The sequence below is a fragment of the Panthera tigris genome, chromosome A2 (genome assembly GCF_018350195.1).
Source record: "Panthera tigris isolate Pti1 chromosome A2, P.tigris_Pti1_mat1.1, whole genome shotgun sequence".
In the NCBI taxonomy this organism is placed as follows: Eukaryota; Metazoa; Chordata; class Mammalia; order Carnivora; family Felidae; genus Panthera; species Panthera tigris.
In genome coordinates, this window is record NC_056661.1 from 56031190 (window position 1) to 56563021 (window position 531832).

Below are 531832 nucleotides of genomic sequence, written 5' to 3' on the forward strand. Positions count from 1 at the left end.
AAGGAATTCGTCATGTTATCTAAGTAGTGTTGGGTTGTCCCTAGTGTTTCTTAGTTGTAAGTTCTGTGTTTTCTCCTTTTTTTTTCCCTCTTGATCAGTGTGTCTGGAGCAGGGATTAGCAAACTACAGCCTGCAGTCTAAATCTAGCCCATGACCCATTGTTAAAGTTAAGGAAAAAAAAAAGAAAGAAAAAAGAAGGAAAGGAAAGGAAAGGAAAGGAAAGGAAAGGAAAGGAAAGGAAAGGAAAGGAAAGGAAAAGAAGGGAAAGGAAGGGAAGGGAAGGGAAGGGAAGGGAAGGGAAGGGAAGGGAAGGGAAGAGAAAACATAGAACATGTGATAGGGACTATATGTGGCCAGAAAAGCCTAAAATATATACTATCTGCCCTTTATAGAAAAGGTTTGCTGATGCCTGGTCTACAGGTTTCTCAACTTCATTGATTTTTTTTTCCAACTTGGATTCAATGCTTTTGTCTCTTGTTTTTCCATTTTTAAAAAAATTAAAGAATAGTTGATATATAATACTGTATTAGTTTCAGACATACAATACAGTGATTCAGCAATTCTACACATCACAAAATGAAGTTTTCCATTCTTGATTCCATCGATTTCTGCTTTTTATTCTTCCTTCTGCTTGCTTTGCATTTAATGTGCTTGATTTGAGACCTTTTCTTATTTTCTCACATAAGCATTTAATGTGATAAATTTCCTTCTAGGCACTGCTTTAGCTCTGTCTCACAAATTGTGATATGTTGTGTTTTCATTTTCATTTAATTCAGAGTATATTTGGGTTTCCTTTGTGATCTCTTCCTCTTTGACCCCTAGGTGATCTGGAAGTGACTGTTTAACTTCTAATTCTTTTAGATTTGTTAAGGTTTGTTTTACGGCTCAGAATATGCTCTTGGTTGGTGATTGATCTACATGCACTTCTATCTATCTATCCCTCTATCTCTCCACTTAGTATTCACCTGCCCACTTAGCCTTTATGTCCGTGCAGTCATCTATCCATTGATTCACCTGTTCATTGATCACCCATTTATATAAAATGTTTACTGAGGAATACATAAATATTTATAAAGGAGTGTATTCCTTTAGCATTTAAATACTTATTGAGCACCTGCTGTGTGCCAGCCATCACTCTAGGTTCTAAGACACAGCAGTGAACAGGACAGAAGCAGTCCCTGTTCTCATGAAGGCTGCACTCTGGGGAGAGATGGACAATAAACATGTCATGAAATAAAATATATTCATAATTTAAAAATGTTTCATAATATGCTTCATATTAAAATCATTATTCAAGACACATTCAAAATCAATAAAACAAATTCATTCATCAGGCATTTACTGAGGGCTTTTGCTGGGGCTAGGTGCTGGGTATATGGGCCTCACGCCCCTCCCCCTCTGTGGTCGTGCTGTTCCATTTGCTTCCATCTGTCTCATGACACCACCCGTGACGCAGGAGGGGTGATCTGTCTACAGATCTGTCTACCTGGCTGGACTGTAAGCTCCCTGAGGGGCTTGATGCATCTCTGCTTAGTATAGTGCCTCACCCATGATAGATGCCCAGTATGGGTTTGTGCGATGGATGTAGGGAGGGAGTGGTTGGTGGATATTCTGGTGCTGTTGGGCGGAGTGTTCTGTCAATATCGATAGGTCAAGTTAGTTGATAGTTTCCAGGTATTTCTACACCATTACTGATTTTCTCCCTGCTTGCTCTATCAATTACTGAAAGGATTATTGACATTTAACGATTGTGGATTTATCTATTTCTCCTTTCAGTCCTGTGAGTTTTGGCTTACTATGCTTTGAAGCTTAGGTAGGTGAGCATCCATTGGGCACTGTCTGTCTTCTTGGAAAATTGTCCCTTTAGTTACTGTGTGTGTGTATGTGTAATGATATTTTCGTGGAATATAGATCCTGGGTTCACAGTTTTGTCACTCCACTGTCCATCTGGATGGCATGATTTTCTTTTTTTTTCTGCTTTTTATTTATTTATTTTTTCAGTTTTGAAATTTTATTTTTATTTTCTGCCATTTTAATTAATTTATTTTTTTAAATTTATATCCAAGTTACTTAGCATATAGTGCAACAATGATTTCAGGAGTAGATTCCTTAATGCCCCTTACCCATTTAGCTCATCCTCCCTCCCACAACCCCTCCAGTAACCCTCTGTTTGTTCCCCATATGTAAGAGTCTCTGTTTTCTCCCCCTCCCTGTTTTTGTATTGTTTTGGCTTCCCTTCCCTTATGTTCGTCTGTTTTGTATCTGAAAGTCCTCATATGAATGAAGTCATAGGAATTTCTCCTTCTCTGACTAATTTCACTTAGCATAATACTCTCCAGTTCCATCCACGTAGTTGCAAATGGCAAGATTTCATTCTTTTTGATTGCCGAGTGATACTCCATTGTATTTATATACCACATCTTATTTATCCATTCATCCATCAGTGGACATTTGGGCTCTTTCCATACTTTGGCTATTGTGATAGTGCTGCTATAAACATGGGGGTGCATGTGTCCCTTCAACACAGCACACCTGTATCCCATGGATAAATGCCTAGTAGTGCAGTTGCTGGGTTGTAGGGTAGTTCTATTTTTAGGTTTTTGAGGAACCTCCATACTGTTTTCCAGAGTGGCTGCACCAGCTTGCCTTCCCACCAACAATGCAAAAGATATCCTCTTTCTCCGCATCCTCACCAACATCTGTTGTTGCCTGAGTTGTTAACATTAGCCATTCTGACAGATGTGAGGTGTTCTCTCATTGTGGTTTTGATTTGTATTTCCCTGATGATGAGTGATGTTGAGCATTTTTCCATGTGTCAGTTGGCCATCTAGATGTCTTCTTTGGAGAACTGTCTATTCATGTCTTTTGCCCATTTCTTCACTGGATTGTTTGGTTTTTGGGTGTTGAGTTGGATAAGTTCTTTATAGGTTTTGGATACTAACCCTTTATCTGATACGTCATTTGCAAATATCTTCTCCCATTCTGTTGGTTGCCTTTAAGTCTTGCTGATTGTTTCCTTCACTGTGCAGAAGATTTTCCTTTTGATGAGGTCCCAGTAGTTCATTTTTGCTTTTTGTTTCCTTGCCTCCGGAGACGTGCTGAGTAAGAAGTTGCTGTGGCCAAGATCAAAGGGATTTTGCCTGCTTGCTCCTCTAGGATTTTGATGGCTTCCTGTATTATGTTTAGGTCTTTCATCTATTTTGAGTTTAGTTTTGTGTATGCTGTAAGAAAGTGGTCCAGGTTCATTTTTCTGCATGTCGCTGTCCAGTTTTCCCAGCACCACTTGCTGAAGGGACCATCTTTATTCCATTGGATATTCTTTCCTGCTTTGTCAAAGATTAGTTGGCCATACATTTGTGGCTCCATTTCTGGGTTCTCTATTGTGTTCCATTGATCTGAGTGTCTGTTTTTGTGCCAGTACCATACTGTCTTGATGATTACAGCTTTGTAGTACAGTTTGAAATCCGGGATTGTGATGCCTCCTGCTTTGGTTTTCTTTTTAAAGATTGCTTTGGCTCTTCGGGGTCTTTTGTGGTTCCATACAAATTTTAGAATTGTTTGTTCTAGCTCTAGGAAGAATGCTGGTGTTATTTTGGTAGGGATTCACATTGACTATGTAGATTGATTTGGATAGTATTGACATTTTAACAATATTTGTTCTTCCTATCCAGGACCATGGAATATTTTTCCATTTTTTTTTTTGTGTCTTCTTCAAATTTTTTCCTATAGTTTTCAGTGTATAGATTTTTCACCTCTTTGGTTAGATTTATTCTTAGGTATTTTATGGTTTTTGGTGCAGTTGTAAAATGGGATCGATTCCTTGATTTCTCTTTCTGTTGCTTCATTGTTGGTGTATAGGAATGCAACTGATTTCTGTGCATTCATTTTATATCCTGTGACTTTGCTGAACTCATGGGTCAGTTCTAGCAGTTTTTTGATGGAATCTTTTGGGTTTTCCATATAGAGTATCATGTCATCTGCAAAGAGTGAAAGTTTGACCTCCTCCTGGCTGATTTGGATACCTTTTATTTCTTTGTGTGGTCTGATTGCTGAGGCTAAGACTTCCAATACTATGTTGAATAACAATGGCGAGAGTGGACATCCTTGCCATGTTCTTGACCTTAGGGGGAAAGCTCTCAGTTTTTCCCCATTGAGGATGATATTAGCATTGGGTCTGTCATATATGGCTTTTATGATGTCGAGAGGTGATCCTTCTATCCCTACTTTCTTGAGGGTTTTTATCAAGAAAGGATGCTGTCAAATGCTTTCTCTACATCTATTGAGAGGATCATGTGGTTCTTGTCCTTTCATTTATTGATGTGATGAATCCTATTTATTGTTTGCAGATATTGAACCAGGCCTACATCCCAGGTATAAATCCCACTTGGTCGTGGCGAATAATTTTTTTAATGTATTGTTGGGTCCTGTTGGCTAATACCTTGTTGAGGACTTTTGCATCCATGTTCAGCAGGGAAATTGGTCTATAGTTCTCCTTTTTAGTGGGGTCTCTATCTGGTTTTGGAATCCAGGTAATGCTGGCTTCCTAGAAAGAGTTTGGAAGTTTTCCTTCCACTCCTATTTTTTGGAACAGCTTCAAGAGAATAGGTGCTAACTCTTCCTTAAATGTTTGGTAGAATTCCCCTGGAAAGCCATCTGGCTCTGGACTCTTGTTTTGGGGGAGATTTTTGATTACTAATTAGATTACTGGTTATGGGTCTGTTCAAATTTTCTATTTCTTCCTGTTTCAGATTTGGTATTTATATGTTTCTGGGAATTTGTCCGTTTCTTCGAGAGTGCCCATTTTATTGGTGTATAATTGTTCATAATAATCTCTTATTGTTTTTATTTCTGCTGTGTTGGTTGTGATCTCTCCTGTTTTATTCCTGATTTTATTTATTTGGGTCCTTTCCTTTTTCTTTTTGGTCAAACTGGCTAGTGGTTTATCAATTGTGTTAATGCTTTCAAAGAACCAGCTTCTGGTTTCATTGATCTGTTCTACTGGGTTTGGTTTTTTGTTTGTTTGTTTGTTTTGTTTTGTTTTTTGGTTTCGATAGCATTGATTTCTACTCTAATCTTTATTATTTCCTGTCTTCTGGTGTTGGGTTTTCCTTGCTGTCCTTTTTCCAGCTCTTTAAGGTGTAAGGTTAGGTTGTGTATCTGAGACCTTTCCTCCTTCTGTCAGAAGGCCTGGATTGCTATATCCTTCCCTCTTATGACCACCTTTGCTGTGTCCCAGAGGTTTTGGGCTGTGGTGTTATCATTTTCATTGGCTTCCATGTACTCTTAAATTTCCTCTTCAGCTTCTTGGTTGGCCCATTCATTCTTTAGTAGGATGTTCTTTAGTCTCCAAGTATTTGTTATCTTTCCACATTTTTTCTTGTGGTTGATTTTGAGTTTCCCAGCATTGTGGTCTGAAGCTATCCATGTTATGATCTTGATCTTTTTGTGTTTGTTGAGGACTGATTTGTGTCCCAGTATGTGATCTATTCTGGAGCACGTTCTATGTGCACTGGAGAAGAATGTATATTCCGTTGCTTTAGGATTTAAATTTTTTTAATGTTTCTTTATTTTTGAGACAGAGAGAGACAGAGCATGAATGGGGGAGGATTAGAGAGAGAGGGAGACACAGAATCTGAAGCAGACTCCAGGCTTGAGCTGTCAGCACGGAGCCTGACATGGAGCTCGAACTCACGGATCATGAGATCATGACCTGAGCTGAAGTTGGACGCATAACCGACTGAGCCACCCAGGCACCCCATGTTGCTTTAGGATTTAATTTTCTGAATATATCTGTTAAGTCCATCTGGTCCAGTGTGTCATTCAAAGCCATTGTTAACTTCTTGATTTTCTGTTTAGATGATCTGTCCATTGTTGTAAGTGGGGTGTTGAAGTCCCCTACTATGACGTATTATTATCAATGAGTTTCTTTATGTTTGTGATTAATTGACTTATATATTTGGGTCCTCCTACATTTGGAGCATAAATGTTTACAATTGTTGGGTCTTCTTGGTGGATAGACCCCTTAATTATAATGCCCTTCTTCATCTCTTGTTACAGTCTTTATTTTAAAGTCTAGATGGTCTGATACAAATATGGGTATCCAACTTTCTTTTGTCAGCCATTAGCATGATAGATGGTACTCCATCCCCTTACTTTCAATCTGAAGGTGTCTTTAGGTCTAAAGTGGGTCTCCTGTAAACAACATATAGATGGATCTTTTTTTCTTATCCATTCTGTTACCCTATGTCTTTTTATTGGAGCATTTAGTCCATTGACATTTAGAGTGAGTACTGAAAGATATGAATTTATTGCCATTATGTTTCTTGTAGAGTTGGAATTTCTGGTGGTGTTCTCTGTTCCTTTCTAGTCTTTGTTGCTTTTGGTCTTGTTTTTTTCAATCTTTTCTCCCTTCAGAGAGCCCCCCCCGCTTAAAATTTGTTGTAGGGCTTGTTTAGTGTTCACAGTCTCCTTTAATTTTTGTTTGTCTGAGAAACTTTTAATCTCTCCTTCTATTTTGAATGACAGCCTTGCTGGATAAAGAATTCTTGGCTGCATATTTTTCCAATTCAGCACATTGAATATATTCTGCCACTCCTTTCTGGCCTGCCAGGTTTCTGTGGATAGGTCTGTTGCAAACCTGATCTGTCTTTTCTTGTAGGTTAAGGACTTTTTTTCCCCTTGCTGTTTTCATGATTCTTTCCTTGCCTGACTATTTTGTGAATTTGACTATGAGATGCTTTGTTGATGGTTGGTTTTTGTTTAATCTAATCGGATCCTCTGTGCTTCCTGGATTTTGATGTCTGTGTCTTCCCCAGGTTAGAGAACTTTTTTGCTATGATTTGCTCACTTAACCCTTCTACCGTCTTTTCTCTCTCTTCATCTTCTGGGACCCCTATGATTCTGATGTTGTTCCTTTTTAATGAGTCATTTATTTCTCTAATTCTTAAATTGTGCTCTTTTGCCTTAGTCTCCCTCTTTTTTTCTGCTTCATTATTCTCTATAAGTTTGTCCTCCATACCATCCATCCTTGCTGCCATAGCATCCATTTGAGATTGCAGCTCAATTATAGCATTTTTTATTTCATCCTGACTAGATTTAACTTCTGTTGTCTGTGCAGAAAGGGGTTCTAATGTATTTTCGACTCCAGGTAGTATTCTTATTATCGTGATTCTAAATTCTGGTTCAGACATCTTGGTTGGGTCTGTGTTAGTTAAGTCCCTGGCTGTAGTTTCTTCCTGCTCTTTCTTTTGGGGTGAATTCCTTCATTTTGTCATTTTCAAGGAAGAAGAGGAATTAATCAGGTAAAAAAATTTTAAATTAAAAATTAAAAACAACACACACACACAAAAAAGTCAAATAAATGATGCTATATCCTAGGTGTATTTTGGTCTGGGTGTTGAAAGGAGCTTGAGAGATTAGAGAAAAAAGGGGAAAAAAAGAAAAGAAAAAAAAAGGAAAACGTTGAAAATTTTAAAAAATGAATACAATGAAATTAAATGATGGAAGTAAAATAGAATATGAAAAATTTACCAAAAAAGTAAAAAGTATAGTAGGACAATTTAAAGAAAAATATGTTTCATAAAAATTGAAAATAAAAAATTTTTTTTCTGTTTCTGTATTCACGAAAAAGAAAAGAAATGAAAAAGAAAAAAATAAAATTGAATAGATGGGCCAACAAACAGCCTGAAATACGGTTGAAATTACATTGTTTTTCTCTAGAAGTCAAACTCTGAATCACTTTATAGTCCGTAAACTAAGCAGGCCGAGAGACTTGTGGTGTTCCTGAAGGGCAAGGTTGGTCCAGTTGGCCAGGGCTTAATGTAATGGCTCCATTCTTCACTAGATGGCGCTGCTTAGTTACTGGGGTGGATTGGTGTGGCGCTCGTATGTGTGTATGCACATGCTCTGGAGGGGTAAATATGGCGTCCCTGGCTACCCAGTCTCTATTATCCGAACTCTGCTCTCCTTGACCAGCAGTCGCACACCCGTCCTTTGTCTCCGGCTTCCATTCACTCCCTGCTTTTACACTGTCCTTGTCCAAGCTGTCAGGTTGCCAGGCGGCCCCTCCCTCCTGAGTTTTATCTCAGATGCGGCTGTGTTTCCCGACCCCTCACTTCTGAGGACTCCTGCTTTGACCCTCTGAGACCTTCTGCGGGATGGTCTCACCGAGCAATGGCCAGGTGCCTGCTGCACCCAGGAACATTTGCAGGACTGTGCTGTTACTGATGCCCAGAGACTGCAGCTGGGTGCCAGCCGCCCCAGAAAAAGTTCACATGATCGGGTAGCAGCAGCGTTTCAGAGATTATGGAAAATCACAACACACATCTGGCACCAGGCGTCACCCTTGACAACCTTGTTCCAGCACCGACGAATGTGGTTATTCTCCAGGGTCTGCTGACATCTTTGCCTGTGGGGGTGCCACACTGCCTCTACCAGATGTCCTCCCAGCAGGGGAACCGCCTCTCCCCTGTGGCTTGAAGACCCTCCGGACTTTACTCTGCTCCTGGGGATTTGCCCTTCCCACCAGAGCACAGCCAGGTATTGAGCTGCAGAGTTTCAGACTCTGCGCTCCCCCTGTTTATAGAGTCTTAATGGAATTTAAACTCTCTCCTTTTTCCTTTCTCCCTTTTTAGTCAGTCCCTGTGGCTGTTTCCACTTTTCCACTTTCTCTCCAGCTGCTTTTTGGGGGGGGGTGCTTTTCCTGTATTCTCCCCCTCTCCCCATCTCCATCCTCTCTCCGCAAGCAAAAACAGCTCCCTGCCCTCCGCGGCTTCTCTCTCCCCCATTTCACCTCTCTGTGTCATGTACCTGCTGAGTTCTGTGGTTCAAGTTGTGCAGATTGTTGTGTTAATCCTCAAATCAGTTTTCTAAGTGTGCAGGATGGTTTAGTGTTGATCTGGCTGTATTTCAAGTACCTGAGATGCAAAAAAAAACCTTCCATGCTGTTCTGCCATCTTGGCTCCTCCTGGATTGCATGATTTTCTGATGAGAAACCTGCTGTGACTCTTTCTTAGCGTTGGTCCTCTGTATTTATTGCAGTGTGTTTTTAACTCTGACGGCCTTTAGTATGTGTTCTATGTCTTTCTTTATCTTCTGGAAGTTGGAATACGATGTGCCAAGGTGTTTTTGTTTTTGTTTTGTATTTATCTGCCGGTTGCTTTCTGAGCTTCTTGGCTCTGTGGTGTGGTGAACGTTATTCACTGTGGAAGTTTTTCAGCTAATATGTTTCCCAACACTTTAGGTAAATCAGAACTCACGTCCTCTCTGTTTTTGGAGGTGCCTACCTTGTCTTGGATTTTGAGTTTACTGAGTTCCTACTGCCTGGGCTCTCTGATGAGTTGAGGAAAAGTTGTGGATTCAGATATCACCTCGCTTTCCATCATTGTCTTTTTAGGGTGAGAGCTCTTTCTAGCACTCTACATTGTAAGTAGAAGCCAGAAGTTCTGGTTTGTCTTTTCTTAACTTTGTTTTTGTAAAGATGCTTTACTCTATGTCATCTTCCAGAAATTTCTTTCCTTGGCCGTGATGAAATAATGGCTACATCCAGGTTATTGCATGTAGCTATCGTCAGTTTACTTTCACTGCTGCAGAATACGTTGCCGTGGTTTATCGATTTTCCTCCTGATAGGCACTGAGTTGTTTCCATCTCAAAGCTGTTTTGAATGACATCTCTGTCAGCATTTTCGTGTACCCCTCCTGGTGCACTCGAGCATACATTCACATCGAGCATATTCCTGGGAGTGGAATTAGTCATAAGACAGGAGATTTTTCAACTTAAACCCAGCCACCAGTGGTGATAAGAGCCCCTGCCAACCAGATAAGAGCCCCTGTCTGGTCAGACGCCTTATTTTCCCAGTCTAATGGGTCCCAAACAGCATCTTGTGATGTCTTAATGTAAGTGCCTCTGATGGCTGGTGTGGGGGGGGGGGGGTGGTGGGACATCTCCTCATGTGTTTGCTGACCATTTGTTCTCACCCTGGGATTATGGATCTTCTGTGCTCCACATCAGAAAGCCCAGACCTCTGCCTCAAAGGTCTATCCCCCTGACACCCATGTGGATAACTTACTTACCTCCATTAGATTTTTCTGTAATTGCCAACTTCTGAAAATCATCTTTTGGGGCTCAACCCAAATCCTGAGAATCCTCTCTACTGCACCACCCTGCTTCACTTCATAGTACTTACCAGCGTCTGAAAGGACCATTTGTGTATCTGTCTGCCTGTTGACTTTGATGCCCAGGATGCAAATTCCCCAAGGGCAGAGACCAGGTGAGCTGTCTGGCACCAGCATCTGGCACATGGTAGGCACTTGGATATTTGTTGATAGGAAGAAATGAATGAATGCATGCATTCATCAGAGAGAGAGAGAGAGAGAAAGAGAGACTGACCAGGAGTCAGGGAGCCTGGGGAATCTCAGATCTCTGGCATCCGATGTCTGCTCCCAGGGCCTCGTGACCCACGTAGAGTGTGTGCGACCATACAGACATTTCAGTGTGGCCAGGGGACGCCCCGCCATCCAAGTGGTGGTGGTTTCCTCCCCCCAGCCCCAGCCCTCAGAGAACACAGGCTGCCACTTGTCACGTGGTAAGGGTTGTGTCTGTCCCTTCTGGCATCAGCTGGCCAGGTTTGTTCAGGAGCGGCTGTGCAGGATGAGGCCCCTGCCTTCTCCGGATGGGAGGCCCTGTGGCCAACAGCATGGCCAGTTGTGTGGTTGGTCGTGAGGACTGCAGAGTGACCAACAACATGACCGGCAGTGTGGTTGGCCGTGCACACCGACAGCTGCTCGACCAGCAGCAGGGCCGGCAGGGGACTCACATGGCACACGCAGGGCGGGCGCCACCTGGTTGGGCATCTTTCTCTGTTCAAAGGTTGTCGGCAAGATGCCTCTGTCACTTCACCCAGGGGCCACAGGAATAGACTCAGAATAGAGACCCGACAGCTTCCTGAGGTGGGGCAGGAGTATGTGGGGGTGAGGGGCCCACATGGGTGTATTCTGCAGTCCTAACCGCCTGGCTTGCTTCTGGCATTTCAGGGTTAATGTCCTCAGAGGAGACGAAGCTGTTTATGTCCCGAGCCCTCAGGTTCATGGGAGGAAGGGCCCCACTTCTGGTGTTATTCCTGGCCCTGCTCTGCACAGTTCCTGGCCTATCTCATCTCTGCCATTATGAATTCTTGGGGGGACTTCTGTTTTTCCCTCTGATCAGCACCAAGCTAGAGACAGAAAAGCCAGCTTCCTCACTGCTGGCTTGCTTTGCACTCCTGCAGGTATAGCACTCAGGGTCTCAGCTGAGCGAGCCCTCCTATTCCAGCGCCCTCCTTGGTGGGGGCCATACTTTCAATCCTGTTGCTTTTAACAACGTTATTGAGATATGATTCACAAACCATAAAATTCATCCATTTAAAGTGTACAATTTAGGGTCTCCTGGGTGACTCAGTCAGTTAAGCATCCGACTCTTGACCTCGGCTCAGGTCATGATCTCACAGTTTGTGGGATCGATCCCCACGGGGGGCTCTGTGCTGACAGCACGGAGCCTGCTTGGGACTCTCTCTCTCCCCCTCTCTCTGCCCCTCCTCTGCTCACGCTTGTGCTCTCTCTCAAAATAAATAAACTGAAAAAAAAGTGTACAATTTCGTGGTTTTCCATGTATTTGCAGAGTTGTGCAGCCATCCCCCACTACCTGATTCCAGAATGTTTTCATCACCCCCAAAAGAAACTCCATACCCATTAATTAGCATTCACTCTCCATTCCACCTTTCCCCAGATCCTGGCAACCCCTAATCTACATTTTGTGTCTGTAGATTTGCCTGTTCTGAGTGTGCAATTAAAAAAAAAATGTTTTTAATGCTTATTCATTTTTTGAGAGATGGAGAGAGACAGAGCGTGAGTGGGGGAGGGGCAGAGAGAGAGGGAGACACAGAATCCAAAGGAGGTTCCAGGCTCTGAGCTGTCAGCACAGAGCCTGACATGGGGCTCGAACCCATAGGCTGTGAGATCATGACCTGAGCCAAAGTCGGATGCTTAACTGACTGAGCCACCCGGCGCTCTGCTGAGTGTGCAGTTTAAATGGAATCCTACAATATGTGGTCCTTTGTGTCTGGCTTCTTTCCTTTTTATGGCCAAATAATATTCCATTGTGTGGATGGACCATATTTTCTTTATCTATTCATCAGTTGATTTGGTTTTGTTTCAACTATGTCCTTAATTTGGAGATAACTCAACGATGCATTTAAAAATAAATGTATATACTTTCACTGTTTCAGGCAGGGCGATGGCCCTGGGTTTTTGGGTCTGTCTGCTTTGCTTTGACGTAGTTCTCCCCTTGCTTCCTGGTACTTCAGGACATCAGAGGGTCCCACACAGCTCCGCTGGGAGGTGCACCCTGCCCCGTGGGCCCCATCCTGGGGCCTGGTGCTTGTTTGGGGCTTGCTTCAGGAATGAGAACTTGAAAGCTGTATTTAGCATATTTCTTTCCTGCTGCTTTGCAGGCTGATCAGAGAGCCCGTTAAAGGTTTTCAGCTGCCCTAGTTGATCTCACAAAATGGCATTGAGTGGAGGGGGCTGGGGCTCAGGCTGGGGCTGGAGGTGGGTGCAAGAAAGGGGCTCCCGTAGGGATCTGGAGTGTCAGAGGGGAAGGGGCTGTATTTTGTCTATTGCTCCATTGCAAATTACCTAAACCAAGAGGCTTAGAACCTTAATATTTACTATGTTCCCAGTGTCTGGGGTGGCTCGGGTGAGAGTCCACCCGGACCACAGTTCAGTCGATGGCTGGGGCTGCATCATCTGAACGCTCGCCTAGGGCTGGAGGACCCACCTCTAAGCTGGGTCACCCATGTGGTGTGGGCAGGCCTCGGCCCTCCCCATGCTGGCCTCTCCAGAGGCTGCCTAAGGGTCCTCACAGGGCGTCTGGCTTTCCCCGAGTGAGCAAGGAGGGACAGCAACGTCTGTCACACTGGGAACCGCCCGCCATCACTTTTCTGCCACATTCTAGTCATTCGAAAAAAGTCACTGAGTCCAGCCTATGTGGAGGGCGGATTCAGAGCTGCCTTTTGAACAAGGGAGTATCAAACATTTTGTGGGCGTGTTTTAAAACCACCCCAGGGTCTCAGACCGCTTATTGGCTAATCTCCATGTTTGGCAGCTAGAGGAAGGGACTTGCACAAGGTCACATGGAGAGTGAGGGCAGAGGTGGACTAGAGCCTAGCGATCAAACCCCTTGGCCCATAGCACGCAGTAACGATTCTAATAATAGCTAATTGGACATCTGCTGTATTCCAGACAGTTGGTACATATTAACTCATTTAATTTCTGTAATAACCCAGAGAGAGGGTACATTTTCCAGATGAGGAAATGGAAGCACAGAGAGGTTAAGTACCTTGCCCAAAGTCACACAGCTGGTAAGTGGCAGAGCCAGGATTCTGGCCAGCTCTTGGGGCCTCGCAGGTGGTTGGGGAGAATGCGTCACATGCAGGCAGACTGAGACCGCCCAGGGGTCCGTGTAGTGAGAGAGGGAGGTCAGGGAATGCCTCACTGAGAAGGGGAAATTTGAGCAAAGACTTGAAAGACAGACGTGAGGGAACTGTGTGGTCATTGGGAAGAGCGTCCTAGGAGGAGGGACAAGAATAAGGGCAGATGGGGAGGCCAGCCAGCTGGAGTGGGTGGGTGGCCAGCGGGCAGGAAATGAGGTCGGCCCCATCATTAAGGCCTGGGAGGTCCTGGCTTCGCCTTAGGGTTGGCCATGGCAGGAGTGGAGACGAGGGATATAGCCCGATGTGGTCTGAGCAGGGTCCGTCTGGCAGCATGCGGGAAACAGACTCCGCGGTGAGGGCAGAGCAGGGGGCCGCAACCTTGACAGGGAGGACTGGCGGTGGTTTGGCCCGGAGCCCTGGGTGGAGAGGTGGCGAAGGAGCACGTTCTGGGCAATTCTAAGGGTGGAGCCCCCAGGCCTGGCGGTGGATGAGATGAGGGTGCGCGAGACGAGGAGGGACACAGACTGACCCAGGTGTTTGGCCTGAGCCCCTGGAGAGGTGGATGGGCCCCGGCTGACATGGGAAAGCCTAGGGGGAGGCTGCGGGTCCAGCCGCAGCTGAGTGTTTGCCATGTCCGTCAGACATCCACGGGGACATGCCGGGGCCAGTTGGATATGCTGGTCCCCGCCGGGGGAGAGCTTGGGGCTGACCGTGTATGGTTGGTTTTCAGCCCACGTTGATTCTCTCTGGAGGTTGAAACCCTCTTGTTGAAATAGGAGGCAGGACCTTCCTGGCGTTGGGCAGGGGCGAGGCGTCTGCTGCTGACAGCGTAAGACTTCTGAGATTGTCCTCAGAGACCTCAGGAGTGCCTCAAGGGCTGGCTCCAGCCCACAGGATGACCCGCAAGCCCCCCTCATTCCAGGAGCTTTTCCCTCCTCTGCCAGCAGGAGGCCCCTCCTGGGCGGCTGGGCCAGGCGGCTCTGGGTCTGGTCCCCAGGGCCTGACACACAGGGACTGATGTGGGGGCCCGTGTGGCACCAGGGCCGGGAGGAGGGGCTACAGGTGCCCGTAGGCCGGGAGGGTCGGAGGCACCCTGGGGCCTGCCTCTGTCCAGGGGCCGGGTCTCTTAAGTGAGTGTCAGCAGCTCAGCCATGCCAGTGGGAGGGGACCCTGAGCCAAGGTGTCTGCCCCTCTTCCTCATACACAGCGTGGCTAAGGCACATTAAAAATTCCTGACAAGGTGCCCCGTCAAAGAGAGTATTGGATTTTGTTTCAAGGTGACTGACCTAACCAGAGCGGTTACGGAAGTTGAATCCTAAAGTCCTGGGAAGGTTCCCCAATTTTGTTAACACTAGATAATTCCTTCCAGACTCTTCTTAGGGGAAAAAATCAAAATGCCAGCCATTGGGTTAACACTGGCCTTTCAAGGAAATCATTGGAGAGTGGGGTTTTTGTTGTTGTTGTTTGGGTTTTTTGCCCTTCTTCCTGAAAATGCATGCGAGGCTTCCTCCAAGGGCGGTCTCTGCCTGCCGTGCAGTGGGAAGATCACAGAGAGTCTTTGGGGTCAGAGAGAACCTGAGAGAGGGGCATTTATCACTCACTCCCAGGTCTCAGATGGGCAGACTGAGGCCCGGCATGCTGAGGAATTCCCCAGAGACACAGAGCACACTGTCCTGCCTGTCCACTGGCCCCAAAGCAGACCATGGAGCATGGAGCCAGTGCCACTGCGTACCTGCGGTGACCCAGGCAGGCCACTGTGCCTCTGTGCAAAGGGGACAGTGGCAGTCCCCGCCCTGCAGAGTTACTGTGTGAGGACAGAATGCAGTGATAGAGACACATTCCTCAGAACTTGCCAGGCCCCTTACCTGCCCTCTGGGAGGGCTTGTCATCCTGCTGGTCGTTATTTTCATCCCCATCGTGTCTGCTTTGTACACCACTACCAGATGGCTCACGTGCTTTCTCTGGAACCGCATTTCTATCCTGTTACTCCTCTGCTCAAGATCCTGCTGTAGCTCCCTATTGCCCATTCTTTTTCAGTGCTCTAAGTCACACCATTGCTGTTCTCACCCCTCTCCTTCACTCAACAACGGTTTGGGGAAGACAGGCCTCCTGTGCGAGGCCCTGCACCAGCCCCTCCTGGTGGCGGTTGCAATCGCTCCCCAGCTGTCGCCCTCCCCGACCCACCTTGGCAGGCTGGAGGCTGAGACCTTTGCTGGCCTTGGAGGACCCAGCCAAGGAAGGAGGGAAGAAGAAAGTGTCAGTTTCTCCCCCCTCCAAATGTAATTTGGATAGCAGGGTTGTGTCCTACCCGCCGATGGCCTGTGTGTGAGCGAATGTAGACAATGTCCTGGCCTACAGACATCCGGGCTGGGGCCTGCATATCCCACCCTGGGTTCTGGAGGGGTGAAGACATGTTTTGGGCTCTCTCCAGTAGCTGGTTGCCCTCGGGTCTCTTCTCAGAAACCCCTCCCTGATCCTTCGGCCTGGGATGCTCGACCCCACCGTTGCCCCCTTCAGGAGCCTCCCACACGCAGAACCCTGAGCAGGTGGCTCTCTGCTGAGCTTTGTTGGAATGTCTCCTGTGAAATGATGCACCTGCAAGCGGGAACATGTGTGACGTGGGCTTATTTTCCCCACGGACCGCAGTCCGTGCTCCTTCGACCGGCCCTAGCCAGCGAGGAGGAGCTTCTGCCCTTTGTTTAACAGAAACAGCCAGATCTTAGCATCCTGGCATCTCCTGGGGGCCGAGACCCCTCATCTGTTCTGCACGCCCTGTGCACCCACACTGACTCTTGTGTCCCTTCCAGGGACAGGGAGCTCTGTTTTTCAGGCACAACCATTCCATCTTGAGATACCTGTAGGTGTTTTGACAGTTTTTGTGAGCCACAATTTCTGTTTCCCCTGGTGCTGACGTTGCTGCCCTTGGGGGCCCTGACTCTACCTGCTCCCCAGCCCCGGGACAGCGCCCCTGGGCACTCCTCACTGGCTGGGGCTCTCCACTGGGCACACTCTGGTCTCCCACTCCCTCCCAGCATCACCATCTGAGACCTGACCAGTCTCATTGCTCGGGCAGGTGAGATAGTTTGGGCTGAGCTCATTTTGGTGGCTGAGAAAATGTCTTAGGGAAACAGAGCCTCCAGAACCTCATTGACAAGAACCTGTCCCTGGTGCTTTACTTGATGACTACCCAGCAAGGGGTTTTGGGTGGAGAAGCCCCTGGATGCCCCGGAGGCCTGGTATGAGAGGATTAAATCAGCACCATTGAAAATATAGCACTTGCTCAAGGTCTGATAGAGCCTGTTTGGATATGTCATTCTCATTCTAAATCCATCCTCCTTTCTGAAAAATCATCTTGTCCAAAAGAGTTTCTAATTCTCACCCAGGAGACCACAGAAGCTTTTAAAGTGGGCAGGCGGCTTCGACTGGACCGTTTCTAAGGTTCCAGCTCTCTGCCTTCCGCCTGACCCAGGCTGCATGGATTGTTCTCGCCCACAGGTACCTTTTACAGTTGGCCATTTACAGAAGGAAACCTCTGGGCTCCTTACTGCTGGCCCGAGTGCCGGCTCCCTCCACAGTGGCTTCCGGGCACCACGCGTCTGTCTGCGGCCCCTATGGTGGTGGGAAATGGAACAGCCCTTCTCTGCTGGTGGCGTCCCGATTCACAGTGCTCAGGGTGCCCTCTCCTCTCACGGGGAGAGGGAAACTCCTTGGAGATTTTTTAAGTTTTTTTTTTTTAAGTTTATTTATTTTGAGAGACAGAGCACAAGCAGGGGAGGGGCTGAGAGAGGGAGAGACAGAATCCCAAGCAGACTCTGCACCATCAGCACAGAGCCCAACGCGGGGCTTGAACTCACGAACTGTGAGATCATGACCTGAGCCGAGATCAAGAGTCGGACACTTAACCGACCGTGCCACCGAGGCGCCCCTTTGGAGATTCTTAAAAAGGGCAGTAGATGCCAACTGGACTCATTAAACCACTCGCCATGATGTGAGGGGAGGGAACAGGGCGGCCATTCATGCATTCACCTGCTTCTTCGTTCAGAAACATTTTACCACTTGCCTTGTGGGAAACCCAGGAACAGAGAGCTGTTTATTTTTTGTTTATAGCTGTCGTATTCCCAAAACACCTTTGCTCATTCCTTCCATGGTTTCTCATATCTCCATTTTGCAGGTGGGTAGCTCGAGGCCCAGAGTGAGTAGGATTTGCCTTAGTGGCACACAGCAGGGAGGGGCGGGTGGGCTCTAGGACTCCTGTCCAGAGTCAGGTCTGTATGTCCACACCCAGCACCCGTGCTGCCTGCGGGGTCCCTGCGGAGTGAGAACCAGGCCTAGCCAAGGGGCCCCCAGCAGACGTGAAGCAATGCTCCTACCTCAGTTTCCCTGAGCCGTAGTGAGTAGCACTGCCCATTGAGGTGTTGGCTTCTGCTTTTCAGGTGTCTGCTATTATTAGGAACTCTGAAGTCTGGCTCTGAACTCCAACAGATGCCCATAGTCCTTCCTGGTTCCCTCTTGCCTTCCGCTGGTGTTCCTCCTGGTGGCCCTGCCTCCTGCCCTGCCACTTTCCACCCTCCGCAGTGCCTCCCACGGTCCAGGCTTGCTCTGCCATATCCCCACCCTTCCCGTGCTTCCCCAGGAACCAGGCCTGTTGAGCCACCAGCATCCCTTTGCCCCGTTGCTTCACGAATGGTGTCCCCTCAGCCTGGCACAGCCTTCCTCCTATGGGAACACATTATTCATGGAGCACTGCCCCCTGAACACGTTTGCCCCACGTCTGCTGGGCACCAGTGCTACAGGGGCAAGCACCGGGATTTACCCAGGGGCCCCAGGGCCTCATTGCTAAGTAAGCTGGGAGCCGGAGGGGTAACAAGCATTATTTAGGCCAAGCAAGGGGTAACAGTCATGGAGGAACCACCTGTGCAAAGGCCCTGAGGTGGTCAGCGTGAGGCACTCTCATCCGTCCCTCTGAGTTCGAGATGAGGACAGTGGCCATCCTACCAAACCCTGCCCTTTCCTACCCCAACATCCTTCCTGGGCTGCCTTTATAGTTGAGGACCTGGAGTCTGTATCCTGCTCTGTCACTGCTTATAGCTGCATGACCTGGGGCAGTGGCTTCCCCTCATGATGCCTCAGTTCCCTTCTCTGTGAAATGGGAGAGAGGCTGTGAGAGTAGTAGGCTTTGGGAAAGTCTAGATGAGTATGTATAACGTACCCCAAATGGTACTGTGCTCCGTAATCAATGTGCACTGCTATTTTCTATCATTATGATCATTACCACCCATTTTGTTCGAAGCCAATAAGAGTTTTGGAGGCAATTTCGGGCCAGTGGATAGGGTCACAGACTTTGCCATTAAATTCGGGAGTCAAGTGTCAGCTCCTCCACTCGCCTGCTGTGTGACCTTGGGGGAGTCACTCAACCTCTCTGAGCTGCACTTCCCTCCTCCATAGCATGGGGAGGATGATTCTAAGAGAGCCTCCCAATATGCGCTGCACACATTGGCATATGCACAGATCAGGTACCTGAAACCGCTCTCCTTGGTTAGGCCAGGGGAGTGCAGTAGACAGGGACGGAAGGGAGAGAGTGGGGGCACAGGGGACACTGTGGACGTGCTCTTACACACCTCTGGATGATTCGGTTCTCTCCAACGAGCATGTGTTCCTTTTGCAATTAAAACAAAGAAGCCCCAGAGAGCGGAAAAGTTAAATGAAGTCAAGGCACCGCCTGTCTCCTGGGACATCACGAGGTTTAAATGAGTCAGTACGTGTATAATGATTGGAATGGGGCCTGGTTTGTGGTACAAGCTGAGTGAATGTTAGTTGTCATAATAAGAGTAATAATAATAATATAAAATAAAATAAAAAGCAATAATTATTATCATTGGAACTATTACTTTTCAAGCAGTTCCACAGCATGATATCATGAACATCAGTCACGTAACTTCAGGAGAAGCCGGGGTCCCCTTTTGTACTGGGAGTATGGGGTGCTAAGAATCACATTCTAGGGAGGAAGGTGAGAAGCCCTAAGGTGGTTCTGGGCAGGGTGCCAGCCCCCCCCCCGCCGCCTTTACCCCTGGGCAGCCCCCTCTCTCTGGTCTAGCACTGCCAGCTCTGGGGGCCCCTGAGCACAGGGGTGGGGAGGGCAGGTGTGTCCCTTCAGTCTTAAGACTGGGATGCCCTTGAAAGTCTGAGAAGGCTTGAGGGGCAGGGAGGGGACTTCTGGGCAGAAACCGAGTCTGGGCCAAGCAAGTGTGACTGACATCAGCCCTCGTCCAGCCCTGACAGGTTAGAAGGCATGGGAAAGAGGTCCCTGAGATGGCCCAAGGGATGGGGGTTGTGGACTCCCAGCAACTGGCCCAGGGAGAAGCAGGAAGATTTGGTTTTATTTTTAAAATGATGAAGACGTTAAAAGAGTCCTGTAAGCATTTCACAGAATGGGTCTCTGTAGATGTCATTTACATAACAAGTGTCTAAATCATCAGTAATGGGGAGGAAACTGCAGATAAGGACGGAGCAGAGACGTTCTGGCAGCAGAGGCTTTGAGTAGCTATTTCAAGTCTGTGACAACGCCCTGTGGGTTTGGGGTTCTTGAAAGATGGGGAGAAAGGAGTGGGAAAACAGCCTCGGGTGTGGCTGGGGATTGGGGCTGATCCATGCCTTGTGGGCCTAGAGCGTAGAACTTACATATTTTTGGGTGGCACTTTTTAAGAAAAAGAACCCAGAATTACGTGTCAGATCTAAGAAAGGGTCACACAAGTGAGGGCCCTGCGGCTTCAGCCTCCGTGGCTCCTGAGGAAACCTGCCTCTGGTGATGCGTCAAACCCGGGGTTGTAGTAGGAAGACCTTTGTCCGCAGGTCTGCTGTGCCTCAGTAGCCCGTGTGACCTTGACCCGGCCACCTGTCCCTCCGCTGATCTCAGGAGATGATGCATTTGAAGGCCCTGTTCATGCATAAGAAAGAGAGGGCAGCAACACCGAGGATTTCCTCCTTGGGGAGAGATCAACAGCACGAGGCTTTTTAAAGCCTCCAAATAGGCTGCTGTACCATATTTAAATGCTGTTTTGATTCATGCACCCATTAAGCTACTTTATAGCTGACTGATGCCTTATTTTTATTCTTGTTTCAAAGCTAATTGCGTATCATACAGAGATGCCAACAATGTGGTAAAGCCTCCTATTCGGCCAGAGCAGACCTTCCTCTGTTGACTCTAGGTCCTCCCAGCCCCCTGCCATGACCCACACTATTGTGGCCTGAACTGTGAGCATGATGTGTGCATGCACGCTCTTAGGGGTTCTCTTTCTGGAGTCCTCTTCCCTCTATAGTTTATGCTGAACACACTGACATGCACGAACATCAGTGCTCAAGCTCGTGTGTTGCTTTGCTGGCTTTGGTCCCAGCTCCCTGTAGTCCACTCCCATCCAAGTCAAAACAGCATCAGGTCCGGTTTTACCCAGCAACTCACGTTGTGTCATCAGGAGTTACCTTCGCCCTCTGCTTTCCATGTTGGCCTCACTGTCTAGTCAGTTTGTTGCGGGTGGTAGCCCCAACAGCTCCCTGAGGGAATAGAGGTTCTCGTTCACAAAAGTTCTGTGGCAAGTCCTGGCATGGGTTTGCTGGGCCCAGGTCACATGTCCAGCCTTCGATCCGTTACTAAAACAAAAGGCATGAAATCCACTGATTGGCCAGATCTAGGTTATGTGCCCACCTTTTGATTCTGTAGAGAGTTAACATCCCCCAAATTATATAGACTAGGAAAAACTGATGGGGCAAGGTCTTCAAAGGAAAAAAGATGTATTATTGGTATAAGATGAGGAAGTAAAGGGCAGGCAGGAAACATAGTCACAGATGTCTACGGTCCCATCCGGGACAGTGGAGCATCCTAGGATCTGAAGGGATAAGTGCACCCCACAACTGGTGGAAAACCCAACTCAAAACCCCTAAGAACTGCACGTAACACCAGGTGTCATGGAGCCTGGACTTAAGAACCAAATGGAGACAAGAAGAATTGGAAACAAGCACAGGCTTTCCTGCTGGGGCTGCTGGCCTTGGGGGCTTGGGGATGGATATGGCACAGGTGCCCAGAGGCTGTATCAGTAGGGAACCTGGACACTGATGGCAAACAGCATGAGGATGAGAACCTCTGGAGGGATTCTCCTCGGAGTTTGTTAGAAATAAAGCATCTTTTTTTTTTTGAGAGAGAGAGAGAGAGAGAGATTGAATGTGAGCAGGAGAAGGGCAGAGGGAGAGGGAGAGAGAAAAATCTTAAACATGGAGCCTGACATAGGGCTTGATCTCACAATTGGGAGATTATGACCTGAGCCGAAATCGAGGGCTGGACGCTAACCGACTGACCCACCCAGGCGCCCCAGAAACATAGCATCTTGAACCCCACTCCAGACCTCCTCCATCAGAATTTGAATTTTAATCAGGTGCCCAGTTATTTATGTGCACTGCTAAAGACTCATCTCTCATCTCTTAGCCCTCACATTCAGGAGTGGTGGGACCTATGTTAGGTCTTTAATTCAGACTTTCTGGAAGACAGTGTGGTCGTGTGTATGAGGGAGCCTTAAAAATATTCATGCTTTTTGATGGAGCTGCTATTTCTACTTCTGAGACTGTTGCTTAGCAAAGTCATAAGAGGCAGGGACAAAGAATATTATGCACAAAGATGTCAATTGCAGTATTATTTATACTCAGAAACTACTATGTATTCACAAATAGGAAAGGGCAAAGTCAAGTATGACACATTGAACATTGACTGCTGTGTTACCATTTGAAATGTTGCTTTAAAAACAATTTTTTGGGGAATAAGCAGGGAATATAGTGATAAACCAGAGAGACGCAGTGCCTGGCCTCGTGGAGCTGACATTCTACTGGGCAAGACAGACAGTAAGCAAGTGGACAAATGAGACAATTTCAGACCGTGACCAGTACAACAAAGAAAGAATGGGGTTATGTGGTAGAGAATCCTGGGTGGGTTGGGGAGGACTGTTCAGATGTGGCAAATAGGGAAAGCTTGTCCTAGGAGCTGTCATTTAAAGTGAAATCCAAAAGATGAGAGGGATCCAGAGAAACAAACAGGTAGGAAAAGATCATCCAGGCAGAAGGAATGGGAATTAGCAGGATGCTGGAGGTGGGGAGATTGGCTGTTTGGGAGATGTGTGGCTGGAGCAGGGTGAGCCAGGAGGAAGCTGGATGCTGAGGAAGCTGGAAAAACGAGCAATCCCAGACTCCTCCGGCCTTGTAGGCTGTGGGTAGAGTATGTCTTTTGTTCTTAAAGTGTTATTAACAGCGGATGGAGAAGGAAAATGATATCAGTAAGAAGACAGAATAGGAGGTCCTAGCGTATCTCCCCCCACAGAAACACTGACTTGCCAATCACCTACATACAAAATACCTTTGTGAGAGCTCTGGAGTTCAGTTGAAGGTATCAGCACCCCAGTGGACCACAAAATCCAGCATCAGTCACACTGAAAAGGGTAAAAGGAGCAGTTGCACTTTGCATGCATCATCCCTCCCCCGACCAACAAAACTCAGAGCCAAGAGAGATCCCCGCAGTCCATGACTTCTCTCTCCCTCAGGAGAAAGAACAAGAGAGGGTCCAGCTTCCTGACCTTTGGGGGCAATGCCCAAAAGCCCTGCTTACCTTGGCACATTAGAGCACTGAGGAAATTGGTATGGCTTGGATCATCGGAGAGCAGCTGAGAACAAAGTAAAGGGCAGACGCTTATAGCAACTAGCATGTATATCCCCAAACCACAGCCCCCCACAGAAGGGGCTCCACACATCCCCACACATGGCATGCAGATCTCAGCATCTAGGAAGGATCTCGGCAATAGCCTTGATTCTGCAGGATTGGGAGAAGGTGCACAACTCTGAAACTGTTTCCTCAGGAGGGATGGAGAGAAGTGGAACTTTTACCCATTGTCCTGGCATATTGATGCATTACCCTATGGAAAGGGGGTGGTTAACTCTTGGCACTCAACATGGCTGTGTAGGGTAGGGAGAGGGCACAAAATCCTAAGGCATGCTTTACAGAGGGGAGGGGAGGAAGTGGAACTTGCACCCAGTGCCCTGGCATATTAGGGCAATGCCCTAGGGGAAAGCAATGGGTAACTCTCAGCACCTGGCATGGCTCTGTGGGATTTAGAGAAGGCACACAATCCTAAGATTACCTCCCCAGAATGTAGTGGAAGTGGAGTGGTCCATAGAAAAGGTTTGAGAGATATCCAGAATCTTTAGGCAGGCTGTCTGATGAAGGTCTTTTCTTCCCAAATCCTGTCCATAAATACTGGAAGAGGTGACTACTTCTTTATATATGCAGACACCACCACAGGCTATAAAGATCATGAAGAATCAGGGAAACATAACATCACCAAAGGAACAAAACAAGACTCCATTAACTGACCCCAAAGAAATGGAGATCTATGAATTGCCTTACAAAGAATTATAAATTGTCATTTTAAAAATCTCATTGAACTATGAGAGAGCACAGATAGACAACAAAAGGTAGAAAAACAATCTATGATCAAAATGAGAAGTTCAACAAAGAGAAACCATAAAAAAGAACCAAAACAAATTCTGGACCTAAAGCACACAATGCCTGAATTGAAAAAGTCAGTACAGTAGCAGACTTGATCAAGTAGAAGCAAGAATCAGTGAACCTGAGGAGAGGATATTTGAAACTGTCTACTCAGAGGAGCAAAAAGAAAGAGGAATAAGAAAGAGTTAAGAAAGCCTACAGGATTTATGGGGCACCATCAAGAAAACCAATATAAAATAATGGGTGTTCCAGAAGAAGAAGAGAAGGAGAAGGTGGCAGAAAGCTTATTTAAAGAAGTAATAGCTGAAAACTCCCCAAATCTAGGAAGAGAGATGGACATCCAGATTCATGAAGCCCAAAAGATACAAAATAGGTTGAATCTAAGAAGGTCTACAGTGAAGCACATGAGAACTGTCAAAAGTCAAAAAGTTTGAAAACAGCAGGAGAAAAGCAACTCATATACAACAGAACTCCATTAGGATTATCAGCAGAATTGTTAGCAGAAACCTTGAAGGCTATCAGAGAGTGGAATGATATATTCAAAATGCTGAAGGAAAAAAATCTACCAACCAAGAATACTCTACCTGGCAAAATTCCTCTTTAAAAATGAAGCAGAGGAGCACCTGGGTGGCTCAGTTGGTTAAGCATCTGACTCTTGGTTTTGGCTCAGGTCATGATCTCATAATTTGTGAGTTTTAGCCCCACATTTGGGTCTGCACTGACAAAGTGGAGCCTGCTTGGGATTCTCTCTCTCCCTCTCTCTTTGCCCCCTACCCGGCATCAAAATAAAAAATAAACTTAAAAAAAATAAAAATGAAGGAGAGATCAAACTTTCCCAAACAAAAATCAAGGGAGTTTGTTATCACTAGACCTTTTTTTTTTTTAATGTTTATTTGTTTTTGAGAGAGAGAGAGAGAGAGAGAGAGAGAGAGAGAGAGAGGAAGTGGAGGAGCAGAGAGAGATGGAAACACAGAATCTGAAGCAGGCTCCAGGCTCCGAGCTGTCAGCACAGAGCCTGATGCAGGGCTTGAACTCACAAACCACGAGATTATGACCTGAGCCAAAGTTGGATGCTAAACCTACTGAGCCACCCAGGCACCCCTCACTAGACCAAGGGGAGTTTGTCAAGTTGAAATGAAAGGACACTAAACAGCAACACAAACGTATATGAAAGCATAAGTCTTACTGGTAAGGGTGAATATAAAGACAAATAAAGAACAATGCAATACTGTAATGATTATACACAAATCACTCTTAATCCAAGTATAAAAGTTAAAAAACAAAAGTATTAAGGATAACTAAAACTATAAAAATTTGTTAAGGGTGCACAATATAAAATATGCAAATTGTGACATCAATAACATAAAATGTGTGGGGGGGGAGTAAAAGTGTAGAGTTTTTGTATGTGGTGGAAATCAAGTTGTTATCAGCTTAAAATGGACTGTTAAAACTATAAGATGTTGTGTATAAGCCTCATGTAACCACAAAGGAAGTATTTAAAGAAGATACACACGAGAAAGAAAGTAATCAAAGCATATAATATCAAAAAAAATCATCACATCATAAGGGAAGACAGCAAAAGAATAAGAGGGGAATAAAATAACTACAAAAGAAACAGAAAATGATGAATAAATGCCAATAGTAAGTCCTTACCTACCAATAACTAAGTGTAAATAGTTTAAACTCACCCATCAAAAGCCATAGAAAGACTGAATGGATAAAACAACAGGCTGCAACTATATATTGAGTACATGAGACTTTAGCTTCAAAGACACACAAGGGCTGAAAATGATGGGCTAGATAAAAGATACTCCTTGCAAATGGTGACCAAAAGAGAGTAGGGGTGGTTATACTATATGAGATAAAATAGACTTTAAGTCAAGAACTATAAGAGATAGAGAAGATCATTATGTAATGATAACAGGTTTAGTTCAACAGGAAGATATAACAATTATAAATATGTATGCACTGAACATCAGAGTTCCTAAACATATAAAGCAAACATTGACAGTTCTGAAGGAGACTTCAGTAGGAGGAGACTTCAATGCCCAACTTTCAATAGTGGACAGAAAATCCAAATGGAAAATCAATAAGGAAATTGCATATTTGAACAACTCTATAAACAAAATGTACCTAAAAGACATATAGAGCACCCAACAGTTGCAGAATACACACTCTTCTCAAGCACACACAGAACATTCTCATAGATAAAACACATAACAGGTCACAAAACAAGTCTTAACAAATTTAACAAGATGAAAATCATCCCAGGTATCTTTTCTGTCTACAGTGGAATGAAGCTAGAAATCAGTGACAGAAGAAAATGGGAAAATTCACAGATACATGGAAATTGAACAACATATCCTTGAACAGTCATTGGAAAGAAAAAACTAAAAGGGAAATTAGAAAATATTTCAAGACACATGAAAATGAAAATACAGTATACCAAAACCTTGCAAAAACAATATTAACAGGTACTGAGAAACACCTCCGTAAAAAAGAAAAATCTCAAATAATCTAGCTTTATACCTCAAGGTTCTAGAAAAAGAACAGACACAGCCCAGAGTTAGCAGAAGGAAAGAAATAATGAAGATCAGAGCAGAAATAAATCACATAGAAAATAGAAAAATAGTAGAAAAAAAATAGATGAAACTAAGTTTGGTGGTTTGAAAAGAGAAACAAAATTGACAAACCCTTAGCAAGACTAAGACAAAAAAGAGAGGACATAAAGAAAATTGTAAATGAAAGAGAAGACATCACAACAGATGCCACAGAAATAAAAAAGAAAAGAAACGACTATGAACAATTTTATGCCAATAAATTGGACAACCTGCAAGAATAGGACAAATCCCTAGAAACATACAACCTACCAAGGCAGAATTTGGAAGAAAGAGAAAGTTTGAACACACTAACAATAAATAAGAATATTGAATCAGTAACCAAACACCTCCCAACAAGGGAAAGTGAGACCAGGTGTCTTCACAGGTGAAGTCTACCATTCAAAGAATTAATAGCAATCCTCAAATGCTTCCAAAACCTACAGGAAGAAGCACGATACTTCTGAACTCATTTTATGAAGCCAACATTACCCTGACAGGAAAGCCAGATAAAATATTAGAAATAGAGTGACCATATGATTCAGCAGCGCCACCTCTTGGTACATACCCAAAGGAATCAAAATAATCTCAAGGAGATACCTGCACCCCCATGTTCACTGAAGCATTGTTCACAGTAGCCAAGACATGGAAGCAACCTAAATGCGTATCGACTCATGATGAACAAAGAAAATGTGGTATATAGTCTCAATGGGATATCAGTACGCCTTTAAAAAGAAGGAAATCCTGCCATTTGCAACAACACGGATAAACCTGGAGGACATTATGCTAAGTGAGATAAGTCAGATACAGAAGGACAAACACTACATAATACCACTTAGATGGGGAAGCTAAAATAGTCAGATATAAAAGAGAGTAGAATGGTGGTTTCCAGGGGCTGGAGAAAGGGGGAAATGGGGAGGTGATGGTCAAAGGGCACAGAGTTTCAGTTGGACAAGATGAGTAAGTCCTAGAGATTTACATGGCACAGTACCTATCATTAATATTGCCATTTTATATATGTAAAACTTTGCGGAGGGGGTAGATTTTTAGGTTAAGCATTCATATCAGAAAAAAATAACAGTTTTAAAAAAATTTTTTTAATGTTTATTTTTTGAGAGAGAGAGAGACACACAGACACACAGAGTGCAAGCTGGGGAGGGGCAGAGAGAGGAAGACACAGAAACCAAAGCAGGCTCCAGGCTCTGAGCTGTCAGCACAGAGCCTGACGTGGGGCTTGAACTCATGGGACACGAGATCATGACCTGAGCTAAAGTTGGATGCTTAACTGAATGAGCCACCCAAGCGCCCCAAGAAAAAAATAATAATAAATAAAGAGGGTGGAAGAAACTTTTGGAGGTGATGGATGTGTTTATGGTGTAGACAGTCATGACGGTTTTACAGATGTCACTTATCTCATACGTCATCAGGTTGTATACAGTAAATACGTACACCTTTGTGTAGGTCAGTTACACCTCAGTAGAGAGGTTAAAGAAAAAAGTCGACGGAGGGGACTCTGATTCGGTCCAGGTTGCTAAAAGCCTCAGGAATAGGGTCACTGGGGCACATTTCTAATCCACATTAAGTGAGCAAAGCTGGCATAGAACAGTACAAACTGTCTTTTGACTGTATAAAAAGATTAAAAAAAAAAGCCTGGAGATAAACCTGCAAAAATGTTATAGTCATTACCTCCTGGTGGTGGGATTGCAGATGATTTATACTTGTTTTTCTTAAGCTTTTCTGTATTTCTTCCACACGAGAAAACACAATAGAGGTGATTTCAGAATCTGAATTTGTATCCAGTCGCAGTGATTAGTCGCAGACACCAGAATCCACTCTTTCTGGTTTGAGCAGAGTGGAATTTATTCCTGGGTGTTCGGATTGAGATTCCAGAACTACCAGGGGAATAAACTTTGACGCGCCATGGCCAGGGACAGCATAGCCTGGACAATCAGCTAACCCTGCCTGAGACTGTTGCCACGGAAACACCACTGTCTGTGATGCTCAGGCCCAAACACTGGAGCCAGCTGCTGTGGGAGAACCAGACCTTTCTGTTCCCTGCCAGCCGGGGCGTCCCATCTGCCCACCGCTCTGTGTTGCTCACTTCCACCTTCTATACCTTGGGCAGGCATCTATCTAGAGCAGCTGAGACCACCCACAGAAACCTAGCTGCAAGGGTGTCTGGGAAATGTAGATTTCAGTTTTTTCCAGAGACCAACTACCACAGGGCATGGAAGGAGGGGATTGGCACCCTTGTTTAATGACTCAGTCCGCAAGGTCCACCACAGAATCAAAACAAGAGTGACCAGAATGGTTCCTTACTCCTTTGACTTTCTGAAAGGCACATGAAGGCTTAATCATCCATTGTGTTGTCATAAGGACAACGGGAGGCTTTCTTAGTCCAGAGAGCACTGGCCACCAGCGTCCCTTGCCCTAGCCTCCTCAGTACACACTGGCCTGACTTCTAACTGCCAGCACCTCCTTGCTGCTGGAGACCCCTTGGCCACTTGGGCGGTAGGCCAAAGTGTGGAGACGGCGTTCCCAGGGCACTTCAGCCAGTACCCCAGCTGCCTTGCCTCTTGGCTGGGAGAGCTCTGCACACGGCTTCCTGGTGGCCCGGTTCCTGTTTTCCACAGTAGTGGGCTCCTGCACGGTGTGGATGGCTTGATAGCCTTGATTTGCTGCCTTCCCTTCCTTTTCTCACTTCCCTTCCCCCCTCGCCTTCACCTCCCAAATAAACAACTTGTGCCACAATCCTTGTCTCCAGGCATGTCTGGGGCCACTCAAAGTAACGCGTCCGTGGCCTACGCGTGCACACATGTGAAGCCTCATGCTGGCTCCGGGTGTTGGTTGAACACGTGTGAGGCTGCATTTGTGACCTTGCATCTGTTCGTGCCAGTTTGGAAAGGCGCCCTATTCCTGGTTCTCACCCCCTTCGGCAGGGAACCAGAGGGCTCCAGTATGCTCCCCGCCGCCTGCCACCTCACCCACGCTGACGCCACGGCCAAGCGTGCACGTGTAGGTGTCGCCCTCACCAGAGTTCTGCCCAGCCGTTCTCTGCCCTTTCTCCCCACAGCATTTATTACTCCTTCTGCCCTAAGACCGTGCTGCTATGCCTTGAGGTTCAAACATGAGCATGACCATCCTCGGTTTAAACAGGGACCGCTGTGTGCCGCTCGTAGCGTGTGAGGTGGCAGCCAGCTCCGTTACGGGCTCACGTAACAAACATCCCCCCACCCCCTGCAGCCCGCTGGATGCCAGGCCCCACGCTGGGCTCTGGCACTTGGGGACACATCATCTACTACAGAATCACCCTTCCCTCCTTCCCTCCTGTGCTGCAGGTCTGCCCGTGAGCGGCCACCCAGCAGCCTAGCGGCAGGGAGCCCGCGTTCTCAAGTGACACCTCAGGCAGGTGGCAAGAGAAGCGGCTTTATCAATCAGCTGCTGTGTGTCATACTCGAGCCTTGTCTCCTTACAGCACTCGTGGGGGTCGTTATCATCCCCGATCCACAGATGAGGAAACTGAGGCTCATAGAGGTTGAGTGACATTCTGAGGCCACTGGGCAGCAGTAAGTGGCAGTGCTGGGTCTGGGACCAGGAAGCTCTAAGGGTCTGTTCTTGTTTCCCTGGCATGTCCTGGCTTCCCAGACACGGGACATCCCAGAATGATGGGCTCCTGGCATTGACGCGTCACTGTAACTCAGCCACTAACCAGCAGCCTCTACATTGTCTTAGCACCAGAGACACCACAGTGAACCTAACAAACCCCTTGTCTCCTTGGAGCACCCCCTTACTGAGGAATAGATACAGTAAACAAGATCACTTCAAATGGGGCGGAGCGAAGGCTACCCCGTGGGGTGATGCGAGGGAGAGGTGTTGAGGAGCATTTTCTACTGCTGTGTAACAAACGACCCCAACACTTAGCGGTTTACAGAGGCGACCTTTTCTTGTCTTGGTGCGCGTGGGTCAGGAGCCCGGGAGCAGGATAGCTGGGTGGTTCTGACTCACGGTCTCTGAGATCGCCAGCAAGGTGTCGGTTGGGGCTGCATCAGCCGGAGGGCTGGGAAATGTACCTGTAAGCTACCAACACATGGTTGGTGGCCGGGGCGTCAGGACCTTACCACGTGGGTCTCTCCAGGGCCGCTCACAGGACAGTTCAGCTGGCTTCCTGCAGGGTGAGGTCAAGGTGGACATTAAGAGTGAGATGCGCACATGCACGTGTGCTCGTGGGCGTGCACACACAGGCTCTGCTTGCTTGCTTTTCTGCCACAGCTCTGAGGAAATGGAAAACAAAAACAAAACAAGAACCTTCTATAGCTGCTCCTAAGGATGGCGCCTCCTGTGGCTCCAGGCCCCCGGAGGACGGCTTTGGAGCGTCTTCCAGCTAATGGAGGCCTCATCAGCTCCTTGCTGCATCCCCCGGGGTGAGGAAGCATCACACGCTTCTGTTGGCCCTTCTGGTCATCCATCACCTGCCACGGTGGGGGGCAGTGTGGCCTGTGTTGGCTTGTGCTGATGCCACTTGGAATTGCCAGGCAGGAGTCCGTGGCCCTTCTAGAATGAGGGTTCAGGCAACTAGAACACACGTGGCTGGGAGACACCTGCTTTTCACCTTACTTGCTACCGGCGAGGGCGCAGGGGCGGCTGGGTGTGGCCAGAGGAACCCACCTGTGACAGTGGGCCTGGATGTTTGAGGAACAGAGTGGGGGCTCTGGCCCTCTTTTGAAAATAACTCGTCACCTTGCCAAACAGTCTGTTCCTATTTTTCCATTTTAAAATTGTGGCTTCTACATACAGAGGACATACAAAGTGTCCATGTACATATGTAGGGGTGTGTGTGTGTGTGTGTGTGTGTGTGTGTGTGTGTGTGCAGGTCACAGATTCACTATGGTACAGACACCTTGCCTCACCACCTAAGTCCACAAGGGGGGGGGCCAGCAGCCTGGCGACCACGTACTGTTCCCCCGACAGCAACATCTCTCTGGGGGAGGACTGGTGGCCCGACTTTTGTGGCTTCATGGTTTAACTCCCAGGTGGGCACCTTGCAGCTGAGGCACCGAGTTTTGGCTGCTTTGCTTCATTCAGGTGGATTGTGACATGTGCCTTCTCTGGCTGCCTCGGCCACTCCCCCCCTGCTGGGGGTGGCCAGGGCTTGTGTGTTCTCCTGGGGGCTTAGCATCCCTTGTTTGGTGTGGATGGGCCACATTCACCCATTTTCCTGCCGAGACACAGGAGGCCTCTTCCAGCTCAGGGCTCAGGGAGCACATCACTCGGGCCAAATCGGTGCGGGATTATTTATTACCTCAGTACCCGGGGTTTGTTGTCTCACCACTTCGAAGAATGAAGAAGGAGACACAAAATGAGCAGTAGGCCAGTTGATTAGAGTAGAGGATCAGAAAGGAAGGGCAGTAGCAAAGGTCTCTTTGCAGAGAGGGGGCGTTCAAAAGTGAATGCCCGAGGCCTCTAGGTGAGGGTCTCTGTTTTAGAAGGTTCCAGTCAGCCCTCTCTTCCCTTCCCCCTCGTTCCTTCTCAGGTCCCACCCTTATTGACTTGATCACTCTAGGTGCTGGGTTGTCCATTCCCGATCGTCTCGACCCCCTTGTGTGTGGGGTGGTCTGTGGCCGTATCGATCCCATGTGGGTCATACGTTTAATGGCCTGCTACTTAGTTTTAGCCAGGTCTTTTGTCACATTCCTGAGGGGGACCTGACGGGGAGGAGGTTGGTGCCTGGTACATGCTTAAGGGGAACCACACACCTGAAGGGGTTCGCTATGGTCAGACCCTCCCAGCATTGTTCCAAAATGCATGTTTTTCCCCACCCAGGGACCTCAGGTCCTAAACGTCCCCTCTCTGCCCACTGAATCCGGTCTTTTCCTACCACAAAGTCATGTGTTTCACTGGGGCCTGTACCTAGAAGCAGAACTTGTGGGTCCGAGGGTGTCCTGACCTTCCCGGGGGAACACTGTCCGTCCTATGAGGGAGCACTTCCGTGGGCCCCGTGAAGAGCCAGGGAGGCAGGGAGCAGTACTGAGGGAACCATGACTCAAAGACATCTGAGCAGTAGACTGGGCCCTGCTGTGCAGGACGGCAGTCTGCTTGAGAGGCCCGAGCAGGTAGGGAGGCCTGGCCGAGTTCCCAGAGGGTGGTGAGAGTGACCCAACCCCCCCCCCCGCCCCCTGCCGTGAGGGACCCAGCTGCGGAAAGGGACCGGTAGTCGGGGTGCGGACTACGCAGAGTGCCGCAGGCCGGAGGAAGAGTGTGTGTGGAGGCTCGGAGGCCGCAGACGGTGATGACCCTGGCCGCCCTGACACGGCACCTTGGACGGCATGGCTTGCATAACAGACGTGGACTCCCTCACCGTTTCTGGAGGCGGGAAACCCCTGATGGAGGTCTGGCAGGGTTGGTTTCTATTGAGGCCTCTCCTCCTGGCTTGCAGCGGGCCGCCTTCTCAGGGCCCCACCCTCAGGACCCCACTGAACTTTCAGCTCCTGCCCACAGGCCCATCTCCAAGTAGGGCCGCACTGGGGGAGGGGCGGTAGGGCTTCGGCATATGAATTTGGGGGACACAAACATTTGGTCTGCAGCAGGGGTGAGGGGGATATGAGGGGCCGGTACGTTCATGGGGCAAGAGGTGAGGCAGTGCTTGGGGTTTCCCCAAACCCTGCCCAAGCTGAGTGATTGGAAACAGTGGTCATCATGTGTATTTGCGCGGGGTTTCCCGCTTTGGGCGGGGCCCGTGGGGACAGCCGCTCTGTGCTGTGTGTGTGACATCAGCTGAGACTTTGCTTACCATGGCTGACAGCCGGAAGCTCAGCGGGGCTGAGGGCCGGGAGCCTTCCTCTTCCCCTGTGTGGTGGTGAGGGCTTCCTCTCGGCATCTTCTTTCTTCTATCTTTCTAACAGCAAGATAGCAGAAGTTGCCAGTCCTTTCAAAGGTTAGGCCTGAACCTGGCAAGGGGGTCATTTCTGCCATCACAGATGTCACAGAGTCCAGGTACAGCCACTGACCACTCATGTCACAGACCTTGCCCTTTTTCTTTTTTTTAAATAAAAATGGTGTCTATTTAAGGGGTATAGTGTGTTGTATTGTAACATGATCTCTATAGGCAGGCTAGTTAACGTGTTTGTCTCTTCACATAATTGTCTTTGTTTCTTATGGTGCAAGCACCTGAAATCTGTTCTTAGCACATTCCAGTACACCATACAGCCTTGTTAACGATGGTCACCATGCTGGACATTGGACCTCCAGACTTCCTCATCCCACGTAAACGGCAACCTTGCACCCTCTGACCGACCTCTGGCCGTTTCCCCCGCCTCCCAACCCCTGGTGAGCATATGGACCCGTCTTCCTTCAGCCATGCACTTGTAAACGCTGTAGAAACACTGTGTTTGCTGTCACCTCCCAGGTCACGCATCCTCTTGCCTTTGAAGCACAGGCTGGCCAGGTCTCTCCTCAAGCCAGTGCAGCCCCAGAGAGTGAGGTCACGGGGCTGGGGCACACCAGAGCTGTGGAAGTTGGAGCTGGCCGTCCCAGATGCCACTGTCTGGGGCTGGTGTCTTGGCGGGCAGTGCACAGGAACCCCACGACTGGAGTTGTAGGGGCGTGTGTGGGTTTTCCTGGAGTGAGGTCCGTGGCTGGGACCAGATTCTCTGATGGGTGTCTCCCCCAGAGAAGGGTGCCAAGGTCGTGACAATACATCTGATTTGAATCTATCTCTGTGACATGGGTGTGAGAGGCAGTGGTTGGCCTGGCCCCTCTGAGGCCACCTCAGCGAAGCCATGGTTTATCATGGGCCCAACTCCCCACCTGCCACTTGGCAGGAGTCCAGTGACGTGGGCACCCACATTCACTTAACCCTCGTGTGTTTGTTTCAGCTTCTTCTCATGGAAAACTTCAAACGTGTACCAAAGTAGGCAAAGCAGCGTAAGACCCTCCCACCCCTCATATCCCACTTCAACAATGGTCGGCTCACAGCTAATCTTATCCCCCCTCCTTATCCCTGTCATATTGTATATTTTCCAAGTTTTTTAAACGTTTAGTCATTTGTGAGAGACAGGGAGACACAACGCGAGCGGGCGAGGGGCAGAGATAGAGGGAGACTCAGAACCCGAAGCCGGCTCCAGGCTCTGAGCCGTCAGCACAGGGCCCGACGGGGGAGCTCGAACCCACGAACCCCAAGATCATGACCTGAGCTGATGTTGGACGCTTAGCTGACTCGGACCCACCCAGGCGCCCCTATTCTTCCCCATTTTTTAAAATAAAACCGCGCTATTTCTGAACGTGTTTGTGTCGTGAGCCTGTGGCAGCCTGGGTTTTCACACTTGGTTCCCCCCCCCTCCCCCCGCTGGTAGAGATTCTGGTACCCAGTTCCAAAACATACATGCCGGGGGGTGAGTTCCCACACCACCAGGCTGTTCTCAAGACACAGCCTCGTGTCCTACAGTTCCACCAGTTCTGATACCCTCTAACTGGAGATGGCCTCAGATGCCACAGGTGGAGGGCTCAGTCCTACAAGACTGCCCCCAGCTTGCACATGCCGGTCGCAAGCCTAACTTGTGAACCTGCGCTTCTGACTGACCGGCTGGAAATCAGAGGTTCCTGTGACTCCTCCCACCCCCCCCGGCCCCCAACCCTTGAGGTCAATCAGTTTGTTAGAGTGGCTCACAGAACTCAGGAAACCAGTTTACTCACCGGAGTACTGACTTACTCTCAAAGGATGTAACTCAGGAAGAGCCAAGTAGGAGAGATGCACAGGGCATGGCATGGGGAAGGGACTCAGAGCTTCCACGCCCTCTGGACACGCCACGCTCTCTGAATCTCCGCTGTACCTAGGAGCAGAACTTGTGGGTCCGAGGGTGCCCTGACCTTCCCGGGGAAACACTGTCTGTCCCAACCGGAAGCAATCTGAACCCCGTCCTTTCGAGTTTTTTACGGAGGCTTCATCACATAGACCCGACTGATCGAATCATTGGCTTTTGGTGATTGATTTCAGGGGGCGGGACCGTGAGTTCGCATCCTTAGGTGCTCTCCGAGAGTCACCGCATTGACACGATCCCGGGTGTGGTGGAACATTTCCTGCCCCCGTCGTGGCTCTGAAGTGATTTCAGGGGCGGAGGACATGCAACCAAATATGATAACAGAAGATGTTCCCGTTGCTCTTTTTTGCTCTGAAAATCCCAAGGGTTCGGGGTGCTGTGTGCGCCAGGAATTGTGGACAAAGACCAAATGGATAGGAGGAATACATTTTGGAATCTGGCCAAATCTGCCCTTTGTATTAATCACGATCTTGCACCTGGGTAACCAGGACCTGGATCGGGAACTAAACGTGAGCAGCACCTGCAAGCCCCCAGGGCCCCCTTCTGTCACTCGCCCAAGTGACCTCCATCCTGACTGGATGGGGTCTGGTTTGCTCTCTGGCTGCCAAGGTGTGGCAGGAGAGCACCTCGATGCTGGCCGCTCATGCGACCGTGTGCGGACACAGCCTCCGGGAGCCTTGGTCCCTCTTGGGCACAGCGAGGGCCATGCTGGGCCTGCCAGGTTGCTGTGAAAATCATCAATAGCCTGTGTCAGGGCCCGGCTCTGGGCTTGGCACCTAGTAAAGGCTGAGAAAGGGGCATCTGTCATCATCATCATCATTGACCTTTATTTCCGGTTTTGCACTGGCTGAGCCCGGAAGTGGCCAATGGCACTGGCCTGCATTGTGTAGCTGCCGTGAGAGCTGGGGACAACGGGAGCCTTCCAGACAGCGGACAGTTGGTGTTTAAGATCCTGTAGGGCATCCTGGAGAAACTTTCCTGGGCTGGGCTGTCAATTAGCTTGAAAGACAACCGGGGTAAAATCTGTCATTGACACAGCAGACATAGGAAAGGGCACGGGGTGCTCTCCTAAGACCAGCGAGGGTGGCTCTGTGGGAGGAGCTGTCCCCTGAGCTTGAGTGCTCATGGGGCGATGCAGTTAGTCTGCACAATTACTGAAAAAGGCAATTTGCAGAAGAAAAAAAAAAGTACAAAAAAGACTTTGAGTTAAGTGTGTTTTTATTTCTGTAGCTCGCTGGCAATAAAATCCAATTGGGGACGTCCAGGGATTAGCTTCCCAAATGTGCTTGCTCACAGCCCTTTGCTCCTTCAGACTCAGGAAGCCCAGCTGTGGCTTTAAGCCCTTAGCTGCATGCATTTTAATCCCCAAGCCCCTTTCCTTTGGTTTACAGAGCGGCAAGGCAAGGCATCGCTGTCTTGTATTTGGCTGCCGGGTATTTCACAGTCTCCATTGAAAGTTCAAGTGTGTGCGATAGGATCTAATTGTCCAGTTTCTTGACATTCAGGCTTGTCTCCTTCGTAAAGTGGTGTAATTGATTTCTGGGTCCTTGAAAATAGAGCCGGCAGTGGGGAGAGATGCTGGAAATACCAAGTAGAGGATGCAGTGAGGCCAGCTACACTATCCCCACTCACTCTTTCCTTCCGTTGCTGCCTCACAGGGCCCAGGGCACAGAGTTCTGGAACCCCCCTCTGGGGTTGCTGCCCAACTTCTGGGAGGACGTGGCTTTCAGGGTGGGATTCCAGGTCAGAAGACCAGCAATGTGACACCTTGGGGGCTGGGCCTGGGGACAGTCTGCTGAGACTGCAGAAGGGATCCCAGGGGAGCTGGGGACCTCACATGTCCCCAAAGCTCATGTGCTCCAGTGGATCTCCCATAGTGGAAGGTACTTGCATCCTAAGTTTGTGTTCTCTATCGTTGCAGGTCTGAAGGTGAGAGCTCCCGGAATGTCAGGTATGTGTGTCATCGGCCTCTGTTTGTGCGTCTGGGTCCTGGGAGCGGGTGGCTTCAATGAAACTTTGCGCTTTGGTGTCTCTGTGATGAGGTCACACCAGGTCAGAGCCCTGCTCCCTTGCTGCTCCTGACCCTGGCCCGCCACCTGAGGACCATGGCCCTGCCGTCTGCTGGCTTGGTGTCCTGGAGAGAGAGCACCGGTTTACTGTGCGGGCTTACTCGGTTCTAGAGTGACCTTCGTGGGGGGTCACTTGGCTTGGTGGTAGTTCCATCCCCTCAAGGGCAGCGGCGGTGTCCTAGGCTGTGACATATCTACGACCAGAAGCTTCTCAGCTCAGGCAGTCCCTGGGGCCAGATGGGGCAAATCTCTGGGCTGTTTGGTGGAGGGGCGGGCTCCTAGCAGCCTTGAATGATGCGGTGTCTCCGTGGCCCGTGGAGAACACGATGCCTGCAGTTGAGACCCCTGCCTCTCCTCACCCCCACCAGTGGAGGGGAGGGGGTCGGCATGGAGTTGGGTCACAGCTGGGGCTCCTGACTGGATGAAGGGAGGGGCAGCTAGGAACCAGAATCCCAGGGTGCTACTGCCTCAGCCCAGGGGGCTGGGGCCAGGCAGGTCTCAAGGCTTGAGTTGGGGGACCAGGACGGCCATGAGGGATGGGAGACAGCGGGCTGGTGATGAGGGTGGGGGAGAAGAGGAGGAGCATGGAGGCAATTTAAGGGCCACAGGGACGCCCAGCCGCACTGGCAGCAGATTTCAGATTTCTGAAATCGCTCCGTGACTGGGCACAACACAAATTGTGCATCCTGAGCCTGGAGCTGGGAGTTTCGGGCTTGGGTGGGGTCCTCTGGGCAGCCTACAGAGAGAGAAGTGCAGATGGGTGACAGGTAGGCTGCATCGTGGGGAGGCTCCAGGAATCAGCATGGCGAGGCCCTAGTGTGTACCTGCACACTCGGCTTGGGCGCAACCCGGGACACGTGAGTGGTGGTCCCAAGCCAGGGAGGCAGAATAGGGGGCACTGGGAGGGCTGGGTCTATAGACCCTGAGTCCGGCAGGGTCCCAGCGGGAAGCAGAGGCACACGCAGGGTGAGGGGATGGAGGAGTGTCATACAGGGGCTACGGATGGGGTGAGGGCCAGGTGGCCCCCGGGCCTGAGAGGGGAGAGGAGATGCCCTGAGAGACAGAGAATGGCCCAGGCCAGGAGATGCGGGAGGAGGGGCAGCCAGGCATTCTGGAGCCATGGCCCCTCTGAATATGTGCAGCCGTGAGGGCAAAGGGAAGGTGCGCTCCATGGACTGATGGGGAAAGGCCCCAGGTGCGCCGTTTCCTGAGCAAAGCAAGGTGCGGGAGAGCGTGTATCTCACGTTACATTTGGGGTAAGAAAAGTTGCATGGAAGAATGTGGTTTCTTGCTTATAACGTTTGCATGCATAAGCAATGGCAGGAGACCCGAACAGATGATCCCTTGGGAGATAAGGAGCCGGGCAGGCAGAGATAAGAGTGGCTGTGAGCCTCCTCGTAGTGTGCACTATGCTGTCGCTTGAGCTCAGAACCGTGCAACATGTATTACCTGTTCAGAAAACTTGTTAAAAATGAAGATTTACCGGGGCGCCTGGGTGGCTCAGTCAGTTGAGCATCTGACTTCGGCTCAGGTCATGATCTTGCAGTTGTGAGTTCGAGCCCTGCGTCGGGCTCTGTGCTGATGGCTCGGAGCCTGGAGCCTGCTTCGGATTCTGTGTCCCTCTCTCGCTCTGCCCCTCCCTCGCTCGTGTTCTTTCTCTCTCTCAAGATTAAATAAAAAAAAACATTTAAAAAAAATGAAGAGCTATCTGAGGACAGGGAGGGTTGCTGAGGGGTAGTGAGCATCCCGTTCCTGGGGTATGCACAGACATTGGAAGGGGATTCACAGGGGGAATAGGAAGGAGAGGTGCCTTCAGCCCCAGGATCTGAGCCCTCCCTGCTCTGATACACTCCCCCAGAAGGTGTTCCTGGCTGATGACGGGGCGCCCTTCACCGAGATCTCCTGAGACCAGTGGGCTTTCACCTGTAAGTGCCGGGAGATGTGTGTAGGGTGGCTGTTTGGCCCTGCCCAACCCCACCCACCCCCTGCCTCAGGGTTCCCTGCTGTGGGCTGTCAGGAACCTGATTTTGCAGGCCAGGTGAAGCAGGAGGGCAGTTCTCTGCTCCGAGGAAGGGTGGGAAAGACATTTCAGTGGGGGGGACAGGAACACCAAGGACCTGCTTGGCGAGAGAATAAGGAATGGCCTCAGAATGGGGCCCGGGGCTGGCGTGGGGGTGGGGACCGTATGGAGACTGGAACCTATGTCCCCAGCTGGAGCCAACTGGTTGTCAGCAGGACTCCTAGAGGTGAGGAGCCAGGCAGGGAAGAAAACTGATGTGAGTCCAGGCAGAGAAGGCTGCATCTGAGATTTTTCTGAGGCTCAAAAACCCAACCCCATAACGACTTCTACTCTGCTGTGCTGACTCTCGGGGACAGCCCCAGACACCTATAGGAGTCGTGGTAGAAGGCCTTGCTGGGACTTTAGGATGCTGGGGTCAGGCGTTGACTGAGTCTCTATCCTGTGCCAGGCACGTGTTTTGCCCTCAGGGAGCTGTCACGGCAGGGGTCAGACCTTGGTCACATGTCACACCCTCTGCTCAACACAGGTAGGCACAGGGGCACAGGCCAGGAAGCCCCCCGGACGGTTCAGATCTGACCCACTCTTCACGATTCAGGTCACTACCCCCAGACAGCTGCAAAATCTGTTTCCCAGGAAAGAAGGACCATGAGGTCCCTTCCTAAAGGGAGCCTGATCTTCTGCTGAGTGTTCCCCCAAGGGCCCGCCCACCAGAAGGACAGAAAGTCAAGTCTGACTGTGACCCTCCCTGCTTTGCCCTCCATGGAGCCCCTTTGCCCAACACTCTCTAGCTGTGGCTCTCACTGAGGCCCCGTGAGCCGGCCGCCTCTCTCGTGTGTGGCCCAGTTTCCTGCTCCTGTCCCCCCGGGGCACCTTGCGCGGCTGCCCAGCGGTGCTTCCCTCTGGTTCCAGGTGCGTCCATGGGTTCCCTGCCTGTCTTCCAGCTTGTCTGTGGGACTAGTGCTATTTCCTGTGCCCCCTGTGTTCAGCAGACCCACACCTCTGTGAGAACGTCAAGCCGTGGCCCCACTGAAGCTTTGAGGGGGGTCATGGCTGAAGTGCCCTGGCCCTGCTTGCCCTCTTTGGCTTCTTGTGCTTGCTTCTGATATCCATGTTCACTTTGATTTCTGTCCTAGTGACTTGAACACTTAACCCCAGGCAGAGTAAGGAGCCTGCATGAAGCCCCGGGTTGTCTCCCAGCACAGAGCACAGAACACAGAGCACAGGGCAGGCCCCAACAGGCCGGGCCATAGTGGAATGAGTTAACCTTGGTCTCGCCGGGCACCCTGGGCACAATGCCTTGCCCACAGAACTGGTGCAAATTAATGTTTGCTTAATTGGATTCGGAACTCATAAATATTTTCAGGCTGTGAACTGGAAGGGAAAAATAAGTGGACCATTTGCCCTGCTCAGTGGAGACCCCTTCCTCTCCCCTGCTTCATCCCCCCTTCCACAACAAACACCAAACACAGGGGGCAGAAGGGGCCATTCTGAACTCAGAAAAGGTGACCTCTGGCTTTCATTATACTGGCCAAGGTCTGGATGGACACCAAGAGCGGATGATCTTTGCTAAATGTTAAGGAAATTAACCCTGAGAGACCCTACTTACCCCACCCCTACCCTGGGGTCCCTGCTTGGTGAGGGTTTTTTCTTTCCACTCAGAGGACGTGAGCTACAGCCTTTCTGGCAGTCTGAGCCTCCCCGAGCAGCAGGGAACGGGTTTTGCCGGGAGACGCCCGTTTGCGATGGCACACGCGCTACTTTTCCCCCGGGCGAGACAGGTGCAAACTCAGATGTATTCATTTTCCACAAACGAAACGACTCGGTTTTGACCATGTTGCAGACCTAGGACTTGGCTCCCTTGTTCCCGGGGGGTGTGTGTCTGGTTTTCACTCCATTCCGAAGGAGCCTGTGGAGGCTCCCAACTTTGAACCTTCTAATAATGATTTACTGGTTTCAGGGGGTTCGGGGTGGGGGTGGCGGGGGGAGGTGGGACAAGAAGAGTGATGCAGAGTTTGGAGTCTGAAGGAATGATTAGCTGGGTGGAGGGCCCGGGGGCAGTGCTGATGCTGTAGTTAAGGCACAAGGACTTTCCGCAGCACCAAAGCATCACCTTTTGCTTCTCATCAACCCCTTGAAACGAACTCAGTCATGTTCACTGATAGCAGTCAGTGCCACGTAATGAGTGTTCGCCATGGGTCGGGGCCTCACCGCACCTGTACAACCAACCCCACCTGTTCAAGAGGGTTATGGTGCGCCCCAGTGTTTGAGCTCTGGGAGACTGGGGTAGAGAAATGCTGAACAGCTTCCCTAGATAACACGGCTTTCAAATGCAGATCTGAGACTTCCCACCCAAAGCCTTTCCAGGTCCTGTCCTTGGTACCTGTGGAAGGTACAGATTTCCAGGCCCTGTCCTTGACGTGTCTGACTCGGTAGGGTCGGGGGGGGGGGGGCCAGAGACTCTGAATTTTGCCCCCTTCCCGCGTGATTCCAGCAGGCAGCCTGGATACCCAGCCTCTGTCCAAGCAGGCCGCGTCCAGTATTCGGCTGTGCCCAGCTCACCAGTGTGAGCTCAGAAACACCGAACCAAGCAGTTCCCGTAGGTCCCCCCACCCCCCACCCAAAACCCCCCACCCCTGGCAGAAGAATCCTAAAACCCTGACTGGCATTTTCCAAAGGTCCCAGCAAGCTTCTCGGGACCCTGAGCAGCCAGCCAGTGAAACCTGAGGACTGCTTGTTTGGGGAGTGTGGGGGCTGCTTCTGGAGAAGGTGGGCTTGGTTACAAGCGTTGTCTTAATTGGCACGAGGACGTGGAAGGGAAAGCAATGAGTCCAAATTAATCCGTTTTCCTGTGAACATCTCCCACCACTCCGTGCCAAGGCGAGGCAGCCTTTGTAATGAACTGACTGGGCCTTTTCTCCCCCCAAACCCAAAATGGGAGCGTGCAATTTATTTTGTGTGCGAGGTGGTATGAAAATTGCCAAAGTTGGCAGATGAGGCTGGGATGTTGGTGGAGCTGGGTAAGCAGGGCTGAGCTGTCTGTCACCTCCAGGTCGGAATGGGGAGCTGGCTCCAAAGCAGGGACAGGGGCTGGGGCCACGGAGGTGCTGTGCCGAGGGCTGAGCAGGTGGCCTTGGGAGGAGAGCAGAAACTTCTTAGCACTGTGGATGGGAGTAGAGGCACTACAGTTCAGAAATCAAAGCCTTCTCCTCGTCCTACCCTGTGTCACCACGGACCAGACACTTAACTCTCCAAGCGTCAGAGTCCACGTGGGTTCAGCGGTCTTTACTGAGTGCCTGCCGTGTGTAGTGAACCCAAGTTCATCTGCCTGATGCGCATCAAGACCATCACTGAGACATGGAGTATAAAGCAAAGCAAGAGTTTATTCCAGAGGCAGGAGGGCGAGCCTCACATCCACCTCCCTAGAGGAGGAGAGTCAGGGGTACTTAGTGGCAAAGGAAAAAGGTCAGGGTACAAAGTTGCGGCCGCTAACCCTTTGGTTACCCTTTTCAGTCCCCAGGGTCTTTTGATGCGTCCTCATTCTTGTGGGTATTGGGACCACGACCCGGCCGCGGCCGTTACTTCCTGCTGAGGTGGGGTGAAGACTGGGGTTAGACAAGTGGAAACTTCGGGGTGGAAAGGAATGTTCTGCATTACCGGGATTTCTGTCCTTTGGTCAATAGTTCCTGGACCATGTTGTGTCTAGGGTTTTAGGGGTACTAGAGAACAACAGGTAGCATGTTGTACTCATGGCTTGATTCCCTTGGACCAGTTACCCCGAGTCGGAGGTTCAGGTCCGGCAGAGGCTCACTGGTCTGAGCCGGGTCCCTTTCGACCTCCTCCCTGCTGACAGGGTGTAGGGAACCTGTGGATTCTTGTCATTCAAGTGTGAATCCACGGCTCAATTCCCTGTAGTTTCGGAGGAGTGGGGGTCAACAGCACCTCGCAGGGTCTGACATGTCCAGTGAGGCCGGAGCTGGTCCTCTGGGCTCCTGCTCTTCAGGTCTTTACTGACATCTTTAGTGACACCTTTGGATGTCACTAAGGGATTCAGGCAGCGTGAAGACACATCTGTGAGGTACATCAGCCTGCCGGAAGCAAACTCAGGCCCTGGATGTACCTGATAGTATCCAAATCGCTGGTGGCAGCCCCGCCAGCAACTCCTAGGTCACGAAAAGGACATAGAAAGTCTTCCATATAACATTCCACAGGGGCTTAAACCAAGCCCTCTTCTAGGGACCACTCTTTCCCAAAGCAGGGCAGATGGCACAGGTTGTTCCCAAGTGAAGTGGGTTTCTTGGCAGAGCTTTGCCAAAGTTCATTTTTTTCCCTTTTTCCACTGTCTCGGTGTCTCCAGAAGCGTGTGATTTCCACTGAATGCCCAAGGCCTTGGACGCTGTGGTTGTCACTCCATTGTCACTCTGAATTATTAGCGGCAGTCCAAACCTAGAAATGATCTCGCTTAAAAGCATTTTGACAACTCCCGAGGCCTTCTCTGAACAGCAGGGAGGAACCTCAACCCCGTTGATAAAGGTGTCTGCAGATACAAGCAAACCCCGAGAATTTCCCATTGTTCTTTGCATTCCGGGAAAGGCTGCCTGCCGGTCTTCCCCAGGTTTAGGGCCTCTCAGTTGTATACCCTTGAGAACTTGTGGGCACCCAGTCTTAGGATTGTTTTTAGCACAAGCGTTGCCTTTTGTAGCATTTCACTGAAATCGGAGCCCACAGTATACTTCTGGATCCACTGGAGAGTGGCATCTTTCCCATAACGGGTGCTTCGAGGAATGTGGCTAATTATTTCTTTCATCAGATGCTCTAGGGTAAGGATTCATTCTATTTCCAGCCGGTGTCAATGCCAGCACGGTGTCCAAACCCCCACTCCTTACTTAACTCCTCTTTGGTCCTCCAAGGGACGTTGGGGTTGATATGTAGTTAAGTCTATCTTTGGCACTAAAGCTCTTCCGGAGGGTCTTGGAGTCTTCGACGGGCTGCCAGCATGGTTCCCTTGGGCAGTCGGTCCACTTTGTGGCATCTTCCGCAGCAGACGATAGCTGATGGGTCACCACTGCACCCAGCTCTTCCTTGTCTTTGACCCGTGAAACTGTCCCCATCCGTGAACACGTCCACGTCTGGATGCTCCGATGGCAGCTTGTCCAGTCGGGAAGGCTGCGATCAGCTTGTTCAGCTATCCGTGTGTCTCTGGTGATCTTTCTGAGTGGCCCTTAGATCACCGGGCCACTTTTCTGTCACGTGTACCTCGGGTGGTCTGGCTTCGGTTTGCGGGGCTTCAGGGAAAAGCAGTTTTCGTTCTCAGTGCTTCCAGTCAACACAGTGGGAGAAAACTGGAAACCTTAGTTTGGAGAGTCAGGGTCAGACATTCAAGGAAACCAGAAGAATTCAGGACCCAGCCCAGGTGTATAGACAACCAACGAACCCTCAAAGACGGTTCATCGGAACTGTGATCTTACATTTTCACAGGTGTGTTACTGGAACAATCTCTCTCTCTGAAACCACCCTCATCTCCACCAAAGATCGCCAAATTAGGACACATTTGTTTGTAAAATTGTCCAGTTGAAGCTGGGCCTGTTTACACAAGCGCCATCACAACGGTGATTGGTCATATAGGTGTTTGGTTTTTTCAATCTGCTTCGCTGGAACTTTTCGTAAGGAATGTCAGATTGAACTTTTAACAGCCTTGTCAGGCTCAAGAAGCCAAGCCAAATACTGGCCACCAGCCTTTGCCTGCCATGCCTATAGATGTGGGTGGCTCCCTCTCTTCTCGAGATCCCCCAAATACCCTGAGGTTCCTGCACCTGCCAGGAAGTGACAACCTTCCTTATTCACCTGGTAGGGCTGCTGGAAACTTTGTAAGCAAGGTACGAGGCAAGTTTTCCAAGGGGCTTCATTGGCTAGGAAAATCAACCTTAATTAGTTCCTTAAAGCTCTCTGATTGTAGCTGAGTCTAGGCATATCTCCCTCAACTATGACATTCCAGTCAAAGCCTTGGCAACATGACCAATGTTTCCAGTGGCGTCCTGTTGCAAGGAGAACGGATTCGTATCGAACTTCTGCAAATAAATACACTGCCGTGAAAATGCGAGAATACTCCCTGAGAGTTTTGAATTCTGGTGGTACCAGGTAGAGAGAAAGGGATAAATGTTTCCTATCTGTTTATGAAGAACTTATTTACCAAACGTCTACCAAATGTCATAGGCAGACTTAAATTTAGAAGAGCAAACATTAGAGGACCAGCAATGTTTACACAAGTGTCTGTTTGAAAGCAGTTTCCCCATTAGTTCTGGGAATTCTTACTAAGCTTAGCTTTATGATCCTGAAGGGATCAGAGAGCTGTATTTGTCAATGCAGTGCAGCTGGCAAGGAGATTCTGTGACACACGATACTTCAGTAGTTAGTATTACAAGCGATGACGCTATACCAGGACATATCAAAACCTTAGGAATCTTGTAAAATCTCTAGGACACTTAGAGCAATCACCCATACAACAAAGCCTAAGAAGGTTCCTCATCGCTTATTTGATGATGCCTCCCATGTCATTTGACACACCAGGGAATAAGCCTCATTCGTCAAAAAGACTTCCATTCACAAGCTGGGTTTTTGGAAGTTGGTGAAATACCAGAAGGTTTCAAAACACGTGCCTAAATAGGATTACAGATCGTTACAAAACGGGATACTTATTTAGCCAGGATGGCAAGAAGAGATTCTCAAGGTAAATGCAGACAGCAAGGTAAATGGAGTTGTGAGCAAACCTTAGCTCTCTTAACACGGAGCAGATTCAACTTTCTTAAGTAAGCAAAGACGTAACAAAGACAAGACATAGAAACTTTGTTTTTCTAGGCAGATTAAAGGTAAAGAAAAACCTCTGTTGATAATTTAGACCCATCATCTAAGAAGCCTCTGTCACATTAACAGCGAGAAAACCCAAATTCCAGTCTTATACCGCTGTACTTTGGATATTAAAACTCATTCGTTGCAACGAGATGAATTTTTAAAAAGATATGCAGTCCCTTCTTTCTTCCTCCGTGTCACCTCCCACGTTGATACATACTTATTTGGACAAGGACATCCAGGGCACTGCATGGGTCTGAGTTCTTGTGACGGGTGTTGGGATGTGCTGACCAGAATCTCCGGCAGGAACCAAGGTCTCCCAGCCATAGCAATGCTGCCTACAGCCTTCGACGCTCAGACATCATCAGGGATCGCCGTGACTGTAGACAGTGGCCTTGCCAAGGGCATTGCCCGCTGCCCAGGTGGTCACATCCAAAGACGCTTACGAAGAGCCAGCCCCTTTCACCTAAGTCTGGATGCTTCCGAAGGGCAGTCCAACTTTCGGGACTGCTCAGAGAGTCGGCTAAGGCTTCCGTTGAAGTGTCACTGCTCAACTTCTGCCTGACATCGTTCTCTGCCTCCCCCTTCTCTTCCCCGGGGGTTGATCGCTGCCCCCATAAACTTGTTTCTTACATGCGAAACTCCAGAATCTCGGTCCCGACCATGCATAGCATTTCTTTTGAAAGATTCCCTTCTCGCAAACCTTCTGCAATTTTCCCTTTCGCATTCCTTCAGATTTTGTCCTACGTTTTCCCCTCTTTATTTTTTTTTTAAATTTTGTCTGAGAGAGAGAGAGCACAAGCGGGGGAGGGGGAGAGAGAGAGACACAGAGAGACACAGAGAATCTCAAGCAGGCTCCACTTGGAGCCTGACACGGGGCTCAATCCCACAACTCTGGGATTATGACTTGCGCAGAGGTCAGGAGCAGGATGCTCAACAGACTGAGCCACCCAGGTACCCCAAGTTTTCCCTCTTTGAATAACCAGTCTCACTTTCATTAAATACAGAATTTTTTCCCTTATTTTTTCAAGTAGCCTTAATTACATTTATTAAAATTATTTACATCTGTCTGTCTGTCCTTTGCTTGCCCATAAAGCTTCAGAAGCCATTGGACAGGGCTCTAACGTCTTTTTCTTTTCCATCACATTTTGTGACAGTCACAACGCCAACAGCTGGTTTGACTTACAGTAAACACAAGCAGAGTGAAACTATCATATTTAATGTTGGCATTTCTAAAGACTTATGTCCATTTTAACTAAACGAACAACGTTACATTAGCTTTCATACCAAATATTATCCAAGATCACTTGAACTTGAAAGACACCTGGGGTTAGTTTCTATCTTTCTGAGTTTTAGAACGCCCAGTTCTTTTTTTCCTTTTAATTGTTTTAATGTTTATTTACTTTTGAGAGAGAGAGAGAGACAGAGAGAGACAGAGCGTGAATGGAGGAGGATTAGAGAGAGAGGGAGACACAGAATCTCAAGCAGGCTCCAGGCTCTGAGCCCTCAGCACAGAGCCCTACGTGGGGCACGAACCCACAGACCGCAAGATCTTGACCTGAGCTGAAGTCAGACGCTTAACCGACCGAGCCACCCAGGCGCCCCTAGAACACCCAGTTCTTACAAGCACTTGCCTTCAAACCAGCTAAGTAGAGCACTTTTACAAATTAATTTTCACAACCACCACCCGGAGGTAGAGAAACTATCTCACATTTGCAACATACATAGACACACGTACCATTCCACAAACAGGGTGCAAGCAAAACCTTAAAGGCCCAGTTTCCTAATATCTCCCTTTTACAAAACACAGCTAAGTGCAGGATGGTCTTACCATTTATGGATCCCTTCATCGGTCGTCTTTCTCAGGAGTCTGATGAATATTGTGGTGGAGCAGAGTTGCCAAAAACAAACGATGGCCTCGTTTGGGAGACTCCAGCCCGTAGGGCTGGATGTGCAGATAGATTGTCCTTTCCCAGCGTCCAACGAGGACATGGCCTGTTGTATTCAAAGATGCCCAAAGCGGTCAAAGCAGCTGACAGACCAATTGAAGCCCAGGTTACCTCCGTGAATTTTCCCCTCCCCACCCCACCCCCTGCCCCGCTTCAGCTGTGTCCAGTCTGCGGTGTGGCCCATCCGTTGTGGACGGAGGCTCTCAGAAGAGGTCCATAGATGTTCAGCCTGATTCTGGAGACACTACTGGTCCTCTCTTTCCACAGACAAGAGAAAGGTCTCTTTTGTCGCTGAGAAAATAACTCATGTGGCTGGATATTTTCGAAAACTCCTCTGGTGACTGTCTGGAAGGTGGCCCAGAGATATTTAGGGTGCATCAAAGCAATGCCGGCCTGATAGAATTAGTTAGGAAGTGTTCTTTCTCCTGAATTTTTTGGAAGAGTTTGAGAAGATTGGTGTCAATTCTTCCAATGTTTGGTAGAATTCACCAGTGAGGCTGTCAGATCCGGGGCTTTTTTTTGTCAAGTGGTCTTCGATTACAGCCTCAATCTCCTCCCTAGTTATGTACGAATCTCTTCCGATTTTCTCTTTCTTTGTGATTTAGTCTTGGTAGGTTTTCTAGGTCTAGAGATTTGTCCATTGTATCTGGATTCTCCAATGAGCTGGACTACACTTGTTGATAGCACTCTAACCCTTTCGACGTCTGTAAGGAGTAGAAAGACCCTCTGTTTCATTTATCTCTGCTCTAATCTTTATTATTTCCTTCCCTTTGCTACCTTTGGCTTTTTCTAGTTTCTTAGTTGCATGTCTATGGTGTTGATTTAAGATCTGTCTTGATGTTTACTGTGAGCGTTTTATAGCTATAAATTTCCCCCTCACCACTGCTTTGTTGTTTTCCAGGAGTTTTGACGCGTCGTGTTTCATTTCCCTTCACCTCTACGTATTTTCGCATTCCACTGTGATTTCTTCTTCGACACATTGGTTCTTTGAGAGTGTGTTTTCAGTTTTCACAGCTTTTTAAATTTTCCACTCTTCCTTCTGTTACCGATTTCTGACTTCATCTTCTTGTGGTTGGAAAAGATACTTTGTATGATATCTATCTTGTAAAATCTACTGAGACTTAACTCGTGACCTAATGCAAAGTCTGTCTCAGAGAAGGTCCCTCGTGCCGTTATTGTTGGGTGGGGTCCCGTGCCCGTCTGTTAGATCTGGCTGGGCTATCGTGTTCTTCAAATCCTCTGTGTCCTTACTTACCTTCTGTCTGGTTGTTCTGTCCATTATTGACAGTGGGATATTGAAGGCTCCAATGATTATTATAGAACCATTTTTCCCTTCAGTTCTGTCGATAATGGCCTCTCATTATGTGTGTAAATGTTTATCATTTTTTCTTCTTGCTGTACTGAACCTCTTAATTCATATAAAATGTCCTTCTTTGTCTCTTGTAACATTTTCTGATTGAACGTCTGTTTTGTCTGGTATTGTTACAGCCACTCCACCCTTTCTTTTGGTTACTATTTGCATGGATTATCTTTTTCCTTCCTTTCATGTTCAACGTTTTTGTGTCTTTGGATCTGAGTCCCTTGTAGGTAACAGATAGTTGGATCCTATGTTTTTATCCATTTCACTAATCTGTTTAATCTGCTTACATTTAAAGTCATTACTGATAAGGAAGGAATTCCTTCTGTGGTTTGCTCTCTGTTTTCTATATGCCTTAATTGCTTTCTGTCTCAAATTTTCTGCATGACTATCTTCTTTTGCATTTAGTTGATTTTTTTTGTAGTGAAACATTTTAATTCCCTTCTCATTTCCTTTTGTGTATGTTCTGTAGCGTGTGTGTGTGTGTGTGTGTGTGTGTGTGTGGTTGTGTGTGGTTACCGTGGGATTGCTTTTAACATCCTAAAGTTACAACATTGTAATGTCAATTTATACCAGCTTAACCTCAATAACACATGAAAACTCAGCTACTTTACAGCCCTGACCCCACCTTCTTTCAGTTGTTAATGTCACAAAATTACATCTTTATGCATCTTGTGTCCAAAAGCATAGATGAATAATTAGGTTTTTAAATATATCAGTCTCTTAACATAGAGAACAAAAAGTAGAGCTACAGACCAAAGTCATAACAGTACTAGCGTTCATAATTGTCTGTCTGCTTACTTTTACCGGAGATTATTTCTTCAGAAGGCTTCGAGTTACTTGTTCAGTGCCCTTTCATTTCAACCTGAAGGACCCCCTTCACTGCAGGGCCGGTCTAGTCATCAGGGCAAGGCTTTCAGCTTTGGTCGATCTGGGAATGTCTTCATTTCTTCCTCATTTTTGAAGGACAGTTTTCCCAAATGTAGGATTCTTGGTTGACAGCTTTTTTCCTTCAATGCTTTCAACACATCAACCCATGCCTTCTAGCCTCCAAGGTTTCTGATGAGAAATCTCCTCACAACCTTATCAGTGAAAATATGATGAAAAGCAATGTTCCTCTGAGCTTTATAGATGTTAATAATGAGCCTTATCGTGTTTTACACAACACAACATTTCCTTATACGTTGTAGCACCATTTTGAGACCAGGAACTGAGTATTTTAAGTGTAGACATTACGAGGTCTATACAAGCCAAAATTACAGTTTTCTAAACTTGAAGTGAAAAGGCCACTGAACCATCTTATAGATTTTGATTTCTAACAAAGTAAATATCAATCTTGAAAAGCCCACACAAACAAACAAAAAGCCCATTGGGGGTCTTTTTTTTTTTTTATTGAGTAAAGGGGTTTTAGGAATAAAAAGTGAGGAAACCACTGTGGTCTCAGACATCCCCAGCCATGATTGCATAATTGGCCCATTTCTTGCTGTGCCCTCACAAAGCCCCATGGTGAAGTCATGGCACTACCTGTCTATATAAGACCCTGGCTCGGCTGGGTGTTTGGTCTTTACAGCCCAGGAAGCTTTGGTGACCTGTCGGCCTTTGACCCTAGCTAGTTTGTTTTCGATTCTCTTTTTTTCATTTTGTTTATTTGTTTTTTTATTTTCATTTTTCTTTTTTCTCTACTCCTTTTCTCTCCCAATTTTTTTTGCCTTTTTCTGTTTTTACTTTTTTCTTTTTTCTCCTTTTTTAGTTTTTCTTTTTCTCAATTTTTCTTCGTTTCCTCCCTTCATTTTCTTTGTGTGTGTGTGTGTGTGTGTGTGTGTGTGTGTGAGTGTGTGTGTGCGCGTGTGTGTTTTTCATTTGTTTCTTTTTTGTTAGCGTTTTAGTACAGTTAGTATAGTTCATATTGTTAGTATAGTTCATATTGTTAGTATAGTTCATAAGCATAGTATTGTTAGTATTGGCAAATTTTGTAGGTTGGTATAGTTGGTTAGCATAGTCTGTGTAATTAGCATTATTTAGCGTTAGTATAGTTAGTAGGTCACCATGCTTCAGGGGCGTAAGGCCATTACTGCTGGTGAGGAGGACTTCTGTATTTACGAGATCTGTGAGACCACCAGTGAGGGCGGCGTCCCCATAATGAATCTGGCCTCGAACATCCTAACCAGTCAGCAGTCTGATGTGACGTTCATCAGGAAAACCCAGAAGGACCCCACTGGCCTCCAGGGACTTTGTCGTGAAGCCCAGAATATGAAGACCTCAAGTCACCCAAATATTGTCAAGTCACTCGAGGTGATCAACACCAAGGAAATGTTAGTCCTCTTTTCAGAATACGCAAGCAGAGACAACTTGTGTGACGATTTTACGCACCGTGGCCAAGTGACGGAGGAGGTTCCAGACAAATTCTGCCAGCTGTTATCGGTGGTGGAGTACTGCCACCAACAAGGTATGATCGGCGGGTATCAGAAGCTAGAGACACTGCTTTTTGACAAGGAGCTGAAGGTAAAACACACGGGGGTTGGACTGAGCATCCAGTTTGCTGGTTACGAACTCAACACCTTCTGGGACAGCCCCCCTTATTCTGCCCCGCGACTCTTCCTGCAGCAAAGGGAGGACACCCCTTCCGCAAACGCTTGGAGCCTGGGGGTGGTTTGGTACTGCTTGGCCACCGGGTTGGAGCCGTTTGAGGGGGAAGTCTTCTGGGACGCGGAACGAAATATCGAAAACCGGGAACACAGTGCTTTGATTTTCATGTGCCTGGAGAGTGAAAACATGTGGTACACGTTGACAACTATCCAGCCCACGATCAGGACACCAAGAAGAATCTGCTGCTGGGGCCCCATCCCAACCTGTTCCAGCACAGGCCTGTCCTCAGAGCGGAGTAGTCTGACCTCTGAAGGGACTACCATAGTGACCACGAGTAGAGGGCCCAGATTCAACTCGCCAGCCACAAACTCCGACACCAGCAGTGAATACAGGCAGCCAGGGAGGATGTCCCTAGAGCCAAAAAATCAGTCTCAAACATCTCAATAAATTAAAAAATGTATTTAAAAAAAATAATAAAATACAACCCCCAAAAAATGCAAATAAATGAGAGCCATAAGAGAGCCACGTGTCTGTGCCTTTATTTTATTTTGTTTTTTAACTTTAAAGGAAAAATGTTTGTTTTGAAAGAGAAGGGACAGTGCGAGTGGGGGAGGGACAGAGAGAGAACCCCAAGTCTACTCTGTGCTATCAGCTCAGAGCCCGACGCGGGGCTCCAGCTCACAAAACTGTGAGATGGCGACCTGAGCAAGACCAAGAGTGGGACGCTTGAGCCACTGAGGCCCACCCAGGAGCCCCGTCCCTGCTTTTTAAGTGCAGGGAATGATGCTGAGCTCCAGGAAGCCCGGGGACATGGCACAGGAGATTGGCCAGGGCGGCGGGTGGGACCAGATCCAGAACAGCTTCACAGGCTGGAGGAGTGTCGGTGGGAGAGTGACCTGCTGGATGTGGAGTTGTAGGAAGCACAAGGTGGAGGTGGTGAAGTTTTGGGAGTGATGGGGGGTTCGTGGGTCTGGAGCCGATGGCCAAGGAAGAATTCGTGAAGAAGTCTTTGGTGCAAAAAGGTGATTTTATTAAAGCACGGGGACAGGTCCCATGGGCAGGGAGAGCTGCACTGGCGTCGTGACGGGTAGCTCATTATATACCCTCAGGTTGGGAGGGGGTTAGGGAGAGAGCCAGAATTCCTTGGAGACTTACTCTAGGACTCAAGGTTCCAGGACCTTGAGGGGCTAGCTGTTGCCAGGAAAATGCCGTTTCTTGCCGTTTAATGAAACCTCAGCCATGAGACCCTTTAGATGGATCTGGGCAGGCCATAAGCGTGGAGGATGATTGCCAGCATATATGTTGTGGGGGTCGAGATGTAGATTTGCAGGGTCCTCGAGGTTGGGATCATGTGAAGCTAAGGTTCTCTTTTGCCCCCACCAAAATGTCATCCTGTCAGGCAGCTGAGCTCCTAGAGGGAGGTCACTCTGCCTGTTTCATGGACTTGTCAATGGGCTGCAGGCAGTAAGGGAATTTAAGTTTTCATTTGCCTTAGTTTCCCACATGACCACGGCAAGCATTTAAACCCCTTTCCTTTGTTCTTGGGGAGCCAGGAGTGTCCAAGGACTAACACACACATTCCACCTGGGAGGGACGGTGCCAGCCTGGATTTTGCCCTGAGCCTGCCTGATGCTCCCTTATCATATCCCCCTGCCCCCTGAGCAGTTTTGACCCTGGAATCTTTAGGGTTGCTGCAGGCGGAAGGTCTCATCTTCTGTAGCTTCTTTCTGCTGAGCAAGGGCGTAGAGTTGTCCCTACCTATCTCGGTCAATATGGGTCAGTCAGGGAACATAGAGGGGAGTTATAAAAGGCAGAGGCAGACTGAATCCACCGTGGGCAATGTGTATGAACCTCATTGAGCAAAAAGGATCGTGTGTTGGCTTGAAGTGATTGCAGTGATGGAGTCTTGGTACCAGGCAGAGAGACATGGGAGAAAAAGCAGAACAGAATGAGAACCACTAGAAAGATCAGCCCAAGTGGAAGTCCTTTGGTAGCTGACGCACCTCCTCCAGTCCAGTTTAACCAATCATTACAGGAAAGGGATTGTTTAAAGCGCCAAGTTGGAGTACTCATGTCAGTGAGAAATCCAGAAATGTTTCTGTGGTCATCTGGAATGTATACACAGCATTTTGTTTTGATGAGAGTATAAGTTACACCTTGTGCAGCAGTTAGCACATATGCCGTTCTGTTTTGTAGAACTGTTTTCTGCATTCGAGTTATGTTCGTATTTAACACTATAATGGTATGTTGAGAGTCATTTAAGTCCTTAACTGTGTAACAAGTGATGTATGTACAGCCATCCTGTAGACTCTGTTTGGTTCAGTAAGCAATCAGCTAATTAATCAGAGGTACTCTTCTGGAACCGAGAAAAACAGGGGTGACTGGTTAGAGCAAATCACAAACTTAGTGTTTCCCAGTGCTGCCAGTGAGATGTTAGATGTCGGGCGGGAAGCATCCTCAGAGGAGAGTGGGAAGAGGCAGCAGGAATGAGGTTGGTCTTTCTGGTTTGTACCTCAAATGTCTGTGGTGGTCCTTTTGAATGGCCCATTGTAAGAAGGACTTGTTAGTAGAACTTGGGGAAAGAGAATGAAAAAGAAAGAATGAAACAGAAAGTTGCCATCATCATAAGAGGTGTGAACAAGTGTTCCACAGGTTCATAGGAAGAAGAAGGCACATTCGTGTGCTCATAGATTTCCTGCGAAAGGGAGTACAGGTTTCATTTAGATACGGGAGCACGTGAAAAATGCCCCTGTAACTTGACTGCAGCCCTTTTATTTTGGAGTCAAATCCCCTGTTGTATTCGACTTTCCATCCTTTGAATAAACCAGGTCTTTTGGGTTTCTATGGGGTAGGTTTCTAGTAACTGTCAGATCAGGTTTAGGAGGGACATGTTTGCATGCTTAGAGATTTATGAATTAACCCAGCCTCAAGTGAAGGATGAATAAACCACTAGCCTCTTTGTCTATTGATAGGTGAATCCATCCCATCTTCCAGTCGTTTAAATCATATACCCATGGGGTTATTATTCCCGCAGAATAACAAGCAAGGAGATTGTCCATACCTGTGCTACTGTGACAAAGTTTACCTCGAGTTGTCTAGCTTAGGCAAACAACAAACTTTTAAAGACGATCATAACTAGGATTTACCATCCCTAATGATGCGTTCTTGAAACATAGTTTGTCTCTGTAAAAACCCTCATTTCCAGAGATGGCCAAATCGAGACTAATTCACTCGTAGGACAAGTCCAGCTTTAACAACCTTGGCCCAATTGTTTCCATAAGTTCAGCAAGAATAGCAATGGATCATAAGGATCTTTTCAAGTCTGCTCTGCCAGAACCTTTCATGAGGAATCTCCAGACTGAACTTTTTGTAGCCTCTCTGGGCCAGAAGCCAAGCCAGTTACTTCTGTCAGACAGGCCTGCAATATCTGTGGAATTGGGCGAATTCCTCTTCACGAGGTCCCCGAGATATCCTGAGGTTCCTGCACCTGCCAGGAAGTGACATTCTTGACTCACCTGGGGAGGCTACTGGGAACTCTAGAAGCAAGGTATCGGGTCAACATTTCCAAGGGGCTGTATGGCTCCATGTTTCCCAAAGTCAACCTTGGTCCCTTGGAGCTACACGCTCACACCTCTGAGTCTGTGCATGGCTCTCACATAGGACGTCCCAGTCAAAGCCTTGGTAAAAATAACCAGTATTTCCAATGGTGTCCCATTCCAAGGACTTAACACAAATGAGTACGATTGTCACGAGAGAAAGGATACTCACTGGGAGGGTGTGAATGTCAGAGGGTTTAGGTAGAGAGAAAAGATAAACGCTTCCGCTCACAAAGGAATGCTTGATGACATTTCTGTAGATCATAGCTATCTTAAGAGGAAGTTTCCTTCACCAGAAAGAGCAAACATTGGAAAACCAGCAGTGTCTCTGACAAGAGTCCCAAAACTCTGATCTTCCTCAGTTCGTTCAGTCCCATGTTCCCAACTCTTGTTCAGTTTGATTGCGTCTTTTTAATTCTGAACTCTGGACATTCTTACCTGTTTTCATGTTCATCTTAAAGACATCAAATACCCGTGTTTGTCCACAGAGCCCTTTTTCCGAATCGAGAGGTCCTTAAGGATGCAGCTGACGAGGAAACTCAGTTATTTCTGCAACACATAACACTTCAATAATCAGACTATCAAGTGACGACCTTATGCCAAAACACTGAAAACTCTAGGAATCACGTGTAGAGTGGGGGTAGTTGCAACATTTACCCGTGCAGTACAGCCCAAGTTTTACCATCATTTGATAGAGCTTTTCTGAGTAACTTAACATACCAAATGAAAAGGCCTACCTGGTCAGAAAGACTTCATTTACAATTGAAATCTTGGGAAAGTCTGCTAAAACCTTAGAAGGTTATGAAGCCTGTCCCAAATAGGATTGCAGGTCATTACAAACCTTACAACTTTATTTATTCAACCAAGGTTGAAGGTGGCAATGAAAGATCCTACAGGCAAACATGTAGCATCATAGAGCTGTTAGCAAAGCCTAGCTCCTTTACCAAGGACACATTTTCACTTGAGGTCATCAAAGACCTGATCTTTAGAAAGCTTTGGTTCTCCTGGCAGACAACTGAGAAAAAGAACCTTGTTTCCCAAGCAGACAAACCTTATGTTTAGGAATCAATGCTTGAGTACTCGGTCCTATTTGGAAAAAAAAAAAAAAACCTAGATGTCCAATGAACTTCATCTCCTTTGTCATGCAGACTTGAAAGAAAACTTTAAAGTTTCAGGTTACTGAGGCGCCTGGGTGGCTCAGTGGGTTGAGCGCCGGACTTCGGACTTCGGCTCAGGGCATGACCTCCCGGTCCGTGAGTTCGAGCCTCACGTCAGGCTCTGTGCTGACAGCTCGGAGCCCGGAGCCTGCTTCGGACTCTGTGTCTCCCTCTCTCTCTAGCCCTCCCCGGTTTGCTCTCTTTCAAAAATGCATAAATGTTAAAAAAAAAAAACAGCAATAACGAAACCTTAAAGTTTCATGTTACGAAAGACTTTGAAAGCTATCTTAACCTGTGACAACTTTGAACCAGGCACAACTAACCATTATTTTAAGTCATCTTTGTGCTAACAAATTGCAACCGAGATAAAATGAGCTTCTCTGACCTTGGTAGAAAACCTTGGTAGAAAAAACGTTTTCTATTTAATGCTGATAAGTCTAAAGACAGGTCTGCCAAACTTAGGTGAGTTTCAACACTGAATTGTTTCACCTGCGTCCACTTAAAAAAAGAAAATCCGTTTGTTCTCCCGGGATGCCAGTGGGGAGGGATCTGGGGCGGGTGGTCCCAGGGGTGCTCTGGGCTCCTTGACCTGGAGGGTAGGAGAAGGAGCCGGCGGGGTGCCCGAGGCACTGAGGATGGGATAGGAACCAGGTACTCAGGCCACACCCAAGGTGGTGCAGAAACAGGAGGAGGGGGAGGGGAAGGCAGAAGAGGTGAGGTGCCAGCAGAAGGCAGACAAGGACAATTTCCTGGTTCCAACCTCATCAGCTCTGTCAGAGGCACAGATGCCATGTTTTCTGTTCCCCCAAAGTGGAAATGGGCGATCTGGGTCAGGCCAGAGAAGAGGGGAAAACAAATGGAGTTTTAGCAGCTGCTCGGGAATATTCCTTCAAGTCCCCGTCCCAAGGAAGACTAAGCACACGTGGCTCTAATCATAGCTGTGAAGCCGGGAAATAAATGAGGGAGAAGCCCTCACATCTAGTAGGAGGAGGAACAGAGAGAAAGAGTCCGCGTCTCCTTTGTCAGGGATGGCCTGTGTTTCCTCCCTTAACCTGGGTTCTCTTAGGAGGAAGGAGGCCTGTTGAGACAATTATCATCTGATATATCAGGAGGGAGTTTCCTGACCTGGTTCCTGAGCACGTTCCCCAAGGGGCCCCAGGGTCCGGGTAGCTATGAAGGCCTGGAGGTGGGTACCTCTGTCCGTTTACTAAGGCCACACAGTGTTACAGGATCAGTCCTTTCTGCATTTTGCAAGCCCAGTTGTTGCCAGTGGGTTACAAAGGCATCCCAAGGGAGAATCTTTGGAGACTGAGGAGAAGCCCCCATGCTCCTCCCAGAGAGAAAAGTCGAAAGAAAAGAGAGAGAGGCTCCGTTGCCGCTGACCATGCCCCCGACTCCTAGGTGGCACCCCATGCACACGGTATGTCAGAGCTTCCTGGTGTCAACGTGCCCCAGGCGTCCCTGGAATAAAATCTGCATGACTGCCCACTGGCCGACTAAGGGCTCCTGAAGGAGGGATGCTAGCGTCCCCCCACTTCCCCGTTGCATTCTAGACTGCAGACGGGTGCCTGGCGAATGGACCAAAATACCTTACCCCGAAGGCCGTGCCTGAAAAGGGCCCTGATGGTCATGTCCTGATTCTCTGGTCTTTGAAGAGCATGCCACAGAGGCCAGGCTCCAGGTTCTTGAAGAACCTGCCATTTGTAACCCACGGAAAACACTAGAAAAGTTTCACAAGGGGGAATCAATTGCCCAGTTTTGTAATTTCAGTAGTAGTTAGTAGAGGACATTGACAGAAAGCAGCACAGGTGGAAATCCATCATGGTCCGAGTGACAGTCCCACCCATAGAGTCTTCACAAGCAACTCCCCTAGGGAACGGTCCCCAGTTGGGTTTTAATTCACTCAGGTACTGGTTCCTGCCGTCTCCCAGTGGAGCTGTTGCGGCCAGAGGTGGCTAGTCCAGAGTGGTGGAGGGGATCGCATTAGACCCCTGACGAGGAAACCTCACTTGGGAGTCTTAGGCTTCGTGGCTTAGGTGGCTGTCCCATGCCCTACGCAGACAACGTTGTCTAAGGACAGGAGTGAAGACAGGACATCAAGTTTCTGGATCTCATTACCATCCCAGCCAGGGTACCAACTTGCAGCCAAAGGGCAGGCGCTCTCCTCCCCACAGAGTGGCCGGGGCTAGAGGGTGGCAGCCTGCTCAATCGACAGGAGAGTGTTCCAGTAAGACCACACTCCCCGAAAAGCCCCTGAAATGAGAGTAAAGGAGGAAAAGAGAAAAGTAGAAGCTTGCAGGATGATTGCCAGCTTCTATCTTGGGGGACTTGAGAGAAAGGAAGCAGACTTCCTCGAAGGAAGGATCCTCGAGGATCCTCGAGGTTGGGATCATGTGAAGCTAAGGTTCTCTTTTGTCCCCCACCAAAATGTCATCCTCAGGGCAGCTGAGCTCCCACAGGGAGGCCACTCTGCCTGTTTCAAGGACTTGTCAATGGGCTGTAGGCAGTAAGGGGATTTATTTTCCACTGGCCTTACTTTCCACACATCACCATGGCAAGCCCATAAACCCCTTTCCTTTCTTCTTGGGTAGCCAGGACTGTCTGGGGTTATCAAACATATTCCAACCAGGGGGGGCGGGAGGGGTGCAGTACCGGCCTGTATTTTGCCCTCAGCCTACCTTATGCTCCCTCATCACAGGGCACACCATCATGGTAAGGCCCTCCCGTTTTGCCGACTCCCACAGCCACAGTCCTTCCCCAAACCAGGAGGTACAACAGGTCAGTGGCAGGACAAAAGACTGCCGGCGAGCCCGCTATACCTGCCGAACTCTTCAAAGAGAAACCGAGGCCCGAAGGGCACCAGGAGACAGAGCACAAGGAAAAAATGCCAGACAGTCTCCCAGCCAGCCTAGAGTCCAGGATCCCCAAAGGGAGCCCAGCCCCCTAGCGGAGCCCTGGAGCCTTCTCCTCCAGCTCCAGTTCAGCCCCGCCCCACCCCCGCCCTCCCCCCCCCCCCCCGCCGCCACTGGAGCTCGGGCACATCATCCGGCAGCAACACCCCCAGCACTAAGCTGAGCCCCAGAGGGAACCGACGGGACCCAGCCTCTGTCATGGGGAACAAGGTCCACCGCCAGTAGTGAATACTGGGAGCCATGGACAATGACCCCAGGATCCCAATTTGGCAACACGAGCCAAAAGGGACCGGTATGAAGGTTATTCAGATTCTTAGTAACAGCGTTTTGCTATGTGACACCTAGAAAAGGGAATAAAATCATACCCCTTTGACCTTAATAAATATCATCAAATAACACCATTTGAAACCTACACTGAAGGAAGACAGGAAGCTGCACCGAAGGAAGCAGCTGAGCCACAGTCCATGTCTTTATTTTGTTCTTTCACTTTACCTGGGTTTTATTGTATTTGATTATTCTTTTTATCTGTTTATATTGGTTTAATCCATGCCCATTGTAGTTTACAAAGTGAAAAGACAAATACCTTTGTATACAATATACAGACACAGCGTCGCACAGTGGGGCCCAGGGGTGGGGCAGAGGAGACCACTTTCCCTGGGAACAGAAGTTCTAATGCCAGGAATGGATCTAGGTAGAAGGCTGGGCAGCCAGCCATGCCAGCCCCTGCTTAGGTCAATTCCCATTTCCTGGGTCTCCCCTCTCCCCCCAACTCCTAAAAAAGAGCCCCAGAGATAACACCAAGGACGGGATCCTGTCCCATTGGGCGAGTGCCCACGTCAAGAGAAGAAATATACACCCCTGAACACATAGCACATGGGAAGGGATACCGTTTCAAAAAACTTAAATGAATATTTACTTAGAGAGGGACAGTGCGAGTAGGGGAGGGACAGAGGGAGAATCCCAAGTCTACTCTGTGCTATCAGCTCGGAGCCCGACGCGGGGCTCCAGCTCACAAAACTGTGAGATGGCGACCTGAGCAAGACCAAGAGTGGGACGCTTGAGCCACTGAGGCCCACCCAGGAGCCCCGTCCCTGCTTTTTAAGTGCAGGGAACGATGTTGAGCTCCAGGAAGCCCGGGGACATGGCACAGGAGATTGGCCAGGGCGACGGGTGGGACCAGATCCAGAACAGCTTCACAGGCTGGAGGAGTGTCGGTGGGAGAGTGACCTGCTGGATGTGGAGTTGTAGGAAGCACAAGGTGGAGGGCCACACCATCATGGTGAGGCCCTTCCTTTTTGCTGACTCCATGAGCCACAGCCCTTCCCCGATCCAAGTTCCAGCCATCTGGGGCAGGGCGGGGGGGGGGGGTCTTCTGGGAGGCGCCAGGACAAATACCGAGCGGGGAATGCAACTATGTTCTAGTATTTGCGACCCTCAAATGAGACAACCTTTGGAGGAAATTGATGAGCGTCCACCCAAGCAAGAGAGCAGAGTTCAAAGCCGTTATGAAGGACCGATGGGAAAATATAGGGCAGGAGGAAGGACTCAGTCCTTATGTGGAGCCAGGCCATGACACCGAGGACCCCCTGGCTGCCTCAGGTAATGACAGAGCAGAAGGCAAAATGTCCAGGCAGTCTCCCACCAGCCTAGAGCCCAGCCCTCTCCTGGAGCCTCATTCCAGCCTTCTGCAGCTCCAGCATATTCTCAAAGCGGAGCCTTTTGACTTCTGTAGGAACCAGCATCATGAGAACCATTAGCCCGGCCAGGTGTGACCCATTCACCACAGACTCAGACACGCACGGCAAACGCTGGGAGCCAGGGAGCACGTCCCTAGAGCCAGAAAACCGCTGTGTAGAAACTGCATACAGATTGAAAAAAAAGATTTTTCAAAACAATAAAATAAAAACCCAAGTGAGAGAGCCACGGCTCCATGCCTCCATTTTATTTTGTTTTGTTTTGTTTCATTTTCGAAGTTTAAAGCAACTTCAATAAATACTTGTTTTGAAAGAGAGGGACAGTGCGAGTGCTGGAGGGGCAGAGAGAGAACCCAAGCAGCCTCTGTGCTATCAGCTCAGAGCCCGATGTGGGGCTCCAACTCACAAAACTGTGAGATCACGACCTGAGCAAAACCACGCATGGGATGCCGAGGGACTGAGGCCCACCCAGGTTCCCCGTCCCTACGTTTTAAGTGCAGCGAAAGATGCTGAGCTCCAGGAAGCCCCGGGACAGGTGCAGGACACTGGCCAGGAATCGGACCCAAACCCACGCGGGTGTGTGTGATGCAACGTGGGTGCACCGTGTGGACAAGGTGGCCTGGGCAAGCAGATACGGTCCCGTGGACAACGGGAATGTGCACACCCCTCAGAGTTCTCTGCAGTGGATTCCCATCAAGAGGGTATCTCGTGTCCGCGGCCTACAAGAGGAGAGGCCACTCTAGCTGCCTAGGACAGGGTCTGTCCTTCTGTCCCCAGCTGGGTGAAGCTTTAGAGACTGGGCTGCTTTTCCTGAGGCATCTCTCTCCTCCCCTGCTCTTGTGTTTTTTGTGTGGGGAGGAGGGAGGCCGTTATTCCAAATCTCATAATGAAGTTGATGCCGCAGAAAGGTGTATCACAGATACTCTGTTTGCATCCTCGCCGCACAGAATTGGGGCCGCGCATGTCCCGGTCGGAGGAGTGTGGAGTGATGCAGTCCTAGGGAATTCAGCAGAACAACTAAATGGAAAAATCACCCAAGGGACTTGTCGTGGGAGTATTGCAGGGCAGAAATGCAGACCTTGGAGGCGCCTGGGTGGCTCAGTCGGTGAGTGGCCGACTTCGGCTCAGGTCACGATCTTGCAGTTCCTGGGTCCGAGTTCCTCATCGGGCCCTGCGCTGACGGCTTGGAGCCCGGAGCCTGCTTCAGATCCTGTGTCTCCCTCTCTCTCTGCCCCTCCCCAGCTCTCACTCTGTCTCTGTCTCTCTCAAAAATAAAGAAATGTTATAACAAATTTTTTTTTTTACAGAAATGTAGAGATTGTGAGGCGCCTGGGTGGCTCAGTTGTTTAAGTGTCCCAATTTAGCTCAGGTCGTGACCTTGCAGTTTGTGGGTTCGAGCCCCGCGTCAGGCTCTGTGCTGACAGCTCGGACCCTGGAGCCTGCTTCGGATTCTGTCTCTCCCCCTCTCTCTGTCCCTCCCATGCTCATGCTCTGTCTCTCTCTGTCTCTCAAAAATAAATAAACATTAAAAAAATTAAAAAAAAAAAAAAGAAAGCAATGTAGAGATTGTATCCTACCTTCCTACACTAACATTGCCCCACATTTTCAGAAGGGCCAAGGGGAACATTTAGGTCCTGTGGCCTATGTTGCTTATGACCAAGAGTTCACAACAGGGTAACAAAGTCCTGAGAACCAGCCTGTGTGGGAGTGGAAATGGCGTGGGGGTGGGCCCCCAAAGTAGCTTAGGGGTCCCAAACGTTGCAGCTGAGTCTCCACTGTAATGTAGGAGTCTAGCTTTTCCATGTCCCGCATGGGGAGGGATCCCCCCCCCCCCACCACAGGAACCTGGAGGGTTTTCACACCAAAGGAAGCTGTGCACATACAGAACAGAGGTGGGGGAGGCAGGCAGGGGTGGGCGTTTGGAGCAGCACCCCATATTTCCAGGACCACGCCCACTAGTGCATTTTGCTCTGCATCCCCAGACTTGAATGTCCCCTAGCTCAGGGCCTGGGAAGCAGTCTGCTGGGAGCATGGGATGCTCCACCAATGAGACTTTCTCCTGTGAGCTCAGGGCCCCTGGCTGCCTCTGGTCTCCTTAGTCCAAGCGGGTTTTCGGGGACAGTCTTCATGTTCTAAAGAGTGGGGACCAACGTGACAACTTCCGCGACTCAAGACACCTTTGGCTGCAGGTGCACAGTGGGCTCTGGGTGGGGAGCTTCAGAGACAGTCATCGCGTCCCTCAGCGATTTGACACCCCTGGTGGGTTCTCACCTGCTTCCTGAATTATGAAATTACTTCATGCAGCTTGTGTGATGAACAGTCTCTCGTAAAACATGAACTCAAGGTAGAGAGTGGTCAGTGCCGAGAGAGGACATTAAAGGGGATGTGGCAGACGTGTCCATGTGGCTCCCGGTGGCATTATCCACTACTCGGAGTAACCAGACACCGGACTTTGAACTGCGCGTGTGGCCGCCCAAGACCCTAGGGTTCCCGGCATCCTCTGCGGCAGGGCCAGTTGAGTGACCAGACTCTCCCCCCTGGATGGGACGGGAAGCGATTTGTCCTTCTGGGGTGTCTCCTAGCAGAGAACCAGGCCCTTTCTGCTTCTCTCCCTGTCCTGCTGCTGGGAACGCAAACTCCCACCCTGGCCCCAGGGCGGCTCCTCTGGGATGACAGGGCTTTGGGGAGAGGAGCTTCCTGGGGCAGCCCTGCCAGGCCAGCCCTGGACCGTCTGCCTGTAGACCGAGCCGGAGAGAGATGCAAACTCATGCGGGGCACCTCCGTGACAGCAGCTGAACCTTGTCGTAACCAGGACAGCAGTCTTGGGGCAGACTTTTCCGTGTGCTTCCTTTGGGCCAGGCTGCTCCCAGAACCACAGCCCTCCGAAATTCTCAGCCCTTCCTTCTGTGGGGTGAACAGCCAAGCTCGGCTCTAGCCCTCCCCTCTTCAGGGGCTTCCCTGGAAATACAAGAGGCTCCACGCTCCCAACGTAAGGAGTCCACCTCGTATCTTCAGGGACTTCATCCTCTTCCCTCCCACACCGTGCATTCCCACCCTCCGCCAGAGAGGTAGCTGGCTTTGAAATAGGCTGTGCTGACTCTCGCCCCGCTAATAGCTGCGAATTCTAATTAAATAACTCTGGGAACAGGCCGTCTCGCGCACGGTGTAACTTGATTATTGCTCGAAAGATGAGTTTGGAGCTGACAAGTTCCCTGCGAAGCTGACAAGCTTAAAAGCTGAATTTGACAAACCGACCAAACAGCAAGCACGGTAGGAAGGTGGAGCCCGGGACTTGGGGACGACTGGGCCTGAGCTCTCAGTCTGGGGAGACAGATACCAAGGACTTCGCAGGTGCCTGGTCTGCTCGGGGTCATTTCCTATACGCCCTCCGCTCTTACGGAACCTGCATCTTATGGGGGGGAAGGACTTCTAATAACATTAACTTTGCTGAAGATGTCATGACAACGTATACAGTCCATTTGTTTGTTACTCTTAATTGTCTGCAAAGGGTCTGGTAGTGCCGCTTTAAAATAAAGTGTGTCTAGAGAAAATCTGAGGTTTAGTAAGGCCTACAGATCAGGAGACGATGCCTTTGAGAAGAGTTTGTTACTCACGGTTCCCAGGAGGAAGGGGCACGCCACACTGTGCAGGGCCACGTGAAGAAACCCCAGGAGGAGGGACAATTGTGACAGGCGCCTTACTTGTGGTTTCTGCAGGAGGGAACAAGCAAGGCAGGTGACACGCTTAGGATTGGCTAGTGTGGATAATTTCAGGACCCTGGGGCCTGGGTGGGGGCTGTCCCGAATGATCTGGTACCTGGCCCGGGGGTGATTACGCCAGGTAGACAGTGGCCCGGAGTCGGAGAGTCTGACAGCCTGAAAGGAGGTGGGGGGGTGTGGGCTCTGCGTTGGTCGTTTCTATTTGGCGAGTGGGCCCCTAGAAGGAGGATTCTTCCTGGGGGCGGGAGGGGGTGGTGACAAGCCAGAGAGGTCAAGTCAAAGTGACTCAGCACGCGACCTGTCAGGCAGACAGACGCACGCACACCGGCCTCATCTTACGTGTCACCTTCTCGGAGGAACCATCCCTGCCTACCCAACCCCCAGTCACAGCGTCCCCCACCCCTAGTCTCCCTTGCCATTACTAACTTCATCCCTTTGGGGCATTCAGGGCTCCACCCCTGCTCAAGCACCCAGGCACGGCTCCCCCATCCGGAGGAAGAGTCCTCATGCACAAGGGCACCAGGTCCTGTGCAATCTCTTCTCCCATGATTGTTCCCCCACGCCCCAGCCGTGGCTGGCCCCCAGCCTCTTCCAGCCCCACCCTGGCACTTCTGAGCCTCCTGACTCCTGCCTTTCCTCTGCCACGCATGCCCCTTCTAACACAGTGTGCTCACTGTCTACCCTCCACAGTGTCTTTGCCTCAGGAGCAGGGCACAGAGGTATCTGGGGGTTGTTTGTTTGTTTGTTTGTTTGTTTGTTTTGTCTCATTCATTGCTGTGTCTACGCCTAGGTCGGTGCCAGGCACACGTAGGGGGTCAATAAAGGGTGAATAAACAGCCCTCAGCACACCCAGGACATTCTGGTTTGTGGTCTACAACATTCACTCACCTGGGGCACCTTCACTGAGGCCCTCGCATGCTGGGCTGGTTCCAGACACCAGGGCACAGCGGTGGCTCAAGCCAGCAGGGTCTCCATTCTCATGTAGCCAACGGTCTAGTGGGAGAGACGAAAAAAAAAGAAGTGACGTGTACGCGAAGTCAGGTGGCGGTGTATAGAGTGGAGAAAAATAAAATCAGGAAGGATGTTGGACGCAGTTCCTAAAGGTGTTTCGGGAGCAAGTGATGCACTGTGCAGAGTTCCAGGTTGCGAGAAGAGCAAGTGCAAAGGCCCTGAGGCTACAGCGGGATGCCCGTGTCGTAATTATTAGTGTGGAATCTTAGCTTTGTCTCGAGTCTGTATTTTGTGCATTCGGTACTCCTTGGTTTCACCTTTCTAGCTAATTAACCCGAGTCTGCGTTATCAATCTGTTGAACTCAGCCAACCCCCAGGGGGCAGGTACAAGTACACGTGGGGATACTGAGGCCACCCTGGGGGATGTTGCTAGGAATGATGAGCAGTGTCCCGGAGCAGAGGACAGAGCAGGGCTCCCATGCAGCCGGCTCAGGCTAGGTGTGGCAGCGAGAGGGCCATAAGGACAGGTGTGTGGCAGTTATCACACTACAGCCCTCCCACTCAGGGTGCCTCGTGTTTTCACCCGGGCCTGGGCTGGCTGCTCCCTCTTGCTCTCTGTTGGATGGGCACCCATTTGTTCATTCGTTCATTCATTCATTCACTTACTCATTCATCATGTATTCCCATTGCTTCCCTGTGGCCAGATGATGGCTCATCCTGGGAGACCCTCCTCCTCAAAGCGCTTCTTGATTCCCACCGCCTTCCACAGCCCCCTCTGGCCTCACCGAGACCCCTCCGGCACAGGGCTGTGATCACCCTGGTTCCTCTCCAGTCCGTGAGCTCTCTAAGGGCTCTGGGCCAGATGCAGAAACGGGCTGAGAAAAATGTGACGATAGATAGAATACTGAATAGACACAGGCCACCTGTGGGTCAAGCCCACCTCCTCCCTCTCTCTAGGACCAGAAGGGCTCCATCATTAATAGGAGCCGAGGGACCTTCTCTTACTCCCGTGCTCATTTACACCATTAAGAGTCTGGATTTTTTTTTCCAATTTTAATTTATTTTAAACTTTGAGGACATGTCAGAATGGTACCTCTCGGTAATGAGAAACTAATTATCACTTCAAGGGCGGGAATCCATCTGTTGTGTCTGAGCCAAGACAGGACAGTGTGGAAGCTCAGGACGCTGAGGAGATGGCTAGGGGGCCGGGCCTCAGGGCAGGAGACAGATGGAGATGTGGAGACAGGGCTGCCAGGACGTGGGTGGAGCCGGGAGGAGGGGGGAATCTGGGGGCTTCCACACATGGGGGCGAGTGCACCCAGCGTCACCTTCTGTCCCACTCCGCTGCTCCTGCCTTAGCATGCGAGCCCTGTCGCCCCCATTGCATCCCACCCCTGGGCCTTTGCACAAGCTGGGTCCTCAGCACCTAGCAAAGCCCCTCCCCCTTCAGGACTCTGCTCTTCCGACCCTGCCTGCCCACCCCCCACCCTGACACACTCACCCCATCTATACTCAAATCACCTGATTGTAACTGCCTGATGACCAGTCTCCTGGGGACATGGTCTGCTTTTTGAGGGGCAGCTTTATAGACTAGCAGACTGAGGTTCTAACCCCTATTAGTGTGCATGACCTTGGGCAAGCCCCTTGTCTCCCTGCAAGTGGGCCTGGCCACAGCCACCTCACAGGATGCTGTGCTATACATGAGCACATGTGCCATACATGAGCTATACATGCCAGAACTGGAGCGCTGGGCCGGGCGTCTGCTGCTGTGTGCCCTCAGTGTTGACCTTGGGACCACAGACACCCGCTGGCTGGGGTCTGCAAATGCCTGATGGAGGGCCGTATGAGGGACTGTTAGGGTGGATCTTGGGAAGTCAGAAGCCGTGGCATACCTTGGGGACACTTCCCAGAGCCCTTGTTCCCAACTCCTGGCCCACCTCCTCCCCTTCTCAGCTGCTTCTGCAGGGCCGGCCTTGAGGGCTACCTTCTCAGCCCATTGAGACCCCTGGCCAGGGACTGGGGCAGGCTGACATGGCTGTGGTTCATGCCCAGATGAGGAAGTGAAGCTCCATGAGGCAGCAGGGAGGACAGCAGACTCAGATGACTCCAGGGACCGAGTCTGGAGAGGCAGGGGGAGCTTAGGGAGCAGTGGGGACTGTGGAGGGGGACAAGCTCTGTCCACAGGATGGCTCCAGCTCAGCCCCAGAAGAGAGCGGTCCGGAGGGAATGTCCCCCAAGCATCTGGATCTTCTTTTTCTGTTTATATTTATTTTTTTGACTTTATATGCAAGTTAGTTAGCATATAGTGCAACAATATAGATTCCTTAATGCCCCTTACACATTTAGCCCATCCCCCCTCCCACAACCCCTCCAGTAACCCTCTGTTTGTTCTCCAGGTGTGAGAGTCTCTTATGTTTTGTCTCTCTCCCTGTATTTATATTATTTTTGCTTCCCTTCCCTCTGTTTTGTATCTGAAAGTCCTCATAGGAGTGAAGTTATAGGAATTTGTCTTTCTCTGACTAACTTCACTTAGCATAATACCCTCTAGTTCCATCCACGTAGTTGCAAATGGCAAGATTTCATTCTTTTTGATTGCTGAGTAATACTCCATTGTATGTATATACCACATCTTTATCCATTCATCCAGAGATGGACATTTGGGCTCTTTCCATACTTTGGCTATTGTCGGCAGTGCTGCTGTAAACATTGGCGTGCATGTGTCCCTTCAGAACAGCATACCTGTATCCCTTGGATAAATATCTAGTAGTGCAATGGCTGGGTCGTAGGGTAGTTCTATTTTTAATTTTTTGAGGAAACTCCATACTGTTTTCCAGAGTGGCTGCAGCAACTTGCATTGCCACCAACAATGCAAAAGAGATCCTCTTTCTCCGCATCCTCGCCAACATCTGTTGTTGCCTGAGTTGTTAAGGTTAGCCATTCTGACAGGTATAAGGTGTTCTCTCATTGTGGTTTTGATTTGTATTCCCCTGATGATGAGTGATGTTGAGCATTTTATCATGTTTCGGTTGGCCATCTGGATGTCTTCTTTGGAGAAGCGTCTATTCATGTCTTTTGCCCATTTCTTCACTGGATTGTTTGATTTTTGGGTGTTGAGTTGGATAAGTTCTTTATAGGTTTTGGATACTAACCCTTTATCTGATACGTCATTTGCAAATATCTTCTCCCATTCTGTTGGTTGCCTTTAAGTCTTGCCGATTGTTTCCTTCGCTGTGCAGAATTTTCCTTTTGATGAGGCCCCAGTAGTTCATTTTTGCGTTTTGTTTCCTTGCCTCCGGAGACGTGCTGAGTACGAAGTTGCTGTGGCCAAGATCAAAGAGATTTTTGCCTGCTTGCTCCTGGAGGATTTTGATGGCTTCCTGTCTTATGTTTAGGTCTTTCATCCATTTTGAGTTTAGTTTTGTGTATGGTCCAGGTTCATTTTTCTGCATGTCGCTGTCCAGTTTTCCCAGCACCAATTGCTGAAGGGACCGTCTTTATTCCATTGGGTATTCTTTCCTGCTTTGTCAAAGATTAGTTGGCCATACATTTGTGGCTCCATTTCTGGGTTCTCTATTGTGTTCCATTGATCTGAGGGTCTGTTTTTGTGCCAGTACCATACTGTCTTGATGATTACAGCTTTGTAATAAAGTTTGAAGTCTGGGATTGTGATGCCTCCCGCTTTGGTTTTCTTTTTCAAGATTGCTTTGGCTCTTCGGGGTCTTTTGTGGTTCCATACAAATTTTAAGATTCTTTGTTCTAGCTCTAGGAAGAATGCTGGTGTTATTTTGATAGGGATTGCATTGACTATGTAGATTGCTTTGGATAGCATTGACATTTTAGCAATATTTGTTCTTCCTATCCAGGACCATGGAATATTTTTCCATTTCTTTGTGTCTTCTTCAAATTCTTTCATAAGCTTTCTATAGTTTTCAGTGTATAGATTTTTCACCTCTTTGGTTAGATTTATCCCTAGGTGTTTCATGGTTTTTGGTGCAGTTGTAAATGGGATCGATTCCTTGATTTCTCTTTCTGTTGCTTCATTGTTGGTGTATAGGAATGCAACTGATTTCTGTGCATTCATTTTATATCCTGTGACTTTGCTGAACTCATGGGTCAGTTCTAGCAGTTTTTTGATGGAATCTTTTGGGTTTTCCATATAGAGTATCATGTCATCTGCAAAGAGTGAAAGTTTGACCTCCTCCTGGCTGATTTGGATACCTTTTATTTCTTTGTGTGGTCTGATTGCTGAGACTAAGACTCTCAATACTATGTTGAATAACAATGGTGAGAGTGGACATCCCTGCCGTGTTCCTGACCTTAGGGGGAAAGCTCTCAGTTTTTCCCCATTGAGGATGATATTAGCATTGGGTCTTTCATATATGGCTTTTATGATCTCAAGGGGTGATCCTTCTATCCCTACTCTCTTGATGGTTTTTATCAAGAAAGGATGCTGTCAAATGCTTTCTCTGCATCTATTGAGAGGATCATGTGGTTCTTGTCCTTTCTTTTATTGAGGTGATGAATCCTATCTATTGTTTGCAGATATTGAACCAGCCCTGCATCCCAGGTATAAATCCCACGTGGTCGTGGCGAATAATTTTTTTAATGTATTGTTGGGTCCTGTTGGCTAATACCTTGTTGAGGACTTTTGCATCCATGTTCAGCAGGGAAATTGGTCTATAGTTCTCCTTTTTAGTGGGGTCTCTATCTGGTTTTGGAATCCAGGTAATGCTGGCCTCATAGAAAGGAAGTTTTCCTTCCACTCCTCTATTTTTTTGGAACAGCTTCAAGAGAATAAGTGTTAACTCTTCCTTAAATGTTTGGTAGAATTCCTCTGGAAAGCCATCTGGCCCTGGACTCTTGTTTTGGGGAAGATTTTTGATTACTATTTAGATTTCTTTACTGGTTATGGGTCTGTTCAAATTTTCCATTTCTTCCTGTTTCAGATTTGGTATTTATATGTTTCTGGGAATTTGTCCGTTTCTTCGAGAGTGCCCATTTTATTGGCGTATAATTGTTCATAATAATCTCTTAATTGTTTTTATTTCTGCTGTGTTGGTTGTGATCTCTCCTGTTTCATTCCTGATTTTATTTATTTGGGTCCTTTCCTTTTTCTTTTTGGTCAAACTGGCTAGTGGTTTATCAATTGTGTTAATGCTTTCAAAGAACCAGCTTCTGGTTTCATTGATCTGTTCTACTGGGTTTGGTTTTTTGTTTGTTTGTTTTGTTTTGTTTTTTGGTTTCGATAGCATTGATTTCTGCTCTAATCTTTATTATTTCCTGTCTTCTGGTGTTGGGTTTTCCTTGCTGTCCTTTTTCCAGCTCTTCAAGGTGTAAGGTTAGGTTGTGTATCTGAGACCTTTCCTCCTTCTGTCAGAAGGCCTGGATTGCTATATCCTTCCCTCTTATGACCGCCTTTGCAGTGTCCCAGAGGTTTTGGGCTGTGGTGTTATTTTCATTGGCTTCCATGTACTTTTAAATTTCCTCTTCAACTTCTTGGTTGGCCCAATCATTCTTTAGTAGGATGTTCTTTAGTCTCCAAGTATTTGTTATCTTTCCACATTTTTTTCTTGTGGTTGATTTTGAGTTTCCCAGCATTGTGGTCTGAAACTATCCATGTTATGATCTCGATCTTTTTGTGTTTGTTGAGGATTTATTTGTGTCCCAGTACATGATCTATTCTGGAGCAAATTCTGAGCGCACTGGAGAAGAATGTATATTCCGTTGCTTTAGGATTTAAATTTTTTTTAACGTTTCTTTATTTTTGAGACAGAGAGAGACAGAGCATGAATGGGGGAGGATTAGAGAGAGAGGGAGACACAGAATCTGAAGCAGGCTCCAGGCTCTGAGCTGTCAGCACAGAGCCCGACGTGGGGCTCGAACTCACGGACCACGAGATCATGACCTGAGCCGAAGTCGGACGCATAACTGACTGAGCCACCCAGGCACCCCGTGTTGCTTTAGGATTTAATTTTCTGAATATATCTGTTAAGTCCATCTGGTCCAGTGTGTCATTCAAAGCCATTGTTTACTTCTTGGTTTTCTGTTTAGATGATCTGTCCATTGTTGTAAGTGGGGTGTTGAAGTCCCCTACTATGATGGTATTATTATCAATGAGTTTCTTTCTGTTTGTGATTAATTGACTTATATATTTGGGTCCTCCTACATTTGGAGCATAAATCTTTACAATTGTTAGGTCTTCTTGGTGGATAGACCCTTCATTATGATATAATGCTCTTCTTCATCTCTTGTTACAGTCTTTATTTTAAAGTCTAGATGGTCTGATATAAGTATGGCTACTCTGGCTTTCTTTTGTCAGCCATTAGCATGATAGATGGTACTCCATCCCCTTACTGTCAATCTGAAGATATCTTTAGTTCTAAAGTGGATCTCTTGTAAACAGCATATACATGGATCTTGTCTTCTTATCCATTCTGTTACCCTATGTCTTTTGGTTGGAGCATTTAGTCCATTGACATTTAGAGTGAGTACTGAAAGATATAAATTTATTGCCATTATGTTTCTTGTGGAGTTGGAGTTTCTGGTGGTGTTCTCTTGTCCTTTCTAGTCTTTGTTGCTTTTGGTCTCTCTCTCTCTCTCTCTCTCTTTTTTTTTTTTTCATCCTTTCCCCCCTCAGAGAGTCCCCCTTAAACTTCCTTGCAGGACTGGTTTAGTGGTCACAAACTCCTTTAATTTTTGTTTGTCTAAGAAACTTTTAATCTCTCCTTCTATTTTGAATGACAGCCTTGCTGGATAAAGAATTTTTGGCTGCATATTTTTCCAATTCAGCACATTGAATATATTCTGCCACTCCTTTCTGACCTGCCAAGTTTCTGGTGATAGGTCTGCTGAAAACCTGACCTGTCTTCCCTTGTAGGTTAAGGACTTGTTTCCCTTGCTGCTTTCATGATTCTTTCCTCGCCTGAGTATTTTGTGAATTTGACTATGAGATGCCTTGTTGATGGTCAGTTTTTGTTGAATCTAATGGGAGTCCTCTGTACCTCCTGGATTTTGATGTCTGTGTCTTTCTCCAGATTAGGACACTTTTCTTCTGTGATTTGCTCACTTAAACCTTCTACCCCTTTCTCTCTCTCTTCATCTCCTGAGACCCCTATGATTCTGATGTTGTTCCTTTTTAATGAGTCACTGATTTCTCTAATTCTTAAATCGTGCTCTTTTGCCTTGGTCTCCCTCTATTTTTCTGCTTCATTATTCTCCATAAGTTTGTCCTCTGTATCCCTGAATCACTTCTCTGCCTCATCCATCCTTGCCACCATGGCATCCTTTCAAGATTGCAGCTCAGTATAGCATTTTTTATTTCATCCTGACTAGATTTAACTTCTGTTATCTGTGCAGAAAGGGGTTCTAATCTATTTTCGACTCCAGGTAGTATTCTTATTATCGTGATTCTAAATTCTGATTCAGACATCTTGATTGGGTCTATGTCGGTTAAAGTCCCTGGCTGTCGTTTCTTCCTGCTCTTTCTTTTGGGGTGAATAACTTCGTCTTGTCATTTTCAAGGAAGAAGAGGAATTAATCATATAAAAAATATAAAATTAAAAATTAAACACACACACACAAAAATCAAATAAATGATGCTAGATCCTAGGTGTGTTTTGTTCTGGTTCTTGAAATGAGATTGATAGATTGGAGGGAAAAAAAGGGGGGGGGGGAAGGAAAACATTTGAAAATTTGAAAAAAATGAATATAGAATAAAATGAAATGATGGAAGTAAAATAGAATTTGAAAACTTACAAAAAAGTAAAAAGTATAGTAGAAAGAAAAATTAAAGAAAAATATTTTTAATAAAAATTGAAAAATAAATTTTTCTCTTCCTGTAGTGAAGAAAAAGAAAAGAAACAAAAAAAAGAAAAAGAAAATGGAATAGATGGACCAGCAAACAGCCTGAAATATGGTTGAAATTACATCCTTTTTCCCTAGAAGTCAAACTATGAAGCACTTTATAGTCCATAAACTAAGCAAGCAGAGAGACTTGTGTTGTTCCTGAAGAGCGAGGTTGGCCCAGTTGGGCGGGGCTTAGTGTAACGGCTCCATTCTCCACTAGATGACGCTGCTTAGCTTACTGGGGTGGATTGTTGTGGCGCTTGTAGGTATGTATGCTCATGCGCGGGAGGGGTGAAAATGGCGACTCCCGGCTACCCAGTCTCTAGTATGGGAGCTCTGCTCTCCCCAACCAGCAGTCGCACACCTGTCCTTTGTCTCCAGCTTCCATTCACTGCCTGCTTTTACACTGTCCGTGACCAAGCCATCAGGTTGCCAGGCGGCACCTCCCTCCTGAGTTTTATCTCAGATGCAGCGGTGTTTCCCGACCCTTCACTTCTGAGGGTCTGTGGCTTTGACCCGCTGACACTTTCCGCGGGAGAGTCTCACTGAGCAATGGCCAGGTGCCAACCGCACCCAGGAACGTTCACAGGACCGTGCTGCTGCTGATGCGCAGAGACTGCGACCGGGTGCCAGCCCGCCCCAGAAAAAGTTCACGCAATCATATAGCGGCAGCATTTCAGGGATTATGCAAAATCACGACACAATTCTGGCGCCAGGCTTCACCCTTGACAACCTTGTTCCAGCACCGGCGAATACGGTTGTTCTCCAGGGTCTGCTGGTACCTTTGCCTCTGTGGGGGCCGCATCGCCTCTACCAGATGTCCTCCCAGCAGGGGAACTGCCTCTCCCCTGTGGCTCGAAGACCCTCTGGACTTCACTCTCCTCCTGGGGATTTGCCCTTCCCACCAGAGCACTGCCAGGTATTGAGCTGCGGACTTCCAGGCTCTGCGTTCCACCTGTTTATAGCATCTTAATGGAATTTAAGCCCTCTCCTTTCTCCTTTCTCCCTTTTTAGTTCAGTCACTGTGGCTGTTTCCACTTTTTCACTTTCTCTCCAAATGCTTTTGGTGGGGGAGTGCTTTTCCCGTACCTCACCCCCCCCCCCGCCCGCGTCTCCATCCTCTCTCTACATGCAAAAACAGCTCCCTGCCCTCCGCGGCTTCTCTCTCCCCCCAGTTCGCCTCTCCGTGTCGTGTACCTGCTGAGTTCTGTGGTTCAGGTTGTGCATGTTGTTGTGTTAATACTCAAATCAGTTTTCTAGGTGTGCAGGATGGTTTGGAGTTGATCTGGCTGTATTTCATGGATGCAAGATGCAAAAACAACTTGCACGCTCTCCCTCCATGTTGGCTCCTCCCCAGCTAGATCTTCTCATGTCAGATCACACAGCCACCGCTAAAATCGCCACACCTGGGTTTCCATCTGAACTCTCCCAATGTTGAATGTGAAAATTAATTCTTTCAAAGTCTGGATTTGGCCCCTCAGGCCTAGTTCCTGGCCCTTGGTTAAAGTCGCTTGACTAGAGATGGGCTGAGGGCCAGGAGCCCCGAGACAGGGTCCAGATTCAGGATATGCGCAGCCCCTGTGCCCCCACCTGGTGGCCTCCTTGTGGACATGCAGGGGCACCCCTTCACCACCACCACCACCCCAAAATCAGCCTCCTGGGCAGGGTGCGGTGGCTTGCAGGCCACTAGGTCTCTGCCTCACTGGCAGAGCCGCCTCACTGCCTGGAGCTGGCTTCGGATTCCGTGTCTCCCTCTCTCTCTGGCCCTTCCCTCGCTCACGCTCTGTGTCTCTCTCTCTCTCTCTCTCAAAACTAAATAAAAAACGATAATTAGAAAAATTTTTTTAAAAAGTAGTTGCTGATTTCAGCACCATGGGGACAGGAGGACTTGGCGACTCACCCGGAGACAGAGCCAGGATTCAAACCCAGCCTGGCACCCAGGAGACGTCCCTGTCCTTCCTCCCTTTTATGACTGCCTGGTTGTTGGGCAGGGATGGCTCCCGGGGCTGATAGCTGGTACCTCTCCGAGGGACACTGGCATGTGTCATGATGGCTCCTGGGGAAGTAGAGAGTGTGGGCCTGGGCATCAGGTCTGCATCAGACCCCAGCTCTGCCCCTACCTGCTGTGTGACCTGGAAACTGCCCTGACCTCTCTGTGCCCGGCTTTCCCAACCTGACTCGTAGGGTTGCTGTGTTTGGCACGCAGTCGGCTCTCCATCGAAGGACAGAAGCCAGTGCTTCCAAAGGGACCTTCTCTTACGAGCTGAAAGGTGACACACGTGGGCCATGTGTCACCCAGAGCTGCTCCTTGACAGGCGAGGCTAGCGTGACCCAACAGGTCCTCCTGCCCACACACCCCTCCCACCTGAGGCCTTTCCCTTGTCACTGACAGTGATGAAGAGCAGGTCACAGTGCCCCAGGAAGTCTGAACTGAGTTTGTGTGACCTGGGCGAATCCCTCATCTCCCACGACTGGGTTTCCTGGTGGTTTGAATAAGGGACAGAGCGCCACTCACTCGGGTCTTAGCTGCAAGGCCCCCAGGGGCACGATTTACTAATTGCCCCACTGCTTGGGGGCCGGGAGGTATGGATTCCAGGGCACATGAGCCTCTGCCCGGGGACTTTAGGGGACTCCAGGGGACTCATGCCCAGCCAGCCTCCTAGAACAGGGTTAGCGATCCAAGGCCAAGTGCAACTTGTTGGGAAAACAGCCCTGCCCACTGCTGAAAATGTGACTGTGTCACATGGCAGGTCCCAGGTGCCTGAACCCCCGTCACCCAGAAAGCAGAGCTGGAGAGTGCGGACTCTATGGCTAAGGTTTGTTTTGCACCAGAACAGCAGAGCCGAGGAGTTGTGGCAGACACAAAGGCGGAGTAAAATGCTTTACGGAGAAAGCATTCCGACCCTGCCCTGGAAGACAGGGATCACGACAGCAATGATAGCGTGTCTGGGAGCACACTCAGCCCCAACCAGCTTCCGAGCTAACCCGGTGTTACCTCGCTTAATCCCCCCCACCCCACCCTAAGAGGGAGGGCTTTCAAGAGTCCCAGTCTACAGATAAGAAAACTGAGGCTCATTTTCCTTTTGATGACTAAGAGATGGAGCCAGCTTTGAATGCCAGTGTTCCTATTTCAAAGCCATGTCTTGCCACCTGGTTTGGAGAAGGGGGGGTCCAGGCGGCTGGGACACTCCATCTTTCACACATACAGCCCCCCTCCGGGGCCTGCCATCCCGGAGGCAGCTGGATGAATCCACTTAATCGATTTCCTCCAAACCCACTCAATCCCTGGCGGCAGCTCTCCTGGCGGCCTGACACTTTGCTGGCTGAGGTTTTCTGGGTGAATCCTCAGTGCCCGCCCACCCGCCCTGCTTGGTCAGACAGGCCCCTCCCAGCCTTGTGATTCTAAACCCTCAGCTCAACGTTTTACAGAACTGCATGAAAAGAGGCCTGCTGGCCTGTGTGCGAGGGGGAGTTTATTGGGGTGGCCTCTTAACACTAAAGTCAACGCAGGAAGGGAACAGAATTGATGTGCATGATGGGACTCAACTTGAAGCCCAGAAGCTGTGGCCCCAGAAGAAATCAAAGCTGAAGCTGAGGGCTACAAGAGAGCAGGATTGGGGCTTAACTAGTGGGTTCTCAATGTGCCATTTAATTAAAAAAAAAATCAGCCCCCTGGATGATACCAGCTTGCCCTTTAAGGCCAGAATTGGCTGACCTGGCAACCCAGGCACCTGTCCATCCCAGGATGTGATTTCCTGGAACAGAGGGCCTTCATTAGGGCTGCTGCCCTCTCAGACACGGGCTGGACCGTGAGGGCCTCCCCTGCGGTGCACCTGCCCACCTGGGCACCCCCGGACCGTGTGGTCCCTGCAAGAGCAGGGCATTCTTCACACTCAGCTCAGAGGGCCCCAGGGCACAACGGATGGATGACACGTTTATGGGGTCACATGTGTGCCCCTCACATGGGTGAGCATGGCACAGAGCAGAGCCCTCCTCCCTCCCCTCCCCATGTCCTCTCCCTTCCCATCCTCTGCACCCCCCTGGTGGAGCGCTGGAGTGAGCAGGAGTTCTGAGCCCCCCTTCGGTTTGTTTAGCCAATAAGCAAACTTCCTGAAGTCCTGAAGTCATACATAGCACGGTGGATGGGGAAAGGCAGAGGCTCTGGGGTCACACCCTACCCCACACCTCACAGCAAGCCCCCACTCACTTCCAGCCTCTGCTGTCTTTTCTGGAGAGTGGGACACAGTCAGCCCCACCCTCGAGCTGGGGGCATCCCGTGTACATGACAACACCGGGCACCGAGTCATTTCAGGCCCCCTGGGGCCTCCGGCTGGAAGCCAGGCTGAGGGCAGGTGGGACCGGTGGGGGCCACAGGGTCGCGGATGTGACACAGTAGCTGTCTAAAGGACCAGGCTGAGGGTGTGCGTTCTAATATCCAGAAACAGGTAGCTGCCACTACCAAATGTACGAGTTAAGGTCATGTTTGCTCTCTCTTGTCAATTATAATCATCCGTTTGAATAGAGGCCACCAGAGTTTTATTAGCGACATTATTGGCTGTCGCAGAATGGCTCTACTCCGTTCCTAAAGTGCCCGTACAAAACTGCGATTTCCCCTCTGCTCCCGCACTCACTCTCATGCTCAGCGTCTCCTAGGAGCTCCCCATAGCCTAAGGCCTGCCCCACTCCAGGCCTAAACTGGAAAATGAGGGCCTGCCCACCTTTCCCACCTGTGCTGTGTTCCCACGGTAAGGAACCAGCAGTAATCCCGAGCACCCAAACTGTCCCCACACCTCTGCACCTCTGTGCCATTCCTTCGGCTCTCCATTCCCTGTGCTTTGAGCCCTCGGCTCCCTTATCCACTTGTCCCTTAGAGCTGGATGGTGTCAGATGCTCACATAGTAGCCTTTGTCCAGCCCGCCCTGCCTTCTTCCTGTGGATGCTCCACTTGGAGGAATCAGGGTTGGTCCAAGCCAGTCACGGCAACCACTTTTCCTGCAGCTGGTGACTGGCTGGGGAAGGGGCTCGGGACCCAGTTCTGGCCAATGAGGTATTAGAGGAAGTCTTTGGGGGCTTCTGTGAGAGATTCTCCTTCCTGAGTAGAGGTGGGCAGGGTTCAAGAAGGTGCCCCCTTGCTTCCGACTTGAGTGCTAACTGTGCAGATGTGACGGCCGGAGTGGAGGCAGCCACACGGCAACCGTGAACCAGTGACACCAATATTCTGTTAACGGTAGAACGGAGAGGCAGGCGGCACCTGGGTCACTGATGACATTGTGAGCCACCAGACCACCTCTGGACCTCCCATCTCTCACATCGTCATTAAACATTCAATGTTAGATGCCTTCAGAGTTTAAGCCACTCTTGGTAGGGTTTTCTGTCACTTCAGCCAAACACATCCAACTGATACAGCCTTCTAGTGTCGGTTAAAATTTCTCTGTTCTTAACTAGTTCCCCAGCAGACTTGGATCTCTGCCCCTGTCCCTGTACTCTACACCCATGAGCTACAGTGCTCTGTCTGTCTGGTTGGCCCATTCATGTTTGGTCTGTGAACACCTCTGGGACAAGCCTCTGCCTTTTCCTCTCTGGCCAACCTGAGCCTGCACGCAGTGGGCCTTCGGGTCACCCCAGGGACCTCACCACACCCTCTCCTCCCCCATCATGGCCAGAGCCTCCAGCCATCATGAAGCCTTCCAGTTCACTTTGGCCCAAGCACTGCTTCCGGACCCCGAGGGCTTCGACAGCCTCTTCAGTGTAAAGCGTGAGGTCTTTTCTTTTTTTTTTTTTTAATTTTTTTTTAACGTTTATTTATTTTTCAGACAGAGAGAGACACAGCATGAACGGGGGAGGGGCAGAGAGAGAGGGAAACACAGAATAGGAAGCAGGCTCCAGGCTCTGAGCCATCAGCCCAGAGCCCGACGCGGGGCTCGAACCCGCGGACCGTGAGATCGTGACCTGAGCCGAAGTCGGACGCTTAACCGACTGAGCCACCCAGGCGCCCCGCGTGAGGTCTTTTCTAAATAGAGCTTTCCAGCTGTCAGCTCTTGCCTAGTGTGTCCCTTCAAGTGCTAAGCTGTTGATTTCTTGTCAGCTTGGCCTCTCCTGTGGCAGGCACGGGAGGCCACAGTGCACAGAAAGGAGTGCACGAGTGAGACATGGAAAGTGCAGTGATGGATACATCCCATTCCAAACCGAGTGAGACTCTTGGCATGTTCTGGAAAAGACCTCGGGTGTGCAGGTCGGGTGTCAGGTTCCCCAAGGCTCCAAGGAAAGAGATGTCCCCAGGCATGGTGGAGGGGTGAAGGCTCTTGGCCTCCCTTGTAGCAGCTCCCAATGCCGGCTGTGAATGGGGGACTGCCCTGTGGTCACATGAGCAGGACTCTGCCAAGGAAAGCAAGGGAAAGAGAGGGATTCTAGTCCTCGGGGAACTGGGAAGTTGTGTTAGTGCTGGGGAAAGAAGGTTCCTGCCTGCCTTCAGTGCACATTGCTTTTTTTGAGTCTTGTAACAGGCACATGACAGTTACCAAGTCTCAGGCACCCACAGAATGCCAGGTGTGGGGCCGGGTGCCCTGACACACGGACAGACCGTACCATGAGGCTTCTCAGGCTGCACACAGCAGAATCCGGGTGTGCAATCTGGGCTCCACACTTCCAAGCTATAGCCCTGTCACCTCCTTTCTCTGAGCCTCCGCCACGTCCTCTAAAATGGGGTCATCAGTTGCTACCTTAACAGGGTCGGTCCTATGAGGATTAATTTGGGTAATGTGAGTGGCCCAGCCTATAGCAGGCCGCCAACAGATAGGGTTTGAATCCATTTGGCTCTCCAGGTTAGACTGTGGAGTTTTGCACTGTTATCTCAAAGTCCCCCTTGAACCTAGCCTAAATCCATACTGTCACAATTCCAGGATGCTCCATTTAGACAACTTCAAGGAGCAATTGGAGTTGTTGTTGTTGTTGTTGTTGTTGTTGTTGTTGTTGTTATTGTTGTTGTTTTTTGATAGCCACTGAGTGACAGAAAAACCAAAGAGGCCTAAACAAGCAATCAAACGAGGCAGGAGAGAATGATTTACGTACCTAAGAAGGCTAAGGGCAGACAGTTTTAGGCAAGGCCGTACCTGGGTGCTTGATGACATCAGTAGCAATCATCTTTCCCGACCTCTTGGCCTTGCTTACTTTCCTCTGTGCTGGTGTCATTCTCAGCTGGGCTTTTCTGTTAGGAAAGCAAGATGGCCCCCAACAGTCACCTTCAGCCTCCCAACAGAAAAAGAACCCCTCATTCCCTATGATTCCAGCCCTAAGGTCTGGACCCACTGGGACCTGACTGGCACATACCCAGTGCTGAGCCAATCACTGTGGCCAGGGAGGATGGCCAGATTGAGGTCGTGTGACCACCCTCCCTAAGGAAAAACTCCTGAGCCGTTCAACCTGATTTCCAGGGTGGAAGTGAACCTGAGAGAACAGAGGTTAGTGTCCAGTTGCTGCCCTCCTCTGCGCTTAATATCCTGGGTTGCACCTGCTCTTATCCTCTTCCCGCCACCCCACTGTCTTCGTGGCAGCACTTCTTCCCTTCCCCCACTGCTTTCTTCTGTACCATTTCACCCATACCAAAAAGGAACACGACTTCCTGTTTGAATTCAGGATCCAGGGCCCAAGCCCAGCTTCAAGATTTGTTTTTTTGCGCCCCGGTATAATCATTTATTTAGTCAACCAGTGTCCACTGAGTACCTACTATGTGCTCCCGTGAGTTTTCAGGGTCTAATTATTCTGGGTTTCTGGGGGCAAATCCCAGGAGCCTTCCAAGGAAATGAGTTTTGTCTGAGCAAGCATCTAGAGGCTAGCTTCCAGTCCCTCGGTGCCACCCACTGTGTGGCCCCGAGGGAAGTCTTTCCCCTCTCTGGACTTGTGCTTTCTTATCTGCAAAATGAGGCACTGGGAAAGTTGAAATCCTGGAGCCCTCTCAGCTCTGACATCCTGTGTGGCTGGGTCTTAGAACAAGCCTCTCCAGCTGAGTCAGCCTGTAAGCACCATGGACAGTGACCACAACACTCCCTCTGCTGCCACAGGGAGCATCTTGTTTGCTGTCCCCGTGGGTGCGCTGAACTGAGTCCACAACCATACAGTTCTGTGTCTGAACCTTCCTCTTCTTGGCTATTGAGAACACCCAGGGCAGAGGAGACCCCGCGGCTTTCTGTGCCTGTGTGGACCCCAAGGCTCTAATTTCCTGTAAGGTGGCCTAATGGTGCTGCTACAGAAATTCTCTTTTGAGGTGTTTGTGAATCCCAAGCCCTCCCACCACTGAAAGTCAAGTCTGGAACTCTGAAAAGAAAGCATAGGGAGGGAGGCCACATGGAGGAGACGAGAGGATTCTATAGAGGTTGCTATATGTCCATGGAGCCCATCCTTCCTCTGCCTCCCTGTCCCTCCCTTCTTCTTCTCTCACCCACTCCCCTTTCTCTGTTATAGCCGAAATTGGTCATAGCCCCGTGGAAGAAGAAAGATGCCTGATGTGTCAGTAGGGAGGCGAGGGATCCTTTTGAGGCATGCCCAGTGGGAGGACTTTCTTTTTCTTCCGCTTGGGTCTAGTTTCTCTTCACTCTTTGAACACTTGGAGACATGAATTAATTCCCCTGGTCACTGTGTCACTCATTTGTCAGCTCACTCGGCTGCTCACCACATCCATGTGTTCCCATCTTTATTTAGCTCAGCCTTTTTTTTTTTTCAAGCAAGAAGGGAGATTTCTTAGGAGAACATAGAGAGCCCAAGGACAAGTAGAGAATAGAGTAGCTGGTCCTCCCCAAAGATGGGAGCCAGCAACTGTTTAAGACATGAGAAGCCAAGCCTGCTGTACCTTTTCGCCATTCTGGGGTCACACATTCACTCACCTCTGCTCCTCTTTGTACATCACTAGACCCTTCCATCTTTTAAATCTCTTGGCTTCTCTCCATTTCCACTGCCATGACCCTAGTGTAAAGTACTTTTCTTTTTTTTTTATTGCCTGGGGAAACTGAGGCAGCCTCCTGAATTTTCTCCCGAATCCCACCCTTGCCCATTTCCAGTCTGTGTCTCTCACTACAGCCAGAGGGATTTTTAGAAATGAACAGTTTATTCAACAGATTTCACTGATCCTAGGAAAGACGTCAAAATCATAAGCACGGTGTGGAACTGGATTACCACTCCCCCACATTCGGTGCCCTGTATCGAAGTGCCCTGCTCGGTTGGAGGATTATACAGCACGGCCCATGTTGTCCTCGGGCATGGCAGAGGGGCTGGTGAACAGTGAAAACAGATGTGAGCACACGCGTTAAGAACCAGTGAGTAATTTACCACTTTTCTTTTCCTTTTTCCACGACAATGGCAATATTCCAGATAGAGACAGACTGCTCTGTCAACCTGAGTCCAGAGGGGAGAGGAGACGAAGGAGAGCCACATGTGCATATAGTCTGAGACATAAAGAAACTTTATTGTAGGCCACTGAGATTTAGAGAATTGTGTGTTATGCAGCGTAACCCATCCTAACCTAACCGATACGCATAATCCATGAACTCTTGCCCATCGCCCCATTGCTTTGCTGAGGCACCACTGGCCTTTCGGTCCTTACACAAGTTGCTCCCTCCCTCCTTACAACATTTGTCTGTGACTCTCTCTCTCCTGGGAAAGTTCTTCACTCCCATTGTTGGGCAGTTGACAGTTACTCACCAATGAGGTCTTGGCTTCACTGTGAAATACTCAGGAAAGGATTGCCTGGTCCCTGTTCAGAATACCTAGAATTTACCTTCTTTGTCATTAGAGCTCTTTCACTACACTCTAAGTTTGAGGAAAACAGAGCCCGGGGATTTAGATCATGCTTCTTTGAGGCCCTACTCCACCCCCAACCAATGTGCCCGGGCCCATGCTGAGGGGCTGGAGGTAAGGGGGTACATCAGCCCTGTGCCCTGCTCCCACAACCTGCCCCGTGACGGGGGAGATAGGTGTGCAAGCAGCAGCATTTGAACCCATTATGATCGTTCTAGCAGGAAATTAGTGTAAAGAGGCCAGCGAGAAGGCAAGGAAGAGGGGGAGTCAGAGATGGCTTTGAGGAGGATTTGGAGGTGTCCAGGTGGGGGGAGCCTCCTGGGAGAGTGGGCGATGGGGGGATCTGATGGAGGGATTGTAGGGCAAGAAGTGGTGTCCAGAGTTTCCAGGACTTGAAAGAGGATGAACCCAGGAGAAGTTGGAACCAGAAGTAAATATCTGGCATCTGTGTGTATTCCTGGGAACACAAGTGAGCGTTCCTGTTGGAGTGCCTTTGCAAGCTCATGGTGTTTGCTTCTTGGGGTCGAGGGATGGTGATAAAGATGACAGTGGGTTCCAAGCCCTTTCACACCGTGGATATCAGTGGCAGGCTCTGATCCGAGGGTGTGGTGGGCGTGTGTGGGCAGCTGTGTTCCCGGACACAGCAGCGGGAGAGACATCTTTGTCTCCACTCTGCTCATTGGACACGTCTGGATGCCTTAAATTCCTGACTTTGTCTTCTAAGAAAACCCACCACGGTTCTTTCTAGTGAATCAAGGCTTCCTGTGTCCACAGCCCAGTAGTCATTTAAAACGTGTATCAGGTGAACAAAATGAAAGAGAGAAGAATCGCCGAAGCATCACGTCCCTGGGTATGATGTCTCTCCACATGATCTTGTTATTACAAGAATCCGCAGGGACACGGATGAAACCAGATGCTCCATGATTAGGGGCTGTGGTCACTCAGCAGGCCCCTGCTCTGGGGAAATGAGGTGTTTCCTGGGGTTTGAGGGCCCTGATGGGACATGACAGAAAAGCTTCTCAGCCTCCCAGAAGGTTGGGGGGTGGGCAGTGATGCTGGAGAAGTCACCCCCCTCTGTGGCCCTTGAGTTTCTCGCTGTTGGAATAGGGAGGGAGGTACCATTCCCCGACTGCCAACCTCACTGGCTGTGCGGCTTAGGCAGTAGGTGGACAGTTCTCGGAGAAGCCCATTGATTCCAAGGAATTGTGGCTGTTTGATGGTATTATTTTCACGCGGGTTGTGAGGTGGACCCTGCTGGGCTCCCCATACTGGAGGGGACAGACACCCACAGAACTGGACCAGACCCAGCACACAAGCTCTCCTCGGAAAAGCTGACCTCTGTGTGGTGGTTGTCTAGAGGAGGGACGTCGGCGCTCCCTGGGGGGTGGGGGTGGGAGGTAGATGGAATAGCACAACCAAGGAGGAGTCTTGTGAGCTGGGACCATAAGGGGAGGAAGCGGGGACAGGCGGGGGCGGGGGGGGCAGGTATGGAGGGGAGCACAGGAGCAAAGGCCTGCAGGCCCAGGCAGGCCTAGGCGGTGGTGCAAGGAATGCCATCCTCCTGCCTCAGAGAGCTGGTTGAATCTGGCATGACGGGGCCGCTTCCACGGCTCTCTGGGCTGGAGGGTGATGCTGAGCGCCTGCCCGGCCCTCTGCCCGTCTTGCCGTTTTCAGGTCCAGCAGAGCTCACCCGCAGAGCGTAGACATGAGCCTGCCCACCCGACGGATGGGAGCATGGGCTCTGGTCAGATGATGGGGGGGGGCAGGGCCCCCCCCCGCGGCGGACCGGAGGCCACAGGCGTGGGCAGTGTAGAAGCTGAGGCGGCACGCTGCCAGGGTCCGGCTAGGGTCAGTCCCAAAGCCAGTCGGCTCCTCCCTAGGGCCCCTGCCTCTCAGACTAGCTAGTGCCTGCTGGTGAGGCTTCAGAACCTTCCAGGCCACAGCTGGAGGGACCCTCTCCAGATCAGCACGTAGGTATCACTTAGTGTGCCCTCTCAGACTGGCATCCCTGGCAGCCTGCAGGGCCCAGCTGCGGAGCCCAACGCTGCGTGTCTGTGCTCCATGTGAAACAGTGCTGCAATCCATGAGTAGTGTCCACAGCGGGTGAGGAAGGGGAGACCTGGGTTATGCACGCCAGCCATTTGCCACTGCTGGTACACCCCCTTGTTTTGCATATGGAGAAACTGAGGCCCAGAGGGAAGAATGCCCTCGTCCAATTGCCTGTCCTTTCACTTCCCGCTCTGGCCTCTCGACGGAACTCTTGGTACCCCCCGTGACACCACGTGAAAACAGTCAACTATGTGTGTGACAAGGAAATCATACTGGATGTGTCTGACCCACACCATGTTTCTCTTCTTGCTTTTCTCCTTTGCCTCTGTTCTGTTTTAATACTTGGTGTGTTTCGTGCATTATGAAGGATGGTGGGACAATGAACATCCGTGGGCCCGCAGCTCAACTCCAGAACTAGAACATTCCCAGTCACTTCCATCTTCTCCTTGCCTGGAGGTCACCCCTCTCTGCAATTTGGTGTTTGTTTGTTTGCCATTCTCTTGCTCACAGGCCGACTGAATAAGCCTAAACATTAGATTGCTTCTTTGTTCTCAAGCTCTAAAAACTTGCTCTCTGTATGTAGATCTCTAAAATTTGCATTTTTGTACTCAACATTTCCCTGTCTCTACGCTTGAGCTGTGCTGCTGTGTAGCTGGAGTTTGCTGTCACCAGTGTGGAAGGAAATTGTGTGACTGTGCTACAATTTCTTTTTGCATTGCTCTGTCAATGAGTATCTGGGTCATTTCCTTTCTCCCCCTCCTCTTGCTAACAGTGCTGCGACGAACTCTTCTCGGGTGTGCCTTGTGTGACTCCTGGGAGTGGATTTGCAGGGTTCTAAGCTATGGGACTGGTCAACCTAACAAGAAAAGGCCAAAGTGGTTTTCAGTGTGGCCAGACCAGGTTTCACGCTCATCAACCGTGGGTGCCAGCTGATCTACATCCTCTCAGACCCTCGGTGCTGTCAGATGTCACGTGTCTTCCTCACTGTGAGCCTGATGGATGTGAAATCTCTCACGGGGACCTTACCTTGCACTTCCCTGCATCCTCGTGACATCGGGCAGCTTTTCCCGTGTTCATCTGTGCACTCCGTTTCCTCCTCTACGACATGCCTGCTGTGGTCTTTTTGCTCATTGCCTCTCTTCTTCTTGTGGATTTGTAGGACTTCTTTATGTATTCTGGATACTGATCCTTTGCTAGTTGTACATATGCCAGAGGTCTTCTGCTTTTAGTGATTTGTCTTTTCACCCGTCATTTGGTGAAGGGAAATTTACACTTTACTGCAGTCAAACCTATCGATTTTTTTTTTTTATGCTTACTGAGCTTTTAACACCTTGTTAAAGAAATTGTTCCCAACCCCAAGTTTGGAAAGATATTCCCCCAGAATATCCCCCTCTTCAACTTCTCTCTTTCAAATATAGATTTTTAATGTGTCTGGAATTGGTTCCGATGTCCCAGCACCGTTTACTAACTGGGGCGCCTTTCTCCAGTCACATATCAAGAAGCCTTTTTAAAACTCCTAAGTATTGAGCTCTTCAGATCTCTGATCATTTGTAGCACACCTGCAGTCATTCATGCCTGCTGTCCGCGTGTTCTCTCCTCTCCCTCTTTTTACCATTGCGATCCCTGGTACGTGCAGGTGCCCCAGGAGGCCCTGTGTAGCCATGTATGGATTTTTTTTCTATGTTTCTTTCTTTATCATTTTTTGAGAAGGAGAGAGAGAGTGGGGAAGGGGCAAGGACAGAGAAAATCCTAAGCAGGCTCCATGCTGTCGGTGCAGAGCCCGATGTGGGGCTCGGTCCCCTGACTGTGAGATCGTGACCTGGGCTGACAGCAAGAGTCAGACGCTTAACCAACGGAGTCACCCAGGCGCCCCATCCATGGATGTTTTTGTGAGGATGAGGAAACAGGAGCACAGAGGAGGGTTGAGTTTGTAATGGCCACACAACGACCGTGTTGGGTGACCCCAACGTGGAGTCTGTCTCCGATTCTCTGAAGGCGGGTTCTGTGTTCCTTCCTCTTGGTGTCTGGCTGTGCACAGTAGGGCTGGTGGGTTGGGACCCAGGACCCTGGGGCTGTCGGTGGAGGGATCAGACATGACAGCCTGCCTTTCCGTTTCCATCCCATGGGCTCCCCTGAGCTGGTGTGAAAGCCATTTGGGCACATTGTTCCTGGGGGCCTGAAAACCTCCTGCCACCTCTGCTTCTCACCCCTGCCTCATCCCTCCTGCTGTCCTTTTGATGATGAAGCAGCTGAGCTTTAACTCCTGCCTCTCACTCCCCACCGGCTCCTTGCCCGGTAAGGGGAGGGAGAGCCCTGGGAGCAGTACCCCAGCACCCTCAAACCTGGAACAGAGTCGAATCCTTGCCGGGAAGGCTCCACCCTTGGTCTGAGTGATGCAGAGTCATGGCCTCTGATGATGTGGATGACAACTCACTTCTGCAGCGTTTGTGATGTGCCGGGGCCCGGTCTGAGCATTCCGTGGGGTCCTCGCCACCCTGTGAGGAGACACTGTTTTTACAATCATCTTATAGTGCGGAAGCTGAGGCTCAGAGCCGTTATGAGGCTCCAGACTCCACTCTTTACCACGAGACTGCATGGTCCCTTTGGACCCCGACCAGGCCCTAGCTCTCCCTCCTGGTGACTGGTCCAGGACCTGGGATGGGTCTGCCATGGGGCCCCTCACGGAGTGCAGAAGAGCTTTGTCCCTGAACCCTGGATCCATGGTGGGTCTGGGCCTGCCCTGGGCCTCCTTGGCCCTGGAGGGTGCCCTCCCCAGCTTCCGAGGCTGAGCCAGGCCAGCCGGTGTTGCTCCTGTTTGCGGCCGGGAAGTCCCAGCTCCAGTTAGAGACTTCTCTCTTTTGTAGGCTCTAGAAACTCTGAGAAGGGCCCTAAATGGTGGGCCCTCGATTAAGGGGTTTCAGAAGGCAGGAGCCCCAGGGACACCTTGCTTTGTGAAGCCTCTTGTGTTCCAGGGAACTGCTCTCTGTGGCCACCTCAAGACGAGGTGTTTTTGACAAACACGTGTCACCTGCATGACACTTGTAAGCAGTTATGCCATGGCCATAAATCTGGGCTTGTGCTGCCGAGTGCGATACCGGCTCCTACATGTGGCTGAAGCACTGCCAACAGTGTCTCTGCTGGTTTGTCTGGCAGTGGGGGGTGGCAGGCTGCTTCAGGACACATCGGCTCCCAGTCAGTGGCTGTGTGCTATGAAGGTCCCAACGCCGACGTCTTTCTCAGCATCCCACCCTCCCTTCCTAACCTTCGCTGGCTCCCACTGGATGTCTCACAATGTGGACACTTTTGCACCCAGTCATGCTAATTGCTCTGAAAAGAAATAAAGCGGGAGGAGTGTGCAGGGAGTGACGCAGGCCATTTGGTAAGAATGATCTGTGATCTCCGGTTTGTTTAACAAAGCCTACTGGGTCAGAGCCTGAAGGAAATGGGGGGGAGCCGTGCGGGTATCCGGGAAGAGCATGCTAGTCAGGAGAGCTGCACATGCAAAGGCCCGGAGGTCAGGTTGGGTCTTATGGGTTGGAGGCAGGTGTGTCTGGAGTGCAGTGAGAGGCGCAAAGCTGGGAGCAGGGTGGGAATAGGGAGCATGGTGTGGGATGGTGAGGCATTTGGGTTTCACCTGGAGTGTCATGGAAAGCGGCTGGAAGGCCCTGGGTAGGTCCAGGAAACCGTAGAGGAGGCCAGATGGCTTAGGCGCAGCCACTCCCGGGCCAACTATACCTTGGTCGTAACTGTGCTGACTGTAGATCCTAGCTGTAGAGCAGAACCCAGGTAACAGCAAACCTGAGGGCCAGGTGACGGTCCCGAGGCCAGCCAGTCCATCTGCCTGCAGCCAGGCCTCTGCCTATAAATCCTGCAGCCTGTGCATCCTGCCCAGAATGCTGGGATGCCTGGATCTGTTAGTTTCTGCTGCGGAATAACCACCCCGAAATGTAGCAGCTTGCACCAACTGTTGACTTAGCTGAGCAGCTAGCTGGTCGGGCAGGTCTTCCGGGCTCCCTCAAGCCTGTGTGGTCGATGGCAGGGGTCGGCTGATTGCTGCCTGGCTGTTGGCCGGGGCGACTAGGGGTGGTGGTGAGTAGGCTACATGTGTCCCATTCTTCCAGGAGGCCGTCTGGGCTTCTGCACATGGTGGTGCCAGGGTCCCGAGAGGGTGGGCACGCAAGGCCACGAGGCTCTTTGAGGCCTACGCCTGAAATTGGCACGGCATCATTTCCACCACATTCTGTCGGCCAGAGCAAGTCACGGAGCCAGCGCAGATTCAAAGCGGGGGGATCTAGACCCCACCCCTGATGGGAAGAGCTGCCCCATCATAGTGCAAAGGGTAGGGAGACAGGGGGGTGGAGGAACAGAGCTGTTTAGGGGTCAACCGCAGTGTCCCGTGTTCTGGAGAGAGGAGCAAGGCAGGAGCCAGGGCCCCAGAACAGTCAGCCATGGCTGTGTCTCTGTCGCCCTGAAGAAACCAGACCCCCAACAATCCAGGACTAGGCAGAGGAAGCTCGGACCATTTGTTACTTTGTCACCAAATGCCACCTAGCCAGTAGCGGTAGACTCAACAGTCCCCATGGAGGTGTCTTTCTCTGGGATGCTTACACCCAAGGACTGCAGAGATCATATGGAACATCGCACACCTTTGGCACCACCTCTTCCAGGAAGCCCTCCAGGCTTCTTCTGGGCTCTCCCAGGCTCACCCCCCACCCCCCGTCACAGAAGCCAGTGTATTTGTGTCCCTCATTGGTGCATGTGTGTGTCAGCCTCCTGAGTCAGAAAGGCCAAGGCCTGAGGACGGGGCTGTGTCTCACTCACCCCGAATCCCTACTCCTAGCTGGGAGTGTGCACTGAGGATGAGGCTGGCAAGGTATGGGTATACTGGGGACCTGCATTCAGTGCTGACTCACAGTTGATGTCTGCAAGGGAAGGGGAGGGTCACTGTACCTGGTAGCAGGCCCCAGATGAGGTCGGCCTGGAGCGGGGACGGGGGTGCTGGGAACGGATGCTGGATGCAGGCGGCAGCCAGAGCTCAGCGGAGCAAGGGCAGAGACCACAGTCCTCTTGCAGACACAAATGGGTCTCGAGCTCTGGGCGCCAGCACCAAGGCAGGAAGGCAGCCCACAGGAGAGCATGCAGAGAAGCCACTCCGGGTGTTCAAGGCCAGCACTGGGCAGATGGAAAGGCAGGCAGGGCCTGCCACCCCGAGGAAAAAAGAAACATCAGCCACGTTTGACTAGAGTCAGCTTTCGTTTACTGGAGTTTCCCTTGCCTGAGATCCACTGTACCCAAAATCAATATTATTAGCATTAAAAAAGAGAAACAAGCCAACTAGGATGTAGCAACCCCGAATGCACTGTGGTTTCGGTGCCATCACAGCGCACGAGAAAAATCTTCATCACCTTCTCATGCATACCAGAGACAAGGGAGGGAAGAATGGCAGCGGTGCGGGGTGAGCGGGGGGGGGAGCCGTCTTCATGAGGCCTCCAGGAGTGCCTCCCTGGGGCTCATGGTGAGTTAAGCCAGCCAGGCCTGCTAGTGTGCCAGCTCGTCCTGCCCACCTGGCGTCAGCACCATTGCCCCGGGCTGGGCCGGGCAGTCTCCCTTGGGGAGAGAGCTTGAAGCTTTTGCAGTTTGTAGTGGTCTGTTGTATTTAGAAACCCGAGCATCCCAGAGTCATAAATTACCTTGAACTAGTTTGCTAACCCTTGTGACTCGGTACAGCGCCTTTTCAGAAGCGGCCAGTTATGTAACGGACTGAGTGAGGCATGGCCCGGTCCCCTCAGTGAGGCAGTGTGTGCCAGGCCTGGCGTGGGTGGTAGCCACCCAGGACCACGGGGACAATGCAGGGAGGTGCCGCAGGTCTGTGCACGGCATTTCTGTGGAAATGCACTCCCGGAAGGGAGAAGGGTCTGCGAGTCCACGAAGTGGGATTCTCACTCCCAGCACGTGGTCGTGAGATCTGTACCACATGGAAGAGGCAGAGCGCACCGTGTAGTTGAGCATCTCCTGTTACATCCCTGCTAGAGGATCAGCTCCTGCTTGCACCTTTCCGGGGATGGGGGCTCATCACTGCCTGAGACATTTCACACTGACAGGAAGTTAGCTTCCCGCAAATTCCAGCTCCATCATCTGGGTACATGTTCTGAATCCATGCTTGCAACAGCCTGGACAGAGTGGGAGGCCGTTGCAAGGCTGCTGGCCAGCTAGGACGGCTCTCCCAGCCTTTCCTCCATTGCCACAGCCCTCTGGTCACAACAGGTGCTAAAGGGCCCATCTGGTTAGACATTCCGAGTGTTATCCCCGCACTGCAAGTTCATTGGCCACGGCAATGTTGACATCGAGAGAAACACGTGTCATCTTCTTATCTCTAAAAAGAGCTCCAACCCCCTCCCCGTTTTTGTATTCAGAGAGCAGAGGGGTGACCCACACTTTCTGGGGTCATGGGGAGGAGATTCAGGTGTGAAGGGAGCATCTGCTTGTAATGTGGGATCCAGTTCCAGGATCCCCTGGCGTTTCTTGAAATTTGCTGGAGAAACAAAACCCATTTGATGTTCAAACCCAGGCTTCCAACAGAATGGGACAGCTGAAACACCCCAAAAATGGACAAACCACATGAAACAGGTTTTGAAGGCCGCAGCCTTTCTGGCAGTCTGAGCCTCCCCGAGCAGCAGGGAACGGGTTTTGCCGGGAGACGCCCGTTTGCGATGGCGCACGCGCTACTTTTCCCCCGGGCGAGACAGGTGCAAACTCAGATGTATTCATTTTCCACAAACGAAACGACTCGGTTTTGACCATGTTGCAGACCTAGGACTTGGCTCCCTTGTTCCCCGGGGGTGTGTGTCTGGTTTTCACTCCATTCCGAAGGAGCCTGTGGAGGCTCCCAACTTTGAACCTTCTAATGATAATGATTTACTGGTTTCAGGGGGTTCGGGGTGGGGGTGGCGGGGGGAGGTGGGACAAGAAGAGTGATGCAGAGTTTGGAGTCTGAAGGAATGATTAGCTGGGTGGAGGGCCCGGGGCCAGTGCTGATGCTGTAGTTAAGGCACAAGGACTTTCCGCAGCACCAAAGCATCACTTTTGCTTCTCATCAACCCCTTGAAACGAACTCAGTCATGTTCACTGATAGGAATCAGTACCACGTAATGAGTGTTCGCCATGGGTCGGGGCCTCACCGCACCTGTACAACCAACCCCACCCGTTCAAGAGGGTTATGGTGCGCCCCAGTGTTTGAGCTCTGGGAGACTGGGGTAGAGAAATGCTGAACAGCTTCCCTAGATAACACGGCTTTCAAATGCAGATCTGAGACTTCCCACCCAAAGCCTTTCCAGGTCCTGTCCTTGGTGCCTGTGGAAGGTACAGATTTCCAGGCCCTGTCCTTGACGTGTCTGACTCGGTAGGGTCGGGGGGCGGGGCCCGAGACTCTGAATTTTGCCCCCTTCCCGCGTGATTCCAGCAGGCAGCCTGGACACCCAGCCTCTGTCCAAGCAGGCCGCGTCCAGTATTCGGCTGTGCCCAGCTCACCAGTGTGAGCTCAGAAACACCGAACCAAGCAGTTCCCGTAGATCCCCCCACCCCCCACCCCTGGCAGAAGAATCCTAAAACCCTGACTGGCATTTTCCAAAGGTCCCAGCAAGCTTCTCGGGACCCTGAGCAGCCAGCCAGTGAAACCTGAGGACTGCTTGTTTGGGGAGTGTGGGGGCTGCTTCTGGAGAAGGTGGGCTTGGTTACAAGCGTTGTCTTAATTGGCACGAGGACGTGGAAGGGAAAGCAATGAGTCCAAATTAATCCGTTTTCCTGTGAACATCTCCCACCACTCCGTGCCAAGGCGAGGCAGCCTTTGTAATGAACTGACTGGGCCTTTTCTCCCCCCAAACCCAAAATGGGAGCGTGCAATTTATTTTGTGTGCGAGGTGGTATGAAAATTGCCAAAGTTGGCAGATGAGGCTGGGATGTTGGTGGAGCTGGGTAAGCAGGGCTGAGCTGTCTGTCACCTCCAGGTCGGAATGGGGAGCTGGCTCCAAAGCAGGGACAGGGGCTGGGGCCACGGAGGTGCTGTGCCAAGGGCTGAGCAGGTGGCCTTGGGAGGAGAGCAGAAACTTCTTAGCACTGTGGATGGGAGTAGAGGCACTACAGTTCTGAAATCAAAGCCTTCTCCTCGTCCTACCCTGTGTCACCACGGACCAGACACTTAACTCTCCAAGCGTCAGAGTCCACGTGGGTTCAGCGGTCTTTACTGAGTGCCTGCCGTGTGTAGTGAACCCAAGTTCATCTGCCTGATGCGCATCAAGACCATCACTGAGACATGGAGTATAAAGCAAAGCAAGAGTTTATTCCAGAGGCAGGAGGGCGAGCCTCACATCCACCTCCCTAGAGGAGGAGAGTCAGGGGTACTTAGTGGCAAAGGAAAAAGGTCAGGGTACAAAGTTGCGGCCGCTAACCCTTTGGTTACCCTTTTCAGTCCCCAGGGTCTTTTGATGCGTCCTCATTCTTGTGGGTATTGGGACCACGACCCGGCCGCGGCCGTTACTTCCTGCTGAGGTGGGGTGAAGACTGGGGTTAGACAAGTGGAAACTTCGGGGTGGAAAGGAATGTTCTGCATTACCGGGATTTTTGTACTTTGGTCAATAGTTCCTGGACCATGTTGTGTCTAGGGTTTTAGGGGTACTAGAGAAAAACAGGTAGCATGTTGTACTCATGGCTTGATTCCCTTGGACCAGTTACCCCGAGTCGGAGGTTCAGGTCCGGCAGAGGCTCACTGGTCTGAGCCGGGTCCCTTTCCGACCTCCTCCCTGCTGACAGGGTGTAGGGAACCTGTGGATTCTTGTCATTCAAGTGTGAATCCACGGCTCAATTCCCTGTAGTTTCGGAGGAGTGGGGGTCAACAGCACCTCGCAGGGTCTGACCTGTCCAGTGAGGCCGGAGCTGGTCCTCTGGGCTCCCGCTCTTCAGGTCTTTACTGACATCTTTAGTGACACCTTTGGATGTCACTAAGGGATTCAGGCAGCGTGAAGACACATCTGTGAGGTACATCAGCCTGCCGGAAGCAAACTCAGGCCCTGGATGTACCTGATAGTATCCAAATCGCTGGTGGGAGCCCCGCCAGCAACTCCTAGGTCACGAAAAGGACATAGAAAGTCTTTCATATAACATTCCACAGGGGCTTAAACCAAGCCCTCTTCTAGGAACCACTCTTTCCCAAAGCAGGGCAGATGGCACGGGTTGTTCCCAAGTGAAGTGGGTTTCTTGGCAGAGCTTTGCCAAAGTTCATTTTTTTCCCTTTTTCCACTGTCTCGGTGTCTCCAGGAAGCGTGTGATTTCCACTGAATGCCCAAGGCCTTGGACGCTGTGGTTGTCACTCCATTGTCACTCTGAATTATTAGCGGCAGTCCAAACCTAGAAATGATCTCGCTTAAAAGCATTTTGACAACTCCCGAGGCCTTCTCTGAACAGCAGGGAGGAACCTCAACCCCGTTGATAAAGGTGTCTGCAGATGCAAGCAAACCCCGAGAATTTCCCATTGTTCTTTGCATTCCGGGAAAGGCTGCCTGCCGGTCTTCCCCAGGTTTAGGGCCTCTCAGTTGTATACCCTTGAGAACTTGTGGGCACCCAGTCTTAGGATTGTTTTTATAGCACAAGCGTTGCCTTTTGTAGCATTGCGCTGAAATCGGAGCCTGCAGTATACTTCTGGATCCACTGGAGAGTGGCATCTTTCCCATAAAGGGTGCTTCGAGGAATGTGGCTAATTATTTCTTTCATCAGATGCTCTAGGGTAAGGATTCATTCTATTTCCAGCCAGTGTCAATGCCAGCACGGTGTCCAAACCCCCTCTCCTTACTTAACTCCTCTTTGGTCCTCCAAGGGACGTTGGGGTTGATATGTAGTTAAGTCTATCTTTGGCACTAAAGCTCTTCCAGAGGGTCTTGGAGTCTTCGACGGGCTGCCAGCATGGTTCCCTTGGGCAGTCGGTCCACTTTGTGGCATCTTCCGCAGCAGACGATAGCTGATGGGTCACCACTGCACCCAGCTCTTCCTTGTCTTTGACCCGTGAAACTGTCCCCATCCGTGAACACGTCCACGTCTGGATGCTCCGATGGCAGCTTGTCCAGTCGGGAAGGCTGCGATCAGCTTGTTCAGCTATCCGTGTGTCTCTGGTGATCTTTCTGAGTGGCCCTTAGATCACCGGGCCACTTTTCTGTCACGTGTACCTCGGGTGGTCTGGCTTCGGTTTGCGGGGCTTCAGGGAAAAGCAGTTTTCGTTCTCAGTGCTTCCAGTCAACACAGTGGGAGAAAACTGGAAACCTTAGTTTGGAGAGTCAGGGTCAGACATTCAAGGAAACCAGAAGAATTCAGGACCCAGCCCAGGTGTATAGACAACCAACGAACCCTCAAAGACGGTTCATCGGAACTATGATCTTACATTTTCACAGGTGTGTTACTGGAACAATCTCTCTCTCTGAAACCACCCTCATCTCCACCAAAGATAGCCAAATTAGGACACATTTGTTTGTAAAATTGTCCAGTTGAAGCTGGGCCTGTTTACACAAGCGCCATCACAACGGTGATTGGTCATATAGGTGTTTGGTTTTTTCAATCTGCTTCGCTGGAACTTTTCGTAAGGAATGTCAGATTGAACTTTTAACAGCCTTGTCAGGCTCAAGAAGCCAAGCCAAATACTGGCCACCAGCCTTTGCCTGCCATACCTATAGATGTGGGTGGCTCCCTCTCTTCTCGAGATCCCCCAAATACCCTGAGGTTCCTGCACCTGCCAGGAAGTGACAACCTTCCTTATTCACCTGGTAGGGCTGCTGGAAACTTTGTAAGCAAGGTACGAGGCAAGTTTTCCAAGGGGCTTCATTGGCTAGGAAAGTCAACCTTAATTAGTTCCTTAAAGCTCTCTGATTGTAGCTGAGTCTAGGCATATCTCCCTCAACTATGACATTCCAGTCAAAGCCTTGGCAACATGACCAATGTTTCCAGTGGCGTCCTGTTGCAAGGAGAACGGATTCGTATCGAACTTCTGCAAATAAATACACTGCCGTGAAAATACGAGAATACTCCCTGAGAGTTTTGAATTCTGGTGGTACCAGGTAGGGAGAAAGGGATAAATGTTTCCTATCTGTTTATGAAGAACTTATTTACCAAACGTCTACCAAATGTCATAGACAGACTTAAATTTAGAAGAGCAAACATTAGAGGACCAGCAATGTTTACACAAGTGTCTGTTTGAAAGCAGTTTCCCCATTAGTTCTGGGAATTCTTACTAAGCTTAGCTTTATGATCCTGAAGGGATCAGAGAGCTGTATTTGTCAATGCAGTGCAGCTGGCAAGGAGATTCTGTGACACACGATACTTCAGTAGTTAGTATTACAAGCGATGACGCTATACCAGGACATATCAAAACCTTAGGAATCTTATAAAATTCTAGGACACTTAGAGCAATCACCCATACAACAAAGCCTAAGAAGGTTCCTCATCGCTTATTTGATGATGCCTCCCATGTCATTTGACACACCAGGGAATAAGCCTAATTCGTCAAAAAGACTTCCATTCACAAGCTGGGTTTTTGGAAGTTGGTGAAATACCAGAAGGTTTCAAAACACGTGCCTAAATAGGATTACAGATCGTTACAAAACGGGATACTTATTTAGCCAGGATGGCAAGAAGAGATTCTCAAGGTAAATGCAGACAGCAAGGCAAATGGAGCTGTGAGCAAACCTTAGCTCTCTTAACACTGAGCAGATTCAACTTTCTTAAGTAAGCAAAGACCTAACAAAGACAAGACATAGAAACTTTGTTTTTCTAGGCAGATTAAAGGTAAAGAAAAACCTCTGTTGATAATTTAGACCCATCATCTAAGAAGCCTCTGTCACATTAACAGCGAGAAAACCCAAATTCCAGTCTTATACCGCTGTACTTTGGATATTAAAACTCATTCGTTGCAACGAGATGAATTTTTAAAAAGATATGCAGTCCCTTCTTTCTTCCTCCGTGTCACCTCCCACGTTGATACATACTTATTTGGACAAGGACATCCAGGGCACTGCATGGGTCTGAGTTCTTGTGACGGGTGTTGGGATGTGCTGACCAGAATCTCCGGCAGGAACCAAGGTCTCCCAGCCATAGCAATGCTGCCTACAGCCTTCGACGCTCAGACATCATCAGGGATCGCCGTGACTGTAGACAGCGGCCTTGCCAAGGGCATTGCCCGCTGCCCAGGTGGTCACATCCAAAGACGCTTACGAAGAGCCAGCCCCTTTCACCTAAGTCTGGATGCTTCCGAAGGGCAGTCCAACTTTCGGGACTGCTCAGAGAGTCGGCTAAGGCTTCCGTTGAAGTGTCACTGCTCAACTTCTGCCTGACATCGTTCTCTGCCTCCCCCTTCTCTTCGCCGGGGGTGGATCGCTGCCCTCATAAACTTGTTTCTTACATGCGAAACTCCAGAATCTCGGTCCCGACCATGCATAGCATTTCTTTCGAAAGATTCCCTTCTCACAAACCTTCTGCAATTTTCCCTTTCTCATTCCTTCAGATTTTGTCCTACGTTTTCCCCTCTTTATTTTTTTTTAAATTTTGTTTGAGAGAGAGAGAGCACAAGCGGGGGAGGGGGGGAGAGAGAGACACAGAGAGACACAGAGAGAGAGAATCTCAAGCAGGCTCCACTTGGAGCCTGACACGGGGCTCAATCCCACAACTCTGGGATTATGACTTGCGCAGAGGTCAGGAGTGGGATGCTCAACAGACTGAGCCACCCAGGTACCCCAAGTTTTCCCTCTTTGAATAACCAGTCTCACTTTCATTAAATACAGAATTTTTTCCCTTATTTTTTCAAGTAGCCTTAATTACATTTATTAAAATTATTTACATCTGTCTGTCTGTCCTTCGCTTGCCCATAAAGCTTCAGAAGCCATTGGACAGGGCTCTAACGTCTTTTTCTTTTCCATCACATTTTGTGACAGTCACAACGCCAACAGCTGGTTTGACTTACAGTAAACACAAGCAGAGTGAAACTATCATATTTAATGTTGGCAATTCTAAAGACTTATGTCCATTTTAACTAAATGAACAACGTTACATTAGCTTTCATACCAAATATTATCCAAGATCACTTGAACTTGAACGACACCTGGGGTTAGTTTCTATCTTTCTGAGTTTTAGAACGCCCAGTTCTTTTTTTTCTTTTAATTGTTTTAATGTTTATTTACTTTTGAGAGAGAGAGAGAGACAGAGAGAGACAGAGCGTGAATGGAGGAGGATTAGAGAGAGAGGGAGACACAGAATCTCAAGCAGGCTCCAGGCTCTGAGCCCTCAGCACAGAGCCCTACGTGGGGCTCGAACCCACAGACCACAAGATCATGACCTGGGCTGAAGTCAGACGCTTAACCGACCGAGCCACCCAGGCGCCCCTAGAACACCCAGTTCTTACAAGCACTTGCCTTCAAACCAGCTAAGTAGAGCACTTTTACAAATTAATTTTCACAACCACCACCCGGAGGTAGAGAAACTATCTCACATTTACAACATACATAGACACACGTACCATTCCACAAACAGGGTGCAAGCAAAACCTTAAAGGCCCAGTTTCCTAATATCTCCCTTTTACAAAACACAGCTAAGTGCAAGATGGTCTTACCATTTATGGATCCCTTCATCGGTCGTCTTTCTCAGGAGTCTGATGAATATTGTGGTGGAGCAGAGTTGCCAAAAACAAACGATGGCCTCGTTTGGGAGACTCCAGCCCGTAGGGCTGGATGTGCAGATAGATTGTCCTTTCCCAGCGTCCAACGAGGACATGGCTTGTTGTATTCAAAGATGCCCAAAGCAGTCAAAGCAGCTGACAGACCAATTGAAGCCCAGGTTACCTCCGTGAATTTTCCCCTCCCCACCCCACCCCCTGCCCCGCTTCAGCTGTGTCCAGTCTGCGGTGTGGCCCATCCGTTGTGGACGGAGGCTCTCAGAAGAGGTCCATAGATGTTCAGCCTGATTCTGGAGACACTACTGGTCCTCTCTTTCCACAGACAAGAGAAAGGTCTCTTTTGTCGCTGAGAAAATAACTCATGTGGCTGGATATTTTCGAAAACTCCTCTGGTGACTGTCTGGAAGGTGGCCCAGAGATATTTAGGGTGCATCAAAGCAATGCCGGCCTGATAGAATTAGTTAGGAAGTGTTCTTTCTCCTGAATTTTTTGGAAGAGTTTGAGAAGATTGGTGTCAATTCTTCCAATGTTTGGTAGAATTCACCAGTGAGGCTGTCAGATCCGGGGCTTTTTTTTGTCAAGTGGTCTTCGATTACAGCCTCAATCTCCTCCCTAGTTATGTACGAATCTCTTCCGATTTTCTCTTTCTTTGTGATTTAGTCTTGGTAGGTTTTCTAGGTCTAGAGATTTGTCCATTGTATCTGGATTCTCCAATGAGCTGGACTACACTTGTTGATAGCACTCTAACCCTTTCGACGTCTGTAAGGAGTAGAAAGACCCTCTGTTTCATTTATCTCTGCTCTAATCTTTATTATTTCCTTCCCTTTGCTACCTTTGGCTTTTTCTAGTTTCTTAAGTTGCACGTCTATGGTGTTGATTTAAGATCTGTCTTGATGTTTACTGTGAGCGTTTACAGCTATAAATTTCCCCCTCACCACTGCTTTGTTGTTTTCCAGGAGTTTTGACGCGTCGTGTTTCATTTCCCTTCACCTCTACGTATTTTCGCATTCCACTGTGATTTCTTCTTCGACACATTGGTTCTTTGAGAGTGTGTTTTCAGTTTTCACAGCTTTTTAAATTTTCCACTCTTCCTTCTGTTACCGATTTCTGACTTCATCTTCTTGTGGTTGGAAAAGATACTTTGTATGATATCTATCTTGTAAAATCTACTGAGACTTAACTCGTGACCTAATGCAAAGTCTGTCTCAGAGAAGGTCCCTCGTGCCGTTATTGTTGAGTGGGGTCCCGTGCCCATCTGTTAGATCTGGCTGGGCTATCGTGTTCTTCAATCCTCTGTGTCCTTACTTACCTTCTGTCTGGTTGTTCTGTCCATTATTGACAGTGGGATATTGAAGGCTCCAATGATTATTATAGAACTATTTTTCCCTTCAGTTCTGTCGATAATGGCCTCTCATTATGTGTGTAAATGTTTATCATTTTTTCTTCTTGCTGTACTGAACCTCTTAATTCATATAAAATGTCCTTCTTTGTCTCTTGTAACATTTTCTGATTGAACGTCTGTTTTGTCTGGTATTATTACAGCCACTCCACCCTTTCTTTTGGTTACTATTTGCATGGATTATCTTTTTCCTTCCTTTCATGTTCAACTTTTTTGTGTCTTTGGATCTGAGTCCCTTGTAGGTAACAGATAGTTGGATCCTATGTTTTTATCCATTTCACTAATCTGTTTAATCTGCTTACATTTAAAGTCATTACTGATAAGGAAGGAATTCCTTCTGTGGTTTGCTCTCTGTTTTCTATATGCCTTAATTGCTTTCTGTCTCAAATTTTCTGCATGACTATCTTCTTTTGCATTTAGTTGATTTTTTTTGTAGTGAAACATTTTAATTCCCTTCTCATTTCCTTTTGTGTATGTTCTGTAGCGTGTGTGTGTGTGTGTGTGTGTGTGTGTGTGTGTGGTTGTGTGTGGTTACCATGGGATTGCTTTTAACATCCTAAAGTTACAACATTGTAATGTCAATTTATACCAGCTTAACCTCAATAACACATGAAAACTCAGCTACTTTACAGCCCTGACCCCACCTTCTTTCAGTTGTTAATGTCACAAAATTACATCTTTATGCATCTTGTGTCCAAAAGCATAGATGAATAATTAGGTTTTTAAATATATCAGTCTCTTAACATAGAGAACAAAAAGTAGAGCTACAGACCAAAGTCATAACAGTACTAGCGTTCATAATTGTCTGTCTGCTTACTTTTACCGGAGATTATTTCTTCAGAAGGCTTCGAGTTACTTGTTCAGTGCCCTTTCATTTCAACCTGAAGGACCCCCTTCACTGCAGGGCCGGTCTAGTCATCAGGGCAAGGCTTTCAGCTTTGGTCGATCTGGGAATGTCTTCATTTCTTCCTCATTTTTGAAGGACAGTTTTCCCAAATGTAGGATTCTTGGTTGACAGCTTTTTTCCTTCAATGCTTTCAACACATCAACCCATGCCTTCTAGCCTCCAAGGTTTCTGATGAGAAATCTCCTCACAACCTTATCAGTGAAAATATGATGAAAAGCAATGTTCCTCTGAGCTTTATAGATGTTAATAATGAGCCTTATCGTGTTTTACACAACACAACATTTCCTTATACGTTGTAGCACCATTTTGAGACCAGGAACTGAGTATTTTAAGTGTAGACATTATGAGGTCTATACAAGCCAAAATTACAGTTTTCTAAACTTGAAGTGAAAAGGCCACTGAACCATCTTACAGATTTTGATTTCTAACAAAGTAAATATCAATCTTGAAAAGCCCACACAAACAAACAAAAAGCCCATTGGGGGTCTTTTTTTTTTATTGAGTAAAGGGGTTTTGGGAATAAAAAGTGAGGAAACCACTGTGGTCTCAGACATCCCCAGCCATGATTGCATAATTGGCCCATTTCTTGCTGTGCCCTCACAAAGCCCCATGGTGAAGTCATGGCAAGACCTGTCTATATAAGACCCTGGCTCGGCTGGGTGTTTGGTCTTTACAGCCCAGGAAGCTTTGGTGACCTGTCGGCCTTTGACCCTAGCTAGTTTGATTTCGACTTCTCTTTTTTTCATTTTGTTTATTTTTTTATTTTTATTTTTCTTTCTTCTCTACTCCTTTTCTCTCCCAATTTTTTTTGCCTTTTTCTGTTTTTACTTTTTTTTTTTCTCCTTTTTTAGTTTTTCTTTTTCTCAATTTTTTTTCGTTTCCTCCCTTCATTTTCTTTGTGTGTGTGTGTGTGTGTGTGTGTGTGTGTGAGTGTGTGTGTGCGCGTGTGTGTTTTTCATTTGTTTTTTTTTGTGTTAGCGTTTTAGTACAGTTAGTATAGTTCATATTGTTAGTATAGTTCATATTGTTAGTATAGTTCATAAGCATAGTATTGTTAGTATTGTTAGTATTTTGTAGGTTGGTATTGTTGGTTAGCATAGTCCGTGTAATTAGCATTATTTAGCGTTAGTATAGTTAGTAGGTCACCATGCTTCAGGGGCGTAAGGCCATTACCGCTGGTGAGGAGGACTTCTGTATTTACGAGATCCCCGAGGTCACCAGTGAGGGCAGCGTCCCCCCCAGGAAGCAGTCTGATGTGACGTTCATCAAGAAAACCCAGAAGGACCCCGCTGGCCTCCAGGGACTTTGTCGTGAAGCCCAGAATATGAAGACCTCAAGTCACCCAAGTGTTGTCAAGTCACTTGAGGTGATCAACAGCAAGGAAACATTGGTTCTCCTTTCAGAATACGTAAGCAGAGACAACCTGCGTGACGATTTTACGCACCGTGGCCAAGTGACGGAGGAGGTTCCAGACAAATTCTGCCAGCTGTTATCGGTGGTGGAGTACTGCCACCAACAAGGTATGATCGGCGGGTATCTAAAGCTAGAGACACTGCTTTTTCAAAAGAAGCTGAAGGTAAAACTCACGGGGGTTGGACTAAGCATCCAGTTTGCTGGCTACAAACTCCACACTTTCTGGGACAGCCCCCCTTATTCTGCCCCGCGACTCTTCCTGCAGCAAAGGGAGGACACCCCTTCCGCAAACGCTTGGAGCCTGGGGGTGGTTTGGTACTGCTTGGCCACCGGGTTGGAGCCGTTTGAGGGGGAAGTCTTCTGGGACGCGGAACGAAATATCGAAAACAGGGAACACAATGCTCTGGTTTTCATGTCCCTGGAGAGTGAAAACATGTGGTACACGTTGACAACTATCCAGCCCACGATCAGGACACCAACCACAGTCCGCTCCTGGAGCTCCATCGCAACCTGTTCCAGCACAGGCCTGTCCTCAGAGCAGAGTAGTCTGACCTCCGAAGGGACCAGCATAGGGACCACGATTAGCGGGCCCAGATGCAACTCGCCAGCCACAAACTCCGACACCAGCAGTGAATACAGGCAGCCAGGGAGGATGTCTCTAGAGCCAAAAAATCAGGTTCTCAAACATCTCAATAAATTAAAAAATGTATTTAAAAAAAATAATAAAATACAACCCCCAAAAAATGCAAATAAATGAGAGCCAGAAGAGAGCCACGTGTCCGTGCCTTTATTTTATTTTGTTTTTTAACTTTAAAGGAAAAATGTTTGTTTTGAAAGAGAAGGGACAGTGCGAGTGGGGGAGGGACAGAGAGAGAACCCCAAGTCTACTCTGTGCTATCAGCTCGGAGCCCGACGCGGGGCTCCAGCTCACAAAACTGTGAGATGGCGACCTGAGCAAGACCAAGAGTGGGACGCTTGAGCCACTGAGGCCCACCCAGGAGCCCCGTCCCTGCTTTTTAAGTGCAGGGAACGATGCTGAGCTCCAGGAAGCCCGGGGACATGGCACAGGAGATTGGCCAGGGCGACGGGTGGGACCAGATCCAGAACAGCTTCACAGGCTGGAGGAGTGTCGGTGGGATAGTGACCTGCTGGATGTGGAGTTGTAGGAAGCACAAGGTGGAGGTGGTGAAGTTTTGGGAGTGATGGGGGGTTCGTGGGTCTGGAGCCGATGGCCAAGGAAGAATTCGTGAAGAAGTCTTTGGTGCAAAAAGGTGATTTTATTAAAGCACGGGGACAGGTCCCATGGGCAGGGAGAGCTGCACTGGCGTCGTGACGGGTAGCTCATTATATACCCTCAGGTTGGGAGGGGGTTAGGGAGAGAGCCAGAATTCCTTGGAGACTTACTCTAGGACTCAAGGTTCCAGGACCTTGAGGGGCTAGCTGTTGCCAGGAAAACGCCGTTTCTTGCCGTTTAATGAAACCTCAGCCATGAGACCCTTTAGATGGATCTGGGCAGGCCATAAGCGTGGAGGATGATTGCCAGCATATATGTTGCGGGGGTTGAGCTGAAGTAGATTTGTCATTATTTGTCATAATGGCGTGTGGGCAGCGGGGGCCCCGGGGGTGGGTCACAATGGGGTGTGGGCAGCGGGAGCCCCGGGGGTGGGTCACAATGGGGTGTGGGCAGCGGGAGCCCCGGGGGTGGGTCACAATGGGGTGTGGGCAGCGGGGGCCCCGGGGTGGGTCACAATGGGGTGTGGGCAGCGGGGGCCCCGGGGTGGGTCACAATGGCGTGTGGGCAGCGGGAGCCCGGGGGGTGGGTCACAATGGCGTGTGGGCAATGGGAGCCCCGGGTCCCCTTCCAGGGACTGCCCACCTGGTGGGGAAGGAATGAGCTGGGTGCAAACACTCTGGATATCACCCTCTCTTTCCTGTGCACCCACTGGGGACCAGACCTCAGCCGGTGGATGTCCCAGCTCTCCCTACCCCACCCTCCCCCCTGCTGTCCCCCTCCTCCCTTCTGCCCTGGCTCCGGACTCACCTGCTCTCACTGGCCACAGGTGCAGGGTCCATCATGGCCCCCTTCCTTTCATGTCTCACTTTGGCCACCTCCGGAAGCTGACTTGGATGACCACGCATAGCAGGCTCTTTTTGCCCAGATGTTGGGTCAACAGTAATCCACTTATCTCACTGGAAAGTCTTAAGACACCACATAAAACCAAATCGTGGCTCTGTGCCCTCTGTATACATGACAGAGAACCCCAATATAACAGACTGGTGAGGAAGGAGGTGGGGTGAGATCAGAGGGTCCCTAGTAATGGCCCCCGAGTTGCAACTACTGAGAGGCTTGTCACCTCTGGGTGCCCCAGGAGATTCACTCCTCTCTCCCCTTCATCCCCGACCAGAAACACTCCAGATTTGTGCCAGCAGACTGGTTGACTGTACTGTGTTTTAAAGGACAAGGAGTGCGTAATTCACTCATTTATTCACTCAACAAACACGTTTACATGATGGTATATATGGTGGAGGTTCCATGGGGCACAGGACCCAGTTCCTGCCCTTCAGAGCTGAGGCCACCGGGAATAGGTAAGGGAGCGTGGAGTGCAGTTCCAGAGTCAGGTTCAGATCGCAGCTCTACCACTGACTCGCCGTGTGACCTTGGGGAAGTCACTTAACCTCTCGGGGCCTCAGTCTTCCCACCTATAAAATGCATACACTAGTGATGCCCGCCTCGAGGACAGCTGTGAAATTGAAATAAGGTCATTTAGAGAAGCTCTGGGAACACTGCCCAGGGCAAAGTGCGGCAAGTATTTACTGCTCATTTAGCGGCCATTACTGAGCACCTACTATGTGCCAGGCACCAGGGATGCAGCAGTAGGCCCCGGAGGGGTAGACAGGTGAGCAGTGCAGAATACCCAGGAGACCCCAGGTGTGGGAAAGCAGAGGCTCCTGGGGATCACACTCCCTCCACCTTTCCCTGCCCTGAACCTACAGCTGCTGGCCCCTCCTGCTCACCTGCCAGCCAGACCCCATTGTCCTGCGGCATCTGGGGAGCGCTTTGCCAATTGCCTGCCTCAAAGGTGCACTTGTCCTAGCTCTTGCCAGCTGGGGGACCTCAGGACACTGCCTTGGCCTCTCATCACCTGCTTTCTTTCTGTGAGGGAGGACCCAGCCCCTTCCACGGGGGTTCAGCGAGGAGCAGGGGACAGAGTGGATGGCATCCAGCCAGCAGGGTCAGCTCCTGCGGTGACCGGGAAGCAGCTTTAAACACACCTGCAGCTCCCCTGTGGCTCGCGGAGCCTCGTGGTCTGTGGTCTGCAGAGGCGGCCCAGGGCGGGTGATGTATCTGTGCCCCAGGTGTGGTGGAGGGGGGTTAATTAAAAAGGTGGCTGGGAGATGAATTTCTGGAAACACAAATTGGAAACCAGTGGAAGCTATTGATCTGCCTAATGGGAAGCCGATGGTTTCTGAGCGTGCAGACAGCTCCGGCACAGGCAGGTGGCAGGAATGATGTGGCCCCTTCCCCGAGCTGATCGGCCCCAGGTGCACTGGGAACATGGGTCGGGGAGGGGCCGAGGAGGTGCCCACAGCCTCCCGGTGGGGCCCTGGGGTACTGATTCTGGCTCAGAGCTGGGGAGCCCGCTGCGTTTCTGCTTGGGGTCCTCATCAGAGGAGCTCCTATTTCCTCATCTGGAAACTCCTGACCCCTGGTATTATTGTCAGGTTAAGTGGGTTGTGACAAATCCTGTCCTCAGTGCTGGGTACACGGGAGTAAACACCCTGGCCCACGTCTCAACCCTCCTGGAGCTCACACTCTAGTGGGTGCGACACACAATGAGCAGATACAGTTTCAGGGAGAACTGCCTGTGCAAAGGCCTTGAGGGGGGAGGACCCGGTGGCCTGCAGTTGGCAACAGTAGCCTGGGATGTGAATAGACATCACCGTGGCAATCCACAAATACCCCCCAAATTTCAGATCCCCACACCCCCAGGGGACTGCGGCACCATTGCGGAGAACCGGTGATGTGGATCTGCTCGTTTCCTTTTCACGGAGTCCCTGCGGCATACACGTAATTTTATGCCCGTTACACAGATAAACAAAGTAAAGCTCAGAGACGCTTGGCCAGGGCTGAAGGCCACACAGCTAGGAAACCGAGCCTCCAGTGCAGTGCTTTGCCACAGCTCATGGAGCGGGCGTGGCTGTATTCCTTTGGTGTCCCCGCACTATCACAGCAGGGCTGGGCCCAGGGCCTGGCTCACCAGCCCCGGCCCATCTTGGGCTGCGCTGCTGTAGAATGTAGGCAGGTGACTGTTCACACTGCCCCTGGTGAGTGGATGCCATTGAGGCGTGGGCAGACTTTATCAAGCGCCGGCTGGTGCCTGGGCTCCTGTCTCACCGCACCCCCTCCTTCCCTCCCTAGACCAGAGTCAATTTGAAAGCACTTACTCGTGAAATGCTCTCTCAGGATTTGGGTGGGGAAGATGGCCAGTGTTAGTCTGCTTATTGATCGCTGGACTTTATAAGGGTTTATCTCTGAAACAATGAAACTGAAAGATGGCCTCTAAATTTATATCTCCAGCCTATATCTCCACCGCCTCCCCCCGAATTCCAGGCTTTTTAGCACCAGTGGCCCTTCAGGCATCACACTGCCCATCCACCCAAGGGCCTCCTGGGTCTCCGTTTCCTTTCTACTGTCTCAGCAGGGGGAGCTTTTATAAGCACAAACCACATCATGTTGCTGGTTTGGAACACCCGATGCTTTGCACTTTGCCCAAAATCTAGATTCCCCATCACACCTGCCCCGCCTCCCCCTCTACCTCCCCTGAAGGGGCACTCCCCTTCAGACACTCCGTCCCCCTTGCAGCTCTTCAAGTACACAGGGTGTTCTCTGGCCTCAGGGACTTTGCACTGGCCACTCCCTGTCTGAACCACTAGTATCCCAGGTCTTTGCATGACTGGTGCCTTGTCACTATCCAGGTCTCAGCTCACAGGTCACCTCCTTGGGAAACACTCCCGGACCATCCCCAGACACCTTCACGGCGCGTAGTGCCCTCTCCAAGTATTGAGTGTGCACCTGTGCACAAGCTTCCCGTCTATCCCTACCCCCATGGTAGCAGGAACTGTCTTTCCTAATTACCGCCCAATCCCCAGGGCCTAGGCCAGGGTTCGGTAAACATTTGTACAATTAATCAATGAACAGAGTGTGAGGCTTTGCAAAAATTCAGCCAGAGACACAACCTGACTTGGCCCGGAATCCTGGGCTTTGCTGGATTTACCCTCACTTGGTGGCATTGTGCTGGGTCTGCCCGCCACCCCCTCCACCAGTCCCAAACCACTGACCTGAGGATAGGTAACCCTGTGGTGTCCTCAGCCCCTGGCTCTGTCCCAGCTCGGAGGGCGGGCCTCAAGGGGATGTCCTGGAGGCTGGTCTGCACTGAAAGTCCAAGCCCTCTGTGTGTGTTGAGGGGAAATGCCTCACCCTGGGCTGCCAACCCCAGCAGAGGAAACCACCCCAACACCCAAGGGGTTAGGACTTGAGGATGAAGTTTCACCAGGCAGATGAGGAGAGAGGGAAGAGTGTCCTGGGCAGAGGGAACAGTGTGTGCAAAGGCCTAGATGTAGGAAGAGCCTGGTATAAAGACAGAAGAGGAAAGAGCCAGCCAAACCTCATTTTGGAAGGAGGACTATGGTCTTCATCTGCCTCATTGGATCTCCCCCACCACTCTATGCTAAGGAGGAGTCAGTGGAGCTTCACTCAAGGTCATGGGGAAGTCTTCTCCCATGGCCCCTTGTACCAGCCTCCTCCCTGCCCTCCCTGTTCCTGCCCTTGCCACCCTGCTATCTGTTCTCAGCACAAAGCCAGAGGGGCCCTCCCAAGGCTCCCACCTTAGAGTAAAGGCCAAGGCCATCCAAAGCCTGCACCAGCCAGTCCTCTGACCACCCCTCCTCAACTGTCCCCATCACTCCCTCTGCACCAGCACAGCGGCCTCCTCGCTGATCCTGGAACACACCAGGCACACTCCTACCTCACTCAGGGCCTTTGCACGTGCTGAGCCCTCTGCCCAGAACCACCTCCTTCATTGCTGGTTCTGCTTTTATAGGGAGACAAGGTGAATTGGGCACGAACAGGGAGCACTTTGAGGTTGAGGGGGCTTTCCTGGTATCTAAAGCTGCCCCAAGGGAGACCTTTTGGGGAACACTGATGGCTATTTTCCTAAAACTTAGGGCCAAGAAGCCCTCCCAGAGCTGGAGCCCCAGGGTGATCCGGGAGAAGTCCCATTTACCTTGGCCTGCTTCATTCCTGTAAATACTGACTGTGGCTTCCCAAAAGATCGAGCTCTGCCAGTGATGTGACTTAAGCGGGGCCTCTAAGGGCTACGGATGCCTGGGCCAGCACTCAGGCACAGAATGGCCACTACCTGTAAGCCCCGCCTGGTGCCGCCTCCGCTCTTTCTGAACAGAGGACGGTAGTGACCTCCGTGACCACCCGAGGGACCTGAGCCTGAAAAGCATTTGTCCCACTGGCTCTGAGAGGATGCAAGTCTTAGTGGTTTTAAAACGTCAGATTCTCATGAAATGCCATCCAGCACACCTGAAGCGGCATCCCCTCCCACCCCACCGAGTACTTGTCAGCACCCCCAGGCCGGAGTCTGACACGCCCACGTGCCCAACTCTGGCATCAACTTCCCCAGGTGGCAGACACAGGCAGCCTAGTCCAGCTGCACCCATTCCTGGACCTGAAACTCCACTCAGGTCTCTGCTCAAGTGTCGCCTCCTAACCCCCCTCCCCATCTTACCCCAGTTCCTTCTCCTTCAGGGCACTGTTGGCTACCTGACATGTGACATGGTCATTGTGCAACAGCTTCGTCGGTAGGTAATTTACATATAGAAAGCCCACCCGCTTAAAGCATGCAAGGCAACGGTTTTAGTATATTCAGAGTTGTGCAACCATCACCACTGTCTAATTTTGTGATGTTTGCATCACCCATAAACCTATACCCATTAATAGTCATTCCCCGTTATTACCCCCGTCTTCCAAGCCCCTGGCAACCACTTACCCATTTCCTGTCTCTGTGGACTCGCCTGTCCTGAATATTCCTATAAACGGGACCATGCGCTCTGTGGTCTTTTGTGACCGACTTCGTTCATGGAGCAAAGTGTTATTTCTAATCATCCATTTCCCCCTACCTCAGGGCCTTTGCACTGCTGCTCCCTTTGCCGTGAATGTTCTTCCTCAGATACCTCTGCGGCTCCTTCCTTCACTCCCCTCCTCAGCAAGGGCTTCCCCAACCCCTATTTAAATGGGTAATTGTCGCCCTCTTCCTGGCCCTTCCAACCTTACCAGCTTTGCTTTCCTTCAGAGATCTTAGCTTCCCCCCACTCCCCGACATTGCTGCACTTCCCTATGATTCTGTTACCAGCCTCCCCAAAAGTCAGGGACCTTGTCTCGCTCACTGCTCAGTGCCCCCAAAAATGGCTGCATGTAATAGCTGCTCTGTGTTGGTTGAATGAAGAAATTCCAGGGTCTTCTGGGATCCTTTTAACCTTATTCAGAGCCAGCCTAGGGTCTGGTGAGGCCATGAGCCACCTGGGGGCAGGCACGCATCAGGAGCGCTATCACCCTGGGATGCTCAGTTTCGGCCTCTAGATGCCGCCACAGTGCTCAGGGTTCCAGGGGCCGAGCTCAGCAAGGACCTTAAGTGTCCGGGGCCTTCGGTGCCCACGAAGGGCAGCTGGGCATCTCCCACAGTGCCATGGAGCTGGCCATGAGGACAAGGTCTGCAAGCAGGGCTCAGGCCTCAGCCTTCCCCGGTGACAAATGGCTGATAATTAATGTTGGACCCGCACGTTATTAATCAATTTAAAGTCGAGTGCGCAGCCAGAAGCGATTCCGAGGAAAAAAATGTTCAGCCCCACATCCTCCTCATTCTTACTCATCAATCACCAATTTTGCAGGCAGCTTATTAAAATGTAGAGAAAAGCGTGGCTGGAGAAATAAAAAGCCCTTAAAGGCCCAGAGATGGTTTATCAGGGTTTTGCAGATGCGGAGGCAAAGGGTGGAGAGAGGGGTGTCAGGAATGGCAGAGCTGAGGGGCCAGGCCCCATTTCACAGAGGGAGGGGCTGAGGCCAGATCCTCAAAGGTGAAGGGCGATGGTGTGAAATCCAGAAGGGTTCATGCCAGCCCAGGAGCATGGCCAGAGGCTCGAGCCCCCAGCCCAGGAGGGGGGTGGAAGGGGGGGAGGGGGGGCGGAGCTTGCATAACATGCCAGCAGACAGAACGAAGATCCCATGTGGAGGACTTAGTGACCGAGGACAGCGGATCTAGGTCCAAATGCAGGGCAGGGGAAGACCATTGCTTTGGAGTTAGGCAGATCTGGATTCAAATCCCAGCTCTTCTCCCAACCAGTGGTATTAGTGGGTAAGTCGCTTTCTGTCTTGGAGCCTCAACTTCCTCCTGAGCCGGGAGAAAACCAGACCACTCTCAAAGGTTTGCAAGCATGGAAGGAGGCCACGTATACGAAGGCCTGGGAGACTTTAGGCAGAGAATAGATGCTCAGTAAATGAGAACTATCTCTGAAGGCCCAGAGCCGGTCACAGACCACAGCTGGTGTTTCTTCCGTGTCTCCGGAGGGCATGAGGATGTATTTTGAGTCTAGAGCCAAGCAGGTTTGCCCCTCTGCTAGGACAGTCTTTCCAAGTACCAGAAGCCTGCTATGCTTTTGCTTGTCCTGTTTCTTGTCTGGGAGTGTGCTTTCTTGTCTCCTTCCCCTAGGGAACTCTTACGCATCCTTCAAAACCTAGCTCATACGGCACCTCCTCTGTGCTGCCTTCCCAGTACTGTCAGTTGCTTGACTTCTGTGTTCCAAACATACTGGATTCTTGCTAGATTGTGAATCCCTTGTGGGAAGGGCCTTGCTTTGTGCCGCCTCAGGCGGTGACATAATACCTTTAATTTGATGAATAACTAAAGGGATGGCCATTTACCCCTTCCCTGATGTCACTTAGAGGCCTGTCCCTCACCATCCTTTGCCTCCATGACTGTGAACTTCTCAAGAGCCAGAGCCTGGTCTAGGGGTCTTGCCTTTGTCTGTCTCCCACTGGCCAGGTCCGTTCTTGATACATACTAGCTACTCAAAAGGTGTCAGAATGACCGAGAGGGAAAAGAGGAGACGGGAAAGCTGAGCCCATGCTTAGTAAGCACCTACTAAGAGTCAAGGGTGGTGCTGAGCATTTTTACCTGTATGATCCTTTTTTTAGCGTCATACCAAGCTCATGGCGCAGATGTGGGTACTGGGGCAGAAGGACCCAGATATGTGCAGGAGCCAGAATTTAAACCACAGAGTCTGAATGGCCCTTGAGAGCTGTTGCCATTTCATGATGATGCCTTCCAAAGGCGTTCATGCATGCATGAGTGACTTAATGAGTACACAGATAAATGAATGAATTACAGAGTTCTCAGGAGAAGCCTGCTGCCTCCTTCCTCTCTCACGCCAGTCCCTCTGCCTCCTGCCCAGGCCTTTCTCCGGTACAGCTGGGTCAGCGCTTTTATTTGGGGCTGTAGAATGAGACCTGGCCCGTCCCATGCCTTTGCAGGACTCCTACCTCCCTGCAGATTTTCCTGTGCGCCGCCCCCCTCCTACACCCTACCTTTCCTTGCTCTGCAGCTGCTGGCCCTTCCCGCTCCCCTGCCAATCAGACCCCCATTGTCCTGCCACATCTGGACTGCTCTGCAAATTGCCAGCCCCAAAAGGCTCACTCAGCATTCTCTGCAAGAAGACGTCCAGGCTTCATTCACAAACACGCGTTCCTAAAAGACTGGTGATTGTGTCCTCAGCATCCCCATTGGGGCCTACCTGGAGACTTGGAGTGGCAGAAAAAGCCCCAGATGGCTGGGGAGGGAGGGGTGATGGAGCAGGAAGGGAGCTTGGCCTCTGGGAAGTGCAGGGCATGCATTACAATATCCTTTGCTCCATGGGCACCAAAGCCTGTGTTCCTGCCTCTCAAGAGGTAGTGTCTCCCTAATGGGGCTGCAAGGATGTCGGTGGGAAGGCTGTTAACACCCCGAGGGCTGGACCTGCCCCGGGGTTCTGGTTCAAGAAGCCTGGGGTGGACATTTGATGCTTTGGTTAGGGGAACCATGAGGAGGCTTCAGGAAGGGCGAGACCTTGCCCAGCTGGGCTCACCTCTGGGGAAGGCAGTGACCATCTGGACCGGGTCACACGCAGCCCAGGGGACCCCAGGGACAGGGATGGTGGCAGTCTCTGGCTCATTCGCCTGTGCAGTAAGCCTAGAGCAAGGTGAGGAAGAGGGAGGGTGCTCAGAGAGCAAGATCTGACTGGTGCCAGCTCACTGATGACCATGGTCACTACCATGGTGAAACAGCAGCAGTGGCCCCTCTGAACCCCTACCGTGCGCCAAGTACAGAACACCTACCTCGCTTAGGGTCTGATTTGACATCAGTGAAGTCTTTGTTCGTGAATAATCTGAATGTGCCCCTCTGCTTTCCGGGAGGTAATGATCGAACTGAGCTCCCACCCTCCCTGAATTTCCAGTAGAAGCCCAGAGAGGGCATGCACTCTACCCCAGGTCACACAGCTTAGCAGGTGTAGGACTGACTGAGAGAAGGCCCTCGTGAACATGTGGTTGCTGGAATCAGTTGGCCTGGGTTTGGCTCCTGGGCCCCTCTGCTCAGCCGTGTGGCGAGAGACAGACCCCGAGCTTCACTGTCCTCAGTTTCTACTTCTGTTCTATGGGCCTGAGGAGAAGAAAGAGGCTGCTGTGACCACTCACGCTCAACCCCCCATCAGTGGACGTGGCTGCTTCTCTGCCACCACCTCCTTATGGCAAACCTGAGAGACGAGGAGCCTGAGGGTCAGGGTGAGGCAGTCCCCAGGGTCACACAGTGCAGTCCCCTCCCTGAGACATCGCTCCTCCTCTGGAAGCTGCTTTTAGAGGCTCGTGGCCTCCTGGGAGACCGTGTGCGGGCTGTGCTCACCCTGAACCTGGTGTCAGAGCCGGGGTGAGGATCTTCCTGAGCACAGGCAGGCCAGGGCCAGGCCTATAAGCTCCTCACAGGGCTGTGGGAGGCAGGACTCAAAATGCCTTTGATTAAAATACATAAGAAAAACGGACAGTGGAAATTGATAAATGCGAAATTAGTGTCCTCAAGGTAGGATATGGCAGCTGACCAGGCACAGCCCGGCCCACCTCCCCGGGCTCTCAGAGCAGACTGCCGAGGGACACCTTGTGATTTAGGACCTGGGTGGGTCACTGAGAAGTGACAGTATCTGAGTGGGACCTTCAAGTCTGACTTAGTGCATGGGTGAGGCCACTGAGGGGTGACTTTGGACCTGGGTGGGGCTAAAACAATCCCACACACGGAGATGTTGCCAAAAGGATCCAATCTAGAAACAAGATGCTCGGGACTGGCGTGGGTGTGGAGGTGGCGAGTGGTCTCACAGGCAGGCCTGGGAGGGAGCCAGGTCTGTTGGGCCTCTCTGGACCTCCTTGAGTCCCAGAGGTTTGGGGTTTTGCCAGCAACTCTTTCCAGGACTGTGTGGCAGCCACATGCTGCCCTCTGCTGGGACATCCTAGTATTACACCCCATGACATTGGGCTTGGGGCAACACCAGGGCTTCCCTGAGAACTTCATGGGGACATCCCTGGGATCCAGAGTCCTCAGGGCTGGCAGAGGCTCCCAAGGCCTTCTTCTGCCCCTGACAGACCCTTGATTTCTTAGTCACGGAGACGGGGAGCTCACTCCTTTTTGCAGTCAGCTTCAACGCTGCACAGCGCGGATCAGCTTGGCCCCAGAAGGCGTTGCAGTTGGCTCCCTCCTGGTGTCATCTCTGCTCTCTGGGTTTCAGGACTGCCTGTAGAGCCTGGGGGTGCTGAGCTGCCCTCCACCAAGCTGCCCTGCTCCAGACTGGGCTGTCCGGTTCCTCCAGGCCCTGCCCACCCTAGCCCTACACAAGCTGCCTTATGCCTGTTCATCTTCCATGGGGGAGCTCCAGACCAAAGAGACCTGGCAGGAGCTCCGAACAGCTGAGCACCCCCCCCCTCCCCTGGAGGGTAAGGCTTTCTCAGGAAAATCCCTGCAGATCTCTCAGACGTGCCTGTGTCTTTGTTTCTATGCCAGAGATGCTCAGTGTCCCTGGATCCAAAGGGAGGCTGACAATGGGCCAGGAGTTGAGGAATGGCTGGATATGGACAAAGGGGTGAGTGGCCGGCTCAGAGAGGCCAGCCAGGGTGAGGCCGCAGCACAGCCGGGAGCTGGGACTTCTCTGGAGCATCATGGGCAGGTCCCACAGGGGGCTCTCAGGACCTTCCACGCCCAAGTTCCTGCTCCTGCAGGAGCCACAAAGGAGGGTATTCTCAGGGAGGCCAAGGAGAAAGGAGAGGGGAGGGGGAAGTTGGCAGGCTTGGTGGTGAAGGAAGAGGACCGATCACTTGAGTAAAAAGCCCAGCGACTTTACCCGTCATCATGTAAGCAGACTCGTTCATTTGCTCGTTCCTCAAATATGTTTTGAGTACAAGCACACCTTACCTTATTGCGCTTTGCAGATACTGCATTTTTTTTTTTTTTTTTTTTTTTTTTCCAATCGAAGGTTCGTGGTGACCCTGCTTTAAGCAAGTCGCTCGGCGCCCTTTCTTCTGCAGCATTTGCTCGCTTCGCGTCCCTGTGTCACATCTCGGTAATTCTCGCAGTATTTCAAATTTTTTTGTTGTTAATCTATTTGTTCTGGCGATCCGTGATCAGAGATTGTTGAATGTTGCTGCTGTAACTGATTTGAGGTGCCGTGAACCGCGTCCATAAAAGATGGGGAATTTAATCGAAAGATGTGCGTGTTCTGACGGCTCCAGCGACTAGCCCCTCCCCTTCCCCCCTTCCTCTCCTCGGGCCTCCCTGTTCCCCGAGACACGATAATATTGAAATCAGGCCAGTGAAGAGGCTTACAGTGGCCTCTACGCGTTCGAGTGAAATGAGGACTCCCACGTCTCTCACTTCACGTGAAAAGGTAGAAGTGATTCCGCTTAGTGAGGCAAGCGTGTCAAAAACCGAGAAAGGCCCCAAGCCAGGCCTTGTGCAACAAATAGCCAAGGAACGTGGCTGTGATGCGAATGCGAAGGAAAAGTTCTGGAAGGAAATTCAAAGTGCTCCGCCAGTGAACACAAAAACGGTAAGAAAGTCACGCAGCCTGAACGCAGATATGGAGAAGGTCTTCGTGGTCTGGATAAGAGATCAAACCAGCCGCAACATTCTCTTAAGCCAAAGCCTAATCCAGAGCAAGGCCCTGACTCTCTTCAATTCTGTGAAGGCTGAGAGAGGTGAGGAAGCCGCAGAAGAAACGTCTGAAGCTAGCGGAGATTGGTTCGTGAGGTTTAAGGAAAGAAGCTGTCTCCCCAACATACGAGGACAAGGTGAAGCAGCAAGTGCTGATGTAGAACCCTCAGCGAGTTTTCCAGAAGGTCAGGCTGAGATACGAATGAAGGTGGGTTCACTAACCAGATTTCCAGTGTAGATGAAACAGCCTTCTGTTGGGAGAAGATGCCGTCTAGGATTTTCATAACGAGAGAAGCAAAGTCAATGCCTGGCTTCAAAGCTTCAAAGGACAGCCTGCCTCTCTTGTTAGGGGCTAATGCAGCTGGTGGCTTTAAGTCGAAGCCAGTGCTCACTTACCATGCAGAAAATCCCGGGGCCCTTGACAATTACGCTTTATCTACCCTGCCAATGCTCTCTACGTGCAACAACAAGGCCTGAATGACAGCACATCCGTGTACAACGTGGATTGCTGAATATTTTAAGCCCACTGTTGAGACCTGCTGCTCAGACAAAAAGATTCCTTTTATATATTTTTAAATATGTTTGTAATGTTTATTGATTTTTGAGAGAGAATGTGGTAGAACGTGAGCAGGGAAGGGCAGAGAGAGAGAGGGAGAACCAGAATCCGAAGCAGGCTCCAGGCTCTGAGCTGTCAGCACAGAGCCCGACGTGGGGCTCGAACCCACAAACTGTGAGATCATGACCTGAGCTGAAGTTGGATGCCCAACTGACCGAGCCACCCAGGCGCCCCTATACGTGTATATATATATACATATATATATGTATATGTATATATATATATGTATATGTATATATATATGTATATATATATGTATATGTATATATATATGTATATATATATATGTTAATTAATTTATTTATTGGGGTGCCTGGGTGACTCAGCCACCCAGGCGCCCCTACATATGTGTGTGTGTGTGTGTGTGTGTGTGTGTATATATATATATACGTTAATTAATTTATTTATTGGGGTGCCTAGGTGACTCAGTCGGTTGGGCATCCAACTTCAGCTCAGGTCATGATCTCATGGTTTGTGGGTTCGAGCCCCATGTCGGGCTTTGTGCTGACAGCTCAGAGCCTGGAGCCTGCTTTGGATTCTGTGTCTCCCTCTCTCTCTGCCCCTCCCCCACTTGTTCACGCTCGCTCTCTCTCTCTCTCTCTCTCTCTCCCTCTCTCAAAAATAAACATTTACAAATTTTTTAAATTAATTTATTTACTGTGAGAGAGAGACAGCACATGCACAAGTTGGGGAGGGGCAGAGAGAGAGGAAGAGAGAGAATCCCAAGTAGTCTCTGCTCTGTCAGTGTAGAGCCTGACGTGGGGCTCGATCTCACGAACCGTGAGATTGTGACCTGAGCCAAAATCAAGAGTTGGGACACTCAACCAACTCAGCCACCCAGGCACCCCTCAACTTTCAAGTCTTATTGTTTAAGAAATACATTTCCTAAGGCTATAGCTGCCATAGGTCCTGATTCCTTTGATGGCGCTGGGCAAAGTAAATGGAAAACCTTCTGGAAAGGATTCGCCATTCTAGGTGCCATTAAGAACATTCGTGATTCGTGGGAAGGGGCAAAAATATCAACCTTCACAGGAATTTGGAAGAAGTTGAGTCCAACCCTCACAGAGGACTTTAAGGGTTCAGGACTTGAGGGGAGGATGTCACTGCAGCTGTGGCGGAAAGAGCAAGAGAACCAGAATTAGAAGTGGAGCCTGAAGATGGGACTGAATTATCGGAATCTCATGATCAATCTTGAACAGATGAGAAGTTGCTTCCGACTGATGAGCCAAGAAAGTGGTTTCCTGAGATGGAATGAACTCCTGGTGGAGATGCCGTGAAGATTGTTGAAATGACAACCGAGGGTTTAGAATATTACATAAACTTAATTGATAAAGCAGCGGCCGGGTTTGCAAGGATTGATTTCAATTTTGAACGAAGTTCTCCTGTGGGTGAAATGCTCTCGAACAGCATTGTAGGCTACAGAGAAATGGCTTGTGAAAGGAAGCGTCAATCAATGCATTATTGTCTACTTTTTTTTAAATTTCTTCTTAATGTTTTATTTATTTTTGAGAGAGAGACAGACAGAGTGTGAGCAGGGGAGGGGCAGAGAGAGAGGGAGACACAGAATCCAAAGCAGGCTCCAGGCTCTGAGCTGTCAGCACAGAGCCCGATGCGAGGCTCCAACCCACGAACCGCGAGATCATGACCTGAGCCGAAGTCGGACACTTAACCGACTGAGCCACCCAGGCGCCCCCAAAGTATTTTTAAGTTAAGGTATGTATATTGCTTTTTTGGACACAAGACAATCGCACACTCGATAGACAACAGTGTGACTGATCCTTGAACTACACGTGTTCGAACTGTGTGGGTCCACGTATGTGTGGAGTTTTTACAGTACTATAAATGTATTTTCCCTTCTTTATCATTTTCTTAGTAAAGTTTTTTTCTATAGCTTGCTTTAGTTTAGTTCCCTTCTTTATCATTTTCTTAATAAAGTTTTTTTTTCTATAGCTTGCTTACAGCTAGAGCTGTAAGAATACAGTGCATAATAGATACAACACACAACGTATGGGTTAACCGACCGTTTATGTTACCGGTAAGGCTCTGGTCCGCGGGAAGCTATTAGCAGTTAAGTTTAGGGGGAGTCAAAATGTAGGTGCAGATTTCGAACTGCATGGGGGTCAGAGCCCCTAACGCCCACATTGTTCGAGAGTCAACCGTGGCGTGTAAACGTAACTTTTAGATACACTGTTATACACACAAACCAAAACATTCATTTGATTTTATTGCCACACCGGCTTTATCGTCATGGCCTGGAGCCAAACCCACACTGCCTGTGAGGCGTGCCTACTATGTGCCAGGCACGGTCCCGAGGCTTGAGTCTATACCAGTGAGTAAAACAAGCAGAATCCCCTCCCCTTTACAGAGTCTATACCTGAATGAGGGAGACAGTCAGCAAACAAATGGGATGCTTTCAGAAAGTGGTAAGTGCTCCGAAGAGAGTGGCTTGAGGGTGACGGGGTGGATGACGTCAGGGGACAGGTGGGCAGGAAAAGCCCCTGTGAGAAGACACCTACCTGCTGAGAAGAACGGGCCGGGTGAAAATCCAGGGCAATGTACTAGGTACACAGTCGATCCTTGGACAGCTTGAGGGCCAGGGCTCCCTGTGTCGTCAGAAATCCACATGTAACTCTTGACTCCCCAAACACTTAACTACTAATCACCTCCTGTTGACCAGAAACCTTACTGGTAGCATAAACAGGCAGTTGACACATCTTGTGTGTTACACGGACTTTATACTGTATTCTCGCAATAAAGTAAGCTGGAGAAGAGAAAATGTTAAGTACGAAGAACAAACTGGTGGTGGCCAGAGGGGAGGAGGTGGGGGGTGTGAAATAGGACATTAAGAGGTACAGACTTCCGGTTATAGAATAAGTCACAGGGATGAAAAGTGCGACACTTGGGATATGGTTCGAGTCTTGAATTAACGTTGTCTGGCGACAGATGGTCACTACATTTATCACGGCGAGCATCGTGTAATGCAAGAAGTGTCAAATCACTGTGTTGCACACCTGAAACAAACAGAACATTGCACCTCAACTATACTTCAATAATAAATTTTTAAAAAAATTTTAATGTTTCTTTACTTTTGAGAGAGAAAGAGCGTGAACAGGGAAGGGGCAGAGAGAGAGGGAGATACAGAATCGGAAGCAGGCTCCAGGCTCCGAGCTGTCGGCACAGAGCCCGACGCGGGGCTCAAACCCACGAATCGTGAGATCGTGGCCTGAGTCGAAGTCGGACGTTTAACCAACTGAGCACCCCAACAATAAGTTTATTTTAAAAAAGAAACCCCATATCCGCTAGCTGTCTCCCTCACCCCGCTCTCCCCTCAGCCCCCGGCAACCACCGATCTACTCTCGATCTCTATGGATTGGCCTCTTCTGGACATCTCACGTAAACGGCATCTTACAATCTGTGGCCTTCTGTGACCGGCTTCTTTTCACTGAACGTCATGTTTTCAAGGCTCGTCCGCCTTGTAACATGTGTCAGCCCCTCACTCCTTTTTGTGGCAAAGTCACGTGCCATTGGATGTATGTGACACAGTTTGTTGATCCACTCATCAGTCGGTGGACATTTGGGTCTTTCCCACTTTGGGGCGATTCTGGGTAACGTTGCTGCGAGCATCCGTGCACAGCTTTCTCCGTCCACACGTCTCCGCTTCTTGTGTGCACCAGGGGTGGAGTCACGGGTCCGGTGACAGCTCCATGTTTCATACTTTGAGGAACTGCCAGACCGCCTGCCCCAGTGGCTGCACCGTGCACGTTCCCACCAGCAGTGCGCGAGGGTTCCTGCTTCTCCACCTCCTCGTCAACACTTGTCGCCATCCAGTTTTCGTCTGAGCTGTCCTGGTGGGTGTGAACTAGTTTCTCATCGTGGCTTAGATTTGCATTTTTCTAACGAGGGCCGAAGCCGAGCACCTTTTCGTGCGCCTCTTGGCCGTTCGGACCTCTCTTTGGAGAAATGTCCGTTCAGAGTCTTTGCCCCGTATTTGCTTGTTTGTGAAAACAAAGCGACTTCCTGCACAGGAAGCCTGCAGAAAACGTAATGCCTTGATGAATAGGAGCCACAGAGCTGAGAAGGGAGGAGGAGAGGTGGGGACCAGACTTTTCAGTATAAACCTTTCATATTTTGTGGTTTTGAATCCTGCAAATACACCATGCAAGTGCAGTTTTAGAGAGCAAATGTGGGGGCGCCTGGGTGGCTCAGTCGGTCCAGTGGCTGACTCTCAGTTTCGGCTCAGGTCATGATCTCCTGGTTCGTGAGTTCGAGCCCCGCGTCGGGCTCTGCGCTCACAGTGCTGAGCCTGCTTCAGATCCTCTGTGTCCCTCTCTCTGCCCCTCCCCCACTCGTGCTCGCTCGCTCTCTCTCAAAAACAAATGTTAAAAAAAAAAAAATTTTTAACAACAACAAAAAAAAAGAATAAGAAAAGAGCTAACGTGAGCAAACTGCACCAACTCATCCAGACCAGCCCTCAGCAGTCCCTGGAAGTGATAGCTGAAGCTTGATTCCAGAAACGCAGTTGGCTCCCGGCTGGTGTGGGTGACCGCGGTCCCCCACCCCGTCCCCGCCAGAGGTCCGCGTCTGGGTCATTCACTCAGCCAGGAGGGAACTCCCTTGATGCAGATCGTTGGCCTGCCACACCCCCTCAGTTAAATCTTATATAAAAACCACCTGGGAGGAAGGCAGTAGGTGTCAGGCCCAGGAGGGCCTGGGCTGTGAGAAGGGGAAGGACAGTATCGTCCACGTGCTGCCCTTGCAGCCTGGCTTCTTGGTCAAGGCAGCCAGGGGGATGGTGGGTATAGTCCCAGCCCTTCTGCCCCGGGGGTCATCAACCAAGCAAGCGTGGCAGGGGGAGGGGGGGGTGAACCTCGTGGGCCCAGGGTTCCAGATCCGAGCTCTCCATTGAGACTCTCCTGGTCTCTGGGTGTGAGGTTCTGCCCTGTATCGCCAAATGCCCAGCAGGTGCCCAGGAGATGCGTGTTGAGCAAAGGTGCCCCTTGCAGTGGTATGGGGAGGGGGTGTGGGCCAGAGGAGGACCTGTGGTCTGGGCCAGGACCTACCCTGCGAGAGGCCTGTGGCGTCCTCACCTTCCACGCCTCATGGGCATGACCTGCAGAGAGAGCTCACAGCCAGCAGGGGAGGCAGATGCCGACACAGAGCGGGACAATGTGGGGGACAATGTGGGGGATGTGCCTGAATGGTGGGACCAGCATGGAGCTGTGCCGTGAGCTCAAATTTCATCCACTCGCTCATTCAGTGTTTTGTTGAGCATCTACTGTGTCGCGACCACTGGGAATATAGCAGTCAACAAAACAGATAGAAACCTTATCTGCGTGGAGTTGACACAGTAATGGGAGGAGGGGACAGGCCAGACACTAGAATCCATAACTAAAAATACATGAATTTTGTTAAGGTGTACAATTAAGTGGTTTAAATTTTTTTTTTTTAATGTTTATTCATTTTTGAGAGAGAGACAGAGAGAGAAAGAGTGTGAGCAGAGGAAGGGCAGAGCGAGAGGGAGACAGAGAATCCGAAGTAGGCTCCAGGCTCTGAGCTGACAGCACAGAGCCCGACGTGGAGCTTGAACTCATGAACAGTGAGATCACACCTGAGCTGAAGTCGGACGCTCAACCGACTGAGCCCCTCAATGGTTTATACCATAATCACTGAGTTGCACGACCATCGCCACAATCAATTTTAGAACATCCTCATCACCCCAAACAGAAACCCTGTACCCGTGAACTCGCTCCTCACCCTCCCCGGGCCCCAAGCTCCTGGCAGTCACTAACCTACTCTGTCCCTATGGATTTACTTATTCTAGACCTTTCATATAAGTAGAAGCACACAATCCGTGGTCTTCTGTGGCTTCTTTCACTAAGCACAATGTTTTCAAGGTTCATCCACATTGTACCATGTCAGCCCTTCCTTTTTTATGGCCACATAATATTCCATCGCATGGACAGGCCATGTTTCTTTATCCATTCACCTGTTGATGGATGTTTGAGTTGTTTCCACTTTGGGACTAGGAAGAGTTTTGACGATGAGAAGCGCTAAGGAGAAAAGGCAAGGATGGGGTCTGGCAGTGTGGACTGGGGAGGGCATACGGCAGGGCCTCACTGAGGATGGGGCCCTGAGCAAAGGCCCAAAGGAGACAAAGATACAAGCAGATAGTTGGGAGAGGAGTGGCTGGGCCAAGGCAGGGCTCATGTTCAGCAGGTACGTACCTTTGTTAAAATATTAAAATACTTTCATGCCAGTGAGTTGAAGACCATGCCTGAGCCCCTAGAACGTCCCCATGCTGCTGCTGTGCTGTCCAGCCCCACTAGTGGCCCCCTCACACATCCCCAGGACTTGCAACAAAGGAGTTAGTACTTAGCAGAGCAGGAGGTGTTTCTGAGTGCTCAGGGTCAGTGCCCTTGTTTTAATATTCCCCTGGGCGAAGTCCACAGCACATGCAAAAGCCCTGGGGCAGGAGAGGGCTGGGCAGGCTGGAGGGAAGAAGAGACCCTATGCTTGGGGCAGAGTGAATGAGGGGGAGAGGGGTGGGAGACAGGTCAGGGGGATCACTCAGGGCCTTGTGGGTCATTGCAAGGACTTCGGAGCCCTGGAGGGTGCTGAGCAGAGCAGTCAACGTGCCTTGCTTACTTTTAGCCCAAGAATACAATCTGGCTGCTGTCTGTAGATAGGCTATTGAGAGCCAACCCGGGGAGCAGGGAGGCTTACGGTCATCCAGAGCTCAGAGGGAGGCCGGGACCAGGGTGGGATATGGAGGTGCGGAGTAGCAAGAGCAGGTGTGTGGGGTGGGGGGTACGAGAAGGAGAGAGGAAATGACAGGGTAAGGTTGCCTTGCCGAGAAAACGAGATCGCAAGAGGAGCAGGGTTTGGGGAGAGATGGGACGTACCTCGCCGGACATGTCCTTCCTGGACCTTGGGTCTGGAATCAACAGAGAGGTAGAGGTTGGAAGTGTAAACATGGGTGTGGCCAGGAGTCTGGATGAGACTACCAGGGGGTGAGTGCAGACAATAAGAGGCCAGGGACACGGAGACAAGGAGGAGCCGGGTGAGGAGATGAGGAAGGAGAGGGGAACAGAAAAGACGTAGTCTCGTTTATTGCTGTATCCCAGCACCTAGTAGGTGCCGGCACACAGTAGGTGCTCATGGAATGAACATATGCAGGGGTGGCCAGCTCCTTTGGACCCTTCAGCCTCCCTGTTGGTGGGACTCTGGTGGGAAACAAAGTTTCCCTTTTAAATGCATTCAAGGGGCGCCTGGGTGGCTTAGTTAGTCAAGCATCCGACTCTTGATCTTAGCTCAGGTCTTGATCTCCAGGGTCATGAGTTCAAGCCCCATGCTGGGCTCCATGCTGGGTGTGGAGCCTACTTAAAAAACAAACAAACAGGGGCGCCTGGGTGGCTCGGTCGGTTAAGCGTCCGACTTCGGCTCAGGTCACGATCTCGCGGTCCGTGAGTTCAAGCCCCGCGTCGGGCTCTGGGCTGATGGCTCGGAGCCTGGAGCCTGCTTCAGAATCTGTGTCTCCCTCTCTCTCTGCCCCTCCCCCGTTCATGCTCTGTCTCTCTCTGTCTCAAAAATAAATAAACGTTAAAAAAAATTAAGACAAACAAACAAAAACATCCAAGTTAAAAAAAAAAAAAATCAGCTTAAAGTGAGCCATTACGTGGATACTGGTGCAAAGGGCACAGTGTTCATGGTGGCAGAGGGTTGAGATTGGCTCATGGACTCCTTCCCAGAGAGGTAGGTGTTATCACCCCACTTTACAGATGAGGAACTGGAGACTGAGGGAGGTAAAGGGCTTGCCTCCGGGCCTCCCGCGTGCACTTGAGGCTCCTTCTGCACCAAGAGCCTTTTCTCCCATGAGCGGTGAATTTGGGAGCTCTCCGAAATAGCCGGGGAACTTTCCACATGCAAATATTCCATCCGGTCTATTAACTAAAATCGCAGCAAATAAACTATAATCATAAGACCTATTATTAGTGCGGATGCGCAAGTAATTGCCCTGTGCAGATTTAGACTGTGGGAAGAACGTTCGTCTGGGCTGGGATTTTTACCAAACCCACAGAGGTTGTGACATGTGGAAATAATGAGAAGCTACGGGGTGGTACCCATGTTCCCTTGGATCCAGTGGGGTGAGCCAGGTAGTGTGGCTTGAGATCATCCATTTATGTTTTCAGCTGGTGAACATTTATTAGGCACCTACTGTATGCCGAGCCACATCAGTGCACTGGGAGATGCTGTGATGGCCAAGACAGGTGGTGACTCTGTCCCTGGGGACCCAACATTCTCTTGATGGCAGACAGATGTTGAAAAAGAAGAAGAAGAAAAAACCAACTAAACAGGTTGATTTAAAATACTCTGGATGAAATAAAATGGTGAGGGGTAGGGGGTGAGGAACATTTTACCAAGGGTGCTCAGGAAATGCCTCCCAAAGAGGTAATCTCTGAGCTGAGACCTAGAGAGTGAGCCGTGCAGAGATCTGGGGTGGGGGGGGGGGGTGTTCTGACAAGGGGAATATCATGTGCAAAGGCTCTGAGGCAGGAACAGGTTGGCATGGAACAGAGCGGGCGAAGGGATGAATGAGACTGGCAGAGCCATGATGCCAAGCCAGGCATGTGGATTCTATTTTGAAGCTAGAGAAGGACAGATGTGATTTGTGTTTGTGCGAGATGATGTGCCACAGTCTGAGTTGGCAGTAACCCCGACTAGGGTAGAGAAAGATCCTGACCCTCCCAGAAGAGATCCCCTCTGGTTCTCACTCCTGGGGGTGTCTCTGCGCATCTAGCTTCCTCCAGACCCCTCTCCCGAGGCTGAACCAGCATGGAGACAGGGACAGACCTCTCAAGGCCGAGGACTACTATTGTGCATGCACTCCCTGAGCCCAGGCTTCCCCTAGTGTGTGCTGTGGCAGGCACATCTCCTGTAACCCTTCTTGTATCTGTTCCCAGTGGGGGTCTGCTTTTCCCATTTTCCAGGGTAGGAACTGAGGCACAGAGACGGGCAGTCGCTTGCCCAAGGTCACACAGCAGGTAAGCGGTTGGTGGAGACCTGACCTGAGGAACTGAGGCCTGAGAACAGAGTCTGTGTCTGCTGTGCCCCCAGCCTGCCCCAGCCCAGTCTGCCCTGGGAACAGCCCTCATCAGACCAGACAGACTATGTCTCTCTGGGCGGGGTGACTCCGGACCCCAGCCCTCCCACAAGGGCCCCACTGGCAGCCCAGCTCACCGGCCAGATCAGCCCCAGCCAGCCCAGAGAAGAATCACCTTCCAAATCCCCTCTACGGTAAGGACAAGTGGGTGACAGACAGGAAAACTCAGGCCCAGAGCCACCTGGAGACATGGGGAGAGGAGACCGCGGGGCCCGGGCTCCCAGGGTCAGCCTTGTCGGTGGTCCTGTCCTCAGGCCCCGCCTGGCCTCTGGGTCTGGGGCCCGACGGAAAGAACTAGGACAGCCGCTCCCACCTTCTGGAGCCCAGCGGAGCCTCACTCCAGGGCCAGACTCCCACACGCCCTTCAGGCCAGGAACGAGTTTCGTAGGGAGGCTCCAGACGTGGCCTCGGGGCTTCATGTCCAGCCTCAGTCCCCATCGGTAACACAGGGTCTGGCTCCCAGGCTTCCAGGGTACCGTCCACAACACCGCTTTGAAAACTGTATCAGGGACTCTGAAGGTGGCACTTTTGTGCACCACGGACGCTCGGTTCAGCGGGACCCACTCAGGCTGCGGCCAGCGCCCAGCCAGTTACACATTGTGCCCAAAGGGTCGCCTTCACAGCATCCTGATTTTGTGACCTCTGAGGATGCTGGTCATCTTTGTGCAACACCTGTCTGGCGCACCCCCTCTTCCTGGCGCGCTGCCTACGTCCACCCGTCTGGTACTCACGTAGGCCTGTGCGAGGGGCTGGGATGAACCTTTGGAGGGAAAACCAGACTGGAAGGAGCTAGAAGGCGCCCAGCGCCGAGGCAGGGCAGGGAGCTGGATTCAAACGTACACGTGACTCCGAACCTATGTGCTGGCCCCTGCAGAAAACGGTATTTTCCCTTATTATATTTAAGCATGTTGTAGAAATTGTGAAAAACAAAACGAAAAGGGAAATAAAGTTGGCCCATACTTCCAACACTCAGAGGTGGCAACTATTAATGGTGACATGTTGGCATGTGTCCTTCCAGTCATTTTTCTTTTTCTTTAAAAAAATTTTTTTAATGTTTACTTTTGAGAGACACAGACAGAGCGTGAACGGTAGAGGGGCAGAGAGAGGGAGACAGAATCCGAGGCAAGCTCCAGGCTCCCAGCTGTCAGCGCAGAGCCTGATGTGGGGCTTGAACCCACAAACTGTGAGGGATCATGACCTGAGCCAAAGTCAGATGCTTAATGGACTGAGCCACCCAGGCGCCCCTGGGCATTTTTCTAGCTGTGTGTTACGCTCACATTACAGGGTTCATACTCCGTATATACTTTGAGAACCTACTTTTTTTTTTAATTTCTTTTTTAGCATTTATTTATTTTTTGAGAGACAGAGAGAGACAGAACATGAACAGGAGACGGGCAGAGAAAGAGGGAGACACAGAATCCGAAGCAGGCTCCAGGCTCTGAGCGGTCAGCACAGAGCCCCACACGGGGCTGGAACTCACGAACCGCCAGATCATGACCTGAGCCGAAGTCAACGCTTAACTGACTGAGCCCCCCAGGTGCCCCGAGACCATACTTTTTGCTTAACTAACAAATGTTAACATCATTGCTTGTAAACATGTCCTTTAAAGGCTGCCTGCTAGCACGTGCAAAGCCATGCATTTTTAGGCAGCTCCCAATGTTGGACATTTACCTTAATATTTGTTTGGAGTTTTGGTTTGCTCATTGTTCTTATAAATAATGCTGCGATGAACATCTTTGAACATGAAGCTTGGTGCTCATTTGGGATTCCTTTTTGCTAAGAAATGCCATTCTTATGTTATCTCAGGTCCTTGGGGAGGCAGGAGCAGGTCCTAACTCACTGTGGCAGCACAGGGCAGATGGCGGATCCCCAGGAAGGACCTGCAGGGGAGGGGCTGCGGAACGCAGCTTGCAGCTGCGGGCAGGGAGCTTGCCAGGCCTCTTCCCACTGCTCCAGCGGCTCCTTCTCCCTCTCCTTTGCTGGCCTTTGCTTCTGCCCATAAATATCCACATGCCCAGGGCTCTGCCCGGCCTTCCCTCTTCAACCCACTCTCTCCCCACCTCTCCCTCCTGGAGCCGGGCCTCCAGCCAGATTCTTATAGCCTCCTGGCTGCTTCTCCTGAGCATCCCCGAGGCTCCGTACCCCAGCACATCCAAAAGGGGCCGGGTCGTCTCTCCTTACACCCTGTACCTCTTCTTGGGTCCCCAGGTAGGTAAATGGCACTACCATCCATCCAGTGCCCAAGCTAGGAACCTGGGTGTTGACTTTGACCCTGCGTCGCCGTCATACCTCACCCTTACGTCTCCCCAACACATTTCTTCTCTCCCATCCCACCCCTTGCTGTATACAGGGCAGAGAGAAGTACCGACTGTCCACCACAGGCCTCCAGACCTGCCGTTCCCTTTCTCCAGAGGCACTGTCCCCCTGCCTCTAACCTCTCCCCCTTGAACCGATACCCCACGAAGGGATTTATTTAGTTTCATGTCCCTCCTCAGCATCCTTCCGAAGAAGCCCAAGCCCTTCAGTAAGTTGACTTTCGCTGTTGTGCTTCTCACCTCCACGCCTTTACACATGCTGTTCCATATGGATGTAATGCCTTTCCATGCACTGTCTGCCTGACAAGCTTCTAGTCATCCTTTTAGACTCAGCTGCAACATCCTGGAAATGGAAACTTCCATTTTTCCTTCCTATATCCCCTTTCTCAAAGAACTTGCCCCTCCTTCCCTCATATCATATAGTTTTCTGTGTACCTTTCTATTGAAACAATCACTCAATATTAAAATATTCAGAATTATAACTATTAGAAGGTACATGTATTAGGACTTTTGGTTGCAAGTGACAGAGTGCCCACTTCAAACTGGCCTAAATGAACTGAGATTCTCACATATCCCCAAAGCTTCAGGCATGGCTAGATCCAGAAGTTCCAGTCCTGACCCTGGACCTGTCCCTCTTCTGCTCTGAGTCTAGCTTCCCCCTGCATTGGCTTCCTCCTCAAGGGGCCCGATGGAAAGTGCTGGCTCATACCTTTCAGATTTAAGTTTGAATTCAAGCTCAGAGCTTCTCTCGCGCGACAGTGTCAGTGAAGTCTGGGCCTGCCTCTCCTGGGCCCAGCTTGAGTGCCATGCCTGTTCTTGGGAGCAGAGTCAGGCCCACCTGAGCCCCAGACACTGAGAGGGATGCAGGGGTGATTGCCAGGAGGGGAGGCAGCTGGGCAGGGAGAGGTGTTGGCTGTCAAGGCCTCAAGACGTGGAACACGTCCCTTCCTCCGGGCAGGACACATGGCTTTTTATCTCACCTTGTACCCCCACTGCCTAGACTGGGCCAGGCCCAAAGCAAGAAGTAGTCGGCATTCTATGGATGAAGATACAAGCGAATAGAGAATGAGTGCTACTCTGTGGTCAGGAAATGCTCATGGCCCTGTGAGCTGGGGGCTGGGCACACTTGCTGGTCCCCAGCCACACACACAGCCCAGCATGACTTCGCAGATTCCCATGAAGACCCAGGAGGAGACCACCCAGCAGACCAGCCTGTGGCAATGACATAAGGCGGCCATAGAGGACTGCTGTCCCCTTCATATGGGCCTGAGGCCTTTCCGCTCTGTTTCCGAGGAGCGGTGCCAGTCACCAAAAATAGACACAGATAGACACACACACACACACACAGGCGGATACACACACACACACAGGCACGCAGAACCCCGCAGCTGAGGCAAGCAAGACAGATTCCTGGAGAGGAAAGTGAGTCGCCACCCCCACAGTGACCACGGATAGCCCTGTGACCTTCCCCAACACTGCCACACGTATCCCTGGTCTTTTCTGACCCAGCTTACGAGCAGGGCCATCCCCGCTGCCTGCCCCGACGTCTGCCCTGTGCCCACCCTGCCTGGTGTCCCCAGCATCAGCCCGGGGTTTTCCAGCCAGGGACACTTAGACCCCTGAGGCCAAGGGAGGGCTTCAGGTGAGCAATTTTTCTTTCATAACCCTATTTATCTGAATATTTATTTGTGATGTAACTAGCCTATCAAGTACACGATTTACCACAGTGACAGGAAGTTTCGCTTTTAAATAAAAACTATTTTTAGATTTAAGAAAACTATTAGTCAAATTCGTCAGGAGGGTGAGAAACAGGAGGTGCTGTGAGGTTGGTTTGGGGTACGCCGTAGGCTCTCATTTCAGCCGGGGTGGTGGGGAGGTGTCACCCCCATCTTCTAGCTCCAGTTCCCTGCGAATTTCAGTTCTGTGAACTTTCCAGCAGCCCGGCCAGCTCGAGAACAATAACCAGCCTGGCTGACACTTCTGGGGCAAGGAGGCAGTACCAGGCCCTGGTCTAAGGGCTTTGCCCGCAGTAACTCGTTTAGACCTTGCCTGGAGGCAGAAGGAGATGCCCTGTGAGCCTCAGTGCATAGATGCAGAGGCTGACGTTGGGTCACCCGCCCAGAGTCCAGCCCAGCCTGGACTACCAGGCTACGTTGCCTGCTGAGCAGGTGCAGGTTCTGGGGTGGGGGAGAGTGGAGAGGCAGTATGTTAAGAGAGGGAGGGAGCCTACACCCCAAGGCACACTCAGACCCATCAGCTCTGGCTTAGCGTCTGTGGCTGGTTCATCCTACACGGGCCTCAGGACGCCTGCACTTGACCAGTGGTGCCTCTCGTTCACAGCCACGCCCGCCCTCCATCACGCTGGGGGGCTCTCGAAGGCTCACGAGTGGAGGCTCAGAAAGGCAGGGGCTGTTCCCAGCACCCTCTGCTCCTGCTAGTTCTCGCCCTTCAGGTGAGCGGAACACAGAGGCTCAGCCCCTGCAGAAGCGGACACACAGAGCAGCACCCCTCTCCCGCACCCCCTTTCCTCCACCAGCACGGCCCAGATGTAGCAGGAGCTTCTGCAGGCAGCGTCCTCCTGGCCACAGCCCCCTCGCTTCTCATGGGCCTCAGCCAGCTCCGGAGACCAGGGCCGTCCTTGGCAAGCCTGGCACAGCAGTGGGAGGGCAGAGACTGATGCCAGCCCTGTGGGCTTCCAAATCTCCATCGGTCGGGGCTCCAAATGGCCCTGAGAAGCAGCAGCCATTGCATTCCAGCCGCATGTCAGGGACCCCCTCCTACAGCCGTCCAGGGGCCAGGGTCTTGTCTGCTCCCCAAGTACAGGGGACAGGGCACCTTGGTATTTTGGTGCAGTGCAGAGAGGGTGTCTGCCAAGCTTCCAGGAGTCCACACGCGTTTCCAGAGATATTTGCAGTAGCTGCCTCCTCCCTTCCTCCGCTGCCTGCACGTGAGGAGCAGGGGTGGGGCGGGGGGGGGGGGTGGGGGGAGGCGGTTTCAGAACCAAATGAGGCCTGTGCACGAGCCTGCCAGGCCCCTCTCAGCAACAAGAGCCCAGCCCACGGCTGTGATCAGAAAAGCCTAGGATTTGGCCACTCAGCAAAGAAGAGTCTGGTTTAGAGATTCCATCAGTCGGTGCCCCGAGTGGAATGTTGACTGGGGAAAGAGGATCGCAGAAAGCGACGTGCAGTGTGATTCTGTTTGTGGGAAGTTTAAAAACATGTGCAAGCATCCCTGCCCTTTGTGGGCACCTGTCTGAGTAGGAACGCTGTATAGGAATGATTCACTCTGCAGTGAACTCACTGTGTAAATGTGAGGAGGGAAGGGCTGGGGAGGAGGCAGAAGAGAGGCAGCGACGCGGCTTCCATCAGCTTCGTGATGGTCTGATTCTTGTAGGAGGCCCTGCGGACAACAGAGTTTACTGTCTCTCTCTCTCTCTCTCTTTTTTCAATATTTTACTTTTGAGAGAGAGACCGGTAGAGCATGAGCGGGGGAGGGGCAGAGAGAGAGGGAGACACAGAATCCAAAGCAGGCTCCAGGCTCTGAGCCGTCAGCACAGAGCCCGATGAGGTCTCGAACTCATGAACCGTGAGATCATGACCTGAGCTGAAGTCAGACGCTTAACCGACTGAGCCACCCAGGTGCCCCACTGTATTTCTCTTTATGACTTTTGGTGTATTTAAAGTTTTAAAACTTTCTTAACTTAATATGATGCCATTTTTTAAGGTCTGTCCATGTAATTCTTCATATTTTCTATAGGCATATAAATCTAGCTAGCTAGAGACTTCGCTAAAGTTCTGGAAGCATGTGCTCCAAACAGAGGACAGCAGTTACCTCTATGGAGGTGGGCAAAGGGAGTGAGATGTAGGGGTGCGGTCAAGGGGACTTCATTGTGTTGAAGGAGAAGAGATTTTCAGATTATTTGTGCAATTAAGGTTCTGTTTCTTTCCAATGTGAAGCTTACGCTAAAAGGGAAAAAAAATCCAGGATTTGAAGGATTTGTGATTCTGAGCTTTGAAGAGTCAGAATGTTGACAGTTCTGTGTTTCCACGGCTAGAACGGTTGGTGGCTTGAGGACAAGGACTGGAGCTCCATCCTACCCCCGTGGAAGAGGTTCAATCCCTGGGACTCCCGGGCTGCCAGCCTGAAAGTTGCTGTGGCCTGGGGATCTGTGGACTGTGTGTTCCAGCCCTTTCTGTCCTGCCTCTTTCCAAATGCCGTTGTGCCTCCTTTCGTGCTGGGGACAGATGGGGGCACATGGGCAGCAGGGTGCAGGAGCCAGACATTCCCTGCGTGAATCTGCCTGTCAGCCTGCAGGTTGGAATTTTCCAGTCCAGGAGGGGAGTCCTGGGTGCGGAAGATTTCCCCACCTGCTCTTTGTCAGCCACTTTCTCATTCTAGTCTGGGTTGCTTGCAGGGGGCCACAGACAGGTACAAGGTGTGGGTGTGTGTTTGGGGGGGCGTTGTGTGTGCAGGCATTTCCAGAGGGGCCTTGAGAGTGAGTGGCGGCTGCAGCTGTCCCAACGCCAATTCCCTGCCGGGCCTTGGATCCACGAGTTTTGGGGACTCTCTGGTGCCCGACCCTGTGGTGGACACCCACCATCAGAAATCAAAAACAGCCCGGGTGTCCTGTAAACACAGCCCAGGTGCCTACGCTCTTGGCATTTGGTCCGAATGCCATGTCTTTGCCATGTGCCCTATTTCGAAATAACAGCGTAACATACAAGAAACAGACATGCAAGTCTGTTTATAAGGAGAAAGTGCCAAAAAGCAGTTAATATGCAGAGGGGTGTCCTGGCCCCCCGGGGAGGCTCCCTGGGGCACTGGGGCAGGAGAGGAAACCCAGGAAAAGGATGCTGGTGCCGGCGCTGTAATCAGGGCCTGCCTGGGCTCTGAGCCTCAGTTTCCTCTTCTGGAAGATGGGGGTGATAAAATAATCCCCATGTGGAGGAGGCCGTGCGGGGAGTTGCTAGGGCCCAGGCTTGGGAGTCACAGAGAGGTGGCTTCGAGTCTGCTCTGCTGCTGTGTAGAGGTGAGACCTCTCTGCGTAGGAGGGGAAATCAACCTACTTTGTACAGTGCCTCTACGAATTCACTGAACATCAGATCAGATCTGAAGCAAAATGATCCTCCTGAAGCCCTCGTGGTTGTAGCTGCTGCTATGTTTGTATTGTTATTAAAGTCTTGTCCGAAAATAAAAAATAAAAGAACTTGTCCAACTCCAGGAGAGATGGGGGGGGGGGATCTGTAACATGTTAAGTCCACAGAAATACCAATTATGTCCACGACTGCATTATTCTCAGGGAGGGAAGCCCCCGGTGTAGGAAGCTTGGCTATTCAAAGATTTGTTATAGGAGGTGAATCAGGAAGCATCGTGCTGTTCTGATGCCATTTACCAGTCACTCAGATGCTCCGCTCTACCCTGGCCCCATAAGGGACATGGAGCCAGAGGAACTGGGTCCCAGTCCCACTTCTGCCACTCAGTGCTGTGCAACTTCAGGCACATCACTCACCCTCTCCGAGCTCCATTTTGTCCACTGTCCAAAGGAAGGAACAAAACTTAAGGATGCAGGATCCCTCCTTCCCGTAACTTCAGTGAGTCTGAGAATCCAGAGAGAATAGGAAAAAGGGAATGGCCCTCACAGCTGCCCAGGGTGGGTGGGCTTTTCACAGCCATTGTCTCATGTGATCTTCCCAAAGAGGAAGATTTGCAGGTGCTTAAGGGCCGGGACTCCAGAGCCAGACTCCCCTGGCATACCACTCACCAGCTGTGTGGCTCTGGGCCAGCTGCTAAACCTCTGGCTTTAGTTTTCTCCCCGGAGAATACTATGATAATCTTATACCTCATTGACGTCGTAAAGATTATAATGGAAATAAGAATTATAGGTGTGTATGTATACGAGATAGATTTTGGATTCCTGATTTACAGACGAGCAAACAGACTCTGCCCAGTGAACCATCAGACAAGGAGAGATCTGTGCGTGAAAGAGAAAATCTGGAGGGGAGAGGGTGGATGTAGGCCTTCTCACCCTCACATCCCTGTGGCTCACCACTTGCAGCCACTCTGGCCTCCTCAGTGTTGCTCAAACACACTCCACTCCTTCCTGCCTCAGGGCCTTGACACTAGCTTTTCCCTCTGCCTGGAATGTTCTTTCCCGGGATCTTCCATTATTCAGCCCACATGTGCCCTCTTAGAGAGGCCTTCCCTGAGCACCCCGTCTGATGTAGATGGCTTCCTCCTTCCTGCTGTCCCCCTCCCTTCTACCTCTTCGGCTTTACTTTTTGTCCTCCTCCTTACCATGTAAAATTATATATGTGACTGCATGTTGATTTCCTGTTTCCCTCTTAAGAGGTGAACACCATGAGAGCGTCACCTTATTCATCACTGAGCTGCCAGTCCAGAAACAGTAAATGAGTGAGTGGTGAAGGAATGAATGGGTTCCACAGCTACAGCAGAAATTCTCCCTAGCTCCAGGACATGGCCGGCACACATCATAACAGCTATGCATCTGTGCAGCTACTGTGTGTGACAAGCCCTCCTGGACCCCTGTGACGTAGCCATTATGATCCCATTTCACGATAGCATCAGTCGAGGCTCCCAGAAGGGAAGCGGCTTGTCCACAGCCTCGAGGCCCTTAGGGGTCAAAGCCAGCCTTGGAACCGGTGGGCCTGACTCCAGGGCGCCAGCCTGTTGCGCTCCATGGCTTGCACGACTCCGTGCCAAAGGCAGAAAAGCCACCCTGGAAAGCAGCGTCATCGCAGGCTCTGGACAGCGTCGTGCATTTTAGCAACGAGATTTCCAGGTTTCCAGAGCCAGCCAGGAAGGGGCCCCGGCAGGCTGCGGCACCCTCGCGCTGCGCGGGCGCTCTCCGTCGGGCGGGTGGCTTTGCCGCGAGGGCGCCGCCGGGTGGCCGTGCCTGATGCTGCAGTTGTCATGGCGACGAGCGCCTCGGCGATTGGTCCAGCGCGGCCGCACTACGTTGCTCCTTGGCGCCGAGAAGCGGTGGGGGGGCGGGGGGAGGCTCGCGAGCGCCCGCCCCTCCTCCGGATGCTGCGAGAGCAAAGCGGGCGCAGATTCCCCCCAGCACCCCCCTCCTCCCCGCGCTCAGCCACCCCGGATGTGCGGGAGGGAAAAAACCCGAGGTGGTCCCAGGTACCAGCGAGGCCGACGCCCCCGCCCAACCTGGCGACCATGGTGACTGGACGACTTGGCAGGCTCTTGGGCATGGTGTGAACCCTGCTGTGCCCGGGGCCCCTCGGAGCCTGCTGCTGTCACCCCCCACCCCCTGCTCCCGCCCCAGCGGAGGAGCCCGCCGCCCCCGGGGAATGTGACTCGCCCCTCTGTTTAATTTTATTCCCTTCCACTTCTCGGCTGAGCATCCTGCTCCTCCTCTAACCACGCGGAACCTTCCCAGCTGGAGAGAGAGAGGGAAGGGGAAAATTGCCTCCAGACAGGATGGCTTGCAGAAGACGCTACTTGTGAGTATATGTGGCAGGTTTATACCTGAAACTCGGGCCGGAGGCCAGAGGGGCCCCAGCTGAGCTTGGAGCCAGAGTGGGGGCTTGGTGGGGGGAGGGGGGGTTGCTGTGCAGGTGTCTTGCAGAGGGAGCTGGCCTCCGGGCAGAGGTTGTCAGCGTTTGTGCCCTGCAGTGGAGGTATTTGTTGGTGGTGATGAGGAAAAGGCTGTTAGTCAGCAGGTCTCCATTGGGCTGTGAAATTCCCTATCGCTGAGGGCAAGTAATCCCCCCAAATCCATATCCAGGGTTTTCAAAGCCACCACTGCCATTTCGGCTTTTGGTATAGCCCTCAGCATGACTATTTGGAAGAAGCCTCTCCTGCCCAGGTCATCCGTGACCGGCAGTTCTGCCGTGCCTGATGGAAGGCTGGCAGGCAGGTCGGGGTGGGGACAGGATGCCGTGTCCTCCATGGACAGGTGAAGGTCTGGCCTGCCATCGAGAGCAGGGGCGTTGGTGTCCTTCTGGGCCACGCAGGTGTTCTGTGGGCTAGCGGCAGACCACTTGTCTGCTGGGCCTACAGCCAGTGGTAGAAGCTGTTAAACTCTGCACGGGGTGGTGACATCATGGGTCTGGGTATTTATGGAAACCAAAGTCCGTGCCTCATTAAGCTAGGCTTCCCGGGGGGGCATCGGATTAGAACGCCAGCTTGCCTCACAGCTCTTGGGGCTCTGCACCGTGCTGTTCTGGGGCGAGGAAACTTCGGTCTCTGGCCTTGCAGGATCCTTCCTCTAGGGCTCAGAGCTGTAGGGTGGGACACAGCTCCACATCTCCACCTGCCCTAGGCAATTTGCCCCACACCTCAGCTTTCGGGGCTGTTCAGTGACCTCAGACCTTGTAAGGTTAGAGAACAGAGTTGGAGCCTCTTGGGCTGGGCTCCATCCCCAGGACTAGAAAGGAGAAGCCTGGAGCCTCATTTAGGGGGACATCTTGGGGGCCACTCCAAGGCCTCACGACCCTATACCGTGACAAGGACCTGTGGAGCTCCCAGTTAAGCAGCACCCCCACCCCTCCGTGGAGGGACAGCTCTCTCGCTAATGGAGCGTGAAGGAAAATAAACATACTTCTTGCCATGCGCCAGCAGGCCCCGACAGGAGCCCTGGGTGGTGGTGAAGGTGGCCTGTGTCTACGGTTTGCTATGATGTTCATTTGCTTTTTTAGTGGAAAAGCCCACAGGTTGCGGTGCTGATGTGAGCAGGACACCCCAGTGTTCTCTCTCACTCGCTGTGACAAGGTCCTAGCTGTATTTTTGGAAACAAATAGTAAATCCTTCCCCACCGTTGCTGCATCCGCCACCGTTGCTGGGAAGAGGGCCCTCCCCGGGCAGCCGTCTTCTTCCTGCCACACCTTTGCCCGGGCCCAGGAGCTGCCCAAGCCTATCTGCTCACGGTCTTGCCAGGGACACAGTTGCCATCCAGTACTTGCCCCAATACCAATACAGACTGGTTCGGTCCGCCAGGAGCCCTGGAACCTGCACTTTAAGCTCCTGGCAGTTTCGTCTCCTAGACGAAGCCTGCCCTGCCCTGCCCGGCTTGCCTGGGAGAGGGGCTGAGCCGGTGCAGAGGGAGGGCCTGTTGGGGGGCTCTGTGCCCCCTGCCTCTCATTGGTGTGGGTCCTTTTATGCTCCTCCGGCTCTCAGGCTCCTACAGCCTGGTACCGTGACATCCAGCACCCAGGTGCTGCCACAAACCTATGGCTACCAGAGGTGGCAGAGAGGCTGGGGAGGGGGCGACTGGAGATGAGCCATTGCCCCATTGTTTTTAGGGAAAGACTTGGGACCCAGAGCAGGCCTGCTTGACAAGGCTGCACAGCAGACACAGAGCCCTGTGTGTTTGCTCCCTGCTTCACCGTGGCCCAGAACCAGGGCTCTCCTAGCACCTGCTGCTCGACCTTTGTTCCCAGCGCTTTTGATGCGGTAGGGGGGACGGGGGACGGGGAGCGGCGTGTCTCTAGCTGTTTAACTCTCAGGGCAGCTGGAAACCCAAGCATGGTAGCATCTGGCCGACATACCGTCGTACCATTTAGCTTCAGAGCCCTTTCCGCCCAGTTGCCCTGTTGGTTCTCACCAACTGTTCTAGAATGGGGGTGTTGTTGATCTCATCTTACAGAAGAGGAAACTGAGGCTCAGGGAGGGTAGGAGCGTGGCCGAGGTCACGTGGCTGTTTCCTTGACAGTGGGGTCCCTCCCCTGGTATGTCACGTGCCAGACTCGACCGACTCGCTCCGGGGTCCCCGTGCGTGGCAGGATCAGGGTGTCCCGTGGCTTAGAGGAGCTCGTCCAGGTGGCCATCCTCTGGGTCCCCTGGAGCAGGCCCTAAGAGAATGTTATGACATTTGGGCTCTGTCCGAGGGTGGGTACCCGCCGGGGGGGGGGGCTCAGTCACTTACAGCGGTGGCAGAGTGAACAAGATAAAGGATGGCAATACGACACGAGCGGGAGATTTATTAATGCAATGGGGGGAAATCGCGAGGCCTCCAGAATCAGCTCCTTAATCAAATTTGCTAACAACTGAGATCATTACCATACTGACGGCTTAATTAATGGTGTCTTAATTAAGGTGAGCCCCTTTCAGACTGTAACTACACTTAACAGGGTAACCGCCGTCTTACGGGCACGTCACATCCTGCTGCTTGAACACGGAAAGCTGGGGCTACAGGGAGTTCGCACTGAGTGTGAAATTCACAGCTTCTGGGGGGTTGGGGGCTGAAGTGGGGCGCCTCCTGCTCATTCGTTCATTCACTCTGGCTGGAACTTCCGTGACTCCTCACCTGACATTCCTCTATTCCTTCTCTGCCCAGCGCTGTCTCCATCTGCCTGCTGCTGTTGGTTGATTGGTTCACCTGCTAGAACGTACCAGGGCAGAGAGGTTGACAGTGTGTTAGCTGCTGCTACCCTAGCATCTAGAAAAGCACAGGCATATAGTAACTGCTCAGTAAATCTCTGTTGAATGAATGAATTATGGATCTGCAGCGGGCACTGCCCTAAGCAGTGGGGCACATTGCTGAGTAATAGATAGTTTCTGCCTTCTGGGAGCCTGAAGGCCGGTGGGCGAGACAGACATGAACAGACACTCTCAATACACAGTGCCAAGGGCCGGGACAGGAAGATGACCCGGCGATGGGGAGGGTCACTGCATCCTACAGCAGGCATGTAGTGTGAATGGGAATTTTCCAGGTGGTCAAGGAGGGACGAGCACTTCAGGTACACAAATGTCAGGCCACGATCGCAAGAATGTTGCAGGCATAAGCTCATTTGACCTTCACAGTGACCCTGGGAGGTGGGGCTGTTATTATCCCTATTGTGCTGACAATGCCACTGAGTTATCAAATAACTTGTCCCAGGTGGCACCCGGTGAGGGGGTAGCACAGGGCTTGAGGCTGCACAGCCAGCCCCTAAAGCCCAGCTCCAGTGCTGTGCATATACTAAAGGCTTTTACTGAAAGCAGCTACGTCTGGTCCGAGCCCCAAGCGTGAGGGAAAAGACAGAGACGACACTGAAAATGTGGGCAGGACCCAAGGCAGAAGTCACCTGGAGTGCCAGGAGTAGACTCTCTCTGCAGGTAGTGGCCGGGAGGGAGCCATGGAGGGTCCTGATCAGGGGTGGTGGCCATGGTTCCATGGCTGGACTGTGGGGAAGTTGGAGGGGAGGCCAGACAGGGCTCTCATTTGTCCTTTTCCCATGCCCGTAGTAGGGCACATGTGTCCCCAGAGACTAGTGACATCCTAGGGCCTCAGACCTCCACACCCCATTTGGACAGCCAGGAAAACTGCCGGTGAGGCAGAGGCTGGCTAAGCAGGGGTGAAGCTTGCTCCCTGCAGGTCTGCTAATGGCAGGGGCTGGGAGCCAGGATGCTCCTGAGAATGCCCCTGGATCATGGTCTAACCCCAGTTCTGTTGTGGTCAACAGGGGCCCAGGAGGCATTGTTGTTGGGTGCCGACTGACCACCCACCGGGCTTATCTGAGGCCGCCACTTTCCCTGGCGTGTCTCACCCCACCTGCACTCTGGCTCCTGTTGTCTCTGTGTCACCTCACCCCTGCCCCTAGGTCTCTGAGGCCCTCCCAGGGTCTTCTAGAACAAGAGAAGGACATTCCACTCCAGCTCTGGCCCTGCCTGGCTCTGTGATCCTGGGCAGGCCTCTCGCCCTCTCTGCGCCTGTGTTGTCACCCAGAAGCAGAGCGGCAGGGTCAGCTCTTGCCGGGTACCGGACCGCAAGGGTGGCTGGGAGGAGAGGGACCGGTGGCTCCAAGAAGGGGAAGCTGCATTCAGACATCCTGAATCTTTCGCACACACCTGAGTCTGCCTGTCATACGTGGTCACCGTGGGGTCATCGTCCACGCGCCAATTCATTCATCCGACCCGGTCTGTGTGCCAGCCCTGGTGGGGTGCTCGCAGCAAACAGCTGCGGTCTGGAGGGGTGGTGAACAAGGCCACAGGGGCCCAAGCCCTGGTGAGACGGAGGGAAGAAAATAGGGCGGGCGCCGCAGAGCAGTGGGGTGGCCCTGCTCGCACACTCCCCGTCTCTGGCTCCAGGGCCCCTACTGCTTCCCGCTTCTCCTGTCCTGCGCTGACCCCGCTGCACCCCACTCCTGCCCAGGCTCTTAGGAGACAGAGTTCATGCCTCCACATTTTGGCCCCTGCTGGTTCCTCTTCCAGGGATACCCTTTCCGCCCCTCACCTCAGGCCCCAACATCCAGCTCATGCCTCTTTCTGGACTCCCCAGGCAAATGGGTCCCCTCGCTGGGCTCCTGGATCCCCAGGCCTCCCCTGTGCCACACTACAGGGCCCTCTGTTGTCACCGACTACCCGCTTCCCTGTCTCCCCCACCAGACTCTAGGCGTCCCTTGCAGGCAGGGCCCCACTTTGTTTCTCGGCAGCCCTGCAGGCCCTGGCCTGGCAAGACACCGACAACCTTCTTCTTAAAGTTGTGATAAAATACACACGTAGCATAAAATTTACCATTTTAACCATTTGTAAGGGTGCAGTTCAGTGGCATGAGATACAGTCACAGTGCTGGGGAACCCGGGGGCTCAGTTGGCTGAGCACCGTCCTCTTGATTTCGGCTCGGGTCATGATCCCGGGGTCGTGGGGTCAGGCCCTCAGTGCTTGGGATTCACTCTCTCCCTCTGCCCCTCCCCCCCAAATTAAAAAAATATATATTAAAAATATATATACATATATACTCACACTGTTGTGCAGCCGTCCCCACCATCCACCTCCAGAACCTTTTCATCTTCCCAAACTGAAACTCTGTCCCCATTAAACACTAACTCCCCGTTCCCCTCCCCCAGCTTCCGCCACCACTTACGTTTGTCTGCTCTAGAGACCGCATATACATGGGATCATAGGTAGGGTATTTGTCCTTTCGTGACTGGCTGATTTCACTCAGCATTACGTCCTCAAGGTTCATCCATGTTGTAGCGTCTCTCACAATGTCCTTCCTTTCTAGGGGTGAATAATATTCCATTGTGTGGATAGACCGCATCTTCTTTATTAGTTCACCCATCAGTGGACACTTGATGCATCCACATTTAGCTCTTGTGAATAACACTGCCATGAGCATGTGTGTACCAACATCTCTTCCAGACCCTGCTTTTGATCCTTTTGGTTACATACCCAGAAGTGGAAATGCTGCATCATCTGGTAATTCTGTATTTAGTTTTTAAAAATTGTTTAGTTATTTATTTGGGGGGGGGGGACCGGCAGAGAGACAATCCCAAGCAGGCTCTCCACTCAGCGTGGAGCCCGACGCGAGGCTCGATCCCACAAACTGCCAGATCACGACCTGAGCCCATATCATGACCTGAGCTTAACCGACTGAGCCACCCGGGCGCCCCTATATTTGATTAATAAAAAAATTTTTTAGTGTTTACTTTTGACAGAGAGACAGACAGACACAGCGTGGGAATGAGGGAGGGGCAGAGAGAGAGAGGGAGACACAGAATCAGAAGCAGGCTCCAGGCTCCGAGCTGTCAGCACAGAGCCCGATGCGGGGCTCGATCCCACGAACTGCAAGATCGTGACCTGAGCCAAAGTCGGACGCCCAACCGACTGAGCCCTCCAGGTGCCTGTATATTTAATTCTTTGAGGAACCAGTGTATTGTATTCCACAGCAGCTGCACCATTTTACGTTCCTTCCAGCAATGCACACGTGTTTCAATTTCTCTGCATCCTCAACAGTACTTGCTATTTTGTGTTTGGGGCTTTTCATAACAGCCATCCTCATGGTGTGATGTGGTCTCTCATTGTGGTTCTGATCTACCCTTTCTTTGATAAAGGCTGAGCGATGCAGGCCTCGCACTTTCTGTTGGACCGCTTAGCTCCGGGGACCCCTGGCGTTGACTCAGGAGGGGTGGGACTGGCTGGGCACTTGCCAGTGCCTCCACTGCCTTCACTGGGGTCTCTGTCCCGGGACAGAGGGGAGATTCGGGGGGCTCTGGGCCCTCCATCCAGAACCCAGTCCTTAGGACATAAGCATTCCAGGGGGATGGGCTCTCTGGGGGTGCCTGGCACACAGTAGGTGCTCAAACAATTTTTAGTCACATAAGTAATACCTGCTTCGATCTGGTTTTTTTGGTGATTATTTATTCATATAATTGAGAGATAATTCATCCACATGGAACAAAACTGTCTGTACACAAGAGCACCTGGGTGGCCCAGTTGGTTGATCATCTGACCTTGGCTCAGATCATGATCTCACGGTTTGTGAGTTCGAGCCCCGCGTTGGGCTCTGTGCTGACAGCTCAGAGCCTGGGCCTGCTTCGGATTCTGTGTCTCCCTCTCTCTCTCTCTGCCCCTCCCTAGCTTGCCCTCAACAGAGTCTCTCTCTCTCTCTCTCTCTCTCTCTCTCTCTCAGAAATACATAAACATTTTTTTAAATGTCTGTACACAGTACAAAATCAATTCCTCCCTCCTTGTCCCTCTACTTAGAGGGACACTGCTGTGTCTGCTTCCTTCGGGTCCTTCAGGGAAGTTCTGTGTATTTGCACATGTGCTTTATTATTGAGATGCCCCAGCTGCCAAGCCAGTTGCATAAAGCAGTTTCGTTTCCAATCACTGCTTTGAAGTTCCGGATTTGAGCCAATTAAAAGCTCAGTTTGGAGGACATGGTGACCAATGGGCCCTTAAAGGAAGCAGCAGTCTCCTGATGGGAAGCCCTGACCCACCAGGCCTCAGGGGAGCCAGTTCGTCATAGCTTCACCATTGTCACCTTGGCTGACTCTGTCCAGATCAGCCCTATTGGGCACATTTATTAGCACCTGTCCAGCACCGGGCCTGGGCTGGATCCTGGGGGACCGCAGCCCCTGCCCCTGGGGAGACAGATACAGGTGGAACTGTCCGCGTGGGGACAGAGAGTGAGTTGTGGGGACTTTCAGCAGGGCCGCACTGCCTCCTTAGGGCCACTGGAGATGTTAGCAGGCATTATGGGGGCCTCAAGGAAAGGTGTGTGGCTGGCAGGGGTCATTGGTCTAGCTCCGTGCACCGTGTGGGGCAGGCCTGCACAGCCAAGAACCTGCGAATGTCTAACCCCAGATTCACGGGATTGAAAATCCGTGCGTAATTAATAGCCTGGGACCTCACTCCATTCGACATCCGAGCTACAAAATGCATTTCATATGATTTTAATATACATTGAGTTTCCCAGGAACACACTGCTCTTCTCACAGTCGAGGGCAGATCAGACTTTGGTATGTTCAGAGCTTTGCCAAGTGCTGTCACCATTCAAAGGATCCCGTCATGGAGGGCAGCATCCCCTGTGGCACCGACTGGCCGGCAAGCCCCTGCATCCATCTGGGTTGGAGCCACCATCGCCTAGAGAGGCAGGCAGCTGACCTCCTCATTTGCCCTGTGGGACAGCCAGACCCACCACTATCACACCTGATGCCTGTCACTTCCTTGTGGGTCACTTTGCTCCTTTTCTGTGTTGTTACAGTGAGGGCATTCTGTTGACTTTTGTTTTAAAATATGCATGTAGATAGATCCGTTATTTGTGAGCTCTGTTTCAGAACAGAGAAGGGGGTCGCAGAAGGTTTGGGTTGTAAAAGAGAGGGGTGGACGAGGGCTCCTTGTAATGGAACGGTTGCGTGTTTTGACTGGGAGGGTGGGTATGTGAACCTGCACGTGCGATGGGAGGGCATGGAACCAAACGCACACGTGCACACATGGGCACACGCACACATGCAGACGCATGCACATGAGTAGGAGTAAAACGGGAAATCTAGGATGATGGACGGTACAACGTCAGTATCCTGGTGGTGATATTGTCCTCTACACATAGGATTTCTCTCTGTTACTTTCAGCAACTACCAGTGAATCTATAGGGGTCTCAAAATAACAGGTTTAACTTTTTAAAAGGGCTGAGGACCGGTGCTGGGTCTGATGGGCTACTACGAGACAGGAAGACCAGCAACCCCCTGTCTTGGTCCTTCCAGGAGAAGCCTGTGTGGTCACTGACCTCTCTCGCCCTCCCCTCCCTGACAGGTGAGACCCCTTGACCTCTCCCCAGCCAGGGGCACGGGGACCTGCTTCCTTCCCTACCCCAGAAAGACAACATAGGCCCCTTTTGCTGTCAGCCGGTGCCTGGTCAGCCCTGGCAAGAAGGTTGAGAGTCTGGAGCTCTCCCTAGAGACCCTAACCCCAAAGCACCCCACCCTCCCAAAGCCTGGGCCCGGCCCCACCTAGAGGCTCCCCCAAGTGGGCCTGGACCATCCACTCCCTCCCGCTCAGCCTCCGCCCAGTGCCACCTGTGTGGGTGATAATACAGCCACCTCATTCTTCCTCTGTCCCCTCTGTCTCTCTGTGCCCATTCTCAGGGAGACACAAATCAAACCTTCGTTCAAATGCCATTTGAAAGCAAAAATGTAACCCAGCCAACTAAAACAAAAAGGTTAAGGGAATCGAGTGTTTTTGATGAGCCTGTCGTCCTGCAAATTGACTATTCAGTGAATGGGATTTTGGCAAATTGACTTGTCACGGGTTGAGGGAGAGCCAGGACAAGGCCGGTGAGGCTGGGGACGGCGGGGCTGAAGCCAGACCGAGTGTGGTGTGGGCTCAGGGCCCGATCCACCTGGGATCTCGGGGGCTGGGCTCCCTGGACAGACCCCAGCTGGAGGACTCTGGCCTCCTGCTCTCGTCCACCTGACCTTCTGGGGATGAGCTGGGGACACGAGGCCCGGGCTGGAGATGCCCCGAGTCTCCCAGTCTCCGGTCACGCCTGACCTTGTTGGACACTGGTGCACTGGCCTGTCCTCAGAGGGACAAATCATCCAATTGTGACAGGGTCCCACTGGAGCAGCCTCGGAGCTTAGCGGGCAGCCTATCTGAGCGTGGCTAATTGCAAGATGTTTTATTGGCTTCGGCGGTTCCATTCCTCGTCAAGACGGTCCCGGCATCTGTTTGGAATGGTTAATAAGGGAAGTGATGCATTTTTAATCACCACAGCCCTCACTGAAAATCACAGCCTGTGTCTCGCCACGCTTGCTGGGCCCTGTGATAACACAGAGAGCCTTCCTCACATTTGCTCTCATTATCGAACAAGAGAGAAACGCCCGGCTTCACTCCGTTGTCACCCAGATGGCTGCAGGCACCTTCCAAGTCCCTCAATCCCCCATCCTGGGTCGGCTTCAGTCCCCGACAATCTCCAGGGCTGCTGGGTGATCAGGCTGCCTCAGAGGAGCTCCCTGAGACTGGGGCGGGGGGTGGGGGGACAGCGGAGCTGGGAGGGGGCACTGTGTTGGCATTCTCGAGGGCTTTTCCAATATCACCCCCTGCCACAGGGCCCAGCCACCCTCCAAGAAGTTGCTCAGATGGAGCCCCGTATCTGCCACCCGGTGGCAGTGGGGCTTGGGACAGATGGCTTAACCTCTCTGAAGCTCAGTTTCCTTGTCTGTCAAGTGGGGCCAATAATTCCAGCTTTGCAGGGTAGCCATCGGGATTCCGTGAGGTAATAAAGTACATGGTGGATCTGTGACCTAAAATACTGTTCTCGTCCCCTGCCTTCCCTGGATTCTCACCACGCAGAGAGAAGCTTTGGGACACACTGGGGCTTAAGGAACATGGACATCTGGGAAGGGAAGGAAGCCAGGCCGGGGCTGGGGAGCGGACTTAACCCAGGAGCCCTTGGGTGGCAAAGGACAGAAACTCGAGTCAGAAGAGATTTGAATGGTTACTATCCGGGCACAGCCCAGGGGTCTGCTTCAGTGTGGCTGGTTCCAGGGGCTCTAATACTCTGCTCCCCTGTTTGTCTGCCCCTGGGGTCATGTTCCCCTGTGGGAGCTCTGGCCTCCCATCTCACTGGTCAGCCCTGGGGCTCATGGCCACTCCCGAAACCACCTCCATGGCCCAGGGAAGGCTGTATGCCAGTCAGCTTGCTTCTGTCACTTGGCTGCCTCTAGAGCTGGGCAGGTGGGGTCAGCCCCACCTGACCATGTAGGGGGAGGATTCACTTGTGTGTGTTTGTGGGGGCGGGGCAGTAAACCGAGGCTACAGACAGCCCACTGAGTATATTTGGAAGCAGAGGGCAACATAGGCCAAGCGGGCCGCCTCAGCTGGGGCATATGCACACAGCTACCAAAGCCACAGGTAGGCACAGGGATGCCCCCCTTCACCCAGGCGGCCGGCCCCTGGCCCCAGCACAGAGCCTGGACTCACTGACCCTGAGTGCCAGGGGCTCTACGGATGGGAGGACAGGGTTTACCCCTGGGTGTATCTACATAAATCCTCAGGACCGCCCCCCACCCCCATGCTCGATGCCCGGGACCAGGTGACCTCCCATCCCAGGCTGCCGCACCTCTATCCTTCTCAGCCAAGCTGGGACCTATAAACAAGAAATCATTTTTCTTACCATTTCATCTTTGCTCTTTTTCCCAGTAGTATGTATTTAAAAAAAAAAAAAAACACACTTTTTTTAAGCTGCCTGGGGCACCGTATATTTCCAAAAAAAAAAAAAAAATTATGTTTCAGATTGACCTCACATCCTTTTTAACCAGCACCTCAGGGAGGGGGAAATCCTGTCTGCGCCTTGTCTCCCTGGAGGGGAGCAGCCTGGGGGAGAGGCAGAGTGAGGGCTGTGGGGCAGGCCTGCCCCGCATCTGTAAATGGGCCATTCCCGGGCCCCTGAGGCCAGAGTGAGGACTCACAGAGATGACTTCAGGTGGCACAAAAGGGTTCTCAGGGGAGAGCAATTTCTCAGCAAGGGTCAGGCCCTCAGATGGCCTGGGCTTCTGCAGCCAGAATGTACAGGGCCCGAGATTTGTCCATGGCGTTTCCCAGGTTAGAGAGCGCTCACTAGGAGGTACCTATGAGGCTCAGAGCCACCAGAGAGGCAGAGCAGGGTCTGGAGGCTCTTCCTTAGGAGAGCTCGAGGCTCCACGAGGCACGTAGCTAGCCTCAAGGGCCCTGTGGGCTGAAGGGGATTCGGGCCTGGGTAGTCCGGGTCCGGGTCCAGGTCCTGTACTCAGCTGATGTGTTCCCTGGACCAATTGTGGGTTCCCCCTCCTGTTCTCAGGGCTGCTGCTTCCTCCTGGAGCCTAGGGGTGAGGATCTGCCAACCCCAGAGCTCCACGGGCAGGGTGGGTGCTGCACGGGCCAGACACGCAGGGCGTCCTCCCCTCCAGCAGCCTTCCCCAGCCGCGCTGTGAGTATGGCTTTGCCTCTGTAGACACGCGCTTAGCCTGTCATCAGGCCTCAGATAGGTATCCCTACCAGGCAGCCCCAGACAGGGACATGAGCCCTGAGAGGACAGAGCTCTCCCCCAGGGTCACCTAGCCCATCAGTGGAAAACCAGGGTGTGGACTCTGGCTTGGGGACAGCAGGGTTGCTCACCCCCTCTCCTAGGGCCACATCTGTCTCACTGACATTGCACACATATCGGGTCATAGGATCTCCAGGCCAGGCCCTCAGGAGCCTTCCAGCCTCCCCCTACTTGCTCCCTCCAGCCACACCCCCCTCCTTTTTGTGCTCTGCAACTATCTCTGTACTGACTGAGGGACCAGAGACCCTGGAGAGCTATGCCCAGGAGGTGGCACTTGAGCCAGGCCTTAGTGACAGGCCAGAGCCTGACGCAGAACAGCTCTCGGTGTTTGTCAGGTGAGAGAAGGATGTCCCACATTGTCTCCTTCAGCCTGAAGTTTGTTGTCTGTCTCTCTTTCTTTCACCCAGAAAGCGCTGTCCAGAGGGTGCTCCCATGCCAGGCCTGGGCTGGGTGGGGCAGGCATTATGGGAAGTGCCAGAGGTGGTCCAAGGGGGAGGCCAAGGCAGCTCATGGAGGAGAGTGTCCAATGAGGGTCAGCCCGAGGACGTGGGGGGGAGGGGGGGGATGGGGGCGGGGAGGGAGAGGAAGGCATCAAAGGGGTCACAGACTATAGTACTCAGGGGTCTGCCTTGGGGGTCTGGGTGGGTGGCAATGCTATCACCATAATGGGCCCCCCCATATGGGAATTGCTGGTACAGAGAGGGGAGCTGGGGGAGGGCCTAGCTGGGTGTTCTGTAGGCTGGAGTCTGGGGAGGTCAGGGGCTGGGTCGGACCGCCACTCTCACCCTCCAGTGGGGACACTGCCTCCATCCACCCACTCAGCTGAGCCACAGATGGACTCTGCCTGCTGCTGCTGCAGCCACCAGCCCACCCCGTGGGCCAAGGACACCCAAGGCCTTCTGCCTGGGCCGTAGCCATCTGCCCAGAGAGTGCTCTGTGTCCCAAGCAGAGACCAGCCATGTGGGGGACAGAGCTGTGATGGCATCTTGCCACCCCTGAAATAGAAGCCCCCACACACTGAGCTGCTTTCCAGCCCCTCCGTCCCATGAACCGAGGGTGTAGGTTAGGACTCCCCTTTTATCCAGATACCCCCCCCCACCCCCCACTAAGGCTTTGGGGCCCTCTACAGCCCTTGAGAAGCTTGGGGCACCTGGGTGGCTCAACCATTAAGTATCTGACTCTTGATCTCAGCTCAGGTCTTGATCTCAGGGTCGTGAGTTCAAGCCCCGAACTGGGCTCCATGCTGGGCTGGAGTGGTGGTATTGGGGGGCTCAGTGGGCCTCCTTCTCCAAGCCAGGCTTCGTTCCTGCAGCAGATGCCTGGCCTGGCCCCGTGCACCACATGAGGGACCCTCACCTTGAACGTGCACAGCTGGCTCCCGCCTCAGGCCTTTCCCTTGCTTATCCATTACATGGAGCCCCGCCCTTCAGAGCCAGCGGTCACTTCTTCTTAGGGGCTTTTCTTGGCTAGTGTCTCTCCTGTCTCGTGCAGCTGCTCCTACTTTCTGTACTGGTCCAAGCGGCCTTGTCTGTGCACATATCCTTATCTACTTTTCTTGTGTGCCCCCTCCGTCCACACGGACAGTGATGGGTCTGTCTTATTCACTCCGTATCGTCCTATGCTCGGAATAATGCCCCTGATCACATCCGGGAGCCTCTGTTTTCTCATCTGTGAAGTGGAGATAAGGACATCCCACATCGCAGGCTGGCTGTGAGGGTGATGTGAGTCAGTCCTAAGCTCTTAGAGAGCCTGGCCCAAAGTGGGGACTGCATGGTTACTAAGTGGGATGAATGAATCACTGTCCCCAAATGGCCTGACGCACCCCCCCCACACACACAGAGTGAAGAACCACTTCTTTAGACAAACACCCTCATGGTGCAGGCAGGGAAACTGAGGCCCAGAGAGGGACTAGATGCCCTCGGGGTCTCACCCAGGGCCCCTGCCTGGCCACCCTGATCTCTCTCTCCACACCTCTGCCCAGGGGGCATTGCAAAGAGACACATCCCACTCCCATCCCACCGCCAGCAGGGAGTTTTCCAGACTCAGGCTGAGCTCCTGGGCAGAACTGCCTGGCAGGACGGAAGGGCACAGAGGCCAGCCTGGAGATAATCGTCTCACTGTGCCGCTGGGCGGTGGGACCTCAGGCTGGCAGGCAGGGCTGTCTGGGGCCCAGAGCCAGGACAGGAAGGCAGAGGGTGGGCGGGCAGGAGCCCTCTGTGGCCTTTTCAGAGGGAGGCCCCAGGTGGGGTTTGGGGGACTGGGCGGGACAGCCCGGGCATGAGCCAGCATGGCAACACTTCACATCTGTCTGTTTACAAGGCACCTCCAGTCTGTAAGCTCCCAGGAGCCTCATTAACAGCCTCTGAGGCGGGAAGATCAGCCCCGTTTCATAGATGAGGAAGCAGAGACTGGGGCAGGGTCATTTCGCTTGTGAGACCAGAACTGGGAACCCCAGCCGGTAGGCAAAAAGCCTCACGCCTGAGGGATAAGGGCACCTTCTCTGTGTCTCTGCTTCCACGCCCCCAGAGAGGCACCCTGCTTACTGACTCTGGAGGCCAGTGGTGAGGGGCGAGCCCCAGACCTGGCCCTGGCTGTTAGCTACTTTCTCCCCGACAGCCAGTGGAGGGGTCAGAAGCACAGACCTGGTGCACCATTGCTCACACAGCCTCTGTGGCATGTCTCACGGCTGATTCCTGTGGACCTGGCGTCGAGTAAGGGCATTCTGCATGGGGCACAGTGCCACCCAGCACATTCTCCCTTGCGCTCATCTCTGCCCCAACAGAGAAACTTCTGGAGCCCCGAGATGGCCAAACACTCACCATCACTGCCACCAGGAGTGTGTTGGCCCAACCTCTTGGGTCAGCGTCTGTGTGTACCCAGAGACATCAAAACACTCCCACCCTGTGACCCAGAAATTCCAGGAATGGGTCCTAGAGGAACATCCCAACCTGTGCACAGAGGCCGCATTGATGGGACGGTCCCGCAGCTTTGTTTACCAGGAGAGGAGAGATGGACCTAAGCCCAGCGCCCACCTTGGGCGATGAGGAACCCACAGGGGTTCCAGGCAGCTTCCAAAGGGGTGACGTGGAGGGATGTTTGAAGACCTAAAAACATGCTTGAGACAAGTGTGGGGTGAGGGGGTGGATGTATTTTATAGAACAGAATGTACTTCTGTGTAACCAAAAAACATATATACGCCCAGTCACAGGCACACATTTAGAGAAAGGCCCAGCCAGAAAGTACCCTCAAATAGTTACACTGGTTAGTCCCTAGAGAGCTGGGACGGTGGATGATTTTATTTCCTTGTTGTGCTCTGCTGTTATTTCTACAGTTGGTGCAGTGGGCATTTATTGCTTATTTAATGAGAGGGAGGGGGCCCTGTAACTGGGAGGGGTACGGCCTTCCCCACCCCTTTGGAGACTGACGTAAACTCCACAAATAGGTCCATTCCGGGACCTGCGACAGTCTGGAGCTGGCTTGCCTCAAGTTCCCTCCTGGGTCATGCCCTCGCCCTAGACATGGACTTAGCCACTCACTGCTCTGTATGAGACAGTAATACCTGTAGAGGCTCCCATGGGCTTTGGGCTAACTCCCTGCTGGAGGGGGCTCCCAGGAGGGGTCCCCTCCTATGCCACGTGGCCTCCAGAGCCTCCTTCTCCCCTCTGTCTCTGCTCTCTGTTTTCTCCCCATTCCTTCTCAGGAACAGACAGACTTCCCCCTCTGGCCTGAGACACAGTAACTCCAAGCCACCTGTAGCAGCCTGGACCCCACCACAGATCTCTCCAGGTAGCCCTTCCAGAAAGCGCAGGCTGCCCAGAATTCTTACAGCAGCGACCGTGTTCTTTTTAAAACTGACAGAACTTCCCAAGTTCGGAAGCTCCTAGGGGATTAGCTGGTCGCACATCAAACCCATCCGGGGAGCTTTTAAAAATGAAGGTGCACGCGAACAGACATTTCACCAAAGAAGATACGCGGCTGGCAGGTAAACACACGTAACAATAATGGTCAACAGCATGGGCCGTCAGTGAGATGCACCCCAAAACCACAGTGAGCTCTTGCCCCGTAGCTATTAGAGTGGCTGATGTAAAAAAAAAAAAAAAAAAAAATAGTAGCAGCATGAGACGCTGGCAAGGATTCGGAGAAACCGGACCGCTGCTGCCTCGCTGTTGGGAATGTAAGACGGTCCAGCTGCTCCGGAAGACAGTTTGGCGGTTTCCTTTCAGAGTAAATGCACGCTTCTCATATGACCTAGCTATCGCACTCTTGGGCATTCATTCCAGAGAAATGAAGACTTATGGTCACACAACATCCTGTATCAGAATGGTCATCGTGGTTGTATTCAGAACAGCCCCCAAACTGGAAGGTGCCCAGATGCCCTTCGGGGGGGGAATGGATATTAAACTGGTGCATCTGTGCCGTGGAGCACGTATTCTGCAGCCGTCAACAGGAAGGAAGTAATGATGAACTTCCAGGGACACTGAGTGAAAGTCTACGATTTCATTTGTATAGCATTCCTGAAAGGGCAAAATGGTGGAGCCCGGGGACAGATTGGTGGCTGTCGACACGGGGAGGGACTGCGGAGGACAGGTGGGCATGGCTATGGGGGGTAGCACTGAGAGCCTGGTGATGGAACAGTTGTGTGATTGATCACAGCAGGGGACTACCACAAGCGACCTGGGTGTAAAATTACAGGGAGACCCACATGCACGCACACGCATGTGCTCGTCTGGTGAAGTCAGAATAACCTCGGCGGATTTACCTATGTCAGTTTCCTGGTCTGGATGGTGTCTGCAGTTGCACAAGGGGTTATGGCTGGAGGAGGCTGGGGATGGGGGTTCATGGGACCTCCCAGGACGTTGTATTTTACAGCTTCCTGTGAAGCTATGGTTTTTTCAAAGGGAAAAATTAGAACAAAGCGAAGGTGCAGAAACACACCCCCAGAGGCTGTATGACTTAATTGGTCCGTCTTAGGGCCCAGGCATCCGTACATCAGTGTTTCTCAGAGGCTCCGTTCCTGCTGTACAGCCAGGAATAGACACACTGACCACTTCCTCATTCAGCAGAGGGAAACTGAGGCCAGAGAGGGGAAGGGGTTTTCCCAGGGCCACAGAGCTGCTGCAGGGTGACTGAAGGGGAGGGCATCCACCTGCAAGCGGCCCAAGGTTTTTCCTGCTGCCCCGGGGCTGGGACTGAACCAGGCAGTTTGTTTTCACGTAAACTTTTATTAAAGTACAGTGTACAGCTTATTGCATTGTCACAAACAACACACTCACGTAATCAGCACCAAGGCCCCAAAACCAAGACGACCCAGGCCCCCTCTAGAACCCCACTCATGATCAAGCCCCCTGGGGCCCCCCTGGGGCCCTGCCAGTCTTGGCCCATCCCCCAGGGGAGCCCTCCCCTGACTTCTTACAGCACACAGAGTAGTTTTTCCTGTTCCTGAACTTTGTGTAAATAGTTGGGTGCTGTTTAGAAGCTGTGCCAGGGGAGACTGGAGCAGCCAGTTTATTCTGAAGGAAAAGGAAGTGGCCTCCCCAGGAGCCCCATAAAGGAGGGCTGGGGGTGGGGGATTCAGAGGAAGGACTGTCCCGGGGCGGTCTTCCTTGTCCAGGGTGGCCGGAATGGGCTATTTATGCCCTGAGCTAGAACTGGAGACCAGAAAAGGAGCTGGAGCCCTGCCTGGCTGACTGAGAGCCCTGTGTCCATGAACCTGGTCCAGGGTCCCCCAAAGATCCTGGGGCCCCTGAGCAGGGGGAGGTACAGCAGCACCAGTCCTCATGTAGGACTGGTGGCATTGAAGAAACCACCTCTCAGTTTCCCTGCATATAAAATGAGGATTTTATATATGTGAATAACACAAATATCTACTAATGTAGAATCAATGTTAATGTAACACATTAATATTTCACTTCTATACTGTTGGTGTTAGGCATTAATATATTCTATATCGTATGTTACATAAGATATATTGAGTAATACGCAAATCTTTTGAATCCTATCTATACTAATGATAGCTGTCATTTATGGAATGCTGATTCTGTATCTGGCATTGTCTTAAGTGCTTTAGATGTATACACCAATAGGGTGGCTGGGTGGCTCGGTCAGTTAAGCATCCAGATTCGGCTCAGGTCATGATCTCTCGGTTCATAGGTTCAAGCCCTGCATCGGGCTCTGTGCTGACCACCTCATCTCGCATCATCCGTGTGAGGTGGAGCTCTTATTATCACCGGAGGAGGAGGTCGAGGCTTCGAGTTTCTGTCGCCCCCAAGGTTGGACTGGGGTGTGAGCTCAGGTGGTTGGTTCCAAAGCCAGGTATGCTCAGCCAGGCGGTCTCTCGTGTTCTCCGAGCACCCTCAACCTGGGCCTGTCCTGCACGGGCCCAAACCTTTCCTGTTGACCGCTGGGCTGAGCAGCAGACAGTGGTGAGCGGAACGGGCCTCCGTCTGTGACTCCAAAGCTGCATGGACCCAGCAGGGCGCATGGCAGAGGCTGGTTCTCCTCTTAGAGCCAGTCCTCACTGGGCTGATGGAGGGTCAGTGAGACAGCAGGAAGGGGACCGCCAAGGGGCTCAGGCCACCGAGGGGACCCCAGGGATAGGCAGAGAGGGTGGGGAGGAGTGGAGAGCCCAAGCAGAGGTCACCACCCGCCACAGGGTTTAGGGTTGGGCCACCGCAGGCCAGGTCAGCCCTGCATGGCTATTAGGGCGCCTCAGTCCTGTGGGGGCAGGGGGTGCTCAACAGACAGTCCCCGTCTTCACATGCATACTTCAGTGACAGTACTATCTGCTTGGAAAATCTCGTGCACCCTTCAACATCTTGGACCCGTGTGTCACAACATAGTAGAGTGTCACTGTACCTCCCTCCTGGGCTCCGGCGAAGACTGAATGAGTTGATCGCCGTAAAGTGTTAACAGCAACGCCTCCCTCGTAGCACACAGGAACTGCTCAAAATATACTCATGGTCATTGGGGGAGTGGGAGAGAGAAGGAAGGGAGGGAAGGAGGGAGAGGGGAAAGGAGGAAGGAAGGGAGACGGTAGTCTGCGTGGGGGGTCAGGGTGGGCAAAGAAGGCTGCACCAAGGAGTTGACATTTGAACACAGTTTTGCAGGGTGAATAGGAGTTTGCTGCGGGATAAAGAGGCAGGGGATGGAGTGGTGTTCCGGGTATAGAGTGCCTCTGAGCTGCACTGGTAGCGTTTGTAAATTCCTTGTGCCTCATGAGGTTTATCAAGGGTTAGATGAGAAACGCACCTGGCACTAGGGGGCTCTCATACTGGTATCTCCTCACCTGACTGGAGAGGCCAGTCACTGGGCGACAGGCGTTGAGGGCTGGGTCCCCTTGTCTGGACTAGGGGCTTCCCAAAGGCAGGAATCGCTCGCCTCTGCCAGTGAGGGTCCTGGCGCGGCAGGGAGGTGAGGCCTGCCTCGCCAGCCCTGCCCTCTCTCTCTCCCAGAAAAGCCATCGCTTACTGGGGCAGGCGCAGGACAGCAAACAGTCTGGGACAGTGACGGGGTAGCATCCTGACACCGTCCTTTACGTCCCCTTTTCTCGTTGGGCTCTGGCAAGGTGCTGTTGACACAGGCACAGTGCACGGCCCTGGGGCGGCTCTGGCTCCAGGGGGGAGGGAAGCTTGTCCATGGCCTCTTTAGCCGGGGCTGGAGAAGGAGGGGGCGCCTGGGGCAGGGCTTGGTTCTGGGGAAGCTAATCTGCTGAATACGGGACCCAGAAAACCAGCGATGCTTTCGTTGGACCGGAAGTGGGGATGTGGAAGGGGCAGGGGGTCAGCCTCCAGCAGGGAGAGTTTCCATCAAGGCTGTGGTAAGAACAAGTAGGTAAACCGAGGCCGAAGCTCAGATGACCCGTGGTAAGCACCCAGCATTGGCTCAGAATAGCAAAGTCCAAGCGCCAAGCACAGGCCCACGGGAAGCAGGGGCCCTGGGCTTCTGAGACATTGGGTGGGGGAGAGGTGTGCAGGGGACCCCCAGTGGGGAGAGGTGGTATCCCATGAGGAAAGGCAGCCTGGCGTGGGAGGAGAGGTGGAGTCCAGGGACAGTGCGTCCACGGCTGTGTCGGCTGTCATAGCAGCCGCTGCCCGGAAAGGCAGGGACAGGGCAGGGGGAGCCAGGCCACCGAGTAGTGACAGGCACACCCTAAGACCCCAAAGGCCTCAGACACTGGCCATGCCACCGTGCGTAGCAAAGGTTCCTGTTTCTTTCTCCACAGTCATTTCACATCCATTATTTCCCCCTGTGAGTGACTTACTGTTACTTACCATCCTTTTACAAATGTGGAAACTGAGGCACAGAAGGGTGAAGGGACTTGTACCAAATCCATGGTGAGTCAAGGGTGGAACGGGCCCTGACCTCAGGTTGGGCTGTCTCTGGGGCCAGATCCAAACCTGGACATCAAGTCTCTTTGCCGGGCCTCTGGGCTCTGGGCATAGAGATCGTGGGCCTGGCCTGTGGTCTGCAAACACTCGGCCGGGAGGCCTCTTTGGGGACAGAACACAGTGGTCCCAGGCCGGACAGACCTGAGTCCCAATCCCAGCCCAGCCTCTCAGAGCTGTTAGACTCTGCGCATGGTGCTAACCCCTCTGAGCCTCAGTTTCCTCACCCACAATGGGGGCTAAGAGGCTGCCTCACAGGTTGCTGTGGGACCTCGGGCAGGGCCCCCTCCTCTCATCTGACTGCACCCACCTGCCTTTAGTGGAGCCAAAAATGTCCAGGGCACACAAGGCCCTGCCTTTAGGGAGGGACACCCGAAAGGCAGTGAACAAGCACACAGATAAATGGCTTAGCCCTTTTTACATAGGGCTCTGAAAGAAATAAAACTGAGTGATGAGTGGAGAGCATAAGGGGCTGGGGCCGCTATAGACACCAAGGAAAGGCCTCTCTGGCAAGTGAGTGATGGCAAGTGAGTGATGGGGACTGAGCATCCTAAGAAAAGGGGACAAGTGCAAAGGCCCTGGGGCAGGAACATGTTGCAGGAACAAGCAAGGCAGCAGGTTGGTTGGAGGTGTGTCCACGTGGGCAAGGAGTGTATTGTGGCCTTGGGCAGTGTTCACAGCAGGACCTGGGTTCAAATCTGGCTCTGCTCGCCAGCTGAGAATCCTGAACAAGCGACTTCTGTAAAATGGGGGAGGATGAGAGGAGGGTGCAGACACAGGGGCCAGCTCCTGCGTGGCAAGGGTTTGTCAGTGGCGGGGGTTGGGGGCCCATGAGCAGAGCTGCACACTAGCAGGCCAAGGCCCCAGTTGGGTCTCTGACTACAAAGAGCCTCGGCCTGGGAGACTCCCTGGGGGACCTCGGGCCTTGGCTTCCCCAGCGAACAGAGAGCAGCTGGACTTGATGCTGCTAAAGATGCTTTGTAACTGAGCTCTCTGAGCGGGGGTGTGGGAGATAGACAGAGGGCGAGAAAGCACATGGTTTCTTGCACGTGGGCGCCAAACCCTTCCCGGGGCTGCTCACCCACCCCAGGACCTGTCCTGGGACCACCCAGTGTGGCCTGAGCCGGCACGGCCCCCGGAAGCATTTGTTGTGTGTCGGGGGTCACCGGTAACCCTGTCTCACTTCTGTCACCCTCAGGAGTTCCCTGGAGACCAGAAGCAGCCTGTCCACTGACCGCTACGGGTACCGTCGCTCCCTCCACTCTGGGCCCACTGTTCCCATCGGCACCGCGGGTGGTCCCCAGGAGGCATCAAGGGAAATTAGTCCCCCCATTGGGCCCTCAAACTCCCCCAGGGACCAGCAGTACTGCTGACACATCCCCTGAGGACTAGTCCAGCTAGGAATGGTCCCTCAGGGGCTCGGCTAAGGGTTCCTCTGAGAACCAAGGCTGGTGGTCCCTCTGAGGGCCAGCCCGCAGCCGCCCGTTCCCATGACGCCCAGGCTGCAGCCCAGGGGCCAAGCTGACGCTTCCAGTTGGTTTTCCGATCGCGGTTCGTGGAAGCCGGGGTGTCTGAGGACCTCTGCCTTCACATGGCTTTTGGATCTTGTCGTTTCTACGAGATGTCTTCAGAAGGAAGCATTGTCTAACATTACAAGAAGGGGGCAGAGACTGAGGCACACAGGAAGGTCCCCTGGATCGGAAGTCAGCCGATCTCTGCTCACAGGCTGGGGCCACAAAAGACCAGGAAGGGGCAGCTAGCTGGCCCCGGCGCGGTGTTGGCATGGGGAGCCACGTCCAGTGTAGCGGCGTGGGTCGGGGAGGGGTGGACTGGGCCACGCCGACTGGAAATAGGTGCATCCCTCTCCGTGGGTGGGAGACGCGCCACTGCCAGGAAAGGGCATATGCCCGGTGAGGAGCCACAGGGCTGCATGTGGCCGGACGTGCCCAGCCGGGGAGGGTGAGGCAGAGGGAGCTGAGTCGCACCAAGGGGCCTGAACGGCCGAAAGCAGGCCCAGTGGTCGTGAGCCCCCTGCACTGGCGACACGACAGGGCCTGGGCCCCCTGTGCAGGGGGCGGGTGTAGTAGTTGCTCCCCTGGGACGAGACGGTCATGGCCACCAGCTCTGAGACCCTAAAGCTGCCTGAGGCTGTGAGAAGGGCAGAGGGGTGCTTTCCTGAGCCAGCGTGGGGCTGGTGGCTGCCAGCACTCTCTGATAACCCTGTTATCAGCTCCACGGCCACAGCCACACGTGACGCTAACAGGCGTGCGCAGGTGCCGCGAAAGCTGACGGTGTCCTACTTCCTCACGAGCACTCGGAACGGGTTGGTGTTAGCCCGTATCACAGAAGTCGCTGGTTCAGGATTCTCAGCTGGCCAGCAGAGCCGGACTTGAACCCAGATCCTGCTGTGAACGCTGCCCAAGGCCACAATACACTCCTTGCCCCCGTGGACACACCTCATACCCTCAGCTCTTGGCACAGCGCTTTGCACAGTCTCACACGCACCGCGTGCAGAGCATCGGCACCCTCCGTTCCTCACAAGGGCGGACCCTCACTCCATCCCTCCTGTGCGTGGGCTCAACCCCCCACCCCCACCCCTGGCCACGCTCTGTTTTCGCAGGCTCACAGCTGGACGCCCCTGCCTGGCCAGCCCGGGGTGCTGGGCAGGTGTATGGGTGTCTGTGGCAGAACGGGCTGAGCCCAGGGTGAGAGGCTCACGAAACTCCTGTAAACCAGCTGAGCCACCGGCTTCTCTGAAAGCCACCAACATGTCAGATGGCGGTGTGGCTCCACCCGCTTTGCCTACCCCAGACAGCCAGCTAGTCAGCACTCTGCTAGGGGCCGGGCCGGAGAAGGCTCTGGAACGAAGGGGGGCAGAGGGTGAGGCTTTTGTCCCAGAGTGTCTGGGGGTTGGGTGGGGACTGTCACGTGTCCCCCTGCCCCCTCAGGTTTAACCCAGACCCAGCTCTTGCCAGGCCTGGCAGGCGGCCGTGGTCAGGGAGCGGCCATAGTAATCGCCCCCCTGAGGCTGGCCGCACTTGACCCAGTGCCTTGACAGTCCCAGAGGACCAAGCTAGGGGTCAGAGCAGACAGCAGGACCACCCTCAGCTCTGCCCTTTCCCCTCCTCCCCCCAGCCCTTATTTCAGGTGTCAGGTGCTTGCTACACCATGGTCAACAGTGCTGCCTTTGCTGGGCTACTGTGTCAGGCAGGGGCTCAGGCAGCAAAGGAACAAAGGAATCAGGTTTTAATATACTGTGTCGGGTGGCAAATGCTATGAAGGAAAAGAAATCGGGGTGAAGGGGATAGAGGGCGATCGGAGGGTGGCCAGGGAAGGTCTGTGAGGAAGTGCCGTTTAACCAGAGACCAGAAAGAACGTGGGGGTGAGTCCCATGACTGGAGGAAGTGCATCCAGGCGGTGGAGATGGCCAGTGCAAAGGTCCTGAGGTGGCACATGCTTGGCCCATTTGAGGAACAGAAAAGAGGCAGGCGCTAAACAGGATCTGCCCCCATTCCTGTGATCCTGCAGTCCCACGCGTCCTGACTTCTGACCCTCACAGCAGCCTTGGGACACAGGCAGAGCCAGGCTTGACGTTCGCATTTCACAGATGAGGAAAACTTGAGATGCAGAGACCAGAGGAATATTGGTGCCAGATCCAGGCCTGGGACCCAGGACCCTCACATACCCCTACCACCACCTGGCCTCTGTGCCCTTTTCGTGCAGCAGGGTCACCAGCTTTGCTGTGGGAGCCTCTGGGAAACCTGGCCCTCAGGCCCCAGTGGAGGGGAGGAGGTGCCATTCGAGGTCCTGGAGGCCCCATTCATGGCTTGGGAATTCAGAAACAAAGGTCCCAGCCAGTAATTGCCTCCTTTCAAAGGCACAGCCGGCTTCCTCTGCCACAGGCGTGAGAGGGAAGCTGATGTCCTTGTCCGGGGGAGAGGGGCGGGGAAGCACTCCACGGGGCCTGTGCTACCTTGGCAAACAGGCCCACAGGCTCATCACCCTTGGCAGATGGCCACTGTCACCCTCCGTCCCCATCTACCCCGCAGTTACCAGCCCGGTTATCCAGTGGCTCGTCTCTCCCCAGCCCCAGAACAGCGTGGGGCTTCCTGGGTCCAGCTTGGACCCATGCTGTTGATGCTGGGTGTGCCCTTTCCCTCACTGGGCCTCCCTCTCCTTGTTTATACTAGAGGAGGCTTGGACTGAGCCATTTTAAATGCCCTTCCAGTTCTGACTGTCCACGATGGGACATTTCTGAGAGAGCTACTCTCCGAAGCAGGGGAGGGATCATTCTCTGGCGTGGGGGCTCTCCTGAGCCCTGGGGGATGTTCAGCAGCATCGAAATGCCACTAGATGCCAGTAACACACTCCTTCCCGGTTATGGCCACCCCAGACTTCTCCAGACATTGCCAAGTGTCCCCTGGTGGCGAGGGGGACAGTGCCCTAACAGCCGCTGGGTAAGAAGCCCTGCTCAGCATGTTTGCCAACAGCAGACAGAAAACTGCCCTCCTGAGCCCGTTGACCTTGTTCTTGGGCTTTGCCAGAGCACGGGGCTGGGGTCAGGCCCCTGAAGCCTGGCGGGCTTGCTCAGCGCCGGCTCCCATCTGCGGCCGATGTCTCCTGGATGTCACCCCTCACCCACGGGCATATAGTCTTTTCTGAGCCTCAGCTTCCCCATCTTCCAGCAGGGGAGGGTTGTAAGGATGCCGAGGGACCATCGCTTTGTAAATGATGTTGAGCAAACCGGGGACCTGAAGGAGCGGAGGTGTGAGCGTGCTGTGCTTTGTGGGTCCAGACCCTTCCATTCTGCTACCCCAAATCCTTTGTTCCTTCAACTAATGATGACAGGGTGCCAGCGGTGGGCGAGGCGTGAGGCTGGCCCGTGAGATGGGCTGTGAAAGGAGGGGCGTGGGCCCTGCCCGGGAGATGCCCAGGAGATGCTCGTGCCGCAGCCACGGCAGACAGGCAGAAAACGAGTGAATAAACGGGATCGTTTCAGAGGATGGCGTGTCCAGGGGAGAGAATGAGACAGGGTGTAGGGCGAAGGAGGCTCGGATGGTCAGAGAAGGCTCTGAGGAGGTGTTGGAGGTGATATCTGTTGGATGATGAGTCTCTGCCCTGGGGGAGGGGGCACCCCCAGCAGAAAGCCCTGCACAGAAGACCTGAAGGGGGTGGTGGGTCAGGGGGTGTGAAGGGGGCCAGGTGTCTGGGAGTCGGGAGCCTCAGAGAGGTCAGATGGTATGGTCTGTCGGTCCATCAGCAGGAGCCGGTCACCAGTCGGGAGTTTGGCCTTTATTCTGAGAGCAGCGTGGGGCCACATGAGGGTGTGGCCAAATGACATGAAGGCTGGTGTATAGGGAATGGTCCCTAAAGTGGTCAGAGCAGAACCAGGACCCACGGGCAGGGATAGAGAGAGAGGCCTGGCTGGTGGTTCTGCTCCATTGCCTGTGACTGTCAGGTCCTGAGGCCACAGAGCCACCCACTCTGCCTGTCCCCCCCCCATCCCCCCACCCCGTTCCTGCCCAACAGCCCCTGGCTGGCCTCGGCCCCTCAGCCCAGCCCAGCAGCTCTTCTCCCTCCCTCCCTCACTAGCTACAGGAGTTCCCCTCCCGGCAGCCAATGAGCAGCTGTCATCGAGGTTCCATTTTAGATTTTATCAATGTGTCCCTGTCGCCCGGGCAACCGCTCCTGGCGGCCCTGTCAGTCTTTCTCCGCCTGCCTTTCAGAGCCAAGCTGCTCCCACCCACACCATGTGGCTATGTGGTGAGTTCTCGCTCACTCGGGCCGGACCAGGATTCCACCAAACGTAATTGATCTGGGTGTCAAGGTCAGCGTTTGTCTGTCATTTCGCCCCCTCCTTGCCTCACGCCTGGGTCTTTGGGGCCTGAGCCACTCTGGGCCAGACAGGCGGGTGGCCGACTGCCCGGCCAGGTGCAGGCACGGCCGCCAAGTGTCCAGGGCCTGGCTGGAAGAAGGGGCTTGGGGAACGGCCATCAGGAGCCCCCAGCATCCAGGCCCCCCAGGATGACAGTCCAGGGGCCCCTGCAGCTGGGCACAGCCAGGGCTGCCTCGGCGTACCCTGGGGACCCACAGAGGAGCCCCAAGAAGAACCAGCCGCCAGAGACAGCAGCAGTCTAAGCCTGGCCGGGTGAGCCGCACCAACGAGTTGCTAGGCTTTTGTGCGCGCTGCTCTTTGTATTGGAGGCGTGTGCTCTAGGAGCGGGCTGGGCAGGGCCGGGCCATGTGAGTGGGGGCCGCGGTGGGACCAGGGTGGGCCTGCGTGGCCAGTCCCCCAACCACCCCCAAACCCTCTCCAACCCCGGTGGAGGAGCCACAGTGGTCCGGCTGGAGACCGAAAGGTGAAAATGCTCAAGTTCAAGGCCTTTTGCCTGGATTACTGGCAGTTCCTGTGCCTGCAGCCGCTGCATGGAGTCTATAAAAGGTATGTGGACGGTCTGGGGAGGACCTCTGCCGTAGGGCAGGGGGCTGTGAGGGAAAGTCCCCCCCACACCCTGGCCTGCCCACTGGAGGGCCTTCCCAGGTCGGCCCAGGGTCCTTGCCACTGGCCAAGAACGGCGGCAGCCTGTGCTGTGGGTCACTTTGCAACTTGGCGTGATTGTCCCCTCCTCTCCCTCCGGCCCTGAAACCGGTAGGCTTTCCGCAGGGAAGTGGTCACCCCAGAGTGTTCTGTGGCCAAATGCTGCTTTCGTTGTTTCTTGCTGTTGGGGTCCTCCCTGGAGTGGACTTGATCCTGGGCAGGGGTGACCCCACGGGAGGGCAGCCTGGCCCTGCCAGGGTACATTCCCTCCAGCCTGATGGGTGGCTCATCTGATTAACAGGCACGACTACCTGGATACCAAGCAGGAATTTGAGAACTGTTTGGGGAGGCTGAATGGGGGATCCCTGGTCTGGAGGTCAGGAGACCAGAGTTCAAGTCCCTTCCCTTGCTGTGTGACTTTGGGCAGGCTGCTTTCCCTTGCTGAGCCCCGGTTTCCCCATCTTTAGGTATTTGGAACTGATAACAGCGGCATTTGGGGACTGCTCCCTGAAATGATGCAGGCTGCCAACACCATGCGTTCAAATGTTAACAAACCTGACAATATGGTCTGCACGTGTGTTCTGTCCACTCGCACCCCTTGGCCGAGAAACGCCGGTGCCTAGGCCAGCAGGAGGGGCATCGTGGAGCCATCCCCGTGGTCACCTTGAAAGATCTGGGAGGAGGGAATCAGAATACCAGCTATTCTGAGGGAATTAGTTTTTCCTGATTTCACACTCTGTGAATTCCATGGGCATTAGCATGCGAGCAGTTCTGGGAAAGTGTGGGAGCTTTTCTTTTCTCTTCCAGGGGCTTTCTGCAAAGGGGGCGGGCACTGAGGGTCTCACGGCAGCCTCAGAAAGGAAGTCCCTACTCTTGGGCGGGTGCCAGCGACAGAGGCCTGTCCTGCATCTGATTAGCACGGCCACATCTGAGCGGAAGGCCACACCAGGTGGGATGTGCACGCTGTGCAGGTGGATGAGTCTTCACCCCCCACTTTGGGGAGTTTGTTGTTAGAGCCTTGGGGCACCTGGCGTATTCTGGCTGTTGGTTATTGGCTGCTGAGGGCGGGGCACTTTACCTGATGGTTAAACCCTCACCCCTTCTGCAAAAGAGGCATTAAGCCCCCGCTTTGAGCAGGTGAGCCGAGGGACAATGAAGGGCAGGTAGCCAAGTCAGCGGGGCCACAGTATTTGGAACTAAGGTCTCTCTTGTCCCAAGACGATCTCTCCGGAGTGCTCACGGCTTGAGGCCTTGCAGCACGCCGGGGTCTTGGAGTGAGAGGGATGACTGAGGCACAGCCCCGGCCCACAGGGGCTCAGCTGGACGAGGCAGGAGTTGTCATGGACAGAGGACCAGAGTGTGGGGGCTCCACAGAGGAGGTGACAGCTGAGCGGGCAGGGAAGTGTCTGGAGAAGCTGGCAGGGCCGAGAAGGAGAAGGTTGGTGTTGAAGGCAGAGGGAAAAGCACGTGGAAAAAAACCCAGAACTTTTCAAAGGGCAGATGTCTTCAGGTGGCAGCAAAAGACCATGGAGCTAGGAGAGGGTCCCTAGGATTGGAGTCCAGGACCAGGGGGTGGGCTCTGTGCTGCACACAGTGAGGACCCCATGACGAGTGTAGGGAAGGAGTGACACATTGAGAGTCACCTCTGGCGGTCGCATGCTCTTTGTGAGGGGCATGGCTCAGCCTCCAGGGGGAGCTGGTGGGAGACCTCTTGGCCCCTGCCCGCCATGGGAGGAATAGATATAGAGTTGGGGCTCTTTTCCCAAGCCCCTCCTGCAGCCCAGAGACAATTGGGACATGGTCCTCAAGGAGCTCCCAGCCTCCAAGGGGGAAACAGACCCACTAAACAAGCCATGAAAATTAAGGATGGGAGATCGAGGTGGCACAAAGATACCAGGAGCATGAGGGAGGCTATCTGGGAGAAATCAAGGAAGGCTTCCTGCAGGAGGTGGCATCTGAGCTGATCATAGAAGTGGGATTTTCCCAGACAGGGAAGGGCAGAGAGCACAGTTTAAACATAAGGAGGTAGGACCGAGCCTGGCATGGTTCAGAAATGGCCAAAAGAGAGGCTGAAGGGTAGGATACATATAAGGGAATGAGCCTAAAAAGGAAGGCAGAGTAGGTGACCATAATGCTGAGACTCACTGAGCACCTGCTACATGTCAGGCCCGGTTCTAAGCCCCGACTCTGCAGCAACCCAATGAAGAGGGGGACACGATTATCCCATTTTCCCGCTGAGGGAAACTGAGGCACAGGAAGGAGAAGTAGTTTGCCCAGAGTCACACGGCCTGTCAGTGGGACCATCAGGATTTCACCAGGCGGCCCAGCTGTGGAGGCCACCCACTGCCAGCTGAGGAGTCCCAACTATGCACCCCAGCAAATGAGAAGCTCAGGGCCGGGTCAGTCTCCTTTCTATCAGTGACCATAAATAAAGGTCAGTCAGGTAGATACGAACTTGGCTTTATGGTCCGGCCTCATCCCAGCAGAGGGCTCAGAGAGTCCCTTTCCCTGCAAGCCTGCTCCTGTGCAAGGTGGGACGCGTGCCAGCCCACCTCTCACTGCCCCTGGAGGGGCTGATGGGGTCAACTCCAGGAAAACGCTTACCACGCCGCGCTTAGTAGGGGCGTGGGAAATGGGGGCTGCCCTTGCCCCAGGAAGGCTTTGCAAATGGAACCACTTGGCTTTTTTCCTGATGCCATATTCCGTTGTTTAAAACAGCGACCCAAAACTTAAGAGTATGAAAAGGATGTTTTGCAGACAATGCATAATTAACCACTTCTAAACACAGGGTGTGCCAGGCTCCCTTGAAGCTGTTAATTATTCTTCATTAGGGATCTTAAATTAATGTAAAATAATCCTGGAGCTCTGCCAGAGGCTGGGGCTGGGGGAGGGGCGGAGCTGCGTATTTCAACCAGAGAATGAAAGAATGTTCCTAGGGACTTCTGCATGCCGCCTGGGTGGATGGGGACCCCGCGGACCCTTCAGCTTTGGCCAAGCGGCCATGGTGGGAGGACACAGCCCTCTCCCCAGTCACCAGAGCCCAGCAGACCTCAGGGTACTCTTTCTTATTAATGAAATAGGTGCAGAGAATATAGAGAGTAGTATACCCACCTCCTGCCTTCAGAGACAAATTGTCACCAATGTGGCCCCTGTGGACCTCCCTCAAATCCCATCCCACCCCGCTCCCCCTGGAGCTAAATCTAAGCAGAGCAACACCCCCCCCCCATTTCATCTGTACATTTCCCATGCACATTCTTATAACTTTGTCCACACAAAAGGCTGTTGTACATGTTTTTAAACCCCAGATACATGATGCAATCTGCACCTCGCTTTAAAATTTTTTTTAATTGTAGTAAAGTACACATAACTTAAAAGTGACCACCTTAGCCGGTTTTTTTTATTTTTTTATTTTTTTTAACGTTTATTTATTTTTGAGACAGAGGGAGACAGAGCATGAACGGGGGAGGGTCAGAGAGAGGGAGACACAGAATCCGAAACAGGCTCCAGGCTCTGAGCTGTCAGCACAGAGCCCAACGCGGGGCTTGAACTCACGGACTGCGAGATCATGACCAGGCGCCCCCACCTTAGCCATTTTTAAGTGTCCAGTTCAGTGGCATGAAGTACATTCACATTTTGCTGCACACACATCACCACCATCCATCTCCAGGATTCTTTTCATCTTGCAGCCCCTCCCCAAACTCTGTCCCCACTAAACACGAGCCCCCCGTTCCCTCCTCCCTCAGCCCCCGGAAACCCCATCCTACTTTCTGTCTCTGAATTTGACCACTCCGGGGCCTCATGTACGCGGTATCATACAACGTTTGTCCTTTTGTGACCGGCTTATTTCACTTAGCACAGTATCCTCGAGGTTCGTCCACATTGTAGCGCGCCTCAGAATTTCTTTCCTTTTTAAGGCTGGATAATACTCCACTGTATGGATTGACCACACTTTGTCCATTCCTCAGTGGACACTTGGGTTCCTTCCACCTTTTGGCTACTGTGAGTAATAGGACTATGCACGTGGGTATACAGATATCTCTTCAAGATGCGACTCGCTGTTTTCACTCAATGTTTATTGGTGAGATTCATCCATGCTGCTATGTATAATTCTCATTCACTCGTTTTCACTGATGTGTAGTATTCCGTTGTACAAATATGCCTTGTGCAATGATCTGTTCTGCTGTTTTAAGGTATTCAGGTGGTTTCCTGTGTTTTGATGTTACAGGCAGGGCTGTGGTGAACACTCTCGTGCGTAACTCCTTGCTCTCGTTTGCAGAGTTTCTGCAGGGTTTGTAACAGGGCAGTACGTGAGTGTCTTAAGCCTCACTGAGTTTTGTGAAAGTGCTTTCCAAGGTGGTTTCACAGCGGGCATCCTCACCAGCAGTGGGTGAGAGTCCCCGTGTCTCCACATGCTTGCCTTCACTCGGTATTAAAAGCCAAATGCTATTTTTGGTGTCAAAAGGAGAGAAGGAGACAGAGAGGAGAAGGGGAGAGCCGTGTACATGGTGTGGGACGTTCTGAAGGGGAGGGTGAGACACGCATGACTGGCTGCCTCGATCTGTGTAGTCCCGGGTCCCCCATAGTAAGGAATTTTCCAGAGTAATTGTAACTCTGCATGTTCACTTGCCCCTGGACTGACTCTGTAACGTCACCTCTGAGCAGAGTGTGACTGTTTGGTTACAAATGTAGCACCAGGATGGAGCGCCTGGGTGGCTCGGTTAACTGTCCAACTTCAGCTCAGGTCATGATCTCACGGTGTGTGTGTTCGAGCCACACACATCGGGCTCTGCACTGACAGCGTGGAGCCTGCTTGGGATCTTCTGTCTCTGTCTCTCTCTCTCTCTCTCTCTCTCTCTGCCCCTCCCCACTCATGCGCTCTCTCTCTCTCTTTTTCACAAAAATAATAAATAAACGTTGAAGAAATTTTTCAACAACAAACAAATGTAGGACTAGTTCAGATGCTACCATTTATCAACTTGTTTCCTGATGGGCAGGTTTCACTGACCACCTCTGCTGGAAATAACCAAAGGCCAGGTGTGCCAAAACCACAGCGTGAAGAAACTCACTTTGGAGAGAGCTCCCTAAGCCTTGGCCACAGTGAGTGAACTTAGCGGGCTGACAGCTTCAAGCATGCAGCCCCGGGAACTGGACAGGCAGGACTTCTGGGGCCACTCAGAGGGCACGGGGTGCCCCCACCGCACACCCAAGTCCCAGGCCTCAGCCCGTGGCTGGTGAGGTTCGGGCTGTTGAGGAGAAACTTGGCAGTGAGACCCTGGATGCTCTGTGACTTGAGGGGACAGAGCAGGCTCTGACGTCAGTCTGACCAGGAATCTGATCTGGCTGGTCCCTTTGAGAATAATTATTACTATTATTCCTTACTTTCACTGAGCATTTATAGGTGCTAAATGCTTTTCATGCCCTGTCTCCATTCGTCCTCCCAACAGCCTTATGACATAGATAACTGTTATTTTCCCCATATGTCTGATGACGAGAGGCTAAGTGCCCTACCTAAGGTGACAGAATGTGGGCAGTCCAACCCAAACGATGGACCCCACGAGGCTGCCCTGCCCCACTCACTCTCTGCATTGTTTAAAGCCTCCTGCCTCCGTGCAACTGTTCCACTGGTTGTGGCTGCCTAGCAAATTACCCCAGAACGTAAGGACTTGAAACAGTGACCGTGTTTGTCCTTCCTGTGGGTCTGGTCTTTGGGTGGGCCCTGTTCTACGCCCATCAGACAGCGTTTCTTGAAGACTGGAGGCGGGACTTCTCAGGAGCCCCGCCCACCCGCCCACTCACCCCGTCGCTCACCTGGCAGTTGCTGCTGGCTGTTGGCTGAAACACCCTTACGGGCCCCCCGCATGTGCCCTGGGCTCCTCACACCATGGTGGCTACGCCCCCAGAGTTAGCTTTCCTAGAGAGAGCCACGTAGGAGATGTGTCACCTTTCATGACCTCAGAAGACATGCAGCATCACTTCCGTTGCGGTCCGTTCCCTGGGGCATCACAGAGTCCTTCCCACAGCCAAGGGGGGGGTGCGACTTACGCCCCATGTCCTGACCAGGAGTTGCAAGGTCTGGCCCAGCTATGGGGCCATCCTGGGAGGTAGTGTCCGCCCCGGTGACCGTCCAAGATACTTCTGTCCTGAGCCGAAACAGGCTTAGAAAGAACACCTGGGACGCAGTTGGAGCTTGACACATCACAGATCTTCTTTTTAGTAATGAAGAAGAATGTGTCGTTATTATTCGAGAGGGGGAGTGATCACGTCAGCTGGGAAAAGCCGGGAAGGTTCTTGTACAGCTGAGACAGGTCTTGAGGGACAAGGAGGATTTTCCCATTGCCACGGGGTGGTCAGTGCCCGCGGCAGACAGGTGTGGAAAGGATGTGAGTGAGGTGGTGCGTGAGCATTGGATCCGCTAGTCTCCGGTGGCGAGCCACAGAAATTGCCCGTGGCCAACCCATGGAAGCGAAAGGGAACCCTGGTGCCGCTCCCTGGGGGGTTGAGAGGATCAGAGGAAGCTGGGGGAGTGGGCTGGGCCCCCTGGAGAGCCGCCCAGCTGTGAAGAAGCCTGCCTGCATCCATGGAGCCCACAGCCATGTGTCTCTACTCAGGAAATAAAGTCTGGGGCACGAGTCTGACGGGTCCAGCGCAGGCCATTTCCTGCCCCTTGCTGTGCTGAGGCCAGGGGGAGTATCTGTAGGAAGGAGCCTCCAGGGACCCCTTGGCCCCCACCCCCACCAGCACTACACTCTGCGTGGGAGAGGCCGGGCCCTGGGCTATACGGGAGGGCTGTTAGGAAGGAGTCGTGGGGTGCGAAATGGCCCGTGTTCCCCGTGAGCGTGGCCTCCCCGTACAGGCACTGCTGGACCAGAGCGAGCCATGGTGACGTATACACCAGAGGCTTGGTGTCACCAAATTGTCAGGGTCCTGGAGAAGCTGGGCTTCAGCGGAATAGTCAGGGAAGGCTTGAGGATCCGGGAGCCAGAGCTGAACCTAGCTCAAGTTCAGAGAGACTACGATGAGGCCGCCTGCCTCCATCCACCTGTCCTCACCAGGTGCATCTAGAGGGCGCTGGAAGCAGGCTTCAGGGCTCCAGTCTTTCACGCTTGAGGTCTCCTGGCAGCCTTGTGTCTTAGCAAGATCCCTCTGGTGGCCGGAGGGCGGGGGAGAAAATACTCGCTCTCCCCAACAACCAGTTTTGTCTCGGCAATTGCTGGACTTTGCACGTGAGATTATCCAGACTGAGTGATTGTCTGCACCTCAGCCCTGTCTTGGCAGCCATTGGATGGATGGGTCAGCCTGCCTGGGGAAGGGCATGCCAACATGAGGGGCGCCAGATGCCCAGGCAACTCATAGGAGGAAAGAGCTGGGCCCCGAAGCTTATAAGCCGGGTCCCTTCTCCAGTCAGGGCCTGTTATGGGGTCAGTTGTGCCCCCCACCCCGAGTTTATATGTTGAAGTCCTAACCCCAGTAACTCAGAATGGGACTGCATTGGAGATACAGTCTTTAAAAGGGCCATTAAGTTAAAATGAAATCATTAAGATGGCCCTCATCCAATATTACTTGTGTCCTTTTAAGAAGATATTAGGGCAGGGGTGCCTGGCTGGCTCATTTGGAGGAGGGTGCAACTCTTAATCTCAGGGTTGTGAGTTTGAGCCCCATGTGTAGAGATTACTTAAATAAATAAAACTTAAAAAAAAAAAAAGAAGGGGTGCCTGGGTGGCTCGGTTGGTTGAGCATCCGACTTCAGCTCCAGTCATGATTTCACAGTTCATGGGTTCGAGCCCCCATCGGGCTCTGTGCTGACAGCTCAGAGCCTGGAGCCTGCTTGGGATTCTGTGTCTCCCTCTCTCTCTGCCCCTCCCCTGCTCATACTCGCTCTCGCTCACTCTCTCTCTCTCTCTCTATCAAAAATAAACATTAAAAAGAAATAGATTAGGGCACAGATATACACAGAGGGAAGACCATGTCTGATGATTAACTTTGTGTGTCACCTTGACAGGGTGAGGGGTGTCCACATCTTTGGCTAAACATCCTTCTGAATGTATCTGTGACAGTGTTTCTGGATGAGATGAACATTTGAATCAATAGACTGAGCAAAGCAGATTGCCCTCCCCAGCGTGGGTGGGCCTCATCCAATCAGTTGAAGGCCTGAGTAGAGCACAAACTCCCCCTGCCTGCCTGCCCTTGAGCCCTAGCTCTAGACTCCCGCCAACACCTCGGCTCTTCCTGGGTCCCGAGCCTCCCAGCATTTGGACTGAAACTCGCCATCAGCGTTCTGGGTCTCCAGCTTGCCAGCTGCCGACCTCGGGACTTGCCAGCCTTCCTAATCGTTTATGATAAATAAATGTGTGCGTGTATGTGTGCGTGTACACAGACACGTACATCCCGTTGGTTCTCTTCCTCTGGACGACCCTGAATGATTCACGGTGTGAGGACACAGGGAGAAGAGGCCATCTATCCACCAAGGAGAGAGGCCTCGGAGGAAACCAACCCAACCCTGTGGACACCTAGATCTCAGACCTCTAGCCTCCAGAACAGAAAAAAAAAAAAAATCATTTCTGTTGTTTAAGCTCTCTAGTCCGTGATACTTTGTTATAGCGAACCTCTCTGTTTTCATCTGTGAAGTGGGCCCAAGGGCCCCTCCTCAGGCTTACCATGAGACTGTCACACACAATGGGGTGAGGCCAGTGAGGCCCTCCCCGCGGGCACAGGGTGGAAGCAGGCACCAGACAACCCTCAGCAATCAAGCAAATCAAATGTCCAAATTGTACCCAAAGACAGGCTGCTGTTTGATTTACGGTGCTGCATCACTGGGCCACGGGACCGGTCATTTCTACAGGGGCTGCGACCCGGTGTCCCCCGCAGGCCAGGTTTGTGAGGGTTGGCAGTGATGTGCAAATAGACAAAGAACCCTGAGGCTGTGTATATGTTCTTTTATTATTATTATTATTATTATTATTTTAAAGCCTTATCAACCTTTTCACTTTGTTCAAGATACAGCATGTTCTTTGGGTAAGTGTATGTAGGGGTGCACATTTTTCCCTTCACAGGGGGCTCTGATGTGGCTCTGCCCTGTACTGTAGCTGGCCCTGAGCCAGCTGTCCACATGCTGCGTTGTCCACTTTAAAGGGTCAGGCAGGGTGTTCTCCTCGGAAGGCCATCCCGAGACCATGTTTCCCTCTGGACATGTGTAAAGGAGGCTTAAGAATGAGGGATTGGAGGGGCGCCTGGGTGGCTCAGTCAGTTGAGTGTCTGACTTTAGCTCAAGTCATGATCTCACAGTTCATGGGTTCCAACCCCACATCGGGCTCACTGCTGCCAGCGTGGAGCCTGCTCCGGATCATCTGTCCCCCCCTCTCTCTCTCCCTGCCCTGCTCATGGTCTCCCTTTCAAAAATAAATAAACATTAAAAAAAAAAAAAGAATTAGGGATTGTTTCTCCATAGAGGACATCTTTAGGTCAGTTGGCAACTCTGAATAAGATTCGAGGATTAGATAATAGTATCGAATCAATGTTGATGTCCTGACTTTGAAAACCGTACCGTGATCATGTCAGAGAACATCCTTGTTTTAGGGCAGACACTCTGGAGTAGCGGGGGCTTGAGGTGGGCAACTCACTCTCAAAGAATTCTGGAGAAAAAAAAGTACGTGTGTGTGAGTGGGTGTGGGTGTGCTTGTACGTGTGGAAGTGTGGGGCGGGGTGGGGGGGGAGAAAGAAAGACAATATGATAAAGCAAATTGGGTACAGTGTGAACGTGTGGGGAATCTGGGTGAAGGATACAAAGGGTTCTTTGTACTCTTCCCCCAACTTTCCTGTAAGGCTGAAATTAACTCAAGATACTTTTAAAAATAGTGTCAGGGGTAACTGGGAGCTAGTTCACTGCTCACGCTCTCCTTCTGCAGCCTCCTGACCCCAGATTTCTCCTCTGCCTCCTTCCTAGACCTTCAGGTCTCAGCTGCAATGCCACCTCCTCGGAGAGGGCCTCCCTGGTCACCTGGTCTGGCACAGCACCACCCTGTCCTATTTGTCATCTTTCACATCTGCCAGTTTTGTTTGATCGCCCTCACCAGCATCAGAAATTATCGTACCATTTGCCTAACGGTTGTCTCTTCTGCCCCCTCCCTCCAAATGTCAGCTCTATGGAACTCTGTCTTGTCCCTGCCCCGCGCCCCCCTCCATCCTCTGTGCCTGGCACACAGTAGGGCTGCAGGTCAAAAACCCCGAGTCTTGTCCTTCCTGGTTTCCCCCTTAGACTTGCCAAGTGACCTTGGGCAGTGTCCCACCCGACTCTGGCCTTCCATTTCTTCATCTTGACCCCAGCTCTAAAGCTTTTGGACTGTGTGATGCAGAAAGCCGCAGGCTGCTGCACCGTCTCAGTGTCCCCCAGCTGAGATCCTCTCTGCTGCCGGGATTGCCGGGCCCCTCACTGCTCTGTCCCCGAAGGAGGAAAGAGCAGAAGAAAATGTGTTTCGTGCACCTGACCTTTCAGGACACTGTCCCCAGACAGTGGGCCCACAAGGAGAGTGGGTTCACTTCTCTCCCCTGGCTTCTTCAGAACAAAGACGGGGAAGATTTTAAGCCCAGCGCCTTCGGCAGGAAACAGTATCTGCCTGAAATTGAATAACATTGTCTTGTTTTCATGGTAACCTCTACTTCAGCAAGTGATATGAGTTTTCCATTTGGGGGAGTGATATAAAGTTTCCTTTTAAAATAAATGTATTCAGTAGTGAAAGCCAGTTAGTTTGGTTTTTTCGTGCATTGTTTTTAAACTTTTTTTTTAATGTTTATTTATTTTTGAGAGAGGCAGACAGAATGTGAGTGGGTTAGGGGCAGAGAGAGAGGGAGACACAGACTCCAAAGCAGGCTTCAGGCTCTGAGCTGTCAGCACAGAGCCCGGTGCCGGGCTCGAACCCACAGACCACGAGATCATGACCTGAGCATAATTCATTCATGCATTAAATGAACTATCAGCATGTCCACAGAGAGAGTCTGCAGCATAAGGGTGGGGTGACAGTGGAGCTGGGAACTGCCTGTGAACAGAGGAAGGAAATGGAGGGGACTCAGCCAGGGGGCTGACCCGGACAGGGTAGGGCTGCGGTATTGGGAACAGCCCTAAGGCAGCTGATGAAAAAGGAGGCAGGGAGGCCACTGAGGAGGTGGGGTCCTGGCCCAGGGTGGTGCAGTCCTCATCAGTTCTCTTTGAAGGAGCTTCGTGTGTGGGCACAGTCAGTCAAGGGGAGATTTCCTATTTGGAGTCTCTTGACCTGCATGCCAAGATCCAGGAAGCTAGGAGCCAGGGGCCACAGATGTTAGGCCTTTCAGCACATGATGGGCATCCAAGGGAACAGCTTTTCTCCTTTGCCCGAGAAGGAGCTAGGGGCTGGGCTCAGCCAGCAGCAAGTGGGATTTAGGTTAGGCATAGAGGAGGACTTCCATACCGGAGGAGGAAAGTTTTGTTACCTGGTGGCTGTAATGCGTGTTTTGGAGCAAAAGTGCTTGGGCCCAAATCCTTGCTCTGCCATTTCCTATTTGTGTAACCCCGGGCATGCTGGTCAGCCTCTCGGTGCCTTAGTTTCTCCACTCTATAGACGAGGTAATAACGGTACCTACCTCAAGGACGGGCTTAAGGATTCAGTGAGGTAATCACATGTAGGGCACTGGCTACAGTGTTATTGTTATTAGATGACAGTGCGATGTCTCTCCCTGGAGGTTTTGGTGGTTGCCACACCCAGCGACTTGAGAGACTAGAAGCTCCAGAGAGCATTGCTTTCCGTTCATGATCCTTCGTGAACTTCTCAAAGCACGATCACACAGCATCGGCTCCTTGGATGCACTTGCTATTCACAAAACACCCCCGAGGCAGGTTTTGTTCTGTCCCCGTTTTGCAGATGAAGACACTGAGGCATTGGGGGCTGGGCGGGTATCAGGAATGGTTTATAAAGACCCCCCCCCCCCGGCCAGTGCAACTCAGTGGTGTGGAGAGGATCCAGGTCTTAGTCAGGACCCCTGTTCAGAGTCCCAGATCTTCTGCTCCCCGGCCGTGTGATCTTAAGTAAGTCGCTTAACCCCTCCGTGACTCCGTTTCTCCATCTCCAACATTAGGGAATGGGAGTTGGACCTCCATCATTTCAACTGTCTGATTTCCCTATGTGGCAGATCAGGGCACCGACCCTGAAGGCCCCGGTACTATCTGCCTTCGCCAGGGCCCAGAGAGAACGGAGTCAGAAGTCCCAGAACAGAGAAGCCAGGAGGACTGGCTGTCGGTGTGACTGATGGCTGATGTCAGACCCCGCCCCTTGGGGCTCCACCTGTCCCACAGCCAGGCTGCCTGCAGCGGTCTCCAGTCCTAGCCCTGAGGTCTGGCTCTGCCCAGATCCCAGCGGGCATCCACCATACCAGGCACGTCCCTGGAACAGTCTCCCCCCACCCACCCCGACACTTAGGAGCTTCCCAGGGTCCTGGCTTTCCCTCCACTGGCAAAACTCGATAAGCTCGTGGTGCCGTCTTTGTACTTCCTGCCCCCACCCAGTCTCAGGGGCAGGTGACACACAGAGGCTGGATGGTGAGCAGGTCCTGGCCCCAGACCTCACCCGAGGCAGGCCGTATCCTTTCTCTGGGCCTCGGTTTCCTCACTTACATTGTTACAAAATAAAAAGGCAGACAGATCAAGTGAAAGAGCTATTCCTTCATTCAGCACATACTCTTTTATTAACTCCTTCTCGGGGCCAAATTGTCTGCCAGGGCCTGAGACACTGATGAGCAAATCCCATGTCCACCCTCGGGTCACTCCCAGTCTGGCTTTTTCCCTGGCGTCAGGGCTGTGAGGAGCCACAGGCATCTCTGGAGCTGGACCAGTCATGGCAGCTTCCGGTAGGACATGGCAGCTCAGAGAGCCTTGGCGGGTGAGAAGGAACTCTTGAGAGTTCAAGAGGCGGTGACCCACGAGCCAGACACCCACAAATGGACTTTATTTGGCCTGCATGGAATTAGCCCTAACAGGGCATTTTAAGTTTGAATTTATTGCAGACGTGTAAAAACCGAGAGCTTTCAGGGGAAAATCTGGATTTCTGACTTCTGAGAAAACAGAGCCCCCATTCCTGCAGAGCAACAGTTGTCTGTTTAGACTGCGTGGTTCCCACCCCTCCGTCCCACCTGACCATCCTCCCCACCTCTTCCCACAAGCCGTCCCCATGTCCCTATCACTGTCCGTGGAACCTCCAATAGCCCAGTTGCTCAGGCCAGAAACCCAGGCATCATCTCTGGCTGGACTTTCTGTCTCACCCCTTATTGTATCCATCAGCAATCCCTACTGGCTCTCTGCTTTGAGAACGTTTCAGTTACTTGTCCCCACCATTTGGGCCACCCCCCGGGTCCAGGCACCAGCTGTTCCCTGATCCTTGCTTCTGGCATTGCCCCCCAGAGTCTCCCGTCTGCACCACAAGCCAAGTGAGACCCTGCGCACCCAGTCAGGGACCTTGGACACAATGTGCCTCATGCTCCCCAAGATGGGTGGGGCAAAGCTCTTTCTCTGGCTTCTTCCTCAACACCTGACCTGAGTCGGTGGCCTGCTCTGCCTGCACCCTCAGCCATTAGTGGCCTCCTGGGCCTGAGACAAGGTGGCAGGAGTCAGGTTGGCCAGATGCCCAGGGGCTTGGGAGCCCAGCAATGATTACCCATGAGCCAAGGCTCTTAACCACCTCGGGCCTCCATTTTCCCATCTGAAAAATAAGGGCATCCCTGTGCATCCTCTTCGTAAGACAAACACTGCTTAAGAGGCAGGAAGGTTAAGGGTTTCAACATTCAGCCAACTTGGCATGCATCGAGTGCCTGCCTCACGCCTGGCCCTGCTCTGGGCACCACGGGAAGTCTCAATATACATGATGGGTGATTCATTTTGCTTGCAGCTTGAGGCAGGAGAAAGAGCTCTGGCTTCGGAGTTGGATGGGCGGAGCTGGGCTTAGAGGTTACTCTGGACAAGGCATCTGAACCTCAGTGTGTTAATTTGTAAAAGAGGCAGATGATAATGAGTGCCATTACTCAGGGTGTGGGGAGGTGTGCAAAGAGCTAAGCTCTGTGGGCATTTGCCCCGCCTCCCACGGGCTCCCAGAGCAGGGAGGGAAAGGGATGCAGACACAGGCGATGTCCATGCAAGGTAAAGACTGGCTGTAGCCCAGGCTCAGGGACTGGAGAGGATGTGGGGCGGAAGAGGCGGGAGCCCCGGAAGGCTTATCGGGTTCATTTATGTGCTTCGTGCTGGTTGTTCCTCCCACACCAGACATCAGCCCTGCTTGCCTTCACGGTCTTCCTCGCCGGGTCCTCGAGTGGCATCCCGCACAATGAGCCAGTCAAGACGTGTTGACTGGATGAAGGAACACCTAGAGGTGATGGCCTTGGCAGGGCCACCTTCCAACGTGTATGGAGGGTTCACCAGAAGTGTGTGTGTGCAATGCCGGCCACAGTGGGGCCGCGTGCAATGGTGGGGAAGCCTCACAACCCAGGCCCTGAGGGTGGGGAGAGAGAGTAGTTACGTGCAGCAGGGGAAAGAGAGAGAGAGAGAGAGAGAGCTGTGTGGAAAAGGCCACCTGCCGGGCACTGTGGCCGCAGAGGGGCAGTGAGTGCCCTGACCACACCCCTGCTCCTCTGCCTCCTGCCCTCCTGCCAGGGTCTCCCACTGGCCACAGCCAACAGGTAACAGAGGGTATGGGAGCCTGGTGATTCAATCCATGGGCCCAGAGCAAAGTAGACAGTCCCGTCTGCAGGGCATTTGGAGCAGAGCGGGCCCAGGTATGCAGAGCTCCTGTCCAGAGTGGGTAGGCTTGGAGCCAGGAGGGCTGGGTGTGGCTGGACCACTTGTGGGGATCAGCAAGCTCCATGTGGGTGGCAGATGGCAAGGGGTCTTGCCTGCCCAGCTGTGGTTTGGCCAGGAGGAGGCCACGGCCAGCAGCAGGGAGGATGTCGGGTGTTAGAAGGAACCTGATGATGGACAGCGGGAGGTGGGCCGAAGGCAGGCAGAGCACTGGGGAGGCTGCACGGAGATCCAGAGAGCGGGGAGGGGGCTGACATCTGGCCTCATAAACCCCACCATCACCTCAAGCCCGTTGCTCGGGAGTGGGGCAGAGTGTGACTGTTTCGTGGAGGAGACAGGCAGACGGGGAGCGATAGCCTGCCTTTTAAGTCAGAGGCAGAATCTGGGGGGCTTTAGAGCCCTGAGCCCACAGGCCCTCCTCACAGATAAGTAGAAGGGGCAAACCCAGTTGGGGCTGGAGGCTAGACCCTCCCTTGGCCTGCAGAGGAGGGGTGCACCCCACCCCCCAGTCCCCATCTCCCTGAACAGTGTCTCCACCCACTGCCCTCCCCACTGGTGCGGTTGGGTCCCTCCAGTGAGCACAGGCCCCGAGCCGTGTCCTGCCCTCACAGGCCAAGTTCACCATGGCATCGGCATCTCCCAGGGAACAAATGTATCCTTTTCTTTGCCTGGGCGGCAGTGACTTCATCCCCAGTGGGCCGTGTGAGTCACTGCACCGAGGGTGGAGGGCTGGCCAGCTCTCCGCAGAGCCGGGCTTTGGCCGTGTGGCTGGGGAGAGGGAGTAGCTGAGGGTGTGAACGTTTCCATGCAGACCTACCTCACTTCTCTCTCTTCCTGCTGTGGCCCCCTGGGTCCCACCGGGGAGGGAAGGAAAACGTCACCAGTCACCTAACACAAGCCCCGCAGTGCCAGGGGCTTTTGAAATGACCATTGATAGGAAGATGCCCCTGAGAGGCTGAGTCTCACACCCAGGGCCACACAGTCCTTTTTTTCCTCCCCACAGCCGGGAGGGTAGGGATGCTTATTCCCACTTGGCAGAGGAACACTGAGACTCAGAGCGATGAGATGACTGGTGTTAGGGACGAGGGAGTCAGAGGTGAATAAGGAGCCCGCCCCCGTTCTCGGGGACAGGCCACCCTCAGTGATGAGGACAGACGGAGTGTGTGGTAAGAGCACGTTCAGGAAACCTCAAAGCACTTGGAGCCTCGCGTTCCTCACCTGTAAAATGGGGATAATGACAGCCACCCCTCAGGGCTGTTGAGAGGACATGTTAAGAGCGACCATCACGAAGGGAGGCAGCACACCCCCAGGCCACCCCCGCTGCCACCCCACTGTTTGACAACGACTGCACCATCAGCACCCTGCAAAGTCAGGGACCAGGTTGACTGCCAAGGTGTGGAGACTGCCCGAGCCTTCTGAAAGCAGATCCTCGAGGACCACCTGCAAGGGAGTGTGGGAGATGGCTCAGGGCTTGGCCCCTGCTGAGTGGCCGCGCCCTCAGCGCTTCCCTGAAGCTGTTCTAACCCTCCATCAGCTCCCCCCTCCCTCCCCATCAAGCCAAGGCAGCAGTCTTCTGAGAAGCAGGCGATGCCCTGGCAGCTGGGGAAAGCCGCACCCATCCTTTCCCGGTGCCTTAGTTTCCCCATCTGTAAAGTGGGGGCGAGAAGCCCGAGGGCGATGCTGTTGGAGAGGTGGACACAGGTGGATGCAGCCAAGGGGAAGAACACGGAAGTGAGGCCTGGGCCCTCCAGGCGCTTTGGTGGCAGCGGTGTGTTCCAGGACACAGGGACTTGGAAGGGGTCCCCCACAAGGGCCTCGGCCTCCTGTCTGAAAATGACACCTCTCTCTGAGATCACCTCCAGAGCCCAAAGTGCCACTTTGCCCCTCTCCGAGTGGAGAGGTACCTGCCATGACCGGTGTCCCACACAGAGCAGGCATGGGAGGTGCACGTGACAAATACTCCTCCCCTCTGGGTGATGAGTGGCTCTGGTGCTAAGCCCAGGCCTGGCAGGGGGGTGGTGGGGGGGGTGGTCTGCCCCAGACAGAGCCTGAGGCCATAGGGCCCAAGAGACATGGGAACCCAGAGCCTGGGGGGCATGGGGCAGAAAGTGAGAAGGGTCAGGTTTGCCAGGCATGTGACAGGCCATGGGTGGAATCCTGGGGGACCAGGTGAGAGGCAACAGGCTGGTAGGGAGGCTGAGATGAGGGTTCCGGAAGATGCCTCTGGAAGAGAAGGGGATCTCTGCCATCACCTATCATACCTCTTCACCCTGTGGGGATAAGGGGCCAGCCAGGGCCATAAGGGGAGTGAGTGAGGGGACAGACAGAAGGGAGAAGAGAGGACAGAGGGGCGGATGATTGGAAAGGAAGAGGTTGAGGGCTGGGGGGGACGCGCATGGATGTCTGAGTGGGTGAGTGAGTCCGTGGATGGTGTGAATATAGCGGTGGCCAGTGGAGATATGTAAACAGGCTGCCTCCACCCACAATAGATGTTGACAAAACTTTCACCAGCAGCACAGACCAGACAAACTCTTGAATGGAGGTCTTAGGCTATGTGGCTCACGGAAGTGAGGCTCTGCCCCAGGGAGAATTTCCTTAGGTCAGCAGAGGCTCATGATGCAACGGCAGCCTCAAGAGGTAATGAGCTTCCCATCACTCGGGGTGTTCAAACCGAGGCTGGGCAGCCAGTTCCCCAGGGTGCCGTGGAGGAGCTCCTAAGGCAGGCACTGAGCTGCTGCGGTAGCTTCTGGCGACGAGGAAAGAGAATTGGGGTTCCTGAGCTCTCCCAGGGAGGCCACAACCTTTGTAGAAGCCAGTCTTGCTTTCGGATAGAAAGTTCTTTCTGGGCTTGGGGGACAGACAAGCGTGCAGCTGCTGGTCTTCGCTGTGGGAATCAGGCTGGAATCCGAGACATCCCGCCCAGGCCAGGGCAGGGGGCCCAGGGACAGAGCAAGGCTTCGACCTGGAGACCCAGGCTCAGGCCCACCTCTGAGCCTCAGTTTCCTTCTAGGTGGAATGGGGGCCCTGGTGGCCACTGGATGTGATGACACTGGCTGCCACGCCTGATGCCCAGGGCCTTGCAGGGTGCCGAGATCTGGACCCACCTGACCCTGGGGGACTTCCTGGGGGCTGTGGGTGGATAGAAGTAGGTTCTGTGAATGCAGACCTTGAGCTGTGAGTCATTGTCCCTGGGGGCTCTGCCTGGGAAACCCCAGCTGCCTGCCCTGGGCTGGGCCTAGGAACAGCTGGTAGGGGGTGGAGAGCAGGGGCGGGGGCTCCAGCTGGGACCCCGGTCTGGAAATGCCCCAGACCCAGCTCGGGCCCAGGCCCCACGGCCGCTCAGAGGGGCCGAAGCCCTCCAGCCCACCCCCCCCCCACCCCCACCCAGAAGAGCTGGCGTGCGCTCGCTGCTCCCAGAGCCAGACCGCCAGGGCACAGATCCCACATTCACCGCTTCTCAGGGCTGTGACCTGGGGTTAGTGACTTCCCCCATCTGTGCCTCAGTTGCCTCACATGGGAAATGGAGCTGATGATAAAATCATAAGGCCGTTGGGAGAACTGGACGTGTTGGTTCTGGACCCGTGGAGAGCTGACACCACTGCCCAGGGCTCCCTGAGCCCGAGGTGGTCAGGGAGGAATGAAGGTCACAGGGGCCAGCCACACACAGCATCATCCGTCACACGGCGAGGAAGTGGTCTGGCCAAGCCTGGGAACTTTGTCTCTCCCAGCAGACGGAGACCCTCATGGGCCAGCTACTCTCCCAGGAAGCAGCCCTGACTTCGTCCTTCCTTTGTCCCGTGCACCCCGAGCTCCCCGCCAGGAGCCAAGCAGGCAGAACAGCCCCTTTCCCCTTCCTGGCTGGCTCCTGGCCCCTGCTTGGGGTGGGCCAGGCTGCGGGGCGGGTGTTGGGTTTAAGCCTCTGGGGAGATGGGGGAGGATGTGGGCCCGCCCTCGCCTCCCCGCCCACCTCCCTCCCTCTCGGGCTCAGCCTCTGCCGTCCCAGGCCAGCCTCTGGACACAGGACCAGCACTCTCCCTCACCGGGCAGACGCCCCTCACCCGTCCCGCCCCGAGTGACTCACTGCTCCCCTGGCCCACAGCCACCGCTGTCTCCTGGCAGGAGGCAGGCGCAAGGTTGTGCAGAAGCCACGGGGTCTGGTGCGAGAGGGCTGCTCAGCCAGGAGGGTCTGGAGCAGCCGGACAGGCCAGCTCGCAGAGGCTGGCCTGGGGACAGCAAGGCCAGTGGCTGAGACTTACAGTGGCCAGTGGGAGCCGGCGCCTCCCCCCTCTCCTGGCTTTTAGGCCTTGTCTTTCTTCTTCCCACCATGAAGAAGGAAGTGACCTGAGAGCCAGCAAAGACAGCCAGCCCCTGGCCGGGAGGAGACCAGGGTTGGAGGGCTGTGGCTGTGGGTCCGTCAGCCGCCGGCTCTCCCAACTAGCCAGGCATGAAGGGCGGTGGCAGTGCCGTGTGGAGCCTTATGTGGAAATACTGCATCTCCGTGAGGACCCTCAGGTACCAGGGGATGTGTGTCTGGAGGCAGCTGTGCCTGGCCATCGCCTGGCGGGAGGGGAGGCCTGGGCACCAGGCCGGCCGGTTTGCATTGACTCTGCAAGGTCCAGGACAGCTCCAGCCTGGGGGGAAGCAGGGATGGAGGGCAGGAAAGGTCATGCCTGGTGCCCTCCGGAGAAACTCAGAGTCTCTAGCGGGGAGGGAGGGAGGACAGTGCAACACTAGTTAGGGAGTGTGCGGGCATCTGGCCGGGACCCGGAGTGCCCACTGGAGGATGCCAGGGGCAGGTAGTGTGTCTGGCAGGTAGTGTGTCTGTCCCAAGTGAGCACGGAAACAGGCGTGTGTTACGTAACACGCCGGCACTGAGCACAGCCAGTGACCTTGGCCCCGTCCCCTAGCCTCTCAGAGCCTGCTCCCCATCAGTGAAATGGGGGCTCACGCTCGTCCCTTCAGACGACGATTTCGTGTGACTGTCAATGGCAGTCGCCGAGTGGCGGAGAATTCGGCCCCGACTCCAGCACCGCGCTGCCCAAGTTCATACCTGGCTTTGGCGTTAGCGCCGGCGTGAAGGGGCCTCATCTCTGTGACCACGGCTTCCCGCCTGCAGGTCCTTACAGGATTAGCATGAGGATTAAATGAGATGGTGTGCAAAGAACAGGGCCAGGCGCACCGCCAGCGCGGGGTAAACATTAGGTGTGATTACCGCTGCTGTCGTTCGGTACCTCCCCCACCCCTCAGCCAGATGGATGGGGAGGAGTGCCTGGAACAGAGCCCCTGTGCTTGTCAGCAGAGATGGGGTGGGGGAGGGGGCGCAAGGCTCTTTGCCCCCCGGGGAGGGTGCACGTCTCTGGGTTGACTCCCGCCTCTGCACCTGCCGGAGGGGTCCAGACCAGGGAGCGGGAAGCTGGATCCCGTGTGATCTCAGGCAAGGCTGGGGCTCATCTGTAAAGGGGGATTAGGTGGGGCCAGGATTTTTATGGGCGGGGCTTAGAGGCAGCTGCTTGGAAGGGCTGGAAAGAAGACATCTATTTAGATACTAGCTAAGGGCATATTTGTTACTTCAAGGGGAGGTTTTACAAAGGGGAAGGGATCAGAAGATACTCCCTCTTTCTTCCCGCCCTCATCACCTGGTATATAAACTGTATTAACTCTCCTTTCCTTCCTTCCTTCTTTCCTCTCCAAAATATTTGTGATCACTATAGGAAATACCTATAATAAATAAAATATCCGGAACAGGGTAAGCACAATATAGAATGGAATGCCATGACCTACGGGAAAAAAATAGAATGGAACAGAGATAAACAGGGTCCTGAGGTCATTCTGTTGAGCTAAACATTACTGAGCTTCCTGGCAGCCAAAGAGAAAGGGGAAACCTAGCCCCTCAGCCCACACTCACTGTGATAGGACATCATCATTACAATGGCCATAGTTGCCTTTGCTGCTAAATGAGAGTGTCTGGGACCTTGGGCCTTTGGCCTGAACAGGTGTGTGGGGGAAGGTGAGAGACATTGCAGAGATAGGCCTGGGGCCTGGTTTTAGGAGAACGGGGCAGACATAGAGGGCAGAGGCATTCTCTTCGATAGGGATGTGGCTGACTATGGGAGTAGAGAGAGGAGAGCTCACCCCAGGGGTGAGTCAGCGGCCACCTGTCCCTCCTTAGACCCTGGGATAGGCCTCCTTGGGTGGGGACCTTGGAGGTCAGGCCAGGCAGGGGGTGAGTCCCTGGGCTCTGGCAAGAGCACTGTGTGCCTTTCCCTACAACCTCAGCTGGATTTCCCTGTGTCTCATTCTCTCCTGTGGTTTCCGGGGACTGGCAGTATGGAAACCTCGAGGGCTGTTTACAGGATGCAGGGGGCCCAGCACTGGGAGGCCCAGCCGTGCTCTGCCAGGGGCTCTCCCGCGCTCAGGAGGAGTTGCGCAGCCTCACAGAGCCCAGTAGACCAGCCTCTCCGTGCCTCACTTGCCACATGTACAGCACAGGGGTAAAGGCACAGGGGCTAACTACCAGTCAGGGCTGTGGGGTTGAGCCTCGAGTGGCTCGTGGTAAGTCCTCCAAGAGTGTTTTTTGGCCTGGTGGCCCGACAGCATCACAGGGCTGGAAGGCAGCTCTGGGTGGGTGCAGACATCGTAATTGGCACCGGGTTGGCCCCCAAACCCGCACTTAGCACCTGTAAGTACAGGGCACTTCCATGGTTAGCTGGGGAGGACGGCCCTTAGGGGGCTCCAGAAGACTGGCTCTGCTCTCCGGGCCCCCCCACCCCATTTTGTTAGGAGGCCCCCGAGAGGGTGGAGGCTGCTCCCCGAGTCAGACAAACAGACAGACGGACAGAGCAGGCCCTCGGCGGGATCCCAGCCCCCTCAGCTGCCAGGGAAGACCTGAGTCAGCAGGTCTGCGGCCTGAGGCGGGGCTGGCGGCAGCCACAGTGACAAATTGGAGGGTTGCGATCGGACAGCACATAGTTTTCCACTTGCGTCTTCAGATTCCCCTCCGCCTGGGTCTGTCGCCCCTGGCCCAGACCCACTCACATCTGGAAAAGCAAGAGGTGTGTGCGGGGAGCGGGCTGCTGGCCGGCCAGCCCTGGCCCCTTGCCCAGGGGTTCAGCGACTGCAGCCCAGAAGCCGAGGACGGGGTCTCTGGGACTTCAGCCCCAGGCCTCCGAGAGAGGACACCACACCTAGGAGCTGGGCACGCCGGGGCCCAGAGCGCAACGGTAGGTTGTATGAGGTACATTTTGGGGCGAGTTGCTAGACCCCCTCTGGGCCCGTTTCCTTGGGCAGCGGGTAATGAGAGGAGAACGGTGCCAGCTAGGTGCTCCTTGGGAAACTCACAGATGGGTTCTGTTGGCCCAGCGCCCGGCGGAGCGTCTCCCTGTGATGCCCGCTCCCTTCTTCCCTCTCAGCCTCAGTGTTGAAGAGGCAGAGTGATGGAGTAGGGAGGACACGGGCTTGGCAGTCAGGCCTGCCTGGGTTCGAAACCCAGCACAGTCGCTTTCTAATGTGTAAGTGACTTTTAGGGCTGTTCTGGGATGAAAGGAGTCAGGCCTGTAGGCCTGCCGGGGAAGGGTCGGTGCCGCGCGGTGGCCGTGTCTCTGAGCACCCACCTCCGGGGCCCTGTCTGTCCGAAGCCTTAGTCTGTGGTATTGGTAATCCTCAGCCTCCGGGGCCAGGCTGGAAAATCACTTTTGCATCTGGTGTTATTTTGGGAACGAGAGATCGTTTTGTGCCTTGAGGGCCCATGGGACATTTGAGATGCCTGGTGGGCAGAGGCAGCCCGCTTGGGGTGCCGGTGGGGGGTGGGGCGGGCAGGGGGCTCTGCTGAGCAAGCCCCGCCCCCACCCCTCCCCCGCTGTGGTGTGTCTGAGGAGGAGGGCCTGGGAGCAGCTGGCAGTGGGTCTCTGGAAGCTTCCAGGGCGCTTCCCTGACAATTAGCCATCTGATGCCCCTCCACGGGAGGCCCTGTGTGCACACACCTCCTGGGACACAGAGCTCACCGCCTCCCATCCTGGACCATGCCTGGGCAGCTCTGATACAAGGAAATACTTTCCCACTTGGAGCTGACACCCCTCTTCCAATGGTGCACCCCCCCACACACCCACCCACACACACTCACACACACCGGGAGGGCGCGGCCCTACTCTCAGGGCCCCCAACCCATCCGCTTTGCCATCCCAGGAGAGCCTGCGGTGGCCAGGATTCCCTGAGGCTGTGGATGGGGTCTCCAGTCCCCTCCCCACCTCCTTCCCCTTCTGGACAGGCCCAGACGATCCCTGTCCCTCCCTGAGCATAGTCCGGGGCTGAGTATGGGACGGGGCAGGAGCTCCTGGGCAGGACTGCCACCTCCCTAAGCACACATGGATCCTTCTGGCAGCTGCTTTACCCTTTCATACATGGGACTTACTGCCTCAGCCCTGTCCTCCCCCCGCCCCCGCCCCTCCCCATCCCCCCCTTCCAGTCTTTGTGTGGGGTTGAACACCTACTCTGTCCCTGGCACTGTGTCGGATGTCCATGTACAGCCTCCCATCCAGCCAGCTAAGGTCTACCCGTGAAGGCCACTATCCCACTGGACAGAGGAGGAACTTGGGGCTCCAGAGCCTCGAGTTACTGATCCCCATGCTGGGTCACTTGGTGAGGGCCGCACATGTCCTCTGAGCCGGGCAGGGAGATTGGGCATCTCGCTGGAAAAAGGCTTCATTCGGCCAGCGAGTAAATATTTGCTGGGCCCCTGCTCTGCATCAGGCCCGTGCCAGAGCCCTGGGAATATGGCAAGGAGTGAGGCAGCGGCCCAGGCCTCATGGAGCCGGACATTTGGGGCGGGGGTTGAGGGGGGTGGACAGAAACAGTAAACAGAGCAAAATGATGAAGGTGCCTTCGGCCAGGGATTAAAGGAAAAGGATAAAACCGGGAAGGCTTATCGAGGGAGGGGAGCAGAGAGGGCACGTGACCTGGGTGGTGAGGAAAGGCCTGTCCCAGCTGCGCACTGGCTGATGAGCAGACAAATGAAATGGGGTCTGTCCACACGACGGAGTGCCATGCAGCCGCGAAGAGAAATTAAGTGGTGCCCTGTGTCACAGCACAGAGCAGCCCTTGGAAACGTTATGCTAAGAGAGAAGCCGGACCCACAAAAGACCACTGAGTGTGTGGATGTCCACAGTAGACGAGCCCACAGGGACAGGAAGTAGAGCGGTGATTGCCAGGGGTGGGGGGTGGGGCGCAGGCTGGCTGGGTGGGTAGGGGACAAGGACTGCTTAATACAGACAGGGGTTCTCTTGGGGGATGATGAAAATGTTCTAATCTTAGGTTGCGGTGATGTGTCAGATTCCGAATATCCTGAAATCATTGTATACTTTAAGTGGGTGGATTTTATAGAATATGAATTGTATCTCAATAAAAAGAAAGAAGTTGAAAAGACCTGTCTGCGGGGGTGGCATTGAGTTGAGAGGGGCAGGAAGGAGGAAGCTTCTGAAGACCTGGGGAAGAGCATTCCAGGCAGAGGGAACAGCAGGTGCAAAGGCCCTGAGACGGGAGCATGCCCGGTGTATTTGAAGAACACGGAGGAGGCCCAGCAGGGGCCCAGGAGGGAAGGGATGTGCAGTCCCCAAGTCTGTCACTGCCAGATCCCTTTGAGGACTTGAGAGTTCACTGGAGTGGGGGAGAGACAGGGCAGGGTTTAAAGCAGGACGACATGGTGTTCTTTCTGTTTTCCAACAATCACTGGAGCTGCTGTAAGGAAATGAGACCGTGGAGAGGGCGGGGTGGGGGCTTGGGGGACGGGGCACCAATGAGGAGGCAGCGGCTGCTGTCTAGAAAAGAGACGATGATTGATACCCAAAGGAGACAGACTGGCAGACAATAGCAGTGGGAGTTCAGATGGGAACAGATTACTCCCTGATGGGGGTGAGGAGGCTTCCTGGAGGAGGGGCCTGGACAGGGCCTCCAAGAGTGTGGGTGGGTGGGCCAGGCAGAGGGGCAGTGGTGTTAGGGCTCTCCAGGGGGCACCACAGTATAGGAGTGGGGCGCTGAGTACCAGGAGGACATAAGGAGATGAGGATGAACATCCTGCCCCTGCCACCCCAGTCCCAGGTGGCCGGAGCTGCTTTCAGAATAAGTAGGGCAGCGTCTCTCCAGGGCCACCTGTCACACACCTTTGTCCTGCTCGCTCAGGCCGGTCCTCAGTGAGAATGTTAGTGCCCCCGTGGCCAGAGACCCAGGCGGGACAGGCACTCCCAACAAAGCAGCCTCGCCAGAAACTCAAGTGGCCCTGAAACACGATCGGCCACACGAGACTGGCCAGGGAGGGAGCTGTATTATTTATTGGCCAGAGCTTCTGGGGCCTCCCTGCTGAAGGCGTGTGGACTGGCCAGACCTTGAGGAGACCACTGGGCAGTGTCTGGGGCCCAGTCAGAGGTGGGCGGGGGCCTCAGGGTGCCCAGCACCCTCTCCCCAGGGCGTGGTTTCCTTCATGCCGGCTGAGCAGGGAGGAAGTCAGACGTCAGGCCCTGCAGTGGGGAGGGCCCAGAGCTCGTCCCCAGGGGCCGTGGAGGCAGGCAGGGTGCCGGGGCTCCAGGAAGACCTCCACCCTCTCCCCTGTGACACTGTGAGTACCAACCATCTAGCTTGGGGGAGGGAGAGGGTGTCAGCCACCTGAGAAACCTGGGGGGGCGGGGGCTGCTGATGGCCAGGGCAGAGGGTCCCTGGGGCTCTCATCAGGGTTTGTGATGTTTCTTAGAACCGTTTTCTGTGACCTCTTCTCACTGCCTGGATGGCACAAAGGCCCACCCTGGGCCCAGGGAGCCCCAGGTGTTTCCCCAGAGCTGCCTCGAAGGGCAGCTTCAGCTGCAAGAGGGAGGTTCTCTCACTCCCTTGGGCATTAGACCAGCCCCAGGTCCTGGGGAGGGCAGAAGGTCTAGGGTCCCTCAGCCCACGCAGGCTGGTTGGTCCTAAGCCTAGGCACTCATAACCACCCTGAGGAGGAGCCACACCCATTTTACAGCTGAGTATACTGAGGCCCACAGAGGTTGCACGGTTGCTGAGGGCTCCTGGAGGGTAGTTGGTGCAGTTTCCTTCCCCCACTGCTACCCCCTCACCCCACAAGGCATACACTTTGAGCAAAAGGAGGCACGGGGCAGAGGGAGGAGAAGCTTCTTTCCAAAATGATCCAGAGAGAAATCTTGAGGATCTGTAGATTCTCCGGGGCCAGGAGGAACCTTGGGGACAGCCCCCACGTGGATGGAAAGCTCTGGACACACTGAATGAGAAAGATTCAGTGAGCCTCTTTGGTGCTGTCCCTCGGGAAATCCCCTGTGGCAAGATGGGGAGCCCTGGGGCCACCTGCCCCGCAGGGAGATTCCCCACTGAGCTCTGCTTCCCCATCTAACCTCGCTACAACCCTGGAAAGGAGAATGACTATCATGTTTGGGTTATGTGGAAACTTAGGCACAGAGATGTTAGGACATCTGTACGATGTCCCGCAGCAGGTGTAAGTTGGGGAGCTGGGGCTTGGACCCAGAGTGACTCTATGCCCCTCAGTGCATCATACAGTCTCTGTCTGGGGTACAGGGGCAGGGGTGAATGATCCCATGACTGTCCTATCACTGGGCCTCGGTTTTTCCACCTGTAGTGGGGTTGGACTCCAGTGCTAAGCAGGGAGCTGTCTGCCCCTGTTGGCCTCCAAGAGCTGGGGCTGGGCTCAAGGTAGGCTTGGCTGCAGAAGTGAGAACCCCCAGGGCGGCTCTCTGATCCCAGGTCGACAAAGCCTTCCTCTGATGCATCGGCAGAGCTCTCTATGACCCCAGTGAGCCAGAGGGCCGTGGGGGGACCCCGGGTGGTCAGGCAGCTCAGGGCCCAGGGCTCCGGCCTCCAGTTCAGCGGTCTCCAGCAGCTACCTGCCCCTGTTGGCCTCCGGGGTGCAAACTGGGGAGCCCAGCCAGGCAGGTGCCAGCACCTCTCCTGGGGGAAGGCCTCTTCCAGTCCTGAGGGAAGGGCAGATAGAATGTCACCAGGGGCCAGGACTGCCGGGCTCTGTGGCAGCCACCTCTTCTGGGCCACTGAGGATCTCAGACAAGCAACTTTCTTTCCCTGTGAATGGCCACGGCGAGTCAGGAGCCTTGAGGGGGGCGTCTGAGGGGCTCAGTGAGTTAAGTGTCCGACTCTTGATTTCGGCTCAGGTCATGATGTCATGGCTTCGTGGGCCCGAGCCCCACATCAGGCTCTGTGCTGACAGCGCAGAGCCTGCTTGGGATTCTCTCTCTCTCTCTCTCTCTCTCTCTCTGCCCCTCCGCTGCTCGAGCTCTCTCTGTCTCTCTCCCAAAATAAATAAACTTAAAAAAAAATAGAGAGCAGGTGGTGGGTGGAGAGGGCAGCAGGTGCCTGGGACTCTAAGCAGAGTCATGGTAAGCAGGGCCGAGCTTTGCTGTGTGCCTAGGGGGAGTCCGGGCTTTGAGGAGAGACGTGGGGCTTCCAGAGATGCTCCTTCCCCTGACACTTCTGGAAGTCCCCAGACCAAGTCCCACTTATGACATGACCCTCTTCAGCTCAGCTTTGCTTAAGGTCTTTCACACCTAACAGTCACATCGGACTTCTGACCCTCCAAGTCAGCTGCTGCCATGTAGGTGTTAGAGTCCCTGGTTTGGGTCCCAGCTCTGCAGGCCTGCCCGTGTGAGTCTGGGCAAGTCACAGGCCTCGCCTGAGCCTCCAGCTGTTGGAGCGTGAAAGATTGTTTCATGGCACCAAGTAAACTCATGTTGGTGGGCCCTCTCCTCCTGGCCCCTCGCCCCCGTCGTACCTTGAAGAGCCTGTATCCTTGGAGGCACGAGGGTTTTCCTTAGGCCTTTTCCTTGGGGACTGGATCTGTGTGGGACACAGGGTCCAAGAAGCCAACTGGGGCCCTGCCATCCCCCCGGGGCCTGCCAGTCTCCTCCTGTCTGAAGCCCGCTCCCCTGGGCTCGGAGTGAGCAGAGACTGAGCAGGGCCCCCACCCCCATCATCAGACAGCCAAAACAGTCTGGCCTTCAGAACCCCTGCCCCGATGTGGAATTATTGTCCAAATGGGAGGACTGGCCAGGCGTGGGTAGGGTATGGGTGCAGCTCCACACGGCCCCCCGAGCTGGGGCCTGCTGAGCACAGCATCTGTAAGCAGACAGTTGAGAGCAGGTCCCTTATGGGCCAGTGTGAGGCACCCCTGGGCCTTCTCCCTGAGTCTGTGAGGGAGGGGTTATAAGCCCCACTTGAGGGATGAGCAAACCAGTGCCCAGAAAGCTATATGAGTGTGACTTCTGGGGGAAAGGAAAGAGGAGTCTGGCCAGGCAGAGTGGGGTGTCCAAGCTGTACCCAGCTTACAGAGAGCATCCAGGCACTTGTCAGGCTGCCGAAGTAGGTTGAGAGCCTTGACCTTGGTGTGAGTCTCAACCCTGCTACTCTCTTAGCTATTTGACCTGGGGTGTGTCAGGTTAGCCTCAGTCTGTCACTGAGGACCCTTGTCGTTGCAGGTAACAGAAAAGCCAAATCAAACAGGCTTAAGCATAAAAGGGCTTCATTGGTTCATGGAACTGAAAAGCCTAGGGTGTGGCTCGCTTCAGGAATGGCTGGATCCAGGGGTTCACTTTATGCAATGGGTTTAGATGTCTCAGCTCTCACCTCTGCCTTCCTCCCTGCTGGCTCCATTTTGAAGCAGGGCCACTCTGTGTGGGGTCCCCAGCTCTGTGCTTAGCGTTTAGGGAATTCTCCCCAATCCAGCAACAGGCCAGCTTCAGGGGCCAGGCTGCAACCAGCAACACATGGTCTCTGTCTTGGGGATGTTGACAGTGCCCTGGGGGATATGGGACAAGAAAAGAGGAAGTTACCATGCAGGGTGATCAGAGCCTAGCCGGGCGTGAGCTCCAGAGCCAATGGGAGACCAGAGGAGTAATGTCAGTTTCACATCAGGATGGGTTCCCCAAAGTCTTCCTAGAAGAGATGACAGCCGAACTAGATTTTGAAAGCAGAGGAGGAGTTGGCTTGGGGAACAAGAAGTGAGGGGGCAGGGGCCCTGGGGTTCAGTGTGGTGTTCGGGCTGCTTCAGGACCCGCACACAGTGGGGTTGGCCAGGCCGTGGAGTTCCCAGTGGGGCTTAGAGGTCAGCACAGGTGGTGGATGTGGGGCCAACTGGGTCTATATGTGGGTGAAAGGTGGCTCTGGCTTTAAGGCAATGAGGATGGGAAAGAATGAGCACGTACTGAGCACCTACTGTGTGCCTGTGACTTTCCATATGTTGCCTCGTTCCAGCTACACGACAGCCCCTGGAGGTTTCTCGTCCCCCCTGTGCAGAGATGGAAGCAGGTGCCAGGACAGACGGCCTATCAGAGTCAATCAGACCTATTTCCCCCCACAAACTTAGAACTTTGCACTTAGCAACTGGCCAGGCTCGGTGGCCTCTGATCTGCCATTAAGAGGCTACTGGGATGCCACCTATGGTAGGGACATATGGGGAAGTCACCTTGTTCAAAACAGTTACATGTTGAAACACCTTCCCAGCAGACTAACCACTAAGACTCCCATCACACAGGCAGGGTGTTTGCCGGAAGCGAGCACAGTAAATCTGAAACCCGATGTCTGCAGGAGAGGGGGCACATCATAGCCCGTGGCCAGGTGTGAGCTGTGAAGCCTGAGACCCCCAAGCTGAAGTAGGTGTGGAGAGCCACAGGTCATGAGCGACCGGGGGAAACCAGCTTGAGTCTGAGCTTTAAGCTGCAAAGTTTTAGACCTCTCAGCTGCCCCCTCACAGTGCGTTCACCTGTAGCTGAGATAAGCCAGGGAGAGGAACGTGGGGTGGGAGCAGGAAGATGGAGGGCCAGATCCCAGCCCCCCCTTTGGTTGCTATAACCCCTGTAAGCCTCAGTCTCCTCATCTGTAAAGTGAGGGCGTGCCATACGCAATGACATAGAAATAGCTCAATAAATGTCAAGGATGATTATCCCCAAGTAAAAGAAACATTCTCGGTTTGATTATGACATTTTTTAAAAATTGCCATTTTTGCAGCCACAGACTTGAGTCAAATGGGAAACTGTTTGCTTCAGACTCTAGACCCCCCACCAAGGGCAAGCACATGGTCGTTCAGCCTTGTGTCTGCTGGTCAGGCTTGAGGTTCAGGAAATGTACTCGGTGAGTTAAACCCAAATTTGGAACTTGTCCAATAGTAATTGATCCAAAGTTTTCATTTCTTAAAGGAGTTGGTAAGACAAAGTTTTTTGAACAGGGAAGAGAGAACGGTAGTGAACTGTACCCGGGTGATATACAGGGAGCGGAAGGAGGCCAGAGGCAGATGCCACTGACATTTCAGAGTGGTAGAAGGTCTCTGGGAGAGTTGTCACCTGAGCCAGGTCTGGAGCGTGAATGAGAATTGGCCAAATGGAGAGTGGGAGAGAATTTGTAGGATGAGTCTACCATGGTGTGTTGGGGAACAGCCATCAGTCTTGGATGGTGTGGAACCTAGGAAGGTAGAAGACCAGAATTGAGGGCCCAAAAAGGAGGCAGACGGGGCCCAGAGTCCAGAGTAGGCCTCTGGAGTTTTTAAACAGGGAGGTTGTATTAACCAGCACCCTTTTGGTCACAAGTGACAAAAACAAATGAACAACCAGATAACAAAAACAGATGGTCTCGAACCAAAAGCTGAATTCATTGCCTTCTGTTTCTGAAACAGGGAGGGCTTCAGGTACAGTTTGATTCAGGGGCTCAAGCTGGTGTCTCTGTTTTCATCTCTCCTGACTTTACTTCAGGGAGCCTCTCTGCCTGTGATTGCCCCAGCAGCCCCAGGTTTACAACCGTCTTGCAGCTAATAACGCTGTGTAGAAACAGTTCCATCAGAGCTCCCAGAACAGACTCTCAGTGGTCTAGCTGGGGTCACATGCCGATCCCTGAACCAGGTGATTTGGTTAGGGGGTGAAATATTCTAGAGTTAGAGATGGAGTCAGCTGACAAAAACTAGATGGACTAAGAGTGGAGGAGGGAAGACTCCCCAGAGAAAATCAGGGTGCCTTACCTGAAGTGAGAGTGGAGGCTGGGAAGGCAAAAACATCCCGCATCCACCACTGTGACCTGAGAAGACCTGCCAGGTCTTCTGTTTGCCCTCTGGGCTAGGTGACCTGATGTGCGTCATCCCTTCATGTCAGCCCCATGTGGCAGGGTTTCTTATGATCCCTATTTTGCAGATGAGAAAACGGAGGCTTAGGGAGATAAAGTCACTTGCCCAGGGTCATAGCAAATGGCCTCCAACCCTAAATCTGCTGGACCCCAAAGCTGGGATTCTTAACCATCTGTTTCACTGCCTTTGGAGCTTTCAGATCTGAGTTTGGAGAAGATACCTTGGGAGCTTGAATGGAGGACAGACTGGCAAGAGAGAGACCAGAGGCCAAGGCTGGGGCAGGAGGCTGGTGCCGCACAGGCAGAGGGGAGAGGAAGGGACCCTAGGAGATAGAGGTACGGTTTGTCTCGGTGTACCATCAGCCTAGCTTTCATTGTTGTTTTCTTTAAATTTTTTTTAATGTTTTATTTATTCTCAAGAGAGAGAGAGACAGAGACAGAGCATGAGCGAGGGAGGGGCAGAGAGAGAGGGAGACACAGAATCGGAAGCAGGTTTCAGGCTCTGAGCCATCAGCCCAGAGCCCGATGCGGGGCTCCAACTCGGGAGCCGCGAGATCATGACCTGAGCTGAAGTCGGATACTTAACCGCCTGAGCCACCCAGGCACCCCTCGTTGTTGTTTTCTTATGTAGATAAATTTATCTAATCAGCAATATACACATTTGTATGTATACACATACACATACATACACACAGCCGCACTTTGTATATACACATACATGTGTGTGTGTATACATACATATGGGCACACACATTCATAAGCATCCTAATTATTTTGCCTACTGGTTTCTATTTCGGGCAATCTTAGCAGGAGGATGCAAGGTGTGAGGCCCCTGGGCCTGGAGGCTGGACTTATGCTCAGGCTATGGGCACAGGGGCATTTCCTGGGGAATTTCCGGAGGAAGTGGTCAAAGGTCAGTAACCACCCACCTGGCTCAGGGCCAGCTTGGGGGGCAGGGCAGGATGGGGAAACAGCCACTCCTCAGTTCCCTTTTCAGCTCTAAGGCTCCCCAGGCAAGAGTCGGGCCTCCCCGATGATATCATACATGCCAGAAGTCATTCTGCCCACACCCTCATTGCACAAAGGGAAAACTGAGGCAGTTGGGGCACCGCACACCTTCACTTTGTTCTCACCACGTGAGGAAGCCCGGTAGCCTGAGTACCCACCATAGGGTATATGGGCTGCTGCTTTGCTGTGTGGCCTAGGGTAAGTCACAGAGCTGCTCTGGGCCTCAGTTTTATATCTGCAAAATGGACCTGTAATTACCTCCCAGAGTGGACCTCGGAAAAGCACCTGGGCCAGTGCCTGGCAGGTGTCAGTAAATGTTGGCTGTTACATTTTCTTCTTTGTGTGGTGAACTCATAGAAGGGATGAATGGCTATGGGTCCTAGGAAAGAAAGCTTTCTTGTGTATAAGCTGTATGGTCTTGGGCAAGTCACTTAACTTCTCTGGACCTCAGTTGCCTTATCTAGAAAATGGCTTGCTAATCACCACCTCAGAGGTTACGGAGAGGACTAACAACGCCAGCCCATGGGATGGCCCCTTTTCCTCATATGTCTCCTTCCCACTGGGCAGCTGGGCATCCGCCTGCCCCCCACGGCTCCTCTTCCTGCCCTGGGAGTGGGCCAAGTGAGTTATTGTATTCATAAATCATTCAGCTAATATCTGCTGAGCACCTACTGTGTGCCAGGCACTGCTCAAAGGAATGAGAAAGTCAGACCAAGATCCCCTCCCCCTGGAGCTGCAAACAACTAAACAGGATACTTTCAGACTTTGCAATGAGGAAAATAAATGGGTTGATGTGGGGGGAATGGCCTGGTGGAGACTACTTTATGGGTGGTCGGCAAGAGCCTCTCTGCAGAGGGCCCCAGAGTAGAGGAGAGAAGGGGGATGGGCCCGGTGGCAGTGGGGGAGGAGCAGGGGCACAGCCGGCAAGGAATTCAGGCTCAAAGGAGAGAGGGGTTGGGGGCTTCTAGCACCCCCTCCCAGGAGAGGGAGTCCGGGTGGGCCGGACCTTGCTTCCCCCAGGTGTGAGAGCCTGAGGGTCGCCGTTGGGGGATAGTCCACCTCATTTGTTAAGCATTTGCTGGAAGCAGGGCCTACCTGTGAAGGCTGATGGGGGGACGACAGGGGAGGGAGGACCTGTCCAGAGCCTGGTGGCCGCAAGCCACCTCTCTTGCTTGGCCTCGGAGCCCCAGACTGAGGGTGGCAGGTGGCAGGTGGCAGGGGGACCTCAGGGGGAGGCCTCTGGGTTCAGCCCCAAACTCCAGAAACCTGTCAGAACCACACAAGTAACCACATTTCACCTTTAAGTACTGAAACCACCCCAGCTTGGACTGCTAGCGCGTGTGCCCGAGGTGGGCCGTTGCCCCTCCCTGGGCTCTGGCCTCTTCTGGAGACACAGGAACACAAATAATAATGTCAGCTGTTGCTCGTGGAGCATCTATGTGTGCGGGGCGCTGATGGGCCCTTTGTGGTCTTCTGGTGTCTTGTATTGTCACAGTGAGCTTTTCGGCACTGGTGGGGGGGGGCGTCTGTTGGACACGACCGACACCTGATATGGAAAGACTTTGTAGCTGGATTCTGGGATGTGTAGGAAACACAGGCCCCTTCTGTCCAAAACCAAACAAGTAAACCTGGTGCCGAAACCCTGAAGACGTTTGTCCCTAAAACGTCCTGCGCCAGTGTGGGTCCCGTCGGTGCTGGCTCGGTCCTAGGCGTCAAAGGCAGACGCTGGCCGTGGCACAATGAAATCCTCCGGCTAACGTGGAGACTCGACTACCCACTACCCCAAAGGGGGTCTGTTTTTCTGCACCGCTTGTAACAGCCCCACTTTGTGGATGAAGAAACTGAGAGTGAAGTTAAGTCCCTTGGCCGGGTTCATTCAGTAATGTCAGAGGTGGGATCTGAACCCGGGCTGGGACCCAGAGCTAGCCACGAACTCCATGCCCTGCACCCTGCTCTGGGTCAGATGTGCTCATGGAGGGACTGGCACCTTCCTGGCCCACCGGAAAGGGCTGGATGAATCTCTAGAAATGTGTGTCACCGCTCTCTCTGGTGGCTTCCCAGGAGGCACAGCATAGAAAGTCTATAAGGGTCTGGAGGGTCTATAAGAAGCCATTCTCCCACAGGCCAGGGGATTCTGTGAGCTTGGCTGGGCAGGGGTGTCAAGGTGAGTCCCAAGGCAAGGTTAACACGCTGTGGGGCGCCTGCCCAAGAGTGATGGGGTAAGAGGTGGGGCCCCAGAAACAGCCAGAGACGTCTGGGCTCAACTTCAAACAGTCAGGAAGCACATAACAAGCCACGTTTCATCTGCAAGCACAGATGCCCCAGATAAGTAGGCCACAACGAGCACTTCGAGGCTGCGTCACGACACCCCCCCTGACACACCCTGCTGGGTGACACCGGGGCACAAACAAGGCAAGGAGCCATGGCGGCCTGAGGAGGCTTCTCGGCGGCAACGGTAATGACAGTGACGTCCCACTGTCTGAGCGCCGCCTGTGTGTCGAGCCCTACTCTGTGCTCATTTAATTCTCCCGGCAACCCCGTCCAGTCGGAATGCCTATCCTGTTCGGCAGACGGGGAAACGGAGGCACGCCAGATAACTTGTTCACATTTCTTGCTAGCTGGAAAGTGGCCGCGTCGGAGTTGGAACCCAGAATTGAGCTTTCCTTTGGGAACTGGAGGGCTGACCAGCGTAGTGGGTCAGATAAGTGGAGAGGTGTTCACGGGCTTCCTACTCTGGTGTCTGCCCTCCTCCCAGGTGGCAGCTGGTCCCCCACTGCTCCATCATCTGGAGGATGGACATGGCTGCTGGGCCAGTGTGGGAGAAGGGCCCCATCTGGTGCCTCCAGACAATATGTCTGCTGAAGGTGAAGTCCTTTGCTGACGGCTCCTGCACCCCCCACATCCTCACTGCGTGAAGATACACAGTCCCTGTCTGTTGTGACAGCCCCCTGCCGGCTTCTCCTGGAGTTGGGACTTGGAGGAGTGTCTATGGGGGCCTGCTGCCCTCAAGGTGGGGAGCTGGCTGGATAGCAGGGAGGACCAAGAAGCTGGCTCTGGGGAAGGGTGGGGCTGGCAGGAGTGACTTTGGGCAGGTGTCTATGTAAATGTGCCAGGAGCCGGGTGCTGCTGATTCGGAAACCCTCTGCACCCGGGCTCATCGGGTCCTGGCTGTGACCAGTCAGAGCCTGCCCAGCCCACAAGGCAAACCTCAGGGCATCTCCCCAGGACAGCCTCCCTGTGGGGCAGAGAAGTTCCCCTGGGAGCCTCAGAGACTGCTCTGCCGAGGGTCCGGGTCCACATGTCTGTGGTTGGTTGGGGACCGCAGGTCCCCTCCACATGGCCCCTCGCCTGCTCAGTGGGCAGCCCGCTTCTGTACAAGGGGTCCCCTCGGTTCCCCTCCACATGGTCCCCAGTGGACAACCATCTGCCATCCACTGGGGTCCAAGAGCAGCGTTCCACGAAGACGAACGTGGAGGTGCATGGCCTCCTGAGGCACAGTCTCAGAACCGGCACAACCATCACTCCTGCCACATTCGACTGCACAAAGAAATCATGTGGCCAAGGGGACGGGAAATAAACCCCCTCTGGGTGGGAAGAGGAGGGGACAAATCCCACTGCAGAGGGGCCTGGGCACCAGGATGGGGGCAATCTGTAGGCATATCTTGTAATCACAGCATGTGTATCATTGGGATTTTGCTGGGCTCTTATCTCACAAAGGTTGGGATGAGCAAAGCAAGTTCTGAAGTCATCATATGCAAAGCCCCAAAGCAGCCTGGTAAAATTACCCTTGAAGACCTGTCATATAGAGTCCCTAGTTTGTGTACCCGTGCTATAGGGATCTCTGTGCCCACTGAAGTGTGAGGTCCTTGAGCCAGACCAGATGAAGGCAGCAAGGCTTGCCCAGGCATTCCAGCCATTGTGGTGAGAAAGGGACCCACAAATCCCCACTGGGAGTGCATGGGGTCCAAATCACTGCTCACCTTTGGAGGCTCCATTCTGTGTTACTATTAAGCCTGTAGAGCTGCACTGCCCCCAGACAGAAGCTACTAGCCCTATGGGGCCATTTAAATTTTAACAGGTTAAATAAAATCTTTTTCAAACTCAGTTCCCCATCTGCACTAGCCACATTCCAAGCGCTCAGTGGTCCAACCGAGCCAACAAGTGGAGAGCTAGGGGTCAGCTGGCCTGAGCCCAACTCAGCCCCCTTCATTCAGCTGCCCTCCTACCTGCCCACCTTTGTAGTTACCCAGGCCTTGTGCTGGCTGCTTGGGACCCAGAAGTGACTCAGCCTTATCCCAGTCGCTGCTCTTGAGGGACTGATAATGCAAGGGGCCAGTATGTGAGCGGGGCCAGCCCTGCCGGGCATCCCTCCAGCCCCTGTGTCTGACCCGCCCTGCCCTCAGGGAAGCCAGGACCTGAGATGTGCCGAGTGGGGAGCCCTAGGGCCACACCCTCTTGGAGCAAGCCCCTAGCTCCAACACTATCCTCCCCACCATGAAGCAAGGGGAGGCTCTGTTTGCACTCTCCAGGCTTTTCTAGTAAAAGCAGGATGCCTGTGAGAAACCTCCCTACCCCCATGGTGAGTATCCATGGCTGAAAAATTACAATAAGCCACTGAGAACCCATTTCAGATGAATTTGAAATCTATGAATTTTATTCACTGCAACAGCTTCTATTTTGGTTTGAAAGATGTTAATGTGTGAAACAGTATTTGTTTGGTCTACCAGCAGCGTTGGGTGTGCATATGGGATGTAAGATCCCCTAAAATAATTCAGGGGCTCCCAGCTTGGGAATCCCCGAAGCTTCCAGGATGGCAATGGGGGGGAGGGCACCTTATGCTGTCTCTGTGTGGCCAGCACTTGGGCTAGCCCCATGCTGGCTTTTGTGGAGGGAGGGGAGTGAGGTTCTCCCTCGACACTCTGCCCTCCATTCCTACACCCCTCCATACCCACAGCCCGTAGCCACCCTCCTTACTATTCGTTCTCCTGGTTCTGTTCTGAGCTCTACCCATCGGAGGTGACCCAACATTTTTGCCCAGTCCCTCTAGGATGTGTGCCCCAGTGTCCAAAAGCTGTGACCCTCTTTTCTGCGGGGACGGAATTTGACTTCCTTATAATCCAGGGGAACAGAGGTGATTCAGACACCAATCCCTGCCCTCTAGGCTGGGGCCTGGGCACAGGTGAAGGGTTTCCACTTCCCCTTCCTCCTGCTGCAGGACCCTTCCCTGCTCCCGGCTGGACATCAGCACCATGAAAGGAGGGACATTTGTGTGTGTGTGGCTCCCAGCTGATCCCTTGCACATAATAGACACTCAAATATTTGTTGGGTGAATGAATGAATGAATGAATGCAAGCTGAGGGGCACACAGGCATGTGTCCCAACCATGCCCTCCGGCTTCTGACTGTGTCTTCTTTTTGGAGGTCTCAGAGACATATGATGAGCAGGGGGCACCCCCTATGGGAGTTGCGATCACAGCTAGATCAGTGTTTTTTTTCTCCCTTTGGGGTCCGTGGATTTATTCTCAGGAGTTTTCAGGTTCCACACAATAATTTTTTTTTTTATTTGTGGATTCTTTAGGAGTTGCAAGAGTTGTTTGTAATAATTTCAATCACCAGGGAGACTTGCAAGAATAATATCCAAAACAAGTCCTCCCATGTACCCTTCACCCCAATTCATTATTACTAATGTTTTACCAAATATTTCCCCCCCAGAACTATTTGCGAGGTCATTGCAAACATGGAACATGATGACTTTTACTCCTGAATAATGCTTCAGTGTCTATTTCCTAAGAACAAGAACATTTGGTTACATAAACATGGTTCAATAGCCAAAGACAAGAAGTTTAGCACAGATACAATACAGTTTATAGTCACCTTTACCAATTGTCTCAATAATGCCCTTTATGTCATTTTTCCCTGACCCAGGACTCCCCAGAGTCGTCACGTGTTCTCTTAAAGCTTTATGAAGATGCCATTTACATACCATAAAATTCCCTTGTGTCAAGTGTCCCATCTCATGATCGTTGAGAGATATTGGTAGAGTTGTATACACATCATGATTTTTATTTTAAATTATCTCCATCACCCTGAAAAGAAGCCTCGTCGCTAGTTTCCGTCAATGCCTTGTCCCGCCTCCAGCCCCTGGCAACCGCTAATCTGCTTTTTGTCTCTATAGATTTGCCTTTCTGAGCGTTTCATTGTAAATGGAGTCATCCAATACGTGACCTTTTGGGTCTGGCTCCTTCCTCTTGGTGTAATGTTTTCCAGGTTCATCCATGTTGTAGAACGTGGCAGTATTTCATTCCTTTTTATGGCAATAATACTCCATTGTATGGATAGACCAGTTGATGGACGTTTCGGTTGCTTCCACTTTAGGGTTATTATGAATAATACTGCTATGAATATATATATATAAGTTCTTACATGGACATATGTTTTCATTTCTCTTGGGTAGATGTCTGGGAATAGAATTGAGGGGTCAGATGGTAACTCTATGCTTAACTTTTTTTTTTAATGTTGATTTATTTTTGAGAGTGAGAGAGACAGAGTGTGAATGGGGGAAGGGCAGAGAGAGAGAGAGGGAGACGGGCTATCTCATTGTGGTTTTGATTTGCATTTCTCTGATGGCTAGTGATGTTCAGCATCTTTTCATGTGCTTCTTGGCCATTCATGTGCCTCCTCTGGTGAAAGACCCTATCAGACTTTTTGCCCATTTTTAAATTGTATTGTGTTCTTATTATTAAGTCACAGAGTTCTTTTCATGTTCTAAATACAAATCTTTGTGGGGTGTTTTGTTTTGTTTTGTGTTTTGGTTATATGACTTGTAAACATGTTCTCCTAGTCGGTGGCTTAAATTTTTTGCTTTCTTGATTGTGTCTTTTGAAATGTAAAAAGTTTTAATTTTGATAAAGTCCAATTTATCATTTTTTTTATTGCTTATGTGTTTGATATCTAAGAAATCATTATATCTAAGAAAAAAATCTAAGATATTTTTATATCTAAAAAATCATTTTATATCTAGGAAACTACTTCCCCACCCAAGGTGACAATGATTTACTCTTATGTTTTCTTCTAAGAGTTATATAAGGTTTTTTTTTTTTTAATTTTTTTTTAGTTTGTTTTTTGAGAGAGAGAGAGAAAGAGCAGGGGAGGGGCAGAGAGAGGGAGAGAAAGAATCTCACTGTCAATGCAGAGCCCAGTGTGGGGCTCAAACCCACAAACCATGAGATCGTGACCTGAACGGAATCAACACTCGGACGCTTAACCGGCTGAGCCAGCCAGGTGCCCCTATGGTTGTAACTCTTACATTTAGATCATTGATCATTTTGAGTTAATTTTTGTATATTATGGGAAGGGTCCAAATACATCCTTTTGCATGTAGACATCGTCCCAGTGCTATTTGTTGAAGAAAGTATTCTCTCCAGTAAGTTCTCTCGACACCTTTGTGAAGAATCATTTGACCATGATACAGTCTTTTAAATGTCATTTTCATGAAAATGACAACCCTCTCTCATTTTAACAAAAGCATGTTCCCAATCATCTGGATGACTTTTTCTCTGAACTACTGAGGTAAACCAATCAGTTATTTTTATCTTGAGTGGTTCATGGTTTTCTCTTGCTTATTGGTAAGAACTCTTGATATATTGAGGAACCAAAGGAAGAGTATGTGCCATTATTTCATCTCGTGAAATAGCACCATGTACTCCAAAGGCGGTAAGTATAGGTTGACTTTGGGGGAAGCCACTGAAGATGGAACTAGGCAAAAAAGGCAGAAATGAGTTCTGATGCTAACCTGAGGAGTTTATGTAACCACACCGAAGTGAGTTCGCTCTTTGGTGAGTTAGAAACTGTACCAGGTTGAGCTGTCACACAAAGAAAACTTTTATTTGCAGCAAGTAAAATCATGGGGAATGGTTTCCAAATCTGTGACTCCCTGAGAGAGGGTGAATGGGTTCCTTTAGTTTAGGGTTAGGATGAATAGTTAGGTAGGGAAGCCTTGTCATCCTATGTAGAGGGGAGCATAAGGCGGTGTGTGCCCCTTAAAGAAAATGCCTATACACACATTGCATGTTATGTAAATGAGGCTGGGGCTCCTCCTTGGGCGGAGATTTAGTATTATAATGAGGTAAAGGTAATGGTACATCATTCCAGAAGTCACTCCTCGGTCCATCTGTGAGGGCTTGAGCTGGGGGGTTAGCTCAAAAGGTCTGGGTCGTCTGGGCCAGTGGGAGGTCTTATCACAGCAGTCGCCATCACCCGATGGGTGATTTGGCGTTTCTTTTGCCTGAGTTAAGAGGTGAACTGCAGGGATGCCTGGGTGGCTCAGTCAGTTAAGCGTCCGACTTCAGCTCAGGTCATGATCTTGCAGTTTGTGAGTTTGAGCCCCGCGTCGGGCTCTGTGCTGACAGCTCAGAGCCTGGAGCCTGCTTCGGATTTTGTGCCTCCTTCTCTCTCTGCCCCTCCCCCACTTGTGCTCTGTCTCTTATCAAAAATAAATAAACATTTAAAAAAATTTTTTTAAAAAGAGGTGAATGCAAAGAAGAGCTTCAGGAGAAACGTCAAAGGTTAGTGAGTACAAGCAGGTGGGCAGTCAATGTCAGGGCTTGGGGGTCTAGCCGGTGACACTTAGACCTGAGTCCTACAGGTCACTGGGAGCCCTAGAAGGGTCTTAAGCAAGAGAAGGATGTGATGAAATCTGTATTATTGAAAATTGCTTTAAGTAAGGGACAAAATGGATGAAGGGAAGGGCTATGAGGGTAAATGGAGGCCAGAAAGTACAAACTTTGAATGTCCAGCTGAAGAGTGTCAACTTGGCTTTGTGGGCAATGGGAAGCCACAGAACATTCTGGGTGATGACTGGGCGTGAACCAGAGGGTCAGTGGGGATGGAGAGCTGTCTGTGGAGGTGGGAAGGAACAGGACTGAGGCCAAGGCTGATCTCTGGATGGGGCAAGAGTTTCAGTTTCCCAGCATAAGGCTTTGCCCCACTGACATCTCAACCCCACATGGGTGCTCAGTGCTGTGTCATCTGTCCCTGCTCCCCAGAGCTGACCTCCAACCCAGACAGATGGGACGTTGCTAGGGGTAACCTGGAGAGGAAATATGAACCAAGAGTTTCCGGGCAGGGCGCTGTGAGTGAAAGAAGAAAAAAGGAATAGCACATTGGCATGTCAGGAGGTGTCTTAGAAGTCATGTAAGCCTCTGTCCCCAGGGCAAATGACTGTTGGCCTCTGCTCCCACAGGTCCAAGGGTGGCAAACCCTGTACCTCCACAGCAGCCTTTCCATAGCTGGTTGGCTCTTCTGGTGAGAAGGTTCTGGGGCTGGCATGGCATCAGAACTGTAAGGAGCCTTGGAACTCTTATCTCGCTCCGCCTGTCCACTAGATAGAGAGGACCTTGATGCTCAGAGGGACACAATCCTATACCGAGGTCACAGAGGGAGTTGTCCCCAGCTTGTGTCAGAGCAGGCCCTAGAAACTCCCCGCCTAGTTTCAGAAATGATTGTTTTTGTCAACCTACTTTTCAAAACCCAGTAGTACACGCATACAGAGCAAACAAATTTTAAACAACATTTCCGTGGAAAGCCAGTCAGTCCCCTGCCCACTCCAGCCCCAACTCTCCATGACCTTCCTCAGGGTGCCGCTGTTCCAGCTTCTTAAACACCCGTGTCAGGGATGACATATGCACGTACCTGCACGTATACAAGACCCCTGCCTTTTTTACATAAAAAGTAACACACCATACCCTGTACCACACTTTGCTTTTCCACTTACCAAAATGATCTTAGAGGTTGATCCTTAATCCATCCATGTGTAGAAGACACTTTTTTAAAAAAAAATAGCTGCATAGGCTTCTATCATGGATGTATCCTAATGATAATCTGTTGAACGAGGCCCTCAAGGTGCATGTTAGGTAATAATAATAATAATGGTGATTTTTAGTCACTTTAGGAACAGTTATTCTTTTTAATCTAAGTTATCTAACTTAGTTATCTACTTAAAAAAATTTTTTAATGTTTATTTATTTTTGAGAGAGAGAGACAGAGTGCAAGAAGGGGAGGGGCAGAGAGACAGAGGGAGACACAGATTCTGAAGCAGCCTCCAGGCTCCGAGCTGTCAGCACAGAGCCCGACACGGGGCTCAAACTCACGGACCTTAGCCCACTGAGCTACCCAGGCACCCCTAGTTATCTACTGTTAAAATCTAAGTTAATCTAATGCATGTAAAGAAGATTTTATTGGCTCATGAGGCTGTGTCTGTGTCCAGATAACCCCTAGTGACTTTTTAAAAATCAATGAGCCCTCAGACTCCTCATATACCCATTCCACACCACCACCCCGCCCCCCACCATTCTCCCATAGGGCGGTCACCACTGTTTGTTTTGGTGTGCGTGTGACCTCTTGGGAGAAAAATTAGGAACTCCCAATACACATATATGTATAACCTTCAAAAAAATGTATGCAAAAGGGGTCATAACATACACAGTCTTCTGTCTCTTGCATTTTTCACGAGAATTGCACCTTGAAGATTTGTCCACCCCAGGGCAAAGTCTTGGCTTCGGTGTCTTCATGCAGCCTCTTCGTCCCCTCCTGTTGGACATCAGAGGTTCTCCTCTTTGCTTACCTTACACGGAAGACTGTTGACTATCCTTATATTTTTATATTAGCATGCTCTCTAGCTTTGCCAGATCGCCCTTCAGAAAAATGGACTACCTTGCCCCTCACCCAACAGTGTTTGTGAGTGTGTGCGTTTCCCCCCACCTTCAACAGCAAAAGTATCACCAAACTTGTTCGTTTTTGCCAACTTGGTAGGTTAAAAAAAAAAAAGTGACTCACATGCTCTATTTTGATTCGTCTTTCTTTAATATGCATTTAATTACAAGCGGCATTGAATATCTTTCCATGAATTGCTTGTTCATATCCTTTGCTCTTCTTTTCTAATCGGTTAGTCATCTCTTCCTATCGATCTGAAAGAGCTCGTTTTGGGTCAGGAAAATGAACGTTCATCTCATTTTCTTCAATTTACTTCTGGCATCTGTGCTGCAGATAATTTTTTTTTTTTTAAGTTTGCCGTGTGTCCTTTTTAACTTTGTGGGGTTTTTTTATTCTGTTTAGAAGTTTTAATTCTCACATAGGTAAATTTATTACTATTTTCCTTCATGGTTTCTGGAAATAAAAATATTTATACAGTGCACTTTGCACAACCTTTTCACACAGTATCATGGTTGATCTGCACAGCAGCCTTTGAAGCGAGGCGGGGTGGGGATTTTTATCATTCGTTTCATTTTATAGATGAGTCCACATGAGGCTCAGAAAGGTGAGAGGACTCGCCCAGGCTGCATAGTTTCTAGAACCCTTGCTGTTCTCACTTCCCTCACCTGCTTTCCAATTAACCAAGGAACACACTCCTGGCACTGATAACAAGAGGATGTGTCTTCTCTAGAAGACCGTCGTCAGTTATTAAAACCACAAGCATCTTTTCTTCCTTTAGATGCTCTTTTTAAAAACGTTTTTGAAATTATAAAGTTCATTCATAGTTCTTAAAAACAAAACCTCCAACATACAGAAGAATGTAACAGGAGGCTCGGGATGGGGACACATGCTCTGCCCCAAAAGTCTACTCCCGGTGGCCACTGTCCAGTTTGCCGTGAGCATCAATAAGGTGCTACGAGGTGAGGAAGAGCCACCAGGAGCTGAACTGCTCCTTTATTCACCTGTCACTAGTGCCTTGTATACTCCAAGAATGCCTTAGACGCTCAGTAAATGCTGCAAGGCAAGAGACTGAGGTGGTCGGGTGCCCCTTTTTCATAAGTCTGTGTTCAAATCCCAGCTCAGACACTTAGCAGTTGTGTGAGCCTGGAAAGGTGAATTACCCTCTCTGTGCTATAGTGTCCTTGTCTATGAAATTGGGATAGTAGTTCTACCGCAAGTAAATGAACTAAGTCCCATAAAGTGCTGAACAAAATGTCTACCTCTCGCCTCTGATCTGTCGGTTCCTTCCTCGATCTGCTGCCTACTCCAACCTGGTCCCCATATCCAGGGTCATGAGATACAAAGCTGAAAATCAGGCTCCTTCCCTCCCAGAAGCCCAGAGAGGGGAAGTGCCTTGCCCAAGGTCATGCAGCCCGTGGGTGGCAGGGCCCGCAAAGACTCCAGTCTCCTGACTCATTACATCACTAAGGCGGCTTCCCCACAGCTGGACCACTGCAGACGCGTCCCTCTGGCCTCCTGTCTTGCCCCTTCTGGCCACCAGGGGGCGTTTCCTAACTCACAGCCCAAACAGCTGAGGTCCTGGCTGCAAACTGGTCGGGGGCTCCCCGCCGCCTAGGAACGAACGGAAGATGCTCTTTATTTGGCCTGGTGTTCAAGGCTCTCAGAACCCGCCTTCTCTCCCATACACACAGGGCAATGCGCATTCCCATCCTTGCTTTATCCTTAAGCACCCTCCTCCTGGAGCGTCGGCCCCCTTCCTGCCCCTTTCAGGCCCAGCCTCTCCTCTTTACGCCACTTCTTCCCCTGGTATCGGGTCCCTCTCTCAAACTGTGCCACCCCATCCTCTAGGAGAGTTGCCACACCACTGAGGCCCATCCCCAGCATTCAGCTGGTGCTGAGTCAACGTTTGCTGTTGGGTAAGCCGCGCAGCCGGCAGGCAGAGACCCTCCCCCCAGACTGCGAGGGGCCTTGTGTCCTGGAGGAGACTCAGAGGGACGTGGTGCCAGGGTGGGTGTGAGCATCCCGCTCCCGCTGTGCAACTCCGGACCAGTGGCTGCCTCTCTCTGAGCCTCGGTTTTCTCATCTGTGAACCGGGAAGGCTGGGGGGGGGGGGTGGTGCTGGGCATTGCCTGCCTGCTGGGGCTGCATTTCTCCGGGGGAGGGGCCGAGGGACTTGGCCTGAGGTCGCGGTTACTAGGTGTTTATGTGAGGGTCTCGGGGAGTGAGGGAAATGCTGGGGCCACAGTGCGCGCTCCAACGCGCCTGGACCTTGTGTACCCGGCTCCCCCAGCCAGCGGCTGCAGCGGCCCCACCAACCCGAGCGCCCTCACCTTGTCCCCGCTCAGGTGACGTCGGCGGCCGGGGCGGCACCCATCCTCCCCACCGCCGCCGCCCCCCACCCCCACACACACACATACACCTTTCCAAGGGGGTAAACTGAGGCTGGCGTGGCGAGGCCGCAGCCAAGGTCACGGCGCGCGGTGGCGGAGAGGGCAGAAGGGCCGGCGGTGCTCGGGCTCGGGCTCGGGCTCGGGCTCGGGCTCGGGCTCGGGCTGCTGACGCCCCCGGGCCCCCCCGCGCCCCGCCGGCCCGACGCGCTGGAGCCGCGCCCGCGCTCCGCGCCCGCCGCGGGGACGGCGCGCGCTCGGCGGCTGCAGGCGGACCCGCGAGGTAGGAGGCGGGCCGGCGGGGGACGCGCGCGGCGGCCGGTGCGGTGCGGTGCGGGGTCGAGCCCGGGGCTGGGGGCTGCGGGGACTGCGGCCCGGAGTCCCCTCCGCCGAAAGGCCTGGGCGGCAGCTCCGCCCCCGGAGCCGCGGCTACACGGACGCGCGAGCAGCTCTTGGGAACCGGGGGAGGGAGGGGTGATCGCAGGAGGCTTTGCGGAGCCCGGCCGGGGAGGAGGTTCCGAAGCCGCAGTGGCGGAGAGGACACTGGCCACTGGGTCGTAGGGTTGGGGGATCAGAGGCCGCCAGGCTCTCGGCCTTGGAAGCCGGGGTTACGCAGGCGGCCCGGAGGGCCTGGGGTGCGCCAACGCCAGTCTTTCTGAGCCCGGGCTCTGCGGGTGTCGCTCTCTGGAACTCGATCGGTGAGGACGTAGGAGATTCAGCCTCCGCGGCTATGCGGACCCTTTATGCAAAACCTTGTGGACGCTGAAGGCGCGATGTTGGGGGGAGGGGGGGCTCAGGGTGCTCCATTTCCGCGTCTATGCAGTTGGCTGTCTCCCTGGGGCGGGGAAACGTGAATCCAGGCTTGGAGGGTCGCCTGGTGAAGCTGCCCCCTACCAGCCCTTCCCCTGCTCCTGCCTCCCAGCGGAGAAAACCAGCCACGCGTCCGGGGTCGGGAGCCTGCGGGCGGGAGGTTGAGGCATCTCCGGAATTCGCTGGGAGCCAGATAGACGCGTCCAGGGAGGGAGTGAGGAGTTAGGGCTGGGCTGGAGGGCTGGGTCCGAATCCAGACCTGCCCCTGACCCCCTGTGTGACCTTGGGCAGCCCCTCCTCCTGCCACCACGTGGGCAAGAGGCTGGTTTTTATTCTGGAGACGCTCCGGGTCAGACCCCCAGGGGCGGGCAATCGGTGTAGGTGATGGTGCTTGAGGACTGGAACAGCCAGGGCAGTCCTTGGACCCAGTCCCAAATAGGAGGCAGCAGTGGTCTGAGAACTGACGGGGTTGTTTCAGGTGTCAGGACAGCCTGAGGTGGACGCTCCTGGGCCAGGGGGTCCGGGGTGTAGGAAACCCTTGCCCTGTCTGATACCAACAGCCTTGGGCAGTATTGAGGGAAGGGACATTTGGCCCCGGTGGTGAGAGGAGGCTGTCCCCACCCCAGTCATGGGGAACCCCCCTTCCCATGTTTCTGCCAGGCATTTGCCACTTTAAATTGCCAAGCTCTCAACTGTCACAGCTGATCTGTTCCTGGAGCAGACGGAGCAGAAAGACGACAGTGGGTGTCCCCTCCCCCCAGCCCTGTCCATGAGATTAGGCTCACGGGGACGGCATTCTGCTCTGCCTGGTCAGCTTTGCACATTTTGCTCTGAGCATGCTCCATAATTGGTGGGGGTGGGGGGAGAGGGGAACCAGTTGTCCTGCACTATAGGAGCAAGAGTCTGGTTGTGTGCTTTGATGAGGCCCTGCTCCACTCTGTGCTCTGTCCCCACCAGACTGCACATGCTGGCCTGTGCAGCCCCTGGGAGCAACTCTAAACTGAGGTGACACGGGAATGCCCCTCTGGTCACCCTCTCCTGCCCCCAGCACTGTGCCTGACTCCTCCCTTGGACTGGTAAGGCCAGAGCCCAGCAGTCGAGTTTGAAAGGAGAGAAGAGAAACAGTCCCACCCCCCCCCTTTGCCCCCCACCCCGGCAGGAAAAGATGAGCTAAGAGGGGCTGGGGGTGCCACAATGCCCACAGCCTTGACACTGAGCATCAGAGCTGGAGGGAGCATCCTAGGGCCCAATCCCTTATTAGAGATGGGGAAACTGAGGCCAGAGAGAGGCAGGAACACGTCCAAGGTCACACAGCCTCCCACTGTCCCCAGCTCTCCAGACATCCTTGGGTTGCTAGGGAACACTCAGAGGACTCGCTGTTCCCATAGAGGTCCCTGCAGTGGAGAGACAAGGAAGGGGACTGGTGCCGTCTTCTGCAGGGGACTCCAGCTCCTGCACACCGTGCAAACATTAAGCAATCTCGGGTCTCATGACCAGAGTTGCCATACCTTTCTCAAGGCTGCTTTTCAAAAGTGCCTGTGGCTGCCTGCCCTTCCAACAGCTGTTCTGACCAGCCTGCCCTGCCCACCCCATACCTGCTGGCCCCACAGCAACCCCCATGATATCAGTTATGCCCCTTCCCCATTGTGCGGAGGGGAGTGCCGAGGCCGAGCCAGAACTTGGGACCCTTTGTGTCTTCACCTTTCTCCCACCCCTGGTGTTCTGACTACTGGGATGGGGGGTGGGGGGTAAACTAAGCACCTAACCAACCGTACCCAAAAAGAGCACAGCTGGCCTTTGGTTCTATAGTAAGCTTCCTGTCAGCAGGGTGTGCAAGCGGGGCTCAGTACTGACCAGTGAGGGAGGCTACGAATCTGGAGGGTTGACCCCATGTCTCATCCCTCCCTGCCGGCATCTCAGAATTGGGGTGGGGAATGAGATTGTTTGCTCCTGTCAAGAAGTGAGTTTTGCATAAAAGTGGCTGGGCCAAGCCCCATCCTGTTGGTGAGGTCCGTGTGGACTGGGGTTCCCCCCGTCCCGCCCCCACACCACGGAACTCAGACCTGGCTATTGCCATGGTGAGGTATAACTCAGACCTGCTTGGGGGATCAGCATCTTCTAGTGCCTGATGTCTTCCCACTGGACCCAGCCTGGCCCCGTCCTGGCTCCCACAAGAATGCATACCCCGCCCTGCCACCTAGACACCTCTGGTCATCCTTTTTTATTCTCATCTATGTCACTGCCTCAGCAAAGCCTGCCCTGAGTCCCTGTGTTCTCCCCTAAAGTGAGCCATTATCGCTGAGCAGAATAGCGTGCTGGGGCATAGGTGAGACTGCCATTAGACCTCCCTGGTGAGACACTAGGCTTCAGGAAGCCCCTCCCTCACCCCCACCCCCCAGGCTGTTCAGTAAGGCTACCTCAGCAAGTGCCAACTTGGGAAGGCAGGACACAGGCAGCCAAGCTGTCAGCGACTCTTCGAAGAACTACGTGTATGTGGCCTTCTGATCCAACACGATTGCAGTTCAAACCCAGTGAACGTTTTTTAAGCATCTGCTCCTTGCCAGAGCCCCTCACGGTGGCTCTCACATATATTATCCCATTTCATTTGCAAAACCACAAAGCCATCTATCAATGTGTGTGAAGGTTCTGGAAGCATAATATTAAAACAATTATGTCAATCCCACAGGCCAGCGGGAAGGATTTGGGATGCTGCACCCTCCCACCTACCTCGGATGACGATCCTTTCTCTTCCTTGGGCCCCTAGAGCCCCACGGTTTGCCAGTTTTCATGCCCAGATGCTCCTAGGGAGACATTCCTCTGGGAGGGGCTCATGAGTGAGCACAGAGTCCAGGCTGACCCACATAAATCCACGTGCCATATGTGACAGGGATATAAAGGCTTGGGCCTCACATGCTGCCTCTTTAGAAGGTAATCCCAGCCTGTGCTGTGTCCCTTTCTGTTGGAATGACACAATCACTCACGACTAAACTCCCTGAGGCCAGAACAGTGGCTGAGGCACCTCGTAGTCCCTAGTGCTGGGGGCGAATATAATTTTTTGTTGTGCTCAACTGAGCTGGATCCAAAAAACAAAAAAAACAAAAAGCAAAAAACAACCTGCCTTCATGAGGGAGTGAGTTCCCTTCACTGGAGGTATGCAAACTGAGGCTGATCAGAAGATTTATGTTTCTCAGTTGGTTTAGATGCCCTGGAGGGTCATTGGAGCTTCAAGACTCCCAGAGCCAATGATTTATTATTATTATTATTATTATTATTATTATTATTACCCGAGGGCTTGCTGAAAGCTATCCTGATAGTAATATAGGTTTGTAAAAATGCTAAGGGCCAGAGTGTTTTAATAAAGCCAGTTGCCTGGGGGTATCATGGGAATATTTCATTATTCAGCTCATCCAGATACGGAACTAGGACCAGTTTTTGGACTTAGCCAGGGGGCCTGAGGATTTGGTATGAAGTGAAGCAATACGGAAATTGAGTGTCTTATGGCAAATCCGTGAGCAGTGCTCGGGTCACTGTTGGTCACCCTGGCTTGGGAAACTTGAGGGAAGAGCACTTTGGACAAGCTCTCGCTTTGGACGAGTCCCTTCCCGCCCCCCGGACCGGAGTTTGGAACAGGCCAGGACACAGTTTGGAAGGGGCGCCTGGGTGGCTCAGTTGGTTAAGTGCCTGACTCCGGCTCAGGTCAGGATCTTGTGGTCCATGAGTTCGGGCCCCGCATCGGGCTCTGTGCTGACAGCTCAGAGCCTGGAGCCTGCTTTGGATTCTCTGTCTCCCTTTCTCTCTGGCTCTCCCCCATTCACACTCTGTCTCTCTCTGTCTCTGAAAAATGAGTAAATTGTTAAAAAATTTTTTTTAAAAAAGAACACGCTTTGGAAGCTGTAACTGGCACCCCAAAGGAGTGGGGTTGGGGGGTAGGAATGGGGGAACAGGAGGGCTGGAGCACGTAGACCCTGATACCCGGACCCTGTATGTGGACTGACTGACAGGCTGGCCTGCCTCTGGGGCTGGGTTCAAGTGCCAGCTCTCAACTTCCTAGTGCTGTGACCTTGGATAATTCACAACCTCCCTGAGCCTCAGTTTCCTCCTCCTTAAGATGGGGGTGATGATAGTACCAGCTGCCTAAGACAGTTATGAAAATAATTCTGAGAAAGTGTGTCAATGTCATAGTTATTTTTCATTTTCTCCTTTGGGGATGTCACAGGAGCCACTGAGTATTTCTAGGACCTCAGAGTCCAAATAGAAATGCAAGCTCCATTCATGCAACAAATATTTATGGAGCACCTACTATGATACCTCAGGAGCAAAACAGACAAAAAACCCTTCCCCCCAGGAGTTTTTGTTCTAGCGCCCAGAGACCCACGATGGATAAGTAAGGGAATAAAGAAAATTTCAGAGAGTGGTAAATGCTACAAGGAATCAGTCTGCCCTGATTGATGTTAAAGGTGATTTGCAATGGAAAAATTCTCCCAAACGGAAAAGGAGAGAACCTGGTTTGGGACCTAGATTCCAGTCCTGACCCCAACTTGCTGTGCAGCCTTGGGCAAGTTCCTTTCTATCTCTGATCCTCGGTGCTTGTGTTTAAAATGAGAGGGTAGAATGAGCCCTCGCAGCTCACATGGCCTGTGTGGCTGGGTGGCTATGGTGTCGAAGTGTGACTGGTTGTGGCAGGTGACTCTGCAATCACAGCTTGGGGTGTCCGCCTGTCCCCTACCAATGTCAGATACATCTTTCTATTTAAATGTGATATGCAACCTGTCACACAGGAAAGTGAGTAGACATCTGTGCAGCAGCTTAAAGAAAAGTTAGAGACACATACATGTGCCTACCACCTGGGTCAAGAGACTGAGTGTTGCCAGAAGCCCCCTACCCCCACCCAGCTTGGTGCTCTTCCCCAACCATTACCCCTCAAAGATTCTCACCATTTAGACTCTTGTGTTAATGATGCTCTTGTTCTTGCTGTGTTACCGCCCAGCGGAACAACTCTTTTTTTTTTTTAATGTTTATTTTTGAGACAGAGGGAGAGACAGAGATAGAGCGGGAGTGGGGGAGGGGCAGAGGGAGACACAGAGTCCAAAGCAGGCTCCAGGCCCTGAGCTGTCAGCACAGAGCCTGATGCGGGGCTCGAACTCACGAACCGAGAGATCATGACCTGAGCCGAAGTCGGAGGCTCAACCGACTGAGCCACCCAGGCGCCCCAGCTGAACAACTCTTTACGGTATCATTTTGTTTTTCTTATTTTCGAGCTGTCTGTTACATAGACGTAGGCTGTAGATAACTTGTTTGGGTCTGGCTTCTTCGGCTTGCGGGTGCAGCTCTGTGACTCCTCCAGTCGTGAGTAGCTACGGTTTGTCCTTGTCACTGCCCGGTCGTATTCCCTCGCCTCGCTGGGGCCACAGTTTATGTATTCCAGTCTACTGTGGTGGACATGTGGGTTGTTTTTGGTTTGGGGCTATTGTTCTTGAACCTGTCTGTGCGCTAGTGTGCATGGCATGCCCTTCTCCAGGGCATTACCTCTCACTGGGTCGTAGAGAATGCTGTGTGGTCATTCCCTCCCATGGCACCCCCTTCTCCCGACATCGGCTATTATCAGTCTTTGGCATTGTTGCTCAGCTGGTGGGTGTGTAATAGTGGGTCATCGTGGCATTAATTTGCATCTCCCTGATTGCTGATGAGGTTGGGTCGTTTTTGCCTGCTTATTGGCCATTTGGATCTCTTCTTTGGGGAAGTGTTTTTGCCCATCTTGGGCTTTTTATTTTCTTGTTGATTGGGGGGATTCTTTAGGCATTTGAGACTTGAATCCTTGATCATTTATGTATGTTGTAAATATCTTGCTGTTTTTACTCTTTCTGGGGTCTTTGGGTGGACATCTTCATTTCAGAGTTCTTTTTTTTTTAAGTTTATTTTTTTATTTTGAGAGAGAGAGAGAGAGAGAGCGAGCAGGGGAGGAGCAGAGAGAGAAGGAGAGAGAGAATCCCAAGCAGCCTCCACACTGTCAGCGCAGAGCCCAGCTCGGGGCTCGAACTCACGAACCGTGAAATCATGACCTGAGCCAAAATCAAGAGTTGGACTTTCAACCGATGGAGCCGCCCAGGCACTGCATTTCAGAGTTCTTCATTTAAGTAGTCAAATTTATCTCGAGCTTTATTATCAATGTTTTCTGTTTTAAGAAATCCTTTCCCACTCCGTGGCCATGCATATTCTGTATATTTTACATTAGATCTTTACCTGGAATTGATTCGTGTGTGGCGTAAGATAAGGATCCCGTTCCAAGTGTGCACACGCACACACACGCACACACACCATTACCCAGCACCATTTGATGAGCCCTTTTCCCCATCTGCCCTGCCCCCCCCCCACATACCCATACCTTTCCGGGGGTGGCGGGCAGGAGCCCAGGACACAGGCTCTAGACAGGAGGAGCCAGCAGGAGTGTGGTGATCAGGGACAGCCCCCGAGGGCAAGGAGGGCTGCGCAGGCGGCCCTCCCCCATGGGACCAGCTGCCACTCCTGCCAAACAGGTCTGTGGGGCTGTGGCTGTCACGTGTCCCGCTGGCGCTGACTCGGGCTCTGGCGGATTAAGCAGGGGCTGAGGGCTTATGACCCACGCTGGCCACTGCATAGGCCCGGGAAGGGCTGAGGAAGCTCATCTACGTGGGCCACAGAGGAGGCCCCTGGGGCCAGCGAGGCCGTGCTGTGTGCTGCAGGAGACCCCCACCCAGGGCACTGGACCAAGGTAAGGGAAGGCCAGGGCGATCCCTGGCTGTGTCTTCCTTGCCCACCTCTGGGTACCTGCGTCTGGAAAATAAACGTCTCCTCCTAAGCCCTTTGCATCCGGGTCTGTTTGAGGCAATGGAAGCAGGAGGTGGAGGGACACAGCCTGCCACAAGGACCTGCCAGATCTCAGGCCGCTATGCGAACTCACTTGAGCCCACACACAGGCTCAGGCACCCAGCCCACCCGTCTCCCAGGAGGCTCTGCGTCCTCTCCAGTGTCCAGGGCATGCCCGCTAGAGAGAGGGGGTCACTGCCAACCTCCAGTCAGCCCTCCAGATCCCGGTGCCTTTCCCCGGGCAGTGGCCAGTCCCTGGCCTGGCAGGACATAGCCTTACTGCTCTTGGAGTTATCAGGGCAGGGAGGGAGGGAGGAAGTGGGTGTGGACTGAGCACCTGCTAGGTGCCAGGCACCTCCCCTTGGAGTAGGAGTAATCTTTACTCCTACCAGGCAAACCAGGGCAGATTCGCCCATTTAATAGACGAGGAGACTGAGGCCCAGGAAGGGGCTATGGTTCAGCAGGGGCCTGGGCTGAGAGCATGGCCCGGCAGCATCTCAGCGGACCGTCTCTAGGGCCCCGGATGTTGTAGGCTCTGCTCCCACCACGGCCTGCGGACTCCCCTTGGTTGCCTGACAAGGCACATTCCCTCTGGAGCAGTGTCACTCCTCCCCAGGCTCTCTGAGAACTTCAGGTCCCTGGGAAGAAGTGAAGAGCAAGAATCAGCCTAGAACTAGGCCAGGACTAGTGTGCCTAGCCAGGCTAGGACCTGGGCAATGGTTTGTGTAGTGGGGGTGACAACAAGAGGGGCCCCCTTCTCCGGGTCACTCTGTGGTTACAGTGTAAATGTGCACGAATGGGCCACCAACGCGGCCCGTGTCCCAGCAAGCACAGAGAAGGTTTTTACAGAGAAGGTCGATACCTGAGCTCCCTTTTTTCTCTTTCTTTCTGGGCTTCTTATTTTCAGTTTATTTCTAGGAGTTTACTATTTGCTTAGGAAAGCAGGCCCGTGGTAAAAGTGTTCAACATTACAAGAAGATACAACAAAAACTTCATATGCCCCCCACCTCCCGCTCAGAGCAAACATGGAAAGCGTTTTTGTGGTATCTGGTCAGAAATATTCAGGAGCTTTGTGTGTGTGTGTGTGTGTGTGTGTGTGTATGTTTATTCCCCACGCTGTATTTTAAAGAAAACACCCAGAAGCTCCCTCTGCCCCTATCCTGTGGCTTCTCTCTGGGCCTTTAAATCTGCCCACTCGGCTAGAAAGGCCGGCTGCCTCCTCCCTCCAGAAGGCACACATATTTGTGGACGCTGGCACCAGATTTTCCTCGTCAGCAGGACTCGAGGGAGGCTGTAGCCTGGCACGGGGCAAACAGGGGGATTGTTGAGCTGCAAAGAACGGTCCCTCTGTGCCCCATGAAGGCCCAAGTTGGGAGACCAGCTCCCCCTCCTCCCCACTCCAGCAGATCTGGGGCTGGAGCGAGGGCGGAGCCTGGAGACCTGGCGCGGGCCCAGCCTGGCTGCCAGCTGGCCATTGGGTGACCTTGAGCATGCCCTGGCCTCCTCCGGGCTCCTGCCTCAATGCAGAAGCCCAGGGCATGCAGCAGTCTCTCTGAGAGGACTGAGGGTCTGTCTCCTTGAAGACCCAAGCAAGCCACATGTCACCCTTTCCACCTGAGTTTAAGCCCATGATGTGGGCTGGGGTTTTCACTGCCCTCCTGTTCAGATTTGATGGGATTCCATGAGGCAGCTTAAGTCAGTGCTAAGTTTTGCTGATGTTTTCTCTGTGGGCCTTGTGATTTCTGGACCTGCCGGTGGCTTATCTCTGCTGTGGAAATCTCCCAGAGGGCTTTCTCTGGGGCTTTCTCTCTCCCAGGGTCTAAGAAAGGAAGGCACAGGTGGCTGCATGTGGCCACATGTCCTGCATGCATGATTACAAGTCCTTACTGGAAGGGCTCCCTGCCCCCTTGAAGGAAGAGCCAGATCCACTGTCAGTGTGAGGAGAGTAATAGCAGGGACCCCACCCAGTGGGGCGGAGCTCCAGGCGCTTCTAGTGTACAGATGTTCAGGTTGTGCACTGTGTGAGAGCAGTTGGCAAAGAAAGAAATGGCAGTCTTGACAAGCGTGGGCGTAAGAGGCTATGTCCACCAGATGAGGGCGCCTTTTACAGATTCACATATGGGAGCCCTGCCTGCTGGTGGTAGAACCAGCCTTGAGCATGCTGACTGGCAAAGGAGAGATGCCTGGGAATGGGTTCTCCTCCCCACTTAGGCAGCCCTCCTATGCTTAATTTTTTAGACTCTCTCTCCAGGACTCTGTTGGTAACCTCAGGGGCAAGGCAACTCCATTCTCCTCCGTCTGCGTGAGCGGCTCAAGCAGATCCAGCCCGGTGAATCCTGAGGGAACTGGGCCATATGCCTGGCTTCAGGGGCCACAGAATGGCTTCAGTCAAAACAGACCTAGGTCCACATCTCAGCTCTAGCTTTTCCCGGCTGTCTGCTCCTGCTCAGGACATCGGTGCACAGACCCTCCACTTTACCGTCTATTAATATCCCCCTCCCCAGAACTCAAGTAGGAAGGACCTTTATTTCCCTCTGTGCCTGGTCCCTTGAGAAATGAATGCTGTGTTTATGAAGGCATGTTAATCTGGGGACAGGGACTCACGTGAATTAGACATAACTAATTTCATCCACAAATATTTCTGAAGCACCTAGTATGTGCCTGGCACTGCACTGGAGCTGAAATAAATGGGGAGTCGAGCAGACACGATCCTTATCCTCACGCAGCTGTGCAGCATAAGAGAGGGAGACGCTCCCCTGAGCAGCATCCACGGTGCTAGGAGACATTCCTCGATGGGGCCTGTGGAGAGGTCAGGCAAGGCCTCCCTGAAGGAGCTGAGGCATGCAGGTGGAGCCGGGGTTAAGTAGGTGAAAAGAGAGAGACGTGTGCTGGACAGAGGGACTGGCCTTTGCAAAGGCCCAGGGGCTGGAGCCAACTTGCTGGATAAGAGGATGAGGCCGCGCGGAGGGGGAGGGCAGAGGCCAAATCTGCGAGGCCTTGTGGGCATAGCGAGGAGTTTGGTACTCATTTCTTAAGCAGTGAGGAGCCAGGGTTCGAAGCAGGGCAGTGACATGTTGTTAGATTGAAACGTCGGTGAAATTGGGTTTGAGCCCTGCTCTGCTTCCTAACCCAGCCGCCCGCCCTCTGTACAAGGAGAGCTGGGGAGGAGGGGGCCTTAGATTCTTCAGGCAGAATGGAAGAGGTTTGTATGAGGAAGCTTCGGGCGGGGTCCAAGGGCTGGCTCAGCGGCCCCTCTCTACACCTGCTCCAAGGCTGGGCGGTACCACCCTGTCTGGCCCGCTCTGTCCCGTCTGGGAAGGCCAGGCTGCAGTTCTCCAGAAGGGCGAGAGGTGGCGCCAGCGCCCCAGCGGTGGCCGGTGAACGCCGCCCCGTGCCAGGACCAGCCTAGTGAGTGGTGGGATTGCGGCCACTCTGATCAGGCCAGGGCCAGCCACACTGCCCCCTGCTCCTCACCCGCACCCTGACCCGACACCCAGACTGCTGGTTCGGTGGCTCTGGCCTGCAGTTTTCGCCACCCTATCTTTCGTCCTCTCCAGGGAGGGCTCCACCAGCTGTGCCCTGAACTGTGGTCTCAAACCAATCATAATTTGCCAGCAAGCCCAACCTGGGGACTTCTGGGTGAACCCCCACTTTACAGGGCAGTGCCGGGGTCCTGATCTCTGATCTGCAGTTAATGAAGTCCCAGCCTCACAGGGCGGACAGGGGCATTGACAAATCACGTGTGTAAAACACAGAGTGAGTGCCCAACGGTTAGTCTAGCCAGTGCTGGACATTTAGCAAGCCTTCAGAGCCTGGAACTCCCTTCCCCAGCTCCACATGGCCCCTGTCCCTCGCACTGGAGTTAAAGCACAAAAGGAGCCGATGTGTGTTGAATGAGGAAGTGCCCTTTCCAACCAGAGGCTGCGTCCCAGAGTGGGGACCCTCATGGCTCGGACCACCCACCGTATCGAATCTCGCTTCCCTGTGATCTGTGCGTCTTGCATTTTGTGCGAGTGCCTTGGTACTTCCGGGCCTCTGTCCCTTGGGTAAGATGTGGACTCTGCCCTCTGTGTGGCTAGGAAGGTTGCTGCGCCCCAGTGTGAGCGCCGTGGAGCACCGGGCACAGAATCGGTGCTCCGGAAGTGGCAGCCGTGGCCACTGCTAGTGTACCTAACTGTCCCTAGCGTAGAACTCCAGGTGACCACCAAAGGAGGCCAAGGGGAAGGAGCTAGAGGCTGCATCGCAAGCAGCCTACAGCAGGAGGGAACTTACTAGAAGGTAGCGTTATCCCCAGACTGTCGAGGAAAAATGGGAAGCAAGCCTGGAACAGGGCCCCTCCTGAGAGCAGGTGTCAGGATCCACTAGGGATGCCTCCCAAGAAGGAGGTGCCCACTGATCCGTACTTAGGCACCCGCAGGCAGGGCCGAGCCCGTGAGAGGCCCACCGGGGGGCAGCCACCATAGGGATATTGGCCCACTGTGGGAGGGAACAGGAGGGGTCTTGGGAGAAGAAATGGCCTCAAGGAAGACAACCGGGTTCCAAGCCCAGTGCCCCCACTCCTGGCTTCCCATCCCCATGCGCAGCGGGGATTACCCTTAACCAGGGTAATAATTACCGCGGACGTAGCTGACATGTTGAACAAATTGTTGTGTGCTTGTAATTACAAATTGCATTTCTAACACTCCAGGGGGTTCCCAACCTTGATATCTTTGCTATTAGACACATAAATTATACTCACTTATGGAAATGGCGAGAGAGACCAAAGTTGTCTGTGGGTTGTGCTGCGTAAGGGATGCTCGTTGTGGATCCGCTCCAGGAGTCTGGGGTGGCCCAGTCTGGGTCTTAAGGTTTACTCTTGTTTCGTGGGGTGGGGTCGCATTCCCTTACCCGCCCCAGGCCGGCTTGGTTCAGAGGCTCCTAGGCTTTCCCTGCCTAGGCCTACAGGTTGGAATCCCAGCTCTGCCACTAGCAGGGGAGCGGCCTCAGGGCATACCGCTTAACCTCACTTAACCTCTCTGTGTCTCCCGTTTTCCTTGTGGGCTACGCAACAGGACTTGATAACTGGCCGTAGGAGAGCGTATGGGGAGCACTACCCAGCATTCGGAGGTGCTCCCCGGGGGGGCCTGACCTTGTGGGATGGCAGCCTAGTCTTGTTCCCAAAAGGATGGGAAGAGGGCCTTGACCTCCCCACCCCACCCCCCACCCCCCCGCCCCTCCACTGGGCCCAGGCCCCACCTGGGCCCTCCCCAGCCTTCTGCGGCGGTCAAGTTACACTACATGCTTAAGGATATTTCTTGTTGGAAAAAAGCGTATTCTCAGATCCCTGAGACCCGAGCCACATGAAATGATTCCAGGTGAGCCACAGATTCAGCGTTCGGTAACAAGGAAAATAATGACGTGGGACCCAGAAGAATGCTATTCCCTTCCCAATGCTCTTCCGGCCCTTCCAAGTATTTCAAGACCAAAGTGTCCGTGGGTGCTAAAGTTCTTTAACGCCTCTTTATCACTCAAAAGAAGGCTTAATTGTATCTTGTTATTTTATAGGAAGTTATATAGTCACAAGGCTCAACAGTTAAAGATACAAAAGGCACACAATGAGCACTGAGCTGCCCTCCCGGCCCTGTCAGGTTCCCCCAGAGGTAACCGCCATCCAGATACTTTATGCATATGTCAGCCTGCATGTGTTTACTCCTCTCCCTTCCTTCTGTACCCGAATACAGCATTCATCACCTTCCTGGTTTCACCTGGCAATATATCGTGTATCTCATTCCCGATCAGGATATAAAAGTGATCCTTCTGTTTTATGGCTGCCTTCTATAACACGGATTCTCCGTACTTAACTAATTCCTGTGTTAAACAAACACAGAGCGGGGCTGAAGCACAGGCCGTCTGCGGGTGACAGGATCCAAGCAGGATTTTATAACGGTGTTTTGGTGATTTGTTTTTATGGGAAAACTGAATTTATTCTCAGTGAGACTGGGATTCTTTGTTGATGGAGCAAATGCATAGTTTCCCTGATACAAAGAATAGTGTTAAGTAATCGGTATACAGGTGCTATGTGGTCATTGGGAAAACCAACCTGGGGCTAAATCCAGGCCACTTTTTTTTTTTTTTTTTTTTTTTTTAATGAACTGATTTCTTCTGCTCTTTTAAAAAAAAATTTTTTTTAATGTTTATTTATTTTTGAGAGAGATAGGGACAGAGTGCGAGTGGGGGAGGGGCAGAGAGAGAGGGAGACCCAGAATCCGAAGCAGGCTCCAGGCTCTGAGCTGTCAGCACGGAGCCCGATGCGGGGCTGGAGCTCACAAACAGAGAGATCATGACCTGAGCCGAAGACGGACGCTCAACCGACTGAGCCACTCGGGCGCCCCAAATCCAGGCCATTTCTGCCAGCAGAATTCTGCCCCCTTCATCCTGTGGCCTCATTCCTCACTGCTCACCCGTCCCCACTCTTCGCACTCCACATAGATGTAGATTTTGTGTGTACGATGTATGATTCTACTTTCCCAAGCGAACCAAGCTTTTGCCTATGCTGTTCCCTGTACCTGGAGTGCCCTTCTCTTGCCGGGCCACCCCGTGAATTCCCTTTCGTGCCACAAATCCCAAGACAGGCATCACCTCTTCCAGGAAGCCTTCCCTAAATGGCCATCCCCCCAGCCCTCTGCCAGGTGGCTCCCACACTGCACTGGTGGCCCATTTCAGTGCCCTGGCTAGTGCAGATTCATCAGAATCACCGAGTGTGGAAATTTGCATTTCCATTGATTTGAGAACCACCGGTGGCATGGGAAGAACACAGGCTGAGCGTCAGTGTAGGTGGGTTCTAATCCCAGCTCCGTCCTTTACAGGTTGTGTGTCTTTGGACAAATTACTTAGCCTCTCTGGGCTTCAGGGCCTCCGTGATAAACTGGGATGCCTACCCACCGTATAGAGTGGCTGTCAGGATTATGTGAACTCCTGTGGGAACAGGGCTGGCACCAATGACTCTGATTTGCCTGCAGTCCCTTTACCCACCAAGCTTCCGGAAGGTAGGGCCCACGCCTCTTTGGTTCTGTATCCTCTGAGATACGTAGCCAGTGCCTGACACGTAATAGGTAATCATAAATGTTGGGGGCGGTTGTTGAAACGCATTCAGGAACGCCCACGTTCTCCGTTATAGATTTATTCAAACAATGACTCAGACATCACACATATCCCACGTCCATTAATTCCGAATCAGTGGAGTCGAGTCAAGCTGGTTGCCATCTTCCTCCCCCTGGGACAAAGGAAGGTGTTTAAATCAATAACATAAAGACGATTGCAGAGGGGAATGTTTAACCCACTTAAGAGAAGCTGTCGGTTAGGAGCACTTAGTGGCATCCGTTCGCCAAACAGGCGTCCCCAGCACTTGTTATAAATGAACGTTATAAATTCATTAAGGGAGAGGGCCGCTGGGGCACTGGCTTGGCACCCCCGCGGTAGCCGTTTCTGTGGTATGCACGCACTGCAGAAGAGTAAGCCAGCTGCTTCCCTACTTCCAGGCATTCCCTGGAACGCCACGCGTCTGGATCAGTGGTGGCCGGCTGGGACGTTCCGAAACAGAACCAGGCCTTGCAGATTTCTGTATTTCTTTCTAGATTCCCTCACGTTACCTGCTCCCTTTAATACAGATGGGCCCTGGTTTAAGCAAAGCGACTAGGAAAGAACCCCGAATACGTCAAGGATGGTCATTCGCTTTGCTTAAAGGGATGCCTCTTTTATTGATAAAGTCTTGAGCGGCTGGATCCCATAAGCAATGGGCACGCCGGAGATGAAAATGGGTAGACTTCCAGAGACTATCTGTGGTGTAAAAAGGGGCGCTGGCCCCGACGGAATAAGATAAGGGCGAGAACAGGGAGCGGGCGGGGGCCTGCCATTCCCAGCTGACAGGCCTTGTGCCATCGCTCTGGTTGTCCTGAGTGAGAATGACTGGGTCAACAGGACTCACTCATTTATCAGACATTTATTGAGCACGTACTGTAGAGCAGGTGCCATCTGGATCCTGGGGATACCGTGGTAAACAAAGTCCCCTCCTTCACATGAAGATCTTCGTTCTGGTGGAGGGGACAGACCGTAAAGAAGCAAGTAATTAAGCAAGATAAATATAGGCTGGGAGATGGGCTTCACAGGGAATTAGATGAGCTAGAGAGAACGGGGATGTGCTTTACCTGGGGGTGTCCCAGAAGGTCCCTCAGAGGAGGTGACAGCAAGCGGGCCGCCGTCTGTTGGAACATGTGTGTGCGGTCTCAGAGCCCTTCACATGTGGGGTCTGTCTCTTGCCCAGACTGTAGGCGTGGGGGTGGGGCTTGGAACCACAGAACCTAATTCCTCCTTCCTCTCGCAAACTAGTTCAAGGGGCCCTCTGAGCGCGAGCTCAACCCCGGGGCAGGCTTGTTGAGGGAGGAAGGGAGAGGCACAGGCAGCTGGGGAGAAGGGAAAAAGGCAGGACTGCTTGCCCGATTTGACCGCACCCGGGCCTCTGGGACGCCTCAGCAGAACTGGCAAAAGCCTCAAGTCCTTCCCAGGCCTGGCCACCACGATGCCCCTCCTGCCTCTCCCCAGCTGCTCTCCACTCCAGAAGGGAGGTGGGGCGTTCCCCAGGGCAAAAGGAACCGGGATTTGTGACCTGGGTCCTGGGAGCTGGTGAAGTGGGGGCAGTGGGAGGCAGAACTCTTGCTGGGGGCCCAGCACTTGATATGTCACTGAAGTCTTTGCAACAACCTCAGTGATATGCATTGTTATCCCTTCCCATTTGACAGAGAAGACTGAGGCTCAGAGAGGCCCTGCCCGAGACCACCCTGCCAATAAGGGGACAGGGCCGGGAGTCTGACTCCATAGCCGGTGGGGCATGTGGGGGCTAGATTTGCTTTTGTTATTTCCATTACATCAGTCACGAAGGGAAATGGTCTTCTGCGGGGGACTTCTTGGAACTAAACCTTGAAGACCAAAGGGAATGGTGTTATAAGCACAGACTTGGGAATCAGACAGCCCTGGGTTCAAATCCTTACTTACTAGCTGCTTGGCCTCAAACAAATTCCTTAACCTTTCTTTTTTTTTTGTTTAATGTTTATTTATTTATTTTTGAGAGAAAGAGAGAGAGAGAGAGAGAGTGCACGTGCACATAAGCGGGGGAGGGGCAGAGAGAGAGAGGGAGACAGAGAATCCAAACAGGCTCCAGGCCCTGAACTGTCAGTGCAGAGCCCGACACGGGGCTTGAACTCATGAACTGTGAGGTCATGACTTGAGCTGAAGTCGGATGCTTAACCAACTGAGCCGCCCAGGTGCCCCATTAACCTTTCTGAGGCTCAGTTTCTCTTTCTGGATGATAGGATGAGGACAATAGTAGTGTGTTCCTTAGAAGTTTATTATAAGGCTTAAATGAGATGATAGGTAAAGCATTTAGCACGGAACCTGCATTCAATAAGCACTTTGTGTAGGGGGAAGACCAGGCAGGTCTAGCTTCGTGGTTACGTTAATGGTCTGCGGGCCAAATGGACAGGTGCTCAAATCCCTATCATCCAGCCTCTAGGTGTGTGGCCTTAAGTAAGTTACTCAACCTCTCTGAGCCACAATGTATCTGTAAAATGGAGGGGAGGGTTGTTGAACATTGAATGCGATCACTTCTGTAAAGTGCCTGACCCAGAGTGTGTGCCCCATGATGGGTGGCCTTGGCCGTCTCGGGAGGTAGCAGTCCCCGGACTTAAGGAAGAGGCAGGTAGAGGCAGGGAGGTGGGGAAAGGAGGTTCAGAAAGACCCATCCACTTGCCCAAGAGGTAAGATCGAACATGAGATGCTGGGAAGCCAGGTTATGATGCCACCAGGTGCCCACGCCGTGAGCCTTCCCACTCTGTGGGGGCAACGGTGGCACAGGGGAAGGGACTACCAGGCTCTGAAGGCCTGCTGGGTATCCGGCACTGGCTAGGCAGTTATGGGTGTTCTTGCCAAGCCCCGCACCGCTCCTGCAAGGAAGGTGTACAGGTGAATACACCGAGGCCCCAGGAAGCTGTGTGACTCACCCGAGGTCACATAAGGGGATTGATAGGGAGCTAAAGATGCATGTCCAGGCCCACTGGCCACAAGGCTGCCTCTCCCACCTGCAGCGGAGAACTGAGGTCCCTCTCAGGTCCAGAGAGTGGACACAGAGGGGTTGGACCTGGAAGAGGCCTGGAGTCATTTTCCTGGAGCTGTCCCCAAGGGAGGGCTGACTCCCTCCGCACAAGCATCGTGGGCCCTGCCCCTCTATCCCTGAGGATCTGGCGGTGGCTTCCTTCTGCCACCAGCCAGGGAAAGGAGGGGTGAGTTTGAGGGGCTGAGGTGGGGGTCACTTTTGATTGTATCCAGGGGGCTGGCAGGGCCGCCTGATGGGAAGCGTGGTGCACAGTGTGATTCGGGGGTCAGTGCGGGCTCAGGGAAGAGCCCTCCACTGGTGAAGGTAGCAGCTCAGATGTTTGCTTCTAGATTTCTTCCTGATGTCGTCAGGCCTCTTGAATCCTGCGAGAAGACTGGCAAATGGCCATTTCCCATCCACTTGAACAGAGACCCATAATTGCAGTAGCTGCACTCAGAAGCCACAGGTCTGTTCTCCACAGGCCCTGCCCCCTCACCTCCGGGCCAAGCAGCCAGCTTACCTGGCTGGGCCCAGCAGAGGGACCAGGACGGATGGAGCGTGCCCACAGGAGTGGCCAGACCTAGGAGGGATGCAATGAGCACCTTGTGACCCACGGCCGCCACCACCACCTCCCTTCCCTTTTATGACGAACTATCACCCACTGGGTGGTAGGGGTCGCAGTGGGCGCTCGGGACCTAGAAGCATGGTGGGCTTCTTGGAGGAGGTGATCATTCCCAGCTGTTTTGTTCACATTGTCAGTCACTGAGCACATCCTGACTTTTTCAGAGCTCCTACAGAGCCATCCTATACTGGTACGGGGTTTTGTTCCATTTCATTTGGTTTCTCCTTGCATCTGACCCTGTGTCCTAACCATGCGGTTCTGTTATTGCAACCCCTCCCTAAGGATTTTCCCATGCCCTCACAGCCTGTGTTAATCCCCTTGTCAACTGTTGGCATAACAGAACTGCATCTAATTTTTATTGTTCATTTAAAGACCACAGGAAAACAGCTTTCTTACACCTCAAACCACAATGGTTCCCTGACTCTGTGGTTTGCTTTGTCAGAGCAGTGGGGAAGGAGCCATGGAAAGGAAGTCAGATGACCAACTCTTGGCTGTGCCTCAGAGTGACTTGGGGAAGTGCTCCCCCCCTCCCTAGGCTCAGGCTCCTCACCCAATAGTCAGGCAGCACTGGGTTCTGGTGACTCTTTCCAGCCCTGAAGCCCTAGGCTATGCTAATGTTAAAGCCACTTGAATCTCAACCCTCGCGGTCCAGGTCTTGGCGAACCCCAGTACTGCTGAGCTTTTATGGTTGGGACTCAACTCCGCTGGTGGCTAGTCACGTAGAGCGGTGGCAGCGTCTGAACCCCACCACCAGGAGAGTGGATGGAGAGCCATTGTCCCTGTCTCCAAGGTGCCCACAGTCTAGGTGGGGGGTTCTCTCCCCACCTAGGGGATGGGGCAAAGGGAGAGGCTTCCCCTGTGATATTTGGCTGTGTCTTGATGGTTGAGTAGGACATTGCCAAGCAGATGAATAGGGCAGCCCAGGAAGTGGGAAGAGCATAAGCAAAGGCACTGGAACAGAGGAGTGCATGGTGCATTCTGGGAGGAGCTATATCGTAGCTAGGTATCTGGGAAGGAGGCTGGAAAGAGTCAGGGACTGAATGATAACCAGTGAAAACTGCTTGAAATTTTGAAAGTAACCTGTCCCTTAAGATCAGCTTGATTTGTTTGGAAATTTTCTCTACTGGGGGGCTGACTAGCTTCTCTGAGGTAAAACTACACAATTCTGCATTCTGCACAGCTGTGTCTGGTTTTCCACAGCATGCAACACTCAGACGAATAAGTTCTGTTCGGTACGGAACCCACGCCTCAGTCACCCAGGCCGTATGCTGGATTGTGCAAGTCCTGCTGTGTCGTGCCGACAATGGGGTACTGTGGCCCAGGAGGCAGGACTCCTGGGCCAGTGTCTTTGTCTGTAGTGGTACCTGGCCACACACACCCCAGGGCACATCCCTTTGGCACCCTGGGCCTCAGTTTCCCTGTCTGTAAAATGAGGGCTTGTGCTGGAAGGATGATCACAGCGCGTCCTCCTGGACCCAGCATCCTGGCTGTGAGATAGGGAAGTCCATTCAGTGTTATGAACAGATTAATGATCAACAGGCACTGAGAGGGGAACTCGAGAGGGCTATAACGCAACTCCAATTGATTTTCGTGGCTGTCAGTAAGACACCACCTACTCGAAGGACAAGGAAACCAGGGTGGCCCAAGAGGTAACTTAAGTACAGTACGGAATTTGGGGTCTTTGAGGACTGGCTCTGGAGGGCTTGAGTCTCCCACAAGATGCGAGACCTCTGGTCCCGTGGGTTGCCGTGACTTGTATTGATTTCTGTATTGCACCAGCTTTCTTTCTTTCTTTCTTTTTTTTTTTAACGTTTATTTATTTTTGAGACAGAGAGAGACAGAGCATGAACGGGGAAGAGTCACAGAGAGAGGGAGACACAGAATTGGAAACAGGCTCCAGGCTCTGAGCTGTCAGCACAGAGCCCGACACGGGACTCGAACCTACGAACCATGAGATCATGACCTGAGCGGAAGGCGGACACTTAACCGACTGAGCCACCCCAGGCACCCCTAAAGTTCTGAAAACTATAAAAGGGTATAAGAGGATGAATCGCTGGATTCTACTCCTGAAATCATTATTGCATTATATGTTAACTAACTTGGATGTAAATTTAAAAAAAGGGGTGTGGGGAGGGCATAGAGTGAAAAGTCCTCCTTTCCCCTTCCCACCCCTGTCCTAACAAGCCTTCAGGCTTAGAGGGCAGAGGCCCATCTCCAGGAATCTCCATGACATACGACTTCTGCTTTTCCAGGGTTTGTCCACAGCAGGCCTGCACAAAACACTTTATTTTTAAAAAGCAGGCAGTGGACCAGATTTGACTCTTAGGCTGGATTTACTCAACTGCTGAGCACCTCTGTGCCCCAGGCCTCATAGTAGGCCTGAGGGAGGCCTGGCAGTGACAATACAGCTCATTGTTGTGATGGGAGGGCAGGTACAGAGTAAACCTGGGAGTGTGTAAGAGGACTTTCTAACTTGGACGAGGGGCTGGCTAGGGGTGGCTTTCTGGGAGAAGTGACAGTGAAAGCCAAAACCAAGAGCCTTAGCCATGAGCCAGACACAGCGGGATTTGGGGGGTCTGAAAGAAGTATTTTGCTGCTGGAGGTGCGGTGTGCACGCAAGGGGCATCATGAATGTCCAGGGCTGGCGAGATAAGCCTCAGTCAGGGCACACAGGCCTGGAGGCCAGCTGTGTGGAGGGACTGGCCTTCATCCCGGCAGCTCCGGGAGAGGGACTGCAGAGGTTGGCTTTCGGATGACGAGGTACTACATACATGTCTGATGGAAGCAGAGCAGGGAGGCTGTCAGAAGCCAGGCGGATTGGGATGAAGTCGGTGATGGCATGTGAAACAGGCCAAGGCAAGCAACTCAGGGCTGAAACCTAGGACGGGACAGTGCAACTAAACATTTTCATGACTTTCTTGAATCTTACACCCTATATATGGGCTCCTACTCATTCCTCAAGGCCTAGCCCAAAAGTCCCTTCATCTTGGGAGCCTCTCATGGGGCAGAGTTACAGGCTCTTCCTCCAGATTATCTTAACATCATCCTGGGGACACTTGTCACATCAGTGTCCCATTGAGGCCTCAGATGACAGGCACAGAGTAAGCACTAATAAATGCTTGCTACATTAAATTAAACGGCAAGGAGAATCTGCCAGGGTAGATGTGGTCCACGAGCCACACTTTACCGTTGAGAAACTGCAACTCGGAAGGCTAAGCAATTTGCCCAAACGGGATATGTAAGAAATCTGCCCCGTCTAGTCATTTTAGCAGAAAAATTGGCTCTCTCTGCCTCTCCAGGCTGGAACTTTTTCGCTCGCCTCCCAATTCCCTACATTATTAATCTGCGAGGCAGTTAACCCAGCAAAAGCAAGAGGCACACTTTGTAGGAAGATAAAACAGAACAAGAGAATTAAGAGGCATTTGGTTTCCAGCGACTCCATCCTCTGGTATTCCAAATACTGAAGGGGAAATTCAACCCCCTTCTTCTAAATCCCGGCCGGAACCATGTCGCCAAGACCATCCTGGCAGGCGGCTAAGGCCGTGGGTCTGGACAAGTGCCTGGAATTCTTGGAGAATCCAGGTCGTGAGGCTGTCGGAGCCCGTGTCTGGAGTGCTCCAGCAGCTGGGCTGGGGGAATTCTCTTGGCTCCATTTATTGCAGCCTATTTTTAGAGGGCCGTTCAAGCTGGGGTGGGAGTTTTCCACACCCCCAACTGGACGATTTCAACCCTATCCCCTCCTAACTCCCTCCTCTCCCAGCCAGGCCGCTGGATGTGGTAGCAGTTTCTGAGCAGCGTGTCTCAGCAGTCTTCTCCTTCCAGAACCCTTGCGTGTAGGTCCTTTGGTCCATCTTCCTGATTCCAACCATCTTGGTGGGTAGGAGGTGATAGCTCATTGTGGTTTTGATTTGCATTTCCCTGATGACTGGTGATGTTCGACCTCTTTTCATGTTTCTTGGCCCTTCATATATCTTCTCTGAAGAAATGCCTATTCAGATCCTTAGCCCATTTTTTTAACTGGGCTATTTACCTTTTTATTGTTGAGTTGCAAGAGTTCTTTATATGGCATGGATACTATATGTGATTCACAAATATTTTCTCCCATTCTGAGTCTTTATTTATTCTCAGTGTGGCAGAGACAACAACAGAAGTGAAGAGAAGATATGTGGAGACGGGCAGTGAGGGGCACTGGATTCCCACTCAGCTTGTTGCCTGGGAACCCTGGTACACTAAACTGCATCTAGGGGTGGCCTTTTCTTGTGCTGCAAGCTGGGCCAGCCCAGCCCTCTTCCTCCACTGTCCCCCACCCCACCCCACCCCACTTTCCCCATATGGGAATAACACTCATCATTAGGCTTTTTGCACCACCCCCTCCAAATGAAAGCTTCAAAAAGGCACAAGATGATGTCCCTGCATTAGTGGCTTCCTATAGCTTCCTGACTCCCGCAGAACTTCCAGCTGCCTAGCCCTCCAGGAAGTGGATTTGCAGGTGGGGCAGGTGGGGTCTTGTTTGTATCTGTGGCTGCTTGATTGTCTCCCAACCATATTTGGGCATCCCACAAGTGTGGGTAGTGGGTGCTATGCCTGCCTTCGTGAAGCCCAAAGACAAATAATAAACCCGTAAGTGTGCAAATTGAGCATAGCAAGCCATGACTGCTTATGGTAGGGAGAGCTGAGCAGCTCTGGAAGAGGAAGTGAGGGAAAGCCTCTTAGAATTAACCCAGTTAAGGGTAAGCCTTAGTTTCCTTTAACGGAAAATGGGGCCACTAATAGCTCTACCTCTATCACAGTGTCTTGAAAACCAAGTATAGGTAACGAGCTCTAATAGCGAATTAGGATGACTGTGAAGCCTGCCAAGGGCGGGATGGCGGGGCGGGGTGGGGGGGGGGTGTTGAAAGTTGTCTCTGGGTGAGGGAAGAGTAGGAGGTTGGATAGGCTTAGGGAAAAAGAAGCTGCTTTCATCAGATTCTCACCAAAAAGTCCCCAAATGGGTGTCCCCAGCCTCAGGATGGAACCCACTTTTTTCTCTGGGTCAGGAGCTTCAGAGCCCACAAACCACACCTTTCCGGGGAGCAAAGGCCTCATTTTATAAACCGAGGCCAAAGCCGGGATTGGCAGACATTGGCGCCGTCAGCAGAGTAGGCTACAGCCGGTTGGTGTGGGTTTTGTATTTGCTGTGCTTACACGTTGGGGAGGAAGATATGTATGTGTGGGGACTCTGTTTTGGAGGGAGCGCACCGCCCTCCCGGAAAAGGTACAGGGGATGCTGTCCCCCCAGAAAACTTCGCCCCGGCTCTCCTCCGGACTTGGCTCTGCTCGCCCCGCCCCCGTGCGCAGCCCCGCCCCTTCCTGCCCCGCCCCTTGCCTGCAGCCCCGCCCCCGCGCTTCCCCACGAGGCTCCGCGCGGCCCCGCCCCCCCCGGCGCAGTCCGTCCTCCGGCCCCGCCCCTGGCTCCGCCCCCTCACGGGCCACATTCCTCCGGCCGGGCCTCGCTCTGCGCCAGGCGGGCGGGTGGCGGCGGTGGTGGTGTGGTGGTGGTGGAGGAGTGGGCTCGGCTGGTCTGGGGGCTCAGACTTGCGGCCGGGAGTAGCGGGAACCGGCGGGCACTGGACCAGGTGACCCGACGTGGTCGCGTGGCGGGTGGTCAGGTCTCCGGGTGGTCGGGTGTCCGCCCCGGGATCCGGCCGCCCCGGCGGGAGTCGGCAGTGCTCGGCGGGGCCTGGGTCCCGGGCGCCCGGCCCCGTCAGCTCCCGCCGCGGCCGCCATGTGGTGCCTGCACTGCAACTCGGAGCGGACCCAGTCCCTGCTGGAGCTGGAGCTTGACAGCGGGTAAGGGTCGGGGCGGGTGGGGGGGTGAGCGCCGGGGCCTTGGGCGAGAGGGCTTTGGGGAGGAGCTGCGCGGACCTAGGCCGGCGGGGCGGGGTGGGGATGCCAGCGGCACCCAGCCGTCGCACAGTTGGCGTGCGGTATGTTGTGGGTTCGTGAGAGAGCCGGGTGCTGTGTTGCCTGCGTTGGTTCGGTAGAGTCTGTCGGGACTGTAAGTGCGAGCGTGTGCCGGCGAGGCTGCGGGGATGGGTGTGCCGGCGTGCGTGAGACCGTCAGGATGTGTGTGGGGAGTGCCTGTGTGTGAGAGAGGGAGGAGGGCTGACAGGGTGGAGGGAGGCTGAGTGGTGTGGGTGCACCCGGACCTGGGACCTGAGTTTGTGCGTGTGAGAAGAAGAGATGGTGTCAGGACGGGGCGGGGGGGGGGGGTGCACTCCCTGGCGAGTGACTGTTGGGATGGGAGCTTGTGTGGGGGTGAGCTTCCATGGGAGAAACTGATGGGAGTGGGTATCGGTGCCAGCTGGGAGCGAGCGGACTGGAGTTTGTGAGTCGGAGTGTGGCCCGCGGGCATCGTTGCGGGCGGGCGGAGGCTGCCAGGGAGTCTCCCCGTGGGCCTAGTTCCGCGAGACCCTGGGCCTGTGTCCAGGGTCACGCGTGCGCCGTCAGGGAGACCCTGTGCAAGCGCGTGTGAGGCTGTGCGCAGGTGCTCCAGGTGTGCTCCCGGCCGGGCCACCCAGGAGTGCGTCGGGGAACCTGAGATCTGTGTGGCTGCCGCTGTTGTGTTGAGTGCGGCAGTGAGGGGTCTGCCGATGGGATGGCGTGTGCGTGTTTCTGTGCGCCTGGTGTGCTCAGGGATGGAGTCTTTGTGGGGTCGGGGGAATAAAGGTGTATCCCAGAGAGCAACCCTTTTCTGCTTTGGGGCTGTGGGTGGCTGCCTGAGTGTCCAAGGCCCGCATTTATGGAGACAGGGAGAGAGAGAGAGAGAGAGAGTGTGTATGTGCTGAGAATATCGATTTCCTTGCTACGCTCGCCAGCACAGCTGCCCCCCGAGCTGTCTGCAGGCCCCTCGGAGGAGCCAGGAGCCAGGCGGTTTGTTGACAAGCCGACTGGGCTTGCGTCGGGCCCCCTGGGGGCTGCGGGGGCAAGCCCACCTGCAGCCGTTTGATCTCTGAGTTCAAAAATTCTGCAGTGTGTGTCTGGCAGTTGCACTGAGAACATGCATGTGTTCCCCTCTGCCCCCTCCTCACCCCAGGAGCCTGGGACGCTGGGCCCTGAAGGCTCCATGGGTGGTTGTGGGGGTGTGGTTCCCAAGAACCCGTTGCTTCTTGTGTCTGGGGTGGGGGCTGGGCAAGCTGCAGCTGCAGGGCCAGCTGTCTAGAATTGGTGGCATCAGTCCGAGAATGGGGGTCACGATATTCATATCCCACACGTGCCGCTGCCTTATGCAGCTGTCCCACCCGGTATTGCATTTGCATTCTTGTCCCTGTGGCTCCGGCACCCCCCACATCGCCGGAGAGCAAACTGAGGTTGAGTGTGTTCGTTCTCATCAGCACCCCCGGCTCTGCGGTTTATTGAGTACCTTCCCTGAGCATTCCCTGTCTAGGCACCGGGGACACAGCAGGGAGCAAAACTCAGTGTTTGTCCTCCTGGCACCAGTAGACTGGCAGGGACACAGTCGGCATGCTCTGCAGGCTACACCTCTTCCTCCACTCCCAGCTGAGAGAGGGTTTCCCTGGTGCCCCTCTGTTAGGACCTCTCCAGTGTCACCTTTCCAGTTGGGATGCCCGTGGCCACCACTCGTGTACATTTCTCCAGCCCAAATGTCACCTTCTTCCCGCTGCGGCCAGCTGCCTCACTGCCTGGCGGCTGGACCAGGCTGGGGAGGGCAGGACAGCACAGTGAAGGTCCCAAGGCCAGGCTCTTCTTATTGGAAGTCCTTCTTTGTATCCAATCTAAATCTTCTAGCTGCAGGGAAGCCTGCTTTGGTCCTTTTGTCGTCAGGGGTGGTGATAAACCCCTGCTCCCCCAGTCTCAGAACACGGACCAGGTGTCCTGGAGATTGAGAAGCCCTGCTCCAACACAGCCCGAAGTTCACCCTTCAGCCTCAGAGCAGGTGGATCACTGCTGTGGAGTGCCTGGTATGTGGTTCTGAAGGAAGTGGGTGGGGTGGGAGAAACAAATCAGGCCAGCTCCTGGCCTGTGGAGGCTTAGCCAGTAGCTGCTTGGGCTGGCCGGCTTGCCCCCCCACCCAGAGTCCCTCCAGCTGGCCATTCCAGATAAACCCTCTCTAAACCCAGAAAGGAGCCAGCATGCTCCAGGGACCTCAGGAGACCCCCAGTCTGTAACAGCTCCAAGACAGCCCTTCTAAGCACAGCCATGCCACCCTAACAGCCCATGGCACCTCACATGGCAGCACCATGATGGTTTGCTGTTTGAGACTTGCGGCAGCCCAGGCTGCCCTTTCTAAATGGGCTGTTACCCTCCCTTTCTTACCCTCCCTTTCTAAAGGGGCTGTTAAGATAGGGAATCCAACGACTTGTCCAGAATATGACAAGGGTATCCTGGAGTCGAACCCAGATGTTCTGATGGAGGGCCTCTGGAGGGCCCCTGCCAGCCCCTGCCAGGATTTTCAGGCTTTTGCTCAAGGAAGCCGGACTATGAACTAGCTGTGCTAATATTTACACAGCTCCAGTTCAAAAACGTGGACAGGACTGACAGCTGCACGGTCAGACAGTGTGATGACTGGGCAAATAGGTGTTTCTGGAAGGGACTGAACAGGGCTCCCCGGGCTCCAGGAGCTCAGGATGTATATGTGTGTGTGTGCGTGTGTGCGGGTGCTATTTGACCAGATTCTGTGGAACGAGATATCTTGGTTTGCCAGGAGAATCTGTGAGTCCAGAGCAGCTCAGGGCATCAGCAGAGGAGGGCTTGGGGAGGCAGACGGACTTTGAAATCCCAGCTCAGCTTTGTGACGCTACGCAAGTTGCCACATCCCTCTGAGCCTCAGTGGCCCCCTCCGTGGAAGGGGATGATACCCGCTTCACAGAGATGCTTGAGGATGCGTCCGACAGCCCTGGCAGTGCTAGTCGGCCCCACGTCTCCAGCTCCAACTGCGACTGTCCAAGTCAGCACTCTGCTCTTCCCACCGCCAGTGACCTGTGGGATTCTCTTCCTTCCCCTTTTGTAAATTTCCTCTGAATTGTGATGACGTGTGGAATATCTGCCCAGTGGGCTTGCACCAGGCCAGGGGCCCCAGGGGAGAGCTCCGCAGAGGTGGCCTGGGCCCCCCAGGCCCAGAAGCGTGTGTGTGTTTGTGTGGTGGGGGAGGATGCTCAAAGGCCGTTGAATGTGATTTATCACTTGTCCTCAGAATCGAAGCATAATGAGTTTAAAGGCCATTAAGGCTCTTGAAGAATTAATTGGTGCAGCCTTGGAGAATCTGGCCGTTCACCCTGCCTGAGCTGCTGCTGAGAGGCAATAGATGGTGATTATGGTGGAAAACATGGCGTGGTGCCACCTGGACCTGCCACTCCTCTGGCTGCTGTGGCTGTACCCCTAGACGGGCAAGTGCCCCTTTAAGCCCTGGGCCTGTGCGTCCTGATGCCTGTGGCCAAGTGGTAGGCACAGCCGGGTGTCTGTGAGCGAATGCACCCGCATGCTCTCCTGCGCTGGGGGGTGCTTTGTTCTCAGAAGGTGATTAAGACCCACTGTTGCACTTTCCTGTGTTCCTTTTTTCACTCACCAGCTACTGAGCCCCTGCTTTGTGCCAGGCCCTGGGCTAGATGTAAAGGAACCAGGATTAATGATTTGAAACAATGTGTCACAGAACACAGGCCTCGGGGTGGCACAAAACCAACTCTGCCTCTTCCCAGCTGTGTGGCTTCGGTGATGTTGCCTCCCTGTCTGAGCCTTGATTTTCCCATCCATGAAATGGGGCTCCCCAGAGGGGATATGAAGCTTGGCCAGGTGACTTATACCTATTAGATGCCCCAACAAGTGACAGCTGTCAACATCAGCATCATCACTGCCGCTTCTCTTTGGAGAGCTACTGAGTTAAAGTGGCTCCTCGCGGTTTTCTTTTTCAGTGGCTTCTGGAGCTGCATGGCTTTTTGTGCAACCCCCGTCCTTGAGGGTAAGGCATGGTCCTAGCTGCTCTGACTTTAATGTCCTTTTATGCTTTATTTGAACGTAGCCATGGCTTCCCTGCTTCTTGATGGAGAGGGTCATTCTTTCCGTTTTCTTTCCTCGGTTTGCCGCTTTCCTAACATGGTGACAGCCTAATCTGAACTGAAGGCCCAGATGCAGAAGCATAGCAAGAGTCCCTCCTTGTTTGTCTGGACGGGGAAACTATGACCACATTTGTTTTTTCCTCTTTGCTCAAAGGTCAGTGTAGTAATAATAATAATAGCATTCCGTCCCCATTTGGGGAACAGTTGGGGAAAGGTTATATGACTTGCCCAGGGTCACTGGCCGGCAGGTCTTAGAGCTGGGATTTGCACTCAGTCCGCCTGGCTTTGGGGTCTGTGTTCTTCATTAGCCAGCCCGTGCCTCCTCTGGGATTAAGTAACCTTTAACAAAATATGTCGCCGTCACAATGGAGTCTTTTGCATCTTTCCCAAGCCATGGAACAGGTGTGTCTGGTATCCCCTGGTGTCATCATTTCCAAAATGTTCCCAAATGTCCCAGCCTCAGGCTGGTTTGATGAAAACCCTCTGGGCCCCCCTGGTGTCTTGCCAGATCCCTCAGACCCCAAGAGCTGCTCCCCCAGATGCTCCAACCGGAATCTGAGACCGAGCCCTTTGGTCCCGAGCACTTGTGCAGTCTGAAGGGAGCACACTTGCCCCAGGCCAGCCTCAGCACAGACCGGGCTCTTGGGGACAAAAGCCAGCTGTCCCCTGACTCTCTGCAGGACCAGAGCAAACACAACCAGCTTCTGCATGGTGAGGAAACCCAAGGCCAGGGCCTTTGACGTCATTAGGAGACACACATGCATGTGGGCTGCTGAACTCGCTCCCACGAGAGAGGAGAAGGACTGTTAATAAACTGGAAAGTTTGGAAGAATCCCCAGCTAGGAGACAGCCTCCTCACTCAGGTTCCCCAAAATCGCCTGTTGCCCAAGCCCAGTCCAGGTCTGTCCACCACCGTGAATACTTTGTCCCCGGTGGCTGTTTTAAAAGATGGAAGCAACTGGTGTTTGCTTTTCCTTTTTCTGGCAGGGAGGCTAGGTGACACAAGAATTAAATGAGTCACTACACGTGAAACACTTAAAACCGTGCCTTATCGTATTATATACAGTAAGTGCTCAATAAATGTTAATTATAATCATTGTGGTTGTTACTATCCATCCTGATTCTTGCTAAGCTTGGAAGGTTCTCTCCCTCCAGAGGCCTGGGCAGAGCTGGCTCTAACTGGCTGTTGGCATTCAGCCTCCCTAGAAGCTCCGGCACCCGTCACCTCTTACCATCCCCTTTCTGGGCCTCGGTTTCCCCTTTGTGAAGAGGGGTGGGCTTAGTGACTCTTGTGGTCATTTGCTGAGGAAGGACGTTTGACCCAGTGTTAGGGGAGCAGATTCTGTGGCCAGCCCGCCCATAGCCCTAACCCCAGCTCTGCTCCGCACACTCTCTGTGATTTCAGGCGTGGTCCTCAGGCTTCCTGTGCCTTGGTTTCCCCATTTGTAAAATGTAGGTGACAGTAGGAACCAAGGGAGTTTCTATGAGGATTAAACAAATTAATCCACGCGAAGTGCTTAAATGCCACACAGTTAACACCCGAGAGGTGCTAGCTTTTAGCTGTGACATCAGGGCTTCCAGGTCCAACTGTGCTGAAATTGGACCATGGTACTCATTCAGGGGAGATGTGTTGTTAGACAGGAATGCATCTTCTCTCCTTTTGGCCACAGACAAAGCCAGAGGTAAGAGTGAGAAGGAAGAAGAGGGGTGCGAGTTGAGGGGAGCCACGCGAGGGTCGTGGTGCTGCTCACGAGCGAGACAGTCGCAGACTTGGTGACAGACGACGAAGGCCCATAGGCTTGTGCATGTGCTTGTAGAGGACGGTCCAAAGCATTTTGGGAATCGCTTTGCCTATGGGTTGGAAAAATTGCAAAATAAGGTGGCTTGGCTCTCAGAGTGAAGGTTTCTTAGACAGGACAGGGAAATGGTCTGCACCGTGGGTGATGGAGAGGCCCCCTGGGGACACTTCAGGAGTGGGGACATTGAGGCTGATGCCTCAGCCCCATGCCCCTGAGGTGGGGCATGGTGGCCTCCAGAGTTCTCCACCGGATGCCTGTGCTGAGATCTGGTACTTAGGGCAAGTGTGGCATCTGGTCTACCTGGGGTTGCTCCTGGTGCCGAATGCGGCTGAGAGCTCCAGAGCCTGGCCTTGGGTCCTTCACTGTGCTGTCCTGCCCTCCCCAGCCTGGTCCAGCCGCCAGGCAGTGAGGCAGCTGGCCGCAGCGGGAAGAAGGTGACATTTGGGCTGGAGAAAGTTGACATGAGTCCCAATTCTGCTCCTCTGTGAATGAATGGCCAGGGCAAGGTGGCCACCTCTGTGAGTGGGGATCGTGCGAGGTGGTTGTGGGTGACATATACAACAGTGCCTAGAACCTGCTGGTATGAAAGGGAAAGGGTTCAGCTGGCTTTGAGCAAAGCCACAACTGTTTTTGGTGGGTCTGGAGTTGGCAGAGGTTTGAGACCGGAGCCGGAACAGGCCACAGAATAAAAATGATAGTATCTGACATTTGGGTGGCCTTTGAATTTTACATACTTACCTTATTTGAACTTCCCCGGACCCTTAGTATGTAGCTGGTGGCATTCCCACTTTACGGATAAGCAAACCAAGACAAAAATGAAAATAATGCCCAAGCTTTGCAGAAGGTCATTTGGTATTCTGGTTAATGTATCTTTCCTGCTCCCTGACATCACTAGGTGGGGGGAGTCTGGGCCTTAGAATGGTGGGCAGAGGAGAGGGAAGGCACCGGCAGGACCCCACTGGGCCCTGGCACTCAGATGGGCACAGAGGTGCACTGTCATTTTGCAGAGTTGACAGAGGACCCTTGGAAGCCCTGGCAAGTGGCCTTGAACCCCAGCAGCAGTGTTTGCCGGCCCCAGGAGGTCATCTGGGTGTAAGAACTGTCTTCCACATTCCCTGGGATGACTCTCCACGGAGATGACAAGAAAGGGGGGGCTAGAACGGTGCCAGACTTGTAGTAGGTGTTCACTAAATGCCAGTCGTTCCTACGGTTCTTATTAATTGGTATCGACCACAGTTGTTATTCCTGCCGTGATTTCCCCGTACAGGCCCTGGACTGGACCCCGAAGTGCAGTTAGTCCCGTGCGGGGGTGGGGGGGCAGTTGGAAAGGAAGTGTTTGGGGAAGCAGCTCTTTCCTCTGCTGTTACCAGAGGAGGAAGGAGCGGGGGAGGTGCAGCCATGCAAACTCCTCTCTGTTTCTTTGGGGCCACTGACTTTTCTAAGAGCCATAACTTAAATGGGCAGGAACTGGGATTTTGTTTTTGTTTTCCTACTTAGTAAAAATTGGCGAAATGGCCCGGGGAAGGCCTTGATGTGGATAGCAGATTCTTAGCACTATTTTGAACTTTTCCTTATGGAATATTTTAAACATACACAGAACTAGAGAGAATGGTACGATGACCCCTACAGACAATTGTATTTCATTGCCCCCAGATTATTTCAAAGCACATCCCAGACATTTTGGTGGTTTTAGTCAAGGACCTGTCGTGTGGAGGCGGAGATGTCCAGTTTGTTGGGGTGGGTTCCCAGGACAAAGCGTAGAGTTCCCTAAACGGCCCTTGGCCGCGTTGACCCAACTGGGGAAGCTGGAGGCCGGGCCAGTTTCCCAGCCTTGAAGACCAAGCGATGCCTGCCCCATTCAGAGAAGTCTGTGTCAAAGGCACTGTGTCTACAGGTGGCTAGGGGAGGCCAGGCTCGTGCGTCCCCATCAGGCGAGGACTTTCCTGGGCTCGCATCAGGTCAGGAGTGCCCAAGGCTCTTGCCGTCATGCCTTGGCTCCCCAGGCAGGACTGGGACTCTGCTGAGTGGCTCCACAGGCCCTGCCTGCTGCCCTCCTTGCCCCTTGCCTGCTGGCAGAGTTGGGCAGTGGCACCTGCCTTTGCCCCAAGACAGGTTGGCCCCTCACCTTGCTTGGCCTCTGGACACTCTGAGCGCTCTTCCCTGGCCTAAGCGACCAGGCTTTCCCGGCTTCCTCCCACCACACTGTGTCAGTCCCGGGCTTCCCTAGGCCTCTGCCAGGTCCCCTTCCCTTCTCACCACGTGGTCTCTTCCACCCTGCTGCTTCTAATGGTGCTGCTTTTGGAGCCTGGCACATAACAGGTGCTTGGCAAATTTTAGTTGCAATTCCTGTATTAGTTTCAATAATATTCTGATATATTTTTAGGAACATATACTACCCCTTGCACCTTACAGTGCTTGGCACCCAGTGGGCCCTCAACCCAGTTTAGTTAAAAAAACAAACCGTGGGCCTGAGTCCCAGCCCCATTCTGCTCTGAGCAGTGGCCATGCCCTGTCAGCTCACCCCTCGCTCTCCTCAGGTGCACGTGCTGGGGTTGGGTCACATGGTCCAGCGCCTACTTGTGAACAAAGGGTGTGCTTAAGGCTTCTTCCCGTTGTTGCACACTCACAGCCTTAGAGTCCCTCCCTTAGTCCCCATGGCCCCCGTGCACCGTGGGGAGTAATAATCCTATATCGTGATAATAACAGCAGCTACCCTGAGCACTCTGGGTGACAGGCCCCAGGCTGAGGATTTGTGTCTGCATTATCATTTGCCTGTGAGATAGACAGTACCCACATTTTATGGCCAGCAGACGGAGGCACAGAGAAGCCAAGTCACTTACCCAAGGTCACACAGCCCCTTTCTGCCAGGTGCCAGACAGGCAGTCTACAGGGAAGGGCCGTGTGCCAAAGCTGCAGGTGCAGGAGGTTGAGGGGTTGGTGCTCCCTATCCTGAGCCTCCATCTTTCCCCCAGACGTGGGAAGATGGGGGGCGGCAGGTGAGGGGGAGGCTTTCCCAGGAGAGGGAAGACCATGCGGAAGGTGGGGGGCGTGAAGTGCTTGGGCCGGTGCCTCAGTCACCTGTGTGGGGTTGTGTGGGCTGTGCTAAGTCACATCGCCCCACTGCACGTCAGTTTCTCCATCCATGAAATGGGGAGATGACGCTGCATCCGTCTCCAGTAGTGGTTGTCCGCGCCACCAAGAGTGAAGCCTCCTGTAAACTGTGGACTTGGGGTGAAAACCTCATGTCAGTGTAGGTCCATGGATTAGCAAATGCAGCACAGAGAGGGCTGGGGAGGTGAGAGCGGGGGAGGTTATGCGTGGGGTGGGGTGAGGGGGTGATGGAGAATATGGGATATCTCTACTTTCTGCTCAGTGTTTCTGGGAACCTAAAACTGCTTTAAAAAATGAAAATCTGTTTTAAAACATTGTGACAGGACGCTATGAGTTATTTCTGTGCGAGCATCTGTTGTTGTCAGTGTAGTATCTTTCACGCCGTCGTCCGTTCATTTATTTACTCATTTACGCATTTTATACGTGGGTTTTCATCACTGCGGACCCAGACACATGAAATGCGCCGCCTCCTGGGGTCAGCTCACAGCTGGGCAGAGCAGTCCCGTGGGCTCTTGTGGGCTCTGCTCCCTCCGTGGTGGCGCATCCAGGGCCAGGCCGGGAGTCACAGCGCCGCAGAGCTGCAGCCTGGGAGTGAGGTGGGGTCAGCGGGAGGGGCAGCAGGCTGGGAGGTGGGTTGGGAGCCTGTGGGAGGCCAGAGGAAGTGCCCCATTGAGACGCCTGGACCATGACAAAGATTTTATGCCCAAAAAGACTTGAGCGATTTGCATTTTAGAAAGTGCTTTCTGGCTGTTGAGGGTAGGCAAGCTTAGTATGGGTGCCAGTCTGGGTGGGACTGGAGAGCTGGGGCCGAGGCTGTCCCAGGCTCCCAGACGGCCGCACGCCTGGCCCTGGCCAGCAGGGTGGGCCGGAGGCAGCGAGGCCTGCACAGCGGGCATCTTCCTCCTCTCTGCCCACACTCTGTCCCAGCGCCAGCCTCCCCAGCCTGTGCCTCCCGCCCGGCACTCCCGGGGCGTCCCTGGGGCCTGGCCCAGCCCTGTCTGCTGGAGCCTGCCACAGAGAACTGCTTTATTTGAGTCCATTTTGCACGTATGGAAATAACTAGAGGCCTCTGTATTTAATTTGGCTCAGCCAGAAGATTTTTGGCTCTGTGTGTGTGTGTGTGTGTGTGTGTGTGTGTGTGTGTGTGTGTATTCTGAAAAATCTTTCCGAGTGAGCCCCAAGGGTTGGAAGCTCTGGTCGTCTTTATGCAGTCAAAAAGTCAAAACCAACAAGGACTACCCTGGCTTAGCTGGGGGTAAGGGTCTGGCAGAGTATATAGAAAATAGCTATATATATAGAAAAGGAAGAGGGCAATGCCATACACAGATGAGATCATAGTCAGGGAAGCTGTTTTGTAAACTTTATTGCTTGAGACCAGGTAAGCAGTGGGAAGGATGCAGGGAAAGGGGCTTCTGAAAGTATAAAGCTCTGTACAGATCCACAAGAGACATTTCTGGTTTCCCAAGCAGGAAGTGCTTAGTTTGGTGCTTGGCTGGAGGACACTTATCCTGAATCCCTCTTTTTGGCCTTGACAATCCCAACAAAAGACTCTCTACTGAGCCCTTCTTCTCTGATCAGCAGTGGGAGCACAGCAGAGACAGCCCCACATGCCTACACAGGGGTTTGTAGCTGGCAAAGTGTGTCCCCTCTTGATTCCCACATTTCTGTTGGGCAAGAAGGGCAGGAATGATCCCCACTGCAAAGATGAGACAACCAGAAGCCCAGAGAGGTGAGGTAACTTGCCCCAGGTCACTCAGCCCGGAAGTGGGAACCTCGTCTCAACATGGTCTGATCTCACCGACCTTCCCCATACTCTCTGTGGGTGCTTCGGGAGCCATGAGGGCATTGTTCCAAATACAGAGACAGGCAGAGGCGGCGGCCGAGGGTGGGCAGAGCTGAGCTTCCAACCCCAGGAGACCACCTGAAAGTCCAGTTTGAGAATAGACACCAGGTTATCACAGGGCTTTTCTTTTCTTTTCTTTTTTTTTAATGTTTATTTATTTTTGAGACAGTGAGAGACAGAGCATGAACGGGGGAGGGACAGAGAGAGAGAGGGAGACACAGAATCTGAAGCAGGCTCCAGGCTCCGAGCTGTCAGCACAGAGCCAGACACAGGGCTCGAATCCACGGACCGTGGGATCATGACCTGAGCTGAAGTCGGACGCTTAACCAACTGAGCCACCCAGGTGCCCCATCAGAGGGCTTTTCAAATGATATCTTGACCATATGGAACTGAGAAATGAGGGCATCTGGGAAATTGAGGCTTGGTGGCTATGATGGCCACGTGGTTTTGGATCAGAACCAGTGTGGTGGCATCACATTGGTAAGGTCTTGTAAAAGTTAAATACAGGATGCAGCAGAGTGGAAGGCCCTGACGTTCCCACTAGCCGTGCAGAGCTGTGGGAAGTCTTGGATCCTGCCCCTCGGGACTTGGTGTTCTAAATCAGGTTCCCTGGGAATGGCTGAGCCCGGGTCCGCAGATCAGACTGCTGCTCTTTGAAATGGGTCCTCTGTGAGCATGGCAGCAGGCAAGAAGGTGACCAATGGGGGAGGAGCAGGCCAAGTATGGCGAGCAATAGGGAGCTGTGAGGACTAGGGCAGAGGAACAGCATGCCCCATCTGGGTGTGGCTACCCCTGCTCTGTCTGTCATCAGGCAGGACCATGGGCCCAGTATGGCCAGATCCTCAACCATTTCTCTCCCCAAGAAAAGTCAGAAGCCTGGATTTGCATTTAAAGGAGAAAAAATACCTTCTAGATGTCAAGTGTGGTGATTTATTATAGCTTTGGAGGGTTTTTTGTTTGTTTCTTTTTTAAATACTCTTTAGGCCCAGGGCTGCTGACCTGGAGCTCTGTGTTGAGACCCCGTGAGCCATGAGCAGAGAGACCCTCTGGCTTTCAGGGAGCTCTGTGAGGTCTACAGTGTCTGTATGGGGGAGGGGGGGCATCAGGCCTCCCACCCAGCTTTGCCCCGGGGGCAAGGCTCAGGGTCCCGGATGGGCCTCACCCTGCCTTGGCCTGGCCCAGATAGCACTGGGGAGAATAAAGGGCTTTTTCACAGACTCTCTGTGGAAAGGCTGCCCATCCTGGGCTTGACTGCAGGACTGGTGTTGAAGCCTGATTATCCCCCTGGTTTAGGCCTATCCCCAGCTTAATGCTCCGGACTCCAGGATGTAGGGTGAGATCCCAGGCAGGTTGAAAACCAACTGCTCTGGGACTAATGGCGATGCCACTAGGACTGGCCCCTCACCGAGCAGAGGCCCTGGCTGGACTTGACTGCAGGGTGTTTGCGTTGCCCCGGGCGCCTGCCCTCATGCAGAGTTTCATGGCTGCCCTCTGCCAGCTGGCTTTCAGCCTAAGTAAAAGCGCACGTTCACCAACTTGTGGAGTGAGACTCTGTTTCTGCTTCCTGTCTGAGGCCCCGCCAGAGCCAGCCTGGCCTCACAGCCTTCCCAGGATTGTGGGAGATGGGCACAGGGCAGAGGTAGGCCCAGGGGAACTGAGCCAGGGGTCCCCAAGGGGTGGGACCGCATGAGGCCCCTGTCCCCCTGTGACTCAGGGCGTGGAGAGCAGTGTTCTGGGTGCAGACCACATATCTGTATCTCGGAGAAACATTCTGCAGCCGTTTAATATTTCGGAGGCCCAGCTGCAGGGTGAGGGAGTGAGCCCCGTCTCGGCTGTGCAGTGTGTCAGTGACCCAGCTAAGCCTCGCTCCCCTCCAGGCCTCGGTGCCCCTGCTTGCAAACCAGAGAGGAGTGAGCCCTGCCCCAGGTTCACAGGGAGTGAACAAGGGGGCCCAGCTGAAATGCCAGGGGACAGTGTGATAAGGGGATGCCGCCCGAGGGTCTTAGAAGGAAATGAGAGGGGTTTGGTCCCGCGGCTCTTGGTCCAGGGGAGAAGGTCAGACGAGGTGCGGTTGTGGGAGGGTGCACCTGGCATAGAGCTCTCTGTGTTTGTTGAATGGACAGATGAGTGATGCTGCCTTCCAGGTTCTTGTGGGCTCCTTAGTCACCAGTAGCATCCATCACTCATCCATCCATCCATCCACAAATACTAACTGAGCACCTGCTTGTGCTAAGCCCTGTTCACAGCACTGGGGATGCCTGATCCAGAAACAGAAGCAGCACAGGCAGCCACACCTCCACCCTTCTGGAGTCAGCTTTCTCACAGCAAGAGACAGACTTACAGAACAAATGAATGGAAAAAAGATAGTGAGGGGTGTGCTATGAAGAGACCCAAGAGCTCGACATGACCGAGACAGTGGAGGTGGCACTTGTAGATCTAGAACCCCTTTTCCTTCCCTCCTGCCTGGGTGACCCCTTCCCCCCACACACACATTTGCCATGCTCTGAGCTCCATGGGACCCCCTGAGCAGGCACCACGCACCATGCGGGGCCTCCCCTGGCCTTGCATCGGGCTCAGTGTTTATGCACAGCCAAGACCCTCATCCCGATGGGAGCCCCCAGGATCATAAACATTCAAGGGATATCTGATCGCAGGTTCCAAGGGCTGCCCTCCTGCCCGTCCCTGTCTCCAGGACCCTGAATTCCCATCTCCAAAGCCCGTTCTGGTCCTCCGGGTTATTTTAATGGGACTGACTCACAAGCAGAGGACTGGGACAGTCCAGCCCATCTCTAGCAGGCTGGAGACAGATGTTCTTTATGTTTAGGAGTGAGGCCTGGGCTGGGGAGACTGGAGCCACCACTTCCCCAGGGCCAGAAAGATGACCTTGGAAAACATGTTGACAGGACAGGGTGAGGGCCTGGCTGCATGCGCTGGCTTCACAGGACAGCAGACTTTTTTCTTCCCTCTGGCTGTGCGCTGACGAGAACAAGCCCCAACTGAGGAAGGGCGCTGCCGAGGCCCCTCCTGGATAATTCCCTCTAATTAGGCAGGGCATTGGCTGTCTGCAGGGCTCCTTGCCAGGGCGCCATTCACCTGACTCCATCACATTGCCTCGAAGTGGTGGCCTTCCCCCCACCCCAGGCAAGTGGGAAATCGAGGCTCAGGGAAGCTGGGGTTGGAGATTCTCCCTGTCACTCATGTTGTCACCACATTAGGATGGAGGCAGACCTTGCAGAGCTGTGCAGGGCGCTCAGGACCAGAGGGCAAGGAGCAAGAGCTGGCTGCCACCGCCACGCCCCCGCCAGCTTGGACGTCCTGCCAAACGGCCCCTTCCCTGCTATGCTCGAGAGGTCCGAGAAGACCCCACCATTCCTAAGCGCTGCCTACATATCCCTGTGGTGCCTGCCCATCCCGCCGGGAGCTGCTGACAAGCAGGGAAATGCTGGATGCTGGTTCAGTAAGCATAGCTCTAAAAATAGCCTCTGCTTTGAGAAGCTTATTGTTCAGAGCTGTATATTTTTATATGTATACAGAAAGTTACTCCTGGAGGTCTCGGTGCCGGGTAATTAGAGATAATGCTATAGCCTGGGAGGTACATCTGGGCCAGACCTTGTCTCGGCCTCGGCAGGGCAGGCCTCAGGGTAGGGAGTCAGCAGGCCGGGGCTTGGTTGTGGCTCTCTTCCCTGAGATAAGGGGGCAGTCAGCAGAGAGGCAGCTGGGCACCCATGTAGGGTTGCTCTAGAAGCAGCTGTTGTGGGCTCAGGGTCCACCTGAGAGGTCTGTGGGCCCACTTCCTGCAGTGGGGCACAGGCTTGGAGTGAACCCCCCATTTTCTCTTGGTTGAGACCTCGGGCCAAGGTCTCTTGGTTGAGACCTGAAGCTGGCCCTGCCTTAGCCCCAGCCTGCTGGTGGGAGGGGTCAGGCCCCCTCAGCAGCCCTCTGACCCCCCTGCCTGCCCCTCAGGGAGCAGGGAGACCCCCAGAGGAAGGGCCCTACCTGGCTGCATCCCCCCCTGCCAGCTCAAATCTCAGGGCCCCAGCCCATGCCCAGTGCCCTTTCCTCCTGGGCCTTCCCAGGGCCTCCCTCTCCTCCTGGGCCCAGGTCTGTCCCAGCTTTACAACCAGTCTTCCTTGCAGCCCCCAGCCCCCTTCAGCTGCCACCCCATCTCCACCGTCTCCTGAGCCACCATCCTCAAAAGCTTCTGCACCAGCTCCTCCCTTTACCCCGCCACAGCCCGACTTCCGATCCCCGCCCTGTGCCACCCTTGCGTTGCCGTGTCCCTGCTCTCTGCTGCCTCAACTTTTGGTGACTCTGGCCCCGCCAACTTGGATTCAGGACCCTGAGGACTCCTGTCCTTCCTCCCACTCCTCCCACAGGTGTCTCCCAGCTTCTCACCACCCCCCACATAGCTCCTCACCACCTGGTGTAGACAGTGCTGTCCCCCAGGCACTGCCACCTCCCCTCTCCATCTTTCCCCTGCTCACTCAGCCTTGCCCTGGTCCCGGGGTCAAGTCCAGACTCCTTAACAAGCCTCACAAGGCCCTGCAAGGTCTGGTCCTGCCCGCCCCTCTGTATATGCCAGACTGAACTTCTCCGTCCCGTCCCTCATGTGCGCTGTGAATACCCACCTCTGTCCACTCAGCCTTCACCCCTCACTGCCGCGTGGCGTTCCTCCGCGGGTCCTGGCTGATGCCACATGCCTCCTAGGAAGATTTTCCACCTCTGGCACCAGGGCACGGGCTCTGCTCACCATCCTACAGTGCCTGACGCTTCCTCCATTACTGTTCCTAACACAAGCCGTCATTATTAATTAATTGCATCCCCCAGTGTGCCCATGAGGACAGGGCTGTGTCTATCTGTTCACGGCCACGCTCACAGTGCCTGGCAGGGGTCTGTCACCTAGCTGGCATTCAGGACATGTTCGCTGAATGAAGCGACAGAGTGACCGAGTTGTGTTTTAACAGAGTCCAGTTCCCCATCCTAGCAGGGAAGCCCCAGCTCTTGGGGTCCTATCCTCACATATAGTGGTGTGATGGTGCTGGTTCAGTGCTATAGAAGGAAATGGAGCAGGGAAGAATAAGGGAGGGCGGGGGAAGGGTATGGTTTTTAAATGAGGTGAGCTGAAGGAGATGAGGGAGTGAACCAGGAAGACATCTGAGAAAAGAGACACCAGGCAAAGGGAACGGCATGTACAAATGTCCTGAGGTAGGAGTGTGCCGGGAATGTAGAGTAACAGGAGGACAGTGGGGGCTGTGGCGGGGTGGCCAAGGGGGCATGGAGGAGGGGTAGCAGGAAGAATGTTTGGGCCTTGCAGTCTTCTGGGTCCGTCTGAGGACTTGGCCTCCGTGAGCCAATGAGGTGGGATCAGAGGAGGGACCTGGTCAGAGTTGTGTTTTAATAGGATCCCAGCTTCTGTATGTAGAAGGGTGTGTAGTAAGAGGCCAGGAGAGCCCATCAGAGAGGCTGTGGCAGCAATGCAGGGAACAGGTGACAGCAGCTCACCGGGCTGGGGGCAGGGGGGCAGGCCCACTGGTCGGGTGCGGCCTCAGTTTTGAAGGTGGAGCAACCACATCTGCTGGCGGGTGGGCAGTAGGGTGTGAGGAAGAGAGAGTTGCCAGGAGTTGCTCTGATTTTGGGCCTGAGTGGCTGAAAGGATGGAGTCGCTCTCCGCCGAGGGGCCGGGAGAGTGCGTGGGCTCCTGGTGAGCCTGCCTGCCTGTCTTCGAGAGGTCCGCCAGTCATCGAAGGGGGGTGGTGCTGGGCAGTTAGATGTTGTGACTACTGTATATCCTCACTAAAGCAGATTTGGGAACCGGTTAAAGCAGGAACCTTCCTGACTGCCCCTGACCCCCAGCAAGCCCTTTTGGGGTCTCTGCTGGACTGTCCAGACAGCTCATCACCTCCCTTGCTCTTGGTTAACCAGCCAGAAGTCATGTTGAGCGTGTGTGCCTCATGTGGATTCACACCCTAAGTCTTTTCACACCTTCCTGCAAGGGCACCAGCCTCCCCGGGCCCCTCCATGCCAGGCTGTGGCAGTGCCTGGAGGCTGGGAGCACAGGGCTCAACATCTGTGCCTGCACGAGTGCCTCCCCTGGGCCCTCCTCAGATCGCCGCTGGCTGTACACACTAGAAGCACACCCCGTCCTGCTCACCACTCCTCCTGAGGCTCTTTCTTTCTGGGTCCCGTTCATCCTGACCCTGCCCCCCAGCGGAGACGCCCAGCATTGCCAGGACTTGGTTTAGGTGGTCCCCAGCTCCTTCTCCCAGGAGGGACAAAGCTTTGGGACGTTGGCTGGGTGTTCATAAGTCACTTTGGTCACCAGCCAGACACCTGTCTTCCCAAGAACACTTATCATGGGTTTAGGCGTCTGTGGGGGTGCTGCCTTTCCACCACCTCCTCTCCCCACCCTGACCAGGGAAGACGTTGTGGATGGCCTGCTTAAGAATGGCCTCCCCAGTTTCCGTGGGGAGGTCTTCTCTGTCCCTTTCTTGCTGGGCACACCAGCTGTGCATTCCTGTATGCTCTCAGTCTTCCCTTGAAATCCACCCCTCTGTGTCCTTGTACTCTGCTCCTTGCAGCCAGGCCAGCCCTTGGGGGCTGCCTCCCTGGCCCCGGGGACTTTTCACCGAGTGGGAAAGACTGGGAGCATGTCGCACAGCTGAGTCTAGGCTTTGCTCCTGAACTCTGCAATCTTGGGCAAGCCATCAATCCTTTCTGAGTCTCCTTGATGGGATTAAATACGTGGACGCTGTTTCCTGAGGCAGCCCCTTCCCCAAGAGCTGAACTGCTAAAAACCTCTACATCCCCAGAGCTACCAGGCTGCCTTCACTCTACTTCTGGTGTGACTGACCTGCCTGCTCCCGTTGCCCCAGGATGGCCCTGCAGAGACCTGGGAGTTGTAGATGGTCCCAAGGCTGCCTTTCTGCAGCTGAGCCCTCCCCGTTCTTTCTCAGAGGACATGGCCACCTTTTCCTTCCCACCCTCACCTCCCCGGATCCTGCCCTAGTTAATCTGCATCCCTCCCCCAGGACCTGGAGCAGAGCAAAACCATCCCCTCCTGAGTGATAAACCTCAGTTAATATGGCCTGGGCAGCAAAGAGCTGTAGAAGCCCCACGGCAGAATGTGTGAGGGCTGGGAATTAGTTGTTCCTGCCCTGGCCTAGACTCCCTTTCTGGAAATCAGAAACCCTGAAAGCAGAGCACTGGGAGGCCACAAGGCCTGGAGGCACGAGGGGCATATGTATTTCAGGAGGCTGTTTTGCTCTGGCCCGTGCAGACTGCCAGCAGTCAGTCTGGGCTGAGGCTCCTGGCATGGACATTTAACCACAGGCAGGCTTTAGAGTGCTGCTTCCTCCAGCATGGGCCAAGCCCACTCTGAAGCGGGTGGCTTTGCCATCTTACGTGACCAGACCTGGCCACACACAGCCCAGGCTTATTTATCTCGTGACCGTGCACAACCCCAAGCCCCCCAGGCGCTGGACCCCAGCTCTACCTCGGCATGTCAATGGCATGCTTTTTCCTCTGGACAGCTGGGTGGCTGAGACACCTGCTTGGGGTCAAGTCCGAGCCCTGCTCTTCCCTACATGGGTAGCTTTGGCCTAGTGACTCGACTCCACCAAGCCCCAAGCCCACATACGGAAGGCACGGCTCCCTCCTGGCTCCCCGCGATGGTAGTTGGGTTACAGGCCATGTAGTTTAAACACTTAACACGGCACCTGTATGCAGCAGGCTTTACAGAGGAGAGTTACCACTACATGACCCAAAACCGTGTGTGTGATTAAGGGGTCATGTGAACACAGTGGGTAAGTGTGCAGACTCAAACCAGACTGCGTGGGTTCTGAGTTCACCCACTCGCTGTATGACCTTCGGGTTGAGCTTAACCTCCTCTCCATACCTGTAAAGTGGTTTCGAGGACTGAGTCACATTTAATGCTTAGAGCACTGCTAACTATATAGACATTAACTGTTCCTACGATCGGCGTCCTTACGTTGGGGTGAATAGCCAGCCTGCTAACAGAGGGTCCCGTCTTCACCCATGCCCCCTTGCTTCTGCCTGGAGCCTCCTCTAACATTTTTCTTGAGAAAAGTCATTCGTGACTTCAAAGGCCATAATTAGAGACATCCGTGGCCCGAGTGGCTGAGGGCCCTCCCGCCCCGGCCCTGACTCACTCCCCAGCTAGAGTCAGGACGTGGCGTCTGAGCCACGGAGCCCGGGTCCCTTTCTGGGACTGTCCCGCCCTCCCTAGGGCCTCGTCACCAATGACTCCAGCCCATGGCTGGAGGCGGCTGTCTGCACAGAGAGAGGCCCTGTAGCGGGCAGAGGCGGGTCCCCTGGCTCACACGCTGGGCCTGTCTGCCCCCCACCTCTAGCTGCCGGGATGTGTAGGTTGGGCCCTATCAGTCAAAGAATAACCAGAGACAGCATTTAGAAAATGCCTTTTATGAAGCGAGCAGTCTTTTAAGGACTTCATATGTGTTGACTCTGTTAAGCCTCATAGCAGGCGTGTGTAGTCAGGACTCTGCCCCCATTTTACAGCAAAGGAAACTGAGGCATGGAAGTATTCTTGCCCGTGGTTACTCAGCTGGTAAGCAGTAGAAGCAGAATTCCAACCCAGAAATCTGGCTCGGAGGCTGCAGCAGGGAGGCCATCCAGCCCCCTCGCTTGGCAGGAAGGCACAGGGATGTTACACTTTTCAAAATGTGTTTTCAGTTCTTATGTGCTTTTCATCATCCTAGGGCGGTCGGAAACTCTAGACGCTGTTCTGTAGCGATCCAGCCATTTCCCCACATAAATATCATACACACCAGCCTCTGGCAGAGGAAGGCACATTTGGAAGACTGGAGAAGGGGAGGAGGAGGTTGGGGTCACTGTCTCGGGATTCAGGGCTCTGAGTCCCTAGGCCACAGGGGCCAGAAGGGACACATCCGTGTGCAGCTCCAGCTATCAGCTGGCTAGCTGTGCCGGGCCAGCTCACCTCTGGAGCCCCATTGTGCCCATGTGGAGCTTTGTCTCGGAAAGGAGCCCGTGTCGGGTCCCAGTCTTTGCTGGAGGCCAGGACTTCCAGGGACCAATCCCTCATGGAATGGGACTCCCGGTGGGGTGGGGTCCACCCCTCACATTCTCTCTTTCTCCAGATAATCTACACCATGACAGAGTGTGGGAATGGGGGGTTTCACTAGCTGGGGGTAGCCTCGTGCGGGAAGTGGGATTTGAGTTGGACCAGAGTGTGGCCCCTCAGAGGCAGAAGAATGCAAGTGAAGGGCAGCGGGGATGCATGGGGTGGGGGGTGCAGATTCAGACAGTCCATAGCAGATTCTAGCCGGTAGAGGAGTTCTTTTGCTAGATCCCTGACAGGTATCTGACCTGCAGCTTGCACATCTCCTATGACAGAGAGCTCATCACTTCCTAAGCAGCGCTAACCACATGAGCACATACTTTTCTCAGGGAGGACAACCTCGGCCGTAGTTCTGTCTGCAAACATCTGTTCCATCCTTCTCTTGTCAGCCTGTCAGAGGCTTAATGCTAGGCATCTTCCCTCCCCTCTGGCTGCTTTTCTCCTGCCAACCAGTCCCAGCTCTTTGTGAGAGGTGGTTTCTAGACCTGGAGTTTTATTCCTGGCATACTGTAATTTGGGGTTGGCAAATAGAGTTTTGCCACGAGCCAGCTGGGGTCAGGCATGAGGAGATCTGCAGGAGGGAATCTGTGATCAATTAGCAATGTCTGCCACAGACAAACGAGGAGAAGCAAGCGGTTTGTGCCCAGACGCGGTCCTCTGCTGTGATCTGACACCTGTAGTGGACAGCCAGGCTGCTTTTGCTTCTGGCTTTATATTCATGTTAGCAACTGGCTTCCCAGCTGTGTCACTGCATCAGCTCATGTTAAGCTCATGGTCAGCCAGACAAACCTTGTCTTTTTTCATAAGAACAGCCATCAAACCAGAATCTTCCCCAGAGCTTGACATTGTTTCCATTATATGGATATATAAGTAATTTAAATCAATCCCTTGTTGACGGGCATTTAGATTATTTCCAAACTTTTATAATTAGAAACAACACTGCAGTGAAATTCCTTGCATTTACCGCTTTGCAGATTCGCTCATTTCCTTAGCGTGAATCTCTAGGAGAGGGATTACCAGACCAGGAGCACCTTCTGAGAGTGCTGGGCAGCAGCCTCCTAACTGTCGTAGAATGTTCCAGAAATTCTAAACTGCCAGGGACTGTCAGCCACTTGGAACAGGTGCCAGCCCCACTCCTTGATTTGCATATGACCCAGGTGTCTAGGAGAGATCCCGGATGCCATTGTGCAGTTGAGGACCCACTCCAGGGTGTTCAGGCCTGGCTGATGGACGCAGGTTGTAGCAGAAGCTTCCCAAAGGCAGCTGACCCGGGTGGTGAGATGTTGTGCTCTGGTGCAGAAATCACCGTGGCAAAGAAATGGTGTGCAGGGTGGGCTGCTGGTGCAGGAGGCAGGGGAGGGAAGAGGGGGTTGGGGCAGCAGAGGATGGAGGCCAGGGGCTGGGCCTGATGGTTCCCTGACCCCCAAATCCCTGCTATGTCAAGCGTGGCCGTCATATAAAGCAAAGGTCTCCGTCCCTAGGGCAACCTGCTGTGGGAAGGGAGAGGATGACTGTTCTGTTCACACTGGACAACCCTCCTCCTCCCCCAGGAAGGAACTGGGGGCAGAGCTGAGTACTAACCAGAACCGAGGGGCCCATGAGTTTCAGGGCGTTGCTATAAGTAAAGTAGCTTTACGGGTTCCGTCAGAGGATGTTCAAGTGGAATTTGATAGCTGTTTCCATCTAGTACTCTGAAAAACTTATACCAACTTAGATGTTCTGAGAGTGGCTATTGGCCATACTCGTCACCATGGGGCATTTTCACTTGAAAAAAAGTTACCTTTCTGTTCACCAGCTGTTTGGCTCAGATTAAGAAAGGAGTCTCTTTTCGTGTCGAATAGCGTGTGGCTTCTGATCGTCCTCGGGCTCAGGGTGGGTTGTTGCGCTGCATACGTACTTTCACGCAGTGCTCACTTATGTATCAGAGGACTTTGTCGGTGGTGGGGCCATGCTGGTTGCGGTAGGATGGCCTGGCCAATTCTTTTCTTACCAGGATGGTCTGGGGTTGTTTTTGATTTTGGTGCCGTGGAAGCATTGCCACATTGCACGAGTCGAGAGGATACCATTCAGGTAGATTCAGCAGGACTGGGTGACAGATTGAGTGGGACGGGGGTGGGGGCTGGCTGTGGGGAAGGGCCTGACGTGATGACGACACCCAGGACCCTGACTCGTGTCACTGTGTGACGGTGGAGAAAGAGCATGAGTTTGGTTTGGGGCACCCACGATGTCTGGCAGGAATGATGTGAGAAACTATGTTCCGGGACCTGGCTCCCAGCAGGCCTGGGGAAATGCCTTCTCTCCTTTGGCAAGTATTTACTGAGCACTGTTACCTGGGCACGCGGGTTGGCATTTGGGGAACATCAGCAAGCAAAACAGACAAATTGCCCCCACTCTCTTACAGCTTATACACTGATGTCCGAGACAGACGACAAACCAAAAAACTAGATAAATGCATTATACAGTGTGTTTTGAAGTAATGATTGTCACCAAAGGAAAAAACAAAAGAGAAGAAAGGGACCAGTAATCTGGGGGTGGGAGTGGAGAGAGAGCTATGATTTTTAAATCTGGTGCTAGCAGAGATCTGGGGGAGAGTGTTCCAGGCAGAGAGAACAGCCAGTGCAAAGGCCCTGAGGCAGGAGGATGCCTGACCCCTTTGAGCAGAGAGGAAGTCCGTGAATCAGGAAGTCAGAATGAGCAAGGAGAGGAGCTAAGATGAGAGCAGCTGAGGTCAGGCCTTCAAGGACATTGCAAGGACAGCGTCTTCTAAGTGTAATGGGGATCAAGGGAAGCACTTGATCTTATGTTTTATCAGAGTCACTGTGGCAGCCATGGGGAGAAGAGAGGCAGGGGGACCACCGAGGAGGCTGTTGTGATAATCCAGGGAGCAGTGATGGTGGCCTGGACCATCTGCTGAGAAGGGAGCAGAGCCTGGGTGTGTACGGAAGGTAGGGCTGATGGGGGGGGAGGCTGCAGCTGCCTCATGGTGAAGAGAAAGGCTGTGAGTGACCGTCAGACCCCTTCCCTTGGCTGTGAGGGGAGGCTTGGCCCTCTCTCCTGAGCATGTTCTGGAACCTGCTGCCTTAAGACAGTGGGAGCCAGGTAATGCCCAGAGCAAGGATCCTGGGCTGGCATAGCCCCAGGAAGTGCCGCATCCCTGTCAGGTCACCACCCATAGACATCCTGCCCCTGCCCCCAGCCTTCGAGGCAGCCAGGCCCTTCCCCGGCTACTGAGCCACATACGGCCCTTGAGTCCAGAGGCTTGTCGCCTGCTTCTCTTTCCTCGGCCCCTTCTGCCCCAAACCACAGCCAACCGGGGAATGAAGACAGCCTCTCACATTCACAGACTCATCGCCACTGCTGCCAGTAAGAATGCCCCTTTGCCTGTTCACCGTTGCTTTGAGGCCCGGTGAGCAAGGCCCAGGGAAAGGGTTGAATCCCCCGCAGACATGAGAGGTGGCCACTGCCTTATCCTGGGGCGTGTCAAGGCCCACCCCTCCCTGACGGAGCCACCGTGAGGCACAGAAGGGCTTCCTGCTCTGGGGACCTGCAGAGAGCCCGCCCCTTCGGTCTCCCCGTGTTTCTGGAAACCCGGGGTTGTGAGACTCTTTTAAAACCTTATGAGCAGGGCCCCAGCTGCTTGTCCTCAAGGATGAGATTTTGTCTCCTGTCAGCCTCTTGCTCGGAAAAACAGACTCTGCCCCCGAATGAAGCATTTCCAGTAGGGGGGATGTATGTGTAGAAATAATTCCTTGCAAGGCGCTCGGAGGCTGCACGAAAAGGGCAAGGCAGGAAGGCGTGTGGGGGCCAGAGCAAAGGCAGGCGCTCTGGCTCATCTGTCCGTGGATAGGCTTGCTCGCCTGTAAGCTGGGGATCGACCACCTACGAGACTAATAGGGGGATTCCTTCTCTCTTCCATGCAACTATTGATCAAGGCACCGAGTATTTATTGTGAGGCACTGTTCAAAGCTATGTCAATAGAATAGGGGAATTTTAACTTTTGTTAGACCCCACCCTACTCCCCCACCCAGTGCACACAAATGGGGCCCAGAGGAAACAGCCGTTGGGTAACTGTGACGTCAGGAGTCTTGAAGGGTGATATTCCTCTGACACCTTAAGAGGGTCTAGTCCATCCACATTGATAATGGATGGGGAGGCAGGCCTGGAAGTGAAGGATGACCCTCCCTGATTTAGAGCCACATCAAGGCAAAGTACCCAGACCTCTTCCCCAAGGAAGGACCTTTGCCACACTTTAGCCTCTGGGGAGCAGGATGGGATGTCCTTTGTCACAGGACACCCACCGCATGTCCCCGGAGGCCGGAGCCAGTTGGTGGAGCGGAAGTCCTGTACTATTCTTGACCTACAAGTTGGAAAGCAAGTGCAGGGATTTGCAGCCCATCCCTGGCTCGGGGCAGAACTGGAACCAAAGGGCAGGCTGTTTCCCTCTGCCCCTACTCCGAGTCTGTCGTCCCCAGGAGTCCGTGAACAGTCACCTTCTATACTGGCAGGGAGCCCTGCCAGGCCCTGTGATGTGTGGGGACAATGTAGCAGAGCTGGGCGGGGGAAGACCATTTGGCCCCAGGGATGTTGCGTGTGGGGTGCTCCCTTTGGTCTGAAGACAGAACCCCTGAGGAAGGACTGCAGCTTGAGAGGGGGTGCTGTATTCCCTTCTCTCTGCTGGGCCCCTTCCAGAGAGACCCCTGCCCTGGACCCAGGGATCAGAGAGCCTTCAAAGGTTGACTGATGTCTTGCAGGGACAGGGAAATGGCAAGGCTTGACCAGAGAGGCTACCGGAAACCGTGTGAGAAACAACCTTGTCTCCTTGTCCTATGCTGAAAGGTAGTCTGCAGAAGGAACCAATGTCTGTTTTCTGAGTTCACGAATTTGGGATGAGCCACCCCCTCTCTGTCCCCACAGTCTGGTGCTTGGAATGTTGAGAGGGATGAGGGGTGGTGAGGTGGAGGGGTGTGCCCGGGCTTGGAATCCAGCCAACTTATGTGCTGACCCCCGGACTCACCCACTCACTACCTGTGCAACCGCAGGCAGGTACCCGTACTTCTGTGGGCCTCAGTTTCCCCACCTGGAAACAGTGAGTTAATAACTCTTTGCAGACTGGTTTTAAGATTTAGAGAAAATACGGGGCGCCTGGTGGTTCAGTTGGTTAAGCGTCCAACTTCAGCTCAGGTCATGATCTCACAGTCTGTGAGTTCGGGCCCCGCGTCAGGCTCTGTGCTGGCAGCTCAGAGCCTGGAGCCTGCTTCAGATTCTGTGTGTGTCTCTCTCTCTGCCCCTCCCCTGCTCATGCTCTGTTTCTGTGTGTCTCAAAAATAAATAAAAACATTAAAAAAATTTAAAAAAAAAAGATTTAGAGAAAATATATGTATGACACTGTATTCATTTCCAAGCTTGCCATAACACCACAGACTGATATTTATAAATAAATGGTAACATTTGTTTTCTCACTGTTCCGGAGGGAGGCCGGAAGTCCTGTATGTTAGTGTCATTAAGGTCTCTCTCCTTGGTGGCCACCTTCTCCTTGTGTCCTCACATGGTCATCCCTCTGTGCATGTCTGACTCCTAATCTCCTCTTAGAAGGACACCAGTCGTGTTGGATTAGGACCCTAATAGACCTCACTGTAATTTAACTACCTCTTTGAAGATCCCGTCTCTTAACACACATTCTCAAGTGCTGGGGTTAGGACTTCAAGATATAAATTCTGGGCGGGGACACGATTCAGCCCATAACAAATGTTACAGTGCCTGATGCCCAAGTAGGTGTGGAGAGAAGAGTCACTTTTGTTAATTTTTATTTAAAAAAATAAGAACAAAAAGTACAAAAATCCGTGGTTGACTCAATCCATGTGGTGGGATTGAGGCAGAGAAGGTGACCGGAGTCATTGAGGGGGTCAGTAAATATTCACTGACCACCTACTGTGTGCCAGGCCCCACTTTGGGCACTGGGGTTCATCACTGCGTGTAGTGGGTCAAACCTCTGTCCTCACGAGCTGACACGCTCATGTAGGAGATGGACAATAAGCAAAATCAATCAGTAAAGTGTGTTGGATGCTTAAACGGTGTTGCAGGGGATGCGGGGTGGGGGTGGGGGCTGCCTCTTGGCTGCAGCCCCCTCCCACCTCCTGGCTCCCTGTCAGGCCCCGGGGTCTTGTCTCCCACTCACAGGAGGCCTCTCTCCTCTCTCTGTCCCCTGCAGCGTGGAGGGCGAGGCCCCCAGCAGCGAGACCGGCACGTCCCTGGACAGCCCGTCGGCCTACCAGGGCCCCCTAGCACCTGGTTCCAGCCTGAGCCCGGACCACTACGAGCACACGTCGGTGGGAGCCTATGGGCTGTACGCGGGCCCGCCGGGGCAACAGCAGCGCACACGGAGGCCCAAGCTGCAGCACTCGACCTCCATCCTGCGCAAGCAGGCCGAGGAGGAGGCCATCAAGCGCTCGCGGTCACTCTCTGAGAGCTATGAGCTCTCCTCGGACCTGCAGGACAAGCAGGTAGGCGGGACCCACCATGCGGGGACAGGCAGCCGGGCTGCTCTGCCTGGAGGACGACGAGCGGCCCTTTGCTGGGACTGCCTTGGGCAGCAGGAGTCTCGGCTCTCGGACACCAGCGTCCTGTGCTCTCCCACAGATGGAAGCATGGTTATGCGCACGCGCGCTACGACTGTGACCTTTGCATCGGCCCAGGCTGCCCTTCCTGCTCCTCCCGACCCGTGGAGGCTCTCAGAGTGAGGGCACTGGAGTGTCAGGACTTCGCCTCTCCCCCACTCACAGTCCTCATGGCCATGCACACAGGTTAGGTGGCCAGACACTGAGGGTTTGAGGTCCCAGGAGAGGGCTGAACCTTAGGTAGCCCTGGGGAGGAGTCCCTGCAGAGAAGGGCGGGAGGTCAGTTTACAACATAAATAGCCCAGGCTCTGAAAAGAACACCAAGCCCATCCACAGCCAGCGGGCGAGGTTGCTTATTATATCCCTTTCGGTTTACAACTCTGTGTTCTCGTGGGAAACGACCTCACTGAGGGCTCACTTCCTCCCAAGGCAGGGGCCTTGGCCCAGACCCACCGTGAGGTTGGCACCTGTGTGCAGAATGAGGTGGGCGCACGGCCCACCCCCGTGGCTGGGCTCCAGGGAGAAGTAAAGACAGCTTCTTGGGGTCGAGGGGAGAGGCCTGTCCTGGCTGGGTGGTGGGCGGGGGCCGGGGCCGGAGAGCTCTCACTTCAAGAGCAGGCACGTAGTAGGTACTTTAATAAGAACTCTCGTGTGAAACTGATGGCAAGAACCTGAGGCTGCAGCAAGCAGCTGTGCAGATGTGCAAGGCCCAACTTGTCTGGCCGGCTTCCCCTAGCTTCTGGGAGTTCCTTGGGCCATCTCCTCCCATCTCCTCCCGATGTGTGGCCACATCGACCCCTCGCCTTGCTGCCCTCCATTTGCCTCCTAGTCTTCCCACGTGTCTTTTACAGAGCAGAGGTCTGGGCCCGGTGTGGCACCTGACTCAGAGGAGCAATGCAGGTACTGCCCAGGGCGGATCTTCCCTATCCCCCACCCCCAGAATCCCCTACAGGCCCCTCCTCTCCCTGTTCTCGGTTCCACCCTGCGGCTTTGGACAGTCCTACTTGCTCAGCCCTCGTTCTCTTCAGCCTTCTGCCTATGAGTTGGGAGACAGGGAGCCTGGCCAGTGGCCAGGGCCTGATAGCAAATAGCCCCCCGTCCCCTGTGTCCCTTGGCCCCGTAGCCAGGCCCACAACAGGTGAGGACCACCTCTGTTCCGTTTATCAGTTCCACCCAGATCCAAAGTGGATCAGAAACAGTTGATAGTAAAAGACCCCCAACAGAACCGTTGAAGTAGAAGTAAGGAAGTTGAAGACCTAAGAGAGGCTCATGGAAATAAATAATTGTCTGCTTCATCTGGTCTTACCGTGGCCACAGCTGTTCATTTTCATCTCACGCATGTTAACCAAAAGCCCATCGTGTGCCACACACCGTGCTGGGTGCTGGGAAGTCGACAATGGACAGGGCGAGGCCCCAGCTCTTGAGCTGACACTGTGGTCCAGAAGATGGATCCGCAGACAAGTTAGCAATAAAGACAGTTTAATTCCGGAACGTGATACAAACCCCAGAGATTATAAAATAGGGGGAAGAAATGGAGTGACTGTGGGAGGCGCCAGCATTGGATAAGGGTGGTGAGGAAGGCCTCCCCAGGCTAGCATTAGAATGGAGTGTGTGAGGAAGGGGCCTTCCAGGAAGCGGTAACTGCAGGCGCAAAGGCCCTGAGGCAGAACAGCAGTGGTAGAAAGGATGGCAAGGAAGAGGTGGTGGAAAGGTGAGAGGGTCTCTGAGCTGTTGACTTCCTGGCAATCCTAGCTAGAGTGGGAATAGGACAGATTACATGGGAGCTGCCGGATGGAAGCAGGGTGCGCAATAGGGTAACACGGAGTCCCGCTTAGTGAAGGGAGCCCTCTGGCTTCAGGGCCTCTGTACCTTCTGGCAGTCTCCTATCAATGAGAACAAGAGTCCTGAGTCATCAAGAAGTGGTAGGTCTGCTTAGTGGAAGGGCGTTTCCTCTCTGTTCCCCATCCCTCCCCCAATGTTGAGAAGTGTCCTTTTAAAGGGAGAGTGAGGGCTTGCCGGGAGAGCCCCCGCTACGGGTCAGCTCCACCTTACTTCCCAGAGCCTCTGTCCTCCGAGAAGTGGGGAGTCCCAGAGCCCCTCTGCAGACTGGATGTCATGTGAGTATTGGGCGAGGGTGATGTATAGCAGGTGAGCACGTAGAGATTGGATTCCCTCCCCTGTACCCCAATAAACTTTCAGACTGGGCCTTGAGTCAGTTCTGGCCCAGACAGAAGAATGACCAGGGGGAGTCTAGGCAATGCGTAAGAGCAGGCCTGGGCCAGCATGTGTCCTGGACCAAGAGGGGCTTTGATGACAAAAACAGAGCCCATTTCTGCGTTCCCAAAGTCCCTCTTCTTTCCCCTGACCCCTCCCCCAGATCTGGGGACCCAGTCTCAGGCAAGCAGGGTTGCTACTTAGATTCTGAGGTCCAAAGTCAGCAGGGGAGAGAGAGCCCTGAAGTGAACCCTGGATCTGAGCTGGTGGCACTGCCATCGTGACCCCACCCCCAAAGGTGACGTGAGGGGGCCCACAACACAGGCCTTGGACGGCAGAGAAGAAATGGCTCCCTAGAGCTCAGCCTTGGGCCCTTTATCGGCTCCATTGGCTTTCACAGCCCCACTCAAAACCCCAAGAAAACAAAGTCTGCTTACAGATGTGGAAGTGAGGTCATCTCTTTGGATGGTGTTCAGTAACTTCAGGGCAGGAGAAAAAACAGACCCACCCTGGCTGACTCTGGGCCCAGAAAAGTCGTTTTGATCCACCACCACCCCGCCCCCCCCCACACACACACACACTCCACGCTCCTCTCCTCTGAAGGGAGCCGCTCTGCCCAGCCTGCCGTTCCCTTGCCTGTGGGCCCCAGAGAGCTGGCGTGTTCGGTTTTCGGGGGGGAGCTGACATCCCAGAGCCGGGAAGTGAGGGGTCCAGGACCTGCACTGATGTGCGTGAAGCTCCAAGCCCTCTGTTCCCGGCCCACCCCACCACGGCTCTGAGTGACCCTCTCCCCTGACTCGGGCCATAGCCTGGATTTGCTGAGCATCTGTTTGGTTCTATTTCAGTTAGGTGTGTGTGTGTCTGTTCCCCTGGACAGGCTGTTTGCTTCTTGAGGGCAGGGACCTTATCTCTGTCTGCCACCAGCTTTGGTGTGATACTGGGCACAGAGTAGGCAGGTGGGGTCTAGACAAGCAGGGTGTGGTGCACATGTGCCTCACTCCTGAGGACCTGAGACCTCTTTTGGCCCCACATCAGGTGCCCCCTGTGCCCAGCACCCCAAAAGCCCTGGCTCGGCCGAGAAACCAGTTCCTTGTCTTGAGTTCTCTTTGATTCCTACAGAGCGGGCTCCTACTCAGGAACAAGGCACGGGGAGCAGCCCTTGGGCTGTCCTTGGTCACCGAGCGCTGGCATGAGCCTCAGGGCTTTGGGAGGCTCATGGGTCACATGGGGGAGTCCCAGGCAGTGCTACCTGCCTGCAGCCTTGCCCCGTCTCCGTGCCTCATCAAGGAGAGGGATGAGCAGGACACATGGTTCCGGACTCGCTCTGGAGTCTGGAGGCCTCCAGCCATGTGCTCAGTGTCTTCTCTGGGCCTTAGCTTCCCCATCTGTCTAGTGAGGGGCCTTGGGGACCCCCTAAATTGTAAACACCTTCCAGGAATGCCGCCAAGGGCCTTCTAGCATCTATGTCATCAGGTGCTCACCATGATCCTACAACGTGGGTCTGAGTCTGTCCCCTACTTTATAGATACGGAAACTGGGGAAGGGCACGGCTTCAAGGCTTATGCAGAGTAACACAGCTAACGAGGACAGGGCGGGATTGCAGCGTGGGCATCTGGCCTCGAAGTCTGTGCCTCAGTAAGGTGATTCTCTCAGGCCTCCCTGAAGCTCAGTCTCTCTCTCTCTCTCTCTCTCTCTCTCTCTCTCTCTCTCACACACACACACACACACACACACACACACACACACACACACACACACACACCTGCCCCCAGCTAGTAAGAGCACATTGTCTGCTGTAGAAAAGAAATAAGGCCAAAAGCCTGCAGCCCCTGCTCAGCATCCAGGATCTCACTGACATCTTTGGCGGGTCTCTTAGCCTTCTCGTGCCATGGGTCCCTCCTCTCTGCAGGGGCTGCCTTCACCTCTCCCAGCATCTCCCAAGTTTCATTAAACCACAGGCCCGCAAGATGCACTAGGGCCAAAGGTTTCTGTGGCCAAAGAAATTTGGGAACTCACCACCTTTTAAAGGTTCTGAGAAGTCCCGCAGGGAACATCTTGCATTCACGTGGTGCTGCTCCATTTTATTTGGCCTGGGAACCCCCGTTTTGCCCACCTTCACCAGCTCGCCTCCGTGGTTGCCGGAACCAACTTTGGGATGTGCCCAGGCCTCTCTCTCCACATGGTGCTGCCACGGGGCTGGGCGCCAGCAGGAGCATAGGTGGGCAAGGCGCTGTGCCAGCGCGCGGGGCTGTCCTCACCGTCCTGTCCTCTCCCCTCCCAGGTGGAGATGCTAGAACGCAAGTATGGAGGCCGCCTTGTGACCCGCCATGCGGCCCGCACCATCCAGACGGCCTTCCGCCAGTACCAGATGAACAAGAACTTCGAGCGCCTGCGCAGCTCCATGTCGGAGAACCGCATGTCGCGCCGGATCGTGCTGTCCAACATGAGGATGCAGTTCTCCTTCGAGGGTCCTGAGAAGGTGCACAGCTCCTACTTCGAGGGGAAGCAGGTCTCGGTGACGGACGACGGCTCGCAGCTGGGGGCCCTGGTGCCGTCGGAGCGCGGCGACCTCGGCGAGCCGCCCGCCCTCAAGTCTCCCGCCCCATCCAGCGACTTCGCGGACGCCATCACGGAGCTGGAGGACGCCTTCTCCCGGCAGGTGAAATCGCTGGCAGAGTCCATCGACGACGCCCTCCACTGCCGCAGCCTGCACTCGGGGGAGGCGCCAGCTGCCGACACGGGGCGGGCCCGGGATGCCGAGCCCAAGCCGGCCCTGCACGGCGCCGACCACCACAAACTGGACGAGATGACGGCCTCGTACAGCGACGTCACCCTGTACATCGATGAGGAGGAGCTGTCGCCCCCCCTGCCCCTCTCACAGGCCGGGCACCGGCCGCCCAGCGCCGAGTCGGACCCGCGGCTGCGGGCCGGGGGCGCCTCGCAGGACTACTGGGCGCTGGCCCACAAAGACGACAAGGGGGACACGGACACGAGCTGCCGGAGCACGCCGTCGCTCGAGCGGCAAGAGCAGCGGCTGCGCATGGAGCACCTCCCGCTGCTCACCATCGAGCCGCCCAGCGACAGCTCCGTGGACCTCAGCGACCGCTCGGACCGCGGCTCGCTCAAGAGGCAGAGCGCCTACGAACGCAGCCTGGGCGGGCCACAGGGCAGCCCCAAGCACGGCCCCCTGGGCGGCCCCCCGAAGAGCCTTCCCCGGGAGGAGCCCGAGTTGCGGCCCCGGCCCCCCCGGCCCCTGGACAGCCACCTGGCCATCAACGGCTCGGCCAACAGGCAGAGCAGGTCCGAGTCTGACTACTCGGACGGGGACAACGACAGCATCAACAGCACGTCCAACTCCAACGACACCATCAACTGCAGCTCTGAATCGTCGTCCCGTGACAGCCTGCGGGAGCAGACGCTCAGCAAGCAGACCTACCACAAGGAGACCCGCAACAGCTGGGACTCCCCGGCCTTCAGCAACGATGTCATCCGCAAGAGGCACTATCGCATTGGCCTCAATCTCTTCAACAAGTGAGTGCCTGCCAGCCCCGCGGGAGCGTGGGGCAGGCCTTCCTCTCGTGCCCCGGGGCCTTTGCACGCACCTGTGGTTTAAAAATGAGCACGCCTGAGGCCATGACACTGCGCTAATGGCACCTACAGCAGCACCTGGCACAGCCAATGCTGTCGTAGAGGAGATTGGAGCCCGGTGAGCGGTGGGCCCGGCGCCCCCCCCCCCCCCCCCGAGGACCCTGTCGTGGGGAGAGCAGAGGCTCACAGGCAGAGCCGCAGCCGAATGAAGGGTTTCTCTGATAGAGCAACATGGGGACAGGAGTTCAGGGCCCTGTTGGCACCTAGAACAGCCCCCAGCATACAGTAGGTTCTCTGGAAACATGAACGTACAGGCTGATGTGCTGTGAAATGCTGCACCTGGCCATGAATACCAGGCTCGGGGGGTTGGATTTTATTCTCTGGGTGACGAGGGGCACGAAGGTCTCTGGGCAAGGGCATAATGGTGTCCGTGTCTGAGCAAGATCTCCCAGGGCAGGTGCAGGCTGGGCTCGGAGGCGTGCGTCGGGGAGGAAGGACACAGGTAAACCCGGTGCTAGCAGAAATCTCAGCAAGGTCCTGTGGGAGATGTGTGAATTGGGTCTGATGAGTGGCCGCTACCCGCCAGGAGTTCTAGAAAGGTGCTGTGGGGGCAGTCCTGAGAGCAGATTTAAGGAGGGAGAAGGGTATTTAAAGCAGGCTATTCTTAGCCCGGCCAAAAATAGCAAGCGGAAGGGGAGGGGAGCTGTGACTACTCCCTAGGAGGAGACGCTGGCGGGCTCTGGTTATTCAGCCTCATATTTCACATCGTTTCCAGCCCCGGGGCCTCTGGGATTGGGGGTCATCAGACGTCAGCCTGGCACTGACCCCTCCAAACTTGGGGATGTGGCCAGACTGCCCGGTGGTTACGGACACATGCCCTCTACTCTTCCCTGTGCCCTCTTCTAGATTTAGGGAGACTTGGGGCCACTTTTGAGCCATCCCTGGCACCAATGGAAGTGCTGCTCTTTCTTGGGGGTTCAGAGAGGCCTCGACCCACAGGGTGGGTGTAAGGAACGGGACATTTACATGGGAGTAGCCAGAGGTCTCTGGGTCACTGATCCTCACTCAGCTAAGAACTAAGAGTCTCAGACACCTCACATCTGCCAGGGTGCTCTCTCCTGAGACTCCCATCAGCCCGTGGCTCGCGGCACGTGAGGACAGCCTCACCACTGCACGAACCATGGCTGGAGCAGCGCACTAGCAGGAAGGGCCATATCCTGCTGAGCCCACCCTGAGCTCTGTCCGGAAAATGCGTTCCCACCTGCTCCTGGGCACAGGCCAGCTCCCAGACCCAGGCCCGTGCCCTCCTGGGGGAGGCTGGAATGACCTGGGGCTCGCCTAGTGTCCAAGCTGACCTCTTGGACTGGCAAACTGCCAGAGACGTCCTGAGGGTGGGGGTCCGAGCTGCATCGGCAGGTGGAGTGCAGAAGAAAGTCCCTCAACCGACCAGTGTTGGTCTGTGTAGATTAGCTCTGTTTTGAGTTATGTGTGCGGCACGGGAATATGTTCCCGACGGAAAATGAAAGCCTTCCAGTTAGGATAGCATTCCCTTTGGCTCTTGTCATTTCGGAGCCTCTCCCCCCAGATCTTTATTCCGTGCGTGGGTGTGTGTGCTCTTAGGAACTGCAGACAGCCTGCCCGGGCTCAGACTGGCCTCTCTTCTGTACGGTGGGGCTGGGCCCAGTAGCATCCACCTCGCAGGGTGTGAGTTGTACGCGAGCGGGTGTGTAAAGTGCTCAGAGCAGCGCCTGGCACAGAGTAAGTCGTATCCAAGTGTTAGCCACGGTTGCTGCGGCCTTGCTGACATCATCTGGGGCCTGGAGTTGTGGATGTCCTCTACTAGGATATCGCCGCACGGCTTGCTGTTGGGAGATCTCCCCCGTCCGTGTGCATGGCCACCTCCCTCCTGCTCACTGCTGTGTAGTAGGCCCTGGTGTGGCTATTCACATCACCGATCCGGCCAGTCGTTCCTACTTCTTCTTCATGATTACCAACCACCTATGACGAGGAGTGTGGATCTGTTCTTAGCATACACTCCCAAGGGCGTCTGCAGGGAAGCTAGCTAAAAGCGGTATCATGGGGGCTTAGGTAGGCACGTTCTCCATTGAAATAGGAGCTGCCAACTTACTCTTTAAAAGGGGGCTCTACCCATTTCCTCCCTCTGCTGCTGGATCCGAAAGGTCGTCTTGCTCCCGCATGCTTGGCAACAGTCCGTGTTGTCTCCCCACCCCCAATCAAAGGGTAGAAATAATTCTCTCTTGGTCGTTTTAGTTTGCATTTTCTAGCTTTGCATCTGTATGTGTCTTAGCCATTTGTATTTTCTCTTCTATAAAATGCCAGTTTATATATTTTTTTTAGATTTTTTTTAAGTAATCTTTATACCCAACATGGGGCTTGAACTTAGAACCCCGAGATCAAGAGTTATGTGCTCTACTAAACTAGCTGGGTGCCCCAGTTTATATATTTTTTATATGTATTTATTTAAATTCAAGTTGTTTAACATACAGTGTAGTATTGCTTTCAGAAGTAGAACCCAGTGATTCATCACTTAACTATGACACCCAGTGCTCATCCCAGCAAGTGCCCTCCCTAATGCCCATCACCCATTTAGCCCATCCCCCACACACACACCCCACAGCAACCCTCAGTTTGTTCTCTGTATTTAAGAGTCTCTTATGGTTTGCCTCCCTCTCTCTTTTTATCTTATTTTTCCTTCTCTTCCCCTGTGTTCATCTGTTGTGTTTCTTACACATATGAGTGAAATCATTACGATATCTTTCTCTGCCTGACTTATGTAGCTTAGTATAATACACTCTAGTTCATGTTTTTTGCTCAGTTTTTGTCATGTTGATTTACTAGTAGTTCTTTATTTATCATGGATACTGATCCTTTGTAGTTACAAACATTTTCTGTCACTTGTCCTCTTTCTAATTTTTCTTTTGAGATATAATTCACACACCATAAAATTCACCCTTATAAAAAGTGTGCAGTTCAGTGGTTCTCAGTTATGTCTTTTAACTTTGTGCTCTTTCATCTAACAAAAGTTTTTTTTTTGTTTTTTGTGTTTTTTAAATTGAGATAAATTGACATATAACATCAGTTTCAGATGCACAATGTAATGATTCTATTTTTATGTATATTGCAAAATGACCACAATGCGTTAACATCCCTCACCACACAGTTACATCTTTTTTCTTGTGATGAGAACGTTTAAGATCTACTCTCTTAGCAACTTTCAAATATACAATCCAGTGTGCTGTACAGGAAGGTTTGGTTTTTTTTTTTTTTTTTCCCAACGTTTTTTATTTATTTTTGGGACAGAGAGAGACAGAGCATGAACGGGGGAGGGGCAGAGAGAGAGGGAGACACAGAATCGGAAACAGGCTCCAGGCTCCGAGCCATCAGCCCAGAGCCCGACGCGGGGCTCGAACCCACGGACCGCGAGATTGTGACCTGGCTGAAGTCAGACGCTTAACCGACTGCGCCACCCAGGCGCCCCATGGAAGGTTTTAATTTTAATTAGCTAAATTAACAAATATTGTTTCATTTCTTTGGCTTTTCATGTTTTATTTTAAAAGGGGCTTTGCCCCGCATCATAAATATAGTTTTAAAATACTTTCTTCAGGATATTTGTATGCCCTTTAGGACTTTAAGCTGAAATTTGTTTCAGGGAACCATACAACGTGAGGGGTCCCATTTTTTTTTTTTTTTTTTAAGAGAGAGCATGCGCACATATGCAAGGTAGAGGGGCAGAGGGGGAGAGAGAGAGAGAGAGAGAGAGAGAGAGAGAGAGAGAGAGAGAATCCCAAGCAGGTTCCACGTTCAGTGCAGAGCCTGATGCAGAGATCAATCCCATGACCCTGGGATCATGACCTGAGCTGAAATCAAGAGTAGGATGCTCAATGGACTGAGCCACCCCAGCGCGCCCTATTATTATTCTATATAGATTAGCCAGTTGTTTCCAAGCAATTTATTGAACAGTCTGTCCCTTCTCCATTGACTTCAGGTTCCATCTAATTCCTACATGAATTGGATCTTTTCACTCATTCAACAGATATTTATTGAGCACCTGCTACTTATACCAGGCAGTGTTTTAGGGACCTGGAACAGATCAGGGAACAGAAAAAATCCGCGTTCATGGTTAGAGGACCTGTCCATTTCTGTGCAAGCATCAGACTTTGAGTTTCATGGGTTTTTTTTCTTGTTAGGACAAAACCCCTCTCTGGTTCTTTTTAAAAATTGTCTCGGCTGTTTTGGGCAGGTACTCTTCCATGTGAATTTTGGGAGTCTTGCATTAAGACCCATGAGCGATCCTGGCTGAATTTTCACCAGCATTGCCTTCAACTCAGAGAATAACTTGGGGGAACTTGTGCTTTAACAGCATTGAGGTCCGGCCACTGGTGGCGATCGAAATTAAAGTTAACTAAAATGTAACATGAATCCAGGCCCTCTGGTGCACTGGCCACAGTGCAGCTCGCCAACCACACGTGGCTATGTGCCTGGGAGCACAGATCTAGGACAGTTCTGTCCCCGCAGAACGTGCTCGTGGACAGCCCCACTCTAGAGCACTGAGGGACAGTCAGCAGCAAGTCTCTGTCCATGCGGGGTGTGGGGGAGGGCAGCGGGGCTGGCCCCCAATGGCAGGAGCCCATGGCCTCCATGTGAAGCATTCCCCTTGCCCACCAGGGAGGCTCCAGGGCTGTGAGAGTGTGTTACGGAGCACTGGGCTTCCTCCCTCTCAGCCTTCACCGCCGCCGAGCCTCAGTTTCCTACCTCCAGAGGTTGTCGTATTGGAGAAACCACTTTTCCGAAATCGTGTTATTTAAACAATTGAACACCTTTCTTATACAGATTGAGCTTTTCAGCTCATAAGGCCCTTCCACAGATATATGCCCACTGGCAAACCCCCCCCCACCACCTCCGGAGCCTCCCAGCAATGTGACCAGTTTTTCCTGGAGCTGCCGGCTGAGGGAGGGCAGAAAATGCTAGTGGACACTGAGCAGTCCAAGGCTGGGGTTCCTCCCCAGAAGGTTCCTCTTCACCACTGCCTACCTCTGCTCCCCTCTCTCCCTGTGGGTCACTTGTCTCCCAGCCCCGCCCCCAACCCTTGCCCATACCCCTGACTGCCCCAGGCCCACCCCCTCCCGGTAGTAAGCTTTCCCGACAGAGAACCCCAGCCCCCCAAAGGGGTACATGGCGGATCTGAATGATGCACCCAAAGTGGGTAAGTGAGCCCGTGGTCGGGGAGGAAGAGACCCTGGAACGTGAGGCCAGTTGGCCGGAGGGGCATCCTGGAGGAGGCAGCAGTCTGCCTGACATCCAGCTGTTCCTCCAAGCACTTGCCCTTCACAAGCCCCAGGCCACTCATTCAGCTTACAGCGCTGGAGGGAGGATGGGGGTCCAGGAGCTAGAGGAAGGAGGGTTTCAGCCCCTGTTCTGCCACATCCCAGCTGCAGGGACTTGGCAATTCCCTGCACTCTCTGAGCCTTGCAGGCTATACCTGGAAAATGGGCACAAGGTCTCTGCCTCCCAGCGTCTGGTGATGATTATATAGTGGAACCAAGAGCCTTGCCTGGAGGCTGCCATCAAGGAGGTGCTTATGGGTGGAAGCTGGGGCTCCTGTGCCCAGAGCAAAGGGGAGGGGGCTTCTAGGAACTCAGGCTTTAGGAGGACCCAACAGGAGGTTTGGTACACAGAGCAGTCATAGAGAATGACAGTGGCTAACAGTGACATGTGCTTAGAGTGGGCCAGACACTGTTCTATGCGCCTGTCGTGTTTTAAATCCCATTCTTCTGTGGGAAAGGGATTCTGTTGTTGACCCCACTGTACAGATGGGTGAACGGAGGTTCCAAGAGGGTCACTTGCCTGAGGTCACACCGCTAGTCACGGGGGCAGGTTGGAACTCACACCCCCCCACCACCCGGCTCCTGAATAGCATCCTCTTAGAATGCAGTGTGGGAACTTCTATGTGTGTAGCCCTGTGCACCCCCATCAGCTCACTGGGCCGCGGATGTAAACTGAGAGTTCGGGAGGCGAAGCCACGCCACTCATGGGAAGCCACACAGCCCAGCAGCGGTGGTCCTTGGGCCATCACCGTGGCAGGAGCTGGAGTCCCTACCCCCACGGCCCTGATGTGGTCCCCTGTTGCTGTGCTCCACACACATGCTCACGGGTACAGGCCTCACTGTGTTGGTCTCCCCTCTGCCATGCCCCTCTCACTCCAGCAAGAGCCCTGGTGACTGTACAGAGGCCGCCTTCGTCACGGGTGGACCAGACCTCTCCCACCTCTGAGTGTTCTCATCCCCAGAGCTGCCCTGTGATAAAACAGGGGCCTCGTGAGGGAGTGAGCGCCTGGCTTCTGAGGAGCATGTAAGGAGGGCCTCAACAACCACTTGGTGTGCCCCGACTCTTGCTCGGGCTGGGAGCTGTTGACAGGGGCCTCTGAGGTCCCTTCCAGCCCAGGGCCTGGCACTTGGAGGCAGGCCTCCCCTCCACCCCATGCCCGGCCTCTGGGGCCTGCCAAGCTGCTGCCCTGCCTGTTCTTTCTGCACGCCTGCTGCCCCCTGGAGCTGCTGCGGGAGGCAGAGAGCCCGGGCGGGAGTCTGGGATGCTCTGAGATTTCACCCTGCCTGCATCCACGGGTGCTCAGCCGCGCTCTGCCTGCGTGGGGAGTGGGCTCCGAGGGTGCAGAGCCGGGTCGGCTCTCTCAGTAAGCAGCAGGGCTGGGGGCGGGCTTCCGATCTGCTAGCCCCACCCGCGTGCTCCTCACGCGCGACGTGTCTCTTGGGATTAATGAAGCTAAGCCCGACGACAGCCAGCCCGTATACGTACATATTAGGTCCCAGGCAGCGTGCACAGCACTTCGTGTGCATCACCTCCCTGAACTGTCGCAGCGAACCTGTGACGCTTGGCTCTGGGGAGCCGGGGCTCAGAGAAGTCAGCTCTCGCTCGAGGCCACAGAGCCGGACGTGCTGGCTGCAGGGTTCCAGTGGGCTGTTCGCCGTTGCTGGTAGTGCTGACATTTAAATGACTGGCTCATCTAGAAGCACCTTGAGCTGCTAAGAGGAAGGTCGGGGTCCCACTACCCTGGACATGAGCTACCCATCGAGCCCGTGGGCCTTGCTGCCCTCACGGCCCTGGAGGTCCCTAGCCCTGTCCCGAGGATGGGGGGGGGGGGGGGCTTATGCTGAGTCCCTCGGGCAAGAAAACAGTGCCAAAGCAGGCCCCACAGGGCATACAGCCACGCTGGAGGGCAATTCCTCCTCCTCTCTCTGTAATAAGTGCGAGCCCCATTCAGCCTGGGTTCCCGGCATCAGGAAGAACTTCGTAAAGATCAGAGCTGGACGAAATACAGTCTGAAAAGGCGGTGGTGCGCTTGCCGGTCCTGGAAGCATGCGAGCAGATGGCAGGTGGTCACTTCCTGGTAGGACGCCGGAGGCATTTGAGCCTGCGTTGCCGGAGCGGAGGGCGCTTACAGGTGTGCAGGAGCTCTCTGAGTACTGAACCTGTCCCCGTGGCCAGCTGAGACCAGTCACGGGGATGGCGCGGCCTCCTGACCGCAGAGTATCCCCGGGGTACCGTAGGTAAACAGACCTTTGCGTTGGTGTCTGTGAGTCAGGGCCGTTCTCCATTCCAAGTGGCAGGAACCCAATCAAACTGGTTTAAGCAGAGGCCTTACTGGTTCTGGACCTGAAAAGCCGTTGGGCGACTCTCAGCCGTTTTCCCCAGAGTCGTCCTCTGCCCCACCAGGGCGGGAGGCCTGCCAGGAGTCCTGAGCTCACGGTCCAGCCTCACGGCAACCCCAGGGGAAAGAGATTCTCCTCTCTCTTTGGCTCCTGCCAGCTCACACCGCACTGCTCGCTGTGGTCAGCAGGATTCCGAGCTCTGACTGGCCAGGCTGGGGGTGAGGTCAGCCTGCGGGGTGAGGGGGAAGAGCGGGTGGGGTGGGACATCCAAAGGCCATCCAAATGGCCTAGACGCCGGGCCGGGAGGTGTGGACAGCTGCCCACTCCCACTTCTCTTCAGCTGCTCCAGCAACTGGAAATGACAGGGGAAGCCCATTGTTGGCCCTGCAGACCGCTGCTGGGAAAAGAGCCTGCAAAGCACTTAGCTTCACGTTCCAGTAAGTGGGTGACCCCTAAGTGCGGTGCCCCGCCTCGTAACTGCCCTCAGCGGAGTCCCGCAAGCTTGGCGTCACCGCCGGCTGCTCGCAGCCCTGCGACGGGAGATGCACGTAAGAGACGTCACCCGTGTGGTCTGCGCGTGCTCGCCTGTCACAGCCAAGTCTGAATCAGCGGCTGACGTGGAGAAAAGCCGGCCCCGCCTGGTGGCAGGCAGCAGGGCCAAGCTGTGGACTCTCCCGCTCCAGCCTGTCCTGCTGACGCCTTTCGAGGGCTCTTTCCGGCGGGGCCCAGAATGCAGCAGCAGGTCAGGTGTGGATGGCATAGCTGTCACTCTGGGCACCTATTGACGCCGGGCCCTTGGAGAAGCAAGCCGGCTCAGCAGGTGGATAGACTGGATTTCCAGCAGCAGTGATGGTGGGGAGGGCGGAGTGGAACTTTGGGGGGCGTCTTGGAGCAGAGGAGTGGGTTGACACTCCCAACATGCTTTCTCTCGCCTGGTAACCCGGAGCCAAGTTCTTTGACCTTTCTGTGCCCCCTTTTAGTTACGAGTCAAATAAGGCTTTTGCATCTGCCACTCCTTCTAGCAGGTCCCCCTCTTCCAGGCTCCAGAGGACATGCCCTTGGCTCCTATGCTGTGAGCATTTCTATATCCCAGGAGTTGTTTCCCTTCTTTATCGCGCTCCAGGTAGGGCGTTTTTCAAGGATGGGGACTTTGTTTGGACCACAGGTATGCTAGCACAGCCCCTGGCCCAGAGCAGGTACTCAGTAAATGTTTGTGGAATGAATGAAGAAGTGACTCAAAGGGGAAGAGTGTCCACCGGATCTTGTCCTGCAGGGGTTAGGAGGCCCTGAAAAGGTTTTAAAATAGGGTCCTGGTGACCCAGGCTAAGGCAGCCCTTCTCCAAGGCACGTTTTGTGCCTCCTTTGATGGGCATGCTCTGTGTGGGCCAGACCCTTGCCGGACCTAAGGGTCAGGAGCCAGGTGAGCCCCAGTCTGTGCCCTCTTCAGTCTTTAGAGCCTGGGGTTCCAGATGGGAGTCCCACGGTACCCTTGTAGGAAGGGAATGTAAAGCCACAGGTGGGGAGGGAGACAGAGCCCCACCACCGTGTCTGCGCTTGGGTGGACGCTCTGTGACCCAGTTTCCACGGCCGGACTAGCCCTCCTCGGCCAGTCTGGGTGGGCTCTGACATGCTGGCACGGCACAGGTTAATTTCTCTGGCACGCTGGCATCCATCATAGGTTGGTCAGGGGCTCTGTTCATCAAGTCTCTCAGGGACAAGACAGCGGGGGTGTCCTTCCCGGTTCCCTGTGGCAAGAGAAGGCGCCATCGCCATAAGGGATCATACAGCTCCCATAGGAAGAGCATTGGCCAAAGCATGTCATGTGGTCCCCTAACTGCCACAAGGGGAGGTGGGAGGGCAGCACTCATGGCTCATCCCGCCTGTGTCCCTTCACCCAGCAGGTCACTGTGTGTGACGCCTAGCAAGATCTGTGGGCACATGCCCTTTCAGTCAGCATGGAACAGTGTGAGGGAGCAGGTGGATCCCGGACCACCGCCTGGCAGGGCCCCCAGGAGCACGCTGGGGGCCTCACTGCACTGCCAGGGAGGGTGGGGCCAGCACAGTCCTGACAGGCAGGGGACTCACAGCAGCAGATATCCAGTGCATTGGCCACGTGCTGTCAAGGAAGTTGCTGAAGGCCAGGCCACTCCAGAGGCTTCCTTGGATAGCCACATTCATCCTGACCCTGGAGCTCCCAGCCTGGCCCGCACCCCCCACCCCAGCTCCCTTCCATGCCTTCTGCCACCATATCTTTCCTCTCAATTGCTCAGTGAGCTCCTGGTCCCTGCGCAAGGCCCAGTCAGATTCCTTCCTCCTGCAACATCACTGTGAAACCTGCCAGGTGGAATCAGTCCCTCCCACGTTTGGTTCAGACTGGGAGCTAGGGCCGTTGGGTTCAAAGTCAGATCCACCAGCGAATATTGCCATCTCTACCCTTGAGCTGTGTCTGAACACTGGCTGCTCTCCCCACCTCCTGCACTGTAGTCTGGATGCCTGTGGGAGCCTCCTCACTGGGCTCCCACCTTGGACCTAGCCTGGCTCTTTACAGAGCAGGCAGCGGGAGCTTCTCAAGCATGGACATCAGATCCCATCATTGCCCTATTCTTAATATACTGGGGCTTCTCACCCCACTCAGAGGAAAACCAGATTCCCCCTGTGGCCTCCACAGTGCTGTGGGGTCTGGCCCACCCTCCCTACTGCTCTTCTGCCCCTCCCCTCACGCCCCCACTCTCAGCCACCCTCAAGCAGCTTCCTGGTCCTCAATCCTGCAAAACCCATGGCTGCCTCAGGGCCTTTGCATGCACTATTGCCTCCACCTAGGAAGCTCCTTAATAACTTAGGTGCCCAATGTCACCTGCTCAGAGAAGTCCTCTGATTCTCCCGCAGGAGACCTTCCCTACACCCTCCTGCCATCATTCTGTCCCTTTGTCCTTGAGACCAAGGGTTAGAGCCTGCCTTTGTGCTAGGCATTCGTTCATGACCAGCCCTGTTCACTGCTATCATCCCGAGCTGGGCCTAGTGAAAAGTAGACTCTCTGTCCTTAATCTTTGAAGAATCCGCATTCCCCTGGCCCCTTGTAAGACTCTCCCTCCAAAGTGCATTCCACTTTCCCTCTGCATTCTGCTCCTCCCCGGGTAGAGGAGCCCAAATCTTGGAAGTCTGACATGCTGTGTGATGTTGGCAGGCTGGGCCTGGATCTGGGCCCCATATTGGGGACTCAGGGGAGGGACCAGGCAGGCCCCGGGGTGGGTGGCTGATGCAGGGTGCCTGAGCGAGGAGGTCCAGCCCAGCTCTCCAGTCATTGCCACACAGGAGCACAGGCCCAGGAGTGCCAGACGGCCTGATTTTTCAAGAGAAGCCAGAAATCTGGATTCTGTGTTGAGCTCTCCCAATTTCTAAATGCTGGCGACTAACTAGAATTCTTTCCGCTAATGTCGCATGAGCTAAAGAAAGCCCATCTGTGGGCTTGCCGCGGTGACCCCTTGGCACAGGGCTGGGGTCCTGTAGGGGCTGGCGTGGAGCAGGGCTGTGAGGGAGCATGGCCTGCCCTGACCACAGCATGAGCAGCTGAGTGGCTGGGGAGGCCTGGAACGGGAGCAGTTCTAGGTTGGATACACCAGAGTCATGGGGAGGAATGGGGTATGTGGCAGGGGGTGGAGGTGGGGTCCCACCAGGGGTGTGGGAGCAATGCTACTCTGTCACCACTTCTGTGCTGGGCCCAGCTAGCCAGCAGCTGCTCCCTGCCAAAACTCCTGAAGGTGATGTTAGGGTGTGTGGTCATCCTGGGGTAAAAATAGCAAGGTCACCTTGCAGCAGGAAGTTTGCTTTCGCTGGCAGGTGGAAATACAGTATCTGCTGGATGCTGCTGTCAGCCAGGAGCTGCATGGTTTACGGGGACAGGTGGACACTGGCTCTCACCTTCCAGGCTCCTGGGGGACAGCAGTACACGGATCTCTACCTGCTGGAGCAAGGGAGGGGGCAGCTCCCAGTTAGTGGGTAGCCCTGCTGACCTCACCCCTGCACGGTGCCAGGTACACCACGGCGGTTCCACAGCTCCTCGGGCCCGTCTGAGGCTCGGGGGTTGTCAGAGGACACCTGCTTTCCGAGGGTCACACATGCGGCCCCATCACACCACCCTGTGAGGTCAGCCAAGCCTGTCCTGGGCCTCCTGCCCAGCCCCTGAGGGGGCTCCCTCCACCACAGCCCACCAGGGCCCCATGGCTCCCAGTGCAGGTGGACACACTCAGCCCTGCAGGCCAGCCCAGCCCTTCCCGGAAACTCCCTTTGCCCAGGAGGGGTCAATGCTGCACCTTTGCTTCCTTTCCCATAAGTTGGAGCTAGTCACGAGAACCTTCCATGGTGCTTACCGCACAGATCATTCCAGGCACCCGACTCTGTTCAAACTCAGGAAGTCCTTACAAGGGTGGTTGAGGCCCCTGGCGAGGTGACGGGGCTGTCAGGCTCCTAAACAGCTCAGGTTACAAGAGTACTGACCGGCAGGGGGTGTGAGAAGTAAGTTAGTATGTGTAGGTGCTTGGACATCGGTGCTCAGAGTAAGTGCTCAGCGCCTATTAGAGACTGTTTACTCTCGGTGGGTGGAGGGCAGGCCAGCATATGCTGGGCAGGGGGTTCCAGTCTGCCTGGCTGTGAAGTACAGGGCAGTGCAGAGTGGTAGGGGGGTGGGGAGGGTCCCTGCTCCAGCACCCGTGCCCACACTCCTGCCAGTGGCCCAGTCCCAGCCCACGCCCGGTGCACAGTCTGGGCACTCCCGGGTTCCCTCATATTGTGGGCTCCGGGCGGAACAGGATAGGGCACTTAGGGTACCCAGGGAGGAGAGAGGCAAGCCAGGAGGGGCTGGGACAGCCAGGGCTAAGCCTTTCTCTCGTCCCATCCCCAGGAAGCCTGAGAAGGGCGTCCAGTACCTCATCGAACGTGGCTTCGTGCCTGACACGCCAGTGGGGGTGGCCCACTTCCTGCTGCAGCGCAAGGGCCTCAGCAGGCAGATGATCGGCGAGTTCCTGGGCAACCGACAGAAACAGTTCAACCGAGATGTGCTGGAGTGAGTTCCACGGCTGGGGTGGGGGGGGGGGGGGGGGGGGCAGGGACCTGCGCGCATGCAGCGTCAGATTCGCCTGCTTACTGGAGCATACACCCAATCCTCCCCTTATCTCTTTATTGCTCTGAGACACAAACGGACGCCCCCTGCGGGTTCGTACATCATACCCTGCCGCATACGTGCGTGCTTGCACCCTCGGGCACCGTATGTCACACATGGACCCCACGGGCCCCCTGGCACACACCCTCAGCACCTCCATCCCTCTCCAGCAGAGCCGAGCCACTGCAGGGCTCGGGGGTTGGAGGTCTGAGCTCCCTTCCCCAGCCTGGCTGCCAGCTGTCCCAACACGCCCTCAGGGCGAGGGGTGGGGAGCCCAGAGAGACCCCCGGTGCCTCCCTCCCCTGCCTCTTTCCTGCCTCTCCTGGCTGGGAGATCTCAGGGTGAGAGTCCAACCATGGCTGGCGGCCAGAGCCCTCCCAGCTACTTGGAACTCTGCAGAAAGCCGGGTTTCCAGCTCCCTGGAAACTGCCGACAGTTTGAAAAGCTCGGACCCCAAATCTCTCCATTCCTCCTTGAAACTGCCCTGAGTAGACAGGCACCCTGCGCTTGGACCCTTGGGTCTGTTGTAGTGCAGTTACTGTGCACAAGCCCTGTGTCTTCCCCTCACACGCAGGGGTCAGGGCATGCCGGGTCTCGCTAACTCCCTCTCTCAGAGGAGGAGCCAAAGCCGCAGAATAGCATGGCACAGGGTGGCTCAGGGCCTGGGGGAGCACCTCCAGCCCGTTGAGGATTTTCCTGACCAGGCAGCTGCACAGAGATGTAGGCCAGGAGCAGAAATCAGAGCAGGGTAAAGAGCGGACCGTTAGTAACAAGGGCAGCGCCCTGCATCCGTCCAGCTCTGCCCCACGGCATGAAAGAACAAAGCAAGGGGGGCGGGCTCGGGCCTGCTGGGGCCAGGCGCCTCTGCAATAAGGAAGAGCCTGGCCATGCGTGTTCCCGCCATCTCTACACTTCCCTGGGAGGAGGCGGGCATCTGCCCGGGGCCTCTTTTTCGGCTCAGGGAGGGGCTGGCCTCGGTGCTCCCCCCCTCCCCCCACACACACCCGGACTCACGTACACACGTTTGTCCTCATTCGGGCACACGGACGCCCACTTGTACACACAGGTAGATGCGCAGGCACACAGGATGCAGTGAGCCAGGCCTTTGGTGGCAGCTGGCTGTGCCTGGCACCGGGCATGCCCACCTGGGCTGCTTTCTCCCTGCTTGGCATTTGTGTTCCCCCATCAGGAAAAGCCTGCTGCCACTAGTGTGGCTAGTGCCCCTCTCTCCCTTTAACCCAGCCTCAGGAAGCAGTCCAGGGGAAAGCAGATGAGGTCCTTAGAGAATTGGGCCTAAGGCTGTCTTGGGCCAGCCCCCCATCCCCTGCCCCCCCGTTCCTGCGTTCCCCCCCACACACACCCCAAGCTGGCTGCTGGTGGTAGGAAATCCAGGCATTGTTCTTCCCCATCAGAAAATAGCAGCAGCCTGAGGAAGTAGCAATCCTAACCCCACCCCCCCACCCCCCACCCCCCACCCCCCACCCCAGGCGTCCAGCTCAGATGCTAGTCAGCAAAATTACTCCCTGTGGCCCCGTCCCCCTCCCCCACCTGCTCTGCCCCAGCCTCCGAGGATGCTGCCCCCAGAGCCGTGAGCACTCAGAGAAGTTGGGGACAGCACAGTTTATGCCCAAGCCCATGGCACCCAACAGAGGGAGGGTGGCCCTGGAAGCGAGGACTAGGGCCCCCATAGCCGAGGCCTCTGCAGCCACACCCGGGGTGGCCATGGCTTTGTTGCAAATGGATACACTGGATACCAGACCCCGCCTTCTCTGTTCAGGAAAGGGAGCATGCTGTGCTGGGGGGCAGCGCTGGGATGAGTGGAATGGACCAAAACCCGGTTACCAGCGCCTTCTGTCAGCTCTGCCTCCACTCGGCGGATTGGCAGATGAGGATGGCAGAGGTTCTCCAAGATGCCTCTCGAAAATTCCCGGCAAAACCCAGGCACCTCGCCCCAAACCCTCCACGTGGGAGGACCGGCTCAGGGCAGAGTTAGCCCGGCGAGTTAGCACCCTGGGCCTCCGCTTCCTCCTGGAGAAGATGGGCGCGTGCTCCTGGCATCCCTCGCGGACAGCCCGAGCAGACCGGAGCAGTAACGTCTCGCTTTGTGCCCTGTGGACCGCGCGCCCCGAGAGCCGATTGTTTGTGCCCCGGCGGCCTTTATCAGGAGCAGCCATAGGCTCTGTCTGGCTCCTCTGTAGAAAATCACACACGTACGAGGCGCCCGGGTGGCGTCTGACCCTTGATTTCATCTCGGGTCATGATCTTGCAGTTGTGTGAGTTCAAGCCCCACGTCGGGCTCTGCGCTGGCAGCATGGAGCCTGCTTGCAATTCTCTCTCTCCGTTGCTCTCTGCCCCTCCCCCACTCACGCTGTCTCTGTCTCTCTCAAATAATTTTGAGAAAAAAGAAAAAATTACACACATAGATATAAGCACTAATGTCTTCCCATAGTTTCAGGGGGGTCTGTAGACATCCCAGAAGCATGGGGGTCTTTGGGCTACATAATCTGAAGTGTTTGCTGATTGGAGGAAGCCGGGCGGAGGACCCTCCTGGACAAGAGGCGGCCGGCCGTCCCGGCTCCAGGCAGCTCAGCACCTGCCCCTGCACTGACTCCCTTTGCGCTCCGCCCCCAGCAGGAAGGCCGGCAGAGGCCCTGTGGGCAGCAGGCGCTGACGTGGCCTTGGTGTCTCTTTCCAGCTGCGTGGTAGACGAGATGGATTTCTCCGCCATGGAGCTGGACGAAGCTCTCCGGAAGTTCCAGGCACACATCCGGGTCCAAGGGGAGGCTCAGAAGGTGGAGCGGCTCATCGAGGCGTTCAGGTTGGGGGCGGGGCAGGGCGTGGGTGGGCGTGGGCAAGAGGAAGGTTCCTGGTCGTGAGGCCCAGGGCCTGGGCCCGAATCCCCCTTCACCCCCTCCCCTAAGCAGGGTCAGGTGGCCTTGCCCTTGCCTGGGGAGATGAGGCAGTGGCCCCTTCTGCATGCCAGGGGCTGTGCTGGTTATTGCCAGAAGCAGACTTTTGGACAGTCCGTCTTCCTCCAGGTCCTCATGAGCGTCACTCACTCATGAGCCCGTGTCCCCATCGTCCGCCCATTCACAGAGGGCAGCCAGTCTCACACAGTGACCCAGAGCACAAGCTGCAGAGCCACACGGCCTGGCTGTAGCACCCACTCCACCGCTTACTAGCTGTGTGACTTTGCCCTAGTGACTTCATCTCTCTGTGCCTCACGTCCTTGCCTATAGAGTGGGGATAACGAAAGCACCTACCCTGGACAGAGTGGAAGGACTGAACCCCTTTGGATGTGTGGTCACGCTTAGCCCATGCCTAGCATGACAGAGCCCATAGTCAAGGGCAGCTACGACCCTACAGTCATTCATCCCGGGACTGTGTGCACATTGACTGGGTGGGATCCTCTGTGCCCTTGCTGGGTATGGGACACACGAGTCAGCCACTGACCCAGCCCTCCAGGCTCAGCACCACTGGTGGGGCCAAGGTGGGGAATGAGGACACAATAGGAGGACAACTCTGGGGCCCTGAGGGGGGGGGTTGTTCAGGCACTTCCTTCCAGGAGGACTTCTTGGAGGTGGCGGCACTAATGGAAAAGGCAGGATTGAAGCCCACATCATCTGAGCTGTGATAGCCACTGCCTTAGTCCTGGCACCCCATGGTTCCTCTTCTCTGATTGCCCCCCTCACCCAGCTCCCCCTGAAGTCCCCAGTGGATGGGGGCCTCTTGGAGTTTGGGGCAGGGGCGCACATTTGAGGCAATGAGAACAATAAGCAGAATACATTAGTGAGGCTGTTGCTTCAGCTGCTGTAACAAAGATGCTCCAGCAGCCGTGGCTGAAACAAGATGGAAGTGCATCTCCCTCTGAGCTGGCATGAAGGAGGCCCAAGCCGGGCTCCCTTCATCTCAGGGTCCCAGGGAGCAGGGCCAACACCCACCACCACAGGGGAGAGGAGTGGGCTCTGCCTTTTAAGGTACAGCCTCGAAGATGCCCACATCCCATCTGCTCTTATCCCATTGGCCAGAACTTAATCACCTTCTGGGCTGCATCCAATCCCGAGGGAGACTGGGGCATGCAGTCCTCGTCCTAAGAAGGCATTGCCAGCCTAAATACAGGTGGGAGATATAACCAGTGTGAGAAGGAGAGAGTGGATAGAGCGGCCTTCTGCCTGGCAGGTGTTATTTACCCCCGTTTACCAGATGCAGAAACTGAGGCTTGTAAGGCAGCACCCGGCCTCAGCCATTAGGTGCCAGGGCCCAAGTGATGGTGGCTGCCGTGTGTGAGGGCTAGACCCACTCCCTGCCCTGACTGAAGTGGTCCTGACCCTGCTCCCTCTCCCGGCCCCCAGCCAGCGATACTGCATCTGCAACCCTGGGGTGGTTCGGCAGTTCCGGAACCCAGACACCATTTTCATCCTGGCCTTTGCCATCATCCTGCTCAACACAGACATGTACAGCCCCAACGTCAAACCTGAGCGGAAAATGAAGCTGGAGGACTTCGTCAAGAACCTGCGAGGTGAGCGGCCCCGGGTCCCGGGCTGTGGCATACAGCCGTCCCACACTCTGCACACACACCCAGCTGGGCGTGGGGCCAGGACGTGAGTGCGCTGGGCGCAGGGCAGCGCAAGGGAGCTGGGCTCCAGCGCACCCAGCCATCGCACACAAGGGCCTTGGGCGAGCACCGGCTCCACAGACACGGCACAAGTCATCCTGAAGAGGGCAGACTCCTGTCACGCTCCGTGACACACACTGGGAGCATGGACGGAGTGACCCACACCTGGGTCTTGTGCTGTGATGGTTTTAGCTTGTTTCGCAAAGACGCACAGGGATTTGACAGGTGGGCAAGCTCAGCCCAGCTCGGGAGGGCCAGGCCAGACATGGTCCACAGAGGCTGATGGGGTGATGTGAGGGAGCACAGTCGGGAACAGGGCAGGAGCGGGGAAGCCAGGCAGGGGAGGGGCCGGGCAGAGAGTCTGTGCCACCATCACTGCTGTGCCCTCTCCTACACTCCGTGTTCCTCATGAAACTGACTTGACTTTTTTTTTATGTTTATTTTATTTTTGAGAGAGAGACAGAGTGGGAGTGGGGGAGGGACAGAGAGAGAGACACACACACACACACACAGAATCTAAAGCAGGCTCCAGGCTCCCGAGCTGTCAGCACAGAGCCCGACATGGGGCTCGAACCCACAAATCGTGAGATCATGACCTGAGCCGAAGTCGGACACAACTGACTGAGCCTGACTGACCCAGGCATCCCCTGACTTGCCTTTGGTGTGTATTTTTAAGAGGAACCTTATATAAGCACACTGTAAACAGGAAGACTGTGTCATTTGCCACACGTAGGCAGCCATTGTAAAAATGAATTCAGTGGACGAAAACACCAGGCCGGGGCGAGTGGCCCATGTTAGACAGGTGCTAACGGTGGGCAGCAGGAAGGAAGGCCTTCCTGGTGTCGTTGCAGAGGAAAGGAATTGAAAAGGAGACGGCTGTCTCCCAAGTGGCACCATGTTAGCTGACAGCATGTCCTCGTTTACCTGGAGTCCCTGCAGGGAGGAGGAGGGACTATGTCCCTTTCCTTGGGAAACACCAAGGTGCAGCAGGCTGAGATCCCCTTAGGGTGTCATATTTTTTTTAAAAAAGGAAAAAAGTTGGTCTGAATCAGGTCTAACTTTGTCAGCTTGTTGAGCTATTTTTTTTTCCTATCCAGTTCTTTAAGTCTTCTGAACTGATGACAAAACTTTAAGTTTTTGATCTTTGTTGCGCCATTTAAATTTCCTATAAAACCACCGCTTTGTCCTCCCTTTCCTGGGCCAGGAAGGCCCGTCCCTCCCCCCGCCCAACCGGGGTTTGAACAGTCCTGGTGCGCCCCCTGGTGGTGGGTACCCTGCAACAGGCCAGCTAATGGGGTGCCCATCCAGAAGAGTGCCAAGCTGCCCGCTTTTCCCAGCTGGGCTCCAGGACCTGATCAGTCAGGGAAGCCAAGGGGCAGGGCTTGGTTCAGACCAACCAGACGGCCATCCCCTGCCCAGAGCACTCACGGTGTGTGGCCCTCTGCTAGATCTCAAGGGTGCTGTGGACCCCAAGGAATTCAGGTCTTAGCTACAGTTCCCAGGAAGCTAAGGAGTCTGGGAATTTTCTTAATGGCAATTCAGCACCAGAGCGTAAGAGAACAACCAGCAGATGCTTTGATGGGACAGGGGCTGTCTCTCCTCACGGGGCTGAGCCTGATTCTGGTCTTCACAGGGTCCCCGTGGCCTTAGCGTGTAGGCCTGTGCTCCCGCGCTGCCCAGAGGGCAGGCTGTGCGCTGCATGCTGTTGGTGACCCCATGCGCTGGAGTTTAAAGGTCTTTGCGATTTGACTCTGATTTTTTTTTTCTGCCTTTAGACCTCACCCACATAATTGGGACTCCCATATGGGGAACAACAGGAGGAGCCTGAAATGATTAGCCCAGAGGAGAGAAGGCTCAAGGAGGGAAGGGTTGCTCAGTCAGATTCTGCCAGTCGGCCACCCTCACATCAGTGGCTTTGTCGTTTGTATCCGGCCTTGCACCCGACTATCCCAGCAGTCTGGGGGAGTTATCATCCCACTTCTCAGGAGATCAAGCTGTCGGCTGTCTCCCAAGCCTGGACCGTTCCCTCCAAATCCCATCTTTTCAAGCCAGGAGCTCAGGAGTGTTCTGTTAAGTCTTCGTTGTGTTCAGAAGGGTAGCCAAGGCAGAGGGAAGGGATCTGCCCAAGGTCACGTCCACGGGGGCAGGACTCTGGTCTCCCACAGCCTGGCTGGTGCTCCGTACCAGGCAGACGTCCAGCTTGGTGTTTGTAGAGGAGACCTTCCCCCCTGCACACACTGGGCGCATTTTCTCTGGAATTCCTCACTCTGGTTCCCCTGGGGAGACCCTCAGCAGGAGTGCATTTGGGGGGTTGGAGGGTAAGCAGGGGAGGAATCGCTCACCAGCATGGCAGCCAGATGAGCAATGATTTTCTTTTATTGATGTTTGTTTTTAAGTTTTCTAGATTGATTTCTTTTTAATGGCTATTATCCTCACATAGTTTCAAAAAAAAAAAAAAACACAGAGTAAGACAAGCTAGCAATCACATTCTTTGGTATTTACCCAAAGGAATTGAAAACCCCGTACATCCACACAAAATCCTGCACAGGATGTTTATAGCAGTTTTATTCATAGTTGCCAAAACTTGGCAGCAGTCGAGAGATGTCGTTCGGTGGGGGAACGGATACATAAACGGTAGTCCATGCAGACAATGGAATATTATTCAGCACTAAAAAGAAAAGAAGCCATGAGAAAACAGGGAGGAACCTTAAAAATGCATACCACCAAGTGAAGGAAGCCAGTCTTAAATGGTTGCATACCATAGGAGGCCAGCCACATGACCTTCTGGAAAAGGCAAAACTATGGAGACATATCAGAGATCAGTGGTCACCAGGGGTTGGAGGGTGGAGGGGCGGAGGAGGTGGAGCACGGGGGAGTTTTCGGGCAGTGACACTATTCCACCTGACTCCGTGGTGGTGGAGACGTGTCGGTAAACGTTTATTATCGAACGCACAACACCAAGAGTGAATCCCAATGTAAATTATGGATTTCGGGTGATAATAGTGTGTCAGTGTGGGTTCACTGCTTCTAATAAATATATGACTCTGGTGTGGGAAGTTGGTAGTGGGTGGGGGCCGGTGTTATGGGGAAATCTCTGGGCTTTCCCCTGAATTTTGCTGTGAACTTAATTGCTCTAAAACACAGTTCTAAAAAATAGTCTGGTTTTAAAAAATGTGTGGGGTGCCTGGGTGGCTCAGTCACTTGAGCGTCCGACTCTTGATTTCAGCTCAGGTCACGATCCCGGGGTCATGGGATTGAGCCCTGTGTTGGGCTCTGCTTAGGATTCTCTCCCTCTCTCTCTGTCCCCCCCTTCCCTCTGCCACTCTCCCCCGCTCTCACACTCTCTCTGTAAAATTAAAAAAAAAAAGTATGAACGGTGGGTAGCAGAGCCCCTCCCACCCCTACCTGTGTGCCCAAGGCCACACCCTCCCCCTTACAGTTCCGTGTCGGTTCCCTGTGGTCGTCCTCATTTTCCTGGCAGCTGTGTGGTATTGCATTGCACCCGTGCAGGGATGGCTTAACCAGTCCCCTATTAATGGGTAAATGAGTGAATCCCAGTCTTCCGCTCTTTGGAAACCATGCTGCCATGAGTGACCTGGTCTGTGCATCATGGCCCATGGGATAAATTTGCCCTGGACGCAACCAGTGGCCCAGAGGGGCTTTGAGTGTATATTTGTGGCCCTCCCACCAGCAGTGGCTGGGAGGCCCCTTCCCACAGCCTCGCCAACTGCGCAGGTTACCAAACCTCTGGACCTCTGCCAGTCTGTGGTCTGAGGACTGGCATGGGGTTGCGTTTCTCTCTTGAGTGGGGCCGAGTTTTCCTTGCAGCAGTTTTTCAGGGTATAGCAGAAAGGGTGCATGCCTGTCGTCAGAACAACCCGGCTTCAAGGCCAGACCCCAGCTTCTGCGCACGTGACGTGGGACAACAGCTGGTGGCGCTGCTCAGGTGCACGGAGTTCTCACTTTCTGGGAACGCACCGCCGCTGCTCTGTCTTCTTCACGAGACCTCCGTGAAGTCACCCGTGCTCTTGGTGGCCTGCTTCACAGAGGACCCCCAGCACAGAGACTCGGTCCCACGGCTCGTGAGGGGCAAAGCAAGAACTTAGGCCCATGCCTGTGGGAGCCTGAAGCCACAAACACCAGCTTCACAGCCACCCCCAACCCCGGGCCCTTCCCCGAGCCTCGCTTTCCCAGCTGCGGAATGGAGACGGCCACACCCACCCAGCCGGGCCATGGTCAGGATTAGCAAGCTGATGTTTATAAAGCCCTTGGAGCATGGCTGGAAGCTGGCACAGCCCTCTGCATGCTGATCTGGGTGGCTATGCTGGCCTTGTCCTGGCGGAAGGATCCTAGGGCATTTCATAATTGACTGAAGGTGTTCAGTGGCTGTGGGTCTGGAAGGTCTTTGGTTCTGCTGAGGATTGATGAAAGGGATTGATATTCTGATTGGGTTTAGAAACTTGGCAAATCAGGGGTGAGCCTAGGGCCCCGAAGCTGAGCGGTGCCACAGCCACCCAGACCCTGGCCCGCCCTGATGCCTGGCTACTGTCTCCTGCCCAGGTGTGGACGATGGTGAGGACATTCCCCGGGAGATGCTAATTGGGATCTACGAGCGCATTCGCAAGCGGGAACTAAAAACCAACGAGGACCACGTGTCCCAGGTGCAGAAGGTGGAAAAGCTCATCGTGGGGAAAAAGCCGGTATGTGGTGGCCCTGCATCCCTGGCTCCCTCACTCCCACCCACCCCCCCTCCATGTGACCCCAGGCCTGCCCCACTGGCATTAGCTTTGGACAGGGGCCCTGATGCCATTTGGAACCTGGCTTCTTCGGGGCATAGTTGGGGGGGGGGGGCGGTTCCTTTAGGTTTAGGGTGGCTCCTGCCTGATATTGGGGAATAATAACCATTGGCCCTGGGTTATATTTAAAGAGAGCCTGAGGCTCTTAAGAAACCAGCCCAAGTTGCGCAGTGGTCTCTTGGTGGCCTGGGAATGTCCTTATCGGCCTTCCCAAGTTCTGGCAGCGAGGAGGTCTCCTGAGCTGTGTGTGGATGTCTGGACAAAGGCTATGGGAACGTGCCTCTGGAGGGGTGCTTACCTACTCGGATGTCATCCCATTAGCTCCCTCATGTCCCAGGTGCATGCTTTGGATCATTAATATCTTTTCTTGTTTGTTTAATGTTTCCCACATAGATTGGATCCCTGCATCACGGGCTTGGCTGTGTGAGTATCCCCCTGCTTTTACATCCTGGCTGATATCCCACCCTGGGTTGGGGTTGGGGTTGGGGTGGGGGCGGGGAGGTCCACCATGTTCTGTGTTCACCTCCCTGCATCCCCTGGTTCCTGGATCCACAATTCTGGCTTGAGTTCCTTTCCGGAGTGATAAGAAATTTGATTTTCATCGTTCTCCCAGCCTCGAACCTCTGCAGACCCAGACTGCAGCCACCTGGGGAGGGTTGTGTACCGTCAGGCCAGGGCAGATGGTGTCCCTCCCTCTCACCCGGCCCGGTTGAGCGCAGAGGCCAAGGCTTGCCTCCGACCCGAGGCACTGTGCCCAAAACAGATTAGGTTGATGGGCCATCGCAAGCCTGCCCACCCAACCCGCCCTCTGCCGCCCACACTCCACTGTCACCACCTTGAGCAGGTCTGCCTGCCTGCTCACCCCAGGAGCAGCAAGGCTAGCCTTGCAGTTACGTGGCACTTTCCTTATGTGTCCGTCTTTACCCTTCACCGGGCAGCCTGCACTGCAAGAGTCAGCGTCACAAACCTGTCTGCTCCCCCTTCTTCCCACTTTGGCCTAGAGACAAACCACTAGATGCTGCCATGGCCAGCCCTCACCCACCTCTCCGGCCCCGCCTCCCGCCACCCTCTCCCCTTCACCCTTTTATTCCAAACGATGCCCCTCCCTGAGCACGCCAGCCTGGGCCAAGCCCTTCCCCCATCTTCCTGATGCGCTGAGCTCGGGCCTCCCACCACCAGGGTACCCGTTGCAGAGTGAACCCTCCCTGCCAGCACATCCCTTTACTAACCTGCTGTCTCCTGCGTGAGCCTGGGTGCTCTCAGAGCCGCCACTGGGCCTCCCCAGTGACTTGTCACCGCAGCCCTTAGACACCATACAGGTTGTACCTGGCCTTGTGAGTGGCTCGGGCTTCGGCAGAGTGGGGGCTCACGTGAACCCATGGCAGGCGTGCTCCGCGTGGAGGCCCAGGCCAGGCCCCACGGGGTGGTGTGGCTGCCGGCCCAGGAGTTGGGGCAGGGAGCCATCAGAAGCGTCGGGATTCTTTAGGAGGGGCCTGGAATCCTCTCTCGGCTCTGCACCTTCCCAGTTGTGTGGCTGAGGCAAGTTGTTCAACCTCTCTGTGCCTCAGTGTCCTCATCTCAAGTAGACACTCTGGAGAAATCTTTGCCGGGACTAACAGGTTTATGTGTGTGATGGGCACTTTGTGGGGACTGAGGAATCACGAATTCCTCACTGTGGGGGCTCCCGTGTGCACGTGATGCTCTAAGACGTCTGGGACCTGCCTGAAGGAAAAGAAAGGAGGTGTCGCGAGAGGCAGGGACGCTTTCCACGGCCCTTCAGGAGAGCTCCTGAGGAAGAGCAGGGAAAGTTGCAAGGAGTCCAGACACGTCTGCTGTGTGCGGTTGGTGGGAGAAGGCGTTTTCGAAGGCCAGGCCCACAGGCTGGGTTCCCAGCGCACAGGGACTGCAGCGGAGGGGCCGGGGGCTGACGCAGCGCTTCCTCCCCATACAGGTGCTCTCTCTGCCCCACCGGCGGCTGGTCTGCTACTGCCGGCTCTTCGAGGTTCCAGACCCAAACAAGCCCCAGAAGCTCGGGCTGCACCAGCGAGAAATCTTCCTGTTTAATGACCTCCTGGTGGTATGTGGTTCCCCAGAGCGTGTCGTGGCTGGGACCTGTGGCTCGGGGTGGCCTTGAACTGCAGCTCCAGTCTCCCATCTGGCCTTGTGCACCTGCGCTTGGGGAAAGGCACCCACGTGCGTGGGGTGGAGGTGAAGGGGATGGAGTCAGCCCCACGGTCTTGGGTTACAAGAGGCAGAATCTAACTCACAGCGCGGCTGATGAAAACGGGGCTTCGTCAGCTTATGTAAAAGCCTGGAGGGGGGTGTGGGGCTTCAGCCCCAACTATTTCTAGAAGCTTACACAGCGTCAGCGGGACTCCTTTATTAGGCTCTCTGTCTCTCAGCTGCGTGGGCTCCCTTTTCAGGAGCTCTGTCCACAAAGAGAAAGTCAGTCTCGGCACTTGCAGGCTTAATCCTGCCCCCTCCCTGCATCCCCGGCCACCAGGGGGATTTTCTTGGGAAGAGTCCGGGCAGAGGTCTCACTGGTTCCCTTGCCCATGCCTGAGCCGCTCACAGGGGCCAGGCAGGTGCAGTGCTGTCTCATTGGCTAAACCTGGGTCACTGCTCACCCCCAGGAGTGCCGGGTGGCAGAGAGGGGGTTCCCCAAAAGGAAACTGCAGAGCTCTTGCCCAAAAAAAGGTGGCATGGATGCTGGCCACTGGGGATAAAGATGCCCCTGGAGACAACGGGGGGAAACTGTTCCTTGGGTCTTTGTCTCTCCTGCATGCCCCGGGCTTTCTTGCTAGAGGCCCTTGTCCCTGACCACTACCTGCCTGAGGACCAGCCACTTCTCTCTGACTGCTGAGGTTGGAATCTGGACCTGTGGGTTTCAAGTCTTTGTCAAGAGTCCCTAACCTCAAGCAAGTGACTTCAAATTCCTGAGCCTCCGTTTCCTCCTCCAAAATCTCTCAGGCAGTCACAGAGCTCAGGTGGGGTCCTGGGTGTCAGAGCCCGGCCTGGTGCCTTTGGGGTCATGTGCAGCGTGGCGCCTGCCACCTCTCTGCTGAGGGGCTTCATCACCAGCCAGGACGACCGCTGGGATTCACGGGAGCAGAAGCCAGCATCCATGTCAGGATGTGCCTGGACACACAGGCCTGCCCTGCCCCAGAGGCCTCCCGACCTCTGCACTGCCGAGAGGGTTTTGACGGTAGTCTCGGTCAGAATCCCGAGCGCCCAGAGTTGCCCCTGAGCGGTGCAGGCAATATGACTCAGCCTCTGTCTCTGGCTGCCCCCAGGTGACCAAGATCTTCCAGAAAAAGAAGAACTCGGTGACGTACAGCTTCCGACAGTCCTTCTCCCTGTACGGCATGCAGGTTCTGCTCTTCGAGAACCAGTGTAAGTCCGTGCTGCCGCGGCCCGGCCACGAGTATGCGTGCTGGAGCACTCATCCACACGTGGCCATGTGCCACGTGGCGGAAACGGTGTCACAACTCCCACCTTGTAGTCACGAAGTGCTGTGCTCCCCAAGGATCTCCCCCTGGGGATCTCCCCCAGCTCTCCCACGTGTGTTCCGTATTCCTGCTTCGCCAGCAGAGAGAAGGTTGCAGGCCAGGGGCCTGACGAGCAACAGTACCTCGGGAGAATTTGATAACATTGTACATGGTGGTGACTGCCTTTGCTTTTGCTCCTACGTCTTCTTACCGTGTGGTTAAGATTTTTTTAATTCAGGGCGGAGTGGATTTATGCCAATAAAATGTTGCCCGGAAGACACCAAGTAAATGGCACAGGTGATGTGCAAACACAGGCAAACAAACAGGTGCAGGCAAGGCCTGGGGGGCTGTAGGACAGGAGCCCGGTCCTGAGCGGAGAGCCCGGGTGCAAATGCGTCAGGACCTAGCGGTCCCCGGGCCGCATTCCCTTTGTCTGTAAAGTGAGGTGATAGCACCTACCTCAGGGACTTAGGTGAGTCCATACATGAAGTGCTTAGAGCAGGATTTATTCTTAGGTGTTATTGGAGTCTTCTCTGGGTATGAGTGGGCCATGAGGCCTGAGGACTTGGGGGAGGAGCTGACACCCCCACTGACTTTTTTCTGTTGACCTGGTCTTTCTCTGACACCCAAGCCCTTCCCTTTACCTTTCTCCCTCTTTGTCCCGTCCCTGTTGGAGGTCCCTGAGCTGTAGGCTGAGCCAGGCCTCCTGAGATGGGGGGTGAGGGGGAGGTCCTGTTGCCCTGCCCATTTTGCACTGGCCCCAGGGGAGGACCCTTCCAGTCGAGCGTCATGATATCTCCAGCAGCAGGGAAGCCCTCATCCTCTCGGACAGGTTGCCAAGCTACCGTCCGATCCACTTTCAATCTGCAGGTTGAAAAAGAACCAGGGACCTGGGCCATCCCTGCCTTGCCTTGGTTTCTACCAGGGTGGAAGGTGGCCTCAGGGAGCATGGTGCCACCCCACATCGTCCTGACCGGCAGGCCCTCTCTCCGAAGGGGTGGCAGTGGTTGTGATGCTCCCAGCAGTGGGCCCGACCAGACTGAATCCGCAGGCAGAGGCTGTGCCCTCCTCGTTTTTACATTCCCAGGGCTCAGCCCTCAGCCCTGAACCCAAGGTCCTGGCATAAGCCCAAGAGTCGACACTGACATTTCTATGGGACATGCCTTCGTAGCAGGGATCTCAAAGTGGTAGCCGTGGGTCAGTCACAGCCCAGTTATGTGTTTGGTTTACACATTTTAAAAAATTTGTTGAGCTGATACTTAATATCTAAAATTACTAAAATTGGGGGCACCTGGGTGGCTCAGTCCACTAAGCGTCCAACTTCATCTCAGGTCATAATCTCACAGTTCGTGAGTTTGAGCCCTGCATCGGGCTCTGTGGTGATGGCTCATAGCCTGGAAACTGCTTTGGATTCTGTCTCCCTCTTTCTCTCTTTGCCCCCTCCCCCCTCACACTCTGCCTCTCTCTCTCTCTCTCTCTCTCTCAAAAATAAACATTAAAAAATTTTAATTAAAAAATAAAATAACTAAAATTTTAGATATTTTTGAGTTTTCTTGAAAACCGAGAAGGTTTTTGCTAGGCCCACATTCCCACGTCATGTGGCTGTCATGGGCTGCATGCCCCTCCCCCCCCCCCCCGACTCTGTTGCTCAGTCTCATGTGGTTTACTTCCTACATTTATGGGAACACACTAGGCATTTGAGTTCCCAGCCTTGACTTAGGTCTGAGCAAAAGTGGGATTGGTGTTTGGACCAAGAACCTCCAAACATCCAGTAGCTGATGCTTGATTCCTGCTGAGGAGAGAGGCGCTACCAGGGGACCAAAGCCACAGAGACTCTGTGAGCTTGGAAGTGGCACCAGGCAGGTCACAGGCCAGAAAGACCAAGCACTCAGCATAGAGTGCATTGGGTATGGGGCTCCCATGAAGCACCCAAGGGAACTGAGGGTCTGGAGGCCACTTGTGAGAGAACAGAGCTCAGTGTGCACTCAGAATTGCCCAGGGAGACCAGATAAGACTCCCCCCCGCCCCCAGTACAGGACACTGACTCTGACTCCCGGACTCCACCCCTGGCCATTCTTGAGCTTCAGGCAATGACCAAGGACCTTGACTTGAAGGGTCTAGTCTCCATGACCTTCAGGTTGAGGAAGGATGGGGGCCCTGACCTCTGTTCAGATTGGCCAAATCTGCCCCAGACTTCTCCATAGAACAACACAGACCCAAGTCAGGAGATGGGGATTTCCTGGCAGTCTCTCTGGTCTGCCCTGTGGATGCCTTTCCTCCCTGGTTAGACGTGTCTGCTGAGAGCCTGGACCCTTAGACTTAGCATTTTCTTGACCAGCAGAGAGAGTGCAGAGAGCACCCAGGGATCCATGGGTTCTTCTCCTCCCCTTCTCCTTTGTAGACTACCCCAATGGCATCCGGCTCACATCTGCTGTCCCCGGAGCAGACATCAAAGTGTTAATAAACTTTAACGCTCCCAATCCTCAAGACCGCAAGAAGTTCACCGACGACCTGCGGGAGTCCATCGCGGAAGTGCAGGAGATGGAGAAGCACAGGATAGAGTGTAAGTCCCAGGCCCCCTGGAGAGGAAGAGCCAGCAGCCCCGGCATCTCATGGGACTTGCTGGATGCGGCCGTTGGCTCCCATCTGGTGCCAGGGACTCTGGGGCCCCACAAAAGTAAGGTGCCCTGGTCTCACCTAGCCTTCCCACAGCCCTGTGACAGGGCAGCCCCCATACCCGGGCCAGAGGAGGTGGCGTGGGGAGGGCAGCAGAGGCCTCCGCGTGAGAGTGAGGGCTTCCGCGGCCCAGGCCCATCCTGCCTGTGGGACCACATGGCATGCCCTGAGAGAGCCTGGTTCCCCCGTCGCCCCACGAGATGAGATTTCCTAGAGATCCGGAGCTGATCTCGTTGCACCTTGGTGTGCTTATTCTTCTTTCATCTTCCACGTCAGGGAAGTCACCACCAAGCCCATCCTGTGGGTTTCATCGGACCTGATTATCATCTTTTCTCTCCTGGCTCCAAGCCTCACTCCCTGGAGACACACAACTACCCCCACCTTTGGGCCCCTCCCACGGCAAGTTCGGGTTACCCCTTACTCGTCCACAGACCCAGGCCAGCCAGTCTCCTTGCCAGCCCTCAAGCCTGCAAAGTGATGGTCTTTCCTGCAGACCCCAAGACCCGTGCCTCTCAGAGTTTCCTCCTGGCTCCCTTTTGTCAAAGGCAGTGTTCACACCTTCTCTTTCTTTCCCAAGACAGCCGTGAGCCCTCACTTTTCCTCAGGCCAAACAGATGGCAGCTGGGCGCGATGCCGAGCCTGCACAGAGGGCCCAGGGCCTCCCCCTCAAGGCTGTGTTTCTCTCACTGGTCCCTCGCCCCCTCTGTTTCAGCGGAGCTCGAGAAGCAGAAAGGCGTCGTGCGGCCCAGCATGTCCCAGTGCTCCAGCCTCAAAAAGGAGTCCGGCAACGGGACGCTGAGCCGAGCCTGCCTGGATGACAGCTACGCCAGCGGTGAGGGCCTCAAGCGCAGCGCCCTCAGCAGCTCCTTGCGGGACCTCTCCGAAGCGGGTAAGAGCGGGCCAGGACCCCCTTCCTAGCCCAGCACACGCAGGACTCAGACCGGGCAGCTGGGGCACGCGTTGCGTGCCGGGAAAGGACCGCAGTGGCGGCTGGTGGCGGCAGGTCTCAGACGGAGTGCCGTTGGGTTTCCCGTGACTGTCCCCAGACCGTAGTAGCATCTGACCACACAGCGAGGGCGTCCCAAAAAGGCCAGAGGAAACAGGATCCAGTTGTCAAGGCAGAACAGCCAGGAGGTTACCCCTATTCTCCCTTTCTTCTCCTAGGGGTTTTATTTATTCTTTTATTTATTTTCCGGAAACTGCTCTCACACAGAGCGAGCCAGGCCCCACTGATGGATGTGTCCCTTGTCCTCTGTGCTGCCGCGTCCCTGTGTTTTATGCTGATGAATGAAATGGAGTGAAGCCCTCGAAACTGTGTTGGAGACCCCCCTCTCCCACTGTCCCTGGTCTCATTTCCCTCACGGAGGTCTCCCTTCCTGGGAAACCCGGGCCCCGATCCGGCCCAGAGGCAGTGGCCGCAGCTGCCCCCTGGATGTCGGGGCGGTGGGGGGAGGGGGGGAGCCCTGGCACAACCGTGGTTTTTGTTACTGTTTCTTTGTTTCTGTGTGTGTTTATTTGCTGCCAGCCTCTTAACCCCTAAGCAAGCAGCACCCCTCGAGCCTCCCAGATTTCCCAGGGGAGGAGGTGTGTCTAGAGCATCAGGGAGCTTTTGGGGGCAGCTCGCCCGGCCGGGTCCCCCGGGCCAGCCGTCCGTGAGTGTTGTTTAGCCTGCTTTGCCTGCAGTGCTGTCAGAGAAGCTGCGGAGGGACAGCCCCTGAAGCCCCCCAGTCACGTCTCAACAGGCAGCTTCTCCTGGGAGGAGGCTCCAGCTACAATGGAGCAGAGGTTACAGGACGTTGTCCCACAGAGGGCACACGGCTCCAGGTGTCCCGGCTCTAGGAGCCTGATTGCAGGCCCTGGGTTGTCAGAAAAGACCCTCTCGGGCCAAGATCAGCCGCCTCCTCTCCAGGGGCCCGGCAGCCCCCTCCCCTTCTCGGGGCCTCACCCGCCCCACCCTGCCTCGGACATTACCTCGTGGCCAGCCCTGGGCCCCGGTACTAAAAAAGCCCGCTCATGACTCCATCCCACACCTGTCCCACCGGCCGCACTGCCTCCCTCCAGCTTACTCATTTCCCAGAAATTTTTTTTCTTTTTTTTTTCTTTTTTTGAGTTGGAATTTTTTTGTCCTTATTTTGTCCTGTCATTTTTTTTTTCATAGTAAAAATCAGAAATCCATTGCCAGCATGAGGGTTCACCCAGGGTTTCTCAACCCCAGCACCATTGATGTTTTGTGCCAGATAATTCCGTGCTGTTGGAGGGTGCTGTCCTGTGCACTGCAGGATGTTTACCAGCATCCCGGGCCTCTACTTACGAGATACCAAGAGTATCCTCCCCCCACCCCAGTCATAACAGACAATAATGTCTCCAGAAATTTCCAGGGGTCCTCCGGGGGGCAAAAATCACCCCTAGTTGGCAAAGTGCCACGGGTTGAGAACCACTGGTTTTCCCTATGGCTTGTTAAACCCAGCTAAACGTAATTGGACAGCTCTGGGCCTCTGCAGGCTGGTAGCCGGGACCTCTGTTTGGGTTTGTGCAGTGGCGTTAGGCCTGGCCTCTCTGTTCCCTGATGCAGCACCTGGAGGGCGGATGGGTCCCGTCCATTCCCTCAGATAACAGTGGCTCTGTTGAAACTGAGGCTCCCAACGTGGCCAGCCACACCTAGGACTCCAGCTCCTGGGGGTCAGATAGAGCTGCACCCCAGTCCTGTGTGAGGGACAGAGCGCTGAGGTTCAGCTGCTTTCCTTCTATCGTCACTGTTGCCGTTGTCGTTTGGACATTCTGAACTAAGAAAAACTCTAGGGATTGAGTCTTCCCAGGAGACCATGTGAAGAATCCCCCGGGAAGGCAGCCCCCTGTCCCCAGGAAGCCTGGAAGGTGTGTTTGAGTCCTGGCAGCTGCCAAGGCCCCAGACTGGGAGCCCTCCACGTGCAGTCTCCAGAGGGAGACCGGCCAGTGTCGGCAGCCATCCAGGAAGATGCTGGGCTCAGCACCCGAAGACGTGCCCCGGACTGGGTCGGAATGAAGCTCTCCGGAGGCATCGTCGCTCTCCCCACCATGGCCCTCACTAAGAGGGCTGCTGGAGAGGAGGCAAGGCCTCGGGGATACCCTCTCCCTTCGGGAAAGCTAGCGCTCAGTTGTTGGCACGTCACTGCTCTGGGGGCGTCTGCCCTGGACCTGCAATCACACGTCATTTCAGGTGACGACACACCTCAGACGTGGATCCCCCCACCCCCCACCACCAATTCTCTCCACACGGTCTTCCTTCATCCGGGATCCATGCTCATTTCAGTGGCACCAGAGCCCTGTCGGCCTGCGATCAAGGGCCTGCGTGGACCGGGGACACAGGTGTGACTGGGGCCTTAACCCCTGGCCCAGATCAGTCAAGTCATGATGGACGCTATCCCCAAGCCCCCAGGGTCCTCCTGCCCCTCCCAGCCAAGCTGCCCAACATCAGTCTCCAGAGAGAGGATGTCTCCTAGAGGCCATGGGACCTGCCTGCACCTGTCATTGCTCCGGGGCCTACCCAGAGACCTGCCATGTTCTGCCCCAGGGAACCCGGGAAGCCCTCTCAGGGGAGATTTGGTGGCTCCTGGTGGCCAGTGTCCAAAGCAGCACCTGCTCAGCCTCCAGCATTATTAAGGACCACAGGGTGGGACCCTGGGTTGAGAGCCCTTGCTGCATTCTGTGCCGATACCGAGAAGCAGGAGAAGGCTGTGAAGAGCCATGCTTGGAACTCCTTCCAGACGTGGTTACTGATCCTGGCCACGGTTGGCCTGGCAGGGCCTGATCAGGTTCTGGGAGAGGCACTGGGCAGGGCAGGGCTCACCTGTGGCTGGTGCAGGACCCCCCCCCCCCCCAAGAGAGAGGGAGTGTAGCAGGAGATAGAGTGCAGGTGAGGGATAGTGTGGGTGCATGGGCGAGAGCCACTTTCCCAGCATGCTTCACCTCCATTAGCACATGATGTGCACCTGTGTGCACACACCCGGACACAGGTCTATAGCAAGCAGGTGTCTGTGGGGTGTGTCCATGACTAGGGGCTCTGGGACTGGACTGCAGACAGCAGTGAGGTAGGGATACCTCACATCTCATGCTTATTTGGGAAGTTGAAAAGACGGATTCTGAGAAACTTAGCATCACTCAAAGACATCCAAGTTAAAACTGTCCTAAGTCTTGGCCCACTTGGGGGCAGGAGGAGGAGGGTTTTGTTGTACTTCAGGTCAGATACCACACAGAGCCCCCAAACCTAGCTCCAGGCCTGGCCTAAGTCCCCTTGAGAGAAGCACATCAGTCGGAAGACATTGCTGGGCACTGGTGGGGCAGGCTGGCCTTATTGTGTCCCTGGTTTTCAGTTAGGGGAGCCCTCTAGGCTTCGAGGGGCCAGAGAGCTGATTTTAAAACCACAGAGACAGCAGAGATCTGACGTCAGCATTTCTGCATGGTGCCACAAGATCCCGAGTATCTGATGCTCACGTCTACCCTACTCAGAGGAAGGCGCGTACCCATTTCACAGATGCAGAAACTGTGCTAAAGAATCAAAGGAATGCCAAGTGGGGTTACCTCTTCAGCCAAAGAGCCTCATTCTGCTCTATGTCCCTGGACTACTGTGTTGGGACAAAAAGCAGGAAGGGAAGATGGCCAGCCTCTCTTCTCATACGAGCTGAAAGATGAGGATATGTGATGACCCTCATCTTTCTTCCAGCTGGGAATAAGGGCCAAGTCCTACGTGGTTCTCCCTGGTCCTCAGCAACTGGTGGAAAACACTCTTGCCCTAATCTTCTGTGTGGCCCTGTCCTGAGTGAGCTCTGAAGCCCTCTCACACATGCCAGAGTCAAGCAAAGTTCCCAGCTGGGACTCAGGTTTGGGGGTTGGCAGGCCAAGCAAAGGGACCGAATGTCCCCCGAGTCCACTGTTGTATGCCCAAGATCAAGGCTCCGTCCCAGTACACTCAGATGCCACGGTGAGGCCTGAAGGACCCACAGACCCACTCTCTACCCCGCATAGGGCCAGCTTCTTGGCCACAGAGAGGCACGTAGCAGCCTTTCCATCTTTCAGGCTCCTGGGCTCACTCAGCCTGCATTCCGCTCAGAAGGCAGCATGGCCAAGCTTCCCAGCCCCAGAGATGGACAGGCAGACCTGGGTGTGAGTCCCGCTCGCTCACTGTGGAATTGGACAGTCGGTCCATGAACCTCAGCCTCCACCTCCTCCTCCTCCTTGGCACAAAGGGACACCTGTACTGCATTGCTGCGGGGCTTGACCAAGAACAAATGTATTCGGCTCGTGGCCAGGGCTGCACAGGTGGAAGCCTCCAGAACATCAAGTGGGCGGCCCCTTCTCTGTCCCCTCTTCCTATCTGCTTTCCTGAGGGCTGAACAGAGACCGGACCCCGAAGCTTGGGCACCCACCATTCTTGCCAGCCTCAGTGTCCTGCAGGAATCCATGGAGAGGGCCTCCAAAAGGACCCTGGAGGCCAGGCTGAGCCTTAGGCCTCCAGAACCAAGAAGACACAGCCTTCCTGTAACACAGCCAACATGTATTGAGTGCCTACTATATGCCATGTGCCGGGGTGGGTAGTAGAAAGCCATCGGCAGGCAGCGCTCACAGCTGAGGGAGCACTTGTGGCATCCGGAAGGGCGGTACCCGCAGAAGGGAAGCAGGACTCTGGGCTCTCCCAGCAGACCCTGACCCTGCCTCCTGCCCCTGGCCAGGGCACTGCACAAACCAAACAGTTGGCTCCAGAGGCACCAGCACATTTGAGCTCCCCAGAAGGAAAAGACAGGACACCAAGTTTAGTTTCCTCCTAACCATCAACCCCACCCTGCCTGCAAGGGGGGAGATGTATATGTATGTGTAAATATGCATATACATATGTATATGAAATCCACGCAGTCAGGGCCGCACAGGACCACATCTTGTTTGTTTTGAGCCATTGGAGAAGCTGCCCCTGTCCCATCCCCTGTTGGCAGGTGGCTGGAGCACAGGGCATCTGGCCCCGGCTGTGCACGTGCCCCAGCCCACCTGGAGGCATCCCCCCCACCCCCCCCCACCCCCCCACCAACAGACTGCCAGTCCAGGAGAAGGGGTATCAAGTTGGGGCTGGTTGAAAACGAATTTTTTTCTTTGAACTCCCCCTTCTTTTTTTTTCTTTTTTTTTTTTTTTTTCTTTTGAAACTCATTACTGCCCTCCCACGGGCTTCCCTACGGAGCCAGTCCTCCGACCCTCCCCCCGGCCTGCGGCAGTGGTGACCCAGGGCCAGGCAGGCGGCGGCCCGGCCTCGTGTCCGTGTCTAACCTCTGGTATTGCATGTTCTGGGCAGGGAAGCGAGGGCGTCGCAGCAGTGCGGGATCGCTAGAGAGCAATGTGGAAGTAAGTAGGAAGCGCCTACGTCCAGCTGGCTGTCGTGTGTTGCCTCCCCGATCCTTGGTTTATATCTGTTGTCTTTTTTTTTTTGTTTTTTTTTTTTTTTTTCCGTTTTGCTCTTCCTTCCCCCTACTGCACAGAGGCGCAGACACGCCCCGTCCCCCATGCCTGCCTCAGCCCCAGTGCATGCCAGCTTCCCCCCTCCTAGAATCGCCCGTGCCTCTCACCGCTTGTTTGGGCTGGACCCATGGGAGGTGGGGGTGGTTCTGGATTCCGTGTTTTAGTTCCCGCTTAACCCCGTCCCCTGTGGCCCCCCAAGCATGGTTAACATCCCGGCTCCCTGGCACTCCCCCACCCCCACCCCGGGGCCCCCCGCCTGCCGACACTGCTCCTGGGCGGGAAGCACCGCCCGCCAGGCATCTGTGCACCCTCCACCCGCACTGTCGGGGGCGGGAGGGTGGGTTTTGCCCATCTCTTGACTTCCATGCTCCGACATCCCCATCGCTTCCTTCCTGGAGTTCCGATTGCTGTGTGTCTGCAGTCAGGACATCATGGAATTGCTTAGCTAGCTCGGGGGAGGAAAGCCATGAGAGGAAGAAAAAATTCCGTGTGGATTTCATGAGATTTCATTCATCTGCCAACCATTTCTATATTACTGTTCACATCGTAACCTCAGCTTGCAGACCTTTTTGTTTCCTTCTTTTTCCTTGTTTGGTTTGCAGTAGGTAGCTGCAGTGAAATGCCTAGGCAGCCCCCCCGCCCCTCCAACAAGGACAAGGTTCCCCGAGCCCCCCGCCCCGGTCCCTGCCACCAGCTTCCCAGAAAGCTCGGGGCCCACACAGGCAGAGCAGATGGCGCAGTTTCAGCAGGAACGGGGTTCTTCTTCATGCACATCAGCCCAGCCTACTCCACGCAGCACATGGCGCTCACAGGCACCCCCGGGCCGGTCGTTCTGATCCGAAAGCTCAGGCCGCCTTCCGTATCAGGACGAGAGCAGAAGTCACACTTGTGCTGCTGCTGCTGCTGCTTTGACCAGACAGGAGCGTCCCTCATCCCCTACCCCATCCCCACTCCTCTCAGTGGAAGGCCACCCTGGGTCCCTGTGGCCCCCAGTCGCATGAGTGGAGGTGGCACTGACCCAGCCTCACCCAGCCCCTCCCTCTGCAGCCAGAGAGTTAACTAAGGCTTAGCAGTCAGTGGGTGAACTTTTTTACATAAAAAAAAAAAAAAAAAAAATTCATTCTGACATAAGTGCTGTAAGGTCTTTTAATTTTGATTTCTATGAATTTCCTTTTTAGGGGTCCATCATTAGCAGTCCTCACATGCGCCGGAGAGCTACATCAACACGAGAGTGTCCATCTCGCCCACACCAGACTATGCCTAACTCATCCTCCCTCCTGGGCTCCTTATTTGGGAGTAAGAGAGGGAAGCCCCCTCCCCAGGCCCACCTGCCCTCAGCCCCTCCCCAGCCACCCCCCCACCCACCGGGCCTGCCCCACGCGCAGCACTCTGGGGCCAGCCACCACCAGGGGCCTGCTGAGGGCCCGCCGCAGGCCCAGGTGCATGGGCACCACGCCCAGTACTGCCACGTGCAGCAGAACCCGCCCCCCTACCACCACCACCACCACTACCACCCCCCCCAGCACATCCAGCACGCACACCAGTACCACCACGGCCCCCACGGGGGGCACCCACCCTACGGGGCCCACGTGCACAGCCACCCACCGCTGCCCTCGGCCCACGCCGGCCACCCGGGCCACACGGGCCACGGCCACGCAGCGCACCACCACGGGCAGCCCCCCGCCCCGCCGCCCCCCACCAGCAGCAAGGCCAAACCCAGCGGCATCAGCACAATTGTGTAGACAGCCTGGGCGGGGTCCCAGACTGCCCCGGAACACCTGCACACCACACAGAGCCATGCCCAGGGGCGGCCGGCCTCAGACCAGACCCAGGGCACCTCTGTTTCCACCTCTCCCCTCTGCTCCCCGCGGTCTGGATGGAGCCCTCTGAGCCCACGGGGCTTGTGTTGCAGGGAACAAAGTTCACGATCTCACTTAGCGTTGGTGTCCTGGGTTCCATCCACTTGGACCCAAGGGGTGGGCCTCGGCCACCATCAGCCTTGAAAACGGCGCCACCGGCCACGTAGATGTTGAGCTGTCCCCCACCCCAAAGCAGCCCTCAGCTCTGCTCCCCAACTGTACACGCATATGAAAACCCAGCCTAGGAAAAGAAGAAACGAGACACAAAAACCAGAGACAGAACAAAACAGAACAAAAACAAAAACAAACCAAACTTGCTGCATTTATTGCTCTTTTATTGACAATGGGCAAAAAATTAAGTAGACCTGATATGGTTGATGAAAATACGTAAGTAAACTTTATATAATATAAATATATAAATATATAAATATATATATATATATACTGTATAGGTAGTATTTGTGTGTGAAAGGAAATGTCTCAGTCCACAAAATTAGCAATATAGACTTTCCAAGGAGCTCCACTTACCCGCTAGGAAGACAGTATCTTACATGAATGTGAGAGAGTAAACCAAAAACGTAAACGCTAGGAACAAATTCAGATACTTCCATATTTTCATAAAAAAAGAGGAGAAGTCCCTCCAGGGACTGGCTAAAATCTTTACGCAATCATTACTAACTGTGCCAAGTAACATAGCATCTAACTGTTTAAAAAGTCCAATATTGCTTTGTATAAATCCTTATTTTATTAACAGAAAACTATCATAAGTAATCAGTATTATAAACTGCTCTGTTATTTCAGGTAAGCAAATAGATACAAATGCAGGAAACTCTACAGTAGCAACTCAGGACAACTGGTTAGGAACTGGTTGTCTGAGGATATTGGTTCCACAGATTCTTAGACACTTTAATGGCTGCGATAACTGTGAATTTCCATGATCCATATTTCTTTTATATGCATATGATTTAATGCACACTCATTCAGAGTCCTCTCAGGGGGGCACCCATCCACGGCAGAAGTGTTCATCTCCAACATGAGGGCGGCCAGCTCCCATACTCGCCTCCCCAACACCATAACTAACTCATCCTGTCTCCAACTGCCACAGGCACCACTCCCACCCCCACCCCCACCCCCACCCCCACCCCAGCGAGTTTCCGCCGGGAACCGCTCCAAACCCGAAGGCTGATTCTAGCATGTAGCAACCCAGGGCGGTGTGTGTGTTTCCCATTTTGTTTTCTGAGCGGTAGCCGCCATCATCGTGATTCCATGTGGCCATGTGCTAGCACAACCCCTGTGTCCTCACCGTGGCCCCTCTGACCCCCACCTCCCGGCCGACGAGTGCCGGCCCTCGCCAGCGAAGCCCCCGCTGCCTTCTCATGGTCCAGTTAGCTGCCAGGGCATCACATGACTCTCAGCTGTGCTCTTGTCGCTTCCGTGTTGTGGTGACACCATCCGCTCCCCTGGGGCCGGGCGCCGCACGCGTCCGGTTCTGTGACTGAGTCACCCACGGGCCGTACTTTGTAGTTTCAGCCTTTCGAGCCACTGCAGCCGCCAGTGCTGTGCTCCTAAGCCGTGGGACCGGAGGACTGCCCCGCGGCCCCTGCCCCGGCGGAGAGCCCTTTCAGAAAGGGCGAAGCTAGTGCTGGACTCCGCGGGCCACAGGCTCCGCACGCCGTGGACGGCGTGGTGCGCCGTGGCCAGACGGCAGGACGACCGAGGGGAGCCCACCTGGCGGGCCGGCCGGGGGGGGGGGGGGGCCCGCCCGTTTCCCTCCCCACCCGCCCCTTTGTCATATCATCGAGGCCACCATACCAGCAAATCTGCAAACCGAGCACTTTGTTAATCTCCACAGAGAGCAAATACAGCAATCTAGAGTTTAGCCTTTTTTTTTTTTTTTTTTTTTGGAAGAAGTGTGACTTTAACCTGCCCACCTTTATCTTCCCATCGTGTCGTGTTTCTCTCCCGGGCACCTGCTCGGAAGGAGGGACGTGTACAAAGCACGGGTGCGTCTGATCTGGTCCAGGCCAGGCTGGTGGGAGGCTCCCCGCTTCCACCGGCTCCTAGATTCCTTGGTTTTCCTGCAGAATCAGGCTCCCCGAGGCGTTCTCTGTCTTGCGGTTTAAAGGTTGTTGTTCTGACCAGGAGAAGTCGAATTGTACTGCATGCCATCTGGCGTCAGTCATGTGAGGCCACACTCTATGTATTGTGTATTTGCAAACTATATCAGTGTTACTGTTGACAAATAGTTGAAGTAAAGTGATAACATATTAAATATGTCGGCCTTTCTTCACCCTCTGTACCGATAGTAGAGTCTACCTGTAAACTCGAGGTTGTTCCAGAAAAGATGCAGGCTGTTTGGCACAAGGTTGCCCTTTCTGAAGGGGTGACCACCGATGAAAAAGGGTGGACAGCAAAGCCGATGGGGTCGGGTTGGGGGGCGCTGTCTCCATCGCCGTCCTTCATGCACCACGGGCCACTCAGAACCCTTACTTCCAAAACTGCCGTCCGTGTGTCCTGAAGCGTGGTCTGGTGGCCACACGGCCGGATCTAGCGAAAGGGGGCTTCTCGAACCAATTCCCTTTCTCCCCATGTGTCCAACTTTGTATAGCGTGTTGGGCTCAGGTCAGCGAGGCTTCATCATTCTTTGTTTGATTTACACGCTTACCGTGGGAAGCGTCTCCAGGGAGTGTTTCCAAGGAGGCTGGAGCCACGCTGCCCGGAATCTCGTTTGGGAAGCAAAAACTGCCGACAGATTGCTTTCCCGCGCCCCACCCCCACCCCCTGGGTGGCGCTCTCGTGGGACTGTTCTTTTTAGACCCCAGCCTGCCATAGGGTCAGCGCTGTGGGGGCCTGCCGTCCACCCCCCACCCCGGGGATAGGCAGCAGGACGCCGAGCAGGACGTTTGTGTCCTCCTTCCCCACCGTCGGGACACACTTGGGACCTTTCTCTCAAGTCGTGCAAATTGTTCCAGTGAAACGGTCATTTCCGACACGAGCAGGAGTAGAGGAAGCGGCAGGTAGCACCACAAAAATCTTTTCTGGGACAACAATTAAATCATGTGTTTGTATTTTTTTTTAAGTTTACGAATGAATTGTACAACAATGTAAAAATAAAGTTCATCCTAATATGATGTGCACATCTTGCTTAAAAATGTCTTCAGTCACCCAGCGTAGAGCGATGTTTCCATCACGCGCTGCATGCAGAAGAAGCCTCTTGTTTGTCTTTAAAACGAGCTGAAAAGACAGCAGATATGTAAACACGACCCTAGGTGTTGACTCAGCACTCCCTGCAAAGCTGGGTCTCTATGGGTAAGCATGCATCTTACGGTTTCGTTGTAAAATACCATCACTCTTCCTGCCTGAAAACTGAGGAATTTTGTAAAGTATCTCCAATAACAACAATAATCCAGGAAACAGATTTCGAGATGGATCAGTGCCAAGTGGGGGGTGGTGGAAAGGGACAGGTGGGAGGAGGGGCGTGTGCCTCTTTCTTACCCACGAAGGGGTGCACGTTAGCCTAACCGCGGTCGCATCGAGGTCCCGCACAGGACCCGTCTCCTCTTGGGAACTGTCGTCCACCTTCTAGTTGTTTTAAACGGTTAGCATCAGGTCTTGACTGCAGACCTTCCAAAGACTTCGAGAGACACCTCCCTCACCAGAGGCCCGGCACCCGCTGTGTAACTTTGGGCAGGACAGGAGTGCTTTTGTTTTAACACGCGTTCTGTTTGTGAGTAGTAACAGACTCTATTGATGTAAAACCATAGCTGTGATCATGTGGAGAAATCAAATAAATCCTTTAAAACTCTCGGGTTTTTACTGTTTCTGAAAAGCCCAGCTGTTTCCCTATTGAGCAGACACAGAGAGCTCTCCAGGTGACCAGCGTGGCCCGTCCTCATCATGACTGCTGTGGGCAGTAGCTCTCCTGGAAGGTGTGGGTCTGGCTCTCATCGAGGGTGCTGGTATATGAGACTCAAAGGTACATGTCACAACATAGGCACGGATGGTGTCAAAGGTATTTAATTTTTTTTAATGTCTATTTTTTTTTTTTTTTTGAGAGAGAGAGACAGACAGAGCTCGAGTGGGGGAGGGGCAGAGACAGAGGGAGACACAGAATCCAAAGCAGGCTCCAGGCTCTGAGCTGTCAGCACAGAGCCCTGTTCGGGGCTCAAACCCACAAACTGTGAGATCATGACCTGATCCAAAGTCTGACACTTAACTGACTGAGCCACCCAGGCGCCCCATCAAAGGTAGATATAATTTCTAGCAACCTGCAGCCAATTTGAGGGCTTCCATTGAGTTAGAGAGGAGATGGGTCCTTTGGAGTGTTGACATGGACTGGGAATGACGTGGGGGAACCAGTCCTCAAATGGTTGAGGAGAGGTTATTTTACGAGGTCAAAGCAGCCCGTTCTCCCACGCGATGATTAATGCGATGTGAAAAAAACAGGAAGGTGAGGGGCACCTGGGTGGCTTAGTTGGTTGAGCATCTCGCTCTTGACTTTGGCTCAGGTCATGATCCCAGGGCCGTGGGATCGAGCCCCATCAGGCTTCGCCCTGAGCGTGGAGCCTGCTTGGGATTCTCTCTCCGTCTGCCCCTCTCCCCTGCTCACCTGCGCTCACTCTCTCTCTCTCTTTAAAATAAAAAATAAAAACAAGAAAAGGAACCCAGGAAGCTGAATTCTGCTTTACCTGTGAGAATGGGATTGGCCTGTGCGATTTCTCCTTTCCTGGAACCAAATTCAGCTCCAGGGAATGCTACCTTAAAGTTTCCGTTTCATTCCATAAAGTGAAGCAAAACCGGTAGATCTAATTTGTGGACAAGAAAAAAGAAACTAGCTGTGGCCTGCCCTTCATAGAGAAGTGAATTGTGATCGAAAGATGTTCTCTGATTTCTGCAGCTGGGCGGTCATTCCTTTCCCAGCTGGTGAGAGGCTCTTCAGCAGGTGAGGCTGGTTACTGAAAAGCCTGAGACACTGAGCTCTGGTTTTGTCTGGTGCCACCATTCATGGGGCTGCACTCGCCAGCTGCTTGGTGTAGGTGAGCGGCTAGGCCAGTGCTTCGAGGTGATGATTCTCGGTTTTGTGTTGTCTCCCCCGCCCCCACCGACAGACTGTGAGCCCCGTGGGGGCCAGGGCTGCATCTGATGCACTTCTCTGTGTCCGAGGACCAGCACAGGACTGTCAGATGTCAAAGCGCATCTGAAAACAAACTGATGGTTGCAAGGAGGAGTGGGGTGGCGGGGGGGGGGGGTGGATGGTGGTCACAGCAAAACCACTGGCTGATCCTAGCGTATCATCATCATGGGGTGCCCGAGGGGGCTCAGTCGGTTAAGCGTCCAACTCTTGATTTCGGCTCAGGTCATGATCTCAACAGTCTGTGAGTTCGAGCCCCACATCAGGCTCTGTGCTGACAGCTCAGAGCCTGGAGCCCGCTTCGGATTCTGTGTCTCCCTCTCTCTCTGCCCCTTCCCTGTTCACGCTCTGTCTCTGTCTCAAAAATAAATTAAAAAAAAACATTAAAAATGTTTTGGAAAAAAAATAAGAAAATGTTCCTTTGCGTGGCCTTCGCAAGGCCTGCATGATCTGGCCCCATCACCCTCACTTTCCCCTTGCTCTCCAGCCTTTCAGATGCCCAGACAGCCTGTGTCTCCTCCTGCCACTGGGCCTGTGCAGGTGTGTTCTCTCCCTTCCCCCAAAGGTGGGAGGCTTTTCCTTGCATCTTTGTTTAGTCAGCTCCCGTTTCATCTAAGAAACTTTTTAGTTCAGCCATTGCTCCCGGTGAGATGCGTTCCCCATGGTTGTATATTCAATGGTGTGATCGTTTTGCGACAGCAGAGGTCACAAGGTCAGGACAGTGGGTACTCTTGCACCCTGCCGTAATCTCAACCCGAGGCACGAGCAGAATGGCCGTACATGTTTGTTGAATGAATAGATGAACACCATAGGACCAAAGATGAAATTTAGTGCTAAAACACATGATGCAAGTTAGCGGCTGAGAATGAGCTCGGGGCCTGGGGAAGCGGTGTGGGGCCCGTGGGCTGGGGAGAGGCCGACTGGGCCTACTGGCATGCCTCGTTACTTCCAGGAGCACTTGAGGCAGCGGTTGGAGGCTATTATGTTTTAGACCTCGCCAAATGTGTTTTAACATTTAGAGCATTTGGAAGGAATAGATCCATACAAAGCAGGGGAAAACATCACCCACAATCCTACCACCGGCTTCTCCGCACATGTATTCTCAGCTACCTGGTTCAGATCTTCTACGTGTGTCCCAAAGGGTTTGTTAAGTGTTATTTGGTGTCCGCCATGACAAACAGTTCACCATCAAAAAAACGTGTAGGAAATGCCAGATTAGACAAAGTTAAACTGGCCTTTTACTACAGGACTTCTCAGAGCCTTTGAAAGGATGATGTGCGTTGTGAATCTCTGAAAGCTAGACAGTCTGTGCCACGTTTCCTAGGCTTACTGCAGAGCTGTTGCATTCTACGGCATACGGTTTAGTACAAGTTTGTATGTGTAAATTGTATTCTTTTTTCCCCTTAGTGCGAAAGACTCGACCAGTTTATAACGTCTGCATGATGGCCCATCGTATGGATGTCCCATGATGTACTTGACAGACAGATAGTGTTATTTTGGTGAACAAGGAACAAACAGAAGAAAATAATAGTTTCTGAGTGGATTTGGTGAGTGGCTTCTGGTGATTCTGGTAAGGATTTGAGACCCGGATCAGACCCCTGAATCTAGCTTCAGTGCTGGGTTCCTGGGGTGAACGTCGGCACCGTTTTGGTAGCCACGTGGCAGCTGAGATGCCGCTCCAGTCAGTGTATTGAAGTCAGTGCTCACTACCCAAGGGGACCCATCCCACTTCTCAGCACAGAATGGGCTGTAATAAAGATTTATTGGCCGGCTGATGGTAGGTATGTCGTGAGGGCCGATTCCCCCCGTTTCTAATGTGCAGCTTCATGTTAAGGCATTTCTCGAGGAATCTTTTCTTCCTTTCCTGTTATTTGCAACCGTGCTCTACCCCTACCTCCAGTGTGACCAGTGTTACTCCTCATCTCCCATGGAGTTAGCAGGGAGGAAACCGTTCCACGATAAAAATGCCAGCGGGTAATCCCAGCCACCTCAGTTGAGATTTGGCCCCACATCCTTTAAGAACTGTTCAGGAAAAGGGGCGCCTGGGTGGCTCGGTCGGTCGAGCGTCCAACTTCAGCTCAGGTCGTGATCTCACGGTCCGTGGGCTGGAGCCCCGCATCGGGCTCAGGGCTGACAGCTCAGAGCCTGGAGCCTGCTTCGGATTCTGTGTCTCCCTTTCTTTCTGCACCTCCCCCGCTTGCGCTCTGTCTGTCTCTCTCTCTCTCTCTCTCTCAAAAATAAATAAACATTAAACAAAATTTTTAACAAGAACTGTTCAGAGGATACCTGGGTGGCTCTGTTGGTTAAGCATTTGACTTCAGCTCAGGTCATGATCTCACAGCTTATGAGTTCAAGCCCCACGTCAGGCTCTGTGCTGGTAGCTCAGGGACTGGAGCCTGCTTCAGATTCTCTTTCTCTCTCTCTCTCTCTCTCTCTCTCTCCCTCTCTCCCCCTCCCATGCTCACTCTCTGTCTCTCAAAAATAAACTTAAAAATTAAAAAAAAAAAAAGAACTGGGGCGCCTGGGTGGCTCAGTCGGTTAAGCGTCCGACTTCGGCCCAGGTCATGATCTCGCGGTCCGTGAGTTCAAGCCCCGCGTCGGGCTCTGTGCTGACAGCTCAGAGCCTGGAGCCTGTTTCGGATTCTGTGTCTCCCTCTCTCTGACCCTCCCCCGTTCATGCTCTGTCTCTCTCTGTCTCAAAAATAAATAAACGTTAAAAAAAATTAAAAAACAAAACAAAACAAAAAAAGAACTGTTCAGGAAAAGAATAAATAAAGTCACTTGTAGCTCAGACCTACCGTTTACCAGGGAAGTTTACTGACATTTCAATGAAAGGTCAGTGGGAAAATAAACATCTTCGACTAGAAGAGCTGACATCAAGCCCCAAATCAAAATATATAAATCCAGGCGGAGACTGCATGGGAAAGAGAAACTGGTGCCATCCTAATGGCGGTAAAAACGGGCCACATCTAGGGCTCATGCCCATCAGGAGAGAGACCCACCTTGCTTGGAGAAATGCTGAGAGAAGGCTTGAGACCTGCTGGAGTCAAAAGGAAGAGATATGGAAAGGTTTGGACCCAGAGGCGACAGAAGACACTGCTGGAGAACAGGGAGCACCTTAGAAATAGATTTCCCTTGGAGGTGTGGCAGTGAAGGAAAAGAAGGAGCTAAGAGAAGAGCCCTCTTCAAGCAAGATGCTGTCAAAGAATCAGAAGACGTCAAAAAAAAAAAGTGTCTTATTAAAGGAAATGCAATTCAAACACATAAAGCATGCATACAAAGTACTTTCAGAAGAAAACTTGGAAAACTGTTCAGCAAATAAAAATACGCAATACATGCAATCCGGATAAAAAGCCAAAAGCAGGGGAAAATTGTAACAGCATCCCCATCACTAGTTAGGTATAAACAAGCAGCATCACATGAAGGAGGATTGCAAACCGTAGCGTCCCGAGCTCAGAATAGAAATGGACAAGTACCAGGTGCAATGGGAGCTCACTGAACTCAGGGAGAAAACTGAAGAAAAACACAAAATTATCTCACATGCCCAAAGGAGAGCAGATACAACAGAAAGTATGGAAACAGACACCAAGGATGGCAATAAAAGGACTCAAGAAAATGAAACTGTAGGGAGGCGTTAGAGATCAGAGAGGAAGCATAAATTCAGCAGGTGGAAAAAAGAGTGGTTAACACTCATATAAGTGAAATCCTAGAAGAAAAACAAAATAATGAAATAGACCTAAGATGTAACACTATAAGTGAAGACGATGTCCTGTAATAAAAAGCTGAGACTTCATCCTGAAAGAGTCCACTATGTCCTTGGGAAAAAGCAAACCCAGAGTTACCAGTTCTGAAAGACATATCGTAGGAAAACTTAGTGAACTTTGAAGATAAAGAAGAAAGTCGCTGGATCTTCAGGCCATAAAATCAGGTCAGATAAAAAGAAAGGAAAATCGTATTGGTCTCAGGTTTCTCAAAATAACATGTAAATCAAGATAACAGAGAAGCAACATTTTAAAAAAGACACGAGGAAAGGCGTGAGGCAGGGATTTGGTATCCAGCCAGGCTGGCTTTCAGGTTCCAGGGTCTAGATGAGTAGCTTCAAACTGGTTTTGAAATACAAGAGTGAGTATACTATTTATGAGTCCTTTCAGGAGGGATCTTTTAGGACAAACCATCCATCCGAGAGATTTGACAAATTTGGGCAAAAGGACTGATGACGAGCACTGGATTTACTTAAATGTAGATCTAAAACATAATGGATAAGGATGAATGAATACCACACCATGTCACGTGCCAAGACAAGTAGACATAACACAGTGTTTTAATGGGAGGGGAAAGGGGAGAGAAGAAAGAGTAGAAGAAACTTATTCACTGCTGTCTTGTTAAAGCATGAGACTTAGACGATATTATTGAAACCTGGTGAAGCCAAATATAAAAGTTAGGAAAAAAGGGGACTAAGAACATTATTTGAAGGTGTTATTATAAGGATAATCCCTAGAACAAAAATGTGAGCCTTCCTAAAAATAAGCCCAAAACAAAGCAAAAAGGGTGGGGGGCGGGGAGAGAAGAGACTAGACCTTAGCGCGAAGGATACACAGTAACAGGATACACCCAGAAACTGTAAAACATAAGCACAGAACAAGACCAAACGTATCACTTGTATCAAGAAATGTAAATATGCTTAGATCCCCGGTAAGATTTTAAGATTGGCTCCTGTGCCACTCAGCTATTGCCATAATAATTCTGTGTGGCCAATAACCCCAAAAGTCAGCAGCGTTAAACAATAAATATTTATTCCTCACCCGAGCATCTGCAGATTGTTTGGAATTTCCTCTGATCTAGCCTGAGCTTGGCTCTGAGCTTCAGTCTGGGTCTAGGTCTGCTCCATGTGTCCCTCATTCTCCTTGGACCAGTGTCCATTTGAGGCATGTCCTGGCCACAGCAAAAGGACAGAGTACAAGAAGGCAAGCCCAACGGTGCTCACATTTCCAAACTTTGCTCATGCAATGTCCACTAAAACCCAATTGAGCATAACAACTCCATGCCCAGTCCCAAAGTCAAAGGGTTGGAAAGTATACCCTGCCTTTCATGAAGTCAAGGTAAGGGTATAGAACACCACTATAGTCAATCTATCCCAGATCACAGAGCAAAGCCCAACCAACTCTATGCCAATCCACTCTAGGCACACCCAACATAAACATTCAGAAAGGCTAAACATGAAGCAATGGATAGGCACAGGCAAATGCAAGCCAAAAATGGCACGGGGGAGAAATTACAATCTTGGTATCTGACAAGGTGGAATTCAGCCTCAAAAACAATAAATGAGATAAGTGACTTAATGCTAAAAGCTACAATTCCCGGTGAACACATGATAGGTAAGAGTATCTATGCATCAAATAACACAACAGCAACCCACAAAAAGCAAAAACTGTAGAGATGCAAGAATAAATAAAAACATATTAATAACCGGTTAACCCACCTTTCTAAATCCAAGACAAGTTAAGAGGACAAAGATAAAAGTTTCCTCCAGACAGATACGGAACTTCATATCCTGATAGCAGAGAAAAATGCCTTCTTTTCAAGCACAAATGGAACATTCATGAAAGTTGGCCTTCTATTAAGCCACAGAGAAAACTTTAATATATTCCATAAGGTAGAAATGATACAAACATATTCTCTAATCACAATGCAGTAAAACCAGAAATTAACTGTATAATCAAAGAGTCCCTTCCAACTGGAAATGTAATTAATTCTCTATTAGATTACTCTTGGATCGAAAGACAAATACAAACTAAAACTGTAGGATTTCTTTAAATATGATAAAACCTTTATTTGAATCAAGGGGAAATTACCTTGACAAAAAATGAAAGAATGAAAAGAAACATCAAGCTCAAAATTAGGAAGGGAACAAAGGAAACTAAGCAGAAAGAGCAAATAATAGAAAAATATTAGAAAACTGTCACAGTAGACAAACTGAGAGTTGACCAAGTCAAGCTGAGAAGAAAGCACAAACACACCAAAGAAGAGGGAAGCAACTATTGAAAAAAAGGAAACTTTTTAAATCTGAATTCCATTGTAGTTAACATCAGTGTTATATTAGTTTCAGGGGTACAATATAGTGATCAAGCAGTTCCGTACATCACCCAGTAACCCATTCCCACCCCCCCCACCTCCCCTCAGGTAGCCATCGGTTCTCTATAGTTAAGAGTCTGTTGCTTGGTTTTTTCTCCTTCACTCATTCGTTTCACTTCTTAAATTCTGCATAGGATTGAAATAATATGGTGTTTGTCTTTCTCTGACTTATTTCACTTAACATTATACTCTCTAGATCCATCAATGTTGTTCCAAATGACAATATTTCATCCTTTTTGTGGCTGAACAATATTCCATTATATATACATACCACATCTTCTTTAGCCATTCATCCATCCATGGACATTTGGGCTCTTTCCATAATTTGACTATGGTAAATAATGCTGCAATAAACACAGAGGTGCACTAGTGTTTTCATATTCTTTGGGTAAATACCCAGTAGTATGATTACTGGATCATAGAGTAGATCTAGTTTTAATTTTTTGAGTTTTAGTTTTCCGCAGTGGCTGTACCACCTTGCATTCCCACCAACGGTGCAGGAAGGTTCCTTTTTCTCCACATCCTGGCCAACACTTGTTGCTTCTTGAGTTTTTTATTTTAGCCATTCTGACAGATGTGAGGTGGTATCTCACTGTGGTTTTGATTTGCATTTCCCTGATGATGAGTGATGATGAGCATCTTTTCATGTGTCTGTTGGCCATCTGGATGTCTTCTTTGGAGAAATGTCTGTTCATGTCTTTTGCCCATTTTTTAGTTGGATTATTTGTGGGGGTGTTTTGTTTTGTTTTGTTTTGTTTTGTTTTGTTTTTTGGTGTTGAGTTATATAAGTTCTTCATTTATTTTGGATACTAACCCCTTATCGGATACATCATTTGAAAATAGCTTCTCCCATTCAGTACATTGTCTTTTAGTTTTGTTGACTGTTTCCTTTGCCATGCAGAAGGTTTTTATTTTGATGTAGTCCCAATAGTTTTGTTTTTTGGTTTTGTTTTTTGTTTGTTTGGTTTTTGGTTTTTTGTTTTGGGGGTTTTTTGTTGTTATTGTCGTTGTTGTTTTTGCTTTTGTTTTTCTTGCCTCAAGAGACATATCTAGAAAGATGCTGTTATAACCAATGTCAGAGACGTGACTGCCTGGGCTCTTTCCTAGGATTTTTATGGTTTTGAGTCTCACATTTCAGTCCTTAATCCATTTTGAGTTTATTTTGCATATGGTATACACATACTGTGTATGGTCCAGTTTCACTCTTATGCATATAGCTGTCCAGTTTTCCCAGCACCACTTGTTAAAGAGATTATCTTTTTCCTATTGGATATTCTTGCCTTCTTTGTCGAAGTTAATTGACCATATAACCATGGGTTTATATTTGGGCTTTCTCTTCTGTTCCATTGATCTATGCATCTGTTTTTGCACCACTACCATACGGGTCAGATTACTACGGCTTTGTAGTATAACTTGAAATCTGGACTTGCGATAGCTCAGGTTTTCTTTTTCTTTTTCAAGTTACTTTGGCCATGTGGCGTCTTTTGTGGCTCCATACACATTTTAGGGTTGTTTTCTCTAGATCTGTGAAAAAAATGCTGCTGGCATTTTGATAGGGATTGAATTAAATCTGTAGATTTATGGACATTCTAACAATGTGTGTTCTTGTAGTCCATGAGCATGGAATTTCTTTCCATTTGTATTGTCTTCAGTTTCTTTCATCAGTGTTTTATAGTCTTCAGAGTATAGGTCTTTCATCACTTGGGTTAAAGTTTATTTCTAGGCATTTTATTATTTTGGGTGCAATTGTAAACAGGATTCTTTTCTTAATTTCTCTTTCTGCTGCTTCATTATTCGTGTATTGAAAGGCGATGGATTTCTGTACAGTGGTTTTATATCCTGCAACCTTACTGAATTCATTTAGCAGTTCTAGTAGTTTTTTGGGTGGAGTCTTTAGGGTTTTCTATATACAGTTTCATGTCATCTGCAAGTAGTGAAAGTTTGACTTCTTCCTTACCAATCTGGATGCCTTTTATTCCTTTTCTTGTCTGATTGCTGTTGCTGTGGCTAGACCTTCCAGTACTATGCTGAATTAAAGTGGTGAGAGTGGACATCCTTGTCTTGTTCCTGACTTAGAGGGAAAGCTCTCGGTTTTTTTCATCTTTGAGTGTGATGTTGGTTGTGGGCTTTTCACCTAAGGCCTTTACAGTGTTGAGGTATGTTCCCTCTAAATCTACTTTGCTGAGGGTTTGTTTTTTTTTATCATGAATGGATGTTGTACTTTATCAAATGCTTTTTCTGCATCTATTGAAATGATCATATGGCTTTTATGAAATGAAGGATGTTTTTTGATATGATGCTACTTTGAACAACTTTCATGCAAATACTTCTGAAAAACCCAGATAAAATTGATAATTAGCCAAAACTGACCTCAGGAGAGAGAGAAATCTTATGCAGACACATTCCCATAAGAGAAATAGAAAAAGTAACAACCTGCCGGGCCCATAAGGTTTCATAGGGGAATTATTCCAACCTTCAAATATCAGATGATCTCGGTGCTACTTAAGCTATTTCAGATTATAGCAGGAAAACTTCCAAATTCTTTTTAAGAAGTTAACTCCAGCAATGTTTCCTAAACCTGAGAAAAGTTGCATAAATATAAGACCATCTATGCAAAACTGTGAGTGAAATAATGGCAAACCTCCAATGGCAGGTTAAATGTAAGCTAATGTACTTCATGACCAAGTAGGGGTTTACTTCAGGAATGCAAGGATGATTCGATATCAGGAAAATCACTAACACAATCTATAATTTTAATTTAAATCAGAATAAAAATCATATCACCGCCTGGTGATGCCTCAAGATGCCTGGGTGGCTCAGTTGGTTAAGCATCTAGCTTTGGCTCAGGTCATGATCTCCCGGTTCATGGGTTCAAGCCCCACATCGGGCTCTGTGCTGACAGCTCAGAGCCTGGAGCCTGCTTCAGATTCTGTGTCTCCCCTCTGTCTGCCCTTACCACGCTCATTCATTCTCTCTCTCTCTCTCTCACTCTCTCAAAAAAAAAAAAAAATGATCCCAAGGTTGTGGGATCAAGCCCCACATCAGTCCTCATGCTGAGTGTGGAGCCTGCTTAAGATTATCTCTCTCTTCAGGTGCCCCCCTTGCCCGCTTATGCTCGCTCTCTCTATAAATTAATTAATGGCAACAATGTATGTTTCTCAGTAGGTTAAGGGTTGGCTGGGCAATTCTTCTGGTCCCAAGGCCCAGTCTCATTGGAGAAATGGTTGTGACCCACCAAACAGTGGTGAATTGTGCTGGTTACTCCAGGCCCCAGCTGGCCCAGTCACGGGCTGAGGCTGGCAGGCAGGAAATCCCCCGCCAGGGCGCTGGCCCATGATGGGGGACTAGAAGTCAGAATTCACACTCAGAGAAACTGCTCCTTCTGGGGTCAGGCAGGCCAAAGCACCTGCAGTGCAAAAAAAAAGCGATGGATGTGCAACGCAACCCTTCCTCCCACAGCTGCCCCGCTCCAGTGTCCTCTACTGCTGAAGACGGGCTCCATTATCACAGAATAAGGACTGAAGAATAGATTTGGAGCTGACAGAAGAAATCGGCAACTCCCATGTTCACCCCCTTTGGCTACTCGGCTTTCCGTGTGCACCTTCCTACCCGCATTTGGACTTCGGCACAGCAAAACAGCTCTGTGTTTCCGCCTCCTAAGATACAACCACACTTCAGAGATGTGGAGTTTCTCACCTTCTCCCCAGAGTGAGGAGCTGCACAGTAGAAGCGGTCCTCGGATCCATCGTGGGCCACGTTAATGACCCTCAAATTGTCAAAGCTTCACAGGAAATTCTGTTCCCTAAAGGCAGAATTGTAAAGTTCACCTCCAACAACTTGTAAATAAAGTTAAAAAAACAAAAACAAAAACGGGAAGGAGGAGAGTGAAGACAGAAACAGCATACGCAAACAAACACCCACAGATGGCAAGGAAAGAGAAAATGCACAAAGCGAACTGCAGTCCTCAGTTCTGAAATTGATCGGGAGGCTGTGTTTGGCATCCATGGCTTCCTTCTTCCATTGCCGATTCCATGCGTCCCCTGCCCTCGGGCCAAATTTCAGCTGGTCAGAGTGGACTGACAAGCCATCGTTCCTAGACGGTGGGAGTCTTCCAACTGTCCTGCCTGTTTGGGTTGCCATAGCTTCTCATTAACCATTTCTTTTGGGTGTGGAAGCACTAAGAGGCGCCCCCAGAGAACCCCTTGGTTGCAGACCTTCTTGCCCCATTGTGTAGCAGCAACCCAATGCCCCCTTGGTAATTGGGGTCAATCCATCCAGCAAGTGGAATAAACCCTTTTGCTTCCTGTTGTTGTTGTTAATTCTATTGGGGGGGGGCCTTTTTTTTTGTTTAATTCTATTTGGGGGGGGCATATAAAGTACCTGGTTCAAAAGTCAAAACCACATAAGAAGGCATTTTAAGGAAATCACGCTTCGATCTCCACTCCTTCGAGCCTTATTTCACTCCTCACTGCTCCACAGGTAACCGTGTTTACTAGTTTCTAGATGTATCATTCCAGTGTTCTGTTGTGCAAAATTAAGCCAAGACACATAATTTCCCAGCCTTGCCTCCGCAGAAGACAGCACACTGTGCACACTGTTCTGTGTCTTGCATTTTCACTCATAATCGCTCCATTATTACCACTTTATTGACAGTTCCACATCCACCCTCCTCGCCTTGCTCTGGGATAATAGACCTGGGTTCTACATTTGCCACCTCGCTTGATGGTGAGCTTTGTCGATAGAGGGCGCTGGAGGGACACTGCCAGAGGAAGGAGATTTCTTCCAGGTTCTGGTGAGTTTCTTGTTTGCGCGGCAGGTAACTCAGTTTTTCCTGTTTGCAGGTTGCAGCTGACAATGCCCTGCGACGTGATAGGAAGTATGCAGCGTTACCTTTTGCCAAATGGTTTACCCTGAATCTTGCCATTTAGACTTAACTTCTAATACGGCAATAATAGGGGATAGAAGGGTTAGATGTAACCATGATGGGAAAAGAATTAGGTCTAAAATGTGCGGAAAATTTAAAAAAAAAATTTTTTTTTTGTTAATGTGTATTTATTTTTGAGACAGAGACAGAGCATGAGCATGGGAGGGGCAGAGAGAGAGGGAGAATCTGAAGCATAACATGTGGGGAAAATTTTTTTAAATGTGGGGCCACGGGGCTAGAGTCTTCAAAAAGTTAATGTTGCCCTATCCTTCCTTCTTCCGCTTTCCAGGGAAATACAATCCAAGGGTCATTAACAGGGGCCAAGCAAGACAGGTGTTCAGGGGCTCCTTGGTGGCTCAGTCGGTTAAGCGTCTGACTCTTGATTTCAGCTCAGGTCTTGATCTTGTGGTTCTTGAGATCGAGCCCTGCATTAGGCTCCACACTGAAGCACAGAGCCTGCTTGGGATTCTCCCTCTCTCTCTCTCTCTCTCTTTCAAGATAAATAAACTTAAAAAAAAAAAAAAAGACAGGTGTCCAGCCAGGCTTGGAGAAGGAGACTGGAGGCCTGGAGTGAGGTGAGGAGGGCATCCACGTGGCGGGGGAGGGGGCGTGCAGCCACCTTATGAGCGTGTTAACAGATGAGTTGGATCAAAACATAGGAGAGGAGAATAAAGTGGCGGTAGCCACGGACATTGGTTGCATGGAGGGAGACTGACAAGCAAATTAGTTAAGACTAATGGGAGCCAGGCTTCTCATTGTCAGAGAAGGGAGTTACAAATATGGAAAGAGAGAAATCAAGAATGAACCCCACAGGGATGGACTGAAATTGGACAATTGGAGTGTATTTGTTATTTTTTTAAGTTTTATTGATTTAAGTCATCTCTACACCAACATGGGGCTCGAACTCACAACCCAGAGATCAAGAATCACATGCTTTTCCACCTCAGCCAGCCAGGCACCCTTGTATTAGCTATTTGTTGTTGCATAAGAATTACCTTTAAAACTTAGCCGCTTCAAACAAAACATATTTTTGATCCCCCAGTTTCTGTGGGTCAGAAATGCAGGAACCGCTTAGCTGGTGGTCCTGGCCCCTGGTTTCTCACAAGGTTGCAGTCACAGTGCCAGCCAGGGCCACAGTCATCTCGAGGCTTGACTAGAGCTTTCAAGCTCACTTATGTGGCTGTTGGCCAGGGGACTCCGCTCTTCACCATGTGGCCTTCTCCATAGCACAGCTCCCAGCATGGCAGCTGGCTTCCCCCTACAGTGGGTGATCTAAGAACCGAAGCAGTGCCACATTGCCTTCTAAGACCTAGTCTCAGTGACACAGGGTCACTTCTGCCTTATCCTGTTCATTAGAAGCCATCACTAAGTGCAACCCATATGCAACGGATGGAAATCACACTGGGGTAAGAATGGGGACCATCCTGAAGGCTGCCTGTCAATGTCTACCCTCTAGTCTACAATGATTCCTGTGGGTCCCACATGCAAAATATGCTCACCCTTCTTCCCCAAATCTCATCCCAGTGTAGCACCCGCTCAAAGTCCAGGATCTTGCCATCCAGGTGCAGATAAGGCTCTTCAAAGGCAGTTCCTTTGACTCATGAACTGAAGACACAAATTATCAGCCCCTCCCCACCCCACCCCTTAAAGTACACACACCAACGCACAAATGGTGAGATATAGGCGTAGGATAACTGTTGTAGACCTATTCATAAAGGGGGAAAATGGGAGGCACACCGCAGTCAGTGGTCCAAGGCAGTTTGAAATGCAGCCAAGAAAATATTGGGAGCTCACTGACTGGGATTCAGTTCTATTCCTGCCCAGGAGTGACTCTCCATGGCTCTTTGCTCCTCCCTCTGGGGCATCTTTCCTTTTTCATGAAAGGTAGTATGTGTTTGCAGCTGTGTGATTTGCTCCACCTGTTTTCTTCCAGTAGACTTCTGGATGCCCAACAGCCTCTCTTCATTTCTTACAGTCTCTGTGCCTTTCAGACAAGGACGTGAATCCCAGGAGGCAGGGTCATCAAGGACCATCTTGGAGACTGGCTACCACTCGGCGTGAACTCAAGGTTTTCAATATAGAAAGATAAATGATAGGAATAAATAGAGATGTAAATAGGTTAGAAATACGTATATTCCCTGTGTCCACTGACAGGAATTGGGAACAGTGAGACTTCAGTAGCCGCAAGTGCACTTAGTGCCCAGATCTTGGCTTCTAAATGCTATTCTCTATGAACAGGAGCCAGGGCTCCAAGGGGTAATGACTGATTCCAGGACGAGGGCAGGGAAAATACAAGATGAGTCTGGAGCACTTCGTTGTGCCAGAAAGTAAGGACATGCTCAAAATGACACAGGAGCCAGCTCGAAAGGGCTCCTACTGCACAAATACGGGATAATTTGAGTTTTAAAATAAGTAATTATAGTAATGATTATAAAAATCATTGGATGCAATAGGAATCTGTATTATCAAGTTAAAAATGAATTAATTAAACATCTGATAAGGATTGGGATATTTACATAGTCCAAAGTACCAGGGGCACCTGGCTGGCTCAATCAGTGGAGCATGTGACTCTTGATCTCAGGATTGTGAGTTCAAGTCCCGCATTGGGTGTAGCAATTACTTTTAAAAGAATGTACTTTCCTACCACCCTTATGTTTATTTCAGCATTATTTACAGTAGCCAAGATACGAAAGCAATCCAAGTGCCCATCCATAGATGAATGGATAAAGAAAATGTGGCATATATATGTGTGTGTATATATATATATATATATATATGTGTGTGTGTGTGTGTGTGTGTGTGTGTATGTGTGTATATATATATACACACATACACAAAATACAGCGGAGTACTACTCAGCCATTAAAAAAAGCATTGAAATCTTTCCATTTGCAACAACATGAATGGATCTAGAGGGTATCTTACTAAGCATAGTACTTTCCCACAACATACTTATTTGTTCCAATGGGAAAAAGACCAACCTTTCCGTGAGTAAGCCTGGCAGGTGCCACCTAAATCATGCGCCAGCCAGGAAAATGCAACGAGAAGAACACAGCGTTGTTTCGGTGATATTCTTCTCAAAGATGCTTGTTCTGACTCTAATGATGAGGTGTCAGATGAAGCCACTTTGAGGGACATTCTACAAAATCGCTGGCCTGTAGGCTTTAAAAATATGGAAGTAAAACAATCGAAGGTATGAAAGTAAAGGAACGACGGGGGCGTTTTTCTAGATTGAAGGAACTAAATGCAACCCGTGGTTTGGGGCTTCATTCTTTTTGCTGGGAAGGTCTTGCTGGGATGGTAGGAAAAAGCCTGAAGGAGGTCCGAGGATTAGATCGTGGTACCGCATCAAAGTTAGCATCCTTATTTTGATGCGTATGTCGTGGCTCAGCACCTCTCGTGAGCCTGGAGTCAGGATGTCAGCAGGAGCTGGAGGCTCCGAAGCCTTGAGTGGGGCTGGAGGACCCACTCCTGAGCTTGCTGTGGGCAGGGGGAAGCTTCTCTTCCTCACTCGCCAGGTGAGGGCTTTCTATAGGGCCGGGTGTCATGACACAGCTTCCCCCAGAGCGTGTGATAACTCTTGATAACTTGGGCAGGGCGAGAGAGCCCAAGATAGAAGCTGAAGTGCCTCCAGTGTAATCTGGGAAGTAATTTACCAGCACTACTGATCACACAGCCATGCAGGAAGGGGATACACGCGGCTGTGAAGTTGGGGATCATTGGGGGCCATCCTTGAAGGCTCCTGCCACACCCCCATTCACTCTGCTCTCCTTTCAGGGGCAAACATTTTAATCAGTTGAAAATCAACTTTAAATTAGATGGAGTTATTGATTATTCTCCTTTCAGTAGTAAAGCCTATTAGACCAGCAGGGAAATTGCTTGGGCACGGGAAAGGATCCTATTTTCCAAGTTAAAGGAAAGAATGGCAGAGAGGAAGAGCATGGCACCTGTTAGAATGACTCCTTTGGATGCTGTTGATGCTGTGGAAGCATCTCCCCCTGTGCCAGGCACTCTGCTGCCTGCTTTCAGCCTTACCGTAGTTTTGTATTCTCATATCACTCTTGTCCAAGAGGAGGAAAGTGGCTCGGACGGCTTGTCACTTGCGCACGGTGACACCGTTAGTAAGCACAGGAGCAGGCACAGAAAACTACTTCTGTCTGGGTCCTAGTTGTGTGGTCTTTCTTTTCCTCCCAAACCTTCAGATTCACAGATTCTCCTAGGGGCAGAACCAGCGGCAGGCAACGCTTTTTTATTTATCGCATGGACTTGTTTATCCAAGTTCATTGGCTTGAATGTCCCACTCACCTTGGTGAGACGGCCAGAATAAAATGTTTGCATTAGAGTGTGGGAAATGCTACAATAACCTGGCAGGTTGTTTTGTAATCCTGCCCTCAAGAATTCTCATTGGCAGAAATCCCAGTAAAGTGATTAATAGTGACAAGCATGATTTGCTTAGATCTATTTAGTCTCGTTAATTTATTTTGAATAATTCATGCACATGATAGAAACTTCAAAAGGAACAACAACAAAAATCAAATGGTGAAATAGTCTTCTTTATTCCTCCTTCTTCCCAGCCTGCCAAATCTCTTCCCCAAGACAACTATTGTTTCCAGCTTATTGGGATTCCTTCCAAGGCTATTCTTGCATATAATCCATGTGTGGTTGAGAATTCCTCTTGTTAGGTAGCTTCATATATACATATATATATATATATATATATATATATATATACACACACACACATATATGCGTATATATACACATATATATGTCTATGTACATGTACATAAATATATAGGTAGATGTATATTTTATTCTGATATAAAACCTATGAAGATCAGAACATTCTTGCCAGAATATTCAGAGAGAGGCACCAGGCTTCAATGCAAGCAAGCATTCACATTATGCTTGGGGATCTTATTGATAGAACGGAGATTTCAATTATTTTCATGGATGGAGACAGATACAGAGCCCTACACTTTCCTTAGTTACACATGTTTGAATCTTCTTAAATGTCAAGGGCTTACTCTCTAGGACTGTTGAATGGTAACCCAGCTAGGGGTTCCCCTCACACTCTCCTGTACTGGATCCCCTGTTTCCTGAGTGTCATGTCCTTTTTCGTGGTCTGTTCCTCGCTTTGATAGAGCATATCCTCCAGTAGCTTCCTGAAAAAGGATGCACACATGGGAGATCAATTATTTGAACCTTTGCACGTCTGAAAATGGCTTTTTGTTGGGGGAGGGGCACCTGGGTGGCTTAGTTGGTTAAGCACCTGACTCTTGATTTCGGCTCAGGTCATGATCTCAATGGTTTGTGAGTTTGAGCCCCGTGTTGGCCCCTGCACTGACAGTGCAGAGCCTGCTTGGGATTCTCTCTCCCTCTCTCTCTGCCCGCTTCCTCAAAATAAATAAATAAGAAAGAAAGAAAGAAAGAAAGAAAGAAAGAAAATGCCTTTTTTTCCCCTTTACTTTACTGAGAAATTAGCTTTCAGATTACTGCCAGGATCAGGGAGAGGCAGTTGCCCAAGCAGATTTGGAAAAGGCCCAATTTGACTCTTCCCAAACACCTTTTACCCAACCCTCCATATTATAGCCACTCCTTACCCCCATTTCAGGAGATACTGGACTTTCCAGTTCCTGAGCTTTTGAGAAATCTGTGGTATAAAGATTGCTTCTCAGCTGTCTCCACTGCCAGCTGAGGGTTTGGCTATCTGTGAAGTCACTTTTGACTTGTCCATCTGCTTTCCAGCTTCCAGATTGTTAGTGTATTGTCTCCTCTCCTGTTCTCTTCAAGACGAAGGATTTATCTCTGGTGCTGTTGTTGTGAAAACACTTATTCCGGTTTTAGTGGGAAGGGAGCAAATATAGATGGACGTGTGCAACCCGCCCCTTGCCCAGAACTCCAGCCTGACGTTTTGATTTGTGTATTTTGAGTTTTGAGTTTTGTGCATTGAAAAACAAGGCTAGGATGTATTTGCTATGTTCCTGCCTTGCCTTTTTCCACAAAGGATTTTGTAGTGGGAGTGTTATTTTGGACAGTGTTTAAATCTCGTTCCTCAAAAATGTTTATGACCCCATTATGGTATATTGTTGGTAAACTTAGGACTCATCAGAGACATTCGGGTAGTTCTTTTGCTCCAAAAGTCGAACTTTAGAGCGTGCTGAGAAGCACCTAGCTGCTTCTGTGTGTTAAGAAACACATTGCCAGCCAGGACACCGTTGGGTTTTTCAAGGTATTTGCATTTCTTGCTGTTCAGAAACCAAGTATTCATGCTTTTCGGTTGTTCATAGTATTTCCTTGGGTCCTGTAGCCTTGCCTGGCATCAAAGCCATAGCAAGGGAAAGGTGTTTTGTTTTTTTTTTTTTAATGGTTATTTTTGAGAGAGAGAGAGAGACAGAGCGTGAGCAGGGGAGGGGCAGAGAGAGAGGGAGACAGAATCTGAAGCAGGCTCCAGGCTCCGAGCTGTCAGCATAGAGCCCGACGTGGGGCCCGAGCCCCCGCACCGTGAGATCACGACCGGAACCGAAGTCAGACGCCCCACCGACTGAGCCACCCAGGCGCCCCAGTAACAAGGGAAAGGGTTTGAAGGAGAAACAACACTGCATCACCCTTGGGTCTACAATCCATCCTTTACCCCACAGTCCTCTTTACTTTTTGAGTTAAAACCCATTTCACACATTTGGAACTCAGGCTAAATTCATTATCCTTAACACCCATAAGGGGATCATGTATTTTACAACACCCGATAATGTAAGTTTACAATTACCTTTTACTCCCCTAGAAATCATTTTGGTAAGAGGCGCCTGGCTGGCTCAGTCGGTGGAGCGTGAGATTCTTCTTGACCTTGGGGTCGTGACTTCGAGCCCCACATTGGGGGTCGAGTTTATGTAATAAAGAAACTTTTTCTTTTTGAATTTTGGGATCCACAGAAAAAAATGTTGGTGACTGAATACTGCTTTCTCTCCCTGGCTGAATTCATACACTTAACTGGGCTTTGTGTTCAAGGCAGGGAGGTATTTACTCATTCACGTGTGGTGGACACTGAGAAGACACAAGTCTTCATTCTAGGGAATATTTCTTGGTAGATGGCACCCCAAATGGCCTTTTCACTGTGACTTGGAAGTCAGACCCGGATGTCTGACACCTTTGGCTGGACGTCCTGAAACCCACTGTTACAACGCCATTTGCAGGTGAAAGCTCAGAGCAGAGCTGTTTGCAGGGGTGCTGGCCACTTACAGTTGATAGACCACAATCTGGCCAGCCGTTGAGTGTTGGATGTTCAGGAAAACAGGGGGAAAAAACCTATTAATTACAACGTATTACAGGGGAAAATGTAAAATTGGCTCCTCAGATGAGTTTCATGGAGTTCTCTCTCGTATAAATTACAGCTGGAGGAAAAATGAATCCAAATAAATGCCAAGTTCTATTAAATGATTAAAAGAAGTAATTGTCTTTAAAAGGGAACAGATACAGTTCCCTTTTCCAATAACTTTTTATTTCATGCCAAATCTCCGCAGTCCTGTACTCTGCATTTACAACCTCCAGGAACAACTGGGAGGAGTTTTTCACACACGTCATTCCTTTGATGGCGTGTGAATATACACTCCAGATCCTTCTAGGAGGCAGACAGGGTAGAAATGATAAATGAACGAACGTGGAGGACAGAGCTGATTATCAACGAACGTGGAGGACAGAGCTGATTATCAATTCTCTGCATCGAAAATCACATCGTCTGCTAGGTATTTTTTATGGAGCTTTAACGTGGAGCAAACTCTTTATCAACTCGTGCTGAGTGAGCATTGAAAGCTTTTTGAAATGCAGGCACTGGTTTGGGAGCCTGAACAGCCTCTGCCTTCTGTGCTCAGTGGGTGAACCATTAAAATGAATTCCCCACATCGCACTTCATTATCTGGTTTGCAGTCCCACGGTCACTGGCTCAGAGGATTACAGAAAATATTGTTGTTAGCGCTGAGTGCTAACTGCCGTTGCTACAGCCCCAGGGTTTTCTGGAAAGAGGTTGGCTGTCGCCCTTGCTGACAGTGACCTGCTGTGTGTCCTGCTTCCACTGCAGCAGGCAGCAGGGTGATGAGCTACGCTTTCCCAAATATGTTTCCCGGTATTTATTTGTTCGAGTTGAAGAGGAACACAGTGGTCCTCCCTTATCCACAGGGGATGTGTTCCGAGACATTTAGTGGATGCCTGAAACTGCAGATTGTACCAAACCCTATATATATATATATATATATATATATATATATATATATGTGTGTGTGTGTGTGTGTGTATGTATATACATATATATATACGTATATATATATATATACGTATATATATATACGTATATATATATACGTGTGTATATATATATATATATACACATGTATATATATATAGCTTTTTTCCATAGACATGCATGTCTATGATAAAGTTTAATTTATCAATTAGGTACCCTAAGGGATTAACAACTATAGAGCAATTTTGGCAATATACTGTAATACAAGTTATGTGTTCTCTCTCTCAAAATATCTTTTTTTATGTTTATTTTGAGAGAGAGAGCGCGCGAGCATGAGCGGGGCAGGGGCAGAAAAGGGGACAGAAGCTGAAGTGGGTTCTGTGCTGACAGCAGACAGCCCGACGCAGGGCTCAAACTCACAAACTCTGAGATCATGAGCCGAAGTTGGACACCCAATGGACTGAGCCACCCAGGCCCCCTCAAGTTGTCTTCTTGTGACGATGTGAGATGGTAAGATGCCACGCGATGAGATGAAGTCGAGGGAACGACGTAGGCATTGTGCCGTAGCATTAGGCTACTAGTGACCTTCTGAATGTACATCAGAAGGAGGATCTGATGCTTCTGGACTGCAGTTGACCATGGGGAACTGAAACCATAGAGAGCAAAACCGCGGATGGGGGTGCTGGGCGACGACAGTCCTCCATAATATAGTCCCTTTAGCCAGGACTGGCATTGCATTTTCTTTATGTGTAGTTTCCCACGAGTTAAGGTTTTTCCATGCTGGCTCTGCCTCCTCACCATCTCGAAATGCAATTTCACTCTCCTGGCTCTTGTGCAGATACAGAAGATCCCAGTGGGTTAATGCGAATACCTGGTTCTTACTTGCAGCAATTGCTTCGAGAATTCTAACACTTTCAACACAGCTTTGTGTTGCTTTACACAGTTTTCATGCTGTAATAGTGGGGGCCACATGCTCTAGAACTCGGACCTTAGGCTATTTTGGCTTTTGAAACACAAGAGAAAATCAAAAGTACTTTGGTTTCGTTGTTAGTGCTCTCGATACTTCAGCTCTCCCGAGGTTTTGAAAAGATCACTAGGATCAAGTCTGAACTGGGGCGCCTGGGTGGCTCAGTCGGCTAAGCATCCGACTTCAGCTCAGGTCATGATCTTACGGTTTGTGGGTTCGAGCCCCGCGTCAGGCTCTGTGCTGACAGCTCAGAGCCTGGAGTCTGCTTGGGATTCTGTGTCTCCCTCTCTCTCTGCTCCTCCCCTGCTCACACGCTGTCTGTCTGTCTCTCTCTCTCTCAAAAATAAATAAATATAAAAAATTTTTAAATTTCCAGGTGCCTGGGTGGCTCAGTCAGTTAGGTGTCTGACTTCAGCTCAGGTCATGATCTCTCGGTTCATGAGTTCAAGCCCCACGTCGGGCTCTGTGCTGACAGCTCAGAGCCTGGAGCCTGCTTCAATTCTGTGTCTCCCTCTCTCTGCTCCTCCCCAACTCACGCTCTGTCACTCGCTCTCTCTCAAAAATAAAAAAAGATTTAAAAATTTTTTTAAAAAAGGATCAAGTCTGAACTTTAAAGCCTCTATTTTTGGACTTTTTTTCCTTTTTAGCGGGATTGCTAGATTCTGAAATCTAGGGTGGGTGGAACGAGAAGAGAAGCCAATGTTAATCTATTTAATCTTACTTAAAAATACATCCTTTTTATTGACTTCATCATTTTATGAAGGAGGAAGAAACTGAGATCCTGTGATATGTCTTGCCTAAGGTGCAATGGCAGTGATGGCAGTGATGGAGTGGGAAGAACAGGATAACGTGTCTTGTCTGCTAGGCAGAAAGATTCCTTAGATAAATCCAAAATATTGAGACTGGGGCGCCTGGGTGGCTCAGTCGGTTGAGCATCCGACTCTTGATTTCAGTTCAGGTCATGATTTCACAGCTTGTAAGTTCAAGCCCCATATTGGGCTCCAAGCTGACAGTGGGGAGCCGGCTTGGGATTCCCTGTCCCTCTCTCTCTCTCTCTCTCTCTCTCAAAATAAATACGCTTCAAAAAAAAAAAAAGAGCTTCAGAATATTCAGACTGATGGTTCCACCTGAGAAGGAATAGCACATGCATACGACGAGAACCTGGGTACCAGGTGCTGCACTTGCCCTCCAATGCAATCTTGACCTAAAGGTCCTGTCGCCTTGGATGAGTTGGCAGGGGTGGAGAGTGAGAGACGACCTGATGGGGCTCCTGACCTTATCTGTTAGACTCATTTGGCCATATTTCAGGTCAGTCAGTAATGGGGGAAAAGAGCACAAAGAAAGAGGGCTACGCGTCTCTCTTGACCTCGCCTCCCCTTCCATCTCAGGAAGACGGCAGAGGAAGAGGGACAAGAAGACGCGGGATCAGGAGGTGGTTAGAGAGGCCCCGAGTCTGGCTTCGCTATTTAGGGCTGTGTGACCTTTCAGTATGTTGTCGCGCTTGTAAAATGGACATAAAGTAACAACGCTGAACGCCCAGGCGGGTTTGGAGAATTCAATAACACAGCACAGGTGAAGTACATGAAACAGTGTCTGGCACAAAAAAGCGCTAAGGGGGCGCCTGGGTGGCTCAGTCGGTTGGGCGTCCGACTTCAGCTTGGGTCACGATCTCGCAGTTCGTGAGTTCGAGCCCCGCGTCGGGCTCTGGGCTGATGGCTCGGAGCCTGGAGCCTGTTTCCGATTCTGTGTCTCCCTCTCTCTCTGCCCCTCCCCCGTTCATGCTCTGTCTCTCTCTGTCTCAAAAAAAAAAAAAAAAAAAGCGCTAAGTATTAGCTGCTACTATCACGGTCTTTGAGGCACTGTCTCCAGTGACCAAGACGGGGCTTAATAATACCAGTGTGGTTGCCTGGGACTCAATTAATGTGTCTGATGAATGTGATGGGTTCTTGGAATGATGGCTGTGTTTACGCTGTACCTTACCGTACTTCAGTGTTTTCTTTGAAACTTGGGAGGTATTTTTGTCAACACTGGTTGCCATAACAAATAAACCCCGAAATGTCAGTGGCTTACTACAACGGCTATCTCTTGCTCGTGTAACAGTTCAACATGGGTGTCCCTATTCTGTGGCTGGCTGTTCTCCATATGGTTGATTCAAAGACCTAGGCCCCTTCCGTCTTGTGCTGCCGTCCCTGGGGCCCAGAGCCCCCAGCTTCCAGCTGGTAGAAGAGAGGATGCTTTCATTTCTTAAAACAACAGAAGTCACACATCACTTCCATTCACACTGGGTTGGTGCGAACGTCATTCTGGATGCAGGGGGCCGGGGGAACGTAGTCCCAGGCTGGCAGCTGCCTTGCACTGACAACTGTGCTAAGGATGTGGCAGGCTTTTTGGGCCACTTTTTTGGCTAATGCACCGCTTCCAAGTCGTAGGCAATACGGTTGAGGCTCCGAGGCGAATCCCACAGCCGGCAAGTGACAGAGTTGGGGCTCGGTCTCTCTTGAAGCCTCGTGTTGTTCTCACATCTTGCGTCTCTCCTCTACCTATACCACAGGCTGTGCTGTCAAGTCTAAGGGGCTTCCCCAAAATGTTTAACTGTGCCAGGCTCCTATCATTTACGAAACTATTGATTCCAAACCGCAGCGAAAGCTGTGGGCGTATGGGTTCTAAGACACAGCCTCGGTCCTGCAGTCACTATTAGGCCCTACTTATGTCTAAAAACCCTGTTACCAAGGATCACATGTCTCATATTAGTCTGTGAGGGCTGCTCTAATAAAAACCACACACTAAAGAAGAAGAAGCTCGGCCTCAAAATTGGAGTGTCAGCTCCTGCTTGAGTTTCCAAGTGTGTTGGCATGCCTACAGTTTGACTCGCCAGTCCCTACAATCATGGAAGTCAAGGCTTTGACATAAATCTCTCAACATATATTTTAAAGAAAGAAAAGAACCGCAGACCAGGTGGCTTAAACAATCCATGGTCTCGTAGTTCTGGAGGCTAGAAATCCAAGATCAAGGTGTTAGCAGGGTTGGTCCCTTCTGGGGGCTGAGAAGAAAATCTGCCCCAAGCTTGTATCCTAGCTTCTTGTGGGTTGCTGGCAATCTCTGGTATTTCTTGGATTATGGAAATGTCAACCCAGTCTCGGTCTCCATTCTCACCTGGGGTTCTCCTAAGGGCACCAGTCACATTTGATTAGGGGTCACACTGCTCTAGTGTGACTCATCCTAACTTAGCTAATTACATCAGCAACAGAATACAACAGGAAGTCCTCTTTCCAAATTAGGTTATATTCTTCGGTACTAGAGGGTAGGACTTCAACAAATGAATCTTGGGGGTACACAATTCAACTCGTAACACTCTATTACCTTTGTGGCTTTTAAACCAATGACTTCCATATTTCTGTAAGAACTAATGTATCCCAAATGGGAACAAATATACATGAAAAAGGGAGTAGCCCCTACTAGGGGCGCATGGGTGGCTCAATCCGTTAAGCCTCCGACTTCGGCTCAGGTCATGATCTCCCGGTTCGTGGGAGCCTTCTATATATTTAGGATCCTGCCCAGATTCTGTGTCTCTAAGTAACACAGATTGCATTAGATACTTGCAAATATTTTGCAACCGGAAAAGTTTTTGAGCTCTTTTCCCCTGATGTTGTGTCATCAAGTCAACCTTTTATTGGACCGGGCCGGCAAAGCACGCTGAGACCGACTGCGATTTCCCACTCTTCTCCAGGAGTTCACAGGGTGGCAGCAGAAAGCGTTTTCCAATACTGTGTCAATGCCAGAATCAGGGTACAAGCACAAACAAGAAATGTTCCTGGAGGAGGCTGACTTAAAACCACGAGAGAATGCCCACTTGCCGCGGGTCAGGCAGGCATCGCTGCGCAAGGACCTGGGGTGCCACGGCACTGCGGGCCCTCCTCCCTGGGCCCCATGGCCTTGCCCGTCCCGTCCAAGTGTACACACCCCTTCTCGGTTCCCTCTGGAGCTTCTCTTCCTCCGCCTGCCTTTTAAGTTGCTGTTTCCCAGGGAGAGTTTTGTGACTCAGGATTATATCCAGACCCCTTTTTGGCAGAACAAGCTTTTTATTTTCCTCTTGCAAAATAAGGATATGTAACATACACGAAAGCCACGAATCAAAAGGAATCCACCATTCACTTTTTTAAAAAACATTACGCCTACTGAGCTCCCCCCCAGAGATAAACCAATACTGTAAATTCCTCCCGCCCCATTTCCTTTTCTTTCGCTATGCGGCGTCCTCAGCGCTACAACTGGCGAGAGGGAGCTGGGCGTCCCTGAGAAGTTTCCCCCGGCTGGCAGGGACGCAACCACCCACCGGCATTTGAAAACAAACACTTCGCAGCAGCCCCTCCGAGCTGAGCACGAAGCCGCCAACACGACAGCAACCCCACCCCCTGCGACCTCCCCCTCCCTGGCGGAAGGCCGCGCAAGCGCAGAGGCGGCGGGCGGGGCGGTGCAGACCGGCGGCTGGGCTCAAGCCGGTGACGTCATCCGGCGGCGCGAGCCGCGTGCACGTGACCGGGGCTCCAAAAAGGAGGCCTCCACCGCTGGGGTGGCGTGGTCGACTTCAGCAGCATGAGTGCGGTGGCGCACCTCTTGCGCAGGGCGGCGGCGGCGCGTGCCTGCCGGACCCTGGTGGCCTTCGCAGCGAGCCGGCGCCTGCTGCGCACTAGTCCGCCGAGCGGGGCTTTCGCCAAGGAGCTCTTCCTGGGCAAAATCGAGAAGGTAACGCCGAGCCCTGGTCGACCCTTGAGCTCTTGCCTCTCGCTTTTTGCCCTTTAGCAGAAAAGAGGGGTCGGAGTGAGTGAGAGTCCCCATACTTGGCTGACATATATACCCGTCGGGGCGGCGGGGGTGGAGGGGCGTGCTAAAGTTCCCAAGTTCCTGAGCTCGGCTGGAACCTTTCCAGGGAAAGGGAAGAGTCCCGGGGACGGGGTCCTGAGAATCCATCTGTGGTTGTGACGTATGTTCCAGCTAATTCTTGTTAGCTCAATTTGGGAAACCCTAGGCGAGGTGGTCACTCGACTCGGCGTTCTGGCCCCGGAATATGCGGTGCTTCCTATCTGATTCCTAAAACACAGCTCAGACCCTGGCGCTCTTCTGTCCTCTTCCAGGGGCCCCTTAGCTTTCACGGCTTGAGTTCCAGCGCGTCCCTCTGTCACTCAGGCTCCCCGGCAGTCTGGCTTCAAGTTGCCTTCCCCATCCCTTCCCTTCCATAGGTCGTACAACCCTGTCAGTAGTAACAGCTACATTATCAAGCACTCACTGTCCTCTTATGGATTTGACCTTGGTCCTTGGTCCTTGGTCCTGTAACTTTGAGCCTCAGTGCTTTCAGCCTTAAAGTGGAGCTAGTGATGTGTGCTGTCTCACACAGATGTGTTGTAAAGTGACATTTATAGTGTGTGGAAATGCTTTGTAAACTGTCAGGTACCGTGCTGATGCAAGAGGCAGCAGGGTAGGTAATTAATGCCGGCTTCACTTACCACTTGGATTAGTCACTTCACTTTCCCGTGCCTGAGTGTGCTAATCTACAAAATAGTAAAAGTAGTACTTGCCCACTCCTAAAAGTGCAGTGTAAAGCAGACATTTGTGTCAAATGCTTTGAGGTAGGCTGAAATGTTGGCTGATACTGTATTATTTAAAGTTACTCCCTGGTGTTTTCTTTTAGACTGTTCCTCTAATCAGGCATTACAGTTGCAGAAGCTGAAATTCAAAGTGGTTTGCCCTGCTAGGAAGTACAAACCCAGGTTTTAACATTTGAGAAACCATTTTTCCCAGAACCTGGGGCCATTGGGCACTCAGCCCTGGGATGTCATGCCTTCCAGCACATGAGTGAAAAAACCCCGAATCTTTCATGCATCTCTTTCTCGAAGCCTCTTGCACCACCTCCCCTGTCTTCACACCCACCTGTCAACTTTGCTTCTTGTTTCACTGAGAAAGTACATACAGTCGGGTGAGAACCTCCGCCACATTTACCCCTCTTCCCCACACATGCCCATACGGTCTACACTCTTACTGTGGATGAACTATCTACTCTTGGCAAAGACCAACCTCATCACTAGATCCCCTGCCTTCTCACCTACTCAGGGGCATTCATTGATCCAGTAATTCTCTCCTTTCTCATCTACATCAGTGATTGTTTCCTCTCTGCTGCGTCTTGCCCCCATACCATTCAGGCTTCTGTCCTTAACAATCTGCTAAAACTGCTCTCCTGCATCAGTGGTGACCTCCCTGTTGTCAAATCTAGTGGTATTTTTTCATCTTACTTGACCCATCTCTGGCATTTGACACAGTTCATCACTCCTGGCTTCTAAAAAAAAAAAAAAAAAAATCTCTTCTGGCTTTTTTGTTTACTTTGTTGGCTAATGCTTCTCTGTCACTTGCTCCTTACCCCATAAACAGTGGCCAGTCTGACTAGCCCAGTCAGAGTTGGAAATTTTTTTTTCTTTTTGTCTAGGTTTTTAATTTTAGTTCCAGTATAGTTAACATGCAGTGTTATGTTAGTTTCAAGTGTACAATACAGTGATTCACCAGTTCTGATCATTACTCAGTTCTCATCATGGTAAATGTACACTTTAATTCCCATCACCTATTTTAACCTTCCCCCCTACCTACCTCCCCTGTAGTAACCATCCGTTTAGTCTCTGTAGTTCAGAGTCTTTTTCTTAGTTTGCATCTTTCTCTGGTTTCCCTTTGCTTGTTTGTTTTGTTTCTTAAATTCCACATGAGTGAAATCATATGGCATTTGTCTTTCTCTGGCTTATTTCACTTAGCATAATACTCTCTAGCTCCATCCATGTTGCCAATGGCAAGATTTCATTTTCTTATGGGTGAATAATATTTCATTGTACACTTATGCCACATCTTTTTCCATTCAACTATCAATGGGCGCTTGGGCTGCTTCCATAAGTTGGCCATTGTAAGTAATGCTGCAATAAATACAGGGTTGTGTGTATCTTTTTGAATTAGTGTTTTTGTATATTTTGGGTAAATCCCCAGTAGTTCGATTACTGGATTGTAGGGTGGTCCTATTTTTAACCTCTTTTTTTTTTTTTTTAAAGTAATCTCTATACCAAGTGTGGGCTTGAATTCATGACCCCAGGTCACGAGTCAGATGCTCTACCAACAGAGTCAGCCAGGCTCCCCTAACTTTTTATTTTTTTATTTTATTTTTTTTAATTACAGTATAGTTAACATAACACTGTTATATTAGTTTCAGGTGTATCTTTTTTTCTTTTTTTTTAATTGAAGTATAGTTGACACACAACGTTACATTAGTTGCAGGTGTACAACATAGTGATTTGACAAGTCTATATTTAGGCTCGTCACAAGTGTAGCTGCCATCTGTCACCATACAACAGTGTTAGAATACCATTGACCATGTTCCCTTTGCTGTACCTTTCATCCCTGGAAACCTGTACCTCCCACTCCTCTTCACCTATTTGGGCCATTCTCCTACCTCCTTCTCTGGCACCCTTTAGTTCTCTGTATTTATGGGTCTGTTTTTCAGAGTTGGAGTTTTCTGAGACTCCGTCTATAGACTTCTCTTTTTATCCACAATTCTTCTTTTAATCTAATTTAGTATTGTGGCTTTAAATACTGTCAATATCCTGGGGCACCTGGGTGGCTTAGTTGGTAAGTGTCAGACTTCAGCTCAGGTCATGATCTCATGGTTCGTGAGTTTGAGCCCCGCATCGGGCTCTGTGCTGACAGCTCAGAGCCTGGACTCTGCTTCAGATTCTGTGTCTCCCTCTCTCTCTGCTCCTACCCCACTCACACTCTCTCTTACAAAAATAAATAAACATTAAACATTAAAAAAAAAATTAAATACTGTCAATATCCTGGTGACTCAGATCTATTTCTCCAGCTCAGACTTACTGACCTCCAGGCTCTTGACCTCTGCCTTTATACTCAAAAGCTCCACTTAGATGTCTAATATGCACCTCAGATTTAGCATACTAAAATTGAGTTCCTAGTCTTTCCACCCAATCTTACTCCTTCGACCAGTCCTCTTTATTATAGATGGTGGGGCCTCTGTTCCACTTGTTCAGGCCAAACGCCTGGAGTCTCCTTTGATGCCTCTTATTCTCGTAATCCACATCTAAGCCAACAGCAAATCCTGTTTTCTCTACTTTCGGGATATATTTAGAACGTGACCACTTTTAAGCCCTTCCACTGCTACTGCCCTGATTCAGGCCAACCTCCTCTCTCACAGCATCATTGGGGTTTGAGCAGAAACATGGCATCTGAGATGCTAAGAATCTCAGAAGAGAGAAAAACCTTCAAGATTCTCTACGCCTGTAGCTGTCACACTGCCCGCAGTTTGACCCTTGCTATTCAAGGAAGCGTCCCAGCGGCTACTGCAGGGACCAGTGGAGAGTCGAATGGGAGGCGTGTGGGTGACCTCCCCATCCCCCACCACAGCAGCTTCGCTTTTACCTGTTTTTCATATTTGGCTTCTGTAGTAGATTTATTTGAAAAACAGGTTCCACTGCTTTAAGAATGTTAAAACTGCTGAATAGAAATTAAGCCTAACATCTATAAGGCACCCCATTAGGTTTTTGAACTTTGCTATCAGAGATCTGTTCTTCCATGCACTTGAGATCTCTCTTCCTGTAGCAGTCCTACAAATCCAAATCCAAAGGGTTTTGGTTATAGGTGCGGCCGGTTAGCTCAGGCTGTTCTCTTGCTCACTGGTACCAGCACTGAATAATCTTCCTCTAGCACAGCCTAATGCACAAGGCCCACAGGAACTAATGAGGCTGTGAAGGCCCTGGGTTGAGTCTCTAGATGCTCTAAGCAACCGGTTTTGTTCTGAGACGATGAAAATCTCAGCGTATTTTCCTTCTAGACCATCTTGAGGGCAGAGTAAGGGATGGCCTGGGGGTGGGGGACAGGAATTCCTTTAAGTCTGCTGTCATTTTTGGATAGGGATCCACCACAAGCCTGGAATCATGGGTCCTGAGAGGAGAGAACAGACCTGGGAGCATGTTACTAGAGCGGACAGGCTTCAGTGGCTGATGAGCCACACGAGAGACTGGAGGGGGAAGATTGAGGACTCCTCTGCTTTGAAGACCTTTCTTGAACACTTGGTGGGAGGTGCCGTGAGGAGAGGCAGGGCTCCTGGAGGCTGGCAGCCTGTGATCGGCGACCTCACTTCTCAAGTCCCAAGTACTTGCGCTGTGCTGGCAGCTGAGGGGTAGCAGGAGCCCAGAAAGCCAGAGGGGCTAAGAGCACAGCAGGAGGTTTTAGGCAATATATGGTGACGACCCAGTGAGGAATCCTAGACCGGCCGGAAACATTGGGCACTTGACAGTTTGAGACAGAGACTTGAAGCTCAGAGCAGAGCCAGTATCTCATATGGATAATCAGTTACTTTGGGTTCCAGGATACACCTTGTCTCTTGAGAGCCTCATCTTCTGAAGTGTCCTCTGTAACAGAGGAGAAACTGACACTGAGAAAGGCCAAGTCGCACATGTAAGTGGCAGAGCCGGAGTTGAATTCAGGCTGATTTGCCTCAACCTGCAGTGGCCCTCCCTACAGGTAGCAGGTGTTATCAAACAGGAGGGATGGAGGCTGGCATACGCAGCCGCAGCCGGGTGAGAACCTGGCGGGATGTGCGGCCTTGTCACCACAGTGTATTCTTGTCGGCGTAACATCTTTGAACTCACAAAATAACCAGTGTAGAATTTTACGTATCGGTAGAGAGGTTTCCCGTCTATTCCTTTTCACAATCCTCGCGACACCATTGAGTAAATACTACCTGCATGTTATGGATGGCATACAAAGAGGTGAAGGGGGTTGGCCAAGACCACCCAGTTAGCAGGCTGCAAAGCAGGGAACAAAACCCAAGGCTTTGAAGTGTTGGGGCCCTTTGCTTTGTGGGACACTCCACGTAACTTGTTGCTGATTGGGAAAGCCGATCCAAATCCAGAATAAACCTGCTCAAGTTAGAGGGAGGATCTCCATGGCTGGTGGAGTCCTGCGCACAACTCCTGTTCTAGAATTTGCATTCTGACTTCTTCAGTGAGTAAGGCCCCGCCTACTGGACACAGAATCTACCAACTGTTTCCTACCTCTGCCTTTTTTTTTTTTTTTTTTTTTGAGAGCGAGGTGGGGAGGGTGGAGCAGAGAGAGAGCATGAGAATCTCCAGCAGGCTCCACACTCCGTGCAGGATCATGGCCTGAGCCAAAAGAGTCAGAGTCCAACCAACTGAGCCACCCCGGTGCCCTGTTTCCTCCCCTTTTGACTGATATTACCACTCTGGGAGGTTGTTAACAATTAAATTTTTAGTCAATGTTTATCATTTTTAGAAAGAAGTTTTCCCATTTCCAGAAGTTAGCCAAGATGAACTTAATGAAATCAATCAGTTTGTGGGACCTGTAGAAAAATTCTTCACTGAAGAGGGTATGTATGATCTTTATTGTTACTCATTTCCATTTTAAGGATGGTTGTTTAGATATTTACATTAGAAGCAATACTCATATGGGAGCTGTCTTGAATATCATTAATCATGGAGAAATAATATCTATTGATAATATTTTGCTTTAAGAATCATCCCAGTTTATAAATGCTATTTAATTACAAGGCATCTAGTTTAGTGCTTCTCGATGTTTCTGTGATGAAGGATCACTGTTAAACATTTCCAAACTGTTGCAGAACAACACTTTCGTAAACTATAATAAAATGAACAACTAGAAAAATGAAAAGAAAAATAACCAAAGATCTATAGAATATAAATCCATTGATCATGTGCTTGGTTGTGTGGCAATATAAAAATGCTGTAAATGTTTTTAAAGATTTACTCTCTCATTAGGAACCGGGAATAGTCCGGCAGCCTGCAGAGCTCAGGTTTTGAGGGCCCCAGTACAGCCTGCGGGATGCCTCCCTTAGAGCTGGCAGCCAGCCCTGGGATGGAGCTGCGGCCCCTCGGCGGACAGAGCTCTCTGGGGAGCTCAGTGATGATTCACACACAGCCGGGACTACCTCTCTAGCACTGAGGACTCCAGAGTTCTTTTTGATGTGGGTTTTCTCTAGGGACATGTGCCCTGCTAGAAGATCAAAACTGAGAAATTTAAAAATTACTGTGTTCATTTATTACTTTATTTAAAATTATGAAAAGCCCATTACATGTTAACAGAAATGATATTTTAAATGACAAATAATATTTCCTTTTTTAAATTATTTTTTAATTTTTTAATTTTTTTTTTTTTTTTTTTGAGAGCGAGAGCGCAAGCGGGAGAAAGGGGCAGAGTGGGAGAGAGAGAGGGAGAGAGGGGTAGAATCATAAGTAGGCTCAATGCTCAGCACAGAGCCCAGTGCAGGGCTTGATCCCACAACCCTGGTTTCATGACCTGAGCCAAAATCAAGAGTTGGATGCATGGGGCACCTGGGTGGCTCAGTTGATTGAGTGTCCTTCGGCTCAGGTCACAATCTTGCAGTTCGTGAGTTCGAGCCCCGTGTCGAGCTCTGTGCTGACAGCTCGGAGCCTGGAGCCTGCTTCGGATTCTGTGTCTCCCTCTCTCTCTGCCCCTCCCCTGTTCATGCTCTGTCTCTCTCTGTCTCAAAAATAAATAAATGTTAAAAAAAAAAAAATTAAAAAAAAAAAAAAAAGCGGTCCAGGTTCATTTTTCTGCATGTTGCTGTCCAGTTTTCCCAGCACCACTTGCTGAAGAGACTGTCTTTATTCCATTAGATACTCCTTCCTGCTTTGTCAAAGATTAGTTGGCCATACGTTTGTGGGTCCATTTCTGGGTTCTCTGTTCTGTTCCATTGATCTGAGTGTCTGTTCTTGTGCCAGTACCATACTGTCTTAATGATTATAGCTTTGTAATACAGCTTGAAGTCCGGGATTGTGACCCCTCCTGTGTTGGTTTTCTTTTTGAAGATTGCTTTGGCTCTTTGGGGTCTTTTCTGGTTCCATACAAATTTTAGGATTGTTTGCTCTAGCTCTAGGAAGAATGCTGGTGTTATTTTGATAGGGATGGCATTGAATATGTAGATTGCTTTGGGTAGTGTTGACATTTTTAACAATATTTGTTCTTCTTATCCAGGAGCATGGAATCTTTTTCCATTTTTTTGTGTCTTCAGTTTCTTTCATAAGCTTTCTATAGTTTTCAGTGTAAAGATTTTTCACCTCTTTGGTTAGATTTATTCCTAGGTAGTTTATGGTTTTGGGTGCAATTGTAAATGAGATTGATTCCTTGATTTCTCTTTCTGTTGTTTCATTGTTGGTGTATAGGAATGCAACCAATTTCTGTGCATTGATTTTGTATCCTGAAACTTTCCTGAATTCATGAATCAGTCTAGCAGTTTTTTGGTGGAATCTTTTGGGTTTTCCGTATAGAGTATCTGCAAAGAGGGAAAGTTTGACCTCCTCCCGGCCGATTTGGATGCCTTTTATTCCTTTGTGTTGTCTGATTGCTGAGGCTAAGACTTCCAATACTATGTTGGATAACAATGGCAAGAGTGGACATTCCTGTCTTATTCCTGACCTTAGGGGGAAAGTTCTCAGGTTTTCCCCATTGAGGATGATATTAGTATTGGGTCTTTCATACATGGCTTTTACGATCTTGAGGTGTAATCCTTCTATCCCTACTTTCTTGAGGGTTTTTATCAAGAAAGGATGTTGTATTTTGTCAGGTGCTTTCTCTTCATGTATTGAGAGGATCATATGGTTCTTGTCCTTTCTTTTATTGACGTGATGAGTCACACTGATTGTTTTGTGGATATTGAACCAGCCTTGCATCCCAGGCATAAATCCCACTTGGTCGTGGTGGATAATTTTTAAAATGTATTGTTGGATATGGTTGGTTAATATCTTGTTGAAGATTTTTGCATCCATGTTCATCGGGGAAATTGGTGTGTAGTTCTCCTTTTTAGTGGGGTCTTGTCTGGTTTTGGAATCAAGGTAATGCTGGCCTCATAGAATAAGTTTGGAAATTTTCCTTCCATTTTTGTTTTTTGGAACAGCTTCCAAAAAATAGGTATTAACTCTTCTTTAATTGTTTGGTAGAATTTCCCTGGAAAGCCATCTGACCCTGAACTCTTGTTTTTTGGGAGATTTTTTGTTACTAATTTGATTTCTTTACTGGTTGTGGGTCTGTTCAAATTTTCTATTTCTTCCTGTTTCAGTTTTGGTAGTGTATAGGTTTCTAGGAATTTGTCCATTTCTTCCAGATTGCCCATTTTACTGGTGTATAATTGCTCATAATATTCTCTTATTACTGTTTTTATTTCTGCTGTGTTGGTTGTGATCTCTTCTCTTTCATACTTGATTTTATTTATTTGGGCCCTTTCCTTCTTCTTTTTGATCAAACTGGCTAGTGGTTTATCAATTTTGTTCATTCTTTCAAAGGACCAGTTTCTGGTTTCATTGATCATTTTATCTTTTTGAAGAGCAAAAGTTGGGGCACCTTGGTAGCTCAGTCGGTTAAGCATCTGACTCTTGATTTTGGCTCAGGTCATTATCTCACAGTTCATGAGATCGAGCCCCTCATTGGGCTGTGCGTTGACAGCACAGAGCCTACCTGGGATTCTCTATGCCCTTTTCCCTCTCTCTGCCCCTCCCCCCCTCTTAAAACAAATAAATAAACTTTTAAAAGAAGAATAATATTTGTTAAGTAAAGAGAAAATGTTTTTAATACTGATTTAAGTACAATTTTATTTTCTTTTTTAGTTCATATTTTTTTTTTTGTATTTTATATAAGAAATCTGCCAAACCTAAGGTCTTGGTGATTTCTGTCTATATTTACTTTAGAAGGCTTATATTTTTAAGTGTTAACATTCAGATTTATGACCCTTTTCCGGTTAATTTTATATATGATGTGAGGTAGAATTGGAGGATTTTTTGCATATGACTGTCCAATTGTTGCAGCAATATTTGCTGAAAAGATTATCCTTTCCCCATTTAATTCACTTGGTACCTTTGCCAAAATCAATTGACCAGAGAATTCTGGGACAATAGCAGAGTGGTAGGAAGCACCAGGAATCTGTCTCCCCACCTGGACAACAGTGGCAGAATCTGTGTGATGTAACTGTTTTTGGAACTCTGGAGTCCATTTAATTTTGGTCAGTTAGCTCTGAGCACAGCTACCCATTCCCCACCCCAGCCCCAAAGTAGTCAGCTGTGCACTTGTTCCTGGAGCAGCTTGCACTCAGTGTGTGGGAGCCAGAGGAGACAAAAACACCTTGGCCGTCAGGTATTAGGGATCTGTGCTCTGATTGCTGCTTCTGATCACAGAGATACAGACCAAAAGGCAGAGACCATTTTTCCACTTTCTCTTATTGTTGCAAACCCTTACCCCTGTAGCGAAAGTGACAGGGGATGCTGTGTGTCTTTTCTTGTCCCCCCCCCCCTTCATTTTTCTTTTTCCTCTTTTGGGAACCAGATTGAAGACCAGGACATTCAAAAGCAATCATATATACAGGGGGAATGAATTAGAAAGTCACCACATATGCCCAGGGAAAGGCATAGACTCAGGAAGGACCTGAGAAGGCCTTAGATTTATACCTGGGGCTGATCACTGGCACTGTTTTTAAAAAAAAAAAAAAAAAAAAAAAAACAGTTTTTTAAAATCCAAACATCAAAAGCACAATCAACAAAAGCAAAAGTCAACATATGGGACTGTAGCAAACTTAAAAACTTCCGCACAGCAAAAGAAACCATCACTTAAGAATTGGGAGAAAATATTTGCAAACCATATATTGGATAAGGGGTTAATATCTAAAATACGTAAAGAGGGGCGCCTGGGTGGCTCAGTCGGTTAGGCGGCCGACTTCGGCTCAGGTCATGATCTCGCGGTCCGTGAGTTCTAGCCCCGCGTCGGGCTCTGTGCTGACAGCTCAGGACCTGGAGCCTGCTTCATATTCTGTGTCTCCTTCTCTCTGATCCTCCCCTGTTCATGCTCTGTCTCTCCCTGTCTCAAAAATAAATAAACGTTAAAAAAAATTAAAAAAATAAAATACGTAAAGAACTCTTACAACTCAGTAGCAAACTCAGGCAATCCAATTTAAAAAAGGGCAGAGGAACTAAATAGTCATTTTCCAGAGAAGACATACAGATGGCCAACAGGTACAAGGGGTGCCCAATGTGAGTAGTCATCAGGGAAAATCAAATCAGAAGCACACTGAAGTATCAGCTCACACCTATTAGAACAGCTCTCATCAAGAAGATGAGATAAAAGTGTTGACACAGATGTAGAGAAAAGGGAATCCGTGTACCCTTTTGATGGGAATGTGTTTCAGATATCGTGGAAAACAGCATAGTGGTTCCCCGAGTGAAAATACGGGGGCGCCTGAGTGGCTCGGTCTTTAAGCATCTGACTTCGGCTCAGGTCATGATCTCACGGTCCAGGAGTTTGAGCCTCACATCTGGTGAGCTCAAGCCCCAACTTCTCTCTCTCTGCCCCTCACTCACTTGTGCCCTCCCCTCTCCCCCCCCCCCCAAAAAAAAGAAAGAAAAAGAAAATAGAATTATGGAGCCACCTGGGTGGCTCAGTCGGTTAAGTGTCTGACTCTTGATCTCAGGTCAGGTCTTGATCTAAGGACTGTGGGTTCAAGCTCCATGCTGGGCTCTATGCTGGGCATTGAGCCTACCAAAAAAAAAAAAAAAAAAAAATTACCAAAGGTTCCATCAGTTCTACCTCTGGGTATATATCCAAAGAAAACAGAAAATGAAAATAGGGTATCAGAAAGATGTGCACTCCCATTTTTATTGCAGCGTTAATCACAGTAGCCAAGCTGTGGAAACAACCTAAGTACCCATCAACTGATGAATAAAGTGTGAGTTATGTGCGTATATAAACACACACAAGCCTGCTGTTTGCAACAACATGAATAGACCTTGAGGACATCATGCTAGGTGAGATAAGCCAGAGAAAGACAAATACTGTAAAACATCACTTGGGGCGCCTGGGTGGCTCAATCGGTTAAGCGGCCGACTTCGGCTCAGGTCATGATCTCGCGGTCTGTGAGTTCGAGCCCCGCGTCGGGCTCTGTGCTGACAGCTCAGAGCCTGGAGCCTGTTTCAGATTCTGTGTCTCCCTCTCTCTGACCCTCCCCTGTTCATGCTCTGTCTCTCCCTCTCTCAAAAATAAATAAAACATTTAAAAAAATTTTTAAAAAAAAAGAAAAAACATCACTTACATGTGGAATCTAAAAAAGCCAAGCTCCTAAAAACAGTAGAATGGTAGTTACCAGGGGGTGACGGTACAGGAGAGATGTTTAAGGATACAAATTTGCAACTACTAGATAAATAAGTCTTTAGCAGTATAGTGATTATAGACAACAAAACTGTATTATAAACCCCAAATGTGCTAAGGCATAAAGGTCTTACTCCCACCACAAAAAAGAAATGAAAAATATACGATGCGATAGAAGCATTAGCTAAGGCTACAATGGCCATCTTATTGCAATATATAAATGTATCAAATTCAACATGTGGTATCCTTAAGCTTTTTAAAAAAATTTTTTTAAAGCTTATTCATTTTTCAGAGGGACAGAACACAACAGGGGAGGGGAGAGAGAGAGGAAGACACAGAATCCAAAGCAGGCTCCAGGCTCCCAGCTGTCAGCACAGAGCGCAATACCGGGGCTCAAACCCATGAACCGTGAGATCATGAACTAAGCCAAAGTTGGACGTTTAACAGACTGAGCCACCCAGGTATCCCTAGTATCCTTAAATTTAGACAATGCTACATATCAAATATATTCAATTAAAAGAACAAAAAGCAGAAGCAGAAACCCTGCAAACTCTGGGGGAGAGGGAAGATCTGATTTCCAGAGTTACCACCTTTTATCAGATTCACATCTCCAGTAAAAAAAAAAAAAAAAATCACAAGGCATACAAAGAAGCAGGAAAGAACGGCCTGTTCAAAGAAAAACAAAACCAAACCAACGAAACAGTAGAAACTGTTTCTGTGAAAGATCTGATGGAGGACCAGACTTTAAACCTGCTGTCTTAAAGATGCTCAGAGAACCCATGGTAGACATGAAGAAAGTCAAGAATGTATGAACAAAATGGAAATGCTAATAAAGAGAAAACCTGGGAAGAAACCCCTTCTTCAACTCATTTGTCAGTGCTAGGAGTTTTTTGGGTAGGTCGTGGAGGATTTTCTGCATAGACAGTGGTGTTGGTGAAGGGCAGTTTTCTTTCTTTCTTTCCAGTCTGGTTTCCCTTTCTTTACTTGTTTCATCGTGGTGGCTAAAACCTCCAGTATGGTGTTGAACATAAGTAGTAAAAGCAGACTTCCTTGCCTTGTTCCTGATCTTAGGGCGAGGCAGGCAGTCTTTGACCGCTAGGTGTGACGTTAGCTGTACTTCTGTCCACGCTCTGTATTAGGTCAAGGGAGGTTCCTTCCATTTCTAGTTTGCTGACCATTTTCATCATAAATTGTATCGAATTTTGTCCAGTGCTTTTTTTCCACATCTCTTGAGGTGATTATTTTCTGTCTTTATGGACCTGGTAAATTGCATGTTGATTGCTCACCCACCTCACATTTCCAGGATAATTCATACTTGGTCGTGATGTTATTACGCTTTCTTACATTGTTGGGTTCAGTTTGCTAAAATTTTAAGAATGTTTGCATCTGTGTTCCTGGACATATTTGTCTGTAGTTTAATTTTCTGTGATTTTTTTAAAATCAGAATAATGCTGGCCTGCCATATAGACTAAGTCAGGAAGTGTTTCCTCCTCTTAAAGTTTCTTTGAGGCCTTGTGTAAGGTTGGTGTTATTTCTTCCCTAAATATTTGGCAGAATTCAGCAGTGAAGCTATTTGAGCCTTGAATTTTCTTAATGGGAAAGTTAACTAATTCAATTTCTTTAATAGATATAAGGCTATTTAGATTATATAATTCTGTGAACTTTGATGGTTCATAAATTTTAAGGAATTTATTCATTTTATCAAAGTTGTTGAGCCTACTAACTTGAAGTTGTTTATAATCATCTCTTTATCCTCTTTTTTTCTTTAAACAAATTTTTTTATGTTTATTTTTGAGAGCAAGAAGAGACTGAGCATGAGTGGGAGAGGGGCAGAGGGAGAGAGAGAGAGAGAGAAGAGAAGAGAAGAGAAGAGAAGAGAAGAGAAGAGAAGAGAAGAGAAGCACGAGCAGGGGAGGGGCAGAGGGAGAGGGAGACACAGAATCCAAAGCAGGCTCCAGGCTCTGAGCTGTTAGCATGGAGCCTGACATGGGGCTCGAACTCACAACCCGTGAGATCATGACCAGAGCCAGTCAGAGGCTTAACTGACTGAGCCACCCAGGTGCCCCATTATCTCTTTATCCTCTTAAAGACTGTCGGCTTTGTGCTGATATTCCCATTGTTGATTTCTAAAAAGTGGTCCATTGTGGTCAGGGAACATTGTATGACTTGAGTTCTCTGAGATTTACTGAAATTTGTTTTATGGCCATAATACGGTCTACTTTGTGGGTGTTCTTCCATGTGCATTTGAAACAATATTCTCCCATCGTTTGGTTGAGTGCCCTATAAATGTCAATTAGGACAGATTGGCTGGTAGTGTTGTTCTAATGTATCCTTACAAATTTTTTTAGCGACTTTTTCCATCAGTTAATGAGAGAGGGATGTTGACCTTTCCAGCATGGTTGTATTTTTTTTCCTTTTCATTTCTATCAGGTTTTTTTCATGTATTTTGAGGCTTCGGTATCAGGTGCATGAAAATTCAGGATTATTTGTCTGTATGTTGAGTTGCTGAGTCCTTATGAAATGAAATGATCTTTTTATTCATGGTGATAGCATTTGTTTAGAAATCTACTTTGCCTGGTGTTGCTACTCCAGCTGTTCTTTTTTTTTTTTTTTTTGCTTATTTTGAGAGAGGGAGAGCAAGCATGCATAGGGGAGAGGCAAAATGAGAACCCCAAGCAGGCTCTGCACTGCAGCACAGAGCCTGATGCAGGGCTCGATCTCACGAACCGTGAGATCATGACCTGAGCTGAAATCAAGAGTCAGACACCCAGCCCGACTGAGCCACCCAGGTGCCCCACCAGCTGTCTTTTGATTTGTGTTAGTATAGTATGTTTTTTTCATCCTCTTGACCGATTTGTGTTTTATACTCCAAGTGGGTTTCTCTTCCACTTAATAAGCATAGAAGGGATTGTAGAAATACAAAATTATCATGAAGCACACCCTATAGTAAAGTTGTTGTAGCCAAGTTCCACTAATGGATGCTAGTGTTACCGGGTTAAAGTTCGAGGAGAAACAGTTTGTTTATATAATCTCAAAGTAGTTTCCCTATGATATTTACTAATTACAAAGGGGAAAATGGTAACTTTATATAGAGAATCTTGGCAAACACCACCTTGCACAAGTATTCAAGGTTAGTATCACCAGTAGTGAGACTTAGTGACATCATGTACCCCCTGATACTATATTCCAAATCATGAGAAGACTTCATAACGCCTGTGATACTCTTGCCCAAAACATATAACCTCAGGCTAGTCGTGTCAAAACATCAGGCAAACCCAAATTGAAGGACATTCTACAAAGTAACCGGTGTTTCAAAAGTATCAGGGCCACAAAAGACCAGGAAACACTGAAGAACTCTCACAGACTGTAGGATACTAAGGAGACATCACTACATACAATGTAGAATCCTGGATTGGATCCAGGAACAGAAAAAGGACATTAATGGATAAGAAGTGAAATTAATTCTGGAAGTGAGTTAGTAATATTGTATGAATGCCAGTTTCCTAATTTTGAGAATTTTTTCTGGTTCTTACAAGGTTCTCTTAAAAGCGGGATGAAGAGTATATAGGAACTCTATACTATTTTTGTAACTTTTCTTTAAATCTGAAATTATTTCAAAAAAAAGATTTTTTTAATGTTTATTTATTTTTGAGACAGAGAATGAATGGGAGAGGGTAGGAGAGAGAGGGAGACACAGAATCCGAAGCAGGCTCCAGGCTCCAAGCTGTCAGCACAGAGCCCAACATGGGGCTCGAACCCACAGACTGTGACACCATGACCTGAGCTGAAGTCAGGCACTCAACCGACTGAGCCACCAGGCACCCCTGTCTGCCTGCTATTTCTAATCTTCATTTCCTCCAGTGTAACTGGATTTCTTTCTGGTACCATCCCTTTCCATGGGAAGACTTTTTGATATTTCTTGTGTAGCTTTGCAGGATGAATGTTTTCAAGTTTTATGTGTGTGAAGTTTATTTCATCAGAAAAGATTTCTTTGTTGACGGTATTGTTCTTCCAGCCCCTTGAAGGCTTTGCTCCACTGTCTTCTGACTTAGTGTTGTTTCCAGCGAGGTGTCTGCCGCCATCTTATTCTTACATAACGTCTCTTTATTCTCTGGCTGCTTTTGATTGGGTCTAGGAAAATTGGATTATAATATGTGTTGGTGTAGTTTTCTTCCCATTTCTTTTGCTTGGGATTCTTTGAACTTTGGTTCTTTGGTCTGTGTGTTCATAGTATTGACCAACTTTGATTAGCTTTTGGCCATTATTTCTTTAAAATTTTTTTTAGCACCACATCTCCTGCCCTCTCCTCCCCCACCCTCCTTTGGGGACTCCAAGTGTGTGTGTGTGTGTGTGTGTGTGTGTGTGTGTGTGTGTGTGTTCTCTAGAAGTTCAACTTGTATGTTTCTGTTTCTTCCATGTCTCCTTAACATGCTTGTATTTTTTCTAACTTTCTCAAGCATTTGGAATATAGTTATAATGGCTCTTTTAATGTCTTTGTCTACTATCTGTGTTGTTTATGTGTCATGTTCAGTTGATTGTTGTTTCTTTTCACTGTCAGACTGTCAGTCATATTTCCCTGCTTCTGCATGTGCCTGGTAGTTTCCTACTGGGTAGCAGTCACTGTGGGTTCCACATCATTGGTGCCAGGTGCGTGCATGCGTGTGTGTGTGTGATGTTAAGCTTTGTTCTAGGGTACGGTAAATTACTTTGGAACAGTTTGATCCTTTGAAGGGTTGCTCTCTCCCCCACTACCCAAAGAGTAAGTTAAAGTGTTTTCATTGTGTTCATGTGTTGTCTGAAACCATTCTTTTATGTGGAAATGAGAGCACAGTAGGAAATGTGGGCATTTTATGTACCAGTTAACAAGGAATGAGATACAAAATACTCATATTTACATACCAAAATTATGGCAAATAAAAAGTCCCTAGACACTATTGATAATGCCTCTTAAAATTATTTTGAATATAAGAGAGGGTCCTATATTGTCTACAACAGCAGAATTAAATTGGATTGTTTAATACTGCCTGAGGACCAGTTTATCCTTTTTTATAGTTAAATGATCATTTTATTTTATTATATTTTAATTGAAGTGTAATTAATATATAATATTATATTAGTTTCAGGTAAACAATCTAGTGAGTGATGCAACGTTTATGTACATTACAAAGTGATCACCAGTATAAATCTAGCTCCCATCTGTCACCATACAAAGTTGTTACCTATTATTAACTGTATTCCTTATGCTGTACATTGTATCCCTGTGTCTTTTTTTTTTTTTTTTTCTCGTAACTGGAAGTTTATATCTTTTAATTCCCTTCCCCTACTTCTGCCTAGCCCTCCATCCCCCCTGCCCTCTGGCAACCACCTTATTGTTCTCTGTGTCTGTGAGTCTGTTTCTGTTTTGGTTCTTTTGTTTTTTAGATTCCACATATAAGTGAAAGCATACGGTCTTTGTCTTATCATTTCACTAAGTATGATACCCTCTCCATCTATCCATGTTGTCACAAATGACATGATTTCATTTTTTTTTATAGCTGAGTAGTATTGCATTGTATATGTACATACCACATCTTTTTATCCATTCATCTATTGATGGACACTTAGTTTGCTTCTGTATTTTGACCGTTGTTAATAACGTTGCAGTAAAGATAGAGGCAGTATGTACTTTTTCAAATTGGCGTTTTTGCTTCCTTAATACAAATACCCCGAAGTGGAATTACTGAATTGTATGGCAGTTCTATTTTAACATTTTTGAGGAACCTTCATACTGTTTTTCCACAGTGGCTGCCCCATTTTGCATTCCCACTAATAGTGCACAAGGGTTACTTTTTTCTCCACATCCTCACCGACACTTGTTATTTCTTGTCTTTTTGGTACTAACCATGCTGACATGCCTGAGGTGACATTTTATTGTGGTTTTGATTTGCTTTTCCCTGATGATTAATGATGTTCAGCATCTTTTCTTGTGTCTAATGGTCATCTGTATGCTGTCTTTGGAGGACTGTCTAGTCACATCCTCCGTCCATTTTTTAATTGGATTGTTTTTTGACATGGAGCTTTGAGTTCTTTATGTATTTTGGATATTGATCCCTTATCAGATCTCTTATTTGCAAATATTTTCTTCCATTCAGTAGGTTGCCTTTTATGTTGATGGTTTCCTTTGCTGTGCACAAGCTTTTTATTTTTTTTATATATTTACTTTGAGAGCATGCACGTGCATGAGTTGGGGAGAAGCAGAGAGAGGGAGAGGGAATCCCAAGCCGGCTCCACTTAAACCTCATGAACCAACTTCTGCTAGCTTCACACTCAGCTGTGGATTTGTCATCTGTGGCCTTTATTATGTTAAGTTCCTTCTATCCCTACTTTGTTGAGAGTTTTAATCAGAAATGGATGTTGAATTTTATTAAGTGCTTTTTTAAAAATTTATTTTTTTTTAATTTTTTAAAATTTACATCCAAATTAGCATATAGTGAAACAATGATTTCAGGAGTAGATTCCTTAATGCCCCTGACCCATTTAGCCCATCCCCCCTCCTACACCCCCTCCAGTAACCATCTGTCTGTTCTCCATATTTATGAGTCTCTTATGTTTTGTCCTCATCCCTGTTTTTATCTTATTTTTGCTTCCCTTCCCTTATGTTCATCTGTTCTGCCTCTTAAAGTCCTCATATGAGTGAAGTCATATGATTTTTGTCTTTGTCTGACTAATTCACTTAGCATAATACCCTCTAGTTCCATCCATGTAGTTGCAGATGGCAAGATTTCATTCTTTTGATTGCTGGGTAATACTCCATTGTGTATATATATGTACCACATCTTCTTTATCCATTCATCCGTCGATGGGCATTTGGGCTCTTTCCATACTTTGGCTATTGTCGATAGTGCTGCTATAATAACATTGGGGTGCATGTGCCCCTTTGAAACAGCACACCTGTATCCCATGGATAAATGCCTAGTCGTGCAATTGCTGGGTCGTAGGGTAGTTCTGTTTTCAGTTTTTTGAGGAACCTCCATACTGTTTTCCAGAGTGGCTGCACCAGCTTGCATTCCCATGATTTTTATCCTTTTTGTTAATGTGATGTATCACATCGATTTGCAGATATTGAACCATCTTTGCATCCCCGGATAAATCCCACTTGATCATAGTGAATGATCCATGTGTTATATTACTGAATTCAGTATTTGTTAGTGTTCTGTTGAGGATTTTGCATCAATATTCCCTCAGGGATATTGACCTCTAATTTTGGTGGTGTCTTTGGTTTTGGTCAAGGCCTGCTTTTAAGTGTCGTTTGGTGGGAGTAGAGCAGCCTGTAGAGCAGTGTTTGTCAACCTGTTTTTCATTATTGCCCCCTCTCCTCCTGTCCTTTATGGCCCCCTATTTACACCCTACTAATGAAACTTTAATGCCACAGTTGTAACAAATATCTGTTTGTGTATTATTTGTATTTCTGGTCTTTATACATTAAAAAAATATTTTTGGCTGCTCCACGCCAGACCCAGTTTTTTTTATACCTTGGGGAGTGCTGTTGCCCTTGTTGAGAATTCGTGATCTAGGGCTAATTCTCTACTGGTGACATGTTGCTCTCGTGCGTGCTGTGCCCAGTGCCCTGTGCATTTAGTGTCTTGTGGAAGGAGGTCATTCCAGTCCCTGGTACTCCATCTCCGTTGGAAGCAGAGCCCCCCCCCTCCCCCCAGATCCTGGCGGTTTCTTATTACACATACTCTACCTAGTACAGCCCAAGCATTCCACTCCAAAATAGTGATGCAAGAGAAATGAAGACAGAGCTGTGTGAAATGAGCATATGAATGTTTGTGGAAGCTCTGTTTCTAAGAACCAAAACCTGAGAGCCATCCAAATGTCCACCGAGAGGTGAATGGATAAGCTGGTTTTTACCCATACGGTAGAGTATTGAACAGTAAAAAGTATTATGATAAAATACTGAAACATGCAGCAATATGGATGAATCTCAAAATCATACTGAGTCAAAGAAGCCAGCCCCCCAAAATACATTCTGTGTGATCCCATTTATATAAAACTCAAAAATGCAGACTAATCTACAGACACAAAGGAGGTTGCCTGGGGTTGGAAATGGACTGAGGGATTGATCACAAAGGAGCATGAGGAGGCTTGGTGGAAAACGAAATTTTTATTCTTTATTTGGTGGGAGTAGTTTCATGGGAAGATGTGAGAACTCAACAAATGAAATATTGTAAATATGTAAGGTTTACTATATGCCACTTGTATATGTCAGTAAAGCTGTAAAAAAGGTAAATAAAAAAATGAGAGGTTTGGAGTTTTGGAGGGAATGTGTATTTCTCCTTTGTGACCTCTGTGCATAAAAATTCCCAAGTGCAGGTTATGATAGTTTTTCAAATTTATGTTAGTAGTGAAATTTAATTTGCTGACAGTTTGAAAGGGCATTTGAACTTGCTTCAGGCAAAATCGTGTATGTATAAAGTGCACGATGATAGACCTAATGCCGCTGGTTGCTCCATTCTGCTCTAAGGGAAGTGAGTAGGTGTTAAACAGATTACGCCGCCCTCAGAACCTGTGGGCTGTGGTGAAGCAGTTGTGATTTCTGTAGACTAGGTGAATGTGGGTCCAGATAGCGCCCAGAATTTGGCTATCTAGCCTCACATTTTTGGACAGTTTTGGAAGTTGCATGCTTAGTTTCTAATTTTCTAGAAGGTAATGGTAATAAAAAATTCAGGTAGAGTATGCCTTCAGAAAAGTTTATATTGTGTAATTTGCTGGAGTTTTACGCAGGAAATACACCCATGTGAATAGCACCCAGATACAGGACACTACCTGGTACTGGTCATCTTTCTTTCTTTTTAATTTTTTTCTTCTTCACGTTTATTTATTATTGAGAGACAGAGAAAGACAGAGCATGAGCAGGGGAGGGGCAGAGAGAGAGGGAGACACAGAATCGGAAGCAGGCTCCAGGCTCCGAGCTGTCAGCACAGAGCCCGACACAGGGCTTGAACTCACAAACCGCGAGATCATGACCTGAGCCGAAGTCGGACGTTTAACCGACTGAGCCACCCAGACACCCCTGGTCAATTTTTCAAAATCAAGTGCTGGCTGGGCTGATTAATTAGGTGATCTTGAGCACCTGCTGACTAACTGACCAGACCACTCCGTTTTGAAGTTTCTGACCCTGGGGAAATTGTTCTGTTTACTTTTATTTGTCTAAACATAGCTTCTGTTTTACTTAATCAAACATTTTCTCTTGGCAGTGGATTCTCAAAGAATTGACCGGGAGGAAAAAATCCCAGATGAAACGTTAGAGAAACTGAAGAGCCTGGGTCTTTTTGGGATGCAAGTCCCAGAAGAATATGGTAAGTAAAGGAAAACACCACCCTGCTGGCTCTTAAGAAAGTGCTTCATATTTGCCCCAAAAAAGGGTTCTGTTTGGGAAAGAACACTATGTTCTTTCACAGAAGTCAGGAGCTTTTCTTGATATTTTGTCTCCCTACCTGGTTTATCTCCAGAAGTTACAGTTAGGCCTGTGTTGTTCCTCTCCCACCCCTGTAGCCAGGCACCCCTGGGGGGCCTCAGTGTCTACAGAATAAGTTCCCACTGTTACCCAGTCTGGAGCTGGTCCAGTCTGAGACCAAATGTGAACATTTAGGACCAACTAGGTGTAATGGAGTGCAATGCCGGCTTGATTCTGAAGCGTGTGTGTGTGTGTGTGTGTGTGTGTGTGTATTTTAAGTTTACTTATTTTGGGGGAGGGCAGAGAAAGATGGGGAAAGAGAAAGAATTCAAAGCAGGTTTTGCCCTGTTAGTGCAGAGCCTGACACAGGGCTTGAACTCACGAACCCCGAGATCATGACTTGAACTGAAGCCAAGAGTCAGACACCCAACCAACTGAGCTACCCGGGTGCCCCGATTCTGAGGCATATTTTTTTTTTAACGTTTGTTTATTTTGGGGAGTGAGAGCATGCACGCGCGGTAGAGGAACAGAGAGAGAGGGAGACAGAGGATCTGAAGCAGGCTCTGCCCTGACAGCACAGAGCCCAGTACAGGGCTTGCACTCACAAACCGTGAGTTTACATGTGTGTTTACTGCAGCATATTAAGGGATTAAACAGTTGTCATTTGTCCTTTATGAAATAGCTCTCCTCACATCCCTAAATGTATAAAAACAGCCCCTTGCAGAGGCCACGAAGCCATCAGTGACGCTGCATCCCCTGTGGCAGGGTGTGGCAGCATGCATGGCTGCAGAGGGCGAGACACGTCCTGGGTTTCCTTGCCAAAACCTGTAGCCTCTGTGTGCGGTGGGGGGAGACTGAGCTCTGCCCAGACTTGGGAGGCTTGTCCGTGTCCGAGCTCACAAGGGACACTGTCCCCCGTGGTGTGTGGTCCTTGGTAAATACTAGAACAGAACGAAGGTGCAGGCAGAGCCAGAGAGCTAAAGTGGGTCTGTCATCGGCTATAAATACATACATACCTACCTGCCAGTCCACCAACCTACCAACCAGCCGCTTGGAGAAAGCATAAGTGGAGAAGAAAGCCTCTAGACCTACCCAGGTTAGTAATAGTATATATTTCCCCTTCAGAAGCATTTTTAAATTCCCTCTTGCTTGGTGAAAAGGACTTCATTTTTTCTGCAGACACTTTGTGTCCGTTTGGGATGTGACTTCACCTATGCGTGTGTGTTTTGTGCCAGCATGTATGGGCGGGGGTGTGTGTTGGCATGAGGTTGGACAACTCTGCACCCCTCGTTTTGGTTTACGTGCTGTTCTCTGGTGTGAAAATGTTCGTTCTTGCCTGTGACGAGTTTGGGCCTTTTTTTACTCTTTTCTTTTTTCTTTCTCTTTTTTATCCTTTCTTGGGAATTTTAAGACAAGCACAACCTTATGGGTGGGCCCCAAATTTTTGAGGGAAACATTCCCAGTCTGGAGTATTCTGAAGACTGGCTGGAAACCACCATCCTGGAAAACGGGGGCCTTTTGCCAACCGAGCCTGGATTTTCTCCCCCAGGTCCCTGTGTGCTGCCCAGTGTGTGACCGTTTCCTGTCTCAGCCCCTCCCCAGCCAGCCGTCTCCGCCTACTCGTCATCTGTCTCCATGTGATTGCGTTCCCCCACAATTGTGATACTTACATCAGGGGAAAAGCATCAGAATTTTTTATTTTACATTATGTATTTATTTTTGAGAGAGGGCACAAGTCGGGGTCCTGGTTAGAGAGAGAAGGGGACACAGAATCCGAATCCAAAGCAGCCTCCAGGCTGTCAGCTGTCAGCACAGAGCCCGACACAGGGCTCAAACTCACAAACTGTGAGATCATGACCTGAGCCAAAGTTGGATGCTTAACTGACTGAGGCACTCCAGTGCCCCCCCCCCCCGCCCCCAGCCCTTTTCTTTTAAACAAACAGTACTGACTCCCTCAGTATATGAAATGAGTAAGACCAAAACTTTTGTTTGCAACTGAGGCACGGATGGAGTAGGGGGCGTGGGGATGGGATACCGTGGAGCCCCGGCCTTCCCTGGGTACTGATCCCAGGGGACTGCACAGTCAGGTGGGGCTGCCCTCCCCTTTATGTGCACCTATTGCATTTGGGCCGTGCAGGGGGCTCCAGGGCCAGAACCCCACCCGAACTCAGGGCCCAGCTATGCTGCGTGTTGGCCACATGACCCTGGGCCCCAGTTTGTCACTTTTAAGATGCACATAGGCCACCCAGCCTCCTCGAGGTTAAAGAGGAAATGCAAAATACATGAGTTCAATGGAGTTTTTTATTTTTTTAAATCTTTGTCTTCTTCCTAGAAAACTCCCATCCAGGGTGAATTACTGCCCCCCCACCCCCCAGGGAATGTTTGGCAATGTCTAGAGATGTCTTTGGTTGTCAAAACTGGGAGAAGGGGAGCTATTGGCATCTCGTGGGTGGAGGCCAAGGTTGCTGCTAAACATCCTGTGGTACTTTGAACAGTCCCCCACAGCAAAGAATGATCCATCCCAAAATGTCAGTAGTACTGAGGCAGAGAGGCCAGCCCTGGAGTCCACTGGATACCAGGAGTGGGATGCTAGACAGCTGTCTTGTTTATAAAGATCTAGGTCTGTGACAGAAGATATTCACAACATTTTAAATGGTTTAATGCGTGTGAAGGTACTCTTTTTGTATTAAATGTTATGTTTTTATGATAAAAATATATGCTTATATACCTAAAAAAAATCTGAAAGGAGGTACACAAAAATGCTCTGGTAAGTTTATGGGTAATTTTTGTTTTCTTCCTACCTTTCTGTAAGTATGACTTCTTAAAATAGTGATCTGGTATTACTTTACAAGCAGATAAAACAGTCAAGGTCTTTGCCTTCAGCGGGAGGAATTTGGTGCTGGACCATAAGTAAAGCTGGTTTTTTTTTTCTTCAGGTGGCCTGGGCCTCTCCAACACATTGTATGCGCGTATGGGAGAAATCGTCGGCCTGGATGGGTCAATCGCTGTGACCCTAGCAGCACACCAGGCTATTGGCCTTAAGGTCAAGTGTCTATGGCTTCTGTCTGATGCTCTCTGTTGGTCTGGAGTCACACGGTGGCATTGAGGCAGGAGCCTTGCTCGTTTTTACCAAGAAGTGAATTAGGCTCGCCGTGTCGGGTCTTGGAGGGGCCCCTGCAGCAACCCCCTGGTACACCTCCTCTCTCCAGCCACACCAGCTGATGCTGGGTCCCCCACAAGCAGTGGTGCTTCGATTACACTGTCCCCCCCTTGGAATCCTCCTGTCCCCATCGCCTTTGACCCATCCTTTGAGGCCCACATCAGATACTCTGAGGAGCCTGTCTTCACCTCATGCTGGAAGCCAGCCTCCCCTGCTGAGCTCTTGAGTCACTAGGGGCCTGAGCATGTCCTCCCCTCCCTGCTGTCTGTGCACGTGTCTTCTTTACCTCTGGGCTTGCAGCATTTTGGGCAGGTCCACTGTCACACTCAGTGACAGTCCCATTACTCAGGCTGTCTCTGCTCAATGGAGAAAGTGAAGGGAGCCAAGTGAACAGTGTACTTGGGCCCCCCACCCCCCACCTGTGCTCCGAGCGGTCATTGGTGGAAAGAGCGGACTTCTCCCCAGGGCACCGACTGAGAAGGGGTCAGACAGTTCTGACATTGACCGCACACCTTCTTTATGCACTCCCGTGTATCATCCAACACCCCTCCCCGGTGGGTAGGATTATCCCCAGTGGCATGGAGTTGATGGCATGGAGGCTCAGAGAGGGGACATCCCTTGCCCAAGGCCACCCAGCCTGGTGGTGACAGTCCCTGAGTCTGGCTCCCATACTCATCAGCACCTGTTCATTTCTCAGCTGGGGCTGCTGGCTCTGAGCTCAGAGTGTTTCTTCTTGTGTGAAGTATTTTCTCTAGAAGGGACCACATTCTGCAATTTCACTTTCTTTTCCCCACAGCTGATAGCCTGTGTGTGTTTGGTTTAGGGGATCATCCTGGCCGGCAGCAAGGAACAAAAAGCCAAATACCTGCCCAGGCTGGCATCCGGAGAGCACATTGCCGCCTTCTGTCTGACGGAGCCTTCCAGGTCTGCCCCCTGACAAGAGGTGCTGCACGGCAGCCTCTGGGGAACCTTCCAGGGCACCCTGGGATGAGGGCTCTGGCTCATAGCTTGTGGCTCTTCTTTCTTCCCTCCCTGAATCTTCCAGAGAGTCAGCTCAGCAACTTTTCTTGCCAGTTCTCTTATCTTTACCTTATTTCTCTGTCCTATGGATACTTACAAGGGAGATAACATACCTGATGGCACCTATCAAGTAATTGTTTTGTGTCCACAGCACACCTTACACAGGATAAGCATTCAGGCTTCTAAGCAGCTTTGCAAGTGGTATCGTCCCCACTGAACATGTTAGGAACCTTAGTTCAGTGGGGTTGTGTCATCAGCCCAAGATCACACGGCCGGCTTAGGCCTCAGGGCTTCTGCTGACAAGTCCGTTACTTGGGCCGTGCTCCATCCGAAACCGGGGGGGGGGGGTTGGGGGGGGTATCCTGCACTCCTCACAGGAGCTCACATGAGCCTGTTCTCTGTACACATTCCTGTGTTTAAACCTAAGCCCAGGAGGTTTTCACTGCCACTTTTTTTTTTTTTTTTTTTTTTTTTTAAAGCCTAGGCCTGTTGTTTCAGAGTCTTTGTTTTAGTTTTTAGAGTAGGGGGGCAGAGGGGCAGAGGGACAAGGAGAAAGAGAATCCCAGACAGGCTCTGTACTGACAGCACAGATCGATACAGGGCTTGAACTCACAAACCGTGAGATCATGACCTGAGCTGAAGCGGGACACTTAACTGACTGAGCCACCCGGCTGAGTGTCCCCACACTGCCACTCTTTGATGTGATAAAGCTGGGGTGGCCGGCCGGCCCCTGTCTTTGTAAATAGGGTTTTACTGAAGCACGCCATTTGTTTACAGGTTGTCTGTGGCCACCTGCGTGCCACAGCAGCAGAGCTGAGCAGGTGGGACAGACATCCTGCGGGCTGCAAAGCCAAATAGATACACTTTCTGGCCCTTTATTTTTAAGTTGGCGGACTCCCATGTTAAAGTACCAAACCGTCCATTTGTAGCCCCCCAGAGACATTGTTCACCCCAGCATCACTCGCTTCAGCCACGTGTTTCTGTTTCTGCAGTGGGAGTGACGTGGCCTCCATCAAGACCAGGGCCACGCTAAGCGAGGACAAGAAGTACTACATCCTCAATGGCTCCAAGGTAGCGCTCCGTGGCCTCTGCGGCCTGCTTGGGGTCTCAGCCACGGCCTCCGCCACGCACTGACTGCTTCCTGCACCCCGCGGATCCTAAAGCGTGTACACCTCAGCTCTTGACTGGCAGCTCTTGGGTGGATGCTGCTCTTTTTGAAAGAAGAAACTGGCTCGAGGTGAAGTGACTTGCCAGTGGCCTGTGTCTGCTCAGTAGCGGAACCAGGATCGGAAGCAAGCTGTCCTGCCTCCAGACCCTACACGCCTGTGCAGAACTAGCTGCCTTCCGGTAGCTGGGGCTGGTGTTGTGTGTTTGTGTTTTAATTGATTGCACAAAATTTCAAACACGCAACAGTTTAGTGTAGTGAGGCTCCATGCGGCCGTCACCAGCTTCAGCAGTTACTCGCCCACGGCCCGCCGTGTCTTTTCGGTCAACATTGCCCCCTCTGGTCGCATCCCTACGGTCTGAGCGTGTGTCTCAGCCAGATAAGACTATTTAAAAAAACCCGTTGGTCATTTCTTCGTCTCTGGTCAGCATTCCAGACTCTCTGGTCATCTCGTACCTTCTTATTTTTCAAATAATTTGTTTGAACCCAGATCCGATTAGGTTCCGTACATTGCAGTTTGTTGAGGAGGCTCTCTCTTGCCCTCTCCCTCCTTTTCCCGTTTCTTCTTTGCCTCTCCTCACTCCTTCCCACCTGCTCTGTTTTCTTGAGGAAACCTGGCTGCTCGGTTCTAGAGCCTGAGCCGTCTCGGTACCTCTGGCGTCTCTTCCGTGCGCATGTGCACACACACGGCCACTTGTGCCTCTTGGGGAGATCCTTGCTCTTGGGAAATTGCGGTGATCCCCTGTCTTCTGCCCATGCAGGCTTGGCTTCCCCCGAGCCGAGGGCTTTATGTTTGTGGCCTGAAATTTGACAGGCCCCTGGAGCATCCTGTAGCAAAGATGGAGCTGAGAGGTGATGCGTAACAGTTTTGCTTTCTCCAGAGCCCTTTTTCTTTCTTCCCTCAGGTCTGGATCACCAATGGCGGACTGGCCAATATTTTTACCGTGTTTGCAAAGACGCAGGTTGTTGATTCTGAAAGCTCAGTAAAAGACAAAATCACAGCATTCATAGTAGAGAGAGACTTTGGTGGAGTCACTAACGGGAAACCTGAGGATAAGTTAGGCATACGTGGCTCCAACAGTAAGTAGCACGCGTGTGTGTGTGCATGCGGTATGTGTGTGTGAAAGAGAGCCGCCCTTCAGCCCCATCCAAATGCAAGAGAAAATGAGATGTAAATAGTGTTGGTTTCACATAAGCATGTCAGCAAAATCACGTTAAGAATGCCACAGTGAGAGGCAGCTGGGTGGCCCAGTCGGTTAAGCATCCAACTCTTGATCTCCACTCAGGTCATGATTTCACAGTTTGTGGGATCGAGCCCCATGTTGGGCTCTGCTCTGGCAGCAAGAAACCTCCTTGGGATTCTCTCTCCCCCTTTCTGCGCCTCCCTTGCTCATGCATTATCTCTCTCTCCGTCTCTCTCAAAATTAAAAAAAAAACAAAAACAAAAAACCACAGTGACTTCATGGCAGTGCAGAGGAGCCCTTGAAGCTAATTTATACTTTCAGCTCATTTATGCCCTTCCCCACGCAGCAGGCACTGGCGATCTCCACGAGAGCTCATCACAGCCTCATGGAGCGCTCCATCCTGTGAGGCAGGTGTAACGGACACCAGAGAGGCAGAGAGGTGTCCTAAGGAGACACCCCACTGCAGGACACCCCATCTTTCCTGCCTGGGACCTCCTCCTTCCTCTGGCGCTCCCTCATACCCGCCCAGTGCTGCCATGGAGTCCTTACAAGACTCTGCCTCTTGGGGATCCTAGTTTAGATCGTGGGGTGTCTGTGATGTGGGGACCAGCGTGCTGCCCTCGGCACCTCTGGACCTGCTTGTTTGCCACTCTGTGTTCTGGCTGGCGATATTTGCCACAGCAGCCTGGTTCAGAGGGGTCAGAGGAGCTCTGAGCTCTAACCGGACTCCACCACCTAGAAACACTGTGACCTTGAACCAGCTAGCTTACTTTCCCATGCCTCCGTTTCCTCACCTAAAGGAAAGAGGTGATAACAGAACCTACCTAGTAATGTGACACGGGAAAGAAGTGTTACAACGTCTGTACGATGCTTAGTGCACACGAAAGCAGGACAGCGTTAGCTCCTGCCATGTTCCCAGAGGGAAAGGAGCGCGCCCAAAGGCCCAAGGTAAAGAGCTTGGCGTGCTGGTGAGGGAAAGGGGGCCCTGACAGGGGAGGGAGCAGGGTGGCAGGCCTGCACACTGCTTGGGCAGTGTCCACACTGAACTCAGGGTAGGTGGTGCCCCTGGGACCATGCAGTAGCCCTGCAAGAGTGGAGTGAGTGACACAAGTTGAGGTCAGAGAGGGAGGCAGAGTCCTTCCCACACTCCACAGCTTGGTGAAGGAATTCGAGCCACTGGGACAAGCGCCTGGCCCCGCAGCCAAGGTGGTAAGCTAGGACCCGGCGGCCAGAGAGGTGGAGATTTCATTGTATTTCACGACCAGGCTGTTGGAATAGTAGAATAAAAGGTTAGTGGACCCAGTTGCCCACACTTGACTTGCCTGCTATGTGGCTGCTCTTGAGCCATGACCTTCTTTGTCCCGAGTCTCCCTTTCTTCCAGTGTTAAGTCGCTGGGAGTTGCAGTGTTTATGTGACAACGTGCAAAAGCACGCTGCTACAGAAAACATGGGTCAAAAGCCCCTGTTCTGTCCTGCCTCTGTCGTCACCACTGCCATGCTTTCCCTTCTCTGCCTGCCTCTGTCACCTTGACCTTGGCTTTCTGCTTCTGCACACCCAAGTGCTTCCTCACTTCAAGGTCTGCTCGTCCTCCGTCACCATCGTCACCTTTGTGAGAAGCCACCCCAGCACTGAGCTGACAGAGCGAGCCGTCCTCTCACTCAGCCTGCTTCAGCCTGTGGTTTGGCTCCCCGTCTGCCATGTGTCTGCCGTGTGCGTGCCATGTTGGGGCATGTGTTCCTCACAGCAGATCACGGCCCCTGGGGGCCAAGCTGGCTCACACCTAAGGCCTCGGCTCATGTCGGGTCAGCTGTGTGTCCCTGGCGACAGCTAACGGGGAAGCGCAGTCCGCTTCCACAGAGTCACAGCGTAGGGTGTGGCTGCATCCAAGCTAAGTGGGACCCGTACTCCCATGAGATACAGGGACCTTACAAAGGCTGTGCTGTCCACTTTCATTGTTCCGCCTTTGGCTCTTGTTCCTCCTTCACACTTCTGCTGAATGTCAGCTTAGAAAATCCTGATGTAAGCCCTCGTCAAAAATATTATTCACCTCCTCTCCAACCTCTGATTTTGTCACCATGCTCTATTTTTTTAAAACATTTTTTTAAGTTTTTTAGAGAGAGAGCACGAGCAGAGGAGGGGCAGAGAGAGGGGTGGGGAGGGAGCGAGGATCCCAAGCAGGCTGTATGCTGTCAGCTCAGAGCCCAATGCAGAGCTTGAACTCCCAAACTGTGAGGTCAGGACCCAAGCTGAAACCAAGAGTCTGATGCTTAACGGACTGAGCCACCCAGGCGTCCCCACCGTGCTCTATGTATTTCCTCTGTAGCACTTACAACACCAGCATGTTCCTAGCAAAGTATGAGCTCCACGTGGACAAAACCCTTGTCTTTCTGTACTGTCCTGTCATAGCTGGAGAATGAATGAGTGAATGAATTTGTGCCTATGGGTCAAGTGCAGAATGGTTCGCATTTGTCAAGTAAAGCCTGCAATTTCATCTTTTTCAGCTTGTGAGGTCCATTTTGAAAACACCAGGGTGCCGGTCGAGAATGTCCTTGGAGAAGTCGGAGGCGGGTTTAAGGTGCGTGGTTAGAGCAGGCCCTGGGAGGGTGCGGTTTCACGGTTTAGCTTGTTGGCCCCCCAGTTTCCTGTACCGTCCCTGTTTGTGGCCGACCAGTGCACTTGCCAGGTGACTGCATAATTCTCCACTGGGAAATCGGAGTGGAGAAGAGTTGGTTCCCAGAAGAGGGAGTGTGTAGTTGGAACTCCATCTCCTTCCTCTGCAAGGCTTTGTTTGCCTTGAGGAGGGTTAGGAGTCCTCTCTCCAGCGAGGGTAAGAAAGCAGGCCAGTGGGCGTTGAAGAAGCTCCAGTTCTCTGAATGCACAACCCTGGGTCCTGAGTCCCTGCCCTCATTTTTCTTGGAGTCAGATTTAGTATTGTTTTTAATTGATATGACTCACATAACGTAAATTTACCGTTTTCAGATGTACACATGGGTGTTTTTTTAATATATTCACTATGTTGTATAGCCATCCCCATGGTCTAATTCTGGAACATTTTCATCACTCCAAAAATGCCACACCTTCTCATTGCTCCTCTCACCATCTTTGGCGTCGCTATTTTTCTGTTTCTGTGGATTTGCCTATTTTAAACGTCGCATGTGCGGAATCCTTATGTGATCTTTTGTGTCTGGCCTCTCTTCACACAGCAGAATGTTTTCGAGGTTCACCTACCTTGTGGCACGTGTCATTCCTTTCTGTGGCTGAATAATACTCATCGTGTGGATACACCACACTTGCTAATCCATTCATCAGCTCACGGGCATTTGCACTGTTTCCACTCTTAGACTATCGTCAATAATGCTGCTGTGAACATGCACGTATAAGTCTTTGCGTGAACAATGTGTTTTCAGTTCTTTTAGGTATATACCTAGAAGCAACATTGCTGGCCACGTGGTGACTATATGTTTAACTTTTTGAGGAACTGCAGACTGTTTTCCAGTGGCTGCACCATGTTACGTTGCCAGCAGCGATGTAAAGAGGTCCATTTTCTCCACATCCTCACCAATACTAATCTCTGCACCCAACATGGGACTCAGACTCACCACCCTCAGATCAAGAGTTGCACTCTCCACCACATGAGCCAGCCAGGCGCCCCTCCTTTACACAGTTTTATACTGGGCTATTTGTCTTTACTGTTGCCCTGCCCTAATTTCATGGGTGACCCGGGCAAGCATCTTTGCCCTGGGGAGCCCCACCCACCTTGGCTATGAAGCGGGGATCACAGCAGTACCTTTCTCCCTTTCTGGGTGTTACAAGAATCTGATGTGTGCCATTAGCCAAAGCTCCTGGCCCAAGGCTGCCCGGTAAATGTCTACCAGAGGACTTTAGAGGTGGGCAGACAAAAAGGGAACAGTTGTATGCACACGATGGTATGTTTATCCCGGATGTTCTGTACAGGTAAGAGAATGTAGATGGGAAAGATGAAATTACTGAAGGTTGACTCCAAGAGAGTTGATATTCATCATTCAGTTTGGGTGCTTATCTTCCTAGATTTTGATCTTTTTAAAGAACATCCATCTCGTAAATATTTGGTAACACCATTTGTGTAATACAGCCCGCAGTTTTTCGCTCACCAAGAATTCCAGTCTTGTCTTCGTGCCAGTGAATATATGTTGCTAATATTTCACGGTGCAGAATATCTTTGGGACCGCACCTTTGATGTTCCCAGTCCCTGAGATCGGGCACGCGGTACTGTTCACACACCTTCCCTGCTCAGAACCAGATTGTGTGGTGTATGTCCTTGCTTGTAGCTGTACACACTTGTCCTGAGTTTAAACATTCAGCAGGAGACTTGCCAGGTCGGAGAGCACTAACATTTTTAGTTCGTGGCCCCTGCTGCCAAGCTGTGTGGGGAGTTGGGCCAGCGCCCACCCACCAGCGGCGTGTGGGAGTGCCCCTTGCCCTAGTCCTTTCCACACTGCATTAACACATTGTTCCCATCGTGGTAGATGAAAAAAACAATTGTTTTAATATACAAAAGAAAGATTTCCAAAGCCCTCTCTTTGTTATTAGTAGGATTACTTGCCAGTTAGCCTAAACGCTAAACAGTGAGTGATTCCAGAGACCACAGAATGAGCAAAGGCCAGGGGAACATTGCCTGGCTGATGTGGGAGAAAAGTAAGCCTCTTCCTGTGGACAGTCAGAGGTTTTGTCCATGGTCAGATCTTTGAGGCATGGAGGCAGTGAACGGTCGGGCAGGGGCTGTTGAAAGCGCGGAGTATGTGTCTTGCTCGTGGGCAGGCCGCGATGTAGAATGCAGCTTAGAAATTATGGACAGAGAGGTCTGCAGTAGGGATGCTGTTGCAGCATTCTGGGGCTGCACGGGCAGCGGGGGGATCCTGGGGTTAAGTAGGATTGACACTTGAGCTTGGGAGCCCCTCTTGAGAAAGGGTGAAATCTGTTAGGTCGTTGGTCCTCTGGGGAATGAGACCTCGTCTCAAATCTTTTTTTCCTTCAAAATCAATTTTTTTAATGAGGTTAAGAATAAACTCTGAAGAGGCCACGAAACGGATTTCATTCGTAAAACCGTGAGCCGGCTTTCGCAAGCCTGTGTGGGCAGAGGGAATGAAGGTGGGGCGTTCGCGTCCTCATCGTAGTCCTGGCAGGTCTAGACTGGCGCACACCCACGGCCCGAGACTCAGGGAGTCTGAGGCCAGAGGTGGCCCAGGAGGAAGCAGGGCAGGATCTGGGTGTCTGTCACACTGTGGTGGCGCATAACGGCACCCTCTCCTCCATCCAGCACCCAGGGCTGGGCCTTGTTCCTGCATTCCCGTGGGAACCGCACTCGCCCCTCCCAGCAGTTGTTGCCAACCTCACAAAGTCTGCTTTGAGATTCTCCTGTTCAGGTTAACAAGTAATCATAAATTCAGATTCAGCTGCATGATTTATTCATCCAAGTCCTCTATAAGCGTTCAGTCAAAAGCTGTAATACGCTTGAAGTTGAGCTTTTAAGAAAACTGTGGTGTTCACAGACTCCTTCTGCCCTCAGCCCCAGCCTGCCTCTGAGGCATCACAGGCATGGTAGGGGCGTGGCAGGTCACTACTATTTCTCAGTAGTGGTGGGAAAGTCCAAGTAGCTTGCAGGGGTACCTGGTAGGTCTTAGTTTCTGCTCCTCTCCTCTGAGGACTAAGAATTGTCCTGTTCTGGAATAATGTTCAGTTCCTTTATCAGGGGGTGACTCCAAGGATGTTTGTGATTGAGTTACCTTGTTGTAACGTGTGGGGACTACACTCTCTCCCAGCCTGGTAGGGATTGGCAGAACAATTAACTTTCCCAGATGCTGCTACAGAATTCTGTACCGACTTGCCTTTTGTCTTCATGAAACCTGGTAAAAATAGACAAGCAGTGCTGCAGTCTGGCCCTTGGGCTTTTCCTAGTACAGCAGGGGTGAGCAGGACACTTGGGCAGTGCAGTCCCAGTGAGCCACCCCCACTCTCCCTGCAGGTGGCCATGAACATCCTCAACAGTGGGCGGTTCAGCATGGGCAGCATTGTGGCTGGGATGCTCAAGAAACTGATCGGTAGGTACATTGGGGGCAGGAGCCTTTTGTGGCACAACCTTGCTCCTGCGGCCCCCACTCCATCCCGGAGGCTCTGCCACGTCCTCGCAGCAGGCCGGTGCTGAGCCAGGCCACTGGACAGACAGCCCAGCTGCAGGTTAAGATGCGGGCTTTGGTTTAGACCAAAAGTCGTAGTCAGTCTGCGCCCAGGTGGCTAATGTTCCCATTTCACACTCCTCTGTTTTACTTACAAAGGATCGGGGCAGCCGGTGTAGTCTGCCAGAGGTCAAGAGGGGTTGCTACCCTGACCACTAAGAACAGAGCTACTTAGCAAACATCCAGATGTGAGCAGCACATTAGTGCTGTTTCTCACAAGATGCCCATTTTGTAGTGACTCAGTGGGTGAGGAGTGGGACTCCTATCACTTGGTTTCGGGATGTTGCCTTTGTTTTTTCCATTAGCGTACCTGAAACCTAGAAGTTTTTGTCAGCGAACTTAACCCTGTAGGATTTTGTTGGGCAAGGATGTCAGCTTTGTGGAAGTGACTGAAGGGAAAGGCACAGAGCTGAGGGTTACCTGGAGGCTGGTAGAGTGCTTGTGAAGTTCCTCAGAGTGCAGGGCCAGGTGGGGGACAGAGAGGCTTTGTTTTAGGCTCTTCTCTCCATTTCATAGATGAGGAGCCTGAGACTCAGAAAGGATCACTCATTTGCCCGAGGCCCCTCACCTGGGCCAAAATCTGACCCTGTCAGACTCCAAGCTCCGGGCTCATCTCACTTTGCTGAGCTGCCAAGACCCCTGAAGCCGTCTGGGCCTCTGCTTCCTCTTCCCCGTCGGGAAAACTCAAGAAGCATGAGGAAGCAAGAGCTTCGTGGGGGCGCTCATGGTTTGCCTGTCTCCAAAGGATGTAGACTCTTGCGATCCCGAGGCCCGAAGGAATGTGTGAATGTGGGTGCCTGTCTACCTCCTGAACCCATCATGGGGGCCAGACCGTGGTTGGATCATGCCTGTGAAATGTTCAGAGAACACCGCAGGGGGCGGGGCTGGCCTTTGCTGCCGACTGCTGAGAGGCTGCCGTGTCCTCTCAGGTGACCTCAGAGCTGGGCGCCTGTTCACAGCTATACACAAAACAGGCTGCCCTCCCGCTCTGCTGAGGGCCGGCTGGGACAGGCGTGAGCCTGCTCCTCTTGTCGGGGTGCTTCTGGGGCCCTGGCTCTTGCTAGGTGCCTTACACCTTCCTCTCTGATAACCTTGGCAGCCATGCTAGGAGGCCGGTAGTGTTGCTCAGGGATGTTGGCTGCTTGGCCCGGCCTACTGTCTGGTAAGGAAAAGCGCCAGGGTCGGGCCCGACTCTAAACTCTTTGCTTGTGCCCCTGTCCACTGCTGAGGCACCCGGAGAGTGGACAGCCGCTCCTCCGACCAGATACACTAGGAAGGGGCAGCGCCATCTTGCAGGGCGTTTGGTCTCAGCCGACCTGCTTCTCATAGTTCCTGCCTGAGTGTTCGCAGGGATGTGATGATAGCCTTAGGAGATCATTCTAGGATAGCCAGAAAATGGTTTGTGATGACTCTGCTCTTCTCCAGAAATGACTGCCGAATATGCCTGCACAAGGAAACAGTTCAACAAGAACCTCAGCGAATTTGGATTAATTCAGGTACTGAAGGTTGTGGGTGCTGCACGTGTTGATTTCACGTGTGGGCGTTACACGTATGCTTTTGTGGTCTGTACTGGGGACTCTCGTGCAGCGGTTCGGAAGACCGCGAGATAACGTGCCTCCCTGTTCGGGATGCCGGGGCTTGGTTCTCTTGGGCACCTAGGCTTTGGCCTTCATTGCCTTCTCTGCTGGCTGGCACATCTGGGTCTCAGCACGTGCAAATTGTTTCTTGATTGTGTTTTTTTCTGAACACCCCAGGAAAAGTTTGCCCTGATGGCTCAGAAGGCTTATGTAATGGAAAGTATGGCCTACCTCACCGCAGGGATGCTGGACCGACCAGGGTTTCCTGACTGCTCCATTGAGGCTGCCATGGTGAAGGTAATCCCCGCACAGCCCGGGAGAGAGCAAGAACAGCTCCTTAGCTGTGGCCTTTCAGACCCAGTGTTGCCTGCCACCTTCCTCTTCTCTTTAGCTGATAGGCCAGTTTATCATCGACCCAGTATCCGTGGTGTCCCCACCATGTGCCAGGTACAGCCCTAGGACGCACATGGAGAGACCAGGATAGCATAGGAGAAGCAGCAAAGAACAGTGCCCAGTTGAGTCCGTTTCTAGGACAGGTCAGTGTCTCCTGAGCACAGTTTGTGCCAAGTTGTCTCCGATCTGTAGCAGATGGAGAAAAATCTAGGCCATGTATGTAATTTCACGTCAGTGTAAAACAGCAGCCAAGCTTTCTTAGGACTTTTGTTGTGAGCGTTCAGCCTTCCTGTTTTTGGGTAAATACTAGAGTTTTCAGTACCTTCATTTTGGGGAGGGGGGCGGTGAGGAGTGTCTTTTTTTTTAAGCTCCAGTATAAAAGAGGCATCCCTGGTTCAGGAGAAGTGGTGAGAGGAGCTCAGAGGAGAGACCCTGCAGTGTCTCGAGGCGCTTTAGAGGCACCGTCAGTAGGTCTCTGTGCCAGGCACTTTGCATTCACTGTGCCCCCTTATCCTTCACCGACAGCCAGACACAGGGACGGCCCCTGGATGCAGCCTCTGCCCAGAGGCTGAGCTCCCAGCCGAGGACAGTGACTCTGCTGTCCGGTGCTCACGTGAGGACAGATGTGTCTTTGTGTCACCCACAGCCAGGTGTCGGGCCAAGCAGCTCGCGTGCAGAGGGGCAAGCTGTGGGTGAAAGGGCCTGGGCAGGCAGGGTCGGGCCTCGTGGAGGAGGACAGGAGATTCCTCTGTGGAAGGTGTAGAGTGGCCCCTTCCACTGTTAGGAAGCCTCAGAGGTAGGAGGAGTCACGGTGGGTGGGGGGCCAGAGCTGGTCATTGTGGTCCAGGAAGCAAAGGACTTGCCTGAGGCCTCCCCGGGAGATTGCATCGGGGCTGCTACAGGGTCGGTCTCATCCTAGAGACCAGTTCTCCGTGCCCAGTCACCCCACCCTGGCTAAGACCCCCTCTTGGAAGGGACTCGGCCCTGCCGCCCCCATGCTGACCGTGTCCTGGGTCTGTGGCAGGTGTTCAGCTCAGAGTGTGCCTGGCAGTGTGTGAGCGAGGCGCTGCAGATCCTCGGGGGCTCAGGCTACATGAGGGACTACCCGTACGAGCGCATGCTGCGTGACACCCGCATCCTGCTCATCTTCGAGGTGAGTGCCCACCACTCCGCCCCCCACCACCCACCGTGAGCGCTCTCGTTTGTCCCTCCTCACGGAGCCTCTTCCCCAGGCGTGGAGGGGAGGCCGAGGGGCCAAGCAAGGGCCTCTTCCGAGCCTGCCGCTTCCGTTCGCTATGTTGAGACAAGCAGAGGTCTCATGGGAGGGCCTGGTTCTGCCTCCAGGGCTCTCTCTGGGTCTGGGTTTCCTTCTCTGGGTATTGAGGCAGCTGAGGGTCCTCTCCATGGGCTTCCCCAGTCCTGACCGCTCCCTCTCTAATTACTGCCCCCTTCCATGGGCTCACAAGCCTAAAGAGGGACTTCAGTGAGTGGGGAGAGGCCGAGTGGGGGGGATAAGGAAAGGGGACGTGGGGGCCGCCGAGAAGCTCTCGGGGAGCTCATGGTCTGACTGCACGGCCAGACTAGTGCAGTGAGGGCCTGAGGTGCTCCTCCTCCTAGAGCAGCTGGAGTCTCAGGAAGCAAGTGCACTGGGCCCCTGGCGGCAGAAACAACTTGGGCCTGGCCTACGGGAGGGTGGTTTGGGCCAAGCAGAGGAGATGAAGTATGCCAGGCCCAGACAGGGCCTTGCCTGCCAGCACTAGGTAGAGTAAGCAAACCTTTGTGGGAGCAGCGGACAGTCCTGGTTGGGGGGAGCTGGGGCAGAGGGTAGAGAAGAAGGAGAGGCAAGTAGCCAGGCTGTGGAGGACCGTGGCCAATAAGCAGAGTCTGGATGTTACTGTGAAGGTGCTGGAAGCCGTCAGAGGTTTCTGAGCAGGGAGTGACTCGGGTACATTCCCATTGTGGGAGATTCCCTGGGGCTGACATCAGGGGGTGGGTTGCAGAGGTGAGACCAGAGGCCGGGTGCACGCAGCAGAAGAGAGAGGTTGAGTCCAGAGGCTGTGGAGATGGATGGGATTTCAGGATGCACGCAGGCTGTAAGAGAGGCAGGCCCATGGACCAGGCTCGGAGCCTGAGCAACTGGTGTGGTTTCTGAAGGGCTACCTTCAGACCATGTGCAGGTGGGGCCCTGCTCCTGGGCTACCAACTCAGGGGAAGGCCTCAGGGCATGCTCTCCACATCCCAGCCCCTGTGGTCCTCTTTCTTAGTGGATACACAGGATGTGACCAGCCTGAAGTCACGAGTCCCAAGGGCACGGGGATGCGTCACATCCCTGCTGCCCCAGGAATGCTTCTTCCGAGGCCCCATTCCCTCAGCCTGGTTGAATTCAATCCTGTGTGACTGGGTGGGGCAGAAGCTCTGAGGGGCACGGACCCCTCGGTGCGAAGCAAATGCTCTAGTCTAGACTGCGAGACGGGGCATGGCTCGGCCTGCAGTCCTCCAAGCTCTCCTTCCTCTCCCATGCGAGTCTTCCGTCCATGGCTCAGCCCGGCTGTAGCGCTCAGTGCCCCATGCTGGCTGTGTGTGTGACCCACAGCCCCACTGGCTCCCTGAGATAATCCCAGGGAGTAAGTGGTGTGCGTGGGCACAGCAGCAGGTACTGACACCTGGAACCCGGGCACAGTCAGAGGCTGCCCCGAGGAATCTGGTGGTGCCCGCACAGCACTTGCTGCGCCCTGGGCATCAGCATCCCTCCCCACCGGGGAAAGTGGCTTCTCTCATAAAGAAGCCGAAGTAGAGGCTTGGAGAAAGGAATGACTCCTGTGCAGTTGGTCATAGAGAATTGGTAGGTCCCTAGGGAGGCCATGGTTCTCTGGTCAGCCCGCAACTCCTCCCCATGGAGGTGGTAGCCAGCATGTTGCCCTGACCCTCAGGTCACAGCCCTGCTCCCTTTTTGAGGTCGCTTCCAAAAACAGCAGCTTCTGTAGCACAGGTAGGCAGTGGTGTGACCTACCCAGTCACGTACACAGCATAGGCAAGGCCATCCCGAGGGGGCAGCCTCTGACCTCCATACTGCTGGCCACAGGGAACCAACGAGATTCTCCGGATGTACATTGCCCTGACAGGCCTGCAGCACGCCGGTCGCATCCTGACCGCAAGGATCAAGTAGGTGCCAGCCCCACTGTCTGCTCCTCGGGTCCCACCTGCCCATCAGAAGCCCATCCCAGGGCAGCTGGAGGAGGGAGGCCGCCCTGTCCCAGTGAAGCCATGCAGTGCTCAGCTCAGTCACAGGCTGGCTGGAGGGAGGGAAGGGGACAGGAGCCTTGAAATTAAAAGCTGTACTCCAGAGCTTGGCCTGCACCTGCAAGTGACGGGAGGGTCCGCTGCCTCAGGAAGTCACGGGCCGCCTCCACTGGCAGCTCCTGCCTCCCACACTACAGGGAGCTGTGTTCTCAGAACCTAGGGACTGAGAGGTACCCCTCAGGTGCTGGGCTCCCAGGCTAAGAGGAGACCACTTCCTTCTCTCCCTCATGGCTCCCCTGGACCCCTGTCATGGGCTCGGAGCAATTAGAAATCACTGCTGGAACCCCATACGGGTTGCTGAGACTATTTGCAGACTCCTTAACCCGAGAGCACCTGGGGGCCGGCTGTGACTGCTACTTGTGGAGAGAACTCGTGTGGCTCCACTCAGAAGGACCAGCTGCTCTCTGACACGCGTGCAGCAGGCCCAGGCCAGGGCAGGCAGCACGTAGGTCTTGAGTAGGTCCCTTTAATGTGTTGGATAGTCCTAGGGAAGAGGTGCCCTGCAGTTCTGGTGTGCCACTAGGGACCCTGTTGCTGGGCAGTGGAAACCAGCAGTGGGGCCTGAGTTCGTGGGGCCATGGGCTTTCTGCAGTGAGCTTAAACGGGGCAATGTGAGCACTGTCATTGAGACCATCAGCCAGAAGCTTCGAGACTCCGTGGGCCGAACCGTGAACATGGGGCTGACAGGGAAGCTGGGAGCTGTGCACCCCAGTGTCGCGGTGAGTGGGCACAGCTGGCATACCCCCCATCTGGGTGCCCTTCCGGGGGATGTCCCTTTCCAGAGGGCTGTGCCCAGGGCATTGGGGAAGATGGCCCCTGCCTGGTAGCAGAGCCTGGGCCCCAGAGCCCCAGCCGTGCCGTGTCTGGGTAGGATGGGCACCATGGGGAGGGGACGCTGAGCAGTCACTCCTCTGACACTCCTCTGACATACTAGGACAGCGCCAGCAAGCTCGAGGAGAACGTGTATTACTTTGGCCGCACTGTGGAGACATTACTGCTCCGCTTTGGCAAGGTACCTGGGCCCCTGCCAGGTCTGGGGAGGGCAGGCCCCCTCCGACTTGGGAGCCAGGGAGATGGGCTGTCTGAAGTGTCCACCTTTGGGACCAGGCCTAGAAAGAAATCTTGGTCACCATGGAGGCATGGGGTGGGGCTGGCTGTGCCAGGGGCCACTTGGGTGGGTGCCTTCCAGGCAGAGAGAGGCTCCTTGGAGCCCAAATCTAGGGCCGTTGCTGCTCCCGGTGACATGAAGCACAGTAAGCACCAGCCTGTGTCTCAGTTTCCTGGGACCTGGTCTTACCTTGACCCCTGCCCAAACCGAAACAGAAGGGAAAACCGGGCATCCAGTGAGCCAGCCTCCCCCAACCCAAAGGGAGAGGCCGTGTTAGGCATGAATTGAGGCCTGGAGGTGGGTGAAGATGTGCCCGGGGAGGGAGGGCGTGGGCAGCGAGCCTCCACCCTGGGCTCTGTGCTCCCAGACCATCGTGGAGGAGCAGATGATCCTGAAGCGGGTGGCCAACATCCTCATCAACCTGTACGGCATGACGGCGGTGCTGTCGCGGGCCAGCCGCTCCATCCGAGTGGGGCTCCCCAACCACGACCATGAGGTGAGTCTCCCTGCCCGCTTTATCCTCTGAACTTTAATGAGGCCAGTGGTTGGAGGAGGGGGTCAGCGAGCCGCATGACCCAGTCAAGGAGTCTCGGGAGCGAGGGACTGGGCAGGTCAAAGGCCTCAGCCCGGTACTGGTCCAGGAGGCTGCTCGTTTGCTGAGTTGTGGCCATGGCCCGCACTGGCGGTCAGCTCTGAGGAGGAGGTCTGTGCTGCTCAGGACACAGGGCTACTCCCTTTTGTCTTCCTACCTGAGGGAAGAGGAGTGGGTGAGTGAGGAGGGTCCCAAAGCTGTGCCCTCCTCTGGCTGCCTTCCTTACCCTGCCCGAGGGGCCGGATGCCGTAACTGAGCACCTGCTGTGTGCATTGTCCCACAATAGCCTGTGGGCACTAGGATTATGATGGCCTTCCTGCCACAGAGGAAACTAAGGCTCAGAGTGTCGCATAATTAGCTAACTAGTTGGGTCAGGGCTGGAATTAGAATAATGACTCTGGCTCCTGAGCAAGGCCTTTTGACCCCAGCCAAGCTGCTTAGTTTGGCTGATGGAGTTCCTTAAAGCTCACACACCAGAAAGGGGGTGCCCTATGTCATCTCTAGGTCTCTATGTCAACTCTTTAACCTTGGTTCTGGCAGGTTCTCCTGGCTAACATATTCTGTGCCGAAGCTTATTACCAGAATCTCTTCACCCTGTCCCAGCTGGACAAATGTAAGTAGGGTGGCCTTGGGGGTGGGAGGGGAGGGCCTAATTCCAGGTGACTGTTGATGGTGAGCTGCTCCTGGCCCCTGTCAGGCTCCCAGGGCCTGCTGGCTGTTCACCAACCTCTCCCTTGAGTGAGGGAGGGTCAGCCGGGCTGGCCTGCCGGGCAGGAGCAAAGACTGTCAGAGTCCCCACAGGTGTCTGCCCAGCATGCCTAGCCCCAGTCTGGCAGCTGCCTAGTGAAGGTTTGCAAAGGAAGGCAGCGTTTTACCTGCCTCTTCACCCCCTGCACTCCAGGGAAAATCAGTCTGCCTTCTAGCAGAAGTCCCAGGCTTTGGCTCATGCAGCTGTTGGTCTGGAATGCTCCTCTTCTACTGTAGCCACTTGGCCAAGTCTGGGAACACCCGGCTCACATTCTTCTTCTGACCCTTACGGTCATTTGGCCTCAAGGCTCTGTGTCACGTGTCCCCTGCAGAGCCCACCCCTGTTGCCAAGTGACGGAGGAGAGGAGCCCGTGATCGTGTATAGCTCCTGGCCCTGGGTGCTGGCATGTCTGTTACGTGCTGTGGGGGGAGACACGCTTGCTCCTCTGGCAGGTTTGCCTGGTGAAAGGGTCCTTCTCCAGCCCCTGCTCCCACAAGATCCAGGGTTCTTCGGGGTTACCAGGATGAACCCTTTGGTTTATGGGATGAAGCCCCTCTCCCTCCTTTCTCCCTGCAGCCAGAATCACCTCCTTGGGGGTTTGGAGGAAGAGGGTCACCTTCAGGACTCCCTTCACGGTGGGTGGGCTGTTCTTTGAAAAAAAAAAAAGAAGTTCCAGGAATATTTCTGTTATCACAAATCTATTCTTTTTTCCTCCCAGATTCTCCAGAAAATCTAGATGAACAGATTAAGAAAGTATCCGAGCAAGTCCTAGAGAAGCGAGCTTACATCTGTGCCCACCCCCTGGAAAGGACGTCCTGAAGCAAGAGGACAGTGTTCCTTGCTGCCCCCAAGCCATGGCCCATCGCTGGACAACTCTTTCTCCAGAAGGTGGAGGACTTGGGGTTTTTTACAAGTGGAACCGTTTCTTCCCAGTCTATACCAAAAGGGCCTTCTCCTGGCCTCAAGGCACCTCTTTAGGCTTTGCCCTGCAGGCCCTGCTGCTTGACCTGATCCCAGGTGCTGAAGAAACGGAGAGAAGGCAGTTGGTGACACCTGGGATTTGAGGGGCTTCTGCTAGTTTAGTGGGAGACATCGCTGCCTGTGGCACGAGGCTGGTGGGGACCTGTTTCGGGCTTGGGGAGCTGCTTCTGCCGGACCACACATTCTTCTGGTGGGCTGTGCGTTCTCCAAGAAACCACCTGCCAACTGTGTACGTGGAGCATATACACTTAAAACATATACTGGGAGCTAACGAAAACCAGAAAACATCGTTTGTGTTTCAGCCTTTGCCGCACTGGTCACGTTTTTCCTCAGAGCCCTGGGATCCCCCGTCTGGTGATGGCCTCCAGTTCCCTTTGTGTTCACCCCGCAGGAAGAGGAAGGCCCTGAATGCTGACGGGCAGGTGCCCAGGCCACAGTGCTCCAGGGAGTACCAAGTCCCTGTCTCTGGGCTTTCTCGGGTGATGGGTGAAAACCATATGGTCGGCTGCATGACAGCATATGCTGTTTCTTGCCTGGGGCCTGTTTCCTGTCTCTATAGAAGTTGGCCTTCACTCTTGAAGAGGGGACAAAAAGGAATCTTGAGGTGACACTAATAGACCTTTGCATTTCTCTAGACTCTTTTCTGATGTTGTTAGCCAGATGCCTTGGTCCCTGCGTGCTCACACTGGCACGCTTCCAGGCCTCACCTGGTCCTGAGAAGTTTGGGGCTCCAGAAAGCCCGCTTTGGCCATCACCTGGAGGTGGGAGGAGGAGGCCAGGCCCTTCCCTTTCCCTTCAAATACGAGTCAGTCTGCGTGGACGGCTGGCCTGAGCACTCCGCCAGGGTTTGGGGAACTAATCTTCAAGAGGTAAAAGTTTACAAATCTTGTGACATTGGACGTGACTTTCCAGTGAAACCTGACATTCTTAGTGTTTTGTTCGCAGGGAAGCATTCTGTACAAAATGGAGAGTACTAACCTTCTAGTATAGTGCCAGGACCGGAGGCTGCATGGAGCACCTTTGCCAGGGAAGCATCTGTTCAGACCTCCCGCCCCTGAGGGCAGCCCTCGGGAAAGGGCTTCACTGTGGGCCCGGAGTCATGGTCGCCCCTGGCGGCAGCTGGTTCTCTGCATCCAGCTGAGTTTCAAAGGCTGGGGCCCCTGGTTCAAATCTCCCTTTCCCACCTGCCGTTTCCAAGTTTTCCTTAAACACATTGTGGGGAGGAGAGGCCCCAGTGTGCGTCTGTGGCCTGCTGTCAGCTGGCACTGGCTACCCACCGTGCCCAGGGAACGCGGCTTGGGAAGGCCTGCAGTGGGGCCTGGCATCGCTGGGCCAGGCCAGGAGACCTTCACGCAGCCCCAGAGCCTGTTCCGGAGGGAGGCAGCAAGGGCCAGACAGGAGGGAGGCCAATTTCAGCAGCCTGCCAGCATTTCCAACTGTTTCTCAGAGCTGTTACCCACTGCCCTCGGGGCTTGCGGGAAGAAAGAAATCCATTTTATCTATCTGATCTAGCTTTCTGAGAAAGGTTTCTCTGGCAAACCAGAGATGAGTTTCTCTCTCCTCTCTCTCCCTGACCAAAGGCTCTGGCAACCAACAAGTCTGGATTCTCTGTTAACCTGTAAATGAGGCCCATCTTCATAAACAGGGTGAGAGGGACCCATGCTCCTAGGCTCCCTCCCTCCCCCAGAGAGGGATGGCAGCATCTTGGAATAGGAAGGGAGTCAGAAGGTCCCAGAGGTGCCCAGAGCCCCTGCCCCCAGCCACTGGCCAGGCATCTGGTCCTGGGTAATGTGTGTTGGGGCTCAGAAAGCCCTTAGACCTATCTTCCGACTTCTGCGTTTTGTAAGAAACCAGACCCAGAGCAGTGAAGCAACTTGCCCAACGTCACACAGCAAGTTAGCATGACAGCTGGAATTAGAATCCAGGGCCCCTGAGTTTTCACCCAGCCTGCTGACGCCAAACCCAAATCTGACTCTCAGAAAGTCTGGGCAGCTAAAGCGAAATGGATCCTGCCACAAACGCACAGCAGCAGAGTTCCCAACTGCCCATGGCATCGGGAGGCTCAGCCCCGCAAAGGCCTCTTACCTGTTCTGGGCTTTAGCACTGGAGAAGGGGGCAGCTCGAAGAAAAGTGGTGGCTTCCTGTACAGGTCAAAGTCCTGGTGGCGCCGGTCCCACGTCCACCTCCTTCGACCCAGCACGTTAGCGAGCGGTGTGTTTTCCCTCCACTCCTGCGTGGAGGACGGCACAGTAAGTTATGAGGGAGGTTCCTGTGCACACCCCGCCTGAGGCCCTACTGCCCCCCCCCCCCCCCCGGACCTCGTTCAGCTCTGTGACCATGCCAACGGGCGGCAGCCTGATGCGACGGTCGCTTTCGGTGCTTTTGTGAAGACCTGTCAGTTGGAATCCGTTGGCCATGAGCCAGGCCTGGCGGGATTGCTTCTTGGCTTTCTTTTCCTCTTCCTCAGAGTCCTGGGGCTCCACCATGGCTGAGAGGTAATTCTGGGAGTACGTGAACCTCTTCCTTGGTTCCTAGAAACGAGGGGCAGACACGAGGGTAGAAGGGCTGGTAACAGACACGGACGGGGCCGACTAGCCCTCCAGTCTCCAAGCAGGTGTCAGAAACGGCGGCATAGGGGGGACAGAATGACAGTCCCTGACAACCAGACCTCCAGAGTAACTGAACCGTGAGGGTGGCGTGGGTGTTCTCGACAGAAGCAGCCCTCTTCTAAAGGTCACGTGCTGGCAGCCTCAGCCAAGCTTTTCCTTCGGGGTGACAGCGACAAGAGCTCTCTAGGGAAGGCGAGGCCTCCACACTTGTGTGCAGACAGGTGCCCGGGAGCAGGTGTTGAGGATCGCTTGGCTCTCCCACGTGTGGAGGATTCACATGTAGCATGGGAACAGAACACCTCTCCCTCCAGGGTGCGACCCCCCTGTCTCCTTCCCCTCACTGGTTGACTCTCTTGTGCACGTCGGAGAGTGCCTGCTGACCTCCGGGCAGCATGGTCACGAGAGGAGAGGGTTCACTGGGTTAGCTGCATCCACTGCCTCCCTCTCTGGGCCTCTCACCTTGGCCATCTCTCGATACAGCTCCTTCTTGGCAAGCTGTGTGGAATTCAGGGTCTGGATGCTGTAGTTATAAACCGCGTCTTTGGCAGGCACTGCGATTCTGATCACCTTCACCACAGACTTCGGAGGCTTCTTGCCGACCTGGTAGACCCCGGCAATATTTTTCTGAAGAAAGAGACACCGGTCACAACCCGCACACAGGCCCCTCGACACCAGCTGCCAGCTTATGTGGAGCAAGCGGACCCCTGGGACATGGCTGTGGTTCAGGTGTCACTTCCTGAGCACCAGGGCGGCCACTCCATCCCAGAACACTGCCAGAGGGCCATCAGGTCCAACGCCTCACCGTCCGGGGTGGAACTCGGGACCAGAAAGGAGATTGGTGTAAGTAAGGTCGGTGTGACTGAAACACACAGCACCCAGCCATGGAGAGAATTTGTGGCTCAGATGGCCAGAAGTGGGAGAAGCTTCAGGTTTTCGTGGTATATCCCATCCTTGCCCGTGGTCACCTTTCAGTGCTGACTACATAGGGAGCGTCCCCGTCTCTCCAGAGCCCCATGGTGGTCTGTCAGCTCCCTTTGTGAATGAAAACAGCAGTGAGGAAAGAGAACAGTGCAGGGAAAGGTGGCGGGGCCCCAGGATGAAGCTGCACTCCGTACTGTGCAGCACCCATAGCCTGCCCTTCACTTGCCTGTGCACCTCCAGCAAAGTCACCATCTTTTGCTTTGAAGGAACTTTTTTTCTTAACCGAAGATGGTGACCTTGACTCACATACTAACCACTACTTCAGGCCAAGCCCCAGTGTCTTAGTCTCTGAGCAGTTTCTGTAAGAGAAAGCAAAGTAACCAAGGGAAAGATTAAATAAATCTGTGACTCAGACACGAAGGAAAGGTCAAGGCAGTAGGACCCGCATGGCTGAGAGCAACAGGGACTGAAGGCAAAGGCAGGCCAGACGTCATCGGGTGAGGGACAAAACTCTTGCCTTGGAGCACCTTCCAGATGACCGTGCCAGACGGGCCATCTGAGCTAGGACCCTGTGGTGGCGCACACATGGCTTCGTCAGAGCACTGAGTATTTGGTCCAGTTTTTCCAGTGGGAGGGTTGGTCGGAATGAGTCAGTCTGCGTCAATAAAAGTGCAAGTCCTCAGAGCTGATGGATTACGACCTAAGGGAGTCCGCTTCTTCCTTTTATGATACTTCCTGGAGTTTGAGGTTGAAGTTCCAACCAAAAGAGATTACGTGAGGTCAAAACAGTGGTCAACGGTGTTTCTGGATGCCTGGCGTTCTCTGCCCTGGGGGTGGAGGCTGCAGGGAAAGTTGGACTCTTCAGCCAAAGTAACTAGATGCCTGAGGAGGAGGACCAGTATCCAAGACCAGAGGCACAAACTGAACTGAAGCCAAGCTATTGGAAGGGATGGGATAAAAATTGATCGTACATGCAATCCTAAAAACGGCAGACGAAAGAAACAAACACTGGGGGCAAAACACGAGAGTTGAGATCAGGGGCGCGGGCGAGTGAGACGCTGCAGAGTGAACTCGTGAACTGGAATCCAGGCTCAGACAGCAAGCCCGAGTTTAGGGAATGGGAACCAAACCCAAAATGTGTGAATAACAGAAGCCCCAAAAGGAAGGGGGAAACGGGAATCGGAACTTTTAAGAAAGCAGGAACATCGGAATAGATCAGGAAACTTCCAAGCCTGGACACACTGTTTATGAAGTGTGAGACCCCAAGAGACAGCAGGCCACCTGCGAAGGGAAAAGTACCAGACTGACCTCAGATTCTACAAGAGCAGGAAACAAGGTGGAGAACTTGAACCTAGGACTATACATCAGTTGAGGTGAGTGTGTCAGGTGTGCAAGGCCTGGGAATTTAGGCAGAGACTTTGAAAATACACTGGGAAGAAAATTCAAAAGGGAGGAGGAAAACCCAAGAGTTTGGACAAAGGTACCAAGCGATGTTTTCTTGTCTAAAAAGGACCAGAAAAGCATAGTAACCTAGAACTGAAATTCTGGAGACTTAATATATAAAAGGGATGGCAAGGTGTGCATAGGAAAAGGAGGGCATTAATATAAAAAGTTTCAGGGGCCGCCTCTGGGTGGCTCAGTCATTTGCGTGTCCGACTCTTGATTTTTGCTCAGGGCATGATCTCACAGTTCGTGGGTTAAAGCCCCATGTTGGGCTCTGCGCTGACAGGCCGCAGCCTGCTTGGGATTTTCTCTCTCTGTGTGCCTCTTCCCCTTTTGCACACACTCTCTCGATCTCAGAATACACTTTATTAAAGTTTCAGAATTCAGTAGGAATTTACAAAAATGAATGTGGTCTTTAGGACAGCCACCTTAGAAACCAAGAACGTGTAACTCTTAAATCTTTGGTCTAACCAAAGAAAGGAAGAATTTAAAAGTGAGCCTCAAAAGCCTAATCTAACAATACTCTCAGTAAATGGCTTGCCAACTGGCAAATCTCGGACTCAATTTTTTTTTTTTTTTTTAAAGCTAACATGCTGTCTATAAAAACTGCTTTAGGAGTGCCTGGCTGGCCCTGTCAGTAAAGCATATATGACTCTTGATCCCAGGGTCGTGAGTTCAAACCCCATGTTGGGTGTAGAGATTAATTACAAAATAAATCTTTTTAAAAAGAATGGCTTTAGACCAAAAGATACAGGGTTGCAATTAAAGGGAGGAAGAATACAAACTAGGCAAAAAGGAACCACAAAACCAAGACGAGAAAAACTGGAGTGGCATTCGGAAGACTGGAGCACATAATTCAAGATAAAAATCTATCAAGAGACCTTGTATATTGAGAAACAGAGCAAGAAGGTATAACTGTCATGAACATTTGTGCCCCTTAACAATACAGCCTCAAAGTTTATTAAGCAACTGACAGGACTGCAGAGAGAAATGGACATCTGCTTAACATCACTGGATAGTGATCAAGGAAGTCAGAATTCGAGGGGCCAAGAACCTGGAGAGAAGGAGAAAACATTGAATCCTCCCCCACCCACCCTACACAGTTTACTCTCAAGGTATTTATTTGCTGATTCCTAAATTGCTCATGAATGAGATGAATGGAGCAGACAAGAACCCAGGCAGAAAAAGCAGCCAAGATGTTCGGAGCGCCTGGGTGGCTCAGTCAGTTGAGCGACCGACTTCAGCTCAGGTCATGATCTCATGGTTCGTGGGTTCGACCCCCCACATTGGGCTCTGTGCTGACAGCTCAGGGCCTGGAGCCTGCTTGGGGTTCTGTGTCTCCCTCCCTCTCCGCCCCTCCCCCACTCATGCTCTGTCTCAGAAATAAACAGAAGACATTAAAAAAAAAAAAAAAAAGCAGCTAAGAGGTTCAATGTTCAGCAGGTATTTTGGAAAGTGTCACCATGCTGGAAATCAAAAACTGGATTCCAGAGTGTGCCAAGGAGGAAGGCACCTGTTTACACCCTAAGCTTATAGTCGAAAATTCAGAAAATCTGTGCTTAGAAATAAATGCAAACAAGGGATAAGCCTTTTTAGGGGAATTTGTCCTTCATTGGCGTGCTAGAAGAAAATTAAGTCCTCTCTGTAGGAAGATACAGTTTTTCCTGTACAGTGTTCACCATTTAAGGAAACACCCCAAGGCAATCTACCAATTCAATACAATCCCTATAAAAATTCGAATGGCATTTTTCACAGAAATAGAACAATTCTAAAATTTTTACCAAACCACCAAAGACCCCAAAGAGCCCAAACAATCTTGAGAAAGACCAAAGCTGGAGGCATCATTTCCTGATTCAACTATATCACAAAACTATTATAATCAAAACAGTATGGTATTGCCATAAAAATAGACACAAAGTTCAATGGAACAGAATAGAGCCCAGAAATAAACCACACATATATAGTCCATTTATAATAAAGGAGCCAGTAATATACAATGGAAAGAATGGTCTTTTCGATAAGTGGTGCTGGGAAAATAGGACAGCTGCATGCAAAAAAAAAAAAAAAAATTGGACCACAGTTCACATCATACACAAAAATCAAGTCAAAATGCATTAAAGACTTGGATCTAAGACCTGAAACCATAAAAATCCTGGAAGAAAAAATAGGCAGTTAACTCTTTGACATCCGTCTTAGCAATGATTTTTTTGGATTTGACAAAAGCAAAAATAAACAAGTGGGACTACGTCAAAGTAGAAAGCTTCTGCACAGCAAAGGAGGCCATCAGCAAGATGAAAAGGCAACCTACTGAATGGGAGAAGGCATTTGCAAGTGATACAACCAATAAGGGGGTTAATACCTAAACTAAATAAAGAACTCCTATAGCTCAATAGCAACAATCAAAAAACAACAAAACACACCTGATTAAAAATGGGCAGAAGTTCTGAATAAACATTTTTCCAGAAAAGATACACAAATGGCCAACAGGTAAATAAAAAAATGCTTAACATCACTAACCGTCAGGAATATGGAAATCAAAACCACCCCACACGTTTTAATGACTATTATTTAAACAACAAGAAATAACCAGTGTTGACAAGGGTGTGGAGAAAATGGGCCCCTTGCGTACCCTTGGTAGGAATGTAAATTGGTTCAGCGGCTATGGAAAATAGTATGGAAGTTCCTCAAAAAATTAATGGAACTACCATATGATCCAGCAATTCCATTACTGGGTATTTATCTGAAGGAAATGAAAACACTAACTGAAGAAGATATATGGACCTCCATGTTCACTGCAGCATTTATGATAGCCAAGACGTGGAAGCAGCCTGTGTCTATCCATGGATGAACAGACAAAGATGTGGAGTGGGGTGTGTGTGTGTGTGTGTGTGTGTGTGTGTGTGTTACACAATGCAATACTACTCAGCCATAAAATAGAAGGAAATCATGCCTTCTGTGACAACATGGATAGGCCTTGAGGGCATTATGCTACATGAAATAAGACTGAGAAACCTCACTTACTTGTGGAATCTAAAATGAACAAAAACACGAATTCATAAATACACAACACATTGGTGGTTGCTAGAGGTAGGGGGTGGGTGAAATTAATAAATGGTCAAAGGGTACAAACTCTTAATCATACAATAAGTAAATCATGGGGACGTGATACATAGATAGCATGGTGACTACAGTTAATAGTACTACATTGTATATGAAAGTTACTAAGAAAGTAGATCTTAAGAGTTTTCCTAAGGAAAAAAAAAATTGCTATATGTGGTGATGGGCGTTGACTTACCATGGTGACCATTTCACAATATACACAAATACTGAATCATTATGTTGTATACCTGAAACGAATAGAACATGTCGGTTATGTCTCAATTTTAAAAAACTAAGACACATGCCAAGACACAGGACCAAATAGGAAAACGAAGAGAAAAGGTAGGTAATAGAAAGAAACCCAAGATAATCCAGATACTGGAATTACAATTAATATAATAAGCTAAATGAAAAGGTGGAGAATTGAACTAGATATCTGGAATCCATATCAAATGGATTTCTTAAATCCAAATCAAATGGAAATCTTAAAATTTTTTAAATCATTAAAATTATAATTCACTGGATGGATTTAACAGCAGAATGAACATCCAGCAGAAGAGATCAATGAGTTAAGATAGATTAGTTAAAATTTGTACTGTATACTACCGTATGGTATAAATTGAAGACGCCTGGGTGGCTCAGTCAGTTGAGTGTCCTACTTTGGCAAGGGTCATGATCTTATGGTTCTTGGGTTCGAGCCCCACATTGGGCTCTCTGCTCTCAGAACGGAGCCCACTTCAGACCCTCTGTTCCCCCACCCCCCATCCCTCACCTGTTCATGCTCTCTCTCAAAAATAAACATTTAAAAAAATATCCAGATTGAAGAACACCCACTAAAACATGGAAAAATAAAAGCATGAGATATATAAGTAATATAAGATGTAAGTCATAGTGAAAATATCTAACATCATTAGAATCCCAGGAGGACAGGGAGAGAGAACTTGACTAGAACAGAAGTATTTTTGAAAAGAAATACTGGTCTAGATTTTTTTTAATGTAAAGATATCAAGCCACAGATTCAATCAGCTCTACAAACCCATAGCAAGGTAAATACAAAGAAAAATACACCTAGGAGCATCATAGTAAAACTGAAAAGGAAAAGGAGAACAATTTTGGGGCAGCTGGGTGGCTCAGTCGGTTGAGCGTCCGACTTTGGCTCAGGTCATGATCTCACAGCTGGTGGGTTCGAGCCCCATTTTGGGCTCTTTGCTGTCAGTCCAGAGCCTGGAGCCTACTTTGGATTCTGTGTCTCCCTCTCTTTCTGCCCTTCCCCTGCTCATGCGCTCACTCTCGCTCGCTCACTCACTCTCAAAAATAAACACTAAAAAATTTTTAAAAAAGAAAAAAGGAGAACAATGTTAAATGCAACCAGGAGAGGACAGTATCTTCAAAAAGAGCAAAACTGACAGCTTTAAAGTGTGAAAATAACTGCCAAGCTAGCATTCTGCCAAGAAAAATGTCCCCCCAAAATTAACCAGAGAACCGTGATAAATGGAACTAATTGACACGTGTCCTCAAAATAGGACACTGAAATAACGCAAAGGCAAGCCACGCACACAGATACTTGTAATGCATGTAACTCACAGCTTATCTGGATTTTTTAAAAAAAGCAAAGTCCAGATAAGCTGGAGGAAAAACTGCATTTGAACAGGCACCTCACAAAAGAAAATATACAAATAGCCGACAGTAGGTGAAAATAGGTGCTCAGTATTATTATTCATCAGGGAAAAGCACATTAGAATTAAAATGTAATACCAGTACACCTCACCAGAGTGGGTAGGACTATAAAGATGGACAAATTCAAGTGTCTGGAGCACAGATGGAAAGCTACACTCCTGTATTTGCTGGCAGAAGTGTGAAATGGCACAACCACTTCGGAAATGTGGCAGTTAAACACATGCCTACCCTATGACCCAGTAAGTTTACTCCTAGGTATATGCCCAAAGGGATGAGTAGATGGGTCCAACAAAGAGGATCTGTATAAAAACACCATAGCAACTTTAGCCATAATAGCCTCCCCCAAAATACCCTGGAAAACACCACAAATGGAAATCAGCAGGAGAACAAATAATTGTGGCATACGCATAATGGAAAACTGCACAGCAACAAATATGTAATAACATAAGTCTTTATAAATATGTTTGTGTAGCAAAAGAAGCCAGTGTGAGGATGCACGCTGTATGGTTCCATTATATAAGGTCCAACAAATAGCAAGCAAACCTATTCCATGATGACAGAATTCAAGATAGTAGTTAATTGGGAAGGAGCGTGGTACTTTTTGGGGTGATAGAAACCTTCTACCCCCTGATCTGTGTAATGGTTTCACAGGGATGTGCATAGATGGAAATGAATGAGGCTATATACTTAAGATATATGCATTTTACGGTATTTGCTCTAAAAAGTATTACCAGAGACAAAAAGAGACTTATCATATTTATAAAAATCAAATCAACAGGATAAAGCAGTCCTAAATTTGTGTATATCTAAAACATAAGCGGGCAGATATAAAGCAAAACCAGGAGAGAAGAAACAAATCCATAATCCTATTTGGAGATTTTAACAGACTTCCCCTAGTAACTGAGAGAAGAATCAGAATTTAAAGATCAGGATAGAGGTTTGAAAAACAAAACAAAGTTGATGTATTTGGAACACTGTCAACAACTGCAGGATATATTTTTTTTTTCTCAAATACTCTGGAACACTTTCCAAAACTGACCTTTTCTGGATTGTAAAATATCAACAAAGGATAGGAATTATACAGAATATATTCTCCGACAGCAGTGCGTAGAACTGAAAAACAGAGGTAACAAAAAGCCCAAAGTATTTGGAAATTACAGAATATACTATTAGCTAATCCACTGATCAAACAAAAAATGAAAATGGATAGTAGAAAACATTTTTAACTGAGTCATGAAAACACAATGTATAAAAACGGGGATGCACTTGATGTTCATAGGAAATTTTTAGCCAAAATAAATACACTAAGATAATAAAATGACGCATATCTGAAAATAATCAAAACATCCATCTGAAGAAATCAGAAAAAGCAGAGCAAATTCAAGCCAGAGAAAGTAAGAAGAAGGAATAAGAGCAGAAATCAATAGGAAATAAGTGTACAATATGGAATCAAAAAACAACAGAGACACTGGTTCTTTGAAGAAAATAAGGCATTCGTAAATGCAATTTCAATAAAGATCTCAATCTCCCATAAACAAACTCATGTATGAAAAGCAACTTGATCTGACAGAATAGGCAACATAAATCATTTGGGAAGGGATGGGCATTTAAGCAAAGCGCTGGTACCATTGATCATGTGGAAGAAATGAAATTAGAGTCCTACCCTCATACAAAAAATACATTCCTGATAGATCCAAAATGTAAATATGATGAACAAAAATTTAAATCTTTTTAGAAGAGGGGTGCCTGGGTGACTCCGTCGGTTAAGCATCCGACTTTGGCTCGGGTCACGATCTCGTGGTTCGTGGGTTCGAACCCCACATCGGGCTCTGTGCTGACAGCTCAGAGCCTGGAGCCTGCTTCGGATTCTGTCTCCTCCTCTCTCTGCCCCTCCCCCACTTGTGCTCTGTCTCTCTCTCTCAAAAATAAATAAACATTAAAAAAAAATTTAAAGAAAAAAAAGGGGGGTTGCACCTGGGTGTCTCAGGCGGTTGAATGTCCAACTTTGGCTCAGGTCATGATCTCACAGTTGGTGAGTTTGAGCCCCACGTCAGGCTCTGTGCTGACAGCTCAGAGCCTGGAGCCTGTTTCAGATTCTGTCTCCCCCTCTCTCTCTGCCCCTACCCCACTAGTACTCTCTGTCTCTCTCTCTCTCAAAAATAAATATAAAAAAAACTTAAATACCAACAAGTACAAATTAAGAGGGCAAACAAAATGGAGGAAAGCCCTTCAAGCTTCAGTGAAAAACAAAAAGCTCCCACCTCGACACCGAGGTGAACACTAAGGTTTAAGGGAAAGTTTTAAAAGATTCCAGAGGAGATGACAGTCTAGTTAAAAAGGAAACAGGATCAGGTGGGCATCAGACTTACCCACGATTCTTGATTTTAGAAAGCCATGGGTTTGGTGGGGGGTGGGGGGAAGGCTGCGTGCAGAGATTTGAAAGCATAATCTCAAAAACAGTTCAGGTGCTATTCAAGTGCAAAGACAATGATAACCATGGACCTGCAAGCACCCTGAAAGTTCATTATCTACAAAAACTTTCTGAAAGAAAAAAAAAATAGTAAAGCAAAGGATTACGTAGACACAACACGCACACATCATCGCAAGAATAGAAATAAGTAAAAATTTGAAGTTGGCTAGGAGGAAGACAGGACTTCTAGTATGGTAGAGTAAGGAGTCCAATCCTTCCGTCAAAAAACAATAAAACTGGACAAAACTGTCAAAAGTAACCACTGGAAACTGTCCAAAAGCATACCAAAAAACTTCAAAGTGTTTATTCATGGAAACGTGCTCAACTTCGGGTAAGAACAGGAAGCGTCAACGTCATTCCTGCCATCCCCGGGCACTTCGAGCAGTAGTTCTCCCGAGGGTGTGCGAGTCAGGAAGATCACCAGCTGCACTGCCCGCTTGAGTGCACACTTACTTGATCTGCACTGCAGCTTGCAAAGCCCACGGGCAGGGCCAATTATAAGCAACGACAGCAATCTCGGCAGCAAACCAACAGAGCAGGTGAGCTGCTCAGCAGACCTGAGGTTGCCGTCCTACGTGGCACAAGCAACAGGCAAGCAAACTAATTAATGGGGAGACACAGGAAATGAAATAGCCACCTTAATATGCTCTTCATATATCGCTTGCTGACTGCCTGCCTGCACCAGCAGAGGAGATGTGAGAGAGAGAGCAGGGGAGGGGCAGAGAGAGAGAATTCCAAGCAGGCCCCATGTTGTCAGCTCAGAGCCCAAGGTGGGGCTCGATCCCACCAACCAAGAGATCATGACCTGAGCTGAAATCAAGAGTCCCCCAACTGAGCCACCCAGGTGCCCCTACTGCAATGCATTTTAAATGTACAGTTTTCTTTCTTTTTTTTTTTTTAATGTTTACTTATTTTTGAGAAAGAGACAGAGTGCAAGCAGGGGAGGGTCAGAGAGACAGGGAGACACAGAATCTGAAGCAGGCTCCAGGCTCCAAGCTGTCAATACAGAGCTCAAACTCACAAACAGCAAGATCATGACCTGAGCCAAAGTCGGATTTACCAACTGAGCCACGCAGGTGCCCCTTAGGTGTCCAGTTTTCAACCAAAACTTAGGAGACATGTAAAGAAATAGTAAATTGTAAACCTTATTCAGGAAAATAGTCACTAGAAACCGTCCAGTAGGTCCAGCTGGTTGACTTTAGCAAAGATTTCGATGTGGCTATTACTACAAAAAAAAAAAAAAACCTAGAGAAAATTATTTCAAAAATGTAAAGAAAGTATACACCAAGTCAAGAAATACACAATCTGAGGGGTGCCTGGGTGGCTCAGTTGGTTGAGCATCAGATTTCAGCTCAGGTCATGATCTCACAGTTCATGAGTTCGAGCCCCATATTGGGCTCTGTGCTGACAGCTCAGAGCCTGGAGCTTGCTTCGGATTCTGTGTCTCCCTCTCTCTCTGCCCCTCCTCTGCTCACACTCTGTGTCCCTCTCTCAAAAAACAAATAAACATTTAAAAAAAGAAATAGGCAATCTGAATTTTAAAAAGCTACAGGAAGACTCTGCAGTTATATCGTACAGTAACTGAAATGAAAAATGCACTAGAGGGACACAACAGATTTAAGCAAAGAATCTGAACCCGAAGATAGAGATTATTCAACCTGAGGAACAGAAACAAAAGAGTATTTTTTTTACATTTGTTTATTTTTGAGAGACAGAGAGAGAGAGAGAGAGCGTGAGCAGGGGAGGGGCAGAGAAAGAGGGAGACACAGAATCCAAAGCAGGCTCTAGGCTCTGAGCTGTCAGCACAGAGCCCGACGCGGGGCTCGAACTCACAAACCACGAGATTATGACCTGAGCCAAAATCAGACGCTTAACTGATTGAGCCACCCAGGTGCCCCAAAAGAATATTTTTTTAAATTAATAGTGCCTCAAGACGTATGGGATATTAATAAGTGAACCAACATGCACATAATGGAAGTCTGAGAAGGGAGGGTGGGGAGAGAGGAAGAAGCCGCAAAAAGTATTGAAGAACTAAAGACCCGAAACATTAATCTACTGATCTAGGGAAGCTCAATAAACCCCAAGTAGGATAAATATAGAGAGATCTACACCTGTACATATTAGAGTCAAACAGTTGAAAGAAAAATACAATGATAAAAATCTTAGAAACAGCAAGGGAAAAAAATGACTCATGACTCATCATGTACAAGGAAATATGATTTAATGGCTAAACATCAACAGAAACAACAGAGACACAATGTAATAACATTTTCAAAGTGGTGAAAGAAAAAAAAGTTATTGGTAAATATACCATGAATTCTGTGTCCCGCAAAAACCATCTTTCAAAATCGAAGGTCAATAAAGATATCCTCTGATAAAGGTAGAATTTGTTGGTAGTAACCTGAAAATTATCAAATATGCCAAAGGAGATCCTTTAAAGCTGAGAATAAATGACATCAAATGGTAACTAGAATTTACATTTAAAAAATCACTGGGGTACCTGGATGGCTCAGTCAGTTGAGCGTCTGACTTTGGCTCAAGTCATGATCTCACAACCCATGAGTTTGAGCCCCTCCTTGGGCTCTCTTCTGCCAGTGCAGAGCCCGTTTTGGATCCTCTGCCTTCTCTCTGCCCCTCCCCCCTCAAAAATAAGTGTTTGAAAAATCACTGGAAAAGACAAATATGTGGTAAATATAAAATATTATATACATTTTTCCTTCTCTCAACTTTTAAAAGACCTGACTGCATAAAACAATAATAACACCATATTTGGGGATTACTGCATATATAGATATAACAATAATAAAATAAAAGGAGGGGAGAAAACAGCTATATAGCAGAACAGTTTCTACATTTACCCAAATAAAGCTAGTGATAATCTGAAGTAGATTGTGCTTAAGATGCATATTATAGATGAATCCTAGAGAAACCACTAGGAAATCATTTTTTTAAGAAAAAAATCCATGAAGGAATTAAAGTGGTACAACTTTATATCTGTTCAACACAAAAGGAGGCAGTAAAGGAACAACAGAGAATCGAAATTAATATTAAATATATAAAAAACAAGACATAAATCGAACCATATCAAAAATTATATTACTCATAAATGGACAAACAGCAAAGATTGTCAGACTGGACTTTAAAAAAAGGATGCAGATATCTGCTGTCTACAGAATACGCATATTAGATGTAAAGGCACAGTTTGAAAGTCAAAGGGGTGAAAAAATATATAGTATGCAAACCAGAAAAGAGCTGGTGTGAGTACATTAATATAAGACAAAATGGTGTTTTAGACAAGACATGTTATTAGAAACAAAAGAGATATTTCATAATGATTAAAGTGTCAGTTCATCAAGAAGATATAATTATAAACACAAACACGCCTAACAACAGAGGCCCAAAAGACAATAAGAAAAATTAAACAGAATTGACAGGAGAAATAGACAATTCGACCATCAATAGAGACTTCAATACCTCAATCCAATCATTGAACCTGAGAAAGGAAAATCAATGACACAGAAGACCTGAACAACACTTATCATCCTGCCATTTATACAACATTCCTCCCAATGTCAGAAAAGTATATACTCCTTTCAAGCCTGGGGATGTATCTATGCCATAAAACAAATTGTAATAAATTTCATTCAATAGAAATCATACAAAGTACATTCCCTAGTCACAACGGAATTAAATTCAAAATTTCTAAAAGCCACAATGGAAATTATAAAATATTTTTTGGTGAGTGAAATGAAAATACTACATATTAAGTTTATGGGATGCATCTAATGTAGAGTTTAGGGGGAAATTTGTAGCTGGAAACACATGCATAAAAAAAAGATCCAAATCGAAAACCTGACTTTACTCCTTAAGAAACTGGAGTCACAGGGGCGCCTGGGTGGCTCAGTCGGTTAACTGTCCAACGTCAGCTCAGGTCATGATCTCACAGTTCGTGGGTTCAAGCGCCACATCGGGTTCTGTGCTAACAGCTTGGAGCCTGGAGCCTGCTTTGGATCCTCTGTCTCCTTCTCTCTCTGCCCTTCCCCCTCTCGTGCTCTTTCTCTCTTTCAAAAATAAACATCAAAAAATTAAAAAAAAAAAAAAAAAAGAAAAGAAACTAGAGTCACAAAATGAATCCAAATAAGCAGAAGGAAGAAATCATAATACAGTTTAGAGCAGAAAAACATGAAATAGAAAAATAGAGAAAATGAACAAATTCCAAAAATGTTTTTTCAGGGGCGCCTGGGTGGCTCAGTTGGTTAAGCATCTGACTTCGGCTCAGGTCATGATCTCACAGTTCGTGAGTTCAAACCCTGTGTCAGGCTCTGTGCTGATGGCCTAGAACCTGGAGCCTGCTTGGATTCTGTGTCTCCTTCTCTCTCTCTGCTCCTCCCCTGCTCATGCTCTCTCAAAAATAAACATTTAAAAAAAAATGCTCTTCCTGCTGTTCCTGTTTTTTTCAAAAATGGTTCTTCAAAAAGACCACCAACATTGGCAAATCTTTAGCTAGAATGACCAAGAAAGAAAAACGTACAAATTAGTAAAATCAGGAGTGATAGAGGAGACATTCTACTGACTTTACAGAAATTAAAAGGATTATAGGAGAGTACTATGAACAAGTATAGGAGAGCAAACTGGAGGGCTTACATCTAATGGATAAATTAGAAAGACACAAGTTATCAAACCTGTCTTAAGAAAGAGATATCTGAATAGACTTATAACAAATAAAGAGATCAAATCAGCCTTTTACCCACCAAGGAAAGCTCAGGCTTAGACGGAGTCACTGGTTCATTCTACCAAACAATGAGAGAATGAATACCAACAGTTCACTTGTTTCCAGAATATAGAAGAGGAGGAAACACCAACTCATTTTACAGGGCCAGTATTCCATGGGTACCAAGGTGAGACAAAGCTATCACAAGAAAAATACAAAATATTAGCAAACTAAATTCAGAAACACATAGATAAAAAGTCATGCACCATGATCAAGTGGGATGTATTCCAGGAGCGAAAGGGTGTTTTAACGTCCAAACATCAAGTAACGTCATACACCATATGAATAAAAGACAAGAACCACAATGTGTGCAGGGGGAAGAAGGCATTTGACAGAATCCAACATTTATTCATGATGAAAACTCTCAACACACTAAGACTACAAGGAAACTTCCTCAACCTCATAAAGCGTACCCCAAACCTGTAGTTAATATCCAACTCCATGGTCAAAGATTGCTTTCCCCAAGATCAGGAAGAAAACAAGCATGTCTGCTCTTACCGCTCCTATTTGACACTGACCTTTATACTACAGGTTGTAGGCAGAACAAACGGAAGCGAAGGGAGGATTACAGAATGAATGCCCCCCCGACACCCCATTCATGCATTGAATCCCTAATCCCCAATGTGGCTGTATTTGGGTAAGGAAGTAATTACAGTTAGATGAGTAAGAGTGGGGGGACTCTGATCTGACAGGATTATGTCCTTATGAGAGGAGGAACCAGGGGGCCCACTGTCTTTCTCCCCACGCCAAAGAAGAACCACAGAGAGGGGCGCCTGGGTGGCTCAGTCAGTTGAGCGTCCGACTTCAGCTCAGGTTGTGATCTCACGGTTCCTGAGTTCAAGCCCTGCGTCAGGCTCTGTGCTGACAGCTCGGAGCCTGGAGCCTGCTTTGGATTCTGTGTCTCCCTCTCTCTCTCTGCCCCTCCCCTGCTCATGCTCTGTCTCTCTCTCTATCTCTCAAAAGTAAATAAACATTAAAGAAAAAAAGAAAAGAGCACACAGTGAGATGCAGCCACCTATAAGCCAAGAGAAGAGGCCTCAGAATGAGATCTACTCTACCAGCATATTGATCCTGACTTCCCACCCCCCAGGACTGTGAGAAAAGCACTTTCTGACATTTAAGCCACCCGACCGTTGTGTTCTGTATGACAATCTGCATAGACTAATGCAGGAAGGAAGGGTATCCAGCTTGGGAAGGAAGAAGTAAAGAGATCTTTATCCAGGGATGACATGATCCAGTTTCCAAAGATTTCAGGATACGAAATCAATATACAGAAGCCAACTGTATTTCTGTTATTGCAACAATTCAAAAATTAAATAATTCAGCTCATAACAGCAAAGATTTCATCAGGTGTAAGGCCTGTGTGTGACAGCTACAGAGCTTCCTGAAGGATATTACAGAAGACCCAAAAGAAGTCTAGACGTTCCATGTTTATGAATTACAAGCCTCAAAACTGTCAATATGTCAATTCTCCCCGAAACTGATCTACATATTCAATATAAGCCTCAGGAAAATCCCCACAAGTTGTTTTTTTTTTTTTTTTAATAAATTGGCAAGGTGATCCTAAAATTATATAGAAATGCAAGGGACCCCAAATAGTCTAACAATTTTGAAAAGAAGTTAAAAGACTTTATACAACCCAATTTCAAAACTGCCTGTAAAGCTATAGTAATCAAGATAATGTGGGGCTCGTGTAAGGACAGGCATCTAAGTCAATGGAGTATAACAGCCTAGAAATAAACCTCTGCATTTCTCATCAATGGATTCTTAGTGACGGTGCGGGGATAGTTCATCTTTTTGAAAAGCGGTGCTAAAACGATTGGATATCCACATGCAAAAAAGATGAATTTAGACCCTTACCTTCCATTATGCATGCACACAAAAAATTGGTGAAGATGCTTTAAAGTCTAAAAGTAAGCCAAAACTCCAAATCCCCTAGAAGGCAGCACAGGAGAAAATCTTTGTGAGCTTGGGTTAAGCAGAGCCCTGAGCTATGTCACCAAAAGCATGATCAATAAGACAAAGACACTGATAAACTGGAATTCATCAAAATTAAAAGCCTTTACACATCAAGAGTTTTTCCTACCACAATTAAGAAAGAGACAAGCCACATATACAGAGAAAATATTTGCAAATCATAGTTCTGATTAAGCAACTATATCCAAAATAAAGATCTCTTACAATTCAACAAGAAAACAACCTGATTTTAAAACATGTAAAATATATGAATAGCTACCAGAGATATATAAATCATTAATAAGTACATTAAGAGATATCCAACGGGTATCTGGGTGGCTCAGTTGGTTAAGCGTCTGACTCTTGATTTCAGCTCAGGTCATGATCGCACGGTTCATGGATTCAATTTGACCTGGCATCAGGCTCCACACTGGCAGTGTGGAGCCTGCTTTGCATTCTCTCTCTCTCTTTCTCTCTCTCTCTGCCCCTCTCCAGCTCATGCCCTCGCTCTCTCATAAATAGATAGATAGATAGATAGATAGATAGATGAAAAAAGACTGACAGTAACAAGTGTTTGCAAGGATATGGAGAAACCAACTCTTGGAGTGCTTTTTGTGGTGTAAAATGGTACAACTTCATTGTCAAACTGCTTGAAAATGTCTTAAAATGTTAAATTTACCACACGACCCAGCAATTCTCTATCTAGGTTTCTACTTGAGAGAAATGAAAATACATTTTCACATAATGATCTGTATGCAAATGTTCAAACCAGCGATATTCATAAGAGTCCCAAACTAGAAACAATACAAATTTCACCAAGTGGGGAATGAATAAGTAAACATGTGATACACCCATGGATGCCTGGGTGGCTCAGTTGGTTAAGCATCTGACTCTTGATTTGGGGTCAGGTCATGATCTCACAGTTCGTGAGTTCAAGCCCTGCATCAGACTTCACGCTGACAGCACAGAGCCTGCTTGGGATTCTGTCTCTCTCTCTCTCTCTGCCCCTCCCTGCTCGCTCTCTGTCTCTCTCTCAAAATAAATAAATACACATTAAACAAAACTTTCAATGTGATACATCCAATCAATGGAATACTATTCATCAATTTTAAAAAGGAACTATTGATACATTCTGCGACATGGATGAAGCTCAGATTATACTCAGTGAAAGAAGCCAGACACAAAAGGTCACGTGTTGTCTGATTTCATTTACATGAAATGTCTAGAAAAGGCAAATCTGTAGAGACAAAAAATAGATCAGTGGTTACCTGGGGCTGGAGGTGGTAACAGGGATTGACTTCAGACAGCAATAGGGAAAATTTTTATGGGGATGGAAATGTTCTAAAACTGGATTGTGTTGTACACAACTCCACAAATTTGCTTAAAAATTACTGATTTATATACACTTACAATGATTAAATTTTATGGTATGTAAATTATATCTTAGAGTAAAAATAGAAAAATTAAGTTATGGCTGGGTTTCAATGATTGAGTATAGCATGGATAAGCTACTTAAGGCCATTTGAAATTAGCAATAACTGAGATAATAGAAACAATATTTCCAAGTGGTTTCAATAAAATACAGATGATAGGAAGATATTAATTGTACAAACATATTACAAAATTCTATACAGGCATATTTTTATAAAATCTTCAAGGCCCTGTGTTAAATGGCATTAACACAACAGTGTTAACCCATAAATGAATGTGATACATTTGTGTACTTGAATGCATGTGTGCGCAAGTGTGTACCTGTGTAAGTGCATTGAGAAGGTAGAATAAGGGGGTCAGGGAAGACTTCTCATAGACTCAGTGGTTTCACTTTTTTCTAGGACTGTATCTAGGTCTTGTTTTGTTCTGAAATTTCTAAGACATTTCAGGCAAATAACAATCGCAACATACAATACATGTAACACTTCACAGAATGTGGCCAAGGATGTGTACAGAGGAAAATGTGTAGCCTTTCTTATTAAATAAGGAAGAATAAAAATGAATGAAATAGTCAACTCAAGAAGCTAGGAAGGTGCAGCCACTGTGGAAAACCGTATGGAGGTGCCTCAGAAAATTAAAAATACGACTACCATATGATCTAGTAATTCCACTACTGGGTATTTACTCAAAGAAAATGAAAACACTAATTTGAAAAGATACATGCACATCTATGTTGACTGCAGCAGTATTTACAATAGCCAAGATGGGGAAACAGCCCAAGTGTCCATCAACTGATTAATGGATAAGGAGATGTGGTATATATGTACAATGGGATATTACTCAGCCATGAAAAAAGAATGAGATCTTGCCATTTGCAATAACACGGATGGGGTTAGAGAATATAATGCTAAGTACAGTAAGTCAGAGAAAGACGAATACCATATGATTTCTCTTATATGTAGAGTCTAAAAATAAAGCAAATGAACAAACAAACAAAAAACAAATAGACTCTTAAAAACAGAAAACAAACTGGTAGTTTCCAGAGGGGATGTGAGTGGAGGGATGGGTGAAATAGATAAAAGGGATTAAGAGGTACAAATGTCCAATTATAAAATAAATAAGCCACAGAGATTCAAATTACGACATGGGGAATATAGTCAATAATATTGTAAAAATGTTTTTTGGTGACAGATGGTGACTACACTTACTAACCGTATGCCAATTATACTTCAATAATAAAATTTAAAGAAGCTAGAAAGAAGAGAAAAAGTTTTAAAAGATGATAAAAGATAAAAAGCTGAAGTTAATTAGAAAACAGACCAGAGAAAAAGCAGATTGATGAATCCAAGAACTGGTTCTTTGGAAAAAACCAAAAACCTGAACACAAATGGGAAAACAACTTCTTTGCTGGTTTTCATAAACAATATCCACTTGCAAAGCTCACAAACTTCTTTCTGAACTTTTCTCTCCCTGGAGATTGGGGGGAGGGAGGTGCTTCACACAGACCGTGGGCGGACAAGTTCAAGTCATACCTTGGATGTCAGTGTTTTAAGCCTTCTTGGTGGCTGTGGAGGGAGGGAGATTTTCCTTAGCGCCCAGCCTTCAAGGTGAACTCCGGGGCCAAGGTAAAGGTGACAACACCTAAGAGCATTCCTTTTCACTTTCAGGAACGATGGGTACCTGACGGCTGGGAGTGAACGCTTCTGACCTGGTTCAGCCCCCAACCCGGCACCTCTTACGCAACCTGCCCGGGATCCCAGGAGAGCAGGTACAGGAACTGGTCATCTGCCCTGTATCCCCTGTGGTGACTGGACAGACCAGGTGGGGCAAAGGCCTGGGACCCCTGACCCGGGGAGGAGAGAGTGCCCACCTGGATCAGGCTGCGCTCCTGGCCTCTGTTCTTTAGCGCCATGGCGTTCCGCCACCGCAGATACTTCTCCTGGTGGGCTTGGATCTCATAACCGAGGTCGGATTTCTGAGCTCGGAAGTCCTCGAGATTGGGGGCGGGAGGAGTTGGCAAGACCGACGGTTTTCCATCTGTGAGGCCTTCTTGCGAAATGGGCAGCCCCAGCTCTTGGCTCAAGTCTTTGACCATGGCAGAGGATGGCAGCAGGTCTCCTGTGATCACCTCCCTGAGTTTGCTGCTGTGATAGCAGATGCAGTAGATCCTGAAACGCAGAGGGCCCCCCCCCCACAACACAGCCTCGTCTAACCTTTCAAGATGGGCGAAAGCGGCCCCATTTCACAACACCAAAGGAAGCTCAGAGGTTGGCCAGCTGGTCCCAGATCACAGACCTCATACGCGCAGTTTAGACTCCACTCGGACGAGCCCACAAAACGCAATGCCCCCTTTCCGCTCTCCTCCCAGCCCCCAGAAGTTAAGGGCTTTCCACAGTCCACTCTGATTATTTTTCTGCTACCGTGGCCTTATTCCACGCCTGTCACCAACCTGCGCCCCATCAGGGTATAGCCCCAACCAGCTAGCTGGTCAGGGGTGTGGATCTCAGAGCTCCTGCCGCAGGAGGAAGGCAGTACACACACAGCCTCCTGTCTCTGCAAAGCTCAGGACTGAGCGGCCACCACCCACACCCCCCCTCCCACGTCCCCTGCCCTGAGACTCCTCCTCGCTGCCCTCGCCCGGGGGGGGGGGGGGCCGGTGCACCTTGGGCACTTGGCTGACGCTGATGTTCTACAACATACACATAGCAGCTGTTACTTGCTGCTGTCTCTGACACTCCCAAGGTCCACCGCGAGGGGGCATGCCTGAGGATGGCGGGCTCTGCCTCTCACCCGCTGAGCTCTCTGGCCACCATGGGACCTTGCAGATGGGAATAAAGCCACGATGAGGGCAGCTGCCCAGGATGCAGCCAGCACTTCATAAATAGCGGTTTTCTTCCCTTTCCCTAACACCCCCCCACCCCAGCTACTTCCTGTCACCAGCAGGGCAGGACAGGGCAGGGTCCAGCCTCCTCTGACTGACTGCCAAGGCTCTGGACACCCACATGTCCCAGCACCTCCCCACCATGAGCCTGAGGCCCACTGCACACACGACCCTTCCTGAGTTGCAGCTTCGGCCTACTGTTTCAGGGCTACCCTGCCTAGCCCCTCAGGCAGACCCGCGCGTGGAGAAGTGGGAAATAATAGGACTAAGTCCTCTTTCTCCGCATCTGGGCTCTCTCCCTTCCTCTCTCTTGCCTCTGCCCTCTCCTTCATTAATACGTTCAATCAGCTGGGTGCCACGTCTCAGCCACGGCTGTTGCTGCTTTTAAAGGTGTAAAGAGACAGTCGGTACCCCTGCCCCAGACGGCAGTGAGAGGACTTGTCCACCTGATGAATGCCTGCTCACTGACATTCAAGGTCAGCCTTTCCTGACCTCCCGAAAGAACCAGCCACGGTCCTTCGCTGCCCCCACGAAGCCCGGCACAGGCTGGCCAGGGTCCCAGGAACCCCACCGCACTATGCTTTCTCCGTCTCTGCTTCCAAACTGGGTGTGCCTCGTTCAGCCCCACTGCTACCGGGCAGTGGCTATTCCCTACGTGAAGGGAGGAGGTCCTCCTGGAGCACGAGCCGTGCTCAACCCAGCAGGAGGAGCACACAGCTTCCCAGGGTTGAGCACAGATTAAGGCATGCCCTGTTTAAGATCTAGATCTTTGGAGGATGCCTTTCTGACGGTGGCTTTCTGGACAGGCCGCTGGGGAAGAAGCCAACAAAAGCAAACATCCAGTTGGTAGAGACAACTGCTGCAGGCCTGGTGGATGTGGTTCTGGTCCTCATCACTCACTGGGAAAAGGGGTTTTAACCCCCCCCCCCCACTGCTCACGCTGTTCTAGGCTATTCCCCAAGAGCAGCAGAGAGCTTCATGTGACCCGTGTTCAAGTCAACTGCCCTCCCTTCCCCAGTGCGATTCCAAAACCCCCTCGGTGGGGGGGCATGACAGAAGCTCGGGGTCCCTCGGAACCGTGCTACACTCCTGGTTCGACTCCTTTGGGCATGAAGAGTATCAACAACTGCCCCTGGAGGGGCCCCCCTACGAGGCCCTGGCGCCCACCCCGAGGGAGGGGACCTTCATCTCCGTGGCAGCCTGGCACACCTGGTCAGGGCCTGGAAGGTCTTCTCTGGAACGGTGTTGCGGACGTAGAGCACCGAGTGCTTCATGAGCTGCGACAGCGGCTTGAAGAGGTGCACTTGGTACAGGACGGTCTCCAGGTCTGCGTACAGGCGGTGGCGAAACAGTAGCGTGGAGTTGTAGAGCACCTTGCATTTCCCGTGTTCTGCTTTGGTGTTTCTGCAAGGAGCCCGCAGACAGGGTTTTACCAGCACCGCTCTGCAGGCCCCCAGAATGCTCCGCGGTTTTGCCCTTTGGCAAGAGCCTTTTCCTTTTCTTTTCACTTGTTTAAAAACACACAAGCACAGGGGCGCCTGGGTGGCTCAGTCGGTTGAGCATCCGCCTTCGGCTCAGGTCATGATCTCACAGCTCGTGAGTTCGAGCCCCGTGTCAGGCTCTGTGCTGACGGCTCAGAGCCTAGATCCTACTTCAGATTCTATACCTCCCTCTCTCTTTCTCCGTCCCTTCTCTGCTCATGCTCTGTCTGTCTCTCTCTCAAAAATAAATAAACATTAAGAGGTACAAACTTCTAGTTATAAAATAAATAAGTCACAGGGATGTAATGTGCAGCACAGGGAATAGAGTCTATAATATTTAATAACTTTGTACGGTTACAGATGGTAATCCGATCTACCATGGTGATCATTTTGCAGTGCATACAAACATCAAATCACTGTCCTGTACACCTGGAACTAATATAATAGTGTAAGTCAATTATAATTCAATTAAAAAGAAAAGAAGACTTGGGGCGCCTGGGTGGCTCAGTCGGTTAAGCGGCCGACTTTGGCTCAGGTCATGATCTCGCGGTCCGTGAGTTCGAGCCCCGCGTCGGGCTCTGTGCTGACAGCTCAGAGCCTGGAGCCTGTTTCAGATTCTGTGTCTCCCTCTCTCTCTGACCCTCCCCCGTTCATGCTCTGTCTCTGTCTCAAAAATAAATAAACGTTAAAAAAAAAATTTTTTTTTTAAAAAAAGACTTATGTCCACGTAAAAACCTGTACGTCATTGTTCACGGCAGCTTCATATGTAAAAGTCAAAAACTGGGAATAACCAAAAGGTCTCTCAATAAATGGATGGTTCAACTGTGGTACATCCATTTCATGAAATACTAATCAGCAACAAAGAGGAATGAGCTACTGACATACACAAAAGCTTGCATGGACCTGTCACAATCTATACTGCGTGGAGAAAACCCAATCTCCTAAGGTCATATACTGTATGATTCCATTAATATGCAAGATTATACACAGACGAAAAAATTAAGGAAGTGGAAAACAGGACGGAGAAAGAGGGTGGAACTTCATTAGCGTAGTGGTCATACAAATTTGTATTTGACCAACTGGCACAGACAACACACACATTGTATTGGTGTCAGCGTCCTGGTTTAGATATTGTACTGTACTTAGGTAAGATGTAACCACTGTGGGGAAAGGGTATGTGAGATCTCTGCGACATTCTTTAAACTTCCTGTGAATCTATAAGTATCTCAAAATAAAAAGTTGAGGGGCGCCTGGGTGGCTCAGTCGGTTGAGCGTCCGACTTTGGCTCGGGTCACCATCTCGTGGTTTGTGAGTTCGAGCTCCACGTCAAGCTCTGTACTGACGGCTCGGAGCCTGGAGCCCATTTCAGATTCTGTGTCTCCCTCTGTCTCTCTGCCGCTCCCCTACTCGTGCACTCTCTCTTTCTCAAAAATAACCATTAAAAAATGTTTCAGAAAGTTGAAAATGTACACAGATTTTTAATCCAGCTGGAATTGATATGTGTGAATGGTTCGATGTAGGAAATTATTTTCCTTTTTTCTTCTGGATAAACAATTATCCCAACACCATTTTTTGAAAACATTTTCTCCTTTCCTCAGTTTTTTTTTTTGCCCACTAGAGGTACTTTTCTTTTTTATTTATAACGTTTATTTATTTTGAGAAAGAGAGAGAACATGAGCAGAGGAAGGGCAGAGAGAATCCCAAGCAGGCTCTACACTGTCTGCGCAAAGCCCAACGCGGGGTTTGAACTCACAAACTGTGAAATCATGGCCTGAGCTGAAACCAAGAGTTGGTCACTTAACCCAACTGAGCCACCCAGGCGCCCCCCAGAGGTATTTTTCAATTGAGATTTAATTCACACTCCATACAATTCATTCGTTTAATGTGTATACTTCAATCGTTTTTACTCATGAACCATGAGATTATGATCTGAGTAAGAGTCAGATGCTTAACCAACTAAGCCACCCAGGTGCCCCCCTAATGGCTATTATAATCTTGTTATAAAGTTATATACTGTTTAGCATGGATATATAGTCTCATTTACCTTGGGCATTTACCTCGGAGTGGGGCTGCTAGGTCAAATAGTAACTCTTTTGAGGAACTGCCAGACTATTTTCCAAAGTGACTACACCATCTAATTCACCTAATTCTTACCAGCAGTGAATAACAATTCTGATTTCTCCACATCCTTGTCAACACTTGCTATAATCTGACGTTTTAATTCTAGCCAGACTAGTGGGTGTAAAGTGATATTGCGTTATGTAAATTCACACTTTTAATGCATTTAAAATTCATTCCCACTGATTTTTCAATCTGCATATGTCATATGTCAAGTTACCACTTACATGTAGGTCTCTTTTTGGATTTTCTATTACATCCCATACATCTGCTTGTCTATCCCTGAACCAATACATGATCTTAATCACTGTGGTTTTATCATGAGTCCCGATATCTAGTAAAGTTCTCCCATCTTGTTCTTATTCAAGAATGTATTTTTTGCAGGCTGATGTAAATTCATAAATCAGCTTTTCAAGTTCCATACTTTTGAAAAAGTGGCATTTTTAAATTGATATTGCATTGAATCTATATATCCAATTTGGGGATAACTGACACCTCTACATTATTATATGTTCAAATCCATGAACATGGTATGTCTCTTCGCTTATTTAGGTTTTCTTTAAAGTGTCTAAAAGTTCCATAGTATTCATGATAGAGGTCTTCCACTCCTTTATGTTGAATTTATTCATGCAAATTTCATATTTTTATGATACTTAAAAGTATTAACTTTTTTAAAAATGACTTTTGTATGTAGATAGTATTCAGACATTCAATAGATTTTTACATTAACTTTTATATCCAGAAACCTCTAAACTATCTCCTCTGAAAACATTTTTATATATTTGGAATTTCTTGTACATATTTAAGTTTACTGACATAGTTTACAATGCTTATTTCAATCTCTGCAACATCTATCAATCATTTTCATCCTTTCTTCTTTTCTAATGTAAGTATCTAAGTCTATAAAGTTTCCTCTAAATAACACTTTAACATTACCCCACAAATTTAGATATTATACTCTTTTCATTAGTGTTCAATTCAACAATGTCTAAATTATATTACAATTACTCTTTTGACTCATGGGTTACTTGGAAGTATTTGCTAATTTCCAAGCATGTAAAATTTTTTCTTGGTTAGTAATTTATTTGTAGTTTAATTTAACTGGGGTCCATGAACATACTTTATATCATTTCTCCTACTGGGAAAAAACTGTTCATTGAGATACAAGATCATACCATACCCCCCAACTTAGCCAAACTACAAAATTTGAGGTCATAGTCCCCAAAACTACCCTGATTTCTGATACCAACTGAAGTTCAGGGGGTTCCTAATACCACCCCCAGGCTCACCGATTATTCAACTTATTGAAACCTGTTATACTCACACAGCTTATTACAAGGAAAGGATACAGATTAAAATCAGCCAGAGGAAGAGACACAGGGCAGGGTACAGGATGGTTCCAAACACCAAGATTCCATTGCTCTTTCCTCATGGAGTCAGGATGTATCACCCTTATGACACTGATGGGACAATATGCAGAGAGAAGTTCCCCCAAGCCCTAGTGTGTAGAGTTCTTATTTGGGCTCCATTACAGGGACATGACCAATTTACTGCTTGATTGCCCACATAGCAATCTCAGTCTCTAGACCAACCAACACTGCAAGACCAAAGCCCCAATCCTAACTCACACTGTTGGTCTATCTGGCATGGTCAGCCTCTATCCTATGATTGTCATGTGAGGCTGGTCCCATTCTAAGATCTAGTGCAGTCAGCCCCCATCCTAAACAAAGGCACTTATATATGGTATGACATATGTCACCTCCCAGAAGCCAAGGAAGGGCAAAGGCCAGACCTTTTAGGCAAGGCCAGATTCTTCACCGCACACTGTAAGTCTGCCCTTTTTAATTGTAACAATTCAATGGTTTTGAGTATATTAACAATGTTGTGCGATCGCAAACATTAATTCTAGAAAATTTTCATCACCCCAAAAAGAAACTGTACCCATTATCGGTCACTCCCCACTTCTCCCTCATCCCTCCCCTGAGACCTTGGGAACCACTAATCTTCTGTCTCTGTGGATTTGACTATTCTAGGTATTTCGCATAAACAGAATCATTCAACCTGTGGCCTTTTATGCCCAGCTTCTTTTACTTGGTATGTTTTCAAGCTTCATCCATGTTGAAGTACATGGATCAGTACTTCGTTCCTTTTTCATGGCTGAACATTATTCATGTGTATGGATATATCACATCTTGTTCATTGGTTGCAGCACATTTGGCTTGTTTCCGCTTTGTGACTATTATAAATAATGATGCTGTGAACATTCCTGTACAAGTTTTTGCGTGGACCTATGTTTTCAGTTCTCTTGGGCAGGTAACTAGACATATTGCCAGCTTCTCCACAGTGCCTCTTGGCCCACTAGCACATTAAGACAGGTCCCCGCAGGGCCACTCTTCCCTCCTGGGTGGATACACTCAACCTCAGGACTACCTGCTATTGTCATCATCTGGGTCCTGGGGCATCTGAACTCCAAAGACAGAGAGAGGGTGTTCCCAGACTAAAACAGGGAGGTCCTTTTAACCCGAACTAGGATACATGCAAATAATGAAAGGAAAAGAGAATTGTCAGGAAACCAAAACTAAAGAATGGAAGGACCATAAGGGGCCACCTGCTCTAGCCCCAAATCAGACACTTGAATTGCCTCTCCAATATCCCCACTGAGCAGTCATCAGGTGCTCCTGGAGGCCATCAGGGAAGGGAAACCCTCTGCACCTGAGGCAGTTTTCCCAGCCCCAAAATAATCAGAAAGGTCTTCCTTGGGGTGAGTTGAAATCTATTTCCCTGTAGTGTCCATCTTATGGCCATATAGAACATTCTTCTCCCTGTTAGCCAAGTAGGCCCCTCAGAAGTGTGAAGGCAGACCCATTTTCCTCAACCATCCTCTCTTCTAGATGCCCCTAAAGTCTTTTCTTCATCCAAAGGCAAGCAACTGCTTCTGTGATCAAGGCCAAGTACAGAGCCCTGTAAAGTGCTTTACAATAAACCCCAAGAGGAGCTAAATCAGCATATCCTTCTCACAGATGAACATACTGAACCTGATCCTGGCTTCAAAAGATTTCCCCACTCACTCAGCATCCAGACATGATGACTTTTACATGAAACACAAAACCACGCACTCACCGGCTTTGATGGCTGTCCCACAGCCGCTTCAAGCCTTGGTCAGCCAAACCTTCCAGAATGAGAAGATGGATCTTCCCATCCAGCAGGTGGAAGCCAGTGAGCACATCCAGGTCCTGCCTTTCCTGGATCCTCATGTGCATCTTAAAGGCAGACAGAATCTGCTGGATGTTCCCAGCAGAGTAGGCGTCCAGATCAAGGGCCTTGGCATTGATCATGGAGATGTCCTGCAGCAGGCTGGAGAGGAGGGAGATCTTTCTGGAGTCAAACACGAAAATGATGCGGCCAAACAGGGTGCCTGTAAGTTCAGGGTCAGGGGCTTCGGCGCTGGCCCGCAGTGGCACTGCAATGTCCACCCGCAGCTTGAGCTGGGAGTTGGCTTCGAGGTAGTTGCCCACGGGCACTGAGCTGTGCTGAAAGCCATCTGTGGGGACCCGAAACCCCACAACCTTCCTGCTCCTGCCATCTCGGCCATGATGTGTGGGCTTGGGCTCACACCTGTGGATGGGGACAACCAAGTTCAAGTACTTGTGGCCAAGGAGAAGGTCGGCAAAACTGACCTTGGCAACCCCATAAGGGTCCCATATCTTGTTTTGGGATTCAAAGGGGTTGTTCTCTGTCTCTTCCGGAGAGATGAGGGCCTGGAGGTTGAGGTGTGAATCCAAGGGGTCATCCCCAAACAGGGTGGGCTTCCAGGAATACTCTTCTAACTTGCGGTCCCTGTCGTGAACCTCCACAATCATGGGGGGCCCCTCCAGGTATTCCCTCAGGTCACTGGGCTGCATTGGCCCAAGAAAGATGACATTGATGTCCTGGAAGTAGATGTGTACTCCATGGGGCTTCCCCTCCGTCTTGTGAACTGGAGTCTTAAAGAACTTGTACTTGCAGTACACGGGGGTGCACAGCCTCTAGGAGAGAGCGAGGTGACGACAGATCACCAGGATGCAGTGGCAGTCACCCTGCCTCCTCTTTAAAGGAAGAATCCCACACGGGCTCAAATCCTAATGTCGCATTTGTCACCTGCAGCCCCTGTGGCCTGGATTTCCTCATCCACAAATACTGATGAAAAGCCTGCTCTGCCAGGTAATCCCTGGGATTAGGTGATATATGTGAAAGATGGTGGCTGACACAAGACAAGGGCTTAATAAGTATTAAGTCACTATTTCCTCCTCCCAAACTGAGTGTCATGATGACAGTCCACGTGCATTTTGCACACCTGTATTTTTACTTCCAAGCCCAGGGCTAGGTGCAGAAAAGGCGGAGGTAAGTGGTTTTTAGAAAAGGTAATCCATATTTCCCAGACATCCATCTGGAGGGCTGGCATGGGCTCACCTTCAGCATATCACTAGGTATTCAAGGAGAAAGATACAAGGTGAGGAAAGGCTCAGAGGTTTGGGGCTTAAGAGGGCATGGAGAATGAGATGGAAAGGACGGACAGAAAACAGGGAATCTTGCAACTTTTAACCTTGGGGCTAAGATTTTATTATCAAAAGTTATCCCTTATGCAAGTTTATGATCTGAATTCATACTCCAAGTGTACTACTTATTTTACACAGAAACTGAAAATTACTTTTAAATAATCCTGGGCTGGTATGCTCCCAGGTACCTGGGAGAAGCAATCAAGAAACCTAGAGAAATCCACATTCAACCTTGGCCTCAAAGAACCCCCACAGATAAAGTCCAATTAAATGTGAGCTCATAGTAAAAAAACACAAAATAACTAAGGTAAAAGGTACTACTAGCAAAATTGGTTGCACAAAGGCATAAGATATTAGAACGATCAGATACATATAAACTAAATATATTTGGTTATGTGTATAAAAAGGAATATCAAGGTCAAATCTATTGTATTTCAATTTACTGGTGATGAATAAAGATATCACCTAGAATACCATAAAAACATAAAATGCCTAGAAAGAAATGCAATAAAAGATGTGTAAGACCTGTACACACTGAAAACTACAAACTATTGCAGAAAGAAATTAAAGAAAATCTAAATAGAGAAATACACAGTTTTAATGGTCAGAAAAATGCAATTAATTCTAGATGAATCATAGACCTAAATACAAAAGCTGAAATCTTACATCTTCTAGAAGAAGACATAGGAGAGAATCTTCATGAACAAAGGATAAGATCTCTTTGACAGGACACAAAAAAGCACTAGTTATAACAGCCAGAGCTAATAAAATTGACTTTGTCAAATAAAGCAGAGTCCTCAACTGGCATAAAATATGGGCAATACCTAAACATCTGATAAAGGACTTGTATGCAGACTATAAAAAGAACATCTATAAAACAATAATAAAAAAGAAAAATTAAAACTGGTCAAGATGAACTTTAAAATTTGGTTAAATGGAGTAAGCACATCCGCCATGTATCTCCCAGTGAATGCAACCAAAAACTGTAGACAGAATGCATGGAGCTGCTGTCAGAGGTCTCTGGAAAGTAAAAGGTAATGGGCAGATTGCAGAAAGAGAACAAACTCAAAGTACAACCAATCTAGCTGTGAGTTTCCTGGATTTTATCTTCCTCCTGTATGTCACAGACTGGATTCAAAAGGAAGCCTGAATCCCAGAATTGTGCACCAGGCATTGACTGTCAGAGCTCTAAGAGAAGCCCTTTCTTTCTGTTCTAAAGAATGGGAGGAGGGACTCCCCCCCCCTCCCCCGCCACTACAGGATACAAAGAGTAGAGGTTGGGGAGGATCTCCTGTTGTTTTTCTCTCCTGGCTCTGCCCTCATTCAAGTTCAAGTTCCAACACTGCAATCTGATGGCAGTGGCAGCAACTGGGCAGGTACTGAAAAATCTTTTGTTTGTTTTTTTGAAGGTTTTAAGTAATAAATACACCCAACGTGGAGCTCAAACTTACAACCCTGAGATCAAGAGTCGCATGCTCTACCAACTGACCCAGCCAACCACCCCAAAGGCACCTAAAAATCCGAAAGAGGGAAATCCTCTTTGACCAAAGTAACTGTGATACGAAGTGTGTGGCACACCCTCGCTATTGTTTTTACTCTACATGTCTTCCCACCACCTATTCTCAGAAGCAGTCCAAGTCCCAGGAAAGGCATGTTAGAGTGGAAACACTAAAGATACACCTTTCAAGCCAGCAGACCAGGAAGAGGATTCCTTAGGAACTGGAGAGTGTAGATAGGAGGAAAATCAAGAAAAGGATTCCATAAAGCTATGTGTAAACTTGGGCTTATACCTGAACTATGCATGTGTGGATCTGGCCTTAAGCAGCATACCAGGGGTTCTGAGAACTGAACTATAGAGAGACCACTGCACAGGTCTCAGACTAGCCCCTGAGTAGTGCACATGCAGCACAGGCTTAAATATCACTACAAAATCTTTGAATACTGAATTGGCCTTAAAACCACAGCTACAGAAGGTAAACTGGAAATTACACCTTCACCCTAACTGTGGTTATTGTCTAGTAAAACAAAGAAATCAACATTCTCCATAGGATTTAAAAAGACTCAGGGGCTCATAACATAGTATTTAAAATGTCTAAGATATAATCCAAAATTACTGGACATACAAAGAACTAGGAATGTTGACCAATTATCAGGGGGAGAGAAAACCAACAAATGCCAGCTCTGAGATGACATGAATACTGGAGTTATCAGATGAAAACTTTAAGACCACAATTATAATCATTCTCCAACAAGTAACTGCAAACATTTTTGAAACAAATGGAAGGTAACCAGTCTCAGCAAATAGAAACAATAACAAAGAACCAAAGGGAAATTTTAGAACTAAAAAATATAACTGAAATTAAATATTTGCTGGATGGCCCAAAGAACAAAATGGAGATGGCAGAGGAACAAGTATGTGACCTTGAGGATAGATCAATAGAAAGTATGCAACCTGAACACATAGAGAAAGAAAGACTGAAAATTAAAAGTAAACTGAGCCTCAAGGACCTGTGGGACAATATGAAAAGGTCTCACATTTGTATCATCAGAGCTCTAGGAGAAGAGAAGAAACTTGTATAAAAGATATCTGAGGAGGCTGGGAAGATGGCAGAGTAGGAGGACCCTAAGCACACACCTCTTCCCACAGATACAACGAGATAACGCTCACATCAGTGTAAATAACCCAGAAAATGATCTGAAGACTAACAGAACAACTCCACAACTAAAGGTAGAGAAGAGGTCACATCAAAGAAGGTGGGAAGGGAAAAGACATGGTTTGGGAAAGAGACGAACTGTGTCCGTATGTGGTGGGGAAGGAGCCAATGTTGCAGAGAAGGCCAAAAAATAGACTTTCACACCAGGGAGCCCACAAAGGGAAGACGAATCCGCATAACATGTGGTATTGAAAGAAAGAGGGGCTGAGTTTTGTGAGTGAGACTTAAAGCCTAGATTTTAGAAATCAGTAGGTTCAGCCCTGGGAGAGCCCAGAAGACATTAGAAAGTAGAGTTCTCACCCTTAAAGAGACAGCATGACAAACAACCCAGGCAGACACAGCCTAGAAGCAGCAGTTTGAAAAATGCCAGGGGTGGTGGGGGTAGAGAAGAGGGAGAGTGATTCACTCATCAAAATCATGGCCCAGAGAGGCAGGGATAACAGGGAAACCTCTCCAGGAACAAAGGAGCTGGCAGATGCCATTTCCCTCCCCTACCCCCAGCAAAAACATACGGCCACCTGCGGGAACCAGTGCATCACTGACACTCACTACCTAACTGGCTTACACCAAGGTCTCCCCCACTCCACAAACTTTGGTAGACCTACCCTTCCCAGTCATGCTTGTCTCAGTCCCCACACTGCAGGGTCCCTCTCCCAGAAAACGGGCACAAACTGCACCAACACCTCATCTCCCGACCTGCATATTTTATGGGACCTTAGTTCTAGCAGGAGCAGCTGTGCTGGCAGGTCTCATTTCACAAGCAGACCAGTGCACACCTTATTAAAATGCACCCCACCCCTGCTGGGAGCCAAACACTGCCCACAACAGGCAAAGACAGCCTCTGCAGGCAACTGGACTGAAAAAAAGGGAGGGTGCCAGGACTCAACAGCAGGATATAAACAACACACATAGGAGGAACTCCCTGAAGCGCCAGGTGCCAGGGAACAGGGGACACTGCAGAGCCACTATAGGACTTTTTCTTCTTAAGACCATTACCTTCAAGAGCAGGAGAAGTAGGTGACTTTCCTAACACAGAGAAACAGTCACAGAGAGTTAGACAAAATGAGGAGACACAGAAAGATATCCCAAATGAAAGAACAGGACCAAACCATAGCAAGAGACATAAGCAAATGGATAGAAGTAATATGCCTGATAGAGAATTTAAAGTAATGATCGTAAAGATGCTCACTGGAGAAAATAGTGGAGGACTTCAGTGAGATCCTTAACAAAGAGATAAAAAAAGAATCAATCAGAGATGAAGAACAAAATAAGTGACATTTAAAATATATTTGATGGAATAAATAGGAAGCTAGATGAAGCAGAGGAATGATTTAATAACCTGGAAGACAGTAAAGTAACCAAGATGAGCAAATGAGACAACAAAAATTATGCAAACTGAGAATAGTGTTAGGAAACTCAGCAACTCCATCAAGCATAATAACTTTCATATTATAGGGATCTCAGAAGGGGGCGCCTGGGTGCTCAGTCAATTAAGCATCTGACTCTTGATTTTGGCTCAAGTCATGATCTCACTGTCATGAGATAGAGCCCCATGTCAGTCTCGGTGCTGGGCATGGAGCCTGCTTAAGATTCTCTTTCTCCCTCTCTCTGCCCCTCCCCAACACGTGCTCTCTCAAAAACAAACAAACAAAATTTTTAATAAAATATAAGGATCCCAAAAGAAGAGAGAGAAAAGAGATCAGAAAGTTTATTTGAAGGGGGGCCTGGGTGGCTCTGGCGGTTAACCGACCAACTTCAGCTCAGGTCATGATCTCGCAGTTTGTGAGTTTGAGCCTCTGCACTGACAGCTCAGAGCCTGGAGCCCATTTCAGATTCTGTCTCTCTCTCTCTCTCTCTCTCTCTCTCTCTCTCTCTGCCGCTGCCCCACTCATGCTCTTTCTTCCTTCGAAAATTAACAAACATTAAAAAAGAAGAGCCCATGCACCAAAAACCATAAAATACCTAAGAATAAATCTAACCAAAGAGGTGAAAAATCTATACACTGAAAACTATAGAAAGCTTATGAAAGAAAATGAAGAAGACACAAAAAAATGGAAAAAGATTCCATGCTCCTGGATAGGAAGAACAAATATTGTTAAAATGCCAATACTACCCAAGGCAATCTACATATTTGATGCAATCCCTACCAAAATAACACCAGCATTCTTCACAGAGCTGGAACAAACAATCTTAAAATTTGTATGGAATCAGAAAAGATGCCAAATAGCCAAAGCAATCTTGAAAAAGAAAACCAAAGCAGGAGGCATCTCAATCCCGGACTTCAAGCTGTATTACAAAGCTGTAACCATCAAGACAGTATGGTACTGGCACAGAACAGACACTCAGATCAATGGAACAGAATAGAGAACACAGAAATGGACCCACAAATGTATGGCCAAATAATCTTTGACAAAGCAGGAGAGAATATCCAATGGAATCAAGACAGTCTCTTCAGCAAGTGGTGCTGGGAAAATTGGACACAGTGACATGCAGAAAAATGAACCTGGACCACTTTCTTACACCATACACAAAAATAAACTCAATTTGGATGAAAGACCTAAATGTAAGGCAGGAAGCCATCAAAATCCTCAAGGAGAAAGCGGGCAAAAACTTCTTTGATCTTAGCTGCAGCAATTTCTTTTTAAATATTTCTTTTAATGTTTTTTATTTATTTTTGAGACAGAGAGAGACAGAGCATGAGCAGGGGAGGGGCAGAGAGAGACACACACACAGAATCCAAAGCAGGCTCCAGGCTCTGAGCTGTCAGCACAGAGCCCAATGCGGGGCTCGAACTCATGGAGTGTGAGATCATGACCTGAACCGAAGTCAGATGCCCAACCAACTGAGCCACCCAGGCGCCCCTAGCTGCAGCAACTTCTTAACACGTCTCCAGACGCAAGGGAAACAAAAGCAAAAATGAACTACTGGGACCTCAGTAAAATAAAAAGCTTCTGCACAGCAAAGAAACAATCAGCAAAACTAAAAGGCAAGTGACAGAATGGGAGAAGATATTTGTAAACAACATGGCAGAGAAAGGGTTAGTATCCAAAATCTATAAAGACCTTATCCAACTCAACACCCAAAAAACAAGCCAGTGAAGAAATGGGCAAAAGACAGGAATAGACACTTCTCCAAAGAAGACATCCAGATGGCCAACCAACACATGAAAAATGCTCAACATCACTCATCATCAAGCAAACACAAATCAAAACCACAATGAGATACCACCTCACACCTGCCAGAATGGCTAACATTAACAACTCAGACAACAACAGATGTTGGCGAGGATGCAGAGAGACAGGATCTCTTTTGCACTGCTGGTGGGAATGCAAACTGGGGCAGCCACTCTGGAAAACAGTATGGAGGATCCTCAAAAAATTAAAAATAGAACTACCCTACGACCCAACAATTTCACTACTAGGCATTTACCCACGGGATACAGTTATGCTGTTTCGAAGGGCCACATGCGCCCCATGTTTATAGCAGCACTATCGACAATAGCCAAAGTATGGAAAGAGCCCAAGTGTCCATCAATGGATGAATGGATAAAGAAGATGTGGTATATAGATACAATGGAGTATCACTCAGCAATCAAAAAGAATGAAATCTTGCCATTTACAACTATGTGGATGGAACTAGAGGGCATTACGCTAAGCAAAATTAGTCAGAGAAAGACAAATATCATATGACTTCACTCATAGGAGGACTTTAAGACAGAACAGATGAACACAAGGGAAGGGAAGCGAAAATAATATAAAAACAGGGAGGGGTACAAAACACAAGAGACTCTCAAATGTGGAGAACAGATAGAGGGTTACTGGAGGGGGTGTGGGAGGGGGTGGGGGGGATGGGCTAAGTGGGTAAGGGGCACTAAGGAATCTTCCCCTGAGATCATTGTCGCACTATATGCTAACTAACTTGGATGTAAATTTTTTTTAATTAAATTAAATTAAATTAAAAATAGCTTATAAGGCTACCAGCAAACTTTTCAGCAGAAACTTTACAGGTCAGAAGGGAGTGGCATGGTATCTTCAAAGTGCTGAAAGGGAAAAATCTGCAGCCAAGAATACTCTATCCAGCTAGTCTATCATTCAGAATAGGACAGATAAAGAGTTTCTCAGACAAACAAAAACTAAAGGAGTTCATGACCACTAAACCAGCCCTGCAAGAAATATTAACAGGAAACATTTTTTCTTTATTTTTTTTAATGTTTATTTGTTTTTGAGAGAGAGAAAGAGAGACAGAGTGCAAGTGGGGGAGGGCAGAGAAAGAGGGACACACAGACATAGAATTCAAAGCAGGCACCAGGCTCTGAGATGTCAGCATAGAGCCCGACGCAGGGCTCGAACCCATGAACCATGAGATCATGACCTGAACCGAAGTCAGACGCTTAACCAACTGAGCCACCCAGGCGCCCCTTAATGGGAACTCTTTGAGTCTAATGGAAAGAATACAGGTGAGAGTATGAAAAATAAAAACTACAAAAGCATTAAAAATAAGTATTTCTTTGAATATGAGTCAAGGGACTCATAAAGTAAAAGGATGTAAAATATGACACCATATGACACTAAAACATGGGAGGGAAGAGGAGTAAAGAATGGGTTCAAACATATGCAACCATCAATTTAACATAGACCGCTATATGCAGAAGATGTTATGTACAAACATAATAGTAACCACAAATAAAAAGACACTAATAAATATGCAAAGAATAAAAAAAAAGAAATCCAAATATATCACTAAAGAAAACCATCAAACCATGAAAGAGAGAAAGAGAAGAAAGGATCAGGGAAAATCTTCAGAAACAACCACAAAACAAGTAATAAAAAGGCCACAAATACATAACTATCAATAATTACTCTGAATGTAAATGGACTAAATGCTCCAATCAAAAGGGCGCCTGGGTGGCTCAGTCAGTCAAGTGTCCGACTTCGGCTCGGGTCACGACCTCACAATTTGTGAGTCTGAACTCCACACTGGGCTCACTGCTGTCAGTGCAGAGCCCACTTTGGATCCTCTGCCCCCATCTCTCTCTGCCCCTCCCCTGTATGTGCTCTCTCTCTCAAAAATAAGTAAATATTTAAAAAATTAAAAAAAAAAAAACCTTCTCCAGAATAGATTACATATTAGGCCACGAGACAAACCTCAAGAATATTGAAGTCATAACATGCACCTTTCTGATCACGACACTATGAAACTAGAAGTCAATCACAAGAAAAAAACCTGGAAAGATCACAAATACATGGAGGTTAAATAACATGCTAGTAAACAATGAATGGGCCACCAGGAAATAAAATAAGAAATTTTTTAAAAATACATGGAAACAAATGAAAATGAAAACACAAAGCTCAAAATCTTTGGGACACAGCAAAGGTGGTCCTAGGAAAGATGTTTATAGCAATACAGACCTATCTCAAGAAACAAAAAAATCTCAAATAAACAACTTAACCTTACACCTAAAGGAGCTAGAAAAAGAATAACAAAACCTAAAACCAGCAGAAGGAAGGAAACAACAAAGATTAGAAAAGAAAAATGATATAGAAACTAAAACAAACAAATAGAACAGATCAATGAAACAAGGAGCCGGTTCTTCAAAAATAATAAATAAAATTGATAAGCTTCTAGCCAGACTTATCAACAACAACAAAAAAGTGGAAAGGAGCCAAGAAAATAAAAACATATAAAAGAGAAGAGAGATAAAAATAAAAAATCAAATTAAAAAAGAGAGCAGGGATAACAACAAACACCATAGAAATACAAACAATTATAAGAGAATATTATAAAAAACTACACGCCCACAAATCGGACAACCTAGAAGAAATGGATAAATTCCTAGAAACATATAACCTACCAAAACTGAATCAGGAAGAAATAGAATTTGAACAGATTGATTACCAGCAAAGAAATTGAATTGGTAGTCACAAAACTCCCAACAAACGAAAAATCCAGGACCATTTGCTTCACAGGTGAATTCTATCAAACATTTAAAGCAGAGTTAATACTCCACACCTGAAAAACAAATAACCCAGTGAAGAAATGGGCAGAAAACATGAATAGACACTTCTCTAAAGAAGACATCTGGATGGCCAACAGGCACATGAAAAGATGCTCAACGTCGCTCCTCATCAGGGAAATACAAATCAAAACCACACTCAGATATCACCTCACACCAGTCAGAGTAGCCAAAATGAACAAATCAGAAGACTATAGATACTGGAGAGGATGTGGAGAAACGGGAACCCTCTTGCACTGTTGGTGGGAATACAAATTGGTGCAGCCACTTTGGAAAACAGTGAGGAGGTTCCTCAGAAAATTAAAAATAGACCTACCCTATGACCCAGCAATAGCACTGCTAGGAATTGACCCAACGGATACAGGAGTGCTGATGCATAGGGGCACTTGTTTATAGCAGCACTCTCAACAATAGCCAAAATGTGGAAAGAGCCTAAATGTCCATCAACTGATGAATGGATAAAGAAATTGTGGTTTATATACACAATGGAATACTACGTGGCAATGAGAAAGAATGAAATATGTCCCTTTGTAGCAACGTGGATGGAACTGGAGAGTGTGATGCTAACTGAAATAAGCCATACAGAGAAAGACAGATATCATATTTTCACTCTTATGTGGATCCTGAGAAACTTAACAGGAACCCATGGGGGAGGGGAAGAAAAAAAAAAAAAAGAGAGGTTAGAGTGGGAGAGAGCCAAAGCATAAGAGACTCTTAAAAACTGAGAACACAATGTGGACTTTTCAGTAAATTAATTAATTAATTAATTAACAATAAATAAAAACTGAGAACAAGCTGAGGGCTGATGGGGGGTGGGAGGGAGCCAAGGGTGGGTGATGAGTATTGAGGAGGGCACCTTTTGGGATGAGCACTGGGTGTTGTATGGAAACCAATTTGACAATAAATTTCTTATATTGAAAAAAAAAAATAAAGAAGAGTTAATACCTATTATTCTCAAACTATTTCCAAGAATAGAAAAGAAAGGAAAACTTCCAAATTCATTCCATCAGGCCAGCATTACTCTGATACCCAAATCAGATAAAGACATCACAAAAAAAGAACTATAGGCCACTCTCATTGGTGAACACAGATGCAAAAATCCTCAACAAAATAATAGCAAACCAAATCCAACAATACATTTAAAAATTTTTTTCACCATGATCAAGTGGAATTTATTTCTGATTTGTAAGGGTAGTTCAATATTTGCAAATCAATCAACATGATGCATCACATCAATAAGAGAAATGATAAGAACCATATGATCATTTCTACAGAGGCAGAAAAATCATTTAATGAAGTATGACATTTATTCATGATAAAAAAAAAACCTCAACAAAGTAGGTTTAGAGGGGAAATACCTCAACATAATAAAGGCCTTCTATGAAAAACCAACAGCTAATATCATTGCCAATGGTGAAAAACTGAGAGCCTTTTCCGTAAGGTCAGGACCAAGACAAGGATGCCCACTCTCACCACTTCTTAAATGACAAATAACAATCAACAGATGCTAACACCAAATGACACCTCTTGGAATTACCGGACAAGAATTTTAAAGCAAGTATGAACATTACTGAATCAAATGGAAAAAAAAATTTTTTTTAAGTCTCAGCAAAGAAATAAAGAAGAACCAAATGAAAATTTTTATTTTTTTAAGTAGGCCTCACACCCAGCATGGAGCCCAATGTGAGGCTTGAACTCATGACCCTGAAACCAAGACCTGTGCTGAGATCCAGAGTTGGAGGCTTAATTGACTGAGCCACCCAGGCACCACCCAAATGGAAATTTTAGAATTGAAAAATACAATAACTAATATTTTAAAACTCAATGGATAGGCTCAATAACAGAATGGAAAGGACAGAGAAAAGATCTGGTGAACTTGAAGATAAAACTATATACATTATCCAATCTGAAGAACATAGAGGAAAAATAAGCTAAAAACAAATGAGCTAAAACTTCAGGGACCTGTGGGGACTATAACAAAAGAACTAACCTTCGTGTCATTGGAGTCCTAGAAGGAGAGAAGAACAAGGGTAGTGCTAAAATGTATTTAAAGAAATAATGGCTGGAATGGGGGGGGAGGGTTAAGATGGCAGAGGAGTAGGGCAACCCTAAGCTTGCCTCCCCACACCCCAAACAGCTAGATAAATATCAAATCATTCTGAACACCCAAGAAATTGATGGAAAGTCTTAGAGAACAAAGCTGCACATTTACAAACAGAAAAAATGACCCGTGGAAGGTAGGAAGTGCAGACTTGATTTGTGGTAGAAAAGAGCCCCAGGTGCTGTGGTGGGAAGGGAGCCCTCAATGCGGAGAGAGTAGCTAGAGAGAGACAGAGAGAAATGATGGGTAAAAAAAAGAGTGAAAATGTGCATGGGGGATTGCACAAGAAAACTGCTCCCCAAAACCATTGACAGGAAAAAAGGAGAGGATTTCAGTACTGCCAGTATTTTTTTCAGTTTGTTTATTTATTTTCATAGAAAGAAAGTGCACACGTGAGCAAGGGAGGGGCAGACAGAGATGGAGAGAGAATCCCAAGCACGCTCTGTGCTGTCAGCATGGAGCCCTACTTGGTACTTGATCTCATAAATTGTGAGCTCATGACCTGAGCCAAAATCAAGAGTTGGATGTTCAACCAACTGATGCAACCCAGGTGCCCAACAATATCACCAGTTCTTATAAACAGCAGAGCACGCAGAGTCTGAAATTTCGGACTTCAGCCCCTGGTGATGCTACAGCAAGGAACTGGGGTGGAGCCTTAGGAGCAGGCAGCACTTCTAAAGATCCCCTGGGTCACATGGGGAAAAGCAGTTCCCCAGCTTGGAGTGCATTTGGTAGAGGTGATATGGTCTCTCCATGGTTAAAAGACCCAGTGGGCACCATAGAGCTGCCCCGTTCACCAGTATAGGAATAAAGACACCAGCTGAGGGCAGCAAACCCTGGCACCAGCTGTGTGTTGCAATTTACCATAAATACTGAGCCACTACTGCTGCACAATCACACAAATGTTTTCTGGGACAAGCTGGCACCAGCCACAGCACAGAGAGATCCTCCCCCAGAGGATTAGTGCTGGTCTGAAGTGTGGGGATCTCTGAAGTGTGGGGTTTTGAAACACAGCCATACCTGAGAGATAAGACACAGAAGGGCAGCAGCACCTGGCAGGCAGGCAGCTTGGACACAGACAGGGTGAAGGTGGGGATCTAACAAAAGCTGGAGATACAGGAAAGGTGACTGATCGCGTGTCTGTGAGGGTATGGACCTTCCACTCCAGAGACTAGAGAGAGGGCTGAAGTCATTTTCACCCCTAGCCCACCAGCACTGACTGACTTCAGTGAGCTAAACAGCACCACCAAGTGGAGAACGGAGCCATTACACCAAGCCATGCCCACTGCTCCCTCCAGGCACATCTCCAATAGGACAAGTCCCCTCCCCCGAAGACCAGCACAAACCCCTTGCCCACACCAAGTCTACTGATCATAGAGTGCTGCAAAGCTTCAATTCTAGGGGAAACAGGATCTAGCTTCCTTCAGGTTTTTGGTTGGTTGATTGGTTGGCTGATTCTGTTTTTGTTTTGCTTTGTTTTTCTTGAATACAGAAAGAGCAAGTTTTGTTTACTTACTTATTTTTTAATTTTTGTCTTTTTTTTTCTATCAAGCTTCTCTTAACAAGCAGACCAAAGCATACCTAGAATCTAGCTTTCTTTATTTTATTTAAAAATTTTTTTAATTTAAATTAAATTTAATTTAATTTTTCCTCCAAAATGACAAGATGGAAGAATTAATCCCAAAAGAAAGAAGGAATAAATGATGGTCAGGGATTTAATCAATACAGATATAAGTTAAATGTCTGAATCAGAATGTAAAACAATTATAAGGATTCTAGCTGGGCTTGAAAAAACAACAACAACAACAACGACACTAGAGAATCCCTTATTGCAGAGATAAAACAGCTAAAATCTAGTCAGACCAAAATTTAAAATGCTATAACCGAGATGCAAATCTGAGTGTATGCCATGCCAGTGTGGATGGATGAAGCAGAGGAACAAATTAGTGATACAGACAACAAAATTATGAAACACAATGAAGCTGAAAAAAAGTGGTAATGGATCAGAAGGTAGACTTAGGGAATTCAGTGACTTATTAAAACAGAATAACACTCATATCATAGAAATCCCAGAAGATGGAGAGAAAAAGGGACAGAAGATTTATTTGAACAAACTATAGCTGAAAACTTCCCTAATCTGGGGAAGAATGCAAACATCAAAATCCAAGAAGTACAGAGAACTCCCATTAAATTCAACAAAGGCTGGCCATCACCAAGGCATATCATAGTAAAATTCACAAAATACACAGACAAGGAAAGAATCCTGAGGGCAGCAAGGGGAAAAAAGTCCTTAATGTATAAGGGAAGACAGATCAGGTTCTCAGCAGATCTGTCCACAGAAACTTGGTACACCAGAAGGGAATGACAGGATATATTCAACATGCTAAATGGGGAAAATACACAGCCAAGAATACTTTACCTAGCAAGGCAGTCATTCACAATAGGAGAGATAGATTTCCCCAAACAAAAACTAAGGAGTTTGTGACCATTAAACTAGCCTTGCAAAAAATATTAAGGGGGACTCTGAGTGGGGTGAAAAAGACCAAAAGCAACAAAGACTAGAAAGAAAGAAACAGAGAACATCACCAGAAACACCAAGTTTACAGATAACACAATGGCACTAAACTCATATCTTTCAATAATCCCTCTGAATGTAAATGCTCCAATCAAAACACATAGGGTATCAGAATGGATAAAAACACAAGATCCATCTATATGCTACCTACAAGATACTCATTTTAGACCTAAAGACACCTGCAGATTGAAAGTGAAGGGATGAAAAACCATCTATCATGCGAATGGACACCAAAAGAAAGCCAGAGTAACCATATACTTATATCAGATAAACTTTTAAAAAATGGGGAAAAAAAACCTAGTTTATTTATTTTGAGAGCGAGAGAGTGAAGGAGGAGCAGAGAGAGAGAAAGGGGGAGAGATAGAGAGAGAGAATTAATCCCAAGTATGCTCCGCATTGTCAGCACAGAGCTGAAAGTGGGGCTCAAATTCATGAACCGTGAGATCATGACCTGAGCCAAAACTAAGAGTTGGGAACTTAACCGACTGAGCAATCCAGACACCCCTAAACTAGATTTTAAACCAAAGACTGTAACAAGAGATAAAGAAGAGCATTATATCATAATTAAGGGGTCTACCCATCAAGATCTAACCATTATAAATATTTGTACCCCCAACCTGAAAGCACCCAAATATACAAATCAATTAACAACAAACATAAAGAAACTCACTGATGATAATACAATAATACAATAGTAGGGGACTTTAACACCCCACTTACATCAATGGACAGATCATCTAAGCAGAAGATCAACAGGAAAACAATGGCGTTGAATGACACACTGGACTGGATGGACTTAACAGATATATTCAGAACATTCTATCCTAAAGCAGAAGAATGCACATTCTTCTAGAATGCACATGGAACATTCTCCAGAATAGATTACATACTGGGTCACAAATCAGCCCTCAACAAGTACAAAAAGATTGAGATTATACCATGCATATTTAAAAAAATTTTTTTTATTATGTTTCTTTATTTTTGAGAGGCAGAGAGACAGAGCATGAGCGGGGGAGGGGCAGAGAGAGGGAGAGACACAGAATCGGAAGCAGGCTCCAGGCTCTGAGCTGTCAGCACAGAGCCCGACGCGGGGCTCGAACCCACGAACCGTGAGATCATGACCTGAGCCTAAGTCAGACACTCAACCGACTGAGCCACCCAGGCATCCTGACCATGCATATTTTCATACCACAATGCTATGAAACTTGAAGTCAACCACAAGAAAAAAAATCGGAAAGACAACAAATACTTGGAGGCTAAAGAACATCCTACTAGAGAATGAATGGGTTAACTAGGAAATTAAAGATGAAATAAAAAAGTATACGGAAGCAAATGAAAATGAAAACACAAGTCCAAAAACCTTTGGGATGCAGCAAAGGCAGTCCTAAAAGGGAAATATATTGCACTACAGGCTTACCTCGAGAGCAAGAAAAGTCTCAAATACCTAATACTTTAGGTGTAACCTAAATTTACACCTAAAGGAGCTAGAAAAGGAAGAGCAAATAAAGCCTAAAGCCAGCAGAAGAGCAGAAACAAATGATATAGATACAATAAACCCCAGTAGACTAGATCAACAAAACTAAGAGCTGGTTCTTTGAAAGAATTAATAACATTGATAAGTTCCTAGCAAGACTTATCAAAAAGAAAAGATAAATGACCCAATAAAATCACAAGTGAAAGGGGAGAGATCACAACCAACACCACAGAAATACAAACAATTATAAGAGAATTTTATGAAAAATTATATGCCAAGAAACTGGGCAATCTGTGGAAGAAATGGATAAATTTATAGAAACACACAAACTACCAAAACTGAAACAGGAAGAAGTAGAAAACTTGAACAGACATATAACCAGAAAAGAAATGAAAATTGTAATCAAAAATCTCCCAACAAACCAAACTCCAGGGCTAGATGGCTTCCCAAGAGAACTCTACCAGACATTTAAAGAGGATTTAATACCTATCCTTCTCAAATTGTTCCAAAAAAATAGAAATGAAAGGAAAACTTCCAAATTCATTCTACAAGGCCAGCATTACCTTGCTTCCAAAACCAGATGACCCCAATAAAAAGGAGATTTACAGGCCAACCTCCCTGATGAACATGGATGAAAAAATTCTCAACAAGATACTAGCAAATTGAATAAACAGTAAATTAAAATAATTATTCACCCTGATCAAGTGGGATTTATTCCTGGGCTGCAGGGCTGGTTCAATATTTGCAAATCAATCAATGTGATATAACCTCATTAATAAAAGAAAGGATAAGAACCATATGATCCTCTCAATAGATGCAGAAAGCATTTGACAAAATCCAGCATCCTTTCTTAATTAAAATGCCCATCAAAGTAGGGACTGGTGGAACATACCTCAACATCATAAAGACCATATGCAAAAGACCCACAGCTCATATAATCTTCAATGAGGAAAAACTGAGAGCCTTTCCCCTATAGTCAGGAACAAGACAAGGATGTCCACTCTCACCATTACTATTTAATACAGTAGTGAAAGTCTTAGCCTCAGCAATTAGACAACAAAAAGAAATAAAAGGCATCCAAATGGGCAAGGAAGAAGTCAAACTTCGACTATTTGCAGATGACATGATACTCTATGTAGAAAACCTGAAACATTCCACCAAAAGATTGCTAGAATACATGAATTCAGCAAAGCTGCAGGATATAAAAGTCAATATACAGAAATTTGTTCCATTTCTATACATCAATAACAAAGCAGCAGACAAAGAAACCAAGGAATCAATTCCATCTGCAACTGCACCAAAAACAATTAGATATCTAGGAATAAACCTAATCACTTATGAATAGGAATTCAGTAGGACTTAGGAATAAATCCAGAACACTTATGAATGAAATTGAAAAGGACACAAAGAAATGGAAAAGCACTCCATGCTCATGGATTGGAAGAAAAAACACTGTTAAAATGTCTATACTACCCAAAGCAATCTACACATTTAATACAATCCCCATCAAAATACCACCAGGGTTTCTCACAGAGCTAGAACAAACAATCCTAAAATTTGTGTAGAACCACAAAAGACCCCAAGGAGCCAAAGCAATCCTAAAAAAGAAAAACAAAAGCATCACAATCGCAGACTTCAAGCTATATTATAAAGCTGTAATCATCAATACAGTATGATACTGGCACAAAAACAGACACTAAGATCAATGAAACAGAATAGAAAACCCAAAAATGGACCTGCAACCATATGGTCAACTAATCTTCAAAAAAGCAGGAAAGCACATCCAATAGAAAAAAAGACAGTCTCTTCAACAAATGGTGTTGGGAAAACTGGAGACCAACATGCAAAAGAATGAAACTGGACCACTTTCTTACACCATACACAAAAATAAATTCAAAATGGATGAAAGACCTAAATGTGAGACAGGAAACCACCAAAATCCTAGAGGAGAACACAGGCAGCAACCTCTCTGACCTTGGCCATAGCAACTTCTTATGAGACATGCCGCTGGAGGCAAGGGAAACAAAAGAAAAAATGGAAGTATTGGGACCTCATCAAGGTAACAAGTTTCTGCACAGCAAAGGAAACAATCAACAAAACGAAAAGGCAGCCTACAGAATGGGAGATGATATTTGCAAATGACATATCTGATAAGGGTTAGTATCCAAAATCTATAAAGAACTTATCGAACTCAACACCCAAAGAGCAAATAATCCAGTTAAGAAATGGGCAAAAGATATGAATAGACATTTATTCAAAGAAGACATCCAGATGGCTAACAGACACAGGAAAAAATGCCCAACATTACTCATCATCGGGGAAATGCAAGTCAAAACCATGATGAGATACCACCTCATATTTGTCAGAATGGCTAAAATTAACAACACAAGAACAAAATGGTGTTGGTGAGGATGTGGAGAAAGGGGAGTACTCTTGCACTGTTGGTGGGAATGCAAATTGGTGCAGCTACTCTGGAGAACAGTATGGAGGTTCCTTAAAAAACTAAAGAGAACCATACAAGAGACCCAGCAATTGCTCTACTGGGTTTTTACCCAAAGGATACAAAAATACAGAATTGAAGGGGTGCATGCACCCCAATGTTTATAAGCAGCATTATCAACAATAGCCATACTACGAAGCCCAAATGTCCATCAACTGATGAATGGATAAAAAAGATGTGGTATACATATACAATGGAATATTAGCCATCAAAAAGAATGAAATCTTGCCATTTGCAACAACATGGATGGAGCTAGAGTGTATTATGCCTTGCAAAATAAGTGAGAGAAAGAGAAATACCATACGATTTCATTCATATGTGGAATTTAAGAAAGAAAATAAACATATGAGACGGGGGGAAGAAAGAGAGGGAAACAAACTGTAAGAGACTTTTAAAGATAGAGAACTGAGGGTTGTTGGAGGGAGGTGGGTGGGGAGTAGGTTATACAGGTGATAGGTAGTAAGGAGGGCACTAGTTATGATGAGCACTGGTTGTTGTACGTAAGTGATTAATCACTGAATTCTACTCCTGAAACCAATACTGCACTGTTAACTAACTAGAGTTTAAATAAAAATTTTAAAAGGAAAAAATAAGGAAATAATAGCTGGAATTTCCCCAAATTTGGCAAAAGATGTAAGCCTAAAATTTCCATAAACTGAGTGAATCCATAGGATAAACCCAAAGAAATACACACCGAGTCATATCATAGTCAAACTTCTGAAAACCAGAGACAAAGGAAAAAAAAAAAGTTGAAAGCTACAAGTAATAAATGCCACCCAGCCTATTGGGAAAGACAGTTGATTTCTTACCAAAAAACCATACAGGTCAAAAGGAAGAGGCACAACTTCTTTCAAATGCTCAACCCCCAATTCTAAATCAAGTGAAGTTAGCCTTCAGGAATAGAGGAGAAATAGACATGCTCAGACAAAGAGAAACTAAGAGAATTGGTTGTTACCAGATCTACCCTAAAATAATTACTAAAGGAATTTCTTGAAACAGAAATATTTTTTTTAAATCTTGAAACATCAAAAAGGAAAAAGAACACTAAAAAGAGCAAACCTATAGATAAATACACTTTTCTTCTCCTCTTGAGTTTTCTAAATTATGTTTGACAATGAATCAAAAAGTATAATATCATCCTGTGGTGTGTATACATATACAATGGAATACTATTCCGCATCAAAAAGAATGAAATCTTGCCATTTGCAAAAATGTGGATGGAGCTAAAGTTTTCGCTTATGCTAAGCAAAATAAGTCAGGCAGAGAAAGACAAATATCACATGATTTCACTTATATGGAATTTAAGGAACACAGAGGAACATAGAGTAAGGGAAGGAAAAATAAGATAAAAACAGGGAGGGAGGCAAACCATAGGAGGCTCTTAAATACAGAGAATGGACTGGGGATTGTCAGAGGGGAGGTGGACGGGGGGATGGGCTAAATGGGTGATGGGCATTAAGGAGAGCCCTTGTTGGGGTGAACACTGGGTGTAATACATAAGTGATGAATCACTGGGTTCTACTCCTGAAACCAATACTACACTGTATGTTAACTAACTTGAGTTTTAAAAAATAAATTAAAAAAAAAAAGTATAACATCATCTGATGTGGTTCTCAGCCTATGTAGAGGAAATATTTAAGACAATTGTAAATGAGATAGGGTAAACAGATTTGATGAAAGGTAAGGTTTCTACATTTCACTCAAACTGGAAATATGTTGACACCAGTAGGCTGTGATAAGCTACGTATGCATAATGTAATTCCTGTAGTAACCACTAAAAACCTATATAAAGAGATGCATTCAAAAATGCTGTAGATAATCAAAATAGAGTCATAGAAAGCTTTCAAATAACCCACTAGAAGGCAAGAAAACAAAGAAACAGAAAGCAAATATTAAAATGGCAGACCTAATCTCTAAAATATCAATAATTACACTAAATGTAAATGGTCTAAATAAACCAATTAGAAGAGCTAGTGAATTTAAAAAAAAAACTGCACTAAATGCAAGGGCATTATGCTGAAGCAGGGGAGCATATCTCAAAATGTCATACACTGGATGTTTCCATTTATATAACTGTTCGTTTCCCAGGGCTGCCATAATAAATTACCACAAACTGGGTGGTTTAGCACAACAGAAATTCATTGTCTCACAGTTCTGGAGGCTACAAGTGCAAAATCATGGTGTCAACAAGGCCATGCTCCCTCTAAAGATGCTAAGGAAAGATTCTTCCCAGCCTCCTCCAGTTTCTGGTAGCCTGACACACTTCCTGGCTTGTGACAGCATAACTCTACTCTTCACATAGCATTCTCCCTATATCTCTTCATATAGTCTTACCTCTATGTCTCTACATCCAAATTTTATAAGGACAGCAGTCATATTGGATTAGGGCCCATCCTCAAGACCTCATTTTAACTTGATTACCTCTGTAAAGGCCCAATTTCCAAATAAAGTCACATTCTGAGTTGCTAGCAGTTAGGTGTTGAACATATCTTTTTGAGGGAACACAATTCAACCCACAAAAATAACATTCTCAAATTGACAAAATTATAGAGATGGAAAACACGTTAGTGGTTAGGGGTGGTGGGAGGTTAAGAAGTGGTTGTGACCATAAAGCAATAGCATGAGAGATCTTTGTGGTGATGTAGTAATTCTATATCTTGAGTGCAATGACAGTTACATAAATCTACACAAAAGATAAAATGGCATAGAACTACACACACATTTATCAATATCTTGATTTTGATATTACACTATAGTTATATAAGATATAACCACTGGAAAAAAACTGGACAGGGGTACCTGGGTGATAGTTGGTTAGCATCTAACTTCACCTCAGGTCATGATCTCACAATTCGTGGGTTCAAGCCCCACATCAGGCTCTGTGCTGACAGCTCAGAGCCTGGAGCCTGCTTCAGATTCTGTGTCTCCCTCTCTCTCTGCCCTTCCCCCACTCATTCTCTCCCTCCCTCTCTCTCTCTCAAAAATAAATAATAAACATGAAAAAAACTGGGCAAAGACTACATAGGATCTCTCTGTTCTACGATTGTAACTTCATCTGAACTTTTATTTCAAAATAAAAGTATAATACACAGATGTGGACATGCCCAAGCTAAGATACATAATTAATCAGTTTCAGAAGACAAGAAGAAGATTGTAGGTTAAAAACAACAACAACAACAACAACAACAACAACAACAACAACAACACATTCAGGGGCGCCTGGGTGGCTCAGCCGGTTGAGTGTCTGACTTTGGCTCAGGTCATGATCTCACAGTCTGTGAGTTCGAGCCCCACATCAGGCTCTGTGCTGACAGCTCAGAGCCTGGAGCCTGCTTCCGATTCTGTGTCTTCCTCTCTCTCTGCCCCTCCCTGGCTCATGTTCTGTCTCTTTCTCTCTGTCAAAACTAAATAAACATAAAAAAAAAAACCACATTCAAAGCACATACAAAGGTTCAAATGGAACATAAAAGATGGCAGAACAATGCCTTCAAAACTCTGAAGGAAAATTAGAATTCTATGCCTAGCTAAACTATAAATCAAGTGTAAGGGTAGAATAAAGATATTTTCAGAACATGAGACCTCAAAACAATCACCTCTCATTAACCTGTTCTCAAGAATCTACAGGAAGATATCCAGCAAAACCAGAAAGCAAACAAATCAAGAGAAAGACAGAATCCAGGAAACAAGGATCCCACCAAGAAAGGAAAAAGGGAACTCCCAGGATAAACATCAGTGCTAAACCTGGTTGGTTCAAAATGAGTGAGCATCTAGGTGAGTGCTGTTACTGTATTCATGAAGCCTGGCGGGTGGGATCTGAAGGGAGGATCACTACCTGCACTTGAAGGACACCTGTGGTGCAGCGGGGAGACATCAAGAATCGGTAGCTCTTAATCCCAGGAACCTAATCTCTCTCATATCTCGCTATGAGATCCTAAATGATTATACATCTCACATAAGGTCATGGTGGGGAAGTAGAGATGACACGGACAACTGGATGGGAAAAAGAGCTCTCAAGTCCGTTTTTCTGGCTCACTCTTACCTCTAGTTCATGGATTGGCACAGGTTGTGATGGAAGGCAGGAAACACACTTGATCTTTATGGTCAAAGGGTTTAAATCCTGCTTTTGCTCCTCAGTCATGATAGGAACTTCTGTTTTAAAACTCAAATAACAATCTAAAATGCTGGCAGACTTCCAACAGCCACAACTCATGACAGTTTGCCATCCTAGGAGGGACATACACAGAGCATTAGACTGTTACTCTTGAAAGCCCCACCACAAATACAGAGGGATAGGGCAACCTGACAAAAGCCAATGATAAATCGCAACTAAAAGAAGAAAACTTAAAAGAAAAAAAAAGCGAATTGGCAAACACCTACGGGCAGCATAGTATATGTCAGTTGTTCAAACTGAGGTCCCATAGGTCTCCTAAGAGAATTTACTTGTTGCGATTTAATCTTGATGATCACCTTGTAATATCAGCATTTCCTGAATCATCTACAAGAATACCGATGTTTGGGTGGTACCTTCAAGCAGTCTCATGTACTTGGTCTGGGATGTAGCCTCCACACTAAGGTTTTTAAAAACTTCTCAGGCTGGGGCGCCTGAGTGGTTCAGTCGGTTGAGCGACCGACTTCGGCTCAGGTCATGATCTTGCCGTTTGTGGGTTCGAGCCCCGCGTCAGGCTCTGTGCTGACTGCTTGGAGCCTGGAGCCTGCATCGGATTCTGTGTCTCCCTCTCTCTCTGCCCCTCCCCCACTCACTGTCTCTCTCTCTCTCTCTCTGTCTCTCAAAAATGAATAAGTGTTAAAATAAATAAATAAATAAGTTCTCAGGCCATTTGTGGCTGCTGAAATTTAAACTTAAATATAATTTAAAACGCAGTTCCTTCATCACACAAGTCACATTGCAAATGTTCAAGTGGCCATGTGTAGCTAGGAGCCACTGGCCTGGACACCACGGATACAGAACATTTCCATCACTGCAGAAAGCTCCACTAGAGAGTGCTGCTCCGGGCAGTTATTTTAGAACACAACACATAATGTCAGTGGGTCTGTTACGGGGGCCAATGGTGCCACTTTCACTGTCGCAGTCCAGTGAGAAAAGCCTAGATGCTGACGTAGAACGTAACTGGTACCGGATCAAGCATGGCGCCCCTTCCCCAATGGCTGCGCGATGGCGCAACTAGGGAAAAGGGTGGGTGAACTGAGCCACCGCGTGGCACACGGGTAGCAGTGAGAATATGTTCTTGCGAAAGGCATCCCTACATTTTACCAGGTGGAGACATACCGGGGTGGGGGGTGACGGGAGGGGAAGAGGGAAATCCTCCAATTTAACAAGCAGAGAGGCCTAGGCTTAAATCCCAGATTCGATTCTCAGCAGTCATGAGACGTACAAGCATAGGTTCTTTGAGGCTTCATGTCCTCATGGGCAAAACAGGCACAGATCCCAGCTTTCTTGGTCAGGAGAGTCAAGAGGGCTCATATATGTGAAGGTGCTGGGGATACCACCCAGCATACGGTGGGTGCTCAAAAAAATCAGTTCTGTTCCTTTCACGACACTTGTAAATGCGTTTCCAGGGCACACAAAAACCCGGTCAGTCACACTCAGAAAGAGGAGTCACTTCCAGGAGCCCCTGGGTGGCTCAGTCATTTAGGCTTCTGACTTGGGCTCAGATCACGACCTCACGGTGTGTGAGTGCGAGCCCCGCATCGTCTCTCTACTGTCAGCACAGAGCCCTTTTCAGACCCTCTGTCTCCCTCTCTTGCCGCCCCTCCCCCTCCTCAAAAATAAACAAATGTTAAAAAAAAAAAGCAAAGAGTAAAGAAAGAAAAGAGCAGTCACTTCCAAAACAAGTTATGGGCCCATCGTGCCTGGCCATGTGCACAGGCCGTGAGCGTGGGGCCGTGTGCAGCTCCAGGGGAGCAGCCCTCAGTGCTCCCACATCTCTCTTTTCAATGGAGCTGACTCATGAAGGCCATAACTAATTATGATTTGTGTTCTAGAACTTTGCAAGCCTCTTCGTAGAAAAAGACTGCCCAGTTTAGAAGAAATCTCCCGTGCAAACATGCACTCAAATCATCATTCAGAAATTTAGGGCAGGGAGAGCCATAATTCCAGGGTAGGGTTTCCCAACCTCAAAACCACAGACACTTGAGGACAGAGAGTTCTCTGTTGTGGGGACCGTCCTGTGTATCGTGGGGCAGTTAGCAGCAACCCTCTAACGCTCTGCTCCCACCTGTGACAACCAAAATACATTCTCACACTGTGGGGGGTGGAGTGGGGGGAGGCACACGTGCCCAAGCCGAGGAGAGAAAAGGAGCGGGGGAATGAACGCCACACAGTGTGTGCACTGAAACGGCCAGACTTGAGCCTGCATTCATGCCATTTGATCCTGAGAACAGCCCTGTGTGGCCGCCATAATGTCTGCTTGGTAGATACAGAAACCGAGGTCCAGAAATGGTGAGACGCCATCCGAGGTCTCCTGGCCCATAAGTGGCAGAACCCATGTCCAAGCCAGTCCTGCCTGGCTATGCTTGGCCCCTCCGCTATGCAATAATAGAAAGTAAAGAGCTCATTCCAAACACAGAATCTTTCTAGAATCTTAATGTGTTACTAGCCAACCAGCATTTATCACTCAGGGATGCAAAGCCTATGGCCTAATTTGAAATTGAAGATGATTACCAAAAATTATCATGCTGGTCTTGGAATAGTCTTATGCTATTATTTTATGGCAAAAACAAACATATAGGGGCACCTGGGTGGCTCAGTCGGTTAAGCATTCAGCTTCAGTTCAGGTCATGATTTCACAGTTTGTGAGTTCAAGCCCCACGTCAGACTCTGTGCTGACAGCTCAGAGCCTGGAGCCTGCTTTGGATTCTGTGTCCCCTCCTCTCTCTGCCCCTCCTCCATTCACACACTCTCTCTCAAAAATAAATAAATGTTAAAAAAAATTTTTTTTAAATAACTAAAAGTAAAAACTAAAAAGTTAAAGGTATTTCCTCAAACTGTATCAATATCAACCCAAAAGCTTGTGAGAAATGATTTTCCAGTCACTCAACACTGACTTTAGGAGGTAAAACCCCAAGCAGCTGCAAAGGTGGGTTCCATCCCAAGACGGAAGCCTAAATTTCTGCAGATTGGCCAGTAGAGGGCGCACATTTACCCTGATGGCCAAAAAAAATTTACAATGAATTAGTCTCGAAAATTACCTTCTCTAAAAGAGAAGGGTTTCCCCCCATATACTATTTCAGAAACGAAGTCACATAATGTTACCCAAAATATATTCTGAGCTTTCCATGAGCACAACCTATGGATATAACATGCCTACTATTTATTATTTAAGCCAGAGAAAGCCTCATTTCTAAATTGTGATAGATCTTACAAAGCAGAAGAATGAAACCCCTGTCCTGCCACTGAGCTCTGTGACCTCAAGTAGGTTGCTCTGACTTCTCTGAGTTTTGGTCCCTCACAGAATAAAGGAGAGCGAGCCCAACACCACAGCTACAAGTTCACCGGGAGGATCTGAGTTTGCCATGAGCAGTAAATGATGGGCCAGGAACACTGGTTCCTTTTCCTCATTTCCTTTACTAGATGTTTTTGTAAAACTCTGCAGGAAGGCGTTTATAAAAAGCAGCATCCTATTTAGAAAACAAAATCAGGGCAGTTATTCTCACAGGTTTCTTTGGACTTCGAAATCAGACCTGAGTTCCAATCCTAGCCTCGCCTTTACTTGCTGGTGTGATCTCGGACAACCCGGCTGACCTCTCTGCACCTCTTTTTCCTCCTCTGTGTAATGGAGACACCTCCATTTTGCTGAAATGGCTGGGAGCATGGAAGTAGGTGGCAGAGGAGAGGCTTGGTCAATGCAAGCATCCTGTTTATGGACATTCTAGCCACGTGGGACCAGACAACTAAGAACTGCTGGGAACAGGTGTAACTACCTGCGAGGAGCGGCATCAGCACCAGTTCGGTAGAGAAAGCTCCGTGCTTCCAATTTCCTGCCCCCTTGAAGTCACTGTCTTCCACTCGAGATTTCCTCTTTCTCTTCTGGCTCTTCTTTTTCACCTCCGACTCTTTCCTTTTACCTGTAAAATCAAAGGAAGGAAATCAGTGTTAAGAGGAGAACGTATCCAAGCTACCATATATGAATTCTTACATGCTGCAGAGATTCGGAAAGGTTCTGGAACAGGGGCGCCTGGGTGGCTCAGTTGGTTAAGCATCAACTTCAGCTCGGGTTGTGATCTCACAGTTCATGGGTTTGAGCCCCGCATCGGGTTCTGTGCTGACAGCTCAGAGCCTGGAACCTGCTTTGGATTCTGTGTCTCCCTTTCTCTCTGCCCCTCCTGCACTCATATTCTGTCTCTCTCTCAAAAATAAATAAACATGAAAGAAAGAAAGAAAGAAAGAAAGAAAGAAAGAAAGAAAGAAAGAAAGAAAAAAAAAAGAAAGAAAGAAAGAAAGAAAGAAAGAAAGAAAGAAAGAAAGGTAGGTAGGTAGGTAGGTTCTGGAAGATCCTTGAAGGCAGAGGCTGTCCTTGGTGCTGCCGTTCCCCAGCAACCAGAAGAGGTGTCTAAATGTAGATACCAGACCAGTTATCAGTTACATTCAGGAAGAATGTGACCTCCCAGCCTCTCCTACCTAAGAACGTGGGCAGAAGGGGGCTAAGATTGGATGATGACCACAGCACCATCACATACCAAAGTTCTCCCCCAAGTCAGCCCTTAACCACAGTGTAGGGTTGAGGTTTGGGCTTCGGAGTTGAACCACCAAAGTTCCAGAACCAGGTCTCCCCTCTGTCACCATTCTAAGCCTCGATCTGTAGAATCTGTAGAATGGGAGCTATAGTGCTTACCCTGTAGGGTGTTGAGAAGAGGAAATGAGCAAAGGTACATAAAATACTCAGCTCTGTGCCAAGCTCAGATCCAGGGATTAAAAAGGAGACAATAAGACATATACTTCTATGGTAATTAAAACCATGAGCGGGGCGCCTGGGTGGCTCAGTTGGTTGAGCGTCCGACTTCGGCTCAGGTCATGATCTCGCGGTCGGTGAGTTCAAGCCCCGTGTCGGGCTCTGTGCTGACTGCTTGGAGCCTGGAGCCAGCTTCAGATTCTGTGTCTCCCTCTCTCTCTGACCCTCCCCCGTTCATGCTCTGTCTCTCTCTGTCTCAAAAATAAATAAACGTTAAAAAAAAATTAAAAAAAAAAAACACAAAAAACCATGAGCTATTTGTTCCATGATATAACGACCAAGGGAACAGAACCTAGAAAGCCCAGAAATACATCTGCTAGCATAGAGGGACTTAATAGATGCCAGAGGTGGCATTTCAGATCTCAGGAAAGGATGGATCAGTCGGTTAATTATATTGACTATCCATTCGGAGGCAGATGAAATTATCAGGCATCTCATGCCATATGCAAAATGAATTGCAGACTAATGACAGAAAACAAAAACGTCAAACTCATTTGGAGAATACAGAGAAGACTCTATTGACATCTGGATGAGAAATGATTTTATTTTTTTTCCAATGTTTATTCATTTTTAAAAGAGAGAGACAGAGTAGAGTGTGAGCAGGGGAGGGGCAGAGAGAGAGGGAGACCCAGAATCCGAAGCAGGCTCCAGGGTCTGAGCCGTCAGCACAGAGCCCAACGCAGGGCTCGAACTCACAGACCGTGAGATCGTGACCTGAGCCGAAGTTGGCCACTTAACCAATTGAGCCACCCAGGCACCCCAAGGAAGGATTCCTTAAACATTACCAAAAGTACAAACTAGAAAGGAATAGTCAAATAAAGGGTGTGCAAAACAAAACAGCACACATAAAGTAACAGGGTAAATTGCAGACTGCGGGCTGTGATGTTTATAGTGCATGTAACTGACAATGCATAATTATCCAGAAGATGTCAGAAATAAAGCTTACACATCGCTAGGAAAAAAATATAAAACCCAACAGAAAAATAAGCAAAGAATCGCAATAGCCAAATCACATAAGACGGTGACAAAATAGGCACATGAGATGTTCTCAACCCCACTGGGAATCAGGAAATAAGGCCCTGAGCGCACCAAGCACGGCTGATGACATGGAAAAACTGGAATTCTCAGGACTTCTGTCCAGAGAGCAAACTGGTACCACCCAGAGAGTAATAAACCCGAATACCTCCTGAGGAGGTCAAGGTGCATTTCCCATGCCCTGTGATCCCTCTGGGCAAATGCCCTAGACTCTCTGGCACAGGCACATGGAGACCTACCCAAGAGTGCTCGCTGTCACAGCACTGGTGACAGCAGGAAAGTGGAGACAACTCAAATGTCCCTCAGTGGGGACTGTATGGGTGAAGGATGGCACGTCCATCTAATGGGGTATTCTACAGAAGTTCCAAGGAAGGAGCTGGACTTAGGTGTACGGACACGAATATCTCAAAAATCAAGCTGAATGCAAAGAGCAAGCTGCAGGAAGATATGTACAGTATGAAATCATTTCTGTGACTCACAAAAATAAAAATCAATACAATGTTGTATGAATGTGTCAGAAAGAAAGGGGTGGCAGGGAAGGGTCACACCAATTTATCTGCAGGACAGGGTATGCTTCTTAAAAGCACAGGGTGTAAAGGAGACAAACTCTATCTGTAAACTTTCCTTTCTCAAGAAAGCTGTGGTTGTATTTTACTGTGTACTTTTACAAAGTAAAAAGGAGGGTGTGAAAAGCTCATTAAAATGCTTAAAGAATATTTTTCAAAAGCAAGGCTATTTAGGGGCACCTGGGTGGCTCAGTTGATTAAGTGGCCAACCCTTGATTTTGGCTCAGGTCATGATCTCATGGTTCATGGGATCAAGCCCCACATCAGGTTCTGCATTAACAACATGGAGCCTGCTTGTGATTCTCTCTCCCCCTCTCTCTCTGCCCCTCCCTTGCCCATATGAGGACTCTCTCACACTCTCTCAAAATAAATAAATAAATATATTTTCTTAAAAAGCAAGTCTCTTTAGGGGCGCCTGGGTGGCTCAGCTGGTTAGGCATCCGACTTCAGCTCAGGTCATGATCTCACGGCTCATGAGTTCAAGCCCTGCATCGGGCTCAGAGCCTGGAGCCCGCTTTGGATTCTGTTTCTCCCTCTCCCTCTGCCCCTCCCTGCTCTGTCTCTCAAAAATGAATAAACATTAAAAAAAAATTTTTTTTTTGAGCAAGCCTCTTTAATCTGAAAAAGAGAAAACTCAGAGTTGAAGGTGTTCCGATGTGAAAGTGTTGACTAGACTTTTAGGGCCTTAAAAATAGGAACATGAACAACTGTGTTTCTGACGCCTGGCAGAGAGCCGACTCAAGCAGCCACTTCTTCCCCCAGCTTCAGAGTGTTGAATGCGAACCAGGAAAAGCAGATTAATTGATAGAGAGTTAAGGAAATGATCTGTAGCAGTTACAGCTGAACAAACAGGAAGTAGGCCATCCCAGAAGCAGCAAGTGCATCAGCTCTAGAATATTCCACCTCATACTGGAAACCCAACTGCTTACTGAAAAACTGGTGAGGAGAACAAGGTCAAGAATGAACAGGTCCACTTAGTGGCTTCTGACGACACTTTGCCTCTTGTCTGTCACTAAGATTACAAGCATCTGCATGAGCAGTTCCTGTAACCTGGCATGCTATTTCCCTTATTCCACCATAAGAAGCAAATAACTTATCTTCCAAGATTATTTCCATAGCCCCAACTCTTTTGTGCTTCCCCAACATGCCTACCTACCCTACCACAGCATCTATCACATAGGACTATCATTATTTATTAGAAAGTCTCCATCAACATTAGAGATTTTCATGCTTCCCATGTTCACGACACCATGAGTCGGGAGCACAGAAACATTGGTGGAGTGGAAGGGGGATGCAGTGTGGATGGGTGGGATCACGCAGGTAACTGAATGGGATGAGGTTGGTTGGAATGGATGGATGGGGTGGTAGGGATGGCTGGTTGAGGTGAGATAGAATGGGCAAGTTGAATGTGTATGTAGTATTCTTTTACTTTTGAGTCACGTTTGGTCAGATATCAAAGAATCTTTCTGAAGTATTCTGAATTTAAAATATTTCATAATCCCGGGTGCCTGGTTGGCTCAGTCAGTTGAGCATCCGACTCTTGATTTTGGCTCAGGTCATGATCCCAGGTCATGGGATAGAGCCCCATGTTGGGCTCCATGCTGGGCATGAAGCCTGCTTAAGATTTTCTCTCTCTCCCTCTCCTTCTGCCCCTCCCCCACTCATGGGCACTCACTCTCTAAAATATATAAAAAAAAGAAATATTTCATAATTCTTCCAAGTCTAGTTACGTTATAAAATTCCAAAATCCCATCCTAACTTACTTTGAAATTTTTGCTTTTCTACTATGTTTGTTAAACTGCTAAATGATCTCTCCATTAATTCCTTCATCTCCATCCCAGGTGCTGTCTCCAAATAAACAGTTGGTTCTCTTGAAATACTCCATCTAGAAAATTCACAAAGAGAAAAATAAATGAAGGTGAAAAAAATCAGGGACCAGATCTAAGAATCTATTTACTGGACCAAATGGGAGCAGATTTTTTTAAATGACACTGTATTTCTCTAACCAATGCTTCATAAATTTCATTGTGCATATGAATCACCTGAAAATGCTGTTAAATAAAAGTCAGGTTAGGGTTCAGTAAGCCTGGAGTGGACCTGACATTCTACATTTTTAACAGGTTCCCAGGAATGCTGATGCTGTTGCTCTGCAGACCACACTTGTACTATCAATTTCTAACCAACCAGAGACATTAAGGAAAATATTATATTTTTTATAAAAGCACCCAAACTCTAAAAAAAATCCAGGAACTCGCTTATAGGAATTATCCAACATCTATAGGAAGAAAAATTTTTTAACTCTATTAAAAATCATAAAGAAGGAACTGAATTAGGTGAAAAGGTATACCATGATCATGGACAGGAGAACTTCTCAATGTAAAAATGTCAATTCTTCCCAAATTAACGCATAAATTCAATGCAAAAAAACAATTTTTTAAAAATCGAGATTCTGTAAAAATTTTTTAAATGTTTTTATTTACTTTTGAGAGACAGAACGAGTGGGAGAAGGGCAGAGAGAGAGGGGGACGCAGAATCTGAAGCAGGCTCGAGGCTCTGAGCTGTCAGCACAGAGCCCGCCCGACGCAGGGCTTGAACTCATGAGCTGTGATACCATGACCTGAGCCAAAGTCGGATGCTCAACCAAGCCACAGAAGCGCCCCTAAAAATCGAGATTTTTTAACGACATGGTCTCTTGGGTTCTCCCCATCCTATTCTCTCAAGCCACCAGCTGGGCCTCCACCCTGGTCCCCACAGCATCCAAGGAATCTCCTTCTCCATATCCTTCTTAGGCTCCAAGAGCAACTGCACTCAGCAGGAAAGGCTGCGGACTTGGTGATCCAAAGGTATGGGATGGGGTCCTGGCTTTACCAACACTCCCAAGATTCCAAAGAATTCCAATTTTAAAGCTTTGTGCAAATTGCTTTACCACCACTTTGTTAGCTTGTGAAGACAATGGAGATAGTAATACCACCTCACAGAGTGACCATGATGAGGATTAAGTGAGATAAACTACACATGCAAAAGTACATGTTTATACTCATAAACACAACGATTCCTTTCTCTATTCCTTTAATTTCACCTGGATTGTATGAGTTCCGACTTAACTGAAGTTACTAAAACCCACATAACTCTTGGCGAGAGTTTATAGGACCAGTACAAGAGGGGGTTCCACTCCCACTCCCCAAAATAACATGGGTCCATCCTTACCGAACTATGCCAAGATCATCCATTCGGAGTGCCTTTTCATATTCCTCGGAGCTTTTGGAAAAAGTTTCAGGCTCTGCTGAGTGAGAATCGGATAATATTTATTAGTAAATGGACTTCTTGTCCCATTCTAGTTCATTAAGAAATGAGGGCCCTTGACCCATTTTGCAATGCCAGTCACCAGACAGAGGGCTTGGTGTGTGGTGAGCATTCCATAAAAAGATTAGTTAATAATGAATGAGTAAATGAGTGAATGTAATTGTAAATAATTACAGTTATTTGGACAAATGAAGGCAAGACAAGGCCTCCGATTTCTTATATAACATGCCATGGAGTGGGGGAGAAAGAAAGTCTATTCAGTTGTCTGCTTCAGCACCATTTACATCAGAGAATACTGAAAACACTTCCAAGACCCCCAAGTTTCCACCTACAGGGAACGATTAAGAAACGTATAGTGCTACCAGCAGCTGATATATTATGTAGTCACCACAAACGGAGTTTATGCAAAGTTCTTAAGTAAACAGGAAGCGCATGTGGTGACAGGTTAATCTCAGAATACAAAATTCGGAATCCAGGACAACCTCATCTATGTAAAAGAAAAAAAAAAAAACTTACAACAAAGGTATTTGCCATAATATAATAACCAAAATATCACACTGCTTGTTCCTGGTGATGGAATTATAGACTGTTTTCCCTGCTTGTTTTGTACTTTTCTATATTCACTGAATTTTCTTTAAAAAAAAAAAAAAACCTACAAGTGTAACTCCTACAGGTAGAAAAATTGTATAAGTCACAAAATAAACAAAAATAAAACAAAGAAAAAGGATCAACAACAGAAAGTGACTCCTGCCCTGAGAGCATTGTTTGCTTCAAGGGCGAAGCAGCACCAGCAGGAGTTGCTGATACACGTGAAGGGTACCAGTGCACGTGCACGGTACCAGCAACACCCATCCACCTCGTTCTCTGCCATCGCCCTACACTCAGTTTGTCCACGGAGGTCATCTCCACTCACCATGCGAAGGCTTTATGTGTTTTCCTGCCTTTTCTGCTTTTTCTGGTGCATGCTCCTGGTTCCACTCCTTTCTGATGTGTGCGCCCTCTTCACACAATCTTCTCTGACTTAAAACCAAATTTTTCACTTCCTCTAGAATGCATGAGGAGAATCATTGACTCAGTCAATCAGAAATACTTACTGAACACCTTCTGTGCATACGGCACTCTCCTAGTGTTGCAGATGGGGCAGTGGACAAGACAGGCAGGACCCCTGTCTTCCAGCAGCAGTTGCCTAGGGGGCTCCTTCAAAATACCAGGTAATTGAAACTTCAACTGGCAATGACTTCTTCCAAATAAGACCATTAAGGATTTGACTTATGTTGGTCCATTTAATCATCACATTTCACTTGAAGGCACTTCCACTTGCCCTACTTTACAGATGGGGAATATGACAATGATAACTTTCCTGTGATCACAGAGCTGGCACTTATTAAGCCAGAGCTACCCCCAGGGCTCAGGGCATCGAGCTAAGGAGATGGGCGCTCTGTTTTTCACTTCTATCAATACAGGACTCTGCAGGAACGTAGCAGTAACCAACACGTGTGGAATAATGAATGAGCAGAGGGAGCGAATGAATGAATGGAGATAATGGAAGCTACGAGAAAGAGGTGAAATGGGGTGCCTGGGTGGCTCAGTTGGTTAAGCATCCGACTTCGGCTCAGGTCATGATCCCCCCATGGTTGGTGGGTTGGAGTCCCGCCATCGGGCTCCAGCTCAGAGCCTGGGGTCTGCTTTGGATTCTGTGTCTCCCTCTCTCTCTGCCCCTTCCCCCACTCACGCTCTCTCTCTCTCTCTCTCTCTCTCTCTCTCAAAAATAAATATACATTAATTTTTTTTTTTTTTGGTTGTCACAACAGGGAGACTATTGGCATCTATCAGGTCAAGGTCCCAGGACAGTCCCCACGGAATGATCCGGGCCAAAATGCCAACAGCACTGAGGGCAAGAAACCCCAGATAAAAGTGAAAGATGAACAGTCGGAAATGCCCCTCCCCCCCCACCCCATGTCAGACCGGCTCCTCAAGAAGGCAGGCTGGAAACCCAGAGAAAGGAGAGGCTTTCCAGTCACAAACAGAATGGGTTCTGATTGCGGCACTGCCTTGCCCTTCAAGCAGGTGTGGGTCTCCTTTGCTCCCTGTAAAATGGGGACAACTGTACTTGTCTGCAGCCACCACCAACAGTCCTCTAGACCGTACTCCGACCAATCTCAGACGCACACTGCTGCGACGTTTCAAGGTCTCTAAAAACTGGATGCATCTTATGATTACCACCACAGAGTTTAACTGGTAGCATTTTAGGATGCTAAATGCTTATTTATTTTGATAAAGAGAGGGAGCACAAGCGGGGGAGGAGCAGAGAGGGGGGAGAGAGAGAATCCCAGGTTCTGTGCTGCCAGAGCGCAGAGCCTGTTCACAGGGCTCGATCCCACCAACTGTGAGATCACGACCTGAGCCGAAATCAAGAATCAAACACTTAACAGACTGAGCCACTCAGGTGCCCTAGCTTTTAAATTCTTTATAGACAACACACACCCTCTTTATCGTGGGGTGGGGGGCACTCCCATCATCCTGCCTCAGGGGCATATAACCACCGGAAGTAGTAAGCTGCCCAAGGTCAACATGGAGACAGGTTGAAGTCAGCTATCTGACTTCAAAGCCTGGATCTTTCCACTCTCCTGGTTCTCTCCTTGGAGGTGAGCTCAAAAGGACACTTTCTGGTCCTTGAGAGAATATTCACCCAAGTAAGAATCTAGAAGGTCTATACGAAAATGTTAACATGGTTGTCTCAGGGGTGTGGGCCCTTTTAGGTTTTCTCTTTTGTTTCTTGGTGTTGTGTGTGTGTGTGTGTGTGTGTGTGTGTGTGTGTGTGTGTGTGTTGTGTGTGTTGTGTGTGTGTGTGGTCAGTGAACACCCATTACTTGGCCAGAAGACAGGCCAGTGGGGACTGCACAGGTCGCGCTGCCTGGGGACAGGAAGTCCAGAAATGCGGCGGAGGTGGAGGTGGGGACCGTGTACATGCAAAACAGATGCTGTCCACCCTCCGACACAGCTCCGCCGGGCGGTACTCCCAAGCTTGTCCACAAAGTAACATGTTCCCCGAAGTAAATGATGGAACACTGGCTTTTATCCTGTAAACAGTGAGAAGCCACACGCCTGTAGAAACGTTTCAAATAAAACACAAACACCCGACTTACCAAAAGATCCTGCGTCTTCTGAATATGCAGGAGTCTTTAACCGATAATACCTGACTTTTCTTGAAACCTTGTCCTTGGTGTCCCAGACCTTCAAGGTGATTTTGTGAACATTTATTTTCTTTAGTAATTCCTTCGTCATGTTGATGTTGAAAGTCTGGGTCCATGACACCCAGATTTTGTCCCCTTCCTGCCACGGCCTCACCGTCTGTGTAAAAGAACACCAAGGGGTTTTTTGTGTGTGTGTGTGTTTTTTTTTTTCAACATTTATTTATTTTTGGGACAGAGAGAGACAGAGCATGAACGGGGGAGGGGCAGAGAGAGAGGGAGACACAGAATCGGAAACAGGCTCCAGGCTCCGAGCCATCAGCCCAGAGCCTGACGCGGGGCTCGAACCCACGGACCGCGAGATCGTGACCTGGCTGAAGTCGGACGCCCAACCGACTGCGCCACCCAGGCACCCCAGAACACCAAGGGGTTTGAAGTGTGCAAGGCTGGGAGGCTTAGAGCCCACGACTACCCATCCCTGCCAGCCTCGCCCTTCCGGGGACCAGAGCCGGGTGCTGCTCTCCACCTGTCTGCCTTCTGGGCCCGGCCCTCCCTCAGCTCCCACCCCATATCAGGAAATGGGTGTCCCGGCCTGGGCCCTGTCACACCTCTGGGTTCCTCGGGAACCCAGAATCAAAGCAATTACCTGCAAATAGCACCCTCTCCAGTGACTTCGAAGCACTGACCCACAGCCAGGCCTCGGGCAGGAGGGTGAGTGTGTGCGCGGGCAAGCAGGTGTGCACACACATGGGTACCCAAAAAAGAAATCGTAAGAGGGGCAAAAACTTTTAAAATACCAAAGAAGCTACCTGACAAAAATACCTAAATAGAAAGTCAGGTAACTGGTATTATTAGGTCAGTGAGGATTCTCATTCAGTAGGGCTGGGTTGGGAACTTAATATCCTGCATTTCTAGCAAGCTCCAGGGAAGAAAGCACCCTTGGTACAGTATTAGAGTATATGTGAGGTGCACACGCATTCACACACACCTTTACTCCTGAATCCAGGAACAATTTGGCCACCGTTGGAAACACCACCATGTCAATCTTTTTAGGCTCTGCATCATCCGGCAGAAGGAAATACTCCATGTGGTAGTAACAGCGCTGCTTGGAAGCATGCTTGTCCATTCGAGAGTGTTTCCTATGTTTTTCAATAAAACATGTATGTTTTCCTCTATGACCTAGGAGACATGATTTCAGGAGTCTTGGTTGAACCTCACACGAGAAAGCAGACCCCACCCCGCAGTGCCCTGGAAGCAAGGAAGAGCCCGAGGCTGTGGGAGGCTGCCCCCGCCCCCACCCCAGGCTGCTCCCCAGCTTGGAGGCTGAGATGCAGATCCGGTCCCCCTGGCCGGTAGAGGAACAGGCTGTGCACCAGTCAGCAGGGTGCAAAAATGCAGCTCTGAAAGGGAGTGTCTCCTTAAATGTTTCACCTGCCTGCTTTGCCTGCCTCATGCGGTCTTGGCAGTAAAAAAGTTCGAGTCACCAAGACCTTGGCAATTCTAAACATGGTATATACATCTAACCAAATAGCATCCAAAGTATCTGAGGCAACAATGGATAGAACAAAGGAGAAGCTGAAATTAATCTTCTACCCGGGGCGGGGCGGGGGGGAGACCAAGTAGGAAAAATTAATTAATTAATTAATTTAAAAAAAAAAAAATATATATATATATATATATATACATATATATATCTCAAAACATGGAGTTCTTTTCTCTGCCCCTAATCTTGGGGTTCAACCATGTGACTGGCTTTGGCCAATAAAATGCTAGCAGGTGGGAGGTGCTCAAAGACTTGAAGAGTTCTTGGATGTCCGGGCTTGCCCCCTTGGTGTGCCTGTGCCTTCCCATAATGAGAATGTGTCTGGCTAGCCCCCATGTCCCGGAGGAGGGTGAGAGGGGCACGAAGGGGTGAGAGGGGCACGAAGCAGAGCAGAGCCACTACAGGGATACACGCCTGGACCCGCCCACCTGCTCATCCAGAACGAGGGATTCCTGTTCGAAGCCCCCGATTTGTGGAGTCGTTTGGGTTTGTGACACCGCATTTGTGTGGCAAAAACCAACTGATGCACCTATACACCCAGAGAGCTGGATCCCATGCATCTGAGAATCTGTGTTTTCAACAAGGAATTAGGCGATACACAACCAGTTGAGGGGAACCAATGCCTTCACCTCTTCCCCGTGTACTCATCTGCAAAAAGTAGAAATAATACCACCTACCTCTTAGGGTTATTGAGAGGATTAAGCACGTGAAGCCCATGTAACCGCTTACTTGCTGGCCCACTGTGGGCCCCTGAAATTGCAGCTGCTTTTCTGATCTCTGCTGCTGGCATTGGCCACCTCACTTGGGGAAGCCAACAGAGGGAGCTCAGGGGCCCCAAACTTCTGGGGGCAGGTCATTGGCACACCCCTTTCTGCAGAGGGTGTTGGGACTCTGCCCTAGCACTTACCAGCAGTCACCGGGAAGGCCAGTGAGATGACGAACTTGCAGGGGACAGCCTGGGGCACATCAGACTGGAAGCTGTCGGCAGGCCCATGTGAGGACTTGCTACACGGGTGGTCGGAATCCGACTCCGGGGCTTGGCCTCTGACCTTCAGGTACTCCTCCGTGTCCCACTCACTGCCAGACTGGTAAAAGCTGCCCATGGAGGACATGGGCCCCATGCTCGCCCTGTCCTCATCTTCCCACTCCCAGGCGTGCAGGGACATTCCGCAGAGCACCCACAGGCCCGGCACTCCTGGCTGGAAGACGATGAAGGCACTGCTGTCACCACCCTCTGTTCCCCGGAGGCAAGCCCTGCCTCTTTCAGGATTACCCACCCTTCCTCTCCTTCCCTTCCTTTCCCTTGTCCAGTCTGGGGTGAACGGCCAAGGCCTGGAACACCGCCTGGCACACAGTAGGCGTGCAACAGTGAGTCACAGAGAATGACGGCTTGCAGGACTCACTATAAGCAACACCAACTCCAGCTTGAGTCTCCCTCCTCCCCCAGCCCCAGCTCCTTCCCCTTTCGCCAAGTCAATCATTGGCACTTCTGGAGAGCCAGCCCCAAGTGAGTGCAATTCCCTAAGAACGAGAAGCTGGGAGAGAACCGGGTGTTTCCACTCCGTGGGGCCGCGGGTGAGCAGTGTCAAAGCACAGTATGCGTTTGCCACGTAGGGACAGGCGAACCGGGCCAGGGGACGGCAGTGCAAGGGCCTGGTGAGGTCAAAGAGGGCGGGAACCCCCCCGGGGGCAAGACACGAATGGGCACTGAGTGCTGGGCTCAGGACACAAACTCTGGGTCCATGCAGGAGGAACTCGGGCAAATGCTCAGAAAGGGGTGCCCAGCAGGACGGGCAGGTGGCAGGGGACCTTCGGTACCTGCAACGCGATGCGCTGGGCAGCACCCTGGGCTCAGACCCTGGCGTCAGCCAGCTCGTACACCCGCTGCACAGCCGCCAGGCGAGAAGGCTCGGAGGATGCAAGTCGATCCGCCCAGGCAGGGAGGCCCGGGGGTCGAAGCTGCCCAATTCTGTTTACAGTTGCTAGGAGACAGGCGTGGCTACGGCCCTGGGGCGGGGCTTCTCTGGGGGCGGGGCTCCTGGAGGTGGGACTTCCGTCCTCAGCCCCTGGTCCCTGACCAGGTGCAGCCAAGGTGTGGGAAAAAGGTGTCTCCAAATCCGGAAACTAGTTGGAGCCCTTGCATGCACGCATTCATCCATTCATCCATCCATCCACTCATTCATTCAATCTTTAAAGAATTCCAGATCTGAACGTGAGCGCCTATTACACACCTCGCCCTTACCCGCAGTACAGGGGACAAGGATTGTGGCCCCGCCTGTATTGCCATCAGCCCCCACCTTCTATTCTTTGATAAGGGCGAGGGAAGCAATGGGCTCTGAAAACTCTGGTATCTCTAACCCTACCCCAAACCTCTTTCATATAGACTCTGCTTCTGTCGCTGATGTCCTTAAAATATCATGAGAATTCTGTTTCGTGATCAGGAGCCCCAACTCAGAGATGAGAAAACTGAGGCTTCGACTGGTGCCATGACTCGCCGGAGGTCACACAAGCGAGTGTGTCGCAGAACTGGGTGGAAATCCAGACTATCTGACGCTAAAGCCTGGGCTCGTCTGCAAACACCACGGCCACCCCAAAGCTCCCCAGCTGAGAGAACACTGGCTGCTGCTCCCTACGTAGATCACAGAACATCCAAGGGGCTAGGGCGGAGGGACACACCGCAGAGGTAGCTGGCAGGGGGGGGCCAGGGGCAGGCTTCATGGAAGAGGTGACAAAAGCCAAACTTCGGGGTTTGCCAGGAAATGAACGCAAGAGAAAGTATTCCAGGCAGCGGGAAGAGCCTATGCAAAAGCCCAGAGGGGGTGAAGGTGCCCGCAAGTTCTGGGAAGGGATGATGAGGCTGGAGTGGTGAGCGGAGGGCCCCGGAGACCCAGGTGTGAAGGGCAGGCAGGACTCAAAGACTAGAGTCAATGAGGAGCCACCTCGGGTTTTCTGTTAAGGGAGAGTAGCTCCACTCAAGAGAATGGGAGCTGAGACTCCACACGTGTACCTGTTGGGGAAACTGAGGCTCTGAGCTATGACCTACCCATGGTTAAAGAAGCAAAACTGTGGCCCAGCTGGAGCTGGAACCCAGGTCCCCTGCCTCCCACTTCCTGCCTCCCTAGACCACCCCCTTCTAGAATCCTGCCCACTGACTAGGGCCCTCCAATAGTCCTCAGGTTGAATCAATCTAAAAAAACCTGAGGCTCAAGAATAGCTATGAGGGGAAGGCCCCAGATGGCAGTGAGCACCCTGGAGAGGAGAACTCAAACTGTCCCCACTAAATGCCATACCACCCTCTCATACTGTACCACCAGCAGCCTGGACATCACCGTCTACAAACCAGGAAGTGCTAAAGAGACACACACAGGGTTGGAAGAAAAGAAGGCTGCTAGGATGCACCAGCTCCCAAAAGGCCCCATTAATAAGGGCAGGTCGAGGCACCCGGGTGGCTCAGGTCATGATCTCGCAGTTCGTGAGTTCGATCCCCACACTGGGGCTCTGTGCTGACGACTCAGAGCCTGGAGCCTGCTTCAGATTCTGCGTCTCCCTCTCTCTGTGTCCCTCCCCTGCTCACTCACTCTCTCTCAAAAATAAATAAACATCAAAAAAAATGTTTTAATAAAAAAGAAAGGCAGGTCAGTGACACCACCCTCCCCTGCACAGACAGCAGGCCTCCTGTTCCTCAGGTCCCCCTGCTGACCCGAGGCTGGTTTCTCTCCAAAGTCGATCTCCCCAGCATCTCCTGTGGTGTGGACAGCTCTGAGCTCAGAATTGAGAGGCCACAGGCCTAAGACAAAGGGCCACTTCCTGGTCCTGGTTATGCACCAGAATCACCCAGGAACATGTCAAAACTTCAATCCTGAGGCTTCACTCCAGACTTTCAGAATTGATTCTCCAGGGGTGGGGCTTAGGAACCAGTCACTGTATTCTCCAAAGACAGCCACCTCAACAGATCTCCCACACACTCCCCTTACAGAATGATGTCGGACTCCTCCCATGCAGTGGTAGGTCTAGTCCCCTCCTCCTTGGATCCAGGTAAGACTTTCTGCGACCACCTCAGCCCACAGAGTGACTCTGTAACTTCTGAGGCCAGGTCATACAAACCCCATGTGCTTCTTCCTTGTTCTTCTGGGGAGCTCACTCTGAGAATTCAGCCAGGATGTTGGGGGGCAGCCCAAGAAGCCACATGGAAGGTCCACATATGGATGTTCTGGCCAACAGCACCAGCTGAGTTCCCAGCTGCCTCCCAGCCTCAACCACCAGACGTGCAAGAGTGCCAGACTTCAGATGATTCCAGCTCCCAGCCTTTGAGTCACCCCAATGGCCACCATATGTAACAGAAACCAGCTGCTATCACCAAACCCTCCCCAAATTGAGCTTTATGACCGAAGTAAATTATTGTTGTCTTAAGCCACTAAGGTTTAGGACGATCTGTTGCACAATAACAAATAACTGGGCGGCACCTGGGTGGCTCAGTTGGTTGAGTGTCCGACTTTGGCTTAGGTTATGATCTCTGGCAGTTCGTGAGTTCAAGCCTGGCCTAGGGCTCTGTGCTGACAGCTTGGATCCTACTTTGGATTCTGTGTCTTCCTCTCGCTCGCTCTCTCTCAAAAATAAACATTTAAAAAAATTTGGGGGGCACCTGGGTGGCTCAATTGGTTGAACATCTGACTTCAGCTCACGTCATGATCTCACAGTCCATGAGTTCGAGCCCCGCATCGGGCTCTATGCTGACAGCTCAGGGCCTGGAGCCTGCTTCGGAGTCTGCGTCTCCCTCTCTCTCTGCCCCTTCTCTGCTCATGCTCTGTCTCTCTCTGTCTCTCAAAAATGAATAAAGTTAAAAAAAATTTTAATTTTTAATAAAAAATAACTGGAACCGACCCCATATTTTTTAAAGTTGCCTCCACCAAGATTCTATCGCACAGCCAAGGTTTAGAACCACTGCTTTGAGAGAAATGGTGTCTAGGTCAAGACCCAGAGCATCACAGGAGGGAGTGAAGGCACAGGTGTGCTTGCTGGTACTTGAGTGTGGGAGGTGGGTCCACAACCTCACCTCAACAAAGGTGCCTTCAGGACAGGCAAAGTCAAAGGAAAGCAAAGCAAAGAGGGTATATGTTCACAGTTCTATAGACCAGTGACTCTCCGATGGTGTGGCCTGGGCTCACTCACTGAGCTGGATCATCTGTATCCACAGGGCTGGGAGGTCCAAGATGGCCTCACATGTCTGGCCGTTGGTGCCCTTGCCTGGGGTCCCTCAATCTCCCTCTCCCCGTCCATATGCCCCCCCCCCCCGCCATGCTCCACCAGGCTGGACTGGCTTCCTCAGATGGCATTCTCAGGGCAGGGTTCCAGGAAAGCAAAGGTGCAAGGTCTAGAGCCTCTTGAGACCAAGGCTTGGGAAATGGCACAGGGTCACTTCTGCCATATCCATTGACCACAGCCAGTCACAAGGGCCAGCCAAGATTCAAGGGGATGAAGAACAGACTTCACCTCTGGATAGGAGGAAGGGCGAAGCCACATTGCAGACAGATGTCCCATGGGTGGGAGCAATCTGAAGGCATTCTATCACTTCCTTCTTCCTCCCAGGGTAGGGGAGCCCCAAAGTTTCCACGGGCATCCAGAAGAGCCTTTCTGAAGTTCTCCTAAGCCTCTGGCAGAGGATGCATCTTTGGGGAAAAGCTACACCCACCTTCTTCTTGGCATCTCCAACCCCCCTTTTTAACAGCTGTAATGAGGTATATTCTATATCATAAAATGCACCCATTTCGAGTGTAGAGTCCAATGGTTTTTGGTAACTTTACCAAGGGATGAAACCATCCATCTCCCTAATAAGAGCCTTCGTGCACATTTACAATGAATCTCTGTTCCCAGCCCCAGGCCCAGGCAACCAGTAATCTACCTCTGCCTCTAAAAACTTGCCTTTTCTGGATATTTCATATAATCGGAGTCATATATTACATGGTTTGGCTTTGTGACTGGCCTCTGTCACTTAGCATGTTTTTGAGGCTCATTCATGCTGTAGCATGAATCAATACTTCATTCCTTTTTGTGTCTAAATATGTTCCATTGTGTGATAGACCACATTTTGTCTATCCGTTCATCCGTTCATGGAAATTCAGGCCGAACACTTAGACATTTATGAAAAATGCTGCCATGAACATTCCCCTAAAAATCTCTGCGTCATCAGATACGTTCATTTCTCTTGGGTAGACACTTGGAGTAAAATAGCTGGGTCGTGTGGTAGTGGTGTGGGGAACAAAAGCAAAAGAAAAAATAAATAAATTTCCTTACAACTTACAGCACATTGGCAAGTCCTTGAGACAGGCAGGGTGACCTTCCTCTAGAAGATCAGATGCTTCGACATTAATATTTTGCTAAGAAAAAGAGGCAATCTTTGCTTAACATTATCTCGCCCCTCCAAGATCCTGTGAGTCTCCTTTAACATATAAAAATTCCTTTGGAGGGGCGCCTGGGTGGCTCAGTCGGTTAAGCGTCCGACTTCAGCTCGGGTCACGATCTCACGGTCCGTGAGTTCGAGCCCCGCGTCGGGCTCTGGGCTGATGATGGCCCAGAGCCTGGAGCCTGCTTCCGACTCTGTGTCTCCCTCTCTCTCTGACCCTCCCCCGTTCATGCTCTGTCTCTCTCTGTCTCAAAAATAAATAAACGTTAAAAAAAAAATTAAAAAAATAAATAAATAAAAATTCCTTTGGAAACTTCCTTTATCTCTACCCCTCCCAGATATATGTTAGCAATCATCCTCCAAGCATATGGCCCACTGATACACATCCGAAGGTCTCATGACCGAGGTTTTACTAGACAGTAGCAAATGACCTTTTCCTAACAACAGTTAGTCCTTCAAGATCCTGGAAACCTTGCTTCCAAGTTCCTTAGAGTCTTATGCTATCCCTGACTTGAATGTGTATAATCAGTCACTCCTCACAACCCCAGTGCAGCTCTTTCTGCCCACAGGTCCTGTCCCTGAGCTTTAACAAGACCACCTTTTACACCGAAGATGTCTCAAGAATTCTTTCTTGACTGCCTGCTCCAAACCCCAACATCTCCACATCAGTAGTTTCATGTTTCTCTCTTTGAGAAATTGCCAAACCGTTTTCCAAAGTGGCTGCGCCATTTCACATTCCCGCCATCATAGGATGAGGGTTCCTGTTCCTCCCCATCTTCCAGAAACCATTTATTGCCGTCTAACTTACTACAGCCATTCTCATGAGTATGGAATAGTATCTCGTCGTGGTTTTATTTTGTATTTCACCAATGACTAATGATATTCAGATCTTTTCGTGGACTTATTGGTCATCCATGATCCTCTTTGGTAAAATGTCTGTTCCTGTCTTTCGCCCACTTTTTGATTGGATTATCTTACTGAGTTGTAGGAGTTCTCTGTAAAGTCAGAACATAAGTCCTTTAATTGCAGGGCCTATGTTCTGCAAATACTTCCTCCTGGTCTCCTGCTGGTCCTTTTATTTTCTTAACGGTGTCTTTACCATTGCAGTTTGAAATGCAAAAGTTTTGTATTTTGATTAGGTCCAATTTACCAATTTTTTTGTTTTTGTTTTTGGATCATGCATTTGTTGTGTCTAAGAAAACTTGCCTAGCTCAGTCCGATTTTTAATAGAGAGAAGAGTAAAACTTGGAGTCTGAACGCTAAGCAAATCCACGACCAAGACTCCCGAAAATATAAAAGGTTTGTCACAGAAAATGATGGCTCCCAGACATTCCCAGACATGCCAGGGGGCTGTACAGAATGACAAAACGTTTCTGAAAAACAGTTCGACAATATCAGGAGCTTATAAAATAAATGTCCAAACTCCTTGGCACGGTAGTAAATCACTCAGGATGGAGAGTCAACAGTTTACGGTGTTGTTTTGATGGAGAAAAACCACAAACCACCTTGATGTGCATCGCTGGGGGATGAGGAAACACCTCGCAGCTCCCAAGAGGCAACAAGAAGCCGTCTCAAGAACATTTGCAAAGGAATATTAATGACGGCAAAGCTGTTGAGGAAGTATGGCTGATGTGCAAGGAAAGATCCCAGCAAGAGCATTTCAACTGTGTTTCTCTAGGTTGAGTTTAATGAGGTACAATTCACATCCTGTAAAACTCATCCTTGTAAGTGCTTTGACAGATGTACACAGTCCCATAACAACCACCCCAGTGGAGTTCTTTCAATGCATGGAAAACGCCTGGAAATAAATACATCAGAAGTGTCTATGGTCCCCGCTTACGGGGGTGACTTTTGCTGTTTAGCATTTTTCGGGGCTGTTGAAAGGCACTTTAAACAATATACTGTTTGAAATGGCTCAAACAACAGTGAACTGACTTCAGAAAATCATCTCTTTGCGGGGGCCTCGGCTCTCCCCCACGCAGACAAACACCCATCCCCCAGCTCAGACAAAAGAGCACAGGAGACCTTTGAGTTTGCTCACTCCGAACCTTAAACAAAAACCTTGTGGGTCCAACCGGAATGATTTCAGAGGCGCCTGGTAACCCTGCCCCACAGACAGACAGGCCTGACAGCGCACCATTATAAACCCCGACTTCCCTGGCCCCTGCTGAACGGCGGGGGGCAGAGGCCCAGGCAACGCTCCATGGCAAGATATTTAAAGGCTTTCTTTTCAGCGTTGACCGGCCAGGGGAACGTTACTGTTCAAAGGATTCCCTCACCAAGAGCAGTCCCCAGCTGCAGGGACAGGGGGTAGGGGTGAGCGCTGTGGTCTGGCTGGGCGTGCCAGCTCTCAGCACCCCCATGAAATCAAATCCCATTCGACTGCAGAAGTGCGACCCAGAAGTCCAGAGCCAAGATCCAGAGTCCTGTCTTACACAGCAAACCCGCAGACCAGGGGGCTCCGGGCCCAGAAGCTTCTGCGGCCCAGCTGATCCAGTCAACTACCAACATTTGGAGTCTCACGGACTCCAACACCAGTGCATCAAAGGACACCGAATCCCCCACACACACCCCCACCCCCGTGCCAGCTAGAGGCACTCTTCCCATTCGATGCAGTGACTTCACATGTTCGGTCAAAGCAGCATTATTAGTCCCTACTCTGTGCCAGGCCCCTGCTGGGACTGCAGGGCATCAGGTTCTCAGACCTCCTGCGAGGCCCACAAATAAATAACAATGTGGTGTAATAGCTGCCTTAAAAAAAAATACACATAAAAAACACACATAGCATTTGTAGGCAAAGAAACTATGTGGCAGGTGACACACGATGCCATACCCAGGGTGGGGACCAGGGAGGCAGCCGGGATGGAAGTTGGAGACCCTCTCTCCTTTCGGCGTGCCTGACACCGTTCCAGGGCAACAGACAAGTGCTGCTACCCTCATGGCTGACGGACAGTTTCGGACAGGGAGACAGACACCACACACAGGCAAGACAGCCTGTCAGAGGTGCAGGGTGCATTCGATGTCACCAGAGGCCTCCCTGAGGAGGTGATGTTGGAGCAAAGGCCTTGGAGGTGAGGGGGCTGTAAACAGCTGGCGGAAGCAGATGCAAATACCCTGAGGTCAGAAGAACTGAGAGGAGGTTGGGGAGCAAGTCCATAGTAATGGCTGAGGAATGTGACTCTAGGGATCCAGGGAGGACTTAGCCTCTAGTCCCTGTGAGAGGGAAAGAATTAGGGGGTCGTGAGCAGAGGAGGGGTCCTCTGGCTATGGAACAGACTGTAGGAGTCCAAGGGCAGTTCTTGGGGGAGTCTGTTGCAATAATACAGGTCGGAGACCCTGGGGGTTTGGCCCAGGGTGGTACCAGTGGAGGGGGCTGAGGGAGTCGGATTCGGGATGTCTTCTGAGGGTACAGCACTGGACGGCCCGACGGTCTAGAGGCTGGGCATGAGCACAGAGAAGAACAGAAGATGGCAGGGACTTGCTGAGGAAGGCTGGGGGCACCTCGAACTGACATGGAAGCTGCAGGAGGCCGGGATTGAGACCGGTCGTATCACTTAACCCATCAAGAAACAGGAAAACACTGCCAGTAGGAAGGTAAATGGTGCAGCCATTGTGAAAACCAGTTGGGCAATTCCTCAAAAATTAAACATAAAACTACCATTCAGTGGGGCGCCTGGGTGGCTCTGTCGGTTAGAGCAGCCAACTCTTGATTTCAGCTCCGGTCACGATCTCATGGTTGGGAGATAGAGCCCCACGTTGGGCTCTGTGCTGACAGCATGAAGCCTGCTTGGGATTCTCTCTCTCTCTCTCTCTCTCTCTCGCTCTCTCGCTCTCTCGCTCTCGCTCTCTCTCTGCTCCTCCCCTGCTGGTGCTCTCTCTCTCTCTCAAAAATAAATAAAATGAACATTAAAAAAAAAGCCATCTAAGCAGCCTTCCCACCCCGGGTCTACACAACAAGAGGAATGAAAACATGCCCACGTGAATGTTCACAGCAGCACTATTTGGAATAGACAAAAGGTGGGGACAACCCAAATGTCCATCAACTGATGAGCGGATAAGCAAAAACGTGATCTACCCACACAATGGGATATCACTCATCCGTAGAAAGGAAGAAAGTACTGATACATGCTACAATGTGGGTGAACCTGGAAAACATTATTGTTAATGTTTTCAAAAAGGAGGCTGTCACACACTGTATGATTCCTTTTACATGCAATGTCCAGAAGAGACAAATCTATAGACACAGAAAGTGGTGGCTGCTGAGCAGTGGAGGTTGGGGGTGGAAGGTGGAGACGTACTGAATGAGTTAAGTAGTACAAAGGCTTTTGGGAAACAGGGGATGAAAACGTTCTGAAGTTAGACTGTGATGGTTATACACTCTACAAATGCACTAAAAGCATTTACTTATACCATTAAGTGGGTGAATTTTATGGCATGTAAATGGTAAATAAGTAAATAAGGTATGTCCTCCCTGGAAAGAAAGAAAGAAAGAAAGAAAGAAAGAAAGAAAGAAAGAAAGAAAGAAAGAAAGAAAGAAAGAAAGAAAGAAAGAAAGAAAGAAAGAAAGAGGAAAGCAGGAAGGAGGAAGGAAGCAAAGAAAGAAGGAAGGAAGGAAGGAAGGAAGGAAGGAAGGAAGGAGGGAAGGAAGGAAGAAAAAAGAAAAAAAGGAAGGGAGGGAGGGAGAAGTCATCTTGTCAAAAAGAGAAATGCTATAGCAAAGGCTAAATATCTTTGATCCTCAGAAATAACCACTAAATCAGTTTTGAATCCTCCCATCTCTCTCTATGCATATATACATGTCTTTACAGAAAATATTTACTACCCTGCTGTGTGGTTTTGTTGTTATTGTTACATGTAAGTCTTAACATTGTACATAACAGGTTTCAACTTGCCTTGCTCACTCCTTTTTTGGTGATTCATCGAGGCTGATGGGTACTAGGTTGTCTCTAGTTTCTCAATATTATAAACAATGATGCAGTGAACATCCTGTGCACATGTATTTTTCTAAGGTAGGAGCCAAGAAGTGAAACTGATGTAACACTTTTTGTCAAAATGTTATTACTTTTATAGTTTAAAAAAAATATGTCCAAAATGGTTGGGGAGAAGCATCTAAGTCCTTCCTTTGGGCAAAATCTTCAAGAATGGGCAGGAGTTTACCAAATAAACTGCTGACTCTGGGATACTGCCGAAGAGGAGACAGAATTTTAGCGCTTTTTCAAATTCCAGGATTTAGCATTTAAATTCCTAGAGTTATACACAAGCCCACATTCTGCCCATCTTAAAGCCAGGGACAGTTGAATAAAGTCTGCTCCAACATGGCTGGACAACCAGTCCCAGTGCCGGTAACAGGTGCATGACATCTCTCTGGTGAAAAAGAAAGGAAAAGCAACCTAGGTCTCCCCGAGAGGGTGGTTTTCCTTTCACCTGCCAAAAACGTGTTGTAAGGCACGAGAGAAAGTGTTGGCCAAACAACCTACCAGCATAACCCCAGCTCAGAGGTGGAACTCAGGTCGCCCCGCCAACTCACTACCCACAGGCACACAGGTGAGGGCTGGAAAAATACCTTGCTTTCCCCGCCTCCCCCCCCCCTCACCAAACACACACGCAGCTTAGAGAGCGAAGGTCTGTCCATCTCAGATCGACTTCTTACCGGCGCGATGCCGCTAAAGCGGTCCATTCACTCCTCCAACCTGCCTCTCCTCGGCTCTAATTACACGTGAGGCTCCCCGCACCGCCTGCCGTGGAGCGACGTGTGAGTTTAAGACCCCAGTATCTGAACATACGGGGAGAGGGGCTTCTCTGCACCGGCGCGGGGAGAGGACGGTTGGAGCCAGCTCGTGGGGCTATCCTCGGAAGACTTTCCTTTCGGAGGAGAAGGGGTGGAGTGACACGTGGGCTTGGGGGGCACGCCCCCAGCCACAGGACCTGGCTGCCACCGTCCCGTCCCGCTCGGGCTTCCTATCCTGCGCCCACGCCTCGCGCCTGTCCCCGGGCAAACTCTGAGCCCAGGGCGGGTGGGGCCGAGGGTGAGGGAGTCGAAAGCCCACAGAGCCAGGAGTGGGAGGGGAAGACGAGACGCCAGGAACGCCCCCGGAGTGATGAGGGGAGGAGAGCGCGGGGGCCACCCGGAGAAGCGAGACAGAGAGAGGGACCCGGCCCCCTACCCCAGTCCCCTCCAAGCCAACCGGGGAAACACAGACGACCCGCCAAGCCGGCGCAGCTGCGGGACACGGCCCCCCGCGCCGCTCCAACCAGACCGCGACCGCTAAGCCTAAGCCCCTCCTTCCGAGGAACTCCGGAGCCGCCCCTGGAAGCGGCGGGGCGGAGGCACCGGAGAAGCGACTCTCGGCGGCGAAGGAGCCGAACGGCGCGGGCCGGGAGGCCGGCATGGAAGGCGCGGCGGGTGACCCGTACCGGCGACCCGCGCGGCGCACCCAGTGGCTGTTGAGCGCCCTGGCGCACCACTACGGGCTGGACCGCGGCGTGGAGAACGAGATCGTGGTGCTGGCCACCGGCCTGGACCAGTACCTGCAGGAGGTCTTCCACCACCTGGACTGCCGCGGCGCCGGCCGCCTGCCCCGCGCCGACTTCCGCGCGCTCTGCGCCGTGCTGGGGCTGCGCGCCGAGGGGGCCGCCGCCGGGGAGGCCTCCGGGGATGCGGCCTCCCGAGACGCGAACCCGGGGGATGCGGCCGCCGGGGACGCGGCCGCCGGGGTGGCCACCGACGGGGACGCAGATGCCGAAGAGGAGGCGCGCCTGGCGCTGCGCGCGGAGCCGCCCGAGCTCACCTTCCGCCAGTTCCACGCGCGCCTCTGCGGCTACTTCGGCACGCGCGCGGGGCCCCGGCTGCCCCGCGGCGCTCTCAGCGAGCACATCGAGACGCAGATCCGCCTGCGCCGCCCGCGCCGCCGCCGCCGCCGCACCCCCCACACGCCGGGCCCGGACGGCGGCCCCGACTGCCCCGACGGCGGCCGGGACGGCGAGCGCCTGGCGCGGTTGGAGGAGGAGAACGGCAGCCTGCGCGAGTTGGTGGAGGACCTGCGGGCCGCGCTGCAGAGCAGTGACGCGCGCTGCCTAGCGCTGCAGGTGCGCGCCGGCGCGGAGGGAGGGGGGCGGCAACGACTGGATGGGGGCGGGGGTCGTTCGAACAGCCGGGACCGGGCACAGGAAGTGGAACAGGGGAGAGAGGGCAGCCCCACCCCACTCCAGGTCGCTGGCATCCTGTCCCTCTCCCGCCCCACTCCAGCCCTCCTCTTCTCCTCCCCCGTGCCACCTCCAGAACCGCTGTCACACCCAGATCACCAGCCCACCCCATCTCCCCACCCTCACTGTCCCTTCTTGCCTCTTCTAACCCAGTAGTTGCATTCGCCCCGGAAATCTGGACCGGCTCACACATTCAGTCATTAAACAGGCATCTTGAGCTCTCCGTGGTAGCAGGCTATGGGGGTGCGGGGAGAGGTTAGGAGATAAGGGGTGAAAGAGGCCCTGTCCCCACCCCACCCCACCCCCCCTTAAGCAGCTCATTGGATCATTCAGCAAATAGTGATGGGCCTCCCTCGGGGCCAGGGCCTGGTGTTCATCGGGTAGTCGCCGGCCACCAAACACCTGTGGGGGTCAGGCCTTCTCCGGGATATTGAGAAGGAAGCAGTGAGCAAGATATGGACCCAGCCCAAGCATCTGGGATTCAGTCAACAAACACTTCTGCACTGTGCCCAGCCCTGTGCCAAGGGCGACAGGGGTGGGAGGAGGAAAAGAGCAGCCCCAAGGAAGCCTAGGGCAGGAGGGAACTGACCCGTATTGGCCCTGCTCTGCACTCTGCCCAGACACCAGCCCTGAGTGGCAGAGGGGTGGCAGGGCGCTGCTTTGAGTGGCCGTAGCTATGGACGAGGCAAGGGCTGGCAGCCAGGGAGCACCAGAGAAGCAAAGGGTGGGAGTGCAGAGTAAGAGGGTCCAGGATCATTCACTCCAGGTATTTATTGAGCACCTACTGTGTGCCAGGCCTGGTTTAGGTGTCGGGGACACCGCAGTAAACAAGACAACAAAAGCCCATCGTCAAGAACAGTCTATTGACCAGACCTTGGGGAAGTCCGGAAACGCCTTTTTGTTCCTCGAGTCTAGGGATCGGAGGCGCCACGGAAGGTCGAGTGCCACCAATGCAGGCAATCGGCAGGGAAGAGTCGTAAAGTTTGGGAATTAATTGGTACCGCGCCAAGATGAGAACATGGGTGTTGTGGCTCAGTTTCCATCACCCAGGAAAAGGGGGGCTGATCAGAGCTCCTGTCTCATTAGGTTTATTGCGAGGAATGAACCGAGTTCAGAGCAGCCCGGGAGCGGGAGGCAGTGCGCGCAACAAACGTGCACGGTCGGTGCTCCTGGGGGCGCGGGAATGGTGAGCGCAGCGAGGCGCTCACGGCTGTCCCCGCGGCCCTGTCCCCCGCAGGTCGGCCTCTGGAAGAGCCAGGCGGGCGCGCAGGAGGCGGGGCGCGTTGGGCCCGAGGTGGCGGCGCGGGAGCTGCGGCAGGCGCGGGGCGCCCTGGCGGTGGCCGAGGCCCGCGCGGGGCGGCTGCGCCAGGGCCAGGTCGAGGTTCGGCGACGCGCCGAGGAGGCCCGGGAGGCGGTGCTGCGCAGCCTGGGCCGCGTGCGCGAGCTCGAAGCGCTGGCGAGACAGGTGCCCGGCCTGCAGCGCTGGGTGCGGCGGCTGGAGGGCGAGCTGCGGCGCTACAGGTGAGCCGGGGGGGTGCGGCCCCGGTGCCCCAAGTCAGCTCCGGGTGTCCCAGACCACGGGCGTGTATCCTCCCCGCACGCACGCTGGTGCTCGCGTTCCCGTTTGTTCGTTTCGTGTATCCCTCCGCTCCGTCGGCCGTTCTTCCCTTTCCTCCGACGTTCATCCACTCCATCGCTTGCCACCCACCCGACCACTCCTGTGCGTGTTCACCCACAAAGGCCTTCCATTTGCCCATGAGTGGGTCGCAACAGGATAGAGTTATTCGTATCCGTTCTTTGATCAACCCAGTGATGATGATGATGGTGGTGGTGGTGGTGGTGATAGCTAACAGTTGCTGAGTCCTTAACGTGCACCAGACGCTGAGCCAAGCACTTTAGTGGCCTGACTGAATCCTCACGGCAGCCCCGTCACTTGGTACCATTTCATCCCCGTTCGGCAGATGAGGAAACAGATGTACAACGATCCCTTGTGCCAACTCCACCAGGCAGGAAGCCAGGCTTGGGACCAAGTTTAAATCCCAGCAGGGCCTCTGCCAGATGTGCGACCTTGGGCAAGTCACTGACCCCTCTTGGAGCTTCTGTTTCCCCTTTGGTAGAACAGAGTGGAGTCCCTGCCTGCCAGAGTGGCTGTGAAGAGGGCGCGAGGTCCTGCCTGCCACGGGGCAGGCGCTCAGTGAGCAGCCCCCTCTCCATTTTGAATCCCAAGGCACACCTGCCTGCCTGCCTGCCTTCCACATTTACTGAGCACTGACTCTGTACAGAGGCTACACCAGGTACCAGGAATGTGACTGGGGGCAAGACAGCCCCAAGTCCCTGCCCTGAGCAGCCACTACCAAGCATGTGAGATCATGTGATGAGATGTAGGGCAGCCGGCTGGATGAATGCTGTGGGGGAAGAGCTGGGCTCAGCCAGCACCTGAAGTGACCCTTGAGCTGCTGAGAGCTGAGAATAGGATGTTACTTGGCAAGGTGGGCCAGGGAGAGGGACAGGGGAAAGGGGGGGGGGGGAGGGTTAGAAAATGGGAATCATGTGGGCAAAGCCCTGAGGCAAGGGGAACTGTGGCACATTCCAGAAACTAAAAGGAGGCCAGAGTGGCTGGAGCGGCAGGCCGAGGCCAGGCCTTCCAGGGCCTGGAAGGGTGTGTCAGGGGCTTTAATCTTTCCCCCAAAGAGAGCATGAAAGACTTCAGCAAGAGGGGGACAGGAACAGATTTGCATTTCAAAAAAAGTGGCCCTGGCTGCAGTTGTGACAAAGAGATGGGAGGAGGGAAGAGCAAGAGCCTGTGGGGAGCCCACAGAGGGGCTGTTGTCATCTTCCAGCCCGAAGGGAAAGTGGCCTGGCCTAGGCTGGTGGGCAAGGCGACCAGAAGGGGAGGCTTTGAACCTAGCCCCTCAGAGGAGGGACCTCCTCCTTCACTTCTGAGGTGCTCCCAGCTGGAAGATGAGAAGACACAATGTGGAGAGAGGCCTCCGTGAGGAGGCCCACCCCGGGGCCAGCCTCCTGCAGCTCCAAATGTTTGGGTAGTCACTTCCTGTTTGCATAGCTGATCGACCAAAGAGCAGAGCTGGTTGGCTTGGGGCCTGTGTCCAGCCTTAGAACTTTCTCCAAGAGGAGAAATGAAGGGGCCCTTCTTTGTTTCACCCTAAAGTAACTCACTGTCTCCCACAGCATGACTACAGAAGCCACTACAAACATTGGGATAGCCCTTTGTGCTAGAAAAGGTGGATTTGTATCCAGGGCGCCACTTAACCCTCACAAGAACTGTGCCAAGGTAGAGGTTTTATCCCCAGTTTACAGATTGTGGGGAGTGAGGCTCTGAGAAGTGAAGTAACATACCCAAGGTCACACAGCCAGAACATGGAAAAGTAAGGTCAGCCTGCCCCTACCACCTGTGTTCTTTCTTCCTCCCTTCCTTCCTTCCTTCCTTCCTCCCTCCCTCCCTATTTTCTTTCTTTCTTTCTTTCTTCTTTCTTTCTTTCTTTCTTTCTTTCTTTCTTTCTTTCCCACTTTACCTTTTCATGTGTGTGTGGACTCACAGTTACAAGATGGCTGCCACACCTCCAGGCCTCACGTCTGTGTCCAGGCATCAGAAGAAGGATGGGCAATGCTGAGGGTGGGGAGGATTTTCTTCAAGTGAGCTTTGCCTTTGTTTCCAGGGAGAGACACCCCTTCCCCACCAGAACGTGCATCTCCATGTCCTGGGCCAGCATCATGTCACATGGCTGCTCTTATCTACATACTGAGGCCCCAAACAAAACTGGGTTCTCTTGGTGAGGAGAAAGAGTGACACTGTGCTCAGGTCGCGGTGATTAGGAGATGGCTCTGTCACTCGCTCCCCTGCCCCTGTAACAACATGCCCCCTAAACCATGCCCAGCCCCAGGAGGCAGACCTCCTCTGCCCATTTTCTACGATCAGAGTTTGTGGGTGACTTGCCCCAAAGCTCTCCTTCTTTGAAGAAAGGAAAGGGCGGGGGGGGGGGGGGGGTGGAAGAGCCAAGGACATGCGTTGAGCATCACGTGTGTACCAGGCATGATGCAAGGCACTTTCCCCATGTTAGTACAAATGAGCCCCTCAACTGGCCTCAGAGAAAGGTATTATTATTATCTCCACTTGCTGGATGAGAAAACCAAGGCCAGACAAGCCAGGATCCAAGCCCCAGCCCGAACAGCACAAAGCCACCTACCCCAGGCCAGTCTGGCAACTTCCACAAGTCCTCCTGGAGTCTCCCCGTGCCCCCCACCCCCGAAACACCTGAAGGAATGTCACAGCCTGCAGAGGAGCTGTGGGCTACAGTGTCACCTCTGTTTTCGCATGATAAGTGTCAGGAACTCAGGTGTCCCTCTGTGACCAGACGCATGGAGCCTGCGGTAGGGTCCGAAGGAACTTGGTGGGTTGAAGAGGCCTCACACCCCAAAGACTAGAGCCTGTCGTGCCCTCTTAAGTGACATCGCTCTGGAATGCCTCCAGGTGTTCTGCAGATGTATCTTTGGGGAGAAAAAGCACAGTGACTGAAATCCCTGCTGGGAATGACAGCTTGAAGCCATGTGGTTAGAATGAATGACACTTTTCCAGCACTGTGGCAGGAAGCGACACACTCTGACCTTCTCATAACCTCTGAGGTTGGTATCTGAGCCACCTTTTCTCACACGAGGAAATAGACCCCTGGAGCGGGGGTGGCCTCCTAACGAAACCTTGGCTGTTCCAGGGCCCTGGTGAGTTTCCCGACTCCGAGTAGATGTCCTTTCCCCTTCCGTGCCGTCGCCCTAAAACGATATCTCAGTGACTCCCTTTCTCATTCCCTGGGCTTCCATTTACTTCTTTTTCGTCCCCCTCTGTCCTTGTGTTGTGGATGCCATCCTGCCCGTCATGTCTTTCCCAAATGTCCTTCTTTTCCAATCTCTTTGGGATCGCTGCAACCGCTCAGCTTTCCCTGGTGTTTTACCTCTCTGCCCTTTCCGTACTGATGGCAAGGTCCTCGGTGTGCCTCGTGATGGCCAACTGCGAGCCCATCTTTGGCAGAAGCCATGATCCTGGAGAACCCACCCATCCCCAGGGCTGTGGCGTTCCCGTCAGAGCTGTTCCCCGTCTGCCTCCCCCAGGGCCCGATTCCGGGCTGGCTTGTAACTTCATTTCTCAGCTTGAAGCTTCAGAACTACACAGGTCGGGAGAAATTGAGTCCATATATAGGGACAACATCCCAAGGCCAGTAAGAGGGGTTTTTCTCACCTCTGTTCATGGATGAGGCAGCCCCGGGCTGGCCCCTGGCTTCATGCAGGAGCCTCCTTGTATGAACTCCCCAGGCAAGCTCCTTCTTGTTTTTGACCTTGGCTCTGTACTCATTTAAATGGTTATATTTTATCCAGTTCTTCTGTGTATTGGTACATGGGAAGGGAACCTTGCACAGCACCTCAATTCACCACCCTGACCGGGAACCTAAGAGAACAGACAGTAAACATTTAAGCAATTGAGGATGTTCACATATTAGTTCCACGTTCTCTACGCACCTTCCATGGAGAAAGTGGATACGTCGGGTACACGGGAATGACACAGACGTGTCTGCTGCCCCCAGAGGCTCCTCTGGGGCCTGGGGGGAGCAGGCCATGAACACCCATGTTAGGATACAAATGGGCTGTGTGCAGACAGGCCCCACGGAAGAACTTCTGGTTTCACAGCTGTGGGAGTGAGTCCCAGATCATATGGAAGCATTCCAGGAATCAAAGGGGTCTTCGGGCCTCTTGGAACGAGACAAAAACTCAGGGGCTCACCGGACCCAGCCCAGTCTGCCAAGGAGGATTACCTGCTCCATCACAGCCACATCAGCCTCTGGGCTCCTGCTTCCCACAGCTGGACACACCACCTCATCTCAGGCGAGAGACTCGGCTTCTTCAAATCCCCGAAAACAGTCCCCCCTCCCAACACATTTTTGAGCAGCGTAGACCTTACTGATGACGGGAGGGAGGAGAGATGACATTACAGCGATCATTTTTTATGAACATTTGCCATCCCGAGTCATCAAATGTCATTTAACCCCACATCCAACCAGGGTTTTCACTGTTACTTCTCCCAATCTACACCCAGCCTCTCTCCACCCTTCTCTTCTCTGTTTTCTTTCTTCCCATCAGCCACCTCTCTTAGATGAATGCCTGGAAGCCTGACTCTAACTGACTTGGGTTAAAACAGTGGCTTCTGGGAAAGTCGCGGCAGACCAGCTTCAGGCATGGCTAGATCAAGGTACTCAAACAATGTCACCAGAATATAGAAGCTCTGCCTCTCTCTCAGGCAAGTTCTCTCTCCTGGTAGCCTTTGGGGCACTTACCTCCTCAAAGCTCTAAGTCCAATAGAAAGATCATCTCTCGTCTGAGACATCCCAGTGAAGTCCTGGAACTGGAAATCATTGAACCAACTTGGAAACATATTCATCCCTGAACCCATCAGTGGGGGTGGGGAGCGGGAGGTAGAGGAGGGCCAAGAAGATTTGATGTTCTGATTGGCCAAAGCTTAGTCACATACCCACTGCTGGAGCCACAGCCAGCCCCATCGGACTGTGGGACTGAGCCCCTCCCAGGACAATTAAGGAGGAACATATCCCACATGTGTTAAAAAACACGTATCCCCCACCCATGCCTCTCTCTGGAGCCTGCAGCCCAAATCCCCCTTCTTGTCTTGAAAAATAGGCCAACTCTGGCAGCCGGAGACTCCCCGGACAGTGGAGGCCCCGGGGAGGAAGGCTGGTTTAGCTGCAGAACAGACTTGTCTCAAGGTTGGCTTTTCCAGGGTGCTGAATGCTTTGGGTGGTTAGGGGCATTCCGCCCTCGCCATCCTGTGCCTGTTCAGGCGCTTCAGAACTTGCTCGGAGAGTGGGCAAAAAGGGTCATAATAACTGGTCTCCAACACTACGTGTTGGCATTTCTGTAGCCGGGCACCCAGCCCAGTGCTCGCAGTAAGATGGTGAATGAATGGACGCGTGAGCGTATGGATGGATGCGACCTCAGACGTGTCTTGGTGAGAAGGGCGCGGGCACAGGGGACTCCAGCACAGGGTCAGCCCTGGGTGAGTGGTCCAGTGGGTAGATCCTGCTTCAAGGCGGGTGGTGCTCCTGGATGAACTGCCCTTGACTCAGTGACCGTGGGTTTCTGGCATCTCCACCTTGAAGCCTGCCTGCCCCTGCTCTGCGCTGAGCCTGGGGCCAGTACCTCTGGGCAGGGGCTGAGCTGAAACTTACAGAAAAGAAGACAGAAAGCTCAGCTCAGCTGGAGCAGGGAGGAGGGGCTTCCTCCTGGCCTCTGTGGCTTTGTTGTCCGGGAGGGGAAAGATGAAAAGGCCCCATGGGGGTGGGGGCGAGTAGGAGGACAGCTCCTTCGGCAGACCAGACCACCGTGGAAGGGACACAAAGATGAGGCCATTGGAGGGCCAGCTCCTTTCTTCTGCCCCACTGCGGCAGCCCAGCCTGACCTGGGGGGGGGGGGGGGCACGGGGGGGCCAAGTCAGCAGGTCAGGGGAGGGAGGAAAGCAGACAGGCAGAGGCGGGGCTGTGGGGCATGGGGTACCATCTGGAGCTAGGAGGCGTCTGGTCACGGATTCCATTAGTCTTGGAAGCAGGTGTGTGGGTGGCCACTGGTGGGAACTGAGGCCTTTCTCTCAGGGACAATACCCAGGGCTCACAAAGAGGCAGTGGTGGTCAGGCACCTGCCACATGCCCCAACCTGGGACCCTCCACAGATGGGCTTGATGGGGGGGTGGGGGGGTGGGGGCAGGCTCGGGAGGCCCAGCCTGACCTGCGTTTGAGTCCCAGCTTTTCCACATATTTTCTGTGGGACTTGGAGCCCTTCCCTTTCTCTCTGTGAGCCTCAGTTTCCTCATCTGTAAAATGGGGATGACGAGAATATTACTACTAATACCCATTTCCTGGGGCATTTGAAGATTCAGAATGCTAACATGTATAAAGCACCTAGAAAAGTGCTTAGCGTTGAGAGAAAGCTTAATGAATATCATGTTACTATTATTATTGATCCCTTATCGCAGTACCCCCCATAAATAGTAACGGTCATGGTGGTTGGTGTTAATAGTAACAGAGCCCGGCCCCTAGAGAGCCTTCTGTCAGGAGACCAGCAGCAAGCAATGGACAGTCTCAGCTGATTGTAGACAGGACCCTAATCAAGTTGCAGAGTGTAGACAAGCATGGAGGAGGCATGAATGAGGCAGGCGGGTCAGGGCATCTCTTGGGGTTATTCCATCATCCAACCTGGGTATTAAAGGATGAGTAGGAGTTTTCTCCGGCATTGCAAATGCAGGTTGCAGTGAGTACAAAGGCTTAGAGATGTGAAGGGCTTGGGTGCCTCCTGCGAACAGGGAGGCTTACGGTGGGAGAGGGTTTGAAGTGGAAAGTGGCAGGAGAGGAGGCTGGAAGGCAGGCAGGGGGTGGCGAAGGACCCTGAGCACCAGACTGAGCATGAGACCTTTACCCCAGAGAACAAGGGAGACAGAGAAGGGCTTAAGCAAGAAGGGCCTAATCAGATTTGAGCTTCACGGAGACCCCTCTGGCTGTGTCTGGAAGACAGATCAGGCAGGAGGGGTGGCAAGAGGCGAGGAGACAGGTGAGGAGGATATATCTGGGTCTAGGGAGAGAGAACGCAGGGCCTGACCTCCAGCCCCTGAGAAGGGACAGACCCCCAGTCCCATACTTGGAGGCCTTGCCAGGAGCTCGGGGGGTGCCTCAGGCCTGCTATTCTCTGTTCCAAGACAGAGCCTTCTGCAAGGATGGAACCTTGGGATTTGCGGGCTGAAACAGACTTTAAAGTTTATTTATTTATTTTGAGCGAGAGAGAGAGTGTGCACACACGTACACGAGCGGGGGAAGGGCAGAGAGAGAGGGAGAGAATCTCAAGCAGGCTCTGCCCTGAGAGCTCGGACCCCGACGTGGAGCTGCAGCAAATGAGTCTTTGCAATGTTCCTTCAGACGTGTGGCCTCCACAACCCTATTAAAGGCAGAAAGAAGGGGGACATCTGTTCTTTCCTATCCAAAAAAGCAAAGCCTGCTGAGAAACCACTCACCAGTGGATGTCTATGTGAACACAATGGCCAGAGCGGGGTCACGGAGGCGCAGAAGGGCCCGAAGAAGGAGTGAGGCCTTTTCAGTCCCAGGAATGGAGACGGCGAGGCCAGAAGAGCTGCGGCGTTCTTTGCTCAATAGTATCTCCGCAGAGAAGTCTCCCCTCAGGCAAAGCATGCCCCCAGCCAGATTTCTCTGAGAGCAGAGCTGAGCCGACCCTTATGGCTGACGGCCCAGGGTCTGGGACTTCATGTGCCTACCAAGGAGCGGGATCTTGACCGTACAGGCTAATGTGTGCAGCAAACGTGTCCTTCAGAGAAGAAGCTGGAGCCCAGAGACGGACAGTGATCTTCCCAAGGTCACCCAGTAGGACAGGGCAACCCCCAAGCGAGACTCAGTCCTCAAGAGTCCCAGAGTCTAGGGCTGCGTGTGCTGCTTCCCTTGGGTGGTTGGGAACAAGCTGCAGTTCCTGTGTCTTTGTGCTCAGATTAGGGGATGGGCTCTGTGATCCCCTGCTTTCCGGTCCCAGCTTGTCCAGTTCCCAGCCAGGCAGGTAGCCTGAAGCATGCAGATGGGTCCCAAGTGGGCGGGGGTCCCCAGGTCAGAGCCAGCCACAAGGACCCAGGGTGGCCTGAGGGGCCGCACCAGCCATGTTTGGTCACGACCCACCTTGTCCACTCACCTCTATGTGCGTCTATTTTCTTTGGTGCCTTGACACTTCTTGGGAAGCTCTGACTCAACCTATCGCGCCTCAGTTTCCTCATCTGGAAAATGGGGTTAATGTTAGTGCCTACGTCACGAAGGAAGAATTAGCCAGGATACAAAGGGCACTTCAAATTGTGCCTGGCACGTACTTGGCACTCAGTAAATGTCACTGTCATCAGTTGGCCTCCCGTGGTGGGGGCCTTCTCGTCTGTGGGGAGCATTCGTGCGTCTGTCTGCTCCACACTCCGGAGCAGATTTAAATCCCCATGCCGCCAGCACACTCTGTGCATCCTGTATCTCTGCTTGTCCCTGCTTGGTTTTACCCACGAACGTGGCTGCGGTGAGCCCAGCTTCGGTGACCCAACATCCTGCTTTCTAGCACCTGTGGATGATGTCCCAGGGAAGAATCCATGGCTGGGATTCCTTAGGCCAGGGTGCTGGGAGACTCCATCCGGCCAGGGCCAGAGCACACACTGAGCCCTGAGGTCTGGGAGAGGTGGGTGCTTAGCCTGGGTGTGGGGGCAGGGGAGTTCCTCAAAGCAATGTGGGTGCTGTTACCTGGAGACAGAAGAAGGATGCAGGTCAGACAAAAACAACAAACGTCTAACCTGTGAGCTTCCTTTCTGGAAGTGAAAATCCAAGAATCATAAAGGCCGCAGCATGGCACCAACGAAGCAATTTTTTTTTAATGTTTATTTATTTTTGAGAGAGGAAGAGAGACAAAGCACAAGCAGGGAAGGGGCAGAGAGAGAGGGAGACACAGAACCTGAAGCAGGCTCCAGGCTCTGCGCTGACAACAGAGAACCCGATGTGGGGCTCGAACCCACGAACCGCGAGATCGTGACCTGAGCTGAAGTTGGACACTCAACTGACCGAGCCACCCCAGGCCACATGGCACCAAGTAAAGGGAAGATGAAAAAGCGGATGTTTGGGCCCCTGAGCCAGATGTGGGAAGTTTTTTTGGAAGTTTGTTGTGTAGTGTAGTGGTGTTCCAGAAAGCCAGAGGTCCTTGGTACATGTGGATGGTTCCCCTCGTCTAGGGTGGTCCCGACCACATAAGGAAACACAAGGAAGAGGCCAGTGCCGGGCTGGAGGCCTGGCAGGCCTTGTTGCTTCAGAGGCACTATAGAGCCAGGATCCTGACATCACCTGTCTCGAGTTCTGGGTGGTATAAATGGCTTCTGCCTGAGACCCAAGCCAGAGAAACCCTGGAGCACATGAGGGAGTGGGCACCATGGTCTCCAGGATGTTCTGATGCAACGACCTGGGGTATAGACCATCAAGGTGCTCTCGTGTGGGGGAAATGGTGAGAAATAAATGTATGCTTTTTTGGAGGTAGTGGAATATCTCTGTTATATCGGACACTTGTTGCCAATGGCGGAAATTAAACTCAAACTGGCTTAAATTTAAAAGTTGGTGGGAGCAGGGTGCATGATCTGCGAAAAGCACAAGAGTATGGCTTCAGGCATGGCTGGATCTAGGAGTACAAATAATGACATGTGGAATCTCTCTATCTCTTACCTCTGCTTCCCTCTTGTGGGCTCCACTTTCAGACATTCTTCCTATATGGGAGCAAGAGGTCTGCCAGCATCACGAGGGTGAGTTTCCACCCTCTGAATCACCCCCAACAGAAAGAGCTTTTCTTTTCCGGTAGTTCCAACAAAACCCTTAGATTAACTCTGATTATCCTGACATGGTTATATGCCCATCCTTGAACCAATCATTGACAACAGGGACATGGAAGGTAGTGATGGGCCCAGGTGGGAGTCGTGTAACTACTCGGAACCAATCACTGTGATTGACCAGGCCTGGATCTCATGCAGGAAGTTGAGGCAGGAGCTCCTAGACTGGGAACTTCTTGTGGGCAATGATGGCACCCAGCGCCCCTCTTTTCTGTCCCTGCTGCCACTGAGCCTAGCAGAGGCCCAAGCCCAGGAAAGACGAGGGCTGCCTACTGGCTGGCAGGTGCTTGGACTGTTGGAAACATCTGAGGATTCCCACTGCCTGCTCTGAATTGGGAGCAGTGGGGACACTTCTCCCAAGAGGACTGAGGTGACCTGGAGAAGCTTGGGGCCAACAGCAGTCAGAGACCCAGTAAGCATGGAGGACAGAGAATCCTCTCTTAGTCTCTTCATCGTCTCCATCAGACATAACTACTGACTTTTCTTTATTCACCCAAATTTTGTTGCATGCCCAGAGAGTGCCGACGCTGTCCTGACAGCTATGACCGAGACAAAGTCTCTGCCCTCATGGGACTGACATCCTGGGTAGGGGATATGGTCAGCCAATGGGTGACAATAAATGGGATGAATAAGATATGGGCAAGGTGGAAGAGGTTTCTTTACTATGGCGCTTGGGACAGTGTATCAGTCAGATTGGCTGCGTGACAAATACTATTGCCGGCTTAAACAGACATGCATCATTTCACCGTCCTGGAGGCCAGAAGTCCAGGATCAAGGTGTGGGCAGGGTTGGTTCCTTCTGGGGGCTCTGCAGGAGAATGTGTTTGCAGATGGCTGTCTTCTGCTTCTGTCCTCACATAGCCCTCCCTCTGCACATGTTTGGATCCTAATCTCCTCTTCCTATAAAGACATGAGTCAGATTGGATTAGGGCCACCCCAGTGACCTCATTTTAACTTGATCGCCTCTATCAAGACCCTGTCACCAAATACAGTCACTTTCCGAGGCTCTGAGGGTGAAGACTTCATGTAAATTCAGTCCTGCCTGGCAGAAGGCTTCCTTGAGGAGGTAATGTTTGAATTTTAAGTCTCCAACCTACCTGCTCCCCTTCAGCCACACCTGCCACCCACCAGCATCAGCACAGATGTGACTGCTGTCCCTAGCTCTCTAGCCCACTAACCAACCACACAGTGGCTGGCGGGGCGGGGGGCGGGGGGGAGGCTTTCTAAACCCACATCTAACCTTGTGGCTTCCTGTTGCCCTTAGAATAAACACTGGCCTCCTTGCATTGACTATCGTGGACCTGAGTGATCTGGCCACCACCCACAGATCCAGCCCCAGCGTCCTCCACTCCGCCCACTGTCCACGTCACTCTGGCCACAGTGGCCCTTCTGCTCCTTGATCGTTTAGTTCCTGACCGCTCTCAGCCCTGCCTTGCCTAAGTCACCGGCCTAAGTCATCCATACCGCCGGTCTCCTCTGCTATGGCTCACTTCTTCAGAGAGGCCCCAGCCCCATCTAGTCTGCTCCCCTGTCATCTCTCACAGCCCCTGGCTTTTTCCATCCTTAATTTACTGTCGTGACCCCTTCATTGAGGTCTGTGTCCCCTGGGGGAAGGTGAATTCCATGAGGCTAGGGCTGTCTGCTGCTAAGTGCAATACCTCTGGCACTGGGCGCGGTGGCTGGCTCAGTGATGCATCTGTCGGATGAATCACAGAACAAAATTAGCAGCTAGGCGGAGAGACGCCTCTAGAGACCACTCAGTGGCAGCGTGACCCCTGCACCGAGACCCTGATGGACACACTCCCATTGCACCTGCCTCCCACTCCAGGAAAGGCAAGTAGGAGCCAGAGTTGAGGAGTCATGGACAACCCTTCCCAGGCCCAAAGCACCCCTGAGGACTGTCCCACACTCCCCTCTTCGTGATTTATTTTCAGCTCACCCTCCACAGCCCCCTCTCAAGCTCTTCTTCCTACTGTTGTTCTCTTGTTTTCACATGCTGGCCTCCGTTTCCTGCGAGGCTTCGCTCAGGAAACGCCGGCACGCAGCGAAGGAAGCACGGTGTGCAAGCCCCCAGGCCCTCCGGGGCGGGCTCAGCGGCCTGGCCTGCTGCCTGGAAGCCCCCACCCGTCGGTGGGCCCTGGCCGGGCTCTAGACGTCCTGTCCGCCCTGCAGCTCCCCAAAGCGCACAGAGGGGCTGAGTGGCTCAGGCAGCTGAAAGCAGAAAGGGAAGCGAACGCAAGTAACATTTTCCAGCCATTCTAGGAAAAGCCGGGCCGGGGAGCGGTGACGGTCTTCTGATGTGTCACTTGGTAACAGCCCCAGGCGGTCCAAACACAAATCGAGGCTCACTGTGAAGGCATTCTGCAACTGTTATTAAAGTCTGTGATCAGTTGACTTTCAGCAAGGGAGGTGATCCGGGATAATCTGGGTGAGCGCAATTTAATCACTCGCAAGGCTGAGGACTTCCCTGAAAGAAAGAACGTTCTTCTTTCGCAGGTTCTGCCTGTGACTAGAGCTTCTCTATGCCCAGGGATCCCAGCCTGCCTGTGATCTCCCCCTCTTAGGGATTTCAGACCGGCTGAGCCAGCCCCCAACCACAGAAGCCACTTCCTTATAATAAAGCTCTTGAGACAGTGCTGGAACTACAGACGTAGGCACAGATCAATGTCCCCTGCTGGCCCCAGTCCTCCGGTTGAACCCTGACTCACCCCAGGGCTAAGGCAGGAGGGGAGAGGCATTAAGACTGCAGGCTAACATTTCTGAGCACCTGCTGGGCCTGAGGCTCTGCGCTAAGGACTTCACATACACAACCTCACTTGATCCCCAAGCAGCGCTGTGAGCCATTTTCGGTGACAACACTTTAGGCTGCAAGAAACAGAAAACCCAACTCCAAATGGCTTAAATCTTAAGGACGCTGATGATCACCCATAAGAAGTCCAGGGAAAAAGCAGTTTCTTCGAAACTCAGTGATGTCTGCAAGGATTACAATTCTTCATCTTCCCACGCTGTCTTCCTCAGCTTGTCGTCTTGGCCTGTCGGCAAGCCTCCCTCATGGTCACAAGATAGCTGCCATGGTCTCAGGCATCACTGCCACATGCACAGACAGAAAAATAACTTCCTCCTTGGACTTCCCTTTTCCCAGAGATCGTCCTGGAACACTTCCCTTCCCTCTTATTGGCCAAAAGCACATAACATGCCTATCCCTAAACCAATCCCTGGTAAAGGGGAGGAGTCACCATGATCCAACACAGACCAATCAGATCTCTTCTCCAGAAGCACATGGCCACTCAGTGCCTGAAAGGGTAATTGAGGTTGTGTGTGCAGATGGGGCGCGTCTGTTTGGCAGTTGTGTTTGGTTTCTATGCAACCGTAACAAATTACCATAAACTTAGTGGCTTGAAACAACACCCATTGATGATCTCACGTTGTGTAAGCCAGAAGTCCAGGCAGGCTTGGCTTGGCTCTCCCTAGGCTCTCACAAGGCTGAAATCAAGGTGTCACTGGCCAGGTATAGAGGCTCAGGGGGAGAACATGTGTCCAAACTCCGGCGTCGGCAGAATTACATTCCTTTCGGTTGCAGGACTAAGATCCCAGTTTCCTTGCTGGCTGTCAGCTCCAGGGTCACTGGTCACACTGCGCCTCGCATGGCCCATTCACCTTCTGGCCAGCGAGGACCCAAGTCCTTCTCACACTTCAGGTCTCCCTGAAGTCCTCTTTGGACCGGAGAGCTCTCTGTTATTAAATATTTTTTTTAATGTTTATTGATTTTTGAGAGAGAGACAGAGCACGAGCAGGGGAGGGGCAGAGAGAGAGGGAGACACAGAACCCAAAGCAGGCTCCAGGCTCCGAGCTGTCAGCACAGAGCCCGATGTGGGGCTTGAACCCACGAACCACAAGATCATGACCTGAGCTGAAGTCAGACACTTAACCAACTGAGCCACCCAGGCGCCCCAAGAGAGCTCTCTGTTTTTAAAGGGACTCGTGTGACTGGATGGGAACGTTAACCCCCTTGACATCAGCTGTAACAACATAACATAACACCATCAAGGGGATGATACCTCCCCACAGTCAAGGGCTGCAGGAACCTTTGAGTCATTGCTAGAAACTCTGCCCACCCTGCCGTAACCATGGTGCACACCATGTAAGACATTTTTGTGGAAAGAAAGTTGAAGTTGAGAAAGGTGATGTGAATTGCTCAAAGCCATACCAGCTGGGGGACCATGGTTGCAAACAACAGGAAGTGACGCTGGCTCACTAAAGCCAGAAGGGAATTACTTGGCAGGGTGTCAGGGGCCAGCACATCGGAGGGCCAGACTCAGGCCAAAGCAAGGCAGAGCTGACCCGGCTGGTCTAGGAGCAGGCTGCCGGCGTCCCCTCCTGCCACCCACCGCTCGTGCCCTCTGCCATTAGATGCCACCAATGAGCTCGAGTGAGCCTGCACCTGTGAACGTGTGTCCCACAGGCTGTCAGCCACCCACTCCCTTAGCATATCAGCCACAAACAACATCCCTCCCTCCTGCTGACCCAGATGGATACGCCATGCTGCCCATTCAGGGGGTCCCCACTCCCCTCAGGGTGGTTTTTCTGGCCCCAGCCAGATGGTTGCTCTGTTCCATCTCTCATTCAGTGCTCTTCACAAATCCAGAAGGTGCTGGCTGGCTGGCCTTGGGGGCAAGGTGAGCCCTCAGTCTACCACACCGATTAAACACGTTTTCTCTGGACGAAATTCTGTCCACTGGGGGCAAAAGTCATCAATTAAACCAGGAGTTCACAAACTACAGCCTGTGGGCCATATCTAGCCCCATGCCTATTTATGGACCTTATGCAAACTATGATTTCAACCTTTTCACGTGGTTGAAAACGCGAAAAGGAACAATATTCCTGGCACAGAAGAATTTCATGACGTTGCAAATTTCAGTATCCATAAAATAAAGTTTGGAACACAGCCGTGTTCATTTCCTTGTGGATTGTCTGTAGCTGCTTTTGCACCTGAAAGGCAGAACTGAGTAACTACAGCAGTGGCCACATGGGCTGCTGAGCCTGAAATATTGACCCCCTGGCCCTCTACAGGAAAAGTTTGCCAGCCCCTGAGTTCAGTGATAATGTCCTACAGCCGCCGTGCTGCTCATCGGTGAACATGTAGACTGACCCTTGGAAGGTTGTGTACTCAGAGCGGGAGACTTGGGTTGGAGCAGGGGTACGAATGGATACTTTCTCCCCTTCTCTTCCCACTTCCCTGTCCGCCCTATCGGCAACCCTCCTCAAGTGACTTCCAGGTATCTTCTTTTCACTGTGCTCCGGCAAAACGTGTGTTTCTGTGTCTGCGTTCCGTGTCCGTAACGGCACTGTGTTCTGTGTCTCATGCCGCGTCTTGCATTTTTCACTCAGCCTTGCATGTTTCAGGTGCCTTGGCTGTGTGCACGGCTGCCCCTTGTCCCTCCCTCCTGGTGAGTCTCCCGCCCAATCCCAGAGCCGCCTCCCAGCTGCCACCTCCCCAGATGACACTGATGAGCATTCTCCTCCATGCCACCCTGGAGACGGGTGCGAGAACTTCCCCCAAAAAACAATACCCCGGGGCGGAATTGCTGGGTTGTGAGAGGCTTGCACAGAACTTGACCAAGGGACGCCAGCCGGCTCCCATGTGTCCTTTGATTAATCAAATTCATCAAATGCTTTGGGCCTTGTGATTTTTGCTTTTGAGTTTTTGTTTGAGCTGTCCCCCACCCCCAGGTCTCAAAGCCACTCATCCTGCTGTATGTTCTATTTTAATTCTGCCCTTCATATTTAGGTCTTTAATCCACCCAGAGTCCACCCCTTCAGTGGGTGTAGACGGGGACCCAGTTTGAGTTTTTCCATGTAGAGAGGAGTGCATTGGATTATGGCAGGAACCCACTTGTGATATATTTTGTTTATACATACAACAGGGTCAATTTCTAGGTTCAGATAATTGCAATTTAAGCAGAATTATCACTGCATGAACGTAATAGTGAATTGGGCAGGCGACTTACAAGTCAGAATTATGGTTCGAGGCAAAATGACTGTGAAGTATTACTTTACCTTCTTATCATAACCTCAGTGCTGTCCAACAGAACTTTCTGTGATGATGTAAATGCCTTATATCTGCACTGTCCAATATGGTAGCCATAAGCCACATGTGGCTACTGAGCACTTGACATGTGGCTCACATGCTGAGGAGCTGAATTTCACTGTAATTAGTTTAAATTTCAGTAGCCCAGTATGACAAGCGGCCACCATATTCATCGGCACAGGTCAGATTAAGAAACTGGGCGACTATCCCTGCGCTGAAGCATTTATTTGAGGTTTTTAAAAAACAAAATGAATAGAGAAGGAGGCGGTTGTGAACAGAGGATGGGAGCTAACAAGAGTTGGATGTGTGCCTACAGTGTGAACAGGTGCACACGTCCCTCACTTAGCCCCAGCTCTCATCCATGAGCAGGGGCAACTTCCCCATTTAAAAGCTTGGGGCTGCTGAGTCTCAGTGAGGGGAAGGGACTTGATGAGGGCACCCTTGCTTGAGAGGCTGGCCCAGGAGTAAACAGATACAAGCCAATCCCCCATCCTTCGTGGCTCTGCAAGCCCAGAGACCACATGGTGGGGGGGGGAGGGGGTGGCCAGAATGGCTGCAGACCAGAGGGCACTGGCCAATGGAGATCCTGGGTGCTTCCCCAGGGCATTGGCATGGTCCAAGTGGCCGAACCGGCAGCCTCCAAGTCCAAATCCATCAATTGGGCACCTTATAGTCCCCCCATGAGGCAGCCTAGAGCCAGGTTTGGGTGGAGGCTCCCATAGCCAGTGGGACCTGAGGTTAGAACAGGAGCAAGGAGGGAGTCTGCAACAAGGCATCTCTCTGGAAGCAGCTTCCCTCCAGGGATGTTCTGGAAACTTGTGGGGAGGGAGTGTTTGTCTCAATGAATAGGGGGACAGCGTTCCTGGCCCTTGAGGGGGGCCCTCCCAGGGACGCAAGCTTCTGCACAGGTCCTGTACAACCCAGGATTGCCCTGTACCCCACACAGCTTCCAAATGTCTGGACATTCATTCTGTGAAAAACTTGCTGTCACTACAATTGTCTGAGACTGGGATCTAACGCTGCTTTACATATAACCACAAATTCTTTGCATAGCTTTAACGTACAATGGATTTTCCAAGAATGTAATGCTGCGTGAGTAGTGGGAAGGTTATACTTTGTTTTGTTTGGAATTTTCCAAGAATTGCTCATCATTTCAAAACCACATCCTAGACACTGACAACACTTGTGCTTGACCAGCTGATAAGGAATGTCTGTGTCCACTGGCATTTATTATGCTGTGTCCCAGTGAGTCTGCTTATCTATCAACCCATCTGTCCACACATCCATTCACCTATCCATCCACCCATGCATCCATCCATCCATCCATCCATCTATCCATCCATTCACCTATCCATCCATCCATCCATCCATCCATCCATCTATCCATCCATCTATCCATCCATCTATCCATCCAGTCACCTATCCATCCATCCATCCATCCATCCATCTATCCATCCAGTCACCTATCCATCCATCCATCCATCCATCCATTCATCCATCCATCTATCCACCCATCCATCCATCCAGTCACCTATCCATCCATCCATCCATCCATCCATTCATCCATCTATCCATCCATCTATCCATCCAGTCACCTATCCATCCATACATCCATCCATCTATTCATCCATCTATTCATCCATCTATCCATCCATCTATCCATCTAGTCACCTATCCATCCATCCATCCATCCATCCATCCATCCATCTATCCATCCATTCACCTATCCATCCATCCATCCATCCATCCATCCATCCATCCATCTATCCATCCATCTATCCATCCATCTATCCATCCAGTCACTTATCCATCCATCCATCCATCCATCCATCCATCTATCCATCCAGTCACCTATCCATCCATCCATCCATCCATCCATCCATCCATTCATCCATCCATCTATCCACCCATCTATCCATCCAGTCACCTATCCATCCATCCATCCATCCATCCATCCATCCATCCATCCATTCATCCATCTATCCATCCATCTATCCATCCAGTCACCTATCCATCCATACATCCATCCATCTATTCATCCATCTATTCATCCATCTATCCATCCATCTATCCATCTAGTCACCTATCCATCCATCCATCCATGCATCCATCCATCCATCTATCCATCCAGTCACCTATCCATCCATACATCCATCCATCTGTTCATCCATCTATTCATCCATCTATCCATCCATCTATCCATCTAGTCACCTATCCATCCATCCATCCATCCATCCATCTATCCATCCAGTCACCTATCCATCCATCCATCCATCCATCCATCCATCCATCTATCCATCCAGTCACCTATCCATCCATCCATCCATCCATCCATCCATCCAGTCACCTATCCATCCATCCATCCATCCATCCATCCATCTGAATATATTTTCTTAGCCCTTATTTCAAAATGCCAAATATAGGGAAAGAATGTCAACAACATGCAATTGAATATTACCTCATGACTCTCAAATTCAACTGTAGCTGTTATAACAAAACAAACACAAAGTAGAAACAGACCCATAAATACAGAGAACAAACTGATGGCCGCCAGAGGGGAGGGGTGGGGGATGGGCACAATGGGTGAAGGGCAGTGGGAGATACAGGCTTCCAGTTATGGAATGAGTAAGTCATGGGATGAAGGTACAGCACAGGGAACATGGTCACTGGTATTGTAACAGTGTTTTATGGTGACAGAGGACAGCTACACGTGTGGTGAACACAGCAGAATGTGTGATCACTGTGTCATACACCTGAAACTAATGTCACATTGTGTTAAGTACACTTTAACTTTAAAAAAGCCATTATACGTAGGTTTAACCACCTAAAAGTATCATTACATCTGAATATTTACATGTTGAAATGTGTATTATAACATTCCTTTCTCCTTTAAATCACTGTTAGCACATCACATTAATTTTTTTTGAATTTTTTCGAATATTTGTGAGGATTGAGTATATTATTTATCCAGCTCATGTGGGGCCATTCCAAAATAGCCATTGTAAAAAGAGGGTGCCCATATTTAGAGTTGGGGTCCTTTCCCCTGAGGGGCTAACCAAGTGGCTGAGGCCATAAAGAATGCAGCTCTCGTAGCTCCCGGAGCTTACCGTGTGCTGGTCTAAGGCTCGCCAAGCTTCAGACATTCTCCTAGGCTCCGTGTCACTTTTTGCCATTATCTGCATAGCACCTGTGCTATTATTATTTACTATTTTTCCTTAAATCATCTCACTCTTTTTACTTAAATAAATTTATTGAAAAGAAAGGTAGGGGCCCCTGGGTGGCTCAGTCTGTCGAGCATTCAACTCTTGATTTCAGCTCAGGTCATGATTTCACAGTTCATGAGTTTGAGCCCCACGTCGGGCTCTGTGCTTACCGTGTGGAGCCTGCCTGGGATCCTCCTGCTCCCTCTTTCTCTGCCCCTCCCCCATTCATGCTCATGCTGTCTCTCTCTCTCTCTCAAAATAAATAAACATTTTTAAAATGAGTAAATAAATAAACATTGTTTAAAAAGAAAAGAAAGGGGGCGCCTGGGTGGCTCAGTCTGTTAGGCGACCGACTTCGGCCCAGGTCATGATCTCACGGTTCGTGAGTTCGAGCCCAGCGTCGGGCTCTGTGCTGACAGTTCAGAGCCTGGAGCCTGCTTTCGATTCTGTGTCTCCTTTTCTCTGCACCTCCCCTGCTCATGCTCTGTCTTTCTCTGTCTCTCAAAAAAATAAATAAATGTTAAAAAAAAATTTTTTTTTAAAGAAAAGAAAGGTATAACACTGTCATACACAGAAAACTGAAATTGTTTGGTGTGCTTGTTATTTGTGCTTCATACATGTCAAAATGAATGCTCAGCTGTTTAAAACACACACACGCAACTGTCCATCTGAGCACCACCTTGGATGGCCTCGAATGTTAGTGGAGGCCGGGGCTCCCCAGCTTTGGAAGTACTGTGTCATTTCATGTCACCCTCATGGGACCCAGGACCCCTCCGTGTTTACTCACGAGTGAATGGGAGGATGAAATGGAGACCCGGGGGTCACACTGCAGAGCTACAGTCCTGCGGGACGCGACCCAGATCAGGCAGTTCCCGAGACCCCTCTCGACATCGTGGATCCCAAGAAGGGGCCTGTGTGTCGGGGACCTCGAGCTGACAGCCAAGAGCCGCAGGACTGGAGGAAGGGAGAAAGCAACATCTGGCCTTTGTCAGATTGCATAAGCCGCTGGGCTGGTGGCCAGATGTGGCCGTCGGCCTCCAACAGGAGGGAGACATCAGAGGTTCACCCCAGCCTCCGGGAAGTGCACAGATGCGGCCAGCTGGAGGGAACGCCCAACCGCACACGAGGACTCGGGTCTGTCCGGAAGCGAGGGTGTAAGGGGACAGTGGACAGCCTCCAGCACCCACCTTGCCCCAGAACCGCCTGGAACTGGGAAGGGGGTCCTTCTCCAGTGCTTGCTGAGTGACAGGTACCTCTACAGTCACAGGAGTCCCCCCCCCCACCGCCCCCAGTTCCTCCATGGCTCCCAAAGGAAAGTGGCACCGAGGCACAGAAGGGGTCACAGGCCAGGGAGGCATGGAGCGAGGAGGCTGGGCCTCCTCAGTCCTGGTTTGGAACAGGCAAATCTCTAGCGCCTCCAGGCTAACCCACTTTAAGGGAGAAAAAGCAGTCTCGGGTTCAGAGGCAGACAGAAACCTCAGGGCTAGGTAGAATCGACTCACTTTGTTTTGTTGTTCTTTTATGTATTTTTGTTGCTGTTGTTACTTTCTATGTGGGACGAGATACTGGCTTTCCACGGCTGGTAATCATGTTTCCTAGGAAAGGAAACCTATATTAGTAAGCAATAGGGTCAGTGGCCAAAAAGGTGTGCATTTTAAGAAAGCACGACACCCTCTCACTTTGAGGGTCCGCCCCTCAGTGAGGTGCACAGGAGATGAGCCCCTGATCCACAGGAAAAGCTGATCAGAGCTGGGGCGCCACCCAGGCCTTGTGGCTTCACAATGAGTGCTCTCCTCTCTGTCCTTTCTGGAACAATCCAAGAGCACAAGGTGAGGGAGGAAGCTGGGATCCTCACCCAGGCTCAGGACTTGTCCAGGCCTGACCTACCCTTCATACATTCATGCCCTCATTCACTAATTCATTATTGGGCCACTCTGTCCCTGTGATGCCCAGAGGAAACCTCTGTCTGGTGAGGGACATGTATCATAACAGGACACCTGAGAGCATGTGAGCTCTGGGAGTCCAGGTGAGAGAGAGGGGAGTTCTGAGAGGAAGTGGTATTTGCATTGCAGAGGGGAGAGCAAAGGGCCAGTAGGATTTTCCAGGCTGAACTTGCTGGGCTTGGGGTGCACATTGAAGATGGGGCAATCTGTGTGGCCTTGGGCAAATTGCTCTCTGCACCTCAGTTTCCTCATCTGTAAAATGGCAGTAACAAGAATCACTCCTTCAGGGGTGCCTGGGTGGCTCAGTCAGTTGCGTGTCCAACTCCTGATCTTGGCTCGGGTCGTGATCTCGTGGTCGTGAGATCGAGCTTCACCCAGGGCTCCAAACCACCAAGTGCAGAGCCTCCTTGGGGTTCTCTCTCTCTCCTTCTTTCTCTGTCCCTCCCCAACTCATGCACATTCTCTCTCTCTCTCTCTCTCTCAAAATGCACAAACTAAAAAAGAAGAAGAAGAACAAGAAATCACTCCTTCTTAGGGTTACTGGGAAGAATAGAGCAGCTTGCATTAAAAGACTCAGAATGGTGTCGTGTCTGGCACACGGTGAGGCCATACGGGTGTTGGCTGTGGTTGTCACACGCAAAGGCCCCAAGAGCAACACACAGGAGTTTGGTGGGTCTGGCTGTGCTGTGCCCGGTGGTGATCACCAGTGATGAGGCTGGAGGGTTAGGTCAGATCTTGGAGGACCCTTGATGTTGTGTTAAGGATATTGAAGTTCTTCCTGGTGGCCACAGAGAGCCACTGAAGCATTTTGAAGGCAAGAGACACGGGGTCAGAGCTGACCTCTACTCCCTTACTGTACTCCCCTACAGTGGCAGGACGGGGGATGGGGAGGGAGCAGAGGGACTTGTCCCCACCCAGAGGGCCCTCCTGAGCAAAATGTGTTCTTTCCTCCGTCAGATCTTTGCTTTGCAACTTCAGAAACTCCTCCATGGAGGGGTTCAGATATCAGGGGATCTGGACCTCTCCAGTTGGCCATGGGAGCCACAGAGGGCTTTGGAGCAGGGTCAGAGCTGTCTTCCAGAAAATGACCATGATAGCAAGTACTGATGGCCCAGGGGGTGGGGAGGGAGGGTAGAGACGTAACATGATACAGTGTCTGCTCTGTGACCTTGGGACTGGTGTTTCAAGGAGGCTGGACCTGTGGGTCGGCGGGGGGGGGGGGGGGGGGGGTGCATAGCACCCAGCTCATTCAGCAAGATGACAGGTGACCCTCTGCCTTGTCCCCAAGCAGTTCCATCTCCTGCCCAGAGCCGACTCAAAGGGACCCATTCTTACGGGAAACACTCCTTAAACCACCGGGCTATATGGCCCAGTCCTAGGGTGGATGGCTATCAGCTTTCTAGGCCCAGAAAACCCTTTTTTTCTTTTCTTTTTATTTCTAAGTAATCTCTATATCCATCATGGTGCTTGAACTCACAACCCCAAGATCAAGAGTCACGTGCTCCACCGACTGAACCAACCAGGAGCCCTGTAGGCCTAGAAAATTCTAACAAAGCCTCTCACAAACCAAGGTACTCACCGCTGAAGTGACAGATTTGCAACCGATCAATTGAGAGACCTTATCCATACACATCCTATCAGATTGAACCATTTTAAATTCCCCTTTGCAGGTCTAAATCAGCAAAATCAGCCTGGGTGGCTCAGTCGGTTAAGCATCCGATTTCGGCTCAGGTCATGATCTCGTGGTTTGTAGGTTCAAGCCCCACATTGGGCCCTGAGCCAACAGCCACAGAGCCCGCTTCGGATCCTCTGACTCACTCTCTCTGTCACCACCCACCCCCCACCCCTGCCCCTCATGTTCTCCCTTCTCTCTCTCTCTCTCTCAAAAAAAAAAAAAAAAAAAAAAAAACCAGCAAAACCCAGCAATTCCATATGGTTCAACCTCTGCTTGCTTCCACCATCTATAAGATGTGGGACCTTCCCAGGCCTGGTGACCTAGGGAATGGGACAACGGAACAAGGCGAGGTCAGGCTTTGGAGAGGAGGGACCCAGGTCCGGATCTCTGCTGGCCCTCAACCACCTGTGACTTAACCTTTTCCTCCTCTGAGAGATATCGACCTCCTAAGTCCATTGAGCAGTACTCAAAACAGCACACATAAGGCCCAGCCCGGAGTTGGGGTGCCCAGTCAGGGCCTGTTCAGCCCTTTCTGGTCTACTGTGACTCCTTTTCTCTGGCCCTGCTGCCCCTGATCTGTCCCCAGAGACACCTGCTGCCTTTCCTCTTCCGCCCAAGCCTCTTTCATTCTGTTCAACCCCAAGTCCTGCCTCCTCTAGGACACCTTCCCTGCTTTGCAGACCCAGCACCCTCCTTGTCTATGAGGGTCTGGCCCCGAGTCCAGTGGGCACTGCCTTGAAGAGTGAAGGGTGTGGACTCCCTGTCACCGAGAAATCCACTGAGGGCAGGGGCTGCACTCCCCCTGCCTCCTTCCCACTTCTGTCCCCACCTGCCCAAACCCAGCATGGGAGTGGCCACACAATAGCATTATAGAATGGCCCTCTGTCTCCCTCCAGCACCCCTGGTCTGGACATGGGATCAGAACTGAGTGATGGGTCAGACTCTCCACCTTCATGTATGACCTCTACTTTGGGGGGCCAAGTGAGTGTTGGCGCTTTTCACTGAGGGCGAACAGAGGGAGCAGACGGAGAAAGACAAGGATACTCGGAGGCATCTGCAATGCCTGTGGGACATCCAGGTTGAGATGCCAAGGCAGCAGTTAAGCTGGGTAAGGCTGTCATAAAACTGGATCCCAGAAGCCAAAGCTGGAGATACATTTGGAAGTCATCGGCTCTTACGGCCACAGCATTGGCTGAGACCCCTTAAAGACTAAATGGATATAAAATTCTCAGGTGGGGTCTGAGGGCATGCCAGCCAGCACAGAGGAGTAGGGAGGAAGAGGAGGAATGAGCCAAGTAGACAAGGAGGAGCACCAGGGAGGGATGAGCTGTCTCCTGGAAGCGACCTGAAGAAAGTGACCAGGTGAGGGAGTAATGTAGTGTCCATTGCCTTCTATATAGTAGTGTTCGTGAAACGTACCCCATGAAATGTGCACTATGGGGACACCGGCTGGCTCCATAGGTTGAGCGTTGAGGATCTGACTCTTGATTTTGGCTCAGGTCAGGATCCCAGGGTTGTAGGACTGAGCCCCGAGTTGGGCTCCACACCGAGCTTGAGATTCTCTTTCTCTCTCTCTCTCTCTCTCTCTCCCTCTGCCCCTCTTCCCTGCTTGCTCTCTCTCTCTAAAATTAATTTAAAATAAACGTGAAAAAAATGAAACGTGCACCATGACGTGTGCACTAGGAAGTGTAGTGTTCATTTCACCGGCCAGATGAGCACTGAGAGGCAGCCATTGGGTCTCGCAGGGCAGCCGCGGTGGGTGACAAGGTGAGATCAGAATGGCATGTGTAGCCGAGGCAGCTCTTTCTAGAAGTTCTGCCCTAAACCGGACAGAGAGAGGGGTGGTAGGTGGGGGAACCTGTATGCTGGAGAGGGTTATTTCATTGGTTGGCTTTCGTTTTTGGTATTAAGGTGGAGATATTACAGCACATTTATGTGACTATGCGAATGACCCTACAGAGTGAATCAGCAGGAAGGGTGAGGGGGTGGTAATGACAGACTCAGTCAAATACCAGTTACTAGACCAGGTAGCACACGCTCGGCGTCCCTGGGGACACTCTGTTGCTTTGCAGCCACATTTTACTTCTTGGAAAATTCCGAGGCATATCCGCCCCTGTCCCACTCTCCACACTCTGTTCTCAGTGGCTTCCTCTTCCCGACTTCATTGCCTGTGGCCTATAGTCACCTAATGAGAATGGTGGCTGGGCTGGGTCATTCCAGACCTTGCCTCCCAAACTTCCTCCCACGTGGCAGGGCCACAGAGGTGTGGGCCCGGAGCCAGTGGCCTGAGCGTGAATCCCAGCAGCTCCAGAACTGAGTTGTGAGGCTTGAGGAAGTTACTCTGGCTGTCTGTGCCTCTGCAAAATGGGGGTAATGGCAGTACCTACTTCCTAGGGTTGCTGCGAGGAAAATGTTTAAAGCACTGAGAACAGTGCCTGGCACCTAGTAAGCATTCTGAAAGATGTAGTTGTTGTTTTTGGTTATTGTTGGTAATGCACAAAGTTGCACTTGGGGCAGGGTTTCCAAGACTCAAGTGGCTGTGGGCATGTGGGGAGAGGAGGGACCAGGGTGCCAGTGCTAGCCTATGCTAGGAAACTTGTAAGTAAGAGCTGGGTCCCTCTGTCTCATATTGTTTGTTGAAGCCCTTAAATAATTTAGGGGGGAAAGCAGCATTTCAGAGTGGGAAGACGTAGATATTGTCAAGTTCGGCCTCCAACTCTGTTCAAAATTCCAGCCCACTGAAGTCCCTTACCTCCTTACATACCTCCTTGGCCCAGAAGCTCATTACCTTACAAGACAGCCCATTCTGTTCTTGGTCAGCAATCCCTGTGAGAAAGTCATTCCTCACAGTGAGCTAAAACTGCCTCCTTCTGATTCTCCAAATCTCATCTTTGCTTCCCCCTCCTTCTCTCCTTCTGGGCAAGCATCGCCCTCTGGGGCCATAAAAAGGCTACTTGTCTCCACCTTTGAGTCTTGGAAACAGTGACCCCATACCCTCGTGTCTTCTCTTCTCCGGGCTGTATGAGCCTTTGGAAACCTCACATGGTGTCATGCTTAAACAAGAATACCCGCCCATGGCCTTTTCACACTGACGGCTGCCAAGCCAGATCCCTGTTCTCGGCTTGCATTACAGGAGCTTGAATACAGGACTTAATCAGTCAGAGTTATTGGCTCGTGAAACACAAAAGTTTAGGGGCTCCTGGTTGCTCAGTCGCTTGAGCATCCAGCTCTTGATTTCTGCTCACGTCATGATCCCAGGGTCCTGGGATCGAGCCCCGCATTGGGCTCTGCACTAAACGTGGAGCCTGGTTGGGATACTCTCTCTCTCTGCCCCTCTCTCCCAGTCGCGTGCTCGTGCTCTCTCCCCAAAATAAAAAATTTTAAAAACGCACACACAAAAGTTCAGGGTTAGCCCTGATCCAGCAACCCAAATCATGTCATTAAGGACGTCGTTTCTGTTGTCATCTTCAGGCTCTCTCTGTAGCTCCCTGCATCTCCAGCCGGCCCCCTGGGCTGTCACATCTCCCCTACGTGTCCTCAGACCTCACCAGGCAGGGAGCCAGCGGGTCCGCGAGAAACCCCAGTAGACAGTTCCTTTGGTCTCATTGGCTACCTGTGCAGGCCTGGGCCAATCACGGTGGCCAGGGATGGGATCATGCTAATTAGCATGGGGAGGAGCCACGCGCCACGCCCTCCTCTGAGCAGACTAGCTACTGGTGGTAGGGGTAGGTGAGCACGTGAGACATCTGGGTGGCAGTCGGGGAAGCTGCCACCAACGGGGAGGAGGTGCTGGGTGGCCCCAGGCGGCCGATGCCCTGCTCTGGGTCCCGAGTGCAGTCCCGCAGATCCCCTCTTGTTTGGCTCAGCAGACAGTCCCCCCGATGCTGAATCCACCCAACAAACACTGGGCACCCACACCTGCTAGGACTCTCTGCAGTGCCGCGTCCCCGTGTCCCACTCACTCTGGAACGGCTGCTGTCGTTTCCCTGACACGCATGCTGGCCAAGCTGTCTCCTCTGAATACTCACACAGGCCTGATCACCAGAACGCAAGCAGAGATGGGAGGACCTCAGAGGTCATCGGCTCCAGCGACCCATCTGCAAAATAGGGAGCAAGTCCCACTGCCACTTCCTCATTGGCAAGGCCAGGGCTGGCACCAAGGCCCCCGCTTCATCCACGGTGTCGTGTGGCTTCTATCTTTACAGTGCTCTGTGTGGGCAAGGACTGACCGGTGACTTCAAACAGCAACTCCTGAACTGAGCAGAAGGGTCCTCGGTTTCCAATAATACTTGGCCCCGGAGAGATCCACTGAAGTGAATCTGCACAAAATGGGACCAAAGAGAGTGGCCTGTGTCTGATTTGACTGAGGCTTTAACTTGAAAAATAAACCCAAAATGTATTAAAGTGAGTTTCTTGTGCTACTTAGCAGATAAAACCAGGTGATGTTTTCAACTACTTATTCCTTCTTTTTTTTTTCCATTGTACCATGTATACATAACATACAACTTAACCATTGTAGCCATTTTTTAGTGCACAGTTCAGTGGCGTTAAGTACATTCACACTGTTGTGCAACCATCCCCCCACCCATCCACAGAACCTCTCTCATCTTCCCAAAATGTAACTTTGTCCCCATTAAACACTAACTCCCCATTCTCCTGGCCCCCAGCCCCCGGCACCCACCCTCCTACTTTCTGTCTCCAGGAATCTGAGTGCTCTAGGGACCTCACAGAAGTGGGATCATACAGCATTTGTCCTCTGATGACTGGCTTCTTTCGCTGAGCACCAAGTCAAGTCTCGTCCGTGTCGTAGCGCGTGTCGGTATTTCCACCCTTTGGGAGGCTAGATAATATTGCATTGTATGGATAGATCACACTTTATCCATTCATCCATCAGTGGACACTTGGGTCACTTCTACCTTTTGAATCATGCTGCGGTGGACAAGGGTGTGTCAACATCTGCTTGAGTCCCGGCTTTCAGATCTTTTGGGTACATACCCAGAAGTGGTCTGCCGGGTCACACGGCAATTCTATTTTTCACTTTTCACTCCTTTTTTAAAAGCAATCTTCATGACTGTAGGACAGTGTATTAATTCTTAGATGTAGACTGTTTCCAGGTTGATTATATTCCTTTTGGAATAATTTTCCCAACAAAACTGTGTGAAAACACAATGGGGCGTCCTTAATGTCACATTTTCTTGTTGTTGCAACTTGGTCATGAGGAGGGTCTCTTATGCAAAAATATTCGAGACTTTTGATCGTTTTTCTAAGGGCTTTTCCCAGTCCCCCGAGTCTCTTCTGGTGCTCCTGGACCTTCCTAATCCTGTTGATTTTTCTCTTGTTCGGTTGTAAACTGGCCCAACTCTGCCACATTCCCACCATCAGTGGCTTTGCCTGTGAGTCCCATGGTTCCCCAGTACCCCTTCAACGACACCCCCACAGCCTCTTCTTTTCCAAGATGTGAAATTTCACTTCACAGCCCTTTCTTTTCTATTGGGCTGTTACATCCGACAGGGAGAGGTTGAGTAACAACAGATTCTGAAGAGATGAAAGACAGATGTGGGTATAAAATGAAAGAGGAGGAAAGGACTAGTTTAATAAGCAGCCAGTTCATTAGTGAATATTTTCATGCTAGGATAGATTTGTTTTTCTTTTTTTCCCTTGATTTTGTAAGGGCAGTGACACAGACCCTGAAGATTCAAGTGAGGACCTTAGAATATCAAGAACACTGATTGATGAGGGTGAAGTAGGTTCTCCAAAGCCCAATTAAAAGTAACTGAAACAATTAAGACTTTTTAAAAAAATCTCTCCCATAATAAGAAGTCCCACGGTGGGAGGTCCAGGACTCTCAGCAGCTGAAAGATATCAGGGCTCTTGTTCAACTACTCCATAATTCTCTCAGCCATTTCCTCATGGTCACAAGATGGCTGCCAGTGCTTCAAACATATCCACACGACAAAGTCCAAAGGCAAGAAGGAAGGGCATTTTCTTTCCTGATTTACTTTTAGTAAGGGATAAAAATCCATTCCAGAGGCTCCCCAGAAGATTTTTCCTTTAGCCTCCTTGGCTAAAATTAGATTGCAGCCTGTGCCTTAGATGCAAGGGACACTGGGACAGGGAGTGTCTGTCATGGAAGTCTGACTCTAACATCCTGGCCGTTGGGTGGGGAGCCAGGAAGGTCAACCACAGGGTCTTCTTCAGGCACATCATAGACAGCTCACCTGTGCAGAGTAAGCAGTGGCAGAGGGTGGGTCCACATCCCACACTGCCAGCAGGAAGCTGGCCAAGCCCCCTCCTCCCTCTCAGCGCCTGTGTCTTCTCCCCTGCCCACAGGTCAGAGGGCACCCAGCTCCCAATCTCCTCACCAGGCAGCCCAGAGCCAGAAGCCAAGAGTGGTGAACCTGAGGAAAGTGGGACCAGAAGCCCAGACACCTCTCCAGAGGGAGCCTGGCAGTCAGACAGCAGCTCCGGGAACAGACCCCTGGATGAAGGTTTGTCCCTGCACACAGTGCTCGCTGGGCTCAGCCATGGGCAGGCACGGAGGGGCCGCTGGGTGCCATCTTTCCCGTTTATCTTCAGAGCCCCTTGCCTGCCCCTGCCTCGAGCACCAGGACGTGTTAATGACCGTGACTGTAATGTGATACCCCCCCACACACGCATATATACATGCACACATACACAACACACACACACACAGCACCAGGAAATCCCGAGGACGAGAAACAAACCGTCAATATTGGGAACACGATTCACGCAACCAAAACGTCATGGATCAGTCATCTCAACCCTGGTTCTGTTTGGTCCGGGACAGTTTCTTTTTTTTCTTTTTTAACATTTATTTATTTTTGAGAGAGAGAGAGACAGAGCGTGAGCAGGGGAGGGGCAGAGCGAGAGGGAGACACAGAATCCAAAGCAGGCTCCAGGCTGTCAACACAGAGCCCGACGTGGGGTTTGAACTCACGAACCATGAGATCGTGACCTAAGCCCAAGTCAGACACCCAACCGATTGAGCCACCCAGGCGCTCTGGTCCGGGACAGTTTCTACTGAAACAAAACGCAAGGGCCCTGAGCCCACCCAGCTGGGACAGTCAGGCTGGAGAGACAGGTGTCCCAAGTCAGGATACCTGAATCAGTGGTTCCCAAACCTGCCGGGTGGCCCGGATCACAGATGCCCAGGCCCACCTCAGATCTGCTGCTTCTGATTCTCCTCTCCCTCTACGGGGGAAGGCATGCACAGCTTTGCTGCTCAGGCTACTGTCTGTCTGTGAGGGTCAGGCCATTGTCACTGTCAAACTGGCCCGAGTTAGATGGAAGGTGCGGTGCGGGGAATTAATTAAAAAGTCCAAGTAGGCTTTGGGCACAGCCGAGATGTCAGCAGAGCTGCACCCCTTGCTGCCTTGCCTTCGTGGACCCATCGTGCGGAAGGCGCTCCCCTCTTACTGACCAGACAGCCCCCAGGAGCTCCAGACCCACACCCTCCAACTCCCAGGCCAGGGGAATGCAGGCCCTTCTCTTCCCTGGAAGTTTGAATCAGATTTTGGCCTGATTGTCCTCGGCCTGCCCTGGGTCCGCTGCCCTGGCGGAACCAGTCCCGTGGCCGTCTAGTCTGCACTCTGCCTGGCCAGGCTGGACATCTGTGTCCCCGGGGCTGGGGTGGAGTGGGGAGGAAAGGGAGGGCTCCCTTGGAGAGATATTCGGGGGCTGTCCCCCCCCCCCCCAGAGACACAGCCTGATGCTGGGTGACGGGACACCAGGAGGCCACAACCCACCCGGGGTTTCTGATGCACAGCCAGACTGGGGGACACCAACCAGACACAGCCATGCTGGGGATCACACAGAGTCACGCGTATGACTGCTCTTCCTCTGCATCCCCTGCCCCCCCCCCCCCCCGCTCGAGTGTCAAAGGCATGCAGCCCCCTGCAAGCTGAAAACCTGTTCAACCTGGTGTGTGTGCCAGCAGAGCCCCAGCCCCCACCCCACGGCTTTCCTGGCTGGGATGGCCATATCCTCAAATGGGAATAATATTGCATCTCTGAGGGCACAGACAGGTCCCGGCTGGTTGTGTCATCGTAGAAAGCGAAGAAGAAAAAGGGCTTCTCTCTCTCAGGGTCCCTGGGTAGAATGTCAGGGAGGGGCTCCGGGTGGCCGGCTTGGCTCCTGGTGGAGCCTTGGTGGCTTCCCCCTGGGGCAGGCTGTCTGGTTCCCTCCCTCTGTCCCTTGTCCCCACATCCCGTGTTTCTCCAGCAGTGGACGGGCAGCTGTTCCGCTCAGTGGAGGGCCAGGCCGCCTCCGACGAAGAAGAGGAGGCCCAGAAGTGTCAGGAAGAGCAGAGGTCACTGGCCAAGGTCAAGACGCTGCTGGCTCGCCTCTCCAGCTGCAGGAGTGGGTGTGTGTGCCACGGGGGGCGGCGGGGGGGCGCGAGAGGCCCAGAGCCCCTTCACACAGTGACAGAACTTGAGCTTAGGAGGCTGACAGGCCTGATTCTGTCCCCTAGTCCATAGGAGGGAAGTGATCAGATGCCCCGCCCCCCACCCCCGGCATGTGCGGGGATGAAATGAGGGGACTGGCAAAGGCACACTTTGTGGGGGGCTTTAATGACCGTTGGTGTCTTCTCAGTCCCCTGGCCGCTATCCCAGAACATGGCCCACGGCTCCGTGTAATTCCAGGACATACCAGACCCTTCCTTACCCGGTCGCTCCTGCGAGAAACAGCGTTTACGGTGCCCTCCTCCAGCCTGGCCCAGGTCAGGGGCCTTCTGACTCCCCAACTTATGTAATCCTCACAACCACCCTAGAGGGGAGAAAGACCCAGATGCCTGGGGCACCTCAGACAAGTCTCCTGACTCCTCTGAGCCTCAGCTTCCTCGTCTCTAAGGCAGGCAAGAGGTTTGTGAAGATTTGTTGTCAAGGCTATAAAATGCCTAACAGGTGCCTGACCGCAGTAGGTACGCCACCAAGGGGCAGCGCTGATGTTTATTATTATCTTGTATGGTGCTCTCAGCTTTCCAGGACTATTGTCACCACCGACCCTTAAGTCAACAACAAGCATTTATTAAGCACCTACTTCGTGCCAGACAAATCTGGAGGCTCTGAGAGAACGGCAATAAACAAGACAGCAGCCCTCCTCTCCTGGAGCCCCTATTCTAGTGAGTGGTGACAAGTAGGAGGAAAATAAGGTGAAGCAGCAGAAGAGGGAGGGGCGAGGAGATGCCAGGAAGGCCACTCTAAGAAGGTGCTATTGGAGCAAAGACCTGAAGGAAATGAGGGAAGAGCATTCCGGGAAGAGGAGACAGCAAGAAGTGCAAAGGCCCTGAGGCATGTTGGAGGGGCAGTGAGGAGGTTTCTGTGGCTAGAGCACAGTGAGTGAAGATGGATGACAGGGAGGCCAGGGAGATCAGAGGGGCACATTGGGTGAGGCCTTTGGCTTTTCCTCTCAGTCAGATGGGGAGCCATGGGAGGGGTACTGATCAGGGGGTGTCATGGCCTGGCTTTTAGACTCGGTGGCAACACCCACTTTCTGAGGCTGGAGCAGACTCTGGAAAGCAGCCCCACAGTGCTGGTGCTCTCCTTTGCTGCAGGTGTGATGAACAGACAGCCAAGAAGCTCGTGACTTACTTCGGCCACTTTGGCAGTGCTGACCATGCCTGTACCCTGGGGGAGCTGGAGGCTCGCATCGCCGTGCTGGTGGAGCAGACCCTGGGGACACCTGGGGAGGAGGTCAGCTGAGCCCCAGAGGCCGAGGTCTGGACCAATGCTAAAGTCTCTCATAGCTGGAAGAACCCTGAGGGATGTCAGCCAAGTCCTGTGCCCTGTTCACAGATGGGTAAACCAAGACTCAAAGAGATTTGTCGTAGATTTAACGAAGAATATTTTGGTTGCAAGTTAAAGGAACCATCTCAGAACAGCTTGCGTGCAAAATAGGTATTTGTTAGAATATGGAGCTGGCAAGAACAGCCGAGGAGATGAGCGTCAGAAACAGCTGGATCCAGCGACTCCGACTAGATTTTTGCCACCTATCTGCTCTGTGTTTCTCTTGGCGCTGGCCTCATTTCGCCCTACTTCAGAAAGGCTTCCTCCGTATGGTGGGGAAAGGGACCAGAGATGGCTCCAGCCTCCCACTGGCCCACCTAAGAAAGCCCAGGGGGATAAGAGCCCAATATACTAAACCTCAGGGAGGAATGCAAACCGGCCCAGCCTCGGTCATGGGAGTGTCCCTGGGCCAGTCCCTGTGGTAGCCGGGCAAGATTCAGTGATTAGCAGCTCCGTCAAAGTCAGATGAGGGGGAGGAGGGACACTGCCCCCCAGGAGAGTTATGGAGGGTAAGGGAGGGAGCCGACAAATAACACCAACAGCCAATGGCGAGGTGTCTCCATTTCAATGAGACCGCTTGGCCTTTTTTCTCATCTCTCCACTCCGAGCAACTTCTCCATCCCACAGTAATCAAGTGTGGAGTGCTACTGAGAGTCGCCATTTCATTAAGCCCCAGCACATTCCGCTTTTGCCAACTGTCGTTTTGAGAGAAGATCGTTTTATATTTATATACCTGAAATTCTAAACCCATGCTGTCTTTGACATTGGTCTGATGCAGTTCCACAAGGCATAGCCACCACCCCTTTTCTAAGTAAATTTCCAGGAAGTGGGGATCAGGAGAGTTACTGAGGCACACGAGCTGTGTCCCCAAGCCCACCTTCCAGGCCTGTCTGCAAGGAGGCATAGGCACCACGCCTTCTCTGTCCTGCCCAAAGCCCAAAGAGGACTCAGAGTGTCCAAGGGCACCATGTCTTCAGCTGCTTCTCTTTCCCTCCATCAGTGCTAAGAACAGGGACCACCTTACTCCTGGCATCCCTGCTTTAGAAAGCAGATAGCCGTGTGACACTTTATGACTGCCTGGCATCTGCCCCCTAGTGGGTATCCCAGTGGATACCCACGGTCTCAGTGCTCCCCTGGCCAAGGGTGGGCCAGTGACTCACACTGACCCAATCAGGCCCCTCTCCTGAGGCCTTCCATCTTGAGAGAGATGGGAGAGTTGCTGGAAAGTGTTCTTCTCAGCTCTGGCCCCTGGACAAGAGGCCTGAGACCGTCCTACTGTCTCAGCCCCCACTGCTGCCCCATCCCTGAGCTTCTCCAGCCACCGGTCTGTTCTGGGAATGACCCATAGCCCACTAGTGAATTTTTTTTCTGTTTAAGCTAGCCAGAAAAGTTTCTGTTGCTTGCAACCAAAAAAAAAATTTTTTTCATTTAAATTAAAAAAAAAAAAAAAATATATATATATATATATATATATATATATATATATGAAAAGAAAGCATATGGATAGAGAAGGGAAAATGAAGTTCTCCAATAGAAACCAAAATATGCATATTCTTACATTAACCCAACACACTGTGCGACCTTAGGCCAGACATGCAGCCTCTCTGGGCTGGGGTGGGGGGGGTGGGCAGAGGGGGCCAGATGACCTCTGAGAAAGGGTCAAGGCAAGCTGTGGGTCCTGCCCGGAGACAGCACGGTGAGTGTGGGCGCTGAGTCCCCGTTGGTCCTCGCAGGCAGAGCTGCAGCGGAAGGTGGAAGAGAATGAGCAGCTGAGGCTGGAGCTGCAGATGGTGGAGACAGAGAGGGTGCGGCTGTCCCTGCTGGAGGAGAAGCTGGTAGACGTGGTGCAGCTCCTGCAAAGGCTCCGGGACCTGGTAGGCTCACAGGAGGTGGCCCACCCAGGGCAATGAGAGGGGCTCTCAGAAGGGGGCACCGGCCTATGTTGGGCACCTGGCTCTGAGCTTTCCTCACATTAGGCAGGTGTTATCTCCACTTTCCAATGCAGAAAAGGAGGCTCAGGGAAGGTAATTAAAAACAAGAGGAGGCTCTCTAATTTGTTCTATAAAGCTAACCTAACTTTGATTTCAAAACCACAGAAGGATGAATATAAGAAAGGAAAATCATAGGGGAGCCTGGGTAGCTTAGTTGGTTAAGCATCTGACTTCGGCTCAGGTCATGATTTCAGTTTGTGGGTTCGGGCCCCGCATCGGGCTCCATGCTGACAGCTCAGAGCCTGGAGCCTGCTTCGGATTCCATGTCTTCTTCTCTTTCTGCCCCTTCCCCACTCACTTGCTTTCTCTCTCTTCTTCAAAAATAAATAAACATTAAAAAAAAAAAAAAAAAAAAGAACAGTAAGGACCCTCCTTTACCAGATAAGGAGTCTCAGCCAAGTACGTCTCACAAACCTCACGGATATTGGTGAAATGTTAGAAGGAATCCTTCTAAAGTCAGAATCAAGACCAACATGACTGTCCTCACTGTCTGTATTCCAGCTAGTTGTTCTAGCCAATGCGATAAGACAAGAAAAAAAAAGAAAAGGTGTAAGGATTAGACAAGAAGACATTAAGCTATCAGTAATTATATATCATATTCATCTACACAGAAATACCCAAGAGAATCCATAAGCAAATTATTGTAATTTCTTGGCAAGGTGAATGATAAAATATCAGAGTACAGAAATCAAGCGTGTTCCTAAATAGCATCAGCAAACTATTTTTAAAAAAATTTTTTTTGAGGGGTGCCTGGGTGGCTCCATCAGTTAAACGTCCAACTTTGGCTCAGATCACAATCTCATGGTTTGTGGGTTCGAGCCCCGCATCAGGCTCTCTGCTGTCAGCACAGAGCCTGCTTCGGAGTCTCTGTCCCCACTTCTCTCTGCCTCTCCCCCAACTCATGTTCTCTCTCTCTCTCTCTCTCAAAAATAAATTAACATTTAGGGGGTGGGAGGGAGGGCAGGGTGGGTGATGGGTATTGAGGAGGGCACCTTTTGGGATGAGCACTGGGTATTGTATGGAAACCAATTTGACAGTAAATTTCATATATTAAAAAATAAAAAATAAAAAATAAAAAAATAAATTAACATTTAAAAATTTTTTTCTTGAGAGACAATTAACTTAGAATTACAGCCGCTGTAAGGTGAAAGTGGGATCTGAACCCGGCTTGCCTGAGTTTTAAGCAGGCTATTACCTGTGCACCAGACTGCCTAGGATACAGAACCAGCAAGGCCCAGGCCAGATTAGCACAGCCTGGGAGAAGAGCTGAGGGGCAGTCAGCACCAGCAGGCAGCTTCTGGCCATGCAGCCTGTGGGTAAATGCTGGTTCTTCTGCCTCCTTGCTGGGTGGCTATGGCTGAATGTCTCATTCTTTCTCAGCACTGCTTTTTTCACCCATTAAAAGGAGCCTAATAATATAAGCTGTTGCAAAGGTTACATGAGACCATGCATAGAAATGCTCTGATTCATGTTTATTTCCCAAGTGCCTACTTCTCCTTGGGCACATGAGTGGTAATCCACAAATATGTGATCTTTGATGGAATGGGTCCCGCATACCACTCGATCCACCCACCAAAAGTCTCTGAGAAGCCCAGCAAGCAGTGTTGCCAGCCTAGGGCCAGGGGGCAGGAAGGGAGGGGGGTAGTGACTCTCTGTGCCCCAGGGAGCCATACAGAAGCCCGTAGGGGCCACCAAGTCTGACCCGCTGAACGAGGACACAGCAGCCACAGTGCAGTCCAGCCCTGTCTCTATTTCTTTTTCAGAACATATCGAAAAGAGCCCTGGGGAAGATTTTGCTGAACACGCTGGATGCTTGCAAGGACCCCACACATGGTAGGAGATCTCTCCTGTCTATCAGAGCCTGGACAGCATCTGACGGTAGCCTGACTCAGCACTGTCTGTCCTGAGTGTCTTGTCTGCAAAATTCCACTGTCATTACCACCCTGAAAGTACATAGTCAGGAACAGTTCAAAATGCTATTTGACAAGAGCAGGGGAACAGAAGTCCTGGGGAGAAGAGCCCAGCAGAAGCCAGCAGGGCCAAAACCCCCAAGGGAACTGGGCAGGGTTCCCTGCTCTCAGTTCAGTCGGCAGGCTGACTATGGGCCAGGCTCTGGAGAGGCATCTCACATGGTTTTAACCCCCTGCGTCATGACAGCAGCCCACTGAAGAAGGTTCTGTTATTGTGCCCATTCCACAGATGGAGAGACTGAAGCACAGAGAGGCCAAGTGCCAGCTGCACCCAAAGCCTTAGGTCTCTCCTTTAAGCACTGAGCTACATGGTCGCCATTTTTAGATAAAGTTCAGGGGCAGTAGGATTACATCAGTGCCAGATTGTGTCTCGTGAAATCAAGACGAGCCAGGTCAAGCTCTCTCCTCAAAGGGCCTCACACGCTAATGGGATGACCAACTGGTCATAAGCCTTTGCTCGCTAGCCTCACAGGGCATTGCTGGGCAAGGCTTGGGTATGTCTAGCACCTGGAATGGCCCCTGAAATCGAGAGGGAGGTCAGAAATTATGTGCTAGGAGCCGGCTTCTCTGGGGTCCTTAGTGGGAGTGAGACAAGAGAGGGCTGGGGAGGCCCCCAGAAAGAAAAGTGGCTCTGTGGGCCATGGTGAGCAAACTGACATGCCCTCCCTGTCTACTCTTCCCTTCCAGAGGGGAGATCTGGACCCTCAGCCATCCTGGACGCCCTGCACACGGCTTTGGCTGGCTGTGAGCTCTTACGGAGAGAGCCCTCGGCACCAGCCTCCACGGCTCCTGCACTCGCCAACCCCCTCCTCATCTCCTGCTGAGGCCACTGGCCCAACCTGTGGGCACCTGGGTCAGCCCGACCTCCATCAGACCAGCCTCCATGTCAGCCTGACCAGCATCACATCTTCAGAACCCTGGAGACCCAGACTCCTTCTGAGACTGGACTTAACCCCAGAGCCTCCCACGACAGAGCCTGACAGACATCCTTTCCTTTCGTTCCTCACAGATTCCCTTGCGTTCCTGCTGCCAGAGTTCACGTTCAAACCCTGGGGCTGCTGGATCAGCCCATACCTGCTGCTGCTTCCCCTGCCCTCAGTGCAGAGTTGCCTACATTCATGCACAAACCGGCCCAGAATCCCCTCCCTGGGCTCCTGGAGTCTATTCCCCTTCCAGCACTGCCCCCTTCCTGTCACCCATGTGCCTGATGCAGGCACACTGTGCCCAACCTCCAGGCCACACAGGCTGGGGAAACATAAGGAGGGGGTGATCACTGCAGGCTTCCAGGTAGAGGCTGCCCTTGAACTAGCTCTAGATGAGAGGCAGGATTTCGATGGACAGAGAGAGGAGAGAAGGACATTAAATGCTAATGTGAGGAAACAGCAAGAGCAAAGTGTGGGGCCAGAAAGGGCCCCCATTAGTACAGTACCTGGAACACCTCTTTCACAAGCATGCAGTGGATACTGGGTTTCATGGGGTCACAGGAGAGAGTAAGACAAGCTGCCCGTTCTCACCTACCTTAACATCTCATAGGAGAGAAAGATGCGTTGGCAAATAGCGCAACATGCATGAAATCAGTGCTAAATCAAGGTAAAATAGTTACTCAGGAGTCCAGCCTAGAGGGGTTCATCCGAGCCAAGGAGGGCAGATGCACCACAGAGGGGAATGGCAGGGGTGAGGCCAGGTGCCTGGGGGGACATGGCAAGGTCGGGAGTGGGGGAACCCAATAGCAGATGAGGATCTGGGACTTGCTTCCACAGGCGATCAGGAGCCACTGGAGGATTCTGAGCTGCCCCATGGAGCATGGATGGAGAGGAGGGAAGAAGAGGCAGCTGCAGGTCCGTGGGAGGAAGGCGGCACCAGCAGCTTGGGGCCAAAGCTACAGGGACACAGAAGGGGATCATGGGAGAAGGAGGACCAAGGGGTACCCAGGGGGAGCCTGGGAGCAGCAGACACTCCAGGGCAGGGCAGCAGGGACTGGGGACAGACAATGACCGACCTCCTCTCTGACCTCAGACACTCAGCACCTTGGATGGGGCCAGAAGGCATCAGGGAGCCACTGCAGGCTCCTAAGCAGGGTGACACAGGCCCCAACCCAGTTTCTCTATGGTTCCTCTGGGAATGGAAGGAAAGAGACCAAGGCCAGTGGCCATTCCAGGGGGCCACCTCACCCCTGGTCCTGTCAGATGAGCCAGGCTTTTTTGAGAAGGCCCCTAGGACTCTTCAGGGGTCAGTGGGCAGGGAAGAGCCTTGAGGAGGCTGGTCTGAGCCCTGAGGAGGGGGCCGCCCCCAGCTTGCTCCTCTCAGCTCAGCCTGAGCCCACCAGGCCCGCCTCCCCCGGCTGTGCTGCTGACTGCATGACCCAGGTTGAGCCTCACCTGTGCCCCGCCCAGTGAGAAGGGCCAGCTGTTCTGTATCCTGACCATGGCAGCAAGCATAGGACACTACACGTGTGTTAAGATTCACAGACCTGGAAGCTGTCCTCAAAAAAGTCAACTTGACCGTTATGTTAATAAAACCCAAGAGCCACCGGCAGACACATTCCTACAGTGCCTCCAGGTCTAGCCACCTGAAATCTGCAGACAGAGGCACAGAGGGCTCTCATAGGCTATAGTCACAGTAAGCTTCATCCTCGGGATGTCCCTCATTAAAATCTGCTCTTACCAACTGCCCGGCCATCCGTGGTTCATCGCCACACTTGTATGCCCCTCAGCTCATTGGAGGCAAGTTGAGGTGGATTAGGATGGAGAAGTGCCCAGAGAGCGTAGGTGAGCTACCGGGTAAATCAGCATCCAAGCCTGGAGCAGGCCTGTTTTCGGCCCGTATCTCATGTACTTTCTACCACAGCCAGCTGTCTCTGGCTAGGAAACTCTGGGCTCGCTAAGGGTTTGGGGTCTGGATTAGTTAGGGTACAGGCTAAATTGCCTTGATAAAGAGACCCCAAAATACTCTGGGTCCAAGAGGATAGAACTTTACTTCCCTGCTGTAAGAATCCAAAGGTGCGTGGTCCTGGTTGGCAGAGCAGCTCTGCTCTATGTGGTCACCCACGGACCCAGGTCCCTTTCACTTTGTGGCTCTGCCATTCCGTAGAGTGATGTCCTCCCTTGCACTGTGGAAGCCAATTCATCAGAATTGTATCTGCCTTCCAACCCATAGGAAGGAGGAGAGGGGAAGGGAAGGAAAGGCTCTCTGGCTCACAAGGTTTCTACTTACACCCCACTGGCCATGCCTAGCTGCAAGGGAAGCTGGGAGATGTAGTCTGTGGCTGGGCAACCATGTGCCCAGTTTCCAGTCCAGCATGTAAGGAGCTTGGGAGTCATCAGCCCATCCTAACGACAAGTAAAAAGCTGAACAAGCTGGAAATTCAACAAATCCTCTTAAATCCACGAACGTCACAGGACAAAGGCTGCCCCCCAAATTGGAGAGACAGACTGCCGAATGCAGAGAATCACAACTTGCCAAAGCAGAAGCCACCTTCTCAGGAACCGGTACCAGAATAGGAAAAGCTCAACTGTGATTGACAAATTGGTGGAGGCTCAGTGTGGACAACTATGAGAGTTAAAACTCCAGGGTGACCCAGTCACGGAAGGGGTGGAGTCCCACACCTTTGTGAGCTTTACCTTCTGAAGCTCTACCAGGTCCTCACAGTGAAACTCAGAGAGGAAAAAAACCTGCTTCTCACAGTAGAAGGGAAAGTAACCATGTTGAAATATGCCAGAACACTCTGTTTTTCTTAACAAGGCCCTTAAGAGAAACTATTTTGCCAGAGCTTAACTTATTGGGGTTTTATCAGAGCCTATATTAATTTTAGATAGAGCAGACTTCAGAAAAGGAAAAATGTTGAGGCATTATGTAATGCCTCTTTTTATAATGATGATAAAGGGTCAGTTCTCCAAGAAGACATAACAATCCTTAATGTATATGCGCCTAACAACAGTGTCAAAATATATAAAGCAAAAACCAGTAGAACTACAAGTTGAAATGGATGGATCCACTATTATATATGGAGACTTCAACTCCCCTTTAACAGAAATGGGCAGATCCAGCAAGTATAAAATCAGTAAGGACACAGTTGAACTCAACAGTACCATCCACCAACTGGATCTAATTGATACCTATGGAGGACTTCATCCAGAAAATACAGAATGCACATTTTTCTCAAGATCACATGGAATATTCACCAAGATATACCATATTCTGGGTCATAAAACACACCCTCACAATTTCCAATGTGTTCTGTATGCTCTCAGACCATAATAGAATTAAACTAGAAATCAATCAACAAAAGTAGGTGGAAAATATCTGAATATGTAGAAATTAAACAACATACTCCTAAATAACATGTAGGTGAAAGAACAAATCTCAAGAAGACTTAAAAATGCTTTGAGCTAAATGAAAATGAAATAAAATCTACCAAAATTTGTGGGATGCAGTGATTACAGGGAAGTTTATAGCATTGATGCATATATTGGAAAAGAAAAAGATGTAAAATCAAAAACCTAAGCTTCCACCTAGGAAACTAGAAGAATAAGAGCAAATTAAGTCCAAAATAAGCAGAAGAAATAATTTTAAAAATTAGAGCAGAAATCAATGAAATTGAAAATGAGAAAACAATAAAGAAAAACAATGAAACCAAAAGCTGGTTCTTTGACAAGGTGAATAGATTCAATAATCCTCTAGCCAGGCTAATTGAGAAAAATAGGAGAAGACACATATTGCTAATATCAGACATGAATGAGGATGTATCACGATGGATCCCATGAACATTAAAACGATAATAAAGCAATGTTATGAAAAACTTGAAGTCCCCAAATCTGATTACCTAGATGAAATGGCCCAATTCCTTGAAAGACACAATTGGCCAACACTCACACAACAAGAAATCTGAATAGGCCTGTATCTACTAAAAAGGTTGAATCAGGGGCACCTGACTGGCTCAGTCAGTAGAGCATGTGACTCTTGATTTTGGGGCTGTAAGTTCAAGCCCCACATTGGATGTAGAGATTACCTAAAATTAAAATCTTTTAAAAATTAAATAAAGGGATTGAATTAATAACTAATAACCTTCCCAAACAGAAAGCACCAGGCCCCCAGATGGGTTCACCGGTAAATTTAAGGAAGAAACATTTAAGGAAGAAATTCTTCCAATTTTCTGCAATCTCTTCCAGAAGATAGAAGCAGAGGGAATACTCCCTAACTCATTCTGAGGCCAGAATTACTCTAATACCAAAATTAAACAAAGCTATTACAAGAAAATAAAACTACACGGGATGCCTGGGTGGCTCAGTCTTAAGCGTCCAACTCTTGATTTTGGTTCAGGTCATGATCTCATGGTTCGTGAGCCCCATCAGTTCGAGGTCCCATCAAGGCTCTGCACTGACAGGCTGCTTGGGATTCTCTGTCTCTCCCTCTCTCTCTGCACCTCCCCCACTCATGCTCTCTCTCAAAAATCAATAAACATTTAAAAAAAAGAGAGAAAAATACAGAGCTACATCATGAACACAGGTGCAAAAGTCCTCAAAAAAGTAAATCCAACAATGTACAAAAAGAATTATACACCATCACCAAGTGGGATTTATCCCATGTATGCAAGGCTGTCTCAACATTCAAAAATCAACTAATGTAATCAGCACATCAACAGGCTGAAGAAGAAAAAAAAAATCTCATGATTATATTAATAAATGCAGAGAAAGCATTTGACAAAATCCAACACTTATTCATAATAAAACACCAACCCATCAGCAAACTAGGCATAGGGAACCTCCTCAACTCGATAAAGAACGTCTACAGAAAACCTACAGCCAACATCATACTTAATGAGAGAAAAACTAGATAATTTCCAACTAAGACCAGCAACAAGGCAAGGATGTCCCCCTCTCCTTTTCAACACCTTATGTCTCCCACCATTCCTTTTCAACATCTTATTGGAAGTCCCAGCCAATGCAATAAGACAAGAAAAGGAAATGAAAGGTGCTATGGACTGAAAACTTGCATCTCCTCAAAGTTCATATGTTGAAACCCTAATCCCCAGTGGGATAGTATTTGGAGCAGAGGCCTTTGGGAGGTAATTAGGGCATGAGGGTGGAGCCATCATGATAATTAGTGCCGTTATAAGAAGAGACCTGAGACTGCTTGCTTCCTCTGTCTCTCTGTCTCTGCCATGCAAGGATACAAGAAAGTGACCGTCCATAAACCAGGAAGAGGGCCCCCACCAAGAATCCAATGATGCTGGTACACTAATCCAGCCTCCGGAACTGTGAGAAATGTTTGTCGTTTAAGCCCCCCAGTCCATGGTGTTTGTTATTAGCAACCCAAACTGATTAAGTCAAAGATACACAGATTGGAAAGGAAGAAACACAACTTTCTTTGTGTGCAGGTGACATGATCATCTAAGTAGAAATCCTAAAGAATCAACAACAGCAACAAATTGGAACTAATAAGTGATTATAGCGAGATTGCAAAATACAAGGTTAATATACAAAAGTCATTTGCTTTCCTATATACCATCAATTAACAAGTAGACCTTGAAATAAAAAACACCACACCACTTACATTAGCACCCCCTAAAATGAAATACTTTGATATGAACCGAGCAAGATATGTGCAAGATCTACATGAAGAAAAATACAAAACTCCAGTAAAAGAAATGAAAGAACTAAACAAATGGAGGTGTATTCCACGTTCACAGACAGGAAGGCTCAGAAGTATCAAGACATCAGTTCTTCTCAACTGATCTCTCCATTCAGTGCAGCCCCAATCAAAATCCCAGCAAGATATTTTGTGGATATTGACAACCCGATTCCAAAGTTTATATGGGGAGGCAAAAGGTCCAGAATAACCAACACAATATTAAAGACAAGGACAAAGTTGGAGGACTGACACTACCCAACTTCAAGACTTACTATAAAGCTACAGTAATCAAGACATACGGTGCTGGCAAATAAATCACTGGAACAGAGTGGAGAGCCCAGAATAGACCCACACAAATATAGTCAGCCGATCTCTGAGAAAGGAACAGAAGCAGTACAGTGGAACAAAGATAGATTTTTCAATAAATGGTGCTAGGACAAGTGGACATCCACATGCAAAAAAAAAAAAAAAATTTAGACACAGACCTTACACCCTTCATAAAAATTCAACTGAATCATAAACCTAAATATAAAGTGCAAACCTACAGGGGCACCTGGGTGGCTCAGTCGGTTAAGCGTCCGAGTTCGGCTCAGGTCATGATCTCACAGCTCGTGGGTTCAAGCCCTGCGTCAGGTTCTGCGTGGACAGCTCAGACCCTGGAACCTGCTTCGAATTCTGTGTCTCCCTCTCTCTCTGCTCTTCCCTCACTCACGCTCTGTCTCTCTCTCCTTCAAAAATAAATAAAAACATTAAAAAAAAATTTTTTAATGCAAACCTACAAAAACTCCTAGAATGTAAAACAGGAGAAAATCTAGATGAACTTGAGTACGGTTATGAGCTTTTTAAATATAATACCACAGGTGTGATCCATCCAAGAAACCACTGATACTCTGGAATTTGTTAAAATGAAAATCTCCCGATCTGAGAAAGACACTGTCAAGAGAATGAGAAGAAAAGACACAGCCTGGGAGAAAATACCCGCACAAGACACATCAGATGAAATTATTATCTGAAATATACAAAAGAACTCTTAAAACTCAATAATAAGAAAATTAACCACCTGATTTTTTTAATGAGCAAAGACCTTGAATAGACGACTCCCCAAAGAAGATACAGAGGAGGCAAATACACGTATGAAAAGATGTTCAACAACATGTGTCATCTGGGAATTGCAAATTACAACAATGAATTCCACTCCTCACCTACCAGCATGGCCAAAATCAGAAACACTGACAGCACCAAATGCTGGTGAGGATGTGGAGAAACAGGCATTCTCGTTCCTTGCTGATTGGGGATGCCACTCTGCTGGCTGGGAATGACACAAGGGCTACGGCCACTTTGGAAGACGCTGTGGCACTTTCTTAAAAATTTAATATGTTCTCACCATACGATCCAGCGGTCACACTCCTTGGTATTTACCCAAAAAAGTTGAAATGTACATCCATACAAAAACTCACACAGGGATGTTTATGGCAGCTTTAATCATAGGTGCCAAAACTTGGCAGCAGTCGAGATGTCCCTCAGTGGGGGATCGGATACATAAACTGTGGCACATCCAGACAATGGGATATCATTCAGCACTAGAAAGGAATGAGCTATCAAGCCATGGAAAGACATGGAGGAACCTTAAATGGATATTACTAAGTGAAAGAAGCTGGTCTGAAAACACTATATACTGTCCAAGTGCATCTATAGGTCATTCTGGAAACGGTAAAACTTCGGAGACGGTAAAAAGAGTGGCGGTTGCCAGGGGTGCAGCGGGGAGGGATGACAGGGTGGAGTGCAGAGTAGTTCAGGGCAGAGAACTATTCTGTATGAGCCCATGGTAACAGGTATGTCTGTCAAAACGCGTAGAACGAACAACCCCAACAGTGGACCCTAATGTAAGCTGTGGACTTGGGGAGGTGGTAGGGGAGGCTGTGCATGTGACAGGGGGGCGGGGAGTATAGGGGAACTCTATACTTTCTGGCCAGTTTTGCTGTGAACCTAAAACTGCTCTAGAAAAATAAAGTCCACTTAAAACTAAATAAAGGAGGGGCGCCTGGGTGGCTCAGTCGGTTAAGCATCCGACTTCGGCTCAGGTCATGATCTCGCGGTCCATGGGTTCGAGCCCCGCGCCGGGCTCTGTGCTGACAGCTCAGAGCCTGGAGCCTGTTTCAGATTCTGTGTCTCCCTCTTTCTCTGACCCTCCCTGCTCATGCTCTCTCTCTGTCTCAAAAATAAATAAATGTTAAAAAAAATTTTTTTAAACGAAATAAAGGAAGAATGGGTACAGAAGGTCTCTCGGCCACCTTTGCAGTCAACCCCGGGGTCAAGTGCTTCCTGGCCCCTCAGCATTGCTGACTTGCCCCTGGGCGGCCTTCCTCTTGCCCGGTGGGGAGAGCCTGGGACCTCCTCAACTTCAAGACCCTAAACGTGGGTGTGACCTAAGCATCTGCCTGATGCTCTGTTCTGGGTCAAGGTCGGACTGCTGCCCCCGGCCCCGTGGAACTTGGCCCAGGGAATCTGGCCCCATGCTGCCTCCAGGCGTGACATCCTGAGAAGACCAAGGGACTTAGGGACTTCCCTGGAAAAAGGCCCAAGTCAGGGACCAACAGAAGCCAGGCAGGGTGGGGTGGGCAGGGTTTCTTTCCTCTCACCTCCACCTCTGACTAATGGCGGCCCTCATCCACCACCACACGGCTCAATAGCAGAGCCAGGATTCAGGCCCCAGCCTGTCGCTGTGATAAGCAGGCAGGGCTTGTACCGAGCACCAAAGCCTGAGGTCGCTGACAGAAAAGAAGGTCAGAGGGCACAATTTCCCCAAAAGATGGGGCACACCTTTGCTGAGCCGAAGACCGGGGTGATGTCTCCCGGGGGAGAAATCGTGGAGCCCAGGGAGCTGCCATCACGGGAAACTTGGGGTTTCCTCCGGTCAGAAGCAAAATAAGTGTTCAGCTCCTGAGAAGCCCTCACTGGAAAAGGGGCCTCCCCTGATATTTGGGCCTGAGGATCAATCCCAACTCTGACCCAGAAGTTTCCTGACAGCTGAGCCTCCTGGGAGCTACCATTAACTTATTAATCCCTGGGTAGATGCCTCTCAATAAAGCTTTAGAGTTTCCTTGAGAGCAACCTTACAAATGTGTTAAAGTGTCCACAGTCCTCAATACTCTTCCTTCAACCTGTAAGGCCGAACTCCCTTCCCCGTGAGCATGAGCTAGACTTAGCAATTCAGTCTTCTTTTTTTAATGTTTATTTATTTTGAGACAGAGAAGGAGAGCACACGCACAGGCGCGAGGGGCAGAGAAAGAGAGGAAGAGAGACAATCCCAAGCAGGCTCCACGCTGGCAGTGCAGAGCCCAGACGCTTCAGCGACTGAGCCACCCAGGCGCCCCAGCAACTCAGTCTTAACAAAGCCAGTGTGGCAGAATGGGTGGTGTGACTTCTCCTACGTGGTCATGAGAGGCCCTGTGCTCCCTCCTTGCTCCCTGTGTCATGAGGGCACCCAAGCACCCCATGAAAGAGGCTGTGTGACCGGGATCTGGGTCTCCTGTCAGTAGCCTGCGAGGAACCAAGATCTCAGACCAACAGCCATGGCTCACACTCAAGAAGCAAATCCTCTAGCCCTAATCAAGTCTTCCAGAGAATGTAGCCCTGGCTGAGATTCCAAACGGAATATCCAAGCCACTCCCAAGCTCTCAAGCCATGAAATGGTGAGATCATAAACGAACACATGGTATTGCTACCAGCTGCCAGTATGGGGGACGATTTGTTATGCAGCTGGAGATAACAGATACATTTCCTAATTTAAAAAAAAAAAGGCTTGGGGAGCCTGGGATTCTCTCTTTCTCTCTCTCTCTCTCTCTCTCTCTCTCTGTCCCTCCCCTGCTTGTGTGCTCTCTAGCTCCTTCAAAATAAATAAATAAAGATTTTTAAAAATTAAAAATTAAAAAAATTTTTTAAACAGAACACAGGATAATTTGGATGTGTCTGTGGTGGGTGTTTAGGTACATTAGTATATTAGTAACCATTGGAGGCCTAACAATAATCACTAGCACGTTGGAAGGAGGACAAGGGTCCCCCCCAGGCACAGAGCTGGCTGACTAAATACACCCTGGCAGGAGGGCAGCATGGGAGTCCAGAGGACCAGTGCGGCAGGGGAGGGAGTAGGCAACCAAGAATCAGGGAGGTAACAGGGTTAAATTGTAGCATAGGGCTAACCTGTAGCTTTAAGAAATAACAGCTTTGTTTTAACACTGTAGGTTAAGAGATAACAGCCTTATCCTGTCCATCAAGGGAACAAAAGTTTAAGGAAAATCAACCGGATTAGTGTTTGATTCGACTGGGGCAAGGGCACGTCTGAACTGTTTCCACCCCCATCCGGGAACTATTCCTTTGTTCTATTCCCAGGTAATAAGACAATGTGGTCGGCTATAAAAACTCTGTACCCCGGCTGTTTGAGACCGCACTTGGGTCAGGAGTGTCAGTCCCGATGGATCGGTTTGCCTTGCCTCTCATTGCAATAAACTTGGTTGTGACTGTCACTGGTGCCCACAGTCTTGTTTCAGGAGTCATGTGGATGCAACAGTATGTGTTAGCCAGGCTCCAAGTCCCCGGTGCCTGCACCATTGTCCTGTTAGACTTTGCTTACAAAACAAATTCAAAGTTAAGACAATTAGGAATTTCAAGACAGAAGCCACAGAGCATTAAACCCCAATCGTAGGGCCTTTCTGAGTGGGGAGCCCTTGCAACTACACTGGATACATGTCCTGAAGCTGGCGCTGGGTAGAGAGAAAAGCAAGGAGGAGGTGGGGAGTGGGCTAGTAATCCTACCGTGTTTCCAGGAGAAGAGGAGAATTGAGTATTTGTGAATAGCCTCCACATCTATCACTCTTCTCTTGCCTTTTTTCTAGAGAGGATTCTTTGGGATTGTTCAAATGGCCTGCAACTAGTTACAAATGTTTTTCTGGGGGGAAAATGTTTTACTGGGAATTTCTAACTAACACACTTTCTCAGCTTCTGGTGACAAAATTGTGTCGACCTGAAATTGCTCCCATTTCTCCAAACATCCTGTAATTTCACACTCTTGCCACTAGGTGGCGAGCGCACTCACTGAATAGAGGAACTAACAGAGGGTTCAAAATCGCCTTAAGCATGAGGTCTGGGAGTCTGGGATTGAACGCATCCGGATGCCCCTCCTTAGATATTTGCCGTATCTTTGCACTACTTGTGCTATTACCAACTCGATATTTTTCTTAGAATCAGCCCCCCTTTTAAACTTACGGAAATGGCTTTAGGACGAAAAGTTGTTGTGCTCTTATTTAATTGAGAAAGCAGTCCCGCCTGCCGAACCAAGAGAGTAATGTAACAGGAAGTTCACAGAAAATACGACGACTTGTAGCTTCTGACCAGATGCATTTGCGGAGCCTGAGGAGACAAGCAAGGGGCAAAGCCCCAGTGCTCAGGGGTGCCAAGCTAGACTGTCTGATCCTTTCACACAACTGATTTGGGACGCAAAGACGAATGAAAAATTAAATTTTCTTACAATTTACACCCCACTGACAAGTCCTTGAGACAGGCAGAGTGACCTTCCTCTAGGAGCTCGGCTGCCAGATGACGACACTTTGCTCAAGGCAAAAGGCAATCTTAGCCCAACCCTCCAGGATCCTATAAGTCTACTTTAACATGTAAAAATTCCTTTGGAAACATCTTTTATCTATTACCACCCACTCCCCCGCCAAAATATATGTTGGCAATCATACTCCAAGTTTAATGGCCCCCTGGTACACATCTGAAGGTCTCATGACCGAGGTTTTACTGAACAGTAATAAATGACTTTCCCTAACAGAAGCTAGCCCCCAAGGTCCTGGAAACCTTGCTTCCAAATTCCTTAGAGATTTACACTATCCCTAACCCCCTCCCAACCTGAAGGTATATAATCAGTCACCCAACACAACCCCAGTGCAGCTCTTTCTGCCCACGGGTCCTGTCCCCATGCTTTTAATAAAATCACCTTTTTGCAACAAAGATGCCTCAAGAATTCTTTCTCAGCCGTCAGCTCCGGACCCCCACCCCCACTCAAAACCACATCACAACCAAAGAGACGAGAATCCTCTGAAACCACAGACAGATCCAAGGGTGTCAGGCCCACCTTTTATGCCCTGATAGCAGACAGTGCCTTGCCTGTGGCTGGCTGGACCAGCACGGACTGTACCAGGCTCCAAGCAACGCGCTTCAAGTGCCTGACTCACGCAGCCCTCATGGTTCCCCAGAGAGGCAGCTTCTTTTATTCCTCCATTTTACAGATGAGGAAACTGAGGCAGGGAGAAGCTGAGACTGTTGCCCAAGATCACGGAGCTAGGAAAGTTAGCAACAGGTGGGTTTGGAGCCACGCACGCTGCCCTACAGCCTGGTCCCAGACAGCTTTATTGACAGAGATGTGTATCCGCAAAGAACCAGCCACCAGAATTTCTGGTCAAAGGGGCCCCAGCAGCTAGGGCAAGGGTGATCCTTTCACTGCCTGGTTGCACACCAGCTAAAAATGCTAGGGAGTAGTGGGGCACCTGGGTGGTTCAGTCAGTTAAGCGTCTGACTCTAGATTTCCGTTCAGGTTGATGAGGTTTTGGAGTGGTGGGGTCCAGAGCTGATGGCCAAGAAAGAATTCTTGAGACACCGTTGGTGCAAAAAGGGGGGGTTATTAAAGCACCGTGACAGTGCCCGTGGGCAGAAAGAGCTGCCCTGGGGTTGTGATGAGTGACTGGTCATATACTATGGAGTTGGCGGAGGTCAAGTCAAAAGGAAGGCCTCCAGGAGGACTTTCATATGCTAAAGAGGACTCAGAAGATGCCAGGGGCCTTGCTATTGTCAAGCTAAGGGTGTTTTCCCTCTAGTAGGGCATTAACATGAAGACAGAAGGGAGTTCCTGGAGAAATGTTCTACTCTGTATTTGCCTCAAGTATTTGTCAATGAGCTGCAGGCTATAAGGAAATTTAATTTTACCTGCCATCTCCTTCTTGTCCCCCACATCACTATGGCGGGGAGGGTGATGTTGGGGTTCCAGGAAACTGAGTCTCTAGGTTTCTGGAGATCCGGCTATTGATAAGATGGCCTTTTTCTTGCAATTAACTAAGATTTGTAAACTGATCAAGACCCGGTGTCCTGAAGGACTGTGATCTCTATCAGTTAACCATTTGTTTCCTTTCCTTTCCCAGGAGAGCCTGGGGAATGTCACACACATCCCACCTGGGGCGTGCTAGCTGTGCATTGCCCTGTTTGCCTTGCGCTCCCTTATCAAGGTCATGGTCTCACGGTTTGTGAGTTCAAGCCCCACCTGGGGCTCCGCGTTGGCAGTGTGGAGCCTGGTTAGGATTCTCTCTCTCCCTCTCTCTCTCTGCCCCTCCCAGCTCACTCTCTCTCTCTCTCTCTCTCTCAAAGTAAATAAATAAAGTTTTTTTAAAAAAACCACAATTAAAAATGAAATGCTAGGTAACAGTAATCACGTCTTATTCTCCTCTGCTTCCCATGAGAAGAAAAAATTATTTCAGGAGGACAGTGAAGGATCCTGGGGCCCCCAAATAAAGGGTTTCTAAGCAGCTTCCCTTATACAATAAGCAGACCAAGGCTCTCTCCTTTGATGCGGTTTTGGAGTGGTGGTGGGGTCTGGAGCTGATGGCCAAGGAAGAATTCTTGAGACATCTTTGGTGCAAAAAGGTGAGTGTATTAAAGCTCGGGACAGGACCGGTGGGCAGAAAGAGCTGCAACGGGGCTGTGAAGAGTGACTGATGATATACTGGGGAGTTGGGGGAGGTAAAGCCAAATGGGTGGTTTCCAAAAGCGCTTTCATATGCTAAAAGCTAGACTATTCCTAAGATACCTGAGGCCTTGCTATTGTCAAGCTAAGGGTGTTTTCCCTCTAGTAAGCATTAACATTACAACAGTAGGGAGTTCCTGGAGAAATGTTCTACTCTGCCTAGGCAGGTTATAAGGAAATTTAATTTTACCTGCCATTTCCTTCTTTGTTCCCCACATCACTATGGAGGGGAGGGTGAGGGTGGGCTCCAGGAAACTGGGTCATAGGTTTCTGGAGATCAGGCTATTGATAAGATTGCCTTTTTCTTGTAATTTACTAAGATATTTGGAAACCAATGGAAGCTCATGACTGTGATCTCTATCAGTTCACCATTTGTTTTCCCCTCTGCTTTAGCTTGAGGGCAGCCAGGAGTGACTGAGGAATGTCACACATATCCCACCTGGGGTTGGGGGGGAGGGGCTTGCTAGCTTGGGCTTTGACCTCAGCTTGCCTTATGCTCCGACATCACCTTTGGGTCAGGGGATGGGAGAGGAGTGACTCTGTCCCTCCTGTGTCTCAGTATGTATGTCAAAGGCATGTGTATGTGCTGAGATCACCTGAGAAACTCAAACAGCTTTGAGTCCTTCCTCACTCTGTGAAGCTCATCCATTATACCTCTGTGGGTGCCTGCAGTCCCCAAGGAGCTGGGCTTATGGGCAGACAGACAGGCAAAACAGCAGGGCCACTAACTCAGCTGGGGAAGCAGGTCTGGGAGGACTTCTGGAAAGAGGTCATGTCCTAGGTGAATATATGTATATATTTTTTACATTTATTTATTATTGAGAGACAGACACAGCATGAGCAGGGGAGGGGGAGAGAGAGGGGAGACACAGAATCTGAAGTAGGCTCCAGGCTCTGAGCTGTCAGCACAGAGCCCGACGCGGGACTCGAACTCACGAACTATGAGATCAAGACCTGCGCCAAGTCGGTCACCCAACCAACTGAGCCACCCAGACGCCCCTGAATATATATATTTTTTAATGTTTACTTACTTTTGAGAAAGAGAGAGACAGAGAGAAAGAGCATGGCGGGGGTGGGGGGTGCAGAGAGAGAGGGAGACACAGAATCCGAAGCAGGCTCCAGGCTATGAGCTGTCAGCACAGAGCCCGATGCGGGGCTCGAACCCACGATCCATGAGATTGTGACCTGAGCCAAAGTCAGGTGCTTAACCGACTGAGCCACCCAGGCGCCCCTCATCCTAGGTGAATCTTAAAGAGAGGAGTGTGACAGGAAAACCAGCTGGGGAGGGGAGCAGACTCCAGAAAGAGAGAGGCACAGAGAGGGAAACCAGCATGTGGGTGGGGAGTAGCATCAGAGATGACCTACCCTGAGGCTTCTGGTCAGGAAGACATGACAGGGGAGCCTGGAGTGGATGGCCGAGGAGAACTCTGAGGAGGAGTTGGACTTCATCCTGAAGATAACCAAGGAGCCATGAAAAGATGTTGAGCAGCTGAGTGTCAAGGTCAAACTTCTGTAGCCAGAGGCAGAGACTGGCATCCAGGAGACAAAAGTCCTGGAGAGATATGGACTAGCCAGCACCGGAGGAGAGCTGGTCAGCAAAACTGACAAATATGTATTAGGCACATACTATGTGCCAGGCATAGGTGTGGTTATAAACAGTAGTTAACAGAGTCCCTGTCCTCTTGAAGTTCAGCGTCAGGGGCACAGACATTTAAGAAATGCTCAAAAATGTACATAGAAGGGGCGCCTACGTGGCTCAGTCAGTTGAGCCTCCAACTTCGGCTCAGGTCATGATCTCAAGGTTCGTGAGTTCAAGCCCCGCATTGGGCTTCTATGCTGTCGGCACAGAGCTTGCCTCAGATCCTCTGTCTCCCTCTCCCTCTGGCCCTCCCCTGCTCGTGCATGCTCTCTCTCTCTCAAAAATAAACATTAAAAAAATAAAAAATAAAATAAGATAATCTTAGGTCCCATCAAGTGCTATTGATGAGGGAGCATAAAGCAAGCTGACACCCTTCAAGCACCGCCCCCCCACCCCCGCCCCAGGTGGGATGTGTGTGACATTCCCCAGGCACTCCTGGCTGCACAAGGACAAAGGAAAGGAAAGAAAACAAATGGTTAACCAATAGCACAGTCCTACAGGACTTGAGTTAACAAATCTTAGTTAATTACAAGAAAAAGGCCATCTTATCAATAGCCGGATCTCCAGAAACCTAGAGACTCAGTTTCCTGGAACCCCAACATCACCCTCCCCGCCATAGTGATGTGGGGGACAAGAAGGAAATGGCAGGTAAAATTAAATTTCCTTATAGCCTGCAGCTCATTGACAAATACTTGAGGCAAATACAGAGTAGAACATTTCTCCAGGAACTCCCTTCTGTCTTCATGTTAATGCCTTACTAGAGGGAAAACACCCTTAGCTTGACAATAGCAAGGCCCCTGGCATCTTCTGAGTCCTCTTTAGCATGTGAAAGTCCTCCTGGAGACCTCCCTTTTGACTTGACCTCCGCCAACTCCATAGTATATGACCAGTCACTCATCACAACCCCAGGGCAGCTCTTTCTACCCACGGGCACTGTCACGGTGCTTTAATAAACCCCCCTTTTTGCACCGACGGTGTCTCAAGAATTCTTTCTTGGCCATCAGCTCTGGACCCCACCACTCTAAAGGAATTGAATGGAATACTATGGGGCAGAATAATAGAGAGCTGCCTTAGCGGGTGGGGGGAGGGCCTTTGAGAAGGAGGTCACTTCAATTGAGACATGAATGACAGTCAGGAGGAAGCCATGGCAGGGTCTGGGGGAAGGGTGCTCCAAACAGGGAGATCTGGGAGTGCAAAGGCCCTGAGGCAGGAAGATACTGGAGTGTTTGAGGAACAGAAAAAAAGGTCAGCGTGGCTTAGATTAGGGAGCAAAGGTCAAGAACTGGGCGGGGGTCAAGCCACAAAGGACCTCATAAAACACGGAAAATGGAGTTTATTCTAGTTGCAATAGGAAGCTGAGAAAGTTTACAGAAGACCAGGGCAGTGGCAGTCCAGTGGGTAAATTCTGTATATTTGGGGGCTGAGACAACAGGAATTACTGATGGGTTGGATAGCAGGTGAAACCAAATCTTTGGAGGAATTTCGTGATGGACAGAGGCAGGAGAAGTGGAGGAGACTGGATTAAAGTGTGGCATTAGGGAGGGTTTTATAAAAGGACGATATTATAGACCATTTGCAATCTAATGGGAATGGTACTGTAGAGGATAAATTTGATGATGCGGGAGAGTGGCTAGCTGTGGGAGCAATGTGCTTAAGAAGGTGAAAGATGATGACCTTAAAAATAAAACTATCAGTTACCTTGCCGGCAAAAAAAATGGGCTTATTCGGGAACAGCAGAGAATTACAACTGGAGACAAAGAAGCTACTGCAAAACCATAAGCAAATCCGCAGAATAAAAGAGAAGGCTCTTTTATAGAGGAAAGGGAGGAGCTGGGAGGGGCTGTCTTCATTAAACAAAAAGCCTATTTGGCGTAAACTAGGAGCTCAAAGTGTAGTGACTTCTCATTGGCTGAGTTGCGACAGCCTCTCATTGGCTGGGCTGTTGCGAAGGCGGGGCAAGAGAAACCTTCCTTCCACCTGCTAGAGAGTAAAGTAGCATTCAAGTGCCAGGTCCCTATCTTCCTATTGGGTCTATAATTGACCATGGGTGGTAGGGCATGAGCGCTCCCCCTGCCTGCCTCCCCGCTCCATTCTGAACAAGATTTCCTTTCATGACTTTTCCCAAAGGGGATAGAATGCAGAGCACCTGAGCGGAGCCTGCCCTTGGCGCTGGTTTTCTCTTGCTGCTGTGAGAAATTACTACAGACTTGTAGTAAGGCTTACAGCAACACTCGTTTCTTATCTCACATTTTTCAAGGGGCAGAGGTGTGGGCCCAGTGTGGCTCTTGGTTCTGTGCTTAAGGTCTCACAAGGCTGAAATCAAGTGTGGGCAGGGCTGTCTGTGTTCCTTCCCAGATGCTCTGGGTTAGAATCCACTTGCTGGCTCATTCCCGCCGTTGGCAACATTCAGCTCTTGCTTTGTCTTCAAATCGGAAGTCTCACATCAAGTCCTCGTGGTCAAAAACCGACCTCTGTGCTCTGGAGCTGAAATATAACAGGAGGATGGAGTTTGGGGATAAAGAGGAACAATTGTATTAGTTTGCCAGGCAAAAGGAGGCTGCAGCAGGCTTAATGCCTTCAAAATTTGAATGACTTCAAATGCCTTCTAATGCTTTAGACCTGCCCAGGGTAAAAGGCTGAGGGGTTTTATAGGGAAATACAGGATCTGGGCAGTTTTGATAAGAATCTGGTACGCTTCAGTCACGTGTGTCATGTCTTCGAGATGATCTTATAACTGGCACTGGCACGGGCCATCCAAGCCTCATTATTAAGTATCAATACCAAGTTCCAGAACAAAGCATTCTACAGAAAAACAGGTGAAGGGGAGGGGGGAGGCCTCAAGAATGAGGGAGAAGGGGGCACCTGGGTGGCTCAGTAGGTTAAGCGTCCAACTCTTGATTTAGGCTCAGGTCCTGATCTCACGGTCGTGAGATTGAGCCCGCATCCAGCTCCACGCTGAGCATGGAGACTGCTTGGGATTCTCTCTCTCTCTCTCTCTCTCTCTCTCTCTCTCTCTCTCCCCCACCCCTCCCCCACTTGTGCACACACTCTCTCAAAAAAATTAAAGTGTGGAAGAGAAACATTTGTTCAGTTTCAAGTCCCCCTTCCTGAAGAATTAGTGTGTCCACCTTAATTTCTATCCACCTTGACATTTCTAGAGCGATTCCATTCTTACACTCCGGATCTCTCCAGCTTCCCTTTCTGCTGCATCTCTCTCACTTCCTCTTCTGCCAGCAGCCACAGAAAGTTCTCTGCATTTAAGAGCCCACATGTGTGGATCAGGCCCTCCTGGAACACCTCCCTTTGTACGGTCAACTGTACCATAAAACACAGCACCACCATGGCAGTGATGTCTCATCAGATTCACCAATTCTGGGGATTCGGATGTGGGATCTCGGAGTTAGGGAGGCATTCCTAGGAATTCTGCCCACCCAGCCTTATAACAGCAGGACCTTCTTTTTTGTTTTTCTTTTTGAGAGAGTGAGAGCGAGCAGGGAGGGGCAGAGAGAGAGGGAGACAGAGGATCCGAAGTGGGCTCTGTGCTGACAGCAGAAAGCCCAATATGGACTGAGCTAAAGTCAGATGCTTCACCAACTGGGCCACCCAGGTGCCCCAGAACCGCAGGGCCTCCTTGCACTGTAGCAGGTGGCATGGCAGAATGTGTGAGGGCAAACCTACGGGCAGACTGGCGGGGTTTGCCCTCAGAGGCACATAGGCTGCTGAGGCACATGCCTGAGCCTGATGGCAGTTCCAGAACCATCAAGAACCCGGGCTCCTTCTTTTTGCTCTGCTATCGTCAAGTCAGGGCTATTCCTCATGGACCAAGATGGCTTTCCCTGCCCTCTGCAGCCAGTGGAAAGCAGAACTGATCACTTCTTCCTCTTTCCCCATTGGCCTACACTTGGCCACATGACTACACTGAAAGGCAAAGGAGGCTGGGAAATATAGTCTTTAGCTTGGCGGCCACATGTCCAGCTAAAATTCTATTTGTGTGAGAGAAAGGAAGAGTGGACACTGAAAGACAATGGTCATCCCGGAGTCAGCTTGTGAGGCCATGACATTGAGAGTATAAAAGGACCATGATAAGGCCACTGGCCTGGAGATCTTGATGAGGTCAGAGAAGGACCAGAGCAGGTATGCTCAAAAACTTGTGCTGGAATGGAGAGGTATAGTCAAGGGGTGGGGCACTTGAATCAAGGGTTGGAGGAGGAGTGGTTGCTGGTGATGGCCAGTCTGGGGTAGGATTGTGAGGGTGAGTGGCAAAGGGCAGGAGTACAGTGCAGGGAGAGGCCAACGGACTGTGAGGCCAGGGGGACCAAGGGTCATCCACGTGGATGCTAGAATTACAGAGAGTGAGGGCAGTGTTCATGGTGGACAGGAAGTCATGTACCCGAAGTGGGGGTCACCCAGAAGAGGAGTGACCAGGATGGGGAGCTGCTGGCAGGAGTAGGTGGCCTGGTAGACAACAAGCATCAAGAAGGAGCAAGAGGATAGGGTCCTAGGGAAGAGCTGGGTTTCCATTCTAGAAGTGGAGAAGGATGTGAGAGGAGAAAGGGGAGTGGTGAGGGTTGCTTGAGAGAGGTGGAAAGCAAGGCCAGAGGAGGGGGACATAGAGTGAGCAGAGAGCCACCCAAAACGGGACGAAGTCTACAGATATGTGGGAGGCATTTGGCCAGCTTGGAGGCCAATGGGATATGAGAGTGGGGAAGAGAGGACATCCCTAATGGTATCCCAGGTTTCTGGCTGGGTGATGGGGTGGACGAAGCTGGCCCTCCCTAAGGTGGAGAACACTGAGAAGGGCTGGCGTTGGGGAAAAACAACCAGGTTTAGGCCATGGTGGGTGTGATCACCCTGTAGGACACTCAGAGGGTTTGTCCAGGAGTTACAGGATACCCAGGTCTGGGCTGGCATTGGAGATGGGTAGGCGAGCAGTGCAGCTGGACTGGAAGCTAAGAGAGAACACACAGGACTGAGGTAGGACTTGGTGCCTGTGGGACGTAGCGACTGTATCTGGGATGGTCGTCATCCCAAGGGGATGAGGGGAATGGGCAGGGAGCATGCTGTGGTATTCAAAACATGCACACACACATACACACACGCACAAGATCTTTCCAGAATATAAGAGGTCATAAGCATGTACAGGAATTGAGAAGAAGGAAGGGGCCAGACAGAAGAGGCCTCCACATATAGAGAGTGGGGGGTGACCTGGTAAGGAGCCTGAAGGGGCAGGAATGGAGAATGCCTCAGTTTCCCCACAGGGAAAATGGTGTAATAAACCAGGCCAGCCAACTTGGGTCGGCCTGGAAGGAGGAGTCTCCCCACCTCAGGAAGCCCCAAGAGCTGTCCCCCTCCCACCCTCAGCCCCCACAAAGGCCTGTCTGACCGAGATAAGGAGAGCAAGGCATGTTCCTTATGCCCAAAGAGTCCTTAAATAAAAGGTGCCACATCCATACAATGGAGTCATGGCGAATGCTGGTGACATATGTGGGTGTTTCACAGGTGGGAGGAGAAGGTTCCAGAAGAGCATGGGCCCCAAGTGACCTGATTTGGGTAAGAAAAAAAATACACACAGGGAAAAAGTAAAAGGCAAGCCTGCTTGGTATTAGAATTGAGAGAACATTTTATTGTCTCTTTCCTGCTCATCTGAACGCTCAATTTTTCCACAACAAAAATGAGTTCTCATTTGTCCCCTTTTTTGTTTTTTTTAGTTGTACATGCTAAAAATAAGAAGGCGATCTCAGAGGGCCAAGAGGAAGAAAGAGCGTGGGCCCAACTAGGTCAGGTCAGGTCAGGGAACACAGCCTGGGGGCTGTGGGACCCCCACTCACCGGGACTCCTTCCCCAACTGCTGTAAACTCATGCAGGCAGAGGGAGATGGGACAAGGCCAGGCGTTCACAAGTGGACCTCCAAGGGAGGGTCCATGGAGGCCGAGGTTCCCGTCTGGGGTCCAGGCTCTACTGAGAATGTTCACCAAGTACCTGCCAGGGGACCCCACCTGGAACAAGCAATCTCCACAGCAGGCATGATTCCAGGGGCCCGAATGACACCTTTCCCACCCTGCTCTGGGCCAGGCATCAGAAGGTCGGGGAGGCTGGCCCTTTGGCAGGTGCATGGTAAGAAATAAGAAGGCCTTGGGGCGCCTGGGTGGTTCAGTCCGTTGGGCGCCCGACAGTTGATTTTGGCTCAGGTCGCGATCTCACAGTTCATGGGATCGAGCCCTGAGTGGAGCTCTTCGCTGACCTCGCGGAACCTGCTTGAGATTCTCTCTCCTCCTCTCTCTGCCCCTCCCCCCTCACATGCCCGCTTTCTCTCTCAAAATAAATAAACCTTAAAAAACAACAAATATAAAAATAAATAAGTAAACTAAACAAGAAGGCCCCCATTCTCAAGCCCCCTCTCCCCACCCCCCGCCCCGCCCTGGGCAAGGATAGTTTGGATAGTTTGTCGCAGTTTGTTTTACCGAAATGAGGTATTACATTACACTCAATACAATGGAAATTCCTTCAACACAATTCATGCAGTTTTATGTCACTTAATGTAATGTCAGTATCATATCCCGGGGTGTGAATGCACCAGTACCTATCCCTTTTGCTTCCGGCTCTTTGCTACCATTAACAACACTGCTTTGGGTATTTAAAAACAAAAACAAACCCAATCCCAGGTGTCCTAGGACCAGAAGTCTGCTCAGAAGCCCGGGGCCACCGTGACAGGTGAGGCTCTTGGTGAGCCAGGGCTCCCCTCAGAGCTGCCTGCCAGCATCCGGCATCCACACAATGAGGGGTCAGGTTAGAAGAGGACCAGGGTCCCCCCTGCGGATGGGATCGGTCAGAGTCAAAGCACTCGCTCCCTACTGCAATCACCCGGCACAAACTGAGGACCCGCAACGTGCAGGCACTGACCTGGGCACTATCACGGGACCGCGGAGACGGTTCCCGCCCTCAGGGACCCCTGTGCAGTTGAGGAAAAGGCAGATGACAGATACACACAAGAATGGGAGCAATGCCATACCTTGAAGTGGCCTGGGAGTTGCCAGATGCTAAAAAAATAAAACACCCACATTCCATGTGAACACAGGAATGCTCCTGTGGGTCTAGGGTAGTGTGTAAACGGGGTGTTTAATGTTGTTTTTTTTTTTTAATGTTTATTTATTTTTGAGAGAGAGAGAGAGAGAGACAGACAGAGCGTGAATGGGGGAGGGCAGAAAGAGAGGGAAACACAGAATCCAAAGCAGGCTCCAGAATCTGAGCTGTCAGCACAGAGCCCGACGCGGGCCTCGAACTCATGAACAGTGAGATCATGGCCTGAGCAGAAGTCAGACTGAGGCACGGTCTAAATATAATGCAAATTAAAAATGGTCTCTAGCTAGAGACCAGTGTTTGATGGAAACTGAGCCCCAGACTGCAGTGTCCTGTGAAAAACAGGGTTCAGCAAAGCGTTAGAAGGCGCTAAAGACACAGGGGAACCAAAAAGCGACTTTCTCCCTGGCCTATTCCGAAGAACCGAAGAAAATGAAAACCCACGTCGTTCTCCCCCTGTGGGGTTCTCAGCCCATAGGAGCTGCCCAGCCCACACCCCGTGTATGCAAGCAGGACAGACATCATCGCTCCCATTTTACAGATGAGGAAATCTGAGATTTGGAGGAACAGCCAGCAAAGTCACTCAGCTCCAAGGCCTCTTCTTCCTGGAAACCTTCCCCACCGCCGGGGACCTGGTGAGGGGCCTCCTTGGTCCTCCCACAGACCCTGAACTGAGGCCCAGTGAGGCGCTGGTGGCACATAGCGTACCTTGAGGGACCCCCTTCCGTAAACTGGGGTCGACTTACCGTTCTGGGCCCAAGACCGCTGGATCCCTGAGTGCCCGCTGCCCCCGCAGATAGGGCCCCCCGGCGGCTGCATTCAGGGGATAAGCCAGGCTATTTTCATCACTTCCTTCCTCCCACTCGAGCAGCGCCCACCATCTGCCGCCTCACATCCAGCTGCCAACTCAGCCTCCACCAGGACAGTTCAAACCACAGAAGAGGGTGCCGACTGCAGGCCTCACAAGTAAGTGGCCCTCCCTATTACCCATCGCCCCCTCTCACACACACCCCCGCACCCAGGTAGGACAATGGGACAGGGCCTGGCAGGGGAGGCCAGCCACCGAGGCCTGCCTGTGTCCCACCTTCAGCTCTCCGCTCCAGATGGGGCTGGGTGGGGGGCACTCGCTCTGAGACACTGGCTCCTTGGTTTATTCAACCCAAATTCACAGGAAGCCTGTGCGGGCCAGGCCCTGGTGGGGAGGGCCTGTCTTAGGAAGGGGAAACGCTCGTAGGGAAGTCACCTGGAGCTCACGAGGCCTGAGTTTGAGTCTGTTCTCTGACACAGACCGCTGGGTGACCCTGCACAAGTCACGCTCCGTCCCTGGGCCTCAATTTCCCCAACTCTGAGCATTAGCCTAGATGCATGGCTTCCCACAGGGAACCTCTTCTGTTCTCCTTCCCTGTCTGTGCCTCAGCATCCAGTTTTCAGCATTGGCTTTCACCTAAGAGTTCACTCGGCCTCGGGGCGAGCTGTTTGGCATGGTTGGGAGGAGGTGTGGGCTGTGAAATTCACACTGGCTGCTTGACCCCAGGCTTAGAGGTAGGGGGGCTGGGAGGAGCCTGGGGGCCAGGGGTCGGAACTGGGAATCACGTAGCAGGCATCAGCGCCCCTCACCCATGAACTGGGGGTGGGGTCTCTGTTAGGGGCCAGGAGGTCCCTTCCCAAGAAACTTCGTACCCTTCCTCCCGTCCCCCATCACAGCCACGCTCACCATCCTGCCTTCTGAGTGTCCAGTGAGGCTCAGCGAGGCCTGGGTGGGACGCATTACACTTGCTTCTGTCTTCACCACCCCATTTCAACACAGGAGAAAGTTGAGGCCTGAGAGCGGAGGTGAGTGGTCCCTTGTCTCAGGTTCGATCCCCCTAGCCCTTGGCATGGGGTGGAGGCTGCCGGGCCCTCCCTCACCCTCCCTCACCTCACGGCCACCCTCCCCACAGCCAGCCTGCCAATGCCTGCCTGGGGGGCCCTGTTGCTGCTCTGGGCTGCCGCAGAGGCCACCAAGGACTGCCCGGCGGAGTGCACCTGCCAGGCCCTGGAAACCATGGGGCTGTCGGTGGACTGCAGGGGGCGGGGGCTCACGGCCCTGCCCGCCCTGCCCACCCAGACCCGCCACCTCCTGCTGGCCAATAACAGCCTTAGCTCCGTGCCTCCGGGGGCCTTCGACCACCTGCCCCAGCTACAGGTCCTCGACGTGACGCAGAACCCCTGGCACTGCGACTGCAGTCTCACCTACCTGCGTCTCTGGCTGGAGGACCGCACGCCCGAGGCCCTGCTGCAAGTCCGCTGCGCCAGCCCCAAGCTCGCCACCGCCCACCCCCTGGGCCAGCTCACGGGCTATGAGCTGGGCAGCTGCGGCTGGCACCTGCAGGCATCCTGGGCCTACCCGGGCTTCTGGCAGGACGTGGCACTGGTGGTCGTGGCCACGCTGGGCCTGGCTCTCCTGGCTGGCCTGCTGTGCACCGCCACAGAGACCCTGGACTGAGCCCGGGGCCCCCAGAGTCACTCCCCCCAGCCTGAGCCCCCAGTAACCCAAAATAAACTGCTCAACCATTGTCTCCAAGCTCAGAAAAATTGTGTTTCCTCTCGGTACCCAAGTCTGGCTCCTTCTGGAAACCTGGGTCCGTTTTGTTATAACCTGATATCAACTGGGGCTTCTCTGTCCCCCAGGTTCCTAGTAAAATGGGCTGTTCCACCTCCCCCACACCAGCCACCCCCAATTCCACCATCTGTGGACATCCCGAGCCCTTCTTCGGTGCCTGACAGGTCCCAGGACTCCGGTCCGCACGCTCTCCTCTGTCCCGGCGCCCACATGTGACACTCTGGAGGGCCCAGGCGAATTTCACATCAACACGTGGCTCCCGTCCAAATTCTGCAGAAAGCTGGCTCTCACGACACAGCAGTGAGCAAGCGGGAGGCGCAGAAGACCCCAGGCAGGTGGGAGGAGTTTCCATCTCTGTGACAGACATACCTTGAAAGGCACACCACCGTGTCCAAAACAGCCTTTTGTGTCCTGGCCACAAAGACACCTGCTTTTCCAGCCCCATCCTTTCTCATCTTCTCCTGCAGGCCTTCTCTCCTTTCCTCCTCTCTCTATCCCTCTTTCTTCAGAAACAAAAGTGGGGCTCCTGGGTGGCTCAGTCGGCTCAGCGTCCAACTCTGGCTCAGGTCATGACCTCACGGCTTGTGAGTTCGAGCCCCACGTCAGGCTCTGTGCTGACAGCGCAGAGCCTGGAGCCTGCTTCAGATTCTGTGTCTCCCTCTCTCTGCCCCTCCCCCCCAAATATAAATAAACATCTAAGGCATTTTTAAAAAAGAAACAAAAGAAATTTTTCCCTTTCTCATGGAAACAACTCCAGGTACTGACATCAGACACCTCAAACTCTGGAGTCCCACCTCTACCCCAAGCAATGGTCACCAAATTCTTCAAACAAGACTCTTCTCTCCCTCAGAGGATTCTGGTGCCAGCAGTTAAACTAATAAAACATTTCTCCACTGTATGAGAGTGTTTCCAGGTCTGTTACGGCCAATCCGAATCCAAATATAATCACCCCAAGGTCCTTCCCTCGAGGAGATCCTGCATGTGGTGGGCCTGGGGCTCAGAGGGTACCATAAGGAAGGTCAGGTAGGCACAGAGCACCATGGGAGGGCACTGAGCCACAGAGCTGAGGCTGGAGCAGGAGGCCCGAACTCGGGGGCGGGGGTGAGCTATAGGGAGAGACTGTGGCAAACCCCGACAGCCCGTGTTCCATCTGTGCTGCCCTGTGCAGATGTGAACCCTGTCTTCCCATTCGTCTGGAGAGATCGGAAATGTACATCTGTATGTGAAATCCCAACCTCAGTGTTGGCAAGTAAATCCGGAAAAAAATACATCTACATCAACAGGACACATAAAATACATTGATTGACTGGATGGAGTCCGTAGGCTGAGAGTCTGTGAATTTTACAGTCGGGATCAGCTGGAACGGGGTGGCCTTGGGAAGCAGGAAAAGCTGGCATCTCCCCACAGGGCACTTAGTAGGTGTGCGGCCCTGAGTGAACCACCTGCCATGGGGCCTTCTTATATGCCCCGTGAGGAGGGCACTGCTCCCCCACACCGGATGGAGGACACAGCCCCAGGGCCCACGACAGTCTCTTCACAGGTGTGATCTCAGACAGGTCCCCTTTCGTACCTGAAAAGTGCCCCCTTGACAGCTTCCTCAAACTAAGGCCCTTCAGCAACCCCAGGGCCCCCCATGTAGGGTGCCCCTAAATCCTGCTACTGCCCCTTCCTGAGGCCCACACATGCAGCCACAGCTCTGGCACAGTAGTGATCATAAGCCTTGATCCTACTGGCCAAGCAGCTGGTCCCATGAGACCCTGCCAGAAGCCCAGACAGCACAGCATCGTCAATGCAGAGGGTGACGTCCCCGCGGAGGTAGGGAGGGCAGGGATCTCCCGAGGTGGATGGCGGATTCACACGAGAATCCCCAGGGAAACAGGTGCGCTGGGAAACTCAATTGGCCACCTCCGTTGTCCCCATGGTCTTTGTCCCAGGCCAGCAAGGTGGCCACCACAGCGCCACGCGCATAGTCCCCACCCACTCCACAGCCACCAACCCAGCATCCACAGATCCCGTCACCACGGCCGACCATCCGCCGGCCACCACTGTCTCCTACGGGTCGGCCACAGCCACAGACATCAGGTGACACTGCCCACCTCCTGCCCCGCCGGCCCCCTACTGCTTCTGTCACCTCTAGCGCCAAACAACCAGGGACCTTGGCCCCATCATAAGCAAAATGTCATCTCTGTCACCATTGTCAATCTATCCCACGGTCACCCTGACGTCATCCTCATGACCATCTCCCTCATGAGCGTTTTCAAAATCAAGCAGCACGTGGAGAATTCGCTAAGGTGACTTTCACCAGCTGCTGACCCCCTTGCCACCTCGGCCTTCTGCCCCTGCTCCAAGGCTCCTGCTCCACTCGGTTTCTAGGACCTGCTCAGAGCCCTCTGCTGGTCCTCTGCAATCCTCTGGCCAGTGGGTGAGCGGAGAGACCAAAGAGGAAAGCGCGGATGTTCGTGGCCGGGCCTGGAAGTGGTAGGGAGGGCCTTTGCAAGCAGCTGTTGTCTGGAACCAGCCACCGGCCCCGCCCTAACCACAAGGGAGGCCTGGAACTGCTCCCCCTGTGTGCCCAACCGCAGCAGCAGGCAGGCATCTGGCCACTGCCGGCCCCACCCGGTCTACGCAAAGGTAATGGCACTTGATCAGAAGGCAGGCACACTGTAGAGAGGGAATCTGTGAAGCCTGGGCGGTCTCAGGGGCACACGCCAAGTTTTGGCCCTGAGCCACAGCCAGACCCAGCCCCTAACACGGTGCCCATCTCATGTGTTTTGCATACACACTTAACCACACCTCCTGTAAGTGCATGTGTGCACAGAGTCTCCTAAGACTCCATGGCCCAGCCAGGACCCTCACCGTCTCCAGCCCCTGAGGTTGACACGTCAAACCTGATAAGAGTGAATTCCTTGTCCGGCAAAGGATGCACTCCATTACTTGAAAGCGGCCTGAGCCAGCCCCTGTGCATGTGGCTGAGATGGCAGAGAGAAGGTGGAAGGCTCTGCCCTCCCCGGGCTCCGCTCCAAAGGGGGACGGCTGAGTCCGGGGCCTGAGGAATCTTCTAAGAACAGCATCTGACTTGACAGAAACCCCTGGCCTCTGAATGTCAGCTTTCTTAACAGCTCTGGGGCCAGAATCCTCATTTTAAATCACTACAGGCAATATGTCTTAAAATCTTGGGAAAGTTTTGTTTCTGTAGATAGATCTCTAACCAAGTGGGTTAAATTCAGAGAGGAAAGCAAAACTGTAATACTTTCTTTCTTTTTGTGTGTGTGTGTTTATTTATTTTTGAGAGAGAGAGACAGAGTGTGAGCAGGGGGGGAGGAGGAGACAGGGGGAGACACAGAATCCGAAGCAGGTTCCAGGCTCCGAGCTGTCAACACAGAGCCCAACGCGGGGCTTGAACCCACGAACTGTGAGATCATGACCTGAGCTGAAGTCGGACGCTTAACTGGCTGAGCCACCCAGGCACCTCTATTTTCTTTTTTAATGTTTATTTATTCTTGGGAGACAGAGAGAGAGAAAGAGAGAGAGAGAGAGAGAGAGAGAGAGAGCATGAGTGGGGGAGGGGCAGAGAGAGAGGGAGACAGAATCTGAAGCAGGCCCCAGGCTCCAAGGTGTCAGCACAGAGCCCGATGCGGGGCTCGAACCCACGAACCGTGAGATCATGACCTGAGCTGAAGTCAGACGCTTAACCAACTGAGCCACTCAGGTGCCCCAAAACTATATTACTTTCTTAATAAACACACACACACACACACACACACACACACACAACAAAACAAAACAAAACAAAAAAAACCTCGGGGTTGTGAGGGCAACAATACAGAAGGAGCCAGATGGAGCCCCGGATCAGCCCTATTGATCCTGTCCTGTTTGTGTTCAGACTGTTAGAGGGACATAGATTTAGTCCTATTTCTTTCTTTTAGATCTTTGTACCCCTATTAAGTAGAAAACAAATATGAGGTTTACAACGATATCGTGAAAAGAGAGGTCGGGCTCTGAGGTTCATCCAACCTGCTGGGTTCTTTATCTGATGCTTCAGGGTGCTGACTTGTTAGTGAAAACAAAAGCATGAATACATGCATTTGACGTTTCAGCGTCTAAAAGAACTCCGCACACCTGCATCGCAAGCTGAATGACTATTCCTTCCTCTGAGTTCAGAAAGTTTGAATTACCATACAGAAAGTCTTTGTATATTTATGCAGTATCTTTCAACAAACACGGATAATTGTATTCTGTAATTGAAGCCTTTAAAAAGTTGACAGTGGAGACTCAGGGGTGGGGAGTTTGGGGAGCTGTTGAAGGCGTGTAGAGTTTTGTTTTGCAAGAACTAAGACGAAGAAGCTCTGGAGGTGGATGGTGGCAATGGTTGCACACCCACGTGAATATACTTAACACTCCAGAACTAGACACTTAAAAAAGCTTAAGATGGTAAATTTTATGCTATGCATGTGCTATCACAACTTTTTAAAAGAAATCTAGAGGGGCGCCTGGGTGGCTCAGTTGGTTGAGCATCCGACTTCGGCTCAGGTCATGATCTCGCAGTCCGTGAGTTCGAGCCCTGCATCGGGCTCTGGGCTGACAGCTCAGAGCCTGGAGCCTGTTTCAGATTCTGTGTCTCCCTCTCTCTCTGACCCTCCCCCGTTCATGCTCTGTCTCTCTCTGTCTCAAAAATAAATTAAAAAAAAAATTCTTTTTTAAAAAGAAGTCTAGAGTGATGGTTTTCAAACCTTTTAGCAGTAAGACCTTTCTACCAACGAACCCCTAGGCAGTACCTGGTATATGAAATAAAGTGTCTCCATCTAGTTGGATGGGGGCCTAACTGGCATCCTTCCCTCCTTCCCCATCCCTGCCTTTTGTGGGCTACTGACAGGCTTCAAGACTCTCCCAAAAGCCCATTTGTGAAACACAGGTCTAGAGTTTTAGTGGGGTATTAAAATTTGGTTTAAAAAAAAAAGAGTACAGGGGCACCCAGGTGGCTCAGTCAGTTAAGCGGCTGACTTCGGCTCAGGTCATGATCTCACAGCTGTGGGTTCGAGCCCCACCTCTGGCTCTGCGCTGACGGCTCGGGGCCTGGAGCCTGCTTCACATGCTGCGTCTCCCTCCCTCTCTGGCCCTCCCCCGCTCACACTCTGTCTGTCTGTCTCTCTCTCAAAAAGTAAATAAACATTTTAAGAAATTAAAAACAGGGGCGCCTGGGTGGCGCAGTCGGTTAAGCGTCTGACCAGCTCAGGTCACGATCTCGCGGTCCGTGAGTTCGAGCCGTGCGTCGGGCTCTGGGCTGATGGCTCAGAGCCTGGAGCCTGCTTCCGATTCTGTGTCTCCCTCTCTCTCTGCCCCTCCCCCGTTCATGCTCTGTCTCTCTCTGTCTTAAAAATAAATAAATGTTAAAAAAAAATTAAAAACAAAACAAGTACAGCGAACTGTCTCTGAGGACACATGTTCTGGAAATGGAAAGAGGTACCCGTTCAAGAACCGCAACACTCAGTCCTCCCAGATTAGTCTCTAAATTCAATGTCATCCCAATCAAAATTTTTGCTATAGAACCTGACAAATGAGGGATGAGACCGGCGTCACTGGAACCTCCTTATCAATCCTCGTGAAAGGTTTAAGCAGAAAGTCAGATAAAGCCAGAGCGGCAGCTTGGAGGGGTGTGGGTGAGGCGGACAGAATTTTCCCCAGACTGCTTACGCTGAGCATGCTGACCACATGGGACAGACAGCTCTCCCTGCCTCAAGCCCCATGGAAGTTATTAGATGATTGTAAAAAAAAAAAAAGGGTAAGTTCAAGGGATACAGGAGTACTGATGTGTAGGGGCACTTGTACCCCAATGTTTACAGCAGCACTCTCAACAATAGCCAAATTATGGAAAGAGCCTAAATGTCCATCAACTGATGAATGGATAAAGAAATTGTGGTTTATATACACAATGGAGTACTACGTGGCAATGAGAAAGAATGAAATATGGCCCTTTGTAGCAACATGGACGGAACTGGAGAGTGTGATGCTAAGTGAAATAAGCCATACAGAGAAAGACAGATATCATATGGTTTCACTCTTAGGTGGATCCTGAGAAACTTAACAGAAACCCAGGGGGGAGGGGAAGAAAAAAAAAGAGGTTAGAGTGGGAGAGAGCCAAAGCATAAAGAGACTGTTAAAAACTGAGAACAAACTGAGGGTTGATGGGGGGTGGGAGGGAGGGGAGGGTGGGTGATGGGTATTGAGGAGGGCACCTTTTGGGATGAGCACTGGGTGTTGTATGGAAACCAATGTGACAATAAATTTCATATATTGAAAAAAAAATGTAAAAAAAAAAAGGGTAAGTTTCCAAGGATGGGTTAATAGAGGAGACAACAGTAGGAAAGTGATGCCCACAAGCTTCTGTAAGACGGACAGTAGACAGAGGAGTCGCCACTGCCTCAGCAGGTGACAGGAGGCTCCCCCCATGGCCTGCACTGGGACCACCGAGGAGGGGCCGCGGCGTCGCCCCACTGAACCCCCAGGAGGCTCCATGCTCCCCTGTTGCAATTGTGATGTGACTCTTATTCAGAAATGAAACAAAAGAATTTAAAAAAAAATTTAATGTTTCTTTACTTTTGAGAGGGAGAGAGAGATGGAGTGTGAGCAGGGGAGGGGCAGAGAGAGAGGGAGACACAGAATCCGAAGCAAGCTCCAGGCTCTGAGCTGTCAGCACAGAGCCCAACGCGGGGCTCAAACCCACGAACCAGGAGATCATGACCTGAGCTGAAGTCGGACGCTCAACCGACTGAGCCACCCAGGCACCCCTCTCATCAGATTTATTACTTATTTCCCATATGAGCATGTACCCATATGTACCTGTGTCTATAGCTAGATATAGGTATATAGTTACACACACTTATGTAATATGTATCAATAGGATACATATAAAATACGTTATATATATATATATATATATATATATATATATATATATAAAAGATAGTTCCATTTTTAAGATTTATAAAAGAAAGAAAAGAAGGAGGAAGTTCTTCATAGCTCTATTTTAACACAATCGCTGTTAACATTTTCATGTCCGGACTTTCTTGTTTACATCAGTCAGAACACTTCTTTACTTGGGTACTCTGGATCGTTTGCTGACTATTGCATCATATTTTTGAACGTTACATTGTTTTCCTGACTCTTCTGAAGTATATATATTATGCCTTTCTATTACAAAGATAGTAGATATTGATTATGGAAGACTGGAGAGTGTAGAAAGGCAGAAGGAAGACCCAAGCTCCCCAGCCCTTCACTGAGAGATGGTCCTACATTTCCAGCGTTCCAACATACTGTCTAAAATACTCTGCAGCGAGGGATGGCTACCTCCTGGGTCCCCCTCATATGGGAATAAGGCTATCATGGATATTCCTGTGCGTAGAGGTTTTATTGTTTTTAAGAATCATTCCTCGAGGGGTGCCCGGGTGGCTCAGTCAGTTAAGCATCTGACTCTTGATTTTGGCTCAGGTCATGATCTCATGGCTCATGAGATCGAGCCCCACATCGGGTTCTGTGCCGACAGCACGGAGCCTTCTTGGGATTCTCTCTCTCTGCCCCTCCCCTGCTTACATGCGCACAAACTCTCTCTCTCTTGCTCTCAAAGTAAATAAGTAAACTTAAAAAAGAAAAAGATGTGTTCCTTGAGATAGATCCCTGTAAGTTTTCCGTTCTTTTCAGACCTGTCCACTTAGAATTGAGTCCCTTTCGTCGAATCTAAACCTGAGTACACGGCACTGTCACTGCAGCCACAGTCCCACCCGACGAAACCCAAGGGGTCCCCCCAGGATTTCAGGGGGGTCAAGGCACGACCCTACAGCACCACATCGAGGCCTCGCATCTCATCTCTGCTGTTCACTGGATGTGCATTTGAGGCAAGGCCTCAAATTCTACGTGAATTCTCTTGTGAATCCGTATGTTTTCCAACTGGAAGGTCTACAGCTTAAAGGGGTCACAGATCCAGACAAGACCCAGAACCCGCATCAGGCACGAGCTCAAATGTTGCCAGAGGGGGTTGGAGTATGATGGAAGAGTGCTGGGTGTCAGGTGATCTGGCCATCAGAATCAGACCCTGCCACCAGCCCTTTGCCTCTGATGTCCTTTGCCTCTGTGCAGAGGACAGAAAACACTCTTCAGGGGTAAACGGGCAAGAACCTTCGGCTCTTCTTTTTTAGGAAGAAACTAAAAACTTCTGAGGCACGAAGACCTGCCCAGGGGACACATGAGTGGGGTGGGCAGGCGGTGCAGACCAGGGTTCCTCAAACTGTAACTTGCATGCAGATCCCTTGGGGAACTTACTGCAATCTAGGTTCTGACTCAGGAGCTCTGCTGTGGACGCTGAGATCCCGTGTTTCTAACCGGCTCCCGGATGACGCTGGGCTGGCGGCCCGTGGACCACACGTTGGGCATAAGGTTGGAGCATGTTGGCCGGGAGCTAACTCACCAGCCCCCTGACCACCCTCTCTGTCTCCTGGCCTCCTTTGCTGGGTCCGCGCCTCCTGATGTCCCCTCAACCCTGCACACGGGGCCTCCAGTTCCCTGGTGGACACCGTCATCACTGTGCTGGTGAGGAAGCAGCTTTGAACCGGCAACCCCCACGTCTGCGGCTGGCTCCCCAGGAACCGTACTGAGGCCATGGCTGCAGCAGGACGCGAGGTTCAGAACCGCTGCAGGGGACAGAGTCCCGAAGCACACAGCCCACGTGGGGGAGGGCTGGGACTGTCCGGGCTCCGTCCAGGGCTGAGGTGGGCGGGCAGAGCCGTCCTCGCCACACCCCCGGGCTGGCCCGAGTGAAGGCACACCACGGATGTCCAGGAGGCGCGAGTGGGAGCCCAGCCTGCCATCCGGGCTGGGTCTTTTCTTTCCAGGGTGGGGAACCGACGGCAGCGATGGGGTACAGCCCTCTCTGGGGCTGTGTGTGTGGGAGGGGGTTCCCCACGTTCTAGAGGGCTCCTAGGAGTAGCTGGGAGTGAGTGTCAGGACCAAGCAAGGGGGCGACCCGGTCGGTCAGTGCGTGGCCTGCTTTAGGAAGGTGTGTGGAGACCGGAGGCAGGAGCCAGGTCAGGCAGAGGCTGGGCAGAGACTGGCTGGGGTGGGGAGGGGCCGTGTGGGGAAAGGGACAGAGGACGAGGAGAGGGGATGTGACTCGAGAAGAGGGGATGTGACTTGGGTGAGGGCACCCTGCGTCCTGGCTTTCCCAAAGGAAGGGTGGCGCAGTCCCTCCTCAGCTGAGCCCCTGGCTGAATGTGTGGTCGGGGGTGGGGCTTTGGGGGCCCCCCGGGGGGGGGGGGGCGCCGGGACCAGACTCCGCTCTGGGACCTAGGACCCAGCCCCAGCTTGGTCTGGGACAGGGGCTCAGGAGCCACCTTACTGGGGGCTTTGAGTGAGTCCCTCAGGCCCCTGGCCTCACTCTCCGTTTCCAAGCCCAGGACGTTGTCCCAGGGTCTGGCAGTCCCATGGTGCGGGCAGAGGCAAGAGAGGGCCCTCAGCACAGCCTCTGGGGGCCACGTGGTGGCCCGGCTCAGACCACCCAGTTAGGGGTTTTTCTTCCAAGGGCCACATGCAGGCTTGGGGCCGCCCTGCATTCAAGGACACCAGGAAATTCAAACAACAGGTATCTCTCCCTGGAAAAGGTCACGGAAGAGACTGCGGTGTGGCCCCTCTGGAACGCCCAGGGCTCCAGGCCCGCCTCCGTCATTCAGTCCGTGGAATTCACAGGTTTCAAACCTCTGGGACAGAGTCAGAGTGTCACTGCTCCTGTCCTTCAGTTTCCAAAGTCCCACCCAGCTGGGATCTCCTGGTGGCTTCCCAGGATGCAGGCAGGACAGGAATTTGTGTCCCACGTCTGAGGAAGCTGAGGCTGGGTGGAGAAATGACTTGCCTAAGGTCACACTAGTCATAGCGGACCTGGGATTGGAATGGAGGTTGGTCTGACCCCCATGTTGTCAGCGTGTCTCAGAGCCGGGCTGCCAGACTGGGTACAGTTACTACCTGGCCACCGTGCACAGTCACGCTATCGTCATCTGGCCCCTGTGTCAGCATAGGCCCCCTTCTGAGAATGACCGGGGACAGATCCCAGATGGTCTCGGCGGGCTATGGTTCCTGGTGGCAGGGGCCCCATTCAGGCACTTGGCAGTTTTTTGAGCACCTACTATGCACCCAGAACCATTCTCTGCCCTGGGAACATAGCAGCAGTGAGCAAGACCAGTCCTAGCCCTTGTAGGGCCTCTCCTGACTTGGAATACAAGGTCTAACTTGTTACAGCTGCAAGGCTCGGGCAAGACACTCCCAACCACTGAGTCCACTGGCGTATCTGCAAAGCACGGGGATGGTAACACCTCCCCCACAGGGTTGTAGGTGTGGGAGAGGCCTGGTTCCCCCGGGCATCGCCCAACCGTACTCCTCAACCTGCCTCCCCAACTCAAATCCAGCTGAAGGAACCAGAGGCCCAGGAGTCGTTCAGTGACTTGCCCATGGTCTCCCTGGCTGAGTGAGGACCGAACCCAAGCTCTTTCCTGCCCCTTGGGCACTGACTGCTCCTCTGCCAAAGGATCCCACATTGGCCTGGGCAGAGAAGTCTTAACAGGGCTCCAGGCAACAGATGGGCGGTGAGAAGTGCAGACCCACCCATCCACTCTGGGCCTGGAGACTAGTCGGGGAAACCAGCTGGGCAGGTGGGACCATCTGTAGAGATGTGGCCACCTGGGCCAGCTCTGGGCTCAAAGGTGAGAGAAGCAGTCTTGGGCGCCATTGACTCTTTGCAGAAATCTGTTTAATGGTTTAGGAATGTGTAGACTCTGGCTCTGCTAAGTTTCCATAAAGGCAACTTTCCCATGTTTTAAAAAATAGATTTGCTATAAAGATTTATGTATCATAAATAGGTAACATGAAAAATTCCCAAATGCAAAATGGCATTGCCTTATTGCAATGCTGAGGCCCTCCCTGCAGCCCAACAGTCCAGTCCAGCAGGGCTCAGAGGGTCCTTGAGGCCCCCACCCGTGGCAGCCCTCCTGGGGAAGAGTAACTGAATTCAATATGAATTAGGAGCTTCCTCTAGCTCCACGGCTGCCTGCCGGGGTCTGTGTCCTTGAAGCCCTTTTCTGGAAGGACAGGGACCCTCTGGGCAGCCCCGCTCCTCCTCCCGGGAGTAGAAAACACCAGCCTTCTCCTTCTTCAGCCCACGCCCCATTAGCCCCACCCAGGCCACAGACTGCCCTGTCCCCGGGGACCTGGTGGCGGCCAGGATACTTCCTGGCCCTCTGATCCCTGCCTCCTCTCCTAAACCCTGGCCTCTGACCTCACCGGCTCCTGCTACTGGGTAATTTATAAACAGAGGGAGAGATAAGGCTGTTTCCCTTCAGCCCCAGAAGGCCTGGGCTGTTGCAGGAGGAAACAAAGGTGGGTTGTGTTCTGTCTCACACAACTACCCTGTTTTCTCTTACCCAAATCCGGGTCCCCACGTGACAGAAGACTGAGGCCCAGGAGGTAGTGAGGTTCCTACCTGATGCCTCACTACAGGCAGCCCACCAGCGTGGGGCCCTGAGCACTAGCATTTGCGCCTGTGACTGAAACCCGGAAATGGTCTCTGTTCGAGGCTGCAGGAAATGGCTTCTGCCCAGGAAGAGGGGGAGAAGGAACTCAATCTCACCAGAGGGTACTATGGGCTAAGGACTAGCTTGGGGTGGGGCCAGTGCTCAGAGGTGTCCAGCTGGGTCATTTGTGGGACTCTGAATGACACGGATAAAAAGGCTGGGTAAGTGGGGGTGGGGGAAGGCAGGAAGGGCGCGGCCTGCATAAAGGGTGCTCCTGGGGGACAAGGTGCTGGGAGAAGCCAGGGCGCAGCTGTGGAGGCCTTGGACACCTAGATTGAGTATGGGCCATATCCCAAGGGCCCCAGGCACCCTGGAATGGGGAGGGGGCAGCAGCATCAGTTGTGACCTTCTACAAATGCCACTCTGACTGCAGCACGAGGGTGGCTTGGGCTGCACAGGCTAGAGGCCCAGGAGCCAAAGAGGTCCATGAGATGTCCAGGGGATCCTGGGGCCCATCCAGAGCAGGGGCGGGGGGGGGGGGGGGGGGAGGGAGTATGGAGGTATGGAGGCAGGATCCCAGCACTGTGGTGGGGAGGGGAGAGGGAGGGTCCTGGCTAGACCCTATTGGCTGTGGTGCCTGTGGTGCCTGAAGGAGGGATGGCCAGAGACCAATCAGCCCACGTTTCAGACACCTTGGGACTCTGAAGGGAGAAGAGAATCGTGCTGGGGGTTGTTGCTGGGTGAGCCAAGAGGCTGCCAGTGAGGAAACCTCCCCAGTCCAGGCTGGGCCAGCTGCTCCCTGCCCCCTCTCAGCCAGGCCCTTGCAAAGTTTCAGGTCTCCATCCCAGGGGTCTGGAGGAGGAGGGAGATGGCTCATAGAGAGGAAATGAAAGGTCTCCCCACCTTGCCAAAGCCATCCCAGCCCTGAGGCAGAGAAGGTGCAGCAGGTAACAACGGCAAGGGCCTGCACCTGTGCTCAGCTGGAACTGTGGCTGCAAGTCAACGATGGGGGTGCAGGCCCAGACCCGTGCTCCAAGATCCCCCGCGTTCCCGCCACCGCCCCCCAAAGCAGCAGGCCTCTGGAAGGTCAGGCTTCATGAGATCGCTCTTCCAGCTTGGGCCCTGGTAGACGGCTTAGCTCTGCCCCAAGATCAGCCCTTAGAGGCCATGGTCTGAATGTGTCTCAGTGACAGGCACTTTCTACTTTGGAGGTAGAGCCCAGGCACTGCAATGGAGGGGCCTGGCAGACACCAGCTCTCCCTGCCAGCAGCTGGGCCCCAGGCCCCGCTCACCCCATCTCACTGACAAGGCCACTGAGGAAGGAAGCCAAGTGGCCTTCTTGCTCCCAGCTCCCACCCCACCACGGCCACCAGTGGGCCGGCTGCCCTCAGCACAGGACCCTGCTCAGCAGCTCTTGGCCCAACCAGGCCAACATCCTTCCCTTCCAGAACCGGGCTCAGACATGCCCGCCTGAAACAGAGTCATCAGCCCTGCTGGTCTCGGTCTCAGC

The 531832-nt window shown here is 50.9% G+C and overlaps 6 protein-coding genes, 1 long non-coding RNA gene and 1 other non-coding gene across 35 annotated transcripts; 5 read left to right on the forward strand and 3 right to left on the reverse strand.

Moving 5' to 3' along the window:
- Positions 1 to 19823: 19823 nt before the first annotated feature.
- On the reverse strand, positions 19824 to 29124 carry LOC122236739. 3 transcript variants are annotated; one of them, XR_006214989.1, is made up of 6 exons: positions 28287 to 29124; positions 23636 to 23797; positions 23107 to 23161; positions 22858 to 22930; positions 20943 to 21110; positions 19824 to 20400 (listed from the first exon to the last, which is right to left on the reverse strand). It is a non-coding gene; the product is annotated as an uncharacterized LOC122236739 (long non-coding RNA). The 3 variants fall into 3 exon arrangements; XR_006214988.1 differs by having other exon boundaries at positions 20923 to 21110; XR_006214990.1 differs by lacking the exon at positions 23636 to 23797.
- An 8213-nt stretch (positions 29125 to 37337) lies between these two features.
- On the forward strand, positions 37338 to 173652 carry LOC122236738 (MAP/microtubule affinity-regulating kinase 3-like). 8 transcript variants are annotated; one of them, XR_006214982.1, is made up of 4 exons: positions 81404 to 81568; positions 83235 to 83416; positions 144606 to 144731; positions 145530 to 147016. XR_006214982.1 is itself a non-coding variant. In XM_042979620.1 (2 exons), the coding sequence occupies exons 1-2, from the start codon at positions 37358 to 37360 to the stop codon at positions 104119 to 104121; spliced, it is 774 nt and encodes a 257-aa protein (XP_042835554.1). In that variant the 5' UTR covers positions 37338 to 37357; the 3' UTR covers positions 104122 to 104133. The 8 variants fall into 8 exon arrangements, 1 of the variants encoding a protein (XP_042835554.1); XR_006214983.1 differs by lacking the exons at positions 144606 to 144731; positions 145530 to 147016 and adding an exon at positions 172865 to 173652 and having other exon boundaries at positions 81421 to 81568; XR_006214984.1 differs by lacking the exons at positions 144606 to 144731; positions 145530 to 147016 and adding an exon at positions 125456 to 125594 and having other exon boundaries at positions 81421 to 81568.
- Positions 173653 to 181773: 8121 nt separating this feature from the next.
- IQSEC1 (IQ motif and Sec7 domain ArfGEF 1) lies at positions 181774 to 303056 on the forward strand. Of its 11 annotated transcripts, none has more exons than XM_042979611.1 (14): positions 181774 to 182242; positions 258483 to 258774; positions 263384 to 264633; positions 277273 to 277434; positions 280226 to 280348; positions 281883 to 282049; positions 286706 to 286845; positions 287335 to 287364; positions 288893 to 289018; positions 290235 to 290334; positions 292831 to 292992; positions 293818 to 293994; positions 299420 to 299469; positions 300762 to 303056. In XM_042979611.1, exons 1-14 carry the CDS (start codon positions 182175 to 182177, stop codon positions 301323 to 301325), a joined length of 3411 nt encoding a protein of 1136 aa, XP_042835545.1. In that variant the 5' UTR covers positions 181774 to 182174; the 3' UTR covers positions 301326 to 303056. The 11 variants fall into 11 exon arrangements, with proteins under 11 accessions (XP_042835545.1, XP_042835551.1, XP_042835544.1 ...); XM_042979617.1 differs by lacking the exon at positions 181774 to 182242 and adding an exon at positions 188223 to 188333; XM_042979610.1 differs by lacking the exon at positions 181774 to 182242 and adding an exon at positions 214777 to 215514.
- A 28308-nt stretch (positions 303057 to 331364) lies between these two features.
- Positions 331365 to 374230, forward strand: ACAD9 (acyl-CoA dehydrogenase family member 9). Of its 2 annotated transcripts, XM_042979627.1 has the most exons (18): positions 331365 to 331569; positions 337159 to 337252; positions 352287 to 352388; positions 355423 to 355529; positions 356470 to 356570; positions 357659 to 357737; positions 358737 to 358911; positions 361518 to 361591; positions 365018 to 365093; positions 366654 to 366724; positions 366983 to 367102; positions 368223 to 368351; positions 370281 to 370360; positions 371091 to 371217; positions 371433 to 371510; positions 371974 to 372102; positions 372739 to 372811; positions 373665 to 374230. In XM_042979627.1, the coding sequence occupies exons 1-18, from the start codon at positions 331420 to 331422 to the stop codon at positions 373763 to 373765; spliced, it is 1866 nt and encodes a 621-aa protein (XP_042835561.1). In that variant the 5' UTR covers positions 331365 to 331419; the 3' UTR covers positions 373766 to 374230. The 2 variants fall into 2 exon arrangements, with proteins under 2 accessions (XP_042835561.1, XP_042835562.1); XM_042979628.1 differs by lacking the exon at positions 337159 to 337252 and having other exon boundaries at positions 331491 to 331569.
- On the reverse strand, positions 371449 to 453882 carry CFAP92 (cilia and flagella associated protein 92 (putative)). Of its 5 annotated transcripts, none has more exons than XM_042979623.1 (16): positions 453354 to 453676; positions 442211 to 442502; positions 440749 to 440939; positions 439716 to 439920; positions 437483 to 437614; positions 436474 to 436546; positions 435030 to 435151; positions 430638 to 430781; positions 426736 to 426920; positions 403905 to 404809; positions 398395 to 398589; positions 396175 to 396472; positions 376996 to 377160; positions 376246 to 376458; positions 376013 to 376157; positions 371449 to 372351 (listed from the first exon to the last, which is right to left on the reverse strand). In XM_042979623.1, the coding sequence occupies exons 1-16, from the start codon at positions 453378 to 453380 to the stop codon at positions 372293 to 372295; spliced, it is 3351 nt and encodes a 1116-aa protein (XP_042835557.1). In that variant the 5' UTR covers positions 453381 to 453676; the 3' UTR covers positions 371449 to 372292. The 5 variants fall into 5 exon arrangements, 4 of the variants coding, with proteins under 4 accessions (XP_042835557.1, XP_042835558.1, XP_042835559.1 ...); XM_042979624.1 differs by having other exon boundaries at positions 371449 to 372355; positions 453354 to 453673; XM_042979625.1 differs by lacking the exons at positions 371449 to 372351; positions 376013 to 376157; positions 376246 to 376458; positions 376996 to 377160 and adding an exon at positions 377684 to 377816 and having other exon boundaries at positions 453354 to 453748.
- TRNAL-UAG lies at positions 419802 to 419886 on the reverse strand. The gene has a single exon. It is a non-coding gene; the product is annotated as a tRNA-Leu (tRNA).
- Positions 453815 to 495564, forward strand: EFCC1 (EF-hand and coiled-coil domain containing 1). The gene is made up of 8 exons (XM_042979629.1): positions 453815 to 454789; positions 456144 to 456427; positions 485603 to 485760; positions 487514 to 487655; positions 488847 to 488985; positions 490812 to 490952; positions 492833 to 492902; positions 493727 to 495564. Exons 1-8 carry the CDS (start codon positions 454091 to 454093, stop codon positions 493861 to 493863), a joined length of 1770 nt encoding a protein of 589 aa, XP_042835563.1. The 5' UTR covers positions 453815 to 454090; the 3' UTR covers positions 493864 to 495564.
- Positions 495565 to 517057: 21493 nt separating this feature from the next.
- Positions 517058 to 518737, forward strand: GP9 (glycoprotein IX platelet). Of its 4 annotated transcripts, XM_042962087.1 has the most exons (4): positions 517088 to 517140; positions 517592 to 517716; positions 517879 to 518007; positions 518115 to 518737. In XM_042962087.1, exon 4 carries the CDS (start codon positions 518126 to 518128, stop codon positions 518657 to 518659), a length of 534 nt encoding a protein of 177 aa, XP_042818021.1. In that variant the 5' UTR covers positions 517088 to 517140; positions 517592 to 517716; positions 517879 to 518007; positions 518115 to 518125; the 3' UTR covers positions 518660 to 518737. The 4 variants fall into 4 exon arrangements, with proteins under 4 accessions (XP_042818031.1, XP_042818011.1, XP_042818025.1 ...); XM_042962097.1 differs by lacking the exon at positions 517592 to 517716 and having other exon boundaries at positions 517058 to 517140; positions 518119 to 518737; XM_042962077.1 differs by lacking the exon at positions 517592 to 517716 and having other exon boundaries at positions 517064 to 517140.
- The last annotated feature ends 13095 nt before the right edge of the window (positions 518738 to 531832 follow it).

What these genes read in the sequence shown, in the direction of transcription:
- IQSEC1 (XM_042979609.1), top strand. Translation starts at nt 253,423, where the DNA reads ATGACCCAGGTGTCTAGGAGAGATCCCGGATGCCATTGTGCAGTTGAG. An exon ending in GGCCTCAATCTCTTCAACAA is followed by an intron (nt 264,634 to 277,272) that starts GTGAGTGCCTGC and finishes TCCCATCCCCAG; the next exon opens with GAAGCCTGAGAAGGGCGTCC. An exon ending in CGGCTCATCGAGGCGTTCAG is followed by an intron (nt 280,349 to 281,882) that starts GTTGGGGGCGGG and finishes CCCGGCCCCCAG; the next exon opens with CCAGCGATACTGCATCTGCA.
- ACAD9 (XM_042979627.1), top strand. Translation starts at nt 331,420, where the DNA reads ATGAGTGCGGTGGCGCACCTCTTGCGCAGGGCGGCGGCGGCGCGTGCC. An exon ending in AAGTCGGAGGCGGGTTTAAG is followed by an intron (nt 361,592 to 365,017) that starts GTGCGTGGTTAG and finishes CTCTCCCTGCAG; the next exon opens with GTGGCCATGAACATCCTCAA. An exon ending in GCATCCTGCTCATCTTCGAG is followed by an intron (nt 368,352 to 370,280) that starts GTGAGTGCCCAC and finishes TGCTGGCCACAG; the next exon opens with GGAACCAACGAGATTCTCCG.
- CFAP92 (XM_042979623.1), bottom strand. Translation starts at nt 453,380, where the DNA reads ATGGACCGCTTTAGCGGCATCGCGCCG. An exon ending in TGCCAATCCATGAACTAGAG is followed by an intron (nt 404,810 to 426,735) that starts GTAAGAGTGAGC and finishes GCTCTCTCCTAG; the next exon opens with AGGCTGTGCACCCCCGTGTA. An exon ending in AGGAGCGCAGCCTGATCCAG is followed by an intron (nt 377,161 to 396,174) that starts GTGGGCACTCTC and finishes CTCTTTCTTCAG; the next exon opens with AAAAATATTGCCGGGGTCTA.
- EFCC1 (XM_042979629.1), top strand. Translation starts at nt 454,091, where the DNA reads ATGGAAGGCGCGGCGGGTGACCCGTACCGGCGACCCGCGCGGCGCACC. An exon ending in GGCGAGCTGCGGCGCTACAG is followed by an intron (nt 456,428 to 485,602) that starts GTGAGCCGGGGG and finishes CCCTGCCCACAG; the next exon opens with GTCAGAGGGCACCCAGCTCC. An exon ending in CTCTCCAGCTGCAGGAGTGG is followed by an intron (nt 487,656 to 488,846) that starts GTGTGTGTGCCA and finishes CCTTTGCTGCAG; the next exon opens with GTGTGATGAACAGACAGCCA.
- GP9 (XM_042962097.1), top strand. Translation starts at nt 518,126, where the DNA reads ATGCCTGCCTGGGGGGCCCTGTTGCTGCTCTGGGCTGCCGCAGAGGCC.